Source organism: Myxocyprinus asiaticus, chromosome 29 (assembly GCF_019703515.2).
Source record: "Myxocyprinus asiaticus isolate MX2 ecotype Aquarium Trade chromosome 29, UBuf_Myxa_2, whole genome shotgun sequence".
Classification (NCBI taxonomy): Eukaryota; Metazoa; Chordata; class Actinopteri; order Cypriniformes; family Catostomidae; genus Myxocyprinus; species Myxocyprinus asiaticus.
The window spans coordinates 21,057,586-21,562,983 of record NC_059372.1 but is presented as its reverse complement, the minus strand read 5'-3'; the positions used below and the strand labels follow the sequence as shown (position 1 = coordinate 21,562,983).

At 38.7% G+C, this 505,398-nt stretch overlaps 8 protein-coding genes and 1 long non-coding RNA gene across 16 annotated transcripts; 5 read left to right on the top strand and 4 right to left on the bottom strand.

Moving 5' to 3' along the window:
• Window positions 1-3,297: 3,297 nt before the first annotated feature.
• Window positions 3,298-15,668, top strand: LOC127420354 (proliferation-associated protein 2G4-like). The gene is made up of 13 exons (XM_051662572.1): window positions 3,298-3,707; window positions 4,281-4,409; window positions 10,909-11,014; window positions 11,104-11,173; window positions 11,596-11,688; window positions 12,476-12,539; window positions 12,636-12,714; window positions 12,802-12,880; window positions 13,369-13,502; window positions 14,035-14,129; window positions 14,420-14,547; window positions 14,671-14,724; window positions 14,866-15,668. Exons 1-13 carry the CDS (start codon window positions 3,620-3,622, stop codon window positions 14,929-14,931), a joined length of 1,185 nt encoding a protein of 394 aa, XP_051518532.1. The 5' UTR covers window positions 3,298-3,619; the 3' UTR covers window positions 14,932-15,668.
• Window positions 15,669-21,719: 6,051 nt separating this feature from the next.
• On the top strand, window positions 21,720-22,828 carry LOC127419940 (uncharacterized). Its single transcript, XR_007893750.1, has 4 exons — window positions 21,720-21,804; window positions 21,917-21,943; window positions 22,446-22,468; window positions 22,549-22,828. It is a non-coding gene; the product is annotated as an uncharacterized LOC127419940 (long non-coding RNA).
• Window positions 22,829-25,369: 2,541 nt separating this feature from the next.
• LOC127419597 (extended synaptotagmin-1-like) lies at window positions 25,370-52,595 on the top strand. Its single transcript, XM_051661114.1, has 31 exons — window positions 25,370-25,920; window positions 28,121-28,162; window positions 29,694-29,828; window positions 30,020-30,093; window positions 30,238-30,310; window positions 36,699-36,788; window positions 36,894-36,949; window positions 37,276-37,396; window positions 37,615-37,791; window positions 39,429-39,511; window positions 41,478-41,526; window positions 41,736-41,825; window positions 41,921-42,022; window positions 42,328-42,399; window positions 42,520-42,606; window positions 42,782-42,931; window positions 44,533-44,691; window positions 44,813-44,989; window positions 45,188-45,270; window positions 45,419-45,467; window positions 45,870-45,959; window positions 46,061-46,156; window positions 46,303-46,374; window positions 46,459-46,545; window positions 47,448-47,594; window positions 48,894-49,027; window positions 49,152-49,250; window positions 49,765-49,896; window positions 49,979-50,084; window positions 51,057-51,106; window positions 51,208-52,595. Exons 1-31 carry the CDS (start codon window positions 25,558-25,560, stop codon window positions 51,233-51,235), a joined length of 3,273 nt encoding a protein of 1,090 aa, XP_051517074.1. The 5' UTR covers window positions 25,370-25,557; the 3' UTR covers window positions 51,236-52,595.
• An 849-nt stretch (window positions 52,596-53,444) lies between these two features.
• LOC127419598 (formin-like protein 3) lies at window positions 53,445-140,530 on the top strand. 6 transcript variants are annotated; one of them, XR_007893701.1, is made up of 28 exons: window positions 53,446-54,046; window positions 86,171-86,254; window positions 86,826-86,906; window positions 87,549-87,625; window positions 92,076-92,159; window positions 100,032-100,166; window positions 100,964-101,072; window positions 101,390-101,466; window positions 103,111-103,204; window positions 106,970-107,044; window positions 107,141-107,251; window positions 107,901-108,050; window positions 116,217-116,318; window positions 117,667-118,030; window positions 118,892-118,975; window positions 119,133-119,257; window positions 119,363-119,565; window positions 121,065-121,299; window positions 122,685-122,753; window positions 122,868-122,948; window positions 123,022-123,151; window positions 124,471-124,631; window positions 124,717-124,818; window positions 126,790-126,882; window positions 127,699-127,822; window positions 130,823-130,954; window positions 131,398-131,443; window positions 137,349-137,410. XR_007893701.1 is itself a non-coding variant. In XM_051661117.1 (27 exons), exons 1-27 carry the CDS (start codon window positions 53,933-53,935, stop codon window positions 137,377-137,379), a joined length of 3,144 nt encoding a protein of 1,047 aa, XP_051517077.1. In that variant the 5' UTR covers window positions 53,445-53,932; the 3' UTR covers window positions 137,380-140,530. The 6 variants fall into 6 exon arrangements, 5 of the variants coding, with proteins under 5 accessions (XP_051517077.1, XP_051517078.1, XP_051517076.1 ...); XM_051661117.1 differs by lacking the exon at window positions 130,823-130,954 and having other exon boundaries at window positions 53,445-54,046; window positions 131,395-131,443; window positions 137,349-140,530; XM_051661118.1 differs by lacking the exon at window positions 130,823-130,954 and having other exon boundaries at window positions 137,349-140,530.
• On the bottom strand, window positions 140,517-360,796 carry LOC127419590 (low-density lipoprotein receptor-related protein 1-like). The gene is made up of 89 exons (XM_051661097.1): window positions 360,204-360,796; window positions 315,048-315,170; window positions 295,124-295,261; window positions 279,236-279,355; window positions 279,004-279,132; window positions 276,816-277,070; window positions 255,033-255,195; window positions 253,726-253,948; window positions 250,554-250,743; window positions 250,071-250,214; window positions 248,729-248,965; window positions 248,050-248,230; window positions 247,605-247,827; window positions 243,541-243,730; window positions 243,197-243,325; window positions 242,928-243,068; window positions 242,134-242,259; window positions 241,529-241,645; window positions 239,420-239,500; window positions 239,162-239,329; window positions 236,088-236,270; window positions 235,541-235,738; window positions 233,807-234,052; window positions 231,487-231,684; window positions 227,525-227,729; window positions 227,261-227,425; window positions 225,379-225,623; window positions 222,174-222,305; window positions 219,256-219,483; window positions 218,897-219,071; window positions 217,646-217,740; window positions 217,368-217,517; window positions 217,100-217,243; window positions 215,560-215,685; window positions 215,330-215,461; window positions 215,090-215,224; window positions 214,853-214,982; window positions 214,548-214,674; window positions 213,947-214,098; window positions 213,657-213,781; window positions 211,532-211,906; window positions 206,395-206,584; window positions 205,651-205,855; window positions 205,243-205,432; window positions 205,000-205,125; window positions 199,385-199,513; window positions 199,119-199,238; window positions 198,675-198,788; window positions 197,626-197,775; window positions 196,115-196,237; window positions 195,789-195,905; window positions 195,063-195,191; window positions 194,659-194,781; window positions 194,424-194,564; window positions 189,247-189,434; window positions 188,951-189,134; window positions 188,132-188,217; window positions 187,899-188,018; window positions 187,529-187,716; window positions 186,695-186,900; window positions 184,266-184,454; window positions 184,020-184,168; window positions 183,433-183,526; window positions 183,223-183,339; window positions 182,539-182,658; window positions 181,867-181,989; window positions 176,168-176,293; window positions 175,930-176,046; window positions 173,251-173,357; window positions 172,972-173,104; window positions 172,699-172,821; window positions 172,481-172,603; window positions 171,103-171,234; window positions 169,256-169,393; window positions 169,030-169,149; window positions 164,207-164,493; window positions 163,767-163,945; window positions 161,196-161,302; window positions 160,969-161,088; window positions 160,481-160,657; window positions 160,224-160,364; window positions 158,770-158,934; window positions 158,337-158,498; window positions 157,106-157,277; window positions 156,853-156,954; window positions 155,227-155,297; window positions 147,931-148,024; window positions 143,492-143,636; window positions 140,517-142,202 (listed from the first exon to the last, which is right to left on the bottom strand). The coding sequence occupies exons 1-89, from the start codon at window positions 360,292-360,294 to the stop codon at window positions 142,065-142,067; spliced, it is 13,635 nt and encodes a 4,544-aa protein (XP_051517057.1). The 5' UTR covers window positions 360,295-360,796; the 3' UTR covers window positions 140,517-142,064.
• A 35,914-nt stretch (window positions 360,797-396,710) lies between these two features.
• Window positions 396,711-451,814, top strand: LOC127419607 (RNA-binding motif, single-stranded-interacting protein 2-like). Of its 2 annotated transcripts, none has more exons than XM_051661136.1 (14): window positions 396,711-397,103; window positions 419,401-419,567; window positions 427,366-427,424; window positions 428,599-428,690; window positions 445,700-445,857; window positions 445,939-446,018; window positions 446,133-446,242; window positions 447,581-447,627; window positions 447,729-447,822; window positions 447,946-447,999; window positions 448,092-448,199; window positions 448,327-448,404; window positions 448,499-448,586; window positions 450,609-451,814. In XM_051661136.1, the coding sequence occupies exons 1-13, from the start codon at window positions 396,810-396,812 to the stop codon at window positions 448,577-448,579; spliced, it is 1,422 nt and encodes a 473-aa protein (XP_051517096.1). In that variant the 5' UTR covers window positions 396,711-396,809; the 3' UTR covers window positions 448,580-448,586; window positions 450,609-451,814. The 2 variants fall into 2 exon arrangements, with proteins under 2 accessions (XP_051517096.1, XP_051517095.1); XM_051661135.1 differs by having other exon boundaries at window positions 396,732-397,103; window positions 419,398-419,567.
• A 4,149-nt stretch (window positions 451,815-455,963) lies between these two features.
• Window positions 455,964-482,683, bottom strand: LOC127419601 (sentrin-specific protease 1-like). Its single transcript, XM_051661123.1, has 18 exons — window positions 482,104-482,683; window positions 481,556-481,617; window positions 481,268-481,467; window positions 480,439-480,523; window positions 480,159-480,327; window positions 479,824-479,971; window positions 479,601-479,719; window positions 476,874-477,127; window positions 476,718-476,781; window positions 476,597-476,635; window positions 476,373-476,457; window positions 474,256-474,399; window positions 473,599-473,730; window positions 472,300-472,503; window positions 470,232-470,311; window positions 469,998-470,082; window positions 469,790-469,885; window positions 455,964-457,297 (listed from the first exon to the last, which is right to left on the bottom strand). Exons 1-18 carry the CDS (start codon window positions 482,238-482,240, stop codon window positions 457,235-457,237), a joined length of 2,166 nt encoding a protein of 721 aa, XP_051517083.1. The 5' UTR covers window positions 482,241-482,683; the 3' UTR covers window positions 455,964-457,234.
• A 2,772-nt stretch (window positions 482,684-485,455) lies between these two features.
• On the bottom strand, window positions 485,456-502,237 carry LOC127419618 (protein lifeguard 2-like). 2 transcript variants are annotated; one of them, XM_051661160.1, is made up of 12 exons: window positions 502,071-502,237; window positions 491,240-491,324; window positions 490,733-490,836; window positions 490,586-490,650; window positions 490,426-490,479; window positions 489,414-489,464; window positions 489,203-489,242; window positions 488,897-488,934; window positions 488,297-488,384; window positions 488,081-488,176; window positions 487,906-487,959; window positions 485,456-486,820 (listed from the first exon to the last, which is right to left on the bottom strand). In XM_051661160.1, the coding sequence occupies exons 1-12, from the start codon at window positions 502,107-502,109 to the stop codon at window positions 486,668-486,670; spliced, it is 867 nt and encodes a 288-aa protein (XP_051517120.1). In that variant the 5' UTR covers window positions 502,110-502,237; the 3' UTR covers window positions 485,456-486,667. The 2 variants fall into 2 exon arrangements, with proteins under 2 accessions (XP_051517120.1, XP_051517121.1); XM_051661161.1 differs by lacking the exon at window positions 502,071-502,237 and adding an exon at window positions 493,033-493,254.
• On the bottom strand, window positions 494,286-496,766 carry LOC127419621 (acyl-coenzyme A diphosphatase FITM2-like). Its single transcript, XM_051661169.1, has 2 exons — window positions 496,511-496,766; window positions 494,286-496,237 (listed from the first exon to the last, which is right to left on the bottom strand). Exons 1-2 carry the CDS (start codon window positions 496,681-496,683, stop codon window positions 495,649-495,651), a joined length of 762 nt encoding a protein of 253 aa, XP_051517129.1. The 5' UTR covers window positions 496,684-496,766; the 3' UTR covers window positions 494,286-495,648.
• Window positions 502,238-505,398: the final 3,161 nt, after the last annotated feature.

Genomic DNA, 505,398 nt, shown 5'->3' with positions numbered 1-505,398 from the left:
GGTTTAAATGGCAATTAAAGTTTAATTTCCCACACCTGTGGCTTTTTAAATTGCAATTAGTGTCTGTGTATAAATAGTCAATGAGTTTGTTAGCTCTCACGTGGATGCACTGAGCAGGCTAGATACTGAGCCATGGGGAGCAGAAAAGAACTGTCAAAAGACCTGCGTAACAAGGTAATGGAACTTTATAAAGATGGAAAAGGATATAAAAAGATATCCAAAGCCTTGAAAATGCCAGTCAGTAGTGTTCAATCACTTATTAAGAAGTGGAAAATTTGGGGATCTCTTGATACCAAGCCAAGGTCAGGTAGACCAAGAAAGATTTCAGCCACAACTACCAGAAGAATTGTTCGGGATACAAAGAAAAACCCACAGGTAACCTCAGGAGAAATACAGGCTGCTCTGGAAAAAGACGGTGTGGTTGTTTCAAGGAGCACAATACGACAATACTTGAACAAAAATGAGCTGCATGGTCAAGTTGCCAGAAAGAAGCCTTTACTGTGCCAATGTCACAAATGACAACACCTTGACACACCTCACAGCTTCTGGCACACTGTAATTTGGAGTGATGTGACCAAAATAGAGCTTTATGGTCACAATCATAAGCAATATGTTTTGAGAGGGGTCAACAAGGCCTATAGTGAAAAGAATACCATCCCCACTGTGAAGCATGGTGGTGGCTCACTGATGTTTTGGGGGTGTGTGAGCTCTAAAGGCACGGGGAATCTTGTGAAAATTGATGGCAAGATGAATGCAGCATGTTATATCAGAAAATACTGGCAGAAAATTTGCATTCTTCTGCATGAAAGCTGCGCATGGGACGCTCTTGGACTTTCCAGCACGACAATGACCCTAAGCACAAGGCCAAGTTGACCCTCCAGTGGTTACAGCAGAAAAAGGTGAAGGTTCTGGAGTGGCCATCAGAGTCTCCTGACCTTAATATCATCGAGCCACTCTGGGGAGATCTCAAACGTGCGGTTCATGCAAGACGACCAAACACTTTGCATGACCTGGAGGCATTTTGCCAAGACGAATGGGCAGCTATACCACCTGCAAGAATTTGGGGCCTCATAGACAACTATTACAAAAGACTGCACACTGTCATTGATGCTAAAGGGATACACAGTATTAAGAACTAAGGGTATGCAGACTTTTGAACAGGGGTCATTTCATTTTTTTCCTTGTTGCCATGTTTTGTTTTATGATTGTGCCATTCTGTTATAACCTAAAGTTGAATATGAATCCCATAAGAAATAAAAGAAATGTGTTTTGCCGGCTCACTCATGTTTTCTTTAAAAATGGTACATATATTACCAATTCTCCAAGGGTATGCAAACTTTTGAGCACAACTGTATATATATATTGGAATATTTTTCTGTAAACCTAAAATATATTGTTTCTATATTTATAATTAAAATCAATAGTTTCATATATTACTATACATTTTTCATTCTCAATGCCTCTTGGGATTTTAGTTCATTTCTCTCATTAAAGAGGTCCAGTAGTCTTGTACCTTTGTCTTTTTGTCTGATTTTCAAATACTTTTTTGCTTCAAATTAAAGTTTGTAATGTTCTGATTCACCTCTGAGCTGGTTGATTCGGTTCATGGCTTAGAACCATTTTATTAGAACTCCTCATTTGTAAGTCGCTTTGTAAGTGTCTGCTAAATGACCAAATGTACAAGCAGGTATAGCTGAAGGCAGGAGACCTCCAAATGGGAGCGGAATCTCCAAAAGGGGGCAGGTTTACTCCAAAGGGTTAAAGTTAGGGAAAGGGTTAGGTTAGTGGCTACCTATAACTTTAATGGTAATTTGGAGCTCACGCCACTTTTTGGAGCTATGCCTGCAGCTATACCCTTTACGGAAAATAGGGAGAAAAAAAAAAGACAAGGGTACAAGACTGGGTACCTACCATCTTTCATGAGGGCATGGAGTACAATCCCATGAACCACTGAGAATGATGTCAATTAATAAAAAAACTATGGGAGTATAAAAGACTACTGATTTTCTGTTGTTGATTTTAAGCATAGAAACAATATGTTTTACGTTTATGGCCAAATATTCCGATGTTTACAAATAGATAAGTAGTTTTAGGGTGAAGGGAGACTGACTTAATTACGTCATTCACAGGGGATTGCTTCATGGGATTGGGCAGTCGCTCTGAGGCACATTTCTTGGGCTTGGTTGGCCCTGGTTCTCTGATTGGTGAAGCTTTCTCTGCTGGACTGTGGGTAATGTAGTTTTTACCATGAATTCCGCTATTGAACATGATTTTTAAACAATGAAGTTGAAATAACACAGACTGATGGCTTAAACGTAAACATATACCATTGATGAATAATCTCGGAGCTCAAGGTAGGTCTGTCTTTAAAGGTTTTTAAATTATCACTGAAAAACAATTAGTATATGGGAAAAAATGGATGGGATTTTTACTTCCGGAAGACTGTTGCGCTCTATCCACAGTTTTCCTGTGCAGCCACTGGGCGGCGTAATGATGATTCTAATTGCCTGTTTTGTATTTCTGGTCTGGAGAGGCCAAGTAAAAACTGCCAAAACGAGCGATTCAGAGAAGAACAACAACCATTAATTTATATGTCTATGGACCAATCGTTTATCGACGTCACAGCTTACGTCACACGCGGAAGTAGTGGCCGGAACCGTGCGCAAACAATAAACTTATCGGATTCCGTTGTTGAAAAATTATTCCGAGGGTTTTCATAGACGGCTCTGGCTTCAAGCCATCAGCTGAGCTGACTGGACTGAGGAGAGCATTTTAACTCAAGGCTTTGCAGCAAACATTTATAGCGAAAGATATTACAGGTATCTTATTAACTCATTATATATATCATTATAATAACTGTGTAGCTAAGAATATTTGTGTATGTATGATGGTTTTGTGTGGTACTTTCGTTTTATCATCTTATCTGTCAAATCTAACACAACAGTCTGCCAGTGTTCTGACAATCTGTGCTACCTGCTCGAGATCAGCAGTAAAAACCGTATACATGGGTATACTACAACAGCATGAAATGTGTTAAAAACCTAGGTGGAACATCTTGTCTGGCAGATAATATCTATCAGGATGTGCTACCAGCATAACTATCAGATAATGTAATATAATGTGAGGCTGTACCTAACCCCAACCCTAAAACTATGCGAATACAGCGTTGGTAGCACATCCTGATAGGTAGCATATATTTTCAGGACACTGGCTTTGTGCCACAACTTACTGCGCACGCGCAGAACTTTTTGTAAACAATGGGATTGGCGCGAGCGTGCAATCGATCATGTAAACAGACGGAGCTATTTGACAGCAATGTTTTCTTATCACAACATGAATGGAACACTTGAACGGCTGCTCTTTCCTAATATGACATTTTGTTTGTCAGTCAAACTCGCCATGTACAACTGATATTTTCTTTTTAACCCCAGAGGTCACTCTGCGGTGCATCCTCATTTTTGGCCACATCTTCTGTGAATTTTGTTAATGTGACTTTAATTTTGAAAAGCGGTGCTGTAATCGTCCATTTTGCACGTTTCCACGGCTTCTGGCTGAGCAGGCGGTGAGAACCGAAGCGAAGCGAGGGGAAAAAAAGCTACGAAACTTATCACTGACAACCATGTCAGGAGACGACGACCAGCAAGAGCAGACCATTGCTGATGACTTGGTGGTCACCAAGTACAAGATGGGGGCAGACATAGCAAATCGTAAGGATGATTATCTATCTTTATGCGTCGTTAAGGATTAAACTTGACCGAGAGAAGCTGCAGCTTAATGCTCCGCCATGTGTCTGTCTAGTGTTTTTTTTAGTTGACTTAAATTGCAGTTGCATAGACATGTCTTAGAAACCGTTGTTTTGTAATCCAAAGTGCAATGTTTAAGTTTGCTAACTAGCTGTAATTGTAACGCCGTAACGTGCTGAAGTTCTGTTAAAAAGTTATTAATTTATTTATCATAGATGACATATCTTCATTAGGACCCATATCATTTGTTCCTCAATCGGTCGTTACAAATGTATACGTTTATTTTATTTCTTTGATAGTCCCGTTTTGTATGTAAATGTAATGGCAGGTGCTGAGAAAGCAGCTGCCAATGTCAATCTGCTGGTGGTGGGCAGTCTCTTTTATCACGATTACTTTTACCAGAAGTCATTGCTGATTTAATATGTATTAATTATTTTCATCGTGTCGGATATTGCTTTAGGGAGAGCTCCAATATGCTTTAGAAACTGTTGTTTTATGTGAAATGTATTTTACACACTCTCTCTCTCTCCCTAACAGAGGCTTTGAAGACTGTCGTTGAAGCAGCAAAACCTGGCGTGTCTGTCCTCAGTCTGTGTGAGAAAGGAGATGCATTCATCACGGCTGAAACAGGCAAGGTGTTCAAGAAGGAAAAGGAGATAAAGAAAGGTAAGCGTGCATCTGAATACTAGATCATTTTCATTTAAATCCTAAGTCTTCTTTAAATCCTTAAATGCATGGGAATTTCACCAAACACTCTTACGTTTTCCTTATATCTATCAAAAATGGATCTACAAAATACCAAGATTGTGTCATATTTTAAAAAGATTTTAAATAGAATCAAATATATTTTGATTATTTCTTTTTCATTTATCAAAGAGAAAATGCACATAAGTTACACAAGTATTTTCTCAGGCACTTATTGAGTCTAAATAGATGCACCCAAATGACAATAATTATATACTGTTCATGTGTTGTACTTGCTATGGTTTACATCCATGTTGTTTCTTCATCAAATAGCATAAATGTAAACAACAATGCCACCTTGAGTAAGAAATAACATGTATAATATGTATGACCCTGCACTCTGACCCCAGCTTAGCTGCGATATGTGAAAAAAAGAATTTCACTGTATATGTGCAAACGTATAATGTGTGATAAATAAATATAATTATAATTATTAATTCATTATAATTAATTAATTATTAAATTATTCATTAATTATAATTATGTGTACATGCTTGTGGAAAACTGATAAATCGCCACTGTTGTTAATTCATTGTTGCACCGATTATCAAAGTGATGATATAGTATTTATTTGTATGAATATAGTACTCAGTTCTCTTTTAATAAACAAAGAAACAGATATCCTGTGATAGTAAACTTATATAGATATGAAATAATCATAGAAATATACATTTATGGACAGAGGTGGGTAGAGTAGCCAAAATCTCTACTCAGATAAATGTACAATTACTTTTTTTTAAATACTCAAGTAGAAGTAAAAGTAGTAATTTTAAAAATGACTTGAGTAAGAGTAAGAAAGTATCCAATTAAAAGAATACTCTAGTGAGTAACTAATTACTTCCACATATAACAATTAACGTTTACACCCCAATATTCCATTACATAATACACATTTAATGTTTTACACAACAATAATACTAGTAATAATAATAATCATCATTATGATTATTATTAATGGAAATTGTTGTCCATTCTCATGTTGTTTCAAACCATATGACTTTCTTCAGTACACCACTATGAAGATGTTAGAGTGTTAGCCTTAGTCTCCATTTACTTTCACTGCATGCACCAATGGTGACTGTCTAACATCTTTTGGATTCCACAAAATACAGAAAGTCTCATGGGTTTGGAACAAGGTGAGGGCAGGGCAATGATAACAGAACATTAATTTATGCTGAACTATTACTTTAAGGACACTTGTCAGATTTGGACGAATCCATCAATTAGAAGATATGTTTGGAAACCAGTTTCTAGTTATTATGGTGAAAAACTTGAACAATGTCCCACAGGCCCAATAATATATAATGCTGAATAAAAAGAAGCAATATCATGCTTTGTTAATGCCTACAGTTGCTATTTCAAAAGTCCTGTCGGTTTTTAAAGTCCTAATTGGATCTTAGTTCAGTGTAGGTACAGTATTTTCAGTGTCGAAAAAATTTAGATCATTAGTTCTGTACAGTAAGTGTAAACTACACCTTATCTCTGTGCTTGAAAGCATATTAGGCTTATTTAAATTCAGAGCTTGTTTTCTGTTGTCCATAACATAAATGCGCTGCATCTGTAAAATGCAGGAATGCTGTGCAGGCACAGACATACTGTCAGCTCGCACTCCTGAAGTCAAAGATGAAATCAGCAGAGCAGAAGACATTTACACTTAACGCGGATGTTTACATTGATATATTGTAGCACTGATATAAAATGTATACTTATAAACTGAGGTCATAAGAGCCCATAGTTATAGAATCACCCTAAAAATGACCATGACACAGACAATCCCACAATATCAGTATCGCCAACACTTACAATTGCAATTTAAATCTTGGAATATCCGCTTGTCTTGGTGTAAAATGGAGCCATTGCATGACAAAAGAAAGTGTTTGTTTTGAGAGCTTGCTGCAGGGGTAATGAGCTTGACTTGAGTGACAGAGCTGTAAAGTTCCGCTGTCATAAAAGTCCCTTTCAAAAATCTCTCAACAAATGACACATTTATAAACAATTAAAATGAAAACCAATAGTGTAATGACAGGAACGTTGCCCATTGTAACAAAGTAAAAGTTAAAAAAAAAGTTAGAGTGAGAAGTACCCACCATTAAATATACTCTTAAAAGTAATTTTTTTTCCAAACAGTTACTCAAGTAAATGCAATGGAGTAAATGTAGCATGTTATTACCCACCCTCATACCTAGGGTCTCTAATGACTCCATACACTTTTTGTACTTAAAACATTATTTAAAAAGTGTGTGTATATATAAACTCCAGATGTCGCCGACACAACATGGCAGTGTTTTGTTTGTTCACAATTCTTATGTTTTTTGTCTTGGATGTTGTCTGCCTTATTGTCTACGATAGACAAACACTTTTGGACATTGGTTGAGCAATTTCACACCGTAAACTGGACTTCAAATTCCTCAATGCCGACCCGCTGTTTACAAACACGCAAGCGGAGCCCTTTGTCTGGGCAGTCCGGACGCGGAAACGCGGGAGGAAAAGGGGAAACAGAGCTGGCGTTCTCATCAGAGTAAGACGCCGCGCAAATCGACCCCCGCTACCCAGTATTCTACTGGCAAATGTTTAGTCTCTGGATAACAAGCTCTGCGAGCTGAAAGCGCGGATCTCTTTCCAATGAGAGATGAGGGACTGCTGCATTATCTGCCTTACAGAAACTTGGATGTCTGTGGAGATTCCAGACTCAGCCATTGAACCCGCGGGGTTCTCCGTGCACCAAGCGGACAGAGCGAAAGACCTCTCAGGTAAAAGCAGAGGTGGTGGTGTATGTTTTATGATCAACAAATCCTGGTGTGATCAGAGGAATGTACATTCTATCAAGTCTTTCTGCTCTCCTGATCTGGAATTTCTCATGCTTCTGTGTCAACCATTCTGGATACCGAGGGAATTCACAGCGGTCATTATCACTGCTGTGTACATCCCGCCACAAGCCGACACAGACCGGGCACTCAAGGAACTGTATGGGAGTATAAGTGAGCAGGAAACCATGCACCCTGAGGCCGCGTTCATGGTGACCGGGGACTTTAATAAAGGCAGTTTCAAATCAGTCGCACCAAAATACCACCAGCACATTAGTTTCAACACACGAGGGGACCGGGTTTTGGACCATTGCTACTTTCCCTTCCGGGACGGCTACAAATCCCTCCCCTGCCCACCATTTGGCAAATCGGACCACTCTTCCATTCTGCTTCTGCCTGCTTACAGGCAGAAACTGAAACAGGAAGCACCCACCCTCAGAACGATCCAGTGCTGGTCGTACCAGTCAGACTCTATGCTACAAGACTGTTTTGATCACACGGACTGGGAGATGTTCCGGTCCGCCTCTGATGACGACATCGAGGTTTACGCTGATAGCATAATGTGTTTCATCAAGTGCATGGAGGACGTAGTTCCGACCAGAACAATATGGATCTATCCGAACCAGAAGCTATGGATAAATTGCGATGTTCGCGCGGCACTTAATGTGCGGACCTCCGCTTTCAATTCCGGGAACGCGGAGGAGCATAAACAAGCCAGTTATCAGAACAGCAAAACGCCAGTACAGGAACAAGATGGAAGGACAGTTCAACACCACCAACTCTAGAAGCATGTGGCAGGGAATTAACATCATCACGGACTTTAAAGGGAATTAAAAACTCCGCCATGAACACCGCTGCCTCTCTCCCGGATGAGCTAAATACATTTTATGCTCGGTTTGAGGGAAATAACACCGCCCTCGCGGAGAAAGCTCTCGCGGCCGAAGCTACAGAGGTTAGTTCACTCTCCATCTCTGTAGCGGATGTAACCCGATCCTTCCGACGGGTGAATATCCGCAAAGCCGCGGGCCCAGACGGCATTCCGGGCCGCGTCATCAGAGCGTGCGTGAACCAGCTGGCTGGTGTTTTTACAGACATTTTCAATCTTTCCCTCTCTTTGTCTGTAGTCCCCACATGCTTTAAAACATCCACCATTATGCCTGTTCCAAAGCAATCCAAAATAACTTGCTTAAATGACTGGCGTCCTGTTGCTCTGACCCCCATCATCAGCAAATGCTTTGAGAGACTAATCAGAGATTACATCTGCTCTGTGCTGCCTCTCTCCCTAGACCCATTGCAGTTTGCTTACCGCAACAACCGCTCCACTGATGATGCCATTGCATCTACAATACACACTGCTCTCTCCCACCTGGAAAAAAGAACACTTATGAGAGAATGCTGTTTGTAGACTACAGCTCAGCATTCAACACCATAGTGCCCTCCAAGCTAGATGAGAAACTCCGGGCTCTGGGCTTAAACAGCTCGCTGTGCAGCTGGATCCTGGACTTCCTGTCAAGCAGACGCCAGGTGGTTAGAATAGGCAGCAACATCTCCTCATCACTGACCCTCAACACTGGAGCCCCACAGGGCTGTGTTCTCAGCCCACTCTTGTATTCCTTGTACACACATGACTGTGTAGCAACACATAGCTCCAATGCCATCATTAAGTTTGCAGATGACACGATGGTGGTAGGTCTGATCACTGACAATGATGAAACGGCCTACAGAGAGGAGGTGCACACTCTGACACACTGGTGTCAGGAGGACAACCTCTCTCTCAACGTCAGTAAGACAAAGGAGCTTGTGGTGGACTTCAGAAGGAAAGACAGAGAACACAGTCCCATCACCATCAATGGAGCACCAGTGGAGAGAGTCAGCAGCTTCAAGTTCCTGGGTGTCCACATCACTGAGGAACTCACATGGTCCATCCACACTGAAGTCGTTGTGAAGAAGGCTCATCAGCGCCTCTTCTTCCTGAGATGGCTGAGGAAGTTTGGAATGAACCGCCACATCCTCACACGGTTCTACACCTGCACTGTAGAGAGCATCCTGACTGGCTGCATTTCCGCCTGGTACGGCAATAGCACCGCCCACAACCGCAAAGCACTGCAAAGGGTGGTGTGAACTGCCAGACACATCACGGAGGTGAGCTTCCCTCCCTCCAGGAAATATATACAAGGCGGTGTGTGAAAAAAGCTCGGAGGATCATCAGAGACTCCAGCCACCCGAGCCATGGGCTGTTCTCACTGCTACCATCAGGCAGGCGATATCGCAGCATCAGGACCCGCACCAGCCGACTCTATGACAGCTTCTTCCCCCAAGCAATCAGACTTTTGAACTCTTGATCTCCCACGATCAAAATACATCAGCACTGCTCTTTATTATTATTACTACTCTTACTCTTATATCTCACACCGGACTGTCATAAATTATATTATATTCTCTCTTAAAAACTTACTATCAACTGACAGCCTGAATGTCAATACAGTACAATACAACCTACTGTACATTCTGTATATACTACTATATATATACTTTTTTAATTTTATTGAATAATGTGTATCTATATTGTGCGTATTGTATACTGTACAGTGTATGTTATTATTTGTATATTGTGTTGTGTGTAATTATGTGTATATTAGACTTTAAATTGTGTTGTGTTAATTTGATGTTTTTGTAAATTGGTATATGTCTCATCACTGTCACGATTGCTATATTGATCGGAACTGCACCCAAGAATTTCACACACCATTGCACTTGTGTATATGGCTGTGTGACAATAAATGTGATTTGATTTGATTTGATTTGAAACACTACCGGTCAAAAGTTTTGAAACTCTTGCCTGAAATGTTTCTCATGGTCTTAAAAATCGTATGCTTAAATGTTTGAAATTAGTTTTGTAGACAAAAATATAATTGTGCCACCATATTAATATATTTCATTATAAAACTGAAATTTAATTACAAAAAAATAAGTTTTTGAAATTGATGACTTGGACCAAATAATAAAGAAAAGCAGCCAATAAGTGCCCAACATAGATGGGAACTCCTTCAATACTGTTTAAAAAGCATCTCAGGGCGATACCTCAAGAAGTTGGTTGAGAAAATGTCAAGAGTACATGTCTGCAAATTCTAGGCAAAGGGTGACTACTTTGAAGATGTTTTGATTTATTTTGGATTTTGTTTAGTCACAACATAATTCCCATAGTTCCATTTATGTTATTCCATAGTTTTGATGACTTTACTATTATTCTAAAATGTGAAAAAAAAATATATATATATATATATATATATAATAAAGAATGAGTAAGTGTTTCAAAACTTTTGACCGGTGGTGTGTGTGTGTGTGTGTGTGTGTGTGTGTGTGTGTGTGTGTGTGTGTGTGTACGTATATATATATATATATATATATAAATATAGATATAGATATAGAGATATGTGTGTGTACAATTTTGGCCTTTTTTGTGTTACACAATTTACAAGAGAGAGATTGAGGAATACTAAAGAGTTGTGGGCAGAACTCCAAAGAAAAGATGAGGTACAAGAGCTGGAATGAGGTTCTTGGTCACTAATGACCCATGGTATGTGTTTAAGGGTTAATATAATGCTTTTGTGTGATAGGGATTGCCTTTCCCACTTGTGTTTCTGTGAACAACTGTGTCTGCCACTTCTCTCCATTGAAGAGCGATCCTGACTACTCACTTAAAGATGGCGACTTGGTTAAAATGTAAGTCGTTTCTGTGCTGTCGTATATTTGTTATTTCTTCAGGTGGTTGTCAGCATATTTTCTCATTATTACCTTTTATTTTTGCACAGTGACCTTGGAGTTCATGTGGATGGCTTCATCTCCAACATTGCTCACAGCTTTGTGGTTGGCGCAAGCAAGGTATGGTTCAGTGTTTTGTTGTGGGCACCGTGGGAAAGTTGCATGAAAGGGATCATTTAAAGTTAGCTGGTCATTACTGCAAAATAAACCCAGACAGTGATCAGGACCCTGGCAAAAAAGCGGGGTTATTTTGCTATAATGCCTGGCTGACTATACATTATCCTGTTTATTACATTCCCAAATAAATAAGTGGACATGAAATATTAGTTTGAGTTTTTTTTTCTGATTTTATGTTAGAAAAGGGGACCTCAGAGAGTGATATTAGAGATATGAAACTAGCAGTTATGAAGAAAATCAGTTGCTTTGGACAATGGTCAGTTATACAGTTTAGCTGTGATTAGATTGAATGCCACGATTTACTAAGTAAAATTAGGTATTTCAGAGAGCCGTGTAGTAATAACCATTTCTTTGTGGCACTTCAGGAAGCTCCTGTGACAGGACGGAAAGCAGATGTGATCAAAGCTGCCCACTTGTGTGCAGAAGCTGCTCTTCGGCTGGTTAAGCCTGGGAATCAGGTTAGTTAATAGACTCCTATTAACTGTTACTGGCATGACATAAACAACAGTGAATAATGAAAAATAAATGATCTGTTATTAAATGGATACTTTCTGGTCATCAGAAATGCCTGTTTACTTAGCCACTGTGTATATCATTGTGCAGCACCTATAGAGGTTCACTATTAACCTTCGTTTACTTGACTACATGGGACTATATCTTCAAGCAGAAGGATGGCATTTTAAAAATTTGATTTAATAAAATAATATTGAAAATCTTAAAGCTGAAGCATGCAATTTCTGCAAGACTTGCGCCACCGAACGGAATTGGACAAATAAACAATGTTTTCAAAAGCCCCTCGTCTTCTGTTGTTCAAACCTTCAGATAGTCCCGCCCCCAACTCGCGGCATTGGTTGAGTAACGTTGTTGAGGCGGATCTCTCAAAACAAACAGGAATTTTATAGTGCCACAGAGACACAGTGTTTACAGTTTGAGAAAATTAACCAATTAATGGCTTACTTATAGTTGTCTCTGCATATTAAGTGGGGATAGAAGAATATCTTAACACTGAAAAAGTTTTGGGCGTTCCAATTTCTCCCATTCATTTTAATTGAAGTGGCCCATCTCTGCTAAATAATCTCTGCTCCTACTTATTTTTATTTATACATATAACTTTGGAATTTTGTTGCATGATTCATTCAGGGCCATTTTTAATGCAGTGGTCATTTTAAATGTGATTCACAAACTGTCATTATGGAAGTCAAAACAGATCAACCACCATTGTCTGTCTCTTTCTCTATCTCTCAGAACACCCAGGTCACAGAGGCCTGGAACAAGATTGCACAGTCATTCAAATGCACAGCCATAGAGGGTGAGCTGACCTGAAACCTAGCTGCTAGTCATACACACTCTCTGTTGCAACATCATTCCATAGTTATTAAAGCGCTTCTCCTGTCTCTCTGCACAGGCATGCTGTCTCATCAGTTAAAGCAGCATGTCATTGATGGAGAGAAGACCATCATTCAGAACCCCACAGACCAGCAAAGGTGAAGACAATGAAGCACGAGATTGTCTTTGAAAAATGATCAAGTGCTTCTCCACTCTAAACTTTCTTTGTCCTTGTCTGCTCTAAGGAAGGACCATGAGAAGGCAGAATTTGAAGTGCATGAGGTGTACGCTGTGGACGTGCTCATAAGCACTGGAGAGGGGAAGGTGGAAACTTGTCTCAGTGTCACTGTTTACTCAATATCTGCTATTAAAGGGATAGTTTACCCAAAAATGGAAAATTCTGGCATCAATTACTCGCCCACCCATATGACTTACTTTCTTCCGTGATACACAAATGGAGAAGTTCTGAGAAATGTCCATGCTGCTCTCTGTCATGCAATGAAAGAAGATGGACACCAAAGTATTCTATGACACATGCACTGTATTCCAAATCTTTTAAAGCCATATTTTTAGCATTTTGTGACAAACAGACTGAAATTAAGGTTGTTATTCCCTGAAACTTTTCCTTAAATCTTGCTTTAGAGCTGTAGTCACCATACACTTTCATTGTATGGTAAAGAGAAGCTTGGACATTCAATAAGTAATGCCTTTTGTGTTATACATTTTTCGAAAATGTTGCCTTTGTGGGTGAACTGTTCCTTCAACACCTTAACTGCTAACTCTTAACGCTGATTACCTCAATCTTTCCGCAGGCTAGAGACTCTGAGCAGAGGACCACTGTTTACAAACGAGACCCCAGTAAGCAGTATGGCCTGAAGATGAAAACCTCAAGGATGTTCTTTAGTGAGGTGGAGCGACGATTCGATGCCATGCCTTTTACTCTAAGGTATATAATTTTAGGTTAAAGTGGTGTTTGAACTAATAAAGTACGTTTGACATTTAGACTTAAAACGTATAAAATATCAAGCCAGTCCACATTTACATTATTGCATTTCAAATCAAATGAAATCCCTTTATTGTCACTCAACCATATACACAAGTGCAACAGTGGGTGAAAGCCTTGGGTGTGGTTCCAAGCAACATAGCAGTATGACAATTACAATAAACATCTGATTTACACATAACACAGTTTACACATCTGTTACACAACACAATATACACCTAATAATATACAATTTACAGTATACACAAAATAAGAAGACTGTATAAAAAAAAAAAAAGAGTATACATGTAGTCAGTGGAAATAAATATGAAGTGTTGGCGGATGCTTTTATCCAAAGTGACTTACATTTAACATTCAGTGTGTATGTTAAGCTATAAGAACAAACTTTTCACTTCTGTTGTTCATCACATTTCTTTTTGTCTCTCTTTGTCTTTTTCCTCGCCTCTGTCTCTCATCTCTGTGCACTGTCTTTCAGGGCGTTTGAGGATGAGGGTAAAACTCGGTTAGGTGTAGTTGAGTGCGCCAAGCATGAGCTGCTTCAGCCCTTCAATGTCCTGCATGAGAAGGAAGGTGAAACATGTACCCCAGTTATAAAAATTTCGCTATTTTATATGTAAAATAGTCAACCAAGCATGAAGATAAGGTCAAGCGCTCAGAATGAATCACTTAATGAAAATTAAAAATAATTTCCTATCACGCCGGTGCTCAGAGAAGCAAATCCAGCACATTTGCCGCATGACCAGGTCACCATTTAGATGTTTGGTGCCATCAGCAAGGTCTTCGATGGTTTGACAGTGTGACCTTGATGATATCTACCATGGTCCATTTCCTCACGTACGAGTCTCTTCTTCTCTTTCAAGGTGAATATGTAGCACAGTTTAAATTTACGGTGATGCTCATGGCAAATGGCCCTCTGCGTATCACCAGTGGACCTTTTGAGCCAGAGCTTTACAAGTCTGAGCATGAAGTACAAGACCCAGAGCTCAAGGTAAAGAAATGTTTACCTCTGGTTTCATTTTATGCAGGGAATTGGTGTGAAGGGCTACTCAACATGATTCTCCAACCCAGTTTAATACTGAGGTTTATTGACTATCTCGTTTGCTTTTTAAAGGCCTTGTTGCAAAGCTCAGCCAGCCGCAAGGCACAGAAGAAGAAGAAAAAGAAGGTTTGTTCTGTCAACTTATAAAATTAAAAGTTGAAAGCCTTACAAATCATATTTAAATTGCACTAAAATTTTTTTAATGACAATTATTGTAAATATGTAGCCATAAATCCAATGTACTTACACTATTTTGCTTGTCCCCAGGCATCAAAAAATGCAGAGACCACTACAGGACAACCAGTGAAGGCTGAGAGTGAAGCTGCTGCATAGAATCTCACTGCCAACCAAGCTGACTGACAGATCCTCTGCACAGCCCAAAGAACAGAACCGTTAAAGCTTATTATGACCTGCCCCACTGAGAGGCCATCCGGCCAAGCCTTCTGTCTTTTTGAATACCTCCTCATTAGTTATATAAGACTGCTAAAGGGTTTGAACAGTTACCTAAATTCCCAAACTCTTGTTTTGTTGACTTTGAGTTATGCTGCTCTTTGGAGCAGCTGCCATTCATAAGAAAGGGAGGGTACAGATGAGCAGATAGATACTGACACACCGTGTTTACAGAGGGTGACTGCCAGGGTTCTTTTGACCCTCTCAAGAGTTTCACTGTCATTGTACAAGCCATCATGAAAATTAAGTGTATTGATGGCACTGTTTAAGCAGTATTGCTACAAATTGCAATTCATGTCAGTGCAAAAGAAATACATTTTTGAAGTTTGTTAAAGGTTGAGTTTTTGTCCATTGGGAAAATATTCTAGTTTGTATTGATGACCTGTAATGAGTCTTTGGAGTGGTAACTGCCTCACTACAACTCAAATATAGCAAAATAACTACACTGGAAGTACTGTTAATCAATTAGATAAGATTTGATTTGTGTCACATTACATTCACCATTGATTTTGTTGTATTTCTCAAATTACAAAAGCTTTTCCAAATTTTTTCCTTCATCTTCTTGGTCTGACTCCTGAAACTGTTGTTTATTGAATAAACGGACTGACTGAATTATCCTACCATTTTTTAAGTGTATATCTAATAAATTGAATTAGCCAATTCATGGATCAAATTGTCTTTTTTTTTATTTTTATTTGTGTACATTTTAATCACTACACTCAAGAAAGAACATTTTTTAAATTGTAAGGAAGTTAACCTTACCTTGTCTAACCTTTAGACAGCTGTGATCTGTGGTTTGATAAAATCTAAAGCAATGACATTCACACAAAGTGTCCAGATACTTTTTAGGCTCACTGTACACCATGGAAGAGCCTTTGCCCAGTCATAGCTTTTATAAACGGGAAGATCTGCCAGTGCAAATTGTTTCCAAATACTGTGGCAAAATGATTGAGTTTATCTTGTCAAAAAAGCCCAATTGGTCATGTATTTCCATTCAAATTTCTGAAGGAGCAGCATACTTCCATGCTCCAAATCATTAAAAAAGTTCCATCATAAAAAGTGGTTAAGTCAGTAAAAAATGAGACATCCTTAATTTAGTCAGATTAATATCCTTATATGCCCCTTATAAAATGTACCATGGTAACCACAGTTGCCATACACAAAATACCATAGTTACTACTAGGGTGACCAAGTGACTATGAAAAAAAATAAATAAATAGGACACAAAAGAATTAACAAGTACCTAACCTTTTTTTTTTATAGTAGGCTACTGTATACCTACGTTTGCCGCAGTAAACAGAATGAAATAGGGGAGACTGGTGAGTGTTGTAACACTATCATTTATCCTTTGTATTTAAAAAAAAAAAAAATTTAAATAAGTGTGTTTTATATAAAATTCTCATATTTGTATGCAACAAGTTAAAGTAGTTCTGAAATCTACAAACAGGGTTGGGGAGTAACGGAATACATGTGACGGGATTACGTATTTAAAATACAAAATATAAGTAACTGTATTCCACAATAGTTAAAATTTAAATCATTGGTAATTTGAATACAGTTACATTCAAAAAGTATTTTGATTACTGAAGAGATTACTTTGCATTTTATTGTCATTTGTTTCATTTAATATTTAGTTCTTTCAGATGGAAAACATTTATACATATAAATGATGCGATCCAAAGTGCATTTGAACAGCGGTGAAACATTTTCTTATGATGTGTTACATTCATACGAGCAGACAGAGAAGTACGTTTGAAGTTTGGAGCAGAAGAAATAGAAATAAAATTGTCAGCTTTACGCTAAGCTAAAATGCTATTTCTAGCCATTTTACATGCACGTTACCAGGCATGATCATATTTATTTATCAAGCAAATTCACGTTGGATCATAATTTCTTTTTTTCTAGTAAGACCTTTGATATTAGGGCAAAAATCATATTCTTGATAATAATTTTTGTTTTGTTTTCTTGTAATATCTAAAAATCCTTAAAACAAAATCAATTTGATTTATCTTGTTTTAGAAACAACACTGCATAAGATATTTAGGTTTTTCTGAGAATGTATTTTTAACGTGTATTTTGTCTTACTGTACTGGCAGAGTTTTTATAGTCAAAACAAGTGAAAAATCTACCAGTGCTGAAGAAGTAATCCAAAGTATTTAGAATATGTTACTGACCTTGAGTAATCTAACGGAATACATTTCAAATGACATTTTACAGCATTTATTCTGTAATCTGTAGTGGAATACATTTCAAAAGTAACCCTCCCAACCCTGTCTACAACTTATCTCTAAACTGTGTAAATTAATGTCAAGTACAAAGAGTGCCATTGTCAATGCTGAGTTGTAAAATGTAATCTGGATTATGTAATCATATTACAAATATCAAGTACTTGTTATTAGATTACATTTTTAAATCTGTAATCAGATTAGAGTTATATTTTATGTATTACATGATTATACACAGCATTTATCAGGCAATGGAAGTAAAAAAAAAAAAAAACTTTATTGATCCCCCAAATCCCCCGAAGATTTTTTAAAGATTATTCTGCCTAATGCTGATATACACTCACTGAGCACTTTATTAGGAACACCTGTACACCTACTTATTCATGTGATTATATGATCAGCCAATCATGTGGTATAGTAAATTTTTATATATGAAATGTAGAAAAGTACTAATATAGAATAGCTTTGTGTGACCCAGAAGAGGGCATAATAAGGTTACTAGAAATGCTGATGTTTTAAGAAACTCTCTGTGCACTCAGCTGTAGCAGAAATGTTGCAAGAAATGCTCTTATGTCCTCAGCTGTAAGCAAAGAACAATGGTACTGAGTCATGAGAAATCTCTGGGAAAGTACAGCAAAGTTAAAAGATTGACACAATCAATAATCAAAGTAACTATATATGCTCAGATTGTGACGTATTATTCATTAAGAATGTATACTTTCATGATAAATGAATTTAAAATGTAATGTTTTTAAATGGACTAAAAGCCAGGTTCCCACCATTAAAAAGAGGTCAGAGGCTCTGTGAAATAATGGAGGGAAACAGAATCCATTGGATACAAAAAATATTAAGAGAGCAAAGACATGAGGTAATGCTAGATAAAATATTGTATAAAGACTAAGGGTTTTGACCAAGACAGTCAGATCTCAGATGACATCTCGGGTTTGTTGGTTTGTTCAATAAACTCTAACCTTTGACACCTTTGACACCTGGAACTCCTGACTTCGAGAGTTTTCTTACAGAGAGGGGAGAAAAATCTTCCACACTCCACAATAGTGGCAGCAGTGCAGTGCATAAAATCATGCAGATACGGGTCAAGGGCTTCAGATAAAGTTCACATCACCATCAGAATGGGGAAAAAATTTTATCTCAGTGATTTTGACCGTGGCATGATTGATGGTGCCAGATGGGCTGGTTTGAGTATTTCTGTAACTGCTGATCTCCTGGGATTTTCACGCACAACAGTCTCTAGAATTTACTCAGAATGGTACCAAAAACATCCAGTGAGAGGCAGTTCTGCAGATGGAAACAACTTGTTGTTGAGAGAGGTCAACAGAGAATGGTCAGACTGGTTCGAACTGACAAAGTCTACGGTAACTCAATAACCACTCTGTACAATTGTAGTGAGCAGAATAGTATCTCAGAATGCAGAACATGTCAAACCTTGTGGCGGATGGGTTACAACAGCAGAAGACTGCATCGGGCACTTTATTAGGACCATAGCGTTCCTAATAAAGTGCTCAGTGAGTGTATGGTTTTCATGTTTTCATGTCTTCTTTTTGTTGGTAATAAATATTGAAATATATCTTCTTCATTTTATTTTTATATCAAAATGCTTCAAGATTTTCCTACCCGAAGGCATGTGACATCAAATAAACGAGTTTCTGTAGGTCCAGTAGCGGATTTAGGCATGGGCGACATGTGCAGTTGCCCAGGGCGGCATCTTGCACGAGGCACCCACACAGCCCCCCCTCCCCCCATCAACAACTTTGGGGGCGTGTTGAAGCGGGTTTTGCCCAGGGGCGCCATACAAGCTAGAACCGCCACTGGTTAGGTCAGTAGTCATCTGAAAGTAATCAGATTAGATTACCTAAAACATGTCATCCAAGACATTACATTACCAATTACAATTTTAGTCATGTAATTTGTAATCAGTTCCAGATTACAATTCTTAAGTATTCTACCAAGCACTGGCTGTTGTGACAATACATCCTGTCTACAGGATACCAGTAAGTGGGGTGGATTAGCCAATAGAAAACAAGGACATTTTAAAATGTGTGCATACATTTATTTTGGTAAATAAATTTACTTATTTTAAAATGATTATGACACACAATTATAAACAAATGCCATCATAAATAGGGTGACCAGATGGCCATGACAAAAAAATGGGAAACACAAGGGCTAACACTGTCTCTACCATCCAAAAGAGCATTAAACAAACTAAGCCTCAAAGACTCAAATAACTACCAAGTAATTTTTTTAATTACTTATTTTTTACATGTCTGTCAAACGTGAAAAATCTTTCAGCAAGGTGTGAAATCTGAGAGAAATGCAGTGGAGCAGAATATTGTGTACTACAGTATTTATTATTTTACTTTTTGCCTATTTTATTTATGCTCCTGTTTTATTTGTTGTCACTTTCAGATATTTGTCATGTGGTGATTATTAAGAGCTCATACAGTATTATAGCCTACTTAAGTTGTTTTTGGTTGACACAGTTTGGTGTTAAATATTGAGGTCAATGCATGTGCATCTCTAAACTAAATAAATGTTAATACAAACTTTAAAGGCGGCCTTGAGATCTTGATGCTGCAAAATGAATCATGATAATTAATCCTAAACTTCATTGACTATACCTTGCTCACACTCGCACATACACTTATCTGTGGCGTCAGCTATGGTTGTCATGGAATTTTGGAATTCCTGTTCCTTTGAGACATCATAAAGCTTTGCATTTGAGATGGAACGTCTTTAGAGACCCGGCACTTATATCTATCAAAAACAGATCTACAAAATGCCCAGATAGAGTAAACATTTCAAAATATTTTCAAGACAATTTTAAATAGAATAAAATATATTTTGATTATTTCTTTTTCATTTATCAAAGAGAAAATGCAACAAATCAGGACAAAACTAGAACAGTATTCATTACTTTCACACTGAAATTTCCTTAGATGCAACTGGCTGTCAAACACATATTGAGCTAAACATAAGTTACACAAGTATTTTCTCAGGCACTTACTGAGTCTAAATTGACGCACAACTTACATAATTTCAGTAGTACACCCAAATGACAATAATCATATACTGTTCATGTGTTGTACTTGCTATAGTTTACTTCCATGTTGTTTCTTCATCAAATAGCATAAATGTAAACAACAATGCCACCTTGAGTAAGAAATAACATGTATAATATGTATGACCCTGCACTCTGACCCCAGCTTAGCTGCGATATGTGAAAAAAAGAATTTCACTGTATATGTGCAAACGTATAATGTGTGATAAATAAATATAATTATAATTATTAATTAATTCTAATTAATTAATTATTAAATTATTCATTAATTATAATTATGTGTACATGCTTGTGGAAAACTGATAAATCGCCACTGTTGTTAATTCATTGTTGCACCGATTATCAAAGTGATGATATAGTATTTATTTGTATGAATATAGTACTCAGTTCTCTTTTAATAAACAAAGAAATAGATATCCTGTGATAGTAAACTTATATAGATATGAAATAAACATTAAAAATATACATTTATGGAAGTTAAAACATTTTTTTTTTTTTAAACGAGACTTTTGGTACTTTTGTGTGTGTGTGTGTGTGTGTGTGTGTGTGTGTGTGTGTGTGTTTTACACTATTTATAAGAAAGTGATTGAGGAATACTAAAGAGGTGTGTGCACAACTCCAAAAAAATGGATGAGGAACACGGTGTGGAATGAGGTCCCGGGTCACTAAAGACTCGAAGTGTGCGTTTATGGGTTAAAAACACAGCATTTCTGATATCAGTAATCATTAGGGTACAGGGGCAGAATTTTCACTCACTCTTTTGCCACAATTGGTCCACAGCTTCACCTGGTGGTGCCATTGCGAATTACAATGTTGATTACAGCAAGGTTATAAATGATGATACCGCACAGAGGAGCTCAAGTGCGCATAATAAACCACAAAATCATCAATAGGATATTTTATACAATTATAGGATCTTCTCTTTCCAATTTCTTTTCATATTTAACAGAAACCTGTACTGGGAGATCTTTTGTGAGAACATACCCCAATAGGCGCACGTTGTCACAATGGAACCTGCTATTAAACCAATTGCACAGGTTTCTGCTGGTTTCTTATTATGATTAAAAAAGCACAAGCGATATCAGTTACAATTTTTCATTAGCCTTATTATCGAGATTCGGTTTTATCGGGACGTATAAAACTAAAAATATGAATTACAAAAATTAAAGTACACAATGATTTAATTCAGTTGTTTTAATACTGAAATGTACAGACGGTCCAGATATTGTCCAATGAACACTGGTCGTGCTTCACATAAATAATTACAAAATTGTTCAAAGTAAAATGTAGACGCTTAAAAATCCTGACCAATCGGTAAACCGGCATGAAGACTATTGGCAGTTATGGAACATGTTTCTCTCGTTGTCGCTAAAGAATGACGCAATCCAGACATATAAAATGGCCCGTCTCCCTTATGACGTTCTCTTAGAGTCGTTGCTATCTCTTGACGAGGTGAGGAAGTGGTGTCCGCTGACACTGCGCTAACATCCAACACAATCCAAAGCAATCCAATACTTCTACTTGCCATCCATCCATATTTCTAACTTTATTTATTTATTTACAGAAACATCTTCTCATCATGAGAGCAAAGGTAAGTTGAACTTTTGTCTACATATTAAATTGAGTTACTTGTTGTCTGGCTAGTCTTGGTAGCAGTATGGTGGTTAATAAAACGGTGTTGTGATCGCAGTTTTAAGCTAAAATTGCATGTGTTCTGATGTAATTCTGTGTTCTATTTAGTAAAATAACAGTTGCCGAAGGATCCGTTTTATCCACTTTCAGTTAATGGATGACCGGCCTACTATTGTGCTGTTAAGACGCAGAGCATTTCGCGAACCAGTTTAGCATGCTACTGCTGCTACATGTTAATGTTTTGTGGTGGCTTATTTTATACTTGGTCTGTTTATAACGGATTTTTTTAGAAACTCAAATCCTGTATCATAGTGCGTTTGTTTTTGCAACCGTGCCTCATGAACGGCCATGCTATATTGCTAAAATGCAGCCTGTGTCGTCAGGCCCATGTGTGATTTTTATGATTTCCAGTGTGAATGGCCTAATTTATCACAATATTAAATGGTTGTACTCTCTTTCAGTGGCGAAAGAAGCGTATGCGCAGGTAAGTTCCCATTGGCTACACATTCATTCTCATTAACCAGAATGAGAATTTAGTCTAAATTAATGTTTTGGTTTTTTTAGGCTGAAGCGTAAAAGGAGAAAGATGAGGCAGAGGTCAAAGTAAACTGACCCCCATCGCTGTAGCTGAGTGCTCTTTCAAATCTCCTCTGCAAGAGTCTGCTGGAAGACCACCTCTGATCCCGGCCAATCCTCTGAAAAAGGATTTGGTTTTCCATCGCTTGGTTCTGCAGCGCATTTCTGGTCTTGACTGACCCTGTGAACTGTTTTGGACATTCCTCAGACTTTATCAGCTCAGCCTTTTTGTTCATGTCTTCAATAAATTTTTGGTTTAAAAAAGTAATTGCGTTTGGTCTTGTCACTCTAGATTTGCTGTACGTTCTCAATTTGGCAATTCAAATAAGACTCGTATGGATTTGTCTTAAACTCGATCCAGGGTTTTGTTTGCAGGTGCAGTGCTATAAGGTATCTTAAAAAATGAAAAAATACACTAACCCTTGAGGTCCTATTAGACTTATACCAAGTATTTTTATGCATGCCGTCTTCTAGGAGCCTGGATGCAGCATATCAGCTGCCACTCCTAAATATTGAAACGCTCCAGTGAGCGTGGAAAATGTTTTATAATTGGTAATTCAGATGTGCAATCCAGAAATCACAAGGGTTGGCACAACTTTAGAACATGCTAACCTACATTAGTAGGCTATATGATGAGGGCTAGTCAATGTAAATATTTCCTAGGACTGCAAGGTACTGTAATGAAGCATTAAGTAAAACGGTGAACTGACGATAAGGAAAGGTGCAAAAAATGTTAATGGCTTTTTGAAGTCTATATCGGCCAAAAGTGTTAACATAAATGCATCCTTAATTTAAATGCAGTAGTTTTCAGTTACAAAGTACCATTGTAAAAGTTCACAGTCAGCCGTGATCGACTAAATCCATATGTGAAAGGGTCCAAGAACAGCTTTTGCTGATTAGGCGAGTAGTGTTCGACTGGTCATGTGATAAACATGGCCGCCCCCATGAGGGACACTCCATGTGTGATGAAGTTACTGATATTACTGGAGTCTTCACATGTAAGTGCTAATGATTTAATGCATTAGATATCATGAACTTAACCATTCACAAATTTTTACTGCATTTATTGAACTTGGTTTGTAAAAATACAATTTGTTCTTATGCCTTAACTGTGTTAATAACTTTAATTTTTAAAATGTATTTGTTGAAATGACCCTTTAAGATCAAGTGCCAGTTTTGATTAATGTTAATACAACATTTCTGTAAAGTGTTAACGCATTTGATAAAGGAATGGTTCACCCAAAAATGAAAATTCTCATTTACTCACCCTCATGACATCCCAGATGTGTATGACTTCTGCAGAACACAAATGAAGATTTTTAGAAGAATATCTCGGCTCTGTAGATCCTTGCAATGCAAGTGAATAGTGGCCAGAACTTTGAAAGTCCGGAAAGCATATAAAGGCAGCACTAAAGTAATTCATACGACTCCAGTGGTTAAATCCATGTGTTCAGAAGTGATAAGATAGGTGTGGGTGAGAAACAAAAATGTAAGCCCTTTTTATTAGAAATTCTCCCTGCCCAGTAAGTGGCGATATGCACAAAGCATGTGAATTGCCAAAAAGAATGTGAAAGTGGAGACATTTATTTATTTATTTTTGTAAAAGACATGATCATAAAAATCGTCCATGATCCCAAACTATGGAAAGTTATTTCTTTGTGCACTGCTTTGTCCTTTGTGTGTTTGAACAGATTTGTACTGTACCTGCAATTTTAAATTGTGCGCTGGATACACAACCTGGCAAATTCTGCAAAACTCTGCCTTTGACCTTGTTTGGCCCAATGGTAATCGGTGGGTCAAAGGCCATTGGCCCAGAGAAAGCACCAAGGAGGCACAAAGAAGCCTGGGAAGTTGCAGTGGGAAAGCAACTGTCCCTGGCATGCACCAGCACGCCCTCATTTGGCCCGATAGTGGAAACGCAGCTGTTGATTAAACCACTGGAGTCTTAAGGATTACTTTTATGCTGACTTTATGTGCTTTATTCTGAGCTTCAAAGTTTTGTTCACTCTTCAGTTGCATTGTATGGACCGACAGAGCAGAGATATTCTAAAAAGTCTTTGTGTTCAGCAGAAGAAAGTCATACACATCTGGGATGAGGGTGAGTAAATGATGTGTCAATGTTTGGGTGAACTATCCCTTTAATATATAAAAGAATTAGTAAAAAGGCAGCATGAAATAGTTTAGATCGGCTATAGCATATGACGCTTTTTTTTTTTTTTTTCCTCTCTGAGAAAAGTAATAACCGGGATAAAGACAAGAGTCTTTTGAAAGCATAATTAAACAGTAATGTCAAATTAAGTAAATATTAATGTGTTTAGTGCCCTTTCGTACAGAAATTTCCCACGGACCTGCGTGTCCACTGTCTATAAAGGGAATGTATGACTCCAAAATATGCTGAGTCAAAGGTGTGTATTAGAATAGTAGATAACCTCTAAAATCTCACTTTTGAATTCTCGAATTGTTGCGCGACAACACAACCTTGACTGAGCTAGTTGCTAGGTGATGACGAGTTTGTCTCCAGTGTTTTGAGTACATCTGATTAGGGCGCAAGGGCATCATTCAGTTTGGTTTGCTTAAAACGAATTGAAATATATTATTCATGCACAATACATGTTGTTTCTACAATTAGAATAGCTAAATCTGCTTTTCACTGAGCAAGCTCTTTCTTGCAAAATAACGGATGATGGGACCGGTGGCCATGGGTGATTTTACAGACTGTATGATCCCACAAACCTACATCACACTCGGTTGGTTTTACCAAGAAGGGCTGTAACCTAAAAACAAACCACGCCCCTACACGCCCTTCTTTTAAGCAAACTAGAAATCTTCAACTTTCCACTGCAAGAGAGCGGACGTCACTGCGCACCGACGCTTTTAAGGAACGAATTATGAGACGTGGTCTTTTCCATTTGAATGGTAAATGTATAGCACTCGTCCGTTTATGAGAAGTGGGTTTGTGGTGCATAGCGCAGAACGTCTCAGAAAAGAAAGGATTTGATGCAGCAGAAACAGCCGATGCCATCTGCTGATGCAGCACGGCCGAGCGCGGGTGCGGTTCCGGAGGCTGCGGACTCGGCCCCGAGTGAAGACGCGCAGCCTCACGATTCCCCTGGAAAACACGCCGTGTCCGTTCTGTGGTCATTTGGGAAATGCCTCGGTGCCTTACTGCCGGTTTACCTGGCCGGATATTTTGGATTCAGTATCAGCTTAGTTTTGCTCGGTCTTCTGGCATATACGGGATGGAAACACAGTCGCGATGGAAAACAAGCGCGACTGCAAAGCGCGATGTGTTTTTTGGAGAATGAGCAGGATGTCACAACTACACGGGTTTTTAGAAGTAAACGGGACTTACCGGCATGGGTAAGCGTCTTTTTTTAATAGCTACCGAAATAAGCGTGTCAATATCTGCTTAGGTTTCTAACTTGTAAGTTTTATGGAACTACACTTATATTATCATCAGTATGCTAATTAATTCAAAAGATTTGTTCATTTGCAAACATGGAACACACTGAACTGCAAAATGCATGTAAAATGCAGAGTTCATGTTTCACTACTTCTACCTTCTTTCTTCACTCGTTAACAGCATTACATTGCAAAGACTGTCCAGCCCTTGCTATATTTGGTCATTAAAGTATCCAGTCTCAGGGGTCTGAGTCATTGGCAGCAAAATGCCAAAATGAACCATTTACAAAAAGAATTTGGTAGGAAGAGAATGGAAAACATTAAAAAGATGAAAGATTGATTGGAAAAGTATGACCTGTGCCCAAGGATTCAGTATCCAGGCATCTTTCATCTGATGCCTTGTTTTACTGATGTTTTCTGTATAAATTTACCCACATCTTGTTACAAATTAGGAATTTAAACATGGTATATGGTTGACTGCCAATAACTTATGCTCTGATGGTTTGTATTCACTGATTATAGAAACACCTAATTTAGTAATGCTTAACACTGGGCTTTTTTTCATAATACAAATAATAGAGCTGGCTAAACATGTACATTTTCAGATGAATGATCTTCATTTGAATGATTTCAATATCGATTCTTAAAATCCCTAGATTGATCTTGTACTTTCATTTAAAGTTTACTTTAGTTTTAGTTGTGGTGATTATTATATCTGTTAAATAAATAGAAATTAAACTGCATAGTTTGGCCCTGTTCATTTAATTAATATTTTTTTTGTAATGTACCAAGTTAGAAGTTTCCCACAGCCTTACAGTAACTGAGAATGTCTTTCATTTAAGCAAATCCTCCTGAGACCCAAGCATGACTGCTGTGTGCATTTTCCATTTCCCTATTTGATTTGTAACTAGTAACACCTAATAAACATGCAAAAAATTCTAAAGCAAATATTGTACTAAAAATGTATGTCAACACATGTGGAAAGCAGGACTAAATTGTGAAATTTTAAATAATACCAAGCTATAAAAAGTCAGATTTTTTTCTAAATCAGATTGTTTGTTTCCAGGAGTGTGGGTTATTCATGTTTTTCAGACGTTACAGACATTACTTTAGAAATGAGCATAATTATTTTTGATTCAAAGTAATGGCCAGCATATTCTAATCACTGTCAACCATGTTAAAATACAATTATACATTATAAATTCTGAATATATGTACTGATTTCCATTGTCCCATGTCTGCCAAACATGTTGAGTGGTCCAAACATCATTCTGCAGCCTGAAACTGAACTTTTGGTCTGATTTTAGGAGTGAATGCACTTAGCTGCTTATAGAGCTATAGGATGCTTCCTTGCTCCCTAATTAGTGAATGACTTGACCTCCAGTGTGCTGTCTGTCTGCACTGGTTTCAGAACCTTATTTTCATTCTAACCCCATAGAAAGCCTCTGAATGCAACATTTTTCAGATTTTGGATGAATGCATTGATTCTCAATGTGATAATGCACAGTAAATATAGGATTTCTAAGGAAAAAATGTGCTAAAGTACACATTAGTGCACATTGTGTTTAGCAGCGTGGTGTTTCATGATAAATCGATCAAATTTTAAAAATGGCATATCGGATGTAACTAGAGACTCTAATCTTTTGACTTAAACTGGTTTCAGTGTAAAATGTAATTAGGTTTCTTACCAGGTGTAGATTTGTTGCTGTTGCATTTGAATTTAAATGATGCGTTGTACATAGCAAAGCCAAAATACAGTATCTATGCATGAGTACGCGGGGTCGCACAAGGTTATAACTGAAATATGCCCAAATTAATCAATCTAATCGAACCGTTTTGGAATCCGAATTGAATCAAATCATAGAAGGAAATCTCCATCGATACCCAGCCCTAAAGAATAATATGGTTTCATAATACATAGTAAGATTGTAATACATGTGACATTACATACTGGATTTGGCAAAGATTAGAATATTTCTGTGTATGCACAGCTGAGCGTTTTCCTGGAAAACGTTGCAGAAATTTATTCAACTCCTAGTGACCTTCACATCATTTGCCTGGTGTACATAATAAGAACTCTGCCTGCATCCAGCGTGTTACACTGATGTGCTATGTGTGTTGACATTGGAAGTCAAAGTGTACTGTTCTTTTTCCACAGGTGAGCTTTCCTGATGTGGAAAAGGTTGAGTGGATGAACAAGGTATAAGTCTGTTTGTTTTAGAATACACAAATGCACACGTGACTGGAGCCACTGTTTTCATTGTTTCTGGTCTGTGTCCCTGAGGCAACAACATGTATGTTTTCAATTCCAGTCCCTGAAAATAAAAAGTCAACCAGTTTGATTGCGTTCCAGTCTTTCCATAATTTTTGATACGTTTGTAGTGTGACTTGCCATTGACGAAATAGACCCTCATTGGCATAACGCATTCTACATTAATAATTGTAGCCTAATATCTCTTGTAAAAAAGTAAAAGTAATTAGATAGAGGAATGCGACAGACTCCGCAGAAACAATAGACTGTGGGAGTTTCATCAAAAGAGAATCAGCTTGCGAAAGCCTTCAGGCTCCAAATTCATTGACACATGATTTTTTGTTCAGTCACTGCCTACTTTGATAACAACTCATTACAAATGCCTTAATTCCTTCTCTTTTAGAGCATAAAGATTTAATACTAACTTTTATATTTCATAAGTCTGCTGACATGTTAGAAATTCTCAGACTACCACAGGAAGGACATTTAATGGATTATTCTTGAGATAATTCTTGCACACCAGGCTTGTTTTGTTAACAAGGTCTTCAGGCTTCAAAGGCTTTTCTCAAACAACCCTCTGACTGAGTTTAGACAAGCGAGAAAGGGAAGGGTGGATTGTGGGATGTGTTTTTAAAGCTGACTGCATAATCACCCTGAAAAGTTACACTGCCCTTAAAAGTCACACTTAAGAGTTGATGACATTTGCAAACACTCTCTGAATGAATCGCCCTGTTACACTGAAAAAACAGTTTCCTAAAAATATTTTTTCTTGTGGTAGCATCTCAATTAACTGGTTTTATGCAAGTCAAAAATATTATTTTACATCACTGAATCAACCTGAATATACACTAGGTTACACCAACAGTACATTTTAAGGGTTAGATCAGGTAGAAATAGCTCCTTAAGATAACAATTGCAAGTTATACCCACTTATTTATATGATGAGTGTTTTGTAGGTTGTAGGTTTTGTTTTGTAACTTCATTTAAAAATATATTTGCCATGAAATTGAACACCATAGACTTTGATATTGATTTATAATGTTTGATTTTATAGCAATGCACATGCTCTAAAAAGGGACATTGGTTGACTCTTCTGATGACCAAATGGTTAGAAATTTCATGTAGCAAATGTTAAATCGCTTAAGATTTTCATCAACATAATTTTTTGGGCCATTCTTTACCCCACTTGTTCATTTGTATATATTTAAAATTGAGTGACAAGTGTCAGGGGAAAGTGCTCTATCTGGTTTTCCTCCTGTTGAGTGTTTATGGTTTCCGTTTGAGGTTTGACTAACAAATTAGAATCTACAATATCACTTCAACATTTCAAGTCTGTGTAGGGCCTTAGATGGTCACAGCAGGGGTTGTTGTCTTTTGTTAATCTCAAGGAAATTATATGCCATCACATATTTAAATATATATTACTTGATTAGAAGTAGGAATGTATTCGAGTCTCAACCAGATGTATTCTGGCTCACAGATATTGCTGCAAGCCTGGCCGTTCATTGGACAATATCTGGAAAAACTTCTGGTGGAGACCATTGCTCCTTCAATCCGAGCCACCAGTGCTCATCTACAAACTCTCAGCTTCACCAAAGTTGACTTGGGAGACAGGGTACACAAATCTGTTCCTGATAAAAGACTGTCATTTACATATGTTTCTCATATTTAAATTAGATTCCTAAACTTCTGCTGTCCAGAGATATTGTCTGTAAATGAAAATGTAGGCTACTTACTAAGCTGTTTATTTCCACCTGTGCCAAGAAATGTGAGCAAACTTTGGAAAGTTATTTTATATTTTAACAGGCTATGAAGGTAGTTGGGGTAAAGGCCTACACTGAGCATGATAAGCGTCAAGTGATACTGGATCTTTATATCAGGTAGCACCACTGGCATACAGATATATTTATAACTTTTTAGTTTCAAGCTATTCAAATATTGAAATTCATAATATGTTAGACTACTCGTCTGTCTAGTTCTTTGGAAAAGTGTGAGCTTATCCTTTTGGCTTTTATTGTATGCAGCTATGCTGGAGATGTGGAGATTAACGTTGAAGTGAAGAAGTACTTTTGTAAAGCTGGAGTGAAGGGTATTCAGGTAAGGAAGTGGACAATGGGACCAACCCAATGTAATAAAAAGTCCTTCATACTATTTGGCAAAATCGTAAATTGTACGAAAATGCACAACTTTTAGACCAACTAATGACAAGCGCTTCCCTCGTGCCGTTGTAAGTGCAGATATTTTCTTTGTTCTGTGTAACAGAAAACTTATTTTATGGCAAACCTAAACATAAGTATGAATTGTTATTAACATTTTTATTGATTCATAAATGAACACAAAAAATACAACAACATATATATATTGAATCAAACACTTTAAACATTAAACCCCCACTATATCCCCTCCCCCTACCAAACTCTCACCCCACCCTGACCCCCCCACGAACACCCCTGTGGTCAATAGAATATAGACACACGCACAGAAAAAAAAAAAAAAACACAAAACTAAAACAACAACAAAATAAAATACAATAATCAAGTATAATAAAAACAAAACAAAAAAACTAAACTCTAAATTACTCCCTCCACCGCCCCTCCTCGATATTCCCCCCATAATGCTAAGTAATTGCCGCATTTCTTATTGTAAGAATCCCTAACCCCCATTCTTATGCTCGACCCCTCCTCAAAGGCAGCCGCCCTCCCCATCTCCGTGCACCACTCCGGTGTACTTACCCTCCAAATCCATGATCTCCCTATCTCCCAAAATACAGAGCCTGGGGCAGAACGAGACCTGAGTGCCCAACACATCACACACAAAACTTTGCACCTTCAGCCAAAATTCTTGGATCTTACGACACCCCCAAAAAACATGGATGGTGTCTCCATCTTCAGAATGGCATCGCCAGCAGATGGGTGTGTCCTTAAGACCAAGCCTATACAATCTAGAGGGAGTCCAATAAAATCTATGTAAAATCTTAAATTGCATAAGGCGAACCCTTGCATCTCTAGATGCAGACTTTATGTTTTTTAGAATCTTAGCCCACACTCCCTCCTCCAATAACTAATTTAAATCTTCCTCCCTTCCTTTTGAGAGAATTTAAAGCTCCGTCCCCCAGACTCTGATTTAACAGGGAGTAATACACTGATGCCTCATGACCCTTCCCAAAAGCAGTAATCACCACTCCCAGAGTATCTGCCGCTCTAGGGGGTTGTATGCTACTCCCAAAAACAGAGCAGAGCAGGTGGCGTAGCTGTAAATACTTATAAAATTGAGATCTGGGAATCCCAAAATGTTGAATCAGATTTTCAAAAGATCTCAATACTCCACACTCATATAGGTCACCAAGTGTATTAACCCCCCTCACAATCCAATCTGACCAACAGAATGGGGACTTATTAATACATAGTTTAGGGTTCAGCCATATGCTCGAGGCTACGTTTAAATATATATCAGAATTAAACACTCTGGACACTTTTGTCATATCTAGTGCAAATACAACATAACGTGGTGCGACTTAACCTCTCCAGCTAGTTTAATCGAAAGGCTTTGCAGTGGCGAGATAGGGGCAAGAACATCCTTTTCAATACAAAACCAGGGAGGAGCTGTCTCAGGTGGAAGCGAACAATGAGCCAAATGTCTAAGACCGAATGCATAATAATAAAACAAAATCTTGGGTAGGCTTAACCCACCTTTGTCAGTCGGCTTATGTAACTTATTGAAATTTAACCTGGGACGCTTACCATTCCAAATGAAGGACTTCACTATGCTATCAAATTGCTTGAAATAAGAGAGGGGGACATTTACAGGGAGAGACTGTAGCAGGTAGTTGAATTTTGGAATATAATTCATTTTAATAACATTAACCTTTCCAATCATCGATAAGTCTAATGAAGCCCACCTGTCCACATCATTCGAAAACCTTTTTATTAAGGGATCAAAATTAACTCTGACTAAATCAGACAAATTTGCTGGGAATAAAATTCCCAAATACTTAATTCCCTGTTTGGGCCACTGGAAGGCACCCAGCTGGAAGGCTGTTACTGGACGGTACGCTGTCAAAGCCAAAGCTTCGGATTTAGACCAATTGACTTTGTATCCTAAGAATTTGGAAAAGGAGTTAATAATTCTGTGGAGGCAAGGCATAGATCTAGTAGGGTCGGAGACTAATAATAAAATATTATCTGCTTAAAGCAGAAGCTTATGCGCCACACCTCCCGCCGTCACCCCTGGAAAATCGTCCTCATTTTTTATCGCGGCTGCTAATATTTCCAGGGCAAGACAGAACAATAATGGGGAAAGAGGGCAACCCTGCCGGGTGCCCCTATCCAGAGTAAAATAATCTGAAATTAACCCGTTTGTTTGCACCGCTGCTACAGGGTGTCTATAAAGTAACTTAATCCAACCAATAAATGTACTCCCGAACCCATACCTTTCCAAAATCTTAAAAAGATAATCCCATTCAACGATATCAAATGCCTTTTCGGCGTCAAGTGAGATGGCAGCGACTGGAGATTGATCATTCGCTACTGACCACATGATATTGATGAGACGCCTAATATTATCAGAAGAGCTACGGCCTCGAATAAACCCCACCTGATCTATATGTATAAGTGATGTCATAACTTTACTTAATCGATTAGCCAAAATTTTGGACAACATTTTTACATCTAACTGGATCAGGGAAATTGGGCGGTAACTTTTACACTCGCTTGGATCTTTGTCTTTTTTAAGAATCAGACTGATCCGGGCTTGCGTCATGGTTGGAGGAAGCTTTCCATTCTTTAATGATTCCGTATAAACTTCTAACAAAAGTGGAGCCAGTTCTGTAGCACAAGATTTGAAAAACTCAGAGGAAAAGCCATCAGGCCCTGGAGGCTTGCCTGTAGGCAAGGCCTTAATTACCTCATCAAGCTCCTCCAAGGTTATCTCAGAATCAAGAGAATTTTTTTGCTCAGTCGTCAGTTTAGGGAGATCTAATGGTTCCACAAAGTTCCTAATATCTTCATCAGTAGACGAAGACGTGGAACTATAGAGATCAAAATAGAATTCTTTAAAAGCATTATTAATATCAATGGCTGAGGTGAATATTTCACCACCAGCAGATTTCACTGAGGGAATAGTAGAAAAAGACTCTCTCTGCTTTATATATCTAGACAAAAGTTTTCCTGCTTTGTCCCCCGACTCAAAGTATGACTGTCTTGCCCTGAATAACCAAAACTCCACTTTCCGTGACAAAATAGTATTATATCTATATTTCAATCGGGTCAATTCTCTAAGGCCATCAGATGACAAACGGCGCTTCAGCTCTGCCTCGGCACTTTTAATATTTCCTTCCAACTCCACAAGTTCTTGTGCTTTGAATTTTTTGGTGAATGAGGCATACTCTATGATCCGACCCCTAAGAACCAGCTTAAGTGCCTCCCAAGGCACGCCCACAGAGGATACTGAGGACCAGTTGGTCTCCATATAAACATTGATTTCAGTCTTTAACATTTGTTGGAAATCAGGATTTTGCAAAAGGGACACATTAAGGCGCCAACTATATGATTTCTTTTTCTCTGTATATGGCAACACCTCTAAACTCACCAGGGCATGATCTGAGACTAAAATGTTTCCAATTGAGCAATCAACAACAGATGAAATGAGGGATTTGGATATAAAAAAATCTATTCTAGAATAAATCTTATGGACTGATGAAAAAAATGTATAGTCCCTACCAGATGGGTTCAAAAGTCTCCAAATATCCATAAGACCAAGATTTTTACACATCCTGTGGAGCGTCAATGTTGCTCTAGGGGGTTTACACACTTTTGCTTCAATGTGATCAAGGACTGAGTCCATCAAAAGATTAAAGTCTCCTCCCAATATTATATCATGAGGGGTGCCAGTGACTTGCAGCATCCCTTCAAGATCTATAAGAAAAGCCCTGATCATCAGTGTTAGGTGTGTAAATATTAGCCAAAATTAACCTCTGCCCTTGAATTTCAGCTAAAACAATAATGACTCTCCCTAATTTATCTTTAGTCTGTTTGAGACATTTGAATTGTAGATGTTTATTAATCAATATAATGACTCCCTTGCTCTTAAGCTAGCACTAAAAAAAACATGTCCACCCCATATCTTCCCAATTCTTTCAGCTTCCTGCGGGGAGAGATGTGTTTCTTGAAGAAACACTATATCATATTTCTTATGTTTAAGAAAAGTAATAACCTTCCTTCTTTTTATGGGGTGCCCCAACCCATTTACATTCCATGTGGAGAGAGATAGTACACTTATATTAACATTTGACATTTTGATATAGTAGAAAAAATAAATTGTGTGTCAAAAACAAAATTATGAAGACCACATTCCCCATTAGTGAAACAATCAAACCCCGAACTTCCCCCCGAACAAAACAAACAGAAAAAAGAAAAATGTGCGCAAATTTGTGAGGCAAAATTACATAACAGAAAATATTTTGTAAAATAAACCCCAGCAAATAGGAAGAATGAACACAAACGACATGTAGATTCATTCACAGAACTGTCTCAAAGGTGTGATCTTCCACAAAACAAATTCCAGCTGATATAAAACCGTTCAGATTCCTCGGACAGACAAACGAATGTTCAGTGAGCCGGCTGTTATGAGTTCAGCGGATGACGTAATCATTCCAATGTCCTGTAAAAATACTCAACAAAACAAACTACAGCCAGCAGGAGGAATAAGCACGAAGAACGAACAGATTAATCCACAGCTGTTCCAAAGGAGTGTTATTCAATAGAACAAGCTCCAGCCACTAGGCGGAACCAATACAAAAAGAAAGAAAACCGGCATCCCGGTTCCCCGGATGGTCGAGTCAATTCACTCGGAGGCCGCATTAACGTATATACCATGACTTACACAATCCGTCAACTTTATAAAAGACATCCTTTGTGTGAGCATGTAGATATTTTGCAGTCATCTGTAGTGTCCACTCTCAAACTGGCCGGGAACTTTAATGCAAAAGTAATCTTTCATCAATGCAAAAGTTTCTTTAAGGAAAAGTGTTATTCACAAAACAGGCTCCAGCCGCTCGGCGGAGCCAATGCAGTTTACTCACCCATTGATTTAATAAATGACTTTGCCTGATTGGGACATGTAAATACTTTGCGACTGTCCTTCGTTTCTATTCTCAGTTTGGCCGGAAACATCAGAGCAAAAGTGATCTTTCGCTGATGTAGGAGTTTCTTACATTCCTTGAACTGATCGCGTTTCTCTCTTGTCGAACTCGCAAAATCCGGGAACAAGAAAATATTGTGGTTCTTCCAAGAAATCTTCCCTTTGCTCCTCGTCTGGCGCAACACAAGATCGTTATCGGATGATCTCAGAAATCTGGCCAGAATCGATCGGGGCCTGTCACCCTCAGCAAAATCTGTGAGCTTGCTCGATTTCCAATTTGTGGCCTGTTATGTCGAGCAGACTCGGGAAAAGCTCGTCTAGGAATTTCACCATATCTCTGCCCTCCTCATGCTCAGGAATTCCAACAATTCGAACATTATTCCTGCGGCTTCTATTCTCAAGATCTTCAAGCTTTTTAAGGAGATGTTCCAAATCAACTTTGGTCGCGGGCGGATTAGCGGTTAATTCCCTCTCCGAAAATTCCAGAAAATCGATTCGTCTCTCAATATCAGTCACTCTTTTAACTATCTCAGAGAATTTTATCGCCATAATCGATCGACGTATTACAGCGAGATCCTCTAAATCAGCAAGAAACCTTCATCAACATCACCGACATGTTGGACAACTGATGCTGGATCTTCTCTCCCGTTGCGCCATCCAAATCAAGTCCCCGGTCTGTAGGCCTGTCGGGGCTTTCATCCTGAACACGTAAGTGTCTTTTAATGTCTCCAGAGCCCGAGGGTTTTGACTTCTTTGCCATGTTTTGCCTCAAAGAGCAAATGTGTAAATGGGTGTTTCAAATTTCACCAGATTATAACATGAAAATAATAAACAATTTAGCAAAGTGTGCAGAGTTCGTCACTCACACGTCTGCTTCTTGCATGGTGTCACGTGACCCTCCATAAGAATAAATTGTAACACCCTAGCCACACCCTAAACATCCAAAAAGCTCTGTTTTGTAGCACGGAAGAAAGAGAAACATCCGTCTTTTGAACATGCGCTCGTGAGATTGTGAGATACTTCCGTAATTTAAACATGTTATCGGGTTATCGCTATTGAGGGTTTTATTAATTTTAACCCCTAACCCAAACCCCATTTATACCTAACCATAAAGTTAATCCCTTACCATGTTTTTAATTTTAAAATTTGTTTTGTGTACCCCGGAGAAAGGAAATATCAGAAAGGAAAGCAAATATTATTGGTTGATTTAAAAGACCCAAGTCATAGAATATTGTACGATTTCACCATGTCGTACTAATTTAGTTTGAACTGTGTTGATGGAACACATAAAAATATCAAGATAACCCATAAAAGGGTCACTGAAACCAGCATATCTTGCTTTCTCTAGCTCCATGGGAAGTTGAGGGTGATCTTGGAACCTCTAATTGGAGATGTTCCTCTTATTGGAGCCGTCACCATGTTCTTCATTCGCAGACCTGTAAGTCCACCTTTTTTCCATCTTAAACTACCATAGTGACCCCATGTTTCCCCCCTTCTCTTATTGTCTTTTTCACTCTTCTATCTCATTTCTGTACCTGCTTAGAAACTGGACATCAACTGGACAGGCATGACCAATTTATTAGACATACCTGGTTTAAAGTGAGTGGCTTTCTCTTTAATTGGATGCACAGTTCTCTTTTCATATACAGTACTTCATTCATTGATAATCAGAGGAGCAGTGGCCTGATTATTCAAAGTCTGCTGAGCTTCACTCTGTTCAAGCAAAGCAGGGAAACCTGCAGACAGTGATCACTATTTCCTTGTCCCATTAGATTCATATTTGTCACAGCTTAACCCATTGTTCTCAACCCAAAGCCATTAAATAAGGGCTCTCATTGTGTCCAATAGTTTAGATATATTTTTTTGTGCATGTGTGTTGTCCCATTTTCTCTGTACGAACCACAACCCGTTGCATTCATTTTCAGTGCCATGTCAGACACTATGATAATGGATGCCATCGCCTCTTTCCTGGTTCTCCCCAATCGTCTCACTGTGCCTTTGGTGGCCAACCTGCACATAGCACAGCTCCGTTCCCCTCTTCCACGGGTAACTGTGCTTTAAAAGACTATTTAACTATGATAAGTATGCCAAAGCATCTCTCAAGTATTAGAGATCCATTAAATATATTTTAATACTCCATAGTTTCATCATGCATCAGTGCAAGGGTGTGTCCTCATTGTAACTTCTTTAATTTTACATATGCTGTTTAAATGAACCTCTTTCACTCTGCTCTAAGTGCTTTTATTTGTTATTTGTTCCCATAGGGTATTGTACGGATCCACTTGCTGGAAGCAGAAAACCTAGCTGCCAAAGATAACTACGTAAAAGGCGTTATATCTGGGAAATCGGACCCGTATGCAGTGCTGCGGGTGGGCACACAGACTTTCACCTCCCACCACGTGGACAACAACCTCAATCCACAGTGGAGGGAGATGTACGAGGTTAGAGAGAGACAGATGTGTGTGGCAAGCATGTGATCAGTGTGGTGTGTGTTTGTGCTTGTAGTTGAAAAAAATGTGTGTCATATCTGATTAAAGGGAAGCTGTGGTTTTTGGAGCTACTCGCACCATGTTGGTGTTTACTTTGTTCTAACTCTTGTAACTACTGGTAACCAGCAAGAAAAAAACAAAGTGTGAATGCAAGATGTGACTATCATGTGCTGAGATCAGATGAGCTTTGAGCAGAAGCCAAAACACAGATCAACATCTGTTTTGTGTAAAATTATGTGTTCTAAATGTGAAAATATTGTGCATCATTATATCTTTGTCAGCATGTCGATTGCTCAATGCCACTTATCGCATATTATGTGTGTGTTTTTGTGTGTGTGTGTGGATTGGTTTGTTAAGTGATTAGAAGTAGTATGCACACATCCAAACATTAAGGCAGGTGCACGATCATAACAGGGACAAAAATCATAAAACAAGGAGAGAATGGCACACTGCTATAGTTGCTCCCATGTAATTTAATAGAAAAAACGTTTCGACCCCATGGGTCTTCGTCAGACATTAAAAAACATCAGGTTTTGAAGGCCTATATAAATGCAACTGGGGCACGTTCAGCCCCGACAAAATGTAGCCAAACATTTATTTAAACGGAAACGGTGATGTGTTGAACACCCTGTTGTGTTACAACTATGCGTTCTTTTCGAAGAATTTTCGGAGCCTGATGAAATTGGTTTAAATACGTGTTTAATACTACAAAATACGCTCAATGTTACAGTCACTGCCCTTGCTGTCCAGAATAGCAGAGAACATCCCAGTCGAGTGAAGGGATATGTGGAAACTGTGGTTCCTAATTATGGTGATCCAACATTTGCCTCGTATTTCAGGATGACAAGGCAAACATTTCTTCTAATGTCTTCAATTGTTGCATACACCAAGCTGCAGTGGACACATTTGTAAAGGACTTTAGTTGGATCCATTGTGCGCACTGCCTTTTTAATACGGCGGGGTTTATAGACACGTCGCTGCTGATTGGGTAACACCTCTGATACACCCACCAAACCAGAGAAAACGTATCTCAAAGCCCGTTGCACACCGTTTCGAGGAAACATGTCGTTCAACCCGGAAACTGTAGCAAAACGGTGCACACCCTTTTGAGATTAAACGTGCCCCTGGCAGTGGGTATGGGCAGCAAACAATAATCCAATGAGGACATACAAGTCAATTATCCTATCTAAAAAACAATCACCAGTAACCTACAATAAAGATAATACAATAGCACCAATTATACCAATCCTAAAAAGCTAGTGTCACAGCATCAACATTGCATTACAAAGGCAAATTAAACTTTACAATTAACATTATATATGGATTCATGATATTCAAGCAAATTAAGTATAAATCAGCAACATAAACAAACAAGCATAAGAAAACCAAATGTTACATAATACTAAAGCAAATTACGCTACAAATAAGTTCATAATTCATAATATTCTAACAAGTGAAGCATCCAAGGAAAAAAATAAATACAAAAAAGGTTTGAAATCAAAATCTAAACTAAGCCCTTTTGGACAGAGGATATAGAGTATGTATATATATATATATATATAAAATGCCTCTCTCTCTCCCTTTGTTAGGTGATTGTTCATGAAGTGCCTGGTCAGGAGCTCGAGCTGGAGGTGTTTGATAAAGACCCTGACCAGGATGACTTTCTTGGAAGGTACTATTCTTTGAAGGAGAAAATTATATGGATATTTACAATGAACTATAGTATGTTGCTTTAATTTGACGTTTACACATGTAACGACATTTGCATGTGAAACTATTGGAATTTCAAACCAAAACCTGATGAAGAGGGCTAATAATAACTAGTGATTGACAGTTATGGATTTTTCAAATGGCTGATGCAATATGAATGACTTAAGTGCAGGATGGCATTATGCCACTACATATTCTGATATAGGCTAATACAATTAAATTTTGCGAAGTACACATATACTCTGAAATTAAACATGTTTTTTTATGGAATACTTCCTCGAAATTGCTTATTATCCATTCATTATGTGAGGGATAATCTACGTGATAAGATGCGCGGATTGGGTGTCTCAGAAGCGGAGGCAACTGAGACTTATCTTCTGCCACCCGGATTGAGGTGAGTAACCGCGCCACAACGAGGACCTACTAAGTAGTGGCAATTGAGCATTCCAAATTGGGAGAAAAAAGGAGATTAAAAAAACAAAAAAAAACTTACAAGCAAGATTGGATTTAAATGGTCTCTTCGGATTTGAGTTGAGCACATTAATCCTCTGGTAGAAACCTGAACAGTGCGCAGCTCCTCATGAACCCGGGAACACTTTGCCCTGTTAATCGTATCCCTCAGATGCTGTTGTACATTAAAATGGAAGATGACACACACAGTGAAGACCTGCGTCAAGCTAAAGAAACAGCTTAAACTGTTGTTGTTTATTGTCAAGTGCATTTAAGTTAGTTTATTTACCAAAACTGGCGATATTCCATTGATAGAGCTATAGGCAGAGGTTTGATTACACTACTATTCAGACACGACACGGACTGTGATAAAGGTCTGTTATGTGAAAAGAAAGAGACCACAGTGTCTCCAGAAACAGCTGAGTTCAACCTCTGGTTTGTGTCAGAGTTCTGCTGGGGTTTAAATTGGCAAAATGACCATCTAAATGCTTATGATCCAGCTTATTACAAGACCACTTCCCAAATTAATAAATAAGTGGACATGAAATATTTATTTGAGTTTAAATTATTTTATTAGCTCACTTCTGAGATCGCATAATGATACGAGAAATAAGAAAAGATGATTCGCAATACCCAGATGACCAGTCAAATATCACTTTATCCCTGTATGTGTGGTCATTGTTCCAAAATATTTGACTGCTGGATGGTGCAACTGACCAGTCAGAATCGTGTATTCCAGAGAGCCCTAATGCTTATGCAGCGAGACGCTCGTAAGAGCAAGCCAAGGCATAGTGAAGACACAACCGACAAATACCTCAACCTAAGGGGCCATTCACTGTGAAAATGTCCGTCTTTACTATGCAAGCATGCACTAGATGGACGTCTTTGACTGTTTTTTTTGTTTTTTTTGTCTTGTGCATGAGCGATGCATTAGTTTTTAAGACGCTGTCCATACATCTTTTTTTTTTTTTTTTTAAATCAGCCTTTAAAAGTCTTGAGACACCCACGTTCTGTTTTATTCATTGCACTGTGTCTGTTTTTGCCTAAGAATGCGATCAGACTAAATGACCCCATACATCATAAGTGCTTGGCACACATCCAAAATTAAAATGCTCATTTAAGCATTCGAATGTGCATTTTTATCTTTAATTTGACAAATATTTTAATTTTAATTTGACAGCCTTAGGTCTTCCACTTATCACCCAAGTGAGCATGTTATGAATTGATGCAGTAATCTCAAAATGGCCATATATTGGCAGATTTATCAATATATCGGTATATTAATAATTTGTTCATACCTGTACAATGACAATAAAAAGATTTTCTTGACCTGACTTTACCTTAGTGCCATTAAAAACAGCACAATGTGTCTCTAATCTGTAGGGGTCCATCTTAATGGACAAGAAATGGCCCAGTATTCTTTTTTCAAAGCCTTTTTTCTCTTTCTTTTAATATATCTTTTTCTGGATCTTTTTCAGGATAAAGCTGGATTTAGGTATTGTAAAGAAAGCAGTTATTTTGGATGAGGTACTACTTCTTATGTTCTTATATATTGTGATTCCTCCACTTTAATTCTAACCTGTCTTAAATCAGTAAACCATTCCATTCTTCTATGTTGTTATGACTGTCCTTGACATATGTAGATGCATATTGATTTTACCACCCTTATTCCTGTATATTAATGGTGCAGTATGTTGTGTTCTTTTAATGTAATATAATTTTCACTGTGCTTTCAGTGGTACACGCTAAAGGATGCACAATCAGGTCAGGTTCATCTCAGGCTGGAATGGCTCTCTCTGCTGCCCTCTGCAGAGCGCCTGACTGAGGTAATATTACTTGCTTGCTAGACTATAAAACACTAAAGTATTTGTCAATATGCTCCTTTAACTTAGAGACTAAGCCCTTTTATTATTACCAATAGGTTCTGCAGAGGAATCAAAACATCACAATATCCAGTAAGACAGCAGATCCTCCATCTGCTGCCATTCTGACAGTGTACCTGGACCGGGCCCAAGATCTACCTGTAAGTTTGTGTCTTTAACCACGCTTGGTCTTCTATGAAAGTCTGTTGTTATATTCAAGGGTCCCCCTTTTTGCAATAGTGTTCTTGTTATTCTGACTTTTCTTATATTTATAATGTAATTTTCTGTTATTTGTGTACTGTGTGTGTGTGTGTGTGTATATATATATTTAATTTATTTTTTTATTATTATTATTTATTTATTTATTTATTTATATGGACTGCTGCCCAAAAAGCGGGTGTCCTCTGTTATATTGCTGTAGTTTGCATTAAGTTTAAAAGTTAACTAATAGAATGTTTTTGTGCAGTTTAAGAAGGGTAATAAGGACCCCAGTCCCATGGTGCAGGTTTCTGTGCAGGATACGACCAAAGAAAGCAGGGTATGATTTCATCACTTTTATTATACATTACATGTCAAGTTTATAGCATATTGATACTCCTTGGAGTCCCTCTATTTTATGCCTCCTGTCTTCTTCCTGCATGTGAAATTGATAATGCAGACGGTGTATGGGACTAATAATCCAGTGTGGGAGGATGCATTTACATTTTTTATTCAGGACCCGCGCAAACAAGATATCGACATCCAGGTATACTCAGGGTGGTTAAAATATTGCCACTTCAATCTGTTGTTAGAATTTAAACCCTGATGTCACATTTATATAATGTTACTGCAATAAATGACATGATATAATTGTATATATTATTATTTCAACCCCACTTGATCACTGTGATTTTGTTTACCTTTGCCTCCATGTGTTCCAGGTGAAAGATGATGACAGGGCTTTGACTCTGGGCACTCTGTCTATCCCACTCTCCCGTCTTCTCTCCAGCACTGAGCTTAGCATGGATCAGTGGTTTCAGCTGGAAAAGTCTGGACCAGCCAGCCGCATCTACGTAACATTTTTGTTGAGGGTGAGCTAAGATTGATTGATTTTGGTATACTATGCAACATGAAAGCACATCAACAGAAGAGATCTTTAAGAATACGGTAAATTTAATGACACACACACACACACTGCAAAAATTGTTGTCTTAATTGTTTTGTTTTGTTTTTTGTCTGGTTTCCCAGTAAAAATGTTTACTCCAGCATCATTTTATTTATTTATTTTTTTTAAGAAGAAGAAAGCTTACTAAATTATGTTAAATACATACTTAAAAGAAGAAGAAAAAAAAAAAATTTGCCAAAAGGTGAGAAAACTAAACTTATTATCTTGCACAATTTTGCTTTGTCAATTGATCATGTTTTTAAGATGTTTAGATTATTTTTTTGGGAATACAATGTAAAATAATACTGAAAATTATTTGCAGTGCAGTTTGTTATTGTTCATGAAGTTTTCCGATGAATTTTTCCAATGAATTTAACCCTTTAAGCTCTAAGGTGTTTTTAAAGATTTCAGTGGCATTCCCAAAATTAAACTCTACAAAAAAACAAAAGAAGGTCAATTGTTTGGTATAATTTTAAAGAACAATTTTCAAATATTTTAATGATATAGATCGATAAATTATGAGACTCTCAGCCTACGAAACTGCTGAAAAATCACACAAATAATTTGAGCCAAGAATTAACTTTTTTTTCTTATTTTTCTGATTTGACATTATATATCTCGCACGTGGTGTAAATAAGGTAGCTCCGAAAAACTGCATCCAGGCATGAGTAACAAGATCTCATTCAGTTTCATTCTGTTTCATTTGAGCCATCATTGTGTGGCTGTGTCATGTATTTGGCACCTCTCCTGGTGGCCATATGTAATTAGAGTGAACAATCCTCTGCCCATGTTTGGATGACTTTCACCTCTGGTTGCAGCGATCTGAATCTTAATACAATTGGTTTAGTATTCCATGATGTTGGACAACATACTACATCATTTCTGATGAAGTCATCTGATGCAGGAAAGCTAACGTGTTTTTATCCAGATAACACATTATGTGCTGTATGCACATTGTGCTTCGTGTGGATTATCTAATGACCTATGCATTCTATTACATTGTGTGTTGGCTCGTTTTAATGGGAATCCCCTCCTCTAAGTAAGTGTATGTGACATTTTATGGTCTGTTTATTTTTTGTGAAGTTATAAGCAAAAACGCTGCAAATAAGCAACACCTGTATACATTTAACATGCCAAAGACATATACATAGCTATTACTCACTATATTTTTGCCTGTGAGTAAAACAAATAGGCTGGTTGTATTCTACTCTTTGAGAGCTTTCCAATGACATTTGACACATGGCTATTTGATCAGTTTGATATTTTTATAGATTACAATAACATGTACAATGCTAAATCATTAATAATCAAAACAGAACACATCTGATTTGTCTGCGAATTTCAAAGCACTTGTTCAGTTTTGGTCATAATGCCTGCATGTATTGTAAAGTACAGCTTCTAAGCTTTAAAACGATGCCTATTTTGTGTTGGTCAAGACTGTAGTTATTAATATTTTGATAATTGTTTTTTTCTGTGTGGTCCAATCCGAGCTTAAAGGTTTAAGAGTTCCTGTTTGTTATGTTTCAGTTGTTGTGGCTGAATGAGGAAGCAATCCCAACCACACCTGTGTCTCCAATACCAGGAGAGGGGGATATTGAATCTGAGGTGTCTCCAGGGGCAACAAAATTGACTCCTACTTCCAAACGTCCCGAGCACACCAGCCCGGACAGCAGCTTTGCCTCTGAGGTGAGCCTGTAAAGAGGTGTGGTCTATTCCCATCTCCTTTGGAGAAAAAAAAAAGAACACTGAAGCTAATTGATGATGCAACTACCTCTGTTGTGTCCAAATGTTCACATGATCAAATTAGGGTGTTCTGCGGATCCACCTGGTAGAGGCCCAGAGTCTCATCGCTAAGGACAATCTAATGGGCGGCATGATGAAGGGTAAGAGTGACCCTTATGTGAAGATCCGGGTGGGAGGAATGGTCTACAAGAGTCAGGTCATCAAAGAGAACCTCAACCCTGTCTGGAATGAACTTTATGAGGTAAACATACTGATTTATTTTGCTTGAGACATAGAGGGACATGACTTCACATGGAACACATGGAACTCAAGCTACTTTGTGTTCCTGCACTACTCCACTGCTGCAGGCATATTCAAACATTTATCAATTTTCTCTTTTGAGTTTCTCCACCACTGATGGATATTTATAAGTAATGCATGTTGCATGCTAATTTTGTAGGTGATTTTGACCCAGCTTCCAGGTCAAGAGGTGGAATTTGACCTGTATGATAAAGACCTTGATCAGGACGACTTCCTCGGCAGGTAAGGCAGGCAATTTTTTGATTTATTTTAGCATATTTTTATGATGTTTTTGCAAGTGCATAGAGAGTCTCAATACTTAAATTCTGTTTATGATTGTCAGAATTGTTCCTGTAGTGATTTGTTATCTGCATTTGTTATCTGATTGCAGAGTCAAAGTGAGCCTTAGAGAGCTCATCAGTGCTCAATTTACTGACCAGGTGCGTCTATTAATGTCATATGAATATGCATGCTCTTTTTTTTTATTTTAAATAGAATATTCTTAAAGCTGAAGTGTGTAATTTTTTTCTAGATTAAAATAATTTCTCCTGTCCCATTTTATTATTAAAATAAATTTACTATAACATAAGTAATCCCATTGATTTTGCTGAAAAGTCTGTCAGAACATTGCTCTATCAAAATGTTCACAATGCATTTGTTTGAGCATTCCGACCATAGCAATATTGGCTCAACCAATGGCGTGAGTTTGGGATGGGATCATTATTTTTGCAATTTTGTTTGGTGATTCTAGTGGTGTGGATTACACACTTCACCTTTAATGCTTTTCAGTTTGTACCTTGTATAGCTACTTATACCTTATTTATTCTTGTTTTCTGGTGCAGTGGTATACTCTGAATGATGTGAAGTCTGGACGTCTTCATCTGGTGATGGAATGGCTGCCTAAAGTGTCAGACCCCACCAGACTTGAACAGGTAACAATTTATATCTGGCATTGTAAGTCATCTGAATTCATTTTAGATTTATATTGTTAATCCCATTGATTGATTTTGTGTGCTTGCTGCTTGGTATCCAGATCCTGCATTACAACTCTCTGCAGTCTTACCTGAATAAATCTGTTCCATCTGTCGCACTGCTGTTTGTGTATATTGAGAGAGCACATGGTCTACCTGTAAGTTAACAGTTTCATTAGATTTTTTTTATTAAATATTACATTTTGTTTTTAATTTTTTGCTTAATATATAATAGCTGGTAGTAGTGTTGACTGTACAAATGTGTTAACTGTACATATCATTAAAATTTTGATGTGGTCCACAGTTGAAGAAGAGTGGCAAAGAGCCGAAAGCAGGAGCAGAACTCTCAATCAAAAATGTATCTTACCGGACAAAAGTAAGACTCTCAAATCTGGAGACATTTATGCTGATGTTATTAGAATGTCAAAGGCTCACAGAATACTTCTATTTTTTCCATAAGGTCTGCACTTCCTCGACTTCTCCACAGTGGGATGAAGCTTTTCATTTCCTGATTCATAATCCAAGAGAAGACACATTTATTGTCAAAGTGAGAGGATGTATTTTACATATTAGTAATTCTTGATTTTATGGAAAAAGAATTGTCAAATAAAAATTATTGCAATTTCGACAGTTATCTTCCATAATAACACCCCTGAAAAAGTGACTGGCGCTATTGATGTACTGCAAAATGTTTTTTTTTTTTTTTTTTTTTTTCCGTTTTACCGTTAAAAAAAAAAAAAAAAAAAAACAAATACAAAAATCATGTTCTTCACTGACAAATAATTTTTTTCTTGTTTTATACATTGATCTAACAATTTGCCAATGGGGAAAATAAATATTTAATCAAATAGAAATAAAGTAGAAAATAAAATAACATTTTCTATTTTTGAACTTTTATCATCTTACACATTTTGCTTCTATAATAAATGCATCTTGTTTTAATGGTTAAAATATTTTACTGGAAAAAACAAAATACTGATTTGAAAAAGATTTTTTTTGTAGTATGTCTGGGTAAAAATATCGATTTTCTGATGCATTTCAGTCTTCATTTGAACAATTAAAATGTAACAAAAATATATATGCAACATAATATATGCAATTGCAAGACATTTATATATCGAGTAGACTGAATTTGAAGCTAAAATATGGCCAATTTGATGAAAAACTAATGATCAAATATAATTTGTAAAATTAATATTTACAAATTGTACCTAGAAGGGTTGCCTAGAAGAGAGAATTTATTTTATATGTAAGCAAAATGGACATTGTAACAGAAATGTTCCCATATGAATTAATATCAGATTGAATCAAGAGCTTGTGAATCGGAATCAAATCAGGAAATCTGTATCAAAACCCAGCCCTATTTCGCAGTGTGCAAAACGTTTGTTCTCTGCTCTGGTGTGATTGTGTTTTTATATGAATTTTTTGTGTGTGTGCGTGTGCGCGCAGCTCTCTCACAGTTGGGGTCAGGCTCTGGGTGCTCTTGTGTTTCCTGTGAGGGAGCTGCTGGTTGAGAAAGATCTACTGCTGGATCGCTGGTTCAATTTGGATGGAGCCATGCCTGAGAGTCAGATCCTGCTGAGAGCTGAACTCAAGGTAACAGATCACACTTATATAGAACATGTGCTGAGCAGCAGGAGAACATTTAGTATTAAAGAAAATGTTAAGAGTGGAAACAGGATGGGAAAAAGTAGGTCAAAAGGCAGATTAGAACCCGGGTCACCCGCATGAAAAATCCATACCCTTGTTACACCCACGCCACTGCAGCAACACTAGTGGGTGCTGTTTGTCTTCAGTTTCTGTTTTTCCACCAGACTGTTGGAGTCCAAATAGTTATGCTGTGTGGCAGGTGCTATTTACACCTAGTGCAAATAGTCACTCCCGTATAATAATTTGTTAGATAACATGCATTAATACACTATTTAGGTTTTGTAAAGGTGATGCATGTGTGTTTAGTAATGCTTATTCACTGGTACAAGAGAAAACAAGAGCTTTTGCTGTTGTTTACTGTGTATTTGTTTAAGTTTGGCATCTTCCTATTTCATATGTCTCGCACTTAAATGCATGACATGTCATAATGACAAATGCCCAGCTCTGAGGTAGGAGTTTCCCAGGTCAACTTAAAGGCAGCATCACTAATGGATGCTCTTGCATCTGAATGGTAGCAAATTCCCATATCCATGTTCCAACTTTTAGCATTCCCAGAAGAGTGAAAGCTTTTATAGCAGCAAAGGGAGGACCAACTCCATAATGGTTTTGAGGGTAGATGCTTAACATGCACGTATACAGTAGGTGTGATGTTTGGGTGTCCACATACTTCTGGCCATGTAGTGTATTTGATTTAACACTACATTCAACAGGGGCCTGGGTAGCTCAGCGAGTATTGACGCTGTCTACCACCCCTGGATTCACGAGTTCGAATCCAGGGCATGCTGAGTGACTCCAGCCAGGTCTCCTAAGCAACCAAATTGGCCCAGTTGCTAATGAGGGTAGAGTCACATGGGGTAACCTCCTCGTGGTCACTATAATGTGTGGCTCTCGCACGTGGTGAGTTGTGCGTGGATGCCGCAGAGAATAGCGTGGGCCTCCACACACGCTACATTTCCGCAGTAACGCGCTCAACATGCCACGTGATAAGATGCGCGGATTGATGGTCTCAGACGTGGAGGCAACTGAGATTCGTCATCCGCCACCTGAGGACTTAGAGTGCATTGGGAATTGGGCATTCCAAATTGGGGAGAAAGGGGAGAATATAAAAATAATAAAAGAACTACATTCAACAACAATATAAAACAAAAACAAATATATACATACGACTCCTCCTATTTAGATCATTCATTATAAACAAAAACCTGCACTCATCATAATCTCTTTTCACTCTTACCTGTTGAGCAGCTCTTAGACTGTAAGTTGGCGCAGTGTAGTGATGGCACAGCCAGTGCAGAAGAAGTGAGTCATATGATCCCTAGTGGAGAGGCAGCTGCTGCAGCCAATAGTGAGCTCAGGCACAGGAATGTGCACGCCCAAGGGTGAGACACAAAAAGTGCTATATTTCCCTTGCAGCAGTATGTAATTTAAAAGCAGACAAAATAACTAAAATACTTTTTGTTTATGTATGTGTTGGTGTTGGTGTCTGCACGTCTGCATATGCAGAGGTGAGGATGCTAGTTCAAGTGGGAAAGCCCAGGTGAAGCTCTCTTTTGCCTATTCATCTGTGGAAAACAGAATGGTTATCACCATCCATGCCTGTAGGTAGGTTATTATTATTGTAAACAGTAATGACTGTTGTATTTTTATTAAATATTCTATTTATTTTTTACACTGGGCGCTGGGTCAGGGTACATAGTATGATTTATGTGTGCACTGTGTTTTACACCTAAAGAAATGAATAGTTCTTTTGAAAAATATGTTTAAAATGATGTACACTCATTTGAGATGAAGAATCCAGTCATACTAGCAGCCTAGAAAAGGCTGTTTTATTCAACATACATGGGTTGTCCACCCTCATTGTGGCAGCCCCATTTTTTATTTTGTTTTATACTTTCAGTTGTGGAATAAATCAATCATGAGTGGCATCAGAACAGAAAACATTTGATTTTGCATTATACTGCATCCACACCACTAGGTGTCAGTATTAGGTCCACTAGACATAAAAGATTACTAATGCACCTTTAAGGTTGAAAAAGAGCCTAATTTCTGTCTTTTCTTTTTTTTTTTTTTTTTGGCGGTTCTCAGTTTATTTTCATAAAAGTTTATTCTTGTGCAGGAACTTGCCATCTTACTCTAAGGATCTCCCTGACACTTACGTCACATTCGTTCTTCTACCTGACAAGAACCGGAACACCAAAAAGAAGACCAGTGTTAAGAAGAAAAACCTCAAACCTGAGTTCAATGAGAGGTTAGTGGGGGGAAAAACATTATGTCACTTTCTGAGGAGTCTGAGAGCCTAATGTTAACCATCTTTCTCTATCTCTCTGCAGATTTTATTTTGACATGTCACTTGAAGAAGCTAAGCAGAGACATCTTGAGCTGTCTGTCAAAAACAGTGTTTCCTTCATGAGTCGTGAAAAAGAGCTACTTGGCAAGGTTTGCCTCATGTTACTAGTCAGATAACAACAGCATAGACCATCTATATTAAAGCAATATCACACGAGCAAGAGTGCTGTTGTACTAAACATTCAGTTGCGATTTGGTTGTGATTCTGCAGGTAATCACATCATGCTGATATTCAGTACAACAACATGATTACGAGTGTGATATTGTGCCTTTACGAGGTACTTTAAAATGATATTTGGTCAGCTACTTTTTATTTCTCTGCAAATGAAATTAGTTCAGAAAGAAGCCAAAGGCTTTCGTGTCTGGACGCAATACACTGTTAAGAATGTGAGCAGATTGGGGGCCTGGGTAGTTCAGCGAGTAAAGACGCTGACTACCACACCTGGAGTCGCGAGTTCGAATCCAGTCAGGTCTCCTAAGCAACCAAATTGACCCGGTTGCTAGGGTGGGTAGAGTCACATGGGGTAACCTCCTCGTGGTCGCTATAATGTGTGGTTCTCGCTCTCGGTGGGGCACGTGGTGAGTTGTGCGTGGATGCCACGGAGAATAGCATGGGCCTCCACACGCGATACGTCTCCGCGGTAACGCGCTCAACAAGCCATGTGATAAGATGCGCGGACTGACGTCTCAGACACGGAGGCAACTGAGATTCGTCCTCTGCCACCCGGATTGAGGAGAGTCTCTACGCCACCACTAGGACTTAAGAGTGCATTTGGAACTGGGCATTCCAAATTGGGGAGAAAATAAAATAAAAAATAAAATAAAAAAAAGAATGTGAGCGAATTGAAGCAACAGCAATCTGTAATCTGAATGACAAAATTTGGTCTGGAAAGCAGCGAACATACACAAGCGGGGTGATACAAACCGTCTCAGTGCCCAGTAGTAAATATCAGCACTCCTAAAATGCTGTTTTTCCAGATTAAATTAGAGGACTGGAACTAACTTTTGTATAAAACACAGTATATCTAGAAGTACTAAATTTTATTTGGCATTCTGTTTCAGCTTCAAATAGACTTGAATCAGCTGGATCTCACAACAGGAGTAACACAGTGGTATGTGCTGTACTTTTGTGCACTATTGACTACAGAAATATACTCTAGCTGATTATAGAGAAGTGTTTGCTTACATTTTTGTTGTTGTTGTATAATTTCAGGTATGACTTGTTGGATGAGACTAACTGAATGGGACTTCCCATGTTGACTTAATGATGTATTCACACTCATTTAAAGAGAAGGTTCTCTTCTATTACCAAAATGTCATGGAAGTTTACTTACCCTGAGACTAGCACGGACCAGAGTGTCCTGAGTGTGATGGTGTCAGGACCATGATTGCATCATGTAATTGCTGTGCAACTCGCTTTGACACAAACTATAGCCTGCTTGATTTCCATCATATACAATTTGAGCACATATAGCCCAAGCGGGCACTGCCTTGAGCAAACATTAAACAAAAAGGTTGGAATTGTATATTTTTAAGTATTTAAAAGGTTAGTTCACCCCCCCAAAAATAAAAAAAAAAAATAACAAAATAAAAATCTGTCATCATTTACTCACCTTCATGTTGTTCCCAATCCATATGACTTTCTTTCTTCTGTGAAACACAAAAGGTGATGTTAGGCAGTATGTCAACATCAGTCACCATTCACTTTAATTTTATGAAAAAAATAAATAAATAAATAAATGAAAGTGAATGGTGACTGATGCTGACATTCTGCCTAACATCTACTAGTGTTCCACAAAAAAAAAAAAAAAAAGGAAAGTCATAGGGTTAAAAGCAACATAAGAGTTATTAAATTATGACAGAATTTTCATTTTTGAGTGATCTATCCTATTCCAATCTATTTTAAGTTAAGCAGCTTTTTTTCTGCAGTGTCTGTTTGTTACATATGTTACATTGTGGGCCATTGAGAATGTTTACAGTTGGGAAGTTCTGTTCAGCTGAGATTTTTAAGTGTTTATTCATGCTAATTGCATTACATTTCAACACAAAAACATTCTTGAATGGCTTCGTTCCTGATCCAGTGCAAGTCCACATGCATTTCAAAATGCACCAAAAAATATTAGTATTCTGTACTTTTCATTTTCACTAGATGAAAGGAACCATTTTCACTGTTTCCTCTTTGGAATCTAAGAAATAACAAGGTTTGTTTACTGTCATTATTGTTGGAACACCTGTATCTTTGTATGTTTTCATGTTTTTGCTTCACTTTTTCAATGTAAGTAAGTGCAAGAGGACAAATGATTTTACACATATCAAAAAGGTTTCAATCACTGTGCAATGTTTTTTCCCCTCCCAAAGATTAAAACATGTTTATGTATGTAAATGTATGAACCAAAAGGCAGTATGAATATTTTTAAGGGCCAACTCTGTGTATTATCTGCCCAAAGATGTTACAAAAAATGCTTGATTTGAGTTTGTTTTTTGCTATCTGAGAAAAACAAGGAGGAACAGACATATGAAGACAATGAATGGCAGTGCTTCTGCACGATCACTGCAGAGCTTGAATTGCAGTTTTAATAAATATGCTGTTTGCACTTTAAATGCCTTATTTGAATGGTTTTATGTTCAGTCTGGGTGTAACTATAAATGTAGTCGTGGACAGAAGTGTGTTTCTGGTAGATGCAACTTTTTTTTCTTCTCAATCTTTGAAAACATTCCTTATGTCTTTTTACTATCCATCATAAGGGAACTGAGTGAAAAGTTTGTTTTAACAGTATACATTTCTTTATTAAAATTAGGCAATAATACAGGAAATTGAAAGTTATTATGTTAAGATAAAATAATTATTTTCTATTAATAATAATTCTTAAAATAATGTTATCAATATTGATAATATATTTAATAGTATAATTTACTTTTAATACTGATTTTTATTGTAATTTAAATACACTTAATTACATTTATTATATGATAATATGAATATATATTTAAGAATGTCATTTCATATCTTGAAAAAAATATGATGCAATAATATGGGAAATAGAAATATATGGAAAAATGGTGATTATTTATTAAATAAATAATGTTAATTTTCTAATGTTATTGATAAAAAATATTGTATTAATATTATTTGAATGTACTTTTTAATTGATTTATAAATGCAAGTAATTTAATACAATTAAATAACATTTTATTTAACAATTTCAAAAATTACAGAATAAAACAAGTCTGATCAGTTCGTGGGAAAAAAAAATAGCCGAAAACTCGAGTATAAAGTCAAAAATGTCACAAGCCAAACTGGGTTTAATGGGATTCCCAATTAGTGATGCTGAATTTGTAGCGTTCCCCCAGCAGGTGGCGACAAAGGGCTGACGTAAAAATAAAATAAAATAAAATAAAAATCTCCGTTCATCTTTGCACTACCCATGCCCATGTAGTTTGTTAGACTTGAATGGGTGGGATCAATCGCATGTAGATTGCTTGCATTGTGGACGTAGTGAGTTTACAAATGAGTACTAATCAGGACAACACAAAAATACTGACTGGAGACTGTAAACAATCAGGAGCGCAGAGAAACTCTACAAGATAAAAAAGAGAGACATCAGAATTAAAAAGAATTAACAGGAGGACTGACTGCTTGACATGGATTGTCCAGACATTTGCAACACAATACTTTTCAAGAGGAAAACATATTGATACTTTGTGGCGTTTTTAATTCAGTTCTCTAACACTAGATATCTTATATATTCACGCCAATTTGAAACTGGATCTGAAACGGATCACTTTCAAAGTCTTTTTTTCGACTAAACTGGAATGTGATCGCACGTACTGGATGTATATTGGATTTATAAAGGGCAGTCGGCTCCGGAGTAAATTAAGAGTCAATTAGACATAGAGCATCTGAATTCTGCATCAGGAAAACATCATAAAAGCAAAGTATGGGGAATATTGAGAGTGTAGACGGGCAATCTGAGATGAAGCATCATATAATGCCCTTGAAAGTTCCCATGCCTGACCAAACAGAGCTTGAAGAGAGATTTGCCATAGTTTTGGTGAGTATACAACAATTATATGTAGCTACAATACAGTATATGCTCGAGTTTTCTTTTATCTTTAAGGTTTACTTTCACTTTTTTTTTTTTTTAAACATACTTTATGGTATTTATTTACAAGTGGTCATGTTTAGTCTCTCCTTTATTTAAAATAAAGTGTTATACTGCTTTATTCCCCGACTTTTACAGTACTCGACATTTAATCACATCGCATAGATAGGCTAAATGAAGTGACAGCCCGACATATGTTGACACCTCTGATATTTAACAGTATGTCAGAAGTGTGTGGTGTCAATAATAGCACATATAGCCTACTTTAAGACTTTCTCAAATGTTGAACTGCCACAGTCTGTCCACCCCCATTTTGTTACTCGCACGCTTCTCACTCCTTTTGTCTCTAAAACTTCGCGAGCTCAAATGATGTGATATTTCACGCGTGAGTGAAAAACACAGGCACAAAATACACTTCGCATTCCAATTGGTTGGACTGGTAAAATGACATATAGGTAAAGACTGTCATTTTGTGAGGGATGTAATATAGTTCATCTCCTCAAACAGCGCAACATTTTCTGAATTCCCCCAAAACTCCTACGAGCGCGAGATGGTAAAAGATCCGCCTCATTCTCTCTATCGCTCTCCATCGTGTCTCGCTCCAGCGCCGTGCTACAGTTAAAACTAGACATTTGTGTTAAATACACACTTACACACTCATCTGCCAACATAATTCCGACACGATGAGGCAGTTAAGCGTGTTTATGTAATAACAGTATCATAACACCATACACTTGGAAACATACTCAACTTAAGCACCGCCTGCTGTCAGAGTTTTGGTTGTCTTGTTTCTTTAGTCTCTTGATGTTCATCAACTATTGGTTATAGACAGTTTAATACACGCTATATTGCTTTTAGATTATTTTCCAAAGTACAAATAGTTAACTATGATAAATTGTGATGAATTTGTTTTATTAATGCTCACTGTGGTTGTAACTGAAAATTAATACACTGTTATCTATGTAAGGAGAGCAACGTCTATTGTTTATTATGGACAGATTGATAGATAGATGGATGGACAGATGGATATATATATATATATATATATATGGATGGATGGATGGATAGATAGATAGATAGATAGATAGATAGATAGATAGATAGGGGGTGGATGGATGGATGGATGGATGGATGGATAGACAGATAGATAGATAGGGGGTGGATGGATGGATAGATAGATAGATATAGGGGTGGATGGATGGATGGATGGATGGATAGATAGATGCACAGATAGATAGATAGATAGATAGATGCATGGATAGATAGATAGATAGATAGATAGATAGATAGATAGATAGATAGGGTGGGTGGATGGACGGACGGACGGATGGATAGACGGACTGATGCACGGATAGATGGACGGATGCACAGATAGATAGATAGGTAGACCGATGGATGGACAGATAGATAGATAGATAGATAGATAGATAGATAGATAGACTGATGGATGGATAGATGGACGGATGCACGGATAGATGGATGGATGCACGGACAGATAGATAGATAGATAGGTAGACCGATGGATGAATAGATAGATAGATAGATAGATAGATAGATAGATAGATAGATAGCTGATGGATGGATAGATGGACGGAAGCATGGATAGATGCATGGATAGACAGACAGATAGACAGATAGACTGATGGATAGATAGATAGATAGATAGATGGATGAATTGATGACAGATAGAGAGATAGACAGACGGACAGATAGATAGATAGATAGATAGATAGATGGATGAAAGGGCGGGTGGATGGTTAAATGAATGGAGACAGACAAACAGATAGATAGATAGATAGATAGATAGACAGATGAACGGATGCATAGATAGATGGATGGATGGACAGATGGATGGATGGATGGATGGACAGACAGACAGACAGATAGATATATGAATGGATGCATAGATAGATAGATGGATGAACGGGCGGGTGGATGGTTAGATGAATGGACGGACAGACAGACAGACAGACAGACAGATAGATAGATACCACCATTGCATCTTACATTCTTATACAGAATTATTGTTTTATTTGCAGTGCTCAAAGAGTTCTACTTTAGCAACAAAGTGACCTCATTCCCTCCGTAGTGGACAGAGGATGGAAAGACTGACCATCCCGGGGTGGGTCCAAGGTCACTTTTAGAGCCTTGTCGGCAGTCTTATTTAAGTGCAGCCAGATTTCCACTCACTGTTTTAAATTTGTGGGAAAGAGTAACATTTGTGTTTTAGAGCTGTTTCAAAAACAGCATGTGCTCGGCTCTGTGTGTCTCATTTTAGAGATAAAGGAACATCAAAGTTTGTGCCTTACAGAGATCAGTCTACTCAGGAAAAGAGGGGTTTGGATTCACACTATGGTACTGATTAGAAGACACCCAGGTTGAGAAAGTTTATTCCTTCAAAGAGGTATTGATACAGTTTGAACAAAACCACATTTTCCCCCAGCAGTCATTTGTGCATGTGTGCATTATATATTTAAAAGAAATGAATAAGAACAATTTGTTCTGACAGCCTTGGTCTTTCCATTTACCTTTATAACTTTCCTGAGAGCAACATTTAAATGTAAATCTAAACAGCAACGTCAACACGTTTCAGTCAGTGACATTTCAGTCAGTGACATCACCAACCCTCCATCACTTCCTCCTTTGATTTCCTGTGTGCTTTTTCTTGTGGTGAACATTTAGCTCTGTGTAGTTGTGTCTGGTCGTACCATCTCCCCACCCTCAGATGCTTGCTCTCAGATGGATAATGGTAGCCCAAAATGATGTCATAGGTGTAGGTCGTGCCAGCACAGTAATATCCTTACAATGATGGCTTTAACAGGAGCTTAGAACAGGAGGGAGGATCGTGCATGGAGATGGATCAGGGTAATGAAACCCCTGGGATACATCAGAAGACTTCAATAAATAAAAACGCTTAGTTCGAGACTAACTGAGCATATGTGTTGTATAGCTTCCCTCCTTTTTCTTTTTCTGGCTGATTCAGGCTCAGCTCTTTGCGGCTGGACACAGCTGGCCCAACATTTTTCCCCCGTTTGCAAAAGGAAATTGCATTGTGGAGCAGCCAGTGGTGCATGGAGAGCTTAGCAAATTGGCTACTGGTTTTCTTGATGTTCTGAGTCTAGATTGTTGCATTTGTCTTATTTGTTCACACAAACTTGTGTTTTTAAATTGTAGCAGATTATAATTTTCTTTAATTAGATTAGGAACATTATAACTTAATATAGACAGATCTGAGAGAGGCTCTGAACCAGCTGTCTCTTGTTTACCTCAAATTCTGCCTTGATATGAGGTGTGTTCAATACAGCATAAATCAAAATCGACTTTTTACTGTTTAAATACACATTCCTAGTGCACAATTCATTTGTGCATATTATTTAGAAAGAATCTTTCACCAAAATGCACTAATTTCCTTTTCGGCTGATATCACTAAAACCTATTATTTTTAGGGATGGAAACCATAAGAAATGTAATGCTACAGGTTTTGGATTTCAATTCCTCTAAACAATTGCGATTCCTTCATGGTTTCATTAACAAATCTTTTAGTACTTTTGAGGAAGAAATATCTGGAAAAAAGAAATGTAATTCTTATTGGATTAATTGGACATAGCAGCCTGTTACCAAACTGGTGATTGATGATTTCATTTTTAACAGAAAAGATTCTTTCCAATGGTGTGTTTACACATACTTTTTTAATTAAGATATTTTTGTTAATTCATTAATTTTTTAAAAATACCACTAATTACAACAAAACTCATAATGTGTGTCTTTACCTGCATATTGTCGTATCAACAACCATCCAGTAATTGTCCCTTTGCTAAGCCCCGCCTTAAAAGTGTTTCTGACCAATCCTATCTTTGCAACTGTTGCCGTCCACCATTTCTCTGACAAGTGCTTGCTTTTTTCCAACGAGAGTCTATGGGGTTTAAAATGTCACTCTTCATTCCAGCCCACGTAAGAATATTATTAATTCCATTTATGAGAATATTTTGACAAACACCACAATTCACGGCAATCTTCCTTTCATTACTATGGCAAGATTTGCAAAGCTAGTCAGAGCGAACAATGGTAACCAAGCGGGGCGGAGCTTAGCGAAGGGTCGGTTATTCTGATTTAATTCTCACGAGCCAAACACACCCAAAACACTGTAACAGTTGTTGGTTCATTTTGAGTCGGACATGACAAAATGAATGACGTGTTTCAGTAGGTTTTTCCATTCACAAACAAGAACCGGCTAAGAGTTATTTGCGATATAGATTCAAAAGAATCGTCTCGTAAGAGTCATTCGTTCAGGAATCAGGCTACTCTGTTCGCGCTGTAGATTCAAAAAAACCGGCTCTAAAAAGTAATTTGTTCAGGAATTGGAGTCAGAGTTAGAGTATTTTAGCATGGTGTTGCATCAGCATCTATAGAAAAATGCACATTCAAGAAACTTTAATAGAACAGATAGTCATTAATATTATTTGGTTCTGGAATTTTAAAAACGGAACGGGTTCTGGAAAAGAACCGGGTCTCGGTTCCCATTCCTATCCCCTCCAATCACTGGCTCTATACTGGTATTTTCCAATAAATTCCCAATTAATAAACCCAAGTCCCACCCTACATTTGTTTCACTCTGAAATTTGTCAGATTACGGATATAAAATCAGTTGCGGATGTCATTTCACGTTGACTTTAAACAGTTTAGGTGGAACACTGAATCTATACGGAAGACTCTATGGTAATGGAACCTCTTATACCTCACTCTGAAGTTAAGGTCTGGCTCCCCAGTTAAACTTCTCCATATGGGCCTCTGTTTTGTTAAATAGACGAGGTGTAATTTTTTTGAGGTGCAGCGATGGAGCAGGAGTTTGTGTGTGATATCCTCTTTCAAAGTGCCCCTGCTCGACTGCACAGCGGCAGATTCCTGTGGTCTGCGCTCGGTTAAAGCCACGGGAGAACTTTAGAGAGGAAAAATTCCCTTTGAACTGGCTGTCTGCCATTGTGCTCCGTTGTAATGACTTTACCAACACTCTTAGGAGAATGCCATACTATAGGGCTATTTCAAAGACTACTTTGCTTATTTTCTTGCTTACTTTGGAGTACACTTGGAAAGATTTGCTGCTTTGACTATTCTGAGAAGCTGTGTGTGTTTGTGGGTGAGTGTGCAAAATTCAAGCTTTGCCACACAGGGAGAGGTGACAGAGTGACCCCGCCAGCCCCATTGCCTGTCAATCTGACCCCTGACATAGTGCTGTCGGTCATGTCATTGTATTTGATAGATGTCACTCATGTGGAACTAAAGTAGTCAAGCTGTGGCCTGTGTTTATGGGGCATTGAACCTAAATCATTTTCATTAATTTGGCCCATGCTACATTTATCTGCCCTGTGTGTCTGGTCAGCCTACTTTAGGGCTGAGTGGAGCAGTTATAAAGAGCCTGCAGGTGGGGAGGAATCAGCCATTGTTTGTTTGTTGTGCCACAGACTCATGCTGTGGGAATGTACATCTGTCTCTCCAATGCCCCGTCACAATAGGCCATTGTAGGTACTTTTCTCCGGGACTAGTACTTTTCGTCGCTTTTGCACCTAAGGATCTATAGTTCCTCGGAACTCTTTTTGGGGATTTTTTAGCTCCTACTCTGGAGTAGGTACTATGGGAGCATATAGGGACTGTTGGAGACTGTGGGAGGTGCTGCAGTCTGTGATTGGCCAAAAACCTATGACGCACAAAGCATTGAGAAAGGAGAGGAGTCCACAGTAGTGATGGGAAGTCAGATACTTTTCCGCGAATCGGTTCTTTCGGACGGTTTGTTTCAATGGACCGGTTCAAAAAAAGGATTCACCAGTTAATTTACATCATAGCGTAATGATGTCACAATACATAATGCTAATACGCCGGCGTCGTAGAATACACACACAAACACATTCAATAAAGCCATATGTAAGTGCATATTGCTGATTATTACATTTTATTTAATTAAGTTATAATAATAAGCATGTTTATTGTCATCAGTGTTTCATTCAGTGATCTTACAACACATCCTACATTAAAGTTTTGCACCTAAAGCACCCAATACTGACACTGATATACAAACGCGGATGTTCTACACATGTCTAAAGCATACAAAGTGATTAAACTAGTCTTAATCAACTCACCCTTTTTTTTTACAGAAACCATGATCCAGCTCATCACAACTTCAGATATAATCTGCATCCACAATACTCAATAGTAAAATTTGTTTACATCTCTCGACTGAAACGTTTCGCCCCCTTATTCAAGTCCTTGGTTTATGCATGCTCATCAGCAGCTCACTGATCAGCAGTTCTCAGTATTATGTCTGAAAGAGGCGATTCTCAGTTCATTGTACTGGTGACTCACAAATTGCTGTGATCGACTCAATAACCTGTTGACGCGAGAGCTGCTGTCCTCGGATCAGTGAACTGTTGACTCGCGAACTGCTGTGAATGACTCAATGTACTGTTGACTCGAGAGCTGCTCTCCCGGGATCAGTGAACTGTTGACTCAAGAGCTGTAGACTGGATCATCTTCATACATTGATAAAACGGTAATACAATCAAGTCATAAACATATTTCCAGTATGTTTTATTTGTTACACTCTCTGTTGTTCAGCAAAATACACCTGAAACATATATTTCGGCCCTTAGTCACACACATGTTCAATGTCAGCAGCTCATCGGTTCTCAGTATGTCGGACACCTCCGGAAGAGGCAATTCTCAGTTCAGTGTACTGTTGACTCAAGAACTACTGTGAGCGACTCAATGTACTGTTGACTCAAGAGCTGCTGTGCTGTCCTCGAATCAGTGAGTGTACTGTTGACTCGAGAACTGTTGCGACCGGAACATCATCATATGTTAATAAAACGGTAATACAAGCAAGTCATAAACATATTTCCAGTATGTTTTATTTGTTATACTTTCTGCTGTTCAGCAAAATACACCAGAAACAGACATTTCGCCCCTTAATCACACACATGCTCAATGTCAGCAGCTCATCGGTTCTCAGTATGTCAGACACCTCCAAAAGAGACGATTCTCAGTTCAGTGTACTGTTGACTCAAGAACTGTTATGAGTGACTCATTGTACTTTTGACTCAAGAACTGTTGCGACCCGAGCGTTCAGTCCGATTTGCAAAGAAGAGTTGGGAAAAGCAGATATCACCAGTTCTAGGATCATATTAGTCCCGGTTATCGGCTCATTTCGATTCGGAGTGTCAGGCACATCCAAGAGACAGATTAAGATAGAGTAACTTGTGGATCAATGTTGACTCGAGACGCAAACTATTTCAAATGATTCAGTCTGATTTGGTGAACTGGTTCAACTCGTTCACTAAAAAGAACCGGTTCAAAAGAACAATTCGTTCACGAACTGGACATCACTAGTCCACATAAACAACTAGCTGCTCGCATGCTACTCAGAGGACTGCACTAATTTTACAATTCCCTTAACAGAAATCAAATAAAACCAACAAAGTATACAAAGAGGTTCACCCGTTTCACATACTGTATATGTGTAACTTCGTTGGGAGACATGCTTTGAGCTTTCATCGCATCTGTACTGTTTGTGCTGTGTGAATATACAGAAAATAAAGTGATTTCTGGAGTACTACATACAATTTTTCCTGGGATGATGGATATAAATAATCAGATGTTTATCGAGAGTGGGTAATTGAACTCTATTATACACTAAACCATCATGAAATCTAGTTTACATGAGGGAAGTATTGCGTGCCTGTTACCGTATGATAACTTGCATCAAGAAGTATTTTTTAAGTCATTGAGTGAATATTTCAGTACAGTAATTTATGTTGAATCATAAAAGCCTTTATGGTAAAAGATTGTGTGATAAATAGGTTTATAGTGCTTTCAACATGTTGTCTGCTAAATTCAGCACGTGCTTTAGCCGTAGTCTGACCGCTTGTCTCATCTCTCACTCCAGCTGCAGCACGCACAGCTCTCGCGCCCAGTTTAAACTGTAACATGAAGACAAAGTCTGCGTCCGAAAACAGGAAAATGCTGCCTTGTTAATTTCATGCTGTTGTTTATATTGAATCGTACGTTCCAACCTTGTCAAAAGAAAAATGGTCGATACTAGATTACGTCACTATGGTGGTAACTATGTGAATGCGAGTGCAACAGGGGAAAAGTCTCCTCGGATGTTCCGTTCTTCGTAAAAGTTCTCATCTTGAAAGTTTCTACAGGAAAAGTACAGAACTGTAGGTGGGAAAGTGCCTAAAGCTCCTCTCTGTGGGCACTCTTGTTCTACACACAAACACATGCATGTTGTTTAAGTGTGAGAGACAAGTTTTTTTAAATATTGTGCTAAGACCCTTTAAAGATGAAGTGAATGAAATACTGAAGTATGTAACTTTTTCTTTTTTTAAACACTTTCTCCTATCCAAGCTTAATATGCAGAGACAACTATAAGCCATTCATAGGTTAATTTCCTTGAAAACTGTAAGCTGTTGCACAATGAAAATTGCTCTGTTTGTTTTGAATGACCCGCTTAGACCCACCTCAACAACGTTACTCAAACAATGGAGTGAGTTGGGGCGGGACTATCACTTTGTTTGACTAACGGCAGATGGGGGGCGTATTCAGAAAGCTGTTTTAAAAACGTTTATTTTTACAATTCCGTTTGGTGGTGCTAGTGACACAGAAATGACATACTTCAGCTTTAAGTAAGCCATTTGTTTGTTCGCTTTCAAAATATTGCTCTTTTGGTTTGCGCTTCCTGACTAGCCTGACATAGCGACATTGTCTTAACCAATGGCATAAGTTTGGGGCAGGCGTATTTGTTTACCGTCCAATGGAATATGGGGGAATGTTTGGGAGACCTGTTTGAAAACAGTTCTGCAATCCGTTTGGTGATGATATAATTTTAACCACTGCCCACTGTGGCCGAAGCTGGAAGTGTTTTTGACAGAATGGGCACGTGTTTATGGGTGAAATGTCCAGAGAGTGGCATCAAAATGGAGTTGTATTTTTAGTTGTAAATAATGCAATACAGTCAACAGGGATGTCACTTCCACTGGATGATTTCATTGTATCATCGTATGATTTTAAGAGTTGTTCATTACATTTTTTGGAATGTTCATTTGCTGTTTGTTGATCATTTTCTCTGTGACCCAAAGTGACCTCATGTGACTTTAACATCTATGTTATCCATCCATGAAAATGATATATGAATGAGCTGTTTAAAAAATTTTTTTTTATCATGTTTCAGCTTTTTATGTGCCAAGTAATATGTTTTATGCAATATATTAAACATGAAATTAAATTTTGATGTGTGTATGTGTGTGTGTGTGCTGGGGCAGGCTGCTCTCTTGCAGCTGTGTTGAGGGTCCACTCATAGCAGTGGTTTCCTCTCCAGCACAATGGAGGCTCTGTCAGTGTGTGTTGTTTTAGAGAGAGGGCCTCTCCACCCTGAGCCTTTTGTGCTTGCCTCTTTTACTCTGGAGCTCGCAGGAACTGCTGCAAGGCTGCAGCAGTTCTTAACAAATCGCATAATTTCTGTACACATCTATAAATAAGTGTTTGTTTGGTCAAGTTCACGCCACTCGTGATAAGGAAAATTATGTAACCTAGAACATCCTTTTCTCCTTCTGAAAAAGTGTATTTCCGTTGTTTAATGTATTTTAAAGTTGAACAGGACTGAGAGGGCAGTGTCTAGTTCTGTACTGGAAGTTAATATTTCCTTAAGATTATTATCTCAGGGAGGGTTTACTCACAGTGCCATCATGACACAAGCATGGTCACCTTCTCATCTCCTGCTAAACATTTCTAGTATCTTCACAGCAAGATCTGCTTGTTTGTGCTGGCAGCATTTTAAGCCCCTGTGCATTTTCAGTCAATGCTTAATTAACTGGAGACAACATATAAGTGCTGCTTTGCCTTCTTTTTGAGACTTAAATCCATGGTAATTTTCCCAAACACTCTTACATTTTCGGATCTTTAGAGACCCAGCACTTATATCTATCAAAAATGGATGTACAAAATGCCCAGATAGTGTCGAATTTTCAAAATATTTTCAAGACAGTTAGATATTAAGATATAAATATATTTTGATATATTTTAATGTTTTATTTTTCATAAATCAAAAGATAATGCAACAAATCAGGACGAATCTAGAACAGGATTTATTATTTTCACACTGAAATTTCATGAGTCACAACTGGCTGTCAAACACATATTGAGCTACACATAACACATAATCTACTCATAAGATACATATCAGCTACACCTAAGTTACACATATGTATTTTCCCAGGCACTTATTGAGTCTAAATAGATGAACAACTTACGTTATTTCAGTAGTACACCCAAATGACAATAGTCATATACTGTTCATGTGTTACACTTGCTATAGTTTACTTCAATGATGTTTCTACGTCAGCTAGCAATGTCAAATGTAAATCAAATCAATCACCGAAACATCAGCGTCACCTTGAGTAAAAAGTATAAAATGTATGTATACCTGCATATGGGATACTGATAATTCACCATTGTTGATAATTCATTGTTGGATAGAAAATCAACATGATGTAATGTTTATTTTAATGAATAAAGGACTAATTTCTCTTGTAATAAACAAAGAAATAGATAATCTGTGATAGTAAACTTACAATCATCTTCTTCATTCGGCTGCTCCTGTTAGGGGTTGCCACAGCGGACCATCCGTTATCCGCATATTTGACTTGGCACAGGATAGATATGAAATAATCATAAAATATAATTTATGGAAGGGTGAAAAAAAAAAAACTGACACTCTTACATACATTGGGTCCCTAAAGACCCTATACACGTTTGTTACTTAAACCATTATATTAAAAAAATGTTTTGCAATTGTGACATTTTTTCATTTTTTTGTTTTTTGTTACACTATTTATAAGAGATAGATTGAGGAATACTTAAGAAATTTGGGCACAACTCCAAAAAAGGATTAGGTACAGGGGGTGGAATGAGGTCCCGGGTCTCTTAAGAGCCAAGGTATGCGTTTAAGGGTTAATAGACTGTAGTATTTAAGTAGTTGTATTAGGAAATGCAACATTATTTAACACACTGTACACATTTTTTTTCCTACATTTTAAAGGTGCACTGTCGATGTTGCATTAGTTTTGGATTTATAATGACACATAGCTACTGTATGTGGGAACAGCACAATGCAAAAGCAATAGTTTTTGTCTACCAATGCCACTGTAGAAATTTGCTATTGACAGTCAGCTATGGAGATAAAATGAGTCATATTTAGCAGGTCATTTGATCATGTGAAATAAACCCAGCTTTAGACTACTACTAGGACTGGAGTCTTTATGTCATGTACATAATTATACATGATTTAAACACATTTTTCCAGTACTATTACTATTAGTACAATTACAGTACAGATACTATTCATTTCTTTTGGGAAAATAGATTACTAAGTGCACCTTTAGGAAATGTTTTCAGTTTATTGGTTGACAAAGTGAAGTAATCTCCTATACTTTCATTCTTGGCGTACTCTGTGTATATCCACTATGACCCTGTTCTGCCCCTCCATCTCCTGTTTGGCCTTCCGAAGAAACAAACAGGACATCCTTTTTTCAAGTGTCATCCAGAGCCTCTGATTCACTATAAATTATATTTGCAGAGTGTTTATATATATTTATGTAACCTCAATTCTGTACTCATGACTTTATATCTGACACATTCACATAGTTAGAATTAATCTTGATCATATTTATTAACTGAGATGTATTTGATAATGACACCATATGAGAGCATTGAAGCATTTTAGTAATTTACATACGGCACATCCTGTAGTTTCAAAGAGAAAGAGAATCCCTATAGTCACAAATAGGCACACATCTGGAACCCTAATTATGACCTTTAGTAGTTGACATTCCTGAAATCATGCCTTATTACAGGAAAGACTTTGAAGAAGTTGCATCACTAATGATAATAGATTTTAGAGGTAAAGTGCATGATTTTTGTAAAGCTAAAATACTTTCCCCTATCTCAACTTAATGCACAACAAAAAATAAGCCATTCTTAGGTGGATTTCCCTGAAAAGTGTAAAAACTGTTTAACCAAATCAAAACATTTCTCTATTTGTTTGAGCATCCTGGCCAGTCTGACATAGCAATATTGGCTCAACCAATGGCTTGAGTTTGGGGTGGGGTTTGTTTGACCAATAGATCCTATTTACAGTAGCACCATCCTTGATTTTTGATGGGAATGAAAACGATGCTGTGAGGGATAGACTCTTCAATGACATGCACTGTATAAAGCTATCAAAAAGCTCCTATAGAACATGTAATTTTCCACAACTTTTGTTGTCTTGAATTTTTTGTCTACTTAAAAGTTTCTTGGAAAGATATTTTTTCAATGTTTCATTAGCAGAATGATCCAAAAGTCCTTTAAACAACTGTACAACCCATTAAAAAGACTCAACGTCTATCCCTGTCAGCCTCGTTGTCATTCCTGTCAAAAAGAAGGCACTACTGTGAATAAGGTCCATGGAACACATTGGAAGTTTGGGAAGCCTGTTTGAAATTAGTCATTATGTTGCTACGTATACTATTTGGTGCCACTTGGTTGTCACACTTCCACATTTTTGCGGGAAATGTGTTTTCTCCTTGACCTGACTTGCGATTTATGGCTGGCATGCTGAGTTGCAGAACCCCCAGGGAATGTGTTGGTGGAGAAAAGCAAAGTGCACAAGCCTGTAGGAGGCACAGCACAGCTGTAGACCATCGAGGTGTTAATGGCCACATCAACATGATGTTATGGGACTTTACAGCATCTGTGTTTTCCAATAAACCTGCTGTGTTGTTGAAGAATTTGGGAGGAAATTTTCATAAGCTGTGCATTTTCAATGCACTCTAACAATTCTAGAGAACTGAAGTGGCCTAACTAGTTTTACTTTCAAAGAGCAAATTTACTCTCTTTCATAGCTGATAACAGTGGTGTGTTCAGGGGCGTGTGAACAGAGGCAACAAAATACTGCAGTGAAAAGCTATATGAAGTGGTTATTAGACAGAGGTTTTGTGTGTAAATAATATGTTACATTGTTATAGGGTAGTTGACACATTAACTTTGCATGTCAGTGAATTTTTTTTAATCAACATCAAGATTTTTGGTTTGTTTTTTATAGTCATTGTATAACGAAAAGTCTATATATTAGGTACAACTGTACCACTGTACACACAACACTTTGAACTCCATTCACTCCTATTAAAACGCTTCTGAATGTGGGAGACTGAAAAATTTGCATCACGCTGTGCACAAAAGTTGAAGTTTGGTGAACTTTGACCTGCGAATTTGGATGAAGAGAAGACGATTGACCAATATATCGAAACGTTGATCAATATAAAGAATACATATTTCAAAGCTGCATGTTTTTATTGTTTCAGGAAAGTGAGTTGATGGTATATTTTAACATTCTGAAAATAATGCTATTTGTTATTAAAAAAAAATAAAAAAATTCACAAGCCCTAGAGCGTGACATCATATCCTGTCCATTGCGGTGTCTGAATTAATTTTGTGACGGTGGCTTTAATCGACTTTTTGTCTTCACCAGTTCCTTTTAAATGGTACTGCGGTATGACAAATTAATTTTTAAAAGTTAAAATATTCCATATTCCATAGTCTTTCAATTAATATGATCGTAAAAACTGCATGAATATTAATTATCAAAATGCTGCTTAAGGAATATTCCAGGTTCAATACAAGTTAAAATCAATCAACAGCATTTGTGGCATAATACTGATTACCACAAAAATTTATTTAAACTCATCCCTCATTTTCTATAAAAAAAAGCAAAAATCTGGGTTCCGGTGAGGCACTTATAATGGAAGTGAATGAGGCCAACCTGTACACATTAAAATGTTGTTTAAAAAGTATTCCCACAAAATGAAAACAATATGTGTTTTAACATGATTTTATTTTGATAAAATCACTTGCTAATATTTTCTGTGTAAAATTATATCAAATTGTACAACTTCGTTGCCATGACGACATAACACCGTAAACACTAAAATGACAGAAAAAACACAAATACACAAGTTTTAGCAGAAGATTTAATGTAAGTGCTTTTATAAAATTATATGCTTCACATTTCTGCCTTAAAACCCTCAAAAAATTGGCCCCATTCACTTCCATTGTGCTGTAAGTGCCTCACTGTATCCTTGATTTTTGCTTTTTTTTTTTTTAAAGAAAAGGAAAAATGAGTCTAAAGTAATTTTTGTGATAATCAATTTTATGCCACAAATGCTGCTTACTGAAATGAACTTTTACTGAACCCGGATTATTCCTTTAAAATAGTTTTAGATGGAGTGTAGCATGTCTCACCGTCGGACACATCGCCTTTCCAAAAGTATTTTTTGCCAACTACTGTATATTATTTCTATTATTACATATTATTATGTTTATAATAATGTATTAGTAGCGTTAGTGTCATTGTTGTATGAATTAACCACATTCCTGAATGGTTTGGAATGGGGATCATCTGTGTTCCTTGTGTAAACAACTGGTGGGGAAGGGTGAAGCAGTTCACTAGTACCTCAACCTCACTTTTTTCTGTGGTGAGATGGATGAGACAATTGTGTTTTGTGGATTTGCTTTGTTGTGATTGCCTGGTTCAGGTTACTGGTTAGGATTGGGAGATAGGGTGTCAGTTTAGTGAATGGAGGACAGCATTTTCTCACACTCCATTTTGTCTTGCTCGGTGGCAGGAGAATTGCCTGAGAACAGCCCTACCACCTAAAGAGCTCCTCTTTCGTTACAAGCAGTATTTTACTCAGATTTAACTGTTGCTGTTAAATGAAAGTGTTGGAAGTCCCCCTGGCCTTGCATGTCATTGACAGCTGAGGTTCCCATGCTTATTTATTGTAGTATGCATTGCTTAAAGGAATACAGAAGTGGAAGAGCTTCAAGACTTAGTTGATGTTTTGTAAGACAAGGGAATCCACCCATGGCCCAATATTATAGTCTGATTTACATATAATATGTGATGTCATTCCTCATGGTCATTTTGTTGAGTAATATTCCATTCATCTAAAAAATGTGACATGTTTTGAGGTATTTCCAAGGGTATTCACGGTTTTAGAGCTTTATTTTTCTCATATTTTTTCCAAAAATACCACGATTCTACATTGACATATTATAAGAAGGACTATTTAATAATCGTAATCAAATTAATAACTTTATATGCCGATTGACTAATCAAGTTAATCGCAATGAATTACACACACACACACACACACACACACACACACACACACACACACACACACACACACACACACACACATATATATGTATGTATGTATATGTATATATATATATATATATATATACATATATACATACATACATACACATATATATGATTTTGCTGATTTGCAAATATTGATAATATGAAACAAAAAGTGGCTTTAGAAGTCATTATATTGTTTGTTTTCATTCAGTATTTAATAGCCTATTACTGGCCTACAGTCAGCCACAATTAATTTGGGGCTGGGGCTGCACTGACAGAATGAAAGTGGTACTTCAAGCTTGAATTGCTCTGATGGTAAGAGAATTAATTATGACAGAAAATACGGGCAGGATCGGCTTGGATTAGATCTTCAGGGTTTTATTTTGAGCCCTTTTGAGATGACTTTGGCACATATAGCTTAGACCAGTCTCTCTCAGTAGGGTTTGCTTTTCAGATTGGATGTGCTGAAGATATTGCTGAGTAAAAATACAAAATATTGCATGTCTTGGGTTGAACTTAGTCCTCCTTGAAACTAAGGGGAGAAAAATGTGTATTTTGTCTGCACCAGACTTGATGTAATATTCAAATTCCTTGTGTTTAATGCAGTGAAACAGAGAGCTTTTTTTCAGTAAGGGGAAAAAAATGGTTGGAAAGTTTTAGTATTTTATTGTACAGAAGGGTTTCAACATAAAAAAAAAAAAATCCCAAAAGTGCCAAAAATATTTGGCAAAATGAGAGGAAAATGAAAAAGGAGCATGGTTCAGCAGACCCTTGAGTGAGTATCTCCCCAGTAAGAGCTATTGTCACAGCATCCACTTACTTCCAGGGTCAGTGTGCATTCCTCAGATCCTGCGTTGACGCTTGGTGCCTGGGGACCTATTAGCTGGAGCTCAGTAGCTGTATGGGGGAGACGGTCAGATGGGGTGTGTGTCTGGCGATCTGCTCCGGTCTAGTCGACTATGCTAACACATGCTAGATCCATTGAAAGGATATAAGATCCCTCTACAGACCTAGTACACCCCCACTTTCTGTACTACAGTACTGTTAGAACTCATAAAATGGAGCCAGGGAGTGCATTCTACCTGGTAACAAAGTAGTCAAAGTGCCGTTTAGCTCAGTTTGTAAACCACTCTTATTGACTTATAGGGTTTAAGTTATATTATAGGTTGTAAATTTGAGTGAGCTTAGGAAGAGTTTATATTGGATGTGTCCCAGCTTCTAGGCTCAGTACTGGGAGCAGAAGCCCCAGAGCTATGCATGGACGAAAAACGCATTTGTATTGTTTGTGTTTATAAATGTAGCTTAGAATTTTTGCTCAGATGAACTCCCTCTGTCCTCTCAGAGTGGACAGAGAGCCAGCCAAATAAGGCTGTAAAAATGTGTAGCCCTCTTTTAAACATGCCATAGCTGTGCCCATGGTGAAGACTAATATTTGACCACACCAATATGGGGAAGGAGAGCCTCAGTGTTTTTTGTCTGTCTCTTAAAGGGAAAGATCTCCCAAAAATGCAAATTCTGTCATCATTTACTCATTCTCATGTCATTCCAAACCTATATGACAACCTGGTCTCATAGCATTATATTACTACTATAACTACATTTTTGCTAAATTTTTATGTGGCTCGTTGTATGTATCATGGCAGTTTCTTGGTGAAGTGAACACTAGAGCCGCTACGAGAGTGACTTTTATTCACTTTCACACAAATCACAGATTATCAGTTCATAAACACTTACTTTTTGTTCTGTTCCTCACACAATGCTATCTTGTGACATGCAAACACTTTTACTGAAATTGCATGACTTGTTAGGTGATACATTTTAATGTTTGCATTACATAACCAACTACATTTACAAGCTTGTTTGAGTGCGATCAAATTGCATGATAGCTCAACTGAAAGAGCGTTGCACTTGAGATGCAAAGCACAAGGATATGAGTCCTGAAGAGCGTCTGTGTCGACATGTGTGCCGAATATGTCATAGAAGCATCCCAAAATAACGTGAAATTGGACATTTCACCTTGGAACTGCCGCGATACTCGTAATTTTGCAAAACTGTTCAGGCTGCATGCTGATATTTGTTCCTTGTTACACCAAAAAAAGAATCTTCTCATACATCTTTTCCATTCTACGGCAGTTCATAGTGACAAAAAAAAAAAAAAAAGGGACTATTAAAGCACCGTAAAATGAGTACATACAACTTGTGTGCTATATTACGTCATAGTCTACTGAATTTTGGTCTGTTCATCACACAAATCTATCATATGGTTTCAGAAGTCTTGGAATGTACACTCAAAAAAATGATTTTTTGATGCTTGTTCAATTTTCTTAATTAAAATGAACTAAAGCAACACAATTCTAGAACATTTAGTGAACTACACTCTGTAGTACGTCCAACCAGCATGTAGTTAGCATGCTAACATTCACTTTCACTAGTTTGTACATAAAGAAATAGAGATTTATTTGAGTTACATTGACACGTCTAATTTTGTTGGATTTACCCAATTCAACTAGGTTTTTTCTACACAAAGTGTTTGTGTTGAGATTACACAGTAATTTTAAGTGAAGAAAACTAATTTCAAACACGTCTCTGATTGAATCAATTTAGTCAAAAAGCTTTTCTTTTTTTTTTTAGTGATAGAGCTACTTAGATTTAGAGTTGTATGGACTACTTTTATGCTACTTTTGGAGCTTGTTTGGAGTAAATAATAAGAATATTCATTTTTAAAGTAATAATTCAATAATAGTTCAATAAAAAAAAGCTGTCCTCAAGATGTAACTGAGAAAGCACATTTTAGGTTCCTTTTTTTTTTTTACTTTATGTTGACCATCTGTCAGACCTGTGCTTTTCATCATGTGTAGTGTTTTTGTGAGCAGGGCTGTGCGTGACTCGTTCTCGCTTTCTCTCTTGTCTCCTGGGCTCTCCCCTTCTCTTCATTTTCTGCAATCTGATACCTAACAAGAACTCAAGCTACTGTTCTCTTTAGACACATCTTTCTCCCCCAAAATGTCTCATGCTTCTTACTCACTGCTTTATTTTAAGTTATTTACATCGGTATGTCTCATCACGTGCCTTTCCTCTGCTACATTTTTCTTCCTCTTTTTATTTCTGTCTTCATGACATTTTTCTCCCAGATTTATCAAGCATGTAAAAAATCATGTTCCCAGAAACTAAAATACACTGCTCTCATGAGTAATTTATTGCCTGAGCGTCAAATAGTGAGTGTTTATTCCTTAGTTTTTGAGTCACTGTTGTTAGTCACAGTCTATTGTTCAACATAATCGTATGGAAAACAACTAAACATGCCAGAAAAAGGGAATGGTTCTTTGTTGTGTCCACACAGTCACTCTTTCACAAACTATACTGGGATCAAACAGAAGCTCTTTTTGTCTCTGTCATGGGTAGCGTCACTCTATTTTGAAAGTGAAGAGCTTTAGGGAGTTGATTTTAAGTTTAATTTCCAAACTTGGAAATACAAACTTCCAAAAGTTCAGAATCAGAGTCAGATCAGAATGAGCTTCATTGCCAAGTATGCTTACACGTACAAGGAATTTTTTTTGGTGACAGAAGCTTCCAGGGCACAAACAATACAGCGACAAGACAGAGATAATAATAATAATAAAAAAGCCAATAGAAAATATATGTATATATAGAAATGCACAATAAGACAAATATATATATATATATATATATATATTTATATATACAAATACAAATCTGTAATATACAGTGCAAGGTACTACTTTTAAAAATAAAGGTATTTTCATCTCAGATGTGGGTCTCTTTTTTAACTAATAATGAAAAAAAAAATTGACTTTTGTTAAAAACGTCAAATGAGATTAGTAAAATTAGATTAGGGGCTGCCAGTAAGGCAAACTAATTACTGCAGCAGAGTAGCCAGAAGGTCCTTTTGGGTACAAGTAGAATGTCCTCTATGTTTTTTTACATGACCACCTTTGTGTGTTGTAGAAAGTTTGAAGAATGTGTGGGATATATGTTGTATGCCAAAATAAAGTGCCCTCCCTTTTCGGGACAGGACACAAAGTGCTGTCTTCTAATTGAGATCATGCCGTCCCAGTGGTTAGGACTGAATTCAGGATTTTGCAATTTCAGACTGCTGTATTCAGAGCGTGGCCTGGAGAGGACAGCATAGTATTCTCATTCAGCTCTACAACTATCTAAATCTTTCTTGTCTATTCTTTGATCTTACTTCAGTGAGTTTTACCATTAAGGGTTTCTCCACTGAGTAATAGACACTTTGGTAGCTGTATGTGTTGTTCACAATGCAAGTTTCATTTCACTCACTGCATCCTTTTTTTTCCCCTCCAGAGATTAAGCTAATAATATCTGTACAGGAAGCTCTTGGGCCTTGAGAAAAAGCCCTAGGGTAAATACTGCCAAACTGAATTAGAAAAGTGAATCTTTAACTTATCTAGTTAGATGTCTACGGGTCATTCCTCATGTAACTACATTTCTGGACCTGAAAACAAAGAAACCTACTTTTCAGAGAATCATTATAAAGGCCCCTCTTTGCTCTTTGCAGTCTCTGTTATCACAGATGTGGGATCAGACCCTGAATCAACATGTGAACCTCACTGTGTTCTAAGTGCCCTAATTACATATAAGTCCAACAAATGGCCACCAGGCTGTCTTGGCAACCTAGCAACAGACATATGGCCAGATGCAACCTCTGAATCCTATTTTGAAGCCTCCCAGAGGAAAAGCTTTATTGCTCAGAGGTTGCTATTTCAAAAATCAGGAGACTTAACATAGATCTTTTAGTATTAGCTGTCTCCAACGTTTCTTCTAAAATTCCTTATGATGAATAAAAATAGAAATGAATGAGACAATTAATGACATGCAATAAAAGGGTAGGGATATAAAATGAACATGGATAGAATAGCTCAGATAATTTAGAAACTCAAGAAATGAGTTCATTTCATTGAAATCTTTTTATTGCACTATGTTATCTTGACTAATTTGAGCACAGTTTGTGACATTGTTGAGATCTCTTCTGGAACTTCAAAGGAGACTTATGCAAGATTAAAAGTCTAAGAAACAGGTGCTAAAAGTCTCTGTTTGCTCTCTATTTAGTCTCATTGCAGTCTAGGAGGAATGTTAATGAGATCTCATTTGTGATATTACTTCCCTGTGAGCTTTGATCTACAAGCATTTTGTCATTGGCGTTTCCATATTAATGTACAATTAATATATTATTAATTGGGGTTGGGAGGGTTACATTTCAAATGTAATCCATTACAAATACTGATTAATTAGTAAAACATGTAATCAGTAACTTAATCCAATTACTAAATTAAGAAAGTAATATAACCCGATTACTTTAAATTACTTTTGGATTACCTGAAGTTTACATATGTGAATAAAGTTAACAGAAAAGCAATATGATCTCAAACTCATGCCTTCTGGATGCAAACAAAATGTCTGATTAATGTTATGAGTTATGTAGCTATTATTATATATAAGAAAAAAACATGAAAACAAGGACACTGCCTCCTTAGTAGAAAGAACAAAATATATTAAAATGCAGAACAACTCAGGTGAGTCCTCCTAATCTAGAAAATTTGCTCATCAAGCAAATACAGTTAGAACGGATGCACTGAATTATGTCTTGGTGATTATTACACAAAATCTGATATACCTCAGATTCAAAAAGCAAAGTTTATTCTGCCAAGTATTGCAGTTGGTGTGTAGATAAATTGGCACCATTCATTAACTTCCAAATGCAACTGGTACAGTAGATCACAGGCTACAGTATCTTCATCTTCATTATTATTATTATTTATGCAATAACTCTAGTGTCAACATCACCAGCTATCGTTTATGGGTAATTCTATGTTTATGTTTGAGGAGGATTTTAATAATAATAATAATAAAGATTCTAGTTTTAAAGAATAAATTGAAATAAATGTAAAACTTTTTTGTGTGTCTTTAAAGCTGAAGTATGTAATTTCTGCGACACTAGCACCACCAAAAGGAATTGCAAAAATAAACAATGTTTTCAAGACAACTTTCTGAATACGCCCCCCATATGCCATTGGTCAAACAAAGAAATAGTTCTGCCCCCAAGTAACCATTGTAACTTGTTGGGGCGGGTCTAAGTGCTCAAAATTAACCAATGAATGGCTTAATAATAGTTGTCTGCATATTTAGCTGGGATAGGAGAAAGTATTTTAACAGAAAAAGTTACACACTTCAGCTTTAATTACTTATATCTACTTTCCATGAGTTTTGAAATGTTACATTTGACAGAATTTCTTCCTCACCCAGACTTTTGAACTGCTCTCAACAATAAATGTAAAATTAGTATCAAAACTGATAAATGGTCCACTGCAATTTTTTTTTTTTTTTGGGGGGGTGGATTTGTCCCCTTTTTCACCCAATTTGGAATGCCCAATTCCCAGTGTGCTTTTTAAGTCCTCCTGGTCACGTAGTGATTCGCCTCAGTCCGGGTGGCGGAGGACGAATCTCAGTTGCCTCTGCGTCTGAGATCGTAAACCCATGCATCTTATCACGTGGCTTGTTGAGTGTGTTGCCACAGAGACAGCATGTGTGGAGGCTTCACGCCATCCACCGTGGCATCCGTGCTCAACTCACCATATGCCCCACCGAGAGCGAACCACATTATAGCGACCATGAGGAGGTTGCCCCATGTGACTCTACCCTCCCTAGCAACCAGGCCAATTTGGTTGCTTAGGAGACCTGGCTGGAGTCACAGCACGCCCTGGGATTCGAACTAGCGAACTCCAGGAGGTGGTAGCCAGCATATTTTACCACTGAGCTACCCAGGCCCCCATTGCAATTTTTTTTTACCTAAGAACTTAAAGCTACACTATAACTTTTTTTGTTAAAAATAACAAAATGTCATTAATGAGAGAGTGCAACAAAAATCCATCTTCCAAACCATGTCTTTACCCAAATACACTTTGATACACCTATAATAATAATTTGTATTATGAATATTTTAGAGCTGTTGGGACGGATTTCGTGGGAAATTGCATACATACGTCATTCGCCCGTGCGTGTTGACGTCATATCCGTACACAGAGAAAAATAAGATCCGGCTACTGTAGTGCGCATGTGGGAGTAGCTGAAGCTGAAAGTTTGTTGTCGCAACTAACGAGAAAAATTGACCATGGATCATTCAAAACAGCAAACCTCCAGGGAATCACTTTGTAAAAACAAAGAAACCCTGAACAGAGCAGTCTACAAGCAAATAGGGAAAGCGACAGAGTCCGTAATAAAACTCGAATCAACATCGGCTTGGCTTTTCAGAGGTGGCGACAATTCCGAGATCTGAAAGAATTTAAAAGCAACCCAGAGATGGCTTTTTTCTTACTCAACAGGTAAGATATTTTATTGATATGATTTGTGTATAATTGTGTAGTCACACACACGTCTCTGTGTGTGTGTGTGTGTGTGTGTGAAATACAATAATTATACTCACTTGCTAGCACACTTGTGTATATTTTCTTTGTAACTGCAATCATTTATATAAATAAATCCTTTAGTCCTAGGCTTGCCAAGGACATGTGAGTCTTGAAATGATGTTGACCACTGGTTGGTAACAATGACAATCTATAAATTAGTTACTACCATGTTCTTTTTGGCCAGAATATCCTGCAGTTCTAAAAACGTTACATTGTTTGACCTCATCAGACTAGCAATCGTTATGTCTAATGTTAACAAACGTTGTCTAACTTTTGTAATGTAATTTATTTCAAAACATCAATGTTTCCAAGAAGTCAAAACAACAGCATAAGATATGGCACTTATCTGCTCAGATGACATGTTTTCGGATATCCGTCTTTTCCTTTCTTTCATTATTTATTTGTCCATTTGCTGTGATAAGATGTCCTGTATTCATGTGTACACCGGTGCCTCAAACCACATTCATCCACGCAGAGGAGCAGAGCCGAAGCACAACCGAAACAATGTTCTTCCGCAAGACACGTGCAGTTTTATTTTTTAACCGCTAGAGGGCCAAAAGTTACATAGGGTACAATTTGGATTTTTTTAAAAATGAAAAAAATGTATTTGGTCCCTACTCCCTATTGCTGTTGTCATTACATCACGAAAGCATTTCTGAGAACAACTTTAGAGTTTCAGCTGAAATTATGATGGTAATGAGAAGTGAGTGAAGTTTCAAGAGTAGGTGTACCATGTACAGGAATATGGGAATATTTCTCCACTTCAACATGGAACATGTTCCTGTCTACTGTACCATCAATGATGCACAATTAGTATCACAGTACTGGCAGCTATTCCTACTTCCGCTAAATGATCCATGGACTCTCGGACAGCAAAAAGTGATTTTAGCTAATCTAGCTAATGTGTTTTCTGTGTGGGTCTTACCTTCAAATGCCTCTTTAAATTATATGTCAGGCCCTTGGAAAATAACATCTTCACAGCTGGAAGGCATAAAATGCACTGAACTGTAAAGTTGTTTCCTTTTCTCCTTTGAAGAGGCAATAATGTAGAAATTTCCAAAACATTTATACATTTTCTCATTGCAATGAAACAGCCCTTCTAATGTTTTTACCTTGTTTGCCTCGAGAGCACAGTGGTGATGTGAGACAGGTGTTATTTGGCGCTACTTAAGTGGAGCTGCTGACTCGATCACGAGAGAGAACCAGAAGAGATGTCGAGTGCATCTGAACCACTCTAAAGCAAGCAGTGGTCTGTATCATTTTATATCAGGAGGATCTTTTGTTTCTTTTGGTATAAATTTAAAAAAATATTTCTGCTAGTAATCCCAATTTTTTTAACCAAATGTAACAGTAATCTGATTACATTGTTTTTATGTAACTTTAAAGGATTACAGTCACACATTTTTTGTACCCTGATTAGAGGACACAGCTAAAAGTATTCTGTTACTCCCAAAGCCTGTTGTTAATATAGTTAATATTTACTCAGCAACTTGATGCTTCTGTATTGACTCGGCACGGATGGTGGTATTTTTGTAGGCTTCTCTGTTCTTTCTTCTGAAAGAACAATGGACAGTACATGTATGAGGTTTGTTGTGTGAAATGTTTGGAAGCTGTGAGCTCATCAGAAAGAGCTGCCGTTTACGTCACTTATACAATGCTAACAAGTGTAAGAGGCGCCCACTTCGTCTTTGACATTTGAATTGGGGCAAAAGGGAGATAGAGAGAAGGAGCAGTAAGTGAGAGACTATCATCCTTTAAGTTTAACAAAGAAATGTATAATGTCTGCATTACTAGGATCACCAAAGATCATTCCAAAAATAATGACGAGTTTTCCAAACACTCCCCCGTCTCTCATTGGTCAAACAAACATATAGTCCTGCCCCAAACTCCTGCCATTGGTTGAGACAATGTTGCTATGTTGAGATGATTGGAATGCTGAAACAAACAGAGCAATGATTTGATAGCACCACAGAGCCACAGCGTTACACTTGTAACAAATATGGCCTACTAAATTTAATAAACCAAATGTCACTCTAAAGTTTGGAAAACTCTTAACTGTGTTTCAGATACACGAGCAAATAAATGCTACTCTTTTTGAAAAAATAAATAAATTAGCATTTTGCAATATTACAAAATACAAAACTTATCTGAAGGTCCAGCAAAGAAGAAAGAGATAGTGTCATGGTCCTGTCACTCTGTCAGTCTGGGTTTTTGACTGACAGGACCGTGGCATTATCGTCCCATGTCTGTCTTGTGTTCCTTTGTTTGTCTTTGTGTGAGTGTGTGGTTTCAGTTGTATTCCCTGCCGTGCGCTCTTCGGTCCATCTTGTTTCATGTCGGGAGAACGGTGTCTGGATCCTGACTTCCTGTCTGGTTCGGTTTCGGTCTGTGTCAGGATCTGGACACTCGTGCTCCATGTCTGTCTGTTATTGACGTGGGTGCATCGCACTTATGTCATCTTGGCAGCATGCACTCACGTCAATAGTTTGTTTATCTCGCAAACACGGGAGTGCCTCGCATTGCGCTCGTGTTGCGTTGTGCGCCCAGTCGCGAGCTGTCTTCACGTTGTGCTGAGGTTTGGTCACTTCAGTCTAAAGTATTGGGTGTGTGTGTGGCCGAACTCTCGCACAGGTGTCCTGTCTTGTTTTTGTCGCCTGTTGCGTGCATCGCGTGGCGTTTGCCTCGCAATGTACGCTCAGGTTTCGTTTAGTATGAGAATGTGTGGCATCACTTTGTTTGGAGTTGCTACGCAATCTCTCGTCTTGTTTGTCAGTTGGCAAGGGCGTATCTTGTCTTGGCGATGTGCGCTCATGCCATTCGGGTGTTTTGTTGTCTTTTGAGAGCACATGGCTTTGTTTTGTTTCTGTATCACCACGTGTCTCTCTGTCTTACGTCATACCCCGCTTCCTTGTTTGCTTATTAGTAGTTCATTTGCCTCACCTGTCCTCTGTTAACCCGTTTGATTTCTCTCCCTATTTTAGTCTCCTCGTGTTTGCTATACAGCACCAGTTCGTCTTGTTTCCAGTCTTGTGTGATTCAGTCGGTCTTGTGTGTCTCCAGTTGGTCTTGTTGGTCAGTTCATGTCGGTTCCAGTTTATGTTATTCCCTGTTCCTGTTTTGGTCCGGATGGTCCTGGTGTCCTGTTTTCCCTACCCCAGCCTGGATTACCTTTTTCCCCTTTGGGGTAGTTTATGTTTGTTTTTCCCCCTTGTGGGAGTTTTGGTTTGTTTTTTTATTTATTTTGTATTAATAAATTCCCTTTGAACTCTGCTTTTGGGTCCTGCCTCTGACATTTTCTGACAGATAGTCCATAAGCCAGTAGTCCAAATGATAAATGGAATTATCCTTGAGAGAACAGTCCACAGAGTTCACAATTCGAAATATTTCCCCAAAGCAAAAAACAAAACAAAACCTTTCTTCTCTTGGATATCCATCCAAAAAAGAGAAAAGAATGATCTGGCATCAGGTAATCCTCCAGATACTCAGAGTTTTATTTCCAGCATGTGCTCTTTGTGTGAGCTGCTGTGCTCTTCTCCTAGCTTGCCCCTTGCTAACTCCATTAGGCCCTCCTTTTTCAGGTGGATCCACTGTCAAAATAAAAGTCATTCTTTCACTCTACAGGAAGTCTGTACAACATAAAAGTTCCAGGTGTTTCCCAAATCAAATAACCAACACCCAATATAAATTACCGCAAAAATATAATGACATGTCAACCCAACTCAACAGATTTACCAGTTTGTGACAAATAGTGAACTTAAATTAGGACTTAAAAGCACACACTAAATTACACATATACACATTTTCAACAGCAATTTACCTTTTTCTAATTTTTTTCTTTTTTGTAAAATAACTGTATGTGTATGAGTGTATGTGTATGATTATGGTCCTTATGTGGCAGTGTCACACTTTTGGGGGAATCAACCTACAAATGGCTTACTTATAGAGTAGTTGTCTCTGCATTTTAATCTGGGAGTTATAGAAAGTATTTTAGCTTTGAAAAAAATTGCACAACCATTGAAATGTTAAAATGTCGACTAACATATGAGTATTTGGTGTGTAAAATCTATACACTCTTTCATAGAAAGGGGTTTGGAAGGAAAAAATAGGGTTATAGAAAAGATGAAGTGGGATTATTTATAGCCGTATTCATTACTATTATAAACAGGACACATTCCTTCTATTACTGTGGACATCTGGAATGCACAATGTTGGTCACAACTGAAAAAAAAAAAAAAAAAAAACATTTGAAGGGGAATTGTGGGAGGGACTGCCAGTGATACAGATCCTCTCAGACATTCTCCAGCAAGCCCGGCTCCACAATCATGAATTTAGCCCACCTTGAGAACTCCACCTACACCCACCCCTCCAACTGTTCGGCCCACCCGGAGGGTCCTATGGCCCACCTTACATCTTAGAGCTGGAGCCAGGCCAGTTCTCTAGGGCCTCTTTTTACACATTGTCATTTGTGCTTAAATTCTGTTAGCTTGCCTTTTTCAGACATTACAAACCCTAGTCATCATCATTGGGATGTCGGCCAGTCGAATGTGGTTTCAAACAAAACAAATTTACTACATGGTTGAATTGGCTTGTCGGCTGATTCTGTCTGCAGTTGTGTTAAGTACTGGAAGCTGAACTATTTGAGGATCAGACACCTAATCATGACTAAACTTCATCCAAACTTTTTTACATACTGCATCCATCACTAGTCTTTCCCAGACGTGTCCTTGTAGATGACTCATATGTGCTTGTGGAAAGAAGAATTCTCTGTACAGTGGAAACTGTATAAAACACATTCTCTCTCACACATACCCACAGCTTTCTATTTCCTCAAATTATGCAGTCCATACCACTGAAAGATTTTCTGTTTATAATGAAGCGATCATGTCATTTCACTGAGATACAGTAGGGAAATGCTTCTATTTTGTACTTTTCTAATTTAAAACACATTATTTTCATTACAAATTAGATAATAAGCATAACAATTGAAGTAAAAAGTTGAAATGACCGCAGCCACATCTTCACTAATTCATTTTCGGATGAAAACTCAGTTTTCCGTTTCCTTATGTCATCGTTTTCCAAAGTATACGGTATCGTATACTGAGAGCGTTTACGATGGAGGATGAAAGGGGTAAACTTAGCAAAATCAATGCACTTTCAACTAAAATGTATTAGTGTGGACATATCCTCAGACTTTTGAACCCAATGTATGTTGGTTTGGCCATGAAGCTGTTGTGTTTTGGGTGGATGAATCACTCTGGCATGGGTGCATGGATGTAGGTGATAGACAGAGGCTCAGGGTGGGTGTTGATATGGGAGTGAATAGCATCTTCAGAGCAAACACCTCATCCATCTTCAAAGGGAAGCCCACTGAGAGGTCTGTTACATGCTGTGACAATCTGGCTCAATGCCCCTTATCTGCCCCTTGCGATCTCTTCTGTAATCATAGCACAGAGTCTCAGGTTAATGAAGGTACATGCAGTGTTTGTTGAAGGGAGAGAGTTGACAGTTTACACCCTGAACATGAACAGATCTACTGCCTCAGTGTGTGTTCCACCATTAAATAGATTTAGAAGACAAATCGCCTGCTGATCTGTTTGTAGTGCAAACGTGCTGATCAAATGAAAATCATTAAGGGTAAACTTACTACGATGACATGTCTAAGAAATAGCAGAATAACAATGGTTTATATATTGTTAGAACAGTTGCATTGTTATGATCATGTGGATTTATATGAGAATCGTGTTTTAAGAGGTGCTTTTTAGTGGTGCTTGCAAATGCAAGAATCTCTTTTTCTAATGCTCATATTTAGAATTAGGGATTAAAAAAAAAATCTAACCTGCATAAAGGGCCGTTCACACTGAACGCTCTCAGTAGCGCTTCATATCTAAGATGCTGTTTCTGGTAAAAAGGAATGTCATCTTTTGAAAACATACCTTGAGACACTGGCATTCAGTTATATGTTGAGCTGTGTCTAGCTTTTTTAGTGCAAGAACACGTTTGGTCTGTTGTGCAACTTGCTGAGGTGAGGTTGAGGTGCTGTTACTTTTCTAAGCCTGGCGCACACTACATGACTCAAGCTCGTCTCCTTTGATGTTTTGAGTCAACTTGATATCAGCTTGATATCTAGACATCTTGTCGTCGGGTGTGTGCACTGTCCCGACAAGCGAGAGACCGACAGTGAGCAACAGCCAATGAAGTACAATGACATTTTTATCCTTTGCAAATAAGCGCAAAAATGGGTGCGAGTTGTTCTTTCATGTAAAATAAACTGCCAGAGTTTGTGAATGAATTTCATTTTCACAATTTTAAGATCCGTTTTGGGCAACTGTAACATGGTCCAAACTGTTTTGAGATTTGTCTACTTCAAACACACTCAGACATTGGGCTCATAGTGTCACAGCAGCAGAGCGGCGCCTAATTAAAGAAGAGTTTAAACTTTGCCGATTACGTGCAAATTTAAAGGGAAATAGCTGTCCGATCTGAAAATTTAAAAAAGCAAATCTATGTATGAATGCATTCTTCAGTGTGTCTGAAATATACATGCAGGGACACAGATATGAGAACCACGCACATTAGAAGCTCAGTTACAGCTACTGCACTAAAATAATTCAGAATTCTGCTCTAAACGTCATATTTGCGCTATGAAATGCAAGTATAATTAAGAGAAACTGCGCCAGTTTTTAGCGCTTTCTTTTTCTTCTTTAATTGTTTTGTACTTTATTATCATTCAGTAATACAGAGATGTAATGACTGATGTATGTCCTCATGAAATCAGAGACTCTGCCCTCGAAAACAGAAGTGGTCACAAAAGAAGAACATTTGTAACAGCGGTGGTGGAAAGAGTACTGCTCTCCTTCTTTTTTACTTAAAGTACTGCTACTGAAGAAATAACTCGCTTGAGTACAAGTAGAAGTACTGAGAAATATTATGACTCAAGTAAGAGTAAATAAGTAGTTTGCTGAAAAACTACTCAAGTAATTACAAGTTATTTATGAAAATTATATTAGATATAGTATATACGCTTCCATTTTTAGAACACAAAGACATTTTTGTTCTTGAAAGAAATTGATGCTTCCTTTCACCACGTGCCCCACCGAGAGCGAGAACCACATTATGGCGACCACGAGGAGGTTAACCCAACGTGACTCTACCCACCCTAGCAACCGGGCCAATTGGTTGCTTAGGAAGCCTGACTAGATCACCAATAAAGTCTTAATTAACATGATGGTTATTTAACATATTGAGATATTAATATTAAGTAAATTGTAGCATTTGGTTACATTATGTTTGTGATTTCTCATACATTCTTTATATAACATCCATCCCTTGCACACTTTTGGCTTTTCAGACAGATAAACAGCAGCACTGAGCAGGGAAGTACAGTACAGCACCGTGAGCGAGAGTGTTACCCACTAGGACAGTTTACGGAAATTAACGTGGGAGTATAATACCGAACTGATGCGGATTGACAGAAGCGGAGAGCCCGTCAATGCGCGCAGTGGTACGAGGAACCGGACGGCATTAAAAAAATTATGTTCAGTGAAAAGTCAAAAGAATATCGCAATGTATGTAACTATACAAACTATATCAGATATTATTAATAAAACATGGGAACTTATTGCATGGACATATTTATGTTAATTTCGGTAGCATTTTTCCCCATTCATTTCCGACACTATTGGCATTGTATCTTCTAAGGTAAATCTAAACTACATTGTGTTAATGTTTGACACAGTAGAAACATTGCCTACCTTAAAAACAAGTGAAGTTTGATCAATGGTTAAACATGTTCAGACAGTTCCCTTGTACCTGAATGAACGGCTCCTTTCCAGAATAAAATGAATATGCAGAAAATCACAGTATTACAGTTCTTGTAGTGACAGGGCAGAAAGTCTTGAAGAAGCTAGAGAAGAGAGGACACCGGTGGCAGTTTATGCAAGCTGCTGTGCTCATGATGCTGTGCCCTGCGGGCTTCTGTCGTGCCGCACACAGCGCATTTTAGTTTATTAACAGATTTAGAGTTTATAACATGCCGATTTCTTCTTTCCAAAAATTTTTTTGTTCTTTGTAATTTTGGTGAAAATTAAGTGTGGCAAAGCTGAATACTTTTTAATTAACTCAAGTAAAAGTACTATTATTTATTTATACTTAAAAAAAGTAGAAAAATGAAAAATGTGCTCAAGTTCTGCAACGAGAGTAGTTGTAATTCGTTACTTTCCACCTCTGTGAACCAGTAATGTGTCTCGCTTGTACACTTGTGATCAGATCACCCAAAACACATCTTGATACCAGTGTACACATGGCCTCAGTTGGAGAGAAATTGCCGTGTAGTTGATATACCCAGTCTACAATCAGTCGTGTAGTGTGCACAACAGAACGATGGAAAACAAGACTGTGAGTCACAGGGTGCCAACTACAAGTTGTGCAGTGTACGCTTGGCTTACACTATCAATCAGACTTACAATTTTCTCCTGATTAACGATTAAATTGCCACAAAAATAAAAAAAAATTAAAAAAAATTAAAAAAAAAATCCCTGTGAAATTATATATAAAGACTTACATTTAAGGACAGATCTGAGCCATATAAAGAAGCCAGAATATCACAGAGACTTGAGCTCCATTGGGCTGGGCCAGTAAGCAACATCCTAGCAACCACCTATAACAGTGCTTCTCAACTTTTTTACTCCAAGGCCCACCACTGCCTAAGACGATATTTGAAGGCCCCCTCGCCCGAAACTAGACGTGTCTGATTAAAATAATTATTCATGGATAATTTTTGATTCTAGAAGTTTCAGAAAGAGTCTGTTTATAATTTGTAGACATACATCTTAAAGTATTTTTTAGCATTTTAATTAAGTAGGATTATTTTAATTATTTTAATATTTCTTATTTTAAATTAATTTGAGGTAATCTTGAGGCCCCCTTGGAAATGTGCTGAGGCCCCCTAGTGGGTCCCGACCCCCTGGTTCAGAACCACTGACCTAGGACATCCTAGCAGCCAAATATCAATATGGTACAAACCACTCAGAACAGCTTAACAAAAACATAGCTACACTCTGGCAAACACCCACAACATCATGACATTGTGTTGATGACTTTTGCATGGGAAACCACCACTTATATTCCCCCCCCCCCAGAAAATGTTAATATCTAGTTTTAGATTAAGAATGGGAATTTTGCAGTAAGATATTTTGATGTCTCTGAAGAGAAATATGACTTCAAACAGGATGTAAGAAGTCATCACAGGAAGTGAGGTGATGTGAAGTGAGGCAAGAAACCACTATGACCCAGAGAAAACGAGGACAGAGGCATCTCTGTAAGGTCGTCGCTATAGTTACGGAGGGGAATAAATGACTTCCTGTGTGTTCTGATGCATGAGCTCTGTTTGTTTTTCAGAACTCTATGAACCTGCCTCCAGATAAAGCACGTCTCCTGCGGCAGTACGATAATGAGAAGAAGTGGGACCTCATCTGTGACCAGGTATAACCTTCACAATGAGCCATGTTGCCATATCCACACAGAAAAAGGAGGCAAATTACAAGATCAGGCCGACTGTGGTGTCTCTGTATAGATAGAACATTCCATATATACTGAGTTTAAAGGATTAGTTCACCCAGAATTAACATTATGCCATTATTTTCTCAACTGCTTGCCGTTTCGAAACCCGTATTACTTTTTCTTTTTTTTCTTTTTTTTTTTTACTGGACCATTCTTTTCCATATAATGAAACTGAATGAGTACTGACAAAATGACAATAAAAAGCACAATAAAAGTGGTTTGTACATGTGGTGCATTATATTCCAAGTCTTCTAAAACCATACGATAGCTTTGTGTGAGGAACTATTCCTCATGCAGGATCTTGCAGGAACGAATACATACATGCAAAAGTAAATGTATCACATTTCATGAATATTTTGTAGATAAACTATTTATAAAAGTCTAGTCAGGAAAATAAGGTGTATCTTGACAAAGAAAACAAAACAGAGCATTTGTCTTTTGTTGGAGTTGTTTGATGTTTTTGGCGGTATGTAATATTTTTTTTCTGTGTTAGGAGCGTTTCCAGGTGAAGAATCCTCCACATACATACATCCAGAAACTACGTGGATATTTAGACCCGAGAGTCACACGCAAGGTCAGCATCATAGTCTGCATCTTACTTATATCTGTTAATGTTAGATCCTACAGAGTGTCTTACCTATAGCACTTCTCAGCCAACTGCACTAGAATATGACCTGCAGCACTTAAAGTGATCATATAATAAATTCATAGTTCAATGTAATATGAAATTTTATTACAACTTTCAGAACCCAAAACTTCCTCTTAGTCCGAAAAGACCCTTTATTAAAATTAAGCTGGAAAAACCTGTCACAATGGAAAAGAGGCTGTTATTTAAGGATGGGACTGCAAACATGCAGCCTGTGTGTAAGCACAGCAAAGCGCTGTTGCTTATTTCACATGCAAAGAGGGTGTTTACATAGAGGTCTTAAAGATGCAGCCCATTTAATTTTAAGTGTCAAAGACAGCAAATAAAATGATAATAAAGTATTAAAAAAACTTGTATAAATATTCTCATAAACAGATAGAATCTGTTAATTTCCTGTAATATGAGCTGGTGCCTTCTGTGCACGTCATTAGAGTTGATCCCTTTGGAGCACTAAAACACTGACTGCACAAGTCAGTGTTTATTTAAATGTTTAAATAATTTTTATTATGGTCATTTTGCCAAGCATTTCCCCAAACATTCTGATAATCATCATCTTTTCTCTGTGTGCAGAAATTCCGCAGGAGGGTGCAGGAATCCACTAAAGTCCTACGGGAGCTGGAGATATCACTGAGAACCAATCACATCGGGTGACTAATTCCTGTCTCTTCTCCTTTAATCCTTCTTTTACATCCCTTTGTCTTGTACTGATCTCTTCAAATACCCCTCCCAGCGATCGCCCAGAATGATCTCCCATGATTCAACAGTAACCAATACTGTGAGGTTATAAGGCTCCTGTATACAGTTTGGGGAACAATAGCACTGCTAGCCTTATAGGCGGGAAGCTGTGGTATTTTTTGGCTTCTTCAGAAAGAATCACTCTTTCTTTGTTCTTCCTGTTGTAGAAAACTAGATGTAGTGTTTGCCCGTGCACAGATCCCCGCTGTCAGGCTGTCTTACCAGCTTCCCTGTACTTACAGCGTTGTCTGTAAGTTTCGGCAGCTCCCAGATGGTTTTTATTCATTTAGCCTCTCACACACACCACCCCCTTAGCAGCTTTAGCCAGCAGGAAGCTCGGTTGTGTATGCCGGAGAGCCAGGAAGCCTGAACATCCAACAATGTAGTGTGTGAAAGGACACGTACACACATACACACACATACACACACATACATGAAGGTTCATAACTCACGTTGATTAATACAAGCCTGCCACACACAATGAAGTACAATGAAGCACTGGGAAGATCTTGTCACGGTTTTTATACTGTATTCTCTTGGGCACACACACAGACATATGCATACACAAACAATGTGTTGTAAATGGTAAACTGTAAAACTGTTGTAATACACACAACTGCATTAGAGAAAAGGGTGCTTTGTTATAACCAGGCCCAGATGGAACCTGTTGACTTTCATTTGTGCATTTTCTGCAATATGTTGGAGGACAAATCTGCAGAATTGATTGGATTTAATGGATTTGAACATGGATAAATGTGTTAAACAGAGCTGAGAGTACTAGAGCCTTGTGGGTAGCTGAAGTAATTAAAACTTTCTTTATATAGCACATTTTAAAACAGTGTTTTTAAAGTGCTTTATTCACATACTGTACATACGGAAGGAGATACAAGAGAATAAAATAAGAGAGTACATAGAAATAAAAAGGAAAATAAATACACATGAAATTAGCCTGAATGTGTAGTTAACAAACACACAAGGGGCGGGGCATGTGTAGAATTTTGAAAATGATTCTTTGTTCTTTGTTCAGGGGTAAAAAGAAGCTCCAAACAGCTGAGCAGCGGTATACTGTTTGCAAACATTCAGACACATGCCACACCACTGTGGGAGGTGTTGAGAAGTACATTTAAATATGAGGATGCTCAAGTCTACATGTAAAACCTTAACTAATGTTGCTTATGTTATCAATGGCTTTATGCCTCATTACATGAGTAGAATCCACAGTAGATCAGTAAAAGAAGCTATTTTAACCACTCTAATGATTTAAAGTAATATATATGCAGTAGATATTGTTTTATTTGTCTTGTTTACATTCTGAATTCATGACACCAATGCACTAAAATGCTATACACGGCCATAAAATGCATTGATTACATTATTGTAATTTATGATGACACAGATACTATTGCAAAGATAGGTGAATAAAAGAATGTTAATGGGCAAAATACAGACAAAAGAATGATGATAGGTGTATCTTACTATAGGCAGCTGTGTGAATGACTTCGCTGCAGATGGCACATGACTGAATGGGCACTTGAGAGTATTCGAGTTGATTTGATTCCTTTTAGTAGACTAATTAAACAAATCAAAAAATAATTGCATGACATGGTCTTGAACAATGTCTCTAAGCAAACGATCGTACAGATGTAGGTAAGTGTGCACAAGTTTGCTAATAACTCTACATGTCAGTGTGTTCATTTTGACTGATCTTACCTGACTGAACAACGTTACACCTAACGATGACATGGACCAATGGCAGTAAGGTGTTTAGCAAATGGTAAGAAGTTTTCCTAAATGTTCGTCCAGACGAGCTGTTACAATCCACTGAAACAAATGCAAAAATATTGTATTTTTGACAAGATTTTGTTCTAAATTACGTCATACCCCTTCGTTCATCTTCGAATTCGTTTTAAGTATATCGGGGCCTTTATATCCACCCATTGCAGATAACTAAACCAATCAGACAGTACACAAACTAAGTTAGAATATATCCACAAAATCTGAGAAAACAATACTAAAATCTGATTCTAGATTACTTCCTTTGTCTTCTTTGAGAGACATAAATTACTAATACACTTTTGGGCTTTAATAAGAGTTAGTGGTAATGTGTTTCTTATTAAGAACAAAAGGAATAGAATAGGCAGGCTATTTTTTCTGGATGAAATGGAACAGAAGACTGTTTATTGCATGTGTCTGATCCCTGGCCTCTTTCCGATGTGCTACTCTTTGCTTTGCCAAGACAATCTGAAATAGCATCTGGCCGGACAGGAAAAGAGTCTAAAGGGGAGAAGGGAGGGGGAGGTGGTAGACAGGAAGCTGATGATTGAGTAAGCCCCCACCCCCTCCCCCCCAACCGCCCTCACCACCTTTTCAGTCTGAAAAGTCTTTTTCTTTCTCTGTGTTGTTCTGTCCAACTGTTTCTCTCTTCTGTCTTTCTTGTGCTCTTTCAGAAGTCCAGTAGCTCCTGATTTTGGCCACCAAACAATAGACAAAATAGAGATTTTAATGGAACTAATGTGATGTATTACCAATTGAAAAAAGCTATTCAACAAGATTCCAAGGGAAATTTGGATTTGGAAAGTTGATTTGGATATAAGTGTCTGCCAAATGAGTCAAAGTAATGTAACTCTGTATCTAATTATTTCAGTTTGACTTTAAGAGCTAAAAAAAGACAAAGAGACAGGCAGAAAAAAGAAGAATGCATGTAGGTACGAATAGCATGTTTGCTTTGGGGAGGCAGATTAAACACTCCCACTGTCAGGGGTTTAACCTCCTCTTTCCATCCCTCTCGCAGCCTTATGCCTTCCACGTTCCTCTGCTCTGTGTGGTGGGAATTCCTTTTGCTTTCTCCCCCCAGGAAAACTGGAGCTAAATGAAGGAAATCTGAAGCTAGCCTTTCCATCCCAGTCTTGGCAAGCCAGTCAACTCAGAGCAGCCTTTAGGCAAAAGTGTCTTTGAATTTTAAAGTCAACATGAAACGACATTCTCAACCCATTTTAACAAGGTATAAGAGGAGGCACATTCTCATTCTAGAGATCATTTGATTGGACAAAAATCAGTGTAGTGCAAGAATGAGTCATCAATATTTTTGGGTCGGTTTTCCCAGATAAGAAATACTAGTAATTTACTAGAAATACTAGTAATTTTAAATGCATGCATTTGCTAAAGGTTCATTAGTTCACCTTTAGGAGTACACTAGCATATAGATGGCTTCTAAGCTAATAGACGTGGACTAAATCCCAAAGGGATGCGTGATGCAAATCTCATCATCAGCAGAGTGCTCAAGCACTGAACTCACGCAGCCTAATTTGTCTTTGAACGCACAGAATTTGCATGCATCTGGAGATATTTTCACTAATCAGTAGGTCCACAAGTTGGCAACACTCACATTTGAGCCGTTGCTGTCACGAAGAAGCACTAGATGAAGATGTAATCTGCACTAATCATTGGGAGATGAAGGAAAAAACAACAACAGGAGATACCTGCATTTGTATAACTTGAGTCTGAAGAATAGAAAGACATCTTTATGGGTCTAAACTCCTAAAGAGATATGGTCCAGTGTCTCATAGCAGTCACAGCACGCATGTGTCAGATGCCTGTGTATGTGCGCACAGTCAAATGGAATATACTTTGACAGGCTCTCATTCGACTGTACGCAGATGCTGAGCATTCATGTCGAAGTATACTAGGGGCTTTAAAGCTGCAAAACTCCTATTTTTTTTAATTCCCTTTTCTCCCAATTTGGAAAGCCCAATTCCCACTACTTAGTAGGTTCTCGTGGTGGCGCGGTTACTCACCTCAATCCAGGTGGTGGAGGACAAGTCTCAGCTGCCTCCGCTTCTGAGACAGTCAATTCAAGCATCTTATCATGTGGCTCGTTGTGCATGACACCGCGGAGACTCCGCATGTGGGGGCTCATGCTACTCTCTGCTACTCTCCATGCACAACTTACCCCGCACCCCATTGAGAGCGAGAACCACTAATCACGACCACGAGAAGGTTACCCCATGTGACTCTACCCTCCCTAGCAACCGGGCCAATTTGTTTGCTTAGGAGACCTGGCTGGATTCACTCAGCACACCCTGGATTCGAACTCGTGACTCCAGGGGTGGTAGTCAGCGTCAATACTGGCTGAGCTACCCAGGCCCCGCAAAACTCCTATTTTGATTTCATGTTGACAGTTTAGAAAAATAGCAGCCTTTCCCTTCACCTTCTTTTTCATCTTTGTCTCTATCTTCCTGTCACATTTTTATATAGTTTCATTTTTTGCTGGTCTGATCATGTTGCTGATTGATGTTGTTGATGAATGTATGGATTGTGTTTGATTTCAGTAGGATATTAACATCTGCATCTTTAATGTGGTAGGTGGGTTCGTGAATTCCTCAATGATGAGAACAGAGGGCTGGACATTCTGGTGGAGTATCTCTCCTTCGCCCAATGTGCAGTCATGTGAGTGACACACCTTAAAAACACCCTAACAAAACCCAAAACATTCCATTCTGCCAGTCTGTGCATCTGCTCCCTCTGTAAACAAGAAGCTGAGACGCTGCTGGAGCTGGGCTGTAAAGAATTCACTGATTTTGTAATGATTATATACCTGATGGAAAGGCACATTTTTGTTCTGCATTTTGTTTTGTGCTTTGTTATGCCTTGCTATAATATGCTCGGATGTTCTTGTGCTGCTATGCATATAGTTGTGGATCCCCTGTAACAAGCTTTGTGGCTAACTTTCCAAATCCCAGTGTCCTGTTCACACTGACAGCTACAGTATTTTATTGCTGGAGATCACCAGGTTGCTGCACTATTGGTTCCTGCTGCTGGATGCCCTAACGTTATTGGTGGACTGTGCAACTGCCAATAGTTTTTGAAAATGTTATCACAAATTAGATAAATTGCTGGTGAAAATAAGATATCATTCTATTTCGACAACAGATCAGTTTTCTTGGCTCTAAAAATTAAATTAAGATTCTGCAGGAGGAAGCATTTGTAAATAAATTGCAGCAGTGCATAACGTCCTGGTTACTTTTGTAACCTCCCAGGGAATGAGACGTTGTGTCGATGTAGTGACACTAGGGGTCACTCTTGGGAGCCCCAAAAAAAAGCCAATGAAAATTGGCGAGTGGAATTTGCATGCTACTCCCCCAGACATATGGGTATAAAAGGAGCTGGTATGCAACCACTCATTCATGTTTTGTGCTGAGGAGCCGAGACAAGGTCCCGGCCATTTCAGCGTGTAGTTCAGTGTTGTGGCAAGAGGGACACACCGTCTCGTTCCCTCCATCAGGGAACGGAGGTTACGAAAGTAACCAGGACGTTCCCTATCTGTCACTCACTCGACATTGTGTCGATGTAGTGACACTGGGGTCCCTATACAAAACGCCATAACTAGCTGAACTGTGTTACGTGGACTGGCAGTGCGAGAGATGGGCCGCAGTGCCTCGTAGCCAGTGCACCAGGCCGTCACGTAACCAGTGCACCAGGCCATCACGTAACCAGTGCACCAGGCCATCACGTAACCTCCCCCAACACTCTTATGAGCGTCGAACAGTCCTTCGGGAACAAGTTGACTGCCCAACAAATAGGGACAGGCTAGCCCAGACGTGGCCTCTTTTCCTCTTTTTTTCCTCCCCAAAAAAAGTGGAATTTGTTAATCGACTGGGGCCGTAAATGTCTATGTCGGGTGGGGGGTAGGGGGGTGTCACTCCCAAGGGGAAGACACAGTGGAGACCACACCTCGCCCAGAGAAAAAAAAAGGGGGGGGGGATTTTGAGTGGAAATACGTCACATGGTCTTACCAAGTCTTGTTGGAAGTATGTCATGTGGAGAAGTCCCATGGTATGTCCTACCCGAGGGGGGAGGAGTTTCTACAAACATGGTGACCGGGGGCAGAGGGGCCTCTGCCCAAGGAAGATGCAGTTTACCGACAGGGAAACGATTTAGTGGAAGATATCACATGGGGTCACCTATGGGGAACCACCATATGTGGAGCACCTACCTCAGTACAGGGCCTAATCAGCACACGTACTGGGTAGCGAGTTTCTCCACAAACTTGTCTGCTACAGGGCTAAGGAGGAAAGTCATCCAGGGATCACAACTTTAAACATGACTGGGAGTCAAAAGCGCACGTCTTCACCTCATGGGAGGGGAAAGGCGCTCTGCGCAAGTGGTACATCTGGCCAGCTGTCCCGGAACTTATCTGTTCGGACCTGACAACACACGGGACGAAACCGGCTCAACCCGGAGATTATAGAACCTCGCAAATGTGTTGGGTGTTGCCCAGCCCGCTGCTCTGCAGATGTCTGCCAAAGAGGTGCCACTGGTCAGGGCCCAGGAGGCCGCTACACTCCTAGTAGAGTGGGCTCGTAGCCCCACGGGGGGCGGCACGTCCTGGGCGTGATATGTCATCATGATGGCGTCAAAGACCCAGTGGTCGATCCTCTGTTTGGAGACAGCGCTTCCTTTCCGCTGTCCACCAAAGCAGACAAAGAGCTGCTCGGAGCTTCTAAAGCTCTGCGTGCAATCCAAATAGATGTGTAAAGCACACACCGGACACAGCAACGCCAAGGCTGGGTCTGCCTCCTCCTGGGGCAGTGCTTGCAGGTTCACCACCTGATCCCTAAATGGGGTCGTGGGAACCTTGGGCACATAGCCCGGTCAGGGTCTCAGGATCATTTGAGAGTAACCCGGACCGAACTTCAGGCACGATTCGCTGACAGAGAACGCCTGCAGGTCCCATACCCTCTTGATGGAAGTGAGCGCAGTCAGGAGGGCAGACTTCAAAGAGAATTCATTAAGCTCAACTGACTCCAGAGGCTCAAAGGGAGCACCCGATAGACCCCGAAGGACTACAGAGAGGTCCCACAAGGGCATGAGGCGTGGTCTGGAGGGATTCAACCTCTTAGCGCCTCTCAGGAACCTGATGATCAAGTCGTGCTTCCCCAAATACTTACCATCCACTGCCTCGTGATGTGCCAAAATGGCGGCTACATACACCTTCAAGATGGACAGCCGCCCCTCCAGCCTCACCTGCAGGAAGGAAAGCACCAATCTGACTGTGCATCTCTGGGGGTCTTCGATTTGGGAAGAACACCACTTAGCGAACAGACACCACTTCAAGGCATACAGGCGCCTCGTAGAGGGAGCTCTGTGTGCCAGCGTGTCTATACCGAGGAGTGCCTCGGTCAGGGCGTACCAAAGTGGGCAGTGGGAGGATTCCCGGGAAGCAAACAGGTCTACCTGTGCTCGACCGAATCGACTCCAAATCAGCTGGACCACCTGGGGGTGGAGTCTCCACTCTCCCCTGAACATAACCTGTTGTGACAGCACGTCCGCAGCGGTGTTGAGGTCCCCCGGGATGTGAGTGGCTCGTAGCGACTTGAGGCACTGCTGACTCCAGAGGAGGAGACGGCAGGCGAGTTGTGACATGCAACAGGAGCGTAGACCGCCTTGATGGTTGATGTACGCTACTGTCCGGAACAACACGTGCTTGCCCTGGATCAACGGCCGGAACCTCTGGAGGGCGAGCAGTACTGCCAACAACTTGAGGCAGTTGATGTGCCAACGCAGCCGTGGGCCAGTCCAGGAGCCGGCAGCTGTGTGCTCATTGCATATGGCACCCCAGCCCATCTTCAAGGCGTCCGTCGTAACCACAACGCCCCTGGAGTCCTGCTCTAGGGGAACCCCTGCCGGTAGAAATGCAAGGTCGGTCCAAGGGCTGAAGAGGCGGCGACAGATCGGCGTGATGACCACGCGATGTGTCCCGTGGCACCATGCCCATCTCGGGACTCGAGTCTGAAGCCAGTGCTGAAGTGGTCTCATATGCGTCAACCCGAGCGGTGTGGCAACCGCTGAGGATGCCATGTGCCCCAGGAGACTCTGAAAAAGTTTCAGTGGAACCACTGTCTTTGGTCTGAATGCCTTCAGACAGTTCAGCACCAACTGTGCACGCTCGTTTGTGAGGCGCGACATCATCGAAACCGAGTCCAACTCCAAGCCGAAAAAAGTGATGCTCTGAACCGGGGAGAGCTTGCTCTTTTCCCAGTTGACCCAAAGCCCCAGTCGGCTGAGGTGTGTGAGCACCAGGTCCCTGTGCGCACACAACACATCCCGAGAGTGAGCTAGGATTAGCCAGTCGTCGAGATAATTGAGTATGCGGACGCCCATTTCCCTTAGCGGGGCAAGGGGCTGCCTCTGCAACCTTCGTGAAGACGTGAGGGGACAAGGACAGGCCGAAGGGGAGGACCTTGAACTGGTACGCCTGGCTCTCGAAAGCAAACCGCAGGAAGGGTCTGTGTTGAGGTAAGACCGAGACGTGGAAGTACGTGTCTTTCAGGTCTACCGCTGTGAACCAATCTTGACACTGGACGCTCGCTAAAATGCGTAGAAGGGTAGCGATCTCCGCACGCAAGGTAGCGGCGTTCTCGCCCTTCACCGAGGTGAAGCAGACGCTGCTGAACCTGGGCGGGCACCTGGCAAACTGAATTGCGTAGCCGAGTCGGATGGTCCGGGTCAGCCATCGCGATGGGTTGGAAAGTGCGAGCCACGCGTCCGAACTCCGGGCGAGGGGGACCAAGGTCACCAGGGTGGACATCGCCTGCCCGAGAGACCTTCGTCGCCCGGAGAGTGAGGTCGGTCGCCGAGTGCATTTCCTGCATCAATCCCGGGTCAGAACTACCCTCGTGCAGCTCTTTTAGCGCCTTGGCTTGTTGTTCCTGCAGGAGAGCCATGGCATGCAGGGCGGAGGCGGCTTGTCCAGCGGCACCATAGGCCTTAGCCATCAGAGACGATGTAAACCTACAGGCCCTGGATGGGAGCTTCTGGCACCCATGCCAGGTAGTGGCACTCTGCGGGCACAAGTGCACCGCGAGCGCCTTATCCACCTGGGGGATCACCGAATACCCCTTGGCCGCCCCACCAACGAGGGTAGTGAGAGCGGGGGAGCTGAAAGATTGGGACCAGGTTAGTAAAAGGTGCCCCCCACGATCTTGTCAGCTCCTCATGCACTTCCGGGTGTGGCCTTGAGCGGCGCTCTGGGCCCAGGAACCAATCATCCAGCCGCGAGGGTTCAGGGGAGAGTGGAGGGTTCCACTCTTGCCCGACGCTCGTGGCTGCCCAGGAAAGCATGTCCGTCATCTCCACCACACCTGAAGGGGGAAGCCCAGCCGAAGTCTCCACGTCAGAGTGGACGAGCCCACTCTCCGATGCTGCGCTCGATAGCTCATCGTCTTCCCGGGCCCTGAATAAGAGGTTGAACTCGCCCTGAGACGAGCCGGCGGTCTCATCCAAGAGCCCAACCGGGGTAAGCGAGCATGCTGAGGAATGGGAGGTCCATGGGGGGTTACCTGGCGGAGGTGGTCCCATTGGAGTCCCCAAATCGCCCCCAGTGCTAACCGACGCGGCCTCATACCCGTAGGTAGAAGGACCGAGGCGGGGAGCCACTGGGGTGGCTTGCTTTCTTACGAAGGCAAGCCGCGACCGCAACATTGCCATGGTCATGTTCTCGCAATGAGGACAAGACCCATCCATGAACGAAGTCTCTGCGTGGCTAGCGCCCAGACACGTAAGACAGCGATTGTGGCCGTCAGAAGCGGAGAGATAACGATCGCAACCAGGAATAACACACAAACGGAAAGGCATCTTTAAAAAGACGTTCCGTGTGTGCCGCTCTTTTAGAATTGAAAATATACTCTTTTATTAGAATATACTCTTTTCTTTGTTCTGCCGAAGCACCCAGGGGTGTTCTCTGCACTCCACGGGTGCAGAGGGGGAGAAGCCACTGAAATGCGCCGTAAATTCAGCAGTTTGAGCTGAACGGTAGAGAGAATTGAATTCAGTGCACTGAATGCAACCGCTCGGCTCCGAAGAGAAAATCTGAATGAGTGGTTGCATACCAGTTCCTTTTATACCAGTATGTACGGGAGAGTGGCATGCAAATTCCACTGGCCAATTCCCATTGGCCTTTTTTCAAAAAGTGTTTGGGGCTCCCAGGAGTGACCCCTAGTGTCACTACAATGACACAACGTCGAATGAGTGACAGATAGGGAATGAATCATATCATCAACAAGATTATCATGAAGAATGATTATTAATACATGAATCAAACTCACTCAAAATGACCAGTTTTACTTTCATTTTTAAATCATTTTTATGCCTGTATGTGGGCAGAGATAAATCATATTAACTTAAGTAACATTAACTTCAAAATATTACCTGCACTCGGCTCCAGTATCTCACAGGAGATGGATCACATGAGCTGTGCTGTCTTTACTCCCATTGGTTGTCGCCTCATAGTGTCACTTCTCATTTGCATAAAGTTTTCTCAACTTTTTCAAATTGATGGTCTCAAATGAGTACTGAAAATCTTTACTTAAGTAAAAGTATTGCTACTGAGAAATAATATGACTCAAGTAAGAGCAAATAATTAGTTTGCTGAAAAACTACACAAGTAATCACTTTACAAATTACTTTATGAAAATATATTATACTGTATATAGTACAGTATATACACTGCCATTCAAAATTTTAGAACACAAATGCACAAAGGAGTTTTGTTTTTGAAAGAAATGTATGCTTCTGTTCACCAAAGGATGCATTAAATTGATCAGAAATACTGCCAAAAAATTGTAATGTTGCAAATTATTATTACTGTTTGAAATAAATATTATGTTATTATTTATTTTTAAATTTAAAAAAAATGGTAGTGTATTTTTTTATTAATTGTCTCTTAAAAGTCTTTGCATAACTGTAATGGACTCTGCTAAGAGAGCTGTAAAGCTACAGTTTTTCTTACTGTGGCATGCCGTACCTGTCAAGTAGGCCTATTGTTTTATTGTGTGACAACAAATAAGATATTAAAAATCTATCATAGAATGTGAATTTCAGTTTTGCGTATAGTTAAGAAAAAGAAGATTTATTAGAATATTTGATGTTATTAAACGTATTAAAATATTTAAAGATATTATTAAAAGATTATTAAAAGAGTTTTAATGTAGTAAATGCATTTAAAACTGTTTTCCTGTTGTGATTTTGAGATAAGTACTAGATGGGTAGTGGTGGCTCAGTGGTTAAGGCTCTGGGTTACTGATCAGAAGGTTGGGGGTTCAAGCCCCAGCACCACCAAGATGCCACTGTTGGGCCCTTGAGTAGGGCCCTTGAGTAAGGCCTTTGACCCTATCTGCTCCAGGGGTGCTGTAACATGGTTGACCCTGCACTCTGACCCCAGCTCAGCTGGGATATGTGAAAAAAAAAAAAAAAAGAATTTCACTGTATATGTGCAAAATGTATAACATGTGATAAATAAATACAATTATAAAGGCTATATTAAGAAGCATTTGGCAAATTCAGAAACTGATATTAATTAAAGAAAAAACATGATTATAAAGAACCTGAATGGTTTGTGGCATCAAATCATTTTAAAGGTATGTAAAAAAAATATCTGAGACAAAGTAAACAAGATATCCTGGCACGTTTGTCAAACTACACTATTAACATGTTCAGTACAGTTAAAACGTACCTTTAAAACCAAGTTCAGTGTGATTGGTGGTTTAACACATCAGTCAGACATTCCCCATCTGAATGAACAGTTCCTTTCCAGGATAAGATGATAAAATATACTGAAGATTACAGATACAGTTTTGTCTAGTTGACAGGGCAGATTGTCTTGTGGAGAAGGGAGAGAAGAGTACCGCCAGCAGTTTATAAGTGCTGCTGGAAGACTACAGAAGAATAATTCCCGGTACTGTGAAAAGCATTACGCTTAATTGTCTGTACGGCGCTTCGGTGAGCACCAGCCCACTTCAAGGGTTACCACAGTAAAAACGTGATACATTTTAGTAAGGGTATAGTTGTGTAGTCCGAAATGCCTTGTATTTCATGTTGTTGCATGGCAGTGTTGTCTCCTCTTTTCTTCATTGGTACTGTTTATTGCAAGAGATGATTTGCGCTATCTTGCACGCTGTAGTGCTCTACGGGCTTCCGTCGTGCTGCGAAGATGCGCGTTTTAGTTTGGAAGCATATTTAGTGCATGTTCAGGGATGTATGTTCATTTTTATACTTTGTAACTGTGGTGAAAAATAAATGTAGCGAAGTTGAATATTTCATTTTTAAACACCTCAAATAAAAGTAAAATAATTTTTTTATAATTAAAAAAAAAGTAGAAAAAATTGAAAAATGTACTCAAGTACTGTAAAGAGTAATTTGTTACTTTCCACCTCTGGCTGTCACTCATGTTGCCAGAAACTGCTGCTGTAAATCGTTGTCAGTGTGAACTCCCCTTTACCCCCTTGCCCTCCTTATGTGCAATTCCCTGTGTGTGCGGCTCAGGTTGGATTTTGAAGGGCTGGAGAATGGCGAGGACTGCTCGCTGGACAAGGCTAAGTCGTGGAGCAGGTCCATTGAGGATCTGCACCAGAACGGCTGCAATACTTTGGTGCGCTCTGCGCGACAATCCGTCCTCCGGTATGTACATGCCATGTATGACCTGCTTGTGCTTGCTAAGCTCTGCCTTGCTTTGAAATTATGTTTGCTTATGTTGATAACTTGCATTAGCTTGGTTCAGGCTGCTGGCCAATCACGGCTCATTAAATACCCCATAAAATCACTCGACAAGCACAGCTTTCTGTCCTGTATTGACATATTTCTTATTGAAACAGGAAGTTTGGGCGGGACATATCAAAGTACTCCTTAATTCTTTCTTTTTTTTTTAAAATAGCTAATAGGCTATTCAAACATCACAGACATGACCCATGATTTGCAGGTTGGTTGCAGGTGGGGAGACATTCTCATTGTGGAGAGCATTTGATTGGACAAAACCTATGTAGTGCAGTCATCAATATTTTTGTCCGTTTTCCCAGAAGAGTAAGACTGCAAATTGTTGAATGTCTATATCTGCTAAAAGTGAATTGTGTCAATGTTTAGGAGTATACTAGCATTAAGATGGCCTCAAAGCTAATGGCCATGGACTAAAAGCCATAAAACTCTCATTTTAATATAATGGGGTCTAATATGCAGTATGTGTGTGTATACATGCTATGACAGAAACACTTTCCGAGCTTTGCATCGAAACTAGGAGACACATGCATGCATTATTTTACCCACTGAGCTAAAGCCACACTTCCTGAGAGTAGATAACACAAAAAAATGAAAGTACTTTTGTGATGTGATTTGCGTGTGTGACAGTTTATGCTTGTGTGTATATTTTGTCAAATTCAAAACAGCTCTTGTGAATTACTGTCAATCTTTATCTACCATTACAGCTATGGCTTAACTGCCAACAGCAAAACTATCAAGAACTCCAGATTAGTGAGTCAAAAGGATGACGTGCACGTGTGCATCATGTGCTTGAGAGCGATCATGAACTATCAGGTACAGGATGCATTGACATGATTGATTACAAAACACTCAGTGACAACTAACCTGTTCACTTACAGAAGCAACCACAAAAACAGTTTTCTCCCTCTAGTGGTATATGAAAAATAATCAAACAAGAGACGTAACCTGTTACACTGTTTTTCACATCCGTTTTTCTTCGATTAACAAATCACAATTTAATTAATACAATGCTGCTGTGTGAACGAAGCCTAGTTTTAGGCTGCACATATTGAGGAACATCACCATTGACTCAATGACACTCATTGATCTTTTTACACTCAAAACCACTTGTTCTTTCCCTTTTACTTTAGTATGGCTTCAACCTTGTCATGTCTCACGCACATGCAGTCAATGAGATTGCCCTGAGTTTGAACAATAAGAACCCGAGGTAAGAACTAGGGCTCTATTTAACACCCTAAAAACTTTATGGTGTTAGATATTTGAAGAGGATTAAGCTGTAACTACCTGATGAGCCAACTGAATACCTTCAGTGGCCTATAGTTGTGGTTGGGCTGTGAAGTTGGGGATTAGAGCTGTACTTTTGTTTGGTATGAATTAAGTCTTTAGAGAGGATTAGTGTCAGTTTGAGCTCAGTACATTTGTAGCCAGAGCTTAGATGAGTTCACACTGAAGCATGGAAAACCCCCCTGACATCATCTCACTCTTGGAGAGCATCATTCTTGGAGCTCAGTTAATTATTGTTCCAATGTATCACTCAATCAGATTCAAGCTTGAGCCTTTAACCCTCATGGATCACTTTACTGTCTTTATACTTAGGGTCTCAGAGAATAAATAATAATAAATAATAAAGGTAATTTCAGAAATAACCTATTATTTTCCTTCCAAATTATTTACAATGTTCCTCTGACCTAACCAAAGCCCATTTGACATATATTATTGAAATTTTAAACCTGTGTTGTATCACACTGTAAAAAGAGGTAACCTCCAATTGTTATCTTACAGGGATATTTCACCCAAAAATGTAATTCTCTCATCATTTACTCATCCTTATGCCATCCCAGATGTGTATGACTTACTTTCCTGTGCTGAACACAAACAAAGATTTTTAGAAAATATCTCAGCTCTGTTGGTCCTTTCAGTGCAAGTGAATGGGTACCAAAATATTAAAGCTCCAAAAAGCACATAAAGGCAGCATAAAAGTAATCCATATGACTCCAGTGATTGAATCTTTATCTTCAGAAGCGATATGATAAATGTGGGTGAGAAAGTGGTCAATATTTAAGTCAATTTTTACTATCAATCTCCACTTTCACATTCTTCTTTTGTTTTTGGCAATTTGCATTCTTCGTGTATATCGCCACCTACTGGGCAGGGAGGAGAATTTATAGTAAAAAAGGACTTAAATATTGATCTGTTTCTGTTGTCCAGTAACATTCCTTGATCAATTTGACCCCAGGAAAAACACTGTAGAAAAATACAGGTAAATAAATCAAGTGTACTTTCATAGTATGCTCTGTAAATAAAAAATCAAGCATGTTAAAATTCATAGCATTTATTCATATTTTACACCTCTGGTCTCTGAGAACCCAAACATAATCATGGAGGACATGTGATCAATTTTATCAAATTGAAATTTTGTTTGTAATCAGTTCCCATAAGAATAGGAAAATTCATGAATTATCAGCCTGACACTTCAATGTTAAGTATGTTTCTTGAGATGTTTAAAGGGCCATACAGAGCATGTGTTAACAGTGCTGTAAAATGTTTTGGATTGTGTCATTCCAAAACATGGTAGAAAAATTACCCCACCTACATTTACTCATACTCAACATCAGAAATGACCCCATATGAAAAGCTCAAGATGAAAGTGAGCTATCAACCCCTCCTGTCATATTTCTAATTTTGAAAACAATGGACACAAAGCTGCAGCTCTCCCTGAAGGATAGATCTAAGCAGGTGTGGGTGGGTAATGATCTGTCAAGTTGGTAATGTTACCCTTCATATTGTGAGAATCCTGCTCTGCAGCTCTGGTCTGGTTGAACACTCACAAAAGCTATTGTTCTGCCTTTAGAACAAAAGCGCTGGTCCTGGAACTGCTGGCTGCTGTATGTTTGGTGCGAGGAGGCCATGAAATCATCCTCTCTGCGTTTGATAACTTCAAAGAGGTAGAACCTTGGGACATATACTTTTCCATGTGTGTTACAAAAACAATTATAGTACCTTAAAGATTCACAGAAAAATAAAAAATCTGTTATCATTTACTCACCCTAATGTTGTTCCAAACCCATATGACTTTCTTTCTTCTGTGGAACACAAGAGGAGATATTTTGGAGAATGTTCATACTGCTGTCTTCCATATAACATATACATACAGTAACCAAAGAATGCCAAGCTCCAAAAAGGACAGAAAAAGCATAATAAATGAACCATAAAATTGGGCCGCATTCCAATTCTGAAGCCATACAATAGCTTTATATGAGGCACAGCCCAAAAATTAAGTCATTATTCACTGAATATCTTCTCTCAATACCGATCACAATGCATTTGCAAAGTTTGAAGAGGTGGGAGTAAATCATTCAGGTTTGTAATGACACAAGGGGGACTAAATGATGACAGAATTTTCATTATTGGATGAGCTATTCCTTTAAATGTTGTAAAGAGGTTTATATTTTGGAGGCAAAGAGTGTGGGGTCGCTTGTTTTTGCAATTATTCTATTCTTTCCCTCACATATAAAAGCAATTGTAGTTAGCCATGTCTCATGGCACAGTTATTTTCTCCCTTTCTAAATAGTGTGCATTTGTGGGAAAACACCACATCTTAAGCCAGTCGTTTCATTAAGCCCACGTCTGATAAGGATAAGTGTTTTGGGGAGAGTGAATTGCCCGCAGACTCGACTGTTCACTCAACCATTCCAGTTCTGCTGGCCTAGTCATTTAAATTGGCCCGGAAACGGGCCAATTACCCCATAACTGGCTGACTCAACCATGAGAAACTAGAAGAGCTAATCAACGCAGCAGTTACAACAATGTCGGACCCACTGCTATGAGAGAGAGAAAGAGAGACTGTGAAATTAAACAAAAACAAAGCCTGCAGAGATTCTAGTAAAACTAGTCTTCAAAGAGTCTGTGGTTAACCTAACTTTGAATTTAGAGGCATGAATTAAATGTCCCACAATTAATTCAGTGGAGCATTATGTACACAAACAAGAAGCTGATGTCGTTTGGTTTAATCAAGCATTTTACAAAGGTCATATTTTGAATTTGGCCATTTTGGTTTACTGATTTTTTTAATGCAGCGTGTATTAACACATGAATCAATCACATTTCACTCAACTGAATGTTGAATGTTAAATGCTTTATCACAGAGCAGTTCGGATGCAAACTGATCCTAGAGAAGTAGTTACGGGCAGCTTTAAAACAAAGCAATTCGGATGCACAAACAGTCAGCGATCATTCCATGTTGTATTTAATTATATAATCATGCCATGGCCATGGGAAGACTTCTCCGGCTTATGCCTGTGATGTATAATATCACGAAAATGTGTGTTTACACACTTTTAAATGCAGCATACATGAATCAATCGTGAGAATCAAATTATCACCCGGATGTTACATTTTTGACAAAATGTTGCCTTATGAGAACACATTTCTTAACTCTTGCTGTGATTGTCATGACCGTGGCGAAGTTTATGATGGCTACTCAATTAAGCTCCAGTGCACAAAAAAATCCAGCACAGCAAATGATGAGTACAACTGGATTCCACTGAAGCATTCAGATTTACATTCCTTTACCAGCAATATTTTGCCATTTTTAAAACATAAATCTCAGGGTGGGCTAAAAGAAGACTTGTTGTGCTCTGCCCATCGCCGCTGATATGCATGGCTCATACTCTCTAGAACTACAATATCCATCATGCACACACATACTACAACTTCATTGAACATCTCTAGTAAGCCTCCCTCTCTCTAGAACTACAATACCCATCATGCACACATATACTACAACTTCACTGAACATCTCTAGTAAGCCTTCCACTCTCTAGAACTACAATACCCATCATGCACACACATATTACAACTTAACTGAACATCTCTAGTAAGCCTTCCACTCTCTAGAACGACAATAACCATCATGCACACACATACTACAACTTCATTGAACATCTCTAGTAAGCCTCCAACTCTGTAGAACTACAATACCCATCATGCACACACATACTACAGCTTAATTGAACATCTCTAGTAAGGCTTCCACTCTCTAGAACTACAATACCCATCATGAACACACATACTACAACTTCATTGAACATCTCTAGTAAGCCTCCCTCTCTCTAGAACTGCAATACCCATCATGAACACACATACTACAACTTCATTGAACATCTCTAGTAAGCCTTCCACTCTCTAGAACTACAATACCCATCATGCACACACATACTACAACTTCATTTAACATCTCTAGTAAGCCTTCCACTCTCTAGAACTACAATACCCATCATGCACACACATACTACAACTTCACTGAACATCTCTAGTACGCCTTCCACTCTCTAGAACTACAATACCCATCATGCACACACATACTACAACTTCATTGAACATCTCTAGTAAGCCTTCCACTCTCTAGAACTACAATGCCCATCATGCACACACATACTACAACTTCACTGAACATCTCTAGTAAGCCTTCCACTCTCTAGAACTACAATACCCATCATGCACACACATACTACAACTTAACTGAACATCTCTAGTAAGCCTTCCACTCTCTAGAACTACAATACCCATCATGCACACACATACTACAACTTAATTGAACATCTCTAGTAAGCCTTCCACTCTCTAGAACGACAATAACCATCATGCACACACATACTACAACTTCATTGAACATCTCTAGTAAGCCTTCCACTCTATAGAACTACAATACCCATCATGCACACACATACTACAACTTCATTGAACATCTCTAGTAAGCCTCCCGCTCTGTAGAACTACAATGCCCATCATGCCCCTCCTCGAAGTTTGCACACTTTTACTCCTGATTTATCGCAATACCGGGAATGGAGAGGTGTACAAAAGCAACGAGTTACTTATTTTTAAAAATAACTCAGATTTTATGGTCTAAAATAAAAAATATATCTTTACTTTACTTGTTACACGGAAAAGTAATCTGATTATGTATCACACGTTACTTTTATCGCATTACCCCCAACACTGCACAAGACGTAAACAATATGTGAGTTAACATTATTTTAGAGTGATAAAATTGCTTACTAACCTTTTCTGAGTAAAGTCCTAGCCAATTTTAAAACTTTGTTGCCATGTCTATATAATGTCAACAAACCCTAAAAACCTAAAACGACTGTAAAAAAAAGACAATATAAACAAATTTACAGCTCAAATAATACATGAGTTATAACAACAGACTTAATATAAGTGCTTTTATTAAATTATAGGTGTCAAATTTCTGTCTTTATACCTTCCAAAAATTGGCCCCATTCACTTCCATTGTAAGTGTCTCTGCAACCTCGATTTTTGCTTTTTTGAGTCAAAATTATTTTTTGTTGTTATCAACATTATGCCACAAGTGCTGTCGATTGAGCAAACTTGTATTGAACCTGGAATATTCCCTTAATTGTGTTCTCTTGCTTTTCCATAAAGCTTGTAATGATGCTTACATTTCTCTGGTAAGGCTATGTTACTTTACCCAGTAACCTCATACTCTCTTGTTTCTCTTTAATCGGATCTAGACAACTAAAGAAAAGAAAGAAAACTATGTTATGGTTTATGTGTAAATTAGATGTTGATGTGTAAGAATTTGAGAGCTATATTATTACACTAATTTTATCACTTTACAAATCTGCTAATTCTGGACTCGGGTTATTGGGTTTATATGTTTGTATAATTCAAAATATTTGAAACTTCAGGTATGTAAGGAGAAGCATCGCTTTGAGAAGCTGATGGAGTACTTTCGTAGTGAAGATGGAAATATCGACTTTATGGTATGTGCTTAAAAGCACTGCACTGCATCTTCTATACCTGTTTGTGCAAGAAAAACATTTTCAAAATCATTTTTGACTGTGTTTATTGTGTCCCAGGTGGCTTGTATGCAGTTCATCAACATTGTTGTCCATTCAGTGGAGGACATGAACTTCCGTGTACATCTGCAGTATGAGTTCACTAAACTGGGTCTTGATGACTTCCTAGAGGTACTCAGTCAATGCTTACTGTAAATTTGCGCCTATAATTGTAAATCGCTACTGAAACACTATTAATGAAATGGTCTTAAACACTTTTTTTTTTAACTTTTATTAGTAAGGCATGAACAATCACTATATAAAGTAGTTCCTGAACAATCAAACACACACACACACACACACACACACACACACACACACATACATATACCATGTTATTATATCATTGTGGGGACTCTCCATAGACTTCCATGCATTTTATGGATTTTCTACAGATGTAATGATAATTTCTGTCCCCTAACCATAACCATAACCTTACCCCTAAACCTAACCCTCACAGAAACCTTTTTGCATTTTTACATAAAAAACAAAAAAAACAAAACATCGTTTAGTATGTTTAATAAGCCATTCCCCTCATGGGGACCGTTGGCTGGTCCCCACAAGGTAGGTTTTCTCTGGTTTTACTGTCCTTGTGGTGACATTTGGTCCCCACAATGTAGTATAAACATAGTTACACACACACACACACATACTGTATACTATATATATTTCTAAATAAATTAGAAAAAGAATCAAACACACTTAATGAAGATACTGTATTTTTAAGGTCTTGGAGAACCATACGATGAAAATATTGAGAAATCCCTGTGTTCCCTTACAGAAATCCAAGCACACAGAAAGCGATAAGCTGTCAGTGCAGATCCAGGCATACCTGGATAATGTTTTTGATGTTGGAGGACTGCTGGAGGATGCTGAAACAAAGAATGTGGCTCTGGAGAAGGTGGAGGAGCTGGAGGAGCATTTGTCACACGTAAGAGCCATTCTGTACTCCTTCTGTCATGATAACATGTTTATATTACACCAAATGGGTTCATGATGTCACCTGTTTTGACTTGATTTGTATGTCTAGACTGGTAGAGCCACAGAGGTGCCCATTCACATGTCTCATATTTATCTTTTAACTAGTGTTCAGTTACATGGACTACACTTAAATATGAAGTTAAACATAACAGTATGAAAGGACCTGCCGTTTAAGAAGGGAGAACATCGACTGCACACTTAAATTGTTCATTTTTCATTTCATTTATTCATTGTTATAACCTGTTATTTCATTGTATTTGTAAAGAATAAACATACACATAACAACTTTAATTCATGGAAGCACAGATTAAAGACAAATAAAACTCAATACTATATATAGACTATTTATTTTTATTTATAAAGCACTTTTCACGATACACATAATTTCAAAGTTTTACAATGTCTTAATGTCCTCCTATATGTACTGTTTATATATTATATTATATTATATTATATTGTGTATGTGTATACAAAAATGAAACCAGTCTGCACTGGCTGTAAATGGCAGCTTGAAAACGTCATGGTTACTTGTGTAACCTCCGTTCCCTGATGGAGGGAACGAGATATTGTGTCGATGTAGTGACACTAGGGGTCACTCTTGGGAGCCTGAGACACCTCTGGTCTTTGATAAAAGGCCAATGAAAATTGGCGAGTGGTATTTGCATACCACTCCCCCGAACATACGGGTATAAAAGGAGCTGGTATGCAACCACTCATTCAGGTTTTATGCTGAGGAGCCGATATAAGGTCCGACCATTTCAGCGGGTAGTTCAGTGTAGGGCTTTACTGGTTGTTTAGATCAGTGTTACTATCAGAAATAATTAATAATTATTTCTGTAGTTATTAATTAATATTTAAATTAATCAATTGAATCTAACTCATTAAAACCTCATATGGGGCTCCAGTAAATGTAGTGTGCTACGTTTAGGAGCAAGTTTGGTTATTAGCAATAATTAATAATTATCAAAGATAATTATTAATTATTAAAATCAATAGAACATTGATGAGAACCAATGTTAGCTTTTTGAAATCCTTTAAATCAACAATTATCAAAGATAATCGTTAAATGTTAACATCGATGAAACATTAATTAAAATTAACACTAGCTTATTGATCATTCAAATTCAATCATCAAAGATAATTATCAATGATCAAAAATCAATAGAATATTAATAAGGATTAACATTGATGGGGCACCACCCTGAAATCAGGGACTAATAACTAAATAGTAAAACAGTCTCAATATTAGATTGTTTTCTTAGGAAAATCGACATCCGAAGAATATCGATTTTCCGGAAAAAAAAGACAATGAATGAAGGTTTGAATCCGAGCACTGACATCCCGTCAGCATGACACAGGTGTATGCAAAACAAACCAAAACACTTCTCTTTGTAATATAAACAACGTTTATTTATGCAGTAATATCAATTAATAATTAATACAATGCAGTCAATAAACTTCCGACTTACAACTACAAACTAAACAGTGATATGATTAGATATGGGAATAAAAAAATAATCCTATAATACATAAGGTGTGTGTGTGTGTGTGGGTGTGTGGTTAGTACGAGAGAGAGAGAATTAATTAAGTGACAACCCTAAAGCCGATTTTGCGATAGTGGGAGAGAAAACAGCTGTCAGTTTATCACTCAGAGACGCGGTGGACGGCTCATAAAAGTCCCGTGTTATTTGACTCTTTAATGGATGAACTCAGTTGCTGTCTCACCCGCGATGGCGAAATTGTACAACAATCCAATTTGGTTGGACCACAATACAGCAAAATGAATTTGTGATAATTAATACCCTGAGTATTAATAATGAGCGGACATGGCGGTCCGTAAACTGTACAAGCAAAAACCTTGAAACACAAGAATAACACACTATAATATTCTGTCTCTGCCCAGATGTAAACCTCTTACTTGAATCGCATGGGGACACAGGTAGAATGTGTTTTCCTCCGTCCTTTAACTCTGACCCGGTTCCTTGAGGCTCGTGTGATGACGGGAGGCCGTTTCCTCGCTCTGTCGGCGGGCGGTACGGCTGTTGATTCTCGGCGGGCTGGCGGAGAACTCAGAAATGTCGACTTGATTGAAGATGGAAGAGAAATCTTTAATCTCTTCACTTCTGTAGGCAAACGGATGAAGATGCGAATTGCTCGGCGGTCTCATTCGGATCTGTTAGAGTGTTCGGTTGAACACAGAGTAATCTCAACTCGTCCAGCGAGATGGAGATTGTATGGCCACAGTTTCAAGTCGGACGTTACTTCCTTGTGCCATGAGGTTGCACCGGAGAGCAGCGAAGAGCTGCGTCCACACGCTGCAAACAAAGTCGCTGGAAGCCAATTCTGGAAGCATTTCAGAGGTATTTCAACTCCTGATGATGTCATGTTTGAGGGACGTTCTGTTGTGTGCCTCATCCAATAGGAGTTGAGAGTTTGATCTTTAGTGAGCAAGGCTTCATGGATTTGTAGTCTGTTTTGGACTCCCTTTGATTTTGGCACGATTTTTATCAGTAAGATTTACGACTTGGAAGGTGGGGGCTTGAGTTAGGTTTTTACGACTGTATTAGGCCTGCCTTTGTCTTCTATCTGAATATATGAGGCCCAACATCAGTGTTGTGGCAGGAGGGACACAACGTCTCGTTCCCTCCATCAGGGAACGGAGGTTACACAAGTAACCATGACGTTCCCTATCTTTCACTCATTCGACGTTGTGTCGATGTAGTGACACTAGGGGTCCCTATACGAAACGCCACAATTGGCTGAACTGTGTTACGTGAACTGGTGGTGTGTGGTGGGCAGACTACTGTTTGCCTCATAGCCAGCACACCAGGTCGACACGTAACCTCCCCCAACATAGTTATGAGTGTCGAACGGCCCTTTTTGGGGACAATTCGACTTCCCAAAAGATAGAGACAGGCTTAACCCAGTCGTGGCCTCTTTTCCCCTTCTTTTTTTCCACTCCCTAAAAAAGAAAGGGGATTATCCGTCTGGGCCGCCAGGTCTAGTCGGGGGGTGTCCCTCCCAAGGGGAAGACACCGCGGAGACCATACCTCGCCCAAAGAGAGGGGGGGATATTTAAGTGGAAAAATACGTCACATGGTCTTTCCAACCATGTGGAGAGTCTTCAAGGTAGATCCTGCCCAATGGGGGAGGAGTTACTACAAACATGGAGACTGGGGCAGAGGGGCTCTGCCCAAGGAAGACGCAGTTTGCCAACAGGGAAATGAATTAGCGGAAGATATATATTGCATGGGGTTACAGCCTTACAGGGTACCGCCACATGCGGAGCACCTACCCCAGAACAGGACTCTTAGTTCGCACGTGTACTGGGCCGGCAGCGAGTCTCTCCAAAAACTCGACTGCCACAGGGCTCGGAGGAAGTCAACCAGGGAACAAAGTTTGTGAACACTACTGGGAATTAATGGCGCACGTCTTCAGCTCCAAGGGAGGTGGAAGGCGCTATGTGCAAGCGATACACCCGGCCAGCTATCCCGGGCTTATCCGCATGTGTTGCGTACCACTACCTGGGATGAAACCGGTTCCACCCGGAGGTTGTAGAACCTTGCACATGTGTTGGGTGTTGCCCAGCCTGCTGCTCTGCAAATGTCTGTTAGAGAGGCACCCCTGGCCAGGGCCCAGGGAGCTGCTACACCCCTGGTAGAGTGGGCTTGTAACCCTAACGGGGGCGGCATGTCCTGGGCGACATATGCCACAGTTATGGCATCAATGAGCCAGTGGGCGATCCTCTGCTAGGAGACAGCGCTTCCTTTCCGCTGTGCACCAAAGCAGACAAAGAGCTGCTCAGAGATTCTTAAGCTCTGCGTGCGATCCATATAGATGCGTAAAGTGCGCACCGGACACAGCAACGACAGGACTGGGTCTGCCTCCTCCTGGGGCAGCGCTTGCAGGTTCACCACCTGGTCCCTAAAAGGGCACATAGCCCGGTCGGGGTCTCAGGATCACGTGAGAGTATCCTGGACCAAACTCCAGGCACGTTTCGCTGACAGAGAACGCTTGTAGGTCACCTACCCTCTTGATGGAAGTGAACGCAGTCAGGAGGGCAGTCTTCAAGGAGAGTGCCTTAAGCTTGGCTGACTGCAAAGGCTCAAAGGGGGCTCTCTGTAGACCCTGAAGAACTACAGAGAGGTCCCATGAGGGAATGAGGCGCGGTCTGGAGGGATTCAGCCCCCTGGCGCCTCTTAGGAACCTGATGATCAAGTCGTGCTTCTCTAAGGACTTACCGTCGACTGCGTCGTGGTGTGCTGCTATGGCGGCAACATACACCTTCAAGGTGGAAGGGGACAACCTCCCTTCCAACCTCTCCTGCAGGAAGGAAAGCACTGATCCGACTGCGCATCTCTGGGGTCTTCCCGACGGGAAGAACACCACTTAGCGAACAGACGCCACTTAAAGGCATACAGGCGCCTCGTAGAGGGGGCCCTAGCCTGAGTGATCGTGTCTACCACCGCTTAGGTCTTCCGCGTCCCGTCCAAGGGCCAGACATGGAGATTCCAGAGGTCTGGGTGCGGGTGCCAGATGGTGCCCCGTCCCTGAGAAAGAAGATCCTTCCTCAGGGGGATTCGCCGGGGGGGCTGTTGTGAGGAGCGTGAGGTCCGAGAACCACGTCTGGGCGGGCAAGTAGGGTGCTACCAGGACGATCTGCTCCTCGTCCTCCCTGACCTTGCACAGGGTCTGTGCAAGTAGGCTCACTGGGGGAAAACGCATATTTGCGCATGCTCGTTTGTAAGGCGCGCCGTCAATCCAAGAAAAGAGATGCTCTGAACCGGGAGGAGCTTGCTCTTTTCCCAGTTGACCCGAAGCCTTAGTCGGCTGAGGTGTGAGAGCACCAGGTCCCTGTGTGCGCACAACATGTCTCGAGAGTGAGCTAGGATTAGCCAGGCGTCAAGATAGTTGAGAATGTAAATGCCCACCTCCCTTAACGGGGCAAGGGCAGTCTCTGTGATCTTCGTAAAGATGTGAGGAGACAGGGACAGGCCGAAAGGGAGGACTTTGTACTGATACACCTGACCCTCGAACGCGAACCGCAGGAAGGGTCTATGTCGAGGAAGGATCGAGACATGGAAGTACGCATCCTTCGGGTCTACCGCTGTGAACCAATCTTGATGCCGGACACTTGCCAGAATGCGTTTTTGTATCAGCATCTTGAACGGGAGTCTGTGTAAAGCCTAGTTCAGTACTCACAGGTCCAAGATTGGCCGCAACCCACCGCCTTTTTTCGGTACGATGAGGTAGGGGCTGAAAAACCCCGTCTTCATCTCGGCTGGAGGGACAGGTTCTATCACGCCCTTCCATAGGAGGGTAGCGATCTCCGCGCAAGGTAGCAAGGTGAAGTGGTCACCGCTGAACCTGGGCGGACGCCCGGCGAATTGAATTACGTAGCCGAGTCGGATGGTCCGGACCAGCCCTCGTGACGGATTGGAAATCGCAAACCATGCGTTCAAGTTCCGCGCAAGGGGGACCAAAGGGACAACGTCATCAGACGTACCGGCAGGTGGGGCCTCGCAGCGGGGCGGAGCTCGAGGTGCCACACCACATCGTGGCCATGCTGAGTCTAAGGACATCGAAGCACTTACCTGGCTCCTTGTGACCACCCCCGGAACAGCCTGGGATGGGGGAGGAAGAGGCCTGTCCTTGTGACCCATGGAGACTGTCACATCGGGGGCGGATTTGTGCCACAGCTGGGCGCTCAGGGGCGGGAGACTGCCGCTGGAGCGCCAAACCTGCCAAATTGAGTGGTGGACGGTGGTCGTGATGACGGCCGTGCACACCGGATACGTGACCCAGGGACAAGGAAACCGCTCTTGCTTGTACTGCCACTTGGGCATGCAGTGCAATTAAATGCAAAAGGTAACAAAAAGATGGAGAGATCTGCTTACCAGCTCCAGAGCAGCGGGTTTCATTGTCCCTAGGTTGCCCATCTCACGGGCGCTTTGAAGCCTTTCACGGGTTCTGGGCGGCTGCGAGACAGTGGGCTCCACGCTGGGGCCGGGCCAAAGGGGCGGGCTGCGGCGGAGCCGGTGCAGTCACCGCAGGGGGATGCCCTTGGCGATGAGTAGACGGGGTGCAGGATCTGTCAGCTAGCATCTGTCTACTGCTCCACCATCGAGAACTGCTGGGCAAAGTCCTCGACGGTGTCGCCGAATAGGCCTGCCTGGGAAATGGGGCCAGCAAGGAACCGTGTCTTGTCGACCTCACCCATCTCGACCAGGTTGAGCCAAAGGTGGCACTCCTGGACCACTAGTGTGGCCATCGTCCGCCCGTGAGCACAGTTCCTGCATCAATCCCGGGGCGGAACTACCCTCGTGCAGTTCCTTTAGCACCTTGGCGGACTTGCAGGAGAGCCATGGCGTGCAGGGCTGAGGCGGCTTGTCCAGCGGCACCGTAGGCCTTGGCCGTCAGAGACGACTTAAACCTACAGGCCTTGGATGGGGGCTTTGGGCACCCACGCCAGGTGGCGGTGCTCTGCGGCCATAGGTGCACCGCGAGCGCCTTTATCCACTGGGGGATTGCCAAATAGCCCTTGGCCGCCCCACCATCGAGGGTAGTGAGGGCGGGGAAGCTGAAAAGATCGGGACCGGGCAGTAAAAAGTGCCTCCCGCGACCTTGTCAGCTCTTCATGCACTTCCAGGAAGAAAGGAACGGGGGTGGGGTGTGGCTTTGAGCGGTGCCACGAGCCCAGGAACCAATCACCGAGCCGCGAGGGTTCAGGGCGAGCAGAGGGTTCCACTCTAGCCGACGCTCGCGGCTGCCCGGGAAAGCATGTCGTCATCTCCGCGTCAGCCTGTGACTGGGCAATCATCCCCGAAGGGAGGAGCCCAGCTGAGGCTTCCGACTGGACGAGCCCGCTCTCCGATGCTGCGCTCGAGAGCTCATCACTTTTGCGGGCTCCGAATAAGAGGTCGAACTCGCCGTGAGACGAGCTGGCGGACTCATCCGGAAGCCCGATCGTGGCAGACGAGCGTGCTGGGGAATGGGAGGTCCGCGGGGGGATACCCAGCGGAGGCGGTCCCATTGGGGTCCCCAAATCGCCCCCAGTCCTAGCCGCGCTGGCCTCATAGCCGTGGGTAAAAGGACCGAGGAGGGGAGCCTCTGGGGCTCTGTTCTCGCAATGAGAACATGACCATCCACGAACGCTGTCTCCACGTGAGCAGTGCCCAGACATGAAAGACAGTGATCGTGACGGTCAGAAGGCGAGAGGTAACGAGCGCAACCAGGAATAACACACAATCGGAAAAGCATCTTTAGAAAGACGCGTCTTTAAAAAGACGTTCCGTGTGTGCCGCTCTTTTAGGGAAATATACTCTTTTAGAGAAATATACTCTTTTATTTCTGCTGAAGCGCCCAGGGGCATTCTCTGCAGCGCACCAGTGCAGAGGGGGGAGAAGCCGCTGAAATGCGCCGTCAGATCCAGCAGAGGTGAATGAACAGTCGTGGGAATTCAGCTCAGTGAGCATGACCGTTCGGCTCCGAAGAGAAAATCTGAATGAGTGGTTGCATACCAGCTCCTTTTATACCCGTATGTCCGGGGGAGTGGCATGCAAATACCACTCGCCAATTTTCATTAGCCTTTTATCAAAGACCAGAGGTGTCTCGGGCTCCTAAGAGTGACCCCTAGTGTCACTACATCGACACAACGTCGAGTGAGTGACAGATAGGGAACAATCCTTCAGATTGTTCCTCTGATCTTCACTCAGTAGTGGGCTTCTCTGCTGGGGTGAGTTATGCTCATGGCAAAGGTCTTGAAATGACCAGATAATCACACAACAAACCCTTCTGCTCTCATTGGGGGAGGAAGACTGAATTCCCCAAATATTCCATTATGTGCATAATCCCTGCTGCTTCAAAAGTGAAAGTGATGCTGCCTCATCTGCTGTGTCATACTGATGGAAATATTTTTAAATACTTATCAGAAAGAGAGTTAGAGAGACAGACACACTGAGAGGCTTAAATTAAATATGGGATAGATGCCCAGGATCATGTTTATAGGATCAATGCCTATAATTCTGCTTCTTCTACTTCACCTATTCTGTTTTCCTCTTTTCACACTGTCATATTTTCTATTTTGCACCATTTCTACCTGCTTGTCTTATTCTAGGTGACAGAGAAGCTTCTCGATGTTGAAAATGAGACCATAATGAAGGTAGCGGACCTTGAGAAGCAACTTTTACACAAAGACAAGGAACTGGTAGCCATCAAGGTAGGGCTACAATCACTCTCTCTTTACCATCACATTTACAGTACATTATCATCTTGACTAATGAGCTTGACATGCTTTATAACTCTTGTAATAATGTACTTGTTCAGTGTGTAGTATCCAATAGTAATATTTTGGAGGACTATGCTTAGAAAATGAAGGAAATGGGAGAGCAAGATATAAAAGAAGGTGTATATGATTAAAGGTTATGTGTGTAATTTTGTTGGTGTTTAAATACTTTATTCTACACCTGCCACTGTAAATGTAGCAAAACCTTGCTCTGTTTGTTTGAAAAATCCTGCCACGCCCGGATACAGCAACATTGGCTCAACCAATCTCATGAGTTTTTTTTTTCCAATGAATGAAAGACACAGGGGGAGTGTTCTGTAAACCATTTTTGCTATTCTGTCTGGTTACGCTAGTGGGACAGAAATTATACACTTCATTTTTAAGAAGGATTGATTATAAATCTTTCATTCAATGGCTTTTAAATCATTTGGTTGTTAAAATTACCTTGGTATTACCATGATGTTTTAAAAGGGTGCCATGGAATAATCATGTAAATACCTTGGTAATCATTCAGTTCCATGGTTTACAGTATATACAAGTTCCATGATATTATTATCTGATACCATCACTGTACCACCGCAATAGTTTTTTTGTAATGAAATTTACAAATGTTATGTCAGCACGATCACACAGGAAATCAAAATGCTGCTTCTGAATGTTCATGTACCTTGAAATCGACCCATCTCCCGAATTACTGACAAGCGCCATCGCCCATCAGACATTTTTGCATCAATTTAAATGTGTGTATCTTTTTGCCTATAGTGCTAGTTATAAAACATTGTGCAAGCAATCTCAGAGATACAGGTTCTAGTCCCAAGGTAAGCAGGAAGCAATCATATTCACATAAACAATGGTGAGCTTGATTCAGAGGTTGCATTTTCCCTCTAAGATTACATTTTTACCTCACTGATGGTTAGGCTTAGGGATTGGGTTAGGAAGTGTGGTTAATAAAATATGCATTCCTGTTGACTGTATTCCATCATTTACAACAAAAAATACAACTTGCTTTTGGCACCACCCTGTGGACATTTTACCTCAACAACACTTCCAGTTTCAACCACTGGGGACAGTGGTTCGAATTTCGGTCACCATAGATTGAATTTAGAAGCAGCAACTTTCGACCTTCTGTCACCAATTTCACAGTGTGATCAGTCTGGTCATGTGGTCTTACTACATTTAAGGTCTGAGGAAAGGTGTACAGTTTAAAAAACATGCTATAGTACCTCTTTACCCCAAGATCTTTGATTAATTTCACATTCTTCCCTCACTCTCGTCTGTGTAGGAGACGTACGAGTCAGCCAGCTCACAGGTGCACACACTGAGGCGGATGATCAAGGAGAAAGATGCTGCTTTTCAGAGGCACAACAACATTGAGAAGCGTTTGCTGGAACTGGAGCAGCAGGGCACAATCCGTTTGCGCAAACAGCCTGATGGAGATATTGCCATTGAGGCCCTGGGTGGTGGTGGTGGTGGAGGGCTGGTTGGTGGGGTTGTGGTTGGAGCACCTTTGGGTGACCCGGGCTCACTTACTGCAGGCATGACTGGGAGCGGAGGTCTCGATGTCAGCTCACCTGTTGCTGTTAAAGTTGTTGCTCCACCCCCGCCTCCACCTCCACCTCCACCTGCCCCACCTCTCCCCTCAGAAGGTACTGAACTAGAGAACTAGTGAGGGTAGACTGCAGGGCTACGTGAGGGACAGTCCGCTCAATATGTTGCACTGTCTTTAGGTCATATGTCATGTCTAATTGTCATGTCAATGTCTATCCCTTAGGATAATTTCTATTTGTGTAAAATTAAATATGGCATCTACCTTGAGAAGTTAAAACTGGCTTAATGTATATAAGATTGGACTATACAATGCAAACCCATGAATCTCCTTCTAAGAGAGTCTTTATTACTACTTACAGCTGTTGCAGAGTATGATTAACACTGAAAAACAATGCTCAGCTGCACACATGTTGTTCTCTGAGTTACAACCATTTAAACATATAAGTCATCGCAAGTGTAGCAGGAAAAGGAAAAGCCAAGGGTGTTTCTGCTGAGGAAACAGCTGGACTAGAGCTAAATAAATACCCATCAGAGCCTATTAGAAAGCTAAAAGTGATTTGAAAATGACTTAATGAGTGCGTTTACATGCATGATCTTGCACTGATTATGTTTAATATCCAGATAACATGTAAGATCATGTAAATGCCTTAAAGGGCATTTTTTTTTAATCAGGTAAAGATCATAAACTGTTTAACAAAACTCCTATTTTTTTTTTTTTTTTTATATTTCCCCATTTAACTTTGCATTGAAACACATTTAACCCACGTTCTGTCAGCTTAGTCGATGTGCACGCTATGAAAAATGTCACGATTTTTTGTTCCCTTCAGGTTTTTCCTTTACTGTGTCCTGCAGGTTTTTAAAATGATCTTAGTTTTGTTAGTCATTAGTGTTTTTTGTACACATAAACACTCAGTGAAGCATAAACAAATTTATTTCTGTATGCATTTTTTTTTTTACAGTGATGTCTGTTTCTATTCCTCCTCCTCCACCTCCTCCTCTCCCTGGACCATCACCATCAGTCATCCTTAGTGTTGGCTTATCAGGTATGACATAATTACAAATAGTTTTGCAGTCTGTACTGTTGCAGCTTTGATTCTCTGACAACTAAAACTGTAACGATCTTTAATCAAAAGATCTTTAAACAATCTTTAATGTCCTTGCAAAAGTGATCAGATGTCTGTTGCTCTCTTGGTCATACAGCCATCCGCATTAAGAAGCCCATAAAAACCAAGTTCCGTCTTCCTGTCTTCAACTGGACTGCACTGAAACCCAACCAGATCAATGGCACCGTCTTTAACGAGATCGATGATGAGCGTGTGCTTGAGGTGATACTGAGTGCTACTTAGATTTGCACACGCTATTCTGTAATTTTGCATTTTCCTCCACCCATCTCCTCCCATGCCAAGTGCTCATGTTCTGTTGCATTAAAGGAGTTGGATCTTGAGAAATTTGAGGAGTTGTTCAAGACGAAAGCCCAAGGCCCTGTGGTGGATCTGTTATGCTCTAAGAGCAAGGTCTCTCAGAAGACCATGAACAAAGTGCAGCTGCTGGATGCCAATCGCTCAAAGAACTTGGCCATCACTCTGCGCAAGGCCAACAAGACCACAGAGGATATCTGCAAAGCTATTCAAACGTAGGCACAGATGCTCTTTACCACTGCTGTACTGATTTTAATCTTGAGTTGTTGCTTTTCTAATCATATCTTTGTTTACTATATACAGTGTGGTTCAAAATCTAATCATTTGTGAAAATGCTTCTAATTTGCATTTTTATACAGGTTTTTTGTTTCAACCTAGTCTTATAGAATGAATGTTACTATAACTACAGGTTTGTGAACTGACTTTTACGTGCCGCGTTCTATGTTTCAATGCAGTTTTTGGATGGAATTAACACTAGAGGAGCTACAACAATATTTAGCATTTATTCACTTTCACACAAATCACAACTACAGTGGCTGATTATGACTTTATTAACATTAATTTTTCACACTATTACTCACACACTGCATTTAGAAAAACCGAAACATTTTAATGCTTGTATTACAGACCCACCTACTGTACATTTACACATGTATTCCAACATGATTAGCTTCCGCAGTAGCTCACCAGATAGAGTGTTGGACTTTGGACTCCAAAAGTCCAAAGCTCAGGAACAGTCAAGCATTCAAGCTGACGTGTGAGCTTGAAAGTGTCATAGAAGCAACTTGAAATGATATGGTTGCTTCCAAAAATGTATTTTCATGTCACATTTGCTTTTTGCACACTATCAGTTAAGTTTAGGTATTGGTTTAGGATAAGGATGTCTGTTTTGTTTACCTCTCATTTGCAGTTATGACACTATCGGTTAGGTTTAGGCGTTGGTTTATGGTAAGGATGTCTGTTTTGTTAATTTCTCAGATGCATTTAGGACACTATCGGTTAGGTTTAAGTTAAAGTTTAAGGGTTAGGGAGGTACGTTTTACTCATTAAAACCTCCATCTAATATTCACCTTAAAAACCTTGTCTGATTATGACACCATTTCACTCACTTTTGGCGCCCCCCACTGGATATTTCACTTGGAAACTGCAACGAAACGTAATGAAGCACATAAAATTGTTTTTGACACAGTCACGTAATCGTCATGAGATCAGGCTGTTTTGTTTTCATTACAATTTATATTATTTGCATAACAATTGGAGTGAGAGGTTGAAATGAAAAACGAATGTGAATTAAAGAGTTTCTTATTGTTTGCTGTGTTCTCCACACTGGCATGGACTCCACAAGTGTGTGCAAAACCTGATGATTCATGTTATCCCAGCATGATTTGATGAGCATCTTATTTGCTTTAATGGATGCAAGGATATCTGACCTTTTGTACAAATAATTTAACACGGTCAATGTCACAAATCAGCTTATTTGATTTGTGATCTAAAAGTACTGCCGAATCTTAAACATTTATTTAAAAATTATTCATTTTACATCATAATAACATTTCTTTGTTTTCAATTTTTCAAAATTGTAAAAAATGTGCTGTTTATTTCCAGTTTTAAAATACATTTTTAATCCCAGATCTTCAGTGTGGACTCAGCCTTTTGAACCACACTGTATATCTTCAGTTTAAGATGAAAATGATATTCATGGTACCAATTCCAGGTTTGATCTGAAGGCTCTGCCGGTGGACTTTGTGGAATGTCTGATGCGGTTCCTGCCTACGGAGGCTGAGAGTAAACTACTGCGTCAATATGAGCGAGAGAGGAGACCTCTGGACCAGCTGGCTGAGGAAGACCGTTTCATGCTCCTCTTCAGCAAGATTGAGCGCCTCACTCAGAGGATGAACATCATCACATTTGTGGGGAACTTCAGTGATAATGTTAACATGCTGACCCCGGTGAGCAAACACAATGCCTAAAAAAATGTGTCAGTTGGAAAAAAAATTTTTAAAATGATTTTCATTGAAGAATGACCACAAACAGTTAATTTTAGCTGCAAAGCTATAGAAAATAGAATGGAGTTACCATAATTTCACCAAGTGTGACAACTTTCTGGATCAACATTCTTGTTGGAATGACATTACTATCAACTTATCACATTTTAGGTTAGTTAGGTCTAAGTTTAGGTTTAAAATATTAAGGTTTAAAATAGATATACAAATCTTTTTGTGACACAGGCAAGCGTGATACTTTTGTAATTCTGTACATTTGTTTTTACTATATACTAGGGCTGTCAATCGATTACAATTTGTAATCGAATTAATTAGATGGTATGCCAATTAATTAATCAAATTAATCGCAATTAATTAAATATTTGCTTAGAAAGCCCCTCAAATAACAATAATTCAATAGTTAAATTATAAATTATATATATATATATATATATATATATATATATATATATATATATATATATATATATATATATATATAAAAAAATTATAATACAGAAGAATAAAATGCATTACATTATTTAGGCACACAAGTTAAGCATTAAAAAGACATTACTAAAAGTGGCTTTAGAATGCAATATATTGTTTATTTCCATATTATTGAACATAAGCCTGTCATTGGCCTACAGTTCACAGCAATCCATTCTGCAGTTGAATTCATCAGTCAGTCCCAGATTTATTATAAGTGTTTGTTTAGGGATGCGTAAATGTACACCTGCATCGGATGGATGCTTTTGGACCATCTCGGTTGCATTGCATCATAAATGTACCATTTTTAGTTCGCTGTGTCAAGTTAAAGGAAGTTTAAAAACTTAGAAAAACACATCATGAGATCCCTGCGTTCGGATTTGCGCTACATCAAGTTGATTAGGGCTTTTTTTAACGCAATTTAACGCGTAATATCGACAGCCTTAGTACTATGTACACATTTTAAAACAAACCCTTTGTGTTTTTTGCATTCTAGCCAGACTCTAGATCGGCTTTGACATGAAATCAAGGAGACTACACAATAAATGAAATAAAATCCTTCTCCTCATATTTCTTTATTAAAAATTACATTTATGCAGTCTCGGTCATCTTGTCATTTGCTATAATGACTACCTCTCCGTGCCACTTCTGCTTAGCTCATAGGAAGGTTTTGAAAAGGTTAGGGTTAGGACTGTGTTTTATGTGTATGTCATTCCTGGATCAACAAAAAAACATTCTACTGAGTTAAACTGGCAGGTTAAGAACTGTGATGAGTAAGGGTCCTGATTGTTACTGTCAAACAATGCTGCAGTAAGTATACCGATCATTTCATGATTTGACATGTTTTCCTTTTTAAATCATAGCAACTCAATGCCATCATTGCAGCATCAGCTTCAGTGAAGTCCTCACCAAAGTTAAAGAAAATTCTTGAAGTAAGTGTCTCATGTTTCATGCTTACTTCTCTTGCTCATTTGCTCATTATAAAGACTTAAAATCAACACTTTGTCTACCTTTATGCTCATTTGCCCATTTTTGCCTCCACAAAGATCATTCTTGCCCTGGGAAACTACATGAACAGTAGCAAAAGAGGCTCTGTGTATGGTTTCAAGCTGCAGAGTCTGGATCTGGTGAGTTTTGGGATTGAAATGATAGTTGCATAACAGAGCTGCCATCACACATGCTGATGTTGCTCTCTCTCAGCTGCTAGATACGAAGTCTACTGACCGGAAGATGACACTGCTCCATTACATTGCTCTTGTTGTGAAGGAGAAATATCCTGAACTGGCTACCTTCTACAATGAACTGCACTTTGTGGATAAGGCTGCAGCAGGTCTGGACCATAAAAACCTTGTTGTATAGACCTTATTCAGGGTAGATTCCATATTTTATTTATAGTGAATGAAAACGAGGCTGTGAGGGATACGAATACAGACTGATACAGTCCATATGCACTTGTACCGTCTTCTAAGTCACGTCTAATTTTCATAACCATGAGTTTTTTGGAGGGGCTTGAGCACAGGACTGGGCTTGAGCTCTGAGATCCCCCTCTGAATTATATGATTAAGCAAGAAATAAAAAAACTATTTTGAGATAAAAATGTGTATAGGCATTATGAAATATAAAGGTGGAGATGGGGAGGTGGAGGGATGCCAGAAGAACACTGGTGCGAGGGAAGCAGCTGCTTAAAGAAATAGTTCACCCAAAAATTAAAATTCTTTCATCATTTACTCACCCTCATGCCATCCCAGATGTGTATGACTTTCTTTATTCTGCTGAACACAAATGAAGATTTTAAGAAGAATATCTCAGCTCTGTAGGTCCATTGCTGTAGGCAAGTGAATGGTGGCCAGAACTTTAAAGGCCCAAAAAGCACATAAAGGCAGCATAAAAGTAATCCATGAGACTTCAGTGTTTTAATCCATGTCTTCAGAAGCGATATGATGAGAAATGAGAAAAAGATCAATATTTAAGTACTTTTTTACTATAAATTTTCCTCCTTGCCCAGTAGGTGGCGATATGCACAAAGAATGTGAATCGCCAAAAACAAAAGAAGAACAATGTAAAAGTGAAAGTGGAGATTGATAGTAAAAAAGGACTTTTAACTTTTTATATTAAGGATATTTATCTGTTTCTCACCCACGCCTATCTTATTGCTTCTTAAGATACAGTATGTCTTTAACCACTGAGTTGTATGTATTACTTTTATGCTGCCTTTATATGCTTTTTGGACCTTCAAAGTTCTAGCCACCATTCACTTGCAATGAATGGACCTACAGAGCTAAATATCTTTGTTTGTGTTCAGCAGAAGAAAGAAAGTCATACACATCTGGGATGGCATGAGGGTGAGAAAAGAGAATTTAAATTTTTGAGTGGACTATTCCTTTAATTATCCTTGGGATACGATGAACAAGCTCCTCCTGAACTTGCGTTTGTAACTTCATCAGCTGAACAATCAACAATAAGTTACACAACAGTATAACCAGTTGTACTGAACTGTACATCTGTCCTTCACAGCCTTATTTTCATTATCGTTTCATTATAAATTGGCATCTGCCCTGACTAAGGTCTCTGTACAATCAGTGATTTAATATGGCAAATCTGATTGAACTAATTTACCACAATTTTGTCTGCTTATGAATATGGTTACAGTGTCTTTGGAAAACGTGTTATTGGATGTTAAGGAGCTCGGTAAGGGCATGGATCTGGTCAGAAGAGAGTGTAGTCTGCACGACCACGCCATACTCAAAGGCTTCCTGCAGACCAGTGATACACAACTGGACAAACTGCAGAAAGATGCCAAGACTTCTGAGGTGTCTTATCTATCCTTTAAAAAAGCAGTTTCAGGCAATTAAAAGGAAGCAGATTAACTGAATCTCTCACTGAATCTATTTCCAGGAGGCCTTCAACAATGTGGTGCTGTACTTTGGAGAGAGTCCTAAGACTACACCACCCTCTGTGTTTTTTCCAGTGTTTGTGCGCTTCATCAAAGCCTACAAGGTATGTGATGGTCTATAATTCATTACTGCATGTTATTCACAGAGTAGGTCTAGGCACTAGGCTTGGGATCAATGCCTTTTTCATGTATCAATAATCGGAAGATTTTCCCGATGTTTATCGATATATATCAGATATTCTCTTTACACAATAGTCTTTGTCTTTTCAAACATAACACAACTTTCTTAAAGTGTGAGTGGCAGGGTAAATTAAAGGGGGTCGCACACCAGATGCATCTAGCAGACGTCATGTCATGTTCTAAAATTTGAAACAATTATTTTCTATGAAGGTACGCTCACACCGCAGCTGCCACAGCTCACCATCTCTGGAGGCTGCTCGAAATTCTGCAGTGCCACGGAGCTCAATTCGCATAGTTTCCCATTAAATTTGACCCAATTCATTATCAGAGGACAAAGATTATTGACTCTAACCCTCACTGGATGACATGTTGTGTATATGTATCTTTCATATATCCAACACAATGTATTTTCAGTTACAAGTAAATCTTTTTGTGGTTTGACAGCTTGATCGAAAGACCCAATTAAGGCTAAATAAAGACAAATTGAATAATAAACGTCGGCATTTCTAATCGTTCAGTTACACCAGTTTCATACACTAACCTGCAAACACATCAACATCACTTTGTTCATTTTTGAAGAAGTACAAAACTTTTGTAACTTTGGACTGCCATCTGCTGCATCACATCGACGCATCTTGTGTGTGAGACCTGTGCCTTGTCCTACCCGCGAACGGCTTCTGTAAATGTTATATCACCCTCTTGTGGTCTCCCAACGCTATTACGCCAGACTAACTGAGAAGCCCAACTGATTGAATTGGAAAGCACGCAAATTAGGATTCTAATTTAAATGTCGGCTAATGTTAATATATCAATGTCGATAAAATAACATGCCAATCAATAATCGATATAGCAATATTTTATGACATCCCTACTAGGCACTAGTTGCACAGGATAGCAAAGAATTGTGAATCTTCATAATATGACTTGGAGAAAACATGTTTGTGGCTCTGTATAATCACTAATCTATAAACCTGAGAGTGGAAGATGAGTCTGTCCTGATTTCAAGTCATTTAGTACAGGAAGTAGCTGCCCATGTAATCTGCTATCTGGCATGTTTGGTAAACATGGTGTGGAGTAGCCAAGTGGTGGATGATATGGCATGCTAAGTGAAAGGTTTTAGGTGCAAACCCTGCAATCCATGAGTCATCAGTTATTTTGGTTCTGGAAGTTTTTTCCCCCCATTTATTTTCTCCATAGGGATTTCAAATTATTCTTCAATAAAGAGTTTTAAGCCATCAAACCAACCAGCTCTGAGATGAATCAGACATAAAATTTGACTTGAAGTAAAAATGTATTTGAAATATGTAATTGGATTAAAAATCATGGTACAATAAAAAACTATTGATTCAAAGTATGAAAACAATGTATTTTAAGTATATGGAAAAATATTCAGATAAATAAGTGTATTCAAATATGTAAATAGTTTGAGAGTGTTATGAGTCATTTGTGTGCACACTTAGAATGAGATGCCTTGTTTGCATCCTATGTCCAGTGTCATCTCTTACATCCTTCTTCTCTATTGGACTGTGAGCTCTTGGGTGGAGAAGTAGAACATGTTAGCAGAGAGTGAATAACAGGAAGGGGCACCTGGGCTGAGATTTAAGTGCAGCTGCTGTGTTTAGATTGAGTTTTGCCTCCACCGCCCCTAAACCGGACACACACACTTACACACACCTCTTCCTCACATTGTTCTAATGGTGGATTTATGAGTCTGCATGAGGAACCAAAAAACTCCAAGATCTGTGTGTGTGCATCTGTTGTCTATATTCACATCCCAATAGTCCTTCTCAGATTTTGCTGTGATTGTTTAGTTGTGAGGTCGTGACTTGTACATAGGCAGTGTCAGGGCCCGGATCACACCAACCTCTCTGCCGGCACTGTGTTGTTTTCTGCAGGAGGCCGTGGAGGAAAATGAACTGAGGAAGAAGCAGGAGGAAGCCATGAGAGAAAAACTACTAGCACAGGAGGCCAAACAGCACGACCCCAAGGTGCCATTCTCGCTGAAAATCACATCGTAGAGCAACACAAGCTGAATCTAAGACACTAGAAAATTTTGTGAAATATAACTGTTTTCATTTAATTTATCATCTAACTAAAATGTAATAAGTTTCACTTGTTCCAGCAGTGTGCTCAGTGCTCTTGAAATTACATTTTTTAAGTGTGCCCAAATCCCAACAATGTTAAAAAAAAAGACAGTAAAAACTGGCAGCTAGGGTTGCCTGAAATTCAATGTAAATACAGTAACAACATTTCATTTGGGATGGAATATCAGTTCATAGCTGATATAATTGTAATACACTAACCTTCTGGAGCTACTAAAATCTGATTTTTAACTTAAGATATAACGACAAGCATCATAATAATGCAGGTAGCAAAATAGAAGTCCACATGATGAATCAAAATAGACTTTTCCATGAAAAAGTTTAATAAACATATATAGTGTACAGCGTCAGACAAAACACCAACAGAGTAACAAACCTGACACTATTAACTAAACATAAACATAACATTAAACATAAAATGTAACATAAATTACTCTTTTGTACATAACTGATATCAAAAATAAGAATACATCTTTAAATATTTCAATAAAATGTAATCAGATATGATGCACCACACTGGGACCTCTTGTTCTGTACTTTTACAGTAAACTTCTCCTTCAATTCATACAAAATTGTGTCACTCACTCCTAACACTCCTGACCAAAAGCTATCAACAGAACTTTCATTTGACATATTGCAGTTCTGGTTATCTTCAATATTTGTTGCCGTTTTGGTGTAATATCTGTATTCCTCTGACTGCAGGTCCAGGCGCAGAAGAAGAGGCAGCAGCAGCACGAACTGATCGCAGAGCTTCGCCGCAAACAAGCCAAAGACCACCGGCCTGTATATGAGGGCAAAGATGGCACCATTGAAGACATCATCACAGGTGGGCCTGGCAGGACTGCAGGACCCATCAGCCATGGGTCTAGAATCACTGTAGTGGTCCACAGCTCTCCACAACAGCAGTGTACTCTGTGTTATGTTATACAACGGCCCTTGGAGTTCAAGCACCACACTTTTCAAGTGCACATCAGTTAAAATTGAGACATTGCAATTTGAACAAACCCTCAGGGATTTTATTTACTTATTTACTTACTTAGTTAATTATATCTCAAACTAACCAAGCACTTGTGGAACACTGTGTATAGAATGCGCTTAAAGAGACAGTTCACCAAAAAAAGAAAACTTTGTCATCCCTCATGTCGTTCCACCCATATGACTTTCTTCTGTGGAAGATGTTAGGTACAGTGGGAGCCTCCATTACCATTCACTTTCATTGCATCTTTTTTCAACATAATGAAAGTGAATGGTGACTGAGGCAAACATTCTGCCTAACATCTCCATTTAGTGTTTCATGAAACAGAAGGAAGGATGAAAATGAGTTGGATTTTCTTTATTGGGTAAACTATCCTTTTAAGTATGGATATATTGCAGATGCTGTGGGGGAATTACTGCGGGTTTATAAATCATTCACCCTTGTGTAGAGGGTCCAAAGGCTGAGAATGGTTACTTTTATACACCATCTGTACAGAAAACACATTCAAAAAGTCATTCTTTGTTACAAAGAGTCATTATCAATTATTTACAAAATGTTCTCAGTGCACCTGGCGACAAGAACATTTACATGTATTTATTTATTCATTCTTATATACCTTATTTTTTATTTTTTTTTTGGCTAACATGAGAGACTTTATGGTGCTGCAATGCCATACTGCAGCTGCAGGAAATGGCTCTTAAAAATTGTGCACAAGTAAAAAATACTTAAAGGAATATTCCGGGTTTAATACAAGTTAGCTGAGTCGACAGCATTTGTGGCATAATATTATATTACCACAAAAATTTATTTTGACTTGCCCCTCCTTTTATATATATATATATATATATATATAAAAGCAAAAATCTGGGTTCCAGTGGGCCAATCTGTTAACATTATGTTTCAAAAGTATAGTCACAGTACATAAACAATATACATGTTAACATGTTTTTAGTGTGATAAAATCATTTACTAACCTTTTCTGTGTAAAGTTATAGCCAATTGTACAACAGTGCCATGCGATGTAGTCAACAAACCCTAAAATGACTGTAAAAATGATGATTTAGCCTAAATAACTTTACAGCTCAAATAATACAAGAGTTTTAACTGAAGAATTAATGTATGTGCTTTTACAAAATTATAAGCTTGACGTTTCTGCCTTTAAACCCTCCAAAAGATTTTTTGGAGGAACGAGTCAAAACTATTTTTTGTGGTAATCAACCACAAAATGATACCACAAATGCTGTCGATTGAGCTTAACTTTTATTCGACCCGGAATATTCCTTTAATTATAAATTCTCTATATAAACATTTCATAAACAATGTTCCAGCATTATGAAGCCATATTGAAAGAATAAAGACTAGTGAATTACTTCCTCTCCTGTCACCCCAGTCACAAAGAAATCAGGATTTAATCTATATTAATGCTGTGTTTTAAGGAGTCTCAGTATAACGTATTCTTTCGCATTTTAGCCTTACTGTCTATCCAAGTTTATTGTGCTTAGGTTGATCATTAATTAATGAACTCTACATTTTGTCTTTACAATTGCAATTTCCTCCATCTGAGGTGTACCCAAGAAGGTTTTAAGATGTCTTGCATGCTTGGTAATACTAAAAGACCAAATATCCATCCAGATGGTGCCAACCAGTGACCAGTGAACTTCAATCAAATCATCAAATGTTTGTCTGAAATACAGTGGGGTCCAAAATCTGAGACCACACAGAAAATCTGGGATTTATTTTTTCATTTAAACTTGGAGACAGTCAAACTTTTAGGATTGTGAACACTTTAAAGGTGCTGTAAGTGATTTTTTTCTTGGAAAGGTATGCAAAAAATGTTCCTACTCCCTGAAAGATATCACTGAAATAAGTGTCATGAGATATCTCAACAGTCTCTGTGACAGCTCTAGACTCTGTAAACAGCAAATAAAAATATGTCGGCAGACCGCAGTCTCTGACGCTTTCTGCCTGTCAATCATTTTGCGCGTTCTCATAGTGTTGTCATTGCAGCTAATTATTGAGACTTACTGCCATATTCTGATTTATAATTTGTCAGTTGAGGGCACTATTTCGCTAATGTTGTGTTTAATAACCGTGGGAACATGCTTTGTGTCGGTTTCAACAGTATTGGTGCAGTGTTTTGGAAAGAGGGGGTGTGGCTTAATCAGTCTTCTGGAAGTTAGAACAGCTAAAATCGCTTACAGCACCTTTAATTAAAAAAAAAAAAAAAAACAAAAAAACAAAACAAAACATGACGTAAAATTTTTAATTACATTTTTTTTTTAAACACATTTTTTATATATTTTACATTTTAAGACACTATTTCTAGGTTACTAATCAAATGTAAGCAATTTGTGACCACATTAACTCATTCCTTGCATCCACTGAAGCACAAAAGATGCTCTTTGGAACATTCTCAGATCATGCTGGAATAATATAGATCATCAGGTTTTACATAAACGTGTGAAGTCCTTGACATCTTGAGTGCATGCTGTTTTTAGAACAAAAGGGAACATACCAAATACTAAGAAATTCTAACATTTATGTTAATTCTTAAATTCAAATTTCATTCAAATTATGCAGATTATTTCATTTGTAAAAAGAAAATAGCATTTCATTAGAAAAATGCAAAATAGAAACATTTTCATTAGTGGACTTTTGGACCCCATGTAGGTAAGAAATAAACTGATCATATGTTGACTGCCTGTTGCATAGGATTTCAGTTTGAATATCTTATACAAAAAGCCAAGAAGTTACAAGTGCAAAAAGAGTTTCTCTTTTAGGAACATAAGCTTGTCCTTAACCTCAGATGTAACGTTTTCTCTCTTTGACCTGCTTCCCTCCCTCCCTCAGTGCTGAAGAGTGTGCCCTTCACAGCCCGCACCGCCAAACGGGGCTCACGCTTCTTCTGCGATACCAACCTCTTCGACGAGTCCATCTGCTAGCCCCCCAAAACCCCCCAAAATACTACCCCTAATGCCGCAGGTTGTCCCATTCTCTTACTTATCCCAAACGTGCATGCATGCAACACTCGCATGACCCACTGTTTCTCTGGTTACCCGGCATCCTTTACTAACCTTAGCACGATGGGATAGTGGGAAACGGCATCTATGGCTGTTCATAGATCTGACAAATCTTTCTAAAGGGAATATGACAAATGGAATGAAAGTGCATTCAGATATTTGTCTGAAATGTTTACTTAAAGTTATTCCTTGGATTCATTAATGAGCTATACAAAAACAACTTTCTATTGCACTACGTCGCCTCATTCTTAAAGTTAAACTGTGAAGACTTTGTGTTCTTAGTTGGGCCTTTCTATTCACATTTGTCATATTGTCCAGAGAGATTCGGTGTTATATTTCACTTGGTTTGTCATCTGCTAACTCTCATCTTTTGTCCCATAATTGTTTGTTTTACCTTTCTAGCAGAACAGGGGATTAATCTGAGTATATTTGAGCACAGAATAAACAGAGGGTAAGAAAGGCATCATGGAGCTTCGTATCGCTTTGCTCCTGTCTGCCTTTTTACCGTCAGTTGCTTTAGCAGTGCTATATTTTGTGCAACGCTGCAATGCTGAAGCTCGTGTAGCCATATGTGTACAGTTTTGTACTCATTACTTCGAAAGTTAAATTAAATGTGAATTTTGCTTTTTGCATTGCTAAGCATTTCCTTTTTATAAAACTTTGTAAATATATGATTGATATATTACATTTTTTATACTGAAGCATAGAAAAACATGCCACCTGATGGTGGTGAAAGAATGTTTATTGATCGCATTATTTAAATGTTACCACAGACCTAACTTTTTTATATGATTATTATTTTTATTATTTTAGTAAGTCTTTTGGAAAGGAAAACAGTTCAGGAATGAAACCTCTATTTTCTTGTAATCAGTCTTTGCTGCATCAAAAGCTTTGTTTGTCTGCTGTATCTTGGTGCTGCGCTGTCTTGCTAATGTGTATACATCCTCTGCTATATGGTCATTCTTTATCACAAGCATGCAAATCTATGTTGTGTTCAGCAAGGTCTACATGTAATGGTACATTGTTGGAGAACTCAATGTATTTTTTCTGATTGTAACATGCAGCTTCAAAGACTTTCAAGACCTTGCTGAACACTGTCCGTTCAAACATATGGAAATTATTTTTTATTTTATTTAGAATGTTGAATGGTCTTCATGTTTTTTGTCTTTAAGTGATCGTGTTTGTCGCTGTTAGTGGTTTTACAGTGTATTTTTGTAAGAGCAGAGCCATTGAAAGGATTCGTGGCCTTAATAGTACCTGAAGTTTGTACTGGAAGCAGTTACTGAGATTGATATTCAATTAATAGTTTTTAGACTTTTTCAAAAAAAAAAATTCTACTTATTTTATGTAAAGGGATCGTACATAATTATTTTTTTTTTTAAACATTCACTCTTGTTGTTTCAAACCCAAATTATTTTTTTCTTCCGTGAAACACAAAAGGAGATAATTAGTGCATTTGCAGAATGTGCAAGCTGCTCTTTTCTATACAACTAAATGGACAGTGACCAGTGGCTTTCAAACAGAACTCATACGATATGTTACAAATCTTCTAAAACCATACTAGGACTGGGTATTGATACATATTTCCTGATTCAATTCCAATTCATAAGCTCTCGATTTGATTGGATTCCGATTTCGATTAGATATCTATTCATATGGGTATATTTCCAATATAATGTCCATTTTGCTTACATATGAAAGAAATTCTCAGTTAATGCAGTTAATTATACAGGGCACCGTCTAACTAGGTACATTATGAAAATATTATAATAATTTTACACATGTTATTTTAGCATACGTTTTTTTTTTTTTTTTTGGTCACAGATTTTAGCATCATATAAAATGAACAAATCCACATATTCCATCAATGACTATGATGTCTTGAATTTTTATTTTATATATATATATATATATATATATATATATTTTTTTTTAATATATAAATACATTTATACATATATATATATATATATATATATATATATATATACACATTTATACATATATATATATATATATATATATATATATACATTTATACATACATATATATATACATTTATATATATATATATATATATATACACTATATTGCCAAAAGTATTCGCTCACCCATCCAAATAATTGAATTCAGGTGTTCCAATCACTTCCATGGCCACAGGTGTATAAAATGAAGCACCTAGGCATGCAGACTGCTTCTACAAACATTTGTGAAAGAATGGGCCGCTCTCAGGAGCTCAGTGAATTCCAGCGTGGTACTGTGATAGGATGCCACCTGTGCAACAAGTCCAGTCGTGAAATTTCCTCGCTACTAAATATACCACAGTCAACTGTCAGTGGTATTATAACAAAGTGGAAGCGATTGGGAATGACAGCAACTCAGCCACGAAGTGGTAGGCCACGTAAAATGACAGAGTGGGGTCAGCGGATGCTGAGGCGCATAGTGCGCAGAGGTCGCCAACTTTCTGCAGAGTCAATCGCTACAGACCTCCAAAGTTCATGTGGCCTTCAAATTAGCTCAAGAACAGTGCGTAGAGAGCTTCATGGAATGGGTTTCCATGGCCGAGCAGCTGCATCCAAGCCATACATCACCAAGTGCAATGCAAAGCGTCGGATGCAGTGGTATAAAGCACGCCGCCACTGGACTCTAGAGCAGTGGAGACGCGTTCTCTGGAGTGACGAATCACGCTTCTCTATCTGGCAATCTGATGGACCAGTCTGGGTTTGGCGGTTGCCAGGAGAACGGTACTTGTCTGACTGCATTGTGCCAACTGTGAAGTTTGGTGGAGGGGGATTATGGTGTGGGGTTGTTTTTCAGGAGCTGGGCTTGGCCCCTTAGTTCCAGTGAAAGGAACTCTGAATGCTTCAGCATACCAAGAGATTTTGGACAATTCCATGCTCCCAACTTTGTGGGAACAGTTTGGGGATGGCCCCTTCCTGTTCCAACATGACTGCGCACCAGTGCACAAAGTAAGGTCCATAAAGACATGGATGAGCAAGTTTAGTGTGGAAGAACTTGACTGGCCTGCACAGAGTCCTGACCTCAACCCGATAGAGCACCTTTGGGATGAATTAGAGCGAAGACTGCGAGCCAGGCCTTCTCGTCCAACATCAGTGTCTGACCTCACAAATGCGCTTCTGGAAGAATGGTCAAAAATTCCCATAAACACACTCCTAAACCTTGTGAAAAGCCTTCCCAGAAGAGTTGAAGCTGTTATAGCTGCAAAGGGTGGGCCGACATCATATTAAACCCTATGGATTAAGAATGGGATGTCACTTAATTTCATATGCGTCTAAAGGCAGATGAGCGAATACTTTTGGCAATATAGTGTATATATATATATATACACAGTATCTCACAGAAGTGAGTACACCCCTCAAATTTTAGTAAATATTTTATTATATCTTTTCATGTGACAACACTGAAGAAATGACACTTTGCTACAATGTAAAGTAGTGAGTGTACAGCTTGTATAACAGTGTAAATTTGCTGTCCCCTCAAAATAACTCAACACACAGCTAATTAATGTCTAAACCGCTGGCAACAAAAGTGAGTACACCCCTAAGTGAAAATGTCCAAATTGGGCCCTAAGTGTCAATATTTTGTGTGGCCACCATTATTTTCCAGCACTGCCTTAACCCTCTTGGGCATGGAGTTCACCAGAGCTTCACAGGTTGCCACTGGAGTCCTCTTCCACTCCTCCATGATGACATCACGGAGCTGGTGGATGTTAGAGACCTTGCGCTCCTCCACTTTGCGTTTGAGGATGCCCCACAGATGCTCAATAGGGTTTAGGTCTGGGGACATGCTTGGCCAGTCCATCACCTTTACCCTCAGCTTCTTTAGCAAGGCAGTTGTCGTCTTGGAGGTGTGTTTGGGGTCGTTATCATGTTGGAATACTGCCCTGCGACCCAGTCTCTGAAGGGAGGGGATCATGCTCTGCTTCAGTATGTCACAGTACATGTTGGCATTCATGGTTCCCTTAATGAACTGAAGCTCCCCAGTGCCGGCAGCACTCATGCAGCCCCAGACCATGACACTCCCACCACCATGCTTGACTGTGGGCAAGACACACTTGTCTTTGTGCTCCTCACTTGGTTGCCGCCACACACGCTTGACACCATCTGAACCAAATAAGTGTATCTTGGTCTCATCAGACCATAGGACATGGTTCCAGTAATCCATGTCCTTAGTCTGCTTGTCTTCAGCAAATTGTTTGCGGGCTTTCTTGTGCATCATCTTTAGAAGAGGCTTCCTTCTGGGACGACAGCCATGCAGACCAATTTGATGCAGTGTGCGGCGTATGGTCTGAGCACTGACAGGCTGACCCCCCACCCCTTCAACCTCTGCAGCAATGCTGGCAGCACTCATACGTCTATTTCCCAAAGACAACCTCTGGATATGACGCTGAGCACGTGTACTCAACTTCTTTGGTCGACCATGGCGAGGCCTGTTCTGAGTGGAACCTGTCCTGTTAAACCGCTGTATGGTCTTGGCCACCGTGCTGCAGCTCGGTTTCAGGGACTTGGCAATCTTCTTATAGCCTAGGCCATTTTTATGTAGAGCAACAATTCTTTTTTTCAGATCCTCAGAGAGTTCTTTGCCATGAGGTGCCATGTTGAACTTCCAGTGACCAGTATGAGAGAGTGAGAGCGTTAACACCTAATTTAACACACCTGCTCCCCATTCACACCTGAGACCTTGTAACACTAACGAATCACATGACACCGGGGAGGGAAAATGGCTAATTGTGACCAATTTGGACATTTTCACTTAGGGGTGTACTCACTTTTGTTGCCAGCGGTTTAGACATTAATTAGCTGTGTGTTGAGTTATTTTGAGGGGACAGCAAATTTACACTGTTATACAAGCTGTACACTCACTACTTTACATTGTAGCAAAGTGTCATTTCTTCAGTGTTGTCACATGAAAAGATATAATAAAATATTTACTAAAATGTGAGGGGTGTACTCACTTCTGTGAGATACTGTATGTATGTATATATATATATATATATATATAAATGTATATCAGTTACTTTTATTGTTTACATGCCTAATTTGTACTATTTACAAGTATTTACACTGATTTGTAGGACAAGCGCTAAAAAATGGTACTATCTCTTTAAGAATGCCAGCAGTTCAGTAAAGAGCATCTCCGTGTTTAAGCGCACAGTAGCGTGAGAGTAGTCGAATGGAACAGAAAGGATATTAAAATAGACATTATTCAATAACGAATGGATTGCATGGATCTTGTCTTTGGACACATTACAAAGAACAAATCAAACCAAACTTTTACTCTCAACATGCAGTGAAAGGATATTGTTGCTGAACTTTTTCGCCACTATACTAAAATACTGGTGAGTGAAATCTAAAAATTGTTTCAGTTGCAGTGAGAAATTTGGATGCATATGTGAGTGATTTACTTCCATTTTAGAGAGTTGCGCATAGAGTAAAAGATTGATTTTGGGATTCAAGAATCGATATCGAGATGCATCAGAAAATCTATATTTGTACCCAGTCCAAAAACATACAATAGCTTTGTGAGAGGAAAAGACCAAAATTTAAGCTGTTATTCACTGAACATTTTTCCCTCTGCTGTAGCTTGAATGTTACTTGCACACATTCAAACTCAAGGCCAAAGTATACTTCATGTTTCCACGTTGCAGATCGCTCCACACACAGTATGCGTGATCTAAATTTCGTTATAATACAGTCCGCGCGGCCTGACCACGCGCCGGCCAGATTTTCTTGCCTTGCAGATGTGGTTATGGTCTGTGCACATCGTCGGTGCATGTACCGGCCATTGAAGAAGTTGTAGTGGGCATGCGTCAAACATGTTCGTATACGCTCACGGTCAGAAGAGTATACTTACAAAGGCAACACGGTCGACCAGGCGCAAGCCGATCCGGAACACACAAAAACAAAGTATACCTGGGCCTTCACTGTGTCACAATACGCAAGAAACAATGACATCAAGCATGTCAAACATCACTGGTTTACGCCACTGATTTTGACATACCAGGTTTAAAAACTTTCATGGTGCTTTTTTGTCCTTTTTGGAGCTTGACAGCCACTGGTCACTGTTTACGTTCGTTGTAAGGAAAAGAACAGCTTGGACATTATGCAAAATATCTCCTTTTCCACATGAGAAAGAGAATCTTAAGGGTTTTGAATGGCACAAGGATGAAATATTTATTTTTGGGTGAATTATCCCTTAAGATCTGTTGAAGTTCTCTTAAGACACTTCCTGCTACCTTTTTATAGACAATTATTGCATTCAGCTCAAAAGCTGATTATGATCCCTGTTAACCTGAGTGTTCCCTGATCTAACTCTCTCCCTTCCACACTCATAGATCTCCGAAGCCAGCCCTTCCTGCGAGCTGACGCGGTGATCCGGAATGGGTGGAAGCGACCCTAAAGACCCCTCACACACTCACCCTCTGCTACCCTCCCCCCCTGCTTTCTTCTGAAATGGCATCCTCCTACAATTCACAGTGACTGAGGGAAGTGCAGGACCAAACCAATGCCTTTCATTTTAAGGGGTGGAAAAGTTATTTATTTATGGAAATCCTTTTTGGATTCTGCACTGGAGGCTCTGTCAACAAAGTCAAAAAACAGACATCAGGGCTACCACACTGTCCTCATGAACACATGCAAACATATCCGGAGTAGCATCACTAGAAGCTTGTGTTGGCACAGGAGTGCTCCCCTGTGCAAAGTTGTGGATTGAGTAGCAAAGAAAAGAGAAAACAGACAGCAGTGAGACTGGTCTGCTTTTCAAAAGGATTTCACTCCCATTAACATGGATTTCCTCATATTGTGCAATCTAAGCATGACTTTCTGACAGTGGGATCGAGCAGTGAGGTCAGACTGATGCTGACTTCCTGTCCAGAGCCCATTTGTACAGCGCTTTATAAACTATGAACTCAGAATGTTTGTTAAAGGGATACTTCACCCAAATATGAAATTACTGGGATCATTTACTAACCCTAATGTTGTTCCAAACCAGTATGACTTTATTTCTTATATATAACACAAAAGGAGGCAGAATGTTTGCCTCAGTCACCATTCACTTTCATTGTAAGGGGAAAAAAGATGCAATGAAAGTGAATGGTGACTGAGACATCTTCCATTTCCAAGGAAATCATATGGGTTTGGAACAACATAAGGGTAAATAAATGACAGAAAGTTAATTTTTGGGTGAACTATCCCTTTAATCTCTTTCAACAACCTGGAACATGTTAGTTTGTCTCCAGTATTTTAACCTAGACAAGTACTATGGTTACAAAGAAGTGCCTTTCTATTGAGTCAGTATTATTTCTTATAGCCAATCATGATGTATCTAAGTTTATATCTTTTTGTTAATCCAAATGTTGTAACATTTCTGTTACTTAATGTAAATATAATATGTAATTATCCAAAAAAAAATGCATTGTAGCTTTAATGAAACGGCCTGAATAAGGGCCGTTTTACTGACCATTTTAATGGCTTTGCATCGATGGTGCCTCTGTCCTCACCCGGCCCTTTAAATGGACTGGACTTGTTGAACTGCTAGCATATGTATGACATGCATATGTACCTGAGAAAAGTGTACATAATGTAGTTCATGCCATTCCGTGAAACTTTTCCTAGCACAACAGTATTTCCGTTCTCTTACCCAGCAGACTGAATACACAGATTTTTATGTATATAAATGCATTTGGTTGTTGGAACACTCCAGAATTGTAAAGATGACAGAACTGAATCTTTTGGGTGAGCAATTTGTATGTTAGTTCAGCAAAAACAATTTCCCAAAACAGTAATGTAATGAAGGAAAACCATTATTTGTAGGAAAGACCCCATTAGGTTTAGACCAACAATATCTGTTCTTTATATTTTAAAATGTTTTATGAGGGTAGAGAAGAATTTGATTATGGAAAAACAATATAATGAAACAATATAATGTTATTCCCTCTGCACTAGCATTGCATACACAGCAATTCCATATGATTGTCTTAAGTGGGCCTTTATAAAAGGGACATATTACAGTGTGACACTGCAAATTAACTAAAGCTCAAGAGAAGTGCTCAAATACAACACTAATAATGTTAATCTTTTAGATTTTGTATCTTCATTTCTTATTTAATTAAAAAGATAGTTCACCCAAAAATGAAAATTCTCATCATTTACTCACCCTCATGCCATTCTAGATGTGTATGACTTTCTTTCTTCTGCAGAACACAAACGAAGATTTTTTGGTCCATAGTGAATGGTGCCAAAACTTTGAAGGTCCAAAAAGCACATAAAGGAAGCATAAAAGTAATCCATAAGACTCCAGTTGTTAAATCCATCTCTTCAGAAGCGCTGTTATTAGTGTGGGTGAGAAACAGATCAATATTTATGTAATTTTCTTTTTACTATAAATCTCCAGTTTAACTTTATTTTGTTTTTGGTGACTTGCATTCTTCATTCATATCGCCACCTACTGGGCAGGGAAGATAATTTATAGTAATAAAGTACTTAAATATTGATCTGTTTCTCACCCACACCTATCATATCACTTCTGAAGACTTTGATTAAACCACTGGAGTCACATGGATTAATTTTATGCTGCATTTATGTCCTTTTTGGAGATTTAAAGTTCTGGCCACCATTCACTTGCATTGTATGGACCTACAGAGCAGAAATATTCTTCTAAAAATCTTTGTGTTCAGCAGAAGAAAGTCATACACATCTGTGATGGCATGAGGTGAGCAAATGATGAGAAAATTTACATTTTTGGGTGAACTATCCCTTTAATGATTTCTTTCTGAACATGTTTCATATTGTTAGCCCACAGAATAAATTAAATTAAGCCATTTGGGAGGAAAAGCACACAAAAAAAAGATGAATGTACCAAAATGTGGATGTTATTTAGTTGGTATGGACCAATTAATGCAGCAGTTACCTGGGTATTCAATAAATGTGGACATGTCATAATTTTGTAGATCTTGGTAAATAAAAATATTTGAGACTCACATTTGACTTCACCACAAAATGTCGATATATTGGCACATTTCAGTTTAAATAATGTACATTTCTTTTCTGTATATTAATAGCCATAGTATTGTGTATTTTGTTTTTAATAAATACAATACAAGCTTAATTTACAAAATGAATGAAATCAATATTATTTTTATTAGTGACACTTTAAGGCCTTTAAAGGAAGACCTGAATCTGACTTGCCAAACAACTGTGATCTGTAACCTTTGACCAATGGTCTAATGTGGGGGAAACAAAATAAAAAACTTACCACTTGCACCATTTGCCAAGCTACAGTAGAGCACCAACCCAGAAACCACTTCTATTTTTTCTGTACACATTTTTATTTCTCAATATATCTGCTATTTTTTTGTAATTGATAAAGTTCTCCATCAGGAAATGAAAACATTACTCTGTCTCTCCAAAAGAAGGGCTGAGCCACCATGCATTTCTACTATAAAAGCAGTTTAATTATTTTGTGTGTGTGTGTATATATATATATATATATATATATATATATATATATATATATATATATATATATATATATATATATATATATAAATTAAACAAAATAACCAACAAAACTACAGAAATGGTTGAAGGGTTGTGTGAAACTATTCGTCCATGAAAGTAAAAAATAAAAAAAATAAAAAAGCACTATGTGCCAAGCTAAATTACATTTGATCATAAACAAAGCAGACACTTTATGCTTATGTTTAGTCCAGACACTCAGTAAATACTGTTAATATGTATCTGTTGAGCTGCAACGAGTCTTTTTGCTGTTGTTGGATCCATGCATTAGCCTATAGCACACCAGCCTAAGATGGGTTACCTCCATTAGAAGCAGTGGAGGCTCAGCAGCATCAGGGCTGGCTGAGTCTCTCTACAGGTCAGGCAGATGAGAAAGTGATAAAATAGCAGCAAGGCAGTGAGTTACAACTGGATCCACATGAACCTCACAGGAATGCACTTACATTTAGCATAAAAGTCCATAGGACACAAAACTATTCAAACTAAAAGTGACATACAGCTCCCACTGAAGTGGTATGGAACAGTTCTCTTGAAGCCACACTGACTGAAGGCAGACGCAAACTCTGCATTTGTCTGGTTGTTTCCGGCCTACTGGAAGACAAGCGTCTCGCTCCTTTGGACGTACTGCTCGCTGACACCTGATTGCTTACATACACACCAAGGCCACTGTTAACACACCCTCAAATTGGCCATCTGTTTCAATTCATTCCATCGTTCATTAAATCCATTATGACATCATAGTGCCGCATTTTGCATTTTTTCATCCGTTAAAAAACAAAAGCTAAAAAAAGACAGCTATATACTGCTATTTGTACGGGTGTCTGCTTATATTCCTGGGTATATACGTCAAGACACTTTTTGTTAATTATATATGTAAATATATATAAAATCAATCTGTGCAAGGAGTAAGACAATCATCGTAAGTGTTGTTCTCTGAGATAACAGTATAGAAATAAAAGCGATGCTGACTCGTCCGTGTCTTGCGCATCATAACACACATACACAAGCATACTATACACACATACACACCTCCTGCGCATATTCTTTCTCAGCCATATAAAATCGGACACAATCTGAGTCAGCATCAGTATCATTCAGTCTGCCATTCTCCCCTCCCTTATTATTTAATTAGCAACACTTGGCAATTTTGCTATTCCCAAAAGAAACATTGATCTCTAAACAATTCGTAGAAAAATAAACGTAAAATCAAACAGAAGTTTTCTCATTTTGTTGCTGGCATCTGGTATAGCACAGAGGTAGTGGCTACATGGAGGGGAGGGGTGAGGAACTAAGCAAAAGTTTAAAGAAAAGAAAAAGATATATGTATAGAAAATGCATTCTTTCATTGACCAGAAGGATTTCTCGAAGAATAAAATATAATACTGCAATCACATACAAAAGTTGTCCTTCATGTTTTTCTTTTCTTTTACATTTTGTACAGTGTTGTTGCTCTCTTGTTGCTTTTCCTCTGATGTGTAAAGGCATAAAGGTCTGCGTTCGTGTGGGTAGGCGTACAGCTGTGGCTTCAGGCAGCTCTACGCCAGTGGATCTCCCATGTCCTCATCCCCTGCAGACAGCAGCTCCTTCTTCTCATCTGTGCTGGCCAGAGAGTTACGGCTGTTATGAGCGCCCATGTAGAGTGTGGCGTACACCGGGTTGGTGAAGTTTGTGGGCTGTGGGGGAAAAAAAAACAGGGTGAGGAGACATGAAGTCACAAGGGTTATACAACAATTAGACGGGAAGTTTGCAGTATATTTACTGCTGCAAGACCCTGTTTACACCTAGTAGTAATGTCTCAGGTGAGCCAATCACAAATGACCAATGGTAAATTCATGCAATAATTACAAGCTGTGCGTTACAATGACTTTACCACGGTAAGAGGTGTTCTTATGTACAACGGGAAGTGGAGTGCCTTATCCTTGTGCGACCCCTTGTTCACATGCGTGGACGTTGTATTTTGGCTCCGCTATACAGAACGCATAATTTAAATACATTTTAACCGACTGATCTCAGTTCATGTGACAAAAAACAGTGGAGTTTGTCTTTGGGAGAAATGGCAACAAAACTACATCTGGTAAGAAACCTAATTACGTTTTTACATTGAACCTGTTTGATTTGATTAGAGTCTCTAGATAAATTTGAGTGATCTGTCGAAAAACAGCATGCTGCTAAACACAATGTACACTATTGTCTACTTAAGCGCATCTTTTCCTTAGAAATCCTGTATTTACTGTGCATTTTCGCATTGAAAATCAATGGGTTCATCCAAAAGCTGAAAAATATTGCTTATATGGAGTTAGTATGAAAATAAGGTGCATTTCAAACTGTTTACAACACTGGAGGTCAAGTCATTCAATAAATAGGAAGCAAGGGAGCATCCTTTAGCTCTCTATGCAGCTAAGTGCATTCAATCCAAACTTCCCATCATAAGTTCAGTTTCAGGCTGCAGAATGATGTTTAGACCACTCATCATGTTTGGCAGATATGGGACAATGGTAATCAGTACATAGATTCAGAATGTATAATTTACAATTTTATTTTAACATGGTTGGCAGTGATTGGATGATGCTGGCCATTACTTTAAATAAGTATTAATTATGCTAATGATGTTCATCTGATGTGATGTCTGTAACGTATGAAAACATGAATAACCCACAAACTTAATATATTTGATGAAAACAATCTGACTTTATATAGGTTGGTATTATTTAAAATTTCACAACTTGGTCCCGCTGTCCACATATGTGGACATAATTTATAAGGAAAACTATTTGCCCTAGAAATTGTATTTTATTTTTTGCATGATTATTTGGTGCTACTAGTTACAAATCAAAAAGGGAAATGGAAAATGCACACAGCAGTCACACTCTGGTTTCAGGAGGTCAAACCAAAACTTAACAGAACACCCTTGGAATTGGGACTAATGTTAATACTGGCAATGAAAGTAATTTTAGGGTATCACCTTATCTGGATCCAGATTGAAGTCGGAGTCTAGCAGCTCCCCTGCATCATCGTCAGGCTCCCCTTCGTAAATCTTGTATGCCGGGTTCCCGATCTCAACATTCATGGCTCCGTTGGTCATCCTCTGGTGCTGGAATCCTTTAGCACTGTGGACACAAACACCAGTGCGCAATTACATCTTTATTCAAGCTTCTTTCAACATGCCTACGCAGGCTGAGCCAAGCACAAGAATTTACAGTACACTTGCAAACACAAAGTAGCCTGTCTTCAAGCAACTCACAAACACAGAGAGAGCTTACATCCACCAGGGCCTCTCCTGTTGTGTGTGTGCGTATATATATATAAATATATATGAGCCATGACATTTTGGCCTTGTTTATACCTGATATTAAAATTAGTTTATAAGGGGGCGAAAAGGTATTGTGATCAGATCACTCAAAAATGCATGTAACCACATTGCATTGCCACTAATAATTGTCCTGGACAATATACTCACTTGTATAGCAATTGCATTGCTAAAACAAGATTTTAAACTTAAAAGAAACAGAAAATAACTGTCTGATCAGAAAACTTGGAGAAGCACATATAGTTTTTTAATCAACGTGCAGTAACACACTGACCTAGTGAATGATGTTAGTAAAACAATATCAGGGATCTTTTCCTTGAAATCCAATCACACCAGAGATAAATCTTAATACCAGGTGTAAACAGAGCCAGAAATATATCTAACATCCACCATGGACTCTCCTGCCATATATATACACATATAGGTGCCATGACACTTTGAGGAACCATCCATGTGCTTTCAGGTGGAGACTGCAAGCCAGAGTGAGTGACTCTGCGAGGTCTTAAAGAAAGCTGGATATCCACAAGACATGGTCCACTACGGTCAATGACGAGCCAAACACTTGAAGCACAGTGACAATGCTCTCATGAACAGACAGATATAAACAAACACACGTCTTAGGGATGGCGCGAGGAGGAGGAATGAGGGACAGGACGCAACCCAATGCTGCATCTTGCACCAAACAGTTGATCCATTTTAGATGCTGGTCAACAGATCCCTTTGTTTATATTGGTAAAAAGCACAGGAATACAACAGTAACAGCACAAGATCAAGCAACAGAAACAGAGAAAGAAAGAGAGAGATAGTGGGGGGTGTGTGGATGAGACCCTGCTATTATAGAGTCAGAGTTACCGCGAACATCTGGAGCTGAGCTTGCCCCGCCTCACAGACCTGAGAGAAAGAGAGATGCAGTTTTACCACCGAGAGAGAGAGAGAAAGAGAGTTGGAAATTTAGTATAGCTCTGAAACGGGGTACACGACGCTTGGGGTCTGCAGCGATTCTATAGAAACCATAAAATGAAAATATGTGTTAAACAAAAATACAATATTATGTTAACTTCAACCAAAGCTAAAGTTCAGCTAAATGTTTCATTGTCCAGCCCAGGTTTAAATGTATTAAGTAAAATAAATATGCAAAGTAAAAAAATAAAAACAGAACATGGGGACAAAGATATTTGACTCTGAACATCAATAATGATTATTTTAAAGGCTTTGCAATGCAAGCATCAAGTATGTAAATACATATGGTACTACACTCATGTTAAATAATAGGCTTGACTTCAAACGCAACTCAAAATGTATTCAATTGTATCTAACATGTAACAAAGTACTTTACAGTAGTTATTAAAGTTAATTGCTTATGCTCATTACTATACACCATCACAGACTGGATGTCACTCCAAAAATCTTACATAAACATCCATTTGTTTTTGTTTTTTTAGTGCACTCATTGAGGCTCTCATCAAACATGAGCACAAATGGCCTTGCATTATTGACACTACCAACAAGCTTCTCCTTGAACAAGACCAAATCGAATTATATATGCTGTCATGCCACACGTGAAACTTTTTGCTTTATCTGAGCTATATTTTTGCTATATCGGGGAACACTGTTTGAAAAAGCTGGCAAATATCTTCGTTCAACCTGAATGAGTGGTGCTTTACCGCTGTTCTGAGACACCACATAACCTCAGCATGCAATAAATCAGTTGCTGTTTATTTATTTGCACCGATACAGCAATTCTGTTAGCCTAATAAAAAGTAGCATTTACCAACATATATTTTTACTAAAACATTTTTGTGAATTAACATTATGTGCAAACATTACTGTACAATTTCAATCACTTTTTTGGGACTCACTCAAAAAAAACAAAAAACATTTGCACTGTACATAATAGATTTGTATTTACACTGTACATAACAGATTGTATTAGATTTGCACTACCCATGTGTATGTGTGTATGTGTATAATTAGTTTTATTTTTTATTATTATCTATGTCTTGCTGCTGTTTTTGTATTGTTGTACACTGGAAGCTCCCGTCACCAAGACAAATTCCTTGTATGTGTAAGCATACTTGGCAATAAAGCTCATTCTGATTCTGATTTGAATATTATTTTATTATATTATTAATAATCATTGTGGGTTCCTTTCAAGTTTTTTATTATAAAATAAAATTGAATTATTATAATTTTAAGGATTAGATTTGTTTTTATATAATAGTAATATATTTCTGTAGTATTTACTTCACCTTCACTCTGAGCTTTTATTTTGGTGGAAAGGGCAGTGTTTATTTAACAGTTTACATTGTTCCTCATTTTAAATCTTGTTAAACACTGTCATCTCCTTTTCTGTGATATGTCATGTATTTGGATTCGTATAATAACTTGGCTTTGATTCTGGCCTTCAGGACAGCACCCTCTCACTTTAATTCACTCCTCCAGGTCTATGTCCCCTCTCAATCCCTGCCATCTAAGAATGAGCGACACCTGGTGGTTCCATTGCAACGTGTCACAAAGTTGCTCTTCAGATCATTCATATTCTCTGGTCCTCAGTGGTGGAAAGCCCTTCCACCAGATATCAGATATATTCTCCAAATATCACAAACAGCAGTACTTTGTTCAAAACTGCATATAGACTGCATTTAATTTGTACAGTTTTACCATTATCTATGTAGCAGATATTAATACTCATCTTCAATGATTTGTATTTGTTTTTTTTTTTTAAGTTTTTGAATATAATTTCAACATATCATGTGATATCCTAAAATATTCTGTTTTGTAAGATATTTTACTAACTTTTTCCACTAATTCATGTTCATTTTAATTTCAAAATGAATTATTTCAATGTGGGACTTTTATTTTTAAAAATGATGTCACCGGTATCTCATCTCATTATCTACACACACACACACACCAATGCAGAGTGAAAGCACAGGACAGCAACAGTTACACCTCCAGATGCACAAATTGTGTCACGCTCCATCATCTGTGTCAGATGTAATTGTTTTGGAAAAACATGATTTTAGTTTAAGCTTTTAAATGATGTCACTGTTATCTTGAAATTCAAACAATAAATGTTGTATTTATACTCTTTAATGGTGCCTGTGAAAGATTGCGGTAGCTGGCCATTCAAATAGAGCGGGAAACAACGCTCTTTCTCTCCAACTTATAGCACAAAAAAACACAAAAACATGAATGAGCTTCTGAGGGTATGTTGAAAGATACGGTACAACTTAATTAAATTTGTCTTCTCTCATGTAATCGCCCAGCCTGTTAATGTTGAACTGACAACGGAGAAAATTAATGGGGAATATCTCGGGCCCCAGAGCAGCACTCACAGGACCAGCGCATATGTACACTGAACAAGAGATTATTTAGCAGAGATGGGCCACTTCTATTAAAGTGAATGTGAGAAATTGTAACGCTCAACCAAAGAACTCTGAGCACCCAAAAGTCAACAGATGTAGAAAGGAAGTCCTGCCTTACAGTTAAAAGAGCCAATCACCTTTTAGATACAGACATCACCTGTCAATCAACTCTAAAATGCATGTGTGTTTTATGAAAAATGCATTTTTTTGCATAATATGAGTTAAAGAATCACAATTTATGATACCAGTATTGTCAGATTTTATTATGGATTAGAAATATGTTCTTTGATCGTAATCTTGACCAACCGTTTTTGATATTTCGGTGTCTCCCCATTCAAGTAGATAGGAGCTGCACTGGCATGACAGGAAATAGGTTCCCGAGAGCGTTCCAAAGACGGCAGACAGTGGACTGACTTGCAAGAAAGACTTTGCACTGAACATACACGAGAAAACCGCGCACCCACTATATTCTCTGCTATCTGCGAGGCATGAAAGGTTTTCATTCAACCTTACGACCCAAGGAGGGAAATGTTTAAACAAAAACGAAAAATACCTTGGGTATTGCAATTTAAGACTTTTTAATGGCCTTATTTTTCACCAAATTGATTTAATACCTTTTAATACTTTTTAATGACCCTCGGATACCCTGAATAAACCAATTATGTATGGCTAGATCCAGAATGTGGAACTGATTCATAGAGTCTCGTAGATGGTATTTTTACTTACCCGCGCATTCTCTTCTTGTACCACACGATGGCGCCAACCACTAACAGTGCTAGCAAGAGCAGCAACAACACTGGGATGACCACTGATGCAGTATCTACACACAAAGAGGAGACATACAATTGAAGTCATATGTTTACATACACCATAGCCAAATATATTTAAACTCAGTTTTTCCACAATTCCTGACATTTAATCATAAAAAACATTCCCTGTCTTAGGTCAGTTAGGATCACTACTTTATTTTAAGAATGTGAAATGTCAGAATAATAGTAGAGTATGATTTATTTCAGCTTTTATTTCTTTCATCACATTCCCAGTGGGTCAGAAGTTTACATACACTTAGTATTTGGTAGCATTGCCTTTAAATTGTTTAACTTGGGTCAAACATTTTGGGTAGCCTTCCACAAGCTTCTCACAATAAGTTGCTGGAATTTTGGCCCATTCCTCCAGACAGAACTGGTGTAATGGAGTCTGGTTTGTAGGCTTCCTTGCTCGCACATGCTTTTTCAGTTCTGCCCACAAATTTTCTATCGGACTGAGGTCAGGGCTTTGTGATGGCCACTCCAATACCATGACTTTGTTGTCCTTAAGCCATTTTGCCACAATTTTGGAGGTATGCTTGGGGTCATTGTCCATTTGGAAGACCCATTTGCAACTGAGCTTTAACTTCCTGGCTGATGTCTTAAGATGTTGCTTCAATATATCCACATAATTTTACTTCCTCATGATGCCATCTATTTTGTGAAGTGCACCAGTCCCTCCTGCAGCAAAGTACCCCCACAACATGATGCTGCCACCCCCATGCTTCACAGTTGGGATGGTGTTCTTTGGCTTGCAAGCCTCACCCTTTTTCTTCCAAACATAACAATGGTCATTATGGCCAAACAGTTACATTTTTGTTTCATCAGACCAGAGGACATTTCTCCAAAAAGTAAGATCTTTGTCCCCATGTGCACTTGCAAACTGTAGTCTGGCTTTTTTATGGAGGTTTTCCTTGCTGAGCAGCCTTTCAGGTTATGTCGATATAGGACTTGTTTTACTGTGGATATCCTCCAGCATCTTCACAAGGTACTTTGCTGTTGTTCTGGGATTGATTTGCACTTTTCGCACCAAACTACGTTCATCTCTAGGAGACAGAATGCGTCTTCTTAATGAGTGGTATGATGGATGCGTGGTCCCATGGTGTTTATACTTGCATACTATTGTTTGTACAGATAAACGTGGTACCTTCAGGCATTTGGAAATTGCTCCCAAGGATGAACCAGACTTGTGGAGGTCCAAAATCTTTTTTTCTGAGGTCTTGGCTGATTTCTTTTGATTTTCCCATGATGTCAAGCAAAGAGGCACCGAGTTTGAAGGTAGGCCTTAAAATACATCCACAGGTACACCTCCAATTGACACCAATTAGCCTATCAGAAGCTAAATTAGGCTTGACATAATTTTCCAAGCTTCTTAAAGGAACAGTAAACTTAGTGTATGTAAACTTCTGACCCACTGGAATTGTGATATAGTCAATTAAAAGTGAAACAATCTGTCTGTAAGCAATTGTTGGAAAACTTATTTTTGTCATGCACAAAGTAGATGTCCTAAACAACTTGCCAAATCTATAGTTTGTTAATATGAAATCTATGGAGTGGGGGGAGTTACGTGGCACCATGCGGGGTCAGACATGTAAATGGCGAGCTCTGTGCACTTTGCTAGTTTTTAATACTATTTAGGTCATAAACCGGTGAAATTCGATACACCCTGATCCATAACTGTTCTATGAAGACAATATGTCAAGGAATTCAAAATCCTCGGGCTCTGGAGACATTACACTTACACTTACATGCTCAAGCTGATACCCCAGACAGGGCCGCAGACCAGGGACTCTGTTTGAACGGTGCGGCGGAAGAAATTCAGCGTTAACTGGCGAGTATGTCTGTGATGCTGGCGAAGGTCATTGCAGACTCGGAGGATCTTGCTGTAATATATCGATCGATCACTTCCATGGAGACGAAATTCTCTGAGTTGGTTACAAGAATCAGGGACGTTGAGAAACGGATCGATTATCTGGAGTCATCAGAGAGGGAATTAGCTGCTAACCCGCTAGCGACCAAGGCGGACTTGGAACGTGTTTTGGAAAAATTGGAAGACCTTGAGGATCGTAGCCGGCGAAACAACATCCGAATTGTTGGAATTCCTGAGAACGAAGGCGGCCGAGATATGGTGAAATTCCTAGACAAGCTCTTCCCGAGTCTGCTCGACATAACAGGCCATAAGCTGGAAATCGAGTGAGCTCACAGAGTCCCGGCTCGGAGATCCACTGAGGGAGACAGGTCACGATCAATTCTGGCCAAATTTCTGAGATCATCCGATAAAGATCTTGTGTTACGTGAGGCGAGGAGTAAAGGAATGCTTTCTTGGAAGAACCACAGCATTTTCTTGTTCCCAGACTTTGTGAATTCGACAAGAGAGAAACGTGATCGATTCAAGGAATGCAAGAAACACTTACATCATCAGAAGGTCGCTTTTGCACTGATATTTCCGGCCAAATTGAGAATAGATGCTAAGGATGGCCACAGCAAGCATTATCCTTCATAGAGTCAATAGAGTGAGTAAGTAAATGTGTATGCAGCCGTGTGGACCTGACTCACTGAATATTCACTTGACTGTTCGAAGAAGCTGGGTGCCTTCTTTGTTTCTTTTTGTGCTGGTTCCACCTAGTGGTCGGAGTATGTTTTGTGGAGTAACACTCCTTCGGGACAGTTGTGGTTGAATCTGCACATTCTTTGTTCTTACGCCTCCTATTGGTTGGAGTTTGTTCTGTGGAATATTTCTTGCAAAACATTGGAGTGATTATGGCATTTTTTTTTTTTTTCACTGAACATTTGTTTGACTGTCCGAAGAACTGAAAGGCTTTTTTTTGTTTTGTGCTGGTTCCGCCTAGTGGCTAGAGTTTGTTATGTGGAGGAATTTACACGTCTTTGTGTTTATCCCGCCTATTGGCTGGAGTTTGTTTATAGTTTATTTTCTGTTGTGTAATTCTGTCTCACAAAATTTGTATAGAAACACCGGAGCAATCCGACGGCAAAGTTGTTGCGGGGGCTCTCGTAGACGTACATGGACTGTTTGTGTTTAGAGGGATGGACGCCGGTTGGTGCTGTCGTGCATGGGGTTAATGCGCCCATTTTTCTTTTTTTGGGGGGGGGGGGGGTGTTCGGGGTTTGTTTGTTGCTCTAATGTTGGAATGTGGTCTTTATAATTTTGTTTTTGACACAATCTATTATTTCTAAAATGTCATATGTTAATATGAGTGGATTATCTCTCTCCATGTGGAATGTGAAGCACCCCATAAAAAGGAAGGAAGGTTATTTCTTTTCTTAAATGAAGGAAATATGATATAGTGTTTCTTCAAGAAATGCATCTTTCCCAGCAGGAAGCTGAAAAATTTGGGAAGATATGGGGTGGACATGTTTTCTTTGGTGCTGGCTCAAGTAAGAGCAGGGAAGTCATTACACTGATAAGTAAACATCTACAATTAAAATGTCTCAAACAGATTAATGATAAATTAGGAAGAGTCATTATTGTTTTAGCAGAAATTCAGGGGCAAAGATTGATTTTGGCTAATATTTACAAACCTAATGCTGGTTATCAGGGCTTTTTTTAAGATCTTGAAGGGATGTTGCAAGCCGCTGGCACCCCTCATGATATAATTTTGGGAGGAGACTTTAATCTTTTGATGGACTCAATCCTTGATCATAGTGAAGCAAAAGTGTGTAAGCCCCCTAGAGCAACATTGATGCTTCATAAGATGTGTAAAAATCTTGGTCTCACAGGTATTTGGAGACTTTTGAATCCATCTGGTAGGGACTATAATTTTTTTTCATCAGTCCATAAGATTTATTCTAGAATAGATTTTTTAATTTTTTTTTATATCCAAGTCCCTCATTTCATCTGCTGTTGATTGCTGAATTGGAAACATCTTAATCTCAGATCACGCCCTGGTAAGTTTAGAGGTGTTGCCATATACAGAGAAAAATAAATCATATAGTTCGTGCTTTAATGTATCCCTTTTGCAAAATCCTGAATTCTAACAAATGTTAAAGGCTGAAATCAATGTTTATATGGAGACCAACTGGTCCTCAGTATCCTCTGTGGGCGTGGCCTGGGAGGCATTTAAGGCGGTTCTTAGGGGACGGATCATACAGTATGCCTCATTCATAAAAAAAATCCAAAGCACGAGAAATCATGGAGTTAGAAGGGAATATAAAAAATGCTGAGGCAGAGCTGAAGTGCCAAATGTCATCTGATGGCCTCAGAGAATTGACCCGATTGAAATACAGATATAATATAATTTTTTACCTCAATAAAAAATGAAATATTTACCTCAGCCATTGATATTAATAATGCTTTTAAAGATTCTATGTTGATCTTTATAGTTCCACGTCTTCATCTACTGATGAAGATATTAGGAACTTTGTGGAACCATTAAATCTCCCTAAACTGATGATTGAGCAAAAAAATTATCTTGATTCTGGGATAAACTTGGAGGAGCTTGATGTGGTAATTAAGGCCTTACCTACAGGCCAGATGGCTTTGCCACTGAATTTTTTAGATCTTATGCTATAGAACTGGCTCCACTGTTAGAAGTTTATACGGAATCATTAAAGAATCATTAAAGAATGGAAAGCTTCCGCCAACCATGACACAAGCCCGGATCAGTCTGTTTCTTAAAAAGGACAAAGATCCAAGCGAGTGTAAGAGTTACCATCCAATTTCCCTGATTCAGCTAGATGTTAACATTTTGTAAAAAATACTGGCTAACCGATTAAGTTATGACATCTCTTATACATATAGATCAGGTGAGGTTTATTAGGGGCCGCAACTCTTCTGATAACATTAGGCGTTTCATCAATATCATGTGGTCAGTGGTGAATGATCAGGCTCCGGTCGCTGCCATCTCATTTGACGCCGAAAAGGCGTTTGATATGGTAGAATGGGATTATCTTTTTAAGGTTTTGGAAATATTCAGGTTCGGAAACACTTTTATTGAATGGATTAAGTTACTTTATAAGACACCCAGTAGCGGCGGTACAAACAAATGGATTATTTTCAGATTATTTTACTCTGAATAGGGGCACCCGGCTGGGATGCCCTCTTTCCCCATTATTGTTCTGTCTTGCCCTGGAACCATTAGCAGCCGCAATAAGAAAGGAGGATGATTTTCCAGGGGTGATGGCGGTAAGTGTGGCACATAAGCTTTTGCTTTACGCAGATGATATTTTGTTATTCACATCTGACCCCACTAGCCTTGCCTCCACAGGATTATTAACTCCTTCTCTAAGTTCACAGGATACAGAGTCAATTGGTCTAAATCCGAAGCTTTGGCTCTGACAGCGTACTGTCCAGTAACGGCTTTTCAACCGGGCACCTTCCAGTGGCTCAAACAGGGCATTAAGTATTTGGGCATTTTATTTCCAACAAATTTGTGTGATTTAGTTAGAGTTAATTTTGACACTTTAATAAAAAGGCTTGAGCGATGTGGGCAGGTGGGCTTCATTACACTTATCTATGATTGGGAAGGTTAATGATATTAAAATGAATTGTACTCCAAAATTCAACTACCTGCTACAGTCTCTCCCTATATATGTCCCCCTCTCTTATTTCAAGCAATTTGATAGCATAGCAAAGACCTTTATTTGGAATGGTAAACATCCCAGATTGCATTTCAACAAATTACATAGGCCGACTGACAAAGGTGGACTTAGCCTACCCAAGATTTTATTTTATTATTATGCATTCAGACTCAGACATTTGGCTCATTGGTTGCTTCCACCACAGAGAGCCCCTCCCTGGTTTTGTATTGAAAAGGAAGTTCTTGCCCCTATTTCGCCATCGCAAAGCCTCTCTATCAAACTAACCGGAGAAGTTATGTTACACCCTATTATCTCGCATTTGCACTCGGTATGGACAAAAGTGTCCAGTGTGTTTAATTCGGACATTTATTTAAAGGGTGAACCCTAAATTATGTATTAATAAGTCCCCTTTCTGCTGGTCAGTGTGGATTGTGAGGGGGGTTTCTACACTTGGTGACCTACATGAGAGTGGAGTGTCGAGATCCTTTGAAAATTTGGTTCAACATTTTGGAATTCCCAGATCTCAGTTTTTTAGGTATTTACAGTTGTGCCACCTGCTCTGTACTATTTTTGGGAGTAGCATACACTCCCCTAAAGCGGCAGACACTTTGGGAGTGACGATTACTGCTTTTGGAAAAGGTCACGAGGCATCAGTGTATTACTCCCTGCTAGTTCAGAGTCTGGGGGCGGCGCTTTAACTTCTATCAAGAGATTATGGGAGAAAGATTTTAATTTGGTATTGGAGGAGGGAGTGTGGGCTACGATTCTAAAGAACATCAAGTCTGAATCATAGGTGCGACTTATGCAATTCAAGATTTTACACAGATTCTATTGGACCCCCTCTAGATTGTATAGGCTTGGTCTTAAAGACACACCCACCTGCTGGCGTTGCCAATTGGAGGATGGAGACATGGCCCATGTTTTTTGTGGTGTGCTGAGATCGAGGAATTTTGGTTGAAGGTTCAGAGTTTTGTGTGTGACGTGTTGGGCACTTGGATTTCATTTTGTCCCAGACTCTGTGTTTTGGGTGTTGGGACGGTCATCGACGTAAGAGATAAATACATAAAAATTTGGTCCTGACCAGTGCTATGATAGGCAGGCAGATTGTTTTAAGGAGATGGAAGTCGGTTGGAGCGCCCTCAATTGGGGAGTAGTGCGAGGAGATGGGGAGGGTGGCAGCCTTTGAGGAGGTGTCATGTGGAAGGCTGGGGATCTGGTATTCATTTAATGGGAAATGGGGTAGTTATTTGATGTTTTTGGGTGACTCTTGGAGAGGGACTGTGAAGAGAGATGCGCAGTTTTAGAGCTATATGATTATTATATATATTTTTTTATTATTTTTTAATTTTTTTTTTTTTTTTTTGGTGTGTCTGTGTGTACTTATGTAAGACCATGGGGTTGTTCGTTTGGGGTCAGTGTGAGGTTCTTGATTGGGGAGGGGTATTAGTGGGAGTTAAATGTTGATTCATTGCATATATGTTTTGTTTTTCTTTGTCTTCTTTGAATCAATAAAAATGTTAATCATAAACAAAAACAAAATTGAGGAGTGGTTAAAAAATTAGTTTTAATGACTTCAACCTAAGTGTATGTAAACTTCTGACTTCAACTGTAGATTATTACTGACCTGATTCCTTCTTTTAGACAAAGAAAAGCAGATAGAGAGAGTGCTGGCACTTACTTCCAGAGTCTGAGGTCTGAACAGGGGCGACATTGAGTGCACAGCGAAAACCTTCCCAGCCTGCGTGACACCTAGACAACAGACATACATACTTTGAATCAATGGCAACCTTTAGAGATGTTTAGTTTAACCCTGGTTAAAAATCTATACATTGTCTCTCTCTTTTTGATGAATTGTCAGAAGCATTTAAAACAGTGGACTAGAGCTGTCACGATTATGAAATTTGGTTGACAATTAATTGTGATTATTATGATTGTCTGTTTTAGGGCTTTTATGATTATGATGATTAATTGTCATACAAACTGTCATAATTATTATGGTGTGTGTGTTTCATTCACCTTAAGGAGTAAGTCAGAATGGGGATTGTTGTTGTTTCCTTTAAGGCTTTAAAAACAAAGATTTTGCACAGGTGCAGAACGACATGAAAAATATTTTTCATATCAAACGCTTAAAATATGTCTATTTAGTCTAGCAACTTTAAATTTAAACTAAAATAGAGCAACTTTAGCATTGGTTCATTTTAAATTTACACTGTTTTTGGAACCCGGCCAACCTGAATATATAATTTTTGCAATAGTAATATATTCATATCCTAAATTCTCCAATTTCACACACTATTTTAAGCCTCTCTGATTAAACCCACAAGCCCTTATTTTGCATAAAGAAGGACTTTTAAGATTCTTTGTATATTTGAATTTTTTTTTATTATTTATTCTATCATCTCCACAAAAAGAGTTAATGTGCATAAACCCTCAACGGCCAGGAACATTTCCATTATGCAAGTGTTAAATTAAAGTGAAACCGGAGCACTTTGTGTTCACTAACAAAATCCTCTCTAATATTTTTCCGAAGGAGTTTAGCACAAATCTTTGCAGAGCGCTTCAGAAGTAGTTAATCTTCACATGGTCTTCGGGGGCTGACGTGAATGCGGTCTGTGGTGCGGCTCAGTGAGACAATCATTTGGAGTTCATTTGGAGTGCTCACATAATGCAATAACACCGGAAAATGAGACACCAAAATGTGCCGTTAATGGCATTTCTATATTCGCTTAAAATTCCCTTAGTAAAATGGGATTGGAATTTGAAGTGCACAATAATCGCAGTAAGATCAAATAATCGTGGCAGGCCTACAGTGGACCATCACATGCTAATATAGCATCTTGACATAGGTTTATTTTTTATCAAGCTGTAGGCTAGTATTTCAGCTGTTTCAAGGATTGAACTAGGCCATTCAGGTACATGGTTTTTCATCTATGCATTAATATTGTACAAGGGGGTACCACAAGGCTCAGTTCTGGGCCCATTTTAATCATCTATATACATAAATCCTTTGGGGAAAAATATTCTGAACTCTTTAGAAACACTTCTGCGCTTTACATTTTTATGTTAATGATATTATCCATTGCTGTGTATTCTTCCATAAGCAAGGCTTTTAACTATTTAAAAAAATGTAATACAAGACTTGATGTAATACAAGTATAGCTTTACCAATTGAAGCTTGTTCTAAATGTAACTCAAAACGTCATGAAACTGACACCCAAACCTGAGACTTAACAGATGAGAGCAAAAGTCATTTCATGTGTACAGTTTTGTTAAAAAGAGGATATGGGGTGTCTTAGGCTGTTACCTGCAATACGGCAGATTAGTTTGGGTGTCCATAGAGCATTGGCCCTCGATACAGAAGTCATCACAGGTGTAGCAGGTGGGCTCCTGCATTTTTTCAGCACATCTACACACAAAAGAACATAAGTAAATCCATAGCACCCTACAAATGGCACACAACCACTTCAAACTTCTTCTCATCTCAAACTCCTATGCAAAAGTCTTGGTGTCTATGAATGACCAACCAATTCCAAACAGATTAATGTGCTGGTACGTACCTGCATGTAATCCCTCCAGATCTAAGCTGTTCACATTTTCCCTCACCACAATATGCACACTTATTCAGCTCACATTGTGGGCCGATGAACATGTCAGGACAGTGACAATGTTTAGTGCCATTCATCATCTGCATACATATCCCTTTATTCTTACAGAAGTTGTCACATTCACCTGCACAGCACAGAGACAAACACTGTTAAGCAGTAGGGCTGTCAAATTAAAATCCGAAATTCGAATATTCGTTGAACGTAAGATAAAAATGCACATTCGAATGAGAAAATGAGCATTCAAATATTGGATGTGTGCTAAGCACTGACAATGACTGACATTCTTGGACTAAAACAGACGAAGTGCAACGAATAGAACAGAACATGGGTGTCTCACAATATGTTTTAAATGTTGAATATCCTTTTAAATTGACAGTGTCTGAAAGAATGCATTGTTTCTTCATGAGACGCTGAAAAAACAGCAAGACACTTCGCAACTGTCAAAGATGTCTGTCTAGCGCATGCTTCAATAGAAAAAGACGGACGCGTTCGGAGTGAACGGCCCCCCTGAGACGGAGGTCTTTGGCGGTTGTGTTTTGACTATGTCTTGCTCTCTTATCAGCGTCTCACTGCATAAGCAAGATATGTACATTCAACTGTATTTAATGAAAAACACTCTGGTACCGCAGGTATTATAAAGCTTGAGTCTGTGGTAGTACTTTGGCACTGGTAAAGGTACTGTGTGCAACACTAAGTTAACAAAAGCGTCTTTTGAAACATTTCTTTTCTTGTTTTACATTTGATTTGAGAATATAAACTGGCTAAATCTTTTGACTTTATAATTTTACACACATTTGTTAACAGCCATATATGTTCTTTGTAATAAACAATCGCTATAACGGTGCTGAGTGATTAATATTATTTGTTGCACCCTCTTGTGGACGTAGGAGACAATGTCAATTTAAAAATCAGACGTCTCGAAGATTTTTACCCCTAACTGGAATAATGTCTTTAAAATTTGAATATAATTTGAAAATTGGAAATATTTCAGTGAAAAATTGTAATTTAGTTTCTCAGCCCTGTTGACAGCACTATTAAGCAGTTTCACATCTGAGCCATCACATCCAAGCAAATAAAACACACTTAAAGACTTAGTAATGAAACAACTGATTAAAAAACATCAAGGCAATACATTTTTCAGAGAGAACTGAATTATCTGTTTAAAGTGATGACTCAAACTCACGATACTGGCACTGGTCACCCAAGAAGCCAACTGGGCAATTGCAATTTGGCTGGTTGCCCTGGTTGACAGAGCAGTTGCCCCCATTCTGGCAGTAGTTCTTACAGCTGTGCAGGTTACATCTAGGCCCAGTGAAGCCAGTCTGACAACGACAGGTAGGAGCACCTGAAAAAAGTAAAAAAGACAGATATCACTGCTCTAGTTTGTGTGTAGAAACCTGGCAAAAATAATATTAAAAAGGCATTCAAGTTATTTACTTGAGGAAAATAAATTATAATAAAAGAAAAACTGCACATGGACAAATAAAGATATGTGAGACAAATTGGAGATGACAAAACTAGTATAAAGAAATCAGAAGGGAAAAGCTTTCTTAACTACAAATTCTAAGCTCTTCTAATATTACTTTACTGACTGTGTGAATTTTAAGTGTGTATACCTGTGCGTGACGGCGAGCAGGTTCCTCCGTTCTGACAGTAGTCTCTGCACTGGTTGATCTCGCAGCGCTCTCCACTGTAACTGGTGGGGCAGCGACACTTGGGCTGATTCCATGCATTGAGGAAACAGCTACCACCATTCTGACACTGAATGTTACAGGTAGGAGCTAAACAAAAAACAACATTTAGGATGAAATCTTAAGTCAACTTGTATAATTAAATAATTTTAATGTTGATAAATGTATGGCATGCATGTGTTCTGAGCAACATAAAAAAAATAAAAATAAAAATAAAAAAAGAATTAAAACTACAAAAACACAAATAATACCAGAGATAAACAGCTAAATTCAAATTCTGAGTAGGATTTGATTAAACGTAATTAATTGTGAGCCTGCTGTAATATTTGTGACAATATTTTTTGAGAGCATGAATTCTTAAATTTGGTGTTCACTTAAATAGACAAAATATATATCAAATGAAAGCTCTTATTCTCTCCAGTTTATTTTGTTGCCCTAATACCACAGTTCGAAAGATTTTCAAAAGAATCACAAAGGGAAATATAATTTCTGTAAGACATCAAATACAAACATCTCTTTTAAGCTTGTGTAAATAATCCAACGGTATGTCTTAGATGTCCAGAACAAAATATGCGGTCCAGTAGGAAAAAGCATGCTAAAATCATCGGATATATGTTATAATATATGTAATATAAGATATATGTTATAAAATGTTATACATCACCAGAAAAGGGAGGATTTCAGCTTTCTAATGAAACCTAGATTAAGCTTCTAGCCCACTCAGAGGCCGAGCTATTCAATGAAACATTGGGGGTGGTGCATGAACTGAAAATTAGACTGAATGTCTATGGATGAACACATCTGAGAGGGCTAAAATGCGTTAGACCGCCACCTACATTTCAGATTGGCATTTTGTGATGGAAGGTGATAGAGGGGGACAAAAAAAAAATTACAGTAATTGCTGCCATCAAGTGGAATAAAACAAGACTTTTTGGAGGTAGATGAAGTGAACAAAACCAGAATTACATGCTTACAAAGTTAGGACAACAACAAAAAAGATACAAAATAAATTCTATTCATCATAAGATTGTAAACATATACAATATTATTTATGAATAACTGCACTCTTTTTTTTATTTTTTTTATTAGACCAATCTTTGGCAATTAGTCCACAGTATGCGTAAATAGTAAGCTTTTAAATTTGAGTGTGAAAAATAGCAGACGACAGCCTAAAAATGCTCCAGATTTAAAGAGGTTGATGAGAACAATTTTATAAATTTTGAACACAAATTAATTATTACTGTGAACAATTTATTTATTTTTTCATCTTGGCAACACTGTATTTCAATGTAATGTATCGTGGTATTGAGAACATTGCTCTAATTGTGGTATGAATTGGGATATGGGTGTGAAGGTAGTAGCTGTGTGAAGGGTCTTACTGAAAGGGGATTGCGTTGAAGGGGGCACCTCCACACAGGTCCCGTTGTCAGGGATATGATCGTTAGGACAGGTGCACACTGGGCCACTGGGACTGAGCAGACACAACCATTCACACTTCTTCTTGTCACATGGGTTAGTCACTGTAAACAAACACACACAAATTACACACTCATATTCACAGATTGTAATCAACACTGCAAGATTACATTCACATTCAAATTACACCACACACAGATCTGCATTCAGAGGCACTTACTATCGGGCTGTTTGTAGCGATGATAGAGCACTATATCTGTAGCATGGTTGATGCCCGTTGTCAGATTTTCCGCATGACCTTTGCCAAACTTGTTGACCCGGAATACAAAGTTATTGCTGTAGGTGACCCCATAAATGTAATCCTCAAAGATATCAATGCTGAAGGGGTGGAGGAGATCTGTTAAAAAAAAAAAAAAAAAAAAAAGGCAGTTTAATAAATACAGCTGATAATATCTACAATTAAACAGGACAGCTTGTATTTTGTGATACCAATATTCCAAAAGATATAGTTACTGACACAGTTGAAAAAAATAATCGCTCTTTTTACACATGGCCTTTCATGGGGTTCCCGTACTTTTGACAAATGTGTTACCATGACATTTCCAGTCGTTTGTGATTACCGGATAAGGATTTTGAAAAATAATTTAATAGATTGCTGGGGCGGATGTTTTCACACCACAACATAAAAGAACACTCATTCTACTGAACTGTTTTTGGTGTTGGATACAGCCACAACAGGGTCAGAGCCGTCTAGACGCACACTGGCAATCACAGAGAGCTTGACATCTGCCCAGTACAGACGTTCATTGAAGTAGTCCACTGCAAGACCTGCCTCAGACAAGACGTATTCATCAATACAATAGATTTCACCATAAAGCATCCTGTGCAGTTGAATGTATTCAGATGGTTAAATGCAGGACTATATGGACTCAGACCTGTAGGCCACTGGATGTTCTCATGGACCAGGGTTTGTCTGAGAGTCCCGTCCATGGCTGCAGTCTCAATCTTTGGGTGATTGCCCCAGTCAGTCCAGTACATGGTTCTGCGATATAAAACAATTATCATTAACAAAAACAAGAAAAATACACACTAAAGCTCTAAACTGCAATCCTAAATTGTTGAAATAGAACAATAACACTAATCAAACCAGGTTAATAGATTAGGTATCATGAATTTACAATGAACAACCATTTTTTATAATATTTATCAATCTTAGCTAGTAACAATTTATAAATATTCCATCATTCATTGTTATTTCATAAAACATTAAAGAAATATTCTGGGCTGAAAACAAGTTAGACAGCATTTGTGGCACAATTTATTTCGACTCGTCCCTCCTTTTCTTTAAGAAGCAAAAATTGAGGTTACAGTGAGGTACTTCAATGGAAGTGAATGGGGTCCAATTTTTGGAGGGTTTAAAAAGGCAGAAATGTGAAGCTTATAATTTTATAAAAGCACTTACATTAATTCTTCTGTTAAAACTTGTGTGTTTGAGCTGTAAAGTTGTTCAAATCGCTATTTTTGTGGTGGACTACTAAATTACCGGGATAACAGGATTTATGGCTCTCTGTCATCATAGCAACTAAATCTGATATTACTCTACAAATAAAAGGCTAGTAAGCTAAGCACTTTTATCACACTAAAAACATGTTTACACACATATAATTTACATCTTTTGGCTATACTTTTAAAATCAGTTTTAACGTTTATGGATTGGCCCCATTCACTTCCATTGTAAGTGCCCTACTGTAACCCAGATATTTGCTTTTTTTTTTTTTTTTTTAAAGAAAAGTCAAAATAAAGAAATGAGTAGAAAATAATTTTTGTGGTAATCAGCATTGTCACAAATGCTGTCAGTTGAGCTTAGCTTGTGTTGAACCCAGAATATTCCTTTAACTGAAGTACACAATGTTAAACATGTTTTAATATGTGGAAATATGTAGAGATTAACATTTACCCCGTTTAATAAATGGTGTAAAAGTAATGCTTATTGTTAGCTCATGGTAACTACTGCATGTTGTTAATGAAACTATTGTAAAATATCTCTGTCAAGTCATGGCAAACTACAAGCTGTTTTAATCACAAATCATACATTTAATATACAGTTGTGCTCAAAAGTTTGCATACCCTGGCAGAAATGTAGAAATATTGGCACTGATTTTGAAAATATGACTGATCATGCAAAAAAAAAACAACTGTCTTTTATTAAGGATAGTGATCATATGAAGCCATTTATTATCACATAGTTGTTTGGCTCCTTTTTAAATCAATGATAACAGAAATCACCCAAATGGCCCTGATCAAAAGTTTACATACCCTTGAATGTTTGGCCTTGTTACAGACACACAAAGTGACACACACAGGTTTAAATGGCAATTAAAGGTTAATTTCCCACACCTGTGGCTTTTTAAATTGAATTAGTGTCTGTGTATAAATAGTCAATGAGTTTGTTAGCTCTCACGTGGATGCACTGAGCAGGCTAGATACTGAGCCATGGGGAGCAGAAAAGAACTGTCAAAAGACCTGCGTAACAAGGTAATGGAACTTTATAAAGATGGAAAAGGATATAAAAAGATATCCAAAGCCTTGAAAATGCCAGTCAGTACTGTTCAATCACTTATTAAGAAGTGGAAAATTCGGGGATCTCTTGATACCAAGCCAAGGTCAGCTAGACCAAGAAAAATTTCAGCCACAACTGCCAGAAGAATTGTTCAGGATACAAAGAAAAACCCACAGGTAACCTCAGGAGAAATACAGGCTGCTCTGGAAAAAGATGGTGTGGTTGTTTCAAGGAGCACAATACGACAATACTTGAACAAAAATGAGCTGCATGGTCGAGTTGCCATCTCGTGTAAATTGATGGCAATGAATGAAGCATGTGATCAGAAAATACTGGCAGACAATTTGCATTCTTCTGCACAAAAGCTGCGCATGGGACTATCTTGGACTTTCCAGCATGACAAAGACCCTAAGCACAAGGCCAAGTTGACCCTCCAGTGGTTACAGCAGAAAAAGGTGAAGGTTCTGGAGTGGCCATCAGAGTCTCCTGACCTTAATATCATCGAGCCACTCTGGGGAGATCTCAAACGTGCGGTTCATGTAAGACGACCAAACACTTTGCATGACCTGGAGGCATTTTACCAAGACGAATGGGCAGCTATACCACCTGCAAGAATTTGGGGCCTCATAGACAGCTATTACAAAAGACTGCACACTGTCATTGATGCTAAAGGGGGCAATACACAGTATTAAGAACTAAGGGTATGCAGACTTTTGAACAGGAGTCATTTCATTTTTTTCTTTGTTGCCATATTTTGTTTTATGATTGTGCCATTCTGTTATAACCTACAGTTGAATATGAATCCCATAAGAAATAACAGAAATGTGTTTTGCCTGCTCACTCATGTTTTCTTTAAAAATGGTACATATATTACCAATTCTCCAAGGGTATGCAAACTTTTGAGCACAACTGTATAAGAAAATATCACACAATACATGTCTCTTACCCTCTCTGAGGATCAACTACTATAGCGTAAGGTTCATCAATCATTCCAGAGACAAGAGTCTTCCTGTGCTGGCCTGAGATCTGAGCAACCTCGATCACATCACGACCCGAATCGGTCCAGTACAGATTACCAGCCACCCAGTCCACTGCGATTCCACGCGGCATCTTCAAACCTGGAATCTAAAGCGGTGACAAGGAAAACTTAGAAAAATCTCACAAAATGTTCTTCAAGGTGAGGCGTGTGATTTAGCGTCACAAAAACGAATGAAAACAGACAAGAGCAATGTTGTGATAGCAATGCAAAAGAAATCAACCTCCAAATAGCTTACTTATGGTTGTCTCTGCATATTAGGTTTGGATAGGAGGATGAATTTTAAGATTGAAAAAATAAGGAATTTAACTTTTAAGTGTGAAGTTCAATATTGAATGTTCTTGACTCACATCTAGGTTGGTGACGCTGCTTTCGCTTTGCCTTTTGTTGCGGTGAGAGTTAGATGAAGGACCTGATGATGAAGATGTAGAGGGCAGCTGGAAGGAGGAAATGCCAGAGGTGTGCCAGTTGGTCCAGAAAATGCGATTGGTTTTCACGTGCATGTCCATGGCATCGATGCGTACGTTGGCGTCACCCTGGAATGTCTGCTCATAAACCCAGTTGTGCATCCCAGGATTCAGACTGCGGATCTCATTATCGTCCGCGATGTAGAGCACCTGCTTATTACTGTTCAGACCTGCCGAAAAATCCCAAAATAGATGAAGATGTGTTTAGTAGCACAAAATATCTATTTTGATGAAACAGATGAAAATGGTATATGACTTTAGATAAAAGCTCAGGTTTCTCACAACTTTTGATTTATGATTTCTCCTTGACTCGCTCATGATTACTGGATTAAAAAAGGTTTAAAAACAGTTTATAGCAATTACCACTGAGAAAGATCAATATCTAGCCAATGAAATATTTCAGATCCGAGCATTATATATATATATATATATATATATATATATATATATATATATATATACACACACACACAGGTGCATCTCAATAAATTAGAATGTCGTGGAAAAGTTCATTTATTTCAGTAATTCAACTCAAATTGTGAAACTCGTGTATTAAATTCAATGCACACAGATTGAAGTAGTTTAAGTCTTTGGTTCTTTTAATTGTGATGATTTTGGCTCACATTTAACAAAAACCCACCAATTCACTATCTCAAAAAATTAGAATATGGTGACATGCCAATCAGCTAATCAACTCAAAACACCTGCAAAGGTTTCCTGAGCCTTCAAAATGGTCTCTCAGTTTGGTTCACTAGGCTACACAATCTGCTGATCTGACAGTTGTCCAGAAGACAATCATTGACACCCTTCACAAGGAGGGTAAGCCACAAACATTCATTGCCAAAGAAGCTGGCTGTTCACAGAGTGCTGTATCCAAGCATGTTAACAGGAAGTTGAGTGGAAGGAAAAAGTGTGGAAGAAAAAGATGCACAACCAACCGAGAGAACCGCAGCCTTATGAGGATTGTCAAGCAAAATCGATTCAAGAATTTGGGTGAACTTCACAAGGAATGGACTGAGGCTGGGATCAAGGCATCAAGAGCCACCACACACAGACGTGTCAAGGAATTTGGCTACAGTTGTCGTATTCCTCTTGTTAAGCCACTCCTGAACCACAGACAACGTCAGAGGCGTCTTACCTGGGCTAAGGAGAAGAAGAACTGGACTGTTGCCCAGTGGTCCAAAGTCCTCTTTCAGATGAGAGCAAGTTTTGCATTTCATTTGGAAACCAAGGTCCTAGAGTCTGGAGGAAGGGTGGAGAAGCTCATAGCCCAAGTTGCTTGAAGTCCAGTGTTAAGTTTCCACAGTCTGTGATGATTTGGGGTGCAATGTCATCTGCTGATGTTGGTCCATTTTGTTTTTTGAAAACCAAAGTCACTGCACCCGTTTACCAAGACATTTTGGAGTACTTCATGCTTCCTTCTGCTGACCAGCTTTTTAAAGATGCTGATTTCATTTTCCAGCAGGATTTGGCACTTGCCCACACTGCCAAAAGCACCAAAAGTTGGTTAAATGACCATGGTGTTGGTGTGCTTGACTGGCCAGCAAACTCACCAGACCTGAACCCCATAGAGAATCTATGGGGTATTGTCAAGAGGAAAATGAGAAACAAGAGACCAAAAAATGCAGATGAGCTGAAGGCCACTGTCAAAGAAACCTGGGCTTCCATACCACCTCAGCAGTGCGACAAACTGATCACCTCCATGCCACGCCGAATTGAGGCAGTAATTAAAGCAAAAGGAGCCCCTACCAAGTATTGAGTACATATACAGTAAATGAACATACTTTCCAGAAGGCCAACAATTCACTAAAAATGTTTTTTTTTATTGGTCTTATGATGTATTCTAATTTTTTGAGATAGTGAATTGGTGGGTTTTTGTTAAATGTGAGCCAAAATCATCACAATTAAAAGAACCAAAGACTTAAACTACTTCAATCTGTGTGCATTCAATTTATTTGATACACGAGTTTCACAATTTGAGTTGAATTACTGAAATAAATGAACTTTTCCACGACATTCTAATTTATTGAGATGCACCTGCATATATATATATATATATATATATATATATATATATAAATATATACACATACACACTACCGTTCAAAAGTTTGGGGTCACTCGCCTGAAATGTTTCTCATGATCTTAAAAATCTTTTGATCTGAGGGCATATGCTTAAATGTTTGAAATTAGTTTTGTAGACAAAAATATAATTGTGCCAACATATTTATTTAATTACAAAACTAAAATTTTATTTAAAAAAAAGGTTTTTAAAATGGATGACCGAATAATTAAGAAAAGCAGCCACTAAGTGCCCAGCATATAGATGGGAACTCCTTCAATACTGTTTAAAAAGCATCCCAGGGTGATACCTCAAGAAGTTGTTTGAGAAAATGTCAAGAGTACATGTCTGCAAATTCTAGGCAAAGGGTGACTACACTGAAGATGCTAAAATATAACATAGTTGTAATTTTTGGGGGGATTTTTTTAGTCACAAAATAATTCCATATTTCCATTTCTATTATTCCATAGTTGTGATGACTTTACTATTATTCTAAAATGTGAAAAAAATAAAGAATGAGTGACCCTAAACTTTTGAACGGTAGTGTATATATATATATATATATATATATATATATATATATATATATATATATATATATATATATATATATATATATATATATATGCCTAATATTGTGTAGGTCCCCTTCATGCCGCCAAAACAGCGCCAACCCACATCTCAGAATAGCATTCATCACAATTGTACAGAGCGGTTATCGGAGTTACCGTAGACTTTATCAGTTCGAACCAGTCTGGACATTCTCTGCTGATCTCTCTCATCAACAAGGCATTACCGTCCACAGAACTGCCGCTTACTGGATGTTTTTTGTTTTTGGCACCATTCTGAGTAAATTCTAGAGACTGTTGTGTGTGAAAATCTCAGGAGATTAGCAGTTTCAGAAATACTCAAACCAGCCTGTCTGGCACCAACAATCATGCCACAGTCCAAATCACTGAGATCACATTTTTTCTCCATTCTAATGGTTGATGTGAACATTAACTGAAGCTCCTGACCCATATCTGCATGATTTTATGCACTGCACTGCTGCCACACGATTGGCTGATTAGATAATCGCATGGATGTTTGTTGGTGCCAGACGGGCTGGTTTGAGTATTTCTGTAACTGCTGATCTCCTGGGATTTTCACACTCAACAGAATTTACTCAGAATGGTGCCAAAACAAAAAATTTCCAGTGAGCGGTAGTTCTGCGGATATTAACACCTTGTTGATGAGAGGTCAACAGAGAATGGCCAGACTGGTTCGAACTGACAAAGTGTATGGTAACTCAGATAACCACTCTGTACAATTATGATGAGAAGAATAGTATCTCAGAATGCAATTCTGAGATGCGGGTTGGCACTGTTTTGGCTGCACGAGGGGGACCTACACAATATTAGGCAGGTGGTTTTAATGTTGTGGCTGATCGGTGTGTATTATATATATGTCAGTTTATTTATAGAGCACATTTAAAAACAACAAGTGTATACCAAAGTGCTGTACATGGGCAAATAAAACAATGAATTAAGGGGAAATAAAAAACAAGATTAACATTAAAAACAAAAAACAATACAATATACATTCATACAAAAGCCAAAGAACATAGATCCATCTTCAGACATGATTTTAAAATGTGACGCGTAGGAGCAAATCCATGTACAGTGCATTACAATAGTCAAGTCTGGATGAGATGAAGGCATGAATAACTATCTCCAAGTCCTTAAATGAGAGAAATGGTGTTGGAAGTTGGAAAAAGCTGCCCTTCACCACAGCACTTATTTGTTTTTCAAAATTTAGATCCGTGTCAAAGATCACTCCCAAGTTTTTAGCAAAGGGGTGAACATTTAATGACAGGGTCGCTAGATTGCTAGTGATATTAGAGAAAGCACTAGGGAGACACTTGCAGTCTGTCTTTTTTCCATTTACGCTCTGCTTTCTTACATTTCTGTCTGAGAGCACGTGTGTTATTATTTAACCAAGGCTTAGTTTAGCCTTAGTTTCGGTTTTCTAGTTTTAAAAAGAGCAAACAGAGTCTAAAACGCAAGTACAGGTATTGTTAAAAAGAGTGACCATTTCCTCTGTGCCTAGACTTGGATGAAGTATCTTCACAGTGCACAATAGAGGAGAAGCAGAGAATACCTCAGAGAAATGTCTGGCTGTAAAAGAGGTTACAGAACGCGAATATGACCCAGAGAAATTTGATTTTGGAATCGGACATGGTAGTGCAACATTAAAAACAACAGGATTATGATCAGACAGACAAAACTCAGTAATTTCAACACTGTAGATGGGAAGACCAAAAGATAAAACAAGATCAAGAGTATGACCATGATCATGTCATGAGCCAGTAACGTGCTGCGTGAGAATAAATGAGTCAATAAATTGAAAAAACTCCATAACCAGAGGTTTGGAAGGGCAGCGAAGACCATATTACGATTTAAATCTTAACTCAATCAATCGGGCAGCCTTAATGGATACCATATCAATGTCTTAGAAGTCAAAGTTAGCTGTTTTCAAAGTGTTTTGGATAATTTTACCTCATCACCAGTGCATTCCTAATATAGAGATTTCCATGACTTGTGGGAATCTTGGACTAGTCGACATTAAGAGAGACAATGATTTTAAGAATAAAAACAGCATGTACTGTCAGCCTTGCATGTGTCGTTAATCCTGGTGAAGTATTTGTGGCAACTGCACTTGTAGGAGCCCTTTGTGTTGTTACAGATGTGAGAACAGATGCCAAACTGCTTGCACTCATTCTTATCTGAAAAGAGAGTATGGCAGTTTATGAAACTTTCATATGCACATTGCACCAGTCAAAAACAATCTCTGACATAACTTTAGCTCCTTTCAAGATCGCAGTGCAATACCTTCACAGATGTTGCGTCCAACTTTCTGGAATCCTGGTTTGCAGGAGCAGAAGGTATCTGTGCCATTAGTCACACAGTGAGCCTCACTGCCATCTCCACACAGAGATTTGTTACTCCTACAGTCATTCAGCATGGTGTCTACACACATCAACAAAGTTTAGGTTAGGTGACTATTCCAAATACATCACAGGAATTTAAATATTCATACTTATTACACAGCAATCTGGAATACTTCATTGTGCTTGGCTTGATAATGACTGGCTAACTATATACATTATCCCTTACTTATTTCCAACCTGCATGCTGTAGCTCATAACATCTGGTAAAATAAAAGGCATAGAGGACTGGAATCTACCTTGATGTTTAAAAATGCAGTCACCATCTTTATGATGTTTTTAGTCACAAACCATTTTGTAAAAAATTCAGCATTTTTTTTTTTTAACAATTTCCTTAGGTTACATAATCAGTGTCTACCAGCTTATAGACTATAAAACAACAGCCCCTGACAGACTGGCACTGGCAACTACACTGCCTGGCCAAAAACCGCTTAGATTTAAATAAGCAGATACTTAAGATCCTATGATTGGATCATTATTGCAGTGATTAATATGTTGCAGCTGGCAACAATTCTTTAACTGATGCAGTGTGTAGCTTCTAATTTCTTAAACAACCAAGTCAGAAGACGTATCCCGTGGTCATGGAAAAGATGTTCCTGTGTTTCAGAAGGGGCAAATTATTGGCCTGCATCAAGCAAAGAAAACAACTAAGAAGTTTGCTGAAATCACTGGAATTGGGTTGTCAAATACATTATTAAAACCTGGAAGGATAGTGGAGAGCCGTCAGCTTCGTGGAAGAAATGTGGTCGGAATTTTTTTTTGAATGATCGTGATCGGAGATCACAAAAACGCTTGGTGAAATCACATTTAAAAGAATTGACAGTAGAACTCACGGCTATATTTAATAGTGAATGTGAGAGCATTTCCACATGCACAATGTGATGAGAACTTACAGGATTGGGTCTAAACAGCTGTGTGGCCACAAGAAAGCCACTTGTTAGTGAGGCTAATCAGAAAAAACTACATCAATTTGCTAGGGAGAATAAAGATTGGACTGTGAAGCAATGGAAAAAGGTCATGTGGTCTGATGAGTACAGATTCACCTTATTTCAAAGCAATGTGTGTGTCAGGGTAAGAAGGGAAGCGCATGAAGTGATGCACCCTTCATGCATAGTGCCCACTGTAAAGCCCCTGGAGGCAGTGTTATGATCTGGAGTTGCTTCAGTTGGTCAGGTCTAGTCTCAGCAACATTATGCGGCAATAAAATGAAGTCAGCTGACTACCTGAATGTACTGAATGACCAGGTTATCCCATCAATGGATTTTATCTTCCCTGACAGCATGGGTATATTCCAGGGCGACAATGCCAAGATTCATCGGGCTCAAATTGTGAAAGAGTGGTTCAGGGAGTATGAGGAATCATTTTCACACATGAATTGGCCACCACAGAGTCCTGACCTTAACCCCATTGAACGTGTTTGGGATGTGCTGGAGAAGACTTTAAGGAGTGGTTCGACTCTCCCGTCATCAATACAAGATCTCGGCCAAAAATGTATGCAACTCTGGATGGAAATAAATGCCACGACGAATGCGCACCATAATCAAAGCTAAAAGCGGTCCAACTAAATAATAAAGTATATGACACTAATTATTCTAATCTATTATTTTTTGGCCAGGCAGTGTATTTGAATATGACTATTAAAAGAAACAGACTCTTTCCAAACAGCTCAAAATATCATTGTCTAATTGATATAAAAAACATGTACATTAAAACTGTACGCCACTGTCCCACCTGTCTTGCATCCAATCTCGTCTGAGCCGTAATCCTCACAGTCATTGAAGAAATTGCAACGCAGGTTGGCATTAATGCATTTGCCATTGTTGCACTGGAACTGGTCTTTATGGCATGTGGTCGTGTGGTCTCCTGTACAAACATAATGACACATAGGTCATGTAAACAACCACTCAAAACAAATACACATTTACTGAAGCTGCTTAGAGCAGGGGTTTTCAAGAATTTCAGAGAGAGAGAGAAAAAAAGTGACATTATTTAAATAAATAAATAATGATTACTGTTTCATAATAAAACAATGGGATTAACAGTGATTATTCCATTGACAGCCATAGATTTAAACAGTAAGAAATAAAAACAAACCTGCATAGAATTTCATAGTTATGAAAAAAAAATTATATATATATATATATATATATATAGTGAAAAGGCCTATACACATAAATTTGATTTTAACTGAAAATGTTTCACTTCAGGTTTAAACATCTTGCATTACTATAATGGAAAAAAAGACACACTTAATGAAAAGTAAACATTTTTTATATAAAATCTTAATTAATTTTGCTTTAGTACAATGGCACTTACAAAAAATGTAAAAATTTAATTTTGCAAACAGCATCTCTTTATTATATCAGATGTACTATTTTTTCTCAAATAGGGAGAAGGGTCTGTCTACTTCCAGCAAGACAAGTACAAGACACACCCACTACAAGTTATTGCCCCTTTCAATAACCAGTGAAACGCTTGAGTCTTGCAGCAGTTGGATGTCAAATTCATACACTGTTTGTTGTGTTTATTTGGAGTCCTGCAGCAACCCTACAACTATACCTAGGCCTAAACCTAACCCTAACCTCAAAGATTAAAAAAATAAAAAAAGTCTGTGAAATTGTGAAAGTTATTTTAAATACAATCATACCGTCATATCACTAGGTGGCGACAGTGAGGAGAAATGTGATGAAAACGAAGAGAAGTTGCCAGCATTATGCTAAGCTAATAGGCTAACCGGCTAGCTTGTGAGCTAACTGGAGAAAACAGTACAGAGAAATTTTTTATTTTACCATTTATGTCTTCAGTTTAATAATATGATGCGTGACATATCATTCAAAGTTCTTCTTTGTTATATTTACACAGTTAAGACAACATGAATCATACAGCGATTGCATAGGATTTAAATTGTTCTTTTAGCCAAAAGAATCGCTTTATGATTGGGGGGTGTTACTTGGAGTGGGCGTGTCGTATAGTGGGTGTTCCTTGTCATCTTGCAGGTTGCAGACAGATACACTTGCAAATAGGGGGTCCCTTGCAAGGGGATCATCATATTTGGGGGTCCTTGGCATCAAGAAGTTTGAAAATCCCTGCCTTAGAGCACAAAACTCACCACAGTTGGCCTCATCTGAATTGTCCCCGCAGTTGTTCACACCATCACAGCGCTTTCCAGTCCAGAGACACACACGATTATTCATACAACGGAAAGTTCTAGTGGGCGGGCACTGGAAGTTTCCTAAATTAGAGAAAGAAAGAATCGTTGTGGCATTAACAAAGTTTTTTTTGCCTCTAGAATCCACATGTGACACGACTTAAAAAATGTGTTCTTACTGCACTCATCAGGGTTCTCATCAGAGTTATCACCACAGTCATCCTCCCCATCACACTTCCAGGACAACGGCTTACACAGAGTGTTATTACACTGGAACTCATCATGGGGGCAGTGCCGCACCACTTAAAGAGATGGATAGAGAGAAATGGAGAGGTAGAAAGTAGGACTGTGAGACATCTCTTACAATAAAAAATTATCTCCGGATTTTAATCTATTATGTTTTATAAAAGGACACAGGACAAACTGATTAACACAACAGACATATAACTCACCAGATATGTCACAGCTCTCTTCGTCACTGCCATCAATGCAGTCAGCATCAGCATCACAGCGCCAGCGAAGCGGAATGCAGTGCCCGTTCTTACACTGGAACTGATCCTCTTCACACTTCAGATCACAGCCGTGCTGAAGCACACACACACACACACACACACATACACAAACACACACAGAACATTACAAGCTTTAATTAAACCGTGTCTTGATTATTGTTGTTATTAGACATATGGCTATGCTCAACATGATTTTAAAAGTGGACATGCAGCAGGTACCTCATCCGATCCATCTGAACAGTCATGATCTCCATCACACTTCCACCTCCCAGCAATACAACGTCCATTAGTGCAGGCAAACTCACTCTCTGAGCACTTACGCGGCACTGAGAGAGCGAAACAGAGTGAGAGAGAAAGGGGAAGCAAAATGTTCATTTGAAGAGAAAAATATGTGCCACAGAGCATATTAAATATGACTATAAGGCAACATCTAGAAAATAAAGGGTAAAATTTAAAGACAAGGGCCATAGGTCAGCTTAGAGAGTGAGAAAATACACAAACACATATGCAGTTCTTAATTCAGGGTTCCAACTTCTATTCTTCAATGAATTTCCAAGATTTTTCAGTCTTTTTAAGACTTTTTAAATGATTATTCTGGGTTCAAAACAAGTTAAGCACAATCGACAGCGTCTGTGGCATAATGTTGATTACCACAAAAATGTATTTCGACTCGTCCCTCCTTTTCTTTAAAAAAAAAAAAAAAAGCACAAATCGTGAGACACTTACAATGGAAGTGAATGGGGCCAATTTTTGGAGGGTTTAAAGGCAGAAATGTGAAGCTTATAAATGTATTAAAGCACATACATTAATTCTTCTTTTAAAACTCATGTATTATTTGAGCCGTGAAGTTGTTTAGGCTAAATCATTTTTACAGGCGTTTTAGGGTTTGTAGACATAACATTGTCATGGCAACAACTTTACACAGAAAGTGTTAAGTGATTTTATTACACTTAAATCATAGTGTAATAAAGTCTTGTGGCTATACTTATATATATATATATATATATATATATATATATATATATATATATATATATATATATATATAAAATATAATAAAATAATATATTTAAAATAAAACATTTTTTTTTTTTAAGAAAAGGAGGGGCAAGTCAAAATCTATTTTTGTGGAAATCAATATTATGCCACAAATGCTGTCGATTGAGCATAACTTGTATTAAGCCCGGAATATTCCTTTAGGTTCATGAAGTTCATACTGGAAAGGGATTTTTAAAAATTGCACTGGAATTACCAAGAGCAATTTCTAGCCAATTAAATATTTGTACAGCTGTGTATAAGTTACAGTAAGGCACTTACAATGGAGGTGAATGGGGCCAGTGCATAAACGTTAAAATACACACTCTTTCAAAGTATAGCCACAAGACGCAAACATGATAAAATCACTTATCTGTATAAGTTTTATCCAATATTTTAACTTCATTGTCATGACAACCTGTTATCCCAGTATTTCAACAGACATGGTTATTAAGTGATTTTCTCACACTAAAATCACACTAACATATGTAATGTTTACATCGTGCGGCTATACTTTTGAAACAGTGTGTATTTTATTTGTCATTAACTTCCATTGCAACTGACTTACTAAAACTAAAATTTTAGATAAACAAGGGATGAGTTTAAATGATTTATTTTGTGGTAATTAACATTATGCCACAAATGCTGTCGATTGAGCTTAACTTATATTAAACCCGGAATATTCCTTTATAGCTTTATTAATTTCCATGACTTTTCCATGACTGAAATTTCATAATTTTATAATTTGTTTTATATAACCATGGGAACCCTGTTAATTAATTCAGAATCATTACAGACATTTTAATTTGGGACAACAAAATCAAGTAAATCTTTATTCAAGATTAAAACGCAGACACGTTTTACTTTTCAACAGCAGAAAATTGAACTCAACTACTTCACCACTAGAGGGCAGAAGCTGCAATTTGCAACTTTTTAATGCAAACACAAATAGATACATGGGGTGGGGAAATGGGGTGGGGAAATGAGAAGAGACAGGGAGGAGACGAGCTGGGATAGGTGGTTTGGAGGAGGGAGAGACCTACCTCTGTGTCAGGCCAATGGGTCAGTGTGAAATGAAGAATAAAGACAACATGAAGTGAGATGCAGCAGTGAGCAACATGTGAGTGAACCATGACATAGGACAAAACAATACCCACTATACCTCCCAATAGACACACGTAATGTGCACAACTACTGTAAAGTCAACAACTCGAGTCCTGCAACTGGCTATGTTCTTTCATGCAGTCTTAGGTGTCAACAGGTCAACAGTTGTGCTTAAAGGGATAGTTCCCCCAAAACTATCTTTCTTCTATGGAACACAAGAGGAATTGTTAGGCAGAATGATAGTCTCAGTCACTTTCATTGTATAGGAAAATGATGCAGTGAAAGTGACTGGTGACTGAGGCTAACAGTGCCAAACACTTCCTCACGAGTTCCATAGAAGAAAATAAGTCATATGTGTTTGGAACAACATGAGAGTGAGTAAACAACAAAATGTTAATTTTTGGGTGAATTTTTTTTTTAATAACATATCTTTATTGAGTTTTTACAATTTACACATTGAAAACCTACTTAACTGAACATTTCTTCTCCCCTTCCCCCTCCAAAGCTGCTTTGACATTAAATATTATACATTCCTTATGTTGATTTAAGTACATACTCCATAACTTCACACATCTATAGCTTCTTCGATATCTCCATTTTTAACACAGTCCAGAAACACCTCCCATATATCCTGAAATTCAGTGGACTTCTTCCTTACCACATAGGTACATTTTTCGAGAGCCAAGCTTAATATCAAATTCTTTAACCATAAATGGGTGAATTCTTTAACTGGGTCACTCTGGCAGCTGAGATACCTACCACACTTCTCCTCGTCTGAGTTGTCTCCACAGTCGTTGTCATAGTCACACTGCCAGCGACCGGGCACACAGCGGTTATTCTTACAGCGAAATTGGTACGGCTCACACGTCCTCTCGTCTGTGCCAAAGAACAATGAGGAAATAAAATAAATAACATTTATTATTATATTTCTTGAGAAGGCAACATTTGAAATTAATGAAAGAGTAAATGCAGAAAGTGAAGGGATGGGCAGTCGTACCACACTCCTCTTTGGGCTCATCTGAGGAATCACCGCAGTCGCCCTCTCCGTCACACATCCAGCGAGATGGGATGCAGCGGCCTGAGTCCTTACAGCGGAACTCATCCACACCACACTTCATCTGAGCTATAAAAAAACCAACAAATTTATTTACTAAAAAAAAAATCTTACCCTTCACTGTAGCTCTTGAATCTTATATTGGGTCACAAGACTTGACAATTGCCATTTATGGCATCAAATACTGTCAATGTGCCATTTTTAGTACATACAAATTCTGTAGTACATTTTAGGGATGCACCGATACCACTTTTTCTCTCCCGATCTGATTCCGATACCTGAACTCTCTGTATCAGCCTATACCAATCCAATACCAGAGGTTTTTTTTTCTTAATAATTTTAGAATATCTATACCTCACTGTGTGGAACTAATTGGGGGTACTCTTTTATATGAAAAGAAACACAAACCTCTAACTACACATTATTTCAATATATGTAAATCTGTAGCATATTAAGACATTTTTTGTTAACTAATCTACTGGATAATGCAGCAGCAAAATTACCAGTAATTCCAGTGAAAGTCTTCAGTAGAAAAAAAGTGTCACGGTCCTGTCACCTTTTCAGGTTGTGTTTCTGTCTGACGGGACAGTGGCATTATCGTCCCGTCTGTCTTGTGTTTCGTGTACGTTATTTGTGTGAGCGCACAGGTCCGGTTGTTAGTATCAGCTGTGAGGGAGTTATTGCTGTGCACTCTCCGGTGATGTCGTGGTCCTGTCACCTTGTCAGGTTGGGTTTTATCTGAAGAGGACCGTGGCATCATCGTTCCCTGTTTGTTTTGTTCCAAGCGTGTTGACATCCCTCATGTGTTTCAGGTGCCGCTGACACATGGAATCAGCATTTCCATGGGAACCCTGATTGTTTCCATGGGAACGCTAATCATGCCAACTTTCAGCTGCGAGCAGCACCTGCCCCTTGTTTGTTCATGCCTATGTTAATCCCTCATTTGCTGGATTGTTAAATGTAGTTAAATGTTGAATGTTAAATATTGCTCAGTGTACTCAGACTGAGTGTTTGAGTATTATTGTTTGATGTGAAGTAACTAACCTCACTCTCTCTGCCTAGCTGGTCCTGTCTTGTGTATCTGTTTGTTGCCCACATGTCGGGTGTGTGGTTACCTTCCAATATGCTGCATGTCAGCTGAGCATCCACAAAGGATACTTCTCTGCCCATGTGTCGGGTGTATGATTACCTTCCAGTTTGCTGCGTATCAGCTGAGCTTCCACGGAGGACTCTTACTCAGTAACTACGTATACTTATTATTGTAAATAAATCCTTTGAACTGTTCTGCTCTTGGGTCCCTTTGTCTCACTCTGACAAGAAGTCAGTTCTCTTTGCACAATTTTTTAACTTGTATCTGGACTTCAAAAGGATTCAGATCTCTTTTGTGTTCACTTAATTTTAATAGGATACAAGTTCACTTTTCATTCACACAATTATTTTTTGGAACCCAGTTAACTTAAATATTGCTGTAATTTGTAAACTAATAAAAATAATAATAATTATTATTATTCATTAACTTTTAGAATGATATTATACAATAGAAATATATATTCAGTAGTGCCTTCTTAAAGGTGCACTCAGTAATTTTTTCCTCATTAAAAAAGTTTAACTCCTATAGACATGAATTGTAATTTTGCAATATATGTAGGAAATCATGACCCCTCACATTAAAATGAATATATGTAGGAAATCATGACCACTCATATTAAAATTAAGATTCCAGTCATATCAGTAACCTTCTAAAAGCTGTTTTATTGTACATGGAGAAGATCCGCACATGGGGGCTGCCATGTTAGAATCACATGATCAGCCAAATACTACTCGCATAATATCAGTAACCGTCCTGTTAGCTGACACTTTCCCTCATTGATTAAAGTAATCATGGCTGACTGTGAATACAAACTTTCTACAATGGCATCTTAAACTGAAACCTATTGATTTTAAATGATGCTGCATCCAAGCCGCTACAGTAGGTGTCAGTGTAAGTCCAAGATGACACAAAAGTTACTGAGTGCACCTTTAATGTCAAAACACTCAGGCTTTTATTTGGTGGAACACTCCAGGAAGTCCATTGAGTGTGTATTTAGCCTAGTTCACAGTAGTTTAATATGCTTCTTAATCAAAATCTGGTGAAATGCTCCAATCTAAGGATGCACCGATATGGAATTTCTGTGCAGATACCGATAACCAATAATTTACAGCTCACTGTGGCCGATAACAATACCAATAACCTATATATACATATACAGTTGAAGTCAGAAGTTTACATACACCTTAGCCAAATACATTTAAACTCAGTTTTTCATAATTCCTGACATTTAATCGTAGAAAACATTCCCTGTCTTAGGTCAGTTTGGATCACTACTTTATTTTAAGAATGTGCAATGTCAGAATAATAGTAGAGAGAGTGATTTATTTCAGCTTTTATTTCTATCATCACATTCCCAGTGGGTCAGAAATTTACATACACTGTTAGTATTTGGTAGCATTGCCTTTAAATTGTTTAACTTGGGTCAAATGTTTTGGGTAGCCTTCCACAAGCTTCTCACAATAAGTTGCTGGAATTTTGGCCCATTCCTCCAGACAGAACTGGTGTAACTGAGTCAGGTTTGTAGGCCTCCTTGCTTGCACGTGCTTTTTCAATTCTGCCCACAAATTTTCTATCAGATTGAGGTCAGGGCTTTGTGATGGTCACTCCAGTACCATGACTTTGTTGTCAAGCCATTTTGCCACAACTTTGGAGGTATGCTTGGGGTCACTGTCCATTTGGAAGACCCATTTGCAACCGAGCTTTAACTTCCTGGCTGATGTCTTGAGATGTTGCTTCAATATAGCCACATAATTTTCCTTCCTCATGATGCCATCTATTTTGTGAAGTGCACCAGTCCCTCCTGCAGCAAAGCACCCTCACAACATGATGCTGCCACCCCCATGCTTCACGGTTGGGATGGTGTTCTTCGGCTTGCAAGCCTCATCCTTTTTCCTCCAAACATAACGATGGTCATTATGGCCAAACAGTTCAATTTCTGTTTCATCAGACCAGAGGACATTTCTCCAAAAAGTAAGATCTTTGTCCCCATGTGCACATGCAAACTGTAGTCTGGCTTTTATATGGCGGTTCTGGAGCAGTGGCTTCTTCCTTGCTGAGCAGCCTTTCAGGTTATGTCGATATAGGACTTGTTTTACTGTGGATATAGATACTTGTCTACCTTAAAATACATCCACAGGTACACCTCCAATTAGCCAATTGCTTCTTCCTTGCTGATGTCGATATAGGACTCGGTTTACTGTGGATATAACTACTTGTCAACCCGTTTCCTCCAGCATCTTCACAAGGTCCTTTGCTGTTGTTCTGGAATTGATTTGCACTTTTCGCCCCAAACTACATTCATCCCTAGGAGACAGAATGTGTCACCTTCCTGAGCGGTATGATGGCTGCGTGGTTCCATGGTGTTTATACTTGGGTACTATTGTTTGTACAGATGAACACAGTACCTTCAGGCATTTGGAAATTGCTCCCAAGGATGAACCAGACTTGTAGTGGCCCACAATTGTTTTTCTGAGGTCTTGGCTGATTCCTTTTGATTTTCCCATGATGTCAAGCAAAGAGGCACGGAGTTTGAAGGTAGGCCTTAAAACACATCCACAGGTACACCTCCAATTCAGTACACCTCCTATCAGAAGCCAACTGGCTAATTGCCTAAAGGCTTAACATAATTTTATGGAATTTTCCAAGCTGCTTAAAGGCACAGTTAACTTATTGCATGTAAACTTCTGACCCACTGGAATTGTGATATCATCCATTAAAAGTGAAACAATCTGTCTGTAAACAATTGTTGGAAAAATGACTTGTGTCATGAACAAAGTAGATGTCCTAAACGACTTGCCAAACAATGAGTTTTAATGACTTCAACCTAAGTGTATGTAAACTTCTGACTTCAACTGTATATAAAGTGTTAGTTTTTCATCCTTTAACCTGGAACTGCTAGCTAATTCATTGTATGGTGAAAAGCTTATTTAAAAAATGTGTCATATAAAAGCTTGGAATTTGAACTTGCTGCTATTTAAGGTTTTGCGAATGTAAAATGAACCAGAAATGTGCCTATATTACAGATGTATGCTGTTTTGAATGGCAAATAAATGACAATACACTTGCATAAACTGCATGGTCCCAATTTATATGAGTGTTTACAGTATTCCTGATGACTTGCTAACAGAGAGAGAATAATTAACTTTAAACAGCTGTAATAATGCATTAAACCAAAATGAGGCAATAAACAGCTTGTAACGAACATTAAACTACAAAACACAAATACTAACCCTAAACTCTGTATACACGGTGTAATATTAATTCTAGCAGTCACACTGCAAGTGCAGCGGTGGTTTGTGTGCGTTATGTATGTGTTTGCATTGTGCTTATGCACTCATTCACAGATGCTTGTTATAGCGCTCATCTTTGACAGTTCCATTGTATAACTTATGAAATGTGATCACAACAATCATAATGGGAATAGGTAACATCATACATATTGAGTCATAACATTAGAAATGTCTCAACTGGTAAAATACAACAAGCACATTCATTTCACTCACAAACTAATGTTTTTATCTATCCTGAGTCACTCTGTGAGAATTATTTCAAGATATATGTACCTTGTTAGGTTGTGTTTGGACTTGTTTTAAATCACAGTGCTGTTCTGTAAGTAACAATGTGCTATTTCCCACAGTCGGTTTATGTTTCATAAGTAATAAGCAAAAATGATTGCCCCAAAGTAACATACATACATGTTTTTGTCGCATTTTCATTTATTGCCTCATGAAACAAACAGAATATGGGAAATGGCATGTCGTTACTTACAGCAGATGACTAAAACCAGCCCAATGTAACAAGGTGCAGAGATGTTTAAATAATCTTCACAGAGCAACATGAGCTTGGCTTTTACTTGCAGACACGCTGTGTATGCGCACGCACACTGTCACATGTGGCTGCCCGAGTCCCTGCCTGAAGGAAAGAAGCTGCAGGCAGTCAAGAGATTCTCAGCTGCAAGCAAATAAACCGGTGAAATAACTATCGGTGAAAATATAGGCGGTAATTCCATTATCAGCGTGATAATATTTGGATTTTCCAGGTTATCATCGTGCATCCCTACTCCGATCTTAGATATTCGTGTAGCGCACACATATTGTGAGCCACTCTGAAAGCAGCAGCACACCATGATAGCCCCACGTGTGCAATGAGTGCCTGTCTACAGAGCAGCACACATTCACTGAAAAGTGCTGCACATGCAGACTATTAATAAGTAAATACAACACAGCCTTTTTTGATTCACAAAGCTGTTGTCGGTCTTCAAGAGAATTTGAATAAAGTCATATGTTCTACTTTAATGGTCATTTTTGGAGCTTGACAGTAACGTACATGGCTAATACATCATCGGATTTGGATCAAAGTATTAGATTATCATTGTATTAACATCTTAAATTATGGTCTGACAAGCAACCAAATGGCGTCATAGGATGGATATACCACACACTTTGTATGGACCACTATTATGATACTTTTATGGTGCCTATTTTATCATTTTGGAGTTTAACAGACCCATTTTGGGTAAAACTGTTCATGTGCATGTTTGTCGTTTCCTTACTGCAGTTGGCTGGTTCATCGGAGCCATCCACACAGTCGTAGTCTCTATCACAGACCCAGACCCGTGGTATACAGAGTTTAGTGATGGCACACTGGAACTGGTTTGGAGCACAGGTCACCTCAGCTACAACACAAAAGACCAACAAAACTGCCAATCAGCTCAACACTCCAACTCACCAAATACCAAAAAACAGCCTGTAAGGGTATTGATGCTGACTACCACCCCTGGAGTCGCGAGTTCGAATCCAGGGCGTGCTGAGTGACTCCAGCCAGGTCTCCTAAGCAACCAAATTGGCCCGGTTGCTAGGGAGGGTGGAGTCACATGGGGTAACCTCCTTGTGGTCGCTATAATGTGGTTCTCGCTCTTGGTGGGGCGCGTGGTGAGTTGTGCGTGGATGCCGCGGAGAATAGCGTTAAGCCTCCACTCACGCTAGGTCTCCGCGGTAATGCGCTCAACAAGCCACGTGATAAGACCGTCTCAGACACGGAGGCAACTGAGATTCGTCCTACGCCACACAGATTGAGGCGAGTCACTACGCCACCACGAGGACTTAGAGAGCGCATTGGGAATTGGGCATTCCAAATTGGGGAGAAAAAAAAAGAAAGAAAAGAAAACAGCCTGTAAAACAGAGCTTGATGATTTTTTGGGAGAGATACAAGAGTAAGCACTCACGACAGTCCTTCTCATCTTCACCCTGGCCGCAATTGCTCTGACCATTACAGCGCAAGATTCCAGGGATACAGCGACTGGGATGGGAGCACTTAAACTGGCTTGGCAGGCAAACATGGATGTCTGAACAAGGGAAAAAAATAGTATTCATAGAAAATAGTATACAAATATTTATCAACCAAATGTCCTAAATCTTCAAATAAGGGCTCCAGTTTAACTACAATCGGAAGGGAGAACCAGCTCTTCTTCTTATTTTTTAAAATCTGGAACTGAATAATTTTATGATGTTCAGTGCAGTTAATGGTTCTTGGAACTAATGCGTTCTTCTGCAGACTGAACACCATACTAAAATTCTCTCATTTGTGATTTGTGAACAAATCTTTCTGATTGTATCTTTTCATTGGATGAAGTGCGAACAATGTAGCCTGATTCACAAATAAATGACTCTTTTGAACCAGTTCTTTTTAATGAATTAAAACGAAATTAGTTAAACTACTCACAAATCAATCTCAAACTTCCTTTTCACTCATAGGTAAGTAAAGTAAAATAATCATTGAGCCTTTGAAGAATGAGAACCATTCAAAATCAGAATCAAAATCAGAACCATTAACTTCCTTATGATTTCCACCCCATACTACACACTATGTGAAAGTTGTGGGAAAGGTAACTATCGGTTAGACATCATACCACAGTTGGCCTCATCAGAGTTGTCCTGGCAGTCATTATCTCCATCACAGATGTAAGCCGGGTTAGTGCAGAGACCTGTGCCACACTGGAACTGACCCGGTCTGCATTTAAACTCAGCTGAAACCCAACAACACAGAGTGTGAGAATATAATCTACTTTGAAAGTATCCATGGTGAATATCTCTCATCAGTTAAAAGCCCATATACTGACGACAATCAGCAGGTTCATCCGAGCGGTCTCCACAGTCATCCTCGGTATCACACTTCCACCAGAAGGGAATACACTTATCATTCTTGCAGACAAACTGAAAGAAAAGCAGACAGGCATTTTTAAAGCTTGTGAGTCACAACACAGCATTATGTAATGAATCAAAAGTCACCTATCAAAAACGTGTCCGTTAAATGTGCCTAGAAAGCTATAAATTTCATGTACATCTGATTTTTTTGTCCTAACCAGGCATGATTGACAAGCAACAGAACATTTTGCCGATTGCTTAGTTTGTATTTTTGTTGAGCCACGCTGGGTATTGCCATTTGCTGTTATTGTGTCACGTCGCTCAACATTTTCACTTTCATTGGGGACATACAAATAACTACTTCTGTCACACCTGGTTAGGACAGTCTATGCAACATTGCCATAGAAGACCCCAAGTTACAGGGACGGTCTTTCTAAAAGAGCTTTGCACAAGGGTACAGTGGCCCCAACATCGCTCCTGGCACGGTTCGAACCTGCAGCCGTGCTGCAAAGTCTTTGACCACTAGGCAACACCTACCCTGAAAAAGCCCACATATACACACCTGGCTGGCAGTACAGTTGGATAAGCATTGCTTTCCATCAGCAGCCAGGTAGAAGTTTGTGGGGCAGGCACACTTGTATCCCCCTCCAGGAGAGAGCAGACACAGATTACTGCAGCCACCATTATCCTCCTGACACGGGTGGCCTGACACTGAAATCAAAAGATATCAAAGGAGATAATGTTTAGAAACATCAAACACTAGAATAACATTTCTACTGTATGTGACAGCATGTGTGTGTCTTCTCACCCTCAGGCTGTCTGGATGGATGGTAGATGTGTATGTCCATGGGTCGGTGTAAAGTGCTGATCAGCACAGTCTTGTTGGTGCCAAGGGTTTTGTGAGCTCTGTTGATGGACTTGGTCTCCCAGTCGGTCCAGTAGATGAACTCCTCAAACAGAGTCATGGCAAAGATGTGAGGGATGTCATGATTCAGCACTGTGGGGAAGAGAACATAAGCACCACATTTAATAACCACACAACTACCAAAGCAACAAACCTAAACCAGTCACAATCCTCAAGATATTTAATGTACACAATGATTAATGTTTAGCACTTCTGATGCAAGACAAAAAACTTGTAAAAACAACATGAAATGGCAGTTGCAATAAATTTAAATGAGCCATGACATACTGTTTTTTCCCCCAATTGTATTATTTTACCTGAGGTCCACTTTAAAAAAAAAGGTCTGGCCCAAAAACAGTCATAATTTAGTCATATATATAATTTTCCACCCCATCTCTGGCCCTCTGACTGAAACACTTGGTTGTCGGCTCTGTTCCTCTTTAAGACTTTAATGCAAACACCCACTAATACTAACATCGTGCAGCACCTTTGAGTACAGCTATATACATTTGAAACTCCGCTGGAAGAGAATAAACCAGCTCCACACCAAAAATTATATTTCAGGGTTTACACATGCCACATCCATCATGAAATAACAATAACAACAAAGTAAGCGAAACACTTTGCTTTCAAGTCCAGCGGCACCATAAACCATAAATATCAAATGGTCATCATTGATGGTTTTGCTGTCGAGTCCAATAGTTTTTAACTGCCCCATCTTTCAATAACAGTGGCAAAAGCATATGCTACATCATATAGTGACTGGTTCATTATTACAATATTATTATTCTCCACCTATGTAGCCTCAGATACATCATCAGAAAAGTCACTTCAGAGGTGAAGTTATTGAATTTTGATGAAAGAATATGATTTTTTTTTTTAAATAATACACATGCATCATGTACAGTGCACAATAAGACCATTATTAAGTAGTATAGTTATAAATGAATTATAAGTAAATTAGGGTCAATTCTGATTTTCTTATCTTAAAGAAGTATTTCATACACTGCTGTAAAAAAAAAAAAAAAGAAGCTTATACTAGCCTAAGGTGGTTTGCTGGTTTTAGCTTGTCGCCCAGTCTGGCTAAGCTGGTGTTTAGCTGTTTTAGCTTAGTTGGCCAGCAAGTCCACGAGCATGACTAGCTGAAAAGTGTCCTAAACCCTTCAAAACCATCAAGGGAAAAGACTGTTCAAGTGTGGTCTGTGAGAAAGAAGACAATTCTCCAATAACCCTTATCAAACACACAGACAGAGGTGTCGAATAGACCTTGTTTACATGGACACCAGAAAGCCGTTTATTGCATGAAAGCAGCTTAAGAATCAAAATCGGCATATGCATGCACTGTGTTCGTGGCTTTCTCTTTACCCTTGTATACATGTGGCTCGGTCAGGAAGCAGCTTTCTCCACAGCAACATAATATTTCTGCAATGCTGATGTAAAAAAAATGGCATCTGAAAAAGCCTTCACTATTTTATTCTTTGCTTTATTTCTAGATATTCCAAAGTTGTTGCTGTGTTTGTTTCATCAACTTTCCATCACGGCTTGCAGTGGAACTGCTCTTCAATAGTGGGGTTTCCCTCCTACCTCAAACTCTGGGATTCCCCCAATGTACTTGAGTGCATATAAGTGGATGTGAGGGACAGTAGTCGAAATTTTTAATTGGTTTATATAAATGGGTATGGTTTATAGTGTATATGCTTTTCCCACTGTACTTCCAGAAATGTTGAAATCTTTCCAATATGTTGACTTATTGATATGATGTATGGCTGCATCCTATGACGTTAGTTATCTGGTCTGTTCACACACATGCGCACTCTTCCAAAACCTGTAAGAATGCCGCTAATGCGTTTACATGGCCGCATTCTCCTGGAGAAACCCAATTGTGCTAAACTGCTTTCTCCTAATCCCTTAAACAGTGTAAGGGAAACACCGTTCTCATTTACATGATGTTTCAGGATGCCACTTTCTGCAAAAACCCTGCAATAAACCATTTCATAAGTGCATGTAAATGGGGTCATAGACTCAGCATGCTTCTCCAGTGGTCGTCACTGCTTTAGAGCTGTTTTAGAATCTAAGAGAGACCGCTCAGGCTGGGACAGAGTTCCAACTTGATATTTGTGCTAGCATGTTCTAGGGTAAGCTTCAATTCATATGGAAAATCACCTCCTCCTCACATAGACTCTATCTCAGAAACAACAGAACAACTGTAACAATGTAATTTATTGGAGACATGGAGACTGGGCCATTTCTAGTGTGATGCTTGTCTAGACTAACTGCCTGAAGACATAATTTCACAAATGTCATATGCATGTTGCCTGTGTGTTTGCACTCACCAATGTGCCTGTTGGATCCGTCTAGACTGGCAAAAGCAATGTAGTCTTCACGAGCATCTGCCCAGTAGATACGGTCATTTATAAAATCTAGAGTCAAGCCATTGGGCCACGTGATCTTATCCTGAATGATGACTTGACGGTCTGTGCCGTCCATGCCAATACGGCCGATATGTGGCACATCACCCCAGTCTGACCAGTACAGATAACTGGAAATGACAAACCGCAAAAATGAGTCAAGCTTCTAACTTAAATACACAGACACATCAAGTGGAAAGGACATGTAATATGCACATACAAAAAAACAACATATTTCCAAAGGGACAAAATATCTGCAACTACTTGAATTGTCGAGAGATCTTTTATAATACACTTATAATACATCTTATTACACAGCTCTCTGCAATACTTGATTCTTATTTTTCAAAACATTGCTGCAATCTGCAGTCAGATGTTTTTGTATTATGACTGGTGTACTGTTTATTTGAACATTGTCCCTGGCAACCAATATCCTACAGTACACTATCATGTCTTTTGCAGAACCAGTCTTCTCATACAATAAAATTATTTAAACTCAAAACAATATTTCATGTCCATTTGGTGAGCAGCGATGCAATAAGTAAGATAATGTATAATCAGCTGGTCATAATCGCATAATAAACCCCTTCAGGATGATGTAAGACCTTCTCGAATCTGAAATCCCCCTGTCAAGGTTTCTTTTGCGATAATGACCAGCTGACTGTACATTATCCCTTACATATAATATGTGATGCACGACTCGGTTTTTGAACATTCAAAGCTGTTGTGTGATAAATGTTGGTGTGTTTAATGTCTCACCCATTCCTCACATCCACAGCAACAGCTCTGGGCTCCCGCAGGCCACTGTTGACTAGTATGCTTCTGTAAGCTCCATTCAGCTTGGAAACCTCGATTGTGTCTCTGCCCTTATCACACCAGTACAGGTTCCCACCAGCCCAGTCCACAGCCAGACCGTCAGGGTTACTCAGAGAAGTTCTGTGCAGCACCTGTACAAGCAGCCAATCAAAGAGTAGCAAACAATCAGAACAAGAGTAACAACATACAGTCTGTGATGAAACTTGTCAGTGGTGGAATTTGTAATCTATAAAAGACATTATGAAACATTTGGTACAAGATGTGAACCCAAAATCAGGAATCAGCTGTGTGTGACCTCTACTGCTTCACAGACCTGCACGTTACTGCCATTGATGTTCATGCGGCGAATCATGCTGCCCTGTGTGGTCACATCTGTCCAGTAGATCATCTGCTCTGCATAGTGATAATCCAGAGCCACCGCGTTGTTGAGCCCCTGTTGTACACACACATATAAAATTGTTATATAAACAGAAACAGTCACATTTATCCCTTCAGCAATATCAGAAAACTGGAATGGTCTCCTTAAGAGAGAGAGAGCCATCTCACCTGTTTTATCAATGTGTAGTTAGACCCATCCAAGTTGAGTTTGCGCAGGTAGTAACGGTTAGCAAAGATAAGGAAAGGTTCCTCCTCTGTAATTTAAGCAACACTGTTAGTATCAGCAATTGTTGATCAGAAATAACAAAACAACTACTTAGGGCAAAGGTAAACTGTTTCCCAAAAAATGCATAAATCACTTAAGTACTCCATTTCAAAACTTAGTGGAGCTGCCTAGAGAGGCAGCATTTTAAGGCCGCACTCTTGACACAAACTTTGTTCTAAAATGCAGATAACGTAATTATGCTGCCTCCGAAGATACCTTGTTTTGACCAAATTCTAAGACAGCACTGCATGAATCCTTTGCAAAGAAGGCACTTATTGCATAACATATTGCGTTCAATACTTAAATGTATAGATACGAAATAGGTTTGTGTAATTACTAATGTATTATTGGTATGTATTTGAGTATCGCAGCATTAGCTTAACAACATGCTAACGTCAAACTCAACTGAAATCAGTTGTGAGTTGAATCTACCATTAGGAGTGCTATCTGTGTGGCACACAGAGCTGCTGCCTATGTAGGTAAATCGGTCACTTATGAGGTTCCATGATGGTTATGATACCGCCTTAGAATTCAGTAGGCAGGAAGGCAGCTTACTAGGTTTCTGAACAGTGCTACTGTATGTAGGTTCAAAGGCTGGTGGGGTAACATTTAGACTTATATCTTTAGCACTCAGTTTTTGTGTCAAATGTGCATTGGGCTCTGAATGCTGCCAACAGTATTTGTTAACCTGATCTAGTTAGAGCACATAAGAGGAGGCTCACCAGATGTGGATTTGCAGCTGGTGGGGTCGTCAGGTCGCGGCACAAAGCCATCCACACAGAGGCAGTGGAAGCTACCATGTGTATTGATGCAGCGCTGAGCGCAGGGGTACGTGGTGCTGCACTCGTCCACATCCACACATGTCTTCCCATCATGCTTCAGATGGAAACCGGGATGACACCGGCACTGCAGTGGGCAAGACAAGAGACACGTCATTGCTGATACATGTCCAGTTACTTAGTCTAATTAACCCAAATATTAAAAGGTAAATATGCGTGAGGTAAATATATACACGTACCTTGAAGCCAATCATGAGATCCTCACAGAGCTGTGAGCAGCCACTCAGCTTGCTGTTGAGACATTCATTGATGAAGCAGCTGAGCTCATCAGAACCGTCACCACAGTCATCATTACCATCACACAGCAATGTTTCATTCACACACTTCCCATTGGTGCACAGGAAAGTGGAGTCATTACAGCGCCTCTCTGTGGACACAAACCAAACTACAAACTGAACACGAAGTTCTCATTTTAAAAGCTACACTATATAAAGCCTTACACAAAAAGTACTATCACGTACTATAGTACAGTGATAGCATTAGATGGTAATTTCATGGTACTCTGATATATACCAAGGTAATGAATGATTATGTTCATGGTCAAACGACATGGGTTTTACAATGGTCAGCGCTGATCCAGATATCTAAAGAACAAGGTGACCAGTGGCTAACATAATACCAATATACTGTATATAATACAATTGGAACAAAATGAAATGTACACAAAATTGCAGAAATGTAATTTATTTTACACAACATTCACTCTAAAGTTACTAAACATATTTAAAAACAGCAATTATTAAGGCTCAAGGAGGCATGGAATTTTTTTCATTTCCATATCAACAGTTTATTTCAATTGTTTTTTCTTTAAGACGGTGTCTAAATAAACAAATTCAAAAATAACATTTTAATCAACTGAAAATAGAGCAATTACTTTTCAAAATAATATTGTATTGTTTTAGTATTGTATTTTATTTTATCAAATGAAGTGCTTTTAAACAGAACCTCACAGCAAAATCCAAAATACAACACTGGAGTTATTTTTGTCTATAACAAAAAAAGTGCTGCATAACAGAGCAACACAGATGTGCGATATTGCTTAAATATAATACAATTACTATTGATCTATTACTATTATTAGTAGTAGCAGTAGTAGTTATATTACAGTGAATACTAGGGGTGTGACGATACATTTAGCTCACGAGATGAAACGATACACCATACTGGGGTCACAAGAACGAGACGAGACAATATTTTAACACTATATACACTACCGGTCAAAAGATTTGAAACTTACTCATTCTTTATTATAATTTTTTTTCTTCACATTTTAGAATAATAGTAAAGTCATCAAAACTATGGAATAACAAATGGAACTGTGGGAATTATGTTGTGACTAAACAAAATCCAAAATAAATCAAAACATCTTCAAAGTAGTCACCCTTTGCCTAGAATTTGCAGACATGTACTCTTGACATTTTCTCAACTTCTTGAGGTATCACCCTGGGATGTTTTTAAACAGTATTGAAGGTGTTCCCATCTATGTTGGGCACTTATTGGCTGCTTTTCTTTATTATTTGGTCCAAGTCATCAATTTCAAAAAATTTTTTTTTTTAAATACGTTTTAGTTTTGTAATGAAATAAATTAATATGGTGGCACAATTTTATTTTTGTCTACAAAACTAATTTCAAACATTTAAGCATACGATTTTTTAGATCATGAGAAACATTTCAGGCAAGTGTTTCAAAACTTTTGACCGGTAGTGTATATGACTGGAAAAATAGTCTTTTATTCGACTGAAAGTCACAAAATGCAAAACAATGCAGGTGCATTCTGAAATGTTTTAACTAAGCATCTTGTAATGAATGTCACTTCAGTTCTACTTTCTGAGTATGAATTATCATATGCAGTAAAGACAGAACAATATGCAAGCACTGTAAAAGGTTTTGCCACAAACTCAACTGACTGGCTTCTCTCTTGTATGATTTCACATGAGTCTCTTCAGACCTGGTTGATTTTAGTTGAGAGCTGCGGTGGTTCTGTAGGTGTCTTTGCATAGTGCTTGTGTTAGCGGCGGTGTACAGCACTATTTTCTTACAGTGCTTACATATTGGCTGTGTCTCGTTTGGAAGGCTGCATCCTCCGGAGGTCGCATTTATCGGCCGCATGCATCATCGAGGCTGTCTCGTTTGATACTTGTTAAAAAAAAAAATTAAACGAGACAGCCTCGATGACGTATGTGGCCGATAAATGCGACCTCCGGAGGATGCAGCCTTCCAAATTAGAGACAGCCTTTGTTCGTGTCTTGTCTATCACTGTCGCCGTTTATTGTTTCCACAGGGTACCTAAAATGCTGCCACACAAACTATTTAAAAGTGGCGGGGACATCTTCTATGCTAATCTCACACTCCATCATGCTGATATCATCGTGGCACGAGATCTCGTCACACTCCTAGTGAATACTAAACAGTAGTTATATATTTCAGTCATAATTTTTCCATTTAAATTGAGCTTTTATTTTGGCGGAAACTTTTATTTTGGAGAAGTCCTTTCCGTTTCTCTGTGTTTTTGACAGTAGCTTCTCACCGCAGGAAAAGCTGGACGCTATGTTTCCCAATGTGACTATTAAACTGCAAAAGGCTGCCATATAATTAAATAAATATTTAGTCTGTATGTGCCTCACGCTACAAAGTGAATTAGGGCTCTGCTTGCTGTCGTCTGCTAAAAACAGAGCATGCAATGCTCATGATGATGTTTTCTGTGTATGTGCCAACAAGCTCTAAAAGGTATGAGCAGCCGGTGTTGACAACACTGTCTCCACACATTAACTTTGAAGCGCTTAGCACATGCAAACTATATATTTATCTCATTAAATCGCAGCATTTGCGGTTTAATAATTACACAGCGACATTACTTGATTTCAAATTGTGCGCTGAATGTTTATGGAATGATATTTGTACGTCAGATGGTTTTATGTTTTTGTATCAGTATTTTTACGAGCACTAGTAAAAGTACAGTTGAAGTCAGAAGTTTATATACAGCCAAATACATTTAAACTCATAAAAACAAATACGTTTTTCAGAATTCCTGATATTTAATCGTAGAAAACATTCCCTGTCTTAGGTCAGTTAGGATCACTACTTTATTTTAAGAATGTGAAATGTCAGAATAATAGTAGAGAGAATCATTTATTTCAGCTTTTATTTCTTTTACCACATTCCCAGTGGGTCAGAAGTTTACATACACTTTGTTAGTATTTGGTAGCATTGCCTTTAACTTGGGTCAAACATTTTAGGTAGCCTTCCACAAGCTTCTCACAGTAAGTTGCTGGAATTTTGGCCCATTCCTCCAGACAGAACTGGTGTAACCGAGTCAGGTTTGTAGGCCTCCTCCCTCGCACATGCTGTTTCAGTTCTGCCCACAAATTTTCTATCAGATTGAGGTCAGGGCTTTGTGATGGCCACTATAATACCTTTACATTGTTGTCCTTAAGCCATTTTGCCACAACTTTGGAGGTATGCTTGGAGTCACTGTACATTTGGAAGACCCATTTGAAACCGAGCTTTGACTTCCTGGCTGATGTCTTGAGATGTTGCTTCAATATATCCACATAATTTTCCTTCCTCATAATGCCATCTATTTTGTGGAGTGCACCAGTCCCTCCTGCAGCAAAGCACCCCCACAACATGAAGCTGCCACCCCCATGCTTCACGGTTGGGATGGTGATCTTTGGCTTGCAAGCCTCATCCTTTTTCCTCCAAACATAACAGTGGTCATTATGGCCAAACAGTTTAATTTTGTTTCATTAGACCAGAGGACATTTCTCCAAAAAGTAAGATCTTTTCTCCATGTGCACTTGCAAACTGTAGTCTGGGTTTTTTTATGCCGGTTTTGGAGCAGTGGCTCCTTCCTGACTGAGTAGCCTATCAGGTTATGTCGATATAGGATTCATTTTTCTGTGGATATAGATACTTGTCTACCTGTTTCCTCCAGCATCTTCACAAAGTCCTTTGCTGTTGTTCTGGGATTGATTTGCACTTTTCGCACCAAACTACGTTCATTTCTAGGAGACAGAATGTGTCTCCTTCATGAGAGGTATGATGGCTGCCTGGTCCCATGGTGTTTATACTTGCATACTATTGTTTGTACAGATGAACGTGGTAGCTTCAGGCATTTGGAAATTGCTCTCAAGGATGAACTAGACTTGTGGAGGTCCACAATTGTTTTATTTTCCCATGATGTCAAGCAAAGAGGCACTGAGTTTGAAAGTAGGCCTTAAAACACATCCACAGGTACACCTCCAATTCAGTACACCTCCTATCAGAAGCTAATTTGGCTAATTGTCTAAAGGCTTGACATCATTTTCTGGAATTTTCCAAGCTGCTTAAAGGCACAGTTAAGTTATTGTATGTAAACTTCTGACCCACTGGAATTGTGATATAGTCAATTAAAAGTGAAACAATCTGTCTGTAAACAATTGTTGGAAAAAATACTCGTGTCATGCACAAAGTAGATGTCCTAAACGATTTGCCAAAACTATAGTTTGCTAATATTAAATCTGTGGAGCGGTTAAAAAATTAGTTTGAATAACTTCAACCTAAGTGTATGTAAAGTTCTGACTTCAACTGTACATTAGCATGGTATCTGACCCAAATCCAATACCAGTATCGCATCGGGACATCACTAGTTTTAAGAAGTCTAATCGATGCTGTATGAGGTTAACCATAAGCAGATATTCATAAAGATATCACCTCCCAGTCAATGATGATAAATTAATGGCACCACATGCAGTCATGGCTTTAATATAGCAGGATGAATTGAACAGCATTAAGTTGTTTTAACACACCACATTACACACCTGGCACACTTCCATAACACACAAAAGCCTTTTTGTTACCACAGGTTTGTACTGATAGACATACAGCTGTAATATAACCCTGCGCATTCCAATTTCACACAGAGCTAAGACTAACAGATTTGGACAGATGTAGAAATTATCAAGAGAGATTTGGTTCTAGAAAGATGAAATTCTTGAAATTTTGTTTTTAAACAAAATTAAGAATAGGGCCTGGAAAAAATGAACTAGCAACAGAAAAGGAATGGCTAGACAGTTTATGGAAAAAAAAAAAAAAAGAGCAAAAAGCTACAAAAAAATGCCCCCCCCCCAAAAAAAAAATGTCAAAGGACATAAAAATATGATATATTTTAGTTAAAGCAACAAATAAATAACATAGAATTATGCTGCATTCATGCCATGCCAGAACTGCAGAAACTGCCCGTTTATGACTTGTAAAAATGACTTCTCTCACTTGAAAAAGTGAGAAAAACCACCACAATTGAGGCGCTTCAACAGGTAAAGGTAATTAGTTGTTTCTTGTTTTATATTATCTTGCCCTTCAGGGCTTCCATACTGACCTGTGTCTGTACAGTGAGGGTTCTTAGGGGCTTCATCCGATTGGTCTCTGCAGTCAAACTCTCCATCACACTCCCAGTTCTTCTGCTTCAAGCATTGGCCGTTAGCACAGCGGAAACTGTTCGGCCCACATGTGGGATATTCTATTAAAGGGAGAAGAGTTGGCATAGGATCACTAAAAACCATCAATTTTTGTGACCAATAAAAAAAGAACCAATACAGTTAACTGATGCTTACCGCACTCAGGCGACTCGTCAGAGCCATCTCGGCAGTCAACATCATGATCACAGAGGAAGTGCTTTGGAATACACTGATAATTCTGGCACTGGAACTCAGTGTCATCACAGGTCTTATTGAATACTGGAGAGAGAGATAAAAGGTTGAGGAGGAGGAAAGAGAGTAATCAAATAAACATAAACAGAGGAAACAGGAAGGAACAGCTTCCAAGTCCTCTATGATCCAAAGCACTGATAATATGGACGAAACAGGCAGAGGATTTGAACTTTACCGAGTGCAAAACAAACAACTAAAGCACAGCACACAACTTAAAGCAACACTAATAAAAGTATCATCAAAACAAAAGATTATTCATCCATAGTTACAATCAAATACTGATATGAGAGATCCCACCCCAAACTCACCACAGCCAGCCTTAACGCCCTCATCCGCCCCATCAGGACAGTCTTTATCCCCATCACACTTCCAGCGCTGAGATATACACATATGTGAGCCAGGACACTGGAATGCCTCTGGACTACATGTCTTGGACTCTGGAAGAGTTACATAAACAGAGATAAAAACAAATTTCACCATCCAGTCTCTTGTAAATTATCATTGCTGTCTGGAACAAAGAGAACAAGTCATAGAAGTTGTCACATTCATCTTGGTTTAAATTAAGACATCAATATGACATTAAAGATCAGGTTGTGTGAACATTTTTTATAAAAATAAAATAATAATAAAAAGAGTTCAGAGCCACAGCTTTGGTTTTGATTTAAAGCTCAAGTATGCAATTTCTGCAACACTTGGGCCACCGAACAACTGCAAAAATAAACGAATGATTTCAAAACATCTTTCTGAATATGCTCCTCGCCTGGAGCTGTTCAAACAGTCAGACAGTCCAACCCCCAACTCACGCCATTGGTTAAGTAACGTTGTTGGGGCGGGTCTAAGCGGGTCTCTCAAAATAAACAGGAATTTTTATAGCACCACAGAGGCACTGTGTTTACAGTTTTTGAGAAAATGAACCCATGAATGGCTTACTTATAATTGTCTCTGCATATTAAGCAGGGATACAAGAAAGTTTTTTAACACAGAAAAAGTTACATCAGCGTTAAGTACACATACAGAATGCTGATGTGACTCACTGCATTTGCTGTCTTCATCAGTGCCATCTCCACAGTCATCAGTGCCATCACACACCCAGGATTTGGAGATACAACGGTGGTTCCCACACTCAAACTGATTTTGGGCACAGAACTTATCTATAGAGACAAACAACTTATTATTGTTCAAGAAACTACATTTTAAACTTTTCCCATGATAAACTTAGTTTTTATAATTTTCGGGGATGTTACTATAATTTCCTGTATCTTAACCATCAAAGTAATAACACAAAATTCTTATTCCATCAAAATGTAGAGTCTTGGGAAGTTTGGGTAAAGTCAGAGCGAGAGCACTAGTCTCCACTAACCGCAGTGAGTCTCATCTGCTCCATTCTCACAGTCATTCTCTTTGTCACAGGTCCAGCTCAATGGAATACAGCGGCCACTTGGACACGCAAAGAAGTTCACTGGGCACTTCAGCTTCCTCTTCTCTGTAAGACAGAAAGTGAGAGATAATACATTGCACTTAAACTTTGTCAAAATATTCAATATTTAATATTTAAATGAATCACCATTGTATTTTATTTACATTTTACCTAGTCCCTTTCTTTCCCCTTCATTGCATATATAGTTAATTTACATCAACTTATTTATTTTCTGTCATGTCTACGACGGTACTTAAACACGTGTGACCCCAGGTCCACATGCGTGGACGTTGTATTTTGGCTTCGCTATATGCATTGCATAATTTCAATTCATTTAAACTGACTGATCTCAGTTCAGAAGACTCTGGGCTGTCAGTAACGGGTTAAACTTTTGACACACTCATGACAAAACAACATGGTGCCGACCACATCTGGTAAGAAACCTAATTAGGTTTTACACTGAAACCTGTTTGAGTCAAAAGATTAGAGTCTCTAGTTTCACCCGATATGCCATTTTTAAAATGTGAGCAATTTATCGCAAAACGCCTGCTAAACACAATGTACACTAATATGTACTTAGCACATTTTTTCCTTAGAAATCCTATATTTACTGTGCATTATCACATTGAGAAACAATGGGTTTATCCAAAAGCTGAAATATTTTGCTTTCAGAGGCTTTATATGGAGTTAGGATGAAAATAAGGTGCATTTCGGACTGTTTTGAGACCAGTGCAGACAGACAGCACACTGGAGGTCAAGTCATTCACTAAATAGTTAGCAAGGGAGCATCCTATAGCTTTCCTATGCAGCTAAGTGTATTCACTCCTAAAATCCGACCAAAATTTAAGTTTCAGGGTGCAGAATGATGTTTGGACCACTCAACATGTTAGGCAGACATGGGACAATGTTAATCAGTACATAGATTCAGAATTTATAATGTATAATTTTATTTTAACATGGTTGACAGTGATTAGAATATGCTGGCCATTACTTTGAATCAAAATTCCTTATGCTCATTTCTAATGTAATGTCTGTAACGTCTCAAAAACATGAATAACCAACACTCCTGGAAACAAACAATTTGATAAAAAAATAAAAAAATAAATAGCTAGGATATTATTCAAAATTTCACAACTTAGTGTCGCTAGTCACATAAGTTGACATTAATTTTTAGGAAAACTATTCGGTCTAGATTTTTTTTTTTTGCATGTTTATTAGGTGCTACTAGTTACAAATCAAAAATTGAAATGGAAAATGCACACAGCCATCCCGCTCGGGTCTCACAAGTATTGTTTACGCTTTTGCATTATTATAAATGTTAACAATCATGTCAATAAAGCTTTGCTGACTCTGACTCTTGATTCTAATATTCATTATGCAAGAGCAAAATATATTGTATTTGTTGCCTTTAGAGAAAGTCATGTGTGAAGTATGCATAAATGTGCTTGTCTGACCTGGACAGTTCCTTTCATCCGAGAAGTCTCCACAGTCATTAGAGCCATCACAGCGCCAGGAGGGGGCGTAACAGAGTGTAGTGAACTCACACCTCTGGAAGGTCATGCCCTTCACTCCAAGCAGGTAGTAACTAGAGCAATCAGTGGGGCCTGAGAGAGAGCACAGCCAGTATCAGAGATGGGCACTGTGTGTATGTGTGAGAATGTGTAAAAAAGCATATTTGACACGATGTTACACAGTCAATGGAACTTGTCTTTTATATGCTGATTTATGCAAGTTAGTTAAAATCACCATTAAGACATGTGTTCATGCTTCTAAAGCTGCCCACATAGGCAACATGCTACAATCAGGCCCTATTGGAATTAAAGGAATATTCCGGGTTCAGGACAAGTTAATCTCAAACGACAGCATTTGTGGCATAATGCTGATTACCACAAAAATTTATTTTGACTCGTTTCTCCTTCTCTTTAAAAAAAGCAAAAATCAAGGTTACAGTGAGGCACTTACAATGAAAGTGAATGAGGCCAATTTTTGGAGAGTTTAAACACAGAAATGTGAAGCTTATAATTTTATAATAGCAATTATATTAATTGTTCTTTTAAAACTTGTGTACTATTTAAGCTGTAAAGTTGATTAAATCGTCGTTTTTATGGTCGTTTTAGTGTTTATGGCATTACATCATCATGGCAAGGAAACTATAAAATTGGATATAACTTTACACAGAGAAGATAAGCAAGCGATTTTATCACAGTAAAATCATGTTAACACGCATATTGTTTACATTTTTGAAATTTTTTTAATAAGTATTTTAAGGAGTTTACGGATTGGCCCCATTCACTTCCGATGTAAGTGCCCCACTGTAACCAAGATTTTTTTTTTAAGAAAATGATGGACGAGTCAAAATACATTTTTGTTGTGATCAACATTGTCACAAATGCTGACGATTGAGCTTAACTTGTATTGAAGCCAGAATTTTCCATTAAATATAAGTACTAGTCAAGTCCTTCAGGTTCAATATTTGTGCAGAGGACACTTCTGCCCAACTTACTACAGTTTATCTCATCACTGGCATCCTCACAGTCCACCACCTGGTTACAGAGGCTAGAGTTAGTGACGCAGGATCCATCTTTACACTGAAACTCGGCACCACTGCACAGAGTCACTGAGGGCAAACAGAGACATATTCAGTGAACAATTAATGTCAATGTCATTTTTATTTAAAGAGCACTATTAAAAACAACAACAGTTGACCAATGTGCTGTACATAATATCATTAAAATATAATAGAACAAACTACAGTACATGATGAATATAATATGGTACACAATACAGTTTGTATTGTTAATAATTAGAAAGTTAACAACTGGTGTGGGAAAGAGTGGCAGATAACCAGTCTTGGTTTTGCCTTTGACAAACTACACAAGAGAGACAAACACATCGTATTTCCCCATTTCCTTTCTCTGTCCATTTTTTTGGTTTGTTTGTCACTCACTGTTGCAGGGCAGCTCATCTGAGCCATCTCCACAGTCATCAGTGCCATCACACCAGGAACTGTGCTTTATACAGCGTCCATTAATGCAGCGTCTGTAGCCCTTCTTACACATGCGGTTAGCTGCAACCAGAGAGAGATCAAATCGACACTTCAAACATCAAGCTTTCTAAACAGAGAAAAACAGATGCTGACATTTTTATCAAGTAGCCTAATTAATAATTAGATAAACTGTAGACCAGTAAATACAGACGCAGCAGTATTCTTACCACAGTAAGACTGTTTCTCATCCGACTTGTCCTTGCAGTGGGCTAGACTGTCACAGGTCAGGCTGTAGTCAATACAGTCACCGTTTCCACACTCAAACTCATCCACGCTGTTACAGGTTGTGTTCTCCGCTGAGTGAGACAGAGATATATGTTCAGATTATTTACTTCTCACATGAAAAACCACTGACAGGTGAAGTGAATAACATTTATTTTCTCATTACAATGGCACCTTTCAAGGGATGGGATATATTAGGCAGCAATTGAACAGTCAGTTTTTCAGTTTTATGAGTTGGAAGCAGGAAAAATGGGCAAGCGTAAGGATCTGAGCGACTTTACCAAGGGCCAAATTGTGATGGCTAGATGACTTGGTCAGAGCATTTCCAAAACAGCAGGTCTTGTGGGGTGTTCCCGGTATGCAGTGGTTAGTACCTACCAAAAGTGGTCCAAGGAAGGACAACCTGTGAACCGGTGACAGGGTCATGGGCGCACAAGACTCATTGATGTGCGTGGGGACCGAAGGCAAGCCCGTCTGGTCTGATCCTACAGAAGAGCTATTGTAACACAAATTGCTGAAAATTTAGTGCTGGCCATGATAGAAAGGTGTCGGAACACACAGCGAATCGCAGTTTGCTGTGTATCGGGCTGCGTAGCCGCAGACCAGTCAGAGTGCCTACGCTGACCCGTCCACCACCGAGAGCGCCTACAATGGGCACGTGAGCATCAGAACATGGAGCAATGGAAGAAGGTGGCCTGGTCTGAAGAATCACATTTTCTTTTAGATCATGTGGATGGCCGGGTGCGTGTGCGTCGTGAGAGATGGCAGCATGTGCGTCGTGAGAGATGGCAACAGGATGCACCATGGGAAGAATGCAGGCCGGCAGAGGCAGTGTGATGCTCTGGGCAATGTTCTGCTGGGAAACTTGGCATTCATGTGGATGTTACTTAGACACGTACCACCTACATAAAGATTGTTGCAGACTACATACACCCCTTCATGGCAACAGTATTCCCTGATGGCAGTGGCCTCTTTCAGCAGGAAAATGCGCCCTGCCACACAGCAAAAATTGTTCATGAATGGTTTGAGGAACATGACAGAGTTCAAGGTGTTGACTTGGCCTCCAAATTCCCCAGATCTCAATCCGACATCTATGGGATGTGCTGGACCAACAAGTACGATCCATGGAGGCCCCACCTCACAATTTACAGGACTTAAAGGATCTGCTGCTAATGTCTTGGTGCCAGATACCACAGGACACCTTCAGCGGTCTTGTGGAATCCATGCCTTGATCGGTCAGACAGAGTTGCTGCAGAGTTTTTAAAGTCAAATTTAAGACTTTTTAAGACCTTTTTCAAGACCTGAACAAATACAATTAATACCGTATCCCCATTCCAAAACAAACCCACACAAACTCAAAATAAATCATGGATATGAGATTTGATTCATAGCATGGAAAATTTAATTTTGAAGGCTGAAATACACTGAGGACTCTTATTTTTATATGTTTGCGCTTCACTGCATCCAGCTGCTCATTCAAACAGATAAGGGAAATAAAATGTGCACTCCTACAATAATCTACAACATATTACAATATAAATAATTAAAAGTAAACTGTGGAGGCGAGGGCATTGTTGAGCATTCGTCTGGAAAGAGTGTAAGCGGTAAGTGTTCTCACCTGAAATTAATTGTTGGTAATTGCTTGTTTCTGTGTCCGCAGCGAGAGACGGGAGAAATAAAAGGGGCCAGACCTCAGAGTGTGGGGAGAGAGTGAGACAGACACCGAAACTGTCTGCGTGTTGGCCGCTGCCAGCTGTTTGAAGCTTCACCGTCACACTTGACGTGGACATTTGTTGTTTTTGTTTCATTAATAAAAATGACATACCTGAGTTGGAATCGCCATCTCCCGCTTCCTCTTTCCATTGAACACGTTACACTGGTGCAGAAACCCGGGAAAAAAGGAAGCAGGATATGAGTCATTGCTGCTGAAGGAAGTCTTCAGGTCCCTTGCCAGCATCCACCAGGCCCTCGTGGACCTACGCGTGGAGCAGCAGCAGCGTTTTGAGACGCTCCTTTGGGCCCAGGAGGATGACCCGTTCCCTGGTGGCAGCAAACCTTCATGTGCTGCTCACGAAGATGGGGCCTCAAGATGATACAGAGGCCTACCTCGAGCTCTTTGAGCACACGGCCAAAGCCCCGAGATGGCCACAGGAGCAATGGGCACTACATCTTCTGCCGCTGCTGACCGAGGAAGCCCAGATCATGGCGCAAAAACTTCCTGGACTACGCAATGTTGAAGAAGTCCATCCTGCAACAAGTCGGCCGCAGCCCAGAAGAACACTGGCAGCGCTTCCGCTCCTTGATGCTGAGCAAGGTCGGCTGGCCGTTTGCCTTTGCTCAGCAGTTCCGTGACACCTACCGGCGGTGGGTGCTGACTAAGGAGGACAGTGACGCGGATGACATCATCAGCTTGGTGGTGTTGGAGCAGTTCATCTCCTGGCTGCCGAAGTGGACGAAGCGGTCCAGCTGGCGGAAGACCATCTGGCGGTGTATCCAGGGGCCGGCGTGCCCCACGCCCTTTACCCCCCTGTAGTCTCATCCCCGGCTCTCCCCCCCCTTCCTTCCGCCCTGTTCCATTCCCCCAGAAATGGGGGAACATTCCCCTGAAACTGGTTCCCGGGTCTTGGGGGTTCCCTGCAACAACAAACCCCGTCTCTTCCCTCTCTTCATCTGGTGAGCGAACCTGCTGTCACTGGTGTAGGCGGGAAGCTTGGGCTGCTCTGCTGGAGTTGCGGGGATCCGGGTCATGGTTGAGATCAGTGCCCAGTAATGGAGGAGGGGGCCTTGATCCGGGTCCTCGACACTCCGCCGACCGTCTCCGATCAAGCAGGGACATATCAGATACCAGTGAGTGTTAAGGGGGGTACATGCCAAGCCTGGGTGGATTCAGGTTGTAATCAAACCTCCATTCATCGGGGCCTGGGTAGCTCAGTGGTGAAAGACGCTAGCTATCACCCCTGGAGTTCGCTAGTTCGAATCCCAGGGTGCCTTAAAAGCGCATTGGGAATTTGGCATTCCAAATTGGGTAAAAAACAAATAAATAAAAATTCATCAATGCTTGGTTCAAAATGGGGCATTGAATGCAAATAATCGGATGAGGTGTGTGCACAGGGATATTCATGATTATCCTGTAATGACTGTCATGATAATATTCCAGGAACAAAAGCATAATGTCGAGGCGGCGGTTAATTCTCGCCTCACCCATCTGCTAATTTTGGGAACTAATTGGCCGGCTTTTCGATTATTATTGAAGGGGTTGTGTGCGGATGGGTCCAGTGAGAAAGTGAGTCGTGTGGGATGTGCGAAGCGCTGGTTGGGGAGGCGTGGCCTGGGCTTTCTATATCTGCTCTGCGTCAGGCTGATGCCGAGGAAGGGGAGGTGTCATCCATTTTGTACCTGTCCTTAGGGAATTCCGGGTAGAGGTTTTCCTTCTAGAGCAGTCACGAGACAAAAACTTGAAACACGTGTTTGACGGTCAACGTCTTCAGCCGGGCATCGCACTCACATATCCATATTTTGCAATTTAAATTATTGGTTATATAGAGTGACACAGGACACTAAGACAAAAGAAAATACCAAAGAGCCGTCGGGAAATGTTATTCCAGTTGTCTCATCATAATCTGATGGCAGGTCACTTGGGACAGAGGAAAACACTAAGCAGTCTCATAGCCCATTTCTATTGGCCGGGCATTTATGGGGATGTTCGCAGGTGGTGTGCAGCATGCCGTGAATGTCAGCTGGTGAATCCGCCGGCCGCTCCAAAAGCGATTGATTGAGGTCCCCTTCGAATGAATTTGCATGGACCTCATCGGGCCATTGGAACGGACAGCACGTGGGCATCGCTTTGTGTTAGTCCTGGTGGATTACCCAATGCGATATCCGGAAGCAGTGCCTCTGTGCAACATCTCAGCACATAGTGTTGCAGAGGCACTCTTCAGAATTATCTCCCGAGTGGGGATTCTGAAAGAAATCCTCACTGATCAGGGCACTGCTTTTGTCACGTACACTACGCAAGTTGAATGAATTACTGGGGGTTAAATCGATTCGGACAAGCGTGTACCATCCACAAACAGACAGCTTGGTCGAACTATTTAATTGGACCTTAAAAAATATAATTTGTAAGTTCATGCACGAAGATGCTCAGAATTGGGATAAGTGGCTCGAACTCCTGTTATTTGCAGTGCGAGATGTCCCGCAAGCCTCCATGTGGTTTTCCCCGTTCGAATTGTTATATGGGCGTAAGCCCCACTCCGTGCTAGACGTCATGAAGGAAAACTGGGAGGAGGGACCTTCATGGAGTAAAAATGAAATTCAATACGTTCTTGACCTGATAGCAAAACTTCACACACTGGGAGGAGTATCAAAGGAGAATTTGCTACAGGCGCAAGAACGTCAGTCCTGGCTGTATAACAGGAGAGCTCGGCTACGGGAGATTGCACAGGGAGATAAAGTACTTGTATTGCTGCCCACAGAGCTCGAAATTACTCACGAAGTGGCAAGGGCCATTTGAGATCACACGACGAGTTGGGGAAGTTGACTATGAGATGGTATGAGTACGGAAAGGGCGGAGCACGTCAGATTTACCACCTCAATCTCCTAAAACCATGGAGAGAGGTGGTCCCTGTATCCTTGACGACGGTAGTTCCGGAGAGGGAGGAGCTCGGACCGGAGGTGAATCTAAAAGCCAATCAGTTCACCCCGGTCCCTTGTGGAGACAACTTCTCGCCATCGCAACGTACAGAGGTGGCCAGGTTGCAAAAGGATTTTTCTGACATGTTCTTGCCTCTCCCCGGCCGCACTAATCTCATAGAACACCACGTCGAGACAACCCCCAGGGTAGTGGTATGTAGTTGTCCCTACCGCCTACCCGAACACAAGAAACAGGTAGTACGGGAAGAATTAAAGGCCATGCTCAATATGGGTGTAATAGAGGAAATCCCACAGTGATTGGGCCAGCCCGGTGGTTCTGGTACCTAAGAGCGATGGCTTGGTCCAGTTCTGTGTGGATTATAGGAAAGTCAACACGGTGTTGAAATTTGACAAAACTTATATTGACAAACTGCTCGATCGGTTGGGCGTGGCTTGCTTTTATTCGACACTGGATTTGACAAAGGGATTTTGGCAGATCCCCTTAACGCCAATATCCCGTGATAAAACGCCCTTCTCCACACCGTTTGGTTTACACCAATTTGTGACCCTTCCATTCGGTTTGTTTGGGGCCTGGCTCGTTTCAGCGTCTTATGGACAAGGTCCTCAGATGGCACGCTACGTATACATCATATCAAGATTCCTGTCTTTCCGACCCCAAATTTAAGACCTCTTTAAATGATAATTAAGATTTTTGTTGTATCATTTAAGATATTTAAGACTTTTTATTACCTTAAATTTTGGAAGAGTGAATTTAAGACATTTTAAGACTTTTTACGGATCTGTGGGAACCGTTTTGGCGGCACGAGGGGGACCTACACAATATTAGGCAGGTAGTTTTAATGTTGTGGCTGATCGGTGTATGTAAGAGACACTGGTTTCTCTCTTGTAGAATGCTGTTTTTCTCTCTCACCAACACAGGTGTTGTCTCCCAGTAGTTTGCGTTCTCCACGGCAGCTGCAGTTGACGTGTCCTTCTGAGGTGAGCAGACACAGGTCCTGACAGCCTCCATTATTTGTGAGACATGCAGAAAACTCACCTACAGAACACATACACAAATTGCCAATTTCAATTATACTTATACTTCCATAAATTCAACCAGCCTTGTTAAAACCCAAGCTAGCACATTGGTATGTCAGTCTTCACTACAACTCACAGCTATTGGTGTCTTTGGCCACAGCGATAATGCCCATTGGTTGTTGTGGAATGTCAGCACGAAGGACCTTCATATCTCTACCATATTTATCAGCCCTGAGCACAGCTCTGCGCACCCAGTCAGTCCAGAAGATATACTCGCCATACACTGCCAAACCGAATGGATGCACTGGCTCGTTCTTCAGAACCACCTGAGAGTGCACACAGGCAAAATTTACATTCACTTGGCAGATGCTTTTATCCAAAGTAACTTACAGTACATTCACGATTACACTATATCAGTATGTGTTTATGCTGGAAATTGACTGATCTACCAGTTGAGCTATAAGTAAAACAGAGCAATAGCTACTGAAAAAGTAAAAAAATACTTTTTTTTTGTGTATAAATACAAAATTACGCATGAACTCACAAAGCGATGGCTGCCGTCATACTCGCAGCGCTCAATCTTGTCCAGCGTGGCATCTGAGAAGTAGAGTTTCTCAGCACGGTGGTCAATGGCCAGACCGTTTGGAGTGCGAATGTTACTGCTGACAATCACAAGAACGTTGGCTCCAGACAAAGTTGCTCGTACGATACTGGGAGCTTGTTCATTCCAATTAGTCCAGAACATCAGGCTGATGGAAAGAGCAGAGGAGGTTATTTACATTTGGATTTTGAAATGTGATGGTTCAAGGCTTTTTTCACACCAGGAGTGACATGACAACAAAGCAACGTGAAACAACACCAACCAAGTGCGACACAAATTTTCGTCAGTAACTAAAGTGCATGAATGACCCAAAAGCTTATATCTTATTGCTTGGGTTTTTCATCAAGCGGAGAAAACAAAGAAGTTATGCATTTTGTTAACAACAAAGAAACGTGAAAAGAAACACCTAGAACACAAATTTTGTCAGTAAAAAAGTGTGCATAAATAAGTTAAATGACCCAAAAGCTGGGGGGAAACTATGAATTTTGTGGTCAACAAAACAATGCAAACATTTTCGTCAGTAACTAAAGTGTGCATACCTAAGTGAAAGCAAATGACCAAACAGGCCTTTATACTGGGCATCAGTGGGGTATTCCCTGCACAGCATGCTTCAAAATCTTTGATAGGTGACCCAGCAAAATCATGCAATAGGTAAAAGTAAAGCACATATAAATAAACATAACATACTCTTGACACTCATCCAGTACGAAGGCTCTGGGGTGGTCGTCCCCAGACATGGTGACTACAGTGTCTCTGTCAAAAGCTCCAGTGCGGCTTTGATCCACAGTGTGGCGCGTGATAGTGGAGGTGGTGTAGCTGGTCCAGTAAAGTGTGTCCCAACCGCGGTGATAAGCCAAACCTTCTACTGATCCTACGTCTGTTGAGACAAACATTGATATTAATCAATGGATTACAAAGAGCATTCCACTCAGAATTGCTATTTCTGAAGCATCAGTACCTATGCTATTGCAATTATTTTGTTAATTATACTTCCTGAAAATTAGAACATAGTGCACAGTGTTATCCTGTTTTATAAACACTATATTTATCATGAACACACTGTTCCTCATAGCCTCATTGCATACAGTAGCTCAAGCTTGCAAAAGGACACTATAGCTAATCTGCTCGCTTTTTGGGGGTTTTCCACTATGGATAGTACCTGGTACTTGTTTTAGTACCACCTCGGTCGAGGTTCCAAGCGAGCCAAGCCGATACTAAATGTGACGTCAAAACCCTGCAGATCACTGATTGGTCAGAGAGAATCGTCACTACCAGCGTCACTGGATTTGCGACATCAACCCACTAGTTTTAAAGTTAGCAACAGCGATAGAAGTATAATTTGTTCACACGACTTTCGAATTGTAAAAAGAAATGGCTGTGCGCAAAACCACGCCGTGGTCAATAAACGAGGTGCAGACGTTCCTCTCGTTAGTAGCCAAGGAAAGGATCCAACGAGAGCTGGATGGGGCAACGCGAAGAGGCAGCACAACTATGATGATCAACCTATAATCCCACCCACGTTGAGGCTGCACTAAACTGTAGTGGAAAAGCAAGCTCAGAAAAGTAAAGCGAGCAGAGTCGATTCGAGTCGAACCATAACGTGCAGTGGAAGTGCGCCAATAGGTAACAACCAACCACACACACATCTTCTAAAGGTTCCATAATGAAACATATGATCAACTTGTTAGAAAGCAAGTCAACAACTTCAACCTGTATTAAAATTGTACAACCAAGTGCCAAGACAGCTCTATTAAAACTCCTTATCCTTTCCCAGTGAACAGGTTAATCCTATGATATGTGTGCATGTTGAGTGGGTTGAGGTGGCTGTTGTTGCCGGTGCCTGTGTGTGTTTAGTAGCTTAGTGTCATCAGGTCATTTCATGCATGGGTGAATGCATACAAGACTCCTGCATCAGTGCATCTTTAAACCACACTGGATAGCTCTTCCACAAAGAGAGTACCACTGGAAAATCCTCAGACACAATGTTGGAGTGAGAAGTTTGACTCAGAGCAATGTTCTTGAGTCAGCGTCATCAGAGAACTATAACTACCAAAGGTCACAGTGAAGAATGGTCACTCTCCACTAAATTAATGAGCTCACTAAGGCCTCTGCAGCATCTAGCTGAATCACACCAATGACTGCTTTATGACAGCAATTACTCCCACATCAAACAAGGAGGGTATTCAATCAAGCTGTTTGACCAGTGGAAGCATAACAAGCTCCTTATGTAACATCCACTGTTTACTTGGTTACAGAAAATATTCCAAGTTAACAGTACAATCCTGCGAGACTTCACCACAGAAGCAGGGATGTGCACACATAGCAAAGGTCAGAATACAAAGTGTTAACTAGATAATCAAGTATCTTGGTCAAATAGATTGTGGATATCAGTACTTGAAACCCACTGACTCTACCCTGAACCGTTAAGTCAGGAAGTTTCATTATGAGTTTTTGTTGTTGGGCGTAAAGGATTCCTTCCTACTACTCCCCCATCGCTCTTTTATGTAAATGGTTTGAGGGGAGTTATCTTCTTCTTGCAAACCTTATAGCAGGAGAAAACTCTTTGACCAAAGCAGTGGAAGAGCGATGCAAAGAAACTGGAATGCATCTGAAGAGTAATTACATTTATTGTAATAAGAAAGTCACAGAAGACACTTAGCTTCGAGTAGAATTGACTGTTTGTAATGTGGAGGCCATCGACAGCTTTGGGGAATCATGTTTTGCAGGGCTGCTTGGTTTTATTCAATCAATACAAGCAAACAAGGATTTTGGATGTCCGTAAGGTAAGCAACCTTTCACAATTCTAAATCTAAGAGCGGAGTCAAGGTATTTTAAAACCTTCAGCCAAAAAGGAAAATCCTGTCCTAGTTTACTTATCCTCACTTTGGGTTTCGGTTATTTCTCACCAAAATCATATTCCTGGAATATGCAAGGATGGACTACTTTTATGATACTTTTGGGTCTATGAGGCACTATCTACTGCCATTTTATCGAAAAGATGGCCTGCGATCTACTATTGAGTTCCGCCTAAGAAAAAAAGTGTTACAGGATTGGAATTATATGAGGGGGAGAAAATTATGACAGAATATTAAATTTTGGGTAGACTATTCCTTTAAAGAAAAGCTATGGTTTTACTTGACAAATTATTAAACAAATATTTATGGTAACCCTTTCACTCTTTGTTCTGAGTGATAAAAATTGACCGGAAATCATTAAACTGCATTTCAAAATTTCAAGACAATAAAGCTTCTCGGTACCAAAAAGTTTTAAAATGAGTTCTAACCTCCCTAGGGGGATATATCATGTGAGGGAGCTATTAACTTCAAATAGGGCTAATTATTAGCCTGAAGCAGATGGCAATCTGTAAGTTTCAGTTTGAATATATGCCACTCTACTGATTTTCAAGGTCATCTTTGGTAAATGATAAGCGAATCATCATCATCGTTATTTACCGCATTTTAAAAGGAGTAGCACTGGTTCAGTGAGGGGACAGCATGAATAGTAGTCATGATTGGGGAAATCTACAGTGGCAATTACTTCGGGTTTTGGCTCCCACTCTGGAAGCAATAATCATGGTGGTCAGGCTGGTGGGCCACTCACTGGTCATATACATCCTGACCAGAAGGAAGAGAAAAAATTGATTCAAGTTGCTGCTGCTCATCTGCCAGCCCTTCCACACTGCTGCTATGGCACTGGGCTACTGGCCCTTCAGCAGCTACCTGTGCAAAGGCATCAGCTTCCTGGGTGTGGCCTGTAGCTCAGCAAGCGTATTCACTCTAGCTGCATTGGATGTAATGTGCCACCTAATTGTGGTCCACTCCACCTGGACGTATCATTACAGAATGCAGCGTTGGCTCCGAGTTTCTGTGATTCTAATGTGGGCTCCAGCTGTGGGGCTTGCAGCACCTCAGTTAGCATTCCGCACAGTGAGAACCTCTCCAATCCTGTGCTTTGCTTTCCTATCAGACCTCAGCCAGGTGGTCTGCAGTGCCATTTTGTTCTTGTTCAGCTTCGCATTACCTTTGATCATCATTGTCGTCATGTACGCCAAAATCAACAGCTTTCTGCGAAACACACGGCTACAAGGTGGGGCGCCAGAGCTGGAGCGCTACCAAAGCCAGGTGACCAAGACATCGGCCCTGTTTGTGTTGATATTCACCATCTGCTGGCTGCCATCCTATGTCCTCATGTTCTTGCTCATTAGTACAAGTATTATCGCGACACATGGACATCGCAACTTTGCCGTTTTCGCTCGGCTGCTAGCGAGTTCCTCGGTTGTGGCCAATCCAATCCTATATGCTTTCATGTCACATAAGATCCAGCAAGAACTGCTGGCATTGGAACAGGTGTGCTGCAAAGGCTGCAGGTATGCAGCAGGAAAAGCTGTAGTGCAGCCCTTTAATCCTGTGGAGCTCGACACCCCACCCCAACCCTGTAGGTAAAGTACTGAAGAGTCCAGCAGAAGACTCAAATATGCTTCTGTTATAAAATGCAAAATCAATACCAGGACTAATTATTTACTGAGATAAAGACATAGAATAACAGACATATCTTTGACCTTCAGTGATTTGTTCTGCCAGAAATAGAACATGACTTACCAGGGAACACATCTAGTATATTATGTAATTTTTTGTATTTGGGTCATTATTGGACCCCATATAACCATCACTGACTGTTAAAGATGAAGTGTTTAATTTCTGCACTAGCATCACCAAACAGAATTGCAAAAATAATAACTTTAATTTACTTAAAATAAGGTGGAAAAGCATTGAGCATTATTGCAAAATGCTGCATGTTTTCTTTCTTTACTGATTATTTGTATGGAAGATATTGCAGATGACGACATCAACAAAACTGCAAATGCAGAAGCATTTTAAATGCTTGCATTATACTGTATCTTAGATTGTTAGACTGTTTGATGGCTAAATGCTCACAGAAGTATTGGCTAAATGAGGGTACAATGCATAGACCGATTTTATTCCAGGTAGAGTGGCCACTAGTTTAGTGCCATTAAACTGCAACTCTGCATAGGCTAAAAATTAAAGATGGGTTATTACATGTCAAACTAATCAAATTCAGATACTTTCCCATCTGATTTTTTTTTAATTTTGTTAATACTTTTTCTGAAGCAAGATGAAAAAAAAAATTATGAAAGCCAAAATATTAAATGCCATGGATTCATATTTACTGAGTAGATTTGAAAGGAAACTATACTTAACAAAAATGACCTTAGAAAAGTGGCAGTGTCATTATTTAATTTTTTAACAGAAATAGATTGGCCTTTTACTAAACATCGGTTGAATTCATCACCACGTTGTTATACAGTATGTTAATGGTGTCCCAAAATTGATTTTACAAAGTTGGAGTGTCTAAAACTCCAGAAGTATTCAAGACATCATAATATCCTTTTAGATTCTGGTTCAGACCTTTTGAATCTCCATATTTAAGGCCCTGTATAATTAAATCCCTGAGATATGGGACTCTGTGTTTCTCCATCTGTAAATCGTTACACTGTTCATATTTTTAATGGTTGAAAAACCAAATGTTGTTCACAGTAAAGCTAGTTTTTCTAGAAAACAAAGGTCTAAAGTACAAATTCTGTTGAAACTAACCTTTGAAGCTGCAAATTTGAATCTTATGATAGTTTTGCAGAACATGTATGTACACAATACAGGTAAGAACATTGTATCAAATGCTTAAAGTTTTAATGTAAGTACATAGTTGTTAAAGATACCTAATATAAAGTGCAATCTTTTTTGGTAAGGGGCAAGGCATGCAGAACTGAGCACAATCCTATAAAAAGATCTATGTATCACACACTTACTCTCCACTATGGTCTTGCGATCGGTGCCGTCATTGCTGATCTGCTGAATGTTCCCGAAGTGGATGTCACTGTAGAAGATCCGGTTGGCTCCTTTTCCACCGCCACCCCTGTAGTCAAATGTAAGAGCGATGACATTCTTCATGTGCTCTGGGTCTTCAAAGGGTTTAATGGGAGCATTGAGATTCGTTTCATCTGACAGGTGAATGCTCTTCAGTATCGTGCGCTCAGAGTAGAGGAGGTAGCCGTCATAGTCTCTGCAGCTGTGGCCGTCCTCTGCCAGCATGCCGTGTGCGCAGGCACAGGTACGATTGCCGTTACCGCGAAACAGACACAGCTGTTCACAGCCACCATTGTTGTATTTACAAACATTGGTGCCTGCAAAGGATTTTAAGTGATTTCCATTAATTTAACTTTATACAAAGTTTTAAAAACTGTATCTTGTCAAGCTACAAGCTACTCATATTTTAAAGTAGTTCAGCTAGAGTCAAGCTATTCTACTGATAATGCTGTTAGCTACACTACAAGCTAAAACAAAAAGTAACTAACTACATTACTAAAGTAATGCCCCAGTTCACTTGTCTTTAAATCTGTGCGTGCAATATAATGTTACAAGAACAGCAATGAAGCGTTCAATAACACTACACCACTACTCGTTGGAAAAAAAGTAGCTTGTTATTGGAAAAACAACTCCTACATTCATGCTATTGAAAAAATTACATTTAAATTAGAAGTGTCACTAATTTTAGTTAGTTACTCCCAGTGTTCATTTTTACAGTTTTTTTCATTTTAGTCATAGTTTCAGTCTTTTGACGAATATATCCTTCAAATTTTGTCAATATCTTGTCATGTCATATTTATTAATTTAAAGGGATAGTTCACCCAAAAATTTAAATTCTGCCATCATTTACAAACCCCCATGCCACCCCAGATGTGAATGACTTACTTTCTTCTGCACAACACAAATGAAGATTTTTTAGAAGAATATCTCAGCTGTGTAGGTCTTCACAATGCAAGTGAATGGGTACCAACATTTTGAAGCTCCAAAATGCATGTAAAGGCAGCATAAAACTAATCTTTAAGACTTCTGTGTTTACATCTATATCTTCAGAAGCGATATGATCGTGTAGGTGAGAAACATTTATTTGTTATATTGACAAATTATATTGTTATATTATATTGACATGTAGGTCAATATTTAAGTCCTTTTTTACTATAAATTGTCCTCCCTGCCCAGGAGGTGGCGATATGCATGAAGAATGCAAATTACCAAAAACAAAAAGAAAGTGAAAGTGGAGATTGATAGTAAAAAAGGACTTAAATATTGATTTGTTTCTCACCCACAATTATCATAACGCTTCTAAGACATTGATTTAACCACTAGAGTCATATGGATTGATTTTATGCTGCCTTTATGTCCTCTTGGAGCTTAAAAATTTTGTTACCCGTTCACTTGCACTGTGAGGACCTATAGAGTGGAGATATTTTTCTAAAAATCTTCATTTGTGTTCAGCAGAAGAAAGTCAGTCATACACATCTGGGATGGCATGAGGGTAAATGATGAGAACATTTTCATTTTTGGTGAACTATCCCTTTAAGTCATTCATTTAAGACTGAAATGGCATTTGAGTTCATACTAAAATAACATTTTAGTAGAACATTATTTGGAAAATGCAAAATTGTAACAGACCAAACTTTAACCAAATATTCAAACACTGAAAAATGTATAAAAATGTATTAATGTGAACATGCTTTAATTTTCTGTTTCAGACAACTTGTTTTTACGTAAAGCGCACATTCATGTTTTCTTCTTAATAAATTTTTTGTGCATTGTTAATATCTTGCAGTATTATTTTTTTCTTGTCAACTGTATATTTTAATTAAAATCGTTTAGTTATCTTCAAGCTTCGTCTTGAGAATTTTTTTTGTCAATAATTTCATTGATGAGATTTCCACTGGTTACTCCTCAACACTGCTATATAATGTCAATATCTGAAAAAGCAAATGCCTACACATTACAGCTATGTGGTCTGTAGTGCATTACTAAGCTTGTTTATCTCACTTGCTGATGCCTTTTGTTTGATATGAAGTGCTTTGCTTCAAAGTGCTTGATTAAATGGGTACATACCTTGTTGCCTGGCACGGTTGAAGACTTTAATGTCTTTGAGCTGCACACCAATGCCTGTTCTAAGATAAACCATATCTGTGGCATTGTCCTTGTTCCCTCTTTTGATGGAGCCATTGGCATGAGTCCTATTGGAAATAAAAGATGATAAACAGCTTATTACCGCTGTAATATATACCTATCAAGTGAACATTATCAAAAAAAGAGAAACATGGGCATGAGTACAAAATGTGGGCGTGAGTACGAAATGTGATGTAATAATAGGTAATCGTAAAGGAATGATGTGTTTGCACCTGTCACTCCAGTAGATGTAGTCTTCAAACACAGAAACTGCAAACATGTCCATGTTGTTACTGGACAGCACCAGCTCACGGTTTTCTCCAGTCTCCAGATTAATGCGCTCAATTTTGTCTGTGCGGGCATCGCACCAATACAGCAGGCCCTCCTACAAATCAGATAAAATTACACACTCACTGTAGGAAAAGGTTTCACTGCTAGAACCCTGTTTTTAGAAGCATATTTACTGAGTGTTGGGTATTAATGGACTACATTTAATCTGGAATGTGTAATTAGATTACATTTAAAAATGTGTAATCAGATTACAGTTATTTTTTTACACATTAAAATAGATTTATCAAAACATGCCATGAGAACTTCAAAAGTAATTAGATATCTAAAAGTGTAATATAACAGATTACATCACTGATTATAATTTTACTTGTGTAATTTGTAATCAGTGACAGATTACATTTGAGAAGTAGTCTATCCAACACTGTCTGATTACCAAATCTCTGATGAAAGGTACTATACAGCCTGATTATCAATTGTATTATGGAACAATAATCAACTTTCATCTTGTCCTGGCAAAGAAATACAGCGTGTTTATATCCAAACCTGGTAGTCGACGGAGATGCCATTTGGCCAGCTGATACTGACATTGACAAGCACTATTCTCTCAGAGCCGTCAAGACGAGCCCTTTCGATACGCGGATACTGACCCCACTCAGTCCAGAACAGATACCTGTACATATACCACACACATATCCAAGAAATATACATTATTGATTTTCAAACCTCTATTTTTCAGCCCCCATTGCATTTCCTTTAATTGCTACTGGCAGTGTAATCATGATCAAAAACTCTCATGTTCACACGCACAAATTCACAGCCCCACTTTATGTTTTGAGACATTCCCTCACCCTCTCTCTGGATGCACAGCAATGGCTCGAGGTTTGTCCAGACCCTGAGAGACGACTACGTATCGGAACGAGCCATTGAGCCTGGCCACCTCAATAACATCAAAGCCTTGATCAGTCCAGTAGATGTTCCCTATTTACACAAAACACAATAGCAGCAATATGACCATAAATATGTAAAGCTGTAATTTGTGTGAAATCTTATATGTGTTTTAATTGTGTGGTTGTGAAATTGCACACCTGCAATCCAGTCAACGGTGATGCCTTCCACACGTCCGATTCCATTGGTCACAATGTCCTCTCTCCAGGTCTGGTCTCTCTTGGCTCGGCTGATAGTGCTCAAGCCCATGTCAACCCAGTAGATGGTGTCATTCTCTAAAGAGCACAAAAAGCACAAAGCACCTCACGCTACAGTAGCTCCATTGTAAATCTTTGTACTGCTTGTTCTAACTGTGTATAATCTGGTATTTGTGGACTCACCAGCATGGAAGTCAATGCCCACAGCTAGAGAGGTGCCTGACACTGGTACCAGGGCATCAGATTTATCTGATGGGTCCAGGGGGATGCCACGGATGCCCTCATGCACAGAGTACAGCAAAAAGGAGCCCATGCCTTCATAAAATAGTGAAGTACACACAAATTTTAGAACACAGTCATATAAAAGCAAATGGTGCACATCGGCAAAGTATGTTTTTGTGTGCTTTTATTACCTTCACAGGACTGTTGGCCACTCCTCAGGCTATATCCAGCTGTGCACATACAGGCTCTTGTAGTTGGTGAAGTTGGCAGGCAGAGCTGAGAGCAGTCGCCATTGTTCTTACTGCAGAGGTTGTTACCTAGATATCAAAGACAAACACATTAATAGCACCAATTGTATCTTCACCTATTTATAGTTTGTATTAAGGATGTCAAAAGTACCAGTACTTCAATTGATATAAAAAAAAAATATTTTTTTTTTTTTTAAATTAAGACTTTGTTTGGAATAAACAAATTATTACGTTTACAAATTATTACGTTTAAAAGAGTACGTTTACACGACAACGATGTACTAAAAACGGAAATGTTTTTCCTTTGCGTTTTTGAAAAGTTTCGCGTACAGACGATAACGTTGTCAAAATGATCCCCGTTCACACGGATCCTCAAAAACGACTAAAAAGGCTGTATTATGCATGCCGGGCCAGTAGTTGGCGATGTCACTTTGTAAAGAAACACTACGCGCCTGCGCATATAAGCATTCTTCCACAGAGCGGTGAATACAAACAATGAAGATGGCAACCGCTGGTCGTAGAAGTGATGCAGTAAATCTACACTTTGCTGGAGAAGCGTCAATAAACTCAATCTTGAGCAGCACAAACACAGTCCTGTAGTCTGCCATTGTAGTTTTGAATGTCTCGCACGTTGCTTTGAAGTACTCGCGTGCATGCCTATAGACTGAACACGTAATATGCGTGCGTATGACGTCATCGTTTTCACAAATTCGCATTTTTGTATGTTTACACGGAGACGATAACGGCATCGTTTTCAAAAACTTGCACTTTGAAACCCGTTTTCAAACGTTTGCATTTTCAGGCCACAAAACGCCGTTGTCGTGTAAACGAACAGCCAAATCGCATAAAACGTTTTCTGTTTTTAGTTGAAAACATTGTCGTGTAAACGGCCCCTAAATGTTATATACAGTATATATCAACTTTTAAAATATTGTACCACTCTATAGATGTAAAAACTGATTTTTGGCTAATATAAAACACATCTTTACCCTACAAAGTGCTAAAAGAACCTAAGAATATACAACAAAATGCATATTTTCCATTTCTGTTAGTTTTCCTTGAATCTGGCCATGATCTTGTATCATATTATCATTATTGCCATGATTGAGAAGAAATTATCACATTTACATTTTTACCACAGTATGCTTTCATAAACTTCAGTGAGTTAATTATTTTGTGCTGTTGCGCTCGTTCAGGTGGATTTTCAATATACTGTATAATCAATCATCACCCGCTGTTTACATTTAATGTAATTAAATGAGGATCTTTTTACATAACCAGTGCTTTTCTCCATGTCAGTGTTTCTGTTACCGGATTTTAAAGTAACAGTTTTCTCTTCAAATTTTCTCTTTCGTTTGATAAACCGAAAATAGCATTTTATGCCATTTTCGGTGGCCGAAATTTCGGTGCATCCCTAAAAAAATATCTATTGATAAACTTGTAAATAATCAAGTATGCAATGTATGCAAGGACCAATACACACCCAGGTGATGTACGGTCTCATTGTATATCTTCATATGCATCATGGGTGAGGTGTTATTTCGGAGAACCTTCCAGTTGCCCCCATCATTTTTGTCACATGTACCGATCTGATCTGTGCCTTGATCCGCCCACCACAGCTTATTTCCTGCACATAAAACAAAATATGCCAAGAAGTTATCACAAATCACATTTTTTATTCAGAAATCTAGATAGACACTTCTGAACTTTAAGAATTCATGTGGATAAACAAGTTGATTGTATTATCTCACCCATGATGGCAAGGGCGGTAGCTTTGGTGAGTTTGCCTTTCACTCCTTCAATGACCTCCAATCCAGAGCCATCCAGCTTGCAGCGGTTTATGGTGCTGTTCCCTGAGCTGATCCAGTAGAGCTGCTCCATATCAAAGTCAATGGACAGACCTGCCATAGGTCAAAACAAACACGTAAAACATCACCACCTAGAGATGTGTAGAGACTTGCCTGCCAACATTTATGTAGCTATGGGCAATGGAAAGGTGCACGATTCACCAGTCTAACAGGCTGCTTACCCACTGGGCCTTTCTGATTGGAGAAGAGCAATGTGCGGTTGGTGCCGTCCATGTTAGCCATACTGATGTTGTCGCCATCAGTCCAGTACAGCTTTCTGTAAACAAACAAAAGTCAAAGAATAAGAGGATATATAGCAGCTATGGACAGGGTTCAAACTTCTTTTTGACCAAAGACTTTCCATTTCTTTTTGCAGTTGTTTGTGATTACTTGATAAAGGCATCAATATACTTCTGGAGACATTCTTCATTTCAGGGGAAAAAAGAAGTTTGAAACAGCCAAGCAAATGTATATTGTTCACACCGCTGTGGGAGGTGTTTAGAGGTACATTTCAATATGAGAATGCTCAGTAAAACCTTAATTAATGTGACATTGAAATGACTTGATGCCTCGTTCTATGAGTAGAATTCACACTAGATCAGTAAAAGATGCTTTTTTAACCCCACGATGACGATTTAAAGTAATATATATGCAGTAGAAAATACGCAATTTGTCTGGTTTACATTCTGAATACATTACGCCAATGCGCTAATACGCTATACGTGGCCGTAATATGCACCGGTTACATTCTGTTATTGTAATTTATGATGACACCGATACAACTGCAAAGACTGGTGTATAAAGAGTGTAAATGGGAAGAATACAGACAAAAGAATGATGATAGGCATATCTTATTTTGGGCAGATGTGTGAATGGCTTTCACTGCAGATTGCACATGAGTGAAGCAGCATATAAAACAAAAGTGTGAATGGGCACTTAAGAGTATTTGAGTAAATTGTATTCCTTTTGTAGACTAATTAAAAGAAAAAGAAAAATATCACATGACATGCTGGCTGTTACGAACCACCGAAATGAATGCAAAAACACATGGGGGAACATGCCAAACACATGTCAAGTTACTCACACTGTCTGCATGCACAAGCCCATGATTTTTATTAGAAACGGGCAGGTCTAGAAACTAGCAAGCTGGTACTAAAAACTAACACATCTGGTTCACATCAGCCACACAGTAACAGATAGTGAAGTGAGAGTACGGGAAACTATAGTGCACCTCTTCAGTGCAATATAAGGACAGGCAGTCATATTCTCTGACTCAAGAGAAATATACATACTTTCTGCCTAATTCTGATCTTGTTCATTTGCACAGTCTACTCTTCCCCAAATCTCTGTCTACTCAAGTCTACTGTGGCTTCCAAAAAAAAAGCAGATCTAATGGAGGGAGAATGAGTGAATGTGTGTGTACTTAGACTCACCCCAGAATGGGATGAAGCACCAAACAGTGAGGTTTGTCCAGTCCGTGGATTACAGCATTCTTGAAGGACCCGTCCAGTCGTGCAACATTGATCTGTTTCTTATTGACATCATAGCTGGTCCAGAAGAGGTTTCTGGAGACCCAGTCCACAGCCAAACCCTGTGCGTTAGGGAGGTCTAGAAAGGATTGGAAAGTGAATTGCAAACTGATGCCACAAAATATGACAAAGAAAAAAAATGTATGCAGTATAGCACATAAACTATATGTAAATCTGTCTCTTTCAATGCCATCTGCTTCTAAGACACTATGTATTAAATTAAAACAATAGCTCTTGGCTTTGTGCTCAAACTGATATCTCACCAGCAGACACAACCGTCTCCACACCAGTCCCATTGATGAAGGCTCTTTTGATCGTTTGAGTGCGAACGTCAGACCAGTAGATTCGGTGTTCCAGAGCATCATAATCCACCACCGTTACATTGTCAATGTCAGGTACAGTGAACGAGATTATGTAGTTGTAATAGGGATTATCAATGTCCACTCCTCGGATTTCAATCTGACGAGCGTACAGCAGGAACTGACTAAACTCTAGATGAGAAAATTAATGGAAGTGAACAAGAGTCAATGACACTAATTATAACAATACTGTTATAAATACACAGCAATACTCGATGTGGAACACAAATGACTAGACTTGCACAGCAATTTCTTATTTTGTAAAATGCTAGATTTTTACACAATATTTTCAAACTGCTATGCAGAATACCGTCTTTCACAGAATTTCCATGGTAGTACTATGGTATCCTTGAAGTTCCTTAAAGAACCCGTTTCCACCTGATATTAAGATGCGTTTCAGGTGATCCGATCACATGTGGTCAGCCCAAAATACAGGTCTAAACAGGATCTGAAATGTTTTGTGATCGGATCACAAAAACCACATTCAAAAACGCATTGCATTTGAGGTGTAAATGCTAATGCGTCCTGTATGCGTCCCAGCAGCAGCAAAGTGCCACTCCTCACCTGTCAGTCAACCGCTGCGCTAAAACAATAGTTTAAACTTTGCAGGTTACGAGCGGCTTTAAAAGGAAATAACCGCCCAATCAGAAAATTAAAAAAGCGGATGCATACACAATCACGAGAGCTTCATGGATCTTCTTTAGTGTGTCTGATATCAACACAGATGACAAGCACGAACATCTGAAGCACTTTTAATACAGGTAATCCACTAAAATAACTGAGAATTCTGCTCAAAATGTTGCGCTTGTGCTTAGCTTAAATTTCAGGATACACATTTAAGCGACCAGATGTAAACAGCGATGCATCTCACTTGAGCACATATGATCGGATCACCCAAGATACATCGTAATACCAGGTGGAAACGGCGACAAAGTGCCATGTGCATACAATTTTCAGCAGTGTCCTGTGCTGTTACATGCTATAATTGAAAGCTAATTTTAAACTATTGTTTATTCAATTAGGATTATACATGTAGATTTTATGACCTCATATTAATGGAGAAACCTAGTAAAGGCAAGAGGGTGTTTATAAATTGTGCAAAACTTTTGTTTTACTTATCCCTAAAACATATATAAAATTGTAAATTAAAACCTTGATGTTGAATAAAACAAAGTTCATGGACATTTTATGCCACCTACCCATATACTGTGCAGTGCCATGGTATTACCATGTGATACTTATACCAAGCACTGTACCATGGTACCTCCAAAGTAAGTTTTTATGGGACGGATGCATCATTTGGGAGAATCCATAAGAGTGAGGATTAAAAACACAACTGAAAACCTGAAATAACTAAAACCACTATATAAATGCATTTCCGAAGAAACAGTTAAAAATCAGTGCTACCTGTTGCATAGGTAGCCAAGCTTTTCAATCTCAAACGCTGATCTACTAAACAAAAATACTGAGCTATGCACAGACAGCATGCTAAGCAGAGCCTACAGTCTTGTATGAAATCATGATCTCCCTTCTCTATAAGAGAATCCACATTCTACATTTACTATTGTTTTTTTTTTCAATTATGATTGTGCATGTAGCTTTTATGACCTCATATTAATAGAGAAACCTTTAAATGTAGAATGTAAATTTAGAATCCTGAACAGACAGAGAATGGCTCCTAGTCCTGCGTTTGCCACTGCCTAATGTCGCTGTTAAAATATCAGTGAAATTACAGGTAATCTGTTCCATTCAATCTTCTCTCCATTGGGAAGTAATGTGCTGCAGAATACTAAACACTGATTCTGTCAGGGCAGCAGGGTGCACTTTTACAGCCCACAAAAGACCACTAACAACCTCAAAGCTAGCTTTGAAAAACCTAACATTGAGGGTCTAGTGCCAATGTGAAAAGAAACTAAAACAAAAAGTCTGTGCCACCGTGTCCCACTTCGTATACTATCAATCCTAAATGGTGAGCAAGATAAAAATGATTGCATCTCAAAAATTATAGTACTGTATTTTGAAAATAGTAAGCCAAAGGATTTTCAAAGGGTGTTTTCACACTAGAACATTTGGTGTGTCGAATGACATCAAATTTGGTTCATTTGGGTGGTGTGAACGCTGTTTTGCGCACCCGGGTCCACTTGAAAATGTGGTCTGGGGTATGGTTCATGTGAAGTCTGGTACGGTTCGCTGATAATATGAACGCAATCGTACCAAATCGCGGAAGTAAACCGCTTATGATGACGTATGTGATGACATATAATTATAAAGACTCACGATCGCAATTATTATGGTATAATGCATTTCTCACAACTGCTTGTGTCCAAATACACCACCTTCAGAGGGAAGCTCACATTCTTCACATCTCTTGCAACGTATCCACGATTCCGTGGCAGACAAATGCTAATATTCATCACATCATTGCATATTCAATGCATCCGTGGGAGACAAACACAAGTGTTGTTCTGTGCATAGCAAGTTTTCGTGGTAAATCCAAAGAGACAAACTTTAATACTTCACTTAACACAGTGACGTATTCTCGAGTTGATACCTAGTTACAGCGGTAAACAGCTTCCGCTTGTACACACGTTTATGACTTAATCGGATGGTGAATCTGGCCCAGATAATAGTAGGAGGGGGAGGAAACGAACTTGGGTTCGGTCCAAGCAATCAAACCAAGTTTGAAAGCACCTTAAGTGTGGATTCAGGCATGTTTTTTGAGCAAATACTGCCCAGAACCATCATGGAAGTTTTCTAACCACTTTAGCTGATACAATTTTAAAATGTGTTTAAATGTATAATTTATTTATTTTTGTATCTACCATAGCAGGTGTGCTTGTCTGCTTTGAGCTTCATGAGGTGTGGGCAGGCACAGGAGAAGGTCTGGTTGTAGTTGATGAGGCACAGATGAGAGCATGGCCCTTTCCCATCATTAGCCGCACATGGGTTGGGAGCTGCAGGGAAGGAAGATTCACACAAAAATGAAAAGAAGAAAAGAGATATTTGCATGAGAGTCTTTAATGGGTTGAGATGGTGTCAAGGTAGTTGGGATAAGTCGTGTGCCTGTCTTCACAGGCCCTAAGAGTCTGTACTTTCTTTTTAAGAAGGAGATAAGAGACAGGCTCTCTGAGGGCCAAGGCTGCTACGTCGACTCTGTGGCTCCTTAAACATTCACACAACAGACTTTCCAAAACATTCATTCAGTTTGATAGACATAATCTGTGATATAATGAAAGGGTAGAGGTGGGGAAAAATACTGAAATATCACAACATTTTTCCTTATGATATTGTATTGATATTTGCAGGCCAAGTATCTATATTATTATTTACATTTTTTCAAATTATGGTGATGGGAATTTTTTTTATCTTAGCCAAATTGATCTAGGAAATCAATAGCAGTCCCTTAGAAGGTGCAGTTATCATGCTTTACACATAATCACCCACCGTTACTAAAATGTATTACAGTTTTACATAAACGAGGTATTTTGACAAAAATGTTAGTATCGTATTGCTAACCTTTTAGACTGTGTTGTAATAAATAATGATTTTGAGGTGTTTAGGCTGCTATTGTATTCATAAATACTGTAATTTATTTTTAGAAAGACTAGTCACATTGACTTAACCACAGAAATAAGGACCCATTATTTACATTTAGATGCTTATGGCTTTGCATTGTACATAGATATTAGGAAATAAACAGGCCTTGTGTCGTAAACTGGCACTTTTATATTAATTTAACAATGAATTTGGTGATTTGGTAACAGTTCTCTGAAGTCCAATAAAGACAAATGAGAAACACTGAGTGAAATTTCACAATATATCATAATTTTGAATTGCAATACACCAAAAATAAATCGCAATAATATCGTATCGTGACCTAAATAGCACTATAATATCGTATCGCCAGTTACCTTGTGAATCCCACCCCTATCGAAAACAAGCACATTTAAATCAGGGTTCGTACAGCTTCTTTTCAAGCATTGTCAAGGTACCTTAATCATCTTTTTCAAGCAAATTGAAGCTTTAAATATTATCCAATTCTAAATATTACTTGACATAAATGCAACGATAAAAAAAATACCCTCTGTGATTTCAAACATTGCCCAATCTATAAAAATGAAAGTTTTAACAATTTCATTAAACCCACAGACATCTAAGACTGGAATCCTTAATATGATTACAACCAAAGTCTTGCATTAACACACTGATAAAGTAGGCAACACCAGTTATCTATAGGACATGAATTACCATGGGGGAAAACCAATCCTGGTTATCCTGGTAGTTACTTATTCATTATCATGTGGAAAATGAAAAGAAATATCAAATAGGTTTGGCAATATTTTTTAAGAAAGTTTGTGTGGGTGTGATATTTTGTCCCCAGCTATTTGAATAAAGGCTAAAAGAAGAAAAATACAAGCTATTCAGTGACAAGATATGAGATGCATGTGGAATCTCACCTCTAAACATACACATCTGCAGCAGAAATATATTTAGTGTTATACACACCAGTATAAGACATGACTGCAATTATCAGGCTGATTTGAAGAATATTATGTTATTACTATTATTGAGTGATTTCAGCTGTTTTGACAGCTAAAATATGTAAAGAATAAACACATTCAACAAGACCTTAGAACATGTAACACTGCTTATCAAACTGGGTGTCATGTTTTCCACTTAATGAGTTCATGAAAGAATAATATTAATCAAATATAAATTTGTGTTTATCATATTAAAATTGGTAAATGTACCAGCATATAAATACATAGCTCATGAATAAACAACATTTACCTACAAATTATACTAAATTATTTCATGTATAGCGTCAAACATGGAATCCCATTTCAAAAGCAATCTGTAATATTATATTACTGTATTGTAATATTGGATGATTATTATTTAATATTAATTTCATTGTAGCATAACAGTAATATTTCTGTCGTTATTTCATTACATTCACACAGCACTGGTCCTATTAAACCCTCAAGCCTTTTTTAATGGTAAACTGAAGACATTTGTATTTCTCGCATAGTTTTTTATAAACATGCTCCTCATTTACAATGTGGTGAAATGCCACATCATATGCTGTGCCCCAGTGTCACGTTATTACAAGAATGTTTTGAATTACATGAAAATAAAGAGATGTCTTGGCACTTTGCATTCTCAACACATGTTATAAGAACAACCCACCACGCACTGATAGCGAACCAAACTCAGAACACTCCTGAGATGGATGGTGTTTGTTTGGGCTGTTCACTGTTTGCGAGAAATGGTGCTTAGACCATTTTAAACCAGACTTTAAGTACATTTATAAAGTAAAATTGCAGCCTTGTCTATACTGCAGCCATATCGCTATGCGCGTTAGCGAGTTGATTGACAGTCTGTATCTAAAAGGTGACTTCGGCGGGACTTCCTTTCTACATCCGTTGACAGTTGGGCGCACAGAGCTGCTTGGTTGAGCGTTCCAATTTCTCCCATTCATTTTAACAGAAGTGGCCCATCTCTGCTAAACGGTCTCTGATAATAACTATTTCAAATTCAAAATAATTTTAGACCTTATATAACTGTCAACAACCTAAGGAAAAATCAAGCATGTTCAAGGAACATATTCAAAATTCAAGCATATTTCAAACCTTGAAAACCTAACATTTTCACAACTTTCAAGACTCTGTACGAACCCTGTTAGATGCAGCAAAGCTGAATAAAAAGGCACTGAAAAGGGCAACCAGAATGAGGCATGCAAAAAAAAAAAACAAAAAAAAAACTACTTAGCTAAAGGTATTTCTGTGCTTTTTAACATTTGCACACTGATCACTAAAAGCAACAAAACATTGACAGCTTCAGATTTTTTCTGCCTAAATCACTGTTATTTTAACAGTTCTTTTTATTCAGAGAACATACACAAGGTTTGATTGTTATTTTTTTTTTTTTATAAAAGAATGACATTACATTGGATGTTATCATATAATTTTCTTAGTTCTATGTTCTGTGATTTGATTAGATAAATTATTGCACACTGGTTCTCACCCTGAGGTTGTCTAGATGGATGGAACACTTGAAGATCAAATGGTTGAGTGTTTGTTCTTTGCACCACTGTCACATGGTGTCCCGTCCATTTGTTGGCCTTAGCCAGAGTGTTGGTACGCCAGTCCGTCCAGTAGACGTCTCCTCCATACATGGTGACGGCGAAGGGGTGTGACAAGTATTCGTGACCCCGGAGCACCTCGATCAGGCCGGACCCATCATAAGCAGCAGAGTAGATGGCATCAGATCTAAACATACATTTGTATTGTTAAAAGTTCAAGGAGACCAACATTATAATATGTAGGGTACAAGGTTAAGGGCACCCCAGGGTAAAAGGCACTTTTGATTTTATTTTCTCCCAAAAACCTAAACAGCAACAAAAACTACCACAGTACTTTTCTTAACAACTGTTTGTCACTATACACTGCAAATTAGTCATGATCCATGAGAGCATTGCATGCAATGTCTAAAGTTGGATTTTGAGGTAATTTGATCTAATATTGAAATGTTTTTAAAATGTTGCAAATTAATGTTACTAATGAGAATCCCTGAAATTATCTAATTTATTTTTAGATAAAATACTTATTTGTCATTTTCATTTTTAAGGTGATTAAATAAAAAGTAAAAAAAAAAAAAAAAATTCTTTAAGGTGTGCCTTTAGCCCCTTGTACCCTACTTGATTAAATGTCTTTTCACACGGAGAACAAAAATATTTGCTTATGACTTAACACATTAAGTGATTAATTATATAAAAAAATAACTGCTAAAAAATGAATGCAATTTATCATGTCCCTGGAACGTAATAAGGAATATTCATACCATCAAGCAATTCAAGCTTGAATTTTCACCTGTTTTCTGCAGGGGGCAGTAAGTGAAACTCCAGCTACAGGCTTCGCACTTCAGGCTTGCTTGACACTAGCAACAGCACAAGATGAAAACATGTGCACAGCTGGATGGAGTGCAATTCTGAATGCAGGGTTACTGAGATACGTTTTTCTAAGTTTCAAACTACGTTTAACTTGACGCGACGCAACCAAAGTGAGAAATTCCAAAAGCATCCATCCGACGCATGTGTACAGTAATTTGACATGCCCTTATAACAAATCTATCTCAGACAGATTGACAACAAATTCAGCTGCAAAATGGATTGCTGTGGACAGTAGGCCAGTGATAGGATTATGTTCAATAATATAGAAATAAACAATATATTGCCTTCTAAAACCACTTTTTGTATTGTCTTATCAATGCTTCACTCGTCGATTTAATTTATAATATATATAATATATATTTTTTATAATTATTTAATCATTATATATTAAATTACTGTTATTTGAGGGCCTTTCTCAGTAAATATTTATGTGAATAATTTGATTTAATTAATCAGCATATCACGTAATTTATTAAAAAAAAAAAAACTCCATTTGTTTTATATTATTAACCACATTGCTATGGACCCATTCACAACATGGCCAAAAATCTGCCTGATGACAGAATGTTTTTCACCCTGATACATACTTCGTTTTTTTATCTTCCTTCACCTGGCAACAACAACTCACTTACCAATAAGTTTAAACACATCACAAGCTATTTTGCCAAACGACTTTAAAGATTTTTGTTGTGCCGAACCATAAAGACACTGCTGCTATTGTGAAATTTGTTTGCAAACTTTAAAGTAGTGTTTGGCTTCTTTCTGGTCCTGGTTTATAGCAGAAAGCACACCTGCTGAAAGTTGCACTGTGCCACCTGCTGTATAGTTTGTGATTGTTTTTGTTCAGTCGGGCATATATTTAATTCACCCTCAGTGTGAATAGCTTTCTCTTTTTGTGATTCATTTCTCTTTTTCATTTTCTTTCTCGCTTTTAGTGTGAATAGTGTGCGTGTATACCTGGCATCAATCCATAGAATGCGACGCTCTAAGTAGTCCACAGTGAGACCGTTAGGCCAGCCGCCATTCCCCGTCTCTCGGTGGATGGTCCGACGACCCTCCCCACTCATAGAGGCAGCCTCTATCCTGGGCGAGCTGGCATCCCAGTCTGTCCAGAACAGAATACTGGGAAAAAGAGACATGTTCATAACTTTTAACATCCTAATCCTGACCTTTGCGGATCACTGTAAAATAAGAGCACAGCCAAAGTTAAAAGTTTTTTACCCATCTCTTGGGTCAAGCGCAATGGCGCGTGGATGCTCCACCTCTCCGGCCAGCAGTGTCGTACGCATGGTTCCATCCAGCTTGGCCACCTCAATCTGATCCAGGTTACTCTCCACCCAGTAGATGTTTCCTGCGATCCAGTCTACAGCCAGTCCCTCTGGAGTGGCCAAACCATATTGAATCACCACCTCAAAACTGGTCAGAGCTGAAACAGGGACACATGGAGAATTTTTTGGACTAGAAATAAAGAACCAAGAGTTATGATCAGAGAGGAGAGTCGTACAACATATATGAGCTCAGATCACATTGAAAATTGGGCATTCGAAATTTAATTTAACCTTTGCTATATGCAACGCATAATTTAGATTAATTTAAACCAACTGATCTCAGTTCAGGAGACTCTGTGCTGTCAGTAAAGGGTTAAAATTTCGGCGTACGGAGCCATGTGACAAAACAACATGGCACCGGTCACAGCGGAGTTTGTCTTTGGGAGAAAGTCCAACAAAACTACATCTGGTAAGAAGCCTAATTAAGTTACGTTTTTACATTGATTAGAGTCTCTAGTTTAACCCGATATGCCATTTTAAAAATTTGAGCGATTTATCACGAAATGCCATGCTGCTAAACACAACGTGCACTAATGTGTACTTTAGCGCATTTTTCCCCCAAGAAATCCTTTATTTACTGTGCATTATCACATTGAGAATCAATGGGTTCATCCAAAAGCTGAAAATGTCAGAATTAATTATGCTAATTTCTGATGTAATGTCTGTAATGTCTCAAAAACACGAATAATTTATAATAATTATTAATAAATTTTAATTTAGTTTTTACTTTCTATTGCTTGGTATTATTTAAAATTTCACAACTTAGTCCCACTGTCCACATAAGTTGCCATCAATTTTTAGGAAAACTATTTGCTCTAGAATTTTTTTTTATTGTGTGCATGTTTATAAGGTGCTACTAGTTACAAATCAGAAAGGGAAATGGAAAATGCACACAGCAGTCAAGCTCGGGTCTCAGGAGGATAAAACTGGAAATGAATTAAACATTTTAGGATTTAAAAAATGTAAAACAAAGAAATGTTATGACATAAAATGAATAAGAAATATTTAAGATTCCGCACTATATCTAGGTCACAAATTTGTGAAATTGACCGTGTTTACTCCTTTGTGCAAAATGTCAGATTTCTCTGCTTCCATTAAAGCACACAATATGCTCTTTGGGATATTCTCAAATCATGCTTGGATTACATGGATCATCAGGTTCTGCATAATACACGTGGAGTCCATGCCAGCTCGAGTGCATGCTGTCGTTTAACCAAAATCCAAAAATTATTGTATAAAATTTGAAAAATGCATAGTAGAAGCATATTGTGGTGTCAGACTTTTGGACCCCACTGTATATCCGCTAATAAATCATTTGACTGTTTCCAGCCTGAAAGCCGTATAAATCAATGCTGCCCTAAATATCCACCACTCTGAGTTACAGCCATGTTGAAGAGAATAGACCATTCCCAATCTTAGCAACCCTTTCTCTGATCTCAGAGAGACTCAGTGAGTGTGGAAGAGTAGGCTTCTACACAGCAGTAATTAAAGGGCCAGATCTTTGTTGGGCTGAAGACAGAGTAGCCTTTCCAATGGGGGTTGAGAAACAACACTTTGTTACTTTGTTTCAGTGCTGGCAGCCTTGCTGGTCATATTTTTACTCCGTCAAAGAGGCAGCAGCAGGGATCTGAAACTTGGACACTGAATCATTTCTCTAGAGAGAGCGGTTCAGAGAGGGAGGGAGGGAGGGAGGTATGAAGTGTATGTGTGTGTTTAGAAGCAACATGGTGCTTCTAACCCTTTACTTTTTACTTTGCCTGTAGTCACGCAAACTAGAAGTGAGACAAATGGGTAGAGACAGAGGCTTCCAAATTCCTGTTTGAAGATCACACACACACTTACTCATTCACTCAAAAACACACATTGTGTATAGAGTACAGCCATGCTGTGGTTTTACCGACCGAACATGCTTGTAATGATTTCGGTTTAGTTTGGTATGCTGAACAGGACAATGTGGTAAAACGCAGCAAGACATCAAAGTCAACTCAGAACTCTGTCTTTAAAACAAGAAAATGCTATTGAAGTCCTCTTTTTCCCAAAGCCATTATTAACCTAATAAAGTTACTCAACCAAACAATATATATATATATATAATTCAGTTCATTAAAAAAGGCATTTACTTTAAAGGAATATTCTGGGTTAAATATAACAACCTCTTTCGATAGCATCTGTGGTCTGCTGTTGATTACCACAGAAAATCATTTGGAATTGTCCCTCAGTGTTAAAGATTATTTACAGTAAAGTTACAGTGAAAGTCTATGGGGGCAACTGTACATGTGTATAAACATGTTAAATATTCAATTATCACAATATTTTGCATGTTGAAGTCACACTGAAAGCCACAATACTTAAAATTATACTTGTTAGCATTAGAAAGTGTGATAAGTTCATCCACTAAACATACACTATATTGCCAAAAGTATTCGCTCATCTGCCTTTAGACGCATATGAACTTAAGTGACATCTCATTCTTAATCCATAGGGTTTAATATGACGTCGGCCCACCCCTTGCAGCTATAACAGCTTCAACTCTTCTGGGAAGGCTTTCCACAAGGTTTAGGAGTGTGTTTATGGGAATTTTTGACCATTCTTCCAGTAGCGCATTTGTGAGGTCAGACACTGATGTTGGACGAGAAGGCCTGGTTCGCAGTCTTCGCTCTAATTCATCCCAAAGGTGCTCTATCGGGTTGAGGTCAGGACTCTGTGCAGGCCAGTCAAGTTCTTCCACACCAAACTCGCTCATCCATGTCTTTATGGACCTTGCTTTGTGCACTGGTGCGCAGTCATGTTGGAACAGGAAGGGGCCATCCCCAAACTGTTCCCACAAAGTTGGGAGCATGGAATTGTCCAAAATCTGCTTGGTATGCTGAAGTATTCAGAGTTCCTTTCACTGGAACTAAGGGGCCAAGCCCAGTTCCTGAAAAACAACCCCACACCATAATCCCCCCTCCACCAAACTTCACAGTTGGCACAATGCAGTCAGACAAGTACCGTTCTCCTGGCAACCGCCAAACCCAGACTCGTCCATCAGATTGCCAGATGGAGAAGCGTGATTCGTCACTCCAGAGAACGCGTCTCCACTGCTCTAGAGTCCAGTGGCGGCGTGCTTTACACCACTGCATCCGACGCTTTGCATTGCACTTGGTGATGTATGGCTTGGATGCAGCTGCTCGGCCATGGAAACCCATTCCATGAAGCTCTCTACACACTGTTCTTGAGCTAATCTGAAGGCCACATGAACTTTGGAGGTCTGTAGCAATTGACTCTGCAGAAAGTTGGCGACCTCTGCATCCGCTGACCCCGCTCTGTCACTTTACGTGGCCTACCACTACGTGGCTGAGTTGCTGTCATTCCCAATCGCTTCCACTTTGTTATAATACCACTGACAGTTGACTGTGGAATATTTAGTAGCGAGGAAATTTCACGACTGGACTTGTTGCACAGGTGGCATCCTATCACAGTGCCATGCTGGAATTCACTGAGCTCCTGAGAGCGGCCCATTCTTTCACAAATGTTTGTAGAAGCAGTCTGCATGCCTAGGTGCTTCATTTTATACACCTGTGGCCATGGAAGTGATTGGAACACCTGAATTCAATTATTTGGATGGGTGAGCGAATACTTTTGGCAATATAGTGTATTGTGAGTAGTTTAACAATAACACAAGCTTCACACTTGTGTTTTTAACCTTCCGGTGCAATCACCCACTTCATAGACTTCTGTTCCAAGAGCATTATTTGTCTATAGACTAAGTTGTATTTAACCCAGAATATTTCTTTAAATGACTAATTTTTACAATACTAACCCTATCACTAGCAACAGTCACCCCTGTAAGACATGTCCAAGACATTTACTCACCTCCATTTTCAGAGAGCTTCCCACGATAGATCTTGTCTTCGACCACATCAGTCCAGTAGAGGGAGCTCTGGTTGAGGTGGAAATCCAGGGCAATGGTGTTACGCAGGCCGGGCACCAGCACACTGAATTCCCCCTTGTACAAATCAATCCGACGGATCTCATGCCGATTAGAGAAGATAATGAAGGGCTTGAATGGATCTAAACAGCATGAACATGGAACATTAGGTAACCACACAACAGTGCAACTCCATTACCAAAGACCAGTCATACACGTGTGCGATTTTTTAGGTACTTTTTGTTTGTACAAAGTGTTTTAAAGTTGTGAAGTGGATAACTAACTGTGATCCAACATTTACAGTTTTCTAATACTACTAAAGCCTTTGAAGTAACCCAGTTTTGTAAGCAAGTATACTCTTTTAATATAGATGCAACTACATTCTGCTAGTTTACTGTGCTCTTTCAAATTCAAAAGATTAACCTCAACATACCAGTACTGGGGTTGCTGGCACAGTGGTTAAAAGTTGATGAAAAAAGTTTGTAGGTTTAAATCCAAAAAGGGGTGATCCATGAACCATCATTTTGTTCAAGCCCCTGGGGAATTGTACTTAAAATACGTGTACTAAGGTTGGATATCGGCGACTTCCTCACAATACAATACACATTGCAATATAACAATATGACAAAATGTAACTATTCAATAATTGGAAATAAATGTGCATATAAATATATAACAAATATGCAATTAATGCAATATCATGAGAAGCAAATTCACAATATACTGATATACAGTATAATTGTAACAACACAGACCTAAAGTTTACTTTAAGTTGCTTTGGATAAAAGCGTTTTCTAAATAACTGCTTACTTAATAATGCCAAATAACCCTTTAAGCTCGGATGGGCCCGATAATAATTATCAAAATGTTAATAACTACAGTTTTGACCAACACAAAATAGGTACCTTTTAAAGCGTAGAAGCTGTACTTGTGTACTTGTGCATGTAGGCATTATGACCAAAACTGAAGTGGCTTTGAAATTTGATGAAATTTGATTTTTTATTTTGCACTGTACATATTATTGTAATCGGTAAAAACATCAAAATGATCAAATAGCCATGTGTCAAATGTTGTTGGAAAGCTCTCAAAGAGCTAAATACAACCAGCCTATTTGTTTTACTCACAGACAAAAATATAGCAAGTAACAGCTAAGTATATGTCTTTGACATACGTTTCATGCGAACAGGTATTGCTCATATGCCACATTTTTTGCTTATAACTTTACGAACAATAAACAGAATATAAAATATCACATACCATTACTTAGAGGAGGTGATTATCTTTAAAACGACCCAAAACACAAAGTAACTGGATGCATAGATCATTAGATAACCCACACGAAGCACAATGTGCATACAGCATCTGGTTATCAGGCATCTTGCTATTTGGCTAGCTTTCTTGGATCAGATAATGTCATCGGAAATGCTGTAGCATCATAGAATGCTAAACCAATCCGATTGGGTTCAGATTGCTCCAACCAGTTGTGTTAATTCTCCATCTTTGGGCAGAGAGTCATGTGATCAATCACTCTGATTACATATGGCCACCAGGAGATTGTGCCAAGAACATGACACAGATTTAATGATGACTCAAATGGCACAGAATGAAACCAATTCTATGAAATCTTATTACAAAAGTCATGTATGCATGCTATGCAAAACTTTAGTCATTGTTGTGTTTGCATGTGTAATTAGTTCTTATGTACAATTATTATGTTTTATTTGTTTGGAGACATTGGACACTAGGATTAATAATTTTTGTAATGCTATAACTTTTGATTGCTTTGTTGTATCAACATAAAATTTTACTCAGTTACATGTGACATGTTTGGGAACCAAACAAAAGCAGTTTTTTGGAGACTTATTTACACCCTGACATACATAATATCAAATCAGAAAAATAAGAAAAAAAGAAAAAAATTTTGTTCAAGTTTTTGTGCATTTTCAGAACTTTCTGAGGATTTTTAAAATTTCTTTAAAATTATACCAAACACTTGACCCTCCTTGTTTTTTGGTCGAGTTATAAGCCTTTAATTTTGGGTATGCCACTGAAACAAGAAATCTTTAAAAACACCCTCAGAGCTTAAAGGGTTAAGTTCATACTGCCACCCTGTTCTTGTGTAAATCTCACCCCAAAGACATAACACTTTCTTTCAGTCATTTCAAGAGGCCAAAAAAAAAAAACCAAAAAAACTTAAATATCATAACTGTATACAGTATGCTTTATCCTTCTCTTCTCCACCTTATCTCTCTCCCTGTTGCTCACCAGTGCTCTTGCAGCTCTCACTGTCTGGTCCCAGTGCCCAGCCCTCGTAGCAAGCACACTTAACAGTGGCCTTCTCCTGCACACAGCGCTGACTGCACTTGAGATGCTTGGCGCAGGAGCTCTGAATTTGGCAGGTCTTGTTGTCTGTGCCCAGCTCCATGCCAGCTGGGCAGGAACACAGGATGCCCTCACCGGGAGCAATGGTACAGTTATGGCTGCAGCCTCCATTATCTACAGAGCAAAGGTCTAGGAGGGGTGGAGGTGAGAAAGAGGGGGAGAGAAGGGGGTGTCAGCAGAAAAGAATGGAAAAAGGGTGTCTGAGAGTGACTCGCTGTAATTTGTCAGAGAATAAACAATGAGTTGAAGAGTATTATTCCATTTTAATTCATGCCTGACATTTCTCTGTCATATGTTAAAGGAATAGTTCACCCAAAAATGAACATTCTCTCATTATTCACTTACCCTGATGCCATCCCAGATATGTATGACTGTCTTTCTTCAGCAGAACTCAAATGAAGATTTTTAGAAGACTCTGTCAGGTCCTTATAATGGATGTACAGGTGTGCCAGCACTTTGACGGTCCAAAAGTCATAATTAGGCAGCATAAAAGTAATCCACACAACTCCAGTCAATCAATGAATGTCTTCTGAAGCAAATCGATATGTTTGTGTAAAAATAAATAAATAGATAATTAAAATGTTATTAACTTTTAAAACGTGCTTCCTGCCAGTAGCTGACACATTGTGTAGCTATTGCGTGACGTAAACGCGTCGACGAGTTCACGCGAGAATTCAGAAGCGGCGCTTATTTACAACAGAAGAACAAATGACACGCTAGAGTTCGGCCATTTCAAACTATATCAGAGCCCTGGATGGAAGCGCCGATATAAAGTAAAAAAATGTTCAATTAATCGACATGTTTCTTACATAAACCTATTGATTCACTTCAGAAGACATTCATTGATCGACTGGAGTCGTGTGGATTACTGTTATGCTGTCCAAATATGACTTTTGGACCATCAAAATGCTGGCACCCATGTCCTTGCATTATGAGGAACTGACAGAGCTCTATCTTCTTCTAAAAATCTTCAATTGTGTTCTGCTGAAGTAAGACAGTCATACACATCTGGGATGGCATCAGGGTAAGTGAATAATAAGAGAATTTTCATTTTTGGGTGAACTATTCCTTTAATGGAACACACAAGTATAGTTGGAGTGTTTTGCACTAACTTTGAAAGAATTAAGGGAATAGTGCACCCAAAAATGAAAATTCAATCATTATATACTTGTTCCAAATCCATGTAATTTTTTCTGTGGAACAAAACAAAGAAATACAACAACATTTAAGTAATTATTCACAGATAATCTAAAATAATTCTGAATTTATTTAAAATCTTGAATTTAAGTAATGTTTTACTAAAAATCTTGAAATTTACTCTGTTCCTCACACAAAGCTAACATATGACTTCAGAAGACTTGGAATTTAACACATAAGTTGCACTAACTAGTTTTATGCTACTTATTAATAATAATAATAATAAATAATAAAAAAAATAAATAAAAAAAAATAAAGAAAAAGGCTTAACATTTTAAAATCTCCTTTTGTGCTCCATGGAAAACATAACAGAATTCAGGTTTGGAACAACATGAGGGTGAGTAAATAATTGCGGAATGTTCATTTTTAAGTGAACTATTCCTTTAATCACATGTATTTGTGTTTGTACGTGCGCCTTACTGCAGAGCTTCTCGTCTGAGCCATCAGGGCAATCGTCCTTGCCGTCACAAAGTTTCTCAGTGGATAGACAGATGGAGTCATTGCTGGCACAAACGTGGTGTGAGAGCTTGCACACAAGAGCCTCACAGTTATCTTCATCAGAGTTATCTTCACAATCGCTGTCCCCATCACACACCCAGGCCTTACTGATACACCGTGCTGAAAACAAAAAATCATGCCAAAATTCAAGCGTGTCCAAACTTTTGGATGTATGCGTGTGCAAAACAAAAATAAGACCATGTAAGGACTCAACTGTGAGATCTTGATGGGCATGTTATGACATCAGTTAATATGTTGAGACATTTTGATTCCTGCATCCTGAAGGGGCTTCAATTTATGCATGACATCATATGAAAAGACACCCCAGCGAAGTTGATTTATTCTACTGTCAAAATCACTTACAGTATCATTAAGAGTTTATTAAAAAGTGCTGTCCTGATTTAACACCTCGACCATCTCAGTTACAGCTGCTGAAATGTTGTGAAAATATTAAAGACTGTGTACTAACCAGAGTCCCTGCAGGCGAACTTAACAGCAGGGTCGCACATATGCGTAACTCCTTCGCAGTTCTTCTCGTCGCTAAGGTCCATGCAGTCCGTGTCTCCGTCGCATCGCCACCTCATGGGAATGCACAAGCTGTCCATTCGGCACTGGAACTCGTCCGTATGGCAACCGCCGGGAGGCCTTGTAGCTTTAGAGAAAGACAGAGGGAGAATGTGCAATTATTACGCAGTTGTGAACATTGTTGGTCAAGTTACAAAAAAAATGTTACACTATAAAACAAGAGTTTATTTGTTAAAATTAGTAAATTCAATGGGTATCATGAACCAACAATTAACAATATTTTTTTAGAGCATTTATTTATCTTGGTTAATATTAATTTTTAATGTTAGTTTATTCATTGTTAGTTCATGTTACCTAATGTAGTAAACTAATATTAACAAATAAAGCACAGAACTGGTAAGCAGAAGGTTGCCGGTACGATCCCCACAGCCACCACCATTGTGTTCTTGAGGAAGGCACTTAATTCCAGGTTTCTCCGAGGGGACTGTCCCTGTAATAAGTGCACTGTAAGTCGCTTTGGATAAAAGCGTCTGCCAAATGCATAAATGTTAAATGTACTTCATGGAAAATGTCATAACAATACTAATAATTTCACCTAACTTACATCCCTACTAATATTTTTAAAGAAAAGTTAGTGTTTCTGTTTAACAAACTTAAAATATTGTCTGTATTTCCTCCTCGTTCATTATCACACCCTTGGGTTAGGATTAGATAAGGGTTAAGTTAGGGGTTAGGGTTAGGTAAAAATTAGTAAAATAACTTGCTAATTGGTGCACGCCCTTCAGCTGTCAAAGAAACGCATACAAATGCACATAACAGAAAGGTAATTCATGTTTTAAAAGTATTTTATGTAAATAATATTATTTTAGAAACGCGTGTAACCCAAGTAATATAACTGTGAAATATTTTGAAGTCTGTAACTGTAATCTGACTTCAAGGATTTAATACGTATTTCCATTAGAATTTAACTTTTTAAACAAAAAACAAACAAACAGTAATTACAACAGCAATTAGATTATAGCAATTTATATGAGGCATTAGGGATTGACATAAAGGCTATTCCTCATGGCAAAGGTTAGAGTCTGGCAGAGTTTGGCAAAGGGGGAGGGGAGAAACCAGACCATGTGTGTAAACAAAGAGAAGTGTGTCCTTGAACAGAGGATCTGCTGGAATGAACGACCCTGATGACATCAGACGCCTAACGATGCCAGAGCTGCATGAATTCACTGTCTCACACACATACATACATAAACGCTTTCCAAACTAAAGCAGTTAAGACTTAACAGTTTTCAACACTGATATCAGTGAAATTTCATGGTTTTCAATTCCAATTTCAATACCACAAGAACTAATATGCTATTAAATGCACACTTTTATTTACAAATTTTAATATATATATATATATATATATATATATATATATATATATATATATATATATATATATATTCATCACAGCTAGCATGACACAATGTAACATCTCTCATACAATTCATGTAGACAATGCTCTCTCTTAAGGGCCATTCACACAGGACTTCATTTTTTAATTGTTGGTCTCTAGGCAAACATGCGCTAGATTAACGTCTTTGTGTTGATGGTTTTACGTCTTTGTGTTGATGGGTCTCGTGGCATGAGCACCATGTTTTTAAGATGTCACGTCAAATTAAAAGATATTTAACGTGTCTTGAGACACCTGCATTCTATTCCAATGCGATGTGCCTAGTTTTTGAATGCAAGAACACATTATGTGAATGGCCCCTAACACTTCAAGATACCATAACACACACAGAAACACACCCACCCACCCTACGACACCCTGCTAGGGTCCCATAAGGCCCAGTACTCTCATTAGGCCTCTGGCTTGGTTCTGCTGTTTGAGTCTGAGAGTCTATTACGCACCAGCATGCCAAGGGGATTAGAGTGGCAGAGGACTGAGCACAGACCCAAAAAACAGAACACAACCCTCTTTTCTTGTTCCCTACAAGGCCTGGCTAACCACTGACCAATTACCAACTATGAGAAAGAAGCCACATGGAGCAGACATGTGGAGAGGAAAAGAGAGACAGAAAGATAGAAAGGAGAGATATGCAAAAATGCATGTATGTGTGTGTGTGTGTGTGTGTGTGTGTGTGTGTGTGTGTGTGTGTGTGGATACTCGTGTGGCTCATGCGTCAAGCATCCCGGCACATCTGTGCTTGTGTTATCCCTGTAGACGGCAGCTCATTAACACACTGCTCTCCTCAGGGACTCTTACTCCCTGATCTCCTCACACACATTATTCAAGCGCTTGTGGTTTATGTGTTTCACCACAGACCTCAAAAATAAAAGGATGACAGCCTGGCTTGTAAAATCATGATTCACTCCAGTCAATGAAGAGATCAGTTGCATTACTCACTGTGGTTTTACTCAATATCTAGAGGCACTTCAGAAAGCCCACACCAGTTAATATACAGTGGGGTCCACTTGCGAAAATGCTTCCAGTGCAATTTGAATCACACATACTGTGCACAGAGGGATCCGCAACACGCACACCCGAAGTATACTTTGGCCTTTAGAAAGTGAAAATGGAGATTTATAATAAAAAAGGACTTAAATATTTATCTGTTTCTCACCCACACTTATCATATTGCTTCTCAAGACATGGATTACACTAATGGAGTCTTATGGATTACTTTTATGCTGCCTTTATGTGATTTTTGGAGCTTCAACGGTCTAGTCAACATTCACTTGCATTGTAAGGATCAACAGAGCTGAAATATTCCTCTAAGAATCTTCATTTGTTTTCAGCAAAGCAAAGAAAGTCATACACATCTGGGATGGCATGAGGGTGAGTAAATGATGAGAGAATTTTCATTTTTGGGTGAACAATCCCTTTAATGCAAATAGCCAAAAATCTGGCTAAATCAAGACAGACCCCTCTGCTGTAAAGGTAATTTCCGGACTCACAAGGGTTGCTTCAGATTAAGTTCAGAACAAGACTCCTTTTCTGTATTCAAAAAGATATATGCTTAAACTCACCCTGGTTGGTGCAATTGGCGTGAGTTTCATCGCTATAATCTCCACAATCATTGTCTCCGTCGCAAGTCCAGTACTCTGGAATACAGCGACCGCTGTTGCATTTAAACTGCACACTGGAGCACGAGTGACTGCAGCCGGCCTCATCACTGTTATCCCCACAGTCATTATCTGAAGACACAAAGACATGGTGCTGGAGGTTATTGGACAGCATTGAGCCACTGTGCATGTGCTAATTTAAAGATGGTATTAGAAACTCACCATTGTCGCAGCGCCAGTTGACATTGATGCAGCGCCCGTTGGCACACGTGAACTGAGTGAGTGGGAAACAGGTGGGATATGCTGGAGAGAAAAAAATAATAGCGAGATAAAGAATTTGGCTATTTTACATTGAAACATATAAAAAAAAAATCAAGATCAAGATTTTAGCTTAAAATTTATTTGAATGTATTGGGTAAAGTGTATTTCGCAGCTCCATTTCTTTTTAAGGAATAGTTCAACCAAAAATGAAAATTCTCTCATCTTTTACTTACTCGTATGCCATCCCAGATGTGTATGACTTACCTCTGCTGAACACAAATGAAGATTTTTAGAAGAATATCTCTGTATAGCTCTGTAGGTCCATATAATGCAAATGAATGGTGACCAAAACTTTGAAGCTCCAAAAAGCACATAACTGCAGCATAAAATTAATCCATAAAACTCCAGTTTTTTAACCCATGTCTTCTGAAGCGATCCAATCAGTTTTGGGTGAAAACAGGCATAAAAAAATTTAACTCCTTTTTCACTATAAACCTCGACATCAGCCGTATACTTGGCGATCAAGATTTCAAGTTTGATTACACTTCCTAGCGCCATCTAGTTACATTTTGGTCTGTTCTCACCCAAACGTTTAGATAGCTTCAGAAGACATGGATTAAACCACTCGTATGGATTACTTTTATGTTACCTTTATGTGCTTTTTGGAGCTTAAAAGGTTTGGTCACCTTTTACTGGCATTGTATGGACCTACAGAGCTGAGATATTCTTCTAAAATTATTTTTTTTGTGTTCTACAGAGAAAAAAAGTCATACACATCTGGGATGGCATGGAGGGGGAGTAAATGATGAGAGAATTTTTATTTTGGGGTGAACGATTCCTTCATTTTTTTTTTTTTTTTTAACCATTTCTAAATCACCCTTGCCTTTGCTAGTTTGTTTTGAAATGGTACTGTGGTGTGACAAATACATTTTACAAAGTACAAATATTCCTTGTTGTCTCTCAATTGATAAAAAAAAAAACCAGCATGCATATTAATAATGAAAGAATCAGCAAAATGCTGTTTAAAATACACTGCCTGGCCAAATAAATAAATAAATAAATAAATCACCGTTTGGATTTAAATAAGCAGATACTTAAGAGACTATGATTGGACCATTATTGCAGTGATTAATATGTTTCAGCTGGCAACAATTCTTTAACTGATGCAGTGTGTAGCTTCTCATTTCTTAAACAACCACGTCAGAAGACGTATCCCGTGGTCATGGAAAAGATGTTCCTGTGTTTCAGAAGGGGCAAATTAATGGCCTGCATCAAGCAAAGAGAACAACCAAGAAGTTTGTTAAAATCATTGGAATTGGGTTAAGAACTGTTAAACGCATTATTAAAACCTGGAAGTATAGTGGTGAACCGTCAGCTTCGTGGAAGAAATGTGGTTGGAAAAAAATCTTGAATGATCGTTATTGGAGATCACTAAAACGCTTGAAGTCACATCCTAAAAAAAATCGACAGTAGAACTCACGGCTATGTTTAATAGAGAAAGTAAGAGCATTTCCACATGCACAATGCGACGAGAACTTACAGGATTGGGACTAAACAGCTGTGAGCCACTTATTAGTGAGGCTAATCGGTAAAAAAAAAAAAAAAAATGACTTCAATTTGCTAAGATTCATCAGGCTCAAATTGTGAAAGAGTGGTTCAGGGCGCATGAGGAATCATTTTCACATATGAATTGGCCACCACAGAGTCCTGACCTTAACCCCATTGAAAGTCTTTGGGATGTGCTGGAGAAGACTTTAAGGAGTGGTTCAACTCTCCCGTCATCAATACAAGATCTCAGCCAAAAATGTATGCAACTCTGGATGGAAATAAATGTTGTGACGTTGCATAAGCTTGTCAAAATAATGCCATGATGAATGCACGCAGTAATCAAAGCTAAAGGTGGTCCAACGAAATATTAGAGTATTCAACTTTTTTTTGGGGCCAGGCAGTGTAGCTTTAGATGAAGTAGGACATGTCAAGTATTTCACATCAACTTCGTAGAATGACATAAATGTCAACCTTGTTAATTTAATGAATGAAAAAAAAATAAAAGACAATAAATATAAATACCACAAGATGCTGGTTCATCTGAGCGGTCTCCACAATCATCATCCAGGTCACACGTCCAGGAGACAGGGATACAGCGGCCGCTGGCACATGGGTACTGGTTTGGAGGACACGTGCGTGCTGGGAGAGAGACAATAAAACAAATATAAACACTTTTAATTCAAGTGCAAAGTGCTGTACTTGAGGAGATGCTTATGTATTTTGTCATTTACTTTTCTGATGATAAATGTAAAGTATTAATAGATATCGGCCAATGTTTGCCCATTTTGACATCATTGACCCATAACTGTGCCTGATTGGCCGATTAACAGAAGTGGTCTTTGTCTTATGAATCAGCACATTTTCTGTTTTCAAATATTTTTTAATATATTTAAATGTTGTGTAAAATGTGTTTATTTACATTAAGGATTATTATTTTTTTTTACCTCTTATTTTCTATCTTTAAATTGTACTGTATGTATATATATATATATATCGACCAACAGCCACCCTGTTCTCTAGATAGTGGCCATTAAAAAAACCTTTATCGGTTGACCACTAGCTTTAAGAATGGTATTAACATGTATTTTCTTCAAAGTTTACCACACAGATTTCAGAGTTGCCAATACCTAAACAGGTGCTGTTCGATTCATCTTCGTCATTGCCACAATCATTGTCTCCATCACACAGCCAGCGCAGAGGGATACAGCGGTTATTCTGGCACTTAAAGCGATCTGTAGGACAGGTGTGCTGGTCTGGAACAGGATAAACAAGACCATTTAATTCACAGCCATAACAGCAGAAAACAATTTTCACAACCTCATGCAAACAGTTTAAATTTTCTTGATAAAAATGATATCAACAGTACTTAAAAACACAACAGTATAATCATTCTGTAAACATAATGATTACAGTGCTGTTGCTTTTGTTTGAGTATCTAAAACAAGGGGCCTGGGTAGCTTAGCAATATTGACGCTGACTACCACTCCTGGAGTCGCGAGTTCAAATCCAGGGTGTGCTGAGTGACTCCAGCCAGGTCTACTAAGCAACCAAATTGGCCCGATTGCTAGGGAGGGATAGAGTCACATGGGGTAACCTCCTTGTGGTCGCTATAATGTGGTTCTCGCTCTCGGTGGAGCACGTGGCGAGTTGTGCATGGATGCCACAGAGAATAGCGTGGGCCTCCACACGCGCTACGTCTCCGCGGTAACGCGCTCAACAAGCCACATGATAAGATGCGCAGATTGACGGTCTCAGATGCGGAGGCAACTGAGATTCGTCCTCCGCCACCCGGATTGAGGCGAGTCACTACGCCACCACGAGGACTTAGTGCGCATTGGGAATTGGGCATTCCAAATTGGGGAGAAAAAGGGGAGAAAAAAAAAAAAAAAAAGAGTATCTAAAACAAAAGAACGATACTAACGGCACAACTCGGGGGCCTCATCACTGTTGTCCAGACAATCGTTGTCCCCGTCGCATTTCCAGCGGTCTTGAATACAGCGATTATTCTTACAAGCAAATTCTCCAGGTTGGCACTGAGAAGGAGGGACGTATGAAGGGTTGGCTGGAGACAGAGAGAAAGCACAACAATATTATCAGTATTAACAGAAATATCTCTGATCTCGACATAATATGGTAACATACAGTACACATACTTCAGAATGCTTAAAGAACAGTGTAGTCCAAACCCACCTTTACAGGTTTTGTTGTCATTGTCTAGTATCTGGTCATCTGCACAGGCGCAGGAACGCCCGGTGGGCGTGAGCAGACACAGACTGCTGCAGCCACCATTATTGGCACGGCACACATTGGAGCCAGTGACTAGAAACATATTAGAAACATCCTTAGCAGATCGCAATAAAAGACACAATAAAATCCCCAAATCTTTGAGCTCTTAAATTGTACATATAACCGTTGAGACGTGTTCACATAAAACAAGATAATTAAGTCTCAGTCATGTTTGATGTGTCAGCTGTTGCTTTTTATATGACTCATGGGTTACTAAGATTTAAAGAAATGCAGAGGTTGTTCCATACTTTGTTGTTGTTGTGCATCATAAGTGCGAATCTCGTAGATTGGGGGTCGTTCATTACGTAGCAGTGTGACTTTCTTGGTGATCTGGTCCAACTTGTAGATCCCTCCACCACGGTACTCATTCCAGAACAGGAAGTTCTTGTAGTGGCACAGGCCAAAGGGATGGTTCAGCACTTGTCCTTCATATATGGTCTGGACAAACAGAAAAGTATTTTTCTTTTATGATTTTTGAACAACACATTCTGAACAGCACAGGTTTTTTGGGATGCATAGATTTTGAAGCTCTGGCTGATACCAATAAGCCGATAAATATTTTCATGTCATGGCCTACACTATTTGAAGTACGGTGCCCCTTAGAGGACAGGGCAGTTTTGCTTGCCCTTGCAATAAGTTTTGTGTTCCCTCGCATTAGTTTTGCATGCCCTCGCAATAGCTTTGTGTTCCCCCTCAATAAATTTACCATGGTTTTACTACAGTAATCGTATTTTATAACAGATATATAACAGATTTGTATACTGATATATATATATATATATATATATATATATACACACACACATACACATACATACATATATATACATACATACAGTTGAGCACAAAAGTTTGCATACCTTGGTAGAAATTGTGAAGTATTGGCATTGATTTTGAAAATATGACTGATCATGCAAAAAAAAAAAAAAAAAAAAAAAAAAAAGTCTTTTATTTAAGGATAGTGAACATATGAAGCCATTTATTATCACATAGTTGTTTGGATCCTTTTTAAATCATAATGGTAACAGAAATCACCCAAATGGCACTGATCAAAAGTTTACATACCCTTGAATGTTTGGCCTTGTTACAGACACACAAGGTGACACACACAGGTTTAAATGCCAATTAAAGGTTAATTTCCCACACCTGTTGCTTTTTAAATTTAATTAGTGTCTGTGTATAAATAGTCAATGAGTTTGTTAGCTCTCACGTGGATGCACTGAGCAGGCTAGATACTGAGCTATGAGGAGCAGAAAAGAACTGTCAAAAGACCTGCATAACAAGGTAATGGAACTTTATAAAGATGGAAAAGGACATAAAAAGATATCCAAAGCCTTGAAAATGCCAGTCAGTACTGTTCAATCACTTATTAAGAAGTGGAAAATTTGGGGATCTCTTGATACCAAGCCAAGGTCAGGTAGACCAAGAAAGATTTCAGCCACAACTGCCAGAAGAATTGTTCGGGATACAAAGAAAAACCCACAGGTAACCTCAGGAGAAATACAGGCTGCTCTGGAAAAAGATGGTGTGGTTGTTTCAAGGAGCACAATACGACGATACTTGAACAAAAATGAGCTGCATGGTCAAGTTGCCAGAAAGAAGCCTTCACTGCACCAATGCCACAAATGACAACACCTTGACACACCTCACAGCTTTTGGCACACTGTAATTTGTAGTGACGAGACCAAAATAGAGCTTTGCGGTCACAACCATAAGCAATATGTTTTGAGAGGGGTCAACAAGGCCAATAGTGAAAAGAACACCATCCCCACTGTGAAGCATGGTGGTGGCTCACTGATGTTTTGGGGGTGTGTGAGCTCTAATGGCACGGGGAATCTTGTGGAAATTGATGGCAAGATGAATGCAGCATGTTATCAGAAAATACTGATAGACAATTTCATTCTTCTGCACAAAAGCTGCGCATGGGATGCTCTTGGACTTTCCAGCATGACAATGACCCTTAGCACAAGGCCAAGGTGACCCTCCAGTGGTTACAGCAGAAAAAGGTGAAGGTTCTGGAGTGGCCATCACAGTCTCCTGACCTTAATATCATCGAGCCACTCTGGGGAGATCTCAAACGTGCGGTTCATGTAAGACGACCAAACACTTTGCATGACCTGGAGGCATTTTGCCAAGACGAATGGGCAGCTATACCACCTGCAAGAATTTGGGGCCTCATAGACAACTATTACAAAAGACTGCACGCTGTCATTGATACTAAAGGGGGCAATACGCAGTATTAAGAACAAAGGGTATGCAGACTTTTGAACAGGGGTCATTTCACTTTTTTAGTTGTTGCCATGTTTTGTTTTATGATTGTGCCATTCTTTTATAACCTACAGTTGAATATGAATCCCATAAGAAATAAAAGAAATGTGTTTTGCCTGCTCACTCATGTTTTCTTTAAAAAATGGTACATATATTACCAATTCTCCAAGGGTAACTTTTGAGCACAACTGAATATACACATTGTCCTATTGTGTATTTCCATATATACTTTATTTTCTACTCACTTTTACTTTTATTTTTGTATTATTATGTCTATCTTGTTGCTGTATTGTTTGTGCACTGTAAGCTCCTGTCACCAAGACAAATTCCTTGTATGTGTAAGAATACTTGGCAATAAAGCTCATTCTGATTCTGATTTAACCATGATATTCGTAGTGACACCATAGTGATAATACAGGAAAACAAAAACAATGGTAATAATTATGGTAATACTATACAAATACCAGTTTAACTATGGTTTTACTATAGTGTTATTGTACATTGTTGTAACTATAGTTTTTGGCACAAATCATGTTTTAGTAATATTGTAGTAACCATGAAATGTTAGCATATTTTTTTTCTTGTGGTTACTATTAGAGGTAGACCAATTTACCGATTAATCAGTGCCGATAGTTGCAGATGGGTTTTTAAATATTATTTTTTTCGTACAGTATAACAAAAGCCTCTAGAAGTGAAATAAAAACAATTACTGACAACTAGTGGGGATTTGTTATATCTAAATCTTTCATCATTGATAATATTCATCCATATTTTTATCCTTCAATCCATATTTTGTTATTTTGATTAGATAAATCAAGTGTTAAAAATTGAAGCAAGATCATGCAAAGAAAAATGTGACTATATAGAAATGTGCCCTGCAGCACATACATTGTGACTACAACTTTCTTATGAATAATAAAAATACATTTATTTATTTTTAAACTCACCTGGTGATAAAGTCCTCAATCTGGCGAGTATAGGCTATACAATTTTGGTAAATACTTAAATATAGACCATCGTGACGCTCCTGTTCTACCTGCTCCGTACGGGACTCGAACCGGCGTCTCCAGCATGGGAGGCGGGTGCGCTAACAAGGAGGCTAAAGGCTACAGCCCCTAGTGTCAGTCGCTAGTGCACCTCTTGAGGTCAGGAGAGTGAAGTTTATACACATTGCACAGCTATCTATCAGCTGGCCACAGTTACACCATTCTAAATTAGCCAATTCACAGTCATTTCAAAATAAGAAATAAGTAACTGTATTTCAGGCTTGTTTATAGTTAAAAGTCCTTAATTTTTTCTGGTTATTATTGGGATTTGGCTGCACAATAGACTGAATCTGGAATTTTGTTCATTTTGGTCTCTTGTAGACTCTGTCTGTGCCCATTGTAATATGGAAATACTAAGACATTTTTTTAACATTCTATAAACTGATTTTAAAAACTATCGGACGATTAATCGATTATCAGCCTATTCGACCGCCTTAGCTATTGGTAAAATCCACTATCGGTCAACCTCTAGTTACTACGGTACCAAAACCACAAAATTATGATTTTTATTACCATAGTTTTCATTTTCCTGTTTTATTACAATGATTTCACTACGAAAATCAAGGCTAAAGATATGGTTACTTTAATAAAACCATGGTAAATTTATTGCGAAGGAGCACAAAACTTATTGCGAGGGAATGCAAACTACTGCGAGGGAACGCAAAATGTATTGCAAAGGCATGCAAAACTATTTCAGAAAAATAATTCCCACCCTGTCCTCTAAGGGACTCCGTATTGAAGAGATAAACTCTAGTTTTATATTCTATGTAATTAAGTGATTAATTTTTTAATGCATGAGCGCAACAGCTCTGCTATCATTACATTCTGATTCTTGAGTGCCTGAGTTTGAATATGTCCTTACTGCATTTGCAAAAACACTAAATACACTAGTTATTGCATATTATACAGTATGGCCTCTAAATAAACTCTATATACACTAAAACCCTTTTCCTCCAGCTATGATGCTCTTCCTATAAAACCTTGAAACTATTCCTCACCCTGCGTTCTGTGGTATTTAGAAGTACCATCTCGATACGGTCGTAGTATGCATCCACCCAGTACAGGACACCCTGCTGGACGTCCAGGCTGAGGCCATTAGGCCAGAGCACAGTTTTAGAAGTGAGCAAGATGCCAGCATTCGAGCCATCCATCCAGGCCTTCTTTATACTGCCGCGATTAGTCTCTTTAGGCTCCTCCTCCCAGTCGCTCCAATACATCATTCTGCAACACGACACAGGAAATGATCTGTTCACACATTCATTCAAATACAGTATGTGGTTTCTAGTAAACAACTCTAATGTAACGCTAATTTATTAATCTATAAAAATGATCTCAAACGGTCAAAAAAGACACCCTGAATTTGCCATTGTAAAGGACAAAATAAGGCATCATACAAACAGGACTGAATGAAAGCTGATAATATCCCTTGATCCCCTCACTTACCCATGTGCAGGGTCCACTACTATGGCCCGGGGATGGGTCATCTTGCCCTCAATGAGAGTCTTGCGAGTCTGAGAGGCTTTCTCCAGTTTGGCCACGCTGATGGTCTTCTTGGGTCCATCATCAGTCCAATACAGGTTCTGTCCCATCCAGTCAACAGCAATACCTTCTACTGTGTGAATACCTGTGGAATACAGAAACAAAAGGGATGAGAAAGGTGAGAGGGTACTGGATGAGGTGAAGGAGAGAGTGTTATGGGTGACCTTTTCGTCTAATTACTCATTCCTAACCCAACTTTGAACTGAACTCACAAGGCACAAAAACATAGCTTGTGAGAAAACATAAGCTACAAAAAGGAATTTTACATATTCATGCATATACTGTGTCTAAAACTAGTGTCTCTTTCACTATGTCATGAAAGTCACATAGTTTGCTATATTAGGAAAATGTAAGCAAATATGAGCATATTAGGACACACATTTATGACGTTTTATATATGGCACAACTTATGATGAAAAAACAACTTCAAATCTGAATTTCAAATCATGTGTGGAATGTGGATGTGATTTGGATTGGGTCTGTAAACATGACATTTCTGTCTGAGCAAGGTCTGTCACCCCAAACACATGATTCTTCACCAGATATCAGTTGCGGCAACATTTCTTTGTGATTCTGTACACACCATCCTTCACTATGATGTCTCTCTCAGTGCCGTCAATCTTCTGTCGGCCGATGATGTAGCTAGTGGCATCGGCAAAATAGATGAATTCAGTCTCAGCATGGAAGTCCAATGCTCGCGGGTTATTGAGGTTCTCAATGGGGATAATGTGCTCATCATACACCAGGGCATGCAGGTCCATACCACGGATAACACCTGGCCGACCTTTACCGTACACCAGGAACAGCTCATGCTCTGGTTCTGTGGAGGAAACAAATAAAACATATAGCAAATTACCATTATATCCAGTAATTTTAAATTTTTCCCTTGATATTGTAAAAGCAATTATTAATGTTGATTATAACAATTTACATGACATATTTATTTTGTATATGGCAACTGGATGCCATTTTATTTATGTAGGCTACACATTCAAAACAAGCTTAGAACTGTGTCCCTTAAAGGAATAGTTAACCCAAAAATGATAACTCTCATCATTTACCAACCCTTATGTCATCTAAAACTTGTTTGATTTTCTTTCTTCTGTGGAACACAAACAAAGATATTTTGATGAAGATATGAGGTGTTTTTGTCCATACAATGCAAGTGAATAGTGGCCAAATATTCATGTTCATAAAAAGACAAAGGCAGCATAAAGGTAATCCATTTGACTCCAGAAGTTAAATCCATATCTTCTGAAGCAATCCAATCTATTTTGAGTGAGAAAAGACCAAAATATAACGTTTTCACTATAAATCTTGATATCAGCAGTCTTCCTTGGCGATCATGATTTTAAGCTCGATTACACTTCCTAGTGCCATGTAGTGCTCTGTGTATGCGTCAAGCACTAGGAAGTGTAATCAAGCTTGAAATCATGATCAATGCAATGGCAAGATGTGCAGTGAAAAAGGAGTTGCATTTTGGTCTGTTCTCACCCAAAAAACGATTGTATCGCTTTACTTGCATTATATGGACAAGCAGACATCTTATCTCCATTAAAATATCTTTGTTTGTGTTATGCGGAATAAAGAAAGTAATGCGTGTTAGACGACAAAAAGGTAAGTGATCAGAGAATTATAATTTTTTGGGTGAACTATTCCTTTTATTACTTTATTGCTGTTTTATACATCAGCAACATCTAGTGCATCCAAAATAATTCCGAATAAACATTCAATAGGAATAAACCTAAATGGTATGTTGTATTCCGCACTTTTCATGATTAGTTCATTTTGGCAGCCATAATAATTTTTTTTTTATTTTAGTTGTGTAGGCCTATTATAGGCACAACAGAAGCCCTGTCATGGGAATTCTGTTATATAATGCTGTTAGGGTGGTTTTGAGCATGCTGGTGTGAGATTTTACTCACTCTTGCAGGACTTTCCATCACTTCCCAGGCTGAAACCGGATCGACAGCGGCAGGTTCGGCTTTTGTGACTGTTACCCAGCAGGCAGATATCAGAGCAGCCGCCGGGCTTCCCAAACTGATCCGGGGCACATGCGTGACTCCGGACTTAATGGTCATACACAAAGGCATAATTTTAAACCAAAGAAACCAGAGGGAATGACTGGATCTGATTTCTCTCCCAAAAGAGTGAATTATGTTGTCTTAAAATTAAAATGCTTTCAATTTCAATTTGTGTGTTATTTCTGTGCCTCTAGTGGCACCAATTATAATTTAAAAAGTTACTGTTTTCAAATAAGTTTCCCAGAGAGCTATTGTAACATTGAAAAAAATGACACACTTCACCTTTAAAGAAAAAAAAACTACAAGTTAGGGGGAGAAACAGTGATTTTGAAATTCAGAAGAAAAGTCGAGCGATGTGAGAACTAGCATTGGGCAGTGTTGTACCTGCAGGCTGGCGTCTCTGGTGGTACACATGAAGGGCCCCGCCCTTATCGACACGTGTCACCACCTGGAAGTCAGAGCTGTTGAAGCGGTTAACTCTGATCACACTAGTCTTGGGCTGCATGTTGGCATTGTCAGAGTTGGTGGCATACAGATAGTTCTCAAACACCGTAAGACCATAGAGATGTTCAATCTAAGAAAAAAAAAAAAAAGAAAAAAAAAACACAAGAGAGAAAATCTATGTTATTCAAAAGTGTGTGCCAAGCAGTGTAATAAACATATGTTATTGTGCTAACCCTTTAAACTCGAATGGGCCCGCGAGAAAAATGATGACCAAAACTAAACAAGTGCTTTGATATTTGCAGACAAATCAGAAGTGTTCCGTTTTAATCATTTATATATATAAAAAAAAATAATTGCACTGTAATTATTGCAATCAGTAAAAACATCAAACTTTTCCAATAGCCATGTATCATATGTTGTTGGAAAGCTCTCAAAGAGTAGAATACAGCGAGTCTATTTGTTTTACTCACAGTCAAAAATTTTGCGAGAAGTATGTCTTTGACAGTTATCTTGGTGTTGCTTATATGCTGTGTTTTCACTTATAACTTCACAAAAAATAAACAGAACATAAAATACCACATACCTTAGATGAGGTGATTATCTTTCAAACGAGCCCACACACAAGATAAACGGATGCACAGATCATTAGATAATCCACACGAAGCACAATTTTACATATGGTCACCAGGAGATGGCACCATGTAAATGACGCAGACTCATCGAGTCAAAATGCACTCATTCTGTGAAATATCATTACTAAAATCATGTCTGCATGTTATGCATACCTTTAGGCATTGTTGTGTGCACCTGTGTAATTAGTTCTATGTACAATTATTATGTTTTATGATAATGTTCTATGATACATTATTTTTGTAATGTTTTTGATTGCTTTATCGTATCAACACAAAATATCATCAGATACAGTTGACATGATTCGGAACAAAACAAAACCAGTTTTTTCGGCGACACCTTATTTGCATCAGGAGATATATAATGTCAAATAAGAAAAAAAGAAAAGTAAATTTTTGGCTCAATTTCTTTGTGATTTTTCAGCAGTTTCTTAGGCTGAGTGTCTTAGAATGCATCATAGTCTATACCATTAAAAAATGTAAAAGTTATCTTTACAATGACACCAAACACTTGACCCTCCTTGTTTTTTTGTTGTCAAGTTATAAGCCTTTACTTATGAGTATGCCACTGAAACAGGAAATCTTTAAAAACACCACTACAATATTGAGAGACGTTTTCTGGTTCTGTGAACTCCGGATGACCGCCAGAGTTCCCTGTCACTCAGAAGATGCGAGAAAGACGTTCTGAGGCGGGGTGCTGAGCTGCAGTAGCTTATATTTCCCTCAGCTCGGCTTACGTCACTACGTGACTTAGTTGGTAAATGTTTTCGACATATCTGGCTGGCGCTGCGAATATCCACTACTACTATAGCACCATCTCAGGCAGTCATCCCAAATTTCATTCATTTCATCCGTAACCAGCATTTCTGTGACAGGCCGGTCAGGATGCTCAAAACAACTGAGCAATGTTTTGAAAGCACCACAGAGCCAGTGCTTACACTTTTCAGGGGAATCAACCTGTGAATGGATTACTTATAGTTGACATACATATTAGGCTGGAACAGGAGAAAGTATTTTACCATCAAAATTATACATTTTGTATTTTCTAGTAGGAATTTCTGAACATCTACAGTGGAAGTTAGTACAACCTAGCCTTTGAGGCAATTCAACTCCAGTCCTAGAGTCCTGCACTGTCCTGTAGTTAAAGGGATTGTTCACCTAAAAATGAACATTTTCTCATTATTTACTCACCCTCATTGCATCCCAAATGTGTATGACTTTCTGTCTTCTGAAGAACACAAAGATTTTTATAAGAATATTTCAGCTCTGCAGGTCAATACAATGCAAGTGAATGGTGACCAGACCTGTCAAGCTCCAAAAATCATAAAGGTAATCCAGTGGTTTAATATAAATCTTCATAAGTGATGTAATAGGTGTGGGTGAGAAACAGATCAATATTAAATTCATTTTTTTACTATAAATCTCTACTTTCACTTTCACATTCTGAAAGTGGAGATTTACAGTAAAAAAGGATAGAAATATTTACCTGTTTCTTACCCAAAGTGACCACATTGCTTCAGAAGACATATATTAAACTACTGGAGTCATATGGATAACTTTTATGCTGCTTTTCTGTGATTTTTGGAGCTTCAAATGTCTGGCCACCATTCACTTGCATTGTATGGACCTACAAAGTTGAAATATTCTTCTAAAAATCTTTGTTTGTGTTAAGCAGATGAAATAAAGTCATACACGTCTGGGATGGCATGAAAGTGAGCAAATGATGAGAATTTTTTATTTTTGGGTGAACTATTCCTACTGCAAACTGAAAGACATGAAAAGTTTTAAAGGTGCACTCAGTAACTTTTGTCTTTGTGTCATCTTGGACTAACACTGACACCTAGTGGCTTGGATGCAGCATCATTTAAAATCAATAGGTTTCAGTTTCAGATGCCATTGTAGACATTTAGTATTCACAGTCAGCCATGATTACTTTAATCAATGAGTGAAAGTGTCAAATAACAGGACGATTACTGAGATTAAGTGAGTAGTATTCCGCTGGTCATGTGATTCTTACATGGTAGCCTCCATGTGCGGACCCTCTCCATGTAGAATAAAACAGCTTTTATAAGGTTACTGATATGACTGAAATCTTAATTTTAATGTGAGTCGTCATGATTTCCTACATATATTGCAAAATTACAATTCATGTCTTTAGGAGTTAAACTTTTATTGAGTAAAAAATTACTGAGTGCACCTTTAAGATGACCTCAAAAAAGTGACGCTAAAGCACACTTGCACAATGCTCAGTTTGCATTGCTGCAAAGACTAAGGTTCAGGATGAGCTAATGCTGATCTTTGAATTCTGTGAGAAATGTGATGTTCTCAATTCTGTCCACAAGTGTTGACGACAATGTAAGTGACATTCTGTAAGAAATCTCTTAATCTCTGACATTTCTTTCAGCACATATGTATACATATAGGTGAGGATGTGACATCCAAATATACAAATGAACATCCTAAAAATGACACTTCACACGTACTAGTAAGCCCTGAATGATGGTGTGTCTGTTCTTGCCCTCGTAGTCCACCACCTCGATATAATCCAGGTAAGCGTCAGCCCAATACACCAGTTTGCTGACCAGGTCCAGAGTGATGCCATGAGGGAAGACGATTTTACTGTCCACCAATTTGGTGCGATTCTGCCCGTCCATGTCGCAACGCTCCACCTTCGGGATCTGTCCGTAGTCTGTGAAGAAAATTTTCCTGAAAGAAGACAGAAAGGTAAAGGAAATACAGCCAATCTAATTCATGTAAGCCTATAAAATTGTAGGAATCTCATAAAGAATGTGTCTGGGTCTTACTTCACTCCAAAAATCTAAAAATAAGAAATTCTATTTTGCATAAAGAAAATAGTCATTTTTAAGACCATTAAGATTTGTTTGCACAGTAGCATTATTTTCTAGACAATGAAAATTAACATTCTTGTTATTCTCAATCATGGATCTCTTTAGATTCGCATTACGCTAGTAATAATAAAAAAATTAAAGGCAACACAAAAGTACTACCATGATGATGAATACTTTAAAATCTAAATATTATTATTCCACTGTACAGTGTACATTATAGAAAATGTTTATAATAAATAATGTCACAGTGCAATAAATAAATACATTTTAATGCTCCACATGGGTTATATTTCACCCCAAAATAAAAATGTAAAAACTGTTCCTATATAATTTCTTTCTTTTTTATTTTGAGGTGAAATATAACCCAGACGTGTTGTTAAAACACTTCTGAGATTCACCCAAATCTTTATAATTATTATACACTACCAGACAAAAGTTAAGACACATTTGAATTTACGAATAATAACTTAATTTCTGAGTTTCTCGTTATGTTAGAATATCTCAAAATATAATGTGTGTCTTTGAATTTCTTTCTTTAAAGATTATAAAACTGTAATCTAGGCAACAGGTGGCAACTCTGAAGAAGCTAAAATGTAAGAGAGTTTTGACTTGATTTTTTGGTCACTACATTATTAGCATACTTCTATTTGTGTCATTTTATAGTTTGACTTTTCTCATTATTGACTCATTGCAAAATTGTAGTTGAGGAAGTGAAGATGCAACCATCATGAAAAAAATCATGTGATGGAAAGAACAGATGGACACTAGTAAGAGCCGATACAAGGGTAAGGTTCAAAACCATGAGGTAATCACAAGGACAGTGTCAACACTAAAAAGAAAATTGCATATGCCTGCAGAGGTCTAAAAACAAAGAAATTGTTGGGAATACTAATGATCCACCCTATGGTCCAGAGACGGGCTTGGGGTGGGCATAGTCTCACCCCATGGCTGGGTCCAGTGCGATTCCTTTGGGGTTGTAGAGTTCCAGGTCCAGCAGAATAACGCAGGTGGAGCCGTCTTTACTGCACACAAATATGCGGTAGTCCACATCATCCACGAAGTAGAAGTTTCCCGTCAGCCAGTCGATGGCCATTTGCTCCACATCTGAGTTTGCGGGAGGTGGAGAGAAGAGGAAAGACAGGAAAAGAGTGAGGGGGACAGACAGGGAAAAAAAAGAGAGGGGAGAGAGTGTTTTTTAGTGTTTGATTTATTTTTAGTCTTCATCTTAACTGCAGCTTCTGTCTGACTCAGCAGAAAGATGCTGCATCTGTTGGAACGTGAAACGTGGAGGACTGGAAAGGAGGAAACATCTACAGAAAAGAGAAGATAACTTTATTAGAGCTACAAGGTATTTGTATTTAAGAGAAGCTGAAACAACCCATTGTCTGAGAAGAACGAATAAGTTTAGCTAGAACAGTCAGACATGTTTTCATTTTCTAATGTTACATCCTAGCCAGGCACCCACATCCACCTGAAAAGGTAAATTGGGTCAGGGTTTTTTTTTTTTTAACTTTTTGATGCCAAGAACAACAAAATATGATGATGCCTAGTAAGGGACCCGCATTCAAGAAATAAACACAGCTATGTATTTTCATGTATAAAGACCCATTTATACTGAGAAAGAAAAATAGTAAACAGCTTTACAGCTCTAATAATACATGAGTTTTAACAGAATAATTAATGTTAGTGCTTTTGAAAATTATAAGCATCACATTTCTGCATTTAAACCATCCAAAAATTGGTCCCATTCACTTCCATTGTAAGTGCCTCACTGTAACCTCGATTTTTGCTTTTTTTAAAGGATGGACAGACGGTCAAATGACTTTTTTTGGTAATCAACATTATGCCACAAATGCTGTCGATTAAACTTAAAGCAGGGGTCTTCAACCATTTTCAGGCCAACGACCCCTCGGTGGGTAGAGAGACGGGGCCGGGACCCCCGTTAAATATTGTATAAAATTGAGTGTTGCATTTTATGCCTATAAAAACGTGGATGGTGCTACAGTACCATATTATTGTATGTATACTTCATGATTTTTACATTGCAAAGCCACTGCAATAATCATTAAATGCTGCCCTGCTGAAAATTATGCTTGTTTTAGCTGGTTGCCCAGCCTGGTCATAGCTGGTCAGGCTGGTTTTAAAGGGGTTTTGAACACTTTTTTTTAGCTGGTCATGCTTGTCTTAGCTGATCAGGCTGGTCAGGCTGGTCTTAGTTGGTCAAGATGGTCTTAGCTGGTCAGGGTGGTCTTAGCTGGTCTCCCAGCCTGACCAGCTAAAAAGTGTTCAAAACCCCTCTGAAACCAGCTAACTGACCAGCTAAAACCAGCCAACCAGCTTAAGCTAGTTTTAGTTGGTCTTTTCAGCAGGGATGTACAGCAGGGTTCTGCAACATTTTTGGCATGAAGTGACATTTTTAAATTCCCCTGTAAATCCCTGTGCCAAACCTCCTCTAAAAAGAAAGAAAAAGACAGACAGATAGATAGGCAGGCAGAATGGAGTCTTCATCTCATGTGTGATCGATTTTATACATATATTTTAAAATTACTGTAGATTTCATTGAGTAAAAATTTGTAATGCGGAAAACAATGACTGAGTGCACCTTGAATTATGTTGATTTGAGAGTCACCGTCTTGTGTGTGTGGAACGTTAAGGACCGTGTATGCCATCTTGATAATCTCAGCGGTAACTATTTTTTTTACACCAGGCAAGTACGCTGTTGTTCGGAAAGCAGGCTGTCATCTGCTCAACGCGACCAACGCAAAGCAGACGCATTTACTCACGCGATCCTCCACTGCAGCGCTGCTGAACCTGATGTGTCTCGCGCATTGTGCGACTCGTGATGAGCGGTGGTCATGTGAAGGGCTTGTTGCGCTTCTGCTGACTAGCGCTGTTTAGTCACACTTTAAGATTTGGCATGCAGCTGCGAAGGACTTCAACATGTAACGATAATTCATACTCCTGTCTCTCGCTGTCGCTCGCGAGTGAGTGATTATTATAAATGCCATCAATGGTGGATCAAACAATAATTTGTGGACCCCCTGCGGTACCACCATGGACCCCTTGTTTGCAGACACCCTGTTGATGACCCTTGATTTAAAGGATTAGTTCACCCTAAAATTTACTCACCTTTAAGCCATCCCAGATGTATGACTTTCCTTCTTCAGCAGAACAGAAATGAAGATTTTTATGGCACATTTCAGCTCTGTATGTCCATACAGTGTAAGTGAATGGGTACCATCAGGTTACTGGCTGTTTGATAATCCAAAAGGCATATTTAGGCAGCATAAAAATAATCCAAATGACTCCAGTCGATCAATTAATGTCTTCTGAAGCAAATCAATAGGTTTGTGAAAGAAACAAATCAATAATTAAAAATGTTTTAACTTTAAATTGTTACTTCCGGTCAGCGCTGGGATGCTGTTTGAAATGACCTAACTGTCACGTGACGTTCGTTCCTCTGTTGTAAACAAAGTGTGCGCTTCCGACTTCACGCATGAACGCCCCATCATGCTTACATCACGCGACAGCTCCATGATGTGTCGACTGCTAGCGTTTTTTTAAAAGTTAAAGTTTTAATTATCGATTTATTTTTTTACACAAACCTATTGATTTGCTTCAGAGGACATTAATTGTTCGACTAGAGTCATGTGGATTAATTTTATGCTGCCTAAATATGACTTTTGGACTGTCAAACAGCCAGCAGCCTGATGGCACCCATTCACTTGCATTGTATGGACATACAGAGCAGAAATGTGCTTATAAAAATCTTCATTTCTGTTCTGCTGAAGAAGGAAAGTCATACACATCTGGGATAGCTTCAAGCTGAGTCAATCATGAGAGAATTTAAATTTTTGGATGAACTAATCCTATAACTTATATTGAACTTGGGAATATTCTTTAACATTAAAAATTTTCTGATTGGCAATGACTTTTTCATTGTGGACAAAAACTTACTTGTTGCATTGTGCCTAGTTAGGACACTAACTAGTTAGGACACTGTCCACTCTTCCTACATTTTTGGGTTTGGACTTACATTTTGCTATTCTTCTTTCATTGAAATATCTAAATACGGATCAACAATATAAAGGGCCTCAAAAGAAACAACAAAGTTACAGTCAGTCAGCATGAGAATGATGCGAACTTTACAAATCTGTACAGGCTTTGTTTTTTCTCTGGAAAATCACGAGTGAGCATGCATGTCTCTGTGTGTACTGTATGTGTGTATCTGCCAAACTCTGACTCATTGTCACAAGATGAATATTCACACAGAGAGTGCCTATTTTCACCTTTTTCACTTCAACCCAAAACCTAATAGCAGAAATTCTGAAATACTTAAGTCTACACAACTAATACACAATTCTGTGATGAGTCTCCTAAGTCAGGTGAGGTGTGAGTTGGGTTATTCCACTCTGCCTAAACCTTCTCCACAAGTTCAAAAACATGACATAGCCAAAAAGCCACAGACATCCTTCTCCATTACTTCACCTTTCCCTGCACACATTGGGAGGTTGGACTTGGCCACACAGATATCCTCAATTCTGGGAAAGAGTTTGAAATGGTAATTTAGTGAATACTGAGTTTCTCTTTCTCTTCTCTGACAATGAGAGTCTTTCTGTAAGCACCATGAAGCCCCAGCTGTGCAGGCTGCAGTGCCTCCCATGTTGCCTGGTGTTGCAACAGCTGCCATTGCACTTCCTGTAAGGAGGGCTTCAGCAGGAATCCACTAATCATAAAAAGACACGAGGGCATTGTGGATGTGCAAAACTACATATTTTTATAATCGAAAAGTTGGTCCGCTGCCTTAACAACTACTTGACTAATTGTTCTAAGGAAGCCCTGTATAATTAGGCTGGTTTTGGATTCACCTGACCATATTGGAGGCATTTTTGGGGGGACGTTTGCATAAGACACATTCTTGTGTTCAAAAACATTTAGATGGAGCAGAATGGAATGGAACAGAACACAGGGGTCCTGAGACCTGTTTTTAAAAGTTGGACTATTTTTAACTTGACACGCAGTCTTAAAAACACAATATGCGATGCAATGGATAAAAGTCGTCCATCTCAATATGTATGGCTGTAACAGTGGTGTTTTAAAGTGGGCAAATTTAAAGACCCATCTTTTCCTTTCTGCAAGCAGTTTCTGTAAAAAAAATTCTTTTTTACAAATTTAAACTGTACTTTTATGTACAGATTTTACCGTTTCAACCTTGACACAGACCTTCAAAATTAAACTTACAAAATCCATTATATATAAAAAATGTAATATGTTTAAAACTATAAAAAACTAAACAAAGAGTGAAATAAAACCACTTCAATATGTATTGTTTGAAAATTGTTTCTATTAATTTTTTGACAGTTGTGACGTCATTTCCACCACTCCAAACTATTTTATTTTTAGGCAGAGCCTATTTGCACTAAGTGCAAACAGCGATAGATGCTATTTACACCCCTATTTAAATACTAACTAACAGTATAGGGGAATCCCAAAGATAACCTATATCAACCCATACCCCTTAACCTAACCTTCAATTAAAAAGATTAACCATGGTTTTACTACATTAATCATAGTATCACCATGGTATTTTGTAGTAAAATCAAAGTGACCACAAAATTAAACATGGTTATATTAACACCATATTACTCTAGTAACACCATGGTTCATTGCATCAAAACAATGTTTTCTGCCAAAAAACAAACAAACAATCATGGTTATTACAGTAAAACTATAGTAAAACCATGTTTAATTTTTTTTTAAGGAAAGGTTAGGGTTAGGTTTAAGACCCAACCTCTTGCCTAGATATTAAACCCTTCTCTCAACTCCCTGACCTTCACCGTGACCAAATCACTGTGAGGAAATCAACTGTTATATAATTTGTTTATTTTTATTATTAGTAGTAAAATAAATATTAAAAGTAAAGACAGGAAACAGGATGGGAAAAAGTGGGACAAAGGCAGATTTGATCCCGTTACACCCCACGTCATTGCAGTGACACTAATTGTGCAGTTTGTACTATGTTTCTGTTTTTCCAATAGACTTCTGGAGTGCAAAAAGCCGCGGTGTGCAGCATGTGTGATTTGCATCTTGTGCAAATAGTCACTCCATTTTAAACCCATTAGTGTACTTGTTAACCAAGTCAACAAAGGTGTGAAGACCTTGCTTGAGATGTAAAAATAGACAAGTGATGTTTAAAGACAACACAGAAAAATCGATGTATATATCCCTTGTGAGGAGAATATTTTTATTGGATGTCATTACATTTTTTTTAATGTAATAATTTTTCCAAATTATGCAAAAACTTAGAAATTAATTAAAAAAAAAAATAAAAAATGCAAATTCCTTGACGCTGACTACCACCCCTGGAGTTGCGAGTTCGAATCCAGGGTGTGCTGACTGACTCCAGCCAGGTCTCCTAAGCAACCAAATTGGCCCGGTTGCTAGAGAGGGTAAAGTCACATGGGATAACCTCCTCGTGGTCACGGTTAGTGGTTCCTGCTCTCAATGTGGCGCGTGGTAAGTTGTGCGTGGATCGCGGAGAGTAGCATGAGCCTCCACGTTCTGTGAGTCACCTCGATGTCATGCACAATGAGCCACGTGATAAGATGTGCGGATTGACCGTCTCAGAAGCGGAGGAAATTGAGACTTCCTCCGCCACCTGGATTGAGGTGAGTAACAGCGTCACCACGAGGACCTACTAAGTAGTGGGAATTGGGCATTCCAAATTGGGAGAAAAGAGGATAATAATAATAATAAAAAAAAATGTAATCCCCTTTTCTCCCCAATTTGGCATGCCCAACTCCCACTACTTACTAGGTCCTCGTTGTGGCGTGGTTACTCACATCAATCTGGGTGGCGGAGGACAAGTCTCAGTTGCCTCCGCTTCTGAGATAGTCAATCCGTGCATCTTATCACGTGGCTCGTTGTGCATGACAACACGGAGACTCACAGCATGTGGAGGCTCATGCTACTCTCCGTGATCCACGCACAACTTACCGCACGCCCCACTGAGAGCAAGAACCACTAATCGCGACCACGAGGAGGTTACCCCATGTGACTCTACCCTCCCTAGCAACCGGGCCAATTTGGTTGCTTAGGAGACCTGGCTGGAGTCACTCAGCACACCCTGGATTCGAACTCGCGACTCCAGGGGTGGTAGTCAGCGTCAATACTCACTGAGCTACCCAGGCCCCCACCACAGAATTATACTAAACACAATACAGAATTTGAGATGTGGTGAAAATGACACAGCGGTAGAAAAATGTTCACCACTTTGGCTAAAAAATGGGCTTAAATCTCCTGTGATGAATACACTGTTGGACATTGCTAGAAGAAAACAAGTTTGTAGAAAAAAAATATAGATAAACTAACTGCAAGGCTCGTCAACCCTCATGATCCATCCGTAGGGGAAATAATCTTGTTGTGCAACCAGTTAACCAGACACAAACTGCTCTCTCATACTTCTAAAAAGTCAGTAAAAGTCTAGTAAACAGCAGCCCTACCGGGAAATGCAGATCTACCTTCATCTCCGTGAACCCCCTTTTAAACCCTGCACCACCTCCGCACACCACAAAACAAAACAAAATAACATCAACAGTACCTGTTGCGCAAAACTGTGAAACACACATTATTTCAGAGGACATTTTGTCCAGTTAAAACGTCTTGACATTCTCGTCATGTAGAGGGCTGTAAAATCTAACTGGGTTACTCCTCTTTCTTCACCCCCTTGTTTCTCCAAAGGGGAAGATAGAGTGCAACTGTGAAACAATACGTGGAATGAACATCTGTAACCAATCAGAAGCTAAAAAAAAAAAAAGCTGCAGCTCTGTCAAGGCTAAGGGAACACATAGTTAAAGCCATACGGTTATGGATTCCAACTGGGGTTTGTTAGTCTGAAATGTGGCAAGCGCTGCAAGTGATTTTAAAAGGAATAAAGTAAGGAAGAAATGAGAAAAGTTGGCAATGTTCCTGTAGAAAAGGGAAAGTAAAGCTTAGATTACACAGCATTTTTCTAAATGCAGATCTAAATTACTATAAGTGGATACAGATATAGGCATGTGACTACAAATATATCAAGTGTAACTGCGATAGATAAGATGTGGTTACAGCTACCAGTAAAGTGAGGCTTAACTACAGTATATCCGTGAAAGAGACTGAAGGGTGGGAGAAACATGAGAGATTTGAGAAGGGTGAATAGAACAAAGTGCTGAGTGTCTTTAAGGTCTGGGACACGCTGATGGGATTCTTATGAATAGACAACTATTTTCAACAAGGGAACACTTACAGAAGGCATTGGATGTATGGAATACACAACACTGATGAAGAATGCTAAAATAATTTATATTTATACACTCCAACATCTAAGGCAGGTGAATTAGAGAAATATTGTTTAAAGGGATTGTTTAAAAATGAAAATTCTCTCATTATTTACTTACCCTCATGCCATCCCAGATGTGTATGACTTTCTTTCTTCTGCTGAACACAAACAAAGCTCTACAGGTTCATACAATACAAGTGAATGATGACCAGACCTGTCAAGCTCCAAAAACCACAAAGGTAATCCAGTGGTTTAATATAAATCTTAATAAGCAATATAATAGGTGTGGGTGAGAAACAGATGAATAAAAAAAAGTCCTTTTTTACTATAAATCTCATTGTGAACGTTAAAGTGGAGATTTATGGTAAAAAAAGGATTTACATTTTGATCTGTTTCTCACCCTAAGTGATTGCATCCCTTCACATGAAACCTCTGGAGTCTTATTGATTACTTTAATGCTACCTTTGTGATTTTTGAAGCTTCAAAGGTCTGGTCACCATTCACTTATATTGAAAGGAACTACAAAGCTGAGATATTCTTCCAAAAATCTTTGTTTGTGTGCAGCAGAGGAAAGTAAGTCATACACATCTGGAATTGCATGAAAGTGAGTTAATGATGAGAATTTTCATTTTTTGGGTGAACTATCGCTAAAACGGTTTAAGATTAAGTCTCGTATATCACACTGCATGACACTGCTGTCACTGCCTGGAAATGTCAACTACCCCAAAATGCAAAAAAATAAAATAAATAATGTATGGGATGTTCACACCAAATGCATTTTTGCATCCATACGTGCCATTTTTCAATTGTTTTCACATTTTAACATGTGCTAGACGGACAAAACGCGTTTCGTGACACCTGCGCTCTGCTCCGTTATTGGCTCTGCGTCTAGCTTTTTTTAGTGCAAGTATGCATTCGTTATGAATGGCCCCTAAATAACACATGTACAGACTGATAAAGCAAGGAATGAACAAACTAATGTATGAAGAAACAAATGTATGTACATACAAAAATTGACAAATAGACTTACAAACTAACATATAAAGGAATGTACAATACAGCTATGACTGAACAAACAAACTTAACAAGCTTATGTACAGTCGAAGTCAGCTTACATACACTTAGGTTGAAGTCATTAAAATTAATTTTTTAACCACTCCACAGATTTCATATTAGCAAACTATACATTTGGCAAGTCGTTTAGGACATCTACTTTGTGCATGACAGCAATTTTTCCAACAATTGTTTACAGACAGATTGTTTTACTTTTAATTGACTATATCACAATTCCAGTGGGTCAGAAGTTTACATACACTATATAACTGTGCCTTTAAACAGCTTGGAAAATTCCAGAAAATGATGTCAAGCTTTTAGGCAATTAGCTTCTGATTGGCGTCCATTGGAGGTGTACCTGTGGATGTATTTTAAGGTCTACCTTCAAACTCAGTGCCTCTTTGCTTGACATTATGGGAAAATCAAAACAAATCTGCCAAGACCTCAGAAAAAAAATTGTGGACCACCACAAGTCTGGTTCATCCTTGGGAGCAATTTCCAAACACATGAAGGTACCATGTTCATCTGTACAAACAATAGTACGCAAGTATAAACAACATGGGACCACACATCCATCATACCACTCAGGAAGGAGACGCATTCTGTCTCCTAGAGATGAACGTAGTTTGGTGTAAAAAGATCTTACTTTTTGGAGAAATGTCCTCTGTCAGATGAAACACAAATTTAACTGTTTGGCCATAATGACCATCGTTATGTTTGGAAGAAAAAGGGTGAGGCTTGCAAGCCAAAGAACACCATCCCAACTGTGAAGCATGGGGGTGGCTGCACTGTGATGTGGGGGTGCTTTGCTGCAGGAGGGACTGGTGCACTTCACAAAATAGATGGCATCATGAGGAAGGAAAATTATATGGATATATTGAAGCAACATCTCAAGACATCAGCCAGGAAGTTAAAGCTCGGTCACAAATGGGTCTTTGAAATGGACAATGACCACAAACTTACCTCCAAAGTTGTGGCAAAATAGCTTAAGGACAACAATGTCAAGGTATTGGAGTGGCCATCACAAAGTTCTGACCTCAATCCAATAGCAAATTTGTGGGCAGAACTGAAAAAGCGTGTGCGAGCAAGGAGGCCTAAAACCTGACTCCGTTACACCAGTTCTGTCTGGAGGAATGGGACAAAATTCCAGCAATTTATTGTGAAGCTTGTGGAAGGCTCCCCAAAATATTTAACCCAAGTTAAACAATATAAAGGCAATGCTACCAAATACTAACAAAGTGTATGTAAAATTCTGACCCATTGGGGATGTGATGAAACAATTAAAAGCTGAAATATATCATTCTCTCTACTATTACTCTGACGTTTCACATTCTTAAAATAAAAGTAGTGATCCTAACTGACCTAAGACAGGGAATGTTTTTTACGATTAAATGGCAGGAATTGTTAAAAACAGAATTTAAATGTATTTGGCTAAGGTGTATGTAAACTTCTGACTCTGACAACTGTATGTATGATCAAATCTACATACAAACAAACATATGTACAAATGGATTGTGTAAATGTACCAAGAATCAAGCTAACAGCTGATTTGCAGCTGGTAGATTTGCAGACTAGACTAAGCATACTTTGTAAGAGATATTAGTCACACTATGCTACAGTGTTTACATTCTTCTGACTTCTTAATTTCTAGCAAATCATAACACAAAGGATTGGCTGTGAACTAATTGTTCAAGTACTTGTACAGCACTTCTAAAGTGCAGCCAGTCTCTGGGAGAGCAAAATAAAATACTAGAATTATTCCACTGTATAGGAAGACACATGAATCTTGTCTCATGACTGAACAGTGGTACCAGCAGACTCGCTTTTGGAGCTCAGATGTATCTGGACTAGATAAGGGCCATTTTTAAAACTGCAGGACAGCTATTACACAACCAGCGGCAAGTCGTTTTGAGTCAATGAAGTGTCGTGACATCCTCAGGCACAAGAAAGGGTGTTTACACACTTGGTTCAATTGCATCATACAAACTGGAGTTCAAGTCTACCCTCTGGTCCTTTTCACTTTGTACATTTGGTTTTGAACTACTCTATGTTTGAGTACTAGTGGCAGCTGTCTACCACTGTACCACTAATTAACAACTCACGATGCAAAGATGCCAGCTTTACCAATTTATTTATGTTTTGTTCCCTTTGGATTTACAAACAAAACTTTACATGCACAAAACAACACTTGCATTTATCTGAGAAGGTTATAGCTGCAGGCAGTGCTCCAAAAAGAGGCGGGAGCTCCAAACTGCCATAAAATGTATAGGGAGCCATTTACCTAACCCTTTCCCTAACCTTAAACGTGAGTGGAAGTGACTTTGAGTTGGCACAATCCCTTTTTGGAGTAACCCAGCCCCTTCTGGAGTAACCCCACCCTTTTTGGAGATTCTGCCCCCATTTGGAGGTCTCCGGTCTGCAGCTATACCTACTTGGTTTATCTGCCATACAGTTCGCTGATGCACACCAACTTCAGAAATCCAAACTTTGAAACACGGTTCCACACCAAAACCTTTGGTATAAAGTATTAGTGGGCAACTGATACGGTTGGCAGATGAAAATGTAGATATCTTGAGAGCAGGGTGGCCAGTTGCCAATATAATGCATATATAAACAGACAGCTATTTAATGATTGCAAATAACAGGTACATAAAATTTCGGAAATAAAAACAAACACTTATTTTATGCAATATTTACTCAAAATCACTAATAATAGTTGATAAATGTACAAAATTCAATTGACTTGTAGATTTTAGAACTAACACTAAGTAGAAAGACCACTTCAGTTAATCGTCCTAAGTGGATAATCTCAAAACAGCCAAATATAAGCCGATTAATCGGCCCAGGTGATATATCGGTCTATCACTAGAAAGCACCATAACAGAAGACTGATATTCACTTCCCAAGTTCATCAGTCACAGTGGAGTCACTCCACCAATCCCCTTCCTTGACAGCTTTGCTGAGGCCTGTTTTCTGGATTTTATTTTATTAATGGGGGAGAGTGGTCACAGGGGCACATCTGGAGTGCTTCTCTGCCCAGCATACAACAGTTATAAATCACTCCCCCAATTGTGAACCTGGGACACTCAAGTCAACTGCAGCACTGCCATTAGAGCACAAACACCCCTGCAGCAAATAAATCTTCTTGCATTACAGGACTGTCTACTGCTTATGCTCTCATTAAAAGGACTCATCTGTCTAACCTCATGCCCAACCATTTCTTCCCCACTTGCAAATTGGCCAAACAGAGTCCTTAAAGATGTGTAGGTTGAACAGTCTTATATACACTGAAAAGCAGAGGCTGATGATTTATATGTCCGGTTAGAGGGAGATCAGAACTTTGATAACATTTAATTATCTCAGGCCTCACGACGTACTGTAGGCCCTCTGGACATTGCGTAATTGAATAAGGATACTTTGATTTATGGCCACTTTGAGGAAGTTTTGTGGCTGGTTTCGTAAAAGGCTTGGGAAGCAGCATGATTGGTGTAAGTGTTCAATGCACTAAACATACAATAAAGAAGAAGAGAACAAATGATCTGCCGTCTTTGAGTACATCATATGTCAATTACAAAGGACACTGACAAAGCATTCTGAGAGTTTATGTCTGTTTAAAAGGTTCATATTCTAGCCCATTTAGTACACCTGAACTACTGTACCATTAAATAGGGCTGGGTATTGATACATATTTCCAGATTGGATGCGATACTGATTTCGATAAAATTGGATTCAATTCTGATTCACTTGGGTGTATTTTAGTTATAATGTCCACTTTGCTTACATATGACAGAAGTTTTCTAAATAGGAGTGGGTCTCGATACAGATTTCACAATTTTATTTGATTTCAATTCACAAACACTCAATTCAATCTGATTCCAATTTAGATCTTAAATAATCTTTCATGAAACATATGAAAGAAATCCTCTCAGCTAATACTGTAAATTATACAAGGAACCTTCTAACGTGGTACATCATATCAAATTGTAAAAATTAACAACAGGGCCAAAACTATGCAGTTCAATTGCTCGTTTATTATTATTTATTTAACAGATACAAGAATCAACACAACCAAAACTGTAGTAAACTTTTAAAGTAAAAGATGGATATCGGGAATGTTCAAATGAAGATTACAATTAATCAGAACATCGGTATTTTTACCCAGCCGTACTACTAAATTTAATGTAATACTGTACCTTTAAGACTTCTCTCTGTATATATCTAGAGATGCACTGATCATTCCAAAACAGAGATAAAAAAATACATGTGCGACCATTTAAATTGGTCATGTGGACCACTTATGGTACGTTTATGGTGTTTTGCATAATGTTTTAACCTTGAAAGCTTCAGTGTCCATTCATTATAACGGTTTTCATCTGAATGGAATGACACAAGGGTGAGGAAATGACAGAATTTTCATTTTTGAGTACTGTACTTACTTAAGCCCTTTCCCACCTACAGTCCTGGTAATTTTCCTTTAGTTACTTTCTAGATGAGAACTCTTACGAGGAACGCAACACCCAAGGAGACTTTCCCCTGCTGCATTTGCATTCACAGTTACCACCGTAGTGACGTAATCTTGTATTGACCATTTTTCTTCTTACGTCGTTGGAATGCATGATTCAATAGCAACAACAAAAACTAAATCAACAACACCGACAGAGGACGCCGGAATTGGAGCTACACATTTGTTAGGTCTGCATCCGAAAACGTAGGCAGCTGCCTATTCAGATAATGGTTTAAACGACAGCATTTTTGGATGAATTGAACCCTAATGGAAACTGATCTCTGAACAGTTTAAAAAGCACCTTTTTTTCATCCTACCTCCATTTCCCTGTTTTCAGATGCAGTCTGTGTCTTCAGGTTACAGTTTAATCTGGCCACAAGAGCTGTGCATGCGGAGCTCTGTGCTGCTGCAGCCACAGTGAAATATGAGATGAGCGGTCAGACTACCACTCAGCACAAACTGAACTCAGTAGACAACATGTTGAAAATGCACTATAAACCTATTTATCAACACAATCTTTTACAAAAAAGGCTTTAATGACTCAACATAAACAACTGTACTGAAATACTCCCTCATTACCTTACAAAATACGTCTTGATGCAAATTATCATACAGTAACAGTCACGTTACAGTAACAAATACTTCCCTCATGTAAACTAGATTTAATGATGGGTCAGTTAGAGTTCAATTACCCACTCTCGATAAGCATCTAATTATTTATATCCGTCATCCCAGAAAAATTTTGATGTAGTAATCCAGAAATCACTTCAATTTCACATGGTACAAACAGTACAGATGCGATGAAAACTCAAAGCGTGTATCCCGACGAAGTTACACACACACACACACACACACACACACACACACACACAGGCATCATGCCCATTCAAAGTAAAGGGGTACGTGCCCCGTCAGATATTTGAGCCAAGAGGATTTTAAATGGATTATTTGAACTTCCAAAAACACATTTTTACCTTTGATAATTACATTGAATGATTACTACATGTAAAAAATAATGTGTATGTGGCAGAAATCTTTATTCACATTCTAAATGTAGTTTTTTTGTCAGTCCAAATGAGTCACATGTTCCACTAAAGGCGACGTCCTGTGGTTGCCTTGGATCGTGCTCACGGGGAAGGTCGAGCACATATGGGAAAGCATGATGTTAAGCTAATTAATTAAATCAACCTATGTGCAGTTAACCTTTCCTAACTGTGTCTGTCTCTGTGGAACAGTCAATCTTTATTTTTCATAGTCTAATAAAGACTGTCAATATTTTTGTCTTTCAATTCCTTTGGTGCAGAAAAGCATTTGAATGGTTTTGCAGCGTAACACTCTCTTTTCTTCATGATTAAAGAAAGTAGCAGTTCCTCTCCTTTCCAGTCATTACAAAAACTGAAAAAATGTTTAAGTTATGAAAGGCAGTTTTGCATGGTTCCTCTGTAGCAGCAGATTTTGTATCTGTTAAGAAAGGCGGCGGGCGGCTGAATGGGTCGAGATGACCTGCGCTATTTACATTCACTGTCTAGGGGAAAACTGTAATGTGTCAAACAGTGATGGCAACTGCGATAACTGGCGTGATGAAGAGACAGTATTCCGTGTTTTCTTGGCATGTTTCAGAAGATGAAAGACAAACAGATACGGTTTGCTTGGCGACATTTCCACAGTATTCGTCCAATCACTATTATTGTAAACAGTGCAGCGACATTCTCATCTATGGGTTCTTCTCTTTTATAAAATTGTACATCCTCGTTCCCTTTCCTTGCATCATTTCTTCGCGAATTTTCAATGAAATATCAAGAGTATTTTTATTATTTACTGTGAGCATTTTTGGGTGGAACCATGTTATTTTCTTTTTGATTCTCTCATGAATAAAAAAAAATAAAAACTTGTCTCTGCGGATTATAAAATGCTGGCATTTAAAACACATTTCATTTTGACGTGGTGAGGCCTATGTTTAAAATTCGATGCCCTGTTCAGTTCATTATTTATTTTAAATGCATCAACAGATTATTTATTTTTATAGCCTAAATATGAGCCATTCATTTATTATCATAGTATTTTGAAACACTGACATTCGACCTGGAATTTAGACTCTTAGACTATCATCTAAGAGTGAGTTAGGCAATCTTTTGTAAATTAATGTTTGGTTTGATTGAAGTTAATATTTTATGTGTCATTTTATTTCTATATTTAGATTTTTTTAAGTGTAGGTTTAAATACTCTGTAGATGAATTTAGAGATCAAACTAAAGAATTTAGCCCTTGGAATTAATTTATGAAATAAATAGAGGTAGGCTAAATTTGTGCCTCATTAAAAAACATTAAATTATTTCACGCCTTTGTAAATGTACTTTTACACCATATCTATTGTTTTTTAGTGTTATTAGTGCTCTCATTTCTTGCTTTGTACTTAGTTAATACACCCGAACACATATATCACGATTTTATGAGCAGTTATGCGTAATGTTACTACCCACATGCTGTTTTAGGCATTCTAGGTGTTTTTATTTGTTCTATTGCTTTTACTTCATTTATATTCAAATTTATGAATTTTACTCATTAGGTAATGAAGACACAAACAAAAAGAAGTATTGATAAAACATGCATCTGAGGGTGAAAAACACAGCTACACCAAAGCACACTAACAATATTTTACTATCTGACTTTTCCGCTCGGATTTTGATGGCTTTGACAGTTTTGTGCAAACAAAGGTTATAGTTATTAAGCTTATTTATTTTTTGAATGTCTGTTATCCTATTAAAGGGCTGTGCTTAGTGTCTAAGAAACACGTCTGATTGGTGTCTTGTGGAAATTACTCCAACCTAATTATACAGGGCTTTGACTAATCATCGACATAACCGATTTTATGTCGATAGTCGATTTTGAAATTATGCCGTTTTATACATCCCTAGCCATTGTGTTGTTGAAATGTAATTAATATATTCATTATAAATCCTAATAACTCATGATGCACTGTTGTATGTGACAATTATACTTTATTAAAACCACAAAGGTGAAACATGAATTAGAACTGTTGTGCCAGATGATGGCCCAGCAATGCCCTCTTAAAATGTAAAAAAAATGCCCATGAAAAACAACTCCAGGGGTCAAATATTGCCCCTTACTGGAAAGGTTAATATATATCACTCTGGTATGAACGCCAACAGATACATATGTACTCAAGAAAATTTAAAACTTCAACCTAGGGAACATGCCCAGACCCCCCTTGTCAATAAGGGTACACTTTTCTTGGTCAGGTTGTTGTGTGTACCCTGAGAATAAATCCCGCAGGAATGCAATTCTGACATATTTTTCTTGAAGAAGTTTTTATTTCATTTTTATAAAATAGAAAGTAATGGTAATAGATACATGTTAAAAATAACTAATATTACTTTAGAGTGCTTTTAAGTGTCAACCAAGCCCCCAGCCATGACATCTATTTCAAATCTACTGAGTTTGCATGGATGATTTAAAGAGAAATAGAAGACACAAAATACAAACCATTTTATTTGGTTAATTTTCTTTTAGTAAGTTCATTTAGTTAGTTTTATTATCTATAACTTACACTGAACATGGAAAACTACATTTACAGTAATCTCATTCAGGGGAAGGCTACATGTTCAACTTCTTTAGAGAACTCTCTATCGAGCTGAGACACATTTTTCACTGCCTCGTATGACGTGTATGGAAAATATGTGCACAAAAAAAGTGGCAAGAGCAGATGAAAGTGATGTAAAACTGTCTGAAGATGTAAAAATACAATCGAATGCAACATTTACTGATACAATTACTGATTAAAACAGGTGTTTTATACCATTTCCTGTGATTTATACTGCTTGTTGCAGCAATATGAACTTTGCATAAATGGCGGTGGTAGGCTGGGTTTGGTTGACCCTGGTGCCACCTCAAAAAATGTGAAACGGGTGATCCTCTTTGGATACTTTGTTGATTTTATTTTATTTCTGTTAAGGGAATTGTAAAATTAGTGCAATCTTCTGAGTAGCAGGGTAGCGGCTAGTTGTTTACAAATGGTGGCTGTGGACTCTCCTTTCTCAATGCTTTGAGCATCATAGGTTTTTGACCAATCAGGCTGCAGCAACCCCCACAGTCAGTCACAGTCTCTATATGCCCCCAAAGTACCTACTCCAGAATAGGAGCTAAAAATCCCCCAAAACGGTTTCGAGGAACTATAGTTCCTGAGGTGCGAAAGCGACGAAAAGTACTAGTCCCGGGGAAAACTACCTACAACGGGCTTCAGTACCGCCAGTGGGAAAGGGCCTTATACCTACTATATATACACTAGTGGTCAACTGATATGGGTTTTTTAATGTCCGATGCCGATATCCAGAGAGCAGGGTGGCCGATAGAATGCCGTTTAATCACACAATTTAATATAATAAATAACAAACTTTCAAAAAATAAATACAACTCTTTTTAGGACTATATTTACTCACACAAAACATGTAACAACAAAACAAACTGTGATTGGTCATTTATATGCAAGCAGGTGATTCTCGGCACCCTTGCGGCCTTAAGAAATCGACCAAAAGGGAAAATTTGTTGGCCGTAATAATACAGATAATTACAAAATTCAGAATATCGGCCGATTTATCGCCTCTGCGATATATTGGTCATTAACTAATATATACACAACTATAACTTTAAGTGTGGATTAACTACCCAAGTTTATGCTTAGTTCAGCTATGCACTATGAGGATACACTAAAACAATGGGGCAGGATCTGGAGCTGAAGTTAGTCATTGGGATTCATTCCTGTATGCTCTGGTAGACAGCTGAAGCTTGGGATAAAGGAGTTAGAGCCAGAGTCTTGGCTGCCGGATTACGCAAATGAACCTGATTGGGCTTCAGATCACAACACAGGTTCTGAGTCACTCATCTGATGCTGCATCTATAGTCTACTACCTGTTCCATTCAGAGTCACAAATGCTATGAAAAGAGATTGAGTCATTGTTTCCTATTGTCTGTCATGCATTTTAATGGATTTTAAATCAGAGGGCCAGAGATAGCACAGGGCCCAGACCTCCTTTAAAGCCACTCTGTGACACAGAGTCTGTCAGACGAGCCACTGATGGTAGACATAACATTAATCTAGTGAAATTATGAATATGATTTGCAAGGTGAAAGCAGCTAGAATCCCAATACCTTCAGTGTTGCTTCAAGCAGAATGGCAACAATCACACAAACTCTGCAAAAAACAAAACCCACACCACAATGCAGGACAAGTTATGAGTGCCTAGCTTGCCTTAGTGACCACTACAAATAACACTGTGAGCTACTTCTGCTCAAGCCCTAGGAAGTAAACAGACCCTGATTCCTAGTAACAATAAACTACTATGTTCTAACTCACCGTCCCACCCTGTGCACCCTTTCTGCAAAATTGCTTCCTTGGTCTCTTGGTGAGTGGCTTTCTCTGCTGTTCTGACATCATACACAGACAAACACACAGAGAAGGCATTGCTTTCTGTGGGAACACTGGGTCATCTCAGACTGCTGTCTTTCTGCACCCATTATTCCTCTAGGCTAGAACACAACACCACACTTGGTCGTGTCTTCATCAGATAGCAGCCAATATTTAGTCCGAGTTGGCTTTCAAGACATATCCATCACTGAGAATGTCCAACATTTATCAACAACATGAACAACACAGTATTTGGTATCCTGTGAATCATTGGGGTAATTAAGTGAAGGTTATACCATTTCATGGAATTAGCAGGAATGAGACTGATATGTGTAGTAGAGTTTTTTTTTTTTCATTGCTTTTTATATTTTAACAATTTGAGTTAAAAGGTTAATTGATAAATTAACATGAATTTGTGAATTTCTTAGTATATGGCATGTCCTCCTTTTGATTTAATGACAGCATGTACTTGAGCCGGCATGGACTCCACAAGTTGTGCAAAACCTGATAATCCATGTTATCTCAGCATGATTTGAAAACCTTTCCCAAAAAGCATCTTGTGTGCTTCCACTGAAACAAGAAAATCTGACCTTCTGTACGTTATACTGATTTCTGTATTCCAAATTTTTGAAATCCTGAAACAACTTCTATTTACAGGTTTAAATTAGATTTTTGATTCCAGACTTTAATGTGGTCTCAGACACACACACATATATATATATATATATATATATATATATATTTGCATGCATGCATATGTGAATAATACATGATTGTCCATGGGAGCTGACAACAGGCCAGGCTGCAGAATGCAGGCTAGAGTGAACTTGTGCCATGTCAGCATGCTGCTCTGTTCTTTTTCAAGTAAGTTGTATGAAGTGGCATGACGCACTTTGTGGCTGGACTTATTAAGCACTGCATGCTGAGGTGTCAAATCTTTGGACAGGTTTTAAAACAGGAAACATGTATGGGAACTTCTTTCACCCGCATTCTAAACTAACCTGCATGTAGTTCGATCTTGTCTGAACACAGCTAGGAAAAAAAAAAACGTTCAGGTGGAAAATAAGCCATAGACCTAATAATGTAGAAAATCCCTAGGGCAAGAATGTCAAGATTATGTGACAGTTGGTTTTATAAGTTATAAAAAGTGTTGTAACAATTGGTGCATAGGTTTGGCAGTAAACAATGTACTCTCGGCATCCGAAATCACTGTTATTGTGTTATCAAATCTAGAATAAACATGTCATCGTCAGCACGCCACTGGGAAGAACATAATTATAACGAATTATAAGTTTCCCGGACAAATGTTAAGCCTAGTCATACACTTAGTGGAATAAAAAGTAATAAATTCTGACTGACAGGAAGATTAAGTCATTTCGCTTTCCGCAGATGGGAAACACGGCCAAAGACATGTCACTCACTGGAAAGTAAACATCACCTTAACGACAAAAATCTGTAATTACGTTGAATCACAAACAAGAAGTGCTCATGAGTATAGATCTCGTAAACCATGAAGGCACTTGAATGGCCAGTAAACATATGTGCTAAGAAATTTGGATCATATGGTCCAACTAGGGCTGGGCGGTGTGACTGAGCAATATGGCTACAAAAATATCTCTATATTCTTGCCTTTTGACAAGATTCAGTATATATGTAGATATTTATGTACTTGCTCTGAAATGGCTTAAAAGCCACTATTAATGTGTCTTATGCTCTCATATATGAAGGATGCCTTTGGTTTCGCTAGCCTTCCTTGTCAAGCAAGGATTGCAAAACTAATTACGTGATCTTTAAGAAACTTACCGGTAATTGCCAAATAAAAAACCATATTAAAATCATTGAAATATTCTCAATGTTGCACAATTTTATATTGCCAGTAAGATCATCGTGAAGATTTTATGAATAAATGACATACAAAAAATATCTCTCCATTTAAAAAACGTCTATTAAAACGTCTCAGTGCTCTCGTACTTAAAGGTAGCGAGAAGATCAGGAAACAAATTAAGTGTTTTTTAGGAAACCGTAATAGCCTAAAAAATTTATTCAAATCATTGCAATATTCACTACTTTGCCAGTAAGATCATCACTAATCTTACGGGACTGATTTTCCAGCAAAAATTTAGTATTTTAATTTTTATTATTTTTACTGTTACTGCGATATAACATTACTCATAGTGTGATATACAGTGGCAAGAAAAAGTATGTGAACCCTTTGGAATTACCTGCATTTATGTATAAATTTGTCTTAAAATCTGGTTTGATCTTCATCTAGGTTACAATAATGAACAAACAATTTTTTATTTTTTACTAAAAACACAAATTATTGTATTGTTCTTGTACATATCGAATACATCATTCAAATAGTCAGTGTAGGATGGAAAAAGTATGTGAATCCCTTGGATAATGACGTCAACAAAAGCTAATTAGAGTCAGAAGTTGGCAAACCTGGCATGCAATTAATGAAACAAGATTGGAGGTGTGGGGTTTTGCTACTTTGACTTATAAAAAGCACCCAAGAGTTTGCTATTCACAAGAAGCATCTGCTGACGTAGACCATTCCTTGCAAAAAAAAGAGATCTCAGAAGGCCTACGGGCAGTGCGTCACGTTGCGTCAAAAGCAATAGAACCCCATTATAATCAGTGATGCTGTCTACACTGGAAGCGTCCTTTGTGGCACGTCCATCGCACCGACAGTGAACAGGTGTCCCGATCCATTTTGTGCTGCAAGCCCTGGCGCTACTACTGCCAACATCAAAAATAAATGGTTTAGAATGTTCGCGTTGACACGTTCAGTGTAGACAGCCTCAAGCTATTGCGGCGCATAGTGTCAACGGACGCACCAGGTGTAGACAGGATGTTAGATATTCATCTGTCCACAGTTAGACAAATTATCTATAAATGGAGATGATTTAGTACTGTGGTTCCTCTCCCTAGAAGTAGCCATCCAGCCAAGATGACTCAAAGGGCACACCGCAGAATAAGGTGGTAAAAAATAACCCTAAGTTGACAGCTAAAGACTTAAAGGAATCATTGGAACTGGGTAATATATCTGTTCATGAGTCTACTATACATAAAACATTAAACAGGCATGGTGTCCATGGCAGGACATCACGATGGAAGCCGCTGCTTTCCAACAAAAACATTGCTGCGCGCCTGAAGTTTGCCAAAGACCAACTTGGCACTCCACAACGCTACTGGGAAAATGTTTTGTGGACTTAGGTTGAATCGTTTGGGAGGAGTAGAAGCACAACATTTGGTGTAGAAAAAAAAAAAAAAAAAAAAAAAGGTATGAAGAAAACCAGTTAATTCCAAAGGGTTCACATACTTTTTTTTTTGCCACTGTATACCACCCACTTCTAGGCCCAACAGATCCTAGACAACCAAATAAAACAAACCCAATAAACACATAATTAAAAGCTTGGTACTAACGATGCAGGCTGAGCGAGATATTGATGGTCTTCTCCTCCGTGAAGCTTTTGGCATTGAGAAATTTGGCACACTTGAGTTGGGTGGCAGCAGGTGAGTCGCCCATATGGATCCAGCACACGGTCTCCTTGGCGTAGATAAAGTCCATGGCGGTGGTCTGCTTGGTGTTGATGGAGATGGGGTTGGCTCCACTCAAAGACGTGGCTTGAATGTTCTGGGAGTTGGCTATGAGGAGGTATGGATGCCGATCTACGGGGTCTTAAACATGAGAAATCATGGAGGAACCTTGTTATTACAAAAACAAAGGATTGGGCAGAAGAATGAAGAACCACAGTAACCACACCTACTGATGAATGAATTTCCATGACTATTCCAGTCATTCGTGATTACTGGATAAGGAATTTTGGTAACACTTCACAATAAGGTTTTATTTTTTCACATTGTAAATGCATTAAGTAGGGCTTCACAATCATATTTTATCCGCGACCACGGTTTGAGGCCATATAGCAATGCCATGTGCTAAATTATTACAGAAATATATTACTATTGTATATTGCAATATAATGATAAAATAATTTTAAAATGTCTCTTTTAAAGAGTATTCAAGTGCGAACACAACTCTTTCTATTGCCAGTAAAAGCATGGGCAAAACATGACTTAATTTTGTTCAAAAGGAATCACTTACTAGTTTGTAGTTTTAACACCTTGTTCAACATGAGCTACTGTTTAATGTAATTTATTTAATTTTTTTCCCTTTTAGAATTTATATCTAAACTGTGGAAACAGTGTTTTTTTTTTACCCAAACTGTGCAGCCCTATAATAAAAAAAATTCTCAAATGACAGAATAATCACGATTAAAACTGAGCAAAATAATCGTGATTATCATTTTCACCATTATTGTGCAGCCCTAGTATTAGGTATCATAAATAAACAAACATTGCTTACAGCATTTGTCCCTCTTAGTTAATGTTAATTAATGAAAAACAATTGTTTATTATTAGTTCATGTTAGCTGTTATTATATACAACATTTTAAAAATACATTAGTAAATGTCAAAATTAACAAAGTTTTTATAAGTTTTATAGCAACAATTTATTTGGGTGAGTAGGTGATGCTTTGTTGTTGTCGAAATGCTATAGCATTGATGATACAAATGCGATGTGGCCATACGCTCCCCTTACAAAAGTAGTCTGAGTGATCGGATTGACAATGTCACTGTTTCACAGAATGGACATGTCAGGTATACTGAAGATATTCCAAGAAGTCTCTCTGATTTTAGAAAAAATAAATAAATAAATAAATAAATAAAATGCATATACATGCACAAGACTTCTTGGAATATTTTCAGTATGCCTGAAATCACCATTTAGTGAAACGGTGACAAAGTGAGCGCTGTCAATCTAATCACTTAGATTTGGAAGGGGAGCATATGGCCACATCGCATTTGTAGCATCAAAGCTAAAGTGTTCAGACAACAACAAAAGATCACCTATCACCCAAGTAAATTGTCACAATAAAACCTGCCATTAAACCAGTGGCATAGGATTCATTTAAACAGTTGGGGGTGATGGGGGAATGTGTTTCAACCATCACAACAAAATATATGCTTCTCTTTAAAGCTGATGTGTGCATTTTTGTTTTAAGATACTTTATTTTCACCAATATTGTGCAGACCTAGGCATCATAAATAAACAATGAACAATAATAGTTTTCAGCATTTGTTCATCTTATTGTAAATAATTAAAAAACAATTGTTTATTGTTAGTTCATGTTGGCTCATAATGCATTAACTGTTAATATACACAACCTTTTAAAAATGTATTATTAAATCTTAAAATCTACTTTAACCCAGATTAATACTGTAAATGCTGTAAAAGTGTTGTTCATTGTTAGTTCATGTGAACTACTGTAGTTAAATAATATTAAAAAATACAAACTTATTGTAAAGAGTTACCAGAATTTTGTAAAATTTTTATAGAGATTGCACTCACAAAGAGCAACTTATAGCCAATTAAATATTTTAGAAATATTTTTAGAGAGGAGCAAAATGTAGAAATTTTTTGAAAAATGTATATTCAATTTAGAATTTTCCATGACTTTTCTAGGACTCAATTTTAAAGTTTCCAAGGTTTTCCATAACCGTGGGAACCCTGAAAAACAAAGGAGCAGCTTCGAGTGTTTGATTCCTACCGTTCTTGGCCTTGCAGGAGCGGTTGTCTGGCTGAGGCAGGTAGCCCTCCACACAGCTGCAGGTGTAGGAGCCCTCTTTGTTTGTACATGTCTGACTGCAGGTCCCATACACTGCACACTCGTTAAAGTCTGAAGCCAAGAAAACCACACGGTTGGTAAGAGTCAGCCACTACCTCTTCAAAAAGAGATCTTTAATCATGAAGATACGGTACAGTACAGCACCAGAGCTCACCTTTGCATGTCTTCCCATCCTCTCCCACCTCATAGCCATTCCTGCAGTAGCACTTGGGGCCTGACATTGTGACTGAACAATTGGACTGGCAGCCCATGATGGTGCAGTTATGTGCAAACTCTACAACATACAAAACAAAGTAGAGAATAAGACTGTAAATATAGAGTCACCAACTAAGATCAGCACCAGCAGTGGTGGTAGAATACAAATGAAAAACTAAACATAGAACTCCTGAGATTGGAATAGTGGCTGATTATTTCTTATTAATCCCTAATGGAAAACTACCGATAAATCGAGATAGTCTATATCTATATATATTTAAAAGTGTGTTTTGGAACATGATTAACCAGGTCACAACAAGCTTAGTCAACATGGTGTACCAGCTTTAACCAGGTTGACATACATGGTCTACAAGGTCGACCTTGGGCCCACAAAGTAGTTGTCCATCAGATTAGCCACCCAAACCAGCTTGGACCAGAATGGATCAGCTACAAATATTTTACATTTTATGCATATGGCAGACGCTTTTTCCAAAGTGACTTATGGTGCATTCAAGGTATACACTCACTGAACACTTTATTAGGAACACAATGGTCCTAATAAAGTGCCTGACGTGGTCTTCTGCTGTTGTAGCCCATCCGTCTCACAGTTTGACATGTTGTGCATTCCGAGATGCTATTCTGCTCACTACAATTGTACAGAGTGTTTATCTGAGTAACTGTAGCCTTTTTGTCAGCTCAAACCAGTCTGGCCATTCTCCATTGACCTCTCTTATCTAACTGGATGTTTTTTGTTTTTGGCACCTTTCTAAGTAAACTCTAGAGATTGTTGTGTGTGAAAAATCAGAGGAGATCAGCAGTTACAGAAATACTAAAACCAGCCCGTCTGGCACCAACAATCACGCCACGTTGAAATGACTGAGATCACATTTTTTCCCCATTCTGATGGTCGATGTGAACATTAACTGAAGCTCCTGACCCGTATCTGCATGATTTTATGCACTGCACTGCTGCCACACGATTAGCCGATTAGATAATTGCATGAATAAGTAGCTGTACAGGTGTTCCTAATAAAGTGCTAAGTGAGTGTACATTGTATCAGTTTGTGTTCCCTGGGAATCGAACTCATGAGTTTGGCATTACTAACGCCATGCTCTACCAGTTGAGCTACAGGGACTACCAGGTATAAACCATGAGAAACCAGTTACAATCAAAAGTTGTTTTTACCCTGTGTCCTAACCAGACATGACCATCCTTTCCATGTAAATCTGAGTTTATGTTATAACTACTTTCTGCAGGGATATCTGAGAATTATTCTTAGACTATAACAAAGGTTCTAGACAGGTAGAGATGTATTAAAGGTACTCTGGTGTACTGTGGTATTATCGTTAGGCTGAATCAAGTGATGTGCTGTAACTCTTGACTCAAGGGTCTCTGTTTAGTGTGTGCCGATCAGAAAAACATTTGTGGACTTTTATGATGCTTATGCTGGAGATATCAGTGTTGGGGGAAACCGGCTTTTTCATACCTGAATACCTCTGTAAACTTAGTGTTTTGTGTACAGTGAAGAGTGTGGATGAAACAAAGCCTTTATTGCCTTTAGAGGAGACTTTAGGATATCTTGGCAAAATATGAAAGCGCGAGGGGGGGCTTCAAAGCTCAACCAACCAAAACCACACAGGCACAGCACATATGATTAAAAGGTTTGGGTGGAGACACAGATGAGTGAGCTTGGTTTTATACTGTGGGTATTACTGTGCTGCCAAACCCTGTATCACTGTCCACCAAACACTGTGTGAACTCAGACTGCAGTTTCTCTCAAACAAAAAACAAGCCTCCACTTGCCCACCAGATACACACACACACACACACACACACACACACACACACACACACACACACACACAATGAGACCGGTCTCAGAAAGCCACATCCATCACAACAGTCATATTGCTAGATGTCTTAATGTGGGAACGGTTCAAGGATGTGCAAGTCAAAACAGTAATATTTATTGTAGGAGCTCCTTTATAATCCTTTGTCAACTGTAGGGCATTTGTAAGACTCTGTCTAAACCTGGTATTAATACTCACCTCGGTTGATCTGCTCACAAGTGGACATCACTGAATACTGGGGTAAACGGCTCCAATGCGTCTTGGAGATGCACTGTGATCTAATCACTCCATGGAAAGGATGCATATTGCAACAGCACATTTGAAGTGTAAATGCTAATGTGTCATGGTGCATCCTAGTCAAACCACAAAGGACCTCCTGTTATGTAATTATTGGGCCAAAACAAATGTTTTAAACTTTTTTAGCTCGGTACAAATTAAACCACTGTTTTAATGGCAGGTTTTATAGCGACAATTTACTAGGGTGAGTAGGTGATCCTTTTTTGTTGTTGTCTGAATGCTTTAGCTTTGATGCTTCAAATAAGATGTGGCCATATGCTCCGCTTCCGAAAGTAGTCTAAGTGATTGGATCGATGGCGGTCATGTTACCTCACCGTTTCACAGAATGGTGATGTCATGCATACTGAAGATATTCCAAGAAGTCTCACTGATTTTAGAAGAAGAAAAAAAAACATGCATATACATGCACAAGACTTCTTGGAATACCATCAGCATGCCTAACATCACCATTCTTCAAAACAGTGACAAAGTGAGCGCCATCAATCTGATCACTCAGACTACTTTCGGAAGGGGAGCATATGGCCACATCGCATTTGCAGCATCAAAGCTAAAGCATTCAGACAACAACAAAGGATCACCTACTCACCCAAGTAAATTGCCACAATAAAAACTGCCATTAAACTAGTGGCATAGGTTTCATTTGAACATTGAGGGGTGATGGGGGAACATGTCCCCACCATCACAATCACCAAAACAAAATCTACACCACTTTATATGAAGAAACAATTATAAAGGAAGACATTATTAGGTTGATTTCCAATAAAAGTGTAAACACTGCAGCTCTGTGGCTCTTTCAACATTCCTGTTTTTGAGCAACCCATCCAGCCAGACATATCAACATTGACTGAACCAATGGCAGATGAAGGGTGTGTTCAGAATTGTTTTAATGTTTTTTTTTTGCAATTCCGTTTGGTGATACTAATGGCACAGAAATTACACACTTCAGCTTTAAATCTATGCCTGTATTAACCAGTCTATTACAGGCTTTTTCTTTAGCAAAACTGAAAAAGTAAAACAATCATAAAGCACAAAGCAATTCATTTAAACCTTTCTGTAAAAATCTGCCTTCAAAATATAGTTGACCCTCGCCTTAATGTATGCCAGTGTGGTATGATTGTGTTTCCTTGTTTACCCAGCTATAACAAAATTATAATGATAGCGAAAATTTACTTTAGAACATATAGAGGATAGAAATCATCAAAAATAATTCTAATTTGTGATGGTTTCGAACTAGGGACTTCACAGAACATCTTCAGTATGTCTGACTTCAACATTCCGTGATTCACTGATGTTAATTAGAAACTCTACCCTAGAAAACTGATAAAATCATATCAAAAGTGGTCACAGGGGACATGTTTGAGTCATGGTGTAAGTTTTGTAAAAGCATGAGTGACATGTTATACCAGCAATGATGCATAACATTATATATATATATATATATATATATATATATATATATATATATATATAACAATGGAGAGGGAGAGGGAGAGAGAGAAAGAGAGAGAGTGAAGAGGAGACTCTACCACACAACTCACACAAAGACTGTGGCACTGATGGGCACAATGAGGCTTTTGTGGAATGTGTAGAGAGAGGAAGATGTGCAGGCAAAACACTGTGGCCTGAATCAAATCAATTCCCCAAACCAATCCCAGCCTGTGCCAGGCCAAGCTCATACACTGACCTCACATCCACAAACACACCAAAACACTATTCCAAACAGAGCAGAGGGAATTAGGGGTGTGGCATAAAGTATTTCAACTGGCTACCGGCAAAACTGTCATGACACATCATTAAAAAACAATTCACAACGGAAAGAAAAGTGCAGCTATTCCCACAGCCATGCCTTGCCCTATAGGTATGCTGCCTGTAACACTCCAATGTGGTGGGTTACAATGGAATTTAACCCACGTTTTTTTTGGTTTAGTGAGGCAATGACAATTTTTTTTGAAGTAACCTTAAAGGAATAAAGTCTTCTGAAGCATTAAAATAGCTTTGTGTGAGAAACAAACCTAAATTGAAGTCATTATCTACAGAAATGTCAGTTTTCCGCTGTCCGCATCAATTCAAGTAAGGCATGTTTATAAATGGTTTGATGTCATGACATCAAAGCAGCATGACCAAACACCATTGACAATCGCATGTAACAATCAGCCACAACTTGGCAAGTTTGAAAGCTATAGCAGATGGAAAGAAAAGTGAATAATGATTATTGATAATTACAATTAACCCAGTGAAGTGCTGAGAAAAATAAAACAAGAAAGAGTGTGTAAAAAGAAAGAAAGATGGAGAGAAGTAGAAAGAGCTGTATGATTTAATACCACACCACAGAAACGGTCTAAGGCAGCAACTACCAAAACACTGGCAGTCAGACCTAAAATTAGACTTTAACCACACTGCGTGCAAACCACTCAACCTGTTATAACACAGCTATTAACAACAGGTCCAGCCTCTTCAGAAACACATCACTGTGGTCTGACTGAGCATTAGGGCCGAGCAATCAGGTTGCAAAACTGCCTATTTTGGCACTTGTGATTTTCATCAATATTTCAGTTGATGAGTGGGGGGTGACTAGCCAGTGTTGGGAACTAACTAATGAAAAACAGTGATGTTGCTAACTTAATTACATTTTTCAGTAGTGTGAAAGTAGCTCAGCTAGTTTTCAGAATAGCGCAGTTTTCACAACAAAAGCCAATATTTTCCAACTATTTTCTACATCAATGTTTTCATTTCATAGTTGCACATGCAGCTTTAAACAGGCTGAACTGGAAAAAAAAATCAAATGCATTCTCCTAGAATCTCCTCTCAGTCTTTTATTTAAATTTCAGCTGACACTTTTATCCAAAGCAACTTACTGAATGAGGAAGGATACAACATAAGCGATTCATCTTAAGGAGACAGTAACACAAAAAGTGCTGCATCGATTTTGTAGCAAAATACATCTTTAGTTCAGCTGTTTGACTGTTTGTCAATCTTTTCAATCAAGTTATAAAAAAATTGCACTGTCTCAGTAGCGCTCCGCCACTACTGAATCTCCAGCACCACGGCAAGAGAATGATACTCAAGTTGTGATCTTGCAGTCTGAATTCAATGTGATGAGATAAAAAGAATGTGTTCCGCAAAATAACGCAAAAACAACACGTCTTTCTATTGCATTGTGTAGGGGTGAACAATCCATTGAAATAAAATCGAAATTAAGATATGACCTTACGAATATTAAACTGTAAAGGCTGTGATTTAATAAAGCAAACAGTCTGCACGCGCCACTCGCTGCTCTGCGGAGCTCTGTCCTGAGCGAACGTGAGGTGGTTCTGTCTGTGCTTCCTACAGAAATCTCATCTCATGCACAGAATAAAGCATGTGTTGTGTTCAAATGTATTTACAGAACTCTAAATTCACTTTAACTGGCCACTACATGTTACTATACAATTACAAATCAAAAATCTCATAACACCAGGTTTTTTTTTTTGTGGACAGAAGCGGAGAGCATTTTACCATATTGGAATTCACATGCACTTATTCAAAGGCTTTTGTTAACACAACTTCACACAGAAAATTACTGCATTTTTTAAAACAGATCTCATAGCAATGCCGCATACAAATTAAGAAATTAGAGAAATGTTACTTGTATTATAATAATAGGGCTGTTGTTATTAGTTATTATAATACATTTGTAATAAGGGCTCGACATTAACGCTTGTTTTTTATTTCGGCTGGACAAATATCCTGATTAAAACTTCAAAAATGGAAAAATAACCGGCTATATTTTTTATATTGTCTAGGCCTGTGCCACATATTACAAAATTAATATTCTTACTAATAATCCAGAATGCATAACTGTATAATTCGCTAGCAATCGTCTTGTGTGTGTGCTGAACATGCGCATGTTTCGAGAATGCTTGTGGTGATGCGCCTGAACAGTCAAATCCATTTCAATAGTCAAATACACTGCTGTGTATTAAAGGAATGTTCCAGGTCCAAAACAAGTTAAGCTCAATCGACAGCATCAGGGCATAATGTTGATTACCACAAAAATGTAATTTGACTTGTCCCTCCTTTTCTTTAAAAAAAAAATAATTAAAAAATTCAAGGTAACAGTGAGGCACTTACAATGGAAGTGAATGGGGACAATTTTAAGAGTTTAAAGGCAGAAATGTGAAGCTTATAAATTTTTAACAACATTTACATTAATTCTTCTGTTAAAACTTGTGTGTTATTTGAGCTGTAAATTAGTTTAAATCGCCCTTTTTGCAGCTGCTTTAGGGTTTTGGGGTTTACGGCATGGCATCGTCATAGCAACGAAGTTGTAAAATCGGATACAAATTTACACAGAAAAGGTTAGTGAGTGATTTTATCACACTAAAATCATGGTAACATGCATAATGTTTATGTCTTGTGGCTATACTTTTAAAACAGTAAGTATTTAAGTGCCTCACTGTTACCAAGATTTTTTTTTTTTTTTTTTTTTTTTAAAGAAAAGGAGGTTGAAATGTTTTTTTGTGGTAATCATCATTATGCAACATAGTAGTCAGTGAGTAAAGACACACTGACTCCAGCCAGGCTTCCTAAGCAAACAACTGGCCCAGTTGCTAGGGTGGGTACATGGGTTAGCTTCCTCATGGTCACTATACGGTAGTTCTCGCTCTCAATGGAGCACGTGGTGAATTGTGTGTGGATGACGCGGTCAATAGCATGAGCCTCCACACATGCTGAGTCTCTGCGGTCACGTGCTCATCAAGCCAAGTGATAAGATGCATGGGCGAACTGTCTCAGAAGCGGAGGCTACCGAGATTCAACATCCGCCACCCGGATATAGGCGTGTAACTTCGCACCACAAGGAATTAGAGATCATTGGGAATTGGGCATGCCAAATTTGGGAGAAAAGGAGATTTAAAAAAAATTCATTATGCCACAAATGCTGTTGATTGAGCTTAACTTGTATTGAATACTGGTTTATTCAGAAGGCTGCTTGATAACAATGTTTATTTTTACAATTCCATTCGGTGGTGCAGAAATTACTTCAGCTTTAATGTAAATCATTTGAAATTGTCAACTTAATTGATATCCTCAGTGTTTCTGTGACAGATAATAGCAGATGTTTTGGGAAATTATGCCTAAATCTTGCTACATCACCTCACATCCTTATGGGAACCCTCTGAACATTATATTTATGTCTTCAGTTTTTAATCACTGCAGCCTGTCAAATAAAAAAAATGATGGCATTTAATTCAAGTGGTGGAGGAAAATGACCATTAAGCCACTCTGCATAGGCATGCTGAACTGACGCATTGCATGCATTAAAAATGTGAAGCACTTTATGAACTTTCAAATGTGGCGTGTTTGTGTGTAATATTTCTCATGGTTGAGATTTCCCTGTCTGTCTGGCAACAGGCCCCTACATGCTTATGTGTGTATGTGTTTTTGGTAATGACTGGGAAAGCTGTGTGAAAAACTTTCCTCAGACAGTGAGAGAGCACTTGTGTCAGGTCAGGAGTCAGTAAACTCCAGCTTTGGTCTGCGTGTGGAGTGTGATGTGCGGTAATGATGTGAACAAAAATTTGTTTAGAAAGCAGTTTTGGACCATTTTGCAGTATACAAAGTTACACACAAAGACCAACACTGAAGTTTATTGACTCTTAATCCGAGAGAAAAAAAAAGAAAAAAAACATCTAATCGCTCAGTCTGATATAAAAGTGCCCTCAAGATGAACTCAAACAAATACCTAAACCAAAAATGAAAATAACGGCAAACATCTATTTGATTTGAAATAATTAATTCACATTCTGTCATCATTTACTAACACTTATGTCATTCCAAACTTGTATGATTTTCTTCTGTGGAACACCAAAGGTGAAATTTCAATCTGTTCTTCGAACAATGATGGCCTTCAAAACATCGGAGCGATTTATGTTTCTGCTGGTGGGTGCCCTAAAGATGCCCATTAACTATAAAAAATTTTTTATCCTAAATAATAGGAAGGAATATAAGATTGTGCATGATCAGCCTGCTCAATTACATTTGCTGTTATTTTTTCAGGAGGAAAGTTTTGTTCTCCATGAGGCGGTGCGCTTGACTAATTCATTATTCAAGATTTCAATCTGCAGTTAAGTCTCATAAAATCCAATCAATAATTTCTCTGGCTCCAGATCTCCCACGATCCCAAAGTGAGATCCACCAATCAGAGAATTTACTAATTACCAATCGCTTTTTTTTTTTTTTTTGCTGAAAATCAAATGTTTTAATGTTGTTAATTAATATTAGAGCTGTCTGGTTTGGGTTAAGGTGGAGAAATATTTATTAAAAAAAATTTTTTTAAATGCCTATGGTGAAAATGAATGGGAAAAATCTCGTGCTTTTATGTGGGTGTTCGGCCACGGGATCGGCTGTGCTTCAGAGCACTTTGCATTGGCCACTTTTATAATCCTTTTATGGTGCTTTTGAGTCCTTTTTAAGCTTAAAAGCTCCAGCTTAATTTTTTGTAATTTAAATGATAAAAACAACTATAAAATTATAAAAATGTCTCCTTCTGTGTCACAAAGAAAGTCACACGGGTTTTGAACGACATGAGGGAGAGTAAATAATGACAATGTGAACTAATTCTTTCATTTCAAATAGATGTTTGCTGTTATTTTCATTCTCGGTTTAAGCGTTTGTTTGAGTTCATCTTCAGGACACTTTTATATCAGAATTTTTATTTTGGATGAACTATTTCTTTAATCTAAGAAGTACATAGTGGTCCAATCAATACTGCTGATTGGCCTCCCTGTTCTGTCACAATATTATGCAGTAATCGGAGCCAACCTCATCTATCACTGCAGTGAAAACATTGTGAGGCCCTACAGCTGAATAGAGACAAATGGATAAGCCATTGCCCATAATGATAGGCTGTTGCCAGAGCTGAGAGCCAAGCTCAGACAAAGTTGCTTTTCTGCTAATGGCTTCTGCCCATAGCATTGCAAATTTGTATTTAAAAGTGCTAATCGCTCTTGTAAATGCTGCATATTTGCTCACTTGTGTGCACAGAGACTGTGTGAAGTGGTCAGTGAAACATGAGCAAACAGAGAAATAGCCCCCTAATATGAGGCTAACAGAGGAATAACACAAGATAAACATCGGCATCATGGCCTACTTTTCTCTGATCATTAGCACACAGTGTTAGGGAACCTACAAGAGTAGCAAGTAACTAGCCTGGCAAGCTACAGTTTCAATTTAAAGTAGTAAGGCAGCAGTCAAGTTAGCCATATAAAGTAGTTAACTAAACTACAAGCTACAAACAAAAAGTAAATTATTAAATTTAAGTTTAAACGTCTGAGTTTTTAATGTTAAATTAAACGCAATACAGTCATATTATCAGAGCAGTATTCACCTTAGACCAAATACAACTAATGAAACCAAAAACACTTTAATTCAGTTGAAAGTTAATCTAAAACAGTGATAAACAGAAGTTAATATTTATTAAAAAAATTAGCTGTACAGGGACTTCTGGGGACTGTTTTGAGTGATGACTCAAACAAATCGGTGAATCAATTCACTGAAATGAATTATCCAAACCAACTGGTTTGCTTAAACGAATAAGATGGATGCTACACTGCTACGTGTGGTCATGCTACATTGGTACTTGTCAGAGAAATAGCTAATTACTGGAAATGTTACAATATTTTTTGGGCAAAAAAGCATATTTTAGTACAGAAATGTTGTAGACTTTTTACTGGAAGCAGACACACACATATGGCTCACAAATAACACTTCACAAATAACTCATATTGTTAGCCTCACATTTTTTAAATAGTCATACACACAAAAAAATAAAGGTAATTTGACAGTAATGCAACGCTCTGCCTTCCTATAAAAGTCGTAAAAAGACTCTTAAAAGAAAGAAAGAAAGAAAGAAAGAAGACATAAAAGCCAGATTTCCCGCTCTTATCTCTGACTTTCTTGCCAGTAAAATGAGGTCAGAAGTAAAATTGGGAGAGGGTACTCTAGATCTTGAAAATGTTCCTTTCAGGAAGATATTTTCCTCTCAGTTCTGTTGTGAAATAATCCAGTTTAAGGAGTTAAAAACAAACCAAAAAAAAAAAAAAAAAAAAAAAAAAAGTACATTCTAGAATGAGAGCATCTAAGAGCAGTCTGTGTGACCAGAGATGAAAAAAACATAAACAGGAATTTTAGTTTAGACACAATTGAAGTCAAAAGATAACATACACCTTTTTCACAACTCCTGACATTTAATCGTAGAAAACATTACCTGTCTTAGGTCAGTTAGGATCACTACTTTATTTTAAGAATGTAAAATGTCAAAATAATGGTAGAGAGAATGATTTATTTCAGCTTTTATTTCTTTCATCACATTCCCAGTGGGTCAGAAGTTTACATACACTTTGTTAGTATTTGGTAGCATTGCCTTTAAATTGTTTAACTTAGGTCAAACATTTTGGGTAGAATTCCACAAGCTTCTCACAATAAGTTGCTGGAATTTTGGCCCATTCCTCCAGACAGAACTGGTGTAACTGAGTCTGGTTTATAGGCCTCCTTGCCCGCACACGCTTTTTCAGTTCTGCCCACAAATTTTCTATCGGATTGAGGTCAGGGCTTTGTGATGGCCACTCCAAAACCTTGACTTTGTTGTCCTTAAGCCATTTTGCCACAACTTTGGAGGTATGCTTGGGGTCATTGTCCATTTGGAAGACCCATTTGTGACCGAGCTTTAACTTCCTGGTTGATGTCGTGAGATGTTGCTTCAATATATCCACATAATTTTACTTCCTCATGATGCCATCTATTTTGTGAAGTGCACCAGTCCCTCCTGCAGCAAAGCACCCCCACAACATGATGCTGCCACCCCCATGCTTCACGGTTGGGATGGTGTTTTTCGGCTTGCAAGCCTCACCCTTTTTCCAACAAACATAACGATGGTCATTATGGCCAAACAGTTCAATTTTTGTTTCATCAGACCAGAGGACATTTCTCCAAAAAGTAAAATCTTTGTCCCCATGTGCACTTGCAAACTGTAGTCTGGCTTTTTTATGCCGGTTTTGGAGCAGAGGCTTCTTCCTTGCTGAGTAGCCTTTCATGTTATGTTGATATAGGACTCGTTTTACTGTGGATATAGATATTTGTCTACCTGTTTCCTCCAGCATCTTCACAAGGTACTTTGCTGTTGTTCTGGGATTGATTTGCACTTTTCTCACCAAACCACATTCTTCTCTAGGAGACAGAATGTGCCTCCTTCCTGAGCGGTATGATGGCTGCGTGGTCCCACTAATTAACAATTGCTCTCAAGGATGAACCAGACTTGTGGAGGTCCACTTGTGGAGGTCTTGGCTGATTTTTTTGTTCTCCATGATGTCAAGCAAAGAGGCACTGAGTTTGAAGGTAGGCCTTAAAATACATCCACAGGTACACCTCCAATTGACTCCAATTAGCCTATCAGAAGCTAATTGGCTAATTGTCTAAAGGCTTGACATCATTTTCTTAAAGGCTACTTAAAGGCACAGTTAACTTGGTGTATGTAAATTTCTGACCCACTGGAATTGTGATATAGTCAATTAAAAGTTAAACAATCTGTCTGTAAACACTTGTTGGAAAAATTACTCATGTCATGCACAAAGTAGATGTCCTAAATGACTTGCCAAAACTACAGTATGCTAATATGAAAAATGTAGAGTGGTTAAAAAATTGGTTTTCATTTCTTCAACCCAAGTGTATGTAAACTTTTGACTTCAACTGTAAATGTAAAACTAATGTTGCAAATCATCAGCTAACTGTATTATTTTGTTGGCAATAAAAACACAGTCTCCCGTTTTTGGCCGCAGTATAAATTGTGTTAACCTGAATGTGACTTCATCTAAATTCATCTGTATAAAAGGAATTAAAAACATTTATTATACAATTGTTTGTGAACTATCTTTTAAAAAGACGATTTTTAGTGCATATATTCTGTACAACAGCAAAGTACTGACAGAAACTAAGACATGGCTATATCTTCAACCAATGGATCATTTGTTTAGTGCCCTATATGATCACTGTAAGTCTCACGCAATCGACCCACGATTAAAGGGATAGTTCACCTAAAAATAAAATTTCTGTCTTTATTCACTCACCCTTATGTTCCATTCCCATATGACTTTCGTTCCTCCGTGGAACAATATGTTATGGTCAGACAGCCTTAGTCACGACTCACTTTCATTGAATGAAAAAAAAAAGTGAATGTTGAGTAAATGATGATTGAATTTTTATCTTTGGGTGAACTCTCTCTTTTTGACTGTTCCTCACTCAGTTAGTGATTGAATTTGACAAGATGAATCAGTCTAACATTACCATGGCAGATACAGCATATCAGTGGTCAGTAAGAGCAGTTAGCATTCCATCACTGATCTCCTGATCCTGCTCTGCACTCCTGTAAATCACTACATTATTAATACAGCAGCAAGACATATTGCACCGTGATAAAATTCATACAAGCCTCCCTCCTCTGCCGGTCACTCCCCTTGTCAACAGCTCTATGATAATTACTCAGAAAAATAGACTAACAAAATGTGTTTTGAAATTGCCATGGCTGATTTGCTAGCACAATCTCTGCATCTGTTTGGGACAAACAGTGCAATGCTTGTGAAATGGCAAACCTTTCTGTGAGACCAGAAACAAGCAAACATCCAACAGGAAAGGCATGCGAGTATAAGTTTGTGTGTTCCATGCACTTCTGTGTATGCTAGTGGTTCATGTGGAAGGGTGTGTTTACCTCTGGGTTCAAAGTGTTGGCATTTGAGCCGGCGGATAAGTGAAGTGTGTGTACGTGTGTGAGTCTAGGCTCAAAGCGCTGAACAGGGGCCAGGTCAGGAAGGTACATTATTTATAATTTAGCCTTTAAAACCTCAAGCACAGTCTGTCATTGTAACATTCCAGCAGTATGGAAAGATGGCTAGGATAAACCTGAACTGATGTTACTAAGATATATATTTGACCTCACATTCACAATCTAATCACTCTGTTCCAAATGAGATTTAACTGTCCGTTTGATTTTCAGTACTTTAAAGATTTTATAAGCTGTATGAGCACATCTGCATAAGTACATTGGACACAAACAATATGAGTGCTAACTCATGTGGTGAGGCTGACATCAGGGGCAGAAAACAACTTTTCCATTAGGGGGCAATATTTGCATTTCTGGCATTTCTTTCCATTTTTTTCTAACATAATAAAATGATTTTGTGCCATAGTTTTATGCCAAATACTTCAATTGAATCAATTAATTACATTTTAATGAGATACTGTAGGCTGTTACCAATAAAATTAAATCAGCATGAACTAATATTTGTAGGGAAGGGTATTGGCATTGATTTTTCTATTTAATTTGATTCAATTAGATCCCAGTTTTGATTCAATTCTTACATACAGTATTGCCTGACCTCTAAACTGCATAATGTGCATTGTGACAAACACATTCCTGCATATTTTTTTTCTTATTCACAATGTACAAAACTAATATAAAGCAGCAATATGTATTATTGAATTAAAGTTCTATTTAACATACCCAGGTTAATTAACATATTCATATTATTATTATTAAGTAAATTGTAGCATTTTGTTACAAATACTGTATATTTTGTGATTTTTCAGACCTGATTAACTTACTAAATAGGCTATATGCCTCTAGACTCCCAAAAAATCTGCACTAGGGACACCAGGCTGCAAATAATGTTTAGCCAAAATTTAAGTGAAGATTGCGATGTACAGTATGTATTTGTAACTAGAAGTTATTAATAAAACAACAGGAACTAATTTGCAAGAGCATTTTTTGCCCCCTTATTTTACATTTCTGGTGCATTTTTGTCAAGTTCGGTGGAATTTTTGCCCCAAGCTCCAGTTAATTTCCAACCCTGGCTGATATTAACCAGGCCTCTTTAAGAGCCACATTTTTGTGGACAAAACATACTAAGGGTTTCAAACACAGACTTTGACACTGAAGTGAAGCCCACAGATTAAAATAAATGAAATTTCTTTATTTGCTCACCCTCATGCCATTTCAGTGTATGACTTACTTTCTTCTGCTGAAACAAACGAAGATTTTTAGAAGAATATTTCAGCTCTGTAGGTCCATACAATGAAAGAGAATGGTGACCAGAACTCCAAAAGCTCCAAAAAGGAGATAAAGTCAGCATAAAAGTAATCCATAAGACTCCAGAGCAGATCCATGTCTTCTAAAGCGATCCTCTTGGTTTTGGGTGAGAACAGACCAAAAATTTAAATCCTTTTTCACTGTACATCTTGTCATATATATTTCAGTCTGTTCTCACCAAAAACCAACAGGATCACTTCAGAAGACATAGATTACTTTTATGCTGACTTTTTCTCCTTTTTGGAGCTTTTGGAGTTTTGGTCGTCATTCACTTGCATTGTATGGACCTACAGAGCTGAGATATTCTTCTAAAAATCTTCGTTTGTATTCAGCAGAACACCCACCCATAACTGTAGTATGGCAAGCCTAAGTGAAACAGCAGTGTAACTGCAACATCAGGCATGCAATGTGCTTTCATACTTTTTTCTGTTTAGAACCTCAATTCTGCATTGCTACACTGAGCGAGTTTACATGCACGATCTTATACCGATTATGCTTGATAAACGACAACGTGGTGTGGTCATGTAAATGCCTTAAATGGCTTTCCTTTATCGGGGTCATAAACAGGTTTGGCAAAAACAGATCAGCACAGGTATATTTTTGTCCATTATCCCTATTTCTTGTTGCATGTAAACACCTTTCCCGGTGTATCTGGCTTATCCAAAGTGTGCTAGTGTTGTGTGGATGCCTGTTTATGTTTTGATGTAAAGTCTCACGTAAACAGGGTTTTCTTGCAATGTTTGATTTTTTGAATAAGTTGATTTTTGGTTCTTAACAGCATGTAAACATGCTCGTTGAGTATTTCTTTAAATAACGGCCATAAATTATAAAATAGTTATGGAGTGGGCCATTGAGAACTATTACAAACATGATCATCATGATGAAATGGGAGAACACGTTAACATCAAAATGATAATGAATCTACATCGAATAGAACCGAAAAGGCAAAGTATATCTATAAATTGCTTAAATCGGCAAACTCCACACTCAGGACACGTCTACACGAATACGTTAACTTTTGAAAATGCATTGATTACACTTACGCCTTTAATCCACACTAGAACGACAGTTCGAAATGCTCTGCATTACCACATACTTTGGAAAACAATGACGTTAGAAAACTGAATTTTCAAAATAAAACTGATTATTGTGGATGTGGCCTAATTACCAAACTACAGAATCTACACTATAAGATTTAAAGCAATGTTTCTCTGTTTCAGTGTTGGCTTTGTTACTTTGTAGAGCAAAATAGGTGAGTAGTTCACTCCATTATTTTGTTTATTCATCAAACACCTATATTGCAAAAAATAGCGTTAATAAACAGGTTTACAGAGCATCTCATTGTATTTTCTGCTGAATATTAGGCTTGCCAGCAAAACACAACTTGTAGCTACGCTTCTACGCAGCACCGCGCTGCTTACAGGGCAGTGTGAATGCTGTTACTTGTTCATTAGAGTGGCAAAACAAATATGTGCTGCTTATTTTTGTAGTGTAAAGTAGGCCTGCAAAGTATATCATGTGAATAGTCTCAAAATTGTGATCAGACTGAATTCTGCGGGACAGGATGTGTCTGCAAATGTGTTACCTCGACAGTGCGGTCCCTCGTCACGCCCATCTGTGCAATCTGGGACGCCGTCACACAGCTTGCTCAGGTGAATGCACACATCTGTTCCTCGACACTCAAACTCATTGGGAGGGCACTGTGACACCTGGGTGTGATGGCCTGTAAACAAACACAGCAGACAAACACAAGTTAACACATTTCAACGATACACAAAGAAATGCAGTTCCAGTCAACTCTTTCAAACTTCTTTCAGCTAGTCTAACAAGTCATGTTTGTCTTTTAGAACCTTAACAAGGTAAGCAACTGAGTGATCCCACTCATGATAACTTGCACACTTCAATGACAACAGATTGAGAATTCTGCAGCAAAGTGGCTGTGTAGGTGGTTTCGAGACATCTGTTGGAGTTTCAAATTCTTTTAAAACTTTAAACTGTGTTTAAAGTTCTAAGCCCCTTTTTCAACAGTTTTTCAACAAAACACAGGCTGAGACAGCAATGCTGCTGATGTCTACAAAATGACACATTAATTACAGAGTACCCAATTCTTGCAAATACTTTAGCCTAATGAAAATACTTTTCGAATTCCTGTACTGTTAGCAATTAACAGGTTTCCCACACCAGAAGATCAATGAATTACCAAAACGTTTCCAATCATTCATGATCGCCGATTAATAATTTTTAAAAATGATTACAGATATTGCATGCACAAAAGAACAATTTCTTGCAAATGAAAAATGAAATTTTCACTATTGTAATTCCAGGACTTTTTAACATTTTATTAATTTCCATGATTTTTCCAGGCCTGGAAATCATGATTTTAAAATTCCATATTTCCAGAATTAACATGGTCACTGTATCCCTGATTGTATTAGTAACAGGCTTGTTTTACATATGTATCTTAACCTATGTGCTTGCACATTTCCAGTCTCAGTAACATATTTCATATGTTAGGAGAGGAAAAGGTCTGTCAGGCCAAACGTAAGAGTTGGGGGGGGGGTGTTGGGGGAGTCAACTGCAGGGCATTGTCATTGGCCTGCTCCATTCACTCTCAACGCAGCCTACACTACAAAGCAAATGTATTGTCTTGGATATTTCTCGGATATAGGAAAGCACAAGGCCCCAATGGTGTTTCACCCACTTGTCTAAAATCCTGTGCTGACCAGCTGGCCCCCATCTTCACACAGATCATCAACAGATCACAGTGTGAAGTTCCCTGCTGCTTCAAACACTCCACCATCATCCCCACCCCAAAGAAACCCAAAATCACAGGATTTAATACGATACATTTTATTAATCCCCACAGGAGAAATTCAATCCGACACAGTAGTACATAATAGTAATACATATACATAATAAATAAATAAATATACATGAACACACGCTTTAAACACAGTGTAAAAAAGAAAACACACGCATACATAACAAAATGAAAAATTAAAACGTTTAACACTTAATCAATAGAGTGACTACAGACCCATTACTCTGACATCTGTGGTCATGAAGTCATTTGAGAGACTGGTGTTGGCCCACCTGAACGACATTACTGAACCCTTTCTGGATCCCCTGCAGTTTTCTTATCGAGCAAACAGGTCTGTGGAGGATGCAGTCAATATGGGAACACATTACATACTTCAACATCTAGACAGACCAGGGACTTATGCATGGATACTATTTGTTGACTTCAGTTCAGCTTTTAACACCAACAACCCCGCTCTCCTATGGACTAAATTAACCCAGCTCTCTGTTCCTGCCTCTATCTATCAATGGATCACCAGCATTCTGACAGACAGTTAGCAGCTACTGAGAATGGGGAAATTCACCTCCAGCAAATGTACAATCAGCACTGGCACCCCCCAGGGATGTGTGCTCTCCCCACTACTCTTCTCCCTCTACACAAACGACTGCACTGCCAAGGACTCCTCTGTCAAGCTCCTGAAGTTTGCAGATGACACTTCTGTCATCGGCCTCATCCAAGATGATGATGAGTCTGCATACAGAAGGGAGGTTGAACAGCTGGCCATCTGGTGCAGTCAAAACAACCTGGAGCTGAACACGCTTAAAAAAGTGGAGATGATAGTGGATTTAGGAGGAACACCACAGCATTAACCCTGCTCACCATTCTGAACAGCACTGTGGCTGAAGTGGAGTCATTCAGGTCCCTGGGCACTACCATATCACAGGACCTGAAGTGGGAGACCCACATAGGCTCAATTTTGAAAAAGGCCCAGCAGAGGTTGTACTTCCTTCACCAGCTGAGGATGTTCAACCTGCCACAGACGCTGCTGATACAGTTCTACTCAGCAGTCACTGAGTATGTCCTCTGCACTTCTTTAACTGTCTGGTTTGTTTCAGCTACAAAGTCAGACATCAGAAGACTTCAAAGGATAGTTTGGACAGGTTAGTGCTGAGAGGATTACTGGCGCTCCCCAACCCACCCTGCTAGAACTGTACACATCCAGAGTGACGAAAAGGGCTGGTAAAATCACTCGACCCCATTCACCCAGCACAATTCGTTTTCGAACTGTTGCGCTCTGGCCAGCACTACAGAGCACTGAGCACCAGAACAGCTAGGCACAGGAACAGTTTTTTCCCCTCAGGCCATCCACCTCATGAACAGATAAAAACTGCCCCCCAAATACTTTCCTTTTGTCAATACAACCATGTGCAATATTCAGTCCGTCCGTTCCTACTTATATCCATATTTCACTTATATTCTTTAACTTATCCTACCTCTTCTTAAATACATCACCTGCACATAACAGTATATCTGTATATAAAATAATCTGCTCTATTTTATATTTCTCTTTTTATTTATCTGTTATATCTTTTTTTATGTCACTATATGTATCTATGTTCAAATGTATATTTGTAGATATGTATATATGGTTGCATTCCCTTTGCACTGGAAGCTTCTGTCACCATGACAAATTCCTTGTGTAAGCATATTTGGCAATAAAGCGCATTCTGATTCTGATATTTTTCTTCCTTCCACGTCCTCTTTCTCTCTTCCCCTCCACCTCTACTCATAACATCTGCTGACCCATTTTAGGAAAACACAAGAAAAGGAAAGGGGGAGGGTGAAGATTAACTCCCAAGTAGGAGAGAAGCACTGTAGATTTAGCCAGGTTAACGGCACACACATTGCACCACAGAGCTTCTTCTGAAGGTCCATTAGGTTTCTCAGCTGTTTATGCTGTGTATTTTTGAGTATGACCTTCTGGGATGGAAGTGAAAGGGTCAACATGTTTATCTGGCTCATTAAAGCTTAGCAAAATCAGACAGGAAAAATGTGGGAGGCCTCCAAAGATTTAATTTCATACCACGGTCAACACTGAGTTTAAATTACAGCTCAAATTGTGTTCTCATGTAATGTGGACAGTTTAGAAAATTATGCAAATGCAGAAAAAAGCCTGTATGACAACATAATGAGTAGAACTGTTAAAGACGCATTAAACTCCCATGATATGACATTTCTGAGTGAAACAATGTGAATACTGGAAACAATTTGGGTTGGATCTTGGTTTTATCAATCAGGATTTTATTGGATGATGAAAACTGAGTGGATATTGGTTACTTATCCCCCACCCACATGGGAGTCTTTGTTACATCAGCAGAAAAGTAATTTCAGGGACAAAAGACAGTTATAAGATATGGATGAAAGATTATGAAAACAAACATTGTTTCTCTCTTTAGAATAACTTGTACTGATGAATTGTGCAGACCAGGGACATTTATTAAGAAAGTAAAAAGGGTACATTTACTAACCCAATAGCAAAATAACTGATAGTTAACCAATTGGAGCAACTATGGTGCATGTCACAGAAGCAGTATGGAGCACATGGTACAGTGATTTTTACATATGTGCTGGGCCCTACATAAAATCATCTCAAGTCAACACTCAACAGCACAATGACAAGTGATGGTTTCCTTAACACCCACATTCACTTGATCAAATGGAGCTCTTCTGATCTCAGAACAGCCCCCATCTTTCCAAACTTGGCTCTGTTTAATTTCAGCTGTTCCACTAAATCCATGGTGGAACACAGTGTTACACCAACATTGCTTTTAATCTCATATTTATAATGGTTCTGAATCGTGACACATGACAGCTCCCATCTATCAGCTGTGAGGAAGTGCATCAATTTAATTATATATATATATATATATATATATATATATATATATATATATATATATATATATATATATGTGAAAAAATGAAGAGACCACTGCGAAATTATCATTTATCTGGATTTACTATTTATAGGTATGTGTTCGAATAAAATGAAAAATGTTGTTTTATTCTATAAAGTACTGACAACATTTCTCCCAAATTCCAAATAAAAATATTGTCATTTAGAGCATTTATTTGCAGAAAATGACAACTGATCAAAACAACAAAAAAGATGCAGTGTTTTCAGTCCTTGAATAATGCAAAGAAAACAAGTTCATATTCATTTTTAAACAACACAATACTGATGTTTAAATTAGGAAGATTTCAGAGATCAATATTTGGTGCAATAACCCTGATTTTCAATCACAAGACACTGTGGCTTGAAGGCCTCTATATGTCTCCGTCTAACCATTAGTCCACCAGGTGGAGGATCGGTAATAACCTGGGGGTGCTTCAGCAAGGCTGGAATCAGGCAGATTCATCTTTGTGAAGGACGCAGTAATCAAGCCACGTACAAGGTTATGCAGGAAGAAAACTTGCTTCCTTCTGCTCTGACAATGTTCTGACATTTGTGTGGCAGCAGTGCAATGCATAAAATCATGCAGATACAGGTCAGGAGCTTCAGTTAATGTTCACATCAACCATCAGATTGGGGAAAAATGTGATCTCAGTGATTCTGACCATGGTATGATTGTTGGTGCCATATAGGCTGGTGTGAGTATTTCTGTAACTTCTGATCTCCTGGGATTTTGCGATCAACAGTCTCTAGAGTTTTCTCAGAAAGGCCCAAAAAACTAAAAAACATCCAGTGAGCGGCAATTCTGCAGATGGAAATGCCTTGTTGATGAGAAAGGTCAATGGAGAATGGCCAGACTGGTTCGAGCTGACAGAAAGGCTGTGGTAACTCAGATAACCACTCTGTACAATTGTAGTGAGCAGAATAGTATCTCAGAATGCACAACATATCAAACATTGAGGCGAATGGGCTACAACAGTAGAACACGACGTCAGGTTGCACTTCTGTCACCCAAGAACAGAAAGCTGAGGCTGCAGTGGGAACAGGCTCACCAAAATTGGACAGTTAAAGACTAGAAAAACATAGCCTGGCCTGCAATAATTTTGCAAAAACGTGAATAATAAAAAATAAAAAATAAAATAGCAAATACAAATTTTTGCACTATGTATTTGCAGTAATAAAGCAATATTTTGACATTTTTTAATGCACTTTTTTGGTCGACTTCAGTACCAAAAATAGGTGGTAGGAGTGGTGATTATTTTTTGTGAATCAGTTCAAACTGTCCTGTCCTGTCTAAACTAATTCAACTATTTATTTGCATCATCACTCAATGTTCACAAAAAGTCTCTATGAAATGATTGTTCCTCTTATTGAGAGAAAAAATGCTTTTAAGCCATTTATGATTACATAAATCTATAACATGTTCTTTTTTTTTCTTTTTTTTTTTTTACTATACAGCCAAGCTCTCAGATATATATTTTGAATTGAAATATGGAGAAGAAAAAAAAGGCTATTGTGGATAACTACATGCTCTGTGGTTTCTCTGACCCTCTCAGTGCAGGTGCATTAGGCTACACTTAAGCTTTGTGATCCTTCTTTCAGGGTTTGGGGGTGCTGGCAGAGTAACAATTCAAGCACAGCCTAAATCCAGCTCTTGAAGTTTAACAGACACCCCTATCCATTCACTGCTGCACTTTTACAACACCAATCTAAATGGTTCGGTGACTAGTGTTAAGAAGAAGCTGATCAGAACAAAAGTGGAATAAACTGTTTAACTAATCCTGATTCTGGTCAAACTGGACTACTAAATACTAAATATAGGAATGAAAAATATGTGTGTAAAATAATTTATGTTCCAATAATGTTAAATTCTTTATTTTCTTCCAGCTAAATATAGTGAGGCAACTATAAGCAAGCCATTGGTAGGTTGATTTTCCCCTGAAAAATTGTAAACACTGACTCCAAACATTACTCTGTTTATCTGAGCATCCTGAACTAGCCTGACACAGCAACATTGGCTCAACCAATAGCATGAGTTTGGGGTGGGATCTGTTTGTCCAACCAGTGTTAGACAGGGGAGTGTTCCAAACTCTGTTTGGCGATTCGTGCCACAAAAATTACACACTTCACCTTTAAAATAAATGTAGGGTCCCCAGAGTGTGGTGAAACAAATGGAAAACACCAAAAAGGGGTGATGTTAGTACACAAAATGCAGTTTTGCACAGGAGGAAAGAGTGAGAAACAGACAGATGTTCAGAATCTGTGAGTGTGTGTGTGAGTGAACTGAGGACAGAGCTCTGTGATCTTAGAGTGAACTGGGAAGTTGTTGGCCGTTTTTTAACAGCAACTCTCTCATTCAGGCGACGACTGCTTCCTTCCTGCCCTGCTACCGACACCCTGAAACACATGCACTAAAAACAACAGGGAGAGTGTGGGGAAATACAACAAAACCAAGGAGGGACAAAGGGAGAACGTATGCACCACATGTCTGACAGCTAATCAGATCTATGAAATGTATCAAGAAAAATAAAGGCTAGGGGGGCCTGGGTAGCTCTGCGGGTACTGACGCTGACTACCATCCCCGGAGTCACGAGTTCGAATCCAGGGCGTGCTGAGTGACTCCAGCCAGGTCTTCTAAGCAACCAAATTGGTCCGGTTGCTAAGGAGGGTAGAGTCACATGGGGTAACCTCTTCGTGGTCACTATAATGTGTTGTTCTCGCTCTCGGCGGGGCGTGTGGCAAGTTGTGCGCGGATGCCGTGGAGAACAGCGTGGGCCTCCACATGCGCTACGTCTCCGCGGTTATGCACTCAACAAGCCACGTGATAAGATGCGCGGACTGACGGTCTCAGATGCAGAGGCAACTGAGATTCGTCCTCCGCCACCCGGATTGAGGCGAGTCACTATGCCACCACGAGGACTTAGGGCGCATTGAGAATTGGGCATTCCAAATTGGGGATAAAAAAATAAAAATAAAGGCTAATTTTAAACATTTTAAAAACACATCTGGATGTACACCATGACTGCTGTTGAAAAATCATAGATTGACATGCAAATAAAAGAGGGAAGTGCTAAACGAGATTTCACTCCTATGTACTTCACTACTATCACTGTACAACCTTTTCAGTGAGTAACAAAAATCAAAGAAAGAAGGCCAATGTTGATGGAGGATAAAATATAAACCCTTTTTGTTGTTGTTGCAACAACCATTTTTGTTCATTATACAGTTTACAGAGGCATTCCGATGGCTGGGAATTGCAGCTTTGAGTTAACCAGGACTTGCTGTCAAGATGAGCTCTACTTAAGCACTTGAGAGAAGCCACAGGGAGTCTAAATACTATGTGAGCAGTTTGTATATGTGTCTAAACTCAGCTAAGCCTACCCCTTACCGTTAGTTATATAATGACCTCCCAATTGGCTTCCCTGTTGTGCTTTTGTTAATTGTGTGTGTTAGAGGCACCATTTCCTTCCCCCCACTGAAGGGGTCTGTCTCATTCATGCTGCTTTCAGCTCTGATGAACACACCCAGCATACTGACAGGCCCCTAATAATGCCTGCCTGCACCGGCCCCAGCGGTACTATCTAAAAGTCCTTTGCTCTGTGCATATTGCAAGCTTTTATCACGTCATGTAAAATAAACGCTACAAGATTCAAGATACATGCATTCAATGTGTTTAAACACAAACAATTATAATCTTTCATATCTTTATTGAACACATCCCATTAAACATTCACATTGCTGTGGAAAATGTAAGTGAACCCTTGGATTTAATAACTGGTAGATCCTCCTTTGGCAGCAATAACCTCATCCAAGTGTTTCCGCTATCTGGGAATTAGACCTGCACAACGTTCAGAAGGAATTTTGGACCATTCTTCCTTGCAGAACTGCTTCAGCTTAGTCATATTCTTACGATGTCTGGTGTGAACAGCTCTCTTGAGGTCATTCCACAGCATCTTTATTGGTTAAGGTCTGGCTCTGACTGGGCCACTCAAAAACGTGGATTTTCTTTTTTTTTTTTTTTAAGCCATTCTGTAGTGGATTTACTTCAATGTTTAGGGTCATTGTCCTTCTGCATCACCCAACTTCTACTGAGCTTCAGCTGGCACACAGCCACCCTGAAATTATCCTGTAGGATATCTTGGTATACTTGGGAATTAATTTTTCCCTCAATGATGGCAAGCGGTCCAGGCTCCGAAGCAGCCACAAATCATGATGATCCCTCCACCGTATTTCACCGTTGGAATTGTGTTTTCATGTTGGTATGCAGTGCCCTTTTTACGCCATACGTAGTGCTGCGTATTCTTCCCAAACATTTCAACCTTAGTTTCATCAGTCCACAAAACATTTTCCCAGTAGTGTTGTGGAGTGTCAAGGTGGTCTCTGGCAAACTTCAGGCATGAAGCAATGTTCCTGTTGGAAAGCAGTGGCTTCCTTCATGGTGTCCTGCCTTGGACACCATGGCTGTTTAATGTTTTCCATATAGTAGACTCATGAACAGAGATGTTAACTAGTTCCAATGATTCCTTCAAGTCTTTAGCTGTCACTCTAGGTTTTTTTTTTTTTTTTTTTTTTTAATCTCATTGAGCAATCTACGGTGTGCCTTTTGAGCCATCATGGCTGGACGGCCCCTTCTAGAGAGAGTAACAACAGTACTAAATCATCTTCAAATAGAAAATTTGTACATTAACTGTGGACAGATGAATATCTAAGCTCTTTGAGATAAGTTTGAAACCCTTTCCAGCTTCATGCAAAGCAACAATTCTTGATCGTAGGTCTTCTGAGATCTCTTTTTTGCGAGGCACTGTCCAAGTCAGCAGATGTTTCTTGTGAATAGCAAGCTCAAAATTTGAGTGCTTTTTATAAGTCAAAGTAGCTCTAACCCACACCTCCAATCTTGTTTTATTAAGTGGACGCCTGGTTTGCCAACTCCTGACTCTAATTAGCTTTTGTTGACATCATTAGCCTAGGTGTTCACATACTTTTTCCAATCTACACTGTGAATGTTTGAATAATGTATTCAATATGTACAAGAACAATACAAAAATGTGTGTGTTATTAGTTAAAACATATTGTGTTTGTTCAATATTGTAACTTAGATCAAACCAGATTTTAAGACAAATTTATACATAAGCGCAGGTAATTCCAAAGGGTTCACATACTTTTTCTTGCCACTGTACATAAATCATAGCTTAAAGTGATAGTTAAGAAAAATGCTAAATTCTGTCATCATTTGGGCCAATTACGATTACAATTTAAAAATGACAATTTTGACAACTTCACAGCTCAAGTAATACACACGTTTTAACAGAAGACTTAATGTAGGTGCTTTAAGTTGTATTGAACATGGAATGTTCCTTTAAAAATCTAAATTATTTATTACTCAGTAACCATTGCTTCTTGGGCTCCCTGCTCACTAGAGAGCTTGAGGGCAGAACAATCTCTAAAATCCAAATTGGTCTTTAAATGTAATGACCTTGACCTGTCACAGCAAAGTCTTTTTTTTACACTTAATTTTATGTGGTCTTTGATAAGCTAATCCAAGGTCAGCAATGATGCACTATTAACCCAGTGTCCTTGCAAACATTCTGTTCAGTGTTCCCAATAAAAGCAGAAGTGTTTTTTTTTTTTTTAACACATTGGCAGATTGACTACCCACACCAAGGACTGAATGAGCCAATGACAGCTCTGTAACATCCAGTCTGTAAAATCAGACAAATGTGTGAGGCGACGCCCAATTTGCAGCCGCACAAATGTGCTGGACTGAAATGCCCTTAAACTGCGCCCACGAGGTAGCCATGCCTCTGGTAGAATGAGCTCTCAACCCCTCCGGAGGTCGCAAACCCAGACTATTATAACTTATTATAACATATCCTACCTCTTCTGCCATTACATTCCCTTGCACTATCTGTATATAACAGATTTGTTTTTATACATACATACACACACATATATATAATTTTTTGTCTTATTGTGTATTTCTATATGTACTTACATTTTCTATTCACTTTTTATTTGTATTAAAACAGTTTATTATATGTCTTGTTTTGACAAATTCATTGTATGTGTAAGCATACTTGGCAATAAAGTTCATTCTGATTCTTATAATATAATAGCTTCCACTACCCAATGAGACAGGCGCTGTCGTGATATGGGTCTGCCTTTACGAGAACCAGCCCAAGAAACAAAAAGCTGATTACTCTTCCTCAATGCCTTAGTTCTCTCCATGTACAAACAGAGAATTAACTGGACACAGACAATTAAGCCGCTCGGCAGAGGGTGAAAAGCCAGCAAATCCACCGGCTTACAGCTGAGCCCGGAGTCGCTCACCTTAGGCACAAAGGTTGGATTCGTTTTAAGAGACACTCTCGACAAATCCACCGCAAAGCGCATACAAGGGTGATGTACCGACAAAGCATGGAGTTCACTAACTCGCTTCGCGGTCGTCAGAGCCAGTGACAAAGCTGCCTTTAGCGAAAGGAGCTTCAATTCCATACTTTCAACTGGCTCAAAGGGAGGCTGAGAAAGCACGTTCATAACCACGGACAGATCCCATGACGGAACTAGCGGTTTTGACACCCTGTTCAAATACCAAGCGTCTCTCATAAACCTGCAAACAAGTGGGTGTTGACCTATTGTACTCGAGTCAATTCCCACATGACAGGCCGATATGGCAGCGAGATGAACCTTGATGGTAGAAAAGGCCCTGCCTTTATCCAAAAGTTCCTTAAGAAAACACAAAACGTCTGCCACCGAACAAATTCGAACAACGTGTCTGTGTGCACACCACTGCTCAAACACTCCATGTCCGATTGTACGTGGAGCGCGTTGAGGCAGCCCTCGTGCTCTGAATCATTTCAATCACCCTCGGGGGTAAATCTGTGACACTCAAATTTAGCCTCTCACAGGCCAAGCCCAAAGAGCTACTTGGTCCAGGTCAGCACCACACTTAGCTCTTTTGCACAGCAAATTGGCTATTTCTTCCTCCAAAATCTGAGCTGTTGACATTAACACCTTGTTGAAGAGAGGTGGTTTTACAGTGAATTGTAGGCGATAACCCCATTCTATTGTAGATAAAACCCAGGAATGGACTGCGCATGTGTGCCAACTTTCTGCGTGAGCAGAGAGGGGCCCGCTGTAGCTCTCACTCACCGATGGAGCTGGGTATTGGAGCTCTAAATTGGACATTATTTGGGAGATTTTTGTGTTTATTTTCACATACTGTTGTGCCATGGTCTGGGTCCTGCATCCAGAATGCCCACCTCTAAAATGGGTTGGGAACCCAGAACGAGAAGGCTACGGAGCTCGAGCAGTGACTTTTCGGGGAAGGCAAGTTTCAAACGCCTCCCCATCTTTCTTTCTTGAATTGCACTGCTGCCGCATCGTAAAAACCGTAGCCCCCGAAAGGGCTTTTGGTTCCACCGGGGCATCCAGGACCCATGCTGCGGCCACAGCTCTAGACAGCTCTAGACGTGCGCAGGTTGAGATCCGCAATAACACAAATCTCCTCCCACAATGCTGCGTCCAGCACCCCGGCATAAATTTTCTGCCCCATCTCCTCCACCAGCTCGGCCTGATAGGCTGTGAGGAGCAAGGTGGCATTAAGAGCCCTTATGGCTAAGGCTGAAGATCAGTAGATCTTCTGATAAATGGAGGCCGACTTGAAGCCGCAATGAAGGGGGAGTGGACGAAAAGGCTGCCCGATGTTGCCTCGACCGGAGGGGAGCTGGACATCCATAGATCATCCATCCCATGCACATCCAGCCTAGAGAAACATTTAACAGGCACTCTGTGAGAAAACGGCATCTCCACGACGCACGCTGGGATGGCAGGAATCAATTATTTTACCGGGGCAGCAAGAGTCAGCAGCCATTCACTGTCATACAGGTCTCCTTCTGCACCCTGGCTCACCTGCTGTGACGGCCAGTCAATGGAGAGTTTGGCTGCCACCCATCTACACATTTCAACCAGGTCCAGCTCTCTCTGGACAGGAGAGGGGGACGCGTCCCTCACGCTGCCCAGCCGAGAACGAGCAGGGAGAGTAGCACCATCCTCATCCTCCTTGCCATTGTCCACTAAAAGGATCCCTATTATTCGACGCTGCGACCCGCACCCTCCTTTCCAAAACTCACCGAACAAACCGGGTACAGTGCGGGCAACACTCAGGATTAGCGAGTGCAGCCTGCGCATGTCTGACCCCAAGACAGGCGATACAGAGTGGGTGGGAATCCTTTGGCGAGATCATAGATCCACACGCGCACGGACGGTAGGGATCCTTCCACTTCGCTCCACTGCTCGGTGAGCTCGCAGTCGCTATTACAGAAATCTGAGCTCAAGAACACAGAGCCAGTCCACCACAACGTGCCACTCGATTCTGTGTTAATCCCCGGATCTCTCCTTATTAGGGCTGAAACAATTAGTCGACATTATCGACAATGTCTACAATAAAAAATTGTCTACAAATATTTTCGTTGTCGAATAGTCGTTTGATGTCAATTAACGTAACATGAGATCATATGAAACTCTAATGATGATGCGGGAGAGCAGTACTGCAGCTGAGGAGAGGAAGAAAACACAGCTCACAGTCCAGATGCACTCTAAACTTTCCAAATAGCTTCAGGTGATGTAGATCGCAAAGTATGAGGGAATTATACAAAAATACAAAAAAAGTAAAAACTAAATACCCCATAATTTACTGCAACAAAATACATTTTTGATGTTTTTGTTTTGGCTTATTTTCCAATATAAATATCTGAAACTCCTTCAAAACAATGTACATTTAGCTATACTGCAGAAGAAAAAATTGTTATCTGAGAATGTTGAATATAATATTAAAAATACAAATATTTTAAAATATCTAAAAATCCTTTAAAAAAGATGCATTCACCTGAGAAGCAGCATATAAGACATTTAGACTTGCTTTTAGAGAATCTAAATATATAGATCTTGAATATGAGTAATATGGAAAACAAGACAAAAAAAACTTGATAACAATAGGATTATTTTGCAGTGAATTTTTTACTGAATCAAACTTAATAAACTGTTTTTCCTTAAATTCAGTGAATGTCATTTAGAGGTATTTTTAAAAGATGATTTTGTCTGCTTTATTGTTAGCGAGTTTAATACATACAAGTCAGGGCACAAGCTGAATACTCGTTTAAGAGCTAATGATTAATCGTTGCAATAATCGCCCGAATAGTCGAATAATTGTTCAAATAATCATTAGATTAGTCAATTATCAAACTAATCATTAGTTTCAGCCCTACTCCTTACTGTGATAAGACCAGCCAATCTGCCACACCATCACAAAATGCAGGAGAGGGTAGAAGCTATAACAGCTTTCAACTCTACCGAAAAAATATGTAAACCCAACTTGAGGTGCTGGTTTACACCCGGAGAAACAATATCGACACAACAGAAAAGTATATTCACTTCGACAGTGAATATATTCGCAAAAGAAAAAAAAAGCTGCCTCTGCGACGTTCCTGAACGGCACGTCTAACGAACTGTTTAGCAACCACTCCTTGCGAATCCTGCTGAGGATAGCTTAAAATAATCATCATGGGGAAGAGAACGAGAATGAGAAGAGACCTGTGGTGGTGTCTTATATAGGGAGGTGGAGCTCCCTTATCACTGCTGTGATTGGTCTGTCAGCTGACAGACGTGGTGTCACTGCTTCTAGTATCAGATACGCCTGAGGCGAATTCCCATAGTGAGATACCGAACGAATGTTAGAAAGAGAACACCTCTGATCTCAGTTTTTACCATGCATGATACTCATTATCCCCATTAGCTACCAACATGGTACTCAACAGACCATCTAAACCATATTTCTTACTTTATTCCAGGACTTCCATTCATTCACATATTCCAATGTTACACTCTTGTACCTTTGATCTCAAACTCATTCATGAACTTCACCTCTCTCTCTCACTCTCTCACCTTCCCTCTCCCTATATCATCTGGTGTTTATGCTGAGGTGTGACATACAGAGAGAAGCGAGAAAGCCTTGATTGGTACCGATTCTCCAAATCACAACTTGTTCATGTTCATGTGGCCAGGATATACAGGCACACAGCTTATCACACTGCATACTAACTCTGTGTGTGTTAGGGATGGGTCAGGATGGTCGACTAGTCACTGATTTGTGAGATTGACTAGTTGTGTAGTTTTTGTGAATGCCCTAGAAATGCATCTGATTGGAGTGTGATGGACATGACACTAAATCAAACATATATGGCTTCCTTAAGAACGAATAGTCAACTAATCACTCAGTCAACTAACCAATTATGAAAATATGTAGATTTACAAATCCCTAGTGTGTGTGTTAGAGAGAGAGATAATCAGGAACAAATTCACCAGAGGGGCAGAAATTCAGTTATCAATCTTGCACCTTTTCCTGTAGGTCACATGTATGATGACTCTCAGCCAATCTAATCTATCAGTGTAACAACATGGAGAGATATCAATCCCTTCAGGGGCGGTTGTGGGTGGAAGCAGCCTTACACAAGTGCAAATTGCACTGCATAATCACTCCTCCTCAGCCATTCAATCCAAGAGTTTAAAACAGCATCTGAATGTGAAAAGACAGGAGCATTTACATACACACTCAGATGCACATTACCCCACACTGAGCGCTATCTTCTCCCAAGGGCTTCTGGAACAAGACTGCTGATTCAAGAATACATTTGGTGCAGTTAGTGTCTATTTTTTAAAATCACATCTCTTATGGCCCAAAACTGACCTACATAGATTACGTTTTTTCTTTTGAAGACATCTAGTCCTGCTTGCTGCCCCGACTACAACCATGCAGGCCATGAAAGCATTCTGTGAGTGACAAAATATTCTTATTGTGAATGCAGTTAAAAAAATAAACCAGTCACTCATAATAAAAACCATTTCAACTGCACTTTCTTCCACAAAACATTAAAAAAAACAAAAGCTGTGGTATTGAGTTGCACTAGTCCAAATATGGCCCGTTTTAAATAACTGTTTTTCAAAGGCAGATTTAAAGGCTTTTTTTTTTTTATATGACGAATCGTTTGATGTCCAGAGAGAGCTTTGGACAGAGAAAAGAGGAGGAAATGGGGAAAATGCTGATGCTATCAGTGTTTCTCATTGAAAGGAAGATTTTTTTCTTTTTCTTTTTTTTTGTCTTGGAGCAAACAAACCCGCTCTTTCCATCCAAATTTTCTCATTTTTAAGGTAGGAAACAAGAATGGAAAAAAACTAAAGCTTTGTCCCAAATGACGCACTATAAACTATGCACTTACACAATACGTTGCTAGATTTACGCTACTAAATAAGAAAGAAACGAGTCACAGTCTGTGAAAAGGGCCCAATACAGTATGACATTAGCATGTAGCTTTAATTAGATGGAACTATTGTCTACCTAATCTTCACAGTACTGAATAAAATTTAGGCTGCGTCTCGTTTGGAAGGCTGCGTCCTCCGGAGGTTGCATTTCTCAGCTGCATAAGTCATTGAGGCTGTATCGTTTCAGAAAAGCGAGTAGGACACTTGGAATGCAGCCTTCAAATTTGACCTCCTTTCGTGGGAATTCGGAGGATGCATGAGGTGTATCCTTCGTGGGCATTCACAACCCACAATTCTTTGCTTCAACGGAAATACCTAAAAAAAATTATAATGCCAATTTGCCCGTAAATATGATGTTCAAACGCAAGTAATGTTAATTCCCAAGTTGAAGTACCTCAGTAGATGGGTGCAGAGTATATAATATGTATAATTATTTTAATATATAATTAAAATAAAGTATTAGACTAAAAGTACACCTGTAAAATCTATTTTCTATTCTCTTTACATCATAACTCTCCTAAAATTTACCTCATATATTCCCTTCTAAAGGGACTTCGTTCCCTTCTCACTCAAAGCGCTCGCGCTTGTTAAAGAGTGGCGTGCTATCATAGCAACCATGTTACGTTACGTTTCCATTTGTCCTATGAAGGCCGTCTCGTTTAAACAAGACTTGTTTAAAGGAGGACGCTCGGTATACTGCAGCCTTCAAAAGGACGCGTCCTACCTAGCACGCAGCCTTCGAAACAAGACACAGCCATAGTTCCATTTAAAATATCTAACTTTGACATTTTCTTCTCTGTGAGGATAGATTCGATGCTGCCTCTTGTGGCCAAAACAAGGTACCTTATAAGGCAGCGTAAATTTCCTGCCTTCTTTATTGAACAGCCTTTGTGTCAGGAACATTTCGATGATGCCTAAAATGATGTCTAGGTAGGCAGCTCACCAGGGTTTGGAACAGAGCCTAAATGTAAAATCAAAGAAAAAGACAAACAAATCTGCAGAGCAGCAGTAAATGACAACAAAACTGGAAAAATGTCACAAAGCCTAAGAGAAGATATCTCATTTAGCTTTTATGAGTGGGTCTGGGAAAGATGAGTCAGATGACATGCCTGCAGTATGATGCCAAGACAGAGCCAGACTGTGAGAGTCTGTCTTTACTTCTGCAGGGTAATTGCAGCTTAGGTAAGACACCTGGGAACTGCTGTGCAATTAAGACACAATTAAGACGCATTCAAATACACACTAACACCCCTGAAGAATCAATCCCGCATGCATCCATTCTGCCTAACATCATCTTTTGTCTTCCATGGAAGAACAAAAGTCACAGTGGTTTGGATTGGAATGACACGAGGGTGACCCTTTGAATTTCATACTGTCAACAAAATAATTACAAATATATTGTAAATATTCACTATACTGCCAAGCTGCGATTAGAAATGGGGTAGATTACATTGTCAGAGCCTCTAAAATGTTAAAGAAATTTTGTTGAAAGAGTTCCTCATTTTTCTCAACTCTTATCTCTGTGGTTTTCTAATGATTTACTGACCTACTTAAAGGCATAAACAAGCCCTACATTGGGCAAAGGAGCTGCAAGGCTTGTTGAAATCTGATTTACACCCAGAGAGAAATGGAAAGAAACAAAGGTGTGAAGGATAGAGGGAGGAAAAGATAGAGAGAGATTTGCAGGTTCTGGCACCGTGGCATTGGTGGGAACTCCAGTCTGTTAGTTAGTAAAAAACTTGAACTAGTGAGATGAAGTAGAGGAAACAACCTTCAAGCACACAGTTCACCTTATATTATTTGTAGGTGTTACAAAAACAAAAGAATCGCTAAACAAGTTTAAGCAATCCATCTCATATTATCTCTTAAATCCCACTGTTACTGAGTCTGGTAACTCAAATGCCACAAAGAAACTTTTAAAATAAATGTGCTGTTACATGTCAATAAATCCAGCAGACACCACCTACTGGCTTTAAAAGTCCCTAATGACAAAAATTATGTTAAGACCAGGATTAGACATAACACTGATTCTGAATTTACATACAATCTCATTTACAATAATGACAGCTGGTAGAGACATTCACATGGATTTGAAGTGTTGGAAATGGCTTTAACAAAGAGGATTAAGTGTGTAATGTGTGTAATTGGCAGGAACAGATCATGATAACTCAGAAGGTCAGAGCTTCCGTTTCATCAAAAGGCCTCTTTGTCTGTTCAGCCAAACTGCGTTAGGAACATTGAAATTATATTAGCAGCGCTTTTCGAGCGGCAGATGGTGCGAATGCAGTGGAAAGTTTGTTTTGGGGTGGAAAATTCCTTGATGTTTATGTGCTTTCAGCAACTCCTCATTTGAGGCCTCAAAGGCCCAGGAGCTACTCTGTGTAGGACATCCAAATGATGAGCAGTTTATTTCGAGGAGTCCTGTGTGTATTTCTGAAGATAGCCCTGAAACTACAGCTGTGCATTTCTGAAATTCACTTGGCGAGGCTAGATGATGCATACAAACTAAGTACCAATTTTATTTTTATTTTTATTTTTTTAATGTTCCATGGTATTACCTTGGTCTGTTGCAGACCATGGTAATACAATACATTACCATGGTACCAATGTTTTTTTTTTATTTTTTATAATACTATGGTAATGAATGATAACCATACTAATATACCATGGTAAGTACATGGTACTCCAAGGTACTTCAAAACTACTATTGTATTAACATGGTGCATATCCATAAAACATGCTATTTTCATGATAACACCAGAAACAAAAAAAACATGGTAATACCCTGGTACCATATCCAAAATCAGGATAATACCCTTTTTGTAAGTGATATATATAAAAGTAGTGTAAGACTGTGGTAATTGTTCAGTACTTTAGCATAGTACCATGGTATTACCATCAGAGTACATTTTGTAAGGGTTATACTATGGTATTAAATAATTACCATACTCATACTGGTACTGACATGATACTCCAAGGTACTTCAAAAAATACCATGGTATTACCATTGTACATATCTATAAAATATGGTAATACCATGACATCATGTCCAAAACCACGATATTACCATGGGATTGTGTCCAATAATATGGTAACATCATGGTACTCTTTTGTAAGTGATATATCAATGTACCATGCAATATAAATATGGTAATCAAAGTATCAAGGTATTACCATCCGATACTATGACTGAACCATGGTACCAACACAGTACTTCTTTTAAGGGATAAACTATGGTACTGAATGATTGCCATACTCGTATAACATAGAAGTGTGATAGTGTTCCAAAGTACCATGAACTCTGCTCAAAAACAATAATAATGGTTCTAAGTGATATAGTACCATAGTATTACCACCAGATACAAGGACTGTACTATGGTATCACAGAACTTTTTTGGGGGAGAGAGAAGGAGGGAGAAAAGAGAAAGACATAAAAAGGTAAGAAAGCAGCAATAAAGAGCACCCCACAGATTCTGCCAAGATAAAGGAGTATAATAAGTAGTGGCTGAAAGTTGAAAACTTTCAAGTGTAAACAATGACTACAGTACACAAGAAAGAAAGCATGTTTACATGGACCTTTCTGTATCTACATGTGTAATGTTTTGTTTATCAGCCTGCGAGGACGAACAGGCAGCTGCAATTAAAGCCCAGAAGATCATATGTAAACATTTAAATAGCGGTGTCTATCCTACTGGACAGTAATCCACCGACTTGGAGCTGATGGTGGACCCGTCATGGCTGCCTGCCGTGATGCTGTCTGGCTTCTGTGACAGATGTGAAGTGAGGTGCGGTAGAACGCAGCTTCATTAGGTCTGTGTGCGCGTAAACATTTAGGAGCTCATCACTGTTAAATGAGAAGAGCCAGGGATCTGTTTTTGTGTGTTTGAGATGAGTTCACACAGATCACTTGGTTGGACACTGGCTGTGTGTAAAGAGCCAGACTAAACAGAGCAGTTTAATTAGTGTCATTGCTCAAGAGACACACAGTGCAACCTTCAAAAACAGACTTTGCTCTGCGGTCTACGTGCAACCCCCATGTGTTAACCTGAATAACACATTATCCGCATAGGTCAATGTGCTGCTTTATCAATGACCAGACAGGAATTTAAAGTAGTTAGGTACATATAATCATATCCATTTCTGAGACTTCATTTGCCCTCCTAGGAAAAGCAAAATAAAAATATCACACCCCCAAAAAAATATTCATAAAAAATAAGTCATCCATCTGACTTTATTTCAAGTCTTCTGAAATCATACATATCAGAATTTTAAAATCTCAACAAGTACCACCTGGGATTTCATCTCGAACTACCTTGAGTTTCTAACGCTGTGAAACAAGCCACAACCAAAATATATCAGCTCTACCACGATGGTGCTTATCATAACATATCTGTCATGATGTCATGTACTAAAACTGTGGAGCAGATAAAGTGGTGTACTCACAGATATCTGCAGCTTCGTCAGAGCCGTCAGGACAGTCTTTCTCTCCGTCGCAGCGCCAGCCTTTGGAGATGCAGGTTACCTGATCTTTACACACAAACTGCTTCGGGCTGCATGTCTTCGGCGCTGAAACAGAGAAACACATTGAAAGCAATTCAATTTTACTGCATTTTGCAAATGACAGTGGTATACTAAATACTGAATCAGACAGCCCAATTAACCAGTCAATGTTTGCCCATTTTGAGCATGAGACCACTGAAATGTAAGTGATATTCATAAACCAAACACTCAAACCAGAGAAGCATGTCATATTAACAATTTTCAGTGTTTAATCATTTTTAATAATACTTTTCAAACAAATGTTTTTTTTTTTTTACTTTGTATAATAAACCATTCTGGAACAGTGTTTGGAGGGGGGACGTGGTCGTGTGTCTGTCAGTGGGGAGAGAGAAAGCGGTAAGAGCCATCAACTGGTGATTATTGACTCTAAACACCTGTGTCTCATTTCAGTGACAGTGGAGACGGGCTTTAAAAGGCCGGCAGAACGCCACACCGGGAGAAAGAGTCAGAGAGACACACACACACACACACACACACACACACACCCCCACACCCCCACCCCGGAGCTGTACGCTGAAAAGCCATTTGAATAATATCATTATTGAGTATATTTTGACTATTATCATTGAAAATGTGTGTGAAAATGTACATTCTTGCTGGAAAGCCTATGTTGAGTTAAGCCTTGAGAATAAAAGAATACACACGTGGACTCACATTTTCTTTTTGCCACCCACTCTGAGAAATCTTACACACTGCTATAGATATCATTATTTGCCAATGAAAAACTCACATAGGTTGACCACAAGACGGTTCAGCAGTAATAAGTTTAATTTATGGTTAATGGGTCAATTTATCTATACCACTTATGATATAAAGCAAATACTTAATTGAACTGCAAATTTGACTAGACAAATTTACATTTTAGAAGAACAACCCTGTGGACGTGGTAGCAAACTTTGCTGAAACTACCGTTCCTCATGCCAAAGATAGTTGATTTTAACACAGAAAATCAGCTGGGTCACTGCAAGTTTACTACTGTGCTTTATATTCCAAGCCTGCTTATTCAGAAACTAACATTAGCCCACTTATTTCAGCATAGGTGCCTTTATGATTTTTTTATATTCCATGTTCTGCCCTCAAACAGTGGTTTTAAAATGGTACAATATCATTTTGTTGTTAATTTCGGTACCATATTAAAGTATGCTGCCATTAGCAAAATGTAATGTAATGTGAGTTTTGAGATTAAATCTAAGACCATTTGAAAATAATCATAAAAAAGCCTCTATATGGCCAAGTGTGATCATTAAACAGCAGAAGGATGTCATTTAATGAAATAATATACAGTCACATGTGCTTTGTGCCACAGTAGGAATAAGAGGTGCCTCTCTGCCCTGTCATCTCCTTCACACACAAACAGGCACACGCATGAACACACACAAACGCAACATACACTACGTACATAATAATGCTTGATTTTCATGCAGTGTGTCCAATAGTATTCATCTGCAGAGCAGTGTGTTTAGTGTATAAACGGCTCTGAACTCTCAAATGAACGCTTTCTCCATTGCAGCTCGGCGATTTCAGCTCACGAGTCCCGGGAAGCTTGATATAACGAACCCTTCACAAATAGGAAGAACTTCAAAGATTTTTCAAAATAAAAGTCCTGCTGAAATGAGAGCTCTATTCAACTGATTGCGTGAAATGGAAGACATTACGACAGAAAAATATTACTACTGTATAAAAGTGTAATATTCAAAGCAGTCCCAATAATACTCATAGCAACAATAATATAATATTAAATGGTTCTATTATTAGTATTATTATCTGTAAGCAATATCACATAAGCAAGTGTACTGAATATCAGCATGTTGTGATTCAGCCAAGGCAGTCTATTGCCTCAGGTAATCAGATTGTTTTCATTTAATGTTTTCATGAATACTTTTTTTTTTATTTAAGTAAAATATATATATATATATAGTTGAAAAGTATTATATTTTAATTTTTCATTTGAAAATAATTTTATCATAACATTTGATTAAAACATTTAACATGTAATCCAGAAAAATTTAAACAGAAAAGGCATATTTTGTATCTATAAGACTTTATGTAGTTCTTTGTGGCGCTGCCCAACTGCTGACACTGGTCCACTCAGCTAGAAGTTAGGGATACACAGCAAAACCGCTGTTGTAATTAAATCATTCTGTCTGTCCTTTCTGCCAGCAGCTGTATTCCAGTAAAACACTGCAGCTCCCATTCCAATACCATCTGTGGGTGCGGCCCACTAGCATACACAATTGACCACAGGCCTTTTCAAAAGACAATATACAAATGAAATGGCAAAATGTGAAAGCTTTTTGGTAAAATCTGAAAACATTCAAGCAGGATTGCATTTTGATAGCAGTGGGAATCGCATGGGAATTTAACGATTCTAGCTCTGACTTCAATAACTCATAGGCTTTGTCCACACTAATCCATTTTCGTTTCCTAACGACATACATTTTTTAAGTGAAGTAGGTGGTAATAGAAAGCATTTTCAAAAGCCTCTGTTTTCAAACGCTGTTCCAGTGTGGATGAGAGGCATAAACATTTTCAAGTGAAAACTTATTAGTGTGGACGTGGCCTTTTAATGATTACATTAACGATTCTTTTAGACTCTCAAAAGCGATATAAGTGTAGGTGAGAAATGGATCAATATACCAAAACTCCTTTTTTACTATAAAATCTCCACTATCACTTTCACATTCTTCTTTTGTTTTTAGCGATTCGCATTCTTTGTGCATATCGCCACCTACTGGGCAGGGAGGAGAATTTATAGTTAAAAAAAAAAAAAAAGACTTCTCGCTTCTGAAGACACAGATTTAACCACTGGAGTCTTATGGATTACTTTTATGCTGCCTTTACATGCTTTTTGGAGCTTACAAATGTTGGTACCCATTCACTTTCATTGTATGGACCTACAGAGCTGATATATTCTTCTAAAAATCTTTGTGTTTAGCAGAAGAAAGTCATACACATCTAGGATAGCATGAGGGTGAGTAAATGATGAGAGAATTTACATTTTTGGGTGAACTATCCCTTTAACAACACATGGTCATATGAACAATTATTCTAATTGGAGTCTCACAAGCCATTAAAACAGTAACATTTCCAATCAAACATGAATATACTTGCTGTTCATTAAGTAACATAAATTTAGTAATCTCTCAGACTGATTCAAATTTGTTTTTTGATTCACTAAAAAGAATCAGTTCATGAGAGTAAATCACACTGTGTGCTTTATGTTGTAGATTCAGTAGCTGCGCAGTCAACAATGTCACTGACAACACAGAGTACTTTAGGCCACATCCACACTAATCCGTTTTCATTTGAAAACTCAGTTTTCAGTTTCCTAACCTCATAGTTTTCCAAACTATGCAGTAATGGAGAGCATTCGAAAATTCTTCATTTTCAGTGGAGGACAGCTGTTTTCCAGTGTGAATAAGAGGCGTAATTGCATCAAGCTCCATGTGTTTTTAAACTAAAATGTATTTGTGTGGACGTGGCCTTAGTACAGTGTTCTGTCCATATAGGAGGACTAATGCACATACTAGAACCGTCCGGTTATTAGAATAATTTGATTCAGGTTGATTTTTTAAAATGGCACTTGTTCTTGATTCCCAGCCCTAGATTCCTGCAGTACAAAATGTGATATTAAAAGTACGCCCAACGGCTCTTTATTTCAACTGGTCAATGTTTTACCAATGCTTTAGCAAACAGAACAATGACTACAATGACTAATGGTGGTGTACTGTATTTCAAAGAGCAGATCAGCATCGAAGAGGACAGTGGTACAGTATCTGATTGTGATTCTTAGCAAGACTCTCCCCCTCCCTCCCCGACACCTTACCCCCTGCACACTTGGCAAGCAGAGAGGTGTTTTGGGAAAGGGAGGCAAGAGAGAAGCTGCAAGGGGAAGAGGATGTGACTGCAATCACAAGAGAGAAGGGGGATGAGCATAGCATCAGTCACATTTCTGTACATTTTTTAAAATGCTGAAATAGCTAGACCATTAACCTCTCTTATCTTCACTGCTCAAACTGTCGGAGTGTTGTTGTATGGTGTAAAATTAAATCCTAATGGACATGAGAGGATAACAGACATGATGTACTGTGGGTGAAATCCTGAAGATTACGTGTCCTTGTTAGTCAAATGCTACAGGTGTGGGTAGAGTACCTGACTATCCATGTCATTAGTTTTGATCCAAAATGTAGTGAGCTGCCTTGGCAAGGTCAGATTTAATTATATTGAACTATTTATCAATAACTTATGGTACTGAATGAAATGCATATATTATAAACATTTATAATAATTTATCTCGACTCATCCACTATCTTGGATGGAATTTTTCACTGAACTTGTGGCAATGCATTCTGATTGCCTTCTCAGTCCTTGCTAGTTTTGTCACAAAACCAAAATTACAGTAGTCGGTACCAATACCAGTGAAACTTATATTTTGTAAATTGTGCCAGAGAAACTGGCATTTCTCTGTGTGAAGTGTCCCGATCTAAGGGGAAGCGACTGAAACTGCACCCTGCTGTTGCACACTCTGTCACGGGGACGCTCATTTTACTGAATTAAACTTAAAAGTATTTTTTCCTTTAATTCAGTGAATGTCATTTAGAGGTATTTTTAAAAGATGATTTTGTCCATTTTATTGTTAGCAAGCACATTTAATACAAACTTTTAAGTCGGGCATAAGCTGAATAATCGGTTAAAAGCTAATGATTAATCATTGCAATAATTGCCCGAATAGTCGAATAATCATTCTAATAATCGTTAGCCTATTTAAAGTTACATTTCAATGTAAATAATAAATTAAAAGATATGCATGTTTCCTTCAAGTGTTTCTAACACATTTGTTTTTAAGCAAAATTTTCGAGAATTCCATGTTTAAAGTTTAATTTCATTTCATTATCAAAATGGTGTCAAATCCAAAAATGTTCCTTAAACTTTTAACAAGTAAAAAATAGAACAATTATTTATAAACATACCATTGCATTTTTAACAAACTTTTATTCAGTACAAAAGCACTCTTGCTTGTGATATATTGCAATTTTTAATTTGTATTATTATTACAATCATTATTCATTAATCATTATCATTATAATAATTATTATTTCTACAGTGAGGATTACATTTTATTATACAGTTAGAATATATTTCTGTTGCAATTTCTTCAATTTCAGGTGTTTAGCTTTTATTATGGACCGTGCTATTATTTTGATGTGTATTTTTGAGAAGTTTAACCTCTCCAAATAAACAGTTCGCTACATGGCTCAGTGTGATCATCAAAGTGCAAATGCTGTGATTCAATTATATAAAAATAATGCTTCAGAGTGGATTAGTGCTCTACCGTGTCCTCTCTCATACAACGCAAATTATTCTCATAGTTTGTTGAGTTTCCAGTGTATGAGCGGTCTGCTTCACACATTCATTTAAAGCTCATGCAGCTCATACAGACTAAGATTGCAGCATTTTGCGGTTTAATAATCACACTAGGACATATCACAATCTTAATTTGATTAGATGTGCATTTCAGTGTAAAAGGAGTAACAAAGCACACAATCAAATAAGTGTGTGAGCATTTGAAGCAGACAGTACTACCGGTACTGTAGAATCACTGGTATCGTTACATCTTTTTTATTTTAGTACCGACTTTGTAACGAAGTACCAGTACTTTTGACAACACTAGTCCTTGCTAAGAAAAACAGCTTAAATCAGCCTAAGCTTGTTTGCTGGTCTTATTTGGTCTCCCAGCCTAGTCAAGCTGGTCTGTTTTCTGGTTTTAGAGGGGATCCGGGCACTTGTAAGTAGAGGTAGACCGATATATTGGTTTTATCAATTAATCAGTGCCGATAGTTGCCTTTTGGAACATTTGGTTATCGGCAAAAAACTATGCTATACTATAATTTTTTTCCTCTAATTTTTTATTCCTCATTGAATAAAAGATCATCTGGTGAAATACATATAAACTCATAATCTGGTGAGTATATAGGTTAAAAAAGCTTCATTTGGTGAATACTTACATGTTGAGCACTGTAAGTTAGCCAAGTCTCTGTCATTTCAAAATAAGAGTCACCTGTGTATTTCTGATTCCAAATCTTAATTTTTCTAGTTATTATTGAGAGTTTGGTAGCACAATAAACTGCTTTTGGGATTTTATTCATTTTGGACTCTTGTAGCCTCAATGTCTGTACTCTTTATAGTAAGGAAAGACTATGAATATTTTTATCCTTCTATAAAAATGATTTTAATGGGCCGATGAATCAGTTATTGGCCTTTTTCACCAGCTTAGTTATCGGTATCAGCAAGATCCACTATCTGTCAAACTCTACTTGTAAGCTGGTCAGGCTGAGTGATAAGCTGGCCTGCTAGATAAACCAGCTTAGACCAGCAAACCATCTTAGTCTAGGAAAGGATACATATGATACTGACTTAGAATTTGGCCTAAAGAAGGTATCTTAGAAGGCAATGAGCCATACCACACACGGGAAAGAACTTAAACCTTGCTGTGAGTTCTTGAGAACCACTCCCAGAATCCAATAAACACAACAAATGTCAACATACAGGACTTTTTATCCTTTCCCAAACAGCCTCAAAGAACTAGGCTATGTTCCAGAGCAACAGTTCAGCTCTCCGAGCTCTGGTCAGCAATAGAATTTGTAGGATGATGGATACAAAGTGGAAAGTGCACATGAAACTCTGCAAGCCTCAAATGGAAGTTGAGGAGAGGAGTGTAGGAGAGAGCAACAGATTGGAGAACCGCCAGTGATGGAGACATGCAAATCCAGTACATACACCCCACCTACACACACCAATGCCCTAAAGAAGCACTGTAGCCAATGCTGTTGGAGAGAGAGCAGCTAATCAAATCCAGATGGTGAAGAGCACACAGAACAGGGCATTTCTACTACACCATTATCTAGTGGCCGACAGATATGGCAGGGCAGTCTCATGACGAAGACATCACTATAGAGACTTTTTGCCTGCATTATATATTTACATTTACATTTATTCATTTGACAGACACTTTTATCCAAAGCGACTTACAAGAGAGGAAAACATAAGCGAATCATCTTAGGAGACAGTGGTATAAAAAGTGCTGTATTACAAAGTAACACTAGCATCATAATAGTATTCAAAATAGAATAAAGTGCAACAGAATTGTTTTTTCTTTTTGAAAAAATTATGAAAACGTCACTGTTATTCCATTCTCACCTCAGTTCGGAGCATTACGTCATATGCTCAGCAATATTCTGATTTATTGTGTGTGTTTAACGGCAGTATTTCATTACACTTATAAATATATATGAGTTTAGTTACATTGTATTGTCATATTGATTTTAAGATCCCCTAACCCAACCTCACCCCTAAACAAGCCTAAACCTAAACAATATAAAACATGTAACAGGCAGGAAAATTTTGTCATAATTTTAGTTACATTACACAATAATATAGATATTTTTTGACCACCTAACCCCACCCCTGTGCCTAAACCTAATCAATTCTCAATATAAAATACATAAGCAGATAAATGTAGTAGTATTCCATGTATTGCAAATGACTGATACAGAATTTAAAGTCTTCTAATAGTCACAAGACATGTGAGAGCCAATGGCATTTGACATCACTGACATCAAAGGGTCATAATGCTTCTTGAAGTGGCAATTGTTTAATGTTTAAATGATTGCAGATCAGGATTTGAGTGTTATGGCGGATGAGAACGATGAAGACATAAATTTAGATCTGTTCCTCACACAAACTCATCACACAGCTTCAGAAGATCCAAACTACACCGCACAAATAGAGGATTACTTTTATAATTATTTTATGGTGCTATCCTCATTATTTGAATCACAGCTCGGGCATTCGGAAAACTCACTTTGTGTTCCACGGCAATAAATATAAAAATTAAATGATAAATCAATTAGTAAACTTCTTTTTTTTTTTTTCATTTTACATTATTAATTCATTATATTTTAAAATGTAGCCTTGAGCAAAATATTAAAATCCTCCTAAATTAGTTGAATTAGGCATCAGAGTAACATTTAAAATACTGTATAGACCGAGGGTGACATTTTGGTGGTGCAGACAAAAAAAAAAAAAGTGCCACTAGTGTCACAAATGGATTCACAATTGGTTTTTTTTTTTTCGTTTTTTTATCATTTCATACAGACAAATCAAAATTTAGGCTTATTAAATGGCTTGTGCAATATATCGGTCTATAACCACCTGTTATCTATCCACTGGATCATAACACATGAATCCTATCACTTTAAGGTTCAATCACACCTGCTCAAGCTCAACTGGTTAATACCAAATCAACACCATTAAAAAATAACTGTTAGACAGTGGATCAAACAGACCCTGTGACGCTTAAGACTGTCACCCGCTATAGTTTCCAAGGGTTTAAATCTTCCAGCCAGACTACACTATTCTCAGCACTCAGGCCACCGATTGTGCATGAAATATTTCTAAATTTAATGCACGTTCATACAGCAGCGCCGGGTGACCACAAGCAGGACAGTCTGCGACTCTAATTGGAGGTTGTGGGGTCGATAGTGGAACAGAGTACACTCTCCCACAGAGCTTGCCTTCATTCAAAGCGCACTTAAATATTTCAGACAGAGATGTGGATTGTTAATTCAGACTGTGTTTTTTTTTTTTTTGTTTTTTTCTCAAAGGCACAGCAAAACTACTGACAAGTTTTGAAGGTGCAAATCAAGGGGAACTGTTAATCATTTCAGAGCATCTGGGTCTATGGTGGTGAATGAAGAAGGCCTTTATTTGTTTTCTCTGGGACTGCACCCAACTGCAAACAACAGGAGCATCCCAAAAAGGTGCACTGACCAGGACTCCGCTCGGTATGCAAGCCAAGCAACCCCAAATCACACTGCTGTCGCTCTAAATACCACAATCCTGTTTTAACAAATGCTGTTTCCACACAGGGGCTGTGAGCCGGCCAGAAAACTAGTTAACAGAGAAGAAACTTCCGTCTCATTTATTTGGTTCTTTGCACTTTGACCTCTTGAAAAAGGCAAGCAAGTTTTAAAATTAGGCACCCTTTACAGGTTAAAAACATTCAGGGTTCTCGCACCTTCTGACCAATGAATTTCCATGACTTTTCCCATTGTCCCTGGATAAGGAATTAAAAAATAACTAACAATTTTAAGGCTGAGCATAACTAGAAAAACTTGAATTCCCTATATAAATTTTCATGCCTGTTCTATGACTTTAAGATTTTACTAATTTCTGTGACTTTTCCAGGCATGGAAATCAAAATGTAAACTTTCCTGATATTTCCAGGTTTTTCATAACCATAGTAATGTCAAAAGGATCGGTACTTCAGTACCAAGTCAATACTAAAATGAAAAAGATGTAACGATACCAATGTTTCTACAGTACCACTAGTACTGAGCAATGACTCAATTCGGTCCCCACATGCTGTCTGACTAACAGAAGGCTAGTTACAAATGCTCACACACTCCTTTGAGCGCATGCCCTGTAACTCCTTTACACTGAAATGGACTGTTAATCAATTAAAAATTGTGATATGTCCTAGTGTGATTACTAAACTGCAAATGGATGTGATTTAATTAATAAATATACAGTCTGAATGTGATGCGCGCTGCAAAGTGAATGTGTGAAGCTGCTCGCATGCTTAAAACACAAACTGATAAAAACACCAAATTTTATGAGCATCGAGCACTGTGCGTGATTACAGAACAGAGCACTCATTTAAGGTGACGCATGCAGCACCTGCAAATTATATAATAATACAATTAAAGTGCAGCTTTTTGCGCTTCTATAATCACACTAGGTCATATAACCAACGTCTTATACGGAAGTGTGTAACTACAGACTTCATGTCAAAATAAAAGTTTAATTCAAAATAAAAGCTTGACGCACAACATTTAAGAAACTGCGACAGAAATATTTTACTAGTGTTTAGTAAAATGTATTTTGTAATTATTTTTATGTTAAGCCTACAGATCTGGAAAAAAATAAGAGAACACAGCAAAATTATCAGTTTCTCTGGATTTACTATTTATAGGTATGTGTCTGAGTAAAATGAAAAAGTTTTTATTCTATAAGGTACTGACAACATTTCTCCCAAATTCCAAATAAAAATATTGTCATTTAGAGCATTTATTTGCAGAAAATGACAACTGGTCAAAATAATAAAAAAGATGCAGTGTTTTCAGTCCTTGAATAATGCAAAAAAAAAAAAAAAAAAAACACAAGTTCATTTTCATTTTTAAACAACACAATACTAATATTTTAACTTAGGAAGAGTTCAGAGATCAATATTTGGTGCAATAACCCTGATTTTCAATCACAGCTTTCATGTGTCTTGGCATGCTCTTTACACAGTCTTGTCTTTCACATTGCTGTTGGGTGACTTTATGCCACTCCTGGCACAAAATTAAAAGCAGCTCGGCTTTGTTTGATGGCTTGTGACCATCCATCTTCCTCTTGATCACATTCCAGAGGTTTTCAATGGGGTTCAGGTCTGGAGATCGGGTTGGCCATGACAGGGTCTTGATCCGGTGGTCCTCCATCCACACTTTGATTGACCTGTCTGTCTGGCATGGAGTGTTGTCCTGCTGGAGCACCCCCAGATCATCATGTTTAATTCATAAATTGAATTAAACTTTAAAACACGAAATTCAGAAAGAAAATGGAACACGTGGAATTTGGGAAAACATTTAATAGAATTTAGAAAATAAAATATGACTGATTTCTTGGGTCCTACTTAAAAAACCTGAAGCAATGTTTACTTAATTGAGAAACATTTGAAGGAAACATGCTATTGTTTTAATTCATTATTTACACTGAAATGTAACATTTAAACATTTCAATAGCATATTACCTATTTTTGCTGTGGTAGCGAAACTGGTATCGAGAATCGTGAAATTTTACTGGTATCGGTACCGACAACAGAAACATTGGTATTGTGACAATACTTACAGGGAGTATGATAGATTTCTTCTTGGAATTCTGTAAAAAGAAATGAGTCAATTTAGCTAATTTACAATTTATATCCTCCAGTGTTAATTTTCTAGGACAGATCTCTGTGATTTATTAGTTGAGCTAGGCACCCCAGAAAGAGGCCAATTTCTAATGAGGTGAAATTCCCCCCTACCCTCCAGGCTGACAGTGGGATGGAATGCATGCCATCTTTTTTCACAACATCTAAGGAAGCTTCTGTTTGGGTTTTAGTGGAGTTCTGGAAGTAAAAACCCCATTCATTTTCTCTATAATTATATTGTTTTTTTTTTCTCCCCTTTTCTCCCCAATTTGAAATGGCCAATTTCCAATGCGCTCTAAGTCCTCGTGGTAGAGTAGTGAGTCGCCTCAATCCAGGTGGGGGAGGACGAATCTCAGTTGCCTCCACGTCTGAGACCATCAATCCACGCATCTTATCACGTGGCTTGTTGAGCGCATTACTGCGGAGGCTTCACACTATTCTCCACGCCATCCACGCACAACTCGCCACGTGCCCCACCCAGAGCGAGAACCACATAATGGCGACCATGAGGAGGTTAACCCAACGTGACTCTACCCATCCTAGAAACCGGGCCAATTGGTTGCTTAGGAAGCCTGACTGGAGTCACTCAGCACGCCCTGGATTCGAACTTGCAACTCCAGGTGTGGTAGTCAAGAGTCTTTACTTGCTGAGCTACCCAGGCCCCCCATGAAATTGCTTTTTTTTTAAAATAGCATTTAATATGACAAGAAAGACCCACCATGAGCACAGAGGTTAAGCAATAATATACAGTATGCTTCTGTGAAAGCCACAAGTCAACTTAATCTTAATAAAAAAAATAAAAAATCTTGTTTAATTAAAAAACTACACTACCCATAATCCTGAAGAGAGATTCACCAATCAGAGAAGCACCGGTTACCACAGAAAAGGAATCCAAGATGAAAGAGCTCAGCAGCAACTACCCATTCAATTAAAGCATTGCAAATGACTTATTAATCGAGTTAGTCTCATAACACTCTTTATATACTTTGACTAGGGCTGGGCGATAAAACGATATTGATATTTATCACGATAAAAAAAAAAAATCCACAATATCGATAAGCTTTTGAGGAATTTTCGATATTTAGTGTGTGTCACAAAAAACGCAAGCAGTTCGGCTTTCTCGGGCTGCGTTTCCACTGGCATGGAAGAAATCAGCCTGTTACGAGCCTTTAATAATGAACAAATCGATTTATTTTCTAATTTTGTTCAAATTAATCAGATGTCATCATCTCTGGAATGGATGACAAGGAAAGATAATACAATTACTAGTTGATAGCCTAGTCTTTCTCACTTTAATGAAAATATAAAAATGTTCCATTCAGACTTTTACATTTTCTAAATTTTCTCTCAGGGGATACCGCTGAACCACCATACAGCATCATTCCACAGTCACAAGGGCTTTTATGCCCCTTTACTTGGGTATCTGAATCTAAAGAAATATAAAAATATTTCATTTTAATGTAAAAATATTCAAACAAATACTGGACTGCTCTCATTATGCTTAAAAACAAACAGATGATCTTTTAACATTCATTTTCAAATGCACTCAATTGACAAACTATAAAATATTTTAATATTTTGGTAAAAGTTCCCTCAGAGCCCACTGCTTTGGCTGTCTCTGGACCCCCAGTGCAGTTTTGTAGTGACTATTTTGACTGTTTAGAATGTATTTGTTCTTCTTTTCTTCCACCAACTTTGAAATAAAAAAATGTGAATGTATATCATGATAAATATCGATATCGAACAATATGAAAAAGAATATCATGATAACAATTTTGGCCATATCGCCCAGCCCTAACTTTAACTAATTTATATATGTATATATCTGAATATTTCACAAGAAGCTTAAAATATATTGCTTTATACTCAATCTATTACAATAAAACAATACATTTATATTGTACCATTGATTTTAATTCGATTACATTGACAATATTTCTTGGGATGAGTAGTTCATGGCTTCATAAAATATGTACAGTATGTCTTGACTTGTACCTTTGTCTTTTTTACAATTTCCATATGCTTTTGCTTCAAATCAAAGTTTGTAATGTTGTAAAATAATCTCAAAGCAGGTCGGCTTTGTTCATGACGAAGAACTTTTAAATGAGAATTTCTTTAAATTCCTGTGGAGAAAACGAATGGGAAAAATACTTTCGGAACCAGAGAGGCAGAAAAGTTTGACGGTTACTGTTGCGCTCTATAAGGTCAGATATCAAAAGGTATGCATGGATCACAATGCGGTATTTAATGCATTCCTATCAATAACAGTGCAATTAGGCCTAACCCAAATGTCAGATTCACAAATTAAAAAAAGCACTGTTTTACAGAAGGAAAAACTATGGATGGAAATGAAAAGAGCATATGTGCACGTGTATCACTGCTTCAAGGCTGTCATCAAACATTATGAATGCGATCATGATCTTGGCTCATACCAAAACAAATTTAGCACACTCTACATTAGGGACATAAAGCCAAGATTTATGATTATGAAGTATTTTAAGAGTCTGCTCTCATAAACTCAGCCAAAAAAAAGTGTCCTCTCACTTTCAACTGCTTTTATTTTCAGCAAACTTAACATGTGTAAATATTTGTATGAACATACAAAGATTCAACAACTAAGACATAAACTAAACAAGTTTCACAGACATGTGACTAAGAGAAATGGAATAATGTGTCCCTAAACAAAGGGAGGGTCAAAATCAAAAGTAACAGTCTTTATCTGGTGTGGCCACCAGCATACTGCAGTGCATCTCCTCCTCATGGACTGCACCAGATTTGCCAGTTCTTGCTGTGAAATGTTACCCCACTCTTCCACCAAGGCACTTGCAAGTTCCCGGACATTTCTGGGGGGAATAGCCCTAGCCCTCACCCTCCGATCCAACAGGTCCCAGACGTGCTCAATGGGATTGAGATCCGGGCTCTTCGCTGGCCACGGCAGAACACTGACATTCCTGTCTTGCAGGAAATTACGCACAGAACGAGCAGTATGGCTGGTGGCATTGTCATGCTGGAGGGTCATGTCAGGATGAGCCTGCAGGAAGGGTACCACATGAGGGAGGAGGATGTCTTCCCTGTAACACACAGCACTGAGATTGCCTGCAATGACAACAAGCTCAGTCCGATGATGCTGTGACACATCGGCCCAGACCATGACGGACCCTCCACCTCCAAATCGATCCCGCTCCAAAGTACAGGCCTTGGTGTAAAGCTCATTCCTTCAACGATAAACGCGAGTCTGACCATCACCCCTGGTGAGACAAAACCGTGACTCGTCAGTGAAGAGCACTTTTTGCCAGTCCTGTCTGGTCCAGCGAAGGTGGGTTTGTGCCCATAGGTGACATTGTTGCTGGTGATGTCTGGTAAGGACCTGCCTTACAACAGGCCTACAAGCCCTCAGTCCAGCCTCTCTCAGCATAATGCAGACAGTCTGAGCACTGATGGAGGGATTGTGCATTCCTGGTGTAACTCGGGCAGTTGTTGTTGCCATCCTGTACCTGTCCTGCCGGTGTGATATTCGGATGTACCGATCCTGTGCAGGTGTTGTTACACGTGGTCTGCCACTGCGAGGACAATCAGCTGTCTTTCCTGTCTCCCTGTAGCGCTGTCTTAGGCATCTCACAGTACGGACATTGTAATTTATTGCCTTGGCCACATCTGCAGTCCTCATGCCTCCATGCAGCATGCCTAAACACATTCACGCAGATTCCCTGGGCATCTTTCTTTAGGTGTTTTCCTGGAGTCAGTAGAAAGGTCTCTTTAGTGTCCTAAGTTTTTACAACTGTGACCTTAATTGCCTGCCATCTATAAGCTGTTAGAGTCTTAATGACCGTTCCACAGGTGCATGTTCATTAATTGTTTATGGTTCACTGAACAAGCACGAAAAACATTGTTTAAACCCTTTACAATAAAGATCTGTAAAGTTATTTGGATTTTTACAAAATTATCTTTAAAATACAGTGTCCTGATAAAGGTACGTTTCTTTTTTTGCTGAGTTTAGTTAATCTCTCATAACAGCTGTTATGTTCTCTTGGATTGGTTCCTAGTTTTGTTGAGAGATATGAGAATAGACAATAAAAATTAATGTTGTCTCCAACACAGTGGCCTAACCAGCCGAAACAGTGACACTCAATTTTCTTCCCAGCCCTCACCAAAAACCCACTTGACCAAAACCTCACTCCTAATGTTTATCATGTCAATCCTCACGTATGTCACTCCTCATGTATACATGAAACATAGACGAGGATAGATTGATTGTGGAAGTTGAAAAACATCAGATATTTATTATGACAATCTCTCAAGTTCCATTTTCATCCAAATTTTGTCTAGAAAAGCATTACACAAGTATTGAAAATTCCTTAGTTGCAAGTATGAAAAAGCAGGCAAACAAAGAGAACTCAACCACATACTGTTTTCATTGGCTGTGATTATGTTGTGTCATGAAGCATTTTCGTTTTCATTGTGGAAAGAAAAAGTGCTGGGTTTTTGTTGCATCGTGGCATTTGGTTAGGACAGGATGTAAAGTGGAACCAGACTGGCTCTTTGGTCCATTTATTCAAATATTTGACCAGAGAATACCTGGAATGTAGGAGCCCCTTCACACTTCTACTGGAAAGCATCATGCAAGCAGATTGGAAAACATCTGTGGCCTTGAACAAGGGAATCAAAATAAGGACAGACGAATCTTTAACTTTATTTACTTAATGTGTTTAGCTTTATGGTTGTTTCTTCCAAAAATTTTAACCTTTCTGCTAATTTAATTTCTTTATGAAGAAAACAAATCCCAGATTATCAATGTGGTCTCAGACTTTTGGACCCCTGCATATAACAATGACTAAGAGCACCTACACACTACAGTTATAGATTTCAACAGGATTGGTACCTCTAAAGGACGATGAGGGAAAATGCAAGGGTTTGCGATAGTGACGCTCTGTCCTGCGACCTAAAGTTGAGAACATTTCAACTTTTGCTGCAACGCACTCTAACATAGGCATGCACTGACCAATAAGAATCTCAGAAAGGTGGGACTAGCTGCGCTGTGAAATCGAAAAAACATGGAGGACAAACTCATACATGCGGTGTATTCATTCCCTGTCACTTATTATGTTTCTCTGCCAGGCTACAAAGACAGTTAGTGTAGACGGAGAGCCTGGAGAAGTGTTTTAGTGTTTACTGGTACATTGTCAAAAAGTTATATTTTAGATAGCTATCTCTATCTTGTTTTCAAACTGAACCACTTCTTCCCTCGGGTGCATGCCTACACTTTCCCTAGTGTGTAGGTGCCCTAAGGCATCAATAGTCTATCAAAAGTGCTGTTTAATTACAAAGTGAGGTGTTGAACCTTTGCCTAAATGATGAGTCATGGATCTAGTTTACCCATTTATATTTAACTGAACAGATAAAAACTTCATACGTGCACAAGTAATCAACTAATAGAGTACTCATTTTGCACCAGCTAGTCGACTATTAAAAACAGTACTTGAATATCGCAAATTTATTTTACTTTGCGCATTTGCCTGCCGTGAGCAATGCTGAATTATACTGTACTTTCCCTTTGAATCTCTCACCAAATCTCGCAGTTACAATTGAGTCCACTGGGGTGTCAAGGTGTTTGATGCGAGGAGATCTGGCATCTTTGCTGTGTGCTTTCAACAAGTATGGCAATATGTGTTATAATATGATTCTTATTGAATTCTACTCTATTGGTATTTGGTTTTTGTGTCATGCCTACCAGCGGACGAGGATCTGCTTTTATGGTGGTAAGATAATGCGAAGCGTTATGAGAAACTTTGAAGATTATCAGACCATTATGTGTGTACGTGCGTTAAATCTCTTAACACAGAGCACATTTTATAAAAGCTTTCACCACCTGTTTTTCTGAATAATACCATGTGAAATTATAAAAATGTGATGGCCTTTATGCAGACTTAGAGCTTGTTAACAGTATATGCATTACCCTAATGCCATCAGTATTGGTTTCTATGCAAGCTCTGGGTGAGTGCAAATGTTTTTGTTATTTTTACATCTTTTTTTCACAGATTTTCATTTATGCATATTGTTCAGTAATTTTTTTTTTCCAAATAGGAAGTATTGTTTTTTTTTTTTAATCGTACTTTTTATTTTAAACTTTCACTTTAATTAACAAATAATTGATTACTAGTTTTTTGTGGGTTAGAGTACTCGACTACAAATCTACTCGAAAATGCACATCCCTAATAAACACCAGGAGATTATAAAACAAATGACTTCTCTTCAAATCAGAGATGTTGAAAGTCTACAAAATTCTCCTCAAAGTTCATTTTCATTTTAATCTGAACTGAAATGAGGGAAGATATTGAGTCTTGGGTTGCAAGTGATAAAAAAAGGAATAGGGAAACCACGGTGGACGCAGACAGGAAAAGGGAGAGAGACCTCCTGGGCTCATCTCACCTGGGGTTCCCTGCTCAAGCAAGCTGCTGCAGTGTTACCGTTCTGTGTCATGGTGGCAGTGAGGCAAGCTGTGAGGAGCCTGAACCACTTTCATCCCCTCAGTCTCGACTTCCCTCTGCAAAGCACACCACCCCTTCAAATCAGTTCCAGGCCTCAGCCACACATTCCAGCACCTTTAAATTGATTTCATCTGCAGACTTGTCTTCTGCGAGGATAATGGCTCGTAAAAGATGAGTTCTCTGGGGTATTAGCTGGGGCATTTTAATGATGCTTGCTAAGACGAACATCACTAGCTACTAGTCATATTAAGGGATCTGAACAAACCCTGTATGCCAATTATTAAACTTTGGTGCATAATTCATCCTGCAACGTTTGTGCTACGGACATTAATAATACCTCAAACTATGCAGCTTGTTGAGGAGAGGTGGGCTTTTCTCTGAGCAATCGGATGTACAATTTTCACCTGGCAGATGAAAACAGGCCAAAAAAATACCATAGATTTACATTGAAGAAGGACCTGAGCCATACCTATGGACCAGAAATATCACAGAGACATAGAGACAGTAAGCAGTCACTTAGCAAGACAGTAAGCAGCCACTGAAGCAATGCCCCAACAACTCACCCTAGCATCATCAGAAATGTAAAAATCCATATTTATTTGTAGCAACACCGAAAATATCTGGACGTTCACAAAACAATATTTCGATATAATATTAGAAATTCCTGAAGGTCCTGTTTGCAATTATAAGTTGTAGATGGTATTGAGCCTAAAATAGAGAAAACAAGCACAGAGTGAAAGAGAGCATGATGGAAAGCTAGAAAGAAAATGAGAGATCAGAGGCAGGACTGGTTCTCAACAGCCTACACTGCTTTTCTCCCTTCAGGAATGTCCGCATGCCGCACAGACTTGCAGTTGACAGTCAAAGCTAAACACTGTGAATAAATTACACCATTGAAGTGCAATCAAATAAAATTATTTATTATTTAATCGTTGTAAATGTTATTGACCTTTTATCAGTCTGCTTGTCCTGTCGGGCAAGTCAAATTCTCTTTCACTTGCCCCTACAAAAATCCACTTGTCCCAAACAAGCGTTAATGTCGAGCCCTGCAACCAATGTGTTTGATTAAATTACTACTAAAGCACAAAACTGAATACAAGAGCACAAAGTTCTTCATTGATCTAGCCTCTTAATTTTGCTCTTAAAATACACTAGATTGATGCATTTAGCTTTAGAATGTACAACATTTTCTTACAGGGGAGCATGCCCTCGGACCCATAGAGGGTCAGAGGTCCACCCACCACAGTCTCACAGAATCCTGTGGGAAACACTGCTGTTTATAGAGCTGAATGTCAAGTCCAGTGACCTGTCTGAGGAGCATCATACTGGGCAGCAGGGGCCGGGGGCCTCCAAATCTGAAATGTAGGAGTACCCAGGAAAACACATTAAGTGTACTTACACACTCAAGCATGCAGATACACACAGAACAGGACAATACATTGATAAAAGCATGGAACAGAGGCCATCCAAAAGGAGCATTCTAAGTCTCTGGCTCCATTTATCAGCTTGTTGCTCACATATAATATGGCCAGGCCCTCTGAGCTCAAGCCCAAACAGTCAAAGTGACCAAGCAGGCACTCAAAAACAGCAGCTGAACATTTCTGCTCCTATTTTGCCTTGCAGAAAGCATACTGACACAACATAGGCACTAAAACTAACTTAGGAAAAGATTATTAATGGCATTTGCTGAGTGAAGCACTGAGTTAACACAAGTCTAAATAATGCCAGACCATCTACTGGCTTTGATCAGATTTCCACACTGCTTGTTACACAGTCATGCAGTGCTGTGATTCACCACGGTATCTTGAAAAAAGTGACTTCTTGTTTATAACCCAGCATATAACCCAAATGCAAATGTACAAAGCAAACTTTGTACCCATGTTTGTGAATGTTAAACAGGATTTGGTGCACTGGAATTCTCTTCCTTTCTCTTGGATAATACAAATATATGATATTACCTAGACTGCTGTATTCCATCCAAATGATATATTTTCTAATCAAGTGATAAAAGACCTGAAAGGTTCTTTTATATATGCAAACCAGAGGCTTGAAATTAGGGATGGTAATGATTAAGCAATGAACGATCTTTATTTTATGTCTTTATTATATATTTTATCTAAGGTTAAAGATTGCCAATTTAATAGGTTCTGACAAAATGTTCTCTGCTTCAATCTATGCAAAAATGCAATAAAGTTGTAAATCAAATATATAAATTTGAAATGTCCTAAGTCCACAAGAGGGTGCAACAAATACATTATAAATCAAACAGCACCTTGTAATTATTGCAACAACAAAAACAAAAAAAGATAAAAAAATCCTGTTAAAAAAAACTGCATAATAAATAAAAAAACAATTTAACCTGTTACTCACATGCCAAGTAAAAAGCAAAACAAGCAGAAAAAAGCTTCATTAACAGTTCTCTGTTAACTTGGTATTGCACTTGTATGCAAATATGCAATAAAACACTGTTATTTTACAAACATTTTTTTTTAAATAAATATTAACAATTTAAATTAAAACAATGAGGCCTTCAGTGTTTCTCTTGTAAAACATGCTTCAAGCTTGTAAAGGAATTATTCAAGAGCCAGTAATTAAAGCTACACTACGTAATTTTTTATTTATTTATTTATTTTTTAAATAACAAAATTATGTGTTAAGATCCAAGAATTTTGGTTGAGGGTTCAGAGTTTTATGTGTGACGTATTGGGCACTCAAATTTCATTTTGCCCCAGACTCTGTATTTTAGGTAAAGGCACGGTCATTAATATAGGGGATAAATACATAAGAAATTGGGTCCTAGCCAGTGTTATGATCGGTAGTAGTGCCCGACTGATATGGGATTTTTGAGACCGATACCTATTTTAGAGGGGGAAAATTCACCGATTACCGATATTGTGGCCGATATAGTTCATTTTTGAGCTGGAATGAAAACAGACCTTTTCTATGTGGATTGTGCACATACTCAGAAGGCTGCTTTCTTAAACAAATATTTTTATCAAAGAACATTTGACATTATTATTATACATTGTCAACAAATTCTAGAAATGAACACTGAGAAAATAAAGAATAAATAAAAATACAATAAATAGCTTAAAAAACATCAGTACTGTATGTTTAGTATCAGTCAGTTGCTGACCATTTAAATAAAGAATACATTCAAATAAAATAAATAGCTAAATAAACATCAGTACTATATGTTTAGTATCAGTCAAATGCTGACCATTAAAATAAAGAATAAATAAAAATAAAATATATAGCTAAATAAACATCAGTACTGTATGTTTAATATCAGTCAAATGCTGACTATTTTAATACTGCCAGTCAATTAGGGGCAGATTGTAAAAAAAAAAGAAGCAGACCTGCCGAGACGAGAAAAACAGCGGTGTTACACCGTATTCTGCTATACAAGTTCAGGGGAAACCTTCAACGGTGGAAAACCAGACTTTTAAATATTACATTTTATAAATGCAATGACTGGAATTGTTCAATTGCAGGGGCCACCAAACTGTGAATCCTGAACAAAACAGTTTGGTGAATACATGTTTACAAATTAGCTTCCACTCAGCTGACAAGCAATGAACGTAGCTACGTGGTTAGCTAGTTAGCTATAAGCTCATTGTCACGGAGAGTAAAAGATGGACCAGCATTGCATCTCACCAACTAGGTAACAGCGTAGCGTGAAATCAACACTCAACAGACACAATCCACCACCGCACCGTTGTCTGCTGAGCTGCAAAAATATGCTCTGATGTTTACCTTTCAATCTGCTACATTACTGACTGCACTGACAAACTATAGCTGGCTAACAGTAAACAGACATGAGTGACATGGTTGTCAGGGACAGGGTTAACATTATATTAGTTATATTGAAATGAGAAAATGATGGGGTCACTGTTTATTAACTTTCCAGTATTTATTTCACAAACTAGTTAGCAGCCTACCGAAAAGACACCACTCAACTCCACACCGCTTTACTCTGCCCTGTCTGCAGAGCCACCATCAGCTCAGAGTCAGCTCTGTAAACAATGGAGACGGAGCGTGCTCTGCTGGAAAACTACGTAATGACACCAGTTCTAAAGGATTGTTTTCTGCATTATATGTTCTGAAAAAAAGTTTTCATATCTGCGCATATCGGTAAACATATATGCAGATACCGATATCGGCCGACCGATATATCGGTTGGGCACTAATCAGTAGACAGATCATTCTGAGGGTATGGAAGTTGGCTGGTGTGGCCTCATTTCGGGAGTGGTGCACGGAGATGGGCAGGGTGGCGGCATTTGAGGAGATGTCAGATAGAAGGCTACGCAACCTTAAGAAGTGGGGCAGCTATCTGACCTTTTTGGAAGGCTCCCGCAGAGCCTTCCACAGGGGGAGTGGAGAGGGATTTATAGTTTAAATGTGTGCAATTATTATCATTTTTTTTTTTTTTTTTTGTGTGTGTAGGGGGAAGGAAATCATGGGGGTTTAAAGTTAATTCTGTGCATATATGTTTTGCTTTTCCGTTTCATTTGTTGGAATCAATAGTGTTAATCAGAAAGAAATAAAAATAACAAAATGTTATTAATGAGTGCATCAAAGTGTATTTACTTTACCCAAATACACTTTGATAAACCTATAATAATGATTTATATTTTAGAGCTGTCGGGACAGATTTCACGGGAAATTGCATACATATGTCATTCGCCCATGCATGTTCACGTCATATTCGTACACAGAGAAAATAAGATCTGGCTACTGTAGCGCATGTGTGGGAGTAGCTGAAGCTGAAAGTTTGTTGTCGCAACGAACGAGAAAAATTGACCATGGAACATTCAAAATGGCAAACCTCCAGGGAATCACCGGTTGTAAAAAGAAAAGAAACCCCGAACAGAGCAGAGTCTTCAAGCAAAAAGTGAAAGCGACAGAGTCCGTAATAAAACCCGAATCAACATCGGCTTGGCCTTTCAGAGGTGGCGACAACAAGATCTTAAAGGATTTAAAAGCGACCAAGAGATGGCTTTTTTCTTACTCAACAGGCAAGATATTTTATTGATATGATTTATGTACAGTTGTGTAACCACACACACGTCTGTGTACAATAATTATACTGTAATCGGTGCAGAACTTTTCACTTGTAGCACATGTGTGTATATTTTCTTTATAACTGCAATAATTTATATAAATAAATCCTTTAGTCCTAGGCTTGCCAAGGACATGTGAGTCTTGAAACGATGTTGAACACTGGTTGGTAACAATGACAATCTATAAATTAGTTACTACCGTGGTCTATTTGGACAGAATATCCTGCAGTTCTAAAAACTTTACAATGTTTGACCTCATCAGACTAGCAATTGTTATGTCTAATGTTAACGAATCAAAACATCAATGTTTCCAATAAGTCAAAACAACAGCATAAGATATGGCACTTATCTGCTCAGATGACATTTTTCGGATATCCGTCTTTTCCTTTCTTTCGTTATTTATTTGTCCATTCACTCTGATAAGATGTCCTGTATTCATGTGTACAACGGTGCCTCGAACCACATTCATTTGCGCAGAGGAGCAGAGCCGAAGCACAACTTGCGTCATTACCGAAAAAAATTTATTCCGCAAGATGCATGCAGTTTTATTTTTTAACTGCTAGAAGGCCAAAAGTTACATAGTGTAGCTTTAAATAGAGAACAGAGTAAACAGTGCTTTAAGTTTTTTAGCAACAGTAGCAATTAAACATTAAAAAAATTATAATATAAAACATTAAAAAAAGGTAATGTAATGCAAAATGAAACTACTTAAATATTAGACACTCTTTACTGTATGATGGATTTACATTAATACTGATTTGATGCAGTAAGAATGCCTGAATGCCTATAACAGACAGCATGCAGCTTAAATACATTTAGACGTTGCACAAATCTAACATTTTGTAGAATTTGTCCCGTCTGCTTATACAATAATGGCTGTGTTTGCTTTAATATCTCGTCAAGACAGCACAGGCCGATTTAATCCCTTCTGTTTACACTGGTAATTCATTAACAGCTGTGTTTACATTAATTTCACCTAAAGAGGGATATTTTGATTAAAACCAGTGCAGAGTCTCATGTAGGAGCGCTGCATTCATCACAACACAAAAGTGCATGGGCAGATACACACATGTGAGCGTTTGAAAGCAGCTGGCTGATCTAACAGGGCACAGGTAGCAAATTTAGTCAGATCTTGGTAATGCCGGTATTTTTGTAGCATCGGTGGCTATTAAAATATTGAACTGAACAGAGATAAATAAAGCACTGTGCTGGACAAACATCTTTGGCCGGTGGGTTTTAGTTTATTCAGCATCTAATGCAGGAGCGATGTGTTTTGTAGATGCCATATAAAGTTTATCAACATTTAAAAACGCGACGAAGTGAAGTTTAATTTAAATTTGACCGCTTTATGCATGCCACTGGAATGCGTTAATATTCTGCACGTTAATATACATTGCAGAATCGTTGTCATTTAGAAATGAGATAGTGTGTCTGAATCGATACTGCGATCAAGTAAACATGGAGCGTTTCTCTATAAATTAACATTACATTTACTGCATACAACAAGCAGTGTTAATACTAGGGTCTCACTGTATCATCCAAACAAACAATCATGTCAGTTCTCACCAAGAGAGCATACAGGTACTGTACATTCACCTGAAATCTCACTGTCATCACCAGTGTAGGGGTTTGCTATATACTGAATTCACACTGTGTTATTTGACTTAACTTCAAATAAAAAGGTCTGAAATATCTAATGAACCAACAAACTTTCATTTTTTGTTGCGCATGAGAAATATCAAATGGCAAACATTCAAAACGTGAAAGTAATCAGCTCTACCCGGATCAGTCAGCGCGACTCAAGGCTCAATGAACAGATCAGCGGAGAGACGTGCATTTACACGCAGACCAGTCTCGAGTGCTCAGCCGTGCATATCATCATAAACAGCGTTGCGAGAAGTGTGGGCTGTGTCGCGGATTCAGCATTGATTATTTGTTTAAAACCTCTATGAAAACCTATAATGTGTCAATAATTAAACTAGTTTAAAATCGTATTAAATGGCCCCAACATTCTAAACAGCACTGAAAAGGATTAAAGGAGAAATCTGTACCATGAACAGACAGAAATTGTAGCAAAGGCTTTCAATCCAAATATCACAGATATTAAAAAATATGAACTTAAATCAATATATCGGGGTAATAAGGGAATACAATTAAATTTTGGGATGTGTTTTTCTTATTTTAAAAAATGGCATAATTTGTTTTATGGTTACTGTCCATGTTATCATGGTTTACTTTTACCTTTGGTTACAATGATCTTATATTCTTAAATACTTAAATCTTAAATACCACATCCTGATGAAAAGAAATCGTGAAAGATAACTAATTCTCACTGACACCGTGTCCTAACCAGACGCAACGATGCGACACGCGATCCTTCTCATAACTGTATATTAAAGCCGAGGTGACACTAGCCAGTTCAAAACAACTTTATTTTCATCAAGGATGTTACAGACCTACAGAATGTTGTGTTTGAGGTCTTGTTCTCTTCAACCGGAGCTCTATAGACACACACACACAGACTAACACACACACGGCAGCTCATTTTGACTTTCTCTCCGCTTCCCTGTCACATGGAGATACACGAAATAACAGAGTACTGTGTGAGTGCGTGAAAATAAAAAATGGTAACAGACTGAAATTTGATGCGATTCATAAAGTAACCTTGCCCTGTGTATGTGTGTGATCGTGTCCTATCCCCCTGAGATTTGACATAAAAGTGTATGTCCATACGTACCTTCAGTGAGAAACTGAGGTACGTTCTGGTACGTTTATTATCATTTTAGTGTAGGAATATTGCGGTATCGCATCACGTCGCGTCTGGTTAGGAAACCGCACTCAAAATAATCTCCAGACCAAGCCGCACAGATTGAATAAAACAGATTTTTGATTTTCACCTCAGTTAACACAAATCGTTAACACAAACGAGATCGAAGTAAAACTGCATGCAAGGCTAAATCTGGCCAACAGTTCAAAACGAAACTTGGTATGCTACGTAATGGTTCATAAGATATGCCTCCATTAAACTTTGCCTGATTTTCCCAAACAATGGCTCAAAATAATCTCCAGACCATGCTGCACAGAAATGACTGTTCAGAATTTTGATTTTCACTTTTGTTTAAAAGTTATGGCATCACAAAGATAACAAGGTCGATGTGAAAATGGATTTGAGGCTGCATCTCGGCAACCCTTTGTCCTATCGAAACTAAACTTGGTATGCTTCATGAGGACCATGATCTGAGGGCACATGCAGTTTTGCAACAGCACCACCTATGGGTTACCTTTTGAACCAAATGTCCTAAAATCATGAGGTTGGTGTCTATGGATTCTGTGGGTTATGAGGATTTCAACGATGCCAATTTTTCCCATATCAACTATACTGTCCCTCCACCATATTGAAATTTATTTTGGAGATTTGGAGTTTGGAGACAGCACCAACAATAGTTCAAAAGATAACCTACACTTGAGTGCTGACTCTAACCTCAGGAAGTCTCTTTGCCACTCAATGGGCATGTCAAAGGTCAAAGTTTAAAAGGTCGTGAGTTCAATTCCCAGGGCAACCAGTGTTATATTATACAGAGTTGATATTGTATTGTGTTTACTGAAAAGTTGCAGGTTTTATCACAGATCATTTCTTTTTGCAGGTACACTTCTTGTTCTTCTTTGTCTTAGTGTTGTTCTAATATATATGGGAGTGTGAAGGAAAGGATTGAGAAGTTTGGAGACAGCAACACATGTTGTTCAAAATAACGTGGTCTGTTTAACATGGTTATCATGCTTCATGCTATGATAGCTTAGCATGCTAATCAGTTAGCAAGTTAACTTTTGGGTTTTCTGTCTTATAAGGCTATTTGATCACAATGCTATCCAGGCAACATTAGTTTAACAAGCTAATCAGCTAGTATGCTAATCAGTAAAATACATCATGACCAGTCTGTTCTTTCTCTCTGCTGTGTTTGATATCAGCCATATCGGCTCTCCACCATTTTGAATACTTTTTTTTTTTATTCAAAACTTTTGACACTCATCTTAGTATATCTCATTAGCAACTGTAAAACCTGTGGCAATGTCACCCAGCGGTCAGTGTGCCATGCCTTTGTGCTCTGCAGATCAAAAGATTGCTGATTCGAGACCAGATTAGGGCAACTTGAAAACATTTTAGTACTTGCAAAATACATTATGACCGATCTGTTCTTTGTTTCTGCTGTGTTTGATATCAGCTCTCCACCATTTTGAATACTTCTTAAATTTAAAACATGCTTACTCTAATCTTGGTTTTTATCTCTTCAACACCTTTAAAAACCTGTGGCAATGTGGCCCAGAAGTCAATGTGCCATGCCTTAGTGCTCTGGGGATCAAAAGATTGCCGGTTCGGTTCAAGACCAGCCTGGGGCAATGTGAAAAATTCGGAGTATTCACAGAACACATTATAACCGATCTGTTCTTTCTTTATGCTGTGTTTGATATCAGCCATATCAGCTCTCCACCATTTTGAATACTTTTTTTTTTTTTTTTTTTCAAAACCTGCTGACTCTTAGCTTGGTATTTTTCTTCAGCACCTGTGGCGATGTGGTCCAGCGGTAAGGTGCATTTTACCTGTGTGCTGTGGTGATCGAAAGGTTGCCAGTTCGAGACCAGATTGGGGCAACTGGGAAATATTGAGTATTTGCAAAATACATTATATCTGTTCTTTCTTTATGCTGTGTTTGATATCAGCCATATCAGTACACCACCATATTAAATTTTTTATTCAAAACATGATGACTCTCAGCTTGGTATGTCTCTATAGCATCTGTGAAACTTTTCTGTTTATGTCATTTTTGGTGACTCATGAAGTAGCATGGGGTTGCTTTGTATGTCATATTCATGCAATGTGTTGCGCTTCCTATGGTGTAATGCTTGCCAAATCTGAGATTTTTGAATACTTTTCACTGAATGGTTGGGCTTTTCCCAAAGCAAATTATTATTTTCCCCTTTGTTAAAAAAATGTCATGAATATATAGCTGATCATGGGAACAGCTGTGCTTGGCTGTGATTCCTCTAAGCTTGGTATGTCCATTTGTTTACTGGCAACTCTGTGGCTGTGTAGTGTATTGGATAGCACACTAAACTCTAGAACGGAAAGTCATGCTCTGTGAGATCTTTGGGTTGTGATTAGTGTTGTGCAGTGGTTGCCATGTTGGTGCTTGGCCCCATAATGGCTGCTTGGAGCTATATTTTATTATTGTTAATTATTTATTGATTTTCATACATTAACGTTAATGATTGCAGAATAAGGAAATGTCTTAAAATTTGCAACCCTATTGAAATGGATGCATTACCTCTGCCAGGCTTTTTAAGAGATATAGACTAAACATACACAGTTGAAGTCAGAAATGTACATACACCTTAGCCAAATACATTTAAACTCAGGTTTTCACAATTCCTGACATTAAATCATAGAAAACATTGCCCATCTTAGGTTAGTTAGGATCACTATTTTAAGAATTTGAAATGTCAGAATAATAGTAGAGAGAATGATTTATTTCAGCTTTTATTTCTTTCATCACATTCCCAGTGGGTCAGAAGTTTACATACAGTTTGTTAGTATTTGGTAACATTGTCTTTAAATTGTTTAACTTGGGTCAAATATTTAGGGTAGCCTTCCACAAGCTTCTCGCAATATGTTGATGGAATTTTGGCCCATTCCCCCAGACAGAACTGGTGTAACTGAGTCAGGTTTGTAGGCCTCCTTGCTCGCACATGCTTTTTCAGTTCTGCCACAAATTTTCTATCGGATTGAAGTCAGGGCTTTGTGATGGCCACTCAGCACCTTGACTTTGTTGTCCTTAAGCCATTTTGCCACAACTTTGGAGGTATGCTTGGGGTCATTGTCCATTTGGAAGACACATTTGTGACAGAGCTTTAACTTCCTGGCTGATGTCTTGCTTCAATATATCCACATAAATTTCCTTCCTCATGATGCCATCTATTTTGTGAAGTGCACCAGTCCCTCCTGCAACAAAGCACCCCCACAACATGACGCTGCCACTAACATGCTTCACGGTTGGGATGGGGTTCTTCGGCTTGCAAGCCTCACCCTTTTTCCTCCAAGCATAATGATGGCCATTATTAGTGCCCGACTGATATCATCAGGACTCGATTTGGAAGGCACGTCGGAAGAAGAAATTCAGCGTCAACTGTCCAACATCTCGGTGATGCTGACGAAGGTTGTTGCTGACTTGGAGGATCTCACTGAAATACGTAGATCGATTACGGTGATGGAAACAAATTCTCTGAGTTGGTCACAAGAGTGGCAGATGTTGAGAAACGAATCGATTATCTGGAGTCATCAGAAAGGGAATTATCCGCTAATACACCCGCATCCAAAACAGACTTGGAACACATTTAGGAAAAACTAGAATATCTCGAAAATATGAACCGAAGGAGAAACATACAGATTGTTGGAATTCCTGAGCATGAAGAAGGCAGAGATATGGTGAAATTCCTTGACGAGCTCTCCCCGAGTCTGCTCGACATAACAGGCCATAAACTGGAAATCGAGCGAGTTCAGAGTGCCGGCTCGGAGATCGGCTGAGGGAGAGAGGCCTCGATCAATTCTGGCCAAATTTCTGAGATCATCCGATAAAGTTCTCGTGTTGCGCCAGGCGAGGAGCAAAGGAAAACTTTCTTGGAAGAATCACAATATTTTCTTGTTCCCAGACTTTGCAAATGCAGCTAGATGTAAAAATTGTGTCACATTTTGGCTAACCAATTAAGTTATGACATCTCTTATACATATAGATCAGGTGGGGTTTATTCTGGGCTGTAGCTCTTCTGATAACTTTAGGCGTTTCATCAATATTATGTGGTCAGTAGCGAATGATCAGTCTCCGGTCGTTGCCATCTCACTTTATGCCGAAAAGGTGTTTGATATGGTAGAATGGGATTATCTTTTTAAGATTTTGGAAATATACGGGTTCAGGAGTACATTTATTGTTTGGATTAAGTTACTTTATAGACACCCTGTAGCAGCAGTACAAGCAAATGGATTAATTTCAGATTATTTTATTCCGGATAGGGGCACCCGACAGGGTTGCCCTCTTTCCTCATTATTGTTCTGTCTTGCCCTGGAACCATTACCAGCCACGATAAGGAGGACGATTTTCCAGGGGTGACGGCGGGAGGCGTGGCGCATAAGCTTCTGCTTTATGCAGATGATATTTTATTATTTGTCTCTGACCCTACTAGATCTATGCCTTGCCTCCACAGAATTATTAACTCTTCTTCCAAGTTCTCAGGGTACAAAGTCAATTGGTCTAAATCCAAAGCTTTGGCTCTGACAGCGTACTGTCCAGTAACGGCTTTCCAGCCGGGCGCCTTCCAGTGGCCCAAACAGGGCATTAAGTATTTGGGGATTTTATTCCCAGCAAATTAGTCAGATTTAGTTAGTTCATTTTGACCTTTTAATAAAAAGGTCTTCGAGCGATGTGGGCAGGTGGGCTTCATTACATTTATCGATAATTGGGAAGGTTAATGTTATTTAAATGAATTGTATTTCAAAATTTAACTACCTGCTACAATCTCTCCCTGTGCATGCCCCCCTCTCTTATTTCAAGCAATTTGATAGCATAGCGAAGTCCTTCATTTGGAATGGCAAGCGTCCCAGATTGCATTTCAATAAGTTACATAGGCCGACTGACAAAGGTGGGCTAGGCCTACACAAAATTTTGTTTTATTACTATGCGTTCAGTTTCAGACATTTGGGTCATTGGTCTCTTCCACTTGAGAGAGCCCCTCCCTGGTTTGGTATTGAACAGGAAGTTCTTGCCCCTATTTCGCCATTGCAAAGCCTCTCTATCATACTAATCGAAGAAGTTAAGTCACACCCCATTATTTCGCATGTACACTCGGTATGGACAAAAGTGTCCAGAATGTTTAAATCGGACATTTATTTAAATGTTGCCTCGAGCATATGGCAGAACCCAAGATTGTGTATCGGTAAGTCCCCCTTCTGCTGGTCGAGTGGATTGGGAGTGGGGTTGCTACACTCTGAGATCTATATGAGAGTGGACTGCTGAGATCGTTTGAAAATCTGGTTCAACATTTTGGGATCCCCAGATCTCAGTTTTATAGGTATTTACAACTGCGCCACCTGCTTTGTACTGTTTTTGGGAGTAACACACACCCCCCTAAAGCAGCTGATACTCTAGGAGAGGAGATTACTGCTTTTGGAAAAGGTCATGAGGCATCAGTGTATTACTCCCTGATAATTCAGAGTCTGGGGGATGGAGCTTTAACTTCTATCAAGAGAGTATGGGTTACTTCAACTTCAACTTGAAAGACTTCAACTTGGTATTGGAGGAGGGAGTGTGGGTTAGGATTCTTAAAAACATTAAGTCTGCATCTAGAGATGCAAAGGTGCATCTTATGCAATTCAAAATTTTGCATAGAGTTTATTGGACCCCCTCTAGATTGTATAGGCTTGGTCTTAAAATCACACCCACCTGCTGGCAATGCCAATCGGAGGATGGATACATGGCCCATGTTTTTTGGTGGTGTGTTGAGATCCAGACATTCTGGTTGAAAGTTCAGAATTTTGTGTCTGACGTGGTAGGCACTCGGGTTTCGTTTTGCCCCAGACTTTGTGTTCTGGGCGATGGGGCGGTCACTGATGTGGGGGATAGTCATATAGAGAAATGGGTTCTGACTTGTGTGATGATCGCCAGGCAGGTTATTTTGAGGGGTTGGTGGTCAGCTGGTGCGCCCCCATTTCCGGAGTGGTGCACGGAGGTGGGGAGGGTGGCGGCTTATGAGGAGGTGTCATCGGGAAGACGGGGTGGCTTGGATTTGTTTATCCGGAAATGGGGCTGGTATTTGGAGTTTTTGGAGGGCTCTCGGGTGGGGTGTGGAGAGAGTAGTGTAATATAGTTAGTATGATTATTATGTATGTTTGTGTGTATATATATATATATATATATATATATATATATATATATATATATATATATATATATATATAAAATGTATGTTTGTGTGTGTGTGTGTGTGTGTGTGTATATATATATATATATATATATATGTATGTATGTATGTATGTATGTGTGTGTCTGTTTGTTTTTTTATATATATATATATATATATATATATATATATATATATATATATATATATATATATATATATATTTACTTATGTTTGACCACAGGGTTGTTGTTTTTTTTGGGGGGGGGGGCAGGGTTGAGGGTTGGGGGGGGGGGTTGTGGGGTTTAAAATGTTGATTTTATATATGTTTTGCATTTCCTTGTTATTGTATGATTTAAAAAATGTTAATTACAAAACACAGTACTGATGTTTAGTTAGCTATTTATTTAATTTTTATTTATTCTTTATTTTAATTGTCAGCATTTGACTGATACTAAACTGTACTGATGTTTATTTAGCTATTTATTTTATTTTTATTTATTCTTTATTTAAATGGTCAGCAACTGACTGATACTAACCATACAGTACTGATGTTTATTAAGCTATTTATTTTATTTTTATTTATTCTTTATTTTCTCAGTGTTCATTTCTAGAATTTGTTGACAATGTATAATAATAATAATGTCAAATAGTCTTTAATAAAAATATTTAAGAAAGCAGCCTTCTGAGTACCTTTGCATAGTCATATCGGTGAAAAATCTGTGAAAAATCCACATAGAAAAGGTCTGTTTTCATTCCAGCTCAAAAATGAAATATATCGCCCACCATATCGGTATTCGGTGAATTTCTCTAAAATCGGTATCGGTCGGGGGCTAGTCATTATGGCCAAACAGTTCAATTTTTGTTTCATCAGACCAAAGGACATTTCTCCAAAAAGTTCTTTGTCCCCATGTGCACTTGCGAACTGTGGTCTGGCTTTTTTATGGTGGTGTTGGAGCAGTGGCTTCTTCCTTGCTGAGCAGCCTTTCAGGTTATGTCGATATAGGACTTGTTTTACTGTGGATATAGATTCTTGTCTACCTGTTTCCTCCAGCATCTTCACAAGGTCCTTTGCTGTTGTTCTGGGATTGATCTGTATTTTTCGCACCAAACTATGTTCATCTCTAGGAGACAGAATGCGTCTCCTTCCTGAGCGGTATGATGGCTGCGTGGTCCCATGGTGTTTATACTTGCGTACTATTGGTTGTACAGATGAACGTGGTACCTTCAGGCATTTGGAAATTGCTCCAAAGGATAAACCAGACTTGTGGAGGTCCACAATTTTTTTTCTGAGGTCTTGGCTGATTTCTTTTAATTTTCCCATCGTCAAGCAAAGAGGCACTGAATTTGAAGGTAGGCCTTAAAATACATCCACAGGTACACCTCCAATTGACTCCAATTAGCCTCTCAGAAGCTAATTGGCTAATTTCCTAATGGCTTGACATCATTTTCTGAAATTTTCCAAGCTGCTTAATGACAGTTAACTTAGTGTATGTAAACTTCTGACCCACTGGAATTGTGATATGGTCAATTAAAAGTAAAAAAATCTGTCTGTAAACAATTCTTGGAAAAATTGCTGGTGTCGTGCACAAAGTAGATATCCTAAACGACTTGCCAAAAGTACAGTTTGCTAATATTAAATCTGTGGAGTGGTTAAAAAATTAGTTTTAATGACTTCAACCTAAGTGTATGTAAACTTCTGACTTCAACTGTAGCTATCAGTTAAATATACTGACAAATGTTGAAACTTCCTAATCAAAAGTACACTGCGTTTATTGTTTTGTTTTTTTAATTGAAATTAGAAAAGCAAGCTGTAACAACCCTGTAACTGACAGTCGGTTAGTGCCTCAACCAGAGTGAAAATCAAAACTGTTATCTACTGTATCTTCCCACCTACCTTATTTTTATGAAACAAAGTGCACATTATTAGCACTGCATGTTGTTATTGTAAACTTCATTATTCCTATTTTACAGTTATTGGTGTTTGGCTTCTTGCCTGTAGGTTGCTGAAATGGAAAACCCAACACATATAATTGGAAAACAAATCCTTCTTTGTACTTATAAAAATTAACAAAACATGTATTCTGTCCAACCTACATTGAACTCACAAATAACCAATTCATGAATGGCCTCACTCTGCTCTGCATTGTGTATTGATAAACTGATTCTTCCTTATTTCAGTACAGAGCAATTATTTGCTGGGTCTTCCTTTCAACTAGGTCTTCAAAATCCTGCAAAACTTGTTTATGATCGATTCACAAATGTATTCATAAAGCTACCATAAACGGTTTCTGGCCTTATGACAGTGTTTTATATCTGACACTGCAGTTTAATCGATCTGACTAGGAAGAACGAACAGGATTTACCTGGATTTACGGAGCTGCCCAGACATGTTCCTAGTGTATACCTCCCATGAAACTATTAAAGGGGGTAATAATGTCAGGTGAACACCTGTTTTCTTTCTAATACTGGTCATCTCACATAACCCAATGAATAATTACAAGTCTGCCACAAAAGAGCCCTTAAGCATGTCAAAGGTGCTGGGTCTGATACCTCACATTTCCAAATGTATGTTTCTAGAGAACTGCCATTCTACTCCAGGATGCAGCAACTTAAAATATCCTGCATAGACTATAACTGCTGTACAGCTCTGGATGAGATGTAGGGAGAGCAGAAAGATACAAAAGAGTTCTATCATGTTAGTGCAAGATGTTAAGACAACCTGGCAAATGGTCTCAACATATAAGCAGCAATGTTTGCGCCTCATGTGAAGAGGAGATCAATTAGGACTTTCAAAAACATCAAATCTTCATAAACTCTAAAGAAAGGGTCAAGTGCAACACATCTTTGCCCATATAGACAACGTTTATCACATCAGAGCAAAAAAGGACTATGGAGCAGACAGAAGCACTTGCTAACCACTTGCTTATGTCACCTGTCACTAACACGTCAATAGCATCCACCTTCTTCTGTTTTGCTACATGCATCTCCTCCTCACAGGTCTAGCAGTTAAATAGGGTAAACAGTAATGCTGCATGCAGAAAACACCAATTACAGCACACTCAGCTCACCATGATCAACAATATCCTTTCATTATCAGCCCCCCTACCCCCACCCCCCACACACATGGATGAAACATAGGATGCCTAGTCAGTTATGCAAACCCAGGTCTAGCCCTCAGTCGCAGAAGAGTCTACAGTGTTTCCCACGGAGAGAAGAGGAGAGGTTAAGAGAGGGAAATTAGAGCCTCCTCAGATCCTGGTTGGTAAATAGTGATCGACTGATATATTGTTGATATTGGGAAATTTGTAATTATCAGCATTGGCTGATAAACTTTCCTGTTTGGCTGATTAGTTTCTCAAGCAGCGACAGTGCCGAGAATCGCCTGCTAGCATGTGAAGGAGCTGTCTGAGACACGTAAATAACCAATCACAGTTAGCTTTGTTATTAGTGACATTGTGTTATCACAATAATAGGTGGGTGTGCAACACAGTCTCATTTAAACTGTCCGCATATCAGAGCCATGCAGACGCATATGAGCTCATGATATTTTAAGTGCTCGAGTGTTTCATGTTCTCTTTTTTCTCAACAGTTTCCTGTAGCAGTTAACCGTCATGTCTGATAAAAAGTAAAATATCAATAAAACATCATATACCATCTGTATATATAGTTGAAGTCAGAAGTTTACATACACTTAGGTTGAAGTCATTAAAACTCATTTTTTGGGGGCCTGGGTAGCTCAGTGAGTATTGACGCTGACTACCACCCCTTGAGTCGTGAGTTCGAATCCAGGGTGTGCTGAGTGACCAAATTGGCCCGGTTGCTAGGGAGGGTAGAGTCATGTGGTGTAACCTCCTTGTGGTCGCGATTAGTGGTTTTCGCTATCAATGGGGCACATGGTAAGTTGTGCGTGGACCACAGAGAGTAGCATGAGCCTCTACATGCGGAGTCTCCACGCTGTCAGGCACAATGAGCCACGTGGTAAGATGTGTGGATTGATGGTCTCAGAAGCGGAGGCAACTGAGACTTGTCCTCCGCCACCCGGATTGAGGTGAGTAACCACGCCACCACGAGGACCTAGTAAGTAGTGGGAATTGGGCATTCCAAATGTTTTTTTACTAATTTTTTTAACCACTCCACAGATTTCAAATTAGCAAACTATAGTTTTGACAAGTCATTTAGGACATCTACTTTATGCATGACAAGTAATTTTCCAACAACTGTTTACAGACAGATTGTTTCACTTTTAATTGGCTACAGGTACATCTCAAAAAATTTGAATATCGTGGAAAAGTTAATTTTTTTCCGTAATCTAATTCAAAAAGTGGAACTTTCTTATATTCTAGATTCATTACACATCAAGTGAAATATTTCAAGCCTTTTTTTTTTGTTTTAATCTTGATGATTACGTCTTACAGCTCATGGAAATCAAAAATCCAGTATCTCAAAATATTAGAATAAAGAATTTATAATACAGAAATGTCAACCTTCTGAAAAGTATGTTAATTTATGCACTCAATTCTTGGTCGGGGCTCCTTTTGCACGAATTACTGCACCAATGCGGTGTGGCATGGAGGCAATCAGCCTGTGGCACTGCTGAGATGTTATGGAAGCCTAGGTTGCTTTGATAGCGGCCTTCAGCTCGTCTGTATTGTTGGGTCTGGTGTCTCTCATTTTCCTCTTGACAATACCCCATAGATTCTCTATGGGGTTCAGGTCAGGCGAGTTGGCTGGCCAATCAAGCACAGTAATACCATGGTCAGCAAACCAGTTACTAGTAGTTTTGGCACTGTGGGCAGGTACCAAGTCCTGCTGGAAATGAAAATCAGCATCTCCATTAAGCTTGTCAGCAGATGAAAGCATGAAGTGCTCTAAATCTCCTGGTAGATGACTGCATTGACTCTCGACTTGAGAAAACACAGTGGACCAACACCAGCAGATGACATGGCACCCCAAATCATCACTGACTGTGGAAACTTCACACTAGACTTCAAGACGTAATCATCAAGATTAAAACAAAAAAAGGCTTGAAATATTTCACTTGATGTGTAATGAATCTAGAATATATGAAAGTTCCACTTTTTGAATTAAATTACGGAAAAAAATTAACTTTTCCACGATATTCTAATTTTCTGAGATGCACCTGTATATCACAATTCCAGTAGGTCAGAAGTTTCCATACACTAAGTTAATTGTGCCTTTAAGTAGCTTGGAAACTTCCAGAAAATGATGTCAAGCTTTTAGGCAATTAGCTTCTGATAGGCTAACTGGAGTCAATTGGAGGTGTACCTGTGGATGTATTTTAAGGCCTACCTTCAAACTCAGTGCCTCTTTATTTGACATCATGGGAAAATCAAAAGAAATCAGCCAAGACCTCAGAAAAAAACAATCGTGGACCTCAACAAGTCTGTTTCATCCTTTGGAACAATTTCCAAATGCCTGAAGGTACCACATTCATCTGTACAACCAATAATACGCAAGCACAAACACCATGGGACCACGCAGCCATCATACCGCTCATTCTGTCTCCTAGAGATGAACGTAGTTTGGTGCAAAAAGTGCAAAACAATCCCAGAACAACAGCAAAGGACCTTGTGAAAATGCTGGAGGAAACAGGTAGACAAGTATCTATATCTACAGACAAGTCCTATATCGACATAACCTGAAAGGCTGCTCAGCAAGGAAAACCTCCATAAAAAACCAGACTACAGTTTGCAAGTGCACATGAGGACAAAGATCTTACTTTCTGGGGAAATGTCCTCTGGTCTGATGAAACAAAAATTGAACTGTTTGGCCATTGTTACGTTTGGAAGAAAAAGGGTGAGGCTTGCAAGCGAAAGAACACCATCCCAACCGTGAAAAAATGGGGGTGGCAGCATCATGTTGTGGGGGTGCTTTGCTGCAAGAGGGACTGTTGCACTTCACAAAATAGATGTCATCATGAGGAAGTAAAATTATGTGGATATATTGAAGCTACATCTCAAGACATCAGCCAGGAAGTTAAAGCTCAGTTGCAAATGGGTCTTCCAAATGGACAATGACCCCGACAGCATACCTCCAAAGTTGTGGCAAAATGGCTAAAGGACAACAAAGTCAAGGTAATGGAGTCGCCATCACAAAGCCCTGACCTCAATCCAAAAAAATGTGTACAAGCAAGGAGGCCTACAAACCCGATTCATTTACACCAGTTCTGTCTGGAGGAATGAGACAAAATTCCAGCAACTTATTGTGAGAAGCTTGTGAAAGGCTACCCAAGTTAAACAATTTAAAGGCAATGCTACCAAATACTAACAAAGTGTATGTAAACTTCTGACCCACTGGGAATGTGATGAAAGAAATAAAAACTGAAATAAACAATTCTCTCTACTATTATTCTGACATTTCACATTCTTAAAATAAAATAGTGATCCTAACTGACCTAAGACAGGTAATGTTTTCTATGATTTATTGCCAGGAATTGTGAAAAACGGAGTTTAAATGTATTTGGCTAAGGTGTATGTAAACTTCTGACTTCAACTGTATGTGGATATCTAATTTAAATAGATTTATTTCACAATCCTCATGCATTTCATTCTCCCTCTTCTCCAGTTACAGTTCTCTGTAACTGTTAACTGTCTTGTCTAATGATACAAAGGCAAATATCAATAAAACTTCCATCACATACCGTCTACAAATATGTGGATATCTTGTTTAAACAAACTTAATTCATAAACCTCACGAAACTTAAGCAAATATGTTTTCTTCCTGTGGAGTGCTCACATACAGTATATTCAATATATACACATAAGCGTGCTTTATAATAGCCTGGATCTAAACTGTGTTTCTCTGACTCACGAATGTTGCGCGACAGACAGTCCGTGACACTCCAAGCAGATCCAGGCTGAGTAAACTGCTGGATCCACATGGGAGAGACAGAGCAACTTCAAAGTAAAAGCACTTAACATGCACTATAAGTAAATGTCATATTCACTTTGCACTGTATGTGCAATAAGTTTGATTCTGTCTATTTGTGAGAAAATGCGATTGCTAGCGCGCACATTATACCGTCCGTGGTTGCTGGACTACTGTTTGCACAGTTGTTATTTACTTCTTCCTAATGTATTACAATTTCTTTGTGCAAACAATTACTAAAATGGGAAGACTAAACAAAAACCAAGAGAAACTACTATCATCTAAAACTCACAATTTTTTTTTTTTTAAGTTGCGTGTGAAAGTTTAAGTAAAATGGTAAATAAAAGTTAATTCATTTTTTAGAGAATTGAGGTATATTACCATTTACTATTATGTTAAATTGTGTAATATATCTGCATTATATAAGCTTTTCAGCTACCCTGCTCTCTGGATATTGGCATTGCCATCGCCATTAAAAAACCCATATCGGTCAACCTCTAGTGGCAAAATTCCAGCAGAGCAATCTAATGCTATTACACTGTGATTTTCTTATTTCAAGAGACAATTACTGCACAGCAGGGCTGAAACGATTAGTCGACATTATTGACAATGGCGACAGTAAAAATTTGTCTACAAACATTTTCGTTGTCAATTAGTCATTTGATGTCATTTAACGTAAAATGAAATTATATTAAACTAATGATGATGCGCGAGAGGAGAACTGCAGCTCGCGCCTGACTGAGGAGAGGAAGAAGACACAGTTCACAGTCCAGACACACTCCAAACAGCTTCAGGAGATGTAAAGTATGAGGAAATTATACAAAAATACAAAATAAGTAAATACAGAAGCACTCTCGCTGTGAAATAAAGCGGAGCTGCCGTTCCGCTTAAGCAAACCTTGCATGCTGAGTGTCTTTAAAAGAAAACACCCCTGTTATATATTTAATGCATCCTTTATTAAAGTTCAAATAATAAGGAAGCAGGTCATGTAAATAAGTACAACATCCGAAACTGGCATTTTTCTGTGCGGTCAGTGCCGCTTCTATGAGTCACATGAAGTGACCGATCTAAGGGGGAAGAGTTTGAACTCCACCTGGCTGATGCACCCTCTGTCATGAGGACACCTGTCCCTCATGCGCACTTAGTGCAGCTAGATTATAACGTGAAGGCTAGTGACATACTGAATCATAATATATGTGTCACTGTGCATTTTTTATCGAGAATAAAAAATGCGCAATACGCAGCTTTATTAAGAAGAGAGAATTTGTTTTTTTGTGTGAGTTAAAGATGGATCAAGGTGAACAAAAAGGTGAGAGGGTAGTCTTCGCCCATTTTGATCAGCAACAAAAGACACTTTTTATTTGTTTTGGCTTGCTTTCCAATATAAATATCTAAAACAATATACATTTACTTTGAGAGCTATACTGCTGAAGAAAAATTTGTTATCTGAGAATGTTGAATATAAAATCTATATAAAACCTCAGAAGCAGCATATAAGATATTCAGATTTGATTTCAGAGAAAATATCTTAAATATAAGTATATTTTGACTTTACTGCACTGGTAGAAGTATAAACAAGTGGAAAAATACACTTATATAAAAAAATACACTAATATTCACGATACATTCTCTGAAAGCAATTCTTAACATCTTATATGTTGCTTCTAAAGTAAATGTATCATGTTAAGGATTTTTTGATATTTTTAAATGTAAAACAAGACAAAAAAACTTGATGACAAGAGGATTTGTTGCAGTGAATTTTTACTGATATAAACTTGATAAAAAAAAAAAATTATCTCTAATTTAGTGAATGTCATTTAGAGGTACTTTTAAAAGATGATTTTGTCCTCTTTATTGTTATTAAGTACACCATCAGTCAAAAGTTTTGAAACACTTACTCATTCTTTATTATAATTTTATTTTTCACATTTAAGAATAATAATAAAGTCATCAAAACTATGGAATAACATAAATGGAACTATGGGAATTATGTTGTGACTAAACAAAATCCAAAATAAATCAAAACTGTTATATTTTAGCATCTTCAAAGTAGTCACCCTTTGCCTAGAATTTGCAGACATGTACTCTTGACATTTTCTCAAACAACTTCTTGAGGTATCACCCTGGGATGCTTTTTAAACAGTATTGGAGTTCCCATCTATGTTGGGCACTTATTGGCTGCTTTTCTTTATTATTTGGTCCAAGTCATCAATTTCCAAAACGTTTATTTTTTTAGTTAAATTTTAGTTTTATAATGAAATAAATTAATATGTTGGCACAATTATATTTTTGTCTACAAAATTAATTTCAAACATTTAAGTATACGCCTTCAGATCAAAAGATTTTTAAGATCATGAGAAACATTTCAGTCAAGTGTTTCAAAAGTTTTGACTGGTAGTGTATGTTTAATACAATCTTTTAACTCGGGCACAAGCTGAATAGTCGGTTAAGAGCTAATGATTAATCGTTGTAAAAATTGCCCAAATAGTCGAATAATCGTTCTAATAATTGTTAGATTAGTCGATTATCAAAATAATCATTAGTTGCAGCCCTACTGCACAAAGACAAAAATAACCTGCTTAAGATTAGATTTTATTTCAAAGCCATGATTACTATTAAAGGAATGTATCAGGTTAAATAAGTTAAGCTCTATGGACAGCATCCAAGAGCTTAATCGACAGCATTTGTGGAATAATGTTGATTACCACAAAACAAATTGACTTAAACCTCGTTTTATTAAAAAAAAAAAGCCAAAAATTAGTAAGTTACAGTAAGACACTTACAATTAAAATGAATAAGGCCAGTAAATAAACATTATAATACACACTGTTTCAAAAGTAATGCCACAAGATGTAAACATTATATGTGTTAACATGATTTTACATGAAAAAAATAACTTACTAACCAAAGAAGTGTTAAGCTATATCCCAATATTACAACAGCTTCGCCATGACGATACAAAGCCTTTGCCGCTAAACTCTGCAAGCTATTTTATCACACTAAAATCATGTAGAACAGAGATTTTGGTGCACTACAAGAGTGTTAACATGTATTATGATTACGTTTTGTGATTCTACTTTTGAAACAGTGTGTATTTTAACGTTTATGAACTGCCACAATTCACTTCTATTGTAAGTGTCTTACTGTAATCACAATTTTTGCTTTTTTAAATAAACGAGGGACATGTAAAAAATGTGGTAATCAACATTATGCTACAAAAATTCCTCTTTAAAAAAGAAATGTGCAGCTTATATTTTTTATAAAGCACTTATATTCATTCTTTCTTACAAAAATGTGTGTTAGAGCTGTAAAATTGTCTAAATCGACCTTTTAGTGATGGGGCTATTTTATTCTGTTATTCTTACTTGTATCTATTAGGCTTTTTAAAAGCAGACTGAAATGTTAACATTAATTCTGGTGTAATCCCTTGCCTTATAGACATCCATTGTAAGTGCATTATTGTGTATGCAATTTCTGTTTATTTTTACAAACTGAGGGATGCGTTGAAATTATTCTCTGTAGTAATCCACAGCATGTCACAAATACTGTCGAAATAGCTCAACTTGTATTAAACCAGGTCATTCCTTTAAGAAATCAAGTGGACACATTTAAACATCTGTGGTGCAAGTAGACTTTACATCAGGTAAAGATGATGTAACAGACTTTGCTGTTCCTGTGCCCCTCAATATGCACTGAAAATTAAAAATAATCAATGATAACAACAAAAGAAATTCAAGCCTGAATTGAAATGTTACCAAAAGGTTTATAATCTAGCCCTATTCATTCTTCAAAAGGGACAGAGATGGTGTGGGAGAAACGAATGGTTGAATGAACACTGAAATGTATGAGTAGATGCATTTATGTATGAATGTGGGAGGATTCATGGACTTATGTCAGACTATAAGAGGACTGTAGAAACCTCCGGAGTATAGAGGCACAAAGACAGAATGTGTACATAAGATGATATGCTGATAAATTACACAGCAAAAGACTTAAAGGACCCTTTGGTTTTCCTATATCTTCAGGAAAACCAAAAAGTTGCATCTCACTCTGACAGTAAAAAAAGTATCAGTTCTCTTCCCTCACTTGAAGGTGAAGTATGCCATTTCTAATTATAAATTATACATAATGACTGTTTTCAAACAGGTTTCCCAAACATCAGTCAATGCGCCGGAGTCACAATGTTAACACTTTTCAGGGAAATCAAACTACAAGTGGTTTACTTATAGTTGTCTCTCAATATTATGCTGGGACAGCAGAAAGTATTCAGGGTCCCTCTGAATTCAATAAAGCCAAATGCTAGCATCTACATTATATCAGTACTTACATGCCAAAACTGTGATCTAAAAGGGAGGCAATGCCTCTCCAGACCCAGTCTTCCAAGCCAGCGAGCTCTAAGGAGTGTCAGAGCAGAGCCAAGGCTGGTTGCTAATGGCCTGCTTTCCCATTCCTCTCCTAAAGTTGCATATATATACTTCCACGACTAATCGTTCTCCTCTTTCCAGATGTTCAAGAGAGGGTGGAGGGAGGAGCAAGATAATACCACCCCTGACCCTCAGCCCCGCCTCTATCCAGACCATTTCCTCCTCGCTTTCAACAAAGCAGCCAAACTCTGAGCTCTGGCAAAAAGACAGTGATCAGCAACTCTTTTTTTTTATAATGATATGAAAATTATCTGCCCCATCACAATCATTTTAGTGTGTTGAGATGAGGTGTGTTCAGATATGGAATATTTGTTTAGGACAGATATCTTTACCATCCAGTATAAAAAAAATAAAATAACCCACATATCACACAGGCACAGAACCCTGTCTAGACAAGATAACAGTAAAGGTTAATCTGAGGTCTGCTGAGGTTCATTTCTTATGATCTAAACTAAACCTATTATCAAAGCTCTGCAGAGGCCATTGCAACTGAGTGAAAATCAGTGAATTGGTAAATGACACTCGTCTGAGGCGGTGGCATATGGGTCAAACATGCTCAGCAACTAAAACAAAACAAAACATGTCTTACAGCAAAATTCTTTATATGTCTTTATCTTTAGGAGCTAGACAAGGATTATTTGATCGAGTAAACAGGATTTAAACAAAGTAACTTATTTTATGCCAAACATATGAAAGATGATTAAAAGTTCACTAAAAGTTTTTAAAATTTCTTGACCAGGCCTAAATTATGCACCAAGTTCTCTGGCATAAGCATTACATTCTGATGTGCATAGTTCAAAATGTAGGCCAGTTTTCTGAACCTTACTAAAAAGGACTGTTGCATAAATTATGCACGTCAAAGAAAAGAATTTGGAGTATTTATGCAAAAGGCATCCAGTAGGCTTTGTAGACACCATTTTCCTCTCATTTCTATGGACTGTTAACATCAAAACCTATAAAGCAAATGCAATAAAATGAATAATAGGCCAACCTCAATGTGCAGTGTCAGCTAAAGCTCTTTTGTGTTTTAAAACATTTTAGTAGGCAAATGAATCAGTCTTACATATCTCAAACTCCCTTTGAATAATCAGATGAATCAGGCAATTAGAAACATCCCATAATGTGGTTGTAAATCTACATCCATATGTGTGTATACTCAGATTCATATCACTTCTACCCAATGAGAAACACTGAATATTAAATCATGAAATATGGTATTGTTCCTTCAGTTATGTCGCTTTCTTTTGCACATGGATCAAATTCCCATGTCATGGACTTCAAACTATTTGAGAATAACAGTTTATGAAAAATAAAATGGTACCACTGGAAATAGTTGTAGAGGTGCAAAGACATGCCTAGTTTGGATTCCTTTAGTCGGTTCTGGGTGGTGTAACAAACCGGAACTTCTGACTCATGAACTGGGTTATACATCAACGAGAATGTTGAGATTCAATACAATTAGCCACGAATGACTGCCATAGATAAGGAGGTTTACGTCATCCGAAACAAACGTTAAAATAATTAACGTTTAAGAGTTAAGATTCATCTTAAGGCGGCCACCAAACACTACCAGATATGTCTATCTCTGCATTTGAATATAGCACTAAGAATAAGGGAATATCAAGAAAGCCAACTGAATGCAAATCGACTCGAGCAGGCCGTTTCATTTCACTGATCCTGTTACCATTCCATTGTGACGTGAGGCAGGAGAATAACATTCGACTGGCGTTTTAAATTTAAAAACGACTCGCGCGAACATCATTAGAGTCTGTGACGCTATTACAAAATAACTCCCACATCTCCAAGCTGGCGTTAAAAGGGTACTTGTGGCCGATTTGTGGCTTCTGTACCGAAATGCTGATAGTGACACGGTATGTGAGAGTATTAGAAAGAAGCCGAACGTTTGTAATGGATTACCAGGAGCATTAATTTGGACAGAAAAAAATGTAGTAGTCGTGATTAGCAATCACAGCACAGGTGATAACAAAACGGATTGCGCAAATACCTCATTCGGTATATTTATGTTTGAAATCAACCCTTCAACACTGAAATGAACCATTCTCTGCTGAATATTGTTGGCCATATACAGTGGGTTTCGAAACCAGCAGCCCACACCTATCTCGATGACCACAATTACCAGGCCATCTGTAAAATCTTTACAGACTGTCTCCCAAATTATTGCATGCATTGACAATTTAACACGTTTAATCACTGCTACTTACCTTCAACGGCTTCGGTGGGAACCCATGCTGTGAGAAAACATCCAAGGTAGAACAATCCAACAGCCCGCATGTTTGCACTGCAAGATGGCATTGCTTATGGAAATATCACAATTGTTCACGTTAAGGCTGCACTGGTATGGTTGGATTGAAACACCTCATCCAAACCGCACAATTGTCCGCCGTGATTTATTATTTCTTGCGCCCTCCAACAAGCTCTCTCCGACACGCTAGCAAATGTAGCGGAGCAGACAAGATACGATCATAGAATGTGTAGCCTAATAAAATGAATATATTGAAGAAAAAAAAAAAAAAGGCTTTTCCAGCCTAAAAAGGCGAGGTGTTGCGCGGTGGCACGAACATGTATTTTGCTTGGTGAATAAACGTATGCAAACCTACATTTGTAATGTCCTTTTTAAAAAAATAAAATAAAAATATCCCTAAAAATCGAAGAGGTCTTCTCTGTGATTAAATCATTCCTTTTTGGAATATCCGGAGTATAAAAATGCAAGATCGTCAGCTGGCGCTCTCCGGTGCAATTGTTTACCGTCCCTAAAAATAACAAATAAAAGGCCTTATCCCTCTGTGCCCCACCGCTTCTGATGCTGGTAGTTACAAATTGAGAGAGGGGAAAAGTGGAGCCTCTACAGTACTGCTACATGACGTCACCTGCTCGACAGGAGGGAGTCCAAAAACTGAAAGCTTCGCGGTGCTTGATTCCTGGGCATGCGCGGCTCAGCTTACCGTTGGCAATCTGTTTTCCCTCTCTTTTGGTGGAAACCGGTCCGCTATGGGGCCATCTTGGCTCATTTGGCTGAAAGGATTTCATAAATTGGTTAACCTTTATGAATAATTTTATTGGATGGATAATCTTTGCAATTAAATAGGCTAGTAATCTGTTCAACATTTAAATTCGTACATTGTAATTAAGGTATTTCTTCAGTTTGCTTGTGTTTTGAATCCGCATGTCCTGTTTCGCTGCTTCACATGACATTGGCATCAGTATGATAAAAAGAAATAGGGGAAGAAGATGAAAATAACGAAGAACAACAAAACAAACAATATAATAATAATAATAATAATAATAATAATATACAATTAATAAAATACTAATAATATTATACACAAACAATATAAGAAATAAAAGGCAAAAATGATGTAATAAAAATAGAATAATAAAAGTATTACTATATTATTATTATTACAGGCACAACAGCTGTTGAAGCATGTTGAAGCTGAGTTTAAATGGCTAGGATGATTTCACATAAATTGTGTTGGTCTAACAATTAGGATGAGCAATGGGATTACGCCATCTAGTGGCCAGGTTTGGAAAGTATGCAGAGACAACTAAGTTGACTAAATTTCTCTGAAAAAAGAGAGAGATATAATTGAATTTTCTACAACAAAATAAAGCATATACAAAACAATTTTGATAAACAATGAAAAATATATTCTCTGCACAGTTTTATTTAATCTTATTATGCACTATTTTAATGTAATTTATTTTTCTATTATTTGTTCACTCTTTACCTATTGTTATTTTATCTACACATACTATATTTTTGCAAACACTTTAGTACTCAGTGTTGGATAAGTTACTTAAAAATATTAATTCACTTCAGATTACTAATTATGTCTCTAACATTGCAATCAGATTTCTTTACTAATTACTTAATTGAAAAAGTAATCACATTACTAATTGCTTTACTTTTAAGTTAGGTTAACTTTCTAAAACACTTTTCTACTCAACAAATTCAAAATAATATCTATATTTCTTTCTTGTTCAATGCTAAGGTAGTGTCGTACCCCGTTATTGCATGAAAAGCTGGCAGTGCCATTGCCTTAGGCAGTCCAAGACTGTGAGCAATGGCATGTGCTGGAATGTACCTGGTAAGGGAAAAAGAAATTAGTTATTCATTGGCCTAATGAAATAAGAGCAAATAGCATTAACACACCTTACTGAAATGACTGCACCTGAAGTGGTGCCGTGCTCCAAAGGCAATCCAGAGTTCTTCGATCCTCTGTCCAAGGGCCACAAAAGTGGAAATGCCCAGCACTACAACATCACTATCACTGCTGCGGACAATCACTCGATGATATCCAGAAAGGGTAGCTGCAGCCACATGCAGAAATACCAGAGTATCATCTTCCTCATGTGTGCATCAATGTCCATGCCATTATTGACAACAGTATGTAATAGAACAATTCAAGAGATATATTAATTTTTACATCAATACCTGTGGAAATGTCATGAGCTTCAAGCTTTTGGCCAGCTCCACGAACAACTCCTGCTTGTTCAGATCAACACATACGAAGGCAGCCCAGTTGCCAGGAACTTTGGTTGAGAGAGTACCCCTCCTTCTTGCTACAGAATGTAATAGAACAATTCAAGAGATATATTAATTTCTACATCAATATCTGTGGAAGTGTCATGAGCTTCAAGCTTTTGGCCATCTTCACGAACAACTCCTGCTTGTTCAGATCCACACGTACGAAGGTAGCCCAGTTGCCAGGAAATTTGGTCGAGAGAGTAACCCTCCTTCTTGCCCCTTTGCTCTTGTGTTCCTGACTTCAGACTTTTCTTGGAGGTGTGGTTGTCGAGATCTCTGGGAACAATGCAATCTAGAATCTCACTCTTGGTTCCATGATGCATTTTTCCCTCCCGAGTGAGTGAAGGTGGATGGGGAGAACTTTCATGTGAGAACACTCCCTCGTTGATTTCGCCACCAGAATGAACAGCCAGCAAAAGTTGGGTCAATTTTGCTTGTTGGTCCTTGACAACAGCCAACTCTGATTTGTTGGGTTATTGGGAAAGCAAAGCCTTGAACAACTTCAGCCTGGTGAGTGGTATTGGAGCAGTGAATGCCTCTTCCTGACACCTGACACGTTTGTCCACAAATGCTTTGTATCTCTTCATTCCAATGTCTTTCAACTCCATTACAGTGTCCACCACATCTGGGGGCACGACAATTGATTCATCTAAGTCCAGCAGATCCCCACTGTCCTCCATTAAGGCATTTCCCAGGTCCTCAAAGGCATCCACAAGTGCCAGTACATCAGCCTGAAAAAAGACAAATACAAATTTGCAAATCATACATATCACTGAAAATCATAAGGCTATCTCTCAATTTGCAATACATCAGAAAATTACCTAATAGTCACCACAGAAGAGACATGGTGTGTTGACTGGTTCACATGATGATGTTGAGGGTGTGGGTAAAGTCAGTGTGTTCATGAGTCGTGTTTTTACTGGACTCACGGACTCTTCAAGCTTTTTTCTTGCTCTCTCAGCTTTTTGATTGTCAATAGCATTCCTGCAGCTTTTCTGCCACACTACTTGATTCGACATCATAAGCTGCACTACAACCTCAGCACCACCACCATTGCCACCAACACCACTAATGTCATCCACTACTATAAAATCAGGCAAATCATCTAATTCCTACAGCTCCTGGATGTTATCTGTACCTTCTTTGTAACATGCATAGAGTTTTTCAGGAATTTTCTCAGTTTTACAGATAATGAGGGATCTATAACTTTTTCATTCCTTTTCTGTAACTGACATATGAAGCATAAACTCCAGTCACAAGTGTCCATAATGGCAGTTGTGCTTTTGGAGTTGCTCATATTGGAAGGAAAATCCAAGTACTAATCTTAAATGAGAAATAAACTTGCTTGAACATCATGAGATAGAAAAGATTATAGATAACCAGCATTCACAAAATAAATAAATAAATAAATAAATAAATATTTTACCCCCAACTGTCATGGTAAGGAGAAAACTATTGTTTTTTTTTTTTTTTTTAGCCTTGAAACTTGTATATTTCAGTTACAAAGTGAGATCTAACTTGTGTCTTTTGATAAAAAAAAATTCTGTGGCCCTAAGGTACTTCCATACCAAAGGAGACCTTTGCATCATGATTTGAAGTTAAAAGTCACTTAATCCGTTGTAACACTCTCAATGTTCATGGATGAGAAGGAGGAGATGGGAGCAGTGATCCAGTCAGATAAGGCTCTTTATTTCTTTATCTCTCTGTACAGTGTGTGCACTCTTCTCTGTTGCTTTCACTCAGCGCGACAAATTAACACAAATAAACGTAAACTTCTCAATAACATTCAAATAGGTCAAACACGCAATAGATAACACACACCGATGCTGCACACTCGACTCCTTCTCTCTCTCCCCTCTCTGCCGTGATTGTCTGTTTTTAAGGTGTCCCTCCGCCATCACTGTAACGAGAAACAGCAGTTAGAAATTATACCAACCAGCTTGATGAGCCACACCACTCCCTCTCTCCCGCAGACAGACACATGACCACACCCCCATCCCCACATAACCCCACCGCCCGACTCAGGCTGGGGCAACATCCGGCCTGCCATCTTTGCCCCAGTCTGTGGATCACCTCATATTTGAATGACTGAAGTGCCAGGTACCAACGGGTGATCCGCACACTGGTATCCTTCATGTGGTGGAGCCACTGGAGTGGGGCGTGATCTGAACAGAGTGTGAAGGCCCACCCCAGCAGGTAGTAGCGGAGAGTGAGGAAGGCCCACTTAATACCCAGACACTCCTTCTCCACGGTGCTGTACTTAGTTTCCCTCAGGGAGAGCTTACGGCCAATGTACAGCACCGGCTGCTCCTCCCTGCCCACCTCCTGTGAGAGCACTGCCCCCAGTACTCTGTCAGGTGCATCCATCTGCAAAATAAAGGGGAGAGAGAAGTTTGGAGCATGTAAGAGTGGTCCTCCACAAAGTGCAGATTTTATTTTTAGAAAAGCCTGTTTGCACGGCTCCATCCACTGGACCGGATCGGGAGTCCCCTTTCTAGTGAGATCAGTCAGCGGGCTGGTGCTGTCAGAGTAGGCACAAACCTTCGGTAGTGGCCAGCTGTCATGGGAGGATTCATTCTGTCAGTTTGTTTCTGTGCGTCTCCCTCGTGTTGTTGCAGGTGCGGGGTTAATCACGCAGCAGCGTTGCCCAGCAACGCACATTACCAGCCGCTGCTTGATTAGCTCAGCACCTGTACACTATCTTCTCTTTCCCTTATAAGCAGCTCTTTTTCGGTATTGCAGAGTTCAGTATTGGATCGTTCTCGTGTTATATGCCATGTTTACTCGTGTTTCTCACACCTTTCTCTTATTTCTCTAGTTTGGATATTTTTGCCTTTTTTTCCCTGTGCTCCAGCCATTTCCATCTCCTCCATTCACCCGATCATTCACCTGTGTTTCTCTCTGCTCCAGTCGCTGCCATTACACACATTAGAATATTACCTCTACTCTCTCCCCACTGCAGCTGTCGCCGTCAGAGTCCTTCACTATCATCTTCTCCCATCTCATCTCTGGACTGATCTGTTGTTTGTGGTTGTTCTCATTCATTAAACATTGTTATATTTTTGCTCATGCATCTGGGTCCTATTTATCACAACATAACGATCCGATCGAGATGGACCCAGCAGGACTTGCACAGATACAACAGTTTCTTTCCAACCAGGAATCACGTATCATCCAACAGGAGAAACTGCCTAAAACCACCATGACGGCCATCGAGACTTTGGTGGCGCGATTCACCAAGCTCTCATCCCTCTTCCAACAGATTCCAGCACCCAGTGAGTCCCCTGCACCCACACCCCCACCTCTGACGTCTTCAGAACCAGTGATGCTGCCCACTCTTCGATCTGAACCACGCATCAACCCACCAGTGAGCTATTCGGGTGAGCCGAACTACTGCAGAGCATTTCTGTCCCAATGTTCTCTAGCTTTTGCTTTGCAGCCATCTGATTTTCCTACTGAAGGTTCCAAGGTGGCTTATGTTATCTCATTATTGTCGGGCCGAGCATGCCTGTGGGGAACGGCAGTGTGGGATCAGAGACATCCTTGTTGCTCCTCATTCCAGTCATTTTCCAGTGAGCTACTGAAGTCTTCGACCGTTCAGCGCACGGCAGAGAGGCTGCTCGAGTATTAGCAGAACTACAACAAGGTACTCTGTCTGTCTCTGATTACCCCATAGAGTTTCGCACATTGGCAGCCAGCTGTAACTGGAACGAGGAGGCGCAGTGGGACTTATTCCTGCATGGGTTGGCTGATCGCATCAAGGACAAAGTTTACACTCTGGACTTACCCAAGACCTTCGATGAGTTGGTCGACCTCGCCATTCGAGTGGACTTACATCTTCAACGTCACTCATGCTTGGCACCAGCTTCTTGTCCAGAGCACACTCCCAGTGTCTCTCCACCACCGAGGAGTACCAGTCTCCAAGGTGCGATCAGCCGGTTATCAGAAAGAGAACCCATGCAGGTGGGTGGAGCTCGGTTGACCCAGGAGGTGAGGGATTGACGATGCACTCATGGTCTCTGTCTGTATTGTGGAGCTGCTGGTCATATGTTACGTTTCTGCCCGTTAAAAGACAGAGCCCACCAGTAGTCCAGAGGTTACTGGTGGGTGGATCTTCTCTATGCAAACCCTCTTCTTCTACTCTCCTCCCGGTACGGCTGCAGTGGGATTCCCTTCATCATCCCTGTCACGCCCTGGTGGACTCCGGAGCAGAATCCAATCTCATTGATGCATCCCTGATCAAATCTCTCAAGATTCCTACTTCCACACTCAAGCACAAGGTTACGGTCAATTCCCTCTGTAACACACAACTCACCGAAATCACCCAGGTCACCACCACCATCAGACTCATCGTTTCTGGTAACCACACAGAACTCACCTCATTCTATGTTATAGACTCTCCCCTGGCTCCAGTCGTCTTGGGTCACTCCTGGTTATCCTCACACAATCCCCACATCAACTGGTCCAAAGACAAGATATTGGCTGCTTCTTCCCCTGTGTCTTGTTCTGTGTTGCAGGATGAGTCGGTGGATGTTTTTTGTGTTCCTGTGGAGTACCATGACCTGAGAGAGGTGTTCAGTAAGTCCCGTGCTGCTGCTCTTCCTCCGCATCATCCCTACAATTGCGTTATTGAGCTTAAGTCAGGTATGTGTCCCCCTAAGGGTGGTTTATACTCGTTCTCAGCTCCTGAGAGGGAAGCCATGGAGAAATACATTTCTGATTCTCTGGCAGCTAAGATCATTAGGCCCTCTTCTTCCCCTGCTGGTGCGGGATTCTTTTTTGTGGAAAAGGAGGATGGTTCACTTCATCCCTGTATTGACTATTGTAAGCTGAACGACATCATGGTGAAGAATACTTACCCTTTGCCATTGATGTCCTCGGTGTTCGAGCGTCTGCAGGGAGCTAACTTTTTCACGAAATTGGATCTCCGCAACGCCTATCATTTGGTCCGCATAAGGGAGGGCGATGAGTGGAAGACTGCTTTTAACACCCCTAGGGGGCACTTTGAATACTTGGTGATGCCTATTGGTCTAGCCAACGCCCCCGCAGTCTTCCAGGCTCTTGTTAATGATGTGCTAAGAGATATGGATGATCACTTTATTTTTGTCTACCTGGATGACATTTTGATTTTTTCCCATTCTCTCCAGGAACATGTTCAGCACGTCAGACGTGTGCTCCAACGGCTGCTAGAGAATGGGCTGTATGTCAAGGCTGAGAAGTGCGATTGTGTCACCGGAGGGAATTTAGGTAGATCCAGCCAAGGTTAAGGCTGTGTTGGATTGGCCAACCCCGGATTCTCGCAAGTCCCTGCAGAGATTCCTGAGTTTCACCAATTTCTACTGGCGTTTTAATCGCAATTACAGCCAACTAGCCGCACCTCTGACTTGTCTTACCTCTGCCAAGAATGAGTTTCGGTGGTCTCAGGAGGCCAAATTAGCCTTCACCAAACTCAAAGGCCGCTTTGTTTCGGCCCCTATACTCATCACCCTGATCCTTCTCTTTAGTTTGTGGTAGAGGTCAGATGTGGGGGTAGGTGCGGTACTCTCCCAACGAAGTCCCTCTGATGAAAAGATGCATCCACGCGCTTTTTACTCCCATCGTCTTTCTCCCACTGAACGAAATTATGATACTAGCAATCGTGAGCTGCTGACTATCAAGTTAGCCTTGGAGGAATGGTGCCATTGGTTAGAGGGGTCTGGGGTACATTTCGTCGTCTGGACCGATTATATAAACCTTGAATACATCCGTTCTGCTAAACGTCTGAATTCCAGGCAGGCTCGGTGGGCTCTTTTTTTCGGTCGTTTTGACTTTACCATCTCTTACCGTCTGGGTTCCAAGAACATCAAACCGGACGCCCTGTCTCGTATTTTTGATCGTTCTGAGCGAACGACCTCCCCAGATTCCATTGTTCCTTCCGAAATGGTGTTAGCGGCGGTTTCTTGGGAGATTGAGTAGAAGGTCTGCATGGCCTTACATGGGGTAACGCCCCCATCTAAAACCCCACCAAGTTGGTTGTTCGTGCCGGAATCAGTTCGCTCAGACATTATCCATTGGGGCCATTCATCCAAGTTAGCCTGCCATCCCGGAGTCGGACGTAACCTAGCTCTAGTCAAGCAGAGGTTTTGGTGGCCATCCATGGCCCGTGATGTTTACCTATTTGTTGGTTCCTGCTCTGTCTGTGCTGTTTATGAGTCTTCCTGTACCCCTCCAGCTGGACTCCTCCAACCGCTGTCGGTGTCTTCGAGACCCTGGTCCCACATAGCCCTTGATTTTGTTACCGCCCTCCCCCTCTTGCAGTTGATCACATCTTTCGAATCCATGGCCTCCCACTGACGTGGTCTCCGACAGGGGGCCCCAATTTGTTTCCAAATTTTGGAAAGAGTTTTGTAAACTGCTGGGGGCTACAGTTAGTCTTACTTCTGGTTTTCATCCCCAGAGCAACGGACAGGCCGAGCGGGCTAACTAGGATATAGAGAGAGCTTTACTGTGTTTGGCCTCTCACAACTCCATGTCTTGGAGCCAGCAGCTCACGTGGGTGGAGTACGCACACAACTCTTTGCCAGTATCATCCATGGGCCTTTCTCCGTTTCAGGTTAGTTTAGGCTACCAACCACCTTTGTTTTCAACACTGGAACCCGAAGTCGCAGTCCCCTCTGCACATGCGTTCATCCAGAGGTGTCGTCGCACTTGGATCAGAGCCAGACGGACTCTCATCCAGGTGGGACGACGCACTAAGGCCCAAGCTGATCGCCACCGGTCTAAGCCTCCCGTGTACGTTGTAGGTCAAAAAGTATGGCTTTCTTCTAAGGATATTCCTGTGCGTTCTCTTTCCAATAAACTCGCTTCCAAATTTATTGGCCCTTTTACTGTTACCAAGATCATTAGTCCAGTAGCAGTTCGTCTCAAATTACCCCCAGCGTACAGGAGGGTTCACCCCACTTTCCACATTTCCAAAATTAAACATGCATGCTCCATGTCATGTCACAGCAACACCTGAGTCCGTCACAATAATGCCTCAGTCTGCTTCACACCATGTCACAACCGAACCTCAGTCTGCTCCATGCCATGTCACAAGCAAGTCTTTGCTCCATGGTCCAGGCCCGCCTCTGCTCCACGGTCCAGCGCTCACGCCTGCCACGGCCAACAAGTCAGCATCCACACACTACCATGTTACCATGTCATGCCATGTAACCACGTCAAGTCGCCACGTCCCCCCCCCCCAGTTCCCTCTTGAACTCTGTGTTTTTCTTTTAGGGCGTCAGGAGCCGCCCCTAGTGGGGGGGATATGTCATGGTTTTATGTGTTTTTGTTCAAGTTTTGTGTTAATGTCTTTTTATTTTGGAAGTTTAGTTCCTGTTTTATAGTCATGTGTTCCATGTCATGTTATTTCCTGTTTCCCTGCCAGGTCATGTGATTCCCTGTTTCATGTCATGTGGTCCCCTGTTCATGTGATTTCATGTTTCCCTCCATGTTCATGTGTCTTGCTTTCATTGGTTAATTGTCTTGTTACCTTGTTATCAGTTCTGTCTTGTCATTGGTTATCATTGTCATGTTTCTCCCTTGTCCATGTATTTAAGCCTCATGTTTGCCACTGTCCATTGTCAGGTATTGTAAGTGTGACATTGTTGGATTGGTCAAGCCAAGTTTATGTTTTGTTTCACGTTTGGATTTACGGTTGTTGGATTTCACTTATGTAAATAAACTGCACCTGGGTTCAAACTTCACCATCGTCTTCGTCAGCCTGTCTTTACCAGCAACGTTACAGTTTAATACTTCTTTAATAAGTCAGGCACTCCTTTGTCTAAAACGGTTCTCAAAACTTTACCCCCAAAACCCATCTATAAATAATCTTCTACACAGGGTATGATCCCCTGATGGGACAGTGACAGAATGCTTAGTATTTAACATGGTGATAAGCTGTTTTAGTAAAGCGGTTATTAAAATGCAGTTGGGTTGAGTGGAACTCACAATTTTCGGGCAGGTCTCTTCTAGACCTCCCTTTTGATGCTTCTGAACTAAGAGCATCTATCCACTTCCTTAAACCCATATAACCCTCCCTTCTTGGGCAGGCTTCCAGAGCGGTGATGCCCTGCCTTAGGTTGCCCCCCCCCCCTTTTGCCATTGGAGAGTCTTACCCGTAATTGGTCATCACCTCTTGCCACTGGTCTCGATACCACTCAGTCCTATTAGCCAATCCTTAATAATTTGGTAGCAGTAAACAGATATTTTCTTTTCAGGGAGTATCACCTGAGAACTGTCACAGCCAATGGAACCATCTACAACTGCTTAAATATGGGGACAGTTCAAAACATGGTTAAATTCACAAAGCATTATTCAAAATTCAACAATCTATTAAAATTGTCCAAATTAAAAGTAAAAATGCTCAAATTGATCTCATTTACAGATCACTAATTTCCCTTCAGGTTGTATTTCTGCTACTTTTAGCAAACGTCACAAAAGACCTTGTATCACGGTGGGGATTAACATCAGAACAAAACAAAAGGAAGCTTAATTTAAAAACATCACCTTAATTCAATAATAGTCTCTAGATTGTTTTGAACCTACATTAAGTGTGTCAGATCATCTTTCAACTGAATCGTTTGTCTTTAGTATAAACCCTTAACTTCAACTTGCCCTCTACATATAAAAATCTTTAATCATGATGAGGAAAGCTGTTTGAACTTTTCCCTCATATCACTGTATCTAACATTATTGTCAAGTCACATCATTTTCCATATAAAATAAAATTAAAAGAAATTAAAACAATTTAGAGATGTGCCTTTAGCACACTTCAGAATCTGCTCTCTGTTTCAAGCAGATACTTATCAAACTTAGACTGAGAGTGAGAGAGAGAAAGTAGGGCAGGGAGAAATTCAGAGTGGGACATTCCACTCTCTCACACTGTTTGTAATCTCATTACAGCTATTCCATCTTTTTTATTTTAGAATCTCACAATAATATATTTAAGTTATTCTTCAACAGTAAAAATAATGATAATTATAATAATTCATTATATTAACTGCTTTCAAACTTTCCCATCTTAAACCATCTTCAAGAAAACCTCTTCCAGAACTTTCAACCTACTCATTTCCTACTTTCTTTTGTCCATTCAAACAACATACATAGAACCTTCAAATCTTTAATAAAACACAAGCTTTACCTTTCTTTTTCGACATTCTCTTTACATTCAATACAACTTACTTTAGCCTTCTGTTCAAGCAGAGCTTTACATTTACAATACCTACCTTGTAGTCCTGTCATCTTATTATTAATATATTATAATCCTTTTTTTATTGAAGTAATAATTTATTATGACTACTTTCTCTATTTCTTACTCTTTCTCAGGTGAAGGAACTTCCATTCTATCTAATATAATAACATAAATCATGTTTTTAAACTAAAAGAAAAGTAAAATGTTAAACAGGATAAAGTAGTAAAGAGGCACAATGGAAATTCAAACAAGTCTCTTTTCTTGTGTTTTGAAAAAAATGATCAGTAAAATATACTACATCCTTTTAATTTCTCATGTCTCTTATTTTTTATTATTTCCTAATGTTTCAGCATTAACAATAAGATTTTTCGCTTATGCCTCCTGTTGGCTGGAGTATTATTTGTGGAGTATTTTCATTGGACATTGGAATGATTACGTCATCTGCTGCACTCATCAGCTGGCTCACTGAAGATTTGTTTGTCTGACCGAGGAAACTGAACAGCTTTATATCCGCTGGAATTTGTTTTGTGAAGGAACACACCTTCGAGACAGTTCTGTGAATGAGTCTACACGTTCTTTGTGTTTATTCTGCCTATTGGCTGGGGTTTGTTTTACAAAATATTTGATGTTATGTAATTTTGCCTTACAAATTTGTGAGGCAAAATTGAGCAATCCGATGGCAAAGTTGTCGCAGGGGCTCTCGTAGGCATACATGTACTCTTTGAATTTAGAGGGATTGACGCTGGTTGGCGCTGTCGTGCGCGGGGTTAATATGCACGTTTTTCTTTTTTCAGTTTGTTTTGTTCGGGGTTTTATTGTTGCATTAATGTTGAAATGTGGTCTTCATAATTTTGTTTTTGGCACACAATTTATTTTTTCTATTATATCAAAATGTCAAATGTTAATATGAGTGTACTATCTCTCTCCACATGGAATGTGAATGGGTTGGGGCACCCCATAAAAAGAAGGAAGGTTATTTCTTTTCTTAAACTTAAGAAATATGATATAGTGTTTCTTCAAGAAACGCATCTTTCCCTGCAGGAAGCTGAAAATTTTGGGAAGATATGGGGTGGACATGTTTTCTTTAGCGCTGGCTCAAGTAAGAGCAAGGGAGTCATTATATTGGTAAATAAACATTTACAATTCAAATGTCTCAAACAGTTTAATAATAAATTAGGAAGAGTCATTATTTGTTTTAGCAGAAATTCAGGGGCAAAGTCTGATTTTGGCTAATATTTACGCACCTAACGCTGATGATCAGGGCTTTTTTATAGATCTTGAAGGGATGTTGCAAGTCGCTGGCACCCCACATGATATGATTTTGGGAGGAGACTTTATTCTTTTGATGGACTCAGTCTTTGATCATAGTGAAGCAAAATTGTGCAAGCCCCCTAGAGCAGCACTGACGCTTCACAGGATGTGTAAAAATCTCGGTCTTACAGATATTTGGAGACTTTTGAACCCATCTGCTAGAGACTATAAATTTTTTGCATCAGTCCATAAGATTTATTCTAGAATAGATTTTTTTTTAATATACAAATCCCTCATTTCATCTGTTGTTGTTTGCTCACTTGGAAATATCTTAGTCTCAGATCACGCCCTGGTGAGTTTAGAGGTGTTGCCATATACAGAGAAAAAGAAATCATATAGTTGGCACCTTAATGTATCCCTTTTGCAAAATCCTGATTTCCGACAAATGTTAAAAACTGAAATCAATATTTATATGGAGACCAACTGGTCCTCAGTATCCTCTGTGGGCGTGGCTTGGGAGGCACTTAAGGTGGTTCTTAGGGGTCGGATCATACAGTATGCCTCATTTACCAAAAAATCCAAAGCACAAGAACTCGTGGAGTTGGAAGGAAATATTAAAAGTACAGAGGCAGAGCTGAAGCGCCGTTTGTCATCTGATGGCCTCAGAGAATTGACCCGATTGAAATATAGACATAATATTATTTTGTCGCAGAAAGTGGAGTTTTGGTTATTCAGGGCAAGACAGTCATACTTTGAGTCAGGGGACAAAGCAGGGAAGCTTTTGGCTAGATATATAACGCAGAGAGTGTCTCTTTCTATCATTCCCTCAGTGAAATCTGCTGGTGGTGAAATTTTTACCTCAGCCATTGATATTAATAATGCCTTTAAAGTGTTCTATCTTGATCTTTATAGTTCCACGTCTTCGTCTACTGATGAAGATATTAGAAACTTAGTGGAACCATTAGATCTTCCTAAACTGAAGACTGAGCAAAAAAACTCTCTTGATTCTGAGATAATCTTGGAGGAGCTTGACGAGGTAATAAAGTCCCTACCTACTGGCAAGGCTCCGGGGCCAGATGGTTTTGCCACAGAATTTTTTAGATCCTATGCTACAGAACTAGCTCCACTTTTGTTAGAAATTTATACTGAATCATTAAAGAATGGAAAGCTTCCTCCAACCATGACACAAGCCCGGATCAGTCTGATTATTAAAAAGGACAAAGATCCAAGCGAGTGTAAAAGTTACCATCCAATCTCCCTGATCCAACTAAATGTAAAAATGTTGTCAAAAATTTGGCTAACCGATTAAGTAAGGTTATGACATCTTATGCCTATAGATCAGATGGGGTTTATTCGGGGTAGTAGCTCTTCTGATAATATTAGGCGTCTCATCAATATCATGTGGTCAGTAGCGAATGATCAGTCTCCGGTCGCTGCCATCTCACTTGACGCTGAAAAGGCGTTTGATATGGTATAAAGGGATTATCTTTTTAAAACTTTGGAAATGTATGGGTTCGGGAGTACATTTATTGGTTGGATTAAGTTACTTTATCGACACCCTGTAGCAGTGGTACAAACAAATGGATTAATTTCAGATTATTTTACTCTGGATAGCGGCACTCAGCAGGGTTGCCCTCTTTCCCCATTATTGTTCTGTCTTGCCCTGGAACCATTAGCAGCCGCGATAAGAAAGGAGGATGATTTTCCAGGGGTGGTTGCGGGAGGTGTGGCGCATAAGCTTCTGCTTTACGCAGATGATATTTTATTATTCATCTCTGACCCCACAGAATTATTAATTCCTTTTCCAAGTTCTCAGGATACAAAGTCAGTTGGTCTAAATCCGAAGCTTTGGCTCTGACAGCGTACTGTCTAATAACGGCTTTCCAGCCGGGTGCCTTCCAGTGGCCCAAACAGGGCATTATGTATTTGGGTATTTTATTCCCAGCAAATTTGTCTGATTTAGTTAGTGTTAATTTTGACCCTTTAATAAAAAGGTTTTCGAGCGATGTGGGCAGGTGGGCTTCATTACATTTATCGATGATTGGAAAGGTTAATATTATTAAAATGAATTGTATTCCAAAATTTAACTACCTGCTACAGTCTCTCCCTGTAGATGTCCCTCTCTTATTTCAAGCAATTTGATAGCATAGCGAAGTCCATCATCTGGAATGGTAAACGTCCCAGATTGCATTTTAATAAGTTACATAGGCTGATAGACAAAGGTGGGCTAGGCCTACACAAGATTTTGTTTTATTACAATGTGTTCAGTCTCAGACATTTGGCTCATTGGTCACTTCCACCTGAGAGAGCCCCTCCCTGGTTTGTTATTGAACAGGCAGTTCTTGCCCCTATTTTGCTATTACAAAGCATCTCTATCAAACTAAACGGAAAAATTAAGTTACACCCCATTATTTTGCATTTACACTCGGTATGGACTAAAGTGTCCAGATTGTTTAAATTGGACACTTTTTTAAATGTTGCCTCGAGCATATGGCAGAACCCAAGATTGTGTATTGGCAAGTCCCCTTTCTGCTGGCCAGAGTGGATTGTGAGGGGGGTTGCTACACTTGGTGACCTATATGAAAGTGGAGTGTTGAGATTGTTTGAAAACTTGGTCCAACATTTTGGGATCCCCAGACCTCAGTTTTATAGGTATTTACAACTGTGCCACCTGCTTTGTACTATTTTTGGGAGTAGCACACACCTCCCTAAGGAGGCAGATGCTTTGGGAGAGGTGATTGTGGCTTTTGGAAAAGGTAATGAAGCATCAGTGTATTACTCCTTGTTAGTTCAGAGTCTGGGGGACGGAGCCTTAACTTCTCTCAAGAGAGTATGGGAGAAAGATTTCAACTTGGCATTGGAGGAAGGAGTGTGGGCTATGATTCTTAAAAACATTAAGTCTGCATCTAGAGATGCAAGGGTGCGTCTTATACAATTCAAAATTTTGCATAGATTTTACTGGACCCCCTCTAGACTCTATAGGCTTGGTCTTAAAGACACACCCACCTGCTGGAGATGCCAATCGGAGGATGGAGACATGGCCCATGTTTTTTGGTTTTGTGTCGAGATCCAGAAATTCTGGTCAAAGGTTCAGAATTTTGTGTGCGACGTGCTGGGCACTCAGGTTTTGTTTTGCCCCAGACTTTGTGTGCTGGGCTATGGTGCGGTCATCGATGTGGGGGATGGCCATATAGAGAACTGGGTTCTGACCTGTGTGATGATCGCCAGGCAGGTTATTTTGAGGGGTTGGAGGTCAGCTGGTGCGCCCCCATATCCGAAGTGGTGCACGGAGGTGGGGAGGGTAGCAGCTTATGAGGAGGTGTCATCGGGAAGACGGGGTGGCTTGGATATGTTTATACGGAAATGGGGCTGGTATTTAGAGTTTTTGGAGAGAGTAGTGTAATATAGTTAGTATGATTATTATGTGTGTGTATGTATGTATGTATGTATGTGTATATATATGTGTATGTATGTATGTTTGTATATGTATGTATATATATACTGTATGTATATATTTTTTATATATATATATATATATATATATATATATATATATATATATATATATATATATGTATATATGTGTGTCTGTTTGATTTTTATTTCTATATATTTACTTATGTTTGGGGGGGGTTGAGGAGGGGGAGGGGGGATGTGGGGTTTAAATGTTGATTTTATATATATATATATGTTTTGCATTTCATTGTTATTGTATGATTTAATAAAACATTTTAATTACAATAATAATAATAATAATAATAATAATAATAATAAAATAAAGAAATAGATTTTTCAGTTATTATTCTTATACTTATCAGTATTCCCTGTCAGCAGAACCAAAATTCACAGTGCAGAAACTGTATGCCTCTAAAGTGAAACTTTCATAGATTATTCTCAAAATAGAAATAGTAGTACTATAAAAAGACGCTCAATCAACTCTTTGTAGAATTATGACGAACATTGAGTGAACTGGCAAGTCTTTCTTATTCTTATTAGTTGTTGTTTTTTCCCCTCCTTTATATATATTTTATTTGTATTATTTAACATTTTACCTTATTTGTCAAGTATACATTGTATATTTCTTTTTTTGTCTTATTATGTACATTGTTTTACACTGTCTTCGTTTTGCTGTCTTATTTGTATATGCAGCTCAGCTGTAAATTTGGCAGTACGAATGTACAAATATTTGTCATGCCAATATAGAACCTTAAAACTGAAAGAGAGAGAGAGAAAGAGAGATTGTGTAGTTAAAGCAATTTTTTTTTGTTAATTTCCAGGTACGAGTTCTTTTGTCTCCTTCTCTAACACAAATCACATGGGTCCATCTAGCGGTGAGTTACTGTCATTGCATAATGAAGTGGACTAGTGGCCAAACTTATGTTTTCAATTCCCTGTTGATCAGGAAAAACCAAATAAATACTAAAGGGGTGAAAAAAAGAATCACAGCATGAGAAAGAATTGCAATTTTAATATCAGTTTAAATAATGTGGGGTATTGTGCCCCTTTTATTTTTTTTATCTAAGAGGAAGTTTATTGAAGGTCACATAAATAATCGCTGGATAGCCTGTAAATATCTGAAGCTTGGAAAATCCACTTCACAAACAGCAGGGAACTTTTTTTTCATGAATTTTTTTTTTTTTTTTTTTAACAAATAGCCATATCAAATCCAGACAAACAGCATAAATATCCCTGAACTTGGTCTTTTGCAGAACATACACTGTTAAATATCTCTCATACAATGTTGATAAAGAATTAAAGACATTTATGTATAGAAAATTATGTAAAAATATAACTTGAAAAAAGGAAAATAAAGAAAACAGGGTATACAGTGCATCTGGAAAGTATTCACAGCACTTCACTTTTTCCACATTATGTTATGATACAGCCTTATTCCAAAATCGGTTAAATTCATTATTTTCCTCAAAATTCTACAAACAATACCCCATGATGACAATGTGAAAGAAGTTTTTGAAATCTTTGCAAATTTATTAAAAAAAAATAAATAAATAAAAAATAAATAAATAAACACATGTACATAAGTATTCACAGTCTTTGCTCAATACTTTGTTGAAGCACCTTTGGCACCAGATACAGCCTCAAGTCTTTTTGAGTATGATGCTACAAGCTTGGCACACCTATTTTTGGGCAGTTTCTCCCATTCTTCTTTGCAGGACCTCTCAAGCTCCATCAGGTTGGATGGGGAGCATCGGTGCACAGCCATTTTCAGATCTCTCCAGAGATGTTCAATCGGGTTCAAGTCTGGGCTCTGGCTGGGCCACTCAAGGACATTCACAGAGTTGTCCCGTAGCCACTCCTTTGTTATCTTGGCTGTGTGCTTAGGGTCGTTGTCCTGTTGGAAGATGAACCTTCGCCCCAGTCTGAGGTCCAGAGCGCTCTGGAGCAGGTTTTCATCAAGGATGTCTCTGTACATTGCTGCATTCATCTTTCTCTTGATCCTGACTAGTCTCCCAGTTCCTGCCACTGAAAAACATCCCCACAGCATGATGCTGCCACCACCATGCTTCACTATAGGGATGGTATTGGCCAGGTGATGAGCGGTGCCTGGATTCCTCCAGACATGACGCTTGCCATTCAGGCCAAAGAGTTCAATCTTTGTTTCTCATGGTCTGAGAGTCCTTCAGGTGCCTTTTGGCAAACTCCAGGCGGGCTGTCATGTGCCTTTTACTGAGGAGTGGCTTCCGTCTGGCCACTCTACCATATAGGCCTGATTGGTGGAGTGCTGCAGAGATGGTTGTTCTTCTGGAAGGTTCTCCTCTCTCCACAGAGAAATGCTGGAGCTCTGTCAGAGTGACCATCGGGTTCTTGGTCACCTCCCTGACTAAGGCCCTTCTCCCCCGATCGCTCAGTTTGGCCAGGCGGCCAGCTCTAGGAAGAATCCTGGTGGTTCCAAACTTCTTCCATTTACGGGTGATGGAGGCCACTGTGCTCATTGGGACCTTCAATGCTACAGACATTTTTCTGTACCCTTCCCCAGATCTGTGCATCGATACAATCCTGTCTCAGCGGTCTACAGACAATTTCTTGGACTTAATGGCTTGGTTTGTGCTCTGACATGCACTGTTAACTGTGGGACCTTATATAGACAGGTGTGTGCCTTTCCAAATCATGTCCAATCAACTGAATTTACCACAGGTGGACTCCAATCAAGTTGTAGAAACATCTCAAAGATGATCAGTGGAAACAGGATGCACCTGAGCTAAATTTTGAGTGTCATGGCAAAGGCTGTGAATACTTATGTACATGTGATTTTTTTCGTTTTTTATTTTTAATACATTTGCAAAGATTTCAAACAAACTCCTTTCACATTGTCATTATGGGGTATTGTTTGTAGAATTTTGAGGAAAATAATGAATTTAATCCATTTTGGAATAAGGCTGTAACATAACAAAATGTGGAAAAAGTGAAGCACTGTGAATACTTTCCGGATGCACTGTACAATAGAAACCTTTTATTCTTATCTCTTTCTCATTCATCGAGGTTTGGAAGAGATATGTTTAAGCAATATATATCCAACTTAATAAATACATAAATAAAAATAGGACAATTAAATTAAAAACAACCCTAATTCTAAAACTTGTATTTATTGATTGATTTTTTAAATGCGATTCATTTGTATTCTTCTTGTCCTTGGTATTTTAAACGTTTTCTTTTAATTTAGAAGAAAACATAATTATTTCTGCATTCAAAATATATGTATAAGAAACAAGTTTCTTGATAGTTTCAATAGTTCATCCAAAAATTAACATACTTTCATCATTTACTCACCCTCATGTCATTCCAGATGTGTATGACTTTCTTTCTTCTGCTGAACACAAAAGAAGATTTTTAGAAGAATATCTCAGCTCTGTAGTTCCATAAAATACAAGTGAATGGTGGCCAGAGCTCTGAAGGTAAAAAACAAAACACATAAAGGCAGCATAAAAGTAATTCATAAGACTCCAGTGGTTAAATCAGTATCTTCAGAATCGATATGATAGGTGTGGGTGAGAAACAGATCAGTATTGAAGCAATTATTCACTATAAGTTCTCCTTCTTGCCCAGTAGGTGGCGATATTCACATAGAAAACAAATTGCCGAAAACAAAAGAAAAATCATTTGAAAGTGAAATGGAGATTTAAAGTAAACAGAGAACACCTATCATGTCTCTTCTGAAGATATGGATTTAACTACTGGAGTCTTATGGATTACTTTTATGCTGCCTTCATGTGCATTTTGGACTTTCAAAGTTCTGGCCACAATTCACTTGCATTGTATGGACCTACAGATCTTCATTTGTGTTCAGCAGAAGAAAGAAAGTCATACACATCTGGGATGGCATGAGGGTGAGTAAATGATCAGAGAATTTTTATTTTTGGGTGAACTATCCCTTTAAAACAAGAATACATTTCCTGTCCAGGGGGTGGCACTGTACACCAGCCTCTTACTGTTCTGTCACATTTTCTACATCTCATAACTTAAAAAAAAAACAAAAAACAATCCACTTATATTCACTGAATGACATACTATGCAGCTTTTGAAAGGTTTATAGCTCCCACCCAGGCATGACTTTAATTTTCCAAGTACACCCAGCTGTTGCTTGCTTTAAGATAAAGCCTGAGAACATAAAATTTACTTTGAATACTAGCCAAGAATGATGCATGGAATACCACCTAGTTCTGTTTAGGATCTAAACACAGTTAAGTCATTTTGTCATTGTTTTGCATCAATTTGGTCGCCCACAGAAGAGTACATACTTCACAAATGGGTCAAAGAGGGTCAGGGTCTATTTCAATGATCCAATAGAGCTTAACATAATATATGAGTCAGTGATTAATGCAAATGTGCATAATCCTTTTTAAATTCACCATTTTATTATCTTTTTTTATTTTTTATTATTATTTCCTTGTTTTATTTGGTGCACTGGGTAGATTTAAATGTGCTTACATATAGTCATTTCTGTATATTAAGCTGGAAGACATGGTATTTTAACACAGAAAAATTACACACTTTACATTTGACTGTCAAAAAATACTTTGACACTATCAGTTCAAATTGGAGAAGCTAAACCCTTACAATTTAAATGGGGATAAAAATGCTTGTTAACGGGGGGGGGGGGGGGGGGGGTTGAAATTCTTCATCTAAATGACATCTGAACACATTGAGAGGTCAAGACAAGAAACACACAGTCACCGTGTGATGTGGTATTTGGGGACACCCATGCCTGACAAGTCTTTCGGGAAGATGTGCAGCTTGCAGATGTTGTTGATGGGTAACAGCATTCTGGCTATGTGGAGCATCTGGGAGTAGCATAGCAGGGATGTCTGGCTGTCCACGTGCCCCAACATGTATCAGCCCTCATTCCTCATGCACCACTGGAAGAGAGGCTTGGGGGAGGTGAAAAAGCTCATTGTACATTGGGGTATAAATCCATTTAAACAAGCTATTCGTCTGACACAGTATGACAACCATGTATGCTTAATGACCTCCCCTCCCCTAGGCATCTGTGACAGTCTGTACATTTAACTGCTTGTGAAACTCACCCAGCACAAGATTTGACCACCAATTTGAGTGAAGCAGAATTTTTTATTATTATTATTATGCTAAAGAGAGCCATTGAGATTTGTCTTGATTTTTTGAGTCACTGTGTTTCAGTGGATTATTATGCCATTCTACATCAAAACACACACATCAAGACTTCCATTAAAGTAAGCATGAATTCTCATTTCCAAACAATTTTTACTTCCGTAATGCAACATATTTATGAGTGAAACAGGATATTTCTTTAACCAATAGTCCGTGCAGATTAAGCAGTCATTGAGTTCACTCGGCGGCCATATTGGTAATAACTTCAGGCAGCTAGTTCAAGTACAGGACATCTACGTGAATAATTAACAGTCAAGATTACATCCAATGACATATTTTAAATCAGGAATACAATCTGACAACAGTGGCATCATAAAACACACTTTTTTTTCTTTTTCTTTCTTTTTTTTTTTTTTTTTACATTTTATTATTATTATTAATTCTTAATTTGAGTGTATGGTCAAGTACTTACGAAAAAGTTGTGTCTTTAGCCGTTTTTTGAAGACAGGGAGTCTGCTTCACGGATGGAGTTGGTAAGGTCGTTCCACCATCGAGGTACAGTAAAGTGGAAAGTCATTTGGTGCCTCTTTGTGTTGGTCCACAAGGTGGCGCTCATCTGCAGACCACAGTTTGCAGACTTCAACCTTCTGCAGAAGACTATGAATGAAGTCTACCATTCATTATAGGGTTGGAAACCATTCTTTTCAAATACTGGAACTGAATGATTTTCCTTACTTTTGGTTTTTAATGGTTCTCAAACATGCATTCTCTCCCTTTGTGGTAAAATGCTCTGACAGTGTTTCCTGCCACCACTCAGTGCACTGCAACAATGCTATTAAATCAGCAGCATGAAACATATAGGGCGACCAGCATAGTCCAATTCCTGAACAAATGACTCTTATGAGCCTGTTCTTTTGAATCTAGAGCGCGAAACATACAGCACGACTAGTATAGTCTGATTCCCAAATGAATGATTTTATTAGCCAGTTCTTTTTAATCTACAGCGCAAGACATACAACGTGACCAGTGTAGTTCAATTCCTGAATGAATGACTCCTCTGAGACAGTTTTTTTTATTCATCAGTGCAAAAATCACAGTGTGACTAGAGTAGTATGATTCCCGAATGAATGACTCTTATGAGCCGGTTCTTTTGAATCTAGAACGCAAAACATAGAGTGCAACTAGTATAGTCAGCTTCCAAAATAAATTACTTTTATAAGCCAGTTCTTTTGAATCTACAGCGCAAAACAACAATGTGACTGTAATGATGAGTCAACGGAGTTGAGATCCAAGTGCAGCTTTTAATAACAATAAACGTAGTAATTCAGACAGGCAGGGGTAAATCACCAGCAGCAGTAATATCAAAGGCAGTCCAGAGGGGTATTCATTAAATAGGCAATAGATGGGGCAGGCGGCAGACAATCACAGGTTATATCCAGGTAAACAAGGCAGTAACAGTAGGCAGGCAGCAATGGGTCAAAACAGGGTAAACAGTCCAGGATCATACAAAGGAAATACAATAAACTCAGAGAACGCTCAGAAATGTCAGCCAGGGCAAAACAAGACTTCGCAATGATAGCGAGTGAGAGTGAGACTTAAATAGCTGAGTAGATGAGGAACAGGTGAGCAGGTAATCAGTGCCAGGTACGGGTATTTTGGGAAATGGAGTTCAGAGAGTTAAAGTCAATCCCCAGGTGATGAATCCCTCTGGTGGTGAGCGGGAGGAACAACAAAGTCAGAATTCATGACAGAGCCCCCCCCCGGGAGCAGCTCCTAAAGCGAGGAGGCAGGCAACACCGGGGTCCAAAGAAACCAGGGCAGATCAGGTAGACGACCAGGGAACCAAGGAAACCAGAGCAGACCAGGGCAGGTCCCGGGGGGGGGCTCTGCCATGAGACCAGGGATACCAGAGCACGTCAGGTGGACGGCCAGGAGACCAAGGGAACCAGAGCAGACCAGGTGGATGACCATGAGACCAGGGATACCAGAGCAGATCAGGTGGATGACCAGGAGACCCAGAAGACCAGAGTGGATCAGGTGGACGGCCATGAGACCAAGGGGACCAGAGCAGATCAGGCAGATGGCCAGGAGATCCAGAAGACCAGAACAGATCAGGTGGACGACCAGGAGACCCAGAAGACCACAGCGGATCAGGTGGACGGCCATGAGACCCAGAGGACCAGAGCAGATCAGGTGGTTGGCCAGGAGACCCAGGAGGCCACCTCAGGGTAGGGATTGGATCAGGAGGCCTGGTTGACGGCCCCCGAGCTGAAACAGGGTCAGAAGAACTGGGTGGTGATCACAGACTAGAGACTGGAGCCGAGAAGCAGAGCCATTGAAGGAAGAGCCGTTTCAGGCTCGAGGGGTGGAGCCGTGGCAGGCGGAGCCATGGGAGGCTCGAGTGGTGAAGCCGTAGAAGGCGGAGCCGTGATAGGCTCGAAGGGCGAAGCCATAGAAGCAGAGCCATGGGAAGTTTGAGGAGCAGTGCCATGGAAGGCGGAGCCATTGCAGGCTCGAGGGGCAAAGTTGTAGAAGGCAGAGCCATGGCAGGCTCAAGGCTAAGAGTCCAGGATGACTGGGAAATTACCTCAGTGGTCGTGAACATGAACAGAGTCTCGGGAGCAACCTCTGTGTTCGTGGGCATGAACAGAGTCTCGGGAGCGACCTCTGTAGTCATGGGCATGGACAGAGTCTCGGGAGAGACCTCTGTGGCCGTGGGCATGGACTGAGACTTGGGAACGTCCTCTGTGGTCGTGGGCGTAGACTGAGACTCGGGAACGACCTCTGTGGTCGTGGGCGTAGACAGAGACTCGGATACAACCTCTGTGGTCGTGGGCATGGACTGAGACTCAGGAATGACCTCTGTGGTCATGGGCATAGACAGAGACTCGGGAACGACCTCTGTGGTCGTGGGCATAGGCAGAGACTCTGAGATGACCTCTATGGTCGTGCACATGGGCATAGTCTCAGGAATGACCTCTGTGGTTGTGAACACTGGCAGAGACTCGGAAACAACCTCTGTGGTCGTAAACACTGGTAGAGACTTGGAAACGACCTCTGTGGTCGTGGACATGAGCAGAGACTTGGAAACGACCTCTGTGGTCGTGAACACTGGCAGAGACTTGGAAATCACCTCTGTGGTCGAGAACACTGGCAGAGACTTGGAAATGACCTCTGTGGTCGTGAACATTGGCAGAGACTTGGAAAGTCCTCTGTGGTCGTGAACACTGGCAGAGACTTGGAAACAACCTCTGTGGTCGTGAACACTGGCAGAGACTTGGAAATGACCTCTGTGGTCGTGAACATGGGCAGAGACTTGGAAACGACTTCTGTGGTCGTGAACATAGGCTGAGACTCGGAGACAATCTCTGTGGTCGTGAACACTGGCAGAGACTTGGAAATGACCTCTGTGGTCGTGAACACTGGCAGAGACTTGGAAAGTCCTCTGTGGTCGTGAACACTGGCAGAGACTTGGAAACAACCTCTGTGGTCGTGAACACTGGCAGAGACTTGGAAATGACCTCTGTGGTCGTGAACATGGGCAGAGACTTGGAAACGACTTCTGTGGTCGTGAACATAGGCTGAGACTCGGAGACAATCTCTGTGGTCGTGAACACTGGCAGAGACTTGGAAACGGAAGCCTTTCCTCTCCTCCTTCTCCGGACGGCCGAAGTTGGCAACGCAGGCTCTGGGGCGGATGAGGCTGGCAACGCTGGCTCTGGGGCAGATGAGGCTGGCAACACTGGGTCTGGGACGGACGAGCTGACAACGCTGGCTCTGGGATGGACGAGGCTTCCAGCTCGTTGACAGTGGCAGGCATGGGCATTGGCTTGTTGGCCGTGGCAGGCATGGGCGTTGGCTCTTTGGCCGTGGCAGGCGTGGGTGTTGGCTCATTGGTCGTGGCAGGCAAGGGCACTGACAATTTGTGGAAAAGAGTCTTCGTGGCCCTACACACCAATATCAGTGGCAGATAATTCAACTTGTAGACAAAGGCCGTGAAGGCCTTCGAGCAATGAGACGCGGAAGGCTGGACTGTGGCATGGCGTGGAGCAGATTCAGACGTGGCTGTGACATGGCATGGAGCAGGCTGAGGTTTGGCTGTGACATGGCATGGAACAGGCTGAGGCGTGGCTGTGACATGGCATGGAGCAGATTGAGACGTGGCTGTGACATGGCATGGAGCAGGCTGAGGTTTGAATGTGACATGGCATGGAGCAGGCTGTGGTTTGGCTGTGACATGGCATGGAGTAGGTTGAGGCGTGGCTGTGACATGGCATGGAGCAGGTTGAGGCGTGGCTGTGACATAGCATGGAGCAGGCTGAGGCGTGGCAGTGACATGGCATGGAGCAGACTCAGACGTGGCTGTGACATGGCATGGAGCAGGCTGAGGCGCTGCTGTGACATGGCATGGTGCAGGCTGAGGTTTGGCTGTGACATGGCATGGAGCAGGCTGAGGCATGGCTGTGACATGGTATGGAGCAGGCTGAGGTTTGAATGTGACATGGTATGGAGCAGGCTGAGGAGTTGCTGTGACATGGCATGGAGCAGGCTGTGGTTTGGCTGTGACATGGCATGGAGTAGGTTGAGGCGTGGCTGTGACATGGCATGGAGCAGGTTGAGGCATGGCTGTGACATAGCATGGAGCAGGCTGAGGCGTGGCAGTGACATGGCATGGAGCAGACTCAGACGTGGCTGTGACATGGCATGGAGCAGGCTGAGGCGCTGCTGTGACATGGCATGGTGCAGGCTGAGGTTTGGCTGTGACATGGCATGGAGCAGGCTGAGGCATGGCTGTGACATGGCATGGAGCAGGCTGAGGCGTGGCTGTGACATGGCATGGAGCAGGCTGAGGCGTGGCTGTGACATGGCATGGAGCAGGCTGAGGCATGGCTGTGACATGGAGTAGGCTGAGGCGTGGCTGTGACATGGCATGAAGCAGGATGAGGTGTCGCTGTGACATGGCATGAAGCAGGCTGAGGTGTCGCTGTGACATGGCATGAAGCAGGCTGAGGCATTGCTGTGACATGGCATGAAGCAGGCTGAGGCATGGCTGTGACATGGCATGGAGCAGGCTGAAGCGTGGCTGTGACATGGCATGACGCAGACTCAGGCTTGGCTGTGACATGGCATGGAGCAGGCTGAAGATTGGCTGTGACATGGCATGGAGCAGACTCAGACATGGATGTGACAAAGCGTGGAGCAAGTTGAGGTTTGGCTGTGATACGGCATGGGACAGGCTGAGGTGTTGCTGTGACATGGCATGGAGCAGACTCAGACTCAGACGTGGATGTGACATGGCGTGGAGCGGACTCAGATCTGACTGTGACATGGTGTGGAACAGACTCAGATGTGGCTGTGACGCAGACTCAGGCGTGGCTGTGACATGACATGGAGCAGACTCAGACATGGATGTGACAAGGCGTGGAGCATGTTGAGGTTTGGTTGTGATACGGCATGAGACAGGCTGAGGTGTTGCTGTGACATGGCATGGAGCAGACTCAGAAGTGGATGTGACATGGCGTGGAGCGGACTCAGATCTGACTGTGACATGGAGTGGAACAGACTCAGACGTGGCTGTGACATGGTGTGGAGCAGACTCAGACGTGGCTATGACATGGCGTGGGAAGGCTTCAGACGTAGTAGACTTAGAATCCGGGATAGGGATTGAGAGAGGAGGCTCCCCCAAAGCGAGTGTTTCGAGTACTAGCATCACATATACCTCCCACATGTAGTCTCCAGAGTCTGGCAATTCCCTCCACTGGCGTGCTGCGAGTCCGATCCACTATATGGATTTCAAAGCGGCATCATCAAAACCAGTATAGGCGGCAACGGTGGAAAAGAAATGGGAGTACTCCCTTATTGATAAGTCTGCCTGGCTTAATTGAACGAAGAATGCTGCTATATCCGTGGTGCGGTGAATAGTTCTAGCTGAGGCCGGGTGTGCCGCTGGGTTTGATGAAGGAGCTGAGACCTCGGTGGTTAGTGGAAAAAAACCGCTGGATCGGTTTTTGGCGAAGTCTTCTGTAATGATGAGTCAAAGGAGTTGAGATCCAAGTGCAGCTTTTAATAACAATAAACATAGTAATTCAGACAGGCAGGGGTAAATCACCAGCAGCAGTAATATCAAAGGCAGTCCAGGTTATACCCATGTAAACAAGGCAATAATAGTAGGCAGGCAGCAACGGGTCAAAACAGGGTAAACAGTCCAGGATAATACACAGGAAATACAATAAACTCAGAGAACACTCAGAAATGTCAGCCAGGGCAAAGACTTCGCAATGATAGCGAGTGAGAGTGAGACTTAAATAGCTGAGTAGATGAGGAACAGGTAAGCAGGTAATCAGTGCCAGGTACGGGGATTATGGGAAATGAAGTTCAGAGAGTTAGTCAATCCCCAGGTGATGGAGCCCTCTGGCAGTGAGCGGGAGGAACAACAAAGGTGGAATTCATGACAGTGACCAGTGTAATCCTATTCCTGAACGAATGACTCTTCTGAGACAGTTCTTTTGATTCTACAGCACAAAACATACAGCGCGACTAGTATAGTCAGCTTCCAAAATTAATTACTTTTATAAGCCGGTTCTTTCGAATCTACAGCGCAAAACATACAGCGCGACTAGTATAGTCACCTTCCAAAATAAATTACTTTTATAAGCCGGTTCTTTTGAATCTACAGTGCAAAACATACAATGTGACCAGTGTATATTCCTGAAATAATGACTCTTATGAGCCGGTGCTTTTGAATCTAGAGCACGAAACATACAACTATCATAGTCTGATTCCCAAATAAATTACTTTTATAAGCTGGTACTTTTGAATCTACAGCGCAAAACATACAGCGTGACTAGTATAGTCAGATTCCAAAATTAATGACTTTTATAAGCCGGTTCTTTTGAATCTACAGCGCAAAACATACAGCGCGACTAGTATAGTCCGATTCCCAAATAAATTACTTTTATAAGCCGGTTCTTTTGAATCTACAGTGCAAAACATACAACTTGGCCAGTGTAGTTCAATTCCTGAACAAATTACTCTCCTGAGACAGTTCTTTTGATTCTACAGCACAAATATTACAGTGTGACCAGTGTAGTCCGATTCTCGAACAAATGACTCTTATGAACTGGTTCTTTTGAAGTGTGAAACATACATGTTGACCAGTGTAGTACGATTCCTAAACTATTGACTCTTATGAGTGGGTTCTTTTAAATCTGCACCACAAAACATACTTTCTACCGAACAATTTACTTTTATAAGCCCGTTCTTTTTAGTGAATCAAAAACTTACTGGAATGCAAATCATTCAATTCGACATTTAGAATTTAGAGTAATTACTAGATGGTTAAGTCATATCGACAGTATATTTGAAGATGCACATTATGAGTTTTGTTATAATTAGTGTTTTTTTTTTATAAAAATCAATGAATGAATAAAATAATTAAAAAGTCTGTGTAAACACCATTTGCAAGAATCTGCTCTGTTAAAATCTGAAATCATCTCATCATTTGGTAACAGACTGTTGAAGGCAGTAAATACAATAAGAATTGCATTTCTTGTTTCCAAATATTTCTTCTTCAAAAGTACTAAAATAATTGTTAATGGAACTGTTAAGGACACGGAATCGTTAACAGGAACTGGAACCAGAATTAAATTACTTACGATTCCCATCCCTATCCATACATATAACAAATGGTCCTTATAACGTCTCTGGCTTTAGTGAAGTAATTACGCTTTGAATAAAGATTAAGAACACAACAATTTTTCTTTGGAATAACATGCACCAATGAATTGTTCACAAGATCAGAAATGTGTATTATGAAAGTAAATAGAATACATTTTGATATCACATTGACTAATGAAATGAAGTTGTGCTTGGAAAATACATTCGTCAAACCATTGTTGGCCAACGGATACACCTTACCGATTAACAATTGACACAAAGATTGATGCCAATCAGTAAGCAGAATAGCTCCTGAGTAGCAGCGGAGGAAGGAGAACTCTGTGTGTGTGTGTCCTGTGAGGCCTAGCATGTTGTGTGGGGGTTGAGTTGAGACAGTGCCAGCGTAAACAGTCCCAGACCACATGTTCTCTCAGGGCAAAGCGCCTGGCCACTCTCCAAGCACATCTGCACACAATCCCCCCGGCTACACCATCTATAGTGCTGAAGTCTGAGCCGGGTACAATGGGGGTTTGGGGGGGGGGGGGGAATGATCTGCTTTCCCAGACTCCACTAACCTGCTGTAGACACTCAAGTGTACAAGAGACGAAATTAAAAAAGATCCGCATAATGATTTATTGAATTTATACACTCCCAGATAATGCAGTTCTCATGTTATTTTGTGTGTGTGTATTTGCCATTTTGCCACATGTGCATTATCTGGTTAAAGGGTTTTTAACCAGATAATGAAGTCATTCATTATCTGGTTAAAAGGAAAAGACCTTTTCTCCAGTGTGCATTTGTGTCAGAGAGTATGTGTGTGTATGCATGAGAACATTGAGTAAATTACATCACACAGCTTGGACTGTGGGATGTCTGCTAGTCCAACATTACTCTGGCCCTCAGCCTTGAGCGAAGATGGATAGTTGCATAAATCAGGCTTGTGAATCTCCCAGCCCTGCACTGCAGATGTCACAGAGCGTAGCCCATGTTTGCATTCACCAAAGGTGACACACAAGGAAAAGATATCATTGCAACATTCTGACTTGGTGTGGTGTCCTGTTTGTCCAAGCATTTGCATCACAAAATAGTCAAGTAAAATACTTTATTGTAATTAAACAGGTTTTATATTTTATATTGAACAAATATTTTGAAGAATGGTAACACTGTTCTTTTTTTTTCTTCTTCTCCATATAATGTAAGTTAGTCAGTCCCTAACATTCTACATCCCCTTTTGGGTTCCACATTAAAAGGAAGTAAAATGGGTTTGGAACAACATGAGGGTGAGTGCATTTTTGAGTGAACTATTCCTTATATAGTTTAGTGAATAAAAAGAAGTCTATAAAGAAATTATAAATTAAAGATTTATATGTAAAAAGACATAAGAGATATGCAAAAGAACATACAAAAGTTATTTTTAATTTCCATCTCTTGTATTAAAAAAATTACTTGCAACAAAATATAAAATCTTGAAGCACTCTAGACGTCATGTAAAACACACATAACAATGCATGATCTTTCTGTCCAATTATGTTTGTAAAGGTATGTCCTTCAAAGGAAGACATCCTAAGCAGCAGGTAAGGAAGTATGTCTGGCTTCCACGGGGGTGGTAATTATGGTAAGGACCATGCTGACAACACCTGTGGAATTCAAAATATGCAGAAACAGCAAAGATATACCCCACCCCATCAAAACTTCATCCTCCATCTGTGCAGGATACAAACCCTCTTTCAGTGCCTGTAGGAGATTTTGCACATTTATTTGCTTTAGGGATGTTGAAAAAAACATCAAAGCAATGTATTTAATTTATGAAGTGCATCATGCTGCCATAATTTATTACAGTATATTTGTTTCTATTTTCAAGTTCCATACATATTGATGTGACATAATAGGCTTATTCTGTAATCCAAAGTATATTTCTGGAGTTACATTTTCACTGTGGAAGGCCAAAGTGTTTATCTTCTTAAGTACATATTCAAGTCAATAACTCAGTGACACTGATTTGTCCAGGAAAGCACACAGAATGAGAGACTCTTACTATTCACTTCACAGAGTTTTTATATGCCTAATCTGAAATGCTGATATATCCAGTGAACTGCAGGTATAAATTGAGAGGTACCACAGGGGGCTGTTAAGGTAAATCTTGACATATAAATCAGCTCTGAATATATATATATATATATACACACACACACACACTGGTGGCCAAAAGTTTGGAATAATGTACAGATTTTGCTGTTTCGGAAGGAAATTGGTACTTCAATTCACCACAGTGGCATTCAACTGATCACAAAGTATAGTCAGGACATTACTGATGTAAAAAACAGCACCATCACTATTTGAAATGTTTTTTTTTTTTTTAATCAAATCTAGACAGGACCCATTTCCAGCAGCCAACACTTCAACACCTTTTCCTTGAGTATTCATGCTAAATTGCTAATTTGGTACTAAAAATCACTTGCCATTATATCAAACACAGTTGAAAGCTATTTGGTTCGTTAAATGAAGCTTAACATTGTCTTTGTGTTTGTTTTTTTAGTTGCCACAGTATGCAATAGACTGGCATGTCTTAAGGACAATATTAGGTCAAAAATGGCAAAAAAAGAAACAGCTTTCTCTAGAAACTCATCAGTCAATCATTGTTTTGAGGAATGAAGGCTATACAATGCTTGAAATTGCCAAAAAACTGAAGATTTCCTACAAAGGTGTACACAACAGTCTTCAAAGACAAAGGACAACTGGCTCTAACAAGGACAGAAAGAGATGTGGAAGGCCAGATGTGCAACTAAACAAGAGGATAAGTACATCAGAGTCTCTAGTTTGAGAAATAGACGCCTCACATGTCCTCAGCTGACAGATTCATTGAATTCTACCCACTCAACACCAGTTTCATGTACAACAGTAAAGAGAAGACTCAGGGGTGCAGGCCTTATGGGAAGAATTACAAAGAAAAAGCCACTTTTGAAACAGAAAAACAAAAAGAAAAGGTTAGAGTGGGCAAAGAAACAGACATTGGACAACAGATAATTGGCAAAAAAGTGTTATGGATCTTAACCCCATTGAGCTTTTGTGGGATCAGCTAGATTGTAAGGTGCATGAGAAGTGCCCGACAAGACAGCTACATCTATGGCAAGTGCTACAGGAAGCATGGGGTGAAATGTCACCTGAGTATCTGGACAAACTGACAGCTAGATTGCCAAGGATCTGCAAAGCTGTCATTGCTGCACGTGGAGGATTTTTTGATGAGAACTCTGAAACAGTTTAAGAAGTTCTGAACATTTTTTTTCAAATTGTAATAATAATTTTTCTCATTATTAATATCCTGACTATACATTGTGATCAGTTGAATGCCACTTTGGTGAATAAAAGTACCAATTTCTTTCCAAAAGAGCAAAATCTGTACATTATTCCAAACTTCTGGCTGACAGTGTACCACCTTTCAGTCTAGCTGATCCCACAAAAGCTCAATGGGGTTAAGATCCATAACACTCTTTTCCAATTATCTGTTGTCCAATGTCCGTAACCTTTTCTTTTTGTTTTTCTGTTTCAAAAGTGGCTTTTTCTTTGCAATTCTTCCCATAAGACCTGCACCCCTGAGTCTTCTCTTTACTGTTGTACATGAAACTGGTGTTGAGCGGGTAGAATTCAATGAAGCAGTCAGCTGAGGACATGTATGTATGTGTGTGTGTGTGTGTGTGTGTGTGTGTGTGTGTGTGTGTATATATATATATATATATATATATATATATATATATATATATATATACACACACACACATACACACACACACACATTTTCGTTACTAGCTGTGTCTTAATTCACCCCAGGAATTTGATAACATTTTTCAGTAAGGATGTAAATGTTTACATTCATTAAAGGAATTTTCCTGCTTCAAGTTAAGCTCAATCGACAGCATTTGTGACATATTACATTTTACACTTACATTTATTCATTTGGTCGACGCTTTTATCCAAAGCGACTTACAAAAGAGGAATAATACATCATAAGCGATTCATCTTAAGGAGACATTGGTACGAAAAGTGCTGCATTACAAAGTTTCACTAGCATCAGAATAGTAGTATTCAAGACAGATTAAAGTGCAACAAGAATATATATATATATATATATTTTTATTTTTTTTTTTTTTTTTGGTATTCAGTACATTTTGATTTGCCCCTCCTTTTCTTTAAAAAACCACAAATCTGGGATACAGTGAGGCACTTACAATGGAAGTGAATTTGGGTCAATCCGTAAACATTAAAATCAGAATCAGAATCAGCTTTATTGCCAAGTATGCTTACACATACAAGGAATTTGTCTTGGTGACAGGAGCTTCGAGTACACAAAAATACAAAAACAATACAAAAACAGCAGCAAGACATAGATAATAATAATAATAAAAAAAATTGTTATACACAAATGTACATACACACACAGACACACACACACATACACATACGTAGTGTTTGAAAAGTATAGTCACAAGATATAAACAATATGCACGTTAACATGATTTTAGTGTGATAAAATTGCTTACTAACCGTATCTGTGTAAAGTTATAGCCAATTTTACAACTTCGTTGCCTTGATGATGTAATGTCAACAAAACCTAAAACGACTGTTAAAATGATGATTTAGCCTAAATAACTTTACAGCTAAAATAATACATGAGTTTTAACTGAAGAATTAATGTATGTGCTTTAATAAAATTATAAGCTTCACATTTCTGCCTAAAACATTCCAAAAATTGGCCCCATTCACTTCCATTGTAAGTGCCTCACTGTAACCTCGATCTTTTCTTTTTTCTTTTTTTAAGAAAAAGAGGGACGAGTCGAAATTATTTTTTTGTTGTAATCAACATATGTCACAAATGCTGTCGACTGAGCTCAACTTGTATTGAACCCGGAATATTCCTTTAAAAGTTAACATGAACTAACAATGACCAATAATTTTACATCATTTAATAATCTTGGTTGATGTTAATTTCTAAATATGCTATTACATTAAAACATTAAAAGTTGTACATGTTAACATATTCAGTTAGGAACTAACATGAACTAACAATGAACAATATTATATTTACGAATTAACATTAACCAGTATGATGAACTGTACGTGTAATATCAGGAATATGGCATGTTTAGCTCTTAGTAAACATGCAAATTGCCAGAGACCCCTAGACGGAACAACCTGTAAGCAACAACATTTCATCTGCATCCATACATCTGCAGAGGCCTAACTAAGAAATCATAGTTTGAACCAGCTATCCACCCACATAAGACACTTGTTTGACTTCAGATAAACACTATATTGGCTCTTCTGTTGCTGTAATGCCGGGAAAGATGAGTTTATGGTCTATGATTCGTTTCTGCTGTGGGCTGATTCATGATCCAAAGTGTCTTTGGGGTTCTTCACCCCTTTCTCACCCCGGATGTGGTGTTGCCTTCTCATCACTTTCACTTGCTAATGCTTTTATCGAGTGTCACAATATGAGATCATCATAAACCTGACAGAAAACCATTTTGTATGTAGGTGTATGTGTGAATTTATATTAGGTTATAAAAAATGTCCATTGGCTCCAGGACGTACATATATTACCAGTGAATATCATTTTATGCTTGTGTTTTTGCAGCTGGAAGAATTCAGCATAGATTTTCAAGCAAGGTCCAGAGAGGGCTGTTAGTTACATATCTCCATTGGGATCCTTGTATATAAAAAAAGAAAAAGCTATGTTCAAACAAAATAACATGAGCAAGATTACTGTTGGGCTGTGATTTGGCCTTAATGGTCGTGTTGATATTCAAAGCAACAGCGTGATATTGCTTTTACACAACAGTTCAACAAACAATTAAATAATACTGATTAACTTAGGCTTCAGGCAAAAAATGGTCAGTTGGTTGGTGCATTTCTCCCCAGCGGAAATATTTCCATATTAGCCAAGATGTCATGTATTTTGGCTGAAATGGTGACATCCCATAGCGGACTTGTATTGTTAAACACTGTATTTTAGCGTAGAAACGCACATGCCAAAAAGTTGGCAACCCTAATCCAAAGAATTAAGTACAACTCCACTCTCTGCACTGCTCTCACACTAGTAGTGTTTCATTCGTAATCAAGTTAGTGTTTTTTAATGAATCTTTAAAGTGAATGAATCATTCTCACTTACTTCCATTGTTTCGGTCATGAACTACTCTGTGCTTTTAATGAGTCAGTTGAGTCAATAACAAAATGGCTCACTCAGGTTTCCTGGCCAAATTCCCCCCATTGGCCCTAATCTATCATGGCCTCCTAATAATCTCCATCCCTGAACTGACTACATCACTCTACTCTCCTCTCCACCAATAGCTAGTGTGCGGTGGGCCTTCTGGCGCACTATGGCTGTCGTCGTATCATCCAGGTGGATGCTGCACACTGGTGGTGGTTGAGGAGATTCCCCATATACTATCTAAAGCGCTTTGAGTGCCTAGAAAAGCGCTATATAAATGTAAGGAATTATTATTATTATTTATAACATAAAAGACGCTCATTTGTCACCACCTACTGGTGTAAATATGCAATCTTACCGAATCAGTGGCTGCATCCGTATATCCATACTTCCCTACTACATATTGTAGTATGCCAAAAACAGTAAGCCAATGGAGTAATATGTCCGAATCCTCGGTAATCATAAAACAGTAAGTGAGAAATATATGGATGACCTACTATTTCCAGCGAGATTCTGAAGTGTGGATTGACTGGACACTTTATGTTCCCATAATCTTTTGGGAGCTGAGGAGACGTCATGTTCAAAACGCTGGATTTAAAAAAACAGCGGTGAACCACAAGTTGGACAGCCAGGACAGTTTCTGAGCATATGCCCCCACCCAGGCATATCCAAGAATGACACCACAATGACTACATTTACATGGACACCAGAAACCGTCTTATTGTGAGAAAGCGGCGTACTGTGAGAAAGTAGCGTTCCAGTTTACATGCACTGTATAAGCGGCATACTCTTTTCTCCTGTATACATGCGGCTCGGTCAGTGAGCAGCTTTCTCCACAGCAATGTAATTTCCCTGCAACGCTTGTGTAAATAACAAAAATGCTTTCCGAGGAAGACTTTGTTATTTTATTCCCCGTTGCTTTGCTTTATTTCCAGATATTCCAGATATGAAAATCCCAGGAGATTAGCAGTTACAGAAATATTCAAATCAGCCCATCTGGCACCAACAATCATGCCATGTTCCAAATCACTGAGATCACATTTTTTCCCCATTCTGATGGTTGATGTGAACATTAACTGAAACTCCTGACCCATATCTGCATGATTTTATGCACTGCACTGCTGCCATATGATTTGCTGATTAGATAATCGCATGGATGATTGTTGGTGCCAGATGGGCTGGTTTGAGTATTTCTGTAACTGCTGATCTCCCGTGATTTTCACACACAACAGTCCTTAGAATTTACTCCGAATGGTGCCAAAAACAAAAAACATCCAGTGAGCGGCAGTTCTGTGGATGGAAATGCCTTGTTGATGAGAGAGGTCAACAGAGAATGACCAGACTGGTTTGAACTGACAAAGTCTACGGTAACTCAGATGCTGTTTTGGCGACACGAGGGGGACCTACACAATATTAGGCAGGTGGTTTTAATGTTGTGGCTGATCGGTGTATGGACCAAGAACATTGTTCCTTGTGCTTCTGAGTGTGTGTGGCTCAATCTCTTCCCCAGACTCCAGGCTGAATTTCCCTGGCTGACGTCAGTTGACTGTTTTGGCTGCACTAAGCGCTCCGGACACAGCGCTGCCGCTGCTGTAAAAATGCTGCTCTCCGTGCCGCCAAGGACAGGAATCAACGCATATAACGGCTATACCGGCAGAACCAGTAAAAAGGTAAAGCGATGTACATATGCGGAGACGTCAGTTGTTCGGGCCGTTAGAAAAGGCTCATTTATCTCGCTTATCTCTCTTGTCTGTGTAATTGCATGACTGCGAGCTGCAGTGTCCTTGAAAGTGGAAGCTAGAAAAAAAAAAAAAAAAAAAAAAAAAAAACCCTGTATCATCGTGCAATCGTGTCGGATAATGTAGCGCTATATAGAGTGAGGTAGGCTACTAAAGTGAACGTGCATTTAAATAAAAAGTGTTGATTGATGTACTCTATTAACTGGCTGGGTGAGAAGTCACAGACTGTAGGCAACTGAACTTGTGATCCGGAATGCTCGTTGATACACGCAGTTTATAGGGATTAGATATTTGTGTTATGAGCGGTACTATAGTCGCTCATCGTTGCACCATATTATGGAGGAGGACTATCAATTGAGATTTTCGAGGAAAATATCTTTGGGAAAAAATGAAAATGAGTTTAACCAAGTTTTACGTGGAGTGATACGCCCCACCCCTTAAAATCTTACTACTGTGACGGGAAACATAATAGTTTCGAATTGACTTTGCGGATGAAGAGGCAAAAAGTCAATGCGCGAGCATCCGTGTTCGGGATACGAGGTCTATGCGAGAGTGCCTTTGAACTACTAGTGCATTTACTTACAAAGAGATAAGGTCAAAATAAGATTTTAAAATCATACTGACTGCCTTTTCACAGATTATTCACATTTGATAGTTACGTGCATTTATTTATTAAGTAGCTATAGAAAACCCGAATCTTGATCTTTTATACTGATAAACAAATGTCACAATAACTTTAAATCGTAAATTCACCTGTGTAATAGTTCCAAATGCAGTGTTTATTCCTGTGCAGATCACTGTATAAACAGGCAACAAGGTATGCACTATGCACATAACATGCATAATATTGACACTTGACATATGGGATACTATACACAATGATTTTGACTGAAATTATTAAAGGTGGTCACTATGCACTTTTAGTTGTCTACCATTCACTTTTAAGATTATAAGTGAAGGTGACTGAATCAGGGGTGCTTGCTTGTAGGTTTATGCAAAGCACTCCATCTTCATCATCTGCAATCTTCAATGCCCTTACAAGGTCATCATCAATAAAGTGACAGTTAATATGACAGTTTAAAAGAATTGGTTTAATACAAGTTAAGCTCAATCTACAGCATTTGCCGCATAATGTTGATTACCACAAAAAAATATTTTGAGTCGTCCCTCCTTTTCATAAAATAAAAGCAGAAATCGAGGTTACATTGAGGCACTTACAATGGAAGTGAATGGGGCCAATTTGTAGAGGGTTTAAAGGCAGAAATATGGCACTTACAATTTTATGAAAGCACTTACATTATTTCCTCTGTTAAAACCCATGCATTATTTGAGCTGTAAAGTTGTTAAAATAGTAGTTTTTACGGTCTTTTTAGGGTTATGGCGTTACGTTTTCACATCAACAAATGTTCTAAAATTGGATATAACTTTACACAGTAAAGGTTAGTAAGCGATTTTATCACACTAAATCATGTTAACATACATTGTTTACATCTTGTGGCTATACTTATGAAACAGTATTTTAACATATACAGATTGGCCCCATTTACTTCCATTGTATTTGCCACGATTTTTTTGGGAACAGTTGGAATTATTTTTTGTGGTAATCAACATTATGCCACAAATGCTGTCGATTGAGCTTAACATGTATTGAACCCGGAATAATCCTTTAAAGTGATTTCATTTAATGATGTAATGAATTATTTCCCCATTACTGTTTTTACCTAAGAGATGAGTTAAATGAGTAGTAGTATAGCAGTTTCTGACACTGACTTAAAAGTATAATGCATTCTCTACTCATCAACAGTTTCATGAGCGTACACTCTGTGTACTTGATCCAGCTTGGCTCTCCAAAAGTTACTTTAGCTGAGAGCTTTACACCCATGCCCTCTACAAAATTCAAGAACAACTCATAGATACAAGCAGTTGTCAGACCTCATTCCGTTGTAAGTGAGGTTTGTTGTGGTCACTGATTTCATATTACACTGCAGTTTTTTTGATGAAATAGGAGAGGAGCTATTGAGTTCCACAGTTAGATGTGTGTTTAACCTCTGTGTTTGACCTCATTGAGCAACAATGTAACCACCAAGTCTTAACAGAAGAAGATTCAGGTAAAGACTATAGTTCTAATGCATTCTAGTAATCACAAAGCTGTTCTATAGTAGTTTGTAACAATGGTAGGAAACATGGTGGAGGGTAATGCGGAGTGCTTGCAGTTGTATTAGACTTGGTCACAATGACCAGTCAATACATCCTATTTTATTGCTTCCAAAATGCTTCCATCTAAAATGACCAGAACTCACAACATGTATGCACATTTAATATTAATTTACTGCTTATTTTACAAAAGATCACATTTTCATTTATTTATTTATTTATTTATTTTTTACCATAAACTGAATGCCTTTGTTAGTAAAGCTATCTGTGGGATCGATTTTAATGAAACCAACAACATTCTCAGAGTGGATTTTTTCTTGGACACTTACTATATGTTTCAAAGCAAGTTTACTTCTAAGATGTAAAGACAGAATAAGTTGTTATGTCAACGTTGAAATACTGTAAGAAAACGTTGAATTAACTGTTGGCACAACTGCTATCAATCCTGCCATAAGCTTAGCCGCTGAGTAGGCAGGTGTCCAGGCCCATGGTGCATCCTTTCTCAATAACTCACACAGTGGGGATGTGGTTGCTGTGTGCTGGAGAAGGAAGCGTAGGTAGTAGGCTAGATAGGAAGCAAGCTGAGCTGGGCAGGTGGTACAACTGTAGTAACAAAGTACAACCCACATGTTTGATTGAAGATGGCCAAGTCCCTCAGCCATTAAACGAAACCCCAACATAAAAAAAGATGTGCTTGTATTTGGCAGGAGGTTGCCAAAGAATGCAGACATCATGCCAACTTGCTGAAGTTTATCACCACTCTAGGGATGCCAGTGAAGATGGTTTATTCAATCTTGTGGCAGCTTGGTACAGAAGTGAACCCAAAGGGCATCTGCTTATGTAAAGCCTGGCAAGGGTGATGATGGGTTGCCTCTTCACCTGCTAGAAAGGGGCTGGACAATCCAGTGTTTTTTGGGTTTGAGTAGATGCAATTAGGCAAAGCCTAGAGGCCGACTTGTCACTTGAGCAGGAAAGGCCATTGTTGCTGCCACTGTAGCTAAAATGGAGGAGGACAAGCCCAGGGTGCACAACAAGATCAGGTGTTTGACGGAAGAGTCTTACAGCAGTGGTGCTCTGTAAAGCTTACGCCTACTATATCGTTTTTTTTGTGTTGCAATAACTATGTAAAAAGCAGAGGCTACTTCCACACTAATATGTTTTCTTTTGAAAACGCATTCATTTTGCTACATTTACACCTCTCATCCACACTTCCTTCACAGAAAACGGAGAGTTTCAAAAACACTCTCCATTGCCGCATACCATGCTAATTTAAAAATAGTCTAACTTTAAAAAAAAATCATCCTGAGACCTCTGCACTATGTTCCATTATGTCATACTCCATCTAGCTTTTATGGAATGTGAAAACTTATTTTTTGTAAACGCCACATAAACACATCCATTCAGGGTCAACTGAAATCAGCTTACCGACTAGTTGATTTGGAATATGCTGTATTTAGTTGCACATTTCTAATACAAGCATTCCTTTCATATGCTTAAATGCAAGATATCGCATCGTCAATTGTCACCCGCTTTAGTGAAAAACACAACCCATTTGATAATACAATTTTTTTTACTTGCATTTGTGAAAAATATTCACATTTGGTGTGAATAAGCCTCAACTCTGCAGAAAACTCTAACTGAAACACTATTTCTTGAACCTGAGTATAAGGCATCAGGGGACATTATTAATTTTTCCAGAATTTCTGGATTATGAGTGTTCAGCCACTGGTCTCTAATATCCTCCTTATGTGCTTCAAACATAGATAGCCTTGCTAAGCTCTGCAGGTCTGCTAAGCACTATTGCACTGACTCAACCAACTGCTGTCAGCTCTGGCAGAGTAAAATCTGGTGGAGAATGACACTCTGTTAGGCGGCACAATGTTGCAAGTAATTTTACACACTATGAATATTTGGGAGCTCATTTAGTGTTCCAGATATTCTTTGCCCTTCAGTACAAAGGCAATGCAGTAAGCTTTTTTTCTGTGCATCACTCACTTTTCACTGTAAAGTTGAGAGCTATGTTTAAACCATTGGCTCATTGGTTTAAATCACCAACCCCAAGTATAAGCAATACAGTGATACTACTAAAATAATAATTTTTAAAATTTTATTTAATCATACATCAGTGGAATAGCCATGGGTGTGCCAGGATGTACAGCTGCCACCCAAAACATCAGCTTGCACACCCAAAAGAAATCACTTTTTGATGCTTAATAATAGTATGTAGGGGTGTACAAATGCATTGATACGATGCTAAAACTTCAGTACATCAATTACGGAATTGAATAATCAATTGTAATAACTATAGTAAAACCCAGTGTGTTACAGAGGCCATCTCTGATTACATGTGCGCTCTCATAACAGGAGCAGAGCTTGAGACTGAGGAAACAAGTGTGCCCTTAAATTAAGAGAGTTTATGCTAGCGAGATTGAATTTTTTCATCATTATTTATAATTGCGTGTGCCCATATGAGCAAAATAAGTTAATTGTTGTTCTTTGCTTCCCCAATTACAATATATTATGTATATTATGTAATATTTGGAGACTACACTTTGAAAGGTACAATAACATGCCTTTATTTGTGAAGTTTATTTCTTCAAAACATGTTATAAGATTACGTCATTATTACATTTTTAATTCTTTGACCCTGCTTGATTTAAAGGTGGGACTTATCTGCCTATATAGGTGACATATTTCATTTATTATTTCAATTACTGGTTCAATAGCTACAATAAATGTTGCCTTAAGTAATATGCAAATCTATGCAGAAAAGGACAACGATTACCCCCCCCCCCCTCGCCGATTTCTCTTCCCAGTCCACCCGTCTACAGTTTGTTCAGAACACTTTTTATTTTGTGAGATAAAATATTCAAATGAAGTCAATAAAACTCACAAAATCCCATGCAAACAAAACCACTAAAAATAATGAGTTGAATCAACAATTTTTTTTACAGTGTTCATATTGGCTCAATAATTAATGTAACATTAGTATTATTTTTTTTGTTTGTTTACATTTGCAGTCACACATGAACCAAACCTTCCTGTACACCAGGGTTGGGAGGGTTACTTTTAAAAAGTATTCCATCAAAGATTACAGAATACATGCTGTAAAATTTAATTTGTAACATATTCCGTTAGATTATTCAACATCAGTAATCTAATACTTTGGATTACATCTTTTGCACTGTCAGATTTTTTTTTACCTGTTTTGACTATAAACAAGTAAATAAATTAAGAAAATACACTTCCAGGGCGTGCTGAGTAACTCCAGTTATGCTTGTTAAGCAACCATTGGCCCGTTTGCTAGGGTGGGTAGAGTCACATGGGGTAACCTCCTCGTGGTTGCTATAATGTGGTTCTTGCTCTCGGTGGGGCGCGTGGTGAGTTGTGCGTGGATGCCGCAGAGAATAGCTTGAAGCCTCCACATGCACTACGTCTCACTATGCCACCACGAGGACTTAGAGCACATTGGGAATTGGGCATTCCAAATTGTGGAGAAAAGGGGAGAAAATCCCACCAAAAAAAGAAAATACACTTCACTATTAAAATTAGGGCTGCAACTAATGATTATTTTGATAATCAATAAATCTAACGATTATTAGACCGATTATTCGAGGATTATTGCAACGATTATTCATTAGCTCTCAACCGATTATTCAGCTTGTGCTCCGACTTAAAAGGTTGTATGAAACATGCTTACTAACAATAAAGAGGACAAAATCATCTTTTAAAAATACCTTTAAATGACATTCACTGAATTAAAGGGAAAAAAATACTTTTTATTAAGTTGAATTCAGTAAAGTTCACTGCAAAAAATCCTATTGTTATCAAGTGTTTTTGTCTTGTTTGCCTTTTAAAATGGTCTAAAAATCCTTAAAACAAGATACATTTACTTGAAAAGCAACATATAAGATATTTAGACATGCTTTGAATATCTCTTAAATATAAGTGTATTTTGTATATAAGTGTATTTTTTCACTTGGTTATACTTCTGCGAGTGCAGTAAAGACAAAATATACTTATATTCAAGATCTATTCTGTAAAAGCAAGTCTAAACATCTTATATGCTGCTTCTCAGGTGAATGCATCTTTTTTAAAGGATTTTTATTTTTAATATTATATTCAACATTCTCAGGTAACAATTTTTCTTCTGCAGTATAGCTGCTAAAGAAAACGTACATTGTTTTAAAGCAGTTTTAGATATTTATATTGGAAAACAAGCCAAAACAAATAAAAAAGTATTTTACTGCAGTGTATAATGGGGCGAAGACTACCCTCTCTCACCTTCTGTTCACTTCAATCCATCTTTAACTCACAAAAAAAAAAAAAAAAACTCTCTGATTAATAAAGCTGCGAATTGCCAATTTTCTTCATGATAAGAAACACACAGTGACATATATATTATGATTCAATAAGTCACAAGCCATCACGTTATAACCTAGCTGCATTAAGCGTGTGCGCTCGATGGATGAGCGTCCCCGTGACAGAGTGTGCCTCAGCCGGGTGCAGTTTCAATCTCTCCCCCTTAGATCGGGACACTTCGCAACTCATAGAAGTGGCGCTGACTGCACAGAGAAATGGCAGTTTCGGAATTTTGTAGTTATTTACATGATCTGCTTCCGTATTACTTGAACTTTAATAAAGCTATAACGCATTAAATATAACTGCATTAAAGATGTAACGCCGGGGTGTTTCCTTTAAAGAGCTCTGGCTCCGCTTATTCCACATTGAAAGTGCTTCTGTATTTACTTATTTTGTATTTTTGTATAATTCCCTCATAGTTTGCGATCTACATCACCTGAAGCTGTGAAAGTTTATAAAGTTTAAATAAACGACTGTTCGACAATGAAAATTTTTGTTGACAATTTGTTATTGTTGATAACGTCGAATAATTGTTTCAGCCATAGTTAAAATACATTCTCTGAAAAAAAGCCTAAATATCTTATCTTATTAAAAATTTTGCAGTATATCTTTGCCCCAATATTTTAAATGATCTTACTATAGAAAAAAAAAAACGGTATGCTCTAAATGGAATTTTCTTCATATAATTTATTAAAAAATATAATCGCATATGGTAACAGATGCATGTAAAGGCAAGAAATAGCATTTCATCTTAGCATAAAGTTAAATGTTCACATGACAATTTACACAAGGTTAACTATTTTTGCTGCTCCAAATGTCAAAACCCCACTGAGTGTACACAATCTTAACATGAGACAGGAAATATATTATTTGTAGCTTTCTATTTGATGTTAAAGGATACACAGGTTAGCATTTCTTGTAAAAATACTCTAATCACATAAAAAACATTGACAAGTTATGTAATAGTGTATTTTTTGGATTTATGTTTCATCTGTCAAAGTGTTTCTAACTGTTTTTTGTTGAGCTGTAGAAACACGATTTAGCTACTCTATTAAGCTCCCAAGAGAAAGTTCCTCAATTACGTCATATCCACCTTTTCATTCACAACTGTGTGAAACCACTAATATGAATGAAGCAAATCATTAGAAATTCTTTCACCATTGTTCAAAAGCTCCTCGGATCACATCATTTATATGAATAAATGCAGTTACTTATATTTAACATTTTAAATATGTAATCCCGTTACATGTATTCCATTACTCCCCAACCCTGCTGTACACCCTAAATGCAAAGAAAGAATTAAAATCATTTCTAATTCATAATGAAGTTTTAGAATCGGCGAATGTAAAACCTGGTGTATTTTTGTATAGTGCAAATTGTCCCTCCATTTTCATTCATCCTCAGCATGTGTTGGAAATTAATTCTTAACCATCCCAAAATAATTTAATCCAATTTTATGACTAAATATGAGGCCTAATATTTGGAAACATGAATAGGCCTACCTACTAAATTGATAAAAGTATCATACATTTTTTAATGTTAAGTAATTATAATATAACACAGGGCTAAAAAGAAATGAATGTGCTTAGTTCTTCTACACCTAGTTTTCCCTTGGCACACCCAGAACCTTGTTTCTGGCTACGCCACTGTCGTACACTTGATACTGCCATAGAAATGTGTGTTCACGCAATGCAGAACTCAGTTACTTAGAATTCTCCTTCTCGAGATGGATCAGTTTATCACTGCTGAAAGGCACAGTTTTGAAAACCAAGCAGCCTTTTTGGAGAATCAATCCCCTCCTTCTCGCTTTCTTGGCAAGGATGCAGATTGCTCAGATAAATTACCTGGAATTCCTGGAATTCCCATCTCAAACACTGTGCATGTGTTACTGAGATTCTGGCTCTGGCAATGTAATTTTTTTTATTTCTTTCTACCAAAAAAGTGATATTCAGACATTTTTGATTAGCCAAAAGACAAACATATACACAGAATGGTTGAGAAAATGCCTGACAAGATGTAATCCTGATTTATGAGAAAACATGAAAAAGGTTGGAGGACTGTGAGAAATGAATGGATTTTTTTTTTTTCTGTTTTTCTCTGCCCCTGGTTGTGGTTTTGAGCATGGGCAGAGACTGGGGAGGAGGAGTCCTTTTCCTTCTCCTCCTCTTCCGGCCAGCAGGGAACATGGATACGGGGACAGTCAAGGCTACAGGCACTGGCTCTGGGATGATCGAGGCTACAGGCACTGGCTCTGGGATGGTCGAGGCTACAGGCACTGGCTCTGGGATGGTCGAGGCTACAGGCACTGGCTCACTAACCGTGGCACGCATGGGCACTGGCTCGTTAACCGTGGCACGCATGGGCACTGGCTCGTTAACCGTGGCACGCATGGGCACTGGCTTGTTAACCGTGGCACGCATGGGCACTGGCTCGTTAACCGTGGCCGGCATGGGCATGTGTTGTAGTCCGGGGTTCCTGCCATAATTCACAGCATATGGGGGAAATGGAACTTCCATGGTTGCTACCACTGACTGCAGCAGGGAATCGACCACCAGAACCTGGAGAGGATGAGCCCGCCCTGCAAAAAATAATTTAAGGGAATTGTATGGAGAGGAGTTACCTTGGAGACAGGGGCCGTGGAAGGGGCAAAGACAGGGGCTGTGGAGGGCGCGGAGACAGGGGCCATGGAAGGCTGCGAGGGAGGAGTCGTGGAAGGCTTGGAGCTAGAAGGTGGCACGGGGTTCCCCCATAATCCACAATTATAGGGGAAAATGCTGGGAGAGGTGTCACCTTATCTGTCATACATGTCGATGCAACTGAAGGGTAATGGAGGATCAGCGTGGCTCTGACATATTCCAAAAAGGAAAGATTCTCCACTTGTGGAAGGGCTGCTGAACAGTGAAAGTTCAAACCCATTCCGTAGATGGAGATAGGGGTCTGAAATAGTGGAGGAAGTGATGAGTTTACAGAACTTGCTGGAGTAATCCTGGAGAGGAAGGTCTTGATGAAATAAATCCATTAGGGGACCGGTCAGCTCCATGACTCATGTGGGTCTGGATGAGTGGGAGAGGATTAGAGGGATTGCTGGAGTAGAGGTGGACGTTTGGAAGAAGTATATACGTAATTTTTTGGGTCAGTCCTTCTGTAACGTTGGGTATCTAGGAGTGGAGGAGGAAGAGAGGAGAAGCAGGAGTAGATTCTTTAAATCTTTTAATAATAATCGCTGGAGTGGAAACAAATGCTGGAGTAGAAACAAACAATAAAGCTCAACATGCTAACATATCACAACGTAACACTTCAAGGACTGACAAATGATGAACAAAACTAGAGGGTATATATACACACAGGGAAACTAATGAGGGAATGGAAGGCAGGTGCAGATGATGATGAACGATGGAAGTGATTAGGGCAGTGAACTATGGGAGATGTAGTCCAGTGGAAAATGAGGGAGACAATGAGTTCTTGAAGAAAATAAGGCTGACTGTGACAGTATCAGTCAAATGCTGACCATTAAAATAAAGAATAAATAAAAATAAATAAATAGCTAAATAAACATCAGTAGTACTGTTTGGTAACAGTCAAATGCTGACTATTTTAGTGCACTTGCTTGTTTCTCCTATCACCAAAACAATTCCTTGTGTACGTGAGCACACTTGGCAATAAAGTTAATTCTGATTCTGATTCTGAAATTATGAGAGTTGTGCTTTCTCTGAGACATTAGGAGTTACACGATAGTGCTTAGGGCTTTGTATACAAGCTATTTTAGCCATGCAGTATCCCTTTTATTGTCTTATTCATTACGCCTTAAAGTTGATGTGCAGTCATTAGACTGACATTGTATTATGTCATGCCTCATTTAAAAAAATAAAAAAATATGCATATCAAATAGTGCTGGCCTATATAGAAAAATACTTTAATCAGCCTGTTGATGATATCCTATATATGTCTCAATACTAGGGCTGGGCGATATGGCAAAAAAATTAAATCTCGATTTTTATCAAACTTATGGACGATTCATGATTAGATTTTTTCAACTTTTAAATGTACTCTAACATGATTTAAATTGTATGTTCTTTATTAGAATGCAAGGCAACCTGGTTAGAGAAATCCAAGTTCTTTTCATTATTCACCTTATTCAGCCCCGCCCCTTTTCCGTGCTCTGCTCTTCGGAATTTTGTCATCTAACTTCCTGTTTGTACTGAAGTGCACTGAGAAGAGTTGATCAAAATGGATTATATGTGGGAGCACAGAAAGTATTTTTCCCTAAGAATTGATGGTTTGACTCCACCCCTTTAATACGTGAAAATGCTAGTGAGGTGTTTAGCTGTCACTCTAAATGTTCGGGGGTTTTTCCCGACACCTGCAGAGGTAAATTGGACCTGGCAGATCACATTTAGACAGCTATGACACACTGCACTTTTTCATGATACAAGAGTTTAATTGTTATACGTGTAATTCTGCTTAATTTATAGGTTTCAACTTGTTAATAATTTGTGGTAAAATGTGTAGTTGAAATGAAATTTCCAACAGTGATGTCTCGTATTATAACACATGCAAGATCATAACATTAAAGAAAATGACAATTGTACTTTTTAAAAATAATTTGTCACCCTACATTTTTAGAGGCTTAAATGTGATTAAATGGTTGTAAACGTAACATAAAATAAAACATACACTTTCACATGTATATGTGTGTATAAATATAGTTGCACCCCTCCCCCGTCCCGGTTTAACACTCAAAAAATATATTCACCTTAACTATAACACGATGGGTGAATGAAACGAGAAGATGGTCAGAGGTGTTGTACAGACATATTTTTAATGACTTTGTGTTGTCTCTTGGAGTTTCATGAGCACTGAGGCAAATCAGTAGATCCACAGCTTGAAGGAAGGATCTTGTGTATTTATGAAGTACTCTTGTTTTAAAATCTCCCTGCTCAGCTTCCAGTTGTTATGACATCACTTGAACACTTTAAAATACTAATGATAGCTTTTGACAACTCCGTAACCTGTAAATCCACTTCGCTAGCTAATTACATTTTGATATCAACACCACAGATATCTATATAGAACCGCTAGAACGGAAGTTACGAGACAAAATGTTCAATATGGCTGCGCGCTAGTGTCTCTGGCGCATAAGGTGAATAGGAAACAAAGGTGTGCAAGAAAAATTTACAAATGCACCACAGGGGGAAGTTGTCAACATGTGTAAATGTCAAATAAATTAAAATCTAATAAACCCAGATGTTCAGAAATAATAGAAAAAGAAAACAGCAAAATAATTCATAGCCAGTGTAGGTATTCATTTTATCTAAACCAAGTCTATCTAAAAAGTTATCTAGAAATCAATATCTATAAATTCTAAAGTTTATCTAGCAAGTCTGTGTATAATCATAAACCCCTGCAGATAGAGACGCACACTCTAGCAGTTCACGATGAGCAGCGCAGCAATATAAAACAATTTATTATTACAATTTAACTAGCATAGTTTGACGAAATGATCGCTTGCCAAATGTTGGCTGTAGATGCAGTACACTTGAAACACATCACAGAACAAAGAAATAATTAGCAATCTATCTGAATCATCATGGTAAAAGGAGCGGCGGATGTTTGATTCTCCCATATATAGCCTCTCCATGATTTGAAATGAAGCGCAATAACTGTCACGTAAAGGTAAATAGAAAAGAAAGACCATTCATCAACATGCGCATGCCGAGGACAGTTATGACCTTATGCCGGTATATACATGCATGATGAACGAAGGTGAGCTACAATCACATTGTGTACAATCGTATTGGAATTTTACCGGTGTCTTTTATATCAGTCTCCGTGTTGTTAACTTGTCACGTTTATTTGGAGCATGCCACACACGTGCAGCTGATCAGATCGGGAGCAGCATTAAGACAAGCGCTATGAATTATTTTTCTCTTCCTTATTCAGCCTTTGGTGGATTTACAATGTATCTATTGCTGCGTTCCATTCAACTCGGAAAGTGTTCCTACTAGGAAAAGTGCAATGGAACGCCTCTTGAAGTTGGAATTCCAACTTGGAAAGTCGTGCGGAAATTTTAAACTACGATTTCACCGAGATGCAGGTGTGTGACATCACACAATCATGTCGGCACCCAGGAAGATGTACAAAATAAGTGATAAACATTCACTTGTATTAAACAGTATCGATAAATGGGGCAAAGTTCCTACATTACATGATATTGAAGCTTGTTTAACAAATGTTAGCAGAGTAGCAGGTGTTCAAAACAAGGTAATTATTCTCTTTTGATAATCGTACACCTGTAGCACAAATGCTAGTGTTGCAGCATTGTTTATCAATTGGGTTGTTAGGACACATCTCTGATGACAGTCAAACACCTGCTAAGCTAACGGGAGCGTTGCAGTTTTGTTTCCTTACACGTCATCTTCCGAGCATCTGACATTGGAATGCATTTATGGTTGGAGATTGGAGATATCAAGTAGGAATATCCCACATCCAACTTGAATGGAACGCAGCATAACGATCCACAATATTTTCAGCGAGTCCACTGTATTTTGACAGGTGGGTGGAACTTCCGGTTGGCTAGCGGAAGTATTGTTTTGTGTACAGTCGTAAGCAGTTAACTAGCGTTTCTTACTTTTAAAACATTGTAAAATGTCTTTCAAAATTTCTCGGACAATATTTATAGTTAATCACTGTCCTAACAGTCAAGCAAAACTAAAGTTTGGGCTAAAACAATAATGTTATGATCAGAAACCACCCGCAAAAATAGCGCTCCACCCAATGCTTCTCCATCCACCCGGCTGCATACAGGACTGACTTCAGAACATCTGTTTGGAAAAACCACGGAATAATTTGTTTACGTACTCTTTTCACAAGAAGTCAGCAGTGGACAATACGTATCCTATCCTCCGTCATGGCTCGGCTGTGATAGACGTTAAGAAACGGAGCGCTGTGAACTATAAATATAACAACAAAATAGCATAATTCTGGCAACAGGTGTGTGTGTGTGTACATGTGCTGAAAGTTCATTAGGAACTTTAAATGTGTTTATTTCTATTCAGCGTTGGCCTTTGCAGACGCTTCGCATGTTTTGAAGACATTGATTTGAAATAAAAATGTGGATGTTATTTCATATAAATGAAATGTATTTGTAAAGTGCTTTTAATAATACGTATTGTTCCAAAGTTGCTGTACAAAGAATATTGATCTTTTGTGAGCAGTGTTAATAATGTATGTCCAAATAAATATATTTATTTATATTACATGTGGTTCTTTCTGTATGGCACAGTTTACTGTGTGACTGCAAGTGCATCTTTATTTCCCTGAAAAGAAAAATAAAGTTAATCTGTCTCTGAACAGGATCAGTCGTTCTGGCAACACCAAACATTTCATATTGGTTTAGGCTATAAAATACGGAGATTATGTGCGTTAACTAACAGAGATAACGCTAGAATGAGCATACTACACCCTCATCTCCCACAAAATAACTGTATTTTATCCAAACAATAACAGCAGCATGAGCGTATCATCTCGTGAGTCTGTAATGAATGAGGATCCTGCTGTCTCTGTAAGTACACAAGCTCGCTAGAACGGACTCTTCGGGTTCTGACTACAATCAATATCTGATTTAAAATACACAGAATTATCTACAGTCCTCATTAAAATATGTTTTATCCTTTAAAGCTATGAATAACACTGACAGGTGTTGGAGCTTTTCAGGTTAGCCTGTTCATAGTTTATTCATCACTACACTCAACAATCAACAATTGACTAAAATGCTTCTAATGCATGATATTTTCATCTTCCCACTGATCATTAATAACAGATGGATGGGGAAGAACAATATTACATCGCTTTAGTTATGTTTTCGATTGTTTCCAGGTTTCTGTCATCTTTAAAGTTGTGCTGGTACATTGGTTTGTGTTTGTTTATACTCTTGGCCGGAAGTCCCACCTACAGGAATATTGTGGATAGCTTTTGCAATATTTTTGGCAAAAATCTCAATTTCTTGAAAAGAGTGTATTTTAATCAAGTACATTCAAAATGTTTTATGTAGTTAGGCTAAATATAGGTAAAAAATAATCAAGGCATGTTTTCTACACTGTTTTTTTTTTTTTACTAAATTAACAGAGAATAGAACTATATTTAATCCTTTTCATTTATATTCCCCAATTTAACAATAGGTATTAATTAGCTATATTAACCTATACATTTTTGTACTGTAACATTTAAATCTATTAAAAATGCCACTTGGGGACTTCATGAATATTTTGAGTGATGACGCAAACAAAAGGTTAAATCAGACTTTTGAATCGATTCACTGAAACTGACAGTTTAACTGATTCACGAAAATTAATCAAACTTACCAGTTATGCCGTTTTTGCTAATGATGTTTTTGCATCAAAACAGTCATAATTTAGTAATATGCTATAAGATAATTTACCACCCTGTGCAGCCCTTCGAATACAGCCATATTTGAAACTCAATCAGAAGAGAATGAACAAGCTCCACAAAATTATAAAACTACATATAAGGGTTTACACATAAAGCACATGACACATTGCATCCGAAAATATTAAACTGTTCACTCAAGCACAGCAGCACCATAAACTTTCAAACAATCATGACATTTGAAATATCATAAATGAAACTTATGGTTTACTTATGGTTTTTCCATCGAGTCCAATAGGTTTTTTTGCCCCATCCTTCAATAACAATTCCTTTGCAAAGCTTTAATTGTATTACGACTGGTTCACAAACAATCCACAGTGATATGAGCCCAAAAAACAAAATGATACAATCCATGCTGAAATACTCTGAAGACACATCCACCACATGACGCACAAACTGTATCATCCTGCACTGAGGCGCACATCGCCACCCCTAGAGTCACGAGTTCGAATCCAGGGCGTGCTGAGTGACTCCAGCCAGGTCTCCTAAGCAACCAAATTGGCCCAGTTGCTAGGGAGGGTGGAGTCACATAGGCTAACCTCCTCGTGGTCACCATAATGTGGTTCTCGCTCTCAGTGGGGCGTGAGGTGAGTTGTGCATGGATGCCGCGGAGAACAGCATGAAGCCTCCACATGCACTAGGTCTCCGCGGTAATGCGCTCAACAAGCCGCGTGATAAGATACGCGGATTGGCTGTCTCAGACACGGAGGCAACTGAGATTCGTCCTCCGCCACCCAGATTGAGGCGAGTCACTATGCCACCACGAGGACTTAGAGCGCATTAGGAATTGGGCATTCAAAATTGGGGGAAAAAAAAGACGTCCATCTAGTGCCTGTTAAAAATAGTGCAGATGGGCTCAAGAAGTTTGTGCTTAAAACAGCAAGACGCAGTACAGTTGAATGAAACAGAATGGGGCTGCTTTTTAGAGTTGTAACTAATCTTTTAAAAGCAGTGCAAGATGCATGACAATGGATAGAGATGTCTGTCTAGTGCATGTTTATATACAAAACTAATTCAAAATAGTTCAGATGGGTCCCCTTTGGTGTTCAGGAATAGTTAGTAGGCCACACTAGGCCTGTCTGTTCTGCTCTCTCTTTGTTTATGAACTGAGCACCAGTGGGCATGAGTACCATGACGATGATGCATGTTGTGGGGCTTATCAATGCAAATGAGCAATGTCTTGTGATGTCATGAACACACAGATTTAAAAAATGAGATGTTTCAGCAGGGTGGTAACTATAAATGCTCTTTTTAGACTGGGGAGGATGTTTTGAGTTCTGAACTTACAGTATGTTTTAATAGTAGTTACCTCATACTGTATGTCTAAATATCAAGGAAAATTTGATTCTCCATTTCATTTAAATCTTTACACTCTCATTTTGAGTGAGTTGCGACGAGACAAGGAGGAATCACAAAACTAGTCTAATGTCTTTTGGAATCTTAATCAAATAAAAAGTGCATTCAAATCATTGCGAATCGATTTTCGATTGTCAGCAAAATCAATGCAAATATACATTATAGTGAATATCTACTATAATATTCAGTCACACTGTAGTGTGTTGTTTTTCAGGGATAATGGTGGTAGGTTGTAAAATATTCTACTACAAAATCCAAATCACACATCCGAATACTGTAACCCAGGGCTCTTCAACTACTTTATTTCGGGGGTCAAATTATCCAGATTTTTTTTCAGTATTCATCTTAGCTAGCACTTTCATTGCAAGCAGTGTTGGGTAAAGTTACTTTTGCGTTATTTTTGCATTACTTTTTTCTCACAGCCACTTTCTCTTCTGCTATACTATGCATTCCATACAAATAAGCCATGCATTGCATACAAGAGACATTACAGGTCATGCTAGTTACTGTACAACACTCATGTCAAAACAACATAGTAAACAAACAGATATTTAGAATGTAGGCCTTCACGTCATATTTATAATAAAGAATCAATAACATGAATATGCATGATTTGTTTTTCCATCAACATGGCAGCCAATATGAATAATGAAGAATAACCACTGTCTTACTTAAAGCAGCAAAGTCCAACACTTGAACCTGCATCATATATGTCATGTATGTGGTGTGCCCATCGACAATGTCAGAGTTCCAAGAGTTCAACTTAAGATGTTTTTCAAAAGTCAGGATAAAATTCAGTGGGGAATGCCAGCCTAACATGTTCAAGGAATCATCTCAGTGCACGCTTGTTTTGAGTTGATCCACGGTGCATACAGACGCCACTGGTTGATCACATACAACTTCAAAGACGCATGTTGATACATCTTGAATGGAATAGTTTTTAATGCTACCAAAATGTCATAAAAATGGTTTGTTCATGAATCAAACTACTTGTTTATTATAAAACAAAAATGTAGAATCATTTTAGAAACGAAGACATTTTCTCTGTGTACACAATCGATGTAGAATGTTACTCGAAACCACTGATCCAGAGTCAGCTTTTCTCATCCCATTCTCCCAGATACGGGGAGATGTAACACAGAGCAGTTCGGCTGCATAAGTCTTTATTGAATGAGTAATTCACCCTGTGTATCATGTCGTGGCCAGTGGAAGACTAGTCTTATAATCCCTCTGCCTAAACGCGTTTACTGATTTTTTTTAACGCAGTGTGTATTAACACATGAATCAGTCACGTTTCACTCAACTGAATGTTGACCTCATATTACACTAAAACATGCAATTTTCCCGGCTTGTATAGCTAATGCACATGCATGTTAGCGAGTTGATTGACAGGCGATGTCTGTATCTAAAAGGTGATTGGCTATTTTACCTGCAAGGCGGGACTTCCTTTCTACATCTATTGACTGTTGGGTGCTAGAGCTTCTTGACTGGGCATTCCAGTTTCTCCCATCATTTAAATAGAAGTGACTCATATCTGCTAAATAGTCTCTTGCCTCACACTCTATAGAACTACAATGCCCATCATGCACTACATCTCCTCCCCGAAGTTTGCACACTTTCACTCCTAATTTTTTGCAATACAGGGAAAGTAGAGGTGTACAAAAGCAACGCATTACTTTATTTAAAAAGTAACTCCAATATTATGGTCTAAAATAAAAAAATATTGCGTTACTTTACTCGTTACATGAAAAAGTAATCTGATTATGTAACACGTTACTTGTAAAGCATTACACTCAACACTGTTTGCAAGTAACATTTTACTTACGAATCCCCTTTAATACAGTACATTTATTCATATTAAAATAGTCACAGTGTATACTGTATATTGAATTATAATTTGTTGAGGTCTGGCCATAAATTCCTTCAGAAGATCTAGCTGAAAAACAAACATGACTTAACTAACAAATAATTTTTGATAAACTTTACTATGAAAAAACAAATTATGAAAACTGAGGAGAAACGTTTAGATTTGCTAAAGCCCTGTCACATTATCAACCCACATATGAAAACAATGGTCATAAAGAAATGTCATGTTTTCTTAAGAATGCATATAAATTTAATTTTCTTTTTGGAAAAAAAAAAAAGATACAATTTCTATTCTTCCATTTTCTCTATAAAGTATCATCCTATTCGGTGAGGAAATAAATTGTCCTGCAAATATTGTGAATTTGCACACAATAGCCAGTGCAGGAGCCATAGTTTTGTGCAGATAATCATTGGCAAAAGAATAACAAACTGAGTTGATGCTGTTCATGATTGAGATGTTTCACTCACAGCTGTATAGAACCAAATAGAATCATGATATTTGCAGGTTCCGTTTCACATTATCACTTTTTCCATGAGCCCTACAGACCCTGAACAGAACCCAGAACCCTGAATCTGTATATCTGACCGCACTCCACACAACTAAGCAATTTATGTAAATAGATTTTATTGAAAAAGACGCGATCAAATGCTCACCTAAATGGTGCGATCCATATTTAGCAAAGCAGTGTAACTAAACTATCACCAGAAAAGCTTAAACGCATGCTCCGGTCTGGACAATTGATGATAGCTGAACGCTGTTGCATGCACCATTGAGCATTGTTAAACTCACCGCTGATTGCTGAGGTTCACGCTTATGAACGCTGAGTTCAGCAAAGAGAGCACTCTGGTATTTCAGATGGCGAGGCAGTTTTATCAAAAATCAGTCGGAGGGCCAGACAAAAATGATTGGTGGGTCAGATTTGGCCCGCGGGCCACCAGTTGACTTGCCCTGCTGTAACCTATGCACATGGTAGACAGACCATTTATTTCCAGTCACAGTCACACCTACCCAGATCCCCTGCTAACCATCCAGAGCTTCTTACTGCCTCCCGTGACCCCTATTTCTGCAAGCTCCAGCACCTGGCCTTCCCTAGAGTCTGCCCTAGTGCCACTGCAGTGGAGTAATCAAGAGAGGTGCAAACCGTGCCATGCTCTCATTACCACACTGCGCATATCTATGGAAATGAAGATGCCGTCTTTAGCTTGTTCCACTGCAGTGCCGTCTTGAATTGCAAATAAGGGGAAACTCCCTGATTTCAGTAAGCAGCCAGTGCGATGTTCAAGGGCAGGTTTGGTGGTATTGATTAGTTGTTGACAGGGATTTGTTCTGCATTCAGGTACATTGAGCACAACCTGAAGTAAACGGAGTACGGTAGTCGCACCAGATGGAACACATGAAGATGGCTATGATGCAGGAGTCTCTGCAGACTCTGAGGAATGTCTCCAAGTAATATATAACATGCATTGCATGAACAAGAATTAAAGCTATAGGATTAACAGATGTGCCTGAATAGTAGGCATTTGTATAGAGTCCTTGAGAAGTCTTGAAAGGAATATAATGCACTTACATTTAGATAAAACAAGCCCTTTAAACCCTGAATGCCCCCTAGAATGTGTGCATAACATGACTCTATAACACTACTTGTTTTGTGAATAAAAATAATTTATACTGTGTGTGGCTCAGTTTTTACCAACATTAGGGGAACAAATGTCCTCACAAGGAAAACCTGAAATCACCTACAATGTATCAGGAAAACAGATTATTAAACATACTAAATAATATTTTAAATGTAAAAATGCAAACAATTTCTGGGAGGGTTCGGTTTAGGGGATAGAAAATATATTTTGCTTCGTATAAAGCCATTGGAAGTTGATGAAAAGTCTCCACAAAGATAAAAAACAACGTATGTGTGTGTGTACCTAACCTTTGGTTCACTGTAATAAGTTTACTGCAAATCGCTATGGATATAAGCCTCTGCTAAATGACAGCTTGCTATTTACCTTCTTATTAAAAATAAATCTGAACATGAACAATGATATTCAACATTGCCTATATTAATTTGCATACTGTATTTAGATGGAAGATTAAAAAAATCAATGCATTACCATTGTAAATGTGCAATAACTTTGAAGGCAAAAAACAAAATTTTTGACCGTTATGTGTTTAAGGCATATTATGAAAAAAATGCCAACTACTGTAAATGTAAAAAAATGTCAATTGAAAAGACCATTTCATGTGAAAAATACAGCAATACAAATAATTACTTTTTTTTTTTTTTTTTTTTTTAGGAATAACTAAATACTTAGAAGAAATTAAAACTATTTGAAAATTAAGAATAGGTGTTTGCATGATTGCAACAACACATCTGTCTCTACTGATGTCATCAAGGGGGTTTTGCTATTTTTAGCATGTAATGTTTTTGACTGTGTTGTTAGGTGTGCAGCTCTGCTCAACCTTGAACAGGGATGCAGGGCAGATGGGCTTAGTGGGGGGCAGTGGTTCGGTCATCTTTTGTTTTTGCGGAGGCAGAGTTAGCCGAGTAGAGCGCTCTTAATGAGACAGTGCGCTCTGACTGCACCCAGCACATGAGAGGGATTAGCGCTCAACGCTAACAAGCTCAGATCTCAATTAGACAGCCTTCTATAGCCAGGTTCAACCGGCTCAACCGTAGAGAAGAGGAGAAAAGTAATTTATATCAGTAGTTCTCAACTAGTGGGTCACGACCCAAAAATGGGCAGCAGGTCTGTTGTCATATGGTCGTGGACGGTATGAAAAAAAAAATGCTTTATACATAAAAATAAATAGACTTCTTTACTTTTGAAAGGAAGGAGAACATAACAAAATACATTTTATTTACATCAAAGCCTGTGGATCCAAATTAAATTCTAAGACGTTTTTTTTTTTTTTTTTCCCTAGCAAATTCATTTGTCACTTGATAATATAACTAATACTAATACAACATTTAGCTCAATGTTTATTCTAGGTGTTAGGCTGGTAAATCACATCTGCTGTTTGTTATGCATTTACCAAATTATCAATTTTCCTGTTCAGCCATTTTAAAGATTTTTCATATTTGGGACCTATGGAGCTCATGGTAATTTTAAGAAAAATTTGATGTAAGGACATTTTTGTTATAGTTTTTTATGATAATCTATAGTATTTTGGTTCTGTGACATGTCGCCAATTGATGTCCAATGTAAAATCTGGGTCCTGAAGCAAACCCATTTGCTTTATATGACATAATGTGATGTGCCCCACTCCCTTTGAAACAGTCTCAGCCAAACCAGTGAACCTGTGGCATGTATTAAACTAGCCCATTGTTCGCCTTCTAAGATTTTATTTCACAGCCTTGACTAATGAAAAACATTATTCTTGCCTGGCCCTCTGACTGATGAGTTAATTAGAAAACTAACAGAACCTCTCAAGAGGGGAAAAGCCCCAGGCTTCGGACACAAGAACATTTGCAGGCTGTTTCTTATGCAGGATCTGTTTGCATCTAGTAACACAAATCACATTTTAAGGTGAAGTCTATTGTAGTCTCTCTTAATCTACTGCAGCATATTGAGATTGCCATGTTTTGCTGTTTGTTGTGGTGTTGTTCATTTGTGACTTGGTAGAACTAAGTCACCAATGGTTCTCAAGTTCTTTCTGACTCTTATCAGTGAATATCAGTGTTTTTTCTTCAAATAAAGCTATTGAATGGGTTCACAAGAGTTGAAATACAGTGCACACTTTACTATTTTTAGCATCTTTTATGGTGCTTTTGCATTCTTTTTTTTTTTTAAGCATAAAAGCTTCAGTTGCAATTTATGACCTGTATTTTCTTTTCTAAATTTTGCCTTAAATGTTCAACGGTAGAAAGTCATACAGGTTTGGAACAACATGAGTGAGTAAGAATGAGTAAATAATAAGTAAATATCATTTGTGGGTAAACTAACCCTTTAAAAGCCATGTAGGAAATGATCATATGGTCATGTCCTTTTTGAAAGATCAAAGGAAAACTCCTATGAATTGTATCATGTCTTATCTCTGTTTTCACAGCAGGCATATGCATCCTCCACCCAGCAGATGGCCCTGCCCAGTCCTAACACCACCACCACCAGCTGTAATGGAAGCAGTAGCAGTGGGGACCAGCTGAGCAAAACCAACCTGTACATCCGTGGTCTGCATCCAGGAACCACAGACCACGACTTGGTCAAACTATGTCAACCGTGAGTGTACTTTAGCCATCCCTGCTTCATATGGAAACAAATTAGAGATTAAGTGTCACAGAGGAGATTAAGGTCAGGTTCATAGTCATAAGAAGAGAAGTGACTCGGAGTGTATTATGAGACCAAATATTGAAAAACAGGAGTGCGTGGGAGAAAAAAAGATTTGTAGCATCCTTATTTGACCCTTCACAAGGAGGTTAGAAATGTACTGCTGGCAGATCGTGCTGAAATGTTTTTGGATAGGCCTGTGCAGCATCTTTGGTGGAATGTGGGACTAGAGCGACACAAACTTGAGACAAAGTCAACAGAGGTTTGGATTTCAAACAAAGCTCTTTTTCGTTGACCATATCATGATGGTTCCCCCTGCTTGCCTCTCTCTCCCCACACCTTACTTCCTTTTAGGGTTGATGAAAGGAAGGAATGGTTTGAAAAAAGATCAATGCTATTGCTTCTACCAGAAGTTCCAAGTACACTGAAAATGAATGTTATTAAAACATCTGTATTCATTTGTTTAACTTGATATGATACTTTCTTATAAGCTCAGAGTTTCAACTAAATTTTCTTCATCAGAAAATTAAAAGTAGTTGAAACAACTACTTTTTCTTAACACCACTGATTTTAGTTCAAATTTTACGTTTTCAAATTTAGTGGGTTTAAAATACAATAGAATTAAAAAAACAAATTGGCCCCATTCACTTCCATTGTAATTGCCTCACTGTAACTTCGATTTTTGCTTAAAGTTAAAATAATTTTTTTTGTGATAAATCAACATTATTCCAAAAATGCTGTCGATTGAGCTCAACTTGTATCGAACCCGGAGTATTCACACAGTCACACTGCAAATTATTTTAAATCATTTTATCATATACCTAAAGAAAAATCCTCAGTGCATTTTTGATATCCAGTTTGATGTGATTTTGATTGGACAAAAAATATGATACAGTTTCTTTAGCTTTATTAACGTTATTGTCAAATTTCAAGGTCATATATAAGTTGGTGTACAAAGAAAGTGCAGAGATTTGAGAATTTTTACTATAGAGGTGGAAGGAGAGAAAAAGAAAGCAAGAGAGAGGGCCCCTCAATCCGAGCATTCTGGAAGAAACTGCTGAGATGAGGCTGCCCAGCCCTACAGGAAACTCTGAGCCCAGGGGGAAAGAGAAAGACAAACAAGGGCAACAGCTGGGAGGGAGAGGAGATGAGAAGTTGGTTGTGGTGGGGGCTTATGGAGATAAAACAGTATCAAATCATCTCACAAATGCACACGACGATCCACAAATACATGCAACAGATCCACACATGCACAGGGCAATCCACAAATGCACGTAACAGATCCACAGAGGCACAAGGCAATCCACAAGTGCACGCAACTGGTCCACACACACTGCAATCCACACGTACACACAACGGATCAGCACACGCACAAGGCAAGCCATACATTGGCTCGATTCACAAATGCACGCAACAGAATGCATGAATATAAGCTATACAATGATGTCTCTGCTAACCTTACAGTCCTCAAATGTGCACACAAATACTGAGACCTTTACCACTGGTATTCTGCCTCAATGACGTCCATGAATGGGCTTTTGCATTTGTGGATTGTTTTGAGAATCTTGTTCCAGGGCCTTGGTTCACAAATTTAAGCAAGCTGATATCCAGTGTATGTGGATCGGCTTTCTGCTTCTTACTTTTTAAACAGCGGATCGTAAACTATTATGGTTCATTATCGCCACCTGCTGTTAGCTTAGACCAGATACATCCTATTTTCTTTTCTCTATTTATTTCCCCTGGTTTCAGCCGACACTTCGTGTTCAGCTCCTCCAGCTTCCAGAGCCCCTCAAAGTCTGGATCATCAGAGGGATAGTGTGTGTGCGAGTAGTTTAGTAAATTTTTTACTTTATTTTCATTTAAAAACATCCTGTAATTATCAAAAAAAGTACAATAAACATATGAAAAAAATTCTATTAAAGTACTATTGTACTTTTATTTATTTTCTTTTTTCCCCCTTTCCTTTTTTGACAGGCTATAGGCAGCACTGCCTACCTTGTACTGTTTGACATATCATTACACTGATATAATTTAGGTATTTTGATTTTCAAGTATATTTAAATCATAATGTATGTTCTTGTATATACATTATCATTGCCACTTAATATTCTCATGTGTAAATATAAACATCAGCATTATACAGGTATATTGAAAATCAACCTATGAATGGCTATATAGTTGTCTCTGCATATTAAGCTGGGCTAACAGGGTATCCGCAGGTCCTTAAAAAGTCTTAAAAAGTCATACATTTCCTTTTTTTAAATTTAAGGCCATAAAAAGTCTTAAATATCTTAAATAAATTATAAGATGTCTTAAATTTAGTTTGCTGAGGTCTTAAATTTTGGGGCGTGAATAGAGACGCTTAAAACAGCAGAATCTGCATGAGTCAAAATCATCTCTCTCTCTCTCTCTCTCTCTCTCGTGGATCCATCATTTAGCAGCTGACGCTTGAGTTCAGTGTGAGCGCGTGCAGGGAAGCACATTTTTACTGAACTTACGAAGTTACACATGTATAAACCTTAATAAACCCGTTAATCTGAAATGCAAATGCCGTTGTTTTGCGTCTCTAACATGCCGCTCCTGCTTATAATCGACAGAACGGTCAACGTTACAATTTGCAAGCGTTGGAGCGGTCTTTTGATGCCTTCCTTATTTTACACTACCTTTGACGATAATTGTAAAGCTAACAGAACTACTCAGCTGCAGAGTTACACCTGTTATATCTCTCATCTCCATCTCTCTAGATCTAGGGCTGCCAGTGCAATTGACACTGTTCTCACGCTCTCACGCCACATGTCCCTTTTCTCACGCAGTGATAACGTCGCGGAGCAAAGAGGACACTGACAGCGCACGGACAGACAAGACAGAGCAGCCTGCATGATGCTGCGAGTTATTCAGACCAATCAGGGGGAAAACACAGCAAAGCGTCTCTCCCTCTCTTTCTCTTTCATAATTTAATCTGTTAACATTTTCAATACATCTTGTCAACTTTAAACGGCCATTTTTAAGGTAACTGATGAGTTTTTATTTGAGATATTTCACTCAAAAATTAAAATTGTCATCACTTACCTTCATGCTGTTGCAAACCTGTATGACTTTATTTCAGTGGATATCAAAAGGAGATTTTAGGGAGTTTCAGTCACCATTCACTTTCATTGAATGAAAAAAAGATGCAGTGACAGTGAATTGAGACTGAGACTACGTTTTGCTTAACATCTCCTTTTTTGTTCCATGGCAGAGAAAAGTTCATTCAGACTTAAGGGTGAGCAGTGATGACAGAAATTTCATTTTTAAATGAACTGCCCTTTAACTACCTGTTAAAGTATCTGGTAAAGGTATCTGCCAAGAAAAAAATATAAATGTTATTCAGCACATGCTAGACCTTATTCACAGCAGCGGTATCTTTGATTTTTAATGGGAATGACAACATGGCTGTGCAGGATAGACGTACAGTCTCTTCGATGAGATCTACTGCAGTTTAAAGTGTTTTTGGATCGTTCCGTGTACAAAACATTGAAAAAATATATTTTCAAGGACACTCAGTAGATAAAAAACTCCAGACAACATGAGTTGTGGAAAATCAGATGGGATATTGGAGCATTTTACAGATTTACACCATGCATGCCATTGAAGAAATGGTAAGTCTATCCCTCACAGCCTCGTTTCCATTCCCATTAAAAATCAAACATGGTGCTACTGTGAATAAGGTCTATAGACCAGTCCTCTTATTTACAAAAATGTCAGTGCATGCGCAGTAAGTGGTGGCAGAAAGCCCACTGACTGTTGTGTTAGATTTGACAGATTAGAGGATTAAACGAAAGTATGACACAAAACCATCATAAATACAAACATATTCTTAGCGATACAATTACTATAATGATGAGTTAATAACAAACATGTAAACATGTTCACTATAAATGTATGCTGCAAAGTTGTGTGTTGAAATGATCTCAGTCTAGTCAGCTGTGTTAATGATCTTGAAGCCACAGCAGTCAATGAGAGCCCTCGGAATAATTTTTCAACAACGTAATCCAATAAAAGTTTAGTTTTTGCACGTGGTTTTTGCCACCACTTCCGTGTTTGACATAAGTGATGATGTTGCCAAAGCATTGGTCTAATGTGTCATGTCTTGCTAGAAAGCAAGTGACTAAAGAGAAGGGTCACAATATAGGCTACATACTTTAGGCTACATGCATTCTTAATGATTTCATTTAGAGTTTTAATTTTGAATTAACTTATTAACACATAAATGCACATTAAATTATAAAGAAAAACATGTCCAGAGGCATTCAAGTAGCCTCAGTGGTTTTGCATTTACCAGCTAATGAATTAATGTGTTTTTGTTTATTGCGAAAATGGTCTTAAATTTTTCTATTATTTGACCTTAAAAAGTCTTAAATTTCATTCCTTCGAACCTGCAGATACCCTGGCTAAACATTGCTTAATAAAGTTTCTGTTCTTATTGTGCATGATTCATTAATGCACGTTATTAAAAAAAAATAAAAATAAATTATGTAATAGCTTTCTCTGCCTCTGTAATGACCATCCTTTTCCGCTGATGTCACCTTAATGTTGAATACTGTTTCATGATGACTTTGAAAGTTAATGTTAACTGCCCTGTAAATCCTCTAACACAGGTCAATATGAGTTCAGTATGAGTAGTTTCTTCTAGCACAAGGGTCAGTCTACCTCACACACAAATCCCTGCAATCCATCTCATGGTGCTTGTTTGACCATGACTCTTGGCTCTCATATATGATTAGCTGTCCCTCCACCCCTGGCCTGCACTGGTGGAAAGCAGGCTTTATTTCCAAGAGGGATTCCTTTTAGAAAAAAAATAAATAAATAATCAAAAATGTTTGTGAAATAATAGACATTTACAGACCAATTCTTGTACATTTCTGTGTGCATATATGTCAGACAGACATCTCTATCTAATGCATTGCATCTCGTTGTTGTTCCAGTGTCTTGCATATTCATTATTATAGGCTTTTTTAACATAGTCTGTTACAGAAAGTACAAAAGATTGCTTAATCAAAATATAATGCCTTATATTTTCTCATTATGTGAAGACTCTCTGGCCAACTCAATAAAAGACTGCTCAGAAAGCGTGTCTCTCTGCTCTTCCTTCAGGTTACCGTAATAATCTTAATAAGCACGCACCACTGTTTTCGTCATGGCTGGCTGAACTGTGTATTTTCAGACCGTGGTTGGCTTGAACGGAGACGACATAACCATCACATTTTCATGCAAGTTTAAGTTGAAAATAGTTTTGAAGACTATTCTGTTCTGTTCAGCAGCGCTCCGTCTAGCTGTTTGAAAGAAAGAACTGGATGCTGAGGCTGGTTGCATAAACATAGCCATTAACTTAAGACTAAGTCTAATGATTAGTCAGACAAACTAAAGATGCCAAAAAAAGCCTGTAGCATAAAACAAGCTCACAGCTGTCTTTAGTAAGACAGTCTGATTCACATTGCATTGTGGGAAAAGTAATACACTGAACGACTTAAAAACAAAATGGACGACAGTGGACCTACTAATTCTGGCGAGATTCTGAAGTGCCTATCGATTGGATGATTGGAGCTGAGGAGACAGGTTTAAAATAATGCCAGTGAACCATGAATCGGATGGCTGTTCTCAACTGTGATAAATATACCACGAAAGTTGTTACTTGTGCATAAATGGTACTTGTTTAACAAAACAAAGTAGATGATTTTTGCAGTTGTTTTTATTACGTCATATATTTGGGTCACAGGTCAATACCCACATCCCCGGATTAAGTATGTCCGGAATCTATTCATACTACTTGCATGCATAAAGAACGTACTGTTTTACCTGCTGATAAGTGTGTCTTTCATCAAATACAGTGCATCCTCTGAGAGTACGTGATTTTGGATGCAGGGACAGTCTTCTACAATGTCTCAATTTAAGCCTCTTTTAGCCATCAACTTAAGCCCCCACTAGCTTAGCTGAAAGTTATTTTCCATGGCAACACAGAATGTAAACAAAAGTCTTAATTTATACTTACTGGGCAAACAGTCTTCTTTTAGTTCACCTAACAATGATGACAAAATGCAGTGACTTTTTCTTTTCTGCCAAGGTGACCGTTTGGTGATATTTCTCCTGTTCATGCACATTTTGACCTAGGATTATATAATTTTTTTTAACTTTTTATATAATTCACAACATAAACTCCACAAAGATAGCTTGACCACGACAAATGAGTGGAGAGAGATTGCGGTTTTTATGAAGTCAGGTCAAATAACTTGTCGCCAAAAGTGGAAGGGGCTCCGTGACATGTTTAATAAGGGAATAAGTGCCAAAAGCAGCGGAGGGAAAGACCTGAATGATTGGCATTACTTCCGTGGCTAGAACAGTTCTTTAAAAAGCATGACATCACCCTCAACAAAATAATTTTAAAATTACGAGCATAGTATAAGCGCCGTCTTAGTGTAGGTTGCTTTAGTTCATCCAGGAGAAAAAAGTTTGACTTCTTCCTTAGTATAAATTAGGTTTTAGATTTTCATCTTAAATTAGCCAAAACAAATAAATAATGAACGAAGGCAAAAGCAAAGTTTTTATGCAGTTGACTCAAAAAGTTAAGACCAGATTTAAATAAAAGTCACAGTGCACTGTGTTTGAGCACGTTGTAATAATCATACCGCAAAGTATCCGCCGAAAATCATGACATAATCAATTTCAAAATTAAAAATACGGCCTCTCTTTTACATGTTTGTGTATAGTTATCACTGAATTTTGAATTTAGTGTAAAATCATGTAACTCATGATCATTATCCATCATCATTTTCATGATTGAGCATTGCTGTCACTGTGCCCATACCTAATGGTGACTGAAGCTAATATTCTGCCAAACATCATCTTTGTGTTTCACAGAAGAAAGAAACTCATATGGGTTTGGAACAACATAAGGGGGAGTATGTAATGACAGAATTTAAATTTTTTAATTTACTAGCCTAATTAAAAAAAAAAAAAAAAAAAAAAAAAAACTGAAAACGGATTCCATTTTATCCCAGCATACAGTTTTCCATTACATAAAGTGCATCCATTTAGTCATTAATGTTAGTGTAGTATACTTTGCACAGGCAGTAGGACCCAGATAAGGAGTAGAGTGGTAGAGGGCATTGTTGGTCGATTGTTATGGATCTTAGCCAGAACTGCACAGGGCAGACAAGGAGAACTCTCAGGTTATACTGCAAGCACATGCCTGGAGAGAACCCCCAACCCCCTCTCATATCACAAACTACCGCAAGCCTTCACTAATCCATAGATACATACACAGACCAGCTTCCTGTATCATGCTGCGAAAATGCCTCTCAAGATATGCAAAATAGTGTGAACATGGTATGTCATCCATTATTCAAAGAGCATTTCCATTTGATCACGGTTTCTCCACCACACCACCTAATGCAACCTCATGAAGATTTCATGCAAATGATCGCTGGATATGTGGGCCCATTGAGCACTGCATTGTGAACGGACTGGCATTGGTGCCCTGCGTTCATGAGTTTATACGCCCCCGCTGCTCAGCTGTTTCCAGCTTAAATTACTTTGGCTCTTCCAAACTGTGTTTAACCTTATAAAATAACAGATAAACATCAACCGGTCTTATGAGCTTTGTTATATTTGTTATTGAGCTATTACATGGTAATTACATTTTTATAGACAAATTAAGGGGTTTGTAAATTGAAATAAATTTTTTTCTCTTTTTTCTCCTTTTAATAATGTAAAGCTATGGAAAAATAGTGTCTACCAAGGCCATCCTTGACAAGACCACCAACAAGTGCAAAGGTAAGATGCTCAATGTGTGATCAAAACCATTTCATTAAAAGGTGCATTCAGTATTTTTTTCCCAACACATAAAGAAATGAACAGTATAATAGCCTATATGAGTATCTGTACCAGCCAAATACTACTTGCTAGTCTAGTTGAGTCCAGTCACTTTGATTTATATAGTGATTTTCACAATTCATATAGTTTCAAAGCAACTTCAACAGAAAATCATGCCAAGTTTTAAACATTGCCTTACTAACATATTGGAAATTTGCATTGACTTAACCTATTCGAATAATGCATGACTTGTATTACACATACTATAGTGAAATACATGCATTTAGTGTAAAGACAGATGAGGATGGTTCTGAGTCTGATTCCTCTCAAGGTTTTTTTTCTTTAAACATTTATGGAGATTTTTCCTTTGCCACAGTCGCCTTTGGCTTGATCTCTAGGGGCTTAAAGACAAAGCCATTAAGGCATGATTTTCTATAAAGCAGTTAACTAGGGGTTAAGACATTTAAGACATTGCAGTATGTTTTTCTTTAAAGCTGCTCTTGTGAAGAGTGATTTTGAAAAGTGCTATACAAATAAAACTGACTTGACTTAATGTCTTAAAGCTCTCATTGAGCATGCCAAAAGCACCTGTGGCATTATAAAAAGCATCACAATAAAGTCAACGTCCACACTGATATGTTTTCGGTTTAAAGTTCTGTTTTCCATTGCCTTACGTCAACATTTTCCAAAGTATTCGGTACTAGAGAGCATTTTCAAAAGTCATCATGTTCGGTGGAAGAAGTTCACACCATTTCAGTGTAGATGAAAGGCGCGTGTACCAAAATCAATACATCAAAATATTAGTGTGGACATGGCCTAAGTCTAGTTGTCAGTAAGACTAAGATTACCTATATTGGCCATATTGGCAAAATATACTTGAAAAATTACTTGAGTGCACCTTTAACATGCAAGTGCTCTCAAAAGATACTTTTGTCTGTTTTATCTCAACAAATGCATGCTGATGTAACAGCAATGGGTTTGTTATTGCATAACCTTACATCTGTCGGGTGGACCAGTGTTATTGCATTTGTGTGTGTGTGTGTGTGTGTGTGTGTGTGTGTGTGTGTGTGTGTGTGTGTGTGTGTGTGTGTGTGTGTGTGTGTGTGTGTGTGTGTGTGTGTGTGTGTGTGCTCAGGCTATGGCTTTGTGGATTTCGACAGCCCGGCCTCAGCGCAAAAAGCAGTGACAGCGTTAAAGGCCAGTGGAGTTCAAGCTCAGATGGCAAAGGTAAGAGGCAGTGGCACTAAACATCCTGTTCATTAATGGCACATACTTTCTGTAAACCTTATACGCATAGTGACTTTGAAACAGTTTAGAGAAAGCGGCTCCTCTGCCATACACTTAAGTTTCAGAGGCATTGCATTTCTTTTGTAGTTAGTGGTGTTTGCCATAACCCCAAACCCCAAGAAGTGGACTTCGGGGTGTAACTTGTTCTGCACTGTTAGAGCTACGGACATGAATGATACATCAAATTGTGCAGCTTGTTGAGGAAATGCATACTGTTGTTTTTCTAAGCAATTAGACTTAAGGCCTGATATACTTCAAGCGAAATCAAAAAACGAACGAGACATAATTTCGGAAAGGTCCGAAAAGGTGCGAGTTCATTTCAGTGTTTCGAAACAGCTCGCCTGCACGAACTCTCAGGAAAACTTTGTACGGGCTGCTAAACACTTTCATATGTCACCTTCATACACGTCATCGGTGGGTGTGACCCGGTGCTCAACCTACTTTAAGGCCGACAGCAAATTCTGGTTCTTCAGTCAGTGAAGATCAATCACCATGAACATACCGGCATGCAGTGTTACCAACCTGGTGCAATCTTACCAATACTTGTACGATCGTTCATGTAGAGGCATTTTCCAAGACCATGTTGTGTGATTTAAACATCTACAAAAGGAACCAAATCTACTCAAATACTCTTAACTGCCTATTCATGCTGTTGTTTTAGCCGAAAGCCACTCAAACAATCACATTAGAGATACACTGATCAGCCACAACATTAAAACCACCTGACTAATATTGTGTAGGTCCCCCTCGTGCCACCAAAACAGCTCTGACCCATGTAGGCATGGACTCCACAAGGCCTCTGAAGGTGTCCTGTGGTATCTGGCACCAAGAAGTTAGCAGCAGATCCTTTAAGTCCTGTAAGCTGCAAGGTTGGGCCTCAATGGATCTGACTTGTTGGTCCAGCACATCCCATAGATTCTCAATCAGATTGAGATCTGGGAAATTTGGAGGCCAAGTCAACACCTTGAACTCTTTGTCATGTTCCTCAAACCATTCCTGAACAATTTTTGCAGTGTGGCAGGGTACATTATCCTGCTGAAAGAGCCATCAGGGAATACCATTGCCATGTAGGGGTGTACATGGTCTGCAACAATCTTTAGGTAGGTGGTACGTGTCAAAGTAACATTCACATGAATTCCAGGACCCAAGGTTTCCCAGCAGAACATTGCCCATAGCATCACACTGCCTCCGCCGGCCTGCCTTCTTCCCATAGTGCATCCTTCTGCCATCTCTTACCCAGGTAAATGACGCACACACACCCAGCCATTCACTTGATCTAAAAGAAAACATGATTCATCAGACCAGACCACCTTCTTCCATTGCTCCATGTTCCGGTTCTGACGCTCACGTGCCCATTGTAGGTGCTTTCACAGGTGGACAGGGGTCAGCATGGGCACTCTGACCGGTCTGCGGCTACGCAGCCCCATATGCAGCAAGCTGTGATGCACTGTGTGTTCTGACACCTTTCTATCATGGCCAGCATTAAGTTTTTCAGCAATTTGTGCCACAGTAGCTCTTCTGTGGGATTGGACCAGACGGGCTAACCTGCGCTCCCCACGTGCATCAATGAGCCTTGGGCACCCATGACCCTGTTGCCGGTTCACCGGTTGTCCTTCCTTGGATCACTTTTGGTGGGTACTAACCACTGCATACCAGAAACACCCCACAAGACCTGCTGTTTTGGAGATGCTCTGACCCAGTCATCTAGCCATCACAATTTGGCCCTTGTCAAAGTCGCTCAGATCCTTACGCTTGCCCATTTTTCTATATATATTTTTTTGTAATGAGTGAATGGTTAATTGCTCATGGAAAAGATGTGTTTAGTCATTTTTTGAAGACAGAGAGTGAGTCTGCTTCACAGATGGAGTTGGGAAGGTCATTCCACTAACGAGGTACAGTCAAACCGAAAGTCCGGTAAAGTGTTTTGGTGCCTCTTTGTGTTGGTACAACAAGGGGCCGCTCATTAGCCGACCGCAGGCTTCTGGTGGGAACGTAGCTGTGCAGAAATGATTTTAGGTATGTTGGAGCAGACCCAGTGACTGTTATGTATGCCAGCATCAGAGCCTTGAATTTGATACGTGCATGAACCGGCAGCCAGTGAAGAGAGACAAGGAGTGGTGTAACATGCGCTCTCTTTGGTTCATTAAAGACCAGACGTGCTGCCGCATTCTGGATCTTTTGCAGTGGCCTAATTGCACATGCAGGGAGGCCTGCAATAAGAGCGTTACAGTAGTCCAGTTTAGTTATGACAAGTGACTGAAAAAGAAGTTGTTTTCAGAGAGGAAGGGTCTTATTTTCTTGATATTGTAGAGTGTAAATATACATGATCGTGCTGTCTTTGAGATGTGGTCTGTGAAATTTAGTTGGTTATCGATGGTTACCCCAAGATTTCAGACTGTTTTGGAAAGCGTTACTGTAGTTGAACCCAGCTGTATGGTGATGTTGTGTTCAACAGCAGGGTTGGCTGGAAAGACGAGGAGATCAGTCTTCACTGGGTTAAGTTGCAGGTGGTTTTCCTTCAACCAGGCCAAGATGTCTGCCAAACAGGCCGAGATTCGAGCAGTCACCGTGGTGTTGTTGGGCTGGAAAGACAATTAGAGCTGTGTGTCATCAGCGTAGCAGTGGTAAGAGAAACTGTGTGCCTGAACGATGGGTCCCAGTGATGTTGTGTATATATAAAATAGAGGTGGCCCAAGCACTGAGCCCTGAGGTACCCCAGTAAGTAGCTGATGTGACTTGGACACCTCAACTCTCCAGGCTACCTTGAAGGACCTACCTGAGAGATAGGAATTAAACCAGTCAAGCACAGTTCCTGTGATGCCCAGAGTAGAGAGGGTGGAGAGTAGGATCTGATGGTTGTCTGTGTCAAAGGCTGCAGAAAGGTCCAGTAGAATCAGGACGGATGATCTGGATCCAGCTCTCGCCTGTCTCAGTGACTCAGTGACAGACAGCAGGGCAGTCTCGGTGGAGTGTCCACTTTTGAAGCCTGACTGATTGTCATCCAGCAGCTTGTTCTGCAAGAGATAGGCAGAGCTCTGATTGAAAACTGCCCTTTCAAGTGTTTTCACCATGAATGGGATGAGAGAGACTGGTCTGTAGTGTTCTACTTGTGTGGGGTTAAGTGCAGGTTTTTTAAGCAGCGGGGCTACTCGAGCCTGCTTAAATGTAGTGGGAAAAATGCCTGTAAGTAGAGATGTGTTAATTATGTCTGTGAGTGCAGGTAGGATGGATGGAGAGATGGCTTGGAGAAGGTGGGAAGGAATGGGGTCAAGGGAACAGGAGGTGGGGTGGTTGGAGAGGAGGAGTTTAGAGACCTCAGTGTCAGTCAGAGGAGAGAACAGAGACAGAAGAGCTAGATACAGGAGGCGGGTGTTTGAGAGGGTGTGGTGCTGAGAAAGTATTGCTGATGGCTGTAACCTTATTAGTAAAAAATGTGGCGAAGACATCTGCTGTCACTGAGGTGTCAGGCGGTGGAATGGGAGGACAGAGAAGTGTGTTGAATGTTCTAAATAAGCTGTGAGTGTCTGTGGTGCTGTTGATCTTGTCCTGGTAATAGGAAGTTTTTGCAGATTTAACGGTATCTGAAAAAGATGCAAGCAGAGATTGATACTTACCCAGATTTGCTGGATCTTTAGATTTCCGCCATCTCCTCTCAGCCGCCCTGAGGTCAGTCCGATGTTCACGAAGAATGTCAGAGAGCCAGGGGCTGGGCGGTGTCATATGTGCTGGCCTAGAGGAGAGAGGACAGATGCTGTCTAAACAGGTTGTTAAAGCAGAGCTTAGTGTGTCTGTGGCAGTGTTTACATCCAGGGTGGAAAATAAGTTCTGTGTGGGAAGAGAGGTAGAGACAGCAGTGGAAAGGTGTGTGGGTGAAAGAGAACAGAGGTTACGGCAAAAGGAAACCAAAGGCGGAGTCTGTTTTAATATAGATGAGAGAGTCATGTTGAATTGAACAAAGTAGTGATCAGAGACATTTAAAGGAGTAACAAGAATATTTGTGTTGGTTCAGTTACATTTAAAAATGAGGTCCAGCAGGTTGCCCGATCTGTGAGTTGCTGTAGTGCTTAGTCTTTCCAAGCCAAGCGAGGTCAGAAGAGCATGAAGTTTAGTGGCCTGGGGCTTGTCTTGGTGTATGTTGAAATCTCCATACTGTATATATTACTTTAAACCATCATTGAGTGGTTAAATGGCTTCTTTTACTGATCTCATGTGAATTCTACTCAGAAAATGAGGCATATAGTCATTCATAACACGTTTTAATGTCATATTAGTTGATATTATGTGCGTCCTCACATTTAAATGCTCCTGTAAATGCCTGCCCCAGCAGCTTGGCCGGTGTCTGAATGTTCGCAAACAGTATACCGTTACTCGACTGTTTTGAACTTAGAAGCTCTAAGTGAAGAACGAAGAAGATATATTGTAAGAGTGTATATTGGAGCCTTTAAAATTTTCACCTAGCAGATGAAAAAATGGTCCAATAGACTTATATTGAAGAAGGGGCCAGAACCATATCTAGTCAAATGTAAAAATGTTTTAGTATGTAGTCATCTATGTCTTGGATAAGTTGTTCTTAAATGACCTGGAATTGACTACTGCAGTGGTTCTCAACCAGGGGGTCAGGACCCACTAGGGGGCCTCAGCACACTTCCAGGGGGGCCTCAAGATCTCTTAAAATTATTTAAAATATGATAGATTATTATAATTTTTATATAATTATTATAATTCGACTTACTGAAAATGATTAAAATGTAATAACTCCCTTCAACAGCTTGCTTTTTATGAAGAATAAATAGTTCTAGACATTTCTGGAATCACTAGTTTTAAGGAAATATATTATAATAGATATATCTTATAATATAAATATCTAATAGCCTTCATGGGGGGCCTTTGAATATTTTCTCTGACAATGGGGGGCCTTGGATTCAAAAAGGCTGAGAACCACTGGACTACTGTATTCCCAGACTGCACACAACATCTACGGCTCTCTGATCCAAGGGAAACTAATTAATGTGGAAAGTAAATGCAGCCAATCACTTAGGTATAGGACAGCATGATTATTTTCCCTAACACTTGCCCTGTCTGTGGGTGTTAAGCCATGAAAATGGAGCTGGTGTCCCTATTAGGCTAATGCAAGCCTGCCATTCAGAGCAGTTCAAAGTAAGTGCCTGAGGAGTATTTGTCCTGTCTCTGCTCCTGCCTGGTGCTTCAGCTTTACAAAGAGGTTATGTGTTCTCTCTCTCACCCATGGCTGAGTCACTGTCTGAGCAGCTTGGCTGGCAGAGCTGCACGCCCTCTGTAGAGTACTGTGGCCCTGCAGGCCAGCTCTGCTCCTACCCTAGCCAGCTACTCACACAGATCCTGGCCTTGTAGAGAAAAGCTATTCTCAATGATTTTACATTCTTTTAATGGCTTCTCTTGAAGTTTATATGTAGGATTTAAGCTCCAGATCAGAGTGAAAGGGCAACCTCTAGCTCTTCCACTCTGCACAAAAACATCATCAGCCAGCAATTTTAATAACCATAGCCATTTTTTAGTCTTTTAGCGGCCTAACCAATTTAAGAGTCAGTTGAGTCAGTTTCTGTGGAGAATGCTGTGAATTTTTCTTTTCCCTTTCACTTTGTCAAAAAAGGTATACCATGTGAATCTCACAAAAGCATGTCTAGGTCACATTTTACCCCAAAATCAAAAGAAAAAACAATAAGAATACATATTTTGCATGAAGAAAGTGAAGACTTTTATGACCATTAAGATTTTTTGCATTGTGCCATTACTTTCATGACAATTAAGCACATTTCACCTCCAAATTATCATTATCATTACAGTAATGCATCCAGACATTTTACTTCTGAGCATTTTAAAAATTTCTATAATTCTCAGTGGTGATTCTCATTAGATTTACATTACTGTAAAAAAAAAAAAAAAAAAGATGAAAAAAAGACTAATTTTTTTTTCTTTTTACAATATTGAAGTAAATATTACTGTGATTCAATTATTATTTTTTTTTAAATCAGCATAAATGAAAGGAAGTACAACCATTATTTATAAATTAGAGCTGTCAATCGATTAATATTTTTAAAATAATTAATTACATGACATGCCGATTAATCACAATTAATCGCATATATCAGTAACAATATTTGCTGAGAAAGGCCCCCAAATAAAAATTATATAATATAGATAATACATAATAATTCATATAATTCAATAATTATAAATATAATATGTGGGGCCTATAAAAAAATATAATAATTCAGATATTCATATTGAAATATATTGCAATATTGTGGCAGACGAGTAAAACATTGAGTAGACAATATAAAGTGGCTTTAGAGTGGCTTTAGAAGTCAACTTATTTTTTGTTTTATTTGCATATTATTTAACAAGCCTACAGTCGGGAGAGCCACGTGACGCCATTCGAAGGGCAGACGTGTGAGAGACAGCTCTGCGCACTTTGCTAATTTTTTTAATTCTTTTCATGATATAATCCGGTGAAATTCGATACACCCAATTACACATTTACTGTTTGAGGTAAACATGGCAAAGAAGTCAAAATCCTCGGGCTCTTGAGACATTAAAAGACACTTACGGGTTCAAGATGAAAGCCCAGACGGCCTGTGGACTGGGGACTCGATTTGGAAGGAATCCAGCGTCAACTGTCCAACATGTCGGTGATGTTGACGTAGGTACTTGCGGACTTGGAGGATCTCGCTGTAATATGGCGATCGATTACGGCGATGGAAAAAATTCTCTGAGCTAGTCACAAAAGTGACAGATGTTGAAAAAATTAATCGATTATTTGGAGGCATCAGAGAGGGAATTAGCCACTAATCTGCCCGTGACCAAAGTTGATTTGGAACATGTTCTTGAAAAGTTTGAAGATCTTGAGAATAGAAGCCGCAGGAATAACGTTCAAATTGTTGGAATTCCTGAGCATGAGGAGGGCAGAGATATGGCTAAATTCCTAGATGAGCTTTTCCCGAGTCTGCTCGACATAACAGGCCACAAGCTGGAAATCGAGCGAGCTCACAGAGTCCCAGCTCACAGATCTGCTGAGGGAGAAAGGCCCCGATCGATTCTGGCCAAAATTTTGAGATCATCCGATAAAGATCTTGTGTTGCGCCAGGCGAGGAGCAAAGGAAAGCTTTCTTGGAAGAATAACAATATTTTCTTGTTCCCGGACTTTGCGAACTCGACAAGAGAGAAACACGATCGTTTAAGGAATGCAAGAAACTCTTACATCAGCGGAAGATCACTTTTGCTCTGATGTTTCCGGCCAGACTGAGAATAAACACCAAGGACGGCAGCAAAGTATTTACATGTCCCAATCAGGCAATGTCTTTTATTGAAGCAATGGGTGAGTAACCATTGGGTGTTTTTCTTGTGAGTGGACTGACTCACTGTACATACTCTGGCTTTCGGAGGAAGCTGGGCGCCATTTTTGTTTCTTTTTGCGTTGGCTCTGCCGAGTGGTTGGAGTTTGTTTTGTTTTGTGGATTAACACTTTTCCTTAAAGAAACTTTTGCATTGACGGAAGATCACTTTTACAATTAAGTACAGATTGAGAATAGACACTACGGATGACCGCAAAATATCTACATGTCCACACAAAGGATGTCTTTTATAAAGTTGGTGGACTGTGTAAATCATGGGATATACTTTTATGCGGCCTCCAAGTGAATTGACTCTTGACCATCCGAGGAACCGGGATACGCGTTTCGTTTCCTTTTGTGCTGGTCCTGCCTAGCAGTTGGAGCTTGTTTTTTAAAATAACACTACTTCGGGACAGTTATGGATGAATCTGTGAGTTCCTTGTGCTTATGCTTCCTGTTGGCTGGAGTATGATTTGTGGAGTATTTTCGTGGGACATTGCAATGATTATGTCATCTGCTGCACTCATCAGCTGGCTCACTGAAGTTTAAGGAAACTGAACGGCTTTATATCGGCTGGAATTTGTTTGTGAAGGAACACACCTTCGAGACAGTTCTGTGAATGAGTCTACACGTTCTTTGTGTTTATTCTGCCTATTGGCTGGGGTTTGTTTTACAAAATATTTGATGTTATGTAATTTTGCCTTACAAATTTGTGAGGCAAAATTGAGCAATCCGATGGCAAAGTTGTCGCAGGGGCTCTCGTAGGCATACATGTACTCTTTGAATTTAGAGGGATTGACGCTGGTTGGCGCTGTTGTGCGCGGGGTTAATATGCACGTTTTTCTTTTTTCTGTTTGTTTTGTTCGGGGGAATTTCGGGGTTTTATTGTTGCATTAATGTTGAAATGTGGTCTTCATAATTTTGTCTTTGGCACACAATTTATTTTTTCTATTATATCAAAATGTCAAATGTTAATATGAGTGTACTATCTCTCTCCACATGGAATGTGAATGGGTTGGGGCACCCCATAAAAAGAAGGAAGGTTATTTCTTTTCTTAAACTTAAGAAATATGATATAGTGTTTCTTCAAGAAATGCATCTTTCCCTGCAGGAAGCTGAAAAATTTGGGAAGATATGGGGTGGACATGTTTTCTTTAGTGTTGGCTCAAGTAAGAGCAAGGGAGTCATTATATTGGTAAATAAACATTTACAATTCAAATGTCTCAAATAGTTTAATGATAAAATAGGAAGCGTTATTATTGTTTTAGCAGAAATTCAGGGGCAAAGTCTGATTTTGGCTAATATTTACGCACCTAACGCTGATGATCAGGGCTTTTTTTATAGATCTTGAAGGGATGTTGCAAGCTGCTGGCACCCCACATGATATGATTTTGGGAGGAGACTTTAATCTTTTGATGGACTCAGTCTTTGATCATAGTGAAGCAAAAGTGTGTAAGCCCCCTAGAGCAACATTGACGCTTCACAGGATGTGTAAAAATCTTGGTCTTACAGATATTTGGAGACTTTTGAACCCATCTGGTAGAGACTATACATTTTTTCATCAGTCCATAAGATTTATTCTGGAATAGATTTTTTTTTTAATATCCAAATCCCTCATTTCATCTGTTGTTGATTGCTCAATTGGAAACATTTTAGTCTCGGATCACGCCATGGTGAGTTTAGAGGTGTTGCCACATATGGAGAAAAATAAATCATATAGTTGGCGCCTTAATGTATCCCTTTTGCAAAATCCTGATTTCCAACAAAAGTTAAAAACTGAAATCAATATTTATATGGAGACCAACTGGTCCTCGGTATCCTCCGTGGGTGTGGCTTGGGAGGCACTTAAGGTGGTTCTTAGGGGTCAGATCATACAGTATGCCTCATTCATCAAAAAATCCAAAGCACGAGAGCTCGTGGAGTTGGAAGGAAATATTAAAAGTGCAGAGGCAGAGCTGAAGCGCCGTATGTCATCTGATGGCCTCAGAGAATTGACCCGATTGTAATATAGATATAATACTATTTTGTCGCAGAAAGTGGAGTTTTGGTTATTCAGGGCAAGATAGTCATATTTTGAGTCAGGGGACAAAGCAGGGACGCTTTTGGCTAGATATATAAAGCAGAGAGAGTCTCTTTCTATCATTCCCTCAGTGAAATCTGCTGGTGGTGAAATTTTTACCTCAGCCATTGATATTAATAATGCCTTTAAAAAGTTCTATCTTGATCTTTATAGTTCCACGTCTTCGTCTACTGATGAAGATATTAAAAACTTTGTGGAACCATTAGATCTTCCTAAACTGAAGACTGAGCAAAAAAACGCTCTTGATTCTGAGATAATCTTGGAGGAGCTTGATGAGGTAATAAAGTCCCTACCTACTGGCAAGGCTCCAGGGCCAGATGGTTTTGCCACAGAATTTTTTAGATCCTATGCTACAGAACTGGCTCCACTTTTGTTAGAATTTTATACTGAATCATTAAAGAATGGAAAGCTTCCTTCCACCATGACACAAGCCCGGATCAGTCTGATTCTTAAAAATGGACAAAGATCCAAGCGAGTGTAAAAGTTATCGTCCAATCTCCCTGATCCAACTAGATGTAAAAATGTTGTCAAAAATTTTGGCTAACCGATTAAGTAAGGTTATGACATCTCTTATGCCTATAGATCAGGTGGGGTTTATTCGGGCCGCAGCTCTTCTGATAACATCAGGTGTCTCATCAATATCATGTGGTCAGTAGCGAATGATCAGTCTCCGGTCGCTGCCATCTTACTTGACGCCGAAAAGGCGTTTGATATGGTAGAATGGGATTATCTTTTTAAGATTTTGGAAATGTATGGGTTCGGGAGTACATTTATTGGTTGGATTAAGTTACTTTATAGACACCCTGTAGCAGCAGTACAAACAAATGGATTAATTTCAGATTATTTTACTCTGGATAGGGGCACTCGGCAGGGTTGCCCTCTTTCCACATTATTGTTCTGTCTTGCCCTGGAACCATTAGCAGCCGCGATAAGAAAAGTGGATGATTTTCCAGGGGTGGTTGCGGGAGGTGTGGCACATAAGCTTCTGCTTTACGCAGATGATATTTTATTATTTGTCTCTGAACCTACTAGATCTATGCCTTGCCTCCACAGAATTATTAATTCCTTTTCCAAGTTCTCAGGATACAAAGACAGTTGGTCTTAATCCGAAGCTTTGGCTCTGACAGCGTACTGTCCAGTAACGGCTTTCCAGCTGGGCGCCTTCCAGTGGCCCAAACGGCATTAAGTATTTGGGGATTTTATTCCCAGCAAATTTGTCTGATTTAGTTAGTGTTAATTTTGACCCTTTAATAAAAAGGTTTGAGCGATGTGGGTAGGTGGGCTTCATTACATTTATCGATGATTGGGAAGGTTAATGTTATTAAAATGAATTGTATTCCAAAATTTAACTACCTGCTACAATCTCTCCCTGTAGATGTCCCCCTCTCTTATTTCAAGCAATTTGATAGCATAGTGAAGTCCTTCATTTCGAATAGTAAACGTCCCAGATTGCATTTTAATAAGTTACATAGGCTGATAGACAAAGGTGGGCTAGGCCTACCCAAGATTTTGTTTTATTACTATGCGTTCAGTCTCAGACATGTGGCTCATTGGCCACTTCCACCTGAGAGAGCCCTTCCCTGGTTTGTTATTGAACAGGCAGTTCTTGCCCCTATTTCGATATTACAAAGCATCTCTATCAAACTAATCTGAAAAGTTAAGTTACACCCCGTTATTTCGCATTTACACTCGGTATGGACTAAAGTGTCCAGATTGTTTAAATTGGACACTTATTTAAATGTTGCCTCGAGCATATGGCAGAACCCAAGATTGTGTATTGGCCAGTCCCCTTTCTGCTGGTCAGAGTGGATTGTGAGGGTGGTTGCTATTAGGGATGTGCGAGACTAGTCGACTAAACGGTTCTGATGCTGCTGGTCGACACTGGAATTACTAGTCGGTTAATATTTCCCCCCATTAAATTGATCCTAATTTTTTACAGAGGCTGCACTTAAATTACTGTCATATTAATGTTACATATTTTAAATATAATTAATAATACAAATATTATTTTAAAAAAGAGGATATCTAGAGCAGATACAGAGTTTAATTTCACCTCAGGCTGCGCATGCTTCTTCCCTCTCTCACTCGTGGCGCGCGCAGGAAAATGTCCTCTCGCTAGACAAGCAAACTCAGCAAAGTAGTTATGAAATCATTTCGGTGGTGGGGGAATCGGCTTTCCAAACGTTTGAAAGTCCCTATGGATGTTTTCACATTTGAGTCTTCTTTAAATCTGTGCATGCTTGGATGTTATTTTTCCGCTGAGCGGGCTTTTTCAAGCGCAGGATAGACGCCTCGGGTGAGTCAAGTCCCGTCTTTCACCGGACCATGTCGACGGGTTAATTTTGCTCATCCAAAAAATTATGCTTTTGAGTAAGTAGCCTAGAAAATAACTGTTTTAGGCTAGGTATGCCATTTTTTAATCTGCTGATTAAGAAGGCTATTTTCAACAAAGTGCCGACTACTGAATGGGTTAAACAATATTTTATTCTGTGTACACGTCATGTTTAGAATATATTAGGTTTTTTGGGTGGGGTGTGGAGACAGTAGTGTAATATAGTTAGTATGATTATTATGTGTGTATGTATGTATGTTTGTATATGTATGTGTATATATATATGTGTATATATATTTTATATATGTATATATGTGTGTCTGTTTGATTTTTATTTCTATATATTTACTTATGTTTGACCACAGGGTTGTTTTTTGGGGGGTTGGGGTTGTGGTTGTGGGGTTTAAATGTTGATTTTATATATATATATATATAAAAAATCAACAAGTCATTTTAAGTCATAAATGTTGCATTTTTAGGACGCAGTGTTAAGTTAAAATTAGTTAAAACTTTTAAAATCACGTCTCGAGTTGCATTCTGTTGTGCTTCATCCTGCTACCAAGAATGCATCCTGTGTTACCGGCAGGAGAGTAGATTCTGGGGGGGATGAGGGGGAGGTAGCCCTCCAATAATCAAAACTAGCAAGTACAATCCCCCACCCCCACCCCTGCTTCACAATACAGCCCCCCAATGTTCAAACCAAATCTACGCCCTTGGTTACTGGGTCTCAGTCTGAGGCATGCGTATTACCCCCTGTTGACGCAGCTTGTAAATACATGAAGTTACATGTACTTGAATTGCTCCGTTAATAGGAAAATACTTACTTTACAGGTCAGGGGGCATGGTTTATTGCATACATTTTTTAACACGTTATTTTTTATAATTAATCACACTTAATGAACTCGTTAAATCGACAGCCCTAATATACACAGATCAGCCACAACGTTAAAACCACCTGCCTAATATTGTGTAGGTCCCCCCCGTGCTGCCAAAACAGTGCCAACCCGCATCTCAGAATAGCATTCTGAGATACTATTCTTCTCATCACAATTGTACAGAGTGGTTATCTGAGTTACCATAGACTTTGTCAGTTCGAACCAGTCTGGCCATTCTCTGTTGACCTCTCATCAACAAGGCGTTTCCATCCACAGAACTGGCATCACTGGATGTTTTTCTAGAGACTGTTGTGTGTGAAAATCCCAGGAGATCAGCAGTTACAGAAATACTCAAACCAGCCCATCTGGAACCAACAATCATGCCACGGACCAAATCACTGAGATAAAAAAAATTTCCCCATTCTAATGGTTGATGTGAACATTAACTGAAGCTCCTGACCCGTATCTGCATGATTTTATGTACTGCTGCCACACGACTGGCTGATTAGATAATCGTATGGATGATTGTTGGTGCCAGATGGGCTGGTTTGAGTATTTCTGTAACTGCTGATCTCCTGGGATTTTCACGCACAACAGTCTCTAGAATTTACTCCGAATGGTGCCAAAAACAAAAAACATCCAGTGAGCGGCAGTTCTGTGCACGGAAATGGCCAGACTGGTTTGAACTGACAAAGTCTACAGTAACTCATATAACCACTCTGTACAATTGTGGTGAGAAGAATAGTATCTCAGAATGCTATTCTGAGATGCTGGTTGGCACTGTTTTGGCAGCACGAGGGGGACCTAGACAATATTAGGCAGGTGGATTTAATGTTGTGGCTGATCAGTGTAAATACAATACTTTTATTATTTAATTTAGATTACAGCGACGAGAATGTGATTTTTGGCATTGCTGCATAAAATGTGGGGGGTTTAATTCTCCAAGTAAAAATTAATTATTTTGATTTTGGGGTGAAATATGACCTGGACACACTCTTGACAGGTTTCATGAGATTCAGCCACCCATCTCAAGATGTGATTAGATCAGTGCAAAAATCACCTTGATCGCAGGTCACTGCAATTAGACATCCGCTAATTATGATGGTGAGATGAACTGGTAAAACATTTACAGCTCACATTTTAATCTCATCTGCACACCAGAGCAATGAATATGCAAAACAGCTGCGGGGTGAATTGGAGGTTTGCTATCTCGCAGCTATCTTTACGGTCTTTCTGATTTTTTTTAGGCAATGTTAATGAACCAAATTAATTTGAGCTGCATAATATGATTAAGGGGTTTCGAGATCCTAAACTAAACCCTCCTGCTTGTGCTTCACATGGGAACCGAGTAAACCATCGAAGACATGCAAGCTCACGTTTTGTGTATCTGTTTATTTGAGGTTCAAAAAGGTGCCACTTTGTACAGTATGCATATTTGTTGTCATTCTTGCTGCTTCAAATGAAGATAATAAGGTGTTTATATGGTAATGAGCTGACTCAATGCTGGCCTTGTAAACGGTCACTTTGATACATTTTCCTAAACAAATAAAAATAATAATAAAAATTCTAAAACTCCAGCCTGTTTAGGCTAAAGGTAAAAGACCTTTTGTTTTGGAAAATAAAAGGCCAAAGTTTTATGTTGAGTTAGCTTTCAGTGTGGTAATGTGTGTACCACCGTTACAAGACAATATCTAATATTTCATAGTTGAACTCATGTGCAGGATTCAACAGGAGCAGAACCAGTTTTATCTCCCCAATCTCCCGCTACACACAAAATCTGCTGCATTAGCAGTTCATCCTCCCTGTAATCTTCTAAATTCCTGCATAGACTTTCCTTTGTTCCTTTTGTTTTCCAGGATATTCCATATTTTTAATGACAGATTCTACTTTTAAAGGAATAGTTCACCCAAAACAAAGCATCATAAAAGTTTTCTTTATGACTTGTGTGCTATATTCCAAAGCTTCTGAAGCCGTCCGATAGTGATGAGACTGAAATTTATGTTTTTATTCTCTAAAAATATTGACATCTGCCAGTTCATGAGAGAAGTTTCAGATCTTTTCATTTAATTGATTGTTCTAGTTCACAAAACCAGTCTTAATGATTTGTTCGTTCACGAATCAGACTTATCTGTTTCTTGAGTGCTCAACTTACTGCCTCAATGATCCGGTCACAAGAGTTCACTTGAGGGAAAGATTTTAATTGGAAACTACTTACATTTTATGTTCCTCACACAAGTGCTATCTTATTGCTTCAGATTTAGAATATAATGCACTTTGAAGTTTTTTTTTTTTTTTTTTTTTTGCTATTTTGGAGCTTGACAGTAGTGTTTGGGAAACATTTTTTTTTTACAAATTATCTGAGAAGCATAATTGCATAATATATATTCTCTGTACACTAGTCTTATTAATATACAATTCTCAAGTAATTTGATCTTGTTTAAAGGATTTTTAGATATTTTTACACTACAACAAGAGCAGCAGCGTCTGTTCACATGCAACATGTAGGCTTCTGTCTGTACTATCATCTTTTCCTAGGTACTCATACCGTGTCAGGATAGCAATATGCATATGTAAATTATATGCAGATGAGGTTATGTATAGTAGTAAAACAGGTGTTGTAAGCTCCATACATGTTTCTTTCGGGAAGGAGACAGGGTGGGGAACAACGCATGTGCATTAACACACACAATCTTCCGCTAACTGGGATTTATAAAGTGACCTTTGCGCTAGTTCTGGCGTACATTTTAAAAATGTATGCCAAGTTTTATACATGAGTCCCCTGGACTTGTGTTACTGACAAAATTCCTGTGGGTGGAGTCTGCAGAACTGCAGATTTTTTTGTTTTTACAGACAAAGTGTTTTAAGACAAATACTAATTTCAACCCTTTAGTGCTTGCATGCTTGGCTTCCATTTTCATCCATTTTGAATGTATAAGGTAACACATTTACTGTTTGTTTTTACAAATTGTGTAACAAATAAAAATTATTTTCTGTGGTAAATAACAGCATTCCAAAGATGCTCTCCACAGACATTTAAGGAGTCATGAAGTGCCTTTTTTTTATCATTTTATTATCTTCTCTGAGGTACAATGATAATGTTATAAACGTTTTTTTGCACCAAAACAGTCACAATTTAGTAATATATGATCATTTTTCACCCTGTTTTTGGCCCTCTGTCTGAAACGCTCGGTTTTGGCCTAAGCGCCGCCTTAAAACTTCAAAGTAAACGCCCACTGTTCTGATTGGATAACATCATGCAGCCTCTCAAATTCAACAAACTCAATGGGAAGAGTATGAACCTCGACATTCAGGGTTTACACATAATGCACATCCAACACATTGCATCTAAATATATAAAACTCTTCATCTCAAGCACAACTGTTAACACTCAGCACCATAAAATATCAAACAGTCATGATATTTGAAATATTCATGAATGAAATGCTTTACTTATGATTTTGAAGTGTTTTCAACTGCCCCATCCTTCAATAACAGTTCCTTTGCAAAGCTTGAATCGTATTAAGACTGTTCACAAGTAATCCATGCTGACATGAGACAGAAAAAAACAAACACATCATAGTCCAAAGAACAGTGAAATGACACACACACATACTGTAGGCGCACTGAGGTGCACATCGCGGAATTGCGTCCATCGTCAAAGACGTCCTATGTTTACATACACCAACAATTAAAAATAGTGCAGATGGATGAAAGAACCAGTCCATGATGCGTTTGTGCTCAAAACAACAAGAGGGAGCAGCTGAATGAAAGAGAATTGCTTCTCCTCTTCAGAGTTGTAACTTTACACCACGTCTTTTAAAAGCAGCCCAAAATATGTATCAAATGGTCAAAGAGTCTGAGTAGTTCATGTTTATATACAAAATAATTCGAAATAGTCCAAATTGGTCCCCTTTGGTGTTATGTTAGGAATAGTTAGCCATGGAAGGCCTGCTCTCTTGACTTGATCTGCATGCCAGTGGGCGGGGCCAAGGGTGCGATGACGTATATTGCGGGATGTGTAAATACAAATAAGCAATGCGTCGTGACCTCACGAACACAGATTTCAAAACGAGACATTTCAGCAGGGTGGCAACTATAAATGCTCTTTTTAGACTGGGGAGGAAGTTTTGAGTTCTGAAATTTACAGTAGGTTTTTATAGTACAGTTACTGCTTATATGTCTAAATATCAAGGTAAATTTGATTCTCCATTTCATGACCCCTTTAAGGCTCGGGATATTATAACCTTATTCTTTCTTTCTATATCTCCCCCTCTCTTCCCTGACCTCTGCAGCAACAGGAACAGGACCCTACCAATCTGTACATCTCCAACCTGCCTCTATCTATGGACGAGCAAGAGTTAGAGAGCATGCTCAAGCCCTTCAGTCAAGTCATCTCCACACGCATCTTACGCGATGCTAATGGCACCAGTCGTGGAGTGGGATTCGCCAGGTATGCCTCACTGTCTCTGGCACCTCATGTGACATTATTATCATCAATATTCAATTAATAAGCATTTGCAATCTCTGTAAGGATGGAATCGACTGAGAAATGTGAGGCCATCATTCAACATTTCAATGGCAAATACATCAAGTCTCCTCCTGGAGTAGCAGGTAATACTCTACATCTTCCATGCTGTATTTTTTTAAATTATTTTTGTGGATTGACAATGTTTAAGACAGTTAAAATATATTAGAGCTTTTGGCTAAAATTATCTTTATGTTTAGTGCCTACAGAACCCTTACTGTGTAAATTTGCCGATGGTGGACAGAAGAAGCGTCAGATTCAGGGGAAATATCACCAGAATGGGCGACAATGGCCAAGAGATGGCGAGACTGTGAGAAAGCAGCTTTTCTTAACTGCTAATTAACACAAGGGATGAATTCACTAGTTGTGCCATTTTTGAATGTGGTATTTCAGGGCAAAAACGTGTAACCACACTGTTTAACCAGGCGCTAAATGCACTGAAATATCAATGAATTTAAATTAAGTAATTTACATTCTTTTCAACTCAAACCACATTTCTGTGTAAATCAGGATTAGAAAAAATGTGTCTGGTGCAATTAACATTGCAGTACCACTGCCACAGAAAACAGGCAGTAATTATAATAAAAGAGAAGTTTGTGTACTAAGCCTAAATTTTTGCCCGTGTTTGCACCATTGACTGATTTCTAGGTTTGGGATCTATGCCTTTTTCTCGATTTTTTTCAGGAATAAATAGGGCTGCTCCTTGCACAGTAGTCTTTGTCTCTTCAGACATATTTCTCAACAGAACTTTAATAAAGCGGCAGGGTAAATTAAAGGGGGTCGCACACCAGACGTGTCTGGCAGATGTCATGGCTCGTTCTAAAATTAGAAACAATTATTTATTTTCTACAAAATGTACGCACATACCACCAACGCTCAGCGTCAACATTCTGCAGCACCACGGAGAGAAACTCGCATAGTTTTCCATTAAATTCGACCCAAATCATTATCAGAGGACAAATATTATTTACTCTGGCCATCACTGGATGATCTATTGTGAACATCTTTCATATAGCACAATGTATTTTCAGTTACAAGTATGTCTTTTTGTTGTTTGACAGCTTGATTGAAAGACCTATTCAAGGCTACATACAGAGAAATTGCATAAACATTGCCATTTCTAATTGTTCATTTTGCACAGTTACAACAGTTTCACTAACCTGCAAACTCATCAACGTCACTTTGTTCATTCTTGAAGTAGAACAAAATCTTCATAACTTTGGACTACCACGTGCTGCTTCAGCTCGTCTTGTGTGTGTGCACTTCAGTAAATGGTATATCGCCCTCTTGTGGTCTCCCAATGCTATTACACCAGACTGTTAAACAGAGGCCAACTGAGTGTATTGGAAAGCACACCAGTTGGGGTTCTAATTTAAATGTCGGTACATTTTAAAATTTCGATGCCTCAAAAATATATTGATAAAATAACGTGATGATCAATAATCAATATATCGATATTTCATGACACCCCTACTGATTTCCATAATTTCTTTAGCAAACTGTGTGCCAAATCAATGCAGACAGCATGTGCAAATAAACCTCTCTATCAGCAACCACAATTAATTCTAAGTGAATTCCCCTCTTTATGTTGGATTTAATTATTCTCTAGGCTAATTTTTGACTGTCTCTCTCTTTTTCTCATACACAGTGTGGGATGACGCTAACATATGACCCTACCCCTGCTTTACAAAATGGGTGGGTTCAGAGTTTCTCTCTCAACACAGGAAATATTGCTTCACAGCTGTACTCTGTGCCTTCTTTGTAACAAATATGTGCATCTATGTCACCCCCTGCAGGTTTTTCTCTCCTTCCTACAGCATTGGTCCAAACAGAATTATTGCACAGACTTCTATCTCTCCATACATGCACTCACCTGTATCCACCTATCAGGTATGATTCCTTTGGTGGTACCCTATATTACTACTTTGATGTGTATACCTCTAGTACTGCATGAAACCTGCAATATCAGACACTTCTGATGACCTATGAAATCCCCTCTTTTGTGGCTTTTAGGTTCACAATCCGTCCTGGATACATCATCATCAATCTTACGTCATGCATCCCACAGTAAGTAACATGACTGTTGCTCCATTTCCTCAGCACAACCTCCTAAAACATCTGTATATGTCAAACGTTCTTCATCCTTCCCCTGTGCACAGGGTACCGTCCTCACACCCACAGTGGATCACACCATGACCATCCAGCCCACTGCCATAATGCCTCTTACACAGCAGCTCAGCCATCTAACCCTTGGCAGCACTGGCACAGTATGTTCTCAACAAGGAATTTATTGCAAACATCATTTGAGTGGAAAATATTATACCACGTTAAAATATTTGTCAGATAAATAGTTATTATTAGACTATGTCTAAAAATGTGTCTATCTGTCCTCAGTATATGCCTGCAAACACAGCTATGCAAGGGACCTACATACCACAATACGCCCAAGTGCCTCCCTCAAGTGTTACTGAGGTACGAAACATTACAGTGATTAATTTTTTGAAGTGTGTCCAAGCTTGATTCACTGTGATTTATTGTCAGTAACACTAACCTCATGAAACTGCAGGAGAATAGCGTCCAACAGCAGCAGGTTGCCATGGAGACGCCCACAGACCACACAACATACTCTTACCAGCAGGGCAAGTGAAGAGGAGGTGGGCTACTTAATGTTGCTTTGGAAATGTTGTGGCCTCTAACGGACAGATGGACAGAGACAAAATATTCTAAATATATATATTAATATTCTCTGTTTTAAAGATTGCGTTCACTGGGGCTTTAAAATGTGCGTACCTCTGTATCAAGTGCCGGTACAATTGTTTTTCTATGTAAACATGCGCCAGACGGGCATCTTTGACCGTTGCGCCACGCCTTGCTGTTTGTTGTTTTTCGGCGTCTCGTGCGGGAACTTTTAAGACGCTTTTTCAAGTTAAAAATAACTTTAACTGTCAAAACGCGTCTCAAGACACCCGTGGTTTGCTCTATTTGTGCGCCGCATCTCGCTTTTTAGCGTAAATACGTGTTCGGTGTGAATTACCTCTTAATTTGGTACCCACGCTCTGCTTTACAGCCTGTGACTGACAGATAATAGAACTGTTCAGCCGTGACGTCAATTTGTAGGTGAACCCGGAAGTGTAATTCGCTATGCGTTCCCTCAGGAGTTATCCTATGGGGTTTTGAACTTGAGTAAAATAAGGTCTGTGGTAAACATTACTTTATGATACGTGGATGTTTTGTTCTACAACATAAATGACACATTTTCATACCTCAAACGTGATTTTTTTTAAAAGTATGTAACTCAATACGCCTTCAAATTTCACATTTGAGGTATGAAATTGTTTACCATAGACCTTATTTTACTCATTCGTTGAAAAACCCATTGGAAAACCCCATAGGAAAATCGCGAGGGAATCCATGGCGAATTCTCTTCCGGGTTTTTGGACTACACGCTAAATGCTTTTGACTTGGTCAAAATGTGCGTCATTTATGTACTGTTAATGTAAACACACGGGACAAAAAAAAAAAAAAAAAAAAAAAAAGGATTTCAAAATGTCTGATGTGTAGGTCTGCCATTAAGAAACTCACTGCTCATATTCCTTCGTTCTTTATTACTGATTGTTTACCTGAGTAATTCCTTTAAAACTTGAAGCAGTGTTTAACTGAGAAATAATTGAAGGCTAGCTGCCATTTTTTATGTTAATATGTTGGCTATATTAATATTTAACTTTTTAAGTAAAAAGTGTTCATTAGCATATTAGTGTTTGCTGATGTATCGAATTTGGTATGGTATTGGAAGCTAACTATCAACTATCCTACTGAAATTTTGGTATGACAACCCCAGTGTTCACAGATCTCTAAACAATCAAAGTATAAAAGTAATTCTTCTGCACTAGAGTGATTTTAAATTCACCCAAAAATTTAAATTCTCTCATCATTTACTCACCCTCATGCCATCCCAGATGTGTATGACTTTCTTCTGCTGAACTCAAATGAAGATTTTTATAGGAATATTTCAATAGGTCCATACAATGCAAGTGAATAGTGGCCAGAATTTTAAAGGTCCAAAAGCACATAAAGGCCACATAAAAGTATTCCATAAGACTGCAGTGGTTTAATCTGTGTTATCAGCAGTGATATGATAGGTGTTGGTGAGAATTAGATCATTATTTAAGTCCTTTTTTTTCTATAAATTCTCCTCCCTGCCCAGTAGGTAGCGATATGCACGAAGAATGTGAATCACACACACACACACACACACACACAAAACGCACACAAAAGAAGAATGTGAAAGTGGAGATTTCTTGTAAAAAAGGACTTAAATATTTATCTGTTTCTCACCCACACTTATATCACATCTGAAGACATGTATTTAACCACTGGAATCTTGTGGATTTATTTTATGTTTCTTTTATGTGCTTTTTGGACCTTCAAATTTCTGGCCACCATTCACTTGCATTGTACGGACCCACAGAGCTGAGATATTCTTCAAAATCTTTGTGTTCAGCAGAAGAAAGAAAGCCATACACATCTGGGATGGTATGAGGGTGAGTAAATGAGATAATTTTCATTTTTGAGTGAACTATCCCTTTAATCATTCTATGATGACACTTACGTGAGTAAGTAGTGTTTTCTCTTTACTTGTATGTTGACTGTATGATCTTTCTTACTACATTCTAAAGAGAGATGGAGGACGCTGGATATTGAATAACCTCTGCTGGCATGAAAAGAATTGGACATTATGAAAAGGAATTGAGAAGCTTATCTCCTTCCAATTAAAGGAAGAGGACATTTATTGTGACTATTTTTGGAGAACACCCGCTGATGCTAAACTTAATTTAGTAACAGAAAGAAAGACTTGGATGGAGAAGGCTGTGACTACAAAACGTCATAAGTTCACAAGCAAGTAAGCTATTTTTAACACAAAGACTTATGTATATGTATATATGTATATATATATATATATATATATATATATATATATATATATATATATATATATATATACACACACACACACACACACACACACACACACTCCAACACACTTGAGAAATATTATTTTTCTGCAGCTTTATTTTCTAAAATATTCTGCAAAGCCAGAATGAAACAAAGACAATGTTACAGCACCAAGGGTCATTTTAATTTGATGTAATATCTTTTTGTAAAAAACAAAAAAGATTTGTTGACTGCTTTTAAAATGTTTGCTGCAGGAGGGATTTTGTACATAAAAAAATGTTTTTGCAAAGATCTTGCTGCATTTTTCTTGCATATCAGTTTTAAGGAAATGTCAAGGAACCTGCTTAAATGAGCAGTTAAGTCATTGTTTTAATAGATCTACAGAAACAAAATGTGCTGTATTAAAGTTGTAAATGCACTCATTATTTCAAGCAGTTTGTGTCCAGCCAAAGGAGATTGAATTCTGAAGACCTTGTATCCCCTTAAGCCCCTTAAAAAAAATGTCCTTTTTTTCCCTTTCAAAATGCTGCTTTATCTTGTAAGTTAGGTCATGCTCTGTTTAAATGCTGAGATTTATTTTTGTATTTGAAGATAATTTTTTTTAAGAAACTTTCAAAGAGAAGCTATTTGGGTGATAAACCTTTTTTATGGGTTTGTTTTCATGTCAACGGTTCTGTCACATATGTGGTATGTATTTTCTTTTATGCATTGTAAGGAGTGCTCCATTGTAATGTAGGCCTGTAAATTAATTTCTTGCCTTGGTGAACTTTAATAATGAGGAGTGTGTGTTCTTTGGTCTTGGGCCCCTGAGATATAAAATGGCAACATAATGAAAACCACAACAGTTCTTTCCTAATTAGTGGAACACTCCTTCAGTTTGTTGCCTTTATGAGGTACAAGATTCAAGAATGGAATAGTGATTACTTGTAGAAAAAATAAAATGCTGAAATGCAAATGTAAATTCACTGGACAATAGCTCACAGATGTATATAGTCAAACATACATTTAAAGACATTAGTATAAAGTAAGGCTTATTCTATCATGTTAACTAGTGAAATTATTAAAATTCTTTAATCAGCGGTCACTTTAAAAACAGCATGTACAATATATTCATACAAGACACCTAAAGTATTTAAAGAAAACTTCCAATCAGCAAACCTAGCCAATTAGAAACACTGCCTTGGAATAATTTAGCACGTTTGGGTTTGCAGAATGTCGTTGATGGGCAGAATTTTGGAGAGACGGGGTGTGGTTGAAGTGATGGGAGCGGTTTAATTCAGTGACAAAGGCTGTGTCTCGTTTGGAAGGCTGCGTCCTCCGGAGGTCGCATTTGTCGGCCACATATGTCATGGAGGCTGTCTCGTTTCAGAATATGGCGTGCCAAACGGTTCAAAAATATGACTAATGACTTAACGAGGGAAGCCACTCAGCTATTGAGAGCAGCTATTGAGTCGCTCACTGATAGAATGGCGCTGACTACTGAGAAGCCGGCGGTGCATCTGGATAGGCTACTCACTCTCCTCACCCAGCGGAGGACTCACTCTCCTCACGCAGCCAGCGACCCACACATCTAACGCAGCCGGTGACTCACTCTCCTCGAGCAGCTGAGGACTCACTCTCCTCAAGCAGTGGAGGACTCACTCTCCTCATGCAGCCGGCGACCCACACACCTGCAGCTGGTGTCTCACTCTCCTCAAGCAGCGGAGGACTCACTCTCCTCATGCAGCCGGAGACCCACACACCTGCAGCCGGTGACTCACTCTCCTCAAGCAGCGGAGGACTCACTCTCCTCATGCAGCAGATGAAATGAATGGTTGACAATCCGAGAAACATTTAAAATGACCCAAATATCAGTTATTTGTTAAAAAATAAAAAAAAATACAAAAAAATACAAAAAATAATATTTTCAAGAAATCTCAATCCCCCTCACTCCGGTATGTTAAGCAACTACATTAAAGTTGGTATTCAAGTTTATATTACATATATGACAATATGAGTAGAGTAACATAGCTGTACCAATGTACTTATAAAATTAAGAAGCTAAGGCTTCTTTTTGCACCATGTAATATAATGACAGCCATAAATGCACACTTGAAAATGAACGAGGAAAAAAAAAAACTGTTTAACTTGCCAATATGATTCACGCCATTTCGTTTTCATGCAAACAAAAAACACTGCTACTGCAGCTTTCTGACCCATTTTCTAGTTTCCAATCAACTATATAGTTGAATATGCTACATCATTTCTTATTTTTACTTCAGGGAGTTTAATATTATGCATCATCACATAGTAAATCATTCCTAAATGACAGCAAAAACCATATTTGTGATTTCTAAATACAGTTAGCCTGCTATTACTACAAATAGTTAGACTATCTCAACAGATTAGCCAACTTTTATTTTATTTTTAAGATGACACGTCAAAATACAAAGCAAATGACTGGCAAATTTAATTTAACATAATTTTAAACTCTGACAATAGTTTATGAAATTCCACTTACTATTTTTTAGTTCGAGAATACCAAATACAGAAACTGACGGCGGGAAATGTGTGGCGTTGGATACTCTGTAGTGTTTGCGAGTCGAGTCGACTCCTTGACTCTAAATAGTGTTGAAGTCGACTCTAGTACATAAACGCCATTTCTGTGTGTGTCTGAATCGCTCACTCATTCATTCATAGTTATATAGTGCATGGATGTTGAGTGCATTATATCAGCAAGGAGTTAATGAAATAAAGTGCTAAATTCGGACGCTGATGTTCGCTGATTTGCGAAGAATCGAAGGTTTCCTCTCAACTGCATCATAAGGTTTCATACGTTACTCAAAGCTTTTCAACATTGTGTACGCTGCGGCCATCTGGTGGTCAAAGCGATGAATAACACCTAAGAAACTGCTGTGTCTCTTTACAGATGCAGGTTTCACATCTGGTTCTGCAACTGATTCTTGTTTTAAATAACTAAAAGTAATTTGTTTTAGTGCTTAAGTTGTTTGGTTGTATTGGAACTAAAATAAGTCAAATAAATAAAACAAATTCATAAAAAGAAAATCTGCGATCCGTCTATTTAACCATGCCTCAGTCCTTCTTCTTCGTCTGTTATTTCATAGGCTCATATAGGCTTCATACATGAATTATAATATTAAACAAAACATAATGGGTTAGAGTAAGGAAGACCACCCTGGGGTTGCTTGAACCAGATACTGAAGCAGTCACGTGGTTTTCAGGTGTCGGACGTCGTAGATCATGCTTTTGGTACAAAAAAAATAAAATAAAATAAAAAAAATAAAAAATAAAAAAAAAAATTAATAAAGCTCTGATACAGCGTTTCAGTAAAAAATGTGGTTGTTTTTTTGGTGGTCAATGTAACAATTTAAGAAAAGGGGAGGGGATATAATTAGTGGATATTAGGTTTTCTATTAGCCAATTTCTGCTTATGAATGTGATATTTCCCATAAATCATATATTTATTACGATTGTAGTATTATGGTCAGTGTTTGAACCGACAGATGAACGAGAAGTGACGTCACACAACTGGCAACTGCGCTTCCAGACAAGCAATTTTTAATGATAAAAGACTGAGCAGCATTAATAAACAGCTTAGCATTTCACCATGTAATATTTAATTGTAATGTAAATAAAATGCATTATTAGGGTGATACCTTTAGTTTATAGTGCAGAAGTAAAAGTAGGTTCTTTGAAGAACATACACATTTTTTTTAACTTTATTATAATCTACAGAATTTAATTTTAAACAGCTATTGTCTTGCCTTTAGAACTCAGGGGTGTTTCCTCAAAGCATTTGTTTGTTTAAATGAACATTTATTTAAGGGACATCATAAAACAACCCAATTGCATCGCCGGCTGCGTGAGGAGAGTGAGTCCTCCGCTGCGTGAGGAGAGTGAGTCGCCTATCCAGATGCACCACCGGCTTCTCAGTAGTCAGCGCCATTCTATCAGTGAGCGACTCAATAGCTGCTCTCAATAGCTGAGTGGCTTCCTTTGGCAAGTCATCAGTCTTATTTTTGAACCGTTTGGCACGCCATATCACAAAAGCGAGTAGGCCACTTGGAATGCAGCCCTCAAATGCGACCTTCTTTCACGGGAATTCGGAGAATGCATGAGGTGTATCCTTCGTGGGCACTCATAACCCACAATTCTTTGCTTCAACGGAAATGTCTAAAAAAACAAATAAATAACGCCAATTTGTCCGTAAATATGATGTTCAAACGCAAGGAATGTTAATTCCCAAATTGAAGTACCTCAGTAGATGGGTGCAGAGTATATAATATGTATAATGATATGAATATATAATTAAAGTATTAGACTAAAAGTACACCTGTAAAATATATTTTCTTTTCTCCACATCATTATAACTCTCCTAAAATGTACCTCATGCATTCCCTTCTACAGGGACTTTGTTCCCGTCTCACTCGAAGCGCTCGCGCTTGTTAAAGAGTGGCTTGCTGTCATAGCAACCATGTTACGTTCTGTTTCCGTTTGTCCTACGAAGACCATCTCGTTTAAACGAGATTTGTTTAAAGGAGGACACTCGGTATACTGCAGCCTTCAAAGGATGCGTCCTACATAGCACTCAGCTTTCGAAACGAGACACAGCCTAAGCCTGGCAGAAGTTAAAAAGACAGACCAAATAGTTTATAGCACCTCTAAGCTCTAAAAAAAATGTCAAAAAGCTCTCTACCCCTTAATTTTCTATTTGTTCCATATTTTGTTTTGCCAAAGCTCAAGTTCCATTCATTTAGTTTAGTGTGACAACCAGTGTTGGGTCTGTCCAGGGGCATAGATTCTGGGGAGATAGGGGGAGGTAACCCCCAATAATCAAGACTAGCAAGCACAACCCACCCCCAACTTCACAATACAATCACCCCAATGTTCAAACCAAATCTACACCCTTGGGTGTATCCAATTACAAAATGATTAGTTACTGTAGTCAAAAAAAAAAAAGTAATGTAACACATTACATTTAATCCCCATCCATTAATTGATTAGTTAGTTATTAGTTCAAGAAGATTAAACCAACTGAAAATTCATTCGAAATGATCATTTATCATCTGATACACACATAACCTCAGGGGTTTATTTCTGGTAAGATCCAGTCCACATACAAAAACAGATAATAAAAGGTACAAAATGAGTATTAAATATGTGTTCAATTTTGCTGTATAGTCACTGTATATACAAATGTCAATATCCTTGAGAAAAATCTAGAAACAATTGCAGGTAGCCAAAAATAGTTAACTTTTCTTACACAAAAAAGAACAGATCAAAAGAACAAGATCTATGACACTGCTGGGTTGTGAGGATTATGTAAATCAAAAAGGTGTCGTATGTCTCTGAGATGGCCAAATATGTCAGAGGACTCTTAATAAATCAAAGAGTCATAAAATATTGGTAAAAACAAATATATGCCGCTGGCAGAAGAACTCTCATATATCCCAAACCATACTGAAATCAAAAGCATTGCAGCTCAAGAGAGTTTGAACACCTTCAGAAAAAGGGAAATCACGAAACTCAAATCACAAATTTAATCTGAAAAATTATTTTTTAAAAGAGGAAGACATGTTCAGGACCTCTAGTTGGGTCTCCGGTATTATTCAAAAGAAAAACTAGTTAATTGCCTTTTGACAGTTTCTGTATAAAACATACAGGTATCAAACATTACAAATATTACGTAAACTGCTATTTTCCATTACAAAAGCAAGTGAGTCTGTGATTGTCAATTTCAGCTGTTTTGCTAGTATTAAGTGTGAAATATTATGGTCCTATTTTCTGAAGTAGCAGCGATGCTTTTCTATCAGAACACAGAAAAGCACTTGTCTGCACGAACACCATCTCTCTTTTTACCATAACATTTATGACTTCAGATGACTGGAGATCAAGCAAACTTCCTGCCAAATAACAGAAATGGCTGGTGCAAAGGGAAATCCATTGAAGTCATCTTAAGACAGGACTTACACTGACAGTTAATGCAGATGAATGGCAGCACAAGAAAAGTCTGAAATATGAAAATAAACTTTCATAGTCAGTCAAAGCTTATTTGCTTGCTAAGCAAAAATACATAAAGTTATAGGGAGCTATAAAGGGGCATCAAACCACTGCCCTGACCCTTACTGACTGAGACAGAGACCTGTAGGTGCACCAAGGTCTCCCAACTTTTCGTTTGACAGCATTAAATCAACCGGTGAGCTAAGCATATGCAAACCGATCCACCAGCTAAGGTTGAGAGCATCTCATTTTTGTCTCTGGTTAACCGTCCTGAAATTCCTGAAGTGCACAAGAGCCCTCTTATCCATACAAAAGAACAAATATGTCCTGTACAAAAGAAAGTGTCCCGTCACAACAGTTTCTGGTTCAGGATCTCCCAAACCATTCGTCTTCTGAAATAGGGCATGTGTTTCTGTTTGGGATAAGAAAATGAAATTCAAAGTCAATAAAAATTCAATCCAAACACAAGTGTTACCAATATATATATATATATATATATATATATTATAAGGGCTCTTGCGAAGTGGAGTTGAGGTTCCCACACATTTTGACAAAGGCTATACAATCACACATCACAATACTTTTTGTCACAATATTGTTTCAGTACTCTTCCGATTAACATTTTTTAATTGATTCATATAGATAAAGAAAAGCAAAACATATATACACAGAATCAACATTTAACCTCCACTATTACCCCTACCCCTCCCAATCCCCAACCTGACCCTCAACAACATTCCTGTGGTCACACATGATTAAAGAAAGAAAGGAAGGAAGGAAGGAATACATACATGCACATATATATATATACACATACATGCACATACACATACACATACACATATATATATATATATATATATATATATATATATATATAAAAATCACACACAAATTTAAAACTAAACTTCTCTCTCCACTGCCCCTCCCCGAGAACCCTCTAAAAACGGCAAATAGCTGCCCCATTTCCCATTAAACGAATCCCAATTCCCCAGCCATCTACATAACACTTCCTCGAAAGCCACCACCCTCCCCATCTCTGTGCACCATTCTTGAAATGAGGGCGCTCCAGCTGACTTACATCCCCTTAAAGCAATTTGCCTGCCGATCATAACAGCGCTGTCCCCCAGACTCTGAATTAGCAGGGAGTAATACACTGATGCCTCATGGCCTTTTTCAGAAGCAGTAATCACCACTTCCGAAGTATCTACCGCTTTAGGGGGTTGTATGCTACTCCCAAAAATATTACAAAACAGGTGGCGCAGCTGTAAATACCTAAAAAATTGAGACCTGGGAATCCCAAAATGTTGAACCAGATTTTCAAACGATCTCAACACTCCACTCTCATATAGGTCACCGAGCGTATTAACCTCCCTCACAATCCACTCTGACCAACAGAAAGGGGACTTATTAATACATAACTTTAGGTTCAGCCATGTGCTCGAAGTAACACTTAAATAAATGTCCGAATTAAACACTCTGGACACTTCTGTCCATTCCACGTGCAAATGCGAAATAACGGGGTGTAACTTAACTTCTCCGGTTAGTTTGATAGAAAGGCTTTGCAATGGCGAAATAGGGGCAAGAACTTCCTGTTCAATACAAAACCAGGGAGGGGCTCTCTCAGGTGGAAGCGACCAATGAGCCAAATGTCTGAGACCGAATGCATAATAATAAAACAAAATCTTGGGTAGGCCTAGCCCACCTTTGTCAATTGGCCTATGCAATTTACTGAAATGTAATCTGGGACTTCAACCATTCCAAATGAAGGACTTCGCTACGCTATCAAATTGCTTGAAATAAGAGAGGGGGACATCTATAGGGAGAGATTGTAGCAGGTAGTTGAGTTTTGGAATGCAATTCATTAGTAACATTAACCTTCCCAATCATAGATAAATGTAATGAAGCCCAACTCGCTCTAAAATCTTTTTAATAAAGGGTCAAAATTAACTAACTAAATCACACAAATTTGCTGGGAATAAAATACCCAAATACTTAATGCCCTGTTTGGGCCACTGGAAGGTGCCCGGCTGAAAAGTTGTTACCGGGCAGTACACTGTCAGAGCCAAAGCATCGGATTTAGACCAATTAACTATGTATCTTGAGAACTTAGAAAAGGAATTAATAATTCTGTGGAGGCAAGGCACAGATCTAGTAGGGTCAAAGATGAATAATAAAATATAATCTGTGTAAAGCAAAAGCTTATGTGCCACACCTCCCGCCACCACCCCAGGAAAATCATCCTCCTTTCTTATCGCGGCTGCTAATGGTTCCAGGGCAAGACAGAACAATAATGGGGAAAGAGGGCAACCCTGCTGGGTGCCCCTATCCAGAGTAAAATAATCTGAAATTAATACATTTGTTTGTACTGCCACAACCGGGTGTCTATAATGTAAATTAATCCATCCAATAAAAGTATTCCTGAACCCGTACATTTCCAAAGTCTTAAAAAGATAATCGCATTCTACCATAACAATGGCAGCTAATGGAGTCGGATCATTCGCCACTGACCACATGATATTGATGAAACGCCTAATGTTATCAGAAGAGCTATGGCCCCGAATAAACCCCACCTGATCTATATGTATAAGAGATGTCATAACCTTACTTAATCGGTTCGCCCGAATTTTTTACAATATTTTAACGTCTAGCTGGATCAGGGAAATTGGACGGTAACTCTTACACTCGCTTGGATCTTTGTCCTTTTTAAGAATCAGACTGATCCGAGCTTGTGTCATGGCTGGCGGAAGCTTTCCATTCTTTAATGATTCCGTATAAACTTCTAGCAAAAGTGGAGCCAGGTCTTTTGCATAAGATCTAAAAAAATTCAGTGGCAAAGCCATCTGGCCCCAGAGTCTTGCCTGTTGATAAGGCCTTATTTACCTCACCAAGCTCCTCCAAGGTTATCTCAGAATCAAGTTTAGGAAGTTCTAATGGTTCCACAAAGTTTCTAATATCTTCATCAGTAGATGAAGACGTGGAACTATAGAGATCAAGGTAGAATTCTTTAAAAGCATTATTAATATCAATGGCCGAGGTCAATATTTCACCACCAGCAGATTTCACTGAGGGAATGGTAGAAAAAGACTCTGTTTTATATATCTAGCCAGAGGTTTCCCTGCCTTGTCCCCCGACTCAAAGTATGACTGTCTTGCCCTGAATAGCCAAAACTCCACCTATATCTGTATTTCAATCGGGTCAATTCTCTGAGGCCATTAGACGACATTCGGCACTTCAGCTCTGCCTCAGCACTTTTAATATTCCCTTCCAAGTTCTTCTGCTTTGGATTTTTTGGTGAATGAGGCATACTGTACGATCCGGCCCCTAAGAACCGCCTTAAGTGCCTCCCAAGCCATGCCCACAGAGGATACTCAGGACCAGTTGGTCTCCATATAGACATTGATTTCAGCCTTTAGCATTTGTTGGAATTCAGGATTTTGCAAAAGGGCTACATTAAAGCGCCAACTATATGATTTCTTTTTCTCCTTATGTGGCAACACCTCTAAATATACCAGGGCATGATCTGAGACCAAAAAGTTTTCAATTGAGCAAATCAACAACAGATGGAAAAAAAAATCTATTCTAGAGTGAATCTTATGGACTGATGAAAAAAAAATGTACAGTCCCTACCAGATGGGTTCAAAAGTCTCCAAATATCTGTAAGATTTTTACACATCCTGTGAAGCATCACTGTTGCTCTAGGAGGCTTGCACACTTTTGCTTCACTATGATCAAGGACTGAGTCCATCAAAAGATTAAAGTCTCCTTCCAATATTATATCATGAGGGGTGTCAGCGGCTTGCAACATCCCTTCAAGATCTATAAAAAAAAAAGCCCCGATCATCAACGTTAGGTGCATAAATATTAGCCAAAATAAGACTGTCCCTGAATTTCAGCTAAAACAATAATGACTCTTCCTAATTTATCTTTACTCTGTTTGAGACATTTGAATCGTAGATGTTTTCTTATCAGTGTAGTGTCTCCTCTGCTCTTACTTGAGCCAGCACTATAAAAAAAAATGCCCACCCCCTATCTTTCCAACTTTTTTAGCTTCCTGCAGAGAAAGGAAAATGCGCAGGTTCCTCAAACTGTCAAGCGAATGTTTAGTGAGCCGGTCCACTTGGCTGCAACATGAGTGCAAGCAAAGGACTTACTCCAATGACTTTACAAGAAATACTCCACAAAATAAACTCCAGCCGATAGGTGGACCAAGCACAAAGAGTGTGTAGATTCATCCACAAAACCATCCTGAAGGTGTGCTGCTCCACAAAAACTCCAGCCACTAGGCGGAACCCACACAAAAAGAGCATGCAGATTCTTCAAACAGTCAAGCGAATGTTCAGCGAGGCGGTCCACTCAGCTGCATCGTGAGTACCACAAGATGACTTACTCCATTGACTTTATGAAAGACATCGCTTGCTGTGGGCATGTGAATGTTTTACGGACATCCTTAGCATCTATTCTCAATTTGGCTGGGAATATCAGTGCAAAAGTGACCTTCCGCTGATGTAAAATTTTCTTGCATTCCTTGAATCAATCACGTTTCTCTCGTCGAGTTCGCAAAGTCTGGGAACAAGAAAATTCTGTGGTTCTTCCAAGAAAGCCTTGCGTAAAACAAGATCTTTATCAGATGATCTCAGAAATGTGGCCAGAATTGATCAGGTCCTGTCTCCCTCTGCGGATCGCCGTGCCAGAACCCTTTGAGCTCACTCGATTTCCAGCTCATGACCTGCCATGTTGAGCAGACTCGGAAAGAGCCCATCCATGAATTCCACCATATCTTGTCCCTCCACTCCCTCCGGGACTCCCACGATACGGACGTTATTCCGCCGGCTACGGTTTTCCATGTCCTCCAAATTCACCTTGGTAGTTAGCGGATTAGCAAATAATTCCCTCTCCGATGACTCCAGGTAATCGATCCGTTTCTCGACATCCCCCACTCTTGTAATCAAATCAGTAAACTTCGCTTCCATGGTGGTGATCGACTGACGTATCACAGCAAGATCCTCCAAGTCAGCAACGACCTTCGTCAGCATTGCCGACATGTTCAGCATCTCCCACCGCATTTCCTAAATCAACTCCCAGGCCCGCGGCCTGCTCAGGGGTGTCAACTTGAGCACGTAAGTGTTTTTCTTTTTTTTTCACCTAATTTGGAATGCCCAATTCCCAGTGTGCTTTTAAGTCATCGTGGTGGCGTAGTGATTCGCCTCAATCCGGATGGCGGAGGATGAATCCCAGTTGCCTCCATGTCTGAGACCATCAACCCGCGCATCTTATCACGTGGCTTGTTGAGCGCATTTCCACGGAGACATAGCACGTGTGGAGGCTTCACGCCATCCACCGCGGCATCCGCGCTTAACTCACCACAAGCCACACCGAGAACGAACCACATTATTGCGACCACGAGGTGGTTACCCCAGGTGACTCTACCCACCCTTGCAACCGGGCCAATTTGGTTGCTTAGGAGACCTGGCTGAAGTCACTCAGCACACCCTGGGATTCGAACTATCGAACTCCAGGGGTGGTAGCCAGCGTCTTTTACCACTGAGCTACCCAGGCCCCAACTTAAGTGTCTTTTAATGTCTCCAGAGCCCGAGGATTTTGAATTCTTTGACATATTGTCCTCCTAGAACAGTTAGGGAACAGAGTGTATCGAATCTCACCTGTTTATGTCATAAAAAGTATTAAAACTAGCAAAGTGGGGGGCCTGGGTAGCTCAGCGTGTATAGATGCTGACTACCACCCCTGGAGTCACGAGTTAGAATCCAGGGTGTGCTGAGTGACTCCAGCCAGGTTTCCTAAGCAACCAAATTGGCCCGGTTGCTAGGGTGTGTAAAGTCATGCTGGGTTAACCTCCTCGTGGTCACTATAATGTGGTTCTCGCTCTCGGTGGGGCTTGTGGAGAGTTGTGCGTGGATGCCGCAGAGAATGGCGAGCTCTGCGCACCATGCTAGTCACATGTCCGATTCACGCATGGCGTCACGTGACCCCTTTTAAGCAATATTAACTGGTGAAAACTGTAATAGTTTTGTTGGTTAAACTGTGCTGGGAGGGCAGGATGTTGAAAAATTTGAAATCTTCAGCCTGTGGGGACATTAAAAAGCACTTATGTTCTAACTCGTCGGACACCTCGCAGGATCAGGAGGGCGGAGATCCCGCCTGCTACCAAAGCTGATGTGGAACACATGTGGGAAAACTAGAGGATTTGGAAAATCGGAGCAGGGGTAATAATGTTCATTTAGTTGGAATCCCCGAGGGAAAGGAAGAGATATGGTGAAGTTTTTGGACGGGCTTATTTCAAATTTGATCGAAACAGGGGACCGCTGGCTCGAAATTGAGCGCGCCCACAGAGTTTTCGGTCAGCTTCCCGCAGCGGGTGAGAGACCCCCATCTATACTGGCAAGATTTTTGCGGTCAGTTGACAGAGACTTGTTTCTACGAGCAGTGAGGAATAAAGGCAAGTTGTGCTGGGAGAACCACAACATCATGGTTTTTCCGGACTTAGCTAGATCGACTCAAGCGAAGCGTGACAGATTTAAAGAGTGTAAAAAATTGCTCCACCAACAGAAAGTGGGTTTCACACTGCTTTTTCCTGCTAAGTTGAGAATTGACGCCAAGGGTGGTCGCAAGACTTTGACATGCCCACGACAAGCTATGGCCTTCATTAAATCAATGGTGTGATTAATTTTGCCTACACTCAGTCAACAATACAGACTACACATCGTGCATTTTACTGATGCAGCCTGAGAGGGTATGTTATTATGTTGGCTGCCCACTGACTCTCGCTCTTTTTTTTTCTCTTTCTCCCTTTATTGACTTATTGTTGAGTTTATTTGTTAATTTTGTGGGTTCGATGTTATTATTTACTGGGGCTTATTTTATGGAATACATTTTTGTGCAATATAATGGCACGGTTTATGTAAAAAAATAAAAATAAAAAAAACAAAAACAAAAAACACTGGACTTGAGCAATCTGGTAGCAATAGTGTTTTGGAAAATCTCGTGAGCGTGCATGGACTGTCGGATTTCCGGGGGCTGGATGCCAGTTAGGACTGTTGTGCATGGGGTTGAAGCGTTCTGTGGGTTGTTCAGGATTTTATTGTTACATCAATGTTGGAAAGTGGTCTATATACTTTTGCCTTGGGTACACAATTTATCTTTACAAGTCAATATGTCACACTTTAAAATAGGTCAAATGTTACTCACCACATGGAATGTTAATGAGCTGGGACACCCTATAAAAAGAAGGTTGTATCTTTCCTTAAGCGTAAAAAATATGATATAGTGTTCCTTCAAGAAATGCACCTTTCTTCACAGAAAGCTGAAAATGTTGGTAGGGCATGAGGTGGACATGTGTTTTGCAGTGCTGTTTCAAGTAAGAGCAAGGGAATGTCATCATATAAGTAAGTATTTACAAATCAAATGTCTTAAACAGATCAAAGATAATTTAGGAAGAGTCATTATTGTTTCGTGTTTAGAGATGTTGCTGCATATAAAGAAAAAAATATCAAATAGATGGTGCTTTAATACATCCCTTCTTCAAGACCCTGAATTTCAACAAATGTTAAGGACAGAAGTCAATGTTTATGTAGAAACCAACTGGTCCACAGTGCCCTCTGTGGGTGTGGCATGGGAGGCGCTTAAGGCAGTTCTTAGGGGGCGAATCATACAATATGCCTCATTCATTAAAAAGATCAAAGCACAAGAATTAATAGAATTGGAAAAGAGTATTAAAAGTGCTGAAACAGAGCTGAAGCGCCGAATGTCATCCAATGGTCTTAGAGAGTTGACCCAGCTAAAAAATAGGTACAATACTATTCTGTCACAGAAGGCTGAGTTTTGGTTATTCAGGGCAAAACAGACATTTTTTGAGTCGGGGGACAAAGCAGGGAAACCTCTTGCCAGATCCATAAAAAAGAGAGAGACTTTTTCACTGAAGGAATGGTGGAAGTCTTCTGGAGGCAATACATTTACTTCTGCCACAGATATTAATAAAGCCTTTAAAGAATTCTATTTCGATCTTTATAGTTCCACGTCTTCATCTACTGATAAGGATATTATCAACTTCGTAGAGCCATTAGATCTTTCTAAATTGACGAGTGATCAAAAAAACTCTCTTGACTCAGATATTACTTTTGAGGAGCCTGTTGAGGTAATTAAAGCCTTGCCAACAGGTAAGGCCAGATGGTTTTGCCGCAGAATTTTTTAGATATTATGTCACAGAACTGGCTCCACTTATGTTGGAAGTTTACACAGAAAGGTGAACTAACACAAACCATGACGCAAGCCCTGATCAGTCTCATTCTTAAAAAAGGTAAGGACCCAAATGAATGTAAAAGTTATAGTCCAACTTCCCTGACCCAGTTAGATGTAAAATTGTGTCTAAAATTCTGGCTAATCAATTAAGTAATTACATCTATTATACATATAGATCAAGTGGGGTTTATTCATGGTGGTAGTTCTTCTGATAATTTTAGACTTTAAACTAATGGATTAATTTCAGATTATTTTTCTCTTGGTAGGGAAACCCGGCAAGGCTGTCCTCTCTCCCCTTTATTGTTCTGTCTTGCCCTGGAACCATTAGCAGCCACAATAAGATGAGGATTTTCCTGGTGTTGTAGCAGGAGGTGTGGTTCATAAACTTCTAATCTATGCAGATGATATATTATTATTATTATTTGTCTCCGACCCTAGTAGATACAGTTGTGCTCAAAAGTTTGCATACCCTGGTAGAAATAGTGAAATTTTCTGTCTTATTTAAGGATAGTGACCATATGAAGCCATTTATTATCACATAGTTGTTTGGCTCCTTTTTAAATCATAATGATAACAGAAATCACCCAAATGGCCCTGATCAAAAGTTTACATACCCTTGAATGTTTGGCCTTGTTACAGACATACAAGGTGACACACACAGGTTTAAATGACAATTAAAGGTTAATTTCCCACACCTCTGGCTTTTTAAATTGCAATTAGTGTCTGTGTATAAATAGTCAATGAGTTTGTTAGCTCTCACATGGATGCACTGAGCAGGCTAGATACTGAGCCATGGGTAGCAGAAAAGAACTGTCAAAAGACCTGCGTAACAAGGTAATGGAACTTTATAAAGATGGAAAAGGATATAAAAAGATATCCAAAGCCTTGAAAATGCCAGTCAGTACTGTTCAATCACTTATTAAGAAGTGGAAAATTCAGGGATCTCTTGATACCAAACCAAGGTCAGGTAGACCAAGAAAGATTTCAGCCACAACTGCCAGAAGAATTGTTCGGGATACAAAGAAAAACCCACAGGTAACCTCAGGAGAAATACAGGCTGCTCTGGAAAAAGGCAGTGTGGTTGTTTCAAGGAACACAATACAACGATACTTGAACAAAAATGAGCTGCATGGTTGAGTTGCCAGAAAGAAGCCTTTACTGTGCCAATGCCACAAAAAAGCCCGGTTACAATATGCTCGACAACACCTTGACACGCCTCACAGCTTTTGGCACACTGTAATTTGGAGTGACGAGACCAAAATAGAGCTTTATGGTCACAACCATAAGCGCTATGTTTGGAGAGGGGTCAACAAGGCCTATAGTGAAAAGAACACCATCCCCACTGTGAAGCATGGTGGTGGATCACTGATGTTTTGGGGGGGAGCTCTAAAGGACGGGGAATCTTGTGAAAATTGATGGCAAGATGAATGAAGCATGTGATCAGAAAATACTGGCAGACAATTTGCATTCTTCTGCACGAAAGCTGCGCATGGGACTATCTTGGACTTTCCAGCATGACAAAGCACAAGGCCAAGTTGACCCTCCAGTGGTTACAGCAGAAAAAGGTGAAGGTTCTGGAGTGGCAATCACAGTCTCCTGGCCTTAATATCATCGAGCCACTCTGGGGAGATCTCAAACGTGCGGTTCATGCAAGACAACCAAAGACTTTGCATGACCTGGAGGCATTTTGCCAAGATGAATGGGCAGCTATACCACCTGCAAGAATTTGGGGCCTCATAGACAACTATTACAAAAGACTGCAAACTGTCATTGATGCTAAAGGGGGCAATACACAGTATTAAGAACTAAGGGTATGCAGACTTTTGAATGGGTCATTTCATTATTATTTATTTTTTTGCCATGTTTTGTTTTATGATTGTGCCATTCTGTTATAACCTACAGTTGAATATGAATCCCATAAGAAATAAAAGAAATGTGTTTTACCTGCTCACTCATGTTTTCTTTAAAAATGGTACATACTGTATATTACCAATTCTCCAAGGGTATGCAAACTTTTGAGCACAACTGTATATGCCTAGCCTCCATAAAATTATTAATTCCTTCTCCAAATTTACAGGATACAGGGTGAATTGGTCTAAATTGGAAGCTCTTGCTCTGACAGCATATTGCCCTGCCACGGCTTTCCAACCTGGCACCTTTCAATGGCCCAAGCAAGGCAGTAAGTACTTAGGCATTTTATTTCCAGCAAATCTGAGAGATTTATTTAGTTAATTTTGACCCATTAATAAAAAGGATCTTGTGTGATGTGGATAGGTGGGATTCACTACATTTGTCTATGGCTGAGAAGGTCAATGTTATACAAATAAATTGCATCCCAAAATTATCTACTACAGTCTCTACCCTAGAAGTTCCTCTTTCTTATTTTAAACAATTTCCTGTTCAATTTTGATATTTACCTAAATGTTTCCTCAAGCATATGGCTTAACCCCAAATTGTGTATTAACAAGTCCCCTTTTGCTGGAAAGAATGGATTGAGAGGGGTGTTGCCACACTTGGTGACCTTTATGAAAACAGAGCTTTGAGATCATTTGAAAATATAACAGCAATTTGGGTGCAGAATTTAATTTTTTTGGTGGCAGTACACAGCCCCCTAAAGCACCCTCTGTATGGTGCTTACAGCCTTTGGAAAGGGGCACGAAGCGTCAGTATATTTTTCCTCGTTGATTCAGAGTCATGGTGATGGGGCCTTAACATCTCTTAAGAGGTTATGGGAAAGAGATCTGAACTTGGTATTGGAGAATGGGGAGTACAAAAGAATAATTTTTTTTTTTAAAAACTATATCTAGGGATGCAAGGGTACGCCTTATTCAGATATTTAAGATTTTGCATCATTTGTACTGGACTTCCTCTAGATTGTTTAGGCTTGGTTTAAAAGACACACCTACCTGCTGGCAATGTCAGTTGGAGGATGGAGACATGGCCCATGCTCTGTGGTTCTGCGCTAAGATCCAAGAATTCTGGTTAAGAGTCCAGAATTTTATCTGTCAGGTTTTAGATACTCAAATTTCATTCTGCCCCAGACTATGTATATTGGGTGATGGGGTGGTTATTAAAGTTGGTGACAAATATACAAAAAGCTGGGTCCTAACTAGTGTACTGATTGGCAGACAAATAATTCTTAGAGGATGGAAGTCAATTGGTGCTCCCTCATTTCAAGTATGGTTCACCGAATTGGGCAGGGTGGCGGCATTTGAAAGATGTCATACAAACAGCTTGGTAGATTAGATGGATATGGTAAGAAATGGGACAAATACTTAACCTTTCTGGAAGGCTCTCGGTGAGGGCCATGTGGAGTGAAATCCCTTTTTGATTTATTTTTTCTCTTTGTGTTTATATGTGTATACTTAGGATTGGACCACAGGAATATGTTGGGGGTTGGGGATTGGGAGGGATAGGGAATTAATGGGGGTTAAGGGGGATAATGGTTGATTCTGTGCATGTATATTTTTTACATGCTTTTGTGTTATGTTTAAGAATCAACTAATAAAAATGTTAATCTGAATAAAAAAAAAATAAAAAAAAGATACATACAAAGAAATTGCATAATTTCTAATCATTCAGTCTGCGCAGTTAAACCGGTTTCATACACTAACCTGCAAACTCATGAATGACACTTTCATTCTTGAAGTAGAAACATTTTTGTTTTCCTTTAATGCCAGACATAAAACAGGACCACAACTAAGTAAATTGGAAAGCATGCAAATTAGGCTTCTAATTTAAACGTCGGCTAATGTTAATGTATGGTTCCCTTTAAAATATATAGTTAAAGAACGTGACGATCAATAATCGATATATCAATATTTTATGACATGCCTAATCGCTATACGTATTCTATCGCAAAGGGGTTGGCAATACCAAAGTCCCTTTAATGCAAGTCAGGTCAATCTGCGACCCTGTTCGTAGCGCTGGTTGTTCCTGTCTCTCTATTTGACACATGTAAATAGGGATACAAGTAAAGCTCCTTTCTACCTGAATGGGGAAATGCATGAAATCTTCAAAATTGTTGGTCAAGATTACGATCAATTAACATTTGAACTCTGCAATAAAATCTGACAACAATGGTGTCACTAATTGAGCTTCTTTAGTTCAAATCATGCAAAAAACTATTTTTCAGGCTGGTCCAGCTAATGCATATGCGCTTTCTCAAAGAAAATTACAGGTAATGTCTCTATAAAAAAAAAATGAATGGCTCTTTTAACTGCAAGGCAGGACTTTCATTCCTTTAGCTGTCATATTTTTCATTACAATTTCTCCCATTTATGAGTATACAAGTGACACGTATCCTATACGGTCTCTGGTGATACCCAGCATACTTTTGCCAAATTAATTCCCATAACTTTTCCAGTCAATTGTGATTAATGGAGGATTTTTAACAATTATTTTATAAAGATTGCACTCACAAAAATCAAATAAATATTTTAAGTGAACTGGACAACAAAAATGTATATTATTTGTTATAGAAATTAATATTTATTTTAAGGACTTTGTTCATTTCCATGAATTTTGAAGGTGTGGAAATGAACTTTTGGAAATCAATGATTTTGTTTTTAACTCCCTGATATTTCTAGTTTTTTTTTTTTTTTTTTTTTTATGTATGTGGGAACCCCGATGAGTTTTCCATACATACCTGTGTGAATGTGATTGGCCGGTCTTTGGTAATGTATTCAGCATATTTGCATGTGAACATTCCGCAGTCACTTCCATTCATCTGCTGAGGGATCTCCTGAGGATTCAGAAGAAAAAGCCTTTGAGCTTTTGATGATGCTGAAGCTTTTTGGTCAACTCAAACTAGACCACAGGAAGCCCTCAATGATGTTTGTGTCGATGTAACTCACATTGCGTTTTTTACTTTTAAGAGTCCATTCTGAGGTATCCAAGTCCTGAGCCCTCTTGTCATCACTTTCTTGTTTCAGATATTTTCTGTTTCACAGAGACAAATTAAGGCACTTTTTGACAATGTCTCTACATAATTCATTACGGTAATTTCTGAAGGGTTTATCAAGGGAATTAATTTGAAAATACACTTATTGCAGCCCAGTTTCATCATCAAATCCTCAGGCAGCACTCACAGTAAAATTCTGCAGGCCTCGTCATTGCTTCCTCCCATTGAATCAAAGTAAGTGATGCTCTTCTTCCGTAAATCCACCACCTATCACAAGACAACAAAAAGAGAAACAGCTGCATTACAAAAGAGCCCACAATAAAGATATTAATTTTATACAATGCAAATCCAGATTGTCTCAATTGATTCCCCCTCATGTCATTTCAAACCTGTATGACTTTCTTATGCAGAACACAGAAATAAAAAATAAATAAATATCCTGGTCCGTCTTCTCAATACAATGGCAGTTGAGAGTGACTCTACTAGTGTCTAGTGACTTTACAGCCTTGACGTCTGTTGTGCATTCATGTGTGCTATGTGAGAAGCTCGTTCAAGGTGGTTCACATGTTCAGGTGAGAACCTGCATTGATTTTAGCGTTAACTGTGAGTGAGCCAATGTAAACAAGCTTCATTAACATAACGGACATCAAGATTTTCACTGAAAAATGACTTAAATTTCAGGTCGTTTCTTGCTAAAAACCTATTGTATGCTTATATCGTATAACTGCATGGACTACTTTTATGATACTGTTGGGTGAAGTTTTAAGCTTTAAAGTGAGTCACTATCAACTGCCATTGTATTGAGAAGATGGACCGAAATGTACATTGTTGTTTTCCCCCATTTGAATTCTGCATAAGAAATAAGTCATATGAGTTAAGTAAATTATGACTGAAATTTTCATTTTCGGGTGACCCATTCCTTTAACTACAAGGGTTGTTTAATAGCAAACTGATCTAATTTTAACTGTACATGTATTTACTGAAATGTAATACAATACCAGGTCTCCTGACCAATGAATTTCCATGATTTTGCCATGAACTTTCCAGTCATTTGTGATTACTAGATAAGGTTCTATAAAATAGTTTTAAATCAGATCAATTCTAACTTAAGACATTACTAACTTCAAGACACCATCCCCCTCAACACTGCAGGGAATCAACAACTGGCTGACGACCTGAATGTGTTTTACTGTAGATTTGAAAAGCCCAGTCTCACACCCGAACCCGCTCTGACCTTCACTTCACAAAAACACCTCCTGCAACCACCCTCCCCATGAAATCGGACATCAGAAGACTACAAAGGACAGTTCGGACTGCTGAGTGGATTATTGGTTGCCCCTTGCCCTCCCTTCAAGAACTGTACACTTCCAGAGTGAGGAAAAGGACTGGTAAAATCACTTTGGACCCCACACACCCAGCCCACTACCTTTTCGATCTGTTGCCTTCTGGCCGAATCAACAAAGCACTGAGCACCAGAACCGTCAGGCACAAGAACAGTTTTTTCCCCTAGGCTATCCATCTCATGAACAGTTAAAAACTATACTATAATTACGTGCAATACACAGCCTAGTCAATTATATTATTTATATCCTACCTCTTATGCATTACATTCCCTTTCACTATATATAACAGATTTGTTTTTGTACATACCATATATATATATTTTGTCTTATTGAATATTTTTATATATACTTATATTTCTATTTGCTTTTTATTTTGATTCTATTTTTATTATCATCTCTGTCTTGTTGTATGGTTTGTGCACTGGAAGCTTCTGTCACCAAGAAAAATTATTGTATGTGGAAGCATACTAGGCAATAAGCTCATTCTGATTCTGATTCACTAATGATTCATTCAGACAGATTAATTAACCAGTTAATTGAATAGAACAGACTAAAAAATGGATTCACTCACAAATCAACAATCACTATGCTTTATAAGAAAGATTTACATAAAAAAAAAAAAAAAAAAAAAAAAAAAAAAAACTCAAAATAAGCGCAATATATAGCCAATTTATTATTTTAGAGCAGAATACAACTAGAAAAACTGACATTTCTATAGTGAATATACATAACTTTTAAGATTTTATTAATTTCCATGACTTTGCCAGGCCTGGAAAACACAATAAATAAAAAAAAAGGTTTCTATGACACTGGGAACCCTGCAATGCTATTATGAATTGCTTATAAAAGGTCAGGAAACTCTGCATCTTCCCTTTGCATCTCCTCAATGTGACCTTGGTGCTGGTTACTTACAGACAAGCACCAGTGCACCCCCAGGTGGACAGGCACCAGAATGATGTCTACAGAGAAGATGTCGACTTTCTTGGTCCAGCGGCGGACAGCAGAGTAACCAGAGCTGCGCAGCTTGGGAAAGAAGAAGGTGTTGAAAGTGTAAACGGAGGGCAGATTGGGCTGCTTACTGCGCTCCACCAGCATATTCATGTAGAAATTGATGACCTGGAATAGAGGAATGGATTTAATGAATAATTAAAAATCTGTGTATCAGTCAGGCTGATTAATCTGTCAATATTCGGCTATTTTGAGGCAACAAACATTAGCAAACTCATATCTGCTGACCACAAACTATTATATGTTAGCCACACATGCTTGATTTGATTATGCTCATCACTAGGGCTGGGTATTGATACAGATTTCCTGATATGATTTGATTCCGTTTCACAAGCTTCATTTGGGTACATTTCAGTTATATTGTCCCTTTTGCTTATATATGAAATAAAGAAATTTCTTCCAGCTAATGCTGTTAATTATACAGGGGACCTTCTAGCTAGGTATATTACGAAAATATTAATTTGACTAATTATATTTTAATAATTTTTCATCATTTGTCACATTTTAGCTTTTTACATGTTTGTTTAATTACATAGTTTGTACTTTTTAAAGGTATTTACATTGTTGAACACATACAAATAACCAGTACTGTCTCTTTAAGAAAACCAGTTGTTCTGTAAAGAGTGTCTGTGAATGAGTGCATGTTAATGAGAGAAGTTTATTTTTTGTTGTTTTTAATACCCAGAAAGGGTATTAAGTGAGACATTATTCAATGACAAATGGGTCACGTGGATCTTGTCTTTGTACACACATTATACGGAACAAATTTTACTCTCAAAACGCAGTGAAAGGATCTCGCTGTTGAATATTTCACCACTATACTACACAATTACTTGTGAGTGAAATGTAAACATTTACCAGCCAGTTGCCAAATCTATACATTTTAGTCACATAGTGCGAAATTTTGTTGTTAATGCGAGTGATTTCCTCTCACTGTAGAGAATTGTGTATAGAGTATAAGATTGATCTTAGGATTTAAGAATCGATATTGAGATTGTTTAAATGAAGATCGCGATGCATCTGAGAATCGATATTTCTTCCCACCCCTACTTATCACTCTCACAAAATGATTAAGATTGGAAACATTTAAAAAATACTTGCATATTACTGAGGAATTACTCTCAGTACTGCTATAGCTGCAAGGCTAGTCACTGAGATGCTGTAAACCGCATAACATAATTGCGAATGTAGTGAAGCTCTGACCTCATCGTTGAGCCAGTTGAGGTGGTTGAGAGTTTGCAGGTCCTTCCTGGTGATGGTGAGGCGGAAGCCCTCACTGAGCACCTCATCCTGACTGCCCCCTCTCAAAGCTCTGCTCACATCCCTCCCCATGTCCTGTGAAGAAAAACAAATCAACATGCTGGTCTAATATTTTCTTCTATTACATCTTATTTAAGCTTGATAAAAACTTACATAAAAATAAAAACTTCAAAAGTTCATGATGGTTAAATTTTTAAAAAAAGTTTTACTCCTTAAGAAATTAATAGTAATTTTGAAACATATAAATCGTGAGCACTCATATGAGTTGAAGACTACAGTCATATCAGTACCTTATAAAAACCATTTTTTTCTACATGGGGGCAGCCATATTAGGATCACACGACCAGCTAAATACTACTTGCTTAATCTCAGTAACCACCCTATTATTGGACACTTTTGCTTATAGATTCAATTAATCATGGCTAACTGTGAATTGTGGATTTCTACAATGGACTAGGTAACTGAAAACCATTGTGTATAAATGATGCTGCATTATTGCCCCTAGGTGTCAGTGTAAGTCCAAGACGACATGTTCAAACAATTACTTAGTGCAACTTTTAAAAAAACTTTAGTCAAACTGATGAACTTAGGAGCATTTACCTCTGTTAGCTCTGGGAATTCTGGCTCCTCTTTGATAGGCTGAGGCTTTTTGATAACAGATGCAACAGGAACCTCCTTCTCTAGAGGCACTCGAACCTTAAACTCAATGCTTGTAGGGGCAGCTCGACCCTCTCCAGAGAGGCGCTAATACAACAAATGAGAGGATGAGAGAACTGGTCATATTAAACAGAGGTGTAGAGCAGTCTTAGATTGATATATTAGATTGAATGTTTGGTCATTTTGAGATTACTGGCATAGCCTGATTAACTGTGCCCAATTGGTTGATTAACAGAAGTGTGTATAGTGTAAATTCCAATTTACAGTGCATCCGGAAAGTATTCACAGCGCTTCACTTTTTCCACATTTTGTTATGTTACAGCCTTATTCCAAAATGGATTAAATTCATTAATTTCCTCAACTCTACAAACAATACTCCATAATGACAAGGTGAAAGAAGTTTGTTTGAAATCTTTTCAAATTTATAAAAAAAAAAAAAGAAAAAACACATGTACATAAGTATTCACAGTCTTTGCTCAATACTTTGTTGAAGCACCTTTGGCACCAATTACAGCCTCAAGTCTTTTTTGAGTATGATGCTACAAGCTTGGCACACCTATTTTTGGGCAGTTTCTCCCATTCTTCTTTGCAGGACCTCTCAAGCTCCACCAGGTTGGATGGGGAGCGTCGGTGCACAGCCATTTTCAGATCTCTCCAGAGATGTTCAATCGGGTTCAAGTTTGGGCTCTGGCTGGGCCACTCAATGACATTCACAGAGTTGTCCCGTAGCCACTCCTTTGTTATCTTGGCTGTGTGCTTAGGGTCGTTGTCCTGTTGTAAGATGAACCTTCGCCCCAGTCTGAGGTCCAGAGTGCTCTGGAACAGGTTTTCATCAAGGATGTCTCCCAGTTCCTGCCACTGAAAATATCCCCACAGCATGATGCTGCCACCACCATGCTTCACTGTAGGGATGGTATTGGCCAGGTGATGAGCAGTGCCTGGTTTCCTCCAGACATGATGCTTGCCATTTAGGCCAAAGAGTTCAATCTTTGTTTCTCATGGTCTGAGAGTCCTTCAGGTGCCTTTTGGCAAACTCCAGGCGGGCTGTCATGTGCCTTTTACTGAGGAGTGGCTTCCGTCTGGCCACTCTACCATACAGGCCTGATTGGTGGAGTGCTGCAGAGATGGTTGTTCTTCTGGAAGGTTCTCCTCTCTCCACAGAGAAATGCTGGAGCTCTGTCAGAGCGACCATCGGGTTCTTGGTCACTTCCCTGACTAAGGCCCTTCTCCCCCCATCGCTCAGTTTGGCCAGGCGGCCAGCTCTAGGAAGAGTCCTGGTGGTTCCAAACTTCTTCCATTTACGGATGATGGAGGCCACTGTGCTCATTGGGACCTTCGATGCTGCAGAAATTTTTCTGTACCCTTCCCCAGATCTGTGCCTCGATACAATCCTGTCTCAGAGGTCTACAGACAATTTCTTGGTCTTCATGGCTTGGTTTGTGCTCTGACATGCACTGTTAACTGTGGGACCTTATATAGACAGGTATGTGCCTTTCCAAATTGTGTCCAATCAACTGAATTTACCACAGGTGGACTCCAATCAAGTTGTAGAAACATCTCAAGGATGATCAGTGGAAACAGGATGCACCTGAGCTCAATTTTGAGTGTCATGGCAAAGGCTGTGAATACTTATGTACATGTGATTTTTTTGGTTTTTTATTTTTAATACATTTGCAAAGATTTCAAACAAACTTCTTTCACATTGTCATTATGGGGTATTGTCTGTAGAATTTTGAGGAAAATAATGAATTTAATCCATTTTGGAATAAGGCTGTAACATAACAAAATGTGGAAAAAGTGAAGCGCTGTGAATACTTTCCGGATGCACTGTATACAGACATTCTTGTCAATGTGTAATGCACATATTTTGTTTTAAAATACTTCTTAATGAATTTAAAGTAAATAATGTAAAATAAGTGTTCATGTCAATTAAAATTGTGTGCATCTTAACTGCTCTCATTAAATTATAGTATACATGTCAGCATAAAATCTAGATAAGGAAAAACCCCATATTGCTCGACCACTAGTGTAGAGAGAAGAACGAGTGGAAACTAACTCACCTGGCGCAGGAGCTGAGAAGCCAGAGCCTCCTGTTCTTCAATCAACCTCCGTCGCTCCCGAGCACGAGAGTCATAAAGGCTAGTTCTGAAAATATGTAGTAAACATGCCCCAATATTAGGAACCATTCACTATAACAACTCCAAAAGCACTTGTTACCAAATAGCTCAAAGACTTAAGGGTACTGTTAAATCCCTGCATAAATGAAAAACAAAGAGCTACTCACAGCTCTTTGATCCAAAGTTCGGCCTGGAAGCATGGCACGCTGAAAATAGCAAGACAAATTACAAATGACAAAAAGAAATAAGAGATGAAAAGATGAAAGGCAATTTAAAGTTCTCACTTACCTTGAGCTCTCAGACTTCCTGCCCTGCTGCTCCTTCACAAAAATCACTGAATCCCCATCATGAGCTGAAGAAATTGAAACAAACATCCCAACCTTTGAGTCAGGATTAATTTACATACATGAAAGAGAAATAAAGAAATAGGATCTGCATTTTCACCTGATGACTGGGTGTCCTGAGAGGAGGTATCCTGAAGGGCAGCTGGTGAGGATACTGGTGAGTCATGGCCCCAAAGCAGGGGCTCTGGAATGCTAGAGCCTGCACCAGGACTGGGCAGGGCACTGGAATTCTGGCTGGACTCAGGTTGGGGACTGGGGGGTAGACTGGATAAATCATAGGAGGACACACCAGCACCAGAGCCTGCTGGAGAGGCACATTGAAGAAGTCTTCGGTTGGACGACAGGAAACTAGAGCTGAAACACCACAAAAGGTTATGTTATATTATCTGTTAATGGCTACGATTTAGCTATGACATGGACCTAAAGACTAGACTGTAAAAGAGCTTTATAGAGCAGGGGTTTACAAAATGTTTAATGCCAATGGCCTCCAAATATGACCACTGCTTTGCAAGTGACCCCCTTGCTAAAAGGCAGGTATATAGAGAGAAACAATAACCGTGATAGTATAAAGACAATATGATTAAGCTAATGGTTTTTGTAGTAACACATATGTCTAAGAGTTGGGATTAGTAATTCGTGTAGATGACTCTTGTAAAGTGTTAGAAAATAAACAAATTTAGCATTCCATTTTCACACCTGCACAAGGTGCAGCGCTATGACAGCATGCTACGTCTGATCTAATTTTTGTGAGAATAATAATAATAATGATACAATAGATTTTGGTTTGTTTTTACCAAATCTAATCCTATTCCTTCAGAACAAGACACGAGTCACATACATTAATTTACTAGACTTCTGAATTATACTTTTGTGTCCTTTTGAAGCTTGAAGAGGTGGTCACCATAAACAGCCATTGTATAATAAAACATTTTCACAATTTCTCCCTTAGTGTTAAAAAAAAGAAAAAGTCATATATGGTTATAACAAAACAGGGGTGAGTAAACAATGACTAAATTTTCATTTTTGGATTAATCCTTTAAGATGTCTGAGAACTACGTTTATACATCAGTTGAAAGTCTAAACTCAGTTTTTAGATTCCACCAACAGGGGATAAAATCTTGTTCAAATGTTCAAACTCTAGAACTACAATGGAACATAAATTTAATGTCACTGACAATTACATTTAATACATGATGTTGTGTCAGTAGAACGATATGATAAAATATACTTTCTATATAATTTAACAGAGCCTACATCCAATAAGTCCCGACAAACACTGCCTTGTCCATGCGTATGAAGACAGTGTCATACAGAAGAGGTATACATAAGGACATAGTTTCTGTTCGGACAGTCAGTCAGTTTTTTCATAGTCTAATATAGAAGAATATTTCTGTCTGTGCTTTATGTGCTTTGTGTTATCAGTTGCTGTTCATTTCCAGTGTTTCTGAAATGCAGCACCTTGATGATTTACTGCATCTTTACTCTCTCCTTTCTTCATGAACAAGTAGGCCTAACCTTTTTATTTCATTCTTAAATTCTCCTCTTACCAGTCATAAAAACGTTAAAGTATTCTCCTTCACTATTCAGAAGGTATCGAATCTTGGTTCCTCTTGATTGTTCAAGGCATCCAGCTGCAAGAACATAAATTGGTGCCTATGCATTCAACCCATTATGAATGGGCTGTATTCATTTATCTCCAACCCACTTGCGGCTAGACTTATTGCATACTTGCACGTAAACACCAAAACTTCATGGCCATACCTACTATCTTTGCATGTATGACTTATATCGTATAGCACTGCAGAGGAGTGGGCGATATACCGGTAGACATGATAAACCGATAGAAATTTGCCAACCATTTGCCATACATTTTGGATTATTGTCTCTATCGCGGTAACGCAAAATTGCCACAAGAGAGTTGTGTACAGCACATAACACGTATGCATTACACACTCTTAAGTATAAATGGAGGAAGGCGTAGGGCTCGTTCTTCAAATTCATTTGAATGAGAAGATGAGAGGAGATTCTTAAGGAAAATGCATCCTCCGTGGTGTGGAATTGGTTTGGCTTTAGAAAATGTGATACCGAGCAGAAAACAGTGATTTGCAAGGTTTGTACATTGTGTATGTCGATATACCCATGTGCACATATATCAGTAATCAGGGCTTTACGAGAGACTGATAGAAAAAACGAAAAGCAGTTTTTCACTGACAGCTGCACGTGTCATCAGATGAAAATCTTGTCTAGAACGCGAGAAAAAATTACACTGAATCTGCTTCTGCGGCATGAAATTTAGCTTGAGCCACCGTCAAAGCAAATTCAATGACATTCATCCAGCGCTCCAAACATGCCTTCCATCCAAACATGCGCAGCTGTGTTTTCTGCAAGTGTTGCACACGCAGTATGAAACACAAGTGCAAGCGAATATTGAAGGCATCCCAGTCCCTTCATTTGTGCTCCTGTGACAGAAAAAGCACAGATCACACTCGTTACTCATTCTGGTTTCTCTCGATGTCAAGTGGGTTTTTAAAATACACATCAAAACCCTTTCTAAAATTATCGTGATATAAAATAACTCATATCGTGATACAGGATTCTGGTCATATCGCCCACCCCTAGCACAGCACTTAAAATGCAGTGGTCTTAAAATGGAGCTCTTAATCTCTTAAATTAATGGCAACTTTGACAGCCCTAAAAACACGTTTTATAACAATTTCTTATTTTATCTAAAATTTTCCATGGACCCCAAGTTTGAATGGGGATCAATGCACCCCAGTTTGAAAACACTTTTTAACTCTTTTTAAAGCAATGCAATTCAGATACTCACAAATCTCGATGTGAGCGAATGCTGGAGTGAGAGCCTCCGTCATGAATGAAAGTTGACTGGCCACCAGATACCACGGCTAGGAGCTGCCTGTAAACTTCCTTTTCCTCCTCTCGCACTGACTAGAAAAATCAAATAGATAAAAACAAATGCAATGCTTTATATCAAATTATAATAAAGAAAAATCTATTTTGATATGGTTTGTTTTATTCCACCAATGCCTGACCTCCTGTGCCGTACAGCGTACTCTGGCCCGGAAGTGACGATTCAAGCTGCCATGTGATGGATTCTGGACCACTCGGATGGGAAAGGTCTTCTCATACAGGCTAGTATAAGAGGATTTTCCTGAACTTGCCTCAGGAGATGAAAGGAAGCTACAACAACAACAACAAAAACTGTATGTCAGTTTCATAACCTTGCATTTACAACTAAAGGTTAACTGTTAAGCAGCACAACATAAGCCAGATTCTGATTTTGTGCAACATGAGAAAATTAATTTCAGGTTAGCAGCAAAACATTTTAATGCAGAAATTTCATAGCATTCTTTTTATTCAAGGTGACCTGTGTGGTTGGTAGTAGAGGGACCTGCCCAGGCGGGGAGAGGGGGGTGGTTTTGGCGTGGATGCAGAATGTCCATTAGCTTTGTGCGTCTCGTGGGGTGGATGGTCCATACAAACTTGTCTTCTGCTGACCTTTGATATAATCACTGACTGCTCAATCCTCAAGGAGTCTGTCCAAAAAAAAAAAAAGATGATACGTGTCTGTATATGGCAGGAAGAAACAAATAAATGCTAAAACAGTAGAAGTAACCTATTTATATCAGGTAATTTTTTATCTATACCAGATTTTGTTATGGTCTTCCACTTGACTTCACTAGATGGAGCCACAAATGTGTCCTCTAGTCTATCATGTGTCCTCTCCTCAAACTGCAAGAAAAGACCAAACTGAAGTAAATAAAATGTATAACACAGATGCTTAAAATAAAAATAAGACATTTTGTACTTTACAGTTGTTGCTCTTCTCTGTCTGGGGCCTCAATTATAAAGATTTTCGTAAAACAATCGTACAATAATTTCCTAAATGTTCCAACAAACGATTTATAAAATGTCCGTATGCAAAAATAATTTTTTGTAAATACGTGAATGAGCGCATGAACTCCACCTACAGAATGCCCACAAATATCCTTATATGGTGAGACAGAATACAATAAAAGCACATGTGCAAGTTATTATTTTTCCATTCATTCAAATGGAATGATCTTGTGCAGTTGACAAGGTTTTCTAAAAAAGTGAGTGCAGCTTACCAGTTTCTGCGCATATAATGTAGCATATTCAACAACTCATCATTAGTTATTCATTTCATTATAAATACAAATATTAATTGACCGTGTTTACTGTAAATCCACACCATACTTCAAACAATGTCTAAGTTCTTGCTAAATGTTAATTTCAAAAAGAGTTTTACATGCTCTTTTACATATAATAAAATATGCATAGTCTGCATGGAAATCACATAAGAACACTTTCACGTCAGTTTCTGCCTTTATAAATCCCTCACTTTTGACGTAGGATCAAATCTGATCGTACTTATGTTTTATAAATGAGGCCCCTGGTCTTAAGGATATGACGTTAACCCACAGAACTGAGAAATCTTGACGATCAAACAGGCACCTTGTTTTCCACCCACGAAGATGCTGATGCAGCTGCATTGGTAGCAGGTTCTGATGGATTTCCTGTTTGAGGTGAACCCGGCATAGACGGTAGCATGTTCCTCAGGGTAGGTTGGACATTGTTTTGCACCCAAACCGCAACACTCGAACCATGGGTCTTCACTCCCTCGGCTGCATTTTTCACGGTGTCCATGAAATCTCCTAAAAGACAAGCAGCAAAATGTTCGAGTTATGGACCTAGAAGGTAAAGCTCAGATTTATAAAGAGTTCACAGTGTAATATGACTTACCCATTCTGAATTTCTTGACCACCCTCTCCTCCTCCTGATCAACTGCATCTCCATCTTCCAAACTATTCAGAAACGGATTATATCAGAGCTATATATCCGCATTTTTCCTAGAGATTAATAAATCTGACAAACTCCGATTTGAATAATCACTATGTTGAGATATCTTATTAAATACAATATGATTTACTTCCTAAACAAAAACAAAGAGCTTCCAAACTATTCAGAAACCTCATATTTGAGAGATGGTTGTCAAATATTGTCCTAAAGACTCTAAAACCTGCAAAGCCTCATCTTTAAATAAAGTAAAAAAAATTCACAAACAAAAATACAGAGCTCAACGTCATAAAGAAGAGGTTTTCCTCAGCTGGTGTTGATGCGTCGCGCGCATGGTTTTCACGTCATCCTATGAGAACAGTTCGCGGTTTAATGGCCAGACCAAAACATTCGTATTTATGACACGTCAACATACAACCAAAACACCTGAAACTTTAACTTGAGTCCAAACAATAAAGAAATCACAAGCCTTTGCACAACTACACATATCTTACCAGTCTAACGGTCTTTTTCTCCGTACTATCCCGTCTTGATCCACGCTCACTGAACCGGCATGAACAGCACCAGCTGGGTCTCCGTTTCTCAGACTGGCGATCCCAGTTCCGATCCATTCGTAGAACTTATTAAACATTGTGAAAGACAAAGTCTCGACTGTAACAGGATTTGTCCTCGGGGCTGTCAGCCCAAACGAGCGCTCCCCCAGCCCTTCATTCGCGTGCCACTGCTAACCAGCTTTGTTAGATCAAAGAAGCCGGATCCTTCGCCAACAGACTTATACACGACTAAACCAGTCCAGATAAACCCACACCGCTGATCTTTAGCTCAACCAGCTAACCTGCTGCTAACGATCGCAGATTAAAGCCTAGCAATAATTGTATCTGAGGTTAACGGGGCTCAAACCAGCTGCTCGCGTGCTATCGTAACTGTTGTGGTTAATTTTTACAAACTGACTCGTAATTATCAGAACTCGTAAGCCACACTGTGAATGAGATATTGAGTACACAAAGTTGTATTAACGCCTCCCGCTTCTTCCTTATTTAAAAGCAGAACATGGCCGAAGCAGTGAAGCGCACATGTTAAAATTGCCATTTGCCATTGGACGAGCGAGGCGGAAGCGCGTCATCGGTGTGCAGTGTTTCGTAAGAGGACTGGTTGAAACGTGGGTAAAGCGCTTCACACGCTCGCACTTCAAATGAATGTAGATTGTTAACAGTGGGGTTACGCTTTGTTTTCTATATATATATATCGTTTTGAGTGCATTTCTCAGAACTCTGTTATAAATATAAGTTATTTATACACTCAACTGAGGATTCATAGCGAAGTAGTGTGGCAAATGTACTGAGCTACCGTCAACACTAGATTTACAAATGAATTGCCCAGTACAGTGGTTCACACTTTTAGATGCAAAGGACAACCACATATTATGATATCCTTGCGAGGGACCCTTTTCCTAAAGCCAGCTTTAAATTTTAATGTATAAAGACCCAATTTTACTGTGTGAGAAAAACAGTGTGATAATATATTAAGAAAACATGTTAGCTATATTCAATAATTGGCTTTTATATTGTCATTGTACTTAAGCCAAAAGACATGAGTAAAATATTATCTGTAAAATTTTATCTCCGAAAACATTTATTTTGTATTTTAAAAACTTTTTTATTACCATCTTATTTTCACTATTAATGTGTGTAAACCTAACTAGAAAAATGTTTAAATTACATTCAGATGCATTTTTTTAAAGCGCTTTCACAATAAATATTTTTTCAAAGCAGCTTTACAGAGAATATGGCCTTACAACCCCAAGGTTCAAGATTTCTAAACCTATCTAAAAACAGGCTATATATATATATATATATATATATATATATATATATATATATATATATATATAGTATATATAAAATTATGGCTGCCAATAACATAAATAATGATTTCCAACCTGTCTATATAAAGCAGAATGAAACAGTAATAATGTAAAATTAGTTAATATATATATATATATATATATATATATATATATATATATATATATATATATATATATATATATATATATAATTCTTCTAAATTTTTGCACTTTTATTTATTTATTTTCCACGGACCCCATAGAACCCCTTTGCTGCCCACTGGAGGTCCCCGGACCCCAGTTTGAAAACCCCTATCAGAAAGCATAAAACACTGGCACCAGTAGTGTAGTCTAGGGCATTGGTTTCCAACCCTGTTCCTAGAGGCCCCCCAACACTGCACATTTTGTATATCTCCCTGATCTGACACATCCATTTCAGGTCGTGGAGTCTCTACTAATGAGCTAATGAGTTGAATCAAGTGTGTTTGATTAGGGAGATATCCAAAATGTGTTGTGTTGGGGGGCCTCCAGGAAAAGGGTTGGGAACCACTGGTCTAGGGCATATGCAGGTATACGCCAAATGCCCACCTATCTTATTTTGCTTTAAAATAAGTGATGATACGTATACGCTGCCAGTACAACAAGTAGTCTTTTGACCTGGAACTTTATTGATCTACTAACGTGATGCCTCAGCACCGGTAAGTGAACTGTGTGGGGGTTTTTATTATTTTTATTATTATTATTTTAAAAAGTGTACAAAGGTTGTCTCTAAACGCGCACGGAGCGGCGGGAGGCAGGAGCGCAACTGATGGCACTGGCAAGACAGACAGTCCGACTAATCTGATCCACCAATCAGAACGTTCATTTCAGACGCGGTTGGATATTTGCTAACCAATCATATTTTCCGTTTCAGTAAGGGGCGGGACATTTCCAGCGTACATTGCTGATGCACAAGCATCTCTGGAGTAACCATAATTTGCGCTGTAAATTTATTTCCCTGCTAAACCTAAATATATACATTTATATATAAATTTAACTTATGCAGTTAAACTTTGTGAAAATACTGCATATTATTGCACCAGTGCTAATTTTTGATGCTCTTCGCAGTCTCAGATACAATTGTGTCCGGTTATTATATTAAATGTATTTTATGTACTGCTGTCGGTGGTGCCTTTGTTCGTGATATCAAATAATTTCAATTTATATTTCTAAGTAGGAAAACAATTTAACTATACACAGAAAAGCACATTATAGTACACAAATAAAACAAGTAACCATTCATTCGTATGTAATACAAGATAACGTGTTAACGTGAACATTACTACACTCATATTAGCTACAATGCTTAACAGTTTATTGCCTGTTATGTATGTATTAGTTGATTAATTAGAGCAATTATATAGTATTACAGTTTTCATAGTAGCCAAATTAAAGGAACATTAATTACACCTACTAATTTAAATACATATTTAACATCAAGTAACCATACCATTGTTCTTAGCAGTGTACTCTACACCATGCCAGCAAGAAACTTACCCTGATATACATTTTGTAAGTTCATGTGGGACTATAATTACAACAGCCATTTAAAAAAATATATATATTTCTTACACATTTTAAATATGTACTTGCATGTATAAAATGTATTTTATATGTATTTACATATTAATTTTAGAGACTGGGTGCATGTTTTATTTTATTTATTAAATATTCGGAGACTACTTCACCACTGATTGGCACCATTAAATAGCAAAAGTGCCCAAATTACACAAGACCTTAATTTCTTAGAAGATTAATAAAAAGACCCCCTTTTGTTTTGTTCTATTATTTTTTTCTTATTTCAGATTTGTTAATAACTTTGTATTAAGGTATATTGTTAACATTTTATGTCTGAATGTATGTGCCTTGCTTTACTGTCAGTTCATTCACATTTTTGCCTTTATAAATGTATATTTCTATTGTTGAATATAAAAAAAAGTAGCCAAAGTACCCACAACATATACAGTAGGTGCATTTATTTATTTGTTTCAGAGGAAATGCAAGAATGTTCACATTAATTTGCATTAGTAGCTAAAAAGTAAACAAACAAAGCCATTTTTGATGATTTTGCAATTTACAAGTGAAACATAAATTTTCATTATTTCACTTTATGAAACTATTTAAGACAATAAAAACTCTACTCTTACCATGATAAAAGCCACAAATAATGATGTAATATGCCTGCTGCATTCTGATTAATTCCAGTTAAAATGGTTTCATACTACTTTCTTAAACACTGTGTATCTATGTACACTTCAAAAATAATTTACAAACCATTTTCTTAAAAAAATGATTTGCCTTTTCTTCAAAAATACATTTAATCTCTCAGGAATGAAAAATGAGCTAAATAAATAATGTTAAATGAAGCGTATCACAATTAAATCAATGACTTTGAAAGGGCAGTGAAAATTACTGCAATGACATTTTTTATGGTAAATTCAAATAGAATTCAAATAGAAACATTGATTACCAAAGAAACTGCAATTTGGATAATCTCAATGTTAATTTGATATATACATGCACTCCTCAAATCAAGCCAGCCAGCCAGCTATTGACCTCATGAAATACTCAGTACAATATCTACTGTAGTTTCTATGTATGGTTTGTTCAAATGTTTAAAATGATAAAATGTCCTCATGCAGTGATTTCTAAACAGACTGATGATTTCTACTTAACATTTTCAACATATTATAATGCTTTTGTTTGAATCTCCTGATCTATGTTGACATATGTATCTGACAAAATTGTTCACTTTCTTGCAAAAGCATAATGCACTTTCACTACTACTGGTTCTGTCCATTAAAAGCATAAAAAACTTGTGTACGCATAGTGTATGTTAAACATTTAATATGCACTGAATTTTACAGATGTCGACACCTGTGTATTTAATATTTTCTTTTTTTCTGACAACATTTGTACAACTAGATGTATGTTGTCAGTTTTACCAATGCACATATGTTTGCATTTGAAATGGAAGACCTCCATCACGCTACAGGATGTGTGGCACATTGTAGCAGGAAAAGGTTGAGGTGAGGAGCTTGATACACAACAGCTTGAACTGGAGATCACATCATGCTGCAGAGGACAGGATCACACAGAGCAGGGAGACAATAGAAAGTCAGGAGCCTGTGCACATCAAGAGAGCTGTAACATCTTCAGGTTTAAAAGCACATTCAATCCCGATTAGAAGTTCCAAATAACTGGAGAAAGAAGGAGAAAATATAAACAATGTCCAGGTATATGCTGAGGGTGGCAAAGATGTATTCTTCTGGACTGATGGTGTATCGCTTGCTCCCCATCAGCATCTGTGTGTCAAAAGCCAAGAACTAAAAGACAAAAGATCAAAGTTGACAATAAATATTCAATTTCACTCAGAGTATTAAAAGGATAGTTCACCCAAAAAAGAACATTCACTCATCATTTACTCACCCTCATGCCGTCCCAGATGTGTATGACTTTCTTTCTTCTGCTGAATACAAACAAAGATTTTTAGAAGAATATCTCAACTCTGTGGGTCCTTTCAATGCAAGTGAATGGTGACCAGACCTTTGAAGCTCCAAAAATCACATAAAAGTGACTAAGTGCACTAAAAGTTACATAAAGGAAACATAAAAGTAATCCAGTGGTTAATTCCATGTCTTCTGAAGTGATATGATAGGTGTGGGTGAGAAAGAGATCAATATTGAAGTTTTTGTTTTTTAAATATCCACTTTCACTTGCTCACATGTGATGCCTATTTAGTTTCACTTTCACATCTGAAAGTGAAAGTGGAGATTTAGAGTTTCTCACCCACACCTATCAAATCACTTCAGAAGACATTAACCACTGGAGTCTTATGAATTACTTTTATGCTGCCTTTATGTGAATTTTGGAGCTTCAAAGGTCTGATTCACCATTCACTTGCATTGTATGGACCTACAGAGCTGAGATATTCTTCTAAAAATCTTTGTTTGTGAAAATCATACACATCTGGGATGGCATGAGTGTGAGTAAATGATAAGAGAATTGTAATTTTTGGGTGAACTATCATAACTTTCATAAGCATAACTTTCTTTGTTATTCTGTCAAAAAATGCAGCGAAACTGAAGGGTGACTGAGGCTGTTATTCTCTAAAATGCTGTTTAACATCTTTTCTGTGCCACAGAAAAATAAATGAAAGGGTTTGGAACAACATGAGGGAGAGTAAATGATGACAGAATTTTCATTTTTGGGGGTGAATTATCCCTCTAACTATTGTATTTGTTTAATTACTCAGTCATTGCTGTTATTCCTTTAACAAATATAATTCTATGTTATAAAATCAAAATATTGCATACACAGTACACAATCGAAAATATACATATTACAAGACAATGTAGCATTATTAGATATCACATAGTATTATGAGACTAACAGGGAGGAAATACTTTACCATGCAGAACAGTATTGCTCCTAAGGCAGCATAAACAACCTGCAACCATGGAACCTGCAAGAGAGAGAAAGCTTTGAGAAAGTACAGTATATTCTCATTTCTGATTTCAATTAAAAAGCCCAAAACCATGCATAATTAATCAAACAATCATCTGATCTATGGAATTGGTACTTACATATCCAAAGGGAAGGATGAATGCCAGGACAATCCCACAAAAGAACATAGCTGTGCAGAAGACTAATAGCACACCTTGACATGAAGTAATATCAATCTGTAAAATGAATAACATTTGTCTGATCTAGCATCTAAATAAATATATTCCTGGAAAAATTGAAAAGTATAAAATTCAATTGAAGTGGAAAGATGTCTGACTTTGCAAACAAATACTAACCTTGGTTAGAAAGCTAAGGATGGTAATAGCAAGACACACTAAGGCAGTAATACCCAGACAGATGATTACAGATGTTGTATTGTAGTAGCTAGACAGAAAGAGGGAGAGAAGAATTAGATAAATAGGACAAATGTACTGTATATCTTGGTAGAAGCAAAAAGATTAGATTTAAAAGGATCATTCTCCCGAAAATGAAATTTCTGTCATCATTCACTCACACACATGCTGTTCCAAACCCATGGGACTTTCTTTTTTCCATGGAACTTGGAAATGTTGAGCAGAATGTTAGAGACTGATAGCCTTAGTCTCCATTGACTGCCATGTCATGTCTTTGCTTGTGTTCCATGGAAGGAAGAAAGTCTTTAGAATGTTAATGTTTGGGTGAACTATCCCTTTAATATTCACCATTCCATGATATATGTAGTTATGATGAAAATATGTTATGTAAATGAACTGTGAAATGTCCATAATATAGGTGGCCATAATCAAAGTGTTGTTAGTGTGCATACAAATATGGTGCAGACACGTAGTGACACTTGACACACACACACACACACACACACACACACACACACACACACACACACACACAGGCTGTACCTGGACAACATTCCTGTCATGTAGGAAAGAGACAGAGTCTGGAACAGGAGAGATAAAATGTTTTAATAGATACATAATTCCTTTTATATGTACACTTTTTCTTGACCACTATCAACTAAATTAAACTAGCCTTTAATAATCTTTATAACACATAGGATTGGTCAAAAACTTCCATTTGAATAGACAAAAACAGAGTAATAATACATTGTATGCTGTAACTTAAACCTCTGCCTATTGGACGATTATTACATCTTAATGTATTTGAAGGAACAAAAGACTTGTTGTTCTGGTTGTTTTAATACTCACGAAGATTATGAGCAGAATCAGGTTCCATGGAAACTGCCTCCTTTTGATGTGAAAACAAGGATAGAAATTCATGAGCATGTTGAATATGATTGAACACCCATAGGTCAAACATGTTGAGTTTATAGTACAAGCTGTCATCCAGTTCCAGCTTTTCCCCCTCATTATTGATGTACAATGCAAGAGCCTGTCTATTCTATATAGATACACTCACCGAGGTCCACGGCAGCAGGACAGGGTCAGATATGTTACAAAAAACACGACACTATTGAGAGAAAAAGACACAATCAAGCCATTATACAGTTACAGTGCATAACAATGTATAACAATATATGAAAGACTACAGTACCACTTTATATTAGGTGTCTTTAACTACTATGTACTAACATTAAAGTACAAACCATAAAATGTAATTATTGTGTAATTACATGTTCTGACAAGATTCACATTAGCTGCAACTGAGGTCGAGGAACAGGCAGGTTTAGAAGTAGGGTTAGGGTTTAGGGTAAGGGTTGGGGTAAGGTTAACAGTGCAATTACATTTGTAATTAAATGCAGGTACTTCAAATGTAAGTACAATGGTTCCTTTTCACGATGAAGCGTTTCCGCCTTATTTAGCATTTTCATTTTCTTAAGTATTTAGTGTAAATTTCTAACATTAAACTTGTATTTTGTTACCCTGGAATTAGATTTAGAACACAAGTTACCACAGCTCCGATGGGATTTCTAATATAGCTGCTGAGGAACTGACACTAAATTTGGCATCTTTGTCTCTTCTCACTGCCGTATTCCACCACTCTGTATTTTATTTGTATTTTTACCTTTTTTTGCATAGTCGTTGAAACATAGTAGTGAAGTGTTTATCTTTTTCAGTTGGAGCAAATGGCTAAGCAAGAATTATTTTTGTTGTGGTCTCCCATACACTGCTATAGAAGTTTACCCTGCTATTGTTTACTTCAGCGTTTCAAACCCAGATGTGAGAAAAGGATCCATGCAACAACACGTGTGTACATTATAAGTACACTGTATCAAATTCTTTAGCACATAGTAGTTAAAGATACGTACCTAATATAAAGTGGGTCCAAGACTCATTTAAATATTACCTGGCTCCACCACTACATTACAATTTGATGTATTTCAATTTTCTACATTGTCTAAATTCAAAGTAAAATAATTTTTAAGATTTACATTTTAAAAAGTCTACTCAAAGTAATTAATTTTACTTACTATGATGCCCAGTACCAGCCAGGGTTGGCTTGGATGTAATCTTTCACTGGTTCACTGCAACACAGATAAGACATATTTGTAATTTAAGTAAAAAACAAAACCAAAAAAGTGCATTATGAAGGTTTGTTATCCTCTTGGAAGGGCAAGCATACAAACTCACCAGAAAATGAAAATGGCCACAAAGGCAGCTGTTACAGTGAGCTGGAGCATCAGGATGCTGTACACCTACAATAAATATTATTACATTAATTCTCCCCATATCGTCCACAGCAGATCAGGATCACTCAACAGAACTTGGCAACGATACCTTGCGGATGAATATCCTCCTGATGTTTTTGTCATCCCAGCTGAACTCTGTGAGCATCTCACCATCACCAGTGTAGGCTTCACTATAACATGGACTTCCATCTTCTAACAAAAAAGGAAAATATCATTTCTCACAAGTGTTCTTGAAAACATCCTTAATGATGTACAGTGTATCTTACTGGTTTGGCAAACTTTGTGCTGCAGTTTAATCTCAAACCATATGGGTGGCATAAGGAAATGCATAAATGATTTAATCATGGTTTTGATTACACTGCTCTCTGAAATACTCGATTGATCATCTAGTGATATGATATTTCTGAATATTCGAAAAAAATAAACCATTTCAAGGTGATTCAAGACCCCGACGGGAACTCTGTCGGGCCTTATTTTGCTATATACCCTGCATAGTGAGCAAATTTCATTTGTATTCACTGAATTGATAGTTATTCTAGTAAAGTATAAGATCAGTTTCAACATTTTACATCAAGGGAAAAAAGATAGAAATTACCAGCAGTCGCCTCTGCATAACTTGGAGGAGCTGGGGGCATTGTCTGGACATCTGAGCCATTGTTCGACTTGTTTGTTACTGGAACCTGTAAACATATTTAAAATCATATGTCTTAATTATTTACCTTATTCGATTGGCTTGACATTTATAAAACATGTGTAGATAGATGCTCAAAATAAGCATTTGTCTAGTCTTTCATCATATACTCATGCTTTCACAAGTTTCACACGTTATCTGCATACTCTAGCCTAGGCCTACTTCTAATTCAGAGGTATAGTTAAAGGTCTTATTTATGCTGAACTGAAGTTACTTTAAATGCATTATCTGATTTTAAATTCCACATATCCATCATAATGAGTCTGATTGTTTGTGAGTATAAATGGCTTATTGTGCATCCACTGGCGAATCGCTGTACATTCAAGACTCTAGGTAGTAATTTATCTGGCCATTACTTATGAATGACTGAGTCACTGTAATCGGAGAGAGTAGATCTACTGCATCACAACAATTAAGCCACCTTAAAAGAGGATTTCCTCCTTAATATCCAGATCCACTTAACGCTATAGCAGCTGAGAACACACCTTATTAACAGCAAATTAAAAGATCTCTTTACGTGCAGTTAAACAGAACCAAAGCTTGGCCTAAAATAACCTTGGGAAGTATGGGTGCTGTCAGTGATGCAGCCAAAGTCAAAGTAGTGTATGCATGTATTTAAAAATAAGAATAATACGGAGAATTCATTGTTATTTAAAAACAGTCGGATTCTGTTCTACAGTATTCTTGTTAACGACGTGTAGGCTAATAAATGACCAAAATAATCAGGGGTGTAAACACGTCCTATAACTGTACAAGCCTATCAGCTGTAGCTACAACTAAAACGTTATATTACAACTTACATTTGCACAATTAAGCAAAGACATGCGTAAACTTGAGCATGCTAGTCAGAATGCGCCCTGAACACGCTGTTTCAGTAAAAACGTACTACAGTGCAACAGATCCTAAACTGTTAAAACACTGAAAATTAATAACAGTCCCTAAAGGGATTTAAAATACCATAACTTCTAAAAAGCTAATAGCCTACTAGTTAATAGGCTACTTAGGCTGCTCTAGATAGGCTAATATTATTACAGGAGCTCAGGTTTTCAAAAGGACATTTGCATGTTGTATAGCCTATTTTATGATCAATAGAAATCATAAATATAAATCTTCTAAATGTTTGAATATTTGTTTTATATGTTTGACTGACACATTTGTTATTTTTCACATAATTGTCAACTAAAATGATTTCTTCAGCGTTTATTTTTTTTCAGTCAGGGACTAAATCTTAAAAATGAAGATCATTTTCCGAGACGATGGGGCAAGGCGACACGTATAAACCAATTAAATTAGATGTGGGCGGAGCTAAAGTGTCGCCACGCCCCATCGTCCAGACTGCAGTCTGGAGTACTTGAAAAGTGCGCAGCTTTGAACCAACACACCCCCCTTCCGCAGCACCCCCGGCGGCAATCTTTGTAGTTTGTATTTTATGGCTGATCACTGCCATGTAACAGCAAGACATATGAAATAATAATAATAATATATAAATAAACTATATCTAAATTTAGGATCCACACAGTTCAACTCCATCAGACACGAATCCAAAACATGACAAAGCTTTTTTCAGTCCCACTGGATTTTGTCATTAAAACAGAAATTATGTGACAGTTAACAGCATTACTGCAAATACTGACAATATAATTACAACTGACAATATAATTACAAAATCTTAAACACAGGGAACAATGAAAGCTTACCTTTCCCTGGGTCATTGTAACAATATAGAATCTAATTTGGTTTACTAAGAAAACTCCTTTTTGTCAGTCAAGATGTGCCTCTGTGTTTAGTCTCTCTGCACCTGTCTGGGAAGCTCTACGCAGACTGTGAAGATGATGCTGCCGTTTTCTGCTTCTTAGAACAAACCCCTCCAATGCTGTAATAAACCAATCCTTCAGCTTAGCAGGTCTATGAAGACAAACTCCCTCCCTTACTGTAAAAGGCACATTCTAGCAACATCTAGGTATTAAAGCACCATTGACTGAGGCATGGACTGTACCAATCACACTGGCAGAGCAGGGGCATCTGCCTTTCACCCATGATGTGTATTAAACTGTGAATCGGTGCTGCAACATTTGTCCAGAGAGATCCAGAATTTTTGCATAGCACCAAAACGGGGAGAAGTGTGGAGGAATGAAAGAGGGAGGAACAATTTTAGCAAGATATTTCATTCAGTTTAAAAAATCTTACTTTGAGATTGTACAGAAAACTTTGAATTTAGGTGATTTGCAATCGAACATTATGAAATAAGGCAAAATGTTTCCTAAAGGTCCTTAGTTCAAAGTTTATTCATCCAAACAATATAATTTCACCTAAAAGATTCATCTTAGTGATGTGTTGCTATACTAACAAAGCCTACATACTCTGTCATCATATTCAGTTCGAATGGAAACAGTACAATAATGATTTGCAACTACATGTTGATTTTTGTTCCTTTAGAATACTTACAATAAAATTGTGTTATTGCTTTTATAAAAACTGATTGATGAAATAGCTAATGAATGTGTCCTCCATAGAATTAATTTACGTTTAATTTGCATTGTTCCTCAAACCTGTAAGAAATATTATCAACTAACCAAACATTCTGGATTTTGCAAGCAAAGGGTTTACTCTGAAACAGTTCAATAACAGTAAGGTCCCCCATTACAATACATTAGATTGCTATAATATTCCAAATAGGATGAAATGCAAAAAGTTCAAAGATAATAGGTGGTGCCAGTTTTCCTGTGGTAAATATCACAGCCTTTTAACACTCATCTGTGACATAAAGAATGACAGTGTTGGAAGTCAATGAATCACCAACATAATTTATGTCTTATCTAAGAATGGCACATATTAATGAACAGCTTGGCTTTCAGACAGATTATAAAAACATATGGGAACTGCTCCATCATTTTGTCACTTTGAACCAGAAACAAATTTTGAGTTATGCACTAAAATAAAAAGTCATGTATGAACCAACATTTAAATGATTACATTATGGCAACAGTTTGGATAAGCAACATATTAAAATAATATAGTTATATAATTACTAACATAATAATATGAAAAATAATATATCATTAGAAAGCAGAGAATCCTTTTGCTTTTAAAAGTGACCAAAATGATAGCATGTCACATGTAAAATGGTTTTGTTAAAACTCAATACAAGTATATAGCATAAATTCATTACACTGCATCTTAAAAATTCTCTGACCTCCAATTTTGTCAAACCGAATCACCACATTTTGTTTAAAATTAATAAATAAATATGACATGTTTGTGTAAAGGGAAAAACAAATCTACCAAATATTAAAGGGATAGTTCACCCAAAAATATGAAAATTCTCTAATCATTTACTCCCCTCAAGCCATCCAAGATGTGTATGACTTTCTTTGCAAGTAAATGGTGATCAGGCTTTTGAAGCTCCAAAAAGCAGATAAAGTCAGAATAAAAGTAATCCATCAGACAGTAGTGATTTAATCAATGTCTTCTGAAGAGATCCAGTTGGTTTTGGTGGAGAAATCATGATTTCAAGCTTGATTACACTTCCTATAGCGCCATCTAGTGCTCTGCATGTGTCATCACTAGGAAGTGTAATCGAGCTTGAAATCATGATTGTGTCTAGTGACTGCAATGGCAAGATGTACAGTGAAAAAGGAGTTACATTTTGGTCTGTTCTCAACCAAAACCAACTGGATCAATTTAGAAGACATTGATTAAACCACTGGAGTCGTATGGATTACTTTTATGCTGACTTTATGTCCTTTTTGGGGCTTCAAAGTTCTGGCTACCATTCACTTGCATTTTATGGACCTACAGAGCTGAGATATTCTTCTAAAAATCTTTGTTTGTGTTCTGCAAAAGAAAGGAAGTCATCCATATCTGCGATGGCATGAGAGTGAGTAAATGATGAGAGAATTTTCCTTTTTGGGTGAATGATCCCTTTAAATGTCAAAAGGCAGCTAAGTTGATGATTGCAGGTTGATTACAAAACAGCAGCAGCAGACTACTCTTGCATAAGCAAAATTTACTGTTACTATTCCACCTCTGTGTAAAGTCACAGAACTTTTGAAGGCAACAATGAGGATCAGTAGATGTGACCTCACTATATGGGCATACCATAACCATTCATAACATTTCTTTCAGATTACAGAATGTCATTTTAGGAACACCAGCTCCCTACCACCTCACACATACTGCCATCATAACGTTCTATCTGACATTTCAATGGGACAGACAAATAAAAACAGTGCAGATATGTGAGGATTGTTGTAGTGTGTAACTTGCACTTGTAGCAATGATTGCATGGTCTATGTCGGTATTTAGTTCTCATACTAAGCATGTTGTTTCTGCTCACTGTGTTGTGGAGGGAGCCCTGGAGAATAGGGCCTTGGGTACCAAACAAAATATGTTACATACCACCCTAATATTCCACATGAGGTCCCCAGTAGCTTGTCAATAATATGATGAAAATACACTGACGTACATCCGAACATCCATATCCAGATGGCCACAATCACATTGAGTGCCACATAAAGACAATCAAGAGGGGTGTTTCTGTAAACATGTGTTAAGTGTAAAATAGGCACCATTTCTTCCACAATCACAAGAGAAGAGTAAGCCAAGATGAAAGAATGTCCTGATATGTCAAAGCCATCCCACATGAATCCGGCTTTCTTGCACACTGCCTTTGTGTTTATTTCACCACGGATGACTTGCATGGTGTTAGACTCATAGCATGAACCTGAAATGTCTTCAATGTAGAAAAAAGTCTCAGTGCAGGTATACCAAATGAGTGTGGCCACCACCAATGACGTCAGTCGCCTCAAAACAAATGTAAGTCTTCTGTTGTAAGAGTTGGAGAGACAGATGAAAGGCAGAAGCAAAACGATGGTCCATCCCCATGAAACTTTCACAAAATATCTTAAGGTAAAAAAGTGAAGTAAAAAAAGAAGAAATGACTTTTAAGCCAAACATCAATGTCATATGAAGTTGTCAATGACATGCACTGCTTTTGTAGCCTATTGCTCAGCATGTAACTAATGACAGTGAGGAGAACAAAAAAGCCTATAGGTAATTTTTGAGGTTAGACAAATTATTACCTTTTCTGATAAATAAGAGATTTCTACTCAAATCAATAAGTCTTTCAATAAGTTCTGGTTAGATAATCTAGCAGCCACATAGGCTTGTACTTACACATTTAAAAGGTTCCTACTATTACTAAAGTAGCTCTCCCGCACAAGGTCCATTTTTTTCAAAATCGATCCTATAAAAGAAATACAAATGAACAAATGCGGTAAATAAGTACGGGTACATGGCTGTCTCCAAAAACACGCCAGATTGTTCACTAAACTGCCTACAGCAGCCATGTTGCTCGGTGTGTTCTGTGTGTGATAGCGGCCGGTGAGTGTACGAATCCTACCAGAGATGTTCTATAGCGAGATCTCAACCTCCACGCTTTTAGCATTGTAGAGCGTAACGGTCAACTTGAATCACGCGAGTCTTCTCTGGCCAATCATATAACGGCTGACGTCAATGGACCGCGTTCAGAGTTTTACGACAGTTTTTAATTTATTTAATTTTTCACAGTTTTCGTTGCACTTTTTCTTGTGGTAGATTTTCAGATATATCTATGTTAGTTAACGTATTTTGGGAATGTAATGTTTGTGGAATACGTTTCAGTGAGAGGGAAAAAGAGCACAGATTTCGGCATGAGAGTCATAATCAATAATATATATATATATATATATATATATATATATATATATATATATATATATATATATATATATATATATATATATATTGGGCACATACAGCAGTCATAATAGTCATTACATTAATATAATTACATATATAATATATTTATCATATTAAATATTTATATTTTTATTAAATAATATACAACATTGTACAAAATGTAGCATATTTTAATACTAAACACTTATTTTAATTAATCGATGCAATTTTTGCAAGCTGGAGACAGTAAATAAAAGAATCTCTGTATGTTGGTTTTAATGCCGTAAATGAGTCCTCTCTGTCGCTCCATTCTATACTCCGACATCTCTTATAAAACAGCAATTTTATCGTAGTAAACTCCACACAATGTTAATCTCAAAAGGACTGTTTAGTGTAAAACATGTTGAAGATTAGTGGACAGGCGGTCAATTCAATAAATGATGAGCTGTTTCCTCACAAAAGCAGTTAATTCAGCACGCTGAAGCATCTCCTCCATAGACATCCATTAAAATAAAATAAAAACAGCCTCTTGTCTCCTCGCCAGTGTACCACTGCGTTATGCGTTTTGATGCTATCGTTGTAGGCACGAGTTTAGAAAGGCTCAGATCCTACTATGGAAAGGGAATGGCTGTGCCTCGTTTCGAAGGCTGCAGTATACCGAGTGTCCTCCTTTGAACAAATCTCGTTTAAACGAGACGGCCTTCATAGGACAAACGGAAACAGAACGTATCATGGTTGCTATGACAGCACGCCACTCTTTAACAAGCGCGAGCGCTTTGAGTGAGACGGTAACAAAGTCCCTTTAGACGGGAATGTATAATGTCAATATTAGGAGAGTTATAATGATGTAAAGAGAAAAGAAAATAGATTTTACAGGTGTGCTTTTAGCCTTAATACTTTATTTTAATTATATATTAATATAATTATACATATTATATACTCTGCACCCATCTACTGAGGTACTTCAACTTGGGAATTAACATTCCTTGCGTTTGAACATCATATTTACGGGCAAATTGGCGTGATTTTTTTTTATAGACATTTCCGTTAAAGCAAATAATTGTGGGTTGTGAGTGCCCACGAAGGATACACCTCATGCATCCTCCGAATTCCCGTGAAAGGTTGCATTCGAAGTGTCCTAGTCGATTTTCTGAAACGAGACAGCCTCGATGACGTATGCGGCCGACAAATGCGACCTCCAGAGGACGCAGCCTTCCAAACGAGACACATCTGTTGTCTCTTAACATTCATAAGCGAAGCCTTCGCCATTGGAAGGCTACTAAGCAACGTCACCATGACCTAATTAATATCCAAGAGACAGATCACCGCCATAGAAAGGTTAACAAATGACATCGCACGAACTAATTAATAAGCATGACCAAACCTTCGCCATAGTTGGTGCAAGGGGGAGTACATGTATTTCTGGGCGCGTTGCTGCTCCTCCTTCCGAGTTGAACACACTACTAGGCTTGCACTCTCCAATAGGTGGCACTATTAAATAGGTATGAAAAATCATGCTGAGTAAAACATGCTGAATTGTGTGTTTTGAGAGTTAAAGCCAGAGACTAGGGCTGCGTTACATTTCAATTTTTTATCCCCTTCCCTCGCAAACTTCACTCCGTCTCATAAACTACGTTCCCATCGAAGGATTTTTTGCGAAAAAGTTTTAGCGCTTCAAAATTAATCTTTACCTCGGATCGCATTTGCTGAGCTTCTTCAGAAAATGTCAATTGCATTATGACACTAAAATTAATTTGAGATGACAATCAAGTTCAGTTGGTCATTAAAAGTTGCTGGACAAATATACGGGACATAATGCAGTTGTGATGGCGATGCTTTAGATTAGATGACTGTTCAAAATAGCCTATTGAATATCAGGAATGTATCATGTAAACCCTGATATTACACCGCATCGATTTTTCATTAATAGTTGTGCACACAGCATATACACATCGATGGATGGTCCTGATACTAAGACTGAAAGTTTCCCCACTACTTGGTGCAGGTTGCCAGCTTGAACAAGACCATGACGATTTGTTTTCGGGTCGGAACCGATGGCAGCTTCAATAGGCGCAACATTAGGACCAATATTACAGTCCTATCAGAAGGGCAACTGCTCACATTTGATTGCAATTCCTTGTCTTCTGATTGAATTTATTTGTGAATTAAAATGACAGTAAGCTGGATAATTTCAATGAATTGTCTCAGTACTCTCCCCATTTTAGAAAAAAAAAAATTAGGGACATCTCATTGCAATAACTGCATTTCTCCCCAATATTACAAAAAATAACTGGGCTTAGGTGGTTGGGAAAAGAAGATATTGCTATTTTATTTTGTGTGGTACAAAAGTGCTGACCTAGAAACTTAAAGTTTGTCCAGACAAACTATAATGTTGGTTTGACAAAACCTTGTCTGAATGTTTAAAGTAGTTTTAAATGCTTAAAGTTGGAAATATGTAGAGGTCTTACAGTAAGAGAAAGAAAGAAAGAAAGAGAGCATCTTAAAATAGATTAAAGGGCTTGTTTGTAAGTTTTGACCGCTGAAGTTTGAAATCATGAACATTCAAAAACAGACTCTAAGATCATTAAAAAATTCTGTTAATATAATCTACTCTAAGGGATTTTGGCTTACATGATGCGTTCACAGGACTTTTCGATGGGAGAATAATAATGGTAGCCAAGCTGTAGGGTCATTGCTAACAGAATTTACAACAAAATGACCAAATAACCACTATTTTTAAGCCCCACACCTTTCAGCCCTTCAAAGCTCTCATGGAGGGTAAAGTCTTTAAAGGAAATAGGGTGTAGGGATGATCACTTCTGAATGGAACGCACCTCATTATTCAGATGAGTTAGAAAAGATATAGCAGCATGAGCCAGAACTGCTTGAACTTTTTGTCAAGTTTCACCAAACCCATATGTACATGCTGTAGGAGTCTATTTGTTAAATTCTTTATATTTAAAGTGTTTGATGAAGTTAAAATATGTCATAATGTATTATTGCCCCTTTAAATATATGCATGTTTACACATTTATTCACATTTTGTTACATTCTTGTTTTTTTTTTTTTTTTGTATGCATAATTTGTAGTATTTACAAGTATTTACATTGAGTTTACATTATGTATAACGGGGTATTCATTTAAAGTTCCAAGATGTCCGATCTCTAGATTTCCTTCCCAGCAAAGGTCCGGACAATAACTTGCATGGTGTCAGTAGTAAGTATACTGTAGCTATGAAATGGCATAAAGAATCTAATAAATTTTATGAAATAATTATTATAAATTTACAAGTTGGCAACAATAGTACTTTATAAAAGAAAAAAGAAAAAATCATAAAGTCAAAACAGTCTCTTTAAAACTGGGCAAAGATTATGACATTGGGGCCCCAGAGACAAAGCCAAAGTAGTGGGGTTTGGGGGATCTCCTATCAAAAGATTCAAATATTTCAATAAGTTAATCAATCGAGTGCACTTTGATATGTATATTAAAAGATAAAATCAACTGTTTGTTTTGATGCTGAATCAGAGCAGTCCAGGATTTGTGTTTGAATATTTTTAGATACCTAAGGGGCATAGCAGGCCTTGTGACTAAAGAAAGATACATTATGGGGGTTCTGAATGGACCGTTTTTATATTTTCCTTAAAGTGACAACAAACAATGTACATCACAATAGTAAAGTTGAAAATACTGTTATGTAAAGTTAAGTAGGTCTATAAATGGAATATAAATATCAAATAATGGAAACATTCTCTTGAGAACACCACTACATTACTAGTAATATCAAATATCTGGTTGTTTTACCTTGCCACCTATGCCAGAGATGATGACATCTTTGATTAATTTTAATAAAAATAATCTGTTTGTGAAAGACTTTAAACATGCTGATCATAATAAAGGCAATTTTAGATGGAAAAAAACGTAATTGTTTAAAAGCGCTCTGGAAGCACGTTGTCCTGTCACCAGTGTTGGGTAAGTTACTTTAAAAAAGTAATTCATTACTAACTACTAATTACATCATCTACAGTGTAATTAGATTACTGTACTAATTACTCTGTCTGAAAAGTAACTGTATTACTTATTATTAATTACTTTCTAAAAACCTTATCAACCTCGACCAGATGAAAAATACATAGATGGACATGAAACTGTTCTTTAAATTCTTTCAAATAAATCATATAAAATCAAATAAATTATTCATGAACTGGCCAAAGAATTTAAGGGGGCAGCATTAAATTAGAAAACATATATTTTAACATTAGACATTAAATTTCGATTTTAAATTCACTATTGTTTTATATAGAATTATTCTATAGTCTATACAGTATTTAACGCAATTACATCAGAAGTAACTGTAATTAAATTACTGAAGAATTAAGAGTAATCCCTTATGTTTTTCAATGAAAAAAGTAATTAATTACTTAGTAATGCATGACACCCAACACTGCCTTTTACAAACCTGGTTTTGCTGAACGGTCGGATTGATTTCAGACACATGAAGTTCAATTTGCTTCATTCTTGCTTTCTGAAGTGTGTTTTAGCGAAAGATGCCAGTATCTACAGTATATTGCTGCTCACTGTATTTTTCTGCTACTGCCTAATGCACGCAATTGGATAGGACACGGATCTTGTCACGAGACTCATTTTCATAAATTCACATGATTGGATAGGATGCGGCCCCGGGCTGGTGTTTCTTCACCATTGCAATTGGCCCTGGGGCCCATGCTAGTCATAATCCACCCCTGGATCTATACACATCTAAATTTTGCAAACATCATGCTCTTGATTTTTTTTATTCCTTAGCTTCCTTTAACCAGTTAAGTTCTACTGATCAGGCTTTGTGTGACGCCGCCATAACCTTAAAAGAAATTGATGAAGCAATTAAATCTTTAAAAACAAATAAATCGGGTCACGTGATGCCATGCAAGGATCGGACGTGTAAATGGCGAGCTCTACACACTTTGCTAGTTTTAAAGGAATAGTTCACCCAAAAATGAAAATTTGCTGATAATTTACTCACCCTCAGGCCATCCAAGATGTATCTGAGTTTTTTCTTCATCAAAACAGAATTTAAGACTTTTAGGATTTCATTTCAGGCCTCCTCCTCTAAACAATGCAAGTGAATGTACTCCATTTTTTTGACGGTCCAAAATGCATATTTAGGGTGCATCAAAATAATCCACACGACTCCAGTCGACAAATAAAGTTCTTCTGAATGCAAACGATTGATTATTTTGAGAAACAAAACAATACTTATATACTTTTTAACTTCAAATGTTCGCTTCCGTACATCTCTGTTACGTGCGCTCATGAGAGGGATGACGTAAGCTCGTTGGTAAGGTCACGCGTCACGTGGAGGAGGAGGCAGGAAGAGCGTCATTGTTTACAAGAGAAACTTGCACAGACCACAGACCAAGCACCATTCACAAACCAAAACAGTCCAAAACAATTTCAAAATAATATAAAATAAAAAAATAATTATTTCCAAATAATAATAATAAAAAAACAATGTAAACAATGACGCGCTTCCTGACTCCTCCTCCACGTGATGCGTGACCTTACCAGCGAGCTTACGTCATTCCTCTCATGAGCACACGTATCAGAGATGTACCGAAGCGAACATTTGAAGTTAAAAAGTATATAAGTATTGTTTTGTTTCTCAAAATAATCAATCGTTTGCGTTCAGAAGAACTTTATTTGTCGACTGGAGTCGTGTGGATTATTTTGATGCACCCTAAATATGCATTTTGGACCGTCAAAAAATGGATTACATTCACTTGCATTGTTTAAAGGAGGAGGCCTGAAATGAAATCCTAAAAATCTTAAATTATTTTTTGATGAAGAAAGAAACTTAGATCTTACATCTTAGATGGCCTATGTGTGAGTAAATTATCAGAAAATTTTCATTTTTGGGTGAACTATTCCTTTAACACTTTTAATGATATAAACCGGTGAGATTCGATACACTCTGTTTCACAACTGTTCTAGGAGGACAATATGTCAAAGAATTCAAATTTGGAAAGATATGTGGTGGGCATTTTTTTTATAGTGCTGGCTCGAGTAAGAGCAAAGGAGTCATTACACTGATAAGTAAGCATCTACAATTCAAATGTCTCAAAAAGATTAATGAAAAATTAGGAAGAGTCATTATTGTTTCATCAGAAATTCAGGGGCAAAGTCTTATTTTGGCTAATATTTACGCACCTTACGCTGATGATCAGGGCTTTTTTATAGATCTTGAAGGGATGTTGCGAGCCGCTGGCACCCCGCGTGATATAATATTGGGAGGAGACTTTAATCTTTTGATGGACTTGATCATAGTGAAGCAAAAGTGTGCAAGCCCCCTAGAGCAACATTGACGCTTCACAGGATGCGTAAAAATCTTGGTCTTACAGATATTTGGAGACTTTTGAACCCGTCTGGTAGGGACTATACTTTTTCAGTCTGTAAGATTTATTCTAGAATAGAGTTTTTTTTTAAATATATTTAAGTCCCTCATTTCATCTGTTGTTGATTGCTCAATTGGAATCATTTTAGTCTCAGATCACACCCTGGTAAGTTTAGAGGTGTTGACACATTTGGAGAAAAGGAAATCATATAGTTGGCACTTTAATGTATCCCTTTTGCAAAATCCTGAATTCCAACAAATGTTAAAGGCCGAAATCAATGTCTATATGGAGACCAACTGGTCCTCAGTATCCTCTGTGGGTGTGGCTTTGGACCGGATCATACAGTATACCTCATTAACCAAAAAATCCAAAGCACGAGAACTCGTGCAGTTGGAAGGGAATATTAAAAGTGCCAAGGCAGAGCTGAAGTGCCGAATGTTGTCTGATGGCCTCAGAGAATTGACTTGATTGAAATACAGATTTAATAGTATTTTGTCACGGAAGGTGGAGTTTTGGCTATTCAGGGCAAGACAGTCATACTTAGAGTCGGGGGACAAGGCAGGAAAACTCCTGGCTAGATATATAAAACAGAGAGAGTCTTTTTCTACCATTCCCTCAGTGAAATCTGCTGGTGGTGAAATATTCACCTCAGCCATTGACATTAATAATGCTTTTAAATAATTCTATCTTGATTTCTATAGTTCCACGTCTTCGTCTACTGATGAAGATATTAGAAACTTTGTGGAACCATTAGAACTTCCTAAACTGAAGACTGAGCAAAAAAATTCTCTTGATTCTGAAATAACCTTGGAGGAGCTTGGCGAGGTAATTAAGGCCTTACCTACAGGCAAGGCTCCGGGGCCAGATGGCTTTGCCGCTGAGTGTTTTAAATCTTATGATACAGAATTGGCTCCACATATGCTAGAAATTTATACGGAATCATTAAAGAATGGAAAGCTTTTGCCAACCATGACGCAAACCTGGATCAGTCTGATTCTTAAAAAGGACAAAGATCCAAGCGAGTGTGAGAGTTATTGTCCAATTTCCCTAATCCAGCTAGACGTTAAAATATTGTAAAACATTTTGGGTAACCGATTAAGTAAAGTTATGACATCTCTTATACATATAGATCAGGTGGGGTTTATTCGGGGCCATAGCTCTTCTGATAACATTAGGCATTTCATCAATATCATGTGGTCAGTGGCGAATGATCAGACTCCGGTCGCTGCCATCTCACTTGACGCCGAAAAGGCATTTGATATGGTAGAATGGGATTATTTTTTTTAAGATTTTGGAAATGTACGGGTTCGGGAATACTTTTATTGGTTGGATTAGGTTAATTTATAGACACCTGGTAGTGGCGGTACAAATGAATGGATTAATTTCAGATTATTTTACTCTGGATAGGAGCACCCTGCAGGGTTGCCCTGTTTCCCCATTATTGTTCTGTCTTGTCCTGGAACCATTAGCAGCCACGATAAGAAAGGAGGATGTTTTTCCAGTGGTGGTGGCAGGAGATGTGGCGCATGAGCTTTTGCTTTACGCAGATGATATTTTATTATTCGTCTCCGACCCTACTAGATCTATGCCTTGTGTTGAGAGTGTTGAGATCCTTTAAAAATTTGGCTCAACATTTTGGGATTCCCAGATCTCAGTTCTTTAGGTATTTAACAGCTGTGTGGGGGTGGGATTTATGAAAGTGCGATCTGCTGTCACATCACGATCGAGTTGCTTTGTGGGATATGGAGATTTCTGACTGGCATGCACCTGCCGCTGATCACCGGTGATCGGTTCTGCGCAGAACTTGCTCATCTCGAACAAGCCTACTATTTAGCAGAGTTTGGCCCCTTATATTAAAATGAATGGGAGAAATGGGAACACCCAACCAGGTAAAAGAGCCAATCACCTTTTAGATACAGACATCGCCTGTCAATCAACCGGGAAAATTGAGTTTTTTAG

What these genes read in the sequence shown, in the direction of transcription:
- LOC127420354 (XM_051662572.1), top strand. Translation starts at nt 3,620, where the DNA reads ATGTCAGGAGACGACGACCAGCAAGAGCAGACCATTGCTGATGACTTG. An exon ending in TGGTTAAGCCTGGGAATCAG is followed by an intron (nt 11,689 to 12,475) that starts GTTAGTTAATAG and finishes TCTATCTCTCAG; the next exon opens with AACACCCAGGTCACAGAGGC. An exon ending in CAAATGCACAGCCATAGAGG is followed by an intron (nt 12,540 to 12,635) that starts GTGAGCTGACCT and finishes CTCTCTGCACAG; the next exon opens with GCATGCTGTCTCATCAGTTA.
- LOC127419597 (XM_051661114.1), top strand. Translation starts at nt 25,558, where the DNA reads ATGCAGCAGAAACAGCCGATGCCATCTGCTGATGCAGCACGGCCGAGC. An exon ending in AACAAGATATCGACATCCAG is followed by an intron (nt 42,607 to 42,781) that starts GTATACTCAGGG and finishes CATGTGTTCCAG; the next exon opens with GTGAAAGATGATGACAGGGC. An exon ending in ATGTATCTTACCGGACAAAA is followed by an intron (nt 46,375 to 46,458) that starts GTAAGACTCTCA and finishes TTTTTCCATAAG; the next exon opens with GTCTGCACTTCCTCGACTTC.
- LOC127419598 (XM_051661116.1), top strand. Translation starts at nt 53,933, where the DNA reads ATGGGGAATATTGAGAGTGTAGACGGGCAATCTGAGATGAAGCATCAT. An exon ending in AGTTAAAGAAAATTCTTGAA is followed by an intron (nt 122,754 to 122,867) that starts GTAAGTGTCTCA and finishes GCCTCCACAAAG; the next exon opens with ATCATTCTTGCCCTGGGAAA. An exon ending in AAGATGCCAAGACTTCTGAG is followed by an intron (nt 124,632 to 124,716) that starts GTGTCTTATCTA and finishes ATCTATTTCCAG; the next exon opens with GAGGCCTTCAACAATGTGGT.
- LOC127419590 (XM_051661097.1), bottom strand. Translation starts at nt 360,294, where the DNA reads ATGCCATCTTGCAGTGCAAACATGCGGGCTGTTGGATTGTTCTACCTT. An exon ending in GGATGAAAGGAACTGTCCAG is followed by an intron (nt 196,238 to 197,625) that starts GTCAGACAAGCA and finishes TCTGTCTTACAG; the next exon opens with AGAAGAGGAAGCTGAAGTGC. An exon ending in GGATGAACCTGCTGATTGTC is followed by an intron (nt 183,340 to 183,432) that starts GTCAGTATATGG and finishes GTTGGGTTTCAG; the next exon opens with CTGAGTTTAAATGCAGACCG.
- LOC127419607 (XM_051661135.1), top strand. Translation starts at nt 396,810, where the DNA reads ATGCTGTTTTGGCGACACGAGGGGGACCTACACAATATTAGGCAGGTG. An exon ending in GTCTCCTCCTGGAGTAGCAG is followed by an intron (nt 446,019 to 446,132) that starts GTAATACTCTAC and finishes CTTTATGTTTAG; the next exon opens with TGCCTACAGAACCCTTACTG. An exon ending in CCCTTGGCAGCACTGGCACA is followed by an intron (nt 448,200 to 448,326) that starts GTATGTTCTCAA and finishes ATCTGTCCTCAG; the next exon opens with TATATGCCTGCAAACACAGC.
- LOC127419601 (XM_051661123.1), bottom strand. Translation starts at nt 482,240, where the DNA reads ATGTTTAATAAGTTCTACGAATGGATCGGAACTGGGATCGCCAGTCTG. An exon ending in AGAAAAAGACCGTTAGACTG is followed by an intron (nt 481,618 to 482,103) that starts GTAAGATATGTG and finishes GTTTCTGAATAG; the next exon opens with TTTGGAAGATGGAGATGCAG. An exon ending in TCAACTGGCTCAACGATGAG is followed by an intron (nt 472,504 to 473,598) that starts GTCAGAGCTTCA and finishes CCTCTATTCCAG; the next exon opens with GTCATCAATTTCTACATGAA.
- LOC127419621 (XM_051661169.1), bottom strand. Translation starts at nt 496,683, where the DNA reads ATGGCTGCTGTAGGCAGTTTAGTGAACAATCTGGCGTGTTTTTGGAGA. An exon ending in AGTAGGAACCTTTTAAATGT is followed by an intron (nt 496,238 to 496,510) that starts GTAAGTACAAGC and finishes TTTTACCTTAAG; the next exon opens with ATATTTTGTGAAAGTTTCAT.
- LOC127419618 (XM_051661160.1), bottom strand. Translation starts at nt 502,109, where the DNA reads ATGAAGAAAAAACTCAGATACATCTTGGATGGCCTGAGG. An exon ending in GGAGGATATTCATCCGCAAG is followed by an intron (nt 490,651 to 490,732) that starts GTATCGTTGCCA and finishes TATTTATTGTAG; the next exon opens with GTGTACAGCATCCTGATGCT. An exon ending in GTGGCCATTTTCATTTTCTG is followed by an intron (nt 490,480 to 490,585) that starts GTGAGTTTGTAT and finishes TCTGTGTTGCAG; the next exon opens with TGAACCAGTGAAAGATTACA.